General features: G+C 53.2%; 4 protein-coding genes and 3 long non-coding RNA genes across 11 annotated transcripts; 5 read left to right on the top strand and 2 right to left on the bottom strand.

Annotated features, from left to right (window-relative positions):
* The first annotated feature begins 22,809 nt into the window (after nt 1-22,809).
* PRKCA (protein kinase C alpha) lies at nt 22,810-315,013 on the top strand. 4 transcript variants are annotated; one of them, XM_043905761.1, is made up of 19 exons: nt 22,812-23,145; nt 25,490-25,521; nt 152,669-152,751; nt 234,609-234,720; nt 238,150-238,278; nt 259,445-259,601; nt 260,636-260,770; nt 261,016-261,112; nt 272,799-272,936; nt 274,170-274,343; nt 276,275-276,366; nt 278,361-278,423; nt 279,451-279,589; nt 294,433-294,513; nt 298,103-298,210; nt 299,191-299,331; nt 306,300-306,347; nt 308,869-309,027; nt 309,129-315,013. In XM_043905761.1, the coding sequence occupies exons 1-19, from the start codon at nt 22,973-22,975 to the stop codon at nt 309,138-309,140; spliced, it is 2,073 nt and encodes a 690-aa protein (XP_043761696.1). In that variant the 5' UTR covers nt 22,812-22,972; the 3' UTR covers nt 309,141-315,013. The 4 variants fall into 4 exon arrangements, with proteins under 4 accessions (XP_043761699.1, XP_043761696.1, XP_043761697.1 ...); XM_043905764.1 differs by lacking the exon at nt 272,799-272,936 and having other exon boundaries at nt 22,810-23,145; XM_043905762.1 differs by lacking the exon at nt 306,300-306,347 and having other exon boundaries at nt 22,816-23,145.
* Nucleotides 261,327-262,069, bottom strand: LOC122695631. Its single transcript, XR_006341452.1, has 3 exons — nt 261,935-262,069; nt 261,566-261,658; nt 261,327-261,418 (listed from the first exon to the last, which is right to left on the bottom strand). It is a non-coding gene; the product is annotated as an uncharacterized LOC122695631 (long non-coding RNA).
* Nucleotides 284,455-288,133, top strand: LOC122695630. The gene is made up of 2 exons (XR_006341451.1): nt 284,455-285,685; nt 285,812-288,133. It is a non-coding gene; the product is annotated as an uncharacterized LOC122695630 (long non-coding RNA).
* Nucleotides 315,014-327,798: 12,785 nt separating the features above from the next.
* CACNG5 (calcium voltage-gated channel auxiliary subunit gamma 5) lies at nt 327,799-360,274 on the top strand. The gene is made up of 6 exons (XM_043905765.1): nt 327,799-327,931; nt 351,869-352,144; nt 353,454-353,540; nt 355,084-355,224; nt 356,963-357,108; nt 357,365-360,274. The coding sequence occupies exons 2-6, from the start codon at nt 351,949-351,951 to the stop codon at nt 357,620-357,622; spliced, it is 828 nt and encodes a 275-aa protein (XP_043761700.1). The 5' UTR covers nt 327,799-327,931; nt 351,869-351,948; the 3' UTR covers nt 357,623-360,274.
* A 41,159-nt stretch (nt 360,275-401,433) lies between these two features.
* Nucleotides 401,434-413,707, bottom strand: LOC122695634. 2 transcript variants are annotated; one of them, XR_006341454.1, is made up of 2 exons: nt 413,324-413,707; nt 401,434-402,329 (listed from the first exon to the last, which is right to left on the bottom strand). It is a non-coding gene; the product is annotated as an uncharacterized LOC122695634 (long non-coding RNA). The 2 variants fall into 2 exon arrangements; XR_006341453.1 differs by lacking the exon at nt 413,324-413,707 and adding an exon at nt 403,864-404,123.
* Nucleotides 403,268-455,088, top strand: CACNG4 (calcium voltage-gated channel auxiliary subunit gamma 4). Its single transcript, XM_043905767.1, has 4 exons — nt 403,268-403,609; nt 444,934-445,017; nt 448,857-448,997; nt 452,469-455,088. The coding sequence occupies exons 1-4, from the start codon at nt 403,390-403,392 to the stop codon at nt 452,987-452,989; spliced, it is 966 nt and encodes a 321-aa protein (XP_043761702.1). The 5' UTR covers nt 403,268-403,389; the 3' UTR covers nt 452,990-455,088.
* Nucleotides 455,089-465,240: 10,152 nt separating this feature from the next.
* On the top strand, nt 465,241-472,703 carry CACNG1 (calcium voltage-gated channel auxiliary subunit gamma 1). Its single transcript, XM_043905768.1, has 4 exons — nt 465,241-465,640; nt 470,747-470,821; nt 471,547-471,684; nt 472,039-472,703. Exons 1-4 carry the CDS (start codon nt 465,409-465,411, stop codon nt 472,263-472,265), a joined length of 672 nt encoding a protein of 223 aa, XP_043761703.1. The 5' UTR covers nt 465,241-465,408; the 3' UTR covers nt 472,266-472,703.
* The last annotated feature ends 11,937 nt before the right edge of the window (nt 472,704-484,640 follow it).

The raw sequence follows: 484,640 nt of genomic DNA on the forward strand, positions 1-484,640 counted from the left end.
TTATACAGATAACTGCCCCCAGGCCCCAGCCCACTGCCCACAAATATGGAAAACCTACTCACCAGTGTGTATGTGCCCACCTGCACAACATTCTCTAAACTGCAGGGGAAGATTCGGTAATCAATCCATCATTCCCCTCAAAGGTCACCAGGTAGGAGGTTAATGAAACTCTTCTCCTGAGCTGCCCAGATAGGACCTGTATCAACACCCTACTACAAGGTCGATTTCTGCTCCTCCTGAGCAAATGACAGAGGTGTTATTTGTAAAGTGTATAAGAAGAGATGTGCCTAGTTTTAGGAACAAAATCATCTAGTTGTAGTAGTTTCTTGGGACACTAAGGTCCTTAAACTGAACAGAAAGACATCCAGCCTGGAAGAAGGAAAGTTAAGATTGGTGACGATCTGTTATGTGTCATTTATCTCAGACTTAGACTAGGGAGTCATGGCCCAGAGAAGTCAAATGACTTGTTCAAATGAATACAGCTTGGGCTTCCCAGGTGGCACAGTGGTAAAGAATCTGCCTGCCAATGCAGAAGAGGTGGGTTCATTCCCTGGGTCAGGAAGATCCCCTGGAAAAGGAAATGGCAGCCCACCCCAGTATTCTTGCCTGGAGAATCCCATGGACAGAGGAGCCTGGTGGGCTACAGTCCATGGGGTGGCAGAGTCAGATACAACTGAGTGACTAACAGACACACACACACATGCACACATCTGATTCCACAGCCTACAGCTGCTTCTATTATCCTCTAGAAACTTCTAATAGCAATACTGATCTGCCAAGTGTTCATCTATCTTGAAGCTACTCTTCACACACAATTGTAATAAGCTTGATTGTATGGTTTCCCAGATCTAAGAAAAGAAATGAGAGAGATGTTGCTAGGAGCTGGTTACAGGAAACCGAAAGCAAGAAATGGATCATGTCTGGAAGGAAACAATACAAACTATTAAAAAGGAACTTAGAAAACATTTTTTAACTGTATCACTTTATGATCAGAGAGCTACGCAAGCTAGCCACACAAATGGAGAGTTGAGACTTCCTTGGTGGTCTAGTGGTTAGGGCTCAGCACTTTCTCTGTGCAGGTCTTGCTTCCATCCCTGGTCTGGGAACTAAGACCCCACTAGCCCCATGGCATGAGCAAATTTTTTAAAATGTGTGAATGAAATGTTTGCACCTTGGTTTACATCCCTGGATATGTTCCAGTGTCTCCTAGCTTATAGTCTATGAAAACTTGAATAGAATTTGTATCCTACTGTTGTGTGAAAATTGTATAAATCTTATGTTGAATTGGTTCATGGTGTTTTTCAGGTCTACTATATCCATACTTTTCTGAATATTCATTCTATTAATTTTTGAGAGTTTGATATTGAAACTCCAACTAAAAACTCTTAATTTATCTGCTTAAAAATAATTGCAATATATAGTGGGACTATATGTAACTCTGTTCTGTGTTTTCCAAGTCTTCCGTAAATGTGTTATCATACTTTCATAATTTAAAAAATAAAAAAGAAAGAGAAAAAAAATGAGTGAAAATGTGGAAGGTCTGGGGCTCCTTTGTGTAAGGGTCAACACTTCCAAATGTCTTGAACTTGTCATATCATAATGGTGGGTTTGCATGCAGTGAGGTGTGAAGTGCATTTCTGAGAACTCTGCATAAGAAACAGTTCCAAGGAGAAAGGCTTTGGCTCTTGAGGAACCAACAGGAGCCAGGTATGGGTCAGTCATGCAGTTTCTTTTAAAATTTCTATAAATTTCTATTTATTTTAAAAATTATGGTAGAATATATATACATATAACACACACATCATCTTGGCCATTTTTAAGTGTATAGTTCAGCAGACTTAAGTACATTCACATCGTACTGAACTCTTCATCTTATGAAATTCTTCCACACGGAGTCTTGTGTTTCTCACGTCCACCATCGTCACAAACCAAGCTGACCTTGGACTCCTGCGCCCGCCTCTCCTGTTGTCTTGTTTTTATTGATAAAAGAGGCCTTGCTGCACCCAGCCCTAGACGTCCCCGGGACAGACCACGCTCTGCCATGCATCTGATATGCAGAGGAGGCCTAACACGCTGATGTAAGTCTCTGAAATGACAGGTAAGACTCCTGAAGGAGCTGACCCATCCCTTCATCCTTCTCTCTCTCTCTCACACACACCCCCATGAGACTGCTCTAGAAGAGACTGCAAACACCCTCTAAGCCACTGAGGCAACCGTGGGATCGGCCCCTTAGCAGATTTGTTTGTTGCTGTGGCAACATTCCCAGCCTGGGTTTGTTTGTTTGTTTGTTTGTTTGCTCACTGAATTAGTTACAAAAAGACGGTGAGCTAGGAGACCACCTATCAGAGTCTGGAATTCCAGAGAAACAGGACGAAGGCGTGCAGGTGAGGGTCCTGTCCGCAGGAGCGTCCTCCGGCGCTCGCTGAGTAGGCCAGCCAACGGGAAGCCAGCGCTGCTCACAAGACCAGGATAATTCACAGCTCCGCCGGGGAGTCAGTGAAGTCTCACCGGGGGAAAGGGAAGAATGCTTCTACCTGACGGCTCATCAGTCTGGCCTCATTACGGGCTCCTCTGTAGTCAGACCGAAGCGGCAGGACAGCAATTCAGGAGCGACTGGTCTGAAGGCCATCAGCGCTCGGCGGGGTCTGAGCCGGCGCAGTGGCTCCGGCCGTAAGTGGCGCCTGCCGGCGACGCGCTCTCGCTCTGCGCCGACCGTCGGACGAGCCCCCGGAAGGCGCGGCTGATGAAGCAGCAGCGGTTCGGGGAGCTCGCGTGGCGGTGGGCTCCGAGAAACAGGGCCGACGTCTGGGGCGCGGCGGGGCGCGGCGGGAAGGGGTGGGGAGTGTGGGTGGGGCTCAGTGGGGCGGGGCGGGGCGGGGCGGACGGGGAGGGGCTCTCGCTCCGCCAGCATCTCCTGTTCAAACCGCTCCTTTAAAAGAATTCCTTGTGTATCTGTGGCTGTGCTGGGTCTCTGGCTGCGCGTGGGCCTTCTCGGGTGCGGTGCTCAGGCCTCTCTTGTGGAGCACCGGCCCAGGACGTGCGGCGCACGGGCTTAGTTGCTCTTCGCGGGCCAGGCATCGGGGTGGACCACGTCCCCTGCACCACCGTCAAAGCCCCGACTGCTTATTCATCCTGGTGCTCAGCCCCCACGGCGTCCCAGGCTGGGTGCTCTCCAAACCTCACGGAATCCTCACGGTTCTAGGACACCGCATGTTCCCCTTTCTCAGATGCAGAAACTGAGGCTCTCGGAGGTTAAGCACCTTGCCGCTGCTCTGACCTAGAGCTGGGATTCAGACACAGGCACTCTGACTCCAGAACCTGCCTCTGAGCCCCCTCACCCTTGCTTTCAGGACAGAACACCAGTCTTCGAAGGCATTTCAGCTCTGTGGGCTCTTGGACTCTGGAACCAGACTCTTCCCAGAGGCGCCTCACTGGCTGTCTTCTGTGGTTAGGAAGTGGGCAACTTGAGCATCTCTGGCCAGGAGAATGGTCCCTGAGCCTGGCTGAGCTCCAGAACGGCCTGGGAAGATGGTTGAACAGACAGGTGCCTGGCCCTCTGCCCAAGCCTCCCAACGTCCGCTCAGGACCTGGATGAACTTTTATGTTCCTCCGAGAGGCTGTGAGGCACTGAAGATGGGTGCGTCGCTGGGCTGGGGACTCGTGGTTGCGTCGGACACCCAAGTAGTTCAGGTTTTGGTCTGAGGGCTAGGGACACAGTCCTGAGATTGCAGAAGGCCTCCAGGGAGCCAGGAAGAGAGGACCACCACCCAGCTGGGAGTGATGTTGAGTGAAGCATCAAGGAAGGGACTCAAGCAGCCAGAAAGAGATGACACCAAAGACCAAGCGGAGGAAAGAGCCCAGGGCTGGAAACCCACATCGAGCTTAGACGGAGCTCTGTCTGGTCAAAAACACGCAGCACTGCTCTGCTGCCCAGAGCCAGCTCGCAGAGCTTGCTTCGGTGATGAGGAAACTCACATGCTGACTCAGCTGTGACTACAGTGAGCCTGCAGTGAAAAGCGGAAACGTTACGTGTTGACCATGAATTCTGCACCAAGGATCCCACTGCTGTATATCTCAAAATCAAGTTTCAACCGCTTTGGGCCCCTACCTAGTGACTGGCAGAAACATCAGCCCCAAGAGATCCTGGAGGGTCCGTTCTTCCCCTTCTTGGTCACAAAGCCCCCCAGCTCCTGTGGCGTTACAAACCTCGGGGTGGAGACTGGGGCCGAGGCTTTGTCCAGGACGGTCCCCATCTTCCAAGTTGCTCTTTGGGCTCCAAGATGCTGCGGATAAACCCTGGTCCCTGCTAAGACACAGTCCCTGATCCTCAGGCATGGATCACTGCTCTGGAGGGGGGAGCCCTCAAAACATCTCCCATAAAGGCCCCTTCACTGGTGGGAAAGTGCTTCAGGCCAGGGGACCCCAAATGCATAGTCTAAGGGAAGAGCACCCCTCTGGCCGTGTCCACTTCTCACAGGCCTCCCAGTTGTCCCAGCCTGGTGATTTCTACAGTGTGCTCTGCAACGGGGCTTCCCTGATGGCTCAGGGGTAAAGAACCCGCCTGCCAATGCAGGAGACACAAGAGATGTGGGTTTGATCCCTGGGTCGGGAAGATCCCTGGAGAAGGGAATGGCAACCCACTCCAGTATTCTTGCCTGGAGAGTCCCATGGACAGAGGAGCCTGGAGGGCTGCAGTCCATGCGGTCACAAAGAGTCAGACATGACTGAGCCCCAACACACATGCCCGGCGGGTATTCCTTCCCAGGAAGAGGAGAGACTGGGGTGTGGAGAGAACGTTTCTCTTAGGCACTCCCCCTGGTCCTCCTGTGACATCCAGGCTGGATCTTAGGAGGCCAAGATGGCTCCCTTCTCCTGTCACGACTTTCAGCATCTTTGGGGAACAGACAGATTCACACCCGGCGACAGCGGCCCTGCTGTCAGAGCAACTGCGCGGTGATCTGGAAGCCAAGGGAGAGAAGACGGTCCCCAGCTCCGCCCAGGCCCCCAAGAACAGGCGCTGCTCAAAGCACGCTTTTCTTGCATCACCAACTGGACCTGCTTCATTCTGCTGCTAAGAAAGACTGAATCTTGCCTAAAAGCAGCCACATCCATGATATTAAGTCTGGCCCTAGGATCCGAGTTAATAAATGGTGATCATCTAACATACCCTGACACTCCTCTGCTGACTCCAGTCTAGACGTGTATCAGTCAGGGCTGCGAGTAACTGGCAATCGATTCTGGCAGGTATGAGCACAGGGGAATGTGCTGGAAGGGTGTCCGGAGCTCATGGACTCATCAGGAAGTCTGGAGAGGAGGCCTGGAAAAGGCTGGACCCTGGAGGTGAGGCCACAGGAAGCCCAGACCATCCACCGTGCCTGCAAAGACCGCAACACGACCATGTTGAGCCACCCCTCTCCCCGCAGCACTATTGTAGGAGAGTTGTCATAGCCAAATCAGAGCGATGTTCCATGGACTTGTGGTTGATGGGGGAAAAACGCGGGGAAGGGACAGTTACGGGGTTCGGGATCCACACGCACACGCTGCTCTAGCTAAAGTAGATAACCAACAAGGACCGATGCACAGCTCAGGGAGCTCTGCTCGGGTTCTGAGGCAGGCTGGACGGGAGGGGAGTTTGGGGGAGCATGGGCACATGTGTGCGTATGGCTGAGTCCCTTTACTGTCCACCTGAAACCATCACAACATTGGTAACCAGATATACCCCCATCCTAAATGAAAAGTTTCTAAAAAAGAGCAATGTTCTGATGGACGATGGAAGAAAACCAAAGTAATGGCACCAGCAAAATAAGACAAAGGAACACAATAAGGGGGCCCCAGCAGGCAGAGGCAGGGAGCTGATGGGCCCTGTGGGCGAGAACCTCGTTAATTCCCGCAAACGCCCCCAGAGGTGCGCGCAGAGGCTGGGAATGTGCCCGGGGCTGCCCCGCGTGTGGAGGAGCCCAGGAGGCAGCCAGGTCCGTGTGGTCCCAGCCTCTTCCCCTCCCCAGCTGACCCCACGCCTGCTCCTCGCTGCCAAGCTGCCATCCCCCCCTGCACTGGAGCGAGAGTCTTTTTGGCTCCACACCCTCCTGCATAGGAGACCAGCGGCCTCTCTTTCAGCCCCAGGGACTTCCTCTCTCTGGGAAGTGGCTGGTTCTCCTTTTCCCTGGATGGAATGTCGTTTCTGTGCACTTTTCAGCAATTTCACCGATTGAACGTGGCTCTGAACTTTTTCACCTTTGACACATCAGTGCTAACGTAGTCCTCGAGGATGGGGGTGGGGGACATCCCCATTGGAGGGGAAGTCCGCAGGAGGGCAGGATTTCTCCCAGAAGGAGCTGCTGCGGAGTCCTTGGTTAGGACCACGCGTGCCTCGGGACAAACATTGACAAACCAGCCACAGCCACACTTTCTGGCTGCTCCTGGGGCTGGAAGCGGTAATGCCTTTGCACTTAGGGACTTGGCAGCAAATCAGTCCCCTCATTAAAGGTGTTTGGCAAAGGGGAAAAACCTGCCTCCCTATGAGTTTGTAATAACAACAGAAAACAATGTTGGCTGCACTCAGTGGGAAGAACACCAGCTTAAAGGTCAGAAGACCTGTGTCTGAGGCCAGGCTTGGCCACGGACCAGCTCTGTGAGTTTGACCGGGTTCCTTAAGCTCTCTCAACCTTGGCGTCTTCTCCTGCAAAACCAGGATTTGGTGACAGTCAAGTAAAAGTATACTCATGAGAGTCTGCACAAATATTAGCTTTGATACTAAGCTGGAAGGTACTATCCCTGGTACTTTGGTACTGTCCCTGGAAGGCTTCACAGGGGGCTCAGTGGTAAAGAACCCACCTGCCAATGTAAGACATGCAAGAGATGCAGGGTCTGTCCCCGGGAAGATCCCCTGGAGGAGGAAATGGCAACCACTCCAGTATTCTTGCCTGGACAATCCAATGGACAGAGGAGCCTGGAGGGCTATAGTCCACGGCGACTTAACGGCCACACAACAACTATTATTCCTAGAAAGATTATATTATGTTGCAGCTACTTACCTGCACACCAGGCTGATATCAGAAGACCAAGCAATTATTAATAGCATGTGTGCCAGAAACTGAGTCATGGATCTAAGCCTTGTGTTACAGACGCCCATTGCGTGAACAAGAGGAAGGAAGGGCACTCGGGAAAACTGCATGTACAAGCCTCCAGAAGAGCCAGGTGTTTTCCAGTGGGGGTCCTGGAAGTGCAACCTCCCAATAAGCAGTAGAAGCAGCTCCTGGGAATTTGTTCAAAATGCAAATTCTCAGGCCCCGCCTGGCTCGAGGAAATCAGAAACTCTGGAGGTAGGCCTCTGTCATCTGTATTATAACAAGATTAAACAATTATTTTTAATTAAATTTTTTAACTTAATAAAAATTTAACAAGATGAACGCTCTTCAGATGGATGAAGTTTGAGATCTGCTGCTTTAAATACATGACCTTGGTTAGTTGTTACAGCAAGGCAGCTTTACTATTTCCGTTTTAGAGCTGAGGAAACAGCCTCAGAAGAGAAGTAGAATTTGCCTGATTCACAGGAATTGCCCGACTCCTGCACACTCCCCTGCTCTGCTGAGGGTTGTCTGTTAGACGGTCTCCATATCTAAGACGGCCTCTCCTGTAGATGACTGAAGGGTTGGCACAAACCCCTAGACCAGCCTGTGCAGTGACCACATGTACCAGGGAGATGCATCACCGGGAAACGAGGCCAGCGAGGGCTGTGATCCGTGCCACGGCGACTCATGGAGCCCGGGGCCCTGTTCTGGGGATGAGGCCTCTCCAGCGACCTCTGCACACCCTCCTGAGGCTTTCCCACCCTCCTGAGGCTTTCCCACTTGGTTCCTGTGCCGCTGCTCAGCCCTGCCGATGGTGCAACATCCCGGCCCTGGAGGAGGCAGCAGGGTGCGCCCCCCCATCCCAACCTCCCTCAGACTCTCCAGCAAGGCAGCGACCTGGGCATTTCCATCCTGTCTTGGCTAAGATGCGCCCCCTTTCAGCCTGACCTTGGCTGGTTCTGAGAGTGGGGTTCTATATCTGGCTCCCTCCCCGCCTGCTCCCCCAACTCCTGGCAGCTGTGCAATCTCTGGATATGTCACCCACCACCAGAAAGGACAAGCCAGAGTCATTCCCAAGGTTTTACCCAGAAACTCTCCTCTGCCCCCACCACCCCGTCCCACCCCCCCCCCCCCCCAGCCAGGACACTTATCCCACACCTGCTCTAGGGAAGAGGGAGAATTCTGTCAGGTTGAACTCTCTAAGTCCTAGGAAAATGTTTCCTTAATCATCTCAAGTCCCCAGGTTTGAGTGGAAAAGGAGGTTCCGGCCAGGTTCAAGCTGCCAGAAGACTCGCCCGATGACCTTCCAGGCTGCCTGTCCCCGTGCATAACAGTACCTGCATCTCGCTGGACATTTCTGGTTGCCAAGGAGGCTGGGGACATGGGCTTTCAGCTGGGCGCATGGCCTCCAGTCTAGGACAGCCCAGAGGGACAGGCAAGTGGAGTTGGGTAACTGCTAGTGTCCTCACGGGAAAAGACCCTGATGCTGGGGAAGACTGAGGGCAAGAGAAGAAGGGGGATGGGGTGGCTGGATGGCATCACCGACTCAATGGACTCGAATCTGGGCAAACTCCAGGAGACAGTGAAGGACAGAGGAGCCTGGCATGCTGCAGTCCGTGAGGTCACAGAGAGCCAGACAGTGAAGGACAGAGGAGCCTGGCGTGCTGCAGTCCGTGGGGTCACAGAGAGCCGGACAGGACTTAATGACTGAGCAACAAGTGCCAGTACCACTCATGGACTAAGAAAAGGCCGAACAACCTGGCAATCAAGAGCTTGCTCTGGTTGGAAGGGCAAGCTCAGGAGCCACCCGACAGGCAGTGGAGGGCCACCGAGGACAGTCGACCAAGGTTAAGCATGAGTGGGTGACGGGGGGGTGGGCACATAGGACCCAGACTCCCGCACAGAGGCGTCCGAGCCAAGAGAGATGAGAAAGAGAGAGAGCGGAAATCCACACGCAGCCCCAGCTTCTATTCTGGCTGCATCTTGTCTTCTCCCAGCTTGGTCTTGACAAGACCTGATAACTGCAAAATTGACAGATCTGAGCCTCAGTGGCAGGCTGTTCTTCCTGGGGAAGGTGCTAATGAGGAACGGAATGGCCAAAGGCTGAGCTGCAGGAGGGAGAAGCAGGTCCTGAAACACGCCCCCGCTGAGCCTGGAGCCCGAGGATCATCTCCAGGACAAAAAGATGTTGATCCTGACTCTTTCTCCTGCTGGTCCTTACTGTTTCCTTCCTGTCTTCTTTTTATTTTTCCTTTATGATCCTTTCTTTCTTCCATTACCAAAATGCACGTCTTAAGTAGGGAACTTACATTTCTTTTTTTAAAACTTTTTATTTTGTATTGGAGTATAGGCTTCCCAGGGGGCTCAGTGATAAAGAACCTGCCTGTCAGTGCAGGAGACACAGGAGATGAGGGTTCAATCCCTGGGTCAGGAAGATCCCCTGGAGAAGGGAATGGCAACCCACTCCAGTATTCTTGCCCGGGGAATCCCAGGGACAGAGGAGCCTGGCGGGCTACAGTCCGTGGGGTCACAGAGTCGGACACAACTATGTGACTGAGCACACATACACATGAGAACATACTTTATGTGGTAAGGGAAGTCAAGAGTGATGGCTATACGCTTATTTACTATTTTCTCATTAAACGGCTCTTTAGTGAACCAAAAACAAATTATCTGATCAATCAACATGTATTGATCTCTTCCAAGATTGAGTGAATGTGGAAAGACATTGTCTGATGTAGTTAGAAAAAGATGTCTTCTTTTTTAGCGTTTTGTTTCGTATTGGGGCATAACTGGTTAATACTACTGTGGCAGTTTTCAGGCGAGCCGCACAGGGACTCAGACCTACACACACATTTTACATTTTCCCACAGGTGGGTTTCCCTGCTGGCTCAGCTGGTAAAGAATCTGCCCGAAATGCGGGAGACCTGGGCTGGGAAGATCCCCTGGAGAAGGGAACGGCTACCCACTCCAGTATTCTGTCCTGGGGAATTCCATGGACTGTGTAGTCCATGGGGTTACAAAGAGTCAGACACGACTGAGCGACTTTCACTTCACTTCATTCTCCCCCAGACTCCCCTCCCATCCAGGCTGCCACATAACATTGAGCAGAGTTCCCGTGCTATACAGGAAGTAGAAAAAGATATCTTACACTGTGATACCAGTTAATCTTTCCAAGAGTCTGATGGAACCAATGGCTGATATTTTCAAAAAGAGAAGAGAGTGGGGCAGTTCCTTGGAACCATTTGTCTTTCACTTTTTAAAAACTTGGATCCAGACACTGGGTTGTGCAACATGAATATTTTTCTTTAAAAGGCAAGTATATACAGAGATTACCTCTGGGGGATAGAAGGGGAGGAGGTGGTGGAGAAAAAACATTTCTCTAATATTTGTATTTGACCATGTGTCTCACTGAGCCCTCTCTTAAAAAACAGAAACTAGTTTAAAAAAAAAAAGACCACCCCCCACAAAAGAGGGTCACAAGCAGAAAACATTTTGAAAAACACATCCCCTTTGCCCAGAGTCACCAGATACTTGCTGTTTCTCTCAAGCTGAACTGCCTGTTGTAAATCCGAGAAGCATCTCCATTATTGTTGCTGTTTAGTCGCTCAGTCATGTCCAGCTCTTTTGGGACCCCAGGGATTTTAGTCCTCCAGGCTCCTCTGTCCATGGGATTTCCCAGGCAAGAGTCCTGGAGTGGGTTGCCATTTCCTCCTCCAGGGGATCTTCCCGACCCAGGGATTGAAGCTGGGTCTCCAGCATTGCAGGCAGATTCTTTACACTCTGGGCCACCAGGAAAGCCTGGGCAGTTTGATAATTCAGTGTTTTCTAGATACTGGTGTAGATAGAAATGGATACACGTGTTATTTTATTTTATTTTTTTGGCCGAACTGTGCAGCTTGTGGGATCTTAGTTCCCCAACCATGGATTGAACCCTGGGCCCCTGCAGTGAAAGGGCCAAGTCCTAGCCACTGACACCAGGGAATTCCCTAGCTATACATTTTAAAGAAACTCTATGTCTGAAAATTCAGCTTCATGAAACGATAAATTAGAAGTGTTGTGAATGATTTTTACTAAATCCTTTTTTTTTTTAATCTCATAAAGAATTTCTTTAGGTAATGGATCTTCAGTCAGCTTAGTATTTGTTTAAAGATGATTAACTGTTTGACTTGGGAATTATAAGAACTGAAAGTCCAAGTGTGAAAGACCATTTACGGTGAGTCCATCAGAAGTGAAGAGAGAGCATCTTCGAAAGATTATGAGTCGTTGGACAAAAGCAAGCCGGCCTCGAGCTCCCTGCAGATGGGAACCTTGGTTTTCATTGCAAAGCATCAAGCTTTGGGGTCTGTATTCACTCACACCATCTTCACCCAGTCCAGGTGCTCTGAGCTAAATTGTACACTCAATCAAAGAAAAAAAATCTAGCAACTAGATGGTGACTAGGCCGCCTTGAAATGTTTGTTTTGCTTGTTTGTTTCTTCTTGGAGTGGCGTGTGGAAGTCCCACGTTGAGTCACCACAAGCCATTTCTGCACCACTAGAGGGAAGGCTGGCTTCTCCCTGAGTCTTTCAGTGTTTACATTGTCATCATCAGATCTCCTCACCTGGGAAAAAAATCCTCCTCCCCCCTCTGGAGGACCAGCCTGGGAGAAGCCCGCCTGTGCAGCCTTCCGTGTGTCAGTCACTCCACCGTGTCCGACTCTCTGCAACCCCAGGGCCTGCAGCCCACCAGGCTCCTCCGTCCGTGGGATTCTCCAGGCAGGAATCCGGGAGCGGGTGGTCATTTCCTCCTCCAGGGGATCTTCCTGACCCAAGGGTCGAACCCTCATCTCCTGGACTTCAGGCAGATTCTCTGCCTTCTGAGCCCCCAGGGAAGCCTGTGCAGCCGCAGGGTGGGCATGAAAGATGGTGGTGGCCCTGGTCGTGACCGCAGCCCATTTGGGGGCGGGTGTGGGGTCGGGGGGCCGGGGTCCCATCTCAGCTCTGCCGCTGACAGGCGCTGCAATTTGAGACGTGTAACTCCATCTCTTCTGGCTCAGCACAGGTTAAATGGGGATAATATTAATACCCACCTCAAAGGATGTGGGGACGGAGGGAGTTAACGCTTGCCTGTGAAGAGCTTAAGATAATTCCTGGGACAGAGCTGAGCCCTCAGTAAACGCTGAATGCTTTTTTGTTGTTTCTCTCTTGTTAAACTTTATAAGTTTCTAGATCATTTAAGGGCAGCTATAGAGAGCTGAGTTATCTTATTGTCAACAAGAGGTATTTATTAGAGACAATGTTTATCAGCTTCAAATTTCTACTGCATTGGTCCAAATGAGCCAAGAAATACCGTCACGTGACGACCTCAGCAGGCGGCCCTGAAGTGCCTGTCTCGCGGAGACCAGCTCTCATCACACATGCTTTCTGCCTCCACGCGGTTCACGCCTTCAGAACTCCGCTAATTTTTTTTCTAAAGCTCTGGAGCAATTTGGTAGGCCAGAGTTTTATCACTGTTGAACCTTCATTTCCATTTCTCTGTGTGTGTATGTGTGTGTATGTGTATATATATATATATATATATCTATATGCATATTTGAGCTAAATATATATTATTTATATTAACAATATATTTATATCTAATATATTTATGGTATATTTAATACATTTAAATAACATTATACTATTAAATATGTTAATATTATTTATGCTAATATATTTATAATTTAATATATCTATTATAAATATATTGATGTATATATTTAGCTGAAATAATTTTTTAATTTTTAAAGAAATTTTTATAGATACATGTCATTGCTTTTATTCTATTTTGCAGCTGATGGGATCTTGGTTCCCAGACCAGGAATCATACCCATGCCCTTGAAATGGGAGCACAGAGTCTAACCACTGGATCACCAGGGAAGTCCCTCAAACCATTTTACGATCACTGACACCTAGTTTCAAAGATAATAAATCAAGATTTGACAACTTTAGTCCAATTCAGTCTGAATATGTGACACTTTTCAGAAAGCAACTCTAGAACTCTTAGAAGTGTGTGCATACGCAGTCCCCCAGCTACCGCCTTGGGCTTCCTGCTGGTTCCTAGGCCTTTGCTAATCTAGAGGGGCGGGACGAGGCGGGGTGGGGGGTGGCGGGGGGTGGGTAGGAGGGACGTTCAGCACGGAAGGGAGCGATGTCTGTGCGCCTGTGGCTGATGGACATCGATGTTTGGCAGAAACCAACACAATGTTGTAAGGCAATTATCCTCCAGTTAAAAATAAATAACATCTTTAAAAGGACAGAAAAAAACCCTATGTAAATGTGGGTATGAGATAAAATTACACAAAGAACTGTCAATGGGACTTTTTATGACACTGGGGGTCACCTATGTTATTCTTTTGCCCAGAAAAACATTCAGCAGGATATATTTTTAACATCCGTGTCCAATTAGCTAAAGTCAGATATAAAAACATAGTCCTTCCTTAAGCTTTTAAAGTGTACAAATGGTTCTCTTTTATTACAAGTCACCTTAGAGATGCGTGAGGAAATGAATAATGGATAATAATAAACAATTTCCTGACAAACAAAGGTCCCCTTAATAAGATTTAAAACTTAAGGTTCATAAATCTAGAAATTTTAACTTACAAAACTGGTGCTAAATGAGAAGGTGGATGCTCCCTAACTTGTCATAATCATTTCATGGTATATGTAAGTCAAATCATGTGCTGTGCGTCTTACTCCCCTATTCCTGGTGGCTCAGAAGGTCAGTAGTCTGCCTGCCGATGCAGGAGACACGGGTTCAATCCCTGGGTTGGGAAGATCCCCTGGAGGATGGCATGCAACCCACTCCTGTGTTCTTGCCTGGAGAATCCCATGGACAGAGGGGCCTGGCGGGCTATAGTCTACGGGGCCGCGGAGTCAGGCATGCCTGAGTGGCCATGTCAATTATATCCCAATAAAACTGCAAGGGAGACAGCCTGGCGAGTCTTAAGATTCTCTCAGCGTTTCCATGCTTCTCACAAAGTGAGAGAGATTCCACCTTAAAATCGCAGCCTGTGCCCCGATTCAGTGACACGTTTTAAACCAGAACCTGTTAAATCTTCTAATGTGCCAAACTCTCTTGAAAACGAATATACAGAGTTTCTAAACTTAACTCACAAATGCAAACCCCGTAGGTTTAATGCATCAGTGAGAGAGTTAACTCTGGGTCTCCGAGGTGAAGGACGTTTACCCGCTGAAGAGAAGACCCTGAAGCTGACCTGCCACTGGAGATGATCCTCGCACTGAGCCAAGGTCATTACCAGACATTCCGAAGGAGAAGAAATCTGGAACTATGGCACCAGGAAATGACTTTTCTCCTGACGGCCTGTGGAGCTCGGCTGTTTTTAGCTAACAGTCGCTGTCCCACCGACTCCCGTATAGAACAGGCCACTGTGGCATTGACACTTCTGGAGCCGAAGTCACTTGAGAATCTAAAGGCAGGAAGGCTTTGCCCCGAACTCTCCTTATCTGTCCAAAAGCAGAGCCTTGCCAAAGAACTCAGCTGTCATAAATCCCCTCCCTGGGAGTTTCACAACTTTTATCACTGGAGATGGAATCACCGGGATAAGACATCACCTAAAGAGACCTTATCACAAGATATATATTTCTTGTGATATATATATATATATATATCACAAAGATATATATTTTGCGAAGAGCCCATGTATCTCTGATTTTAGATAAGTGCCCTTTGGTCCCCTCTCTCCCCCTATTAAAATGGACTCTGAGCCCCCAGTTCTAACCACACCTTTGAGTAACATTATCTCTTTGCTTCCGTGTACATGAATAAAAACTGGCCTTTTCTCCTGTTGTCTTGCATTAATTTAATTCACATGCCCTGTCACTCAACTTCAGAGGGTAGAGGAAAACTCTTCCCCAATACCTATCAGTATTTAGTCAACATAACTATTTGCTGTGTCTGTTTAGTATTCATTTTTCTGGGCTTCCCATCTAAGTGGCTTAGATGGTAAAGAATCTGCCTGCAATGCAGGAGACCTGGATTTGATCCCTGGGTTGGGAAGATCCCCTGGAGAAGCAAATGGTTACCCACTCAAGTATTCTTGGCTGGAGAATTCCATGGACAGGGAACCTGGTTGGTAGGCTACAGCCCATGGGGTCACAAAGAGTTAGACATGACTGAGCAATAACACTTTCACACTTCACATTCCTCCAGGGTCATGCCCATCATCATACAAATATGATGTTATTTTCCTATAAAAAATGTATTTAGATCTCACTGACCACCCTCCTCCACTTAAAAAAAAAAACTCCTGTTTGCAACGGTACCCCTTCCTCTCTGACTTGTTTCTCTTCTTCCCCTCTCTTTAAAGCCCCTCCAAGCAAGCTTTGACCGGCTCCCACCTCTCCAGGGAAACTCTCTTCTGTGCACCGTGTTCAGTCACTTGGCTGTGTCGGACCCTTTGCAACCCTGTGGGCTGCAGCAGCCAGGCCTCCCTGTCCCTCACCACCTCCCGGAGTCCTCTTGGAGGAGGTCACCGGCAGCCCTGCCATAGAACCACCAGGTGGGCGACCCGCAAACTGGAGAACAATTATACTAGAGAAGTTCTCGCACTGATGCGAAGGGTCTAAGCCCCACAACAGATATCCCAACCTAGGGATCCATCAAAGGGCCTGGGAATCCCCAGGGAATCTGACTGTGAAGGTCAGTGGGATTTGATTACAGAACTTCCACAGATGGGGAAACAGACTCTTGGAGGGCACAAACAAAACCTTGTGTGCACCGGGACCCAAGAGAAAGGACCAGTGACCCCACAAGAGGCTGAGCCAGACTTGCCTGTGAGTTCTGTTCACTGTTCACCCCCGACACCCTGTCCAGTCCCGGAGCGTTGGTGCTTATGCAGATTTCCTGGTGTTTCTGAATGCTTCTTCCATCCTTCCTGCTTGTTTGGAGTCATATCCCACAAAAATCTGGATGATGTTTGGATGGACTCCAAGGCTTTTGGAGATAGTTCTAAGGCTATACCAACCACAGGAACAATCGCAGATTATACAGTTTGCCAAAAAAATTAAGCGTGCATTCAAAAGAACCAGGCTGTCATCGCTGCGCCGACTCTTGTGAAACACTCCTCCCAAGGGGAAGCTGGCATTCCACCTCGCTTACTGATTTCCCTAAGTAAACCTCACAGCACATAATCTTGCCACCAGCCTCTCCAAGTTCCGCTGGAATCCTTGCCCTGTGCCCATTGGTAGAAGAAGAGCTGTTTTTACTCTGTGACTGTGTACAGCAGAAAACACCCAAACTGAAACAATATCGGCATGTTGATGGTGGTCATGCATGTGCTTTTTAAATGATGGCTGTTGTCAGAACAGACGTGAGCAAGCAGGTGAGTTACGTTTTCCTGGGTGGGAGTGTCCACAGACTTCCCTCTCCCGCCCAAATTACCGAAGAGAATGTAAGTTATACAAAGGCAGAGATATATATAGTGAACACCAGATAATATATGAACATTCCAGGACCCAGCATACATTGCTAAACAAAGGGTGAGGAGTCTAGCAAATCACCAGCATTTTCCTTCTGCTCAGCCACCCTGGCGCTCACTCCCAGCCCAACCTACCTTTTTTTTTAAGATTAAAAAAAAATTTTTTTTTTCATGTGGCTCATTTGTAAAGTCTTTATTTGTTTAAAATGTTGCCTCTGTTTTGTGTTTTGGTTTTTTGGCTGCTCAGCATGCGGGATCTTAGTTCCCTGACCAGGGACAACACCCATCCCCTGCACTGGAAGGGGAAATCATAACCTCTGGACCACCAGGGGAGTCCCCCACTTATCCTTTAAAATGCTGGTTGCTAGGCTTTTTGTGATGCAAAATTATAAGAGGAGCTTGGAAAGCCTTACCCTGAAGGGAGAGGTGCAGGAACTTTTGCTGAAAGTGACATAAAATAAAGAGCACAGAAAACCATAAAGGGGAGGAGAGGGAGTAGAAGCCCGACAGGCTGGGGGCACAGAAGGAGTATTTGGGGGGGTGTGGTTTCTGAGAGGCTGTTGAGAGTGGGGGTTCAGGCTGAAAGCAGGGGGGAGAAGAAGAGGGGGTTGAAAAGTCCGGCTGGGGGTCATGGATTGGATTTTGATTTAGGTCCATTGAGGGACAAGAGAAAGGACCGTCTTTCAGCTTACTTCTTCTGCTTGTTGGACAGAACTTCTCTCAATAAGATTCCGCTCCTGGACTGACCTCTCTCCTGTCTGAGCTCCCAGAGGGCGGGGAATGCGCCTTTTTCCTTTTGTACAGATTCCTGGGTCTAGTGAAGGGCCATCACACAACTGGAGCCCTGGAGTGCTTTGGGGTTGGAACTAAGCTTTTTTTTTTTTTCAATGTGAACCATTTTTAAAGTCTTTATTGAATTTGTTACAACATCGCTTCTGCTTTATGTTTTCGTTTTTTGCCCACAAGGCCTGCGGGATTTTAGGGTGGCCTGCACCCCCTGCATTGGAAGGTGACATCCTAGCCACCGCGCACCAGCCGAGCCCCTTGCTTGAAACTAAGCTGACTCTCACCTTGGGCGCAGAGCGGTCCTGCCCCAGGAAAGGCAGCTGAACGCCCTGGGAAAGGCCTGCTCTTTCTTGCTCCAGTCTCCCAGTTTGCCTGTTTTTGTTTTAGAGGATTTAGCGATTTAGCTTTAAACATGTTTACAGTTTTGTTTAGTACAGGATTGATTTCAATAAACTGTGTGTGTGCTAAATTGCTTCAGCCGCGTCCGACTTTCGGTGACCCTGTAGACTGAAGCCTGCCAGGCTCTTCTCCGCGGGGTTCTCTGAGACAGACCCCCGCCTTGCGTTTGTCTGAGCCTTGGGGACTCAGCGTGCATCACCTGATTTTGTTTATATTTATGTACATTTATGTATATATGCATGTATCATCTGGTTAAATTCCCAAGGAAATCCTAGGGTAGTTACGAATCTCCGTTTTTACATGGAGAGAGACTTGGAGAAGCTAATTTACCCCAATGACATAAACCAATAAGTGTTGAAGCTTGGAATCCAACCAAGGTTTTCTGATCCTCTGTCTGGTTTGTGTCATGTCTGCTGTAGGAAAACTGGGAGAAAGTGGAGGAAAAATGCTTTGTGGAGGAAGCAGAAATCCTGGACAGCTAGAGGCGTCCTTGGGCAGTCCACTTAGGAATTTAGCTTCTAGTAGCGGACCAGGGCTAACAGAAGAGCTGAGGGCCACTGGCTGGAAACACACTTCTCAAACATTCCGCATTCAAACCGGTACTATCTCTACTCCATGCAACAACAATAAAATTCTGGCAATAAAACTTTTTGTGTTAAAAGTAATAAATACCTTCTTTTGGTGACATTAGAAATGTGACTTTTAACGTCCTTTCAAAACGTGAGTCCTGAGCCGAAGGCTTCTCTTTCTGATCAGAAGAGTGTTTGTACTCCAGCCACCCAGAGAAAGTGACTTAAATGAACATTCACCATGTATGTCCCTGTATACACCTGTGTGTACATGCACAAGCATATTTAGAGCATACAGACATGGTGCCCCTGTATACACCTGTGTGTACACGCACAAGCTTATCTAGAGCATACAGACATGGTGCCCCTGCGTACACCTGTGTGTACACGCACAAGCTTATCTAGAGCATACAGACATGGTGCCCCTGCGTACACCTGTGTGTACACGCACAAGCTTATCTAGAGCATACAGACATGGTGCCCCTGTGTACACCTGTGTGTACACGCACAAGCTTATCTAGAGCATACAGACATGGTGCCCCTGCGTACACCTGTGTGTACACGCACAAGCTTATCTAGAGCATACAGACATGGTGCCCCTGTATACACCTGTGTTTACATGCACAAGCTTACCTAGAGCATACAGACATGGTGTTCCTGTATACACCTGTGTGTACACGCACAAGCTTATCTAGAGCATATAGACATGGCTGGGCATGTGTGCTCAGTCACTTTGTCATGCCTGACTCTTTTGCAACCCCATGCACTGTGACCCACCAGACTCCTCTGTCCATGGAATTCTCCAGGCAAGAATACTGCAGTGGGTTCCCATTTCCTACTCCAGGGGATCTTCCTGACCCAGGGATAGAACCCACATCTCCTGCATTGGCATGTAGATTCTTTACCACCGAGCCACCCAGGAAGCCCAGATATGGGTGTACATACATCTAAAAAATGGCATCTCCAAATACTGTTTTACATCCTGCTTCCTTCACTTGCCAGGGAATTACGGACTTCTTAAAATGCAGTATATTCAGTTAGGGTTTGACAATATTTTTCTTTGATGCTTTCCAAAAGTCTGGTCTAGGCAGTACCTCTGCAAAGAGTGTCAGGCTTACTCCTCAAGTCAGGGGTCACAGAGGAGGGTTCTCACAAACCCCGCACCCAGTCTACTGTCCCTGCCCTCCTGTGCCTTCCCCAGGGAACAGCAGACTCTAAAATCATCACTACCACCACGTCTCTCTGACCCTCCCCCTGCACAGGGGTCTCTCTTTCTGGAAACCCCTCCACTTTAGTGACCCCATCGAGACTCTGCCAGGTGGGCTGCAGGGGCTAAAGCCGAATCTGGTCTCTGTACCGGCCACAGAATTAAATCTCAGAGACAGAGCCTGGGGTGCCGTACAGTAGTTTTATTGCTTTGCCAGGCAGAGGGTGCCACAGTGGCCTCATGCCCTCAGAACTGGTGTAAGACCTGGAAGGGGCAGTGGGGAGCTTTATAGTAATGCTTCACAGACGGCGTGATCAGCCCGTGAACGTCCTTCTGATGGACGGGTGCTGGGGTGACCGGGAGTCGGAACCATTGTTGCAGTGACAGTCAAGAAAGGAATGAGTTTTTTTCTTTCTCAGTCCTGAGAACAAAGAAGATAACGAGAACAGGCCTGAACATTCCTAGTTTTTTTTGTTTTTTGTTTTTTTTTACTTTAACTGCTCCTAACTCTGCATGTATCTAAGTTTACTTTTCTGCATTCCTAGTGTTTACCCTTACAACACCCTTCCCCTCGTAGTTACACATCAGAAAGAAGGCCACAGAGCCACCGAACTGCCAGACTCAATTATTGGGTTACTGATGCCAGCCTGTGACTGTCTTTGAAACAACGTGACAGGAAGACATCAAGAGCCAAACACCTTTACTCCTCCTCACCAACTACTGCGAGCCCTCTTCTCATGGAAGCCCCTGGACTCCTCATGGGGAGCATTGTTCTTGAGCCATGAGCCTACGGGGTTCCCCTCTCTGCCGGCTGAGGATTGAAGCCGCCTTTCTATTTCCTCCAAACTTTGTCTCCGTATGTTTTTATTCCGCTTCAGTGGGCAGAGAAAGCCAAGATTTGGGCCAGCAACACCATCAACCTTCTGGTTCTGACCGGTCTGGGATCTAAGTGCCTGTAGGCAGCATACCGTTAAGTCCGCCCCCCTGCTGGGGGTTTCCGCACCTTCAGACCAGCTCAGATAGTGCTCTGGGTAACCCTTGGGGGGTGGGGGGGGACAGAGACCCTGCCCCACAGCTGATCTGCTTCTCCATGGTTCCTCCCTTATTTCCACATCCCCTTCCTTCCCTAGTCAGCATTTATTTATTTGAACTTACCTTTTGGAACTCAGGGAAGGTCATTCGGGCTGAATGAAGCCTCTTTCCTTTAACCAAGAAATGGGGACACAGAAGGGCGTAAGTGCCCAGGAGCCCTGCAGGGCCCTGCTGGGTTTCAGGGCCACGTGTGGCCCGCGCCCCCACCCGCCTTGCTGGGGCGGTGCTCCACGGCTCGAGGACTCCCCCCAGGTGCATCCCCACGCCGCCCCGGAACTGAGCACAGCTGTAGGCAATTGAATGCGTGCGCTCAGTCATCGCTCAAGAAACTTCCAGTTCTCTCCCTACTCACAGGGAACAACAGTAATAAGGGAGGCAAGAAAGCAAAACCACAGCCCGAGAGAAATGAGATATTGCCTCTGGTCTCTCCACCCTGACAGCGGACTCCTTGCAAGGTCCACTGGGTTCTTAGCTCACCTCCTGCCCCCTGCTCAGATGTCACTCTCACCTACCACCCTCCTCCCAGCTCTCCCATCTTTTCTTCCGTCTTTACCTCAGGGCTTCAGGGAAACAACAGCTTGTCTTCATACACTGTCTTAGATCCAGGTGGTTTTGAGGCAAGAATGTGTGTTTCTTTTGACCATCAATTACAAGTACTTACAAGCACCGTGATTTCTCTATGTAACTTAAAAGTATTAAGCAATACACAACCGTGCTTGAGATGGTAATAGTGTTTTGTGGAGAAATTGCTCTATTTTCCTGCATTCCCTACTTTTCATTCCTTTCCTTGCATCTTCCTTTTTTTGCTTCCTTGAACTGGCATGCATGTTACATCACTTCAGTCGTGTCCAACTCTTCGTGACCCCCTGGACTGTAGCCCGCCAGGATCCTCTGTCCATGAGATTCTCCTGGCAAGAACATTGGAGTGGGTTGCCATGCCCCCCTCCAGGGGGATCTTCCTGACCCAGGGATGGAACCCACGTCTCTTGCATCTCCTGCATTGGCAGGTGGGTTCTTTACCACTAGTCCCACCTGGGAAGCCCCCCCCCTCTCCGTCCCACCTTGGACTAAGGGTCCCACCAAAAGTGGAGAAGTTTCTGACCAGAAGAGCAAGCGGTGCAATGTTCTTAAGCTCCAAGAACACTGGCTGGAAAGATAGTGAGTGAGCGCTGGAAGTACACGCCCCATTAAGGGCCGGTCATTATTCCTGTCAAAACATAAGACATTCCTACCAACAGGCGTTCAATTGAACAATCTTAAAAAAAATGGTAGCCCTACTTGGCCTATGTACTCTAAGATAGTACAGATCTTAGGAAAGATTTCTTTCTTCCTTCCTTCTCTATTTCTTTTCCTAACTTCTTGAAGGATTAAACATATTCCTTTTAATACATGCGTTACTTTCTGATCTGAGCGAATCTGACAATGAAATAAAACAACAATGAAACGTTTCCCTCATGTGTTTTAGCATCCTCGGGCAGAGTTAACGAGCATTCAGCAAGTGACCAGTCGGTCCGGCCCCACGCGCGTGCCTCGCCGGTCTGTGCCAGCCACGCTTTCACGGAGCGGTTTCACTCTGCAGTTTAGAAACTGGCTGTGCTCGGCACCTGCCTGTAGGGCAGTCATCAGCTTTAGGCTGCAAAACCGTGTCTAAATTAAGGCTCGGGGCTTGTAAAGTCAAGAAGACCTGATCACCCACGCTGTAAGCGTGGTAGCCAACGGGTAACGGGGTGAACAGCCAGGACAGGTCCCCTAGCCGTCTCGACACATCGGACGTGTCCATAGGGAGCGGGGCCGCAGGCGGCACAGGGTGCAGGCCGCGGAGGGGCTGAGCCTCAGAGCGGCGCGAGTGTCCGTCCCGGGACCGCGCTGGGTCCTGGAAGGGGGCGCGGCCAGGAGCCGGCCCGGGACGCGGGGCTGCGCCTGAGGCGGGAGGAGCAGAGCGCGGGAGGGAGGAGCCCGGCCAACCCGGGGGAACGGGAGAGGGCGCTTCCTGGGTGGCTCGGGGGCCGCGGGGCCGCGGGGCCGCCGGCTCCCTCCGCGCGCGCCCCCGCCCTCCCGTGCGTCCCCGCCCCCCTGCGCGCCCCCGCCCCGGCCCGCCAGCGCGGCCCCGGCCCGCGCGGCCCCGCCCTCCCTCCTCGCGCGTCCCCGGGCCTCTCAGCGCGCGCCCGGCCTCCCCGCGCGCCCCCGCCCTGTCTGCCGGGCCGCGCTCGGGCATGCGCGGTGGGCGGGCCGCCCCCGCCGCCCGACTAGGAAGCGCGAGCGCCGGCACCGCCGTCAGAGCCGAGCGGCCACAGCGAGCCCGCGGCTCCGCTCCGCTCCGCGCCCGCTCGGCTCCCGGCCGCCCTCGGCCGCCGCCCGCACCCGGCGCGGCAGGAGGTGGCGGGGGACCATGGCTGACGTCTTCCCGGCCGCCGAGCCGGCGGCGCCACAGGACGTGGCCAACCGCTTCGCCCGCAAAGGGGCGCTGAGGCAGAAGAACGTGCACGAGGTGAAGAACCACCGCTTCATCGCGCGCTTCTTCAAGCAGCCCACCTTCTGCAGCCACTGCACCGACTTCATCTGGTGGGTGCGCGCCGCCCCCGGGCTCGCCCGGCGCCGCCATCGGCCCCGCGGAGAGTCCGCTCCCGGCGGGACCCCGGGCGGGGCGCGGACGTCTCCCCGGGCCGGAGACTCGGAGGGCGGCCCCGGGAGGCTGCCCGGGCCCCGCCGCGCGCGCGGACCTCTCCCCGGGCCGGGCCCGCGAGCCGGGAGGAGCGGCGGCAAACTGTTGAGGCGGGCGCGGGGAGGGCGGCGGCCGGCCGGCCGGCCGGCCGGCGGGGCGGGGGCGCGGGCGGCCTCTGGAGCGGACCCGGGCCGCGCGGGGCCGGGAGGACACAGGCCTGCCCGGGGCTGCCACCGGCCTGCGGCCGCCGAGCCCAGGTAACTTCCAGGCAGCGGTGTCACCCGGGCCGCGCTTTACGCGCCGCGGCTGCCGGACAGGTTGCAGGGTCCCCGATCCCGCCAAGCCGGGGGGCAATCGCGCGGTGCTTGTTTCTGGGGAGACGGTGATGACTTTGACTGGCTTTAAAAAGGTTGGTGACCCCTCTCCTCCAGTTGTTTTAAGAAAGCTGAAACTAAAGGCAGTGCAGATGCCTCACTTGGAGAAGCGTTAGTTTTTTTCCTCTTGCGTTGCCAGACAACCTCCACCCATTCAGTCTCTTGCTGCTGTATGTGGGAAGCCCCCCGCCCCCCAAGTCAGAGACGTCTAGGCCTCCTTAACTCCCCTACCCCCGGGGGAGCGGCGTCGGGTGACTGCCCAGCCGTTGTGTGGCTCCTGGATCTTGTGGGGCTCTTGGGAGAACGCTGCTTGAATGCATCGCACGGGGAAACCGTCTCCAAGGGCGAGTCCCGCAAACGTGCTAATTAATAGGTGCTTAACTTCTCCCTTAAGGATGGCTTTATCTGAACCGGTCACACCTGGGGGAATCTTTAAGGGAAACCCCACAAATGTGCTAATGAGGTGCTTAATGTCTTCGTTTCTTTTTAGAAATCCACTCCAAAGCACACTTATGTATAAAGCAGAGCCACCTCTCTGAATGATTTCCGAGGTGTAGTCAGTTGAACACCCACACAGTCCGCGGTTGAGCTCCTAGGTCAATGTAGACAAGACTGCTTAAAGTCAGTTCTTGGAGCCTCAAGGCAGAGAGATTGCATTTAGTTAAGGGGAGGTCTTCGGCCTCACGTGTCAGCTGTGAAATTCCATTAAAACAGAACAGACTGCCGATTACTTTTGCAGGACGAGGGTAAGGTAGAAAACAGACTTGCAACCTATACATCCAGACTTGCTGAAGACTTTCCACTGTCATTTGTTAGCCCCTGTGAACTGATGTGGCCTGTTAGGTCACCAGGTGTAGCATGAAGTGGAAATAAAGATCTCCTTGTCCTCTTCTTCCCCATAGTTGATACTCCTCTTCTCCACTTAGCTGCAGAGCAACCCCTCGGAAGTTCCAGGAAAATATTCCCCAGCAAGGTCTAGCCGTGGTTTTAATTTTTCAATTTTCTTCTGTTTCCCTAGTTTACAACTCAAATATTAAAGCAGTGATATTTTAAAACTGTTTGCATTTAAATTTTTTTGGGGGGTGGGGAGTGACTAAGTTAATTATAAAGATATGTGAAGTGCTTTGTAAATTTAAAATGCTATGTAAAGCAAGAGATTATGACTCATAACCTTCTGAGAATTTTAATGTAGTTCATCCTCGTTGAAACGGTGTTTGCAATTTAATGTCCATGTCGGAGTTCTCTGCTTAGAGAGTAAATTCTCTAAAGTAATTTACAAGAGCAATATAGCTTCTGAATGTGCTTTGAATGCTGTTAGTTCACAGTAAAATCAGATCATAATCTCACATGCAAATAATAGGGATGACACTGTAAAATCTGGCTCTTAATTAAGCCAAAATTTAGTGTTAAGAGTGGTGCTACATGGTAATTTCTAGGTAAATAATACATCATAACAAATGATGAAGCCACTTGTTTGTTTTTAGGGCAAAAAGATTTTCAGTTGGTCTTTAGGGACCAAATTCAGCCATCTTTGTAGATTTGATTTTTTAACCATAAAGTTCTCCTTGTTACTCGGATATCGTAGCCGACAACTTTTATAGTCTGTTCTTAAATTAAGTACTAATAAAATGTTAGGGAAAAAAAACTGGCAAGAACCTTGAATATGTTGAAATGAGTTCAGTGAGACTTTGGAGGCCAGATCTTTTCAAAGATGACTTGACTCTGCACTTTGAGCTGTTTAGGCATGTTTTCCTGTCAGATCATTGGGTTTCACATGCAAACTTTTACTTCTGTAGAATGCTTTGTCATATAACTGGCTTAAGATGTGGTGTCAACAGAAAATAAGAAATTTTTCTTATTTGTTTTTCAGGGGGTTTGGGAAACAAGGCTTCCAGTGCCAAGGTAAGCTGCCATGTTGGATTTTATTTTCAAGTACAACAAGAAATAAGCATTCCAGACAAGAACAATGTTTCCAGTCATCTTTTATTTGATAAAAAAGCAAAAACACATTCAGATGTTTTCAAAATGTGAAGGCTGTAAACTTGGGCCTGGGGGAAGAACACCATTTGGTATTGCCTGGTAATCTGCGTATAGACCTGCCTTTTTCTTCAAGGAAATAAAACCTTCCTGTAACTTTTTTTTTGCCAAGAACGTTCTTGTCAGAAACTGCTGTCTTTGTGTGGGTGTTCAGAAAAAATGGAATCGCTTTGTGTTTGTGTGGCTGTTCTTCCTGTTTCGGTTCATCTTTTACTAGGAACTGGGTTGGACTTCTCACTGTGGGCCATACAGCACCCTAGTAAGATCCCTGGGGGGTTTGATGACGGATTGTCAGCCAGAATCAAGTCTGCATGTTTTAAAGGCTGCTTCATGAGGCATGTCTCTCCCTCACGTCAGCTTTGTGACACTCTCAGCCGCATCCACAGAAACGCATTTCCTCTCTGAAGGTGCATTTATTTTACACACTCCAAATGCCCAGCTTTTCATACACTCTGTTTGTTGAAACTTTTTTTTTTTTTTTAAATGCTTTATTGCTCGTGAAGGCATCCTAGGTCATTAGCTCTCCTCACTCTCTATATTATGTTTACTTAGTCCTGGTTACATTTCCCATCTGGGCTTCGGTTTATTAGGGCAAGTGGAAAGTACATTCTAGCCTGGAAAATATTATCCTAACACTGTTTAATATTAAGCGCATTAGAGACACGCAGGGTGTACTCTTTATGACTTTAAAATTGTGCTAGTAAGTTGGTCACCTTTCAAATCCTTCCACACACTGTGAATGTGTTTCTTATATACGTTTCCTAAACATTTCTAGATGCAGATATTTTGCGGCATTACCCATCAGCATTCCACTTTTCTTCACATTGCGCTTAACACCCCTGTTGAATAAACTTATTTGGAGAGCAATCCAGAGAGTCCTTTGAAAGAGAGTGAGCGTGCGTCTTAGAGATAGGAGGAAATGTGGCTCTTTCCGGTTCTCAGCGTTGTGGGCCTGAGCTTCGGAGGCAGCATTTGAGCCCTTTGAACATGGAGTTTAAGGATGTAACCTTGTGATTCCGGGCCCAGTGTGATTTCCTTCTCTTGTCATTTTTGGTAATGTGCTTGGGTGGAGACCTATGGAAACTCATAAGGAAAGGTATTTACTAAATGTCCTAAATAATGTACAAGAAGAAGTGGGTATGTTATTTAAAAAACAGTCCTTTTCTACAGATAAAGAATCCGGGATAATAAAGTTGACCCTTTTCAGACCTGCAGGTTTTGTTGTTGAAATTGGAGAGCGGGTGTGTTGACCACGGCAGGACCCCAGTAGGTTCCCAGGGAGCGTCTGCGGAGCTTTCGGTGGATTAGCAGGTCACTGGCCTCACGTCAGCATCGCCCCCTTTTACCTCAGTTATAAAAGTGATGCTTGTAAATTGTACAAACACTATATAAAAATGAAATTGTATCCTTGTTTTCTTTTCCCTCAGGCATAACTTCAGACATCCATGCATTCACTAAATTGCACATACTTTTTATCTGAATTTTCAATCACTCTTATACGTTTTTCCAGCAGTAGGCAGTGGGTTTGGGGAAATGCTTCTCTCTCAGAATGTCAATTCTGCCTTATTTAGTTGCATGTGTGGAAGCATCAAACTGATTCACCTGTCTCTACTGAGGGACATTTTAATTGTTTCTAAGTTCTTAGCAAATGAAGCTTTCAGTATCCTTGGGCTCTAGTATAGGCATGTCTGCAATAGATACTTAGAAGTGTGTGGATACATTTTAAACTTTAATAAGCACAGCTAAGTTGCTCTCCAGAAAGGTTCCAATTTGTATTTCAGTATCAATGTGAGAGTACCACTTTCTCTTCACTCTTAACCAATGTTGGATAATGCAAATAAATCCTCTGCATTTTTGCTCTGGTAGATGAGAGGCTTCTTTCAAGTTTCATCTCCTGTGTGAGGTTAAGCACTTTTTCCAACACATTTTAGCCATTTTTTTTATCTGTCCTGTGAACTTCCTTAACATTTGAAATTGAGGATTTACAAACCAAATTATAGTAGTGAACGTGTGCTATTCTGTTTTTTTTTTTTTTTGGACTGTGCCTCTCAGCTTGCAGGATCTTAGTTCCCCGACCAGATGGAAGCTGTGCCCTGGGCAGTGTGGAAGCTGGGACTCCCGGCCACTGGACCACCAACAAAGTCCCTGTGCTCTTCTTTGCTTTGAAGAGTTAAACCAGATCCCGTTAATGAGTTCCCCTATTATATTTACGCATGTTAATTCACAAAAGCCATCTCAAATATAAGTGTGTCTGCAGTGAGCTAACTGCTTGTTACAATTGCTATGTGTCATCTGCATTTGACTCTGGCAGGCCTATACTCACCTGCTACCTTATTGTTGGTTGTAACTTAGATAATGTTAGTTCGGGACAGTGGTGTTTTTCAGGCTTTAATTTTAATTTATTTTTAACTGGAGGGTGATTGCTTTACTGTGTCGGATGGGTTTCTGCCATGCACATGCACATCTCCCCCCCCGAAAGTCCCTCCCACCTCATCCCGCCCTCAGGTTGTCACCGTTGTTTAATTGCCCAGTGGTTACCCAGCATTTTCCTATTTTGGTGCTTGCCACCCTTTTTTTTTTTTTTTTTTGGCCACACCTCGAAGCTTACAGGATCTTAGCTCGCCTACCAGGGATCAGCCCTGTGCTCCCTGCAGTGGAAGCACGGGACCCTGACCAGTGGACCACCAGGGATGTCCCTCTTGCCTCAGTCTTAACATTTTGTCATTTTAGAATATGTTTACGTTTTCTCTGTGTTCCCTAAGTTAACTTCCTGTTGTCTCAGTTTGACAGACTCGTTCTTATTCAGGAGACGGACTGTTCTCGTCCGCGCCTGGCAGCACACGCCCTGGGGATGGCAGCTGGAGTCTGGGGCTGGCTTGGTATCCCTTCCCCATCACTGAAGGAGGGGCAGTGTCTCTAGCTGCTAGTATGCAACCTGTTGCTTTGCTCAGTAGATGACGTATTTGCAGCCAAGTTGACTTCAGCTTAAGAGCGGTAGGCACTCCAAATGAGTCGTGTTCATGGAGTAAGATAGCCTGAAGTGCACGTGCCATCTTCCTAGTGAATGTTAAGTAAGAATTGGAAAATGAAAGAAATAAGTTTTAGTCCTTACAACTGGATTTGTTACCTGTGCCATTTAGAAATTGAGAAGGAGATGGCAACCCACTCCAGTATTCTTGCCCGGGAAAGTGCGTGGACAGAGAATCCTGGCAGGCTGCAGTTCATGGGGCTGCAAAGAGTCAGACACAACTGAGCCGAACATGCTATCTAAAAAGCATATTTTGTAAGAGTGTTCAAAAAAAGTAAGATTTCCCACTTTCCTTTCCCCAAGATATTAACGGAAGCAGGGACCTTCTGCAGGTCTGCTGGGTCACGCCCACTTTGCCTTGCTGGACTCTGCTGTCCTCCCGTCGTGGTACCGGGAGACCCCAAACACGCACCCCAAGGGCAGCTGACACGGGGGATCCCGTGCTGTGGGTGTGCTGCGAACCAGGGCCTGGATCACAGAGGAGGACATGGTAGATCTGGAAGCCATGGGACCTTAATGTTCTTAGAGATGAAGACAAGCGCGCTCCTTTGTAGAGCTGAGATGGCAGGACTTGAATTTGCTTTTTTTGTTTGATCGGCTTACTGCTCTGTAGGTTGGCTCAATCTGTTCGGTGCTCATTTCATGTCTGTGAGGCTCGCGGAGAACTGGTCCTTGCCTACTTTTTTAAGAAAAGAAAGGACGAGAAGGAAGCTTGTCTGGCCCTGGCCGTTCCTGAAGCTGAGCTTTAAGCCCAGGAGGCCTGTCCCCGGCTGGGAGCTGGTCCTGCCCGGCCTGTGTGCCCCAGCAGTGTCCTGGAGCAGGGCTGCAGATGCACTTCCTCTGGGGCCGGGGAGCCAAAGCGGCTTATCTCCTGCTCTCTCTGCTGGAAACGGGAGGGGGCCAGCCCGACCTTTCTTTCCCTCCGAGTCAGCAAGACCCATGCACTTCTCTAACTACAGTGACAGGAGCTACTTCTCAAACCTGCGTGGTCAGTCCGCTACATCTGGTTAACCTGCCTCTTCTGTCTTCCCTGCTCCTTCTATTCCTTCCCTCTTGGTGAACGTCACCCAGGTGCTCTGAGTGTGCCACAGAATGCAGGCTAAGTCACTTAGTCATGTTCGACTCTCTGTGGCCCACCAGGCTCCTCTGTCCATGGGATTCTCCAGGCACGAATGCTGGGGTGGGTTGCCATTTCCTCCTCCAGGGGCTCTCCCCCACCCGACCCAGGATCCAACCTGTGTCTGTTGCGTCTCCTGCATTGGCAGGTGGGTTCTTTACCACTGGTGCCACCTGAGAAGCCGGCGCTCCAGGAACTGCATCGGACCGGACCCCCGCCGATGAGCAGGGCCGTGGGGTCGTCTGCGGGGGCTTCCTCGCGCTCTGGGGCCTGCGATGCGGCTCTGAGCGGGCGTGCAGTCTCGAGCCACTTCCTGCCAAGAACACACCAAGCCCTGAACTTGACCTGTGGCCCCGGGAAGCTCTGTATTTTTCCGTCTTTGAGGGTTAAAGTCAGCTTTCCCTATAGCTTTCCTGATGACATTCCTTAAAGGCCTGTCTCTGGATTGATATTTCAGCTCACCTGAACAGGATAGTGTTTGATCAATATTCTCTGAGAATGAAAGGTGATGTTTGAAAGAAGGAAGAAGAAAAGCAGTTCCCCTTTTAGCTGTCGGAGCTGAGGAATTCCAGAAAACCAGGTCTCTCTAAGGGAGGGTGACCTCTAACAGAGTTCTGAGAGCCACGCAGGGTGGTCAGCAGTGCTGGCAGGGGCTGGGGGCCGAGACCAGGTGGGGCTGCACCTCTAACAGCCCCTGCCCTTCCCACCTGCTGGCTGACTGCCCCCAGACTCTCGCACAAACCACTGATTTTCAAAGTGGAAGCCAGGATTTTCCATTTCAAAGCAGGTCAGCATCTCAGGACCCTCCCCCCCCCCCAATCTGGTTTATTGTTGTTTAGTTGCTAAGTTGTATCTGGTTCTCTGTGACCCCATAAACTGTAGCCCCGCCAGGCTCCTCTGTCCATGGGATGTTCCAGGCAGGAACACTGGAGTGGGTTGCCATTTCCTCCTCCAGGAGATCTTCCCCACCCAGGGGTGGAACCCACCTCTCCTACATTATCAGGCGGATTCTTTACCTCAGAGCCACCAGGAAGGCCCTCCTGGTTAGCAGATGTGTGAACTATAGATGAACCCTTGGTTATCTGAGTTCCAAAAAGACCAGTCCGAGTAAGAGCCAGTCTAATTTGAAACTGGAGGTTTTGCACTGAGATCAGACCAAAGCCTTATTTCAGCTTCAAAGATGAAATTGCCTGTAATCCCCAAAATGCAGGAAAGTGTGATTGAGGTGGGCACTTGGAAGGGTTAACAGTTTTTACTCGTTAGAAACAGAGACGCAGTGAAAAAAACTGGTGTTGGGGATTCCCGTTTGGTGCAAACTGGTTACGAAATGATTTCTGGTTAATGGCTTTCTGAATCGCTGCTCGGTACATTAAGTGAAAGTGCTTTCCTTCACACTGCACCCCAAGCCAGCGCTGAGGCGTGTGGAGTGGTTACTCCTCCTCCTCAGCACTAGAAACCTCAAATGTTTATTTGGCATGTCCGTTTCCTTTAATGTGACTTACTGTCCTGAGTGTCTCACTCTCCTGGAAGACTCTCACATTTAAGTTTTTAGGCACATTAACGCTTAGCACGCTCATTTCTTGTTTTTTTCCTCCTCCAGAGTGTTTTTTCAAAGTAGCATTCCTCGCCTGCAGAGCTTCCCTGTTGGTGTGAGCCTGGCTCCTCGCCAGGACGTGGTGTCTCCTCAGTCCTTGCTTTCTCAGGCTCACCTGAGGCTGCTGTCCTTCCTCCCGGCACCCAAGATAAGTGCTTGAGATGTCCTTTCCCAGGAAGTGTTTTCTCTTGATCCCTCTCCTCTCCCCGCCTGAATCGGCCCAGACGGTTCGCCTCACCTGTGAGGCTTCCTCTGTGGTGCCTCCTAGGCCTTCCTGCCCTCCGTGCCATGGGACCCTCCTCCTGCAGCGCGGCCTGTCTGTTGCCCCTGCCCGCCCCGAGGGCAAGAACTGAGTCCGCCTTCTCTGTCTCCAGCGTTTAATGCGGTGCCTGGCACTCATTGGACACTACATAAATATTTGCTGAGTATGAGATTATATAAATATTAAACGGTATGAAGGATCAGGATGACTTCTGCCTGCCTGCTATTTTTTAAAGTCTAGTTTATAATCCAAAGTCATGTCAGCTGGGAGGAGATCTTGAGATGACTGAGAAAAGTACTTTCTGAAGCTAAGTGTTGTTCAGTCGCTCAGTCGTGTCCGACGCTGTGTGACCCCATGAATGGCAGCACGCCAGGCTCCCCTGTCCTACACTTTCTCCCTGAGTTTGCTGAGACTCACACCCATCGAGTCAGTGATGCCATCCAACCATCTCATCCTCTGTCGTCCCCTTCTCCTCCTGCCCTCCATCTTCCCCTGTACCAGGGTCTTTCCCAATGAGTCAGCTGTTTGCATCAGGTGGCCAAAGGATTGGAGCTTCAGCGTCAGTCCTTCCGATGAATATTCAGGGTTGATTTCCTTTAGGATTGACTGGTTTGATCTTGCAGTCCAGGGGATTCTCAAGATTCTTCTCCAACACCACAGTTCAACAGCATGCATTCTTTGGTGGTCAGCCTTCTTTATGGTCCAACTCTCACATCCATACATGACTGCTGGAAAAACCATAGCTTTGACTAGATGGACCTTTGTTGGCAAAGTGACGTCTCCGCTTTTTAATATGCTGTGTAGGCTTGTTATAGCTAAGAGTGCTTAATCAAAATATAGAATGGAGAAGTCCAGTTTGTCCCTGTAAGCTCTGTGTAATGTTAAACCTACTGAATTTAGAATGATAGGAATAAACCACGTACTGTGTCTGCCTTCTGACTGAGGAGTGTCCAGGCATCCATGAATCTCCCTCACAAGTTAAACGAGAGCCTCTGGTGGGCCGCAGCCGTGTCCAGCCTCGAGTGCAGGGCAAGAATCTCCACCAGCAGCGGTGTGTGTCTGACAGTCACTGAGGTGATCCTTTGCTTCGGGGTTGCTAGTAGCCGGAGCCGGAGTCATGCCCCAGAGCGATCCGGGGCTCGGCTTGGCGCTGGTGGTTTTACCCCTCTTGCACCTGGACGGTCTCTGTGTCCTCACACGCGGTGGGGTGGTGCTGGCGTGGGTGTCTGGGCAGCTGCCGTCGCTGCGTTACGGGCCCTCAGCAGGCGTCAGTCAGTTGAAAGATAAACTCGTGTTAAGTGCAGCCACTTGCCGGACATGCATGAGCTCTCGTCTTAGATCTGTTTGTTCAAAAGTCCCCCGTAAGCACAGGATGTGATCGTTTTGAAATGAGTCCTGATGACTCTGCCAGGCCGGTGGTGGGGTGGAGTGCGGGTGTAGACTCTAACAGTTCTGCTGAGAGCACTTTCCAGAGCCAAACGGAAACTTTTTGGTGCTTACAGAGCCTCAGTTTATGTGAGGGGAGGAAAGAATGACGCCGTGAAGGGAAACACTGAAGCATGCCTGGGTGACACAGAATTAAGACCTCACTGGCCTCCGCTGTCCGTCAGAGTTTCCACGACAAACCCTTCATTTCGAGTCCCTTCCCACCCAGCAAACCTCTTGTTAAGACTTATCCTGAGACATGAACATTTCAGGGTTGGCATGGCCCTAGCAGTCAGATCTGGTTGAAATTACTACAGCTACATTAAAAGAAACCCTCTATTAAATTATACAAAGGGGGAAATGGTTTCTGGAAATAATTTCTACCAGGAATGGAATAGAGGGGAATGATGTGATAAATTGTCAGCACAAGTTAGGAATTATTTAAGACCAAGTTCAGCAAGTGAGATTAGTATGCGGGCAGTTCATCTTGAATGCCTTCATTTGATGTGTTTCTCCCCTTATGTCTGCACATCTCTAGTTTTGGCATTTGGGGAAATACAAGGTCACTTGTTATCTGGGGTAAATAGGTAGGTAAGAGATAAGGTGGAAGCCCAGAACCTGAAGAAGTACTATAAATAAATTTAGATCCAACTTGTGAAAGAAATGGGATAAGAGGAAGATCTGATCAACAGCTGAATTCTGAGCAAAATTTTATTCTAGAGATCTAATACCTAAGTGCCAACTATCCTGTTAGTGACACTGATTCTTGGAGTGATGCGGCTAGTCTCTCACCCAGCACTTCTGAGAAGGTCAAGGGTTATACCCACTTTACGGAAGAGCAGCCCAAGGCATGGGAGCTGCTGACTTGCCCGAGGTCGCATGGCCGGGGAGTGGTGGAGCTGTCCGCTCACCGGGCAGTGTGGGTTTGGGCCCTGTGCTGCTCACCCCGTGACCTGCTGCCCTCGGGTTCCCCTGCCTTGCCAGACTTCGGTTACAGCCCTCGCGGGACAGTGGAGCTGGGGGGGGGGGGGATGCGTCTTTACTTGTTCTTCAGTCGCTGGGTCCTGTCTGACTCTTTGCGACCCCATGAACTGCAGCACGCCAGCCTTCCCTGTCCTTCACTATCTCCTGGACTTGGCTCGGATTCATGTCCAGTGAGTCAGTGATGCTACTGAGCCATCTCATCCTCTGTCACCCCCTTCTTTTGCCTTCAGTCTTTCCAGCATCAGGGTCTTTTCTAGTGAGTCAGCATCTCTATTCCCGCCTGGCAAATAGGTTCATCAGAACCATTTTTCTAGGTTCCATATATATGCGTTAATATACTATATTTGTTTTTCTCTTCTGAAGCTGGTACTGTTGATGACAGTTGGAAGTGCAGGGTTTTGCAGGCTTGAGATTAGGACTGGAGGTGATACACTGAGTTGTAATAGGCTTATACACATTAATAAGGGAAATAATAAAGAAATAAAACATTCATAATATATAAAACCGGTAGCACTTTGTATTTTAAAAACTGCATATTGATATTTGTTCAGCCATTGTTCTGTTCACGATCAGTGGTTACTGCTTCCTTCTCCGTGGTGCTAAACTCTGGGAAAGAATTATAACCCTAAGCAGAATCCTTGGGAAAGGATGGTGAAGTGGTGCTGCAGGGCACCCCAGTGAGAACGTAAGGTGGGCTTTCTGCTCGACTTCAGATTTGCAAAGTAGGGACTCACAGCAGACTGCTGCTACAGTGCACTTAGCATGTGCCCCCGCCGCCCGGGGAGCTGGCGCCCCTGCCCGCTTCCCCAGGGCTGGGTGCTGGGCAAAGGCTAAGGCCTGGCCCCCCGTCGTCTGGCCTGGAGAACAGGCTGATGGAGTAAACAGCTGTTTCATTGCAGAAAGTCCTCATTGCAGAACAGCTTTTTCTGACGCTGTACCGTGAGTAGTTTTCACTCGATTTTCCTTCTGTCATGTTTTTTAATAAAGTATGATTTGTGTTGCTGTTTGTTGTAATTGGAATAAAACGCATTGGTTCAGGAAAGCTATGCTCATGCCTGTAAAGGTTTTCCTTAGTTTGCTTGGATTTGTTTTGAAGTTAAATGAGCTTCAATTGTTTTCCTCTTCTTGTTGAATTAATGCCTGCAACTATAGGTAACTGCCTTAAAAGGTGGAAATGGGAGATGTTTCCCTTTTAAAACTTTGAAACTTGCAGCTTGATTCTTGACTATTTACAGTGTAGGGAGTAGTTTAAATCATACTTTTTGTTCTCAAAGGTGCTTAATGCAGTTATAATCATGAGAAGTCACATATGGATGTTTAACATTAGTAGGCAGGTTTCCCAGGTGGTGCTAGTGGTAAAAAATCAGCCTGGCAATGCAGGAGAGCCAAGAGACGCGAGTTCAAACCCTGGGTCGGGAAGATCCGCTGGAGACAAGAATGGCGACCCACTCCAGTATTCTTGCCTGGAGAATCCAGGTTACAAAATGATCATGTGGGTCGTGATACCTGATTTTTTAACTTTGAACTTCTACATCGGGGTGGGGTTCAGAGCGCCGTGGCAGGTGACAGTTTCAGGTGGACAGCAAGGATCTCAGCCGCAGGGGTATGTGTGTTCATTCTCCCCCGCGCCCCTCCCCTGCAGGCTGCAGCCTAACATGGAACGGAGTCCCCTGCACGGGACACAAGGGCCTTGTCGGTCATCCATGTAAAATACACAGCAGGTCATACACCTGACTGAAATCTTTTGAGGAAACCTAACTTTTTCACATGCTGCTCACTAAGTGACTAAAATGTCTCAAGTCACTTTTGATCACTACAGTGATTTTCGTTGCTTTAGTTTGCCGTTAGTTTCTGCGTATCAGTTTCTGAGGGACTTATTAACATGGAGCACTCTATCACTCTTCTGCTTTAATTTCTGGATGGCGGTTCAGAAGCAGGTAGGACTGATATTTATTCTCTAGGTCCAAGGTCAAGTTCGGCGTAAGGGCTGACGTTTTCCCTTTGTTCGTCTGTGCCGCCAAGCATCACAGCACCTGATGGCTGAGTTGAGTCTGTGTTCGTGTGATGCAAATTAACTTGCAAAATCACATTTTATAAAGATTAGTTGTTGAGTGGGAGCTGGAGCAGTTCATGTTTGAGACTTCCATGGTTGTCTAAAATGAACAATGCTGTGGAGTAATTAAGGTAAATGGCAGAGGTACTAGAGATCAGTGGCTGACTCACTGGGTGAGGTTCTGGGCCTCCTGGGTTCACTTAATATGATGGTGAGAGGTGTAACACACACATCATGATCAATGAAAGCATAAACTCAGAATTCATGACGTTACCTGTGATAGACTCATTCTGAGCAGAGTGCTTGCGTAACTTGCTTAACGGTGGAAGATTAATTGAAGTCCCAAGTTTTATCCCAAATTCTGAAAATGCATCAACTTGTAGCTTTTGTTTCCCTATGTGTCCCTGTCCTGTTGGTTTTATTCGATGTTCTGTATACTTTGTCTGAAACTCTGTGGAGACTTAGAATTAAAAAAAAGAAAAAATTGCAGTAGAATAGATTTGTATCAGATGGGCAAGATTTTAGTCACTAAGAAGCTAGATAGCGCTCCTAACCATTAGATTTATTATTATGTATCTGTAATTAAAAACACGCTTCTAAAAAAAAAAAAACACGCTTCTATTTAAATGTAGGTTAATCATCTGAATCCATGTGCATTTATGTACTGACCTTGACCTCCTTGGTGGATTCTGTAGTTACAAGATCAAGAAGAGCCTTGGTCTTGGAATTCAAAGTGGGGAGGGATGGTGGAGGCTGTGTGACTGAGGTCCCTCGACTTTCCAGCGGTGGAGCTGGCCCCGCGGCGGCCACGCTGTGTGTAGTCCCAGCCACAGGCCTGTCTGCACACCCAGCTTGTGCAGCGATTGTGCCCGTGACCCCTTCCTGCTTCCTGGTAGCTCACAGACCTTTGTACTTTGTGTCCTCTGCAGTCTTAAACCTTAATTCTACAACCGGCGAGTCTCAGTACTCGTCCAGGAATCTCAGTGTTAAAGCATGAGGAAATCTGCAAACAAAGCAGGCACTGGATTCCTTTTATTGCCTTTGAAAAATGGCAGTGCCTTTTGGAGACAAGTGGGCATTGTACTCTGAAGCCTGGGAGTTTTATTGAGTAAAGATTGTACATTTATCTTTCATAATTTAGATTGCTAGTCTGGTAATAACAGAAGGATCTGGAGTAGGAAATGGCATTCCGCTCCAGTACTCTTGCCTGGAGAATCCCACGGACAGAGGAGCCTGGCGGGCTACAGTCCACGGGGCAGCAGAGAATCCAACACAGCTGAGCACACACGCAGTAACAAAGACCTCTTTAAAGCGTCGAGAATGCATGAGGCTCTGTATTGAATGAGAATTCACAGGCAGGGAAAACTGCTGTCCTTGAAATCACATATTTTTTGACTTTGGTCTTTTTGATTTTAGCTCCTCTTGGTTCTTTGGAAGCGAGCTACTCCCCTGAGCTGCTTAGTCTGCTCTTGGTCGTTGTTGTTCACTCGTTGAGTTGTGTCCGGCTCCTGGCACCAGCGTGGACTGCAGCACGCCAGGCTTCCCTGTCCTTCAGTGTCTCCTGAGATTTGCTCAAACTCACGTCCGTCGAGTCAGGGATGCCATCCAGCCATCTCAGCCTCTGCCTCCCTCTTCTCCTGCCCTCGGGTTTTAATCTTACACTGAGATGTTACAGCGGAGCTGACTTTACACTTAAAGTATGCATGTACAAATGCAATAGTATTAATCTTTTAAGTGTACAGATTTTAGTAGCCCCCCCCCCCAAGCAAGATTTGAAGGGTGACTGAGTATAACCATAAAGTTTGTTATTTTGTTTTGTTTTCTATAGTACAAGTAACTCCGTTGTTAGAATTGAAATTATTTCTCAACAGTGGTATAAATATAGAAGTCAAATCTTAGTTTCAGTGTTGACTTGAGGTTCTTATTCTTTTTTTTTCTTTTTAAAAAATTATTTATTTGGCTGTGAGGGTGTTTTAGTTGCAGCATGTAGGATCTATTTCCCTGACCAGGGTTGGATCCCGGGCCCCCTGCCCTGGGAGCATGGAGTCTTAGCCCCTGGACCTTCAGGGGAGTCCTGACTTGAGGTTCTGATCTTAGAAATACATAAATTCAGAAAATACACAGCATGATGAAACGGAAATGAAGCATGGCCTTATGCATACCTTTTTCAGTATTTTCTAAATCCAGATACAACGTAAGTCTTGTAAATGCTCCATGGAAAATTTTCTTTATGTCCTAGATTTCTAAGTTGCTTTAAAAATGAGCCAAAAATGTTGGTTTCTCCCCCCAACCCCCCACCTTGGTCAGTTTCCCTATCATAGCTCTTAGACATCTTTATTGCTCCAAGAGTCTTTGAACCAAATTTAAAGTTAGGAAATCCTAAGTACATTATCACTGATGATTTTATATGTATATATGAATGATTTTGAAGATCTGCTAGGACTTAGGAGTGGGGAATTTCTAGGCCATCTTTTTTATCCTTTGTGACTGCTGTTAGATGGGAGTTGTTGCCTGCTTTGAATAATAGCCTTCCTTTTCAAATTCAGCTCACTTTTCTGAGAAAGCCTTTGACTCTGCAGTGGGGCGGTGAGTGCGGACAGTCAGTTCAGCACGAGTTTCCTCCTCCAAGTAACTACTCGTGTGACTGTTAGATCCGTCAGGTCTGGGCACCTTTTCTAGTTCTGTCACGTGGTTGTCCACAGCCCCTGTAGTTTTACCTTGCACATTTCAAGTAACTGGAAATGTCCTTAAGTCTCTTAATCTACAGTTTCCTCTTTCATCCCCGTTTCCTTATCTGGGTGCGTCCTTGGGCTTTGAGACCTATAGACCTTACTTCGCCCTCAAGTGACTGAACTACACTTGACTCTAATGAAAGCTTTTTATCATCCAGATCCTTAAATCTTTGGAAGAAACAGTTTTCTTTCAAACTTTTGAACTAATTCTAGACACTGGAAAGTTGAAAAATGGTACAGGGAGTATCCCTATCTATCTCACTTCCCCCAGTATTCAGTTCAGCTCAGTCGCTCAGTCGTGTCCGACCCTTTGTGACCCCACGGACTGGAGCGCGCCAGGCTTCCCTGTCCCTCACCAGCTCCTGGAGCTCGCTCGAACTCCTCCAGTATTAACATCTTACATAACCATGGTGTGATTATGAGGAGCAGGAAGTTCACGTTGGTACAGTATTAACGTAGAGCTCATTTGAATTTTCACCAGTTTCCCACTGATGCGCTCTTTCTGTCGTAAGGCCCCATGTAGCAGTGGTCCGCGTGCTTGGCACCAGGGACCGGTTTCATGGGAGCCAGTTTTCCACGGATGGGAGTTGGGGGCGGTTTCAGGATGATTCGGGGGCATCACAGTTATTGTGTACTTTATCTCTGTTGTTATTACGTCAGCTCCACCTCAGATCATCAGGCACTAGATCCTGCTGTATACGATCCCACAGTCCATCTAATTTTTAGCCTCGGAGGTCAGTCACTTTTTGTTCAGGTTGTGTGGGTGTGTTGTGTCTGGTCACGCATGGTGCAGTCAGATGTCTTCCTTGGTAATGAGTCGACCCCTCCTTTTTTATTCCTCTTGGTTTCCCTGGGCAGTGACAAGCTGGGGGGGTCTGCTTGTGGCCACTGTGGGTGCTCAGAGGTTGTCACTGAGTTCATCTTGTTCTTTTTTGCCACGAATCTTACCTACAAGCAGAATCGTAAGAATGGAAGCCCCTGGAGGCCAAGGGTCTCCTGCATCTGCAAGGATTTTTCGGGGAAGATGATCTAGGAATTCAGCTTGATCTGGAAAGCCAACTTGTTCTCTGGGCTGTCGTCCAGTACTTTGTGTGATGCTGGGAATGCTCTGTAATCAGCGTTGTCTTGTTGTGTCATCATCAGCAATGTCTGCTTGTCGGGCCCTTGAAATGTGGAACCGAATTTTTCGTTGCAATTTATTTTTAAAGTTGAATCTTGTTGTTCAGTTGCTAAGTCTTGTCTGACTCTTTATGACCCCATGGACTGCAGCACGCCAGGCTTCCCTGTCCTTCACCATCTCCCAGAGTTTGCTCAAACTCTTGTCCATTGAGTCAGTGATGCCATGCAGCCATCTCATCTTCATTCACCCCTTTCTTCTCCTTCTCTCAATCTCTCCCAGCATCAGGGTCTTTTCCAATGAGTTGGCTCTTTGCATCAGGTGGCCAAAGTATTGCAGCTTCAGCATCTGTCTTTGCAGTGAATATTCAGAGTTGATTTCTCTTAGGATTGACTGGTTTGATCTCCTTGCTGTTGTTAGTGGCTGTGGTAGCAGAGTTCAGCCTTAGAGAATCCTGAGGGAGTAAATCAGATCATACCCTTTTAAGCCTTTCATTGTAGAATAAGATGCAGATGTATTAAACCCCACAGAAAATGCGTGGTCTGTGGATGGCCACACGGCCCGCGTTGCTGCAGCCACCCCCGGGTCTAGCGGATGAGCTCGCTAGTCCGCCCCTCTCCTCATTTTTTCCCCCAGAGGAACTGCCGCTGTGACTTTTAGATCATCACTTCTCTTCATTTCTTCTGGTTTAGTTTTGCTCCGTGGTTTTCCACAGACACTGTAGTTTCATCTTGCACACTTAAAATAACTGGAAATGTCCTTAAGTCTCTTCTAATCTACAGCTTCCTCTTTCACGCCCCTTTCACTATCTGGGGGCGTCCCTGGGCTTTGGGACCTGTAGACTTTCCCACGGTCAGAATCCTGTTAATTGCATGCTCATAGCACTTCATATTCCTCTGTGCTTTCTGCAAACTGGCACCTGGATCCAGAGGTCCCACTGGATTTGAGTTCAGTTTGGGTTTATAGTTTCAGATGCCTTTTTAAGGTCACATGCATGTTACTCACACATATATTAATGTGGAAAGACCTTAAATGAGGTTTTTCTATCAAAGTATCCAAAACGGAGAAATGAACATAAGCCAGTTGAACTAGTGAAGTTTTACAGGGCGTGGTACACGACCTGGAAACAGGGACTGCGTGCTGCTTGTGGGAAACTAGGTTGTCGGGGGTTTTTTCTTAAGTGTACGGTGTGCCTTACACCTCTATGCAAATTTTAGTTTTACCCAGTACTTCTGTGGGCAAGAGGTGTGTGTGTATGTGTGGGTGTGTCTGTCTGTGGGCGGTGGAAATAATTACTAATTGAATTGTTATATAGTCATTTTCTTGTCTAAACCTCCCCCACACAACTATGTATGTGGTCTGTTTATTCCTGATCTCAGTATCCAATACAAGATCAAAATTGGGCTTTATAGTTATTTTTGTGCACTGAAACATGGCGGGGCACAGAGAATAAGCCTGTGAGAAGCGAATTCAGTGTCTTCCCCTTCGGAGAAAGAAGACTGTCAGCTCCTGGGTCCACTGTGGGCAGAACCGTGTATGAGCTGCTGATACGGACGAGGGTTCTCCTAAGAGTGAGCAGACCCTCTGAGTCTTATCAGGGAGTTTATAACTGGATAATTTGACTTACACACGGAGCACTAAAGAGTATATAAAAAGTCAGCATGTATAAGTTAAAGTGTAAAAATTAAGAGTCCTTCCTGTGACAAATGAGCACTAGACTGGAGGTTAGGTAACCTTGGTTTAGATCCCTCTTTGCAGTTGAGGGCAGGAGGCTTCCCTTGTGGCTCAGAATCTGCCTGCAATGCAGGAGACCTGGGTTCGATCCCTGGGTAGGGAAGATCCTCTGGAGAAGGGCATGGCAACCGACCCCAGTATTCTTGCCTGGAGAATCGCATGGACAGAGGAGCCTGGTGGGCTGCAGTCCATGCCGTCAAAAAGGATCAGACACGACTGAGCGACTGACGTGTTTCTTTCACTTTGCACTGGGGACGTTGGATTCTTTTGAGGGGTAGCAAGCATGTGGCATTCCTGCCAGCTGCTGTCAGATAATATTGGTCTTTCGGTGTCAGAATCCTCAGCCCAGGCTCCAAGTGGCCGCTGTGCAGTGGTGATTGGAGTGGACGGGGAGGCCGAGCCCCACCCCAGGCTGCCTGCCTCCTAGTGTCCTGCCAGCTGTTGACCTGCTGCGGCGCTGCCCCCAGCCCCGTGTTTGTATGTCCCCTCCTTTAATCATTCCCTGGAAGCACAATGTCTCGGGAAAATAATCCACAGTGCTGAATTTTTTTCTAAAAATATTATCATTGAAATGCTGAAAGTTTCATGCAAAACAAACCACTGGTTGCTGGGGACTGGCCTTCAGCCAGGAGTTGAGTTGATTTAGGATTGAAAAAAAAGTCCCCTGATCCTTTCTTGATGTTTTTCTTGATTGGCAGCATGTAAAATGTTAATTTTCTGGCTTCTGTTGGGTCCAAGTGATTTTTTTTTTAATGGTCTAACTTATGTGAATGCCTTACAGTTGAAATCTGGTATTTGAGTTGCGTTTTGGTTTTGTGGCATTTTACAGAGTTCTGTGACCCAAATAATGACTCTGGAGCCCCTTTCTAATCTGGAGAGAAAATAAAAATACTGGGAGAAGAACTTTGCACTTTATCTTGTAGTAACCATATGCTGAAATAATGGTACCTTGATCCCAGTGCTCTGCAAGGATATCCAACCAGTCCATCCTAGAGGAGATCAGTCCTGGGTGTTCACTGGTAGGACTGATGCTGAAGCTGAAGCTCCAGTACTTTGGCCACCTGATGCGAAGAGCCATCAGATGGAAAAGACTCTGATGCTGGGAAAGATTGAGGGCAGGAGGAGAAGGGGACGACAGAGGATGAGATGGTTGGATGGCATCATGGGCTCAATGGACATGAATTTGGGTGGAGTCCGGGAGTTGGTGATGGACAGGGAGGCCTGGCGTGCTGCGGTTCATGGGGTCGCAAAGAGCCGGCATGACGAGCGACTGAGCTGACCCCAGTGATCCTCGGTGGCGGTGGGATCCAGACTCATGTAGGAGAGGAGATCTTGATGGCCACAAGTCAGGATGCCGTATTCCTAAAACTGTTCAGAGCAGCTGAGGGAGAGGAGAGAAGCCCTAAAGGGAGGATAGTTGTGATTTATTATCTTTTTTTTTTTGGAAAGCTTGCTTACAATCCTTTGAGCTAGATAGAGCCCTAGGATTACTTTGAGTTTATAGGACTGCATGCCTTTGCATGCACAAATCCTGTCTGCAAATTTGACCTTTAAAATTTCCATTACTGTCCCCATTCTGTCTCTCTGCCCCGCCCCTAAGAAAGCTGACCTTTGTGAAGTTTTACATCTTATGGTTGATGTTAAGGCCCTGAGACTTACATCTGTGCTGGCTACCGTCCATCTACTCGTCTAATTATGTATTCCGTACGTATTCTCCCCAGGTACTGAGCTAGTTTGCTGGGAGTGATAGTAACTATGATAACACTTACTGAGCATGGCCTGCATATGGCCCAGTGTTGAGCACTTGACAGACGACACGTTTCTTCTGTAACTGCCACGGCCGCTGAGGACAGGTGTTTCTCTCAGGTTACGAATCTTACAACTAAGTGACTGGGGCTAGGTTTATATTTGTTGCTTTGTTTTGAAATTATTTAAAACAATTTTAATTGAAGTACAGTTGACTTACAGTGTTAATACTGCTGTATAGCAAAATGACTCAGTTATACATACGTGCACATATATATACACAAAATGACTCAGTTATACATACGTGCACACACATACATATATACACACAAAATGACTCAGTTATACATACGTGCACATATATATACACAAAATGATTCAGTTATACATACGTGCACACACATATATATACACACAAAATGACTCAGTTATACATACGTGCACATATATATACACAAAATGATTCAGTTATACATATGTGTGTGTATATGTGTGTATATATATACACACATACACATTCTTTTTTGGGGAGGTTATTCACTTTATTCTTTTCATCACATGGATTTTTGTGGTATTTCATCCAAAAAGTTTTTAAAAGGTAAATTCTTCGTGGGTTTTTTTTTTTTTTTTTTAAAGCCATTTTTACAGCTTGGATCCAGATGTTCTTCCCTCCCCAGGGCCCCCCTCCTGAATCCATCATAATAAAACGTAGACAGGTATCTGTAAGAACATGCCCCTTAATTTCCTGTCGTACATCCTGGGGGTTGTATAAAGATGCTGTGAAGCAAGTGCAGTCACGCCTCGCACACGTTCAGAAGAGGCTTCAAAGGTGCATGGAGCAGATTTCTATTTAAAACAGCAATCCCGGCCTTTTACTTTCTTGGAGTGTCCTTTTCTCCTGCCCTACCCTGGGCCTGGCAGGCAGGTTTGTAACTGTCTGTGTGCTCTGGTACCTGCCTGTCCGTACTTCTGAGCTGAGGGCTCGATTCTGCTGGGCTTGCCCAGAGCTGGGCAGTGTTTACCCAGCACAGATTGGGCTTCTCTTGGCCTTGGTTGTGTCCTTGTATCTGTTCACCAGACTCAGACTTGGGGTGTTACTTAAGTGGGCCTCTAACTTCAGTATTTATAGATTTTTTGATAACATTTGAAGGGGAGGTTTTGCTGAAAGTGATATCAGTTGGTACCTTTGTTGTACTTCTGATAATCAGCTTATTGAAAACTGTTCCTATATTCTTGTGTCCAAATTCTTGACATCTGCTCCAAAGCTGTGTGTCCTCCATGCAGATGTCTTAATTCTTTATTTTAGTTCCTTTCTGCTCTGTCCTTAGGCCACCTCTCACCTCTTGTTTTCGAAATGTGAACTCATCAGACAGCTATTTGAATATTAGTATGACAAGTTTGGGGGGATTCTCTTAGAACGGGGTCTGAAATTTTAGACGTCTGCTCCGTGGAAACTTCCTGTCACCCCACCCTCACCTCTGAGACTCTGCTCATCCCTCTGGTGATGGTCCCGTCATCCTGTGTGCGCACAGAGAGACCATGGGGCTCTGACCTAGTCTGGGGTCACGGAAATCTCACCCAGGGAAGTACTTGAGCTCTAGAGCGTGTGGACTGTCTAGGTGAGAAAAGAAGGAAGAGCCTCCTGAGTCAGAAGCCAGCGTGGACACAGCCCTGGGGAGGGAGCCCTGTGTGTCCTGGACCCAGAAGGGCCCTCGGGCTCTGCAGTGTCTGCACAGGGCAGAGGAGGCAGGCGAGGTCGGCACGGCCGCCGGCAGGCCTCAGACCAGGTTGAAGATCTCCGTTCCTGAGCCCGAAAGTCGTGGTGGGGGAGCCAACACAGGTTCTCAAGAGGGAGCTGGCCTGATCAGAGTTTCCGCTGAAGGGACCACACAGCCGCGGCTGCGTGGGGACCTAAACCCAAGTGGCAGGAGTGGGCGGGGCAGCCCGTCGGGAGGCCCCTCCTCACCTGGGCGGAGTTTGGGGTCCTGCAGCCGGAGGGCTGGTGGAGAGAGGTTTCCAGACCCGGGGCCTGTCTGGGAGGGGGCCGCAGCTGGACGTGGGGGGAGGAGCAGACTGTAACAGGGACGGTGGTGACGGTCACTGTTGGTGACGAGTTGGAAGGCTCAGCTTTGGGGAAGGTCTTGTGGCCTTGAACCTGCTGAGTGAGCAGGACTGTTGAGGTTTCCAGAGCGGGGAGAGGACAGTCAGGGTGGTAGCCGGATCCCAGGCCCAGAGTGGACAGGCGGCCGGGGTGGGAGCAGGCGTGTGAACTGGACGAGTGGTGGGGGGGTGAGTGGCAGGAGCTCACCCGGCTGGGGCTCGGAGCTGCCGTGCTGGGGTCTTCCTGGCCTGGGCCTCGGGTGAAGGAAGGGGCGTGGATGCTGGGCAGCGACCCCTGGACGTTCCCGAGGGTCATGAAGTTTAAATGCCTCCCCTTGGTCTTTCCATGTGTCGTCTTTGAGGTTATGGCTCCCGAGGAGGGTCTCTTTCAACCACTAAGGGTTAAAAAATAATAATAAAAGTTATCCTGTTTTCAGTCTTCAGAAAGATGGGTAAAACAAATTTAAGTTTTAGATTGTTACTCATCCAGCGCCCAGTCTTTGCTGATCACTGAACTGGCTCTCGTTGGACCCCTTCTCCCTCCCTCTCTCCTGGGTGTTCCTACAGGAGGGAGCATCTGGGGAGCTGAGCTGTTCTCAGAGATGAGAACCAACTTGTGCGTGACTCGGAGGGGGCATCCTGGCCATCACCCCTCTGTCTGTATTACTCAGCCGGGACATTTGTATTTATCAGTGAAAGCACTTAATTTTTTTTTTTTTTAGTCATAGGGCTGTAATATCTGCTCATCCTATCAAAGAGATAAAACGGATCAGTAGGCAAGCAAGCATTTGTCAGTGTTTGAAGGGGATTTCATTAAGCTAGAATATTCGATTAGAGACGGGACTCCATTTCCGTGTCTTCTGTTAAGAGGGCATCAGTGTGATGGCAGGAACAGGGGTATTTGGAGGGGCACGTGCTCCCGCGTTAACTAGATTACAGAGTTTCATAAATACGTTAAGACGGAATTTCAAACAGCAGCAGGAAAAATGACTTGGGGCTCATCTGTGTGTGGGATTAGCGGCCTCCGGCTCTGGGGGGCACGGTCCTGGTCGGAATGAAGGCGGCTCGTCCTGCTTGTCCTCTTAGGTGGCTGCTGTCAGTAGCGGCTACGTATTTTTCACGTGTGGAACAGCAACTCTGTGAATTAACAAGAGGGCGTGCCTGCGATGCTGCCGAGGCCGGCAGCCCTGGAGGCAGGCTGCGGCTGAGCGCCTTGTCATGACAGTCGGAACCTTAGCTCGCTGCTGAGGTGGACTCATCCGGGAGGAGGGTTTGGGTGTGTGGCTCTTAGCTGTGTTTTAGCCTTGGCCGTTTTGGCTGAGAGACCCTGTTCTGTGCTTCCCACTCTCCCCTTGATTCATTCTCCTGAGTTCAAGCATTGGTTGGACCCCTTTGCGTCTCCCCTCTCCCACCTCTGAAGACACCCACGTTTATCCTCCTGTGCGTGGCCAGGGCCACGGTCTGAGCTCGTACACGGATTGCTCAGGGCCCGTGAGGTTTCAGGCCTCAGCAGCGCGCTGTTCCCCCACCTGTGGCTTCACAGATTTGCGCCTCCCTCACTGCGCCCGGCAGGAAAGGGGCTCCCCCTCACAGTCTTGCAGTCTCGCGGCCGCCTCCTTCAGAAGGCAAGACAGCATCACCCAGGGACCCTGCTTCAGTCGGGAGGGACGTCGCTCGCGATCATTGGCCAGAGCGAGTCACCTGACCCTCCCCATGTGGGAGGACCTGGGTGATTATGACCCGGCGGTGGTGTCAGAGTTCCTTCACGGGAGTAGAAACTGTTAGAACCTCCCCGCTGGTAGACGCGCCGCTTACAGCCTTTCCTTAACGGAAACTCTTAAAGACAATATGAAGGACACACAATCTGTCTTGTTAAGCAACTTATTTTTAGAGTTTTTTTCTTTTATTTGATCAGTACTTTCCTTTTGAATCCAATGTAGCAAATCACTTCGATTTTATTCAGAACATACTAGAACAAGACAACTTTGGTCCCATTTACAAGGATGATTGCATGTAACATACCATGCACTAAAGCGTCGGGATTCTGGTGACTCCCAGAGCAGTTAGTCAAAGTGTTGGTAGTTTTAGAATATTTGCTGTGAGGTTGAGGTGGGGGAACCTGGGGGAGAGACAACATTAGCATCCAACAGTCATCCAGGCTGGAGCTCTTCCAGTTTCTGTGAGGTCTCAAATGGGTCCCTGGCATTTTTAAAATTTACTTTTGTTTTTATTATTTTAAGTTCAAAATTTTTTTTTACTTTAAAACTTTTTATTTTTGAATTTTTACCTTTTTATTTAAAATTTTTAAAAACTTTTTTTTAAACCCTGACATTTTTAAAAAGATCTTTCTGATTTGGGAGTCTGGTCCTTTTAAGGAGACTCATCTTAGTTTAGGTAAAATAAAAACTTTCCCTTTCCCTCCTCCAGACCTTCTTACCCAGCACCTCTGTTCCCTGTGTGGAATTAGCTCTGCCAGAGAAGCTGGCACGGAGGAAGGCGGTGTGCGTCACAAATAACTAACGGCCTAATGGAGAATCTCACAGACTGTGACAAATGAGGGGTGTTAGACGGGATGGATTCCTCTAAGTGCTGGGAGTCCTGTATTCCCAGGAGCCCCATCTGTCCTCCAGGTGGACGGCCAGCCTGTTTTCTGTTGAACGCCAGGGATGCGATGCTCCAGGCTGACAGGTGGGACTGGGCAGGCCGCCCACCGTGGCATGGCCTGGTTGTCTTTCCTGTGATGACTGTCTCTGTCATCTGGGTTCCCCTCGTCTGAGCGAGTTTCTTTCTCGTGACGCTGTTCTCAGCCGTTCGGGCACCGGGCCTGTTTCTAGGGTGTTGAGAGGGGGCACTTGTTCCTGTTCCCAGCACCCGGTGGGAGCTTGTGGGCGGACAGGAAGGAGCCTGGACTCTGGAGGTGGGGGAGTGATGGGGATCGAGGTCCGGTCAGTGCAGGCATCTCTGGTCAGCATCGTCCAGAGGCTGCATGGCCCGCAGCGGGCGTCCCCTCCACGCCCCCACAGGGCAGGTAGAAGCAGGTGGTCTTTCCTCCTCCTGGAGGCCGACTCCAGAAGCTCTGAGGACGATGCTCTTAATTAAAACCTCGACTTGGTGGCTGGGTTCAGGTCTTCAACAATCCTGGTGCCTGCTTTGCCCACAGCACGGGATGGAGCCAGTGTGAGGGCGGGCCACGGCCCAGCCTGCGCTGTGCTCGGGGTCGTCCTGCCGGCCACTCCTGCCGCCTGGCGTCGACCTCTCCTCCTCTTCCCGCCCCTCTGGTCTGCTCTGCTCTGAGAGTGTCCGTGTCGTGGGAAAGTATGAGGCCCCTTGGATCCCAGCTGGTGCCTCGTGTGGACCCAGAGGTCTGGGTGTTTGTATTCACTGTCTTTCTAAGTTTGACTCTGGGTAGGTCTCCTCTTTTGTTTATAAGAATCTAACTAGATCTTCATTTTCACCTCCCCTTCAGAGTCAAACTCAGGAATCCTGGGAGGGAGGGAAACAGACTGGGGGGCAGCGGGCTGAAAGAGTTGCAGAGGGGAAGAGTGGGTGGGTGACTAGATGTTTGAGGGCTCGGAAAGGAGTAAAAGCCGTCAGCGTCCCCGGAGACCATGTGCCTTCTCACGTAACGTCGGGCCTCAGTCTTTACAAACTAGGAAACCACCCCTGTGAGAGCAGTGGCTAAGAAGCTTGTCCAAAGTCAAAGCGCAACCGTGTGAACCGAAGGTTTACACCTGAGTGAACAGGTGGTGACGCCCGATCTCTTCCTAAGATGCCGTGATGTTCTTTGTTAAGGGGAAGTACCAGAAAAGTTGGCATCGGGCTTTTGACTTGGAGTGTTAGGAGCTTGATTCAGTGGAATTCTGGATGAAATCCTGAATGTGAAGCTTTAGCCCATGATTAATGAGCCTTTTGCTTTTACTTGAACCCAAAAGCCAAATTTTTAACTTCTGTTGCTACACCGTGCCAATACCATAGATAGTTGCTGTTATTATAAGTTTTTTTACCTCGAAGTCTTTTTCCTTAGTCCCAATTGTGACAGGTGGCGTCTTCTTGGAGAGGCAGTTCTGACCGTGTGAATCGCTCCGGCAGGCTGGTTCTTCTTGAGTGAGTCCCCAAGGCACTTGAGGTTGCCCTGGGTACCGAGTTTACCTGGCCGTGTGCCGTGTCTCCTGTTCTGGGCGCGTTCGGGACCTGACGCCACCTGAGCCGCCAGGTCTCGGTTGCCGTCACCAGAAAACGCCAGTTTTCCTTGGTCACTGACCAAACGTGTCACTCTTCATTTCTGCCTGGCTCCAGACTGAAGACTTCAGTCCAATTTTCAGAACTGGCTGTTTTGACTTACTGTGCAAAAACCCCACTTTGGCAGCAAAAGCCACTCTGGCTGCAAGCCACGGTCTGCGCTTTGGCGTGAGCACCTGACATCGCTTCACTGAACTGCTTTCCTCCAGAGGATGGGCAGAGGCCGGCCAGGGCTGTGTGCTTCCTGGTGTCGGCTCCCTCACTTCTAGGATTAGTCTCATTTTGTGGTAGTTCAGTCACTAAGTCATATCTGGCTCTTCTGACCATATGGACTATAGCTGGCCAAGCTCCTCTGTCCATGGGATTTTCCAGGCAGGAATACTGGAATGGGTTACCACTTCCTTTCCCAGGGGATCTTCCCCAATGCAGGGATTGAACACAGGTCTTCTGCTTTGCCAGCAGATTCTGTACCAGCTGAGCCCCCAGGGAAGCCCAGTCGGGATGCATCTGCTCAGTAAGTAAACTCAGTTTGCTGAGGACGTACCAGCCCCACTCATCTTAAACTGATGGGTATGGAGTTGTCCAGAACTGTCCTCCAGATTTTTAAAATAGGCATGAACCAATATACTATAGTTGCTTCTGGACTTGGACAGCCTTCTGAGGAGGTTATAGTGGGAAGAAGGGAAAAACATTTTGGGAGACTGGACCATAACCAACAAGGAAGATGTTTTTGTAATTTTGATTGTCTCCTCCTGGCAGAGGTTTCATACAACTGTTTCTCAGACCCAGCTATTATGGGGAGCAGTTGTGGGTCACAGAACTCACCAGGCCATTGTGCTGCTGCATCTGGAGACGTGCTTCCTGATCACGGGGGGTTTGTTCAGTCGCTGAGTCCTGTCCGACCCTTTGTGACCCATGGGCTGCCAGGCTCCTCTGTCCTCCACTGTCTCCTGGAGCTTGCTCAAACTCACGTCCATTGAGTCAGTGATGCCATCCATCACATCTTCTGTCGTCCCCTTCTCTTCCTGCCCTCAGTCTTTCCCAGCATCAGGGTCTTTTCCGATGATCAGCTCTTCACATCAGGTGGCCAAAGTATTGGAGTTTCAGTTTCAGCTTCAGTCCTTCCAATGAATATTCAGGGTTGATTTCCTTTAGGATGGACTGATTTGATCTCCTTGCAGTCCAAGAGACTCTCAAGAGTCTTCTCCAGCATCACAGTTTGAAAGCATCAGTTCTTCACAAGGTGACAGAAGGAAATGAAGAGGATGTACTTGCGGCCACCATCCGAGGCCTCTGGTCCAGCCGTGTTTCAGTCTTAGCTTTCTGACGTGTTAACTACTGCAGTGCTGGATCAGGCTCCTTTTTGTCTCGCTCACTGGCCTTCCTTAGACACGTATTGAAGAGTGTGTGCCCGTGTGTTGGAAAAAGGTAGATAGGCTGGGGGTAGATGATCATTTTGATTCTGATAACTCCTGTGCTAAAAGGGATGGGACAGATACAGAACTTCAAATGGTTGCTGTTACTCTATCAGCTGAGAGAGGGAATGGCCTAGTTCTGGCTGGAGTTTTTGAAGCTGACTTTGCAGCACTTGCTTCTGGAGTCCTAACCTTCCAGAGGGTTACACTCTCCTGGCAGACTTTCCCGCATGTCTGCCTCAGCGAGCCTGCCCTGGAGTCCCTGCTGTCTGTTTGCCCTTGTTCTTTAGTCACTCAGGCATGTCCGATTCTTTTTGACCCCGTGGACTGTGGCTCACCAGGCTCCTCTGTTCATGGAACTTCCCAGGCAAGAATGCTGCAGTGGGTTGCCATTTCCTTTTCCAGAGGATCTTCCCGACCCAGGGATCAAACCCATGTCTCTGGTGTCTCTTGCTTGATAGACAGATTTACTACGACTGAGCCATTACCCTAGTATTTAATTCATCTTTTAAAATTGGGCCTTCTGAAGACAGAGTGGCTAAAAAGGAAAATGGATTCTTTTGTAAAACCCAAGTTTCTTAAGCTTCCACTTGGACTAAAATCCCTTTCATTAACTCAAGGATTTTTTTTTTCTTTGCAAACCAAGTTGAAGCTAACTTAAATTTAACTTTAGGTTATGCTAAAAACATTTTTTTTTATGTGTTTTCCTAGAGTTATTGGAAAACTGTTTCTGTGAAGGAACTTCGGTTTCTATTCTGTTGGTTCAAAACCCAATATTCTTTAGTCATTTACTACTTAAGGGGAGCTTATAAAGAAATGTAACAGCTGCTTGGAGTCCATTTAAAGAACTGTTAGCTCCAGAATCTTTTTTTCCTTGACACCTTCCTCTTTCCCCTGAAAACCTTTAAATAGAGACTTTCCTTTTGCTGCATTTAAAACCCTGAGCTCTATTCGATTTCTTCTGGTTGTTGGGTAAAGGGTGGTAGCTTGTCTCTGAAGGACAGCAAAAAGGCCAAAAGTGCTTTATGGTAATATTCTGGTCCTCAAACTTGGAAAGTCCCCCCAAAGCAACAAAATCCCCCCAAAATTAAGACTCCATCTTGAAATCTGCCCATTACTCTATGAATGTGAGCTTAGTCTGATTTTCAAATGCCTTTATAAAATTGTATAACAGAGGTGAAAGTGAGAGATCTGAATTATAACTTCATTGCATGAGCTAAGCGTGTAAGCCTTAACATTGGATGTCATTTTAATTCTAGGCTTACAGGAAGGACTGTTTTGGGGTAAAAGTGGTGTGGATTAGTTCTGTGCCGAACATGCATACTTTCCTCTTTTTGTGAATTGCATTAAACTCTTAAGGAGGAACGGAAAAAGGACATTGAAGCCTTACAGACAAGTCATGCACCATAATATGTTTGTATCAGACAAAAAGCTTGTGGACTTTTCCTTAAGATTATGTCAGTGGTGGAAAATATTGACCAGGGCCTCAGGGGAGTAGGTTCGGGTGGGTGATTTGGCCCTCAGCAGGAGTGTGGTGTTAGTGGTAAAGAAACCCGCCTGCTAATGCAGGAGATGTGAGAGAGCTGGGTTCAATCCCTGGGTTGGGAAGATCCCCCGGAGGAGGGTGTGACAGCCCACTCCAGTATTCTGGCCTGGAGACTCCCATGAGCAGAGAAACCCGGCAGGCTGCAGGCCACGGGGTCGCAGAGAGTTGGACATGGCTGAGAGTCTGAGCACAGTGCACGGGCTGGGGGCGTCTTGGCCTCGGCGGTGGCAGGGACAGCTCGTCAGAACGAGGCCCTGTTTGGGTTAGCTTGTCAGGTGGTGAACGTTCCAGAAGCTCTTGAGGCAGGCAGGTCAGCAGTGGTTTGCTGTGTCTGCTACACAAACACCCCTCGTCCAGAAGATGAATTTGGACTAAGTATAACCACGCTTCAAAGCTTCTTTAGGATGGGAGAAAAATTAGAATATAAACAGGAGGATGTTTAGAAGGTTCAGTGGAGGGCGAAGAAGCGTCCCCATCGGGTGCTCGTGTCTATTCGGAGTAGGCAGAGCCCATCTGAACCTGGGTCCCTCAGAAGCCCTTCATCTAAGGCTCATTTGTCTCCATCACTGAGGATGCCGCTGTGTGCGGTGAGGCCAGAGGCCAGAATTCGGCTCCAGTTACTTGGCATTTAAGGTCCGGGCGCCGCTCATGGTCCCGAGGCCCAGGAGGAGTGTGACAGTTCCGTCACAGGGGCAGCACCCGAGGCAGGCAGTCCACGGCCAGCTCTGTGGGCGTCGGGAGGGCCGGGCGTCCGCCTGCAAGAAGTGGGGTGAGTGGTTATTGATTTGAACAAGCCCTCGCATGGGTCTCTGCAGTTCTTGACTTTTTTTTTTTTTTTGGAAAGACAAAAACCGCAAACCTTGCAACACCTACTGCATCTCTCCTGTTTGTCGGGGGTCCGGGATCCTCTGTCCAGAGGCTTGCCAGCTTCCTGCTCCTGGAGGCAGAAGTTTGGGGCTGTGGCCGGCCTCTTGGTTTCTTTGTGTTACAGCTGGGCTTGCTGGCAGCAGACAGTAAATATTAAGCAGGCTCTTCAGATTCAGTTTCAGTTTATCGGATCCATCACGTTTTTCTTCTGCGTTTAATGTCAAAAGTGCAAGTTCTGATGGTAGTTGGCAGTTTCTGAGAGCCTGACGTCTGTTTCGCGTGAATTGCCCTTTTAGGGGCGCAGAGACGAGCGAGGCGTGTTTTGAAATGTGTGCTTTGTGGTTCTTGCAACGTGGCGAGGAGACGTGTCTTACATTGTGAGTGCTTAATTCTGACTCTGCTGGAGAGTTCTGCTGAAGGGTATAAATTTAAGTGGGTTAAAGTTTTGGATTTTTGAAAAGTACTTAGCAGGAAGGAGCTGTTCTGGTGAGATGAGTTAATGGTCGTAAAACACAAATAATTAACCAGATGTTTGACTGTGCCAGCGTGATCCTAGCACAACATGATAACGGCTTGGAATTTGAAATTGAACTTGACCTGGTTGTCTTCTGAGTATTTATGTGAATGAACGTCTTTTTGCATGTTACCCTAAACATTCATATAGCTTTAAAAAGCCACCTTACATGTCACTACGATTTATTAAGAAAGTGTCTCAGACAGGAAGGCAGCTTGTAAACCTTGACAGATAGTGTATGAATGACTACAATTCCTGAACAAGGAATTCATGATTTCAGGTTGTCTTATGTGGGCCACAGATACAGTAGAAGTAGCTTAATAGGCTGTAAGCTGTTGTCATGGTTTTGCAGTTATAGATTTCAGCACTGGACAGATATTTTCTGGACCACCTGTTGTACGGGTGTCGTGTGTGTGTGTGTGTGTGTGTGTGCTTAGATGTGTCCGACTCTGTGCAACCGCATAGACTGTAGCCCACCAGGCCCCTCCATCCATGGGATTCTCCAGGCAAGAGTACTGGAGTGGGTTGCCATTTCCTTCTCCAAAAGGAACTATAGAAAGAAAGAAAGAAAGAAAGTGAAGTCGCTCAGTCATGTCTGACTCTTTGCAACCCCATGGACTGCAGCCTACCAGGCTCCTCCATCCATGGAATTTTCTAGGCAAGAGTACTGGAGTGGGTTGCCATTTCCTTCTCCAAAAGGAACTATAGAAAGAAAGAAAGAAAGTGAAGTCACTCAGTCATGTCTGACTCTTTGCAACCCCGTGGACTGTAGCTACCAGGCCCCTCCATCCATGGAATCCTCCAGGCAAGAGTACTAGAGTGGGTTGCCATTTCTCGTCCTGTGGGTGTAGCACTGACTAAATCAGATGTGGCACTACTTGTAAAGAAGTCCTGAAATCTATCCAGTTAAAAGATGAATCAAAACAAATTAAAAACAAAACTCAAATTTAGAGCTGGAGGTACTAGGGGAGGCAGGTGAGCATCTGAACCTGTTCATGTGTTGGTAGAACTAGTGACAGGAGATTAAGAGAATTATGAGAACAGAACGGGATGTAAAAGCTGTAAACCAAGATACTGTCTTCCCGATGGCTCAGTGGGTAAAGAATCTGCCTGCAGTGCACAAGACCCAGGAAATGCAGGTTCGATCCCTGGGTGGGGAAGATCCCCTGGAGGAGTGTGGGAGCTCCAGTGTTCTTGCTGGAGACCCCACGGACAGAGGAGCCTGGCAGCCTACAGTCCAAAGGGTCGCAGAGTCGGACACGACTGAGCACGCAGGCAGGGCATACATACAAATAAAGTAAATGAAGAGCTGAAGGCACAGATAGAAATGAGAGGAAGTATTAGCATGCTGGCATCCACATCTTTCAAAGTGGAGTCCACCAGTTCTGCCCCAAACTGAAGTACTTTCTTAAAAAGACTTCGGTTTCTTAACAGACTTCACCATCTCAAACAGTCACAAACTTTTTTTTTTTTCATTTGTTTTTATTAGTTGGAGGCTAATTACTTTACAATATTGTAGTGGTTTTTGCCATACATTGACATGAATCAGCCATGGATTTACATGTGTTCCCCATCCCGATTCCCCCTCCCACCTCTCTCTCCATCCCATCCCTCTGGGTGTTCCCAGTGCACCAGCCCTGAGCACCCGTCTCATGCATCCAACCTGGGCTGCTGATCTGTTTCACCCTTGATAGTGTACTTGTTTCAATGCTGTTCTCTCAGAACATCTCACCCTCGCCTTCTCCTACAGAGTCCCAAAGTCTGTTCTGCACATCTGTGTCTCTTTTTCTGTTTTGCATATAGGGTTATCGTTACCATCTTTTTAAATTCCATATATATGCGTTAGTATACTGTATTGGTGTTTATCTTTCTGGCTTACTTCACTCTGTATAATGGGCTCCAGTTTCATCCATCTCATTAGAACTGATTCAAATGAATTCTTTTTAATGGCTGAGTAATATTCCATGGTGTATATGTACCACAGCTTTCTTATCCATTCGTCTGCTGATGGGCATCTAGGTTGCTTCCATGTCCTGGCTATTATAAACAGTGCTGCGATGAACATTGGGGTGCACGTGTCTCTTTCAGATCTGGTTTCCTCAGTGTGTATGCCCAGGAGTGGGATTGCTGGGTCATATGGCAGTTCTAATTCCAGTTTTTTTTAAGAAATCTCCACACTGTTTTCCATAGCGGCTGTACTAGTTTGCATTCCCACCAACAGTGTAAGAGGCTTCCCTTTTCTCCACACCCTCTCCAGCATTTATTGCTTGTAGACTTTTGGATAGCAGCCATCCTGACTGGCGTGTAATGGTACCTCATTGTGGTTTTGATTTGCATTTCCCTGATAATGAGTGATGTTGAGCATCTTTTCATGTGTTTGTTAGCCATCTGTATGTCTTCTTTGGAGAAATGTCTGTTTAGTTCTTTGGCCCATTTTTTGACTGGGTCATTTATTTTTCTGGAATTGAGCTGCAGGAGTTGTTTTGCTGTAGGCAAGCAAATTTAACTTCAATAAGAATGAATTCGCATGTTGAATATCATCTTCCTAAAATTATTTCTGTTTGTCTATGTCTCCATCCATCCATCCATGTACAGAGATACTAAGAATGGTTTTTGCCTAGTGTTAATGACAAATCAGCTCAAACACCAGCACGTGTATTTTTGCGTTTGTCCTTCTCTGCACTGCATACCTGCTTAAATACTTTCTTAATGCCAAAATTTTAGAAGTTAGATAGTTTGGATGTTAGGAATATGAATTTGTAAAAAATTTTTAATTTCTAAATTAAATACTTTTAATTTAAATTAAATAATTTAAATTTAATTTTAATTTCTAAAGTTGGGGTGACTGGAGAGCGGTACCGTCTGCCATACTGTGCACTGGGTGTCTGTTACGTTATCCACACAGGCTCCAGCTCCCCGGGTAACTGAAGGTGTACTTGGGGCTGTTGGTGTTGAGACTCCCTCCCCGTCTCCGGCCGTAAGTTATGTTTTTCCACCTGACTTTGTTTCTCCCACAGCCACCCTGGGGCCATACCACTCTGATATCAGTCAGAGAGACACAGCTTCATTTCAGTGAAGAAGTTTGCCTTTTTTTTTTTAATGGAAAGCTATTGAGGAGGTGTGTGGGGGAATGGGGATGATGGTGTGAAGGGTGTTTCTAGTTTACTTGCCCGCAGTGTGGAGGTCAGACTGTGGGGATCCCGGTCACCTCGCTGCTGAGGCCGTCCTGCTGAAGAGTGGCAGCCGGGACCGAGGAGGGGGCAGAGGGGCGGGAGTGAGAGCCGGGCTTCAGAGACCACGGGACTCAGTGAGGGTCACAGGACAGGACTCAGCCCCGATGGGACTCAGTGAGCGTTAGATGGATGGGACTCAGTGAGGCTTAGATGGGCCGGAGGGGTGGGGAGTGTCCACGGTCTGCTGGGCGCCAAGCTGGCACGCAGGAGTCTGGCTTGCCCTTCCCGGAGACAAGACCTGGTGGGAAACGAGCCAGGCTCATGTCTGGTTCCTGACGCTGGACCTGGTGGCCTTGGCCTTCAATTCAGATCAACAATCGCAGAACGTCTGAGGCATTGTCTTCGGCTTGGCCTGTGAATGTGTCCTGGGGGGCCTGTCACTCACTAAGTCAAAAGTTCTCAACGTCTTCTGAGAAGAGGTTCCTTCTGTAACTTAGACTCGGGAGAGCCATGACTCACACAGGTGAGGAACCACTCACAGTGTTTCCTCACTGAAGCCACTCGATAGATGCTTGTTGCAGTCTTACGAAGCACAGGAATATGAAGAAATGGAAATTTCCTGCTCAGCTTGATAGTAGGGAGTTTAAGCTTCTCCTGAAAGCCACTTTCTCAGGATGTCCTCCTGACTTGTGTCTGAAAGCTGCTTTGGCACACTGCTTGGCCTTTCCGGGGTCACACCTGGTAAGCACTAGCATATCTCTGTGCTAGTAACTTACGTAACTGTGCTGTGAGGTTGGAGCCCACGTTCCCGGCTTACAGATGGGAAGCTGAAGCTTAGAGAAGGCAGGTTAGTAGGTGGTGAACGAGCGTCAGGGAGCGTCTGCAACCTGAGGCAGCCTCTTCTGTGGACTGCCCCTGCACAGGCTCGTCATAAGGCTCCCCCTCTTCTTCCGATTTGTGTCCTGTCCTCTCTGTAGATAAGACGCCTTTTACCCTCCAAGCAGGACTTCATCAGGAAAGCTCATGCCTCGTCTTGTTTTGGAGACCGTGGAATACTCAGATTCACAGAGCATCATTCCCAAGTCAGACTTGCTCCATGTCACCGTCCTGGCCGCCCCCACCAGCTTTTCTAGCCGGCTCTTGGTTTGTGGTGGCGCTGTTGGCTTTTTGTTTTGTGTTTATGTTGTGACTGAATTAAGCCTTGTTAACATGTTGGCTTTCTGGAGTGGTCGCTTGTGTTCAGCCGGTGTGGCTAATGGACAGTTACCTCTCAGCCTCCTCTGGACTCTTGCTGTAATGAGTCTGAGAGTAGCGTTTGTTTATGTGCCGTCACTTGCCCGATCAGCTTTTACGAGGAAACCCACTCGGCCTCGATCATCTGCCAGTAGGGGCGCCTCTGCCCCCCTCAGTGCAGATCGTGGCCTCCCGGTCCCCTTCCTGACGCTGTCTTCCCAGCACCTGGTCAGGGGCTGCTCCTTTGTTGCCGGAAAGAGGAGGCAGTGTCAGAGGGGGTCCTTCTGGTAGTCAATACATCTCTTCCTCTTACAAAATTTTATTTTTATCATGAGATTATAGACAGAAAAATGAATGTAACAATAGCCTTCAGATGTAGGATGAAATATCTCAATTCCAAAAAAAAGAAAAAAAGGGAAATGAACAAAAATCAAATGTTTGAAAAGAATTCATAGCCCTCCTAAAAATGCAGTTAAGTACATCAGTGTTGGGGTGTTGAGAGGGTCAAGGATGGGGCTTGGCATCGAACAGATGGTTAATTTTATTGAATGAATGTTCAGGGAGGCACGTGGATGAACGCCCCTGAGTGTAAGCTGTATTTCTAGCATCATCTAGAAGGGACTTGATCACTGCGTTGTGAGTAGACACCAAATAACAAGTCGTAGGCTTCATTTCAGTACCAAAATGACAGACCCTGAGAGATGAGAGCAAAGTATATATTAAAAAGTCAAGCATTCAAGATCATGTTATGTCTTATGATACCAGAAACCCATTTTTATTTGGAAATATTAAATAAGAGCTGACATTTTGAATTTAATATAAATTGTATCATGGTCATAGTTCTTAAACTCTTAGGTCTTAGAACTCCTTTACACTAAATTATTGGAAATTCCAAAGGGCTTTTGTTTATCTGGATTTTATCTGCCAATATTCATCTTATTACAGATTAAAAATGGGAAGTGTTTTAATTGATAAGAAAATAGCAATGATAAACCCTTCACATGCAAACACGAGTTACATAATTTTGTGATAAAGAAGTATATTTTTCAAAACAAAATTGAGTGTTCCATACAAGAAATTTAACTTCTGGTTAATGAAACACACTTGGACTCTCGGCTTCTTTTGCTTTCAACCTGTTGATGCCTTTGAAGTATATGTTGAACATACAATAGTAAAAAGAGGGAGTATCCACCTTCCCAGGTAACTGGAGACGTTCTTCGTTGGCAGCTGGCGAGTGGATTTCTCAGGTGGCTTGCAGCGTAGACTATGAAGCTGCGTCTGTGGCCGTGGTCTCAGATACCGAGCAGTCCTTCTAAGGGCTGTGATCTTCTTTAGTTTGGCAAATACTAACTTCATTTAGTTCTGTGGGTTTTTTAAGTGTTGACACATCATTATAAAACATCAAAAAATTACAGTTAATACCACCGTCCATCTCATCAAAAACCTTTTAGGTCTTAGGAAGCTGTCAAGCTCATGGCAGATGGAAGTCTTCGAAAATTCTATTTTTCACTTGAAAGCTTGACTTTTATCACTGGCGATAAACCCTGTCAGTTATTTTCCACGAAGTGACAGCTCACTTCATTTTCATGAAAGTACCTGCCAGATCTCCAAGTCTGAATATCCATAATTTGGTAGCTCTTTCAAGTAAGAACAGCGCTCCATAGAAAGAGTGGACTGTGATAACTGCCACCTGTGGAGAACAGCCAGCGCGCTTTAATGCAAGTAGAATGTGAACATGGGACTTCAAATGCAGCGTCAAGGCTTTCTTAAATATGGAACTGGCTTTAGAGAGGCTCGGCTTCACTGGTGGCTCAGATGGTAAAAGATCGGCCTGCCAGTGCAGGAGACGCAAGTTTGATCCCTGGGTCAGGAAGATCCCCTGGAGAGGGAGATGGCAACCTGCTCCAGTACGCTTGCCTGGAGAGTCCCATGGACAGAGGAGCCTGGTGGGCTTCGGTCCGTGGCGTAGAAAAGGCCTGGGAGTTGAGCGTCTTGCTTGTCCGTCTGGTGATTCCTGGTAAGGCACCGGCTGTCTTGTTACCACAAATGCTTTCTCACCATCAGGGCTGATGTCAACACAGGGAAAGAGGAAATTATGACTTTACTCTCATCAGGAAAAGTTTTGTTCATGTGGACCCTTGGAGGTCATTGGGCCACACTTTAAGGGTTTGGAGAAGCCACAGTAAAATCCCCACGTCGTAGACACTGTAGCAGTGGACACCCACTGCTGAGGCTTCCTGTTTCCCTTAGAAATGCACGCAGGCCCAAAACATCACCACCGTCCTGTTTCTGGGGTCTTAACGGTGATCTGCATCCCTGGCCTCTAGCAGCAGACGGCTGACAGCTCCCTGGGGCAGGTCGGACGGCAGAGGGCTGGGCAGCCTCACAGTGGGATAATCCCACGAGTGAGTCACCCACGTGTGGGTATCCAGATTGGAAAGTGGATCTCCCTTTAGTCAGCAGCTTAGTTGAAAAGCAGAACGACACAGTTAAAAATTACAGGTCTCTAAAATAGACACTTTGTGCAAACTTCTAGCATAGCATTTAGCTGAGGGTGTATCTGGGTCTGCCTTGAGGATTTTCATAAAGCCTTTGTCTTTGGAATGTAACGTTGTTATTAAGGGTGTCGGTAATTTCTCTTCGGAAGTGTTCACAGTGCACCAGACCCTGAAAAGGCGTGAAGAGCTGAGGTTGCCTCTCTTAGGAGCATCTGTCCAGCGAACAGTCCCCTCTTCCTGTGTGTGATTCCAGAGCCCCATTTTTAAGTCCTCGTGGACGGCCACTTAATCAGCTCTGGAGATAACCGTAGCAGTAGGTTATTGTGCAGCAGGTGCTCAATGCTGCCTCCCATTTAAAGTTTGATGGTAGTTTTTCTCACAGTCCTTTATTTTTATGTTTTTACTGGACTGCACTTGCTTTCCAATGGTGTTAATTTCTGCTGTACTGCACAGTCATCTGCTGTTGTTTGGTCACCCGTTCGTATCGGACTCTTTGTGGCCCCGTGGACTGCAGTATGCCAGGCCTCCCTCTCCTTCACCATCTCCTGGAGTTTGCCACCAAGTTCATGTCCATTGAGTCAGGGGTGCCATCCAACCATCTCATCCTCTGTCACCCCCTTTTCCTCCTTCCCTCGATCTTTCCCAGCTTCAGGGACTTTTATAACGAGTCAGCTGTTCTCATCAGGTGACCAAAATACTGGGACTTCAGCTTCAGCATCAGCCCTTCCAATGAATATTAAGGGTTGATTTCCTTTAGGATGGACTGGTTTGATCTCGCAGTCCAGGGGACTCTCGGGAGTCTTCTCCAGCACCACAGTTTGAAGGCATCGAGTCCTTGGTGCTCTGCCGTCTTCACAGTCCAGCTCTCATGGCTGTGCCTGACCGTGGGGAAGACCTTAGCCTTGACTGTGTGAATCCGCTGAATGTGCACACATCCCCCTTTTTGGATTTCCTTCCCACGCAGGTCACCACGGAGCCCTGAGTGAGTCCCCTGTGCTATGCACCAGGTTCTCATTAGTTACCTGTTTTATATATAGTGTCAGCTGGAGAAGGAAATGGCAACCCACTCCAGTGTTCTTGCCTGGAGAATCCCAGGGACGGGGGAGCCTGGTGGGCTGCCGTCTATGGGGTCGCACAGAGTCAGACACGACTGACATGACTTAGCAGCAGCAGCGGTGTGCATGTATCAATCCCGATACTTTAAAAAGGCAGGAGTTAGCATGCCTGGGGTGCTGGGTCTCTGCCGCTTTCCCCAGGTGGTGGGAGCCCTGCGCGGGGTGGGGGGTTCGGCTGCACGCCCTCGCCCCCTCACCTGCTCTGCTGGCCTTTCTGGCCTGCTGGGCGGGGGATGAGTCACCCTCTGCTCCCAGGTGAGCGGTGGAGCGTCTGCGCGCATGGTGGCCTTTGCCTCCGCCCGGGGAGGGTTTCCTGGGCCCCCTGTCGGCCAGCTCCCATGTCCGTGCACCTTCCGCCGGCTGCTGACGGTGTGCGGGCCCTGGACGCGGGATCCGCGGAGGAGAGCGCCTGGCCCCGCTCCCGAAGCCTGCCAGCCCTCCTCACCCATGGCTCTGATTGGTGTTGGGTGTCCCTCTGGCCGCCCGCAGCCCTTATTTTTAGGGCCGTGGTTAATATCTCCCGTGTGTGAAACGGGAAAGGTGAGCCGCAGCCACTGGAACCGGAGACCTGGGGTTTTTAGGCCACTCTTCTCCCGTCACGTGGCCCCGTTGGTCTCTTGGGTTACAGAGGTTACAGAAAAGTGCCCCCGGGCTGGGAGGGGCGGAGCAGCCCCCGGCGCTGGAGCCGATCTGTAACTGAAGCCAGGCGTGCCCGGGTGCCAGGACTCCACTTACAGCTCCCGGGCCTCCTCCCTGCTGGGGAACCGGCTCCTGTGTTGAGGTGGTCCGGGGGGACGTGCTCGCCCAGGGGGGACGTGCTTGTCTGGTCCCGGGGTGGGCTCAGGAGTGGCCGCTGTGCCCTGGGTGGTCTGGCCAGGCACTGCTACGGGCAGGGGGGCTCCTTCTCGGGTGGGTATCAGTGGGCCTTTAAGAGACGAGGGTGGTTACGGGGAGATGGCTTCTCCTCCTTCTTCCTGAAATAAATAAAATGAACCGTGGTGGTGGTGGTGGTCAGAACTGTTCTCCCCCTGCGGGAGGCCAAGCAGCTGTCTTGGGGTTGGGGGCCTTGCGCCTGGTGAGCACCGAGGTCCTGAGTCCCGGGCCCTCCTCCCAGCCTGTGGGGCTGACAGCTCGTCCGCTGCAGTCCTTCAGGAGACCCCCTTCTCCTCCCGCCTCAGCCTGTGCTGCGGCCCCCGTAGTCGTGGAGGCAGTTCTCTCTTACTAAAGTGTGAATGTCTGACGGCAGGAGCCCAGTGGGGTGTCTGCGCTGATGGCCCCTGTCCTCCCGGCACGTGCAGGGCCCAGGGCCTGGCGGGACCAGGCGCCCGTCTCTGTGGAGCGCGCGGCTCAGCACCGTCCCGCCGGGCGGGCCGGGGGCGGCCAGCTCACTGGGGGCCTGGAGGCCGGGTGGGCCAGGCTCCTGCCCGCCGGGAGGAGCTTTCTCCCGGCCGTATCCGACCCACGCTGTGTGCTTCAAGCCCCTGAGACTCTTCCTGAACGTGAAGATTTGAAAGTAAAGCCGTTCACTCAAGGTTTTTAGTTTTTGGTTTTTTTAATTTATTTTTAATGGCTTTACAATGGTGTGTACGTTTCTGCCATACATCAGCATGAATCAATCATAGGTTACCCGTGTCCCCGCCTCCTGGAGCCCCCTGTCGCCTCCCACGCCGTCCCACCCCCGGGTCGTCGCAGAGCTCCCCGCGTCCCCCCATCGCCTCCCACGCCATCCCACCCCCGGGTCGTCGCAGAGCTCCCCGCGTCCCCCCGTCGCCTCCCACGCCATCCCACCCCCGGGTCGTCTCAGAGCTCCCCGCGTCCCCCCGTCACCTCCCACGCCGTCCTGTGTTGCACGTGGTGGTGTGTCCACGTCAGGGCTGCTCTCTCAGCTCATCCCAGCCTCTCCTTTCCCCGCCCTGTCCACACGTCTGCTCTCTATGTCTGCGTCTCTGCTCTGAAAGTAGGGCCTGGACAGTGGCTCAGTACTAATCTAAGCTTCCTCCTGTGCATGGGACCGCATTTTAGAAAGGGCTTTGGGGAGCTACAAAATTGTTTTGAAACTGGAAATGAATATATTCTAGTACATGTTGCTGAAAAGGTCTCCTCAGCTCTTCTCCTGGGTTTATAAATCATCAGATGCTGGCTTTTAAATGATTAAGCATATGACTATCGTATTAGTTACAAAAAGCAAATGCCTACTCAAACCAGTTGAAGTCATCATGGTGGACTGTTTATATAAGAACACACAGGGCACTTTGGGGCGGGGGCGCAAGGGGGTGAACCGGATCTGTTTGTGCAGGAGCCAAGCCTGAGGCTGCCAGGGGCTCACCCGCCAGGCCCTCCCTTCCCTGGACTGGCTCACTCTCTGTGTGGCGGTCAGCGGTCTGCCCTTCCCTGCTCACAAGTTCTAAAGCAGCCCTGTCAGGGCCTGAGGGTGCCGAGCACTAGCAGGCAGGCCCCGGCTGACGCTCCCAGCAGAGACAGTTTGCTTGGTTGGCCCAGCCTGGTCGCTGCCCGCTGTGATCCGGTGAATTCATGCACTGGGAAGGAGTCTGGGAACCAACAGCGGGGGGGCTGCCCCGAGACCCCAGGGGCTGGGAGCTGCTCCTGCATCCTGGGACAGTCTGAAGGCAAGGCGGCAGAGCTCAGAGCCGCCGGGGCGGGGCCCACCTCGGCTCTGCGTCTCCCCCTCGCTCTCCTCTCCCTCTGTGTCGGGGTGGGGGCCTCCTCGTGTTCTCCCGGGGCCTGGAGGACCGTCCCTGAGGGCGAGATGGGATTTCCTGGAGCGAGGGTGTGGGTCGGGCAGACGGCCCAGATGGTCTCTGTCACAGGCTTGCTGAAACTGCAATTTGGTCCAAGTCGTGGAGCGTCCGTGGACCGCTCTAGAGCAAATGGCAGGAGAGGAGTGTCAGGAGCAGGAAGAACATCTGGGGCTCGGGGTGTTTCTGAGTTTGCGGGGCTTTGGGGAGGAGGCGGGCGGTGGAGGGGTGAGGTATGAGGGATGCTCTTCTCTCAGAGGGCATAGTTTTTTCCAGCCATTTCGTATTTCAAAACTACTTCTTCTATAGGACCCTTTGGTAATCTGGTTTTCATGCCAGGTTTAAGTCTGTCAGATTGTTGTTGGTTTTGACCAGCTTTACCCAGTTGCACCAAGGATAGTTTCAGTTTCATGCTGTGCCCTCCAGAGACCTGTTAACAGGTGGGTACCTGGGACTGTATTAAACTGATCAGGTCCCTGGTTAAAGGGTCATGTCCTGGATCTAACATTTGAAATCCTCTCCATTAAGGATAGCACATGCAGATCTTCATGTTTTGCTGAAGCTTAACCGTTTTTGATGACTCACTCTGACCCTAATCTCTATTTTAATTTTTATAATTGCTCTCGGTAACCACCTCTCCGGGCTGTCTGCTGAATGTTAGGACTGGCGTCCCTTTCTTTCATGACAGACAGAATCGGGTCATTTGATTCAGAAAGGGAGTTTGTTTTCCCTCTGACTTCTATTATGAAAGCACTATTATGAATTCCCCAGTAGAAACATTGAGGAAAATATTTGGAAATGAAGGAATTAAAGCAGTGTCGGGTTCCTGCGGCTCTGGGGTTCTGTGACCCTGGTGGACTGTTTCCAGAATCTCACAGCGCGTGCTGGGCTCTCGCTTCAGGCCTTGGCTCCACAATTGCCGGGAGCTGTTCCGTCCATGAGACGGGGCCTGTCACTGTCCTGGGTTAGAAAGTCCAGCACAGACAGGCTCCTTCTTTGTCAGTATCACCATCAGACTCGACATTAGTTGATCTTGAAAATTTCTGTTTTGGGCAGATTTCTTTAAAATTTGTTGTGCAGAAGCAGCTCGTGGCTGGCATGGCAGACATGATCGTGGCCTCTTTCATATTGTATTACTTAGGTCCGTCTAGTCAAGGCTATGGTTTTACCAGTGGTCATGTATGGATGTGAGAGTTGGACTATAAAGAAAGCTGACCGCCGAAGAACTGATGCTTTTGAACTGTGGTGTTGGAGAAGACTCTTGAGAGTCCCTTGGACTGCAAGGAGACCCAACCAGTCCATCCTAAAGGAGATCAGTCCTGGGTGTTCATTGGAAGGACTGATGCTGAAGCTGAAACTCCAATACTTTGGCTACCTGATGCAAAGAGTTGACTCATTGGAAAAGACCCTGATGCTGGGAAGGATTGAGGGCAGGAGAAGAAGGGGATGACAGAGGATGAGATACATGGTTGGATGGCATCACCGATTCAATGGACATGGGTTTGGGTGGACTCCGGGAGTTGGTGATAGACAGGGAGGCCTGGCGTGCTGCGATTCATGGGGTCGCAAAGAGTTGGACACGACTGAAAGACTGAACTGAACTGACTGACTTACTACACACCTCTGGACTCCAGGAGTCTTTTGCAGAATGAAAGAGTTCACAGTCATCTGTAAGATAACTTCCAACCCAGCACATCAGAATCCAAGTTTGAGAGACTCAGTTTTGCCCTTTCAGGTTCTTAACAGGTAGAATGATAAGTTACATTATCTCTGTCCCCTGCATGCATGCTCTGAGTCTAATGCCTAAGATGGTAGTTGCTTAATAAGTACCACTGAATAAAAAAAAAAAAGAAAAAGAAAAAAATGAATAGATGCATGGTGACTATTCTGAAAATCTTGTAAGATAAAATTGTGTTTTGAGCCAGCCAGAGTCTGACCTGTCACTTGGGGTCTGTTTTGAAGATGGGGATTAGAGCTTCTCATGTTAATTGTAATCTAAAGCCCAGGTTTCTTACTCTGCAGGACACTTAGCTGCAGAAGGCTGGCCTGTTTCTCTTCCCTGCTCATTTGGCCCAGGACCGCCTACTTGCCTAATCAGTTTAAGCGCTTCCCTCTTAGGCCACTAATCCTATTTCTCCAGCTGAGAAGCTGCAGAGTGATAGCAATGTGTCCCATAGCTATTAAGAGATGATATTGCCTTGCACATAAAGTACTTTTTTTTTTCCCTCTGCAAAAGGATGATTAAGCAGAAATTTAATTTTCATCTGTGCCTTGGCCTTTTTGTGATGTTTCCCTATCTTCTGGTGTGGTACGGGGAGAAGCATTGTTCTTGTTGCTGATGATGTGATTTTCAGCATCTTAACAGGATGCTTTTTCTCCTCCATGCTTGCACTTCATCAACCCCTCATGAATTCCGGTTGCCAGAGAGAGAGGAGACAGCATGAATTGAAGCCGTCTTTGGCTTGTAGTCTTTTCTGAAAGATTAATTGGAAATAAGCGCATTTTATGGTATTTGCTAACAATAGTCTCCAAATTCCTACAGGTCAGATTTTCTCGTTGAATGTCCCCCCCCCGCCCCCAGTTTATATATGCAGAGAAAGCTTCATTAAAACTGAGATCATTCTAATTCAGTTACAAGCAGGCAGTCAACCCCTGCTGAATGTGTGATGAAAATCAAGATAAGTGCCAATGAGAGGGAGGTGGTGAGATGCCTCTTGCTGCTTGCAGTTTTAACCAGTAAATCTTAGGATTTTTTGAGTTAAGTATTGCAACTGCTTACCCAGCGGTGATGGGGTTCCTCGAGGTATGACTACTTTTGCTTCTGGGTCTTGAATTCCTACCACTACATTTCCGTCTGTGGGACGCACAGGTGTTGTTATCATTCTCTGAGCTTTTGTGTGTCTAGAATATTTGTCATCACTATAATCATGGCTGTCTTCATCATGTTGAGTCATTATGTCCTCTGATCCAGCTTCTGAGATTCATTCCTTAAGATTGTCTTAAATATGGAAGACTTTTGCACAATAAGTTTTCCCATTGCTGATTTACTTAAAATAGCAAGGCATTGGACACATCCTTTATGTTCAGCTTTAAGGGAAATGATTTAGTGATAATCAGTACTGAACAGTCAGTCCTAAAGGAAATAACCCTGAATATTCATTGGAAGGACTGATGCTGAAGCTCCAATACTTTGGCCACCTGATGCAAAGAACTGATTTGTTGGAGAAGACTCTGATGCTGGGAAAGATTGAGGGTGGGAGGAGAAGGGAGCGACAGAGGATGAGATGGTTGTATGGCGTCACTGACTCAATGGACATGAGTTTGAGCAAACTCCAGGAGGTAGTGAAGGACTGGGAAGCCTGGTGTACTGCAGTCCACGGGGCCACAACGAGTTGGATACAACTTACTGACTGACCAGCAACAACAGCACCAAACCTTCCAGTAGACTAAACTTTCTTTCAAATTCCTGTTTAGGATGAATAGGAAAAAGTGCTCATGGAGATAGACCCTGCTGCTTATAGCAAATTATATTCACAGTATTGTTAGTGATTAAAAATCTCCAGGTAAAACCTGAATGGTGATGGCGGTAACTGATCAGATGATAGTTAACTGATTTTCTGCATTTTTTTGTTTTTTTAAAAGGAATCACATTGTATAAAGAAACAACATGTAGTTACTTTAAAGTGAACAAGATATAGCTAGAAATGAATGCTTTGGTAATAAAAGTAACTCTTCAAATGCATCCTCCTGGGTGTAGAAGTCTCTTCTCTACATTTGGGGGCAGGGTTGCCAGGAGGTAAAAGAGGTCCCGGTTAACAGCCCGCCGGTGCCCCCGTTCCTGAGTGAGGGGTTGGTGGCCACAGAGGGAGGCTCCCCGAGTGGGTGGGGGTGCACCTAAGGTGCCTCTGCTCCTGGTCTTGGACCAGCTCACTTGTATTTAGTTTGATTCTATTACCATTGTACTTAATGCTGTGAGCTGTGGATTCAGTCAGGTTTGGTTAGGATAGCAAGGTCTGTCCTGATGGTAGAGACAGCAGAGGCAAAAACAAATCCCAGTAAGCAATAACAAAGCCTTAGATTTAGAATGCTAGAAAATGTGTATCCCTAATTCCTTCTGATAAAGGAAGGTGGGATGGCTGTAGGACTGCGGGGCCAGAACCAGGCTGAATGCGGGTCCTGCTTGTTCTCTCGTCAGTAAAGTGGAAACAGTGTGACCTGACTTGTAGGGTCCTGTGCGTATTGAGTGAGAAAGGGCTCTCCGGCCGTGCGTGCAGCGCGCTCATTGTGAGTGCTCGGTGGCTGATGGTCGTGACCTCATGAGGCAATCATGTTAAAGGCCCGGAGCCTGCTGTGTCACAGGGAGCGTCTGTTAGGCTGGCTGGGGGTGGAAGCCTGGTCCAGGCTCTGCCTGGTTCCTTGGAAGCACAAGTGAACAGCAGCATAACTGCAAATAAGTTCCTTGGAGGGGAGACTTTTAGACTTTTTTTTTTTTCTTCTCATGAACCTGGAAGCAGAGAAGATGGTAACAAAAGCTTGGTGTGTAATGATATTACTTTAAATTACTATGACAATGAGAACCTAATTATCTTGTTTTGCTCTCTACTTCATATAATGTAATTTTATAATCCAATCTCTTGAGTGTTTTGAAGGGAAGACATTTGGTAAAATGCACTTGTTTGTATCAGTGGAGTTCTTTTATTTAAGGACTGAACGTAAATATGTGGGCTTCCCAGGTGCACTAGTGGTGAACAATCTGCCTGCCAGTGCAGGAAACTAAGAGACGCGGGTTCCGTGCCTGGGTCGGGAAGATCCCCCAGAGGAGGGCAGGGCAGCCCACTCCAGTATTCTTGCCTGGAGAATCCCAAGGACAGAGGACCCTGGTGGGCTACAGTCCACGGGGCCGCAAAGAGCCGGACAAGCCTGAAGCGACTGAGCACACAGGAACTTAAACATTATTCCTAGGAAGGCAGAGGCGCTCTTAGCAGGAACTGGAGGAGCCATGTCAGTGGATGCCTTGTGATGCTTTATGTCAGCGGCTGCAGAACATGTCAGCTCCTTGGGCTGGGCACCTCTGCCTTTGCAGGGTCCGGAATGTTCTTTGCACATAGTGATGAGTAACTGGTAAACTACTTGTCTGCCCAATTCCTTAAAGAGTCGGGCCTAAAACTACCCTGATGAGACAAGAAAAGAACACAACTACTTTGCTCTTTACAGGGGGACGGGTTTAAGAATCTGTGGGAATGAGTGATCTTTACTCCTCATCATTCATAACATGCACCAGCACCTTCTTGTTCCTCTTAAGCCTTTTTGTTTTTGCTTTCCTCTCCAGAAGTAGCACCGTTGCTTTGCTCAAATAAATCCAGCGTCTCCTGGCTGGCTTACTGATTGAATGTGGTCTCTGGTCCCACTCACAAAAAGAGCCTTATATTTTCATGCAACAGTCATGTTCTTCTTCTTGGTTTTCATGGTTGCATATATTACGTCAGTCTGGGGAGTGGGAAGGAAATCGAACAGGGTGTTGGGATGAGAGTCGCTTTGTGAAAAGTGAAAGTGTTACTTCTCAGTTGTGCCCAACTCATTGAGATGCCATGGACTGCACCCCCAGGCGCCTCTGCCCATGGCATTCTCCCTCCAGGCAAGAACACTGGAGTGGGTCATCCTGCCCTTCTCCAGGGCATCTTCCCAACCAGTCTGAGCCACCAGGGACGCCTGAGAGTACCTTTAACTTCTGCTTAAGGAAATGTTTCACCTTGAGTAGTGAAATGAACCTAAAAATTTGCCTTGAAATGAATTGCCAAACAGCCTTGGTCCTCACAGTGCCTAGGTTGATTGCCTTTTTTCTCAGCTGAGCTCACCTGAAAATGGAAAGTTGTTTGGAAATTGCGTCTAAAAAATTCTTCAATACTTTCCATTCCCAGAATGCATCCTCTGAGAGCCAGGTAAGTTTTGCAGCATGAATTCAGAAGTTATGGAGCTTAAGATGGCCCCCGATAAAGAGAGCTTCCCAGACTCTTAGTCACGAGCAGTCCATGGACACACCTCTCTTTAATTTTTTGAAAACCTGCACTCCTCAGAAATGATAAACTTGTTAGTGATTTTTTAAATCTGCCTCACAGATCTTTCTTTAAAAAGAAATTGTGGTTTCTTAGTGTATTCAGAGCTGGCTGTGATCCCCAGAAACCTGGCTCCCCACACCACGTAGTGACATCAACCTCTCAGTAGCGGTAACGCTGACAGGACTGAGGCCTCGTCTCATTTCTGGAAGAAGCTCTGCTTGTCTTGTGGGTCTGGAATTCTGGAGGGCTTTCTTTCTTGGCTCAGAGTCATCTAGCGGGAAGGCCCGGGTTTATTCCGCAGGACACCTTGGGGTGTATGTGTGTGCACTTGAGCATGCAGGGTGTGCAAGGGCTGGGTTGAAGGCTGCTAACAAACAGCCCAGTTTTGTCCCAAATACTGATAACAATTCATTCTAGGCCAACAGCAAGAATACTTCAGATTTTTTTAAGCTTCTCTCATGGAGTTGGGAACAGAAAAGCATTGTGGAAATATTTATAGTAGGCACAAACTTGCATATAAACTCAGAGGGTCTTAGCAAGCATGTTGAGATATTCTTTTAGAGAAGCTGGAATAAGTGTTTCTTGTAGTCTCTGACTACTTAACTCCTGCTAGACCATGCACACTGTCTAAATGTCTCTTATGCAGCCCTATTTTTTCACCCTTAGATTCCCTAGACCCAAATTCGAGCAGTGATGGTCAGGCTGTCTCTGAAGACATTCAATTTTGAGCAGATGATTCATGTTTTTCCTTTTTTTTAGTTATGAAAGTATGATAATACACTTACAGGAAACTTGGAAAATACAGAACAAAGTTTCATATAGTTCCACTATATATTACAATTCTTTTAAAGTAGATGAATTAAGATTTTTAGTTGGTGTTTCCAATTCACGTTTCTGTGTGGCATTGGGACTGTTCCGTCATCCCTGCGGCGGCCGCCGGAACAGCCCCGAAGCCCTCCTTTCAGAGTAACTGTTGCACCAGATGTTGCTGGGCTTGGTTGCCAAGACCCTACATGGATTTGGCCTCTTCTGTGATATTTGAGGTTGGAGGGGCAGCTTCCATAGCGTTCCAGTTCAGCAGACCTTGAGGGCCTGTCACTGCTCTGTGGGCAGGTGTGGGGTGGGGCGGGGCCCGCCCAGTGAGCCCCCCACTGAGCCCCCAGGGGCGTGGGAACCCCAACAACTGTCGGGCCGCAGAGACTGACAGCCTCACCCCCCACACGAGTTGTCGCTGCTCACAAGAGGAATGCCCGCTGTCTCCTTGCAGGCCTCGCTGGAATCTTCTGTGTTTACAGTGTCTGGGCCTCTCCTCAGCTCTGCTCAGAAGTTGGGGGTGGGATATGTGTCTGGAAGAAACCCGCAGGCAGTGGTGGTGGGGCGGGTGGGGAGTGAGCGCCCGCTTCTGCAGGAGCCCCCAGCAGGGCGGCGGCGGAGGTCCACGGGGCTCATCTGCAGCCTCTCTTCTGTGCATTGCATGCTGAGTCACTTACTCGTGTCCAGCTCTTTGTGACCCCATGGAATGTAGCTGACCAGGCTCCTCTGTCCTCCACTGTCTCCTGGAATTTGCTCAGACTCATGTCCATCTAGTCGGTGATGCCATCCAACCATCTCATCCTCTGTCATCCCCTCCTCCTCCTGCCTTCAATCTTTCCCAGCATCAGGGTATTTTCCAATCAGTCAGCTGTTTACATCAGGTGGCCAAAGTATTGGAGCTTCAGGATCAGTCCTTCCAATAAATATTCAAGGTTGATTTCCTTTAGGATGGACTGGTTTGATCTCCTTGTGTCCAAGGACGTTAGCTTGCCCTTAAGAAGTGGGGTCAGGCAGCCGTCCTGTGTGAACACAGTGATCCGCAGGGGGAGGTGGGCGGCCAGCCCTCTGAGTCGTCACCCAGGCCCGTGGGGTCCGGCTCATGGGACAGTAAGTGAGGTCCCCCAGGTCTCACTCTGGAGGCCCCCCTCCTGCAGCGCCGAGCTGCTCTAGGAGGAGGGGGCGGTCTCCCCTCTCTGCCGCTCCTGCTGCCGCTTCTGAGTGGAATTGCCCCCCCCACCCCAGCCTGGCTGGCACCTCTTGGCTCTCCGGGTCGGGTGTTTCCTTCTCTCCTCTGCCCAGTTGGCCCACGACCTTCAGGGCTTCAGCGGCTCCTCCGTGTTGAGATTGTCTGGCATTGGCCTTCGCCAGATCCTGAGAGCAGAGAGCGGGCCTCTGGCCCTCGAGCCTGGGGGGTCTGTTGCCTGATGGGTGCGTGTCCCCGCAGCCAGCGTGGGGCCCTTCAGGTGTGTAGGGCCCTCACGCAGCTGGTCGTGTTCCGCCACGATCGCGTCCTAGACCCCGGATCTCTTGGAGACGGTCGGGATGCTCCCAGTAGTCATGTGTTCTTCCAGTCACACCTCGCTGATCGGGTTTTGCTTCTGCAGATACGTATGTTTTAGCTGAAAAGACATTGCAAGGCTGGCACCAGCCAGTCCAAGGTGCGAGGAAAACACTGCGTGACTGCCACATGTGTTTTTCTCAGTCCTGGCGTTTTGCCGGTTTTCACTGCGTAGGGCAGTCTTTTCAGTGGCGATGGCATGGAACCAGTCTTTGAGGAAACGGTGAATAATAATGGTGTGAAATCAGAAAAAGGAAGCAACTGCTTGCCCTTCATTGGTTTAAAAAAAAACTGAAAAACAACTGGCTGTCTGAATGTAAAAACATCTCCTTACATTCCACAAGTAATAAGTCATGACTTAATGAGGCAAACTGTCTACAATTTAGTAATTTGTAGCATTTGCTGCAAGTAAATTCATTAAGAAGGAGCACTGCTTGAATAAAGCCAATTCAGTTTCACAGAAAATTAAGGGGCAGCTTCCTTGTGCTTTGAGCTGTGCCAGCCACATGGAGACACGGCCATGGACAGTCCAGGGGCAGGCTCTAAAGAGATGCTGGTCCCTTGGGAGGAGCAGTTAAGGGTCCGAACAGGGCAGGGTTGATAAACACCACCAGAGAGGTGACCCCAGGGGGCTCTGGAGACAGAGGGTAGGACGTGAGGAGGTGCTGTTTGAGCTTGGTCTTGAAGAACTTGAACGTGGTCTCAAGAGCACTTGAGACGAGGAGCCCTGGGCGGGGGTGGGGTGGCAGCAGAGGGGCCAGTGTGAGATCTCAGGGGGCAGGTCTGCGGGGAGAGTGGGGGGCGGGGGGAGGGCCGCGCCTGCCGGGGCCTGGACGCGCCACGGGTGGGGCTTTCTCCCGGGACTGGGGTCGCTGCCTCTCCCGCTGCCGGCCGCTCTCCCTGCACACCCAGTGCCTCTCGGTTCACTCGTTCCCGCCTTCCGTCCATCGTGCTCCTCTGCAGACCCTGTCTTATTTTAGACCAACCAATGTGACTTTTTTTTCCCCCTCCTGCTTGCGTGGCTCAGCAGACCCTTTAACATAATAATTTCTTACTTGCAGTTTATTTCAGAGCTGAGGGATAGAAAAATCGAATCGTAGTAGGTGTTGTAAGTGCAGTGGTTTCCACTGTGCATGTATTGCTGACTCTCCGAAGGTCGGTTTGTGAGGCTTGCGCAGGAGGCAGACACATCCGAGTCAGGGGAGGGGGGGTTGGCATTTTAAACGTGGTTTTATCTTTGCATCTGGATCTTCCCAGAATAGACTTGCCTTCACAGAGCAGTTTTCTCGAGGCTTCATGGAGTTAGGGCAGGCTTTCTGGAAAGACTCCACGTCCAGCATCCTGTTGGACTCAAGGTGTCTGTTGAGCGAGACAGCCAGGTTAACAGGTGGTGGTGGTAAAAAGCCCCACAGGAAGGGGAGAGGAGAAGGAGGGCGTGGAGCCTTGCTGGCTCCTTACAGCCTAACAGGCCCTGGGGGAGTAGGTGACCCAGCCCGGGATGGAGCGCCTGACGTGCGTGATCCCATTTAATCCCGTTTCATCAGAGACGCTGTGTGGGTGTGTTTGCTCGGGGGCTCACGCTCTTAACCATGATTCTGCTCTGCCCTCACGGTCACTGTTACCCTCTGTGCCCAGCGGATTAGCTCTGGATATCCTTCACGGTACCTCGAGTAAGTCTCTTATAATCCTTGATGCCCAATAAATTCTAAAAAGAAGACGGTTCTCCTTGACAGAAAATTGGTTTTACTCAGTGTGTGTCCACCGCGTAGAGCTGAGTGGTTCACGCGCCTCGATCGTCTCACACTTATTCAAGCAGAAGTCTAGAGCTCACGCCAAGCCTCACATGAATGATAGATGACACGCTGTTTAACAGGACCTGAGCCGTGGCTTTTCTTTGTGAGCTGAGCGTGGACCGTCATGCAGCATCCATGTCCTTCCTGCTTCTATGTGGATGCATTTGAAGCAGCCAACTCACCTCTCCTGAGTGCCCAGAGAACTGTGAAGGGGACGTCTGTTACACGCGTCCGTATCCTGGCTGGGGTATTGTGCACTTTTAAGTCGGCTTTATATAAGATCGTGGTGGTTATAAATTTGCCTCTGAAACCACATTCACTGATTGTCATCATCTTCCTACCTATGAAGAGCTCTGCATTTCTTGATTTAGAGTATTAAGGGCAACTCTCATAACGACAGCCTTTTAGATGTTAACCCAGAGGGTCATTTTCATTCATAATGCAGCTGGACAGTCCTTCTGAAGCCAAAAGTTTTACAAGGTCTTCAAAACTGAAACCTGGATGGCTGTTGGTAGAAATCTTTAAAGCAAGAGTAGTTGTTTCTGGGTAACCGTCCCTGCTAGGCTTTTTGTGACATGCACCTGCCTCGCTTATTAAAAATAAATCGCCTCTGTGCTCTCAACTTCAGGGCCTGGGCTGAGGGTAGAAGCTGATGTTGCAGCGTTCCTCCCTCCAGGGCTGACAGCAGCAGCTCCCTGCCCCCCTGACCGCACTGAGTATACAATTAGTTGTAGGGGGTTGGTCGCAGTAAGTGTAGCCGTGGGTTTGAGGGGTGAAGTAGCAGGGCTGGAAGAGAAGGGGAAGTGTGATGAGCGCCTGGTGGGCCGGCTGCTCTGAGCAGCACGTGCAGACCGCGTGCGTAGCCAGCCGGCCCCTCGGGCCAGCCTCCTTGAGGGGAGGGGAGACAGCAGACTCCTGTAGCTCTCGTGGGCATCTCTGGAGAGTCTAGAAATTACTGTTTGGGGCTCAGATCAAGTGTCCTGTGGGGGAGTCCCTGGTGGTAGAGAACCCACCTGCCAATTCAGGAGACACAGGCTCGATCCCTGGGTCGGGAAGATTCCCTGGAGAGGGGATAGGCTACCCACTCCAGTATTCTTGCCTGGGGAACCTGATGGACAGGGGAGCCTGGGGGGCTATGTGAACCCCATGGACAGGGGGTCCTGGGGGGCTATGTGAACCCCATGGACAGGGGACTGGGCTCTACAGTCCATGGATGGGGGGCCTGGGGGGCTACGTGGGGTCACAGAGGGTCGGACATGATTGAGCACAGTGATTGAAGAGACTCCTGCAGCATCCACAGTCAGTCCTGAAGAAACGGTTCACATGAGAAATTTTAATTAAACCTTTACCTAAATTATTCAATGATGGGAGAAGCACATTTGGGATTTTCATTCCGTGTCAGCCTTTACAGAGCGGTGAGTGTCATGTCAGAGTGATCTGTTCAGGGTGCTCTCTGCCCCTGCCCTCCAAAACTAAACTCTTCTGAAATGTTGCTCTCAGGGTGCCAAAAATTAAAGTGTGTACAACAAACCTCAATTTGCAGACAATTAGGAAGCCTTATGTTTTCTGCAGGACCATACTGAGCTCACAGCGTCTGATTCCTTTAAAGGGAGCAGAGGGTCCCAGTGTTCTTTGTGGACGTCGATGTCAGGGGAGCAGAAAGAAAGAAACCCACTGTTCACAAGCGCCGGGCCCTCGGCCAGGAACTCCTCGGCCTGGAACGTGAGCTGGGAAGAGAGCGGCCGGTCACATTGGCAGAGAAGGGACTTCACGGAGGCTTGGCGCGCAGGTGAAAAATGACTGTCTGGATGCCAGGGCCACTCAGTAGAAACAGGGGTGTCGAAGGCATCCCTACCTCAGCAGCAGTGAGAAGTGAGTCTGACATTTGAGGACTCAGAGCTGAGGGTTTTGCTGTTTCAGTACCTTTCTGAACTCTGCTCTCAGTCCTGTAGAATCTCTGCGTGAAGGTGTTAGGTGCTTAGTCTAATCGTGTCCAACTCTTTGTGACCCCATGGAACCCCACGAACCTCCTCTGTCCGTGGGATTCTCCAGGGAGGAATGCTGCAGTGGGTCGCCAGTCCGTCTCCAGTAGATTCTGTTAAGCTTTGTCTGGACAGGGCCGGGGAGGGGTGGGGGATGGTCTCGAGCTCTGGGTTTCTCCCCTGGGTAAGGGACTTATTTGGATTAAGCAAATGTTGTCAGAACGACGAGTTCTCGGTTTCTCCAGACCAGGTCGGGGCCTGAGCCGCGTCCTCCGTGGCCGCCCGGCACACCACGAGGCGAAGCCTGAGCAGCCTCCTGGGTCAGCGCTGTGAGCTCCGCACTCCAGCCACGGCACCCGCTGTCCGTCCCAGGCCATTCTGCCGGAGCCTGTGTGGACGGTGCTGAAGCCCACTTGGGTGATTCTTACCTTGTACTGAATCCCAGGACTTAGATTTTTGTAGCTGATGCAGCATTTTGAAAATTCAGATTCAGTTCTTAACTATTCCAGGGATTTCTGGCATATTTTGTGGTTCTCATTCGTAATAAAAGGATAGAAAGGCTTCTTTATCTCAGGGGAGACACACGTGAACGCAACCTTTTAAAAACAGTAGGTTCTATGTAAATACAAAATCCGGTGATTGTCTTGAGCCTCCTGGGCAGTTAGTTGGTTTCAGAGTAAAGGTGGCAAGCGGAGGGCTGGGTCCTGCTCCCTGGTAAAGACCCCGACCGTCTAACTCGGGAAGGACCCACAGTCTGCAGGTTCCAGCTGCCTCCTCTGTCGACTGGGAAAGTTTGTGCAGCTTGGCTTCGAGTCTGCCCTTCTCAGATGTCTTTTCTGGTCTGTCCCGGGACCGCTGACCGGCGCCTTCTCTGCGAGGCTGTGGGAGCGTGACTGGCAGGCGTTGGGTCAGGGCTGTATTTTTTTTTTGTAATTTATTTATTTTTGGCTGTGCTGGGCCTTTGTGGCTGTGTGGGCTTCTCTCCAGTTGCAGTGAGCAGGCTTCCCTCCAGTTTTGTGGCTTCTTATTGCAGTGGCTTCTCTTGCGGGGCGCGGGCTCCAGGGCGTGGGGGCCTCAGTGGTCTCGGCTCCCGAGCTCCGGAGCGCAGGCTCCGTGGGGCACACGGGCTTAGTTGCTCCGTGGCCTGTGGGGTCTTCAGGACCAGGGATCGAACCTGTGTCTCCTGCATTGACTGGCAGATTCTTTACCACCGAGCCACCAGGAATGCCCTGTAATTCAGAAAATAGTTGATAATCTAGCTTTCACGATTGATCAGAAACTCTTCCCAGGGAAGGTCGAGGTGAACATGAACTGCTGGGGCTTCATCCCAGACTTGCTCCTTGAGGTTCTGCCTCTTCAGGAGTCGCTGTGACGAGACCCCTGTGACGAGGCGCAGGTGGTCTTGTACTTACGTAGGAAACCTTTGGGGAGGTGGTCCTCTGGCCCCCAGATTCCCATGCTGTCTGGGAGGTGGGATAACCCATGGGCGATTGACGCCCATGCAGGGGGCCCCTCCCCTCCCCTCCCCTTCCTCTTCAAGTCCCGAAGGCTGGCTGCAGCTGGGTGTCAAGCAAATGAAAAGCCATGGATGCCGAGATGAATGATTAATAATCTTGGATGTTTTGAACTTGGGGACCTTGCGGTGCCCATGTAGTCTCCAAGTATTTTCCACCTGCACCCCAGTCAGCCCAGTGTGGCTTAGCTGTCACCTGCGCTTTCTGGTGAACGTGGTGCTGGCTCCTGTTTTCCGGGAGGAGTTGGGGGGCAGCTCCCACGCGCAGGTCTCCCCCCTCCTTGGGCACCTCCCCTCCCTCCTGGGGCCCCACCGAGCCCCCAGGGCCCATCTGCTCCCATGCCCCCGAGAACCAGGCCGCTTGTAGGCGTCACCATCTGGCTTTGTTCTTCTTTGCCTTATTCTCGTCTTATCACCAGTGAGCACATGTAATTCATCATCCAAACCAGGACCCTGGTGACAGGGAAGGGGCAGCGCCGTTAATGACTGGGCTGGCACAGGCCACGCGCCCCCCCCCACTGTCGCCTGCGCCTGGTCAGAGCTCCGGGATGGTGTGGACAGTCCCCATCCCTCCTCGTGCTTCGGCGCGACGGTTTCTGAAACAGTGGATTGAATCCCTGGGTGCGCATGGGGCAGGGCTGCTGAGTCCCTGAGGGCTGAGCTTCAGGCTTCCCAGGTGAGCACTGTGAGCTTGGTGCTCTGGAGACTCACTGAGTCCTCGTGATGAGTCCAGGGAGCCTTCTTGGTCACAGCGGAGGATGTGCTGTGTAGAGAAGCCCAGTGTTTGCCTGGAAGTGAATCGTAAGCAGCTGGAGGTGGGGTTCACACCCAGCGTCGAAGCTGCGAGCCGCTGTGCTCTGAGTGAACTCGTGCGGGGCGGGCTGAGGGGACACAGACCACGGCTGTCTGTCGCCGTGAGCGCTTTCCTGAATCTCAGGATCTCAGCTTCCCTGGCGGCTCAACTGGTAAAGAATCTGCCTGCAACGCAGGAGGCGCCAGTTCAATTCCTGGGTCTGGGAGAAAGGGTAGGCTACCCACTCCAGTACTCTTGCCTGGAGGATTCCATGGACAGAGGAGCCTGGCCGGCTACAGTTCATGGGGTCACAAAGAGTCGGATATGACGGAGCGACTTTCACTTCACACTTGCACTTTCAGTTAGACTCCCAGATAGAAACAAATTATTTTCTGTTTATCTCCAACAAAGGAAGACGGACTTGATTATAGGGTTATAGAAGATGAGTACCCAACAAAAGGTATGATTATGCATTTGTTCTCTCCAAGTCCCCCCATCTTTGAAAATAACCACATTTTAATCCCATGAAGAGGTGATCCCTTAGCATCAACGATGAAGTCAGAATTCTCATCCCCTGATCACACTGCCTGCCCTGCCCTGTACTCACCAGCAAGGTTAGGATTGGAGGGTGAAGAAGACTGACTCCACGTGAGACCGCTTTTGAAAGGATCTTCCTCCGTGGGACCTGGTGCTGGGCTTTGAGCCTGGGAGACAGACTCGCCTGGTGCTGAGGGTGCGGCTCTGGACTCAGACTGGCCAGGTTCAGGCCTAGCTCTTCCACCTCTGACTTGGGTCTCAGGCAGATCAAGCCGCCCCCTCTTCCTCTGCTGCTGCTTCTGTGAGATACAGATAATACCACAAAGCATGCTGATTGTTGAAGCAGTTAAATCAGTATATGTAGCCCTTAGAATAGGGCCTGGTGATAGAGCAACATTGTAACCCCTTTATCTGTCATTTATATGTTGCCTTTTAAAAGGCCGCTGGATGATACAGTAGAACAGAGTTACCATCTGGTGGTCCAGGCCTTTGGGACCCAGGTCAGTACTGCCTAAAAACAAGATGGTGGGTTTTCTGCTTACAGGCGCTTCTGGGGGCACAAGGCAGTCTCTTGAAACTGCCTGCCTGAGGCCAGGCATGCAGCAGGCATCTGATACTTTTTGTCAAATTCAGCTGACTTTTAAAATGTATAGTGGTTTAGTTGTGTCTGACTCTTTGCAACCCCATGGACTGTATTAGCCCGCCAGGCTCCTCTGTCCATGGGGTTCTCCAGGCAAGAATACTGGAGTGGGTTGCCATTTCCTTCTCCAGGGGATCTTCCTGACCCAGGGATCGAACTCACAACCCCTGCATTGGCAGATTGATTCTTTTCCACTGAGCCACCAGGAAGCCCTTTAAAATGCCTCGTGTGTAAACATGAGAGAAAGGAGTTGCACCCAGTGGCTGCAGCCAAAGAGAAGAGAAGGTGGATGGAGGCTGGGTGTCGGGAACTGCTTCTGCATCACTCGAAGGTCCCACCCGCTGGACCCTGCTGCGTCTGAGAATCTCCTGGAGCCTCGCTTAGAAGCGCAGCCCCAGCCTGAGGCTCTGACCCGTGGGGCTTGGGGGTGCGCTTCGAGGCAGGTGCTCTGTGGACCAGACTCGGAGAAAAGCTTTATTTAGATTGTACTGGAGTGTAGTTCCCAGTGTGGTCTCTGCCGCAGAGGGTGCCTCATCCGCACGTGTGCACATGGCCCCTCTCTTTCCGGCTCCCTGCCGTGTGGGTCACCCGGAGCTGCAGGGAGTCCCGGCACTCTGCCGTGCGTTCTTGTCAGTCATCTGTTTATCCAGAGTCGCGTCTGTATGTTGATCCCGTCTCCCGAATCATCCTCCCCCCTTACCCCCTTGGTGTGCATAACGTTTGTTCTCTACATTTGTGTCTTTTTCACAGATAAACTAATCTATGCTGTTCTCTAGACTCCACATTTGTGTGTTAACATACGATATCTGTTTTTCTCTTTCTGGCTTATTTCACTCTGTGTGACAGTCTCTAGGTCCTTCCATGTCTCTACAAATGACCCAGCTTTGTTCCTTTTTATGGCCGAGTGCTGGTGAATTCTTTAAAACAGAGGCAGTGGTACATTTACAAACAGTTTGAGAGGTGGTGATGTCGGTTATGAAGAATTTAAGAAACTTTTTAGCCGGATCTTTATGTTAGGTAGATTTATTAAAACATTCTGAAGTCACTAAATTTTGCTCTAAAAAACCTCACAGCCCACGTTACTTTAGCAGATGTCTGGACAGTTTCCCTAGAAAGTGACTGGGGCGGGTGAGCCACCGTGGCGAAGGACAGGAAGGGGATGGATCAGTTCATGGCTCACACTCAGAGAAGACACAGAGCTACTGATGAGGACCCTGAAAAGGCAGAAGCCTGTCTGCAGTGTTGGGAGGATGATCGACACGTGGGTGAAGGAGGAGGCAGGTGAAGGAATGTCACGGTGAACACGATAGCTGATGCTCCCTGAGGACTCACTGCCGGGCAGACACTTAGCAAGTGTCTTCACGCTCAACCTGTAGTTTGCCATCACCCCTGTTTGCTGGTGGACGCGTGGCCCAGAGGGTCCCCGGCTCGGCGAGGTCACACGCCTGAAAGTGGCCCCCACAGCGCGTGTGCCTTAACTGGCGTGTGATTCTGACTCTGCACGGATAGGTGCTTTTAAAGGGTCTATGAGGGTACACCCCAAAATGTCCGGGATGCCAAGTGGTGAGAACATGATTTTATTTTCCCGCTTCTCTTTGCTTTATATTGTTTCTGGCCGTGCCGTGAGGCTTGTGGGATCTTAGTTCCCCAACCAGGGCCCCCTGCAGTGGAAACTCGGAGTCCTGACCACTGGATGGCCCAGGAATTCCTTCTCTGCTTCTCTTCATTCTCATCCTTCCCCACCCCCCGCCCCCAGCCACTAGTTTAATAAGAACACTGATGTAAACCAGAAGCCTCCTAATGACTTTCTCAATGTGTAGAGTTGGTTATTGGTTATTGCCTTTCCCCTTCGGGAGTTTACATGGCGACCGCCACAGAGGCGGAACCCAGTTCCTGCTGCAGCTGCCGGGAAGGTGCCATGGAAATACTTTCCTCCTGTCCTCCTGGTTTGTAGCATCAAGTGCTTGAGGCCTGAACGTAGGTCAGAAGCCAGATGAAATGGTCCTCAGGTTTTTAGCATCTAATCGGTTAATCCCAGGCCCTGAGCAGCCCTCGGTTCAAGGAGAGCAGAGAGGCGCTTCACCTGCTCCGCCTCCCCTCCCGCTGGCTTCGGCTTCATGCCCTCGACCTTCCCTGGCGGCGCTGCCCGGGCCGTCTCGGGCGGGTGGGGGCTTTGCCGCTCGCGTGCTGCCTGGGGAGCCTTCCTCCGGGGCTTTCCCACCCAGCCCGCCTCCACCAGCCCTGCAGCGCTCAGCGCTGGACCAGCTTCCTTGCCCCGCATCTGTGCCGCGTGGCGCCGAGGGCGGCTTCAGCGTCCCGTCGCGGGGGCGCTGAAGGGCCGGGCCTCTGAGGCTCACGGCCTGCTTCTCTGTCCTGGCCTCTTGCTCTGAAGCCTCGGCTGCCCCATGGTTTCCATGGGATCAGCCCAGCCTCGGGGACCCCTGCTGTCTGATTTCCTCCTTCCTCCTCCAGCCCCCTCTGCCCCTCAGCCCCGCACTAATCAGCGAGTCCCGGTTTAGGCCCTGGGAGCCGGATCTCAGGGTCTGGGGGGGGGGGCATTGGACCGTGCGAGGACATCACGACCGCCGTCTTCCTGAGCGTCCCGGCCTTTCTGGTTGAACCTCCGTTCCTCGGCACAGCCTCCAGGTGGGCCCCGGCCTCGTGGGGGCGACTGCCCTCGGGTGGGGAGGTTTGCGGGGCCCTGTTTCTCCTCTTGCTCTCTGCGCCTCTCAGGAGGCTGAGGCCGAGGAGCAGGAATTGTCCCAGGCCCACCGGTGCGCAAGCTGGCGTGTGCCAAGCCCGGGGACACAGGTTCCCTTCTAACCACAGTCACTGTTCAGTGTGAGCGCATGAAGAGGGAGAGCTGAGAATCGTGGGTGGACGCACAGGAGTTTTACCCAACATGTTTTAATGTGAAAGTTCTGGGTTTTTTCCCTCTGCCACACATGGTGTTTTTAGGTAACAGGTTTTATTGGGATGTAGTTTGTATGCCACAGGACTTCCCTGCTGGCTCAGTGGTAAAGAACATGCCTGCCAATGTAGGTTTGATCGCTGGGTCGGGAAGAGCCCTTGGAGGAGGAAATGGCTCCCCACTCCAGTATTCTTGCCTGGGAAATCCCATGGACAGAGGGGCCTGGCTGTCTATAATCCCTGGGGTTGCAAAGAGTCTGGCATGACTTAGGGACTAAACAATTCATATGCCATAGAATTTATTCCTTTGAGGTACAGAGTTTGCTGGTTCTTAGTATATTCACAGAATTGTGCAGCTCTCTGCTCCAAATCTTAGAATGTTTTCATTGTCCACGTGCTTTACCAGGTCCCCCCAGCCCCTGGTGGCCAGGAGTCTGCTTTCTCTTTGGCTCTGCCTACTCTGGACACTTGATATAAGTGAAGTTATGCAATAGGTGACCTTTTGTGTCTGGCATCTTTCCCTTAGCGTAACGTTGTCAAGGTTCATCCATGTATCGGTGACAAGTGTCAGTTCTTCATTCCTCTTAATTTGTTCAGTTGCTCAGTTGTGTCTGACTCTTTACGAACCCATGGACCACAGCACACCAGCTTCCCTGTCCTTCAGCATCTCCTGGAGCTTGCTCAAACTCATGTGCATTGAGTCGGTGATGCCATCCCACCATCTCATCCTCTGTTGTCCCCCTCTCCTCCCGCCTTCAGTCTTTCCCAGCATCGGGGTCTTTTCCAATGAGCTGGCTCTTCACATCAGATTGACAGAGTATTGGCACTTCAGCATCAGTCCTTCCAGTGAATATTCAGGGTTGATTTCCTTTAGGATGGACTGGTTTGATCTCCTTGCAGTCCCAGGGACTCGCAAGGTTCTTCTCCAACACCACAGTTCAAAATTTCTTTACCACTGGTGCCACATGGAAAGCCCCGTTCCTTTTTATGTCTCAGTAATATTCCCCTGTATGAATTACAGCACACTTAATTCACTGTTCATCAGTTGGTAGACCTTGATGGTTCCTGCTTTTTCTCTCTTAGGAGTGATGCTGCTCTGAACATTCATGTACAAGACTGTGTGTAGATGTCTTTTTCATTTCTCCCAGGTATATGCCTATGGGGCTGGGTAAGTCTATGGGTAACACTTCAAGAATCTGCCAAAATAGCTTCCAAAGGAGATGCCCATTTTACAGTCCTACGAGCCACCCAGGAAGGGTTCCATCTCCTCCCAAATGCTTGTTGCTTGTCACTCGTCTTCCTGGAGGGTGGGAAGTCATTTCTCATCAGGCGCTGATCTTCATTTTCCTGACGACTAACGATCTTGAGCATCTTTTCATGTGTTCATCGGCTGTGTCTTTGGAGAAATGTCTCTTCCAATTCTTAGGTTATTTGTTCTTTCACTTGTGAGAGTTCTAAAGTAAAAGGTAGATGTCTTCTATTTGATATATAACTTGCAAATATTTATGGGTTGTCTTTTTACTTTCTCAGTGGTGTCCTTTGAAGCACAGACATTTATAATTTTGAAGTCTAGTCTATGCGTGTTTTCCTCAATGCTTATGCTCTTGGTGTCACATGTAGGCAACTACTGCCAAATCAAAAGTTGGGAAGATTTATTCCTGTTTCCTGAGAACTTTATAATTAGCTATATTTCGGCATTATGCTCCATTTGAGTTGTTTTGAGGCTTTTCTAATTTTGTTATTAAAGGTAATCTTTGGTTAGCATTTTCGAGATTTTGTGGATTAAAAAAATTGCTTTTAGTTTTTTTTTTCTAAAAAGGATGACGATGCTCAGCTGTCCTGTTGTTGAGGTTACAAGTCACAGGAAAAGAAAATTGTAGGTTTTGTGTTTCGAAGGAATAAGTAAATGCCCCAGTCAGTCTCAAATCATTTTTTTCTAAAATCAAGCTGACTACTAAGACAGGATCCGTTTTAGGAAGTGGTCTGGCACTGACCCCAGTGAGCAGTTCAAGAAGCACAGGTAACAGAAGTGAGGATGTAGACAGCCCTGGGTGGGTGGCTCTCTGGGGACTGATGAGAACGGTGGTCTGTGCGGGAGAACCTGAAAGCGCGTGGCTTGGTGGTCTGCCCATCATCTGTGCTGTGCGCCATGGCTCAGTCGTGTCCAGCTCTCTGCGACCTCACGGACTGTACCCCGCCAGGCCCCTCTGTCCATGGGATTCTCCAGGCAGGAACACTGGAGCGGGTTGCCATTTCCTCCTTCAGGTGGTCTTCCCAACCCAGGGATCGAGCCCGGGCCTCCCACATCGCAGGCAGATTCTTTACCAAATGAGCCACCAAAGAATCCAAGAACACTGGAGCAGGCAGCCTGTCCCTGCTCCAGAGGATCTTTCTGACCCAGGGTCAATCCTGCATCGCAGGCGGATTCTTTACCAACTGAGCCACCTGGGCACACACACTCAGGTGTGTAAGTGGACTGTCGTTTTCATCGGAGAGCAGGTAGTGCGTCTGCTCCAGTTCCTCGTAATTGCCTTTTTTTTTTAAATGAGGAAATTAATAGTATGCACCTCATGAGGTTGTTGTGAGGATCAGATGAGTCGATACATTAAAAGGCTTAGAACAGAGCCTGATGGTTAGTGAAGGCTCATTAAGTGCTTCTTAAATAGCCCATTTGTTTCTAATATTTACAGCACAGTTAGGCCATCAGTATAACCTGTACTTCTCACTTGAACATTAAATGCTCTAACATCTTTGAATTATTGTGTAAATATATGTTAACTGTTCTTGCCCACAGTAAAGGAATAATGAACAGTGCTTATGAATAGTTTAATGAGGAGCCCTAGTGTTCCCTCTGTTTTACGTCTGGCTTTTTCGCTTGGTTATAACCACCTAGGCCCAGAGCAGCAGTTGTGGACCCAGGCGGCAGGACGGGTAGGTGCCTAGTCACCTGTCCTGTGTCAGCCTGAGCAAAGCCGTGCTCCCCGGCGCCAGCAATGGTTACAAGCAGAGCTAAACAGGCAAGGAGGGCTCTGTTGAATTTATGATTGCTCCTTAATTAAAAAACAGAATTCTCTACCTAGATGTTCTTTCTCTTCCAGCCCAGACAAGAAAAGTTGTGGCTATTTTAGGGGGACTGTGGGGCCTTTGGAGATGACTTTAGGCGATTAAAAGTCCTCACACGCAGTGTGGGGCTGGGGGGCGTCTGCCCTCCAGGATCTCCTGCTGTGCGGGAGCGGGAGGGTGGGCTCGAGTGGGCGCCTGTGGAGGGGGGAGGCGCCAGGAGAGCTGAGGCTGAGGAGCCCCCGTGACCCCGCTCGAGCCCAGCGCCCGTCCCCCTCCGTGTGCCGTGCGGGCTTATTTCCTTTCACCGCTGCATGCACGGTGCTCATAATTACGTGCAGTTGATTTGAACTTCATGGGTCCACTCATAGGTATCTTTAAAATAGTCAATATCGCAGTCTGCACGATAGGCGGTTGGTGAAATCCTTGGATATGGAGGAGCCTGGTAAATGGAGGATCGTCTAAGTTATTCTCGGATTTTCAGCTGCAGAGAGGGTTGGCAGCTCCCCCACTCCGAGTTGTTCAAGGTCAGCTGTACGTAGTGCATAGTATACATTGTACATAGTGTCTGCCTTCAAGGTCAGCTCTGGGTAGTGTTCATTACATAGTGTCGATCCTCAAGGTCAGCTCTGGGTAGTGTTCATCATACAGTGTCGATCCTCAAGGTCAGCTCTGGGTAGTGTTCATTATGCACAGTGTTGATCTTCAAGGTCACCTGTACATAGCATGTAGCGTGCATCGTACACGGTGTGGAGATCTTCACGCGTTGTATCCTGATTAGAATGGTCACCACAGTCCTCCAGACTCTGCCGCCCACGGTTGTAGACCTGGCTCTTGTGGTAGCTCTGTAGCACCCTGCCCCATGGTTGTGCTGTGATTTACTTGGTTTCTGTGAGTGAGCATTTCACTTCCATGTGTGTTGCCTTTTGAAAAAATTTTTATTTAAAAAATTTTAAAAAATTGGGGGGCTGTGCCACGCAGCATGTGGGGTCGTAGCTCCCCCACCAGGGATGGAACCCACACCCCTGGAACGTGACGTCTGAACCCCTGGACTGCCAGGGGAGTCCCCGCGTGGCCTTTCTCAGCAGAGCTGCAGGGACCTCCTTGCACCAGCAGGCCTTGCACCCTGCCCCCGTGGCTGCTGGCTCTGTGACTTTGGACAGGTTGCTCCACCTCTGGTTCTAAGGTAGGAGTGGTAACAGGACCACCTCGTAAGTGTGCCGAGTGAAGCAGCTGTTGGCCACGAGACCCTCAGCTCAGCCCTGGGCCCTGCAGGGTCCCGCAGGGTCCCGCCGAGTCGTTCCCCCGCGTGGGGCTGTGAGCGTGTCAGTGGAGTAGATTCTTCTAGGCAGACTTGCTGGATGGCTGGTTATTTATGCACACAAGCAGCCCAGGTTTTGAGGGAGTGTCCCAGGTGTCCGTACAAATACTGCACTGAGTTACTTTCCCACCTTCTGCTGTTTAAAAGCCAGAGTTTTCGTTTTTTAAACAGAAGTCTTGAGAGCAAGCTAGTTCCTCCGTTGATTCTGCTCACTGATCTCTAGTTTTGACTCCATATGACGCGTCTTGTAGGTGTCGGGGTGGTGACCGCAGCATCCTGAAGCTCTTCTGTGGAAGCATTGACGATGGTGACGAATCCCAGGGGTCTTGGGGGTGAAATTTTCTCCCTCATCGTTTCAGTACAGTGTGCTTGCCTGGGAGCGAAGACTCCTCCATTTTCCTGCTCCCTGACGTTGGCAGGTGAGCGGCTCCATCCTGCTGGACCACCTGCGCGGGTGATTGACGTCCGCTCCTGGTGAGAGAGGAAAGCAGTCCTGGTGGATGTTCCTCCGCCCGGGCAGTTCAGATGCTGGCCGACGCTGCGCGGTGCGGGGCTGCGGGGAGAGGCGCTGCCTCGCTGGTGTAGAAGCACGCGGGAAGAGAAATGGAAGTTTCCACGGGCCGCAGCCCTGCGGCAGACCTTCTTAGCTGTCCGGGGCAGCTCGGTCTGGCAGCTGACCGCCCTGCTGGGGGGAGAGGGCGGGGCCGCGGGAGGCTCTCAGCGAGCCTGGGAAGCCCCGGCCCCCGTGAGTGGACGATACCCTTCTTTTTAAAGAGGCCCCTGACTGTCCAAGCAAAGGGGCCCTTCACTTTGACCTTCCTGCAGGGCTTGGCGCGGGGGTGGGGGGCGGTCACTGGGAGAGTGGCTTCCAGCGGGGAGAGCGGAGGCCGTCGTCTGGACCCTCCCTGGCGTTTCCGCTCTTACTTTTTAACCACTTGGTTGGGGGCAGTGTCTCAGCTCTGCTCTGTGGCCTGTACTTCCATCCCCGCTGCAGGAGGGCACCTTGGTGGGGTTACTGTAAGGACTGGAGAGAGTGAGTGTATGTTAAAACAGGGTGGTGCCTGGGTCCTTGTGGGTCCTCAGGAAACCCGCATCATCTCTTATTGTCCCTGCCGAGGTCGCTGCCATCCTGACTGGGGATGGTTGACCCTGAATGTGCCTGGCGCTGGCCATGGGCGCTGGTCTCACTCTGGTCCCACTTGACACGTGCGACCCTCCTATGTAGATCCTGACCGAGGAGCAAGGCAGTTCCGCACCCACCTTCTGGGCCAGGTGGATTCATTGGAAGGTGGTCGTCGAAGTATTTGACACTAGACCCCAAATTTTCATTTTTAGGCACAGTCTTCACGTTCTTTTTTAAAAATCAGATGTCAGGAATGACTCGTGGGCTTGTATAGTCCAAGGGAAAGTGAGTTGCTTGGCACGGTCCCAGGGCGTGAGGGCAGGCCATTTTGCAAGAGGTATTTCCTGTCTTCTGGGACGCTCATAATCGTGACAAATGGTCCTGTTAGTAGTTGTGCATTCCTAGCCTCCTTGGGTACAAGAGCCAAGACTGGGTTATGAAATAATTTTCAAAAGAAAGAGCCTGACCCAACAGAGAGCCAAGTAGGAGGAGAAGGGAGCACAGTGACACCCACTCAGCTTTTTGTTTTTCAAGAACGCTGCTTTTTATCTTGAGAGAGAAAAGGGCTGCACTGTTTCCACAGATGTTTCTGTGAGTTGTCAACTGAGCCTGCAGAGATTCTGTGGAGGGAGGAGGGGAGATGCTGTGGGGTTTGCTTCCCGCACCTCCCGTGGTCATGTTGACACGCTCGGTGGCTGAGCCCACCCTCGTCCCATAGAGGTTATGCCTGAGCTGCCCCTGGTTCATGTGACCCGAGTGGAAGCTTCTCCACTGTTGGAAACTGCCAACACGACTTGCAAAGCCTTCAGGAGCTTGTTCCCTTGGGGATGGGCAGCCCCAAGCCCCCAGGCAGAGGGAGGGTGTTGGGCGTCGGGAAGGCAGGCTGGGTGCACCTCCGTCCTAAGTCGAGGACCCGGGTCTGCTCGGCAGAGCGGCCTCTGTGGGGTCTGGGACCTTCTGAGATGACAGCAGCCCCCCGAGGTGTTCCAGGGGACCCTGTGCCGGGGAGGGAGGGATTTCCTCCTTGCCAGATCAGGTGGGCGGTCTCCTGCCAGCCCCTGTCAGCAGGGCTTAGAAGCACCGACGAGAGCCTGCAGGTGTCCCAGGCCCCCCCCCCCCCCCCCGCCGCCCCGTGGCCGCATCCTGGGTTGCTCGTGGCTCCGAGTCCATCTCCCGAGGGGGGTCCTGGGACAGGGATTGGGCGCAGCGGGTGGGGGAATGTCAGTGTCCATCTGGTCTTGCTGTGAGCCCTCACCGTCAGAGGGCTCACCCGTCCCCACGTGGACGAATTCTGGACACTCAGGACACGCTCCACTTCCACAAGCTTCCAGGTTCATCCTGCTTGCTGCACAGATGTGCCTGGTTGTGATGCACCCGTGAGGCCCCCCCTTCCTCCTCCCCGTGATCCCTGGGGTCGGGGACTGGCTGGTTCACGGTTCCGTCCCCTGCGTCTGCCGTGGTGCCTGCTGGCGGGGCTTCCATGCTCATTGGATGAAAAACTCCCAGAGCTGTGACTCAGTCCCTAAATGGCATCGATTAGTCAAATACAACAGTTCTTTATCTGGTAGCCGTGACTAAACTCCCGTTGTTGTTGGTTAGTTGCTAAGTTGTGTCCGACTCTTAGTGGCCCCATGCTAAGCATGTAGCCCACTCTGCTCCTCTGTCCATGGGATTTCCCAGGCAAGAATACTGGAGTGAGTAACCATTCCCTTCTCCAGGGGATCTTCCCCACCCAGGAAGCAAACCCGAGTCTCCTGCATTGGCAGGCAGATTCTTTAGCACTGAGCCCCCAGGGAAGCCCCACTTCTATTGTTACTTCACCATAAATTTTTAATTTTATTTTGAAATGCCAAGTGTTCAGTTGACATGGGCTCGCAGTGTGGATGGGGCAGGCCTGCGGGGGTGGTGGCGTGGGCCCACCTGGCGTAGGTGGCCCCTTTTGAACAGCGTCCCATGCGCTGAGGGTGAGGAGCGGCCCCCACAGCAGACCTGGTTTGTCTGCTGCTGCTGTAGCCCACGCTTCATGGTAAATCGCTTCTCTCACTTCAGCTGATTCAAACGGCTGATTTCGTTCAGACGGTCCTGTCTGAGGTCCTGTCCCGGGCCGGACGGTCCTCCCTGGGGTCCTGTCCCGGGCCGGACGGTCCTCCCTGGGGTCTGTCCCGGGCCGGACGGTCCTCCCTGGGGTCCTGTCCCGGGCCGGACGGTCCTCCCTGGGGTCCTGTCCCGGGCCGGACGGTCCTCCCTGGGGTCCTGTCCCGGGCCGGACGGTCCTCCCTGGGGTCTGTCCCGGGCCGGACGGTCCTGTCTGAGGTCCTGTCCTGGCCCTGGATGCTCTGAGGACATGCAGCAGGAGTCCCTCCACGTTCCGGGAGGTGAGAGCGGAGGAGAGAGCTCAGCGACCTTCCTGAGAACACGCGCAGGTCTGTGTTTTCCACTGCTTGCTTTAACGATGAGGAATTCCTCCAACCTTCAGTTTAACCTGGAAAGTCTCGTACTGGGGAAAGTCAGTGGCACTGGCAGCCTATTTTTAGTATCATTTTTGGTACAGGTTTAAACAGTTACTTTATTGAATATTGTAGCTATTAATTTCAAACTTAAGCAAGAACGTGGTTACTCAGTATAGTTTTCATGCCACCTACTCAGAGCCTTTGGACTGGGTGAAATCCTGCTTGTTGAATGGAGTTAAAATAATTTCCATCTCACTTTTTTTCTGGTTCAGCTGCAAATCAAGGCTTTGGTTTAGAGCTGGTTTATAAAGGCAGTGCTGGAAAACAGTGGGAAGAGCTGTGTGTGAGAGCTCTAGGTGGGGAGGGATGGAGGGAAAGGCAAGACCTGCTTGCAAATACAAGCAGATAGTCTCTGCAAGTCACCTCCCTGCCTGTTGGGTTGTATATAAAGATAAAATCTTTAGAGCTAATCGGAAAGGAAAAAAACCAGAGAGTAAATAGTTCATAATCCCCTATATTTTTTCTCTACCTCCTGAAATCTATTTTACCATGCTATTTCCACAATTCTTTCTTATATTTAGCATGTATTTTCTCATTCTTAAATGACTTTGAAGAATGTATGACTGCATAGTCTACCTTATGGGTGTTCTGTCATTAACTTTGATTGACCTGTTTGTTATTTTTCATTATCAGTAATGCTGGGATGAACATCTTTCTACATATTTATATGAAAATCTAAATATTGTAATATAAGTTGCTAAAAGTGAAACTACTAGGTGAAACAGGCATGTTTTGGGACTTTTTTGGGGGCTGCCAGATCACCTTCCAGAAACACCACCCGAGGTCATTTACCTGCAGTGTGGGTGCCTTCCCTCCCCAGTACAGCCCAGCCCCAGCTGGTGATTATAATTTTCAAGGGGTTTATTAACTTGATGATAGGTTTGCCATTTTGATGCAAAATTTTAAAATAAGAAGGAAAGTACACTTAAAGACGCCTTTCCTGTTTTTAGCCTCTTTCAGAGCCCTCGTCCTCGACTGGTGAGGAACAGACGTCTTGCTGAGGGGGCTGGGTGCATGGCTCACAGGTGGTCGTCCTTGCTTTTCGTAAATAAGGTCTGCTCAGCATGAAGGACTTGCACCTCCCAAGGTGCTCTGGAGCTTTGTGGTACCTTAGCAGGTGTCACGGGGGTCCGGCTGTGACCCCTCGGGGGATTATTCCTGGAGGTTATCATCCTGCTGCAGGGTTGCTGGTCGGGTCAGACGCCTCGGTTCTGCGACCTTCTCCACAGTCTCTGCACAACGCAGGAGCTGAGGAGAACATGGTGATGTTGTCTAGACCCCAGAGGCCCAGAGCCTTCCCTGCCCGGAGCACCTGGTCCCTGCAGCACCTTTTCCAGCGACTGCACCAGGCCGTGACGCTCAGGACCTTCTTTCTGTGATTAATCCTTACAACATCACAGACGATACTGTTTGCTTCAGCGTATTGATGATACAACCGAAGCTCAGGGTGTTCGGGTGATTTTGTTGGAATCACCCAGCTGTGAGTGGGCAGCTAGGAACGGGGATTGCGTTTATTCCAAAGTCCAGGCCCAGTGCCCTTAAGCTGGGAGGTACGTGAAGCAGCGATGACCCCAGGCTGACTCTCAGAGCCGTGGAGACCGCGGCTCGGGTGCCTGCCTGCCATCTGCAGGTGGTCTCACCCACGGTGGGCGGTGGGCGGGCTCCAGCAGCCTGGTGACCCCGTGAACAGGGGCTCAGGTTGTCTTTGTGATGTCATAGGGGAAACATCAGAGTTGATGTGGGCTGTTTGGGCAGATAAAATGAGAAGGGGATGAGAGGGGTTGGAAGGAGGAAGGCACTGCGGTGTGGAGAGACACCAGGCGGGCAGGGCAGTGCCCAAGGAGCTGTGGGAGCTCAGATGAGACGGCAGTGCTTCAAGCAACACGGGGAGCCTTCCACCATTCGGGAAGATGCGTGGCAGTGTCTGGGGGCAACCGGAAAGGAAGAACCACAGGCGTCTGTAGTTAAGGGACAGGAAAGGCGGGTGGCTGATGTGGCGGTGGCTGGCGTTACGATGCTCGCATGTCCCTTTAACTTGTAAAGTCACAGCACAATCTCATCCGCTCGTTTCAAACAAGCTTGTGCCTTGCTGCTGTTAAAAGCATCCAGAGATTTCAGTGCAGGAAGCAGGCAGTCGTTATGTCTCCTTTACAAATCAAGCTTGTGCTTTTTCCAAAGGCTTAATTTTGTCTGCTCAATTTTTGTGTGTTCTGGTTCTGCATTTTCTCATGTAGATTCAGATCCAATTTAGAGATGAAACACACAGGCTGTCTGGCTGGGAAAGCGTTGAGGAGTGACACCACGGGTGTGAGCTGCTGGGTGACACTGTGTTCACATGATCAAGTGGGCTTTTCTTATGGCTTTTTAAAGAAAATGATAGTTTTATCACAAGTCATAAAAAATAACCCTCATCATTTCTTTAAAGCAGTAAATGAGATTTTGGGTGTTCCCTTTAAATTTCAGTCAGTTCAGTCGGGTTCAGTTCAGTTCAGTCGCTCAGTCGTGTCCGACTCTTTGCAACCCCATGAACCGCAGCACACCAGATCTCCCTGTCCATCACCAACTCCCAGAGTCCACCCAAACCCGTGTCCATCGAGTCCATGATGCCATCCAACCATCTCATCCTCTGTCGTCCCCTTCTTCTCCTGCCTTCAACCTTTCCCAGCATCAGGGTCTTTTCCAATGAGTCAGCTCTTTGCATGAGGTGGCCAAAATATTGGAGTTTCAGCTTCAGCATCAGTCCTTCCAATGAACACCCAGGACTGATCTCCTTCAGGATGGACTGGTTGGATCTCCTTGCAGTCCAAGGGACTCTCAAGAGTCTTCTCCAGCACCACAGTTCAAAAGCATCAATTCTTTGGCACTCAGCTTTCTTTATAGTCCAACTCTCACATCCATACATGACCACTGGAAAAACCATAGCCTTGACTAGATGGACCTTTGTTGACAAAGTAATGTCTCTGCTTTTTAATATGCTGTCTAGATTGGTCATAACTTTCTTTCCAAGGAGTAAGCGTCCAGTAGTTCCTTTTTAATGATAACATAAAGGTGGTTAAGATAGTAAAGTTTATACTTAATAATAAATATATAATATAGAGTGCAGTGGGGCTTCCCAGGTGGTGCTAGTGGTAAAGAACCTGGCTGCCAGTGAAGGAGACGTAAGAGACATGGGTTTGATCCCTGGGTCGGGAAAATCCCCTGGAGAAGGAAATGGCAGCCCACTCCGGTAGTCTTGCTTGGGAAATGCCATAGACAGAGGAGCCTGGTGAGTAAAGTCCATGGCACTGCAGAGAGTCAGACACGACCAAAGCAAGTGAGGACTCAGTCCTACAGTTCAGTAATACTGAGTTCAGCAGATCTCCACAACTTCTGTCTTGCACAAAGGAAACCCTGTACCCATTAAATTATGCCCCCTGGCCCCATGTAACCCCGATTCCACGTTGTTTCTATGAATCCATTTGCTGTAGATACTCACAAGTAGAGTCAGAATTTCTTTCTGACTCGTGTGTTTCATTTAGGATAATGTCCTCAAGGTGTAGCCATGTTAGATACATCAAACTTTAAGTCAGTGTTACTCGTTTGTGTTCGACTCTGCGACCCTGTGGACTGTAGTTAAATACTGTTTGTGTGTGTGTATGTGCCACATTTTGTTAATCCGTCACCCGTGGATGGAACAGCTGGGTGATTTGCAACATCCTGGCTGTCGTGAATGATGTTACTATGAACATAAGTGTGCAAATTGTGCAAATGCGTCTTTGAATGCTTTCAGTTCTTTTGCATATATATCCAGAAGAGGAACTGCTGGATGAGGGGGCAGTTCTGTTTTCCATCCGAGGAGATTCTTACTGCTTTCCCCAGCAGTTGGGCCATCCTCCACTCCCACCAGCGGTGCACACGGGTCGCAGTTTCTCTGTCCTAACACTGGGGGCGGTGGTTGTCGTGATAACCACCCTGATGGCCTTGAGGTCAATCTGATCTGTTACATCAGACTTCGCCTCATAGTTCTAAACAAATCAAGTACCGTTTGAGACTTACCCACATTTGCTCCACTGCACTACTGAGGAGGAGAAGGTTTAAAACATCTTTGTCTCTGAGTAGTGACTGCACAAGAATGTTCCAGGCCTTGACCCCCTGTCGGTGTTTGAATGGAGTTATTCAGTCCCATAAATGTTGAATCCTGCGAGTACCAGTTGAGAAGACAAAGATGACCAGGAGCCAGACCCTCAAGGGGCCGATGGGAGGCAGGTTGGGGGGGTGATTGGGGGGCGGGGGGCACAGGCTCTAGCAGGAGCCCAGGTTGGGGGGGGGGGAAGTGGGGAGAAGGAGGGCTCCCTGCAGATGAGGTGGGAGTTGATGTTTGGAGGGTCAGTGGTTCCCTTGCTGGTGGGGGATGTGCATGGAGTCCGTGTGGTCAGGCCCACGTGTGGAGGGCAGCTCCCCCTGGCACTGGGCGTCGGTGGGAGGCAGGGGAGACTGCAGAACTGGCCTGGTGTGTGTCCACAGCTTGGGTTTGACCTGGTCAGAGATGGGAGCCAGGGAAGCTTCCTGGTGTGTGAGCCCCGCTCTGCCAGCAATGGGATCTGTGACAGTTCAGATGAGATGCGGGCTGGCCTAGGGCAGTGGTTGTAGGAAGATGAGAGACAAGGGGGCTTATGTAGTACTTAGTGCGGCAGCAGCCATTCCCCATCTGCTTGTGGCTGGTGAGGAGGAGGGGACCTGCAAACCACGCCCAGGCCAGTGGTCACTGGTGAGACCGCGCCCAGGCCCGTGGTCATCGGTCAGACCGCGCCCAGGCCCCTGGTCTCGGGTCAGACCGCGCCCAGGCCCGTGGTCTCCGGTCAGACCTCGCCCAGGCCCCTGGTCATTGCGCCCAGGCCTGTGGTCTTCGGTCAGACTGCTCCCAGGCCCATGGTCTTGGGATGCATCTCGAGGTTGATAGGTCTTGAGAAACCACGTGGTGCTGCCTGAGTGTCGCTTGGCCGAGGTCGGGGTGGAGATGTGCTCCAGGGACCCGTTAGAGGCCAGTGTTGGAAAAACTATCAAAGTGGATGAGGGGCCTCAAGATAGGGAAGAAGGCAGAGCCGTGGGCCACAGCCTCTGAGGGAGCTGGAGACGGGGCCCTGGGTAGGGGTGGGCCAAGAGGGGTGGTGTGCAGACGGCACCGCCCTTACGGCAGAGAGCGGAGAGGGACTGAAGAGCCTCTTGATGGAAGTGAAAGAGGAGAGTGAAAACGTTGGCTTAAAGTTCAACATTCAGAAAACTAAGATCTGGTCCCATCACCTCATGGGAAATAGATGGGAAACAGTGGAAACAGTGTCAGACTTCATTTTTCTGGGCTCCAAAATCACTGCAGATGGTGACTGCAGGCATGAAATTAAAAGATGCTTACTCCTTGGAAGGAAAGTTATGACCAACCTAGATAGCATATTAAAAAGCAGAGACATTACTTTCCCAACAAAGGTCTATCTGGTCAAGGCTATGGTTTTTCCAGTGGTCATGTATGGATGTGAGAGTTGGACTCTGAAGAAAGCTGAGCGCCGAAAAATTGATGCTTTTAAACTGTGGTGTTGGAGAAGACTCTTGAGAGTCCCGTGGACTGCAAGGAGATCCAACCAGTCCATCCTGAAGGAAGGAGATCAGTCCTGGGTGTTCGTTGGAAGGACTGATGCTGAAGCTGAAACTCCAATATTTTGGCCACCTCATGCAAAGAGCTGACTCATTGGAAAAGACCCTGATGCTGGGAGGGATTGGGGGCAGGAGGAGGAGGAGACAACAGAGGAGGAGATGGTTGGATGGCATCACCGACTCGATGGACATGAGTTTGAGCAAACTCTGGGAGTTGGTGATGGACAGGGAGGCCTGGCATGCTGTGATTCATGGGGTCGCAAAGAGTCGGACACGACTGAGCGACTGAACTGAACTGAAGAGGGATGTTGGGGTCACGGGGCAAAGAAAGAGGACTGTCCTCCCAGAAGGCGTGGTCAGCAGATGACCGTGGTCAGCTCCTGCAGATGCAGCCGCATTGGTGGCAGTCTGTCTCTGTGGCCGGTGGCTGTGGGATGCTCATTTCAGTTAAATGTTTAGGAAGGAGGTGGAGACCTCAAATGTGAAGTATTTCTTAAAGAAGCTCAGGAGAAAAGAGAAGTGGGAAGGTGGGAAAAGAGGTAGGGGGGAGCTTTTCTGAAAAGATGAAGGGACTCAGTGTGTTTTAGTGGAAGGGAAGAGGTCAGTTACCCTCAGGTTGGTTCACTTGGTGGAAGGCTTGCTCCACGTCCACCGCGTTCCACAGCTGCCCACAAGTGAACCCACCCGGTCTTCACTACAGCCCAGTTTACAGACGAGAAAACTGAGGCACTAGATTAAGTGCTCCAGGTGGCAAAGGCAAGGAGGAGGCCCCATCTTATAACCTGCATACATCTCGCTCTTAACCACAGCCCTGAGGGCCTCCTGGTTTTGAGGGAGAAGTCGAAGACAGAGGACAAAGAAGGAATGATTGATAGAGTTGGGGTAAAGGAGACCCCAGACAGGGTGGGCTGCAGTCTTTGTGGAATCTGTATTTTTTTTTGTTTTTTGAAGAGAGAAATTAAAGATGAAACATTTAATCACGTGAGAAAGATGTTCAGGGAAAATGTTCAAAATCAGTTAGAGGAGAGTTTCTAAATTTGATGGGCTTGGTGCTGAAGGAAGACGCTTGAAGGATCATTTTTGTGACGAGTTTCACGTACAGCTTCCTTTTCATCATCAGTGATGTCACTGGCCCCTGTATCAACCTGAAACCCACTGCCCACCTGCCCGGTCTCGTCCTCTGCAGGAACTGTGGTCTTGATTTCTCCCAACACACCCAGTGGTGTTCATGGATCCACGGACTTCTTAGGATTTGATCCGTGGTCAAGTACATGGCACTGCTGTTTTCAAACACCTGTTCTGTGTTGGAGAGCGGCTGATCGACAGTGTTGCCAGTTCCCGTGTGCCGCGCAGCGGGGCACTGGCTTCAGCAGGGTTGTGTCAGGAGCCCTGGGGCTTTCTGATGTCTTGTCATGCTTGTTGAGAGCTTCCCAACTAGTGGTAAAGAATCTGCCCGCCACTGTAGGGGGCGCAGGAGAGATCCCCTGGAGGAGGAAATGGCAGCCCACTCCAGCATTCCTGCCTGGAGAATCCCACGGACAGAGGAGCCTGGCAGGCTACAGTCCATGGGGCTCAGACACGACTGAGCACATGTGATGCTTGTGAATGACACTTGCTGAGAAATCTTATTCCGGGAGTACCTGAACCGCTGTGACCTGGTTTAACATGCCACATTCTAAACACTAAGACCGACACTTCTGAAGCACTTCTGCACTCCAGGTGAGCCTGCAGAGGCATTATTCCCGACCCTGACCTGGGGAGGAAGAGAAGAAGGTGCTTTAGTATTTATTTATAATAATAAAGGATTTATTATTCTACACACCTGCAAGCCTGGCTGTGGGGTGCTCACCGTAGGAGCAAGTCCATGGTGGACAAGTAGAAATTGCAAATTCCATGTTGCATTATTGCTCCCGACTAAGATACTAGCAGTATTTATTTATGAGTTTATCCTGTGAGCTATAATTCATGTCCTTGGCCCATCAAATGGAAAAATGAATCAGTGAGCCGTGTTTTGCTTAGAACCCATTAAAGCAATTTAAGTGGAAAGTTTTCCAGGTATAAATACCCAGCTCTCTGCAGGAAGGCGGGTGCAGGTGTCGGGGTACCTTTATGAATGCTCCCAGCGAGAGAGTGCATACAATACGTCTTTCAGAGAACTCAGCGGCAGCCGTAAATCCATTTATGAGCCATTCAAATAATAGAACTTTGCAGCATAATGCTCGTTCTCCATGGTGATGTTTTAAAAGGAATCAGAGGCTGAAACGGAATGAGGGAGGAGCGGAGCTGTGTGCGTCTGAATAAGCTCTGCCCTGCAGCGGACCCGGGAGACTGCCTCTCCGTGGTCTTCGTGCGGGTGGTTGAGCTTCGGTTCCAGAGAAGAGCCCTTCGCTTGTGCTTGTGATCCAGGGCTCCTGTGGTCTTCCCAGGGTGGCTGCGTATGCCGTGCTAGAGGCATCGTGTAAAGTCAGCTGGCTGTGCGTGCTGTATGTTAGGAGGCAGGGCTGCAGGCAAGCCCCCCACTGGCTGTTCCCCCTGAATTCAGACCCTGAGGCTTCGTCTTTCTGTTCCTTCCATGTGCTTGCCTGCTGGAAGGAGAGAGACGGGCATTAACTTACTCAGCTACAGTGTCCAGCGTCGGACTTCGCACTGAGATGCCCAGGAACGGTGTGTGGGTAGCTTCCGCTTTGTCCTGCTGGGAAAGCCTCTGCAGAAACTCTCTAGCCTGCACGTCATCATCTTCAAATAACCCTCCCAAGGTAGCTGCTTCCGCTCCTCAACTCCTCCAGCCAAGACAGAAATCCAGAAGAGCTGCCTCTGACGATGTGTTGCGGCACTCCACTCCTGGCCGTGCCAAGGGCGATCGTGTAGTCATCTTGGTCTGTTTGTTTCTTCAAGTTCTTGTTCATCTTTTACTTATTTTGGGCAAGTCACAGTTACCGGGCTGCTGGAGTTAGCTGCAGCTTGGCCCTCGCAGCACTGACCCTGGAAGCTGAACCCTGCCCTCTGTCACTGCCCCTGTGTCAGCGAGCCGGCGGGTCCTCGGCAGGCCCTCGGCAGGCCAGGGAGACCCCTCTTGCTGGAATTTCAGCCCGTCTACTTCTCTCCCATCAGGCCGCAGGGAAGGCGGAGAACCGCGATCGTCCCTGTGTTGGTCTTTGGTTACTTTGCCAAAAGATATCGACACACAGAGTTCAGAGATTTGTGGGAGGCAGTTGTGAGGATGAGGAGTTGTGGAGGGTCTCCCGGCGGCAGCCCCCAGCCCCTGGGGTGCCCTCACTGAAGGGCCTGGTCTGGCTGTTCACTCCAGGTTCTCCTGAAATGGCCGGGGACACAGTGCTGAGCATCGGTGCTGTCATCCGTAGATATCACCCCTGGACCACTCGTCTCCGTGGTGATTCTCTCTGGATCAGGTCCGGTTGTCCTTTCACACGGAAAACATCTGCCTGTATTTCAGTGTCATCACGAGATCCTCCAGCATTCATGTTCTATCACCACATATTCAGTAATGGGAAAAAGAACCCAACCTCTGTAATTGCTATTTGAATTCCACAGTTAGAGCAGACATTTAACGACTTATTTGGCTTTAAAATATAAATTTAGAAGTTCCTAGTAAGCAGAGCCTATTTCTCTGAGGATTTGTAATCCAATAATTGAACCTCTGGCAACCCACTCCAGTATTCTTGCCTGGAGAATCCCATGGACAGAGGAGCCTGGTAGGCTACAGTCCATGGGGTCGCAGAGTTGGACATGACTGAGTGACTTCACTTCACTTTCCTTTTCAGGTAAAATTAATCCTCCCCAGTAGGTACTACAGCCTGAATGGGAGAAAGCTGACAGTTCTTGGCAGATGGCTACTCATTGGCCTTTTTTTTTTAAACTTAGTCAAGCATTTTGGTGAGAGAATGTGCATCGCTGGCCCTGCCGGGTTTTCGGTGGCTGTGTGCCTGGCTGAGTTTTAGGGCTTCCTGTGGACAATTAGGATGGTTTGTATGCAGGAAGACTGGCATGCATCATTCTCACCTCTTTACCGGGAAAGAAAAAAGTGGCTTCCCTCCCTTCTCTCCAGCCAGCTGTCAGATTTGAAAGCCTGCCCCAGTTTACACTGTCATACATTGAGTTAGTGGGTTGGGTGATGAGAGCTGGCAGAAACCCATTAGTGATTGCCAATTGCCAAACAACACCCCCCCACCAAAAACCTCACCACAGATATCTGAGAAAGCCAGGATAACAAGGATTTGCCTCTGTGTTTCAGTACTTGGTTTTTTTTTTTTTTTTTTTGCTCATTCTGACTACAGATCTCCCATTAAGAAATAAAAGCAACATTGAATTAAAAATGATTTCTTTATGGGGTATAATCTCTTAACTAGGATGACTTGCTCAGAAAAGCTTGCATCGGTTACTTTCAGATACTTTGTAAAAATGTCAGCATCTGTACAGTGGGGATAGCACTCCGGAACAAAAGACTTGTCTGGGTCTCCTCAGGCTGTGGCTGGACTCCCAAATGAAACTGGCTCCCAGGTGGCTAATTACCACTCTCTCCATCCTGCCTAGAGTCTCTGGCGGGGCTGAGGAGGCTGTCCAGGCAGCCTCGTGGCGCTTTGTAGAGCTTTTCTGGGTTTTTCAGCATCCTGGAAAAGATGTTGGTGGATCTGAACCTGTTGTACTGAAGTTGGATGTGAATCTGGCAGTTAAAACGTCAAGTGTGAAAAACAGATTCAACCCTTTGGATTTCGGTCGTTGGTAGGAAAGTGAAAGTGTAGGTCACTCAGTCGTGTCCGACTCTTTGTGACCCCATGGACTGTACCCTGCCAGCTTCCTCCATCCATGGAATTCTCCAGGCAAGAATACTGGAGTGGGTTGCCATTCCCTTCTCCAGGGGATCTTCCCTACCCAGGAATCCAACTCGAGTCTCCTGCATTGTGGGCAGGTTCTTTCCTGCCTGAGCTGCCAGGGAAGCCCTGAGCCTGATGCCAAAGGGATCCAAGTAAAGACCCTCTGCCTCCCTCTCCCCCGATTCCCGTCCCCTGCAGTCTGCTGGGTGAGGGGGGCCGAGCTCCATGAGGGTTTGTCTTGCGTCTGCTTCTGACTGAATCTTGGCAGCTTCATCTGTAGAAGACACTTCATTTCCAGGAAATCTAATTTCAAGACTGAAAGCCTTTCCCAGGTGACCTCTGGACCGTCTTCCTGGCTTTGAAAATGAAAGCCTGGGTGTTAATATTTACACCGCTGTGTGGATCCAGCGACACTTATCTTGTACTTGTCCAGTAGGCGTCCTGTTGAGGTTTGAGTTAAATGTATTGATATGACTCTTGATCGTAGGTCGTTTCTCTTCGTTTGTACCCTGCCCCTCACCTATTCATTTGAACCCAAACGTGTCCCAGGAATGGTCAGACTGGAAATCAATACAGTTTCCATGCAGCATTTAAGGCGTGTGATTCCGCTACTAAAAATATTTTGCATTTCTTGTTATAGAAAAAGTCCTTTGTTGCAGTTAAGTGAGCACATTAGCAGAAGTGTTGCATTTTACCATACATTAACGGAATTTCACTATCAACAGGCCAGCGATTGCGGTGTTTCTTCTTGAACATCGCAAGCAGCCTTTGAAGACTGTCTTGAATGTGGGTATACACTTGAGTGTGTTTCTTAGGAATTTGTAATGTGTAAGCAGCTCAAAATCGTTAGAAACTGAAATTCATTTTGAAATGGGCTGGACGAGGGTTTAAGCACTTATCTAATTTGTTGTTAGAACCACCCACAACACCAAGAAGGTTACGCTCAATTATGGATTATGAAAATTGGCATTGACATTAATTCACTTTCTGTACCTCTTTTGGGTGGATGGATGATATACAGAATAAGGAAGATTTACTGGAAAACATGGTCTAATCAAAATAGACTGTCAAAGGCAACTATAGGTTGATGATACATTATTTGCAGATAAAATTATGCAAAAAGAAAAATATTGAGAAGGAAAAAATGTAAGCTTTATCATTCAGTGTTTCAAAGACCTTCTAGCTATGAGGTGGTGTTGACTACCTTCCAGTCATTGTTAGTTAATTAGTACCTTTGTAATGGTATAATTTATTCAAAGCACTGCATTTTAGGGCAGCATTTTAGACTGAAGGTTGTCAAACATTTTAATATTATAAGTTGAACATTGAAAAATAGCTTGTGAAAATGAGAAAATACTTATTCTCTGCTAGCTAATTGTTTGAATCAATGATTTAAAGCACAGCTTGGATGTTACAGCATCAGATGTGTGTTGGAATGGACCCAACCAAATGAGAATGTTTTCACCTGTGACTTGTTATCTGATTATGTGTGTCTTGGTTTATCTGGTTTCTTAAAAAAAAAAAAATTGGCTTTAGACTTCCTACATCCATGTTTAGTGTGAATCCTTATTTTACCCTCATTGTGATCAGGGCTGAGAAAGAGGTCAGATACAAACCAGTCTGTTTGCTTCTTGTTCGTTGGTTTGATGTGGGGGAAGTCAGCACTTTTGAGATAGTATTCGGCAGTTATCAGAAAACCTTAATTTTTGGCAAGCTTTTGACTTACTACTTAAGTGATGGCTGGAGGAGATTTAGTAGCATTTTTGAGGTCTGCTTGTGAAACATGGAACATTCATGAAATATGGGGGGGAGGGAATTACAGCAGCCGAAAGGGCTGTTCTTCTCCATCCCCTCAGTGGTCAGAAATGCTTCTCTGGGTCTCAGGTACCACGTGGGTCTGCTGCATTCAGGCAGATAACACCTTCATCTTAGCATCTTCTGTACAGAGTTCTGTTGATGAATGAGCATTTTTTAATAAAGATTAGTCCTCTTTCTGTGGAAGGGAAAACTTCGGAAATGTTTCATGCCTGCTTGAGTGTATCCAATAGCCCTAGATGGTACATCCTCTCTCTCTCTCAGAAATTATTTACATCTCAGAAAGTTAAATATTTGAGAATAGGTTCATATTTAGATGTTTGCTCTACTGTTCTTTCTATTTTTTAAGTTTTATATTGGAGTATAATTGAATAGGGCTTCCCTTGTGGCTCAGCTGGTAAAGAAACCTCCTGCAATGCGAGACATCTGGGTTTGATCCCTGGGTTGGGAAGATCCCTTGGAGAAGGGAAAGGCTGCCCACTCCAGTACTCTGGCCTGGAGAATTCCATGGACTGTAGAGTCCATGGGGTCACAAAGGGTCGCACATAGCTGAGCGACTTTCACATTCATAGTTGAATAACAATGTTGTGTTAGTTTCAGGTGTATAGCCAAGTGACTCAGTTAAACGTGTATCTATTCTTTTTCAAATTCTTTTCCCACTTAGGTTATTACAGAACACTGAGCAGAATAACCTTAACTCTAAATAGAGGAAATGAGAGTCCCAGATGGAAATCAGACCCAGTCAACAGGTCCTACCGGTCAGTCAGCCCACTGTCTTCTGTGTTTGCTCATATGTTTCTTTCATCCCTTCATGTGACCCCTGGGTACCAGCTGGATGTCTTCCCTGACGTCGTGTCAGCCTGCCAGGATGTGTAGGTGGCTCTGCGTCTCCTTGCTCCCCTCCCCAAAGGCCCACAGTGGACGTGTGAATGCATTTTGCCTTGGGAGTCTCTTACTTTTGTAGGAGATATCAAGAAGGAATTCTTTTTTAAAAAAAAAAATCACCAAATCATATACATTGCTAGAGGATGCTAGAGGATGACTTTTCTTTATTTGAGGATTCATCGTCATCATTTAGTTGCTAAGTCGTGTCTGACTCTTGCGACGCCGGGCACTGTGGCCCTCCAGGCTCCTCTGTCCTTGGGATTCTCCAGGCAAGCATCCTGGGTTGTCTTTCTGTGTATGTTGTGGGTGTTGCCAAAAGACCTCCCAGTATAATTTAACAACTTATAAGTGAATCCACAAATGGAGACTCAGAAGTGACTAGTCTGTGACTTTGTCACTGAAAACTCTAGTAAGTTTTTCACTTTCCTGGTTTGAAGGACAGCTTATAGTGATTGAAACCGCGAAGTACCCTAGTACAAGGACACAGTGTCTCAACCTTCTTAAAAAGTTGATGTATTGCTATTCTTGGTTTCTGAGAGCAGTTGTATAAACTTCGTTCCAATTCATTGACGTTCTTGAGTAGTTGAACTCTTGAACTTGAGCAGCAAATGAGTTCCTCAGATGTGCGTTCGCCTCTGGACTGAGGGCTTTCTGGTTTTTTGGCTTAGAGATTCTGGTCTGTGTGTAGAGTTAACATTTTCTGTGTTTGATTGTTGTTGGTCATTTGAGAATCCTGAAATCCTTAACAAGCAAGATGGTTCTTTCAGATACACTTCGACATTTAAGTGTGATTATGTCTTTACTGTAAAAATAGAAAGTGAGAAACCAGCTTGAAGTCCCTTTCGCTTCCTTGCCCACTGGGGCCAGTCATCCTCAAAGCATGGTCTGTGGATCCCGGGGGTCTTAGCTTTTCAGAGGGTCTTCAAGGTCAGGCTCGTCTTCTTGGTAACACTGAGGATTTCTTGCTGTCCAGCGGTGTCGGTATTTGCCCTGATGGTGAGCAGGCAGTGGTTGGTGGGCGAGACTGCCCTGGACCACCACCATATGCTTGTGATGATAACAGAGCACTTTCCCTGAAGAATGTCCTCCGTGAGGGGCTTCCTGGTGGTCAGTAGTTAAGACGCCACACTGCCAATGCAGGGGGTTCGAGTTTGACCCCTGGTCCAGGAACTAAGATTCCACATGCCGTGTGGTGTGGCAAAAAAAAAAAAAAAGGAAGAATGTCTTCAGTGAAGCGGTGCCTGCATTCTCAGTCATGCACGACCCTTTGCGACTTTGTGTAGTCATTCAGTCGTGTCTGACTCTTTGCGATCCCATGGACTGCACCCCGCCAGGCTCCTCTGTCCATGGGAGTTTCCAGGCAAGAATGCTGGAGTGGGTGGCCATTTCCTCCTCCAGGGGATCTTCCCCACCCAGGGATTGGACCTGAGTCTCCTGCATCTCCTTGCAGTGACAGGTGGATTCTTTACCGCTGAGCCAGCTGTGAAGCCCCTGTATCTTGTAGTGAAGTCCATATAGTCTCTGCTGACTTTAGATTTGGCCATATTTGTGTTTAACCATGACTGAGAAAAGATGCTGACACTTAAATTTTGGTGCCATTTTCCTTTAGAAAATAGCATGATGGAGATGCACCTCCTACGGATTTTCTTCCTCTGAGAGCAGGGCGTCAGATTAGCTCCAGGTGGACTCTGGGTTGGCTTGTGCTTGAGGAGCACGCCCTTTGTAATTCTCTGTGATCCACCTGAGATTAGAAGCTTGCTGTAAAGTGGCAGTTTACCTATACTTTCTCAGCTGTAAATTATTAACTTTTGGCAAAGGTATCCTGAGAGTCCTAAGTGATTCATTCAGGAATACCTTTGTCAGAGATTTTTTAAACCAAAACACCTAATTTTCTAAGAGTGCATACTCTTAAAGCATCCTCTCTGGTTTCCATAAACACCAAACATTTTCTTAACCTTCCTGCAACACGAGTTTATCTTCAAAGCAGCAAGACGGCTTTCTGGCCCCACCTCCCCCGGCCCCACCCGGCAGGCGGATGGTCTCCGTGTAGGTCAGCCCAGGCCACTAGCACCGTCAGACTGTGTGTTTTCCCTGTCCTGGGGGATTCTTTGGGACCAGGAACACGGCAGGCATTCCCTCGATGTTGAATGAATGGAGGGATGGATGGTGAGATGCCTCCTTGGTTGTGGCCTTTTCTTAATCATCTGTGAATATTTGCAAGGACTTGTCCTGACAGAGTCTGCAGCCTGGTTAACTGCTCTTACGAGGGTGGGTGACTGAGGATCAAGGCTGCAGGGTCACCACCTCTTGGGCGGCGGCATCCCCTAGCCTGCAGGGTGGGCAGCTACGGTGTGGACCGGCTGGGAGTGGGCCCAGAAGAGAGGGGCGAGGGTCGGGGCTGAGCAGAACGTGGGACAGAACAGCATCATGTAGCCCCGGGTGTTCCTGGTGGGCTGGCCGGGGGCATGGGCAGGAGAGATGGGGCGAGTGAGCAATGGGGAGTTCAGACTTTAGGGGCGGGCTGCGGGGGGCTGGAGGGTGTGGTTGCCTATTGTGGGCTGGCGTGCAGAGCCAGATGCAACAGTCTGTCACCCCGTCCAGAGTGGCCACGGAGGCTTTTCAGGACTGACCCTAATTATATCGTGGCCGATGAGTGCCCATCATGTGCGAGGCGTCATACAGAGATCAATCTGTTGGGTGCACCAGACGGTTCTGAGCGGGCGCTGTGATTACACTCATCTTACAGGTGCAGGGAAGTGTAGTCATTCAGTCGTGTCCTACTCTGCGATCCCATGGACTGTAGCCTCCAGGCTCCTCTGTCCATGGAATTCTCCAGGCGAGAATACTGGAGTGGGTCTTCCCAACCTAGGGACTGGACGCGAGTCTCCCGCATTGCAGGCAGATTCTTTACCGTCTGAGCCACCAGGGAAGCCCTTACAGGTGAGGGAGCGGGTGACAGAAAGGTAAGCAAGCCGTGTCCCTCCTGGGGGTGGAGGGCGGGGCCCTGGTCCCAGCTGTGGACCCTGACGCCTGCCTGTCCTCCTTCCTCCCACTGGGCGGCTGCTTTGGGTGCCAGAAGCTTTGGGGTGCCTTATTCGCTTGGGGTCCCCTTTGTCACAGCACCTGAAGAGATCCTGGAACTCTGGCCTTTTTTCTTCTTTTTAAAACAAAGAATATAAAAAGATTATTTGAAAACTGCTAAATCCACAGTGGAATTTGCAATACCATTACCCACCAGGGTAATTCTAGCGGCCCCTGGGCCACACGGCAGTCTGGCTCGCGCGCCGACATGGGCCCCGGCCTGCAGCCCCCTGCCTGGTGGCCAGGAGCGAGGTTTTCACAGAGGCTCCAGTCCCGCGCTGCCCAGTGGCCGCAGCTGGCTCATCCTTTCCTGACCTGAGAGGATCGCTTCTGGCCATCCTCACTCGTGGAGTCTTGGTGGTCTCTCTAACTGCTCTGAGCGCAGGTCTTAAGTCTAACAAGCGGACTCGCAGACAGCGCCTGGCCCTGGTGAGGAGGCCCCTGCCTCCAGCACGGCCACGGGATGACAGCCAGCTGCTTCCTTGCTGCCCAGGCACGAGTGCTGTCTCCTGGCTGCCTCTTGGGCACAGGGTGAAAAACTTGACTTGCTAGAAAAATAGTGACCTGAACACGCTACTGAATTCCCATCTTAAAATTTTACTCTTTTGCTGGGCTGTGCCTTGGTTGCTGTGTGGGCTTTCCCTAGGTGCAGCGAGTGGGGTCTGCTCTCCGGTTGCGGGGCCCTCGCTTCTCAGCGCAGCGGCTTCTCTTGTGGAGCATGCGCTCTAGGGCACTCGGGCTTGGGACTTGTGGCCCACGGTCTTCGTTGCTCCATGGCACCTGGGATCCTCCTGGACCAGGGATGGAACCGGTGTCTCCTGCATTGCAGGTGGACTCTTAACGACGGAAGCAGCAGGGAAGCCCCGTGAATTCCCATTTTAAAACAGTTGTTCTCTCCATGGCAGAAAAAAGATGTGGGTTAGTTTTTCATCTAAGTTCCCCGTATGCACACTGAGCTGTTGTTTGCGTTGTTAATTCTGACACTAGAATATGAACTGTGCTGGCCTGCAGAGACACTGCTCACCTTTCTCTTCCCAAATCATCCACAGTTGAGCGTGGCCCGTTTCCTCGGGGTGCAGACAGCACAGCTCCTGTGGGCTTCAGCAGCTTGCGTTTTACCGTCTTCTATGGAAGCAGTGCCCTCCCCTTTGGAAGGAAGAACTGGAGGGAAGGAAGGGTGAGGCTTGTTGGAGAAGATGGGGGTGGCTTGCAGGTTTCTGTGCGATAAGTTCTAAAAGCTCTGAGAACTCCCTACTTGCAAATGAGCCTAATTTAATCATCCTGGGAGATGATGGGAGAGTCTTCAGGGCAGTTTATTCATCCTGGGAGATGATGGGAGAGTCTTCAGGGCACGTGTCTGCCTGTCCGCTCCTGGTTCCCGGTACTTTCTGAGCCAGAGGCTCCCAGTAACCGTGTCCCCAGTGCTGGCTGAATGAGTGAGCTCCCCCAGCCGTCAGGGACTCTCCCCAGAGCCTGTGAAGACCTGCTTTGTCTAAACTTCGCTGGGAGTGAGAACTGGCTACACTGAAAGGGAAGAGAAAGCATTTGGAGGATCCTTGACTGGCTGTTTTGACAGTCTTTAAAGTTTGAGACCAGATTTTGATCAAGTAGATAGGTGGTCTCTCTGGGCCTGGAGCCCTGGAATTCAGTGATGTCGTTGTGCCCTGCCTGCCTTTCTTGGTACTACAGAATCGTAATTTCTGAATTTTTCTCTCAAGGGAAATTAACCCTGAAAGAAGGAACGGCCAGAATGTCTACTGGCTCTTTGATAACATGTTCATTTTGTACCCAAATGGAAATATTCTTAGGTCCTGAACTGGTGGGTGAATGTCTGATGGTCTCCATCAAAACTTGGCGTGATGAGTTTCTCCACAGGATCCATCGTCTTGTTACATGGCTTTTCTGCCCTCAGCCCACTCGCAGACCACCTTCTGCTTTTACTCGGGAGGGAAGCGAAACCTAGAGGATATGGTTGAGCAAAGCAGATGGGGAGAGGAAGTCAAGTGGAACTTCGTCTGGGGGGTTGCGGGTTGTCACAAGTTCACAGGCTTTTCTAAGGAGGCACTTCCCGGGCGGCGTCAGGTTTTCTCCCTCATGAGGGAGCCGCCCTCTTCTCTCTCTCGGCTCTGTCATTGGCCTGTACACACGTGTCAGAATGTAGCTGGAGCAAACGTGGTAGACGTGCTGAGCGTCTCTCGGCCTCATGGGCGGGCCGCTGAACTTCTCCTTCCCTCTCCCACGCTTCACTGTCCGCACCTTCTGCTCTGCCACTCTGTAGTTCTGGGTTCCTGAAGTTGGCTTCTGCTTCTGAGCTCAGGGCATGCTCCTGTGGCCATGAGGTAGAATGTACACAGCGTGAGTTTTCCCTGGTTTCTTCACACCAGGACGTTCCCCCGCTGAGAGCGCGGAGTGAACCCTCAGACGCTGAGGCTGCTGGAAACATGCATGTCAAGCATCTGAGAACGTTACAGGCATGCCACGAAGGCACGTTCGTTTCAGGTTCATTTAAAAAAAGGGAGCAGACGGCTAAAAGCCAGCGATTCATGTCAACAGTAGGGCTTGGTGTGAGAGCCCCGAGGTGGCAGGCAGACAGGCTCATCCCAGCCGTCTCAGCGTGACCGCTTCCTCTTGAGATCCAGGACCTGTCGGAGGTTCTCTGTCCGGTCACTGTTACGTACCATGATCTGTAGTCCTAAACTGGTGGCTGGGTTATTTATAACCATCTTAAAACTTACCAGACACAGGTGCCATAGTGCTCTGACCTCGTTGGTTTGAAGTGATGCTGCAGAGAGAGAGGTGATGTTGGAACCCTGGGGTCTGTTAGCAACGGCAGTGGGCATTTATCATGGAATTTCCCTTCACTCATCTCACCGAGATACTGCTGCCTGCCTGAGAGTGGCGAGGATGTCGTCAGTGTAGTTAGCAAGCTGTTTTGTGTTTTTTTGGCCCAGATTCCTGCCTGATGCAACCTTTCATGCCCCATAGTCAATAGCTATGCCTGACATGATTGGGATTCCACACTTGGAGATCTTGGATTTATTTGAAATTTACAGGTTTGGATTTTGATTACTTTTAATCTTATTTTCTGAATAATCTAGAAATGATAGATTTACTGATCAAATCAAGAATATATGGAATGAGGGTTAAGAAAGGCTCCGATTTCTTCCAGGCATCTTTGGAGGCATCATTTACATTCCATAATTGCTAACCCAACCCAAGATGGTCCCCCGAGGGCCGCCGTCTGCCATCCTGGTCACCCCCCCACCCAGGACCCTCCAGCAGACTGTTAGGGAGGCTTTTAATGTTTCCTGGTTTTCTTCCCAGGTAATCTGCAGTAATAATTACGGTTTGCTTGAATGGCCTGCTCCCAGCTGAGAAACACAATCATATTATGCAGTAAGAAATATTTAAAGCACACTTAGACTTGCGGAACCTTACACAGATAGCTCTAATTAGGCTGGGAGCACTTCTCTGGAGCGGAATGTGTTTAAGAATTCAATCTTAAGTGCGGGTGATGTCCCGTTTTTCAAACACAGCACACTGTTCCCTTCCTCTGCGAGCCCTTCTCTAGCTGCAGTGCACTTGAGCTAATAGAATCAAGTGCTCCAGTTCAAGTTTAAGAGCATAAAATCCCTGTTTATGAAAACAGCTCTCTCTGACACCTTGTAGCGTTATGATGAGGCGGGGGTGAAGGAGGGCTGGAACTCCTGTGGGGGGACCAGTGTGTCCTCCTTCCCCCGAGGGTCTTTGAGAGGAGCATCCTGTTTTGGTCCAGGCCTGTCTCTCCACTTGCCCTGTGCGCCTTCAGCAGCTTTTTGATGAAAAGAAACTGCAGGTATTCTGAATATCGGGTGTGATTTTTCACTTATATAATATAGACTATATCATATAGAGAGTCTTCTAGAAATTCATTGCTTTATAAAATAATATTTGGAGTAAGAGTTTGTGATAGAGAGAAAAGTCTTCTAAATCTCAGAAAGTCCATCTGTGGAAGCTCCATAATGTCTGAATCTGTCTCTTCTTCCTGCGTGTTTCTGTGCTATTTCTATGTAAGAGTTGAGTAAAATGCCATTCGCATATGAACATCCAAATAACGAGTGTGGCTCCGCTAGCTCAAAAAAACCATGCGAACCGTGTGGTTTTGAGTTAATGTTGGCTGTGGCTTGCTGATCAGCGAGGACTGCTGAGTTCCTCTTCCCTTTCTTGACTAATTTGGGGAAGAGGCTTCTCTGAGCTGCCTCCGCCTCCCCCTCTGCCAGCATCCAGACACATCACTTCTCGAGTCAAAGCCGTGACCGCCAAGCCTGCTCACTGGTGCTATCCTGCGGCCCAGGCTGGCTGCGTCCACTTTCTCCCGAGGGTGGTGGTGGTTTCACCGTCCTGCCCGCCCAGGCCAGCGCTTCCCATCGGCTGCATCAGGAGAATTGCTCTTTGCTTTTTATTATGTGAAGGAAATTTGTCAGCTCCCTGTCAAACCATTATTTGAAGACTTTTGTTTTCATTGTCAAAGGTGCCAGGGATGGTACTGGTGTCTCTCACTGCAGAATCACTTGGAGGCATATTCACAGTACCACCCAGGATGAGAAAAAGAGTGGGGTTTCTGTGGCTTGATTACCTGATCCTGAAACTGAACAGTGTTGATGGGGCGGGGGGTGGTTGCGGGGCAAGAGAGGCTAAGATGGTTGGATGGCATCACTGACTCAACGGACATGAGTTTGAGCAAACACCAGGAGATAGTGAAGGACAGGGAAGCCTGGTGTGCTGCTGTCCATGGGGTCACAAAGCGTTGGACACAACTAAGCAAGTGAACAAACAACAATAATGTTGATGGAGAGTGACTACCTGGAGCTCAGGAAGAAAGTCTTGTAGTTTGCAAACCCGGTGATTCCCAGGAGCTCATTACGGGTCTGTTTGCACGTCATGTGTGCTTTGGAAAGCCCTGAGGTTAGCCCCCATGTGAACCGGATGAACTTGCAGGGGCCGGGTGGTCTTCCGAGAAGGACTCTGAGAGGCGCTGTGACTCAGGAGGGCGGGGACACAGGCAGGCCAGGCCCGGTGTCACTGAGGCAGGTTTTGTCCTCGTGGTGCCTCTGAAGCACCTGTTGTGGCCAAGGCTTCATAGGTGCCGTTTCGGCTGCTGCTGGCTGTTGCCCTGTGTGTATCTCTGGAGTTGTGGCGGCCCTTTTGTGACCACGAGGACAGCTGCAGATGGTAGAGGGTAGGTGGGCTGAGTGGCTAAATCAGCCAGCCCTGGGATTTTCCTGCCACAGGCTTTCCTTGTTTTATAAGATAAATACCCCTTTATTGTTTAAGGCAGGCAGGCGCTGGCAAGCTGTGGCCCATGGACCACCCACAACCTGTTTTTCCTAAAGTTTTATAGGAACACAGCAATACCCTATTGTCTGTGGCTGCTTTTGCCTTGTAACTGCAGAGTCGAGTAGATGTGAAAAAGGCTTGAGCCGTATGTTGTAAAATGTTTACTGTCCAGCCCTTCAGAGAACATGTTTGCTGACTCCTGGTTCAAGTCCATATAAGTTACATTTTCTGTTTATCTGAGCCTTTCCGGTAAAGATGTCAACTTGTCTTGTGCCTGTGGACTGGAGGTCGTTGTGCAGACCTGGGCTTGGTAGATCAGAAGTGGAGTCCAGGCTGCAGACGTGCACTTCAGCGTTAGGAGAGCCTCCCGAGAACCAAGGAGAAAGGGGCTTCCAGGGACTGGGTCACAGGTCAAGTCGCGCCCAGATGGGCTGCAGTGTGGGCACAGTGGTGGCAGCCGCTGAGAAAGGGGGATGAACGAGAAGGAAAAGCTGGGCTGGGGAGACTACCGGCTTGCATTAAAAGATCCGGTCTTTGAAGTGAGACGCATCTTGAGGGTCTCGGACATTGGGTTGGCCGAACAGCTCACGTTCGGGTTTTTCCATAACATCTTATGGAGGAACCCAGATGAACTTTCTGCCCAACCCAGTACAAGCCGTCGTGTGCAATCTGATGGTCCCAGACAAGGAAGGAGCTGAATGCAGTTCTCACAGCTGCTGCGATGCCTGCTCTGTGGTTCTGGGCACAGAGCGAAGGAGACCCTCGGCTCGGGGCTGGCTGGGGCCCCTTGGCTTTGGTGAACGAGCCCACCTCTCCTTCCCAGGGTCAAGGCCAAGCTGATGTTATGGGCTTCAGTCGCACGTTCTGGCAGCCGCTGCTCTGAGCTTGGTGGTTCTGATGCCTGAGTGAACAGGCTCGGGGAAGCTGATAGATGGATTTGACGGTGACCAGGTGTGGTCGGCAGTGAACCCACAGGCCTTTGCACGAAGCGATCGCGTTGCGCTGTCCTCACAGTACTAGTGAACAGGTGAGAAGAGGCGTCAGGGAGAGAGCCGGAGCCAGGGATGCCTGATTTGAGCAGTTTTGGGGAGAAAGTGGTTGGCACCACACCAGCCGCATTCATGGGGGAAACTGCACAAGGCATTTTTTTTTTTTAAGTCTATTCCAGAAAAGTTAAGTTGAAAGCTTCAGAGAGGATGGCTCCTCCTCACAACAAGTATTTAATTTTGATGAAACAGAGGGAGTGAGGGATTCTTAAAGACGTGATGGTAAAATTAGACGTCTGCTGAAGCTTGGACCGCCTAAAGACGTCGCCAGTGGGGCGCATGAGGTGGGTTCCTGCAGGAGCCGGCTTTCCTGGACCCCAGGCTGCAGCCCCCCCAAGCATGTCTGCAGCTGATGGAGCTGGTCCTGTTTGTGCTGGAGCCTCGAGGCTCCGAGACAGGCGGGAGGCTGATCCTTCATCTGCACCGCAGCTTTGCTTTCCCCATGGGTGGTGGCTGTGTTGTCCCATCTCATCCTCAAGGGGCCTTTTGAGGGGTGGGCTGCAGGTGGGAGTGGGGACCAGGCTTGGAGGGGGAGCTTTCCATTGCAGTCCATAAGGGCCTCACTGTGCAAGGGGACCCAAATAAAAGGAAATCAGGGGCTTGAAATGATGAGTGATGGGCAGGGGAAGCAGGGATCTGGTCTTGAGGGCCCATCCATCAGCTGCTGCTGGAGACTCCTTCGTGGTCCGACCCCTTTGCTCTGGTGAAAGGCAGAACCAGGAGGGCATCTGCACCTTCATAGGGAGGTGTCCCTGCCCCCGCCACCCCCCCACGCCCAGCCTGTGACTTTGGAGTCAGACTCGGGCTCCGGGAGGCCCTGGACAAGTGGCCTCTGTGGAAATCATGGCACCTGCTCGTCATAGAACAGTCCCTCAGTTACAGGAATGCTGCTACCTCATGGGGTTGTTGCAGAGATTGAAACGCAGTCACTGGAGCCTCCTGGGCCTCCGGGCCTCCCTAGAACACGGCACCTGTTCAGTTGACGTTGGCAAAGTGGAAAGGTCATCAGGAAGGTGTTGGTGAGAAGTGCCCGTGGTGATGCCGGAGGAGATTGGTGGCCAGACTGCGATGCTGACAGGGAAACGCGGGGTTGTGGTCCGGCAGGAGGGGGAAGCATCAGGGTGTGTGTAAAGACTGAATCGTAAAGGAAGAGAGGCAGAGGTAACTGCAGGTCTGCAGGGCTGGAGGGCCAGGCTGGCCGTGGCGCCTGTGTTGGGTGGCGGTCAGGTGGAAGCCGGAGACCGACCCTTAGGGGCTCCCTGGCTCCTCTCAGGAGAGGAGAGGAAGCGGTGGTTCAAAGCCCGCTTCCACCTGCGGTCAGCGGGCAGCGTGGGCTGACTGCACCTCTTCCCTTCCTCGTTTGTAACCCGGAGCTGACGCCGCGTCTGCCTCATCAGGGGATCCTGAGGACTGAAGGAGATCGCACACACAAAAGGCGTAGAGCCGCCTGGCGTGTGGTGAGTGGTCAGTAAACGTGGCGCTGTTTCCACTGTCTTTAGTGCTCATCACGCTGGAAGTCAGACCCGTGTGTAGGGCAGCAGATACAAGGACGCGCCTAGACTTGGGAGGTGCGGAGGGTGCCGGTGAGACAGAAGGGTCTTGCTGGTGGATGGACTCAGGGGTTGCTGAGTGGCGGATGGCCGCGTGGGCATGGCCATGGCGCCATGGGGACCCCCTGGATCAGCGGGCGGACCGTGGGGACACCAGAGGCACACAGCCAGCCAGTGGGGAGTGGAAGACAGAGCGGAGACTGTTGTCATGGAAACCAAGGAAGGCGATTAGGGTTCTTTGTGTGTTTTTTTTTTTTTAATGTAAAGTCATGCAAGTCAGAGTCCATTGAGAGCTGACTGAGAGTTGAGGGGAGAGCACACCGCTGATCGGGCCTGGCTGCTAAAGACGCAGAGTGGTTCGGTGGTGGGATAGTTTAGAAGCCAGGTTCAGGGACGCGGGACCCCCGTGGCTGCAGGGCGAATGAAAGCCCCGCCTCCCCAGGGGAGCCGCCAGGAGAGGCAGGAAATGAGAACTGGGAGTGAAGGAGGGCCTGCTGCGGGGATACGAGGAAGGAAGTGGGCGGGGAAGGGGCTTCCGCTTGGAGCCGGTGCAGGTGGAGGAGCGCTGGGCCTTGCACCCAGGTGTCCCTACGGGTGGAGAAACCTGCTTTACGATCCACAGTTTTCTCATTCATCAGGCTTCTGAGCACTGAGAAAGCAGCAGCCCAGAGTCTGAAAAGCGTGTATTTTGAGGTGGTGATTTCCCCTAGAAAACCTGAGCTTGGAGACAGTGCAGAGACGGGCTTGCTTGTCCCCCTGGAGATGCCGTGTCTCTGGCTGGTGCAGCGCTGAGCAGGAGGAGGAATTCGGGAGAGGAAACCCCAGGGCCGCTCGGGTCAGGATGCCGTGAATCCTAGAAGCAGACAGGCAGTTCTCTTTGTTTTCCTTCTGTCAACTGCTAATGGCTTAGGCAAGAGCAGAAAACTCCTTGGCTGACCCAAACCCACATAGATGAACTGTCTCCCTCCCTGACCCTGTTTAGTTCTCTGAAATCCTTTATCTGTTGGCTCTTTCTGAGAACTGACCCAGCGTCCATAAATGTCTTTTAACAGGCACTCTTCCTGTTTGGACACTGTGAATAAATAAATCAGGCGACTTTACAGCCATAAGCGGGCTTCTCCTGGGCTGCTACTGTGTCGCTCTGATGGGCTGTCGGGGTTGAGAGGAGTGGAAACAAATTCCTAAACCCCCGGAGGTGACCGGGAGCAGCGTCCTGAGCAAACGGCTTCTGTGGCCATGGGCCATGGCTCCTCTCTCCAGGTTTGGAGGATCTGGGGGCCCCGCAGCCAGGAGCCTGATGCCCTTCATTCTTCCAGTTTCTCCATCATCAAAGTAGCTCTGTGGGCAGAGGGTGAACCTGAGCATTTCAGAGCCTCCGGCCACCAGTGGCTCCAGCATCTCCAGTGGACGCTGCCCGGACACGGGTCCAAGTGCAATCAGGAGCCCAAGCCTGTCACTGTCCAAGTGGTGTCTCTCTTTGGCCACAAAAAGCTCAAAACAGGGAGCATTTTAGAAAGGAAACAGGCTGTCTGGAAAACTTTGTCATTCATAGGGAGTCTGAGAACCAGTTACTTCATTTAAACCAAGCCAAGAAGATGGGGTTTCCAGGGGAACACAGCCAAGCACTCCATCTCAGTAGTGATGAGAACAGTTACTGGCAGCAGTGAGGGCATCAGGGGGACCTCAGTGCATGAAGGCGTCTCAGGCGGCTCAGCGGAAGGTCTACCTGCCAGTGTTTGTCAACGTATTTGCTTTTGACTCACTTAGACAACACGTGCTTGTCAGACACCCTTCTCTCGAACTCCTGGTGGGTGCGGAAGATGGAGAAGGGGCCTCCGCCCCCACAGAATGTAGGGTTTAGCAGGGAGATGGGCCTTCAGTCATAAACCTCAGCATTCAGGTGATCCTGACAGTGGTGCATGATGCAAAGATGCCCCGGGCTCAAGGTGTTTCCAGTCCACGGGGGGCTGGTGAGGGGAGGCGGCAGGCAGGGATGGGGGTGGTGAGAGTTGGTGAGGGACCACTGGGGGAGGAGGGCCGTGGCGGCCCCACCCTGAGGACACACCCAGGTGCCCAGCTGCCCTGACCTGCCTGCTCTTAGGTGCAGAGTGGCAGCCGCTGCTCCAGACTGTGGCCCGACTTCCTCTTTCTCTTCCAAAGTCTGTTTTTATGTCTATAAAGGATCTGAAACCCCATCTGTCTGGTGATTTTTTTTTAAAACCCTTGAAAATGTTTATTTTTATACAGCTTCATGTGGTGTGTGTCTCATCCAGCCAGGATGCTTCTGTTCAGGTGGGTGGCTGGGTCACCCACCTGCATCCCCTGGGGAACTGGAGGTGAGAGTCTGGGAAGGGCCTCCAGAGGCGAGTCCTCCTCCTGGCCTGTGCTTTCCCTCGGAGTCTTGTCTTTGTTCTCAACACAACGAGTGTTGTTCAGGTGAAGACAGCCCACCCGGCTCACGGGGAAGCGATCTGCTTCCTGGCCCGTTACTAGGGGGTGTGCACATTTACACCATAATAGATGCTAACAGTGTGACCGCTGGGCGACAGTTTTCTTAGAAGGACCCTGGGCTGACCGTGAACTACTTGTGGCTTTACTTTATGGCACACACTGCACCCCACACCTGCAAGTGTAGTAGCCTTTAGTAAATGCTGAGTGGCTGGACGGACAGACAGACCAAAGGACAGGAACATCATGGCGTGTTGTACCCCCCGGTTCCAACGAGTTTACCTCTGCGGCCTCAGCTTTGCCAAGGAATGTCCTTGATGGGACAGCACTAGGTCTGTCTGTTTTGCTTCTGGGTCTGGTCCTCCAGCCCGCCACCCTGCCCGACGGCACCCCGCCCCCCGCCAGTCTCTTTCCTCTCTGAGTGATGTTTAAGACTCCCAATTCCACTCCATGCTTAGTCGTTGAGAGGTTTCCCATTGCTTCTGGGACAAACCCCCAATTCTCTGAATGGGTTATGGGGCCCTGTGTCTTCTGCCCCCGGAACCTCTCTGAGCCTTTTCTCACCTTCCTGGCTGTGCCCTGCCCCCCTCCTGTCCCAGACCTTCGCCCCGCTGCTCCTGGGCCTCCTGCTCTTCCCCACTGCTCTCCTGCTTGTGGCCGCGTGTCTCCTGGCTTCCAGCCGAGACATCAGTGTTCTCTGGAGACTTTCCTTGGAGCCCAGACCATCTCAGACCCCCATGATTTGCTCTCCTATCGCCCACGCTCTTTCTTCCTAGCGTTCATCTTAGGTGTGATGTTTTCAGAATTACAGTTCATATGTGTCCTATTAATCTGTAAGCTTGGCCATCTTTTAATTCCTGGACCCCAACATCTAGCAAATAACTACCCAGTAATATTCACTTTTCACATGTGTTTTTACTTTTCTTACACACACACGTTCACACTCTCTTTTCTTGGGGATGACTCTTCTGAAACAAGGTGGTTACGAGCAGCTCCTGGATCCCTGCTTGTCTGAGACCAGTGACTGCTCGCATGTGGGGAAATGTGACATCGGAGGTGCGGACGTGGACACGGCTCAGCTGTGCCCCCATCTCTGGGGAGTCATCACTGATCCGTGTGCCACCTTCCCAGGGCCGGTCCACAGGGTCTCTCTAGAGCTCGTGATGCCCGTAGACCGGCAGCCCAGTCTCAAGTCTCAAGTCGCAGGTGGAGGGTGAGGGCGTAGAACTCCAGATTCCTGCCCCCAGCTGGGTGCCTGGGCTGCCCCTTCTGAGCCATGTCCGTGTGGGTCTGCATGATGCTGTCATGATGCTGGGGTGGGTCATTCGCCAAGTGCCCTCTGACCCAAGTCCCAAAAGTAATGCATGAGAAATAACCTGGGGGACGGCTGTGATGAGGTGAGGGGCTCCTGTGACCCCTGGAGAGAAGCCCAGCCCTTGGTTTTGGAGACTGACTGACAGACTGCTTGGAAGTGGAGATGTAGAAAGCACGCCTGTTTGCTCTGGTGGCAGAGAATTCCCACGTGGGTGGGGAAGGAGGAACTTGACTCTGCAACTCGCCAGACGGGTTCTACCTTTACCTTCAGCTGCTCTGATGAGCAGCAGGTTGGGGCTTGTGGGGATCCCGGAAACTCACAGAGTGAGGGCCAAGGTGCCAGGTCATAGAGGCGCTGTGGGGCTTCTGATGGGAGCTGGGCCTGCCTGGGCTGCCCTCTCATCTTTCACCTTCCCGTCCTGGCTCTTTTCACCCGCCTCACGGTGGGCGGCCTCTGGCGGCGTGATTGGGAGTGTTCTGTCCTTCTCACGGTGGGTGGCACTGGTGGTCTGATTGGCTGGAGGGCTTCTGAGAGGCCGACTGCCCGGTGAGCAAGGCCGGGGCTCAGCCCTCCTCCTGTGACCTGCAGGGAACACCTTTCTGCAAGGTCCAGGATCCCATGCTGGTAAACTGGCCAGTTCAGTGGGTCTCTGGGAGGAGAGGCTCGCCTTGGGGGCAGGGCTCCACGTGGAGGGCTGGGCTCGCCTTGGGGGCGGGCTCCGCGGCTCCTCTGCAGAGCTGGGCTCAGGCTGCACTTTGGGAGGGTTCCCCTGCCGCTTGAGTAGGAGTTCAGCTTTGGCGCTGGAGCTGTGAGTTATTTGTTGAAGGTGTTCCCGCCTCTGAAGCCCTTATTTGCACCTGGTGGAGAGAATAAAGCTTTTGACAGCAAAACATAATTTCCTTCCCTCCGTGTTTCTTTTCTTAGCAGTTTGGAAAAATCCCACTCAGTTTCTGACGTCCTTGAGCACCTTCCCCTCCACCCGGACGCATGGCGCACGGGCAGTACACATCGCGTGTGCCATGTCCCGGGCGCACAGCGCACGCACAGCGCCCACGGCGCACGCCACGTCCTGGGCACAGGGCGCACGCGCAGTGCTCACGGCGCACGCCACGTCCTGGGCACAGGGCGCACGCGCAGTGCCCACGGCGCACGCCACGTCCTGGGCACAGGGCGCATGCGCAGTGCCCACGGCTCACGCCAGGTCCTGGGCACAGGGCGCACGCGCAGTACACACTGCACGCCCCATGTCCCAGGCGCGCACACAGCGCCCACGGCGCACGCCACGTCCTGGGCACAGGGCGCACGCGCAGTGCTCACGGCGCACGCCACGTCCGGGGCACAGGGCGCACGCGCAGTGCTCACGGCGCACGCCACGTCCGGGGCACAGGGCGCACACGCAGTGCCCACGGCTCACGCCAGGTCCTGGGCACAGGGCGCACGCGCAGTACACACTGCACAGGCCACGTCCCGGGTGCACGCGCAGTGCCCACGGCTCACGCCACTTCCTGGGCGCAGGGGCATGCGAGGTACACACAGCATGCACAGCCCGCTCCATGGGGCCCTGAGGTTCTGGTGACACGAGCTGCCCCTGAATTGGCCACCTGGACTGTGACGTTTCCAGGGTGGGGGGCAGGACTCCGAATAAAGCCTTTGCCCCTGCGATTCCCTGCAAAGTGAGCTCCCTGGGGTCCAGTCCCCAGGCCTGAACCCTGAGAAGGGGGCCGGGAAGAGACAGGAGACGCAGAGCCCTGTGCAAGTGCGCCGACAGCGATGTCTCCAGGCTGCCCAGGGGCAGTGGGTCTGCGCTGATGACCCTGGAGCCCGAGCATCTGAGGTCTTGGCCAGGTAGAACAGTGACCCGGAGTGGAAGCTGTCTTGTGGCCTGGGGGAGAGGAACCCCCCTCACCAGGGCGCAGGCCTGGTTGAAGCCTGGTGGAGGGTCTGTAACTGTGATGCCTCAGAGGACTTCAGCTTCCACCTGTAGACAGACTCATTCTGTTGTTCAGTCACTAACTCATGTCCGACTCTCTGCGACCCCATAGACTGCAGCACGCCAGGCGTCCCTGCCCTTCACCCTTCACTGTGTGCCGGAGCCTGTGGCCTTGCAGAATCCTGTGGTAGCAATGTTTAACTTGAAGTTCTGCCAGATTGTTTCCAAACACGACGTCACAGTCCACAGCCACGAGCGTTCCAGTCTCTCCACAGTTATGCCAACACTTGCTGTCATCTTTGCTGGGTGTGAGGTGGTGTCTCCTTGTGGCTTGAATTTGCATTTCCCTAATGACTCACATTTATCATCTTTTCATAAATTTATTGGCCATTTGTATATTTTTTTGGAGAAAATGTCTATTTAAATCCTTTACCCATTTTAAAACTGGTTTCTTATTGCTGTATAAGAGGTTTTTTATATATTCTGAATATAAGTCCCTTATTTGATATATTATTTGCAATAATTTTCATTCTGTGAGTCTTTTTTTCACTTTATTGATGTCCTTTGAAGGATAAAACTTTTGATGTGTGATTTTTTTTTTCTTTTGTCACTTTTGGTGTTATATTTAAGAAACCCCTGCCTAATCCAAGATGATGATTTACTCTAATGTTTTCTTAGAGTTTTGCAGTTTTAGCTCTTGACATTTAGCTAAACAGGTGATCCATTTTGACTTGGGTTTTATATATGGTGTGAGATGGGGTTGCAATGACATTCTTTTTGCATGTGGATATCCAGATGTGCAGCACTGTTTGTTGAAAAGACTGTTCTTTTATTTATTGAACTTATTTAAGCAAACAACGTTCACCCATTTCTCCCACCCCCCACCTTCTACTCTCAGCACCAACCTGTTGTTCATATCTTTGAGCTTAGTGTTTTCATGTCGATTCCCCAGATAAGAGAGCATATGGCACTTATTTCTCTGTGGACTTGTTTCACTTAACAAAGGTTGTTGTTCAGCCCCTCAGTCATGTCTGAATCTTTGCAACCCCACAGATTGCAGCTTGCCAGGCTTCCCTGTCCTCCACTATCTCCTGGAGTTTGCTCGAACGTGTCCATTGAGTTGGTAATGCCATCCAACCATCTCATCCTCTGCCTCTCTCTTCTCCTCTTGCCTTCAAACTTTCCCAGCATTAGGGTTTTTTTCCAGTGAGTTAGCTCTTTGCATCAGGTGGCCAAAGTATTGGAGCTTCAGCTTCAATAACAACAGATTCCCTTTTAATTTAAGAGAGTTTGTCATAGAAATAAGTTCCAGACTTACTTCAATATCAAGCTATCAAAAGACAGGCTAATAAGTCATGAAGAGTGTATTTAGAGGACTAGCTCCCTGAGGCTGTGGTCCTGTGATCAGATTGGCTAGTTTTCTGTGGTTATGGTTTCAGTGTGTTTGCCCTCGGATGCCCTCTCGCAACACCTACCATCTTACTTGGGTTTCTCTTACCTTGGACGTGGGGTATCTCCTCACGGTCGCCCCTCCTGACCTTGAACGTGGAGTAGCTCCTCTCCGCCCTCCTGCACCCGTGCAGCTGCCTCTCCTTGGATGTGGGGTGGTTCCTCTGGGCCGCCGCCCCTGACCTCAAGCCAGGCTTCAGCAATATGTGAACCTTGAACTTCCATATGTTCAAGCTGGTTTAGAAAAGGCAGCGGAACCAGAGATCAAATTGCCAGCATCCACTGGATCATAGAAAAAGCAAGAGAGTTTCAGGAAAACATCTATTTCTGCTTTATTGACTATGCCAAAGCCTTTGACTGTGTGGATCACAATAAACTGTAGAAAATTCTGAAAGAGATGAGAATACCAGACCATCTGATCTGCCTCTTGAGAAACCTGTATGCAGGTCAGGAAGCAACAGTTAGAGCTGGACATGGAACAACAGACTGGTTCCAAATAGGAAAAGGAGAACATCAAAGCTGTATATTGTCACCCTGCTTATTTAACTCATATGCAGAGTACATCATGAGAAACGCTGGGCTGGAGGAAGCACAAGCTGGAACCAAGATTGCCAGGAGAAATATCAATAACCTCAGACATGCAGATGACACCACCCTTATGGCAGAAAGTGAAGAGGAACTAAAAAGCCTCTTGATGAAAGTGAAGGAGGAGAGTGAAAAAATTGACTTAAAGCTCAACATTCAGAAAACTGAGATCATGGCATCTGGTCCCATCACCTCATGGGAAATAGATGGGGAGACAGTGGAAACAGTGTCAGACTTTATTTTTGGGGGGGCTCCAAAATCACTGCAGATGGTGATTGCAGCCATGAAATAAAAAGACGCTTACTCCTTGGAAGGAAAGTTATGACCAACCTGGATCGCATATTTAAAAACAGAGACATTACTTTGCCAACAAAGGTCCGTCTAGTCAAGGCTATGCTTTTTCCAGTGGTCATGTATGGATGTGAGAGTTGGACTGTGAGGAAAGCTGAGTGCTGAAGAATTGATGCTTTTGAACTGTGGTGTTGGAGAAGACTCTTGAGAGTCCCTTGGACTGCAAGCAGATCCAACCAGCCCATCCGAAAGGAGATCAGTCCTGGGTGTTCATTGGAAGGACTGATGCTGAATCTGAAACTCCAATATTTTGGCCACCTGATGTGAAGAGCTGACTCATTTGAAAAGACCCTGATGCTGGGAGGGATTCGGGGCAGGAGGAGAAGGGGACGACAGAGGGTGAGATGGCTGGATGGCATCACCAACTCGATGGGCATGGGTTTGGGTAAACTCCGGGAGTTGGTGATGGACAGGGCTGTGTGCTGCGATTCATGGGGTCGCAAGGAGTCAGACACCACTGAGCGACTGAACTGAACTGGACTGAGCTCCCTGAGAAAGTCCTGGCGGGAGCCTGAAGGTGGTACTAACGTGCAGAGGGTAAGGGAAGTGCTGTCCCTCCAGATGTACGTGAACAGCGACAGGGTCGAGAGGGGTTAGGCTCACTAGAGAGTATTGGAAAAGGGAGCTGTTAACCAGTATCCTTTTCAAGTCCCGCTCACCTCCCCTGGCAGCTCTGCCCTGCACCTCGGGATGCAGCGTTGGTTGGTTATCTGGGCGTGGCGGGGAGCCCTGAGGAGGAGACGGGTGTCTGCTGTTTGCTCTGTTCCCTTCGGCAGCTGTCCTCTCCTGAATGCCTTGGCAGGAGCCAGCGCTTCTCTGCCCGCTTTCGGAAGCGCTGTGTCTGTGCCCCTCACGTCGTGTGGGTGTTGGGTTATTTTTCCGCCTCTGCAGGCGAGGCTGTCTTATTCCCTCTGTGTCTGTAGGTTTGCTGCGTTTAGGGCTTGGAGAAGGTACTTCCTTACTGGATTGAATGTAGTTAAACCCCTGCAGTGGCGCCATGACGTTTAGGCCCTTCAGAGTGACGTCTTGGTGGAGGATGACCTTGGTGTTGTGTGTCCTTTTTCATGACAAGTTGATGTCGCGCCGTCACTTTGTTTTGTTGGAACCAGAGTGCAAACTTAGCCCCTCAAAGCTTCAGGACTTTGGCCGCCTGATGCAAAGAGCCACTTGTTGGAAATATCCCAATGTGGGAAAGATTGAGGGCAGGAGGAGAAGGAGATGACAGAGGATGAGATGGTTGGATGGCATCACCGACTCAGTGGATGTGAATCTGAGCAAACTCTGGGAGGTGGTGAAGGACAGGGTGGTGAAGGACTGTGCTGCAGTCCATGGGGTCACAAAGAGTCGGACAGAACTTGGCGACCGAACAACATTATGATTTGTGGATCATTAGTTACTTTGGGGATATTGCAGTTTGCCCTAATAAATGCAGTTTTGCAAAAGCAAGAGCTCATTATGGGTATGGCTAAGCAGCTGCCTTGGAGCTCCGTGAAAGCTGGTTTTAGAATCAGTGTGCCTGATGGAAGTCAACTGCCTTGTGTTCCTTGGGGCCTGTTTGGCTCAGGGCTGTCGAAGTGCTTCGTGTGGCGAGGGTGGTGAATCGAGAAGGAACTCGTATCCTCGTGGGCCCTTTAATCGTTAGAAGCCCCGTATTTCTGTGCCGACGTTTATTGTGAAAACGAGTTGCAAAAAAACCTAAATTTAGTGATCAAACACATCAGGACTGGATTATTCAGGTTATAACAAAAGCCTGTGCTATGAAGAACTCGCCGTGGTCTCCTGGCCCTTTGATTTGCCAAAACAGAGCCAAGTGAGCCCTGCCCCCCTGCCCTCCGTCCCAAACCCCTTTAAGTGGTCAGTGAAGATATTCATACACCTTTGTCTCCAAAATGTGCTTTTGAAAAGTAAGGTGGATGTAATGTTAGCAAGTACCTCCATGGACAGAAGAGATTCTGGCCAACAAACAGACCAGATGTAGTTGTGTTTTAAACTTACGGAATCTGTCAGTTTTGCTCACCTTCTCTGCATGGTTCATAGTGTCTTGAGAGAGAGGTTAGCCCAGCTTTTAGGAGGCATCACACACAAAAAGCAGTAAACCACCAAACCATGCTACATGAGCTTCAGAGCATGGGTGGGTGGAGACACGGAAGCATCTTCCTGTGATTCCTCAGCCATTTTTGAAAAACAAACGTATGTCAAGCAGCAAACAGACCCAGCCCCGACCTTGTTCAGGGTCTCTGCATCCAGCGTGCCCCACCCTTGTTCTTCCCCCAGAGCTCCCGTCTGCGTCCCTGACACCAGGCTGAAGGCAGCCGTGTGTCCATCGTTCAGATTCAGTTCAGCCCAGAGAAGAGGCATGTGGACACAAGGCTGTGGCCTCTGTAAGCAGGATGGCAGGTGCTGAGAGAGGGTTGGATTAAAAATAGGCCAGGATGGTGGCGCCCAGGCCTCGGGTGGCGGTTCTTACTGTTGAGGATGTGTTCCTGTAGCCCGCCATGTGTCTAGAGGGCCGGCCGCCCTGCCTGTCCGTCTCACTCCAGGACAAGACCCCGACTCCATTGTTGCTTGTCTTAGGGGGGCTCCTGCATGCCCCCGACTGGTCAGCTCGGAGAGCCTGTGAGTGTGGAGTTCTGCAAATGGGATGGACTTACATAAACATGTCACGCTGATAGGGGGCTGTACTGATTAGCTGCACATGAAATGGGAGTTAAATTCAAAAACTCTAATGAATTGTAAAGACCTAATGATTTGTATTGTGTGATGAGCTAAACCTCTGTAATTTTGTGCCATACTTGTCTTTCCATCATGTGACCAGCAGCCTCTAAATAAAACCAGATGATTTCCTGCCTAAAAAAAAAGAATAGGCTCAGATGCCCACTGCCCAGTCTGCCGCAGGAGTGCTGGGTCCTGTCCGTGGGCCTGGGGGAGGCCCTGGGTCCCACGGGGGCTGGACGCAAGGGTGCTGTGTCTGCGAGAAGGCCCGGGGTGGGGGGGGGGTGCGCCAAGGGGACGGGGAGCTTGGCGTTGGGAGAAGCCCCCGTCAGGGCGTTTCCTCTGGTGCCCTCACCATCACCGAGATGGCCCTCAGCCACATGCTCCCTGGAAGCTCTGGTGGGGCGGTGGGGTGGGACCCCCGCTGCCCCCAGCGACGGGGGCCTCGGGGCCTGGGCCCGTGTGCTGTGCTGCGTGCGGCGTTTGTGACAACCACCAGCTCACGCCACGAGCAACACACTTTGATTTTTTTCACTTGAACTTCTGAAGACGACAGTACTGTTTGGAGCTGTGACGTGGAGGCTCCCTGCCGAGGGAGACCTTGGAGCCTCGCTGAAAGCAAAGTGGAACTTGACCCACTGGATGGCTGGCTCTCCTCTCACCTTAGAAAGAGAGCGTGTCTGGTGATGAGAGGGGTGGGGGAGGAGCCCAGCTGACTCAGAAGAAGCCACACAGTGAATCTGTGTCTCCGTCTGTGTCCTGTCTCGGATTCCTCACTCCACTAACAAAGTGCTGCATTGATTCAAAATGATGAATTTAGGGAATTAGCCACAGGTATTCATCTTCAGAAGGAAATAGAAGGGGTGCCTGCCTCCGTGGTAAAGCCACAGATTTCATCTCAGAACTTCAGGTCTGCATGTGGCTTCTTCCAGATTTGGTCTCTCAGCAGAGTCTAATGACAGAACATGATAGAAGTTAACATCAGGGAGCAAGCTTTAATTTACAAAAATTTTAAAGTACAGAATTAGAAATACTGCCCCCCCCACCCCCCCGCCGCCCCCACTTGGAACAACATCGGTAAAAGATGCTTTTGTTCACTTGGGCTTGTGTGTTAACATGCAGATCATATATATTTAAATTTCTGTTTTTTCCTAGAATAACACAATGCCCTTTTTTTCCTAATTAGAATATGTCCACAGAAGAAAGATGCTTTTGCTTGTCATGCTCTGGCAGCGTTAGAGACTGGAGCAGGTGTTCTGCAGGAGTGGTGCTCAGGTTATCTTCCTGTTTGCCTTTCTGCTCCCGCTGGGGCCTGGGTGGTGGTGCCCGATGGGGAGGGATGGCCAGCCCCCACCCCCGGGGCACAGTCCCCCTGTGGACACACACCCCCGTCCCTGGGCACGTTCCCCTACCCCACCCAGATTCCTGAGCCCCGGACCCCTCAGCCCCGCCAAGGGCGGGCTTTCACATGGGCCAGGACACAGGAAGGCCGTGCTGTGGCTCCTGGCAAATACCTCTCCGTTTCTGCCTCAGCCTCACTGTCCAGGAAGCAGGATGAGAGGACGTCGCTGGGAAGCAGAGCTGACAAGGGCCTGCTGCCTCGCCCCCTGTTTATATGAAGTCACTTACAGCCCCTCTGCGGGGCCAGCAGCCCGCCTCACCGCCCCTCCCTCAATATAAAGCCGCTTACGGCCCCTCCACGGGCCCGGCACGTCTCACACTGGGGGTCGGGGCACCAGGCGGCCTGTGTTCTCGGGCCTGGCTGCTCTGACTTGCTGGACGCACACAGTGGGGCCGGCCTGTCTGAAGTGCCTCTGCCTTTCTGCTCCGTCGCCTCCAGCTCCTGGTGGGGCTTCACCCGCCTCCCATACCCGGCACAGCCCGTCTCCAGGCTCTGCCCTTTGGTTTGGGCGCCTCTGGGGAGGCTGCTGTGTCCTTGCAAGGGTGCCGGGTGGGGGGGGGGAGGTCACGGGGTGAGGAGGGCCGCCTGCTGTCTGAGCGCCCCACTGTCTCCTCCAGGAACCTCAGTGTTTCCCCGGCAGCTGTGCACACCCCTGCCGGTTCCCGGGCCTTTGAGGGCTGCAGAGGGCCTGGGCAGGCCTGGCTGAAGCCCTGTCCCTGAAAACTCCCAAGGGGGCCCCAGGCTTGGTCTCTGCTATGACTGAACCACACACATGGCTGGGCTCCCCGAGCAGGGGGCCCCTGACACCCCACTGAACCTGGAGGTGGAGTCCTGTCCCCACCACGTCCAGCCAGCTTTGTGTGCAGGGAGGCGCTGGGGGGACGAGAGTTCCATCTGAGTGGCCGAGGATGCCTTCCCCATCGCTGTCCCAGAGACGGAGCCAAAAGTTCTTTGACCCCTCACTCCCTGTTGCTGGAGGTCATGGAGGTGGAAACGCACCGAGTTAGAAACCCCAACGGATCCTGTGGCTTGGGGCAAGAGCTCTGGGGTTGGGGGGTGGAGCGCTGCGGGGCCCCAGGAGTATCTGTGCTGCCGAAGTGAGCACAGCGGGGCCCCAGGAGGAGACTGGTGACCCCCCACCCTCCACCCGGCTCTGCATTGCTCCCCGCTTCTGTGTGCGACCTCGAGACAGCCCAGTGGCCCCCCTGCACAGCCACTTGAAAGCGGGCCGTGCTGGGAAGGAGACCCGGTTACACTTCTTCCCACACGTCTGGGCTTTTTTCTACTCAGACCTAATGTTGGTCTCAGTTTTGCCCTAACACTCTCAGGTATAAACATGTTTTTGAGGTTTCCAGTAGGACCCTTTTAGCTCCAATGGAAGTCAGAATACCTTAGTGTTTTTACCCCCAGAGCCCACAGCAGTGGCATTGGGTTTTGTTTTGTTTTGTTTTAAATGGTGGGACGTGATCTCTGAGTTATTGATCAGCCCCAGTTAGGGTGCGTACTCATCAGTGTTGGGTATGAGCCCAATACTTAGAGACTTTGGTTTCTTTCTGAAAACAGTTCTGCCCCATGCTGTAGTTTCATGATGTGGTTTTAGCAGAATTAATCTGAAATCAGTTTATACAATTTTATTCAGCTGCAAGTTGGTCTGTGCCAGACAAGCCAAGCCGACCATCTGCAGACCCCTCACCCCTCTGGACAGTCTCTTGTACGCAGCAGCCACGGCATGTGCTAAGGCCCCGGGGACTCCTCCGTCAGTGTTCCAGCTCCCTAGGGAAGGCGTCCCGGGGGTCAGCCTCAGGTGTGAGGCCCTGGGTGCCAGGTGGTGAGTGCATGGACTCTGGGGCAGAGGACTGAACACTCTTTTTGAAGAAACCGGGTAGCACTAGTGGTTAAGAACCCGCCTGCCGGTGCAGAAGACCTAAGAGACGCGGGTTCAATCCCTGGGCCGGGAAGATCCCCTGCAGGAGGGAATGGCAACCTGCTCCAGTATTCTTGCCTGGAGATTCCCACAGACAGAGGAGCCTGGCGGGCTGCAGTCCGTGGGGTTGCAAAGAGTCGGACACAGCTGAAGCGACTTATAGGCACGCACGGATTTTAGTAGTTGGGTTTGGAGGTTGTGGGTCTGGTCAGGCCTAAGGTTTGGGAGGTGGCCAAGCCCCGAGGCACAGATCAGCTGGGCGGGGAAGCCCCCTCCATCCCTGTGGCGCCTGCCCCCCCGCCCCCACCCCGGGCTGACCCTGCTGGGACCAGAGGAGTGGGAGTGGGGCGGGCTCCCAGCAGCAGTGGGGTTTGCAGAGGGAGGCGGGGCTTGGGGGCAGGCGGCAGGCGGCCGCGGCCAGTACCTGGGGCAGCTCTGGACTGGCTGTGGGTAGGACCGCCTGTTCTCAGAGGAGGAATGTCCTCAGCACAGACGAGTCAGGGACCGCCTGTATTCAGCTGCTCCTCTGGGATGTTCTTATTTTTTTTTTCTTTGCAAACTGACTTCATTCACACTATTTGGCAACACAAGGCCGATTTTGGAGCCTCGTTCTCTTTGGCAGGAAAAGTTTATTAATTTTAGTCGGCTCCCCACACATGTCACAAATGAGCTTGAAGAAATGAAGTGCCTGTCATTGCCACACAGACACCAGACGTTGCCAGGAGTGCGGAGTTTTTGGGGAGGGAGTTTGTTGGTGCCCAGAGGGGAGTGAGTTCTCGGGGCACTCAGAGCTGCCAGGGGGACACGGAATGCAGGCGCCTGCGGGCCGTGGGCCTGATCGCCCCTGGAGATGCCCTCCTCTCCTAGGTTCCGGAAACGCACAGGCTCGGCACAGTGACAGCCGTCTGGCTGCGACAGGCGTACCGGACGGCATCCGTTCCCTTTCGGGAAGAGCCTGCGGGGCCTGTGGTTCACTGTGGTCTGACCTGCGCTCTGCTGGACCCACGGAGCCCGAGGTGGGCGGAGCCGAGCGCCTCCCGCCCCCCGCTGACCTGCCCTCTGAGTTGGGGGGTGGGGAGCGCACATCTCTTCCATCCTGGGCCCGCCCCCCCGCTCCCCTGTCCTGAGTTGGGGGGTGGAGACCCCGCCCCGGCACGTCAGTCTCTTCCCGGCTCTCTTTGCCCCTCTGCTGGGTTTGGGTAGTGTCCTCTCAAAATTCACGTCCACTTGGGATCTCACCGGGCGACCTCTTTTGGAAATAGGGCTTGGCGGATGTGGTCGGAGAGGAGGTCACGCTGGCCGAGGCGGATGCAGGGCCGCTGTCCTCGTGAGACGGCCGGGTGGCCCTGGGCGGGAGCGGCCGTGAGCACACCCTCCGCCTCCGGAAGGCACCGCCCTGCCGCCCCGGGTGTGGGATTCCGGCCCTGAGGTCCCGAGGACGCGCGCCTGCATGCGGAGCCCCCGGTGCGTGCCGCCTCGTCGGGGTGTCCGGGAAGCCCACAACCCCGCCCGCGTCCTGCGGCCGCCGTTCGCGCGGGGCTTCCTCCTGTCCCGCCCAGCGCGGACACCAGCGGCTTCTCCCGTCCGAGGCTCTGAAGAGGCTGGGGTCCCAGACCCGGACCGCGGGGCACCCTGGGCCCTGCTGTGCTGCCCACGGGGCAGCGGAGGAAGGGGGGGCGTCTCGGCCTAAGACCCCGGGTTGTTGGCCCGCAGGCAGCCTCCTCCTCTGCTGTCTCGGGAGACAGGGGTGGCCGTCGGGGTCACCGTCATTGTCAGAGGAGAAGCGAAGGCCAGGAAACCCACCTCTCCCTCCAGCCCTGGCTTCCGCCGAGGAGACAGGGGACCGCTTGGCCTGGGCGGAATGCACCCCCTCCACTGCAGGCTCCGCTGCAGAGGGACGGACGCCCACCACGTGCTGAGGAGGAGGCATCATCGGGGAGACAGCAGACGGGGCGTGACCCCAGGGGTGCTGTGGACGCCAGCGGCGTTCAGAGTGGGGCCGGGGAGCGGCTGGGTGACTTGATGAAGGAGGGTTTCTGCCTGGGGTGATGCTGGCCAAGCAGCTTCCTGTTTTACCAAGAATTTAAGCTGGAAGGTTACCTTGGGATCCTCTCCACGGCTTATAATCTCACCAGGGCTTTAGGTATTTGTCCAAGAGAAAAGTTCTTAGCCATGTCCGTATTTGTCCTCAACTGGGGTTAGGACCTTTGCGTTTGGGGTGCAGAATCGGGTTTCTTAGTGGGGGCTTTGTGACCGCGCCCACGTGGGAGTCTCAGACTTTGCTTCTGACGCGTTCGGTCTTGGAGAAACCCCCTCGAGCTGGTGGAGAGAAGGATGCCGTCCCCGGGGGCTGGTGATGCCGTAAGGTGGGTCCCCGGCCAGGCTCAGCAGGGGTGAGCCGTCATCCCTGACCAGCTGAGTCACCTCCTGGGCCTTTCTGGACGTCAGTCTCCTCTTCACAAAATCAAAGACTGGGGCCTGGTGATTTCACGGATTCCTACTGGATGTGAGAACCTCTGTCGCCTCACATCCACCAGGGGGTTTGAAGAAGACGCCCAACGTAAGCAAGACAACCTTTACAAAGTCGCAAGGGTAGTGATTTCCACACCCAGGTGGCCCGAGAGGACCACCCCCAGCTGCTCGGTCCGTGGGGGTGTACCGATTTCAGTATCTTTAATTTGAGGTATTTTTGAACCATGAAAGAGAACCTGTCTCAGAATCACACAGTGAGGTGTTTGTTCTTCTGTTAGGATCCTTGTGTGAATGAATCTGCCTTCTGTTTAGGCCACTGGAATCAGGTTACATCAGAGACATTAAGGCTCAAAGAAATCTACAACTTTCTGGAACAGAGCCTGGACTCTGGAATTAAGCAGAGTACTAGAAACAGCCTTGGACAGCAAGGAGATCAAACCAGTCAATCCTAAAGGAAATCAACCCTGAATATTCATTGGAAGGACTGATGCTGAAGCTCCATCACTTGGGCTACCTGTTGCAAAGAGCTGACTCGCTGGAAAAAGACCCTGATGCTGGGAAAGATTGAAGATAGGAGGAGAAGTGGGTGACAGAGGACGAGATGGTTGGATGGCATCACTGGCTCAATAGGCATGAGTTTGAGCAAGCTCCGGGAGATAGTGAAGGACAGGGACGCCTGGCATGCTGCAGTCTGTGGGGTCACAAAGAGTAGGACGGGACTCAGCAACTGAACAATGAACAACTAGAAAAAGCCACCGTGAAAACCCCTAGTAGGACATTCTGATGCTGCTACTGGGGTTCTTATTAAGGACCCTTTCAGAATCTTCTGAAAATTTACTGTAATTTTTCTTATAGGTTTGGTTACTGACTTCCCCAATTTGTATCAGATTAGAAAAGGCAAGGGGAAAAGGAGGGAAGGAGCCTTTGTGAAAAGCCTGCTATGTACGTGCTAGGCACCCAGCGTGGGTTCCCGTATCCCCGTTTCACAGATGGGGAAGCAGAGGCTCTGAGAGGCAAGACTGAAGTCTGCCCAGCCACGAGGTAGTGGAATTGGGATTTGAACCTGTGTCCTTGTCTGCAAGGCGTCCCACTCTCGGGGGTGGGCACCTCTCCAGGGGACGCTGCAGTGCTCACTGGGACCTGGGCCCTAAGTGGTATGTGGGCCCTCACCGGACGACCCTCTGTGTCCTGTGCCTCCTGTTTGAGAAGGGACGGCCCCAAGTGTCTGCGGGATTGCTTCCAGGGCCCCGTCAGACGCCAGCGCTCACGGCTGCCCTGGGCACTGAGCCCTCTGTGTCAGCGGGTCCACGCTTGTGGACGCACGGCAGCCACATGCACGGGGCCGGGGACGTGCGGCACCGGCGGTGTGGGCTACAACACACATTAGAAATGGTGGTGGTTCCAAGTGATACGTTTTGGTAGTTGCAGGAAGTTTCTGTTTTCTGGAAAATTCCTCTGGTGGAACGCCTTATCTTCTGGTGGTGCTGGGTGAATGGGGTTTGACTGTGTTTCAATTGGTCCTGAGGCTATCTCTGCGTCCAGTTCTTCCTCAGGGACATTAAGAGGCCAGGAGGGAAGTGTGGTGGTAGGCTGGGGGTGTTTCTGTTCAGTTTTATGGTACCTATTGATCTGATGCTCTTGGGGGTGATCTTAAGCAGATCAGTATTTGGGCCATTGCTGTTTTTCCCTCTGGGTGTGTGAGGGCCGCTCTCTGCTTCATCGCTGCCTTGCTTCCTTGCGGTCCAGCCGAGTGTGTGCACGCAGCCTGCCGGGCAGCAGTGGTCAGTATGCCAGGGCCCCGTGCAGGAGGGGTCACCTCTGCGGCTGTGAGTAATCCATCCGCAGTCTCCATGGATGAATCATTCATGAAGCGGGTTTCTGTCCTGCTCACTGGATTCGAGCTTTTCTTGCAGCGGTCAGTTTGGGGAGACTAAAGGCTTCAAGTGTCTCAGCCCCTCCCTGGGGTTCATCCCAGTAACAGGTTTATGAAATAGAAACACGGATATACAGTCTTCTCTGAGATTGTCTCAACGTGCCTGTCCTTTAGAAAAGCACATCCAAATACTTTTGGAGGACATGAAGTAAAAAGCTCAACATCTCATCTGTATATAAAAAATATTTTTCCAACCAGATTTCCTCTGGAGTGGTTTTGACCAATCTCCACAGGCATATATTATCCTGCACGTGAAAGTATAAGCTGACAACCACCTAGTAACAGTGACACATTCCAACAGGGAAATACCAGTGTATCGCGAGCTGTGATGGACACGTTCAGAGAGCCTTCATTCTCTGACATCCAGAGTGGAGAGTGGCCTCATGTTCCAGTGCAGCAATCGCCCCAACTGTTCCTAATGCTCCTCTCGTGATGCAGTGATTGAGGCTCAGAGAGCTCGCGTGGCAGGCAGCCAGCGAGTGGCAGAAGTGGTGTGAGCCTGTCCGGGGAGATGCGCGGGAGGCTGACCCGGCACCCTGAGCACCCACGCTTGCGTTGTGAGGCGTGTGCTTCTACTCAGTCGTGTCCGACTCTTTTCTGCCCGGTGGACGGCAGCCCACCAGGCTCCTCTGTCCATGGGATTCTCCAGGCAAGAATACTGGAGTGCGTTGCCATGTCCTTCTCCAGGGGGACTTCCTGACCCAGGGATCGAACCTGCATCTCCCGCATTAGCAGGCGGGTTCTTTACCACTGAGCCACCAGGGAAGCCCTTATAGTAGATGCTAAAGCATATTGACCCGAGAACCTGTTTGCTCAATGTAGAAGCATTTTGTGGGCATTGTGGGAGCTCGTGAATTAATTGGCAGCCGGAGAGTTAAGAATTGACACCTGCTTAATGTCTAATATGTATCAATACAAACAGCTCCTACAATTCAGCAACCAAAGAACAAACAACCCAACTGAAAAATGGGCAAAAGGCCATAATAGACATTTTTCTAAAGAAGACACACAGATGACTAGTAGGCACATAATGCTCCACATTGCTAACTGTTAGAGAAATTCAAACCAAAACTACAATGAGATGTCACCTCATATTGGTCAGACTGGCCACCATCAAAAAGAATCTATGAACAATAAATCCTGGAGAGAGTGTGGAGAAAAGGGAAGCCTCCTCCACTGTTGGGGGGAATGTGAGTTGGTGCAGCCACTGTAGAAAACTAAAAATGGGATGACACATGACCCAGCAATTCCTCTCCTGGGCAAGTATCCAGAGATGCTCGTTCAGAAAGATGCCCACACCCCTGTGTTCACAGCAGTGCTGTTCATGGCCTCAGTGTCCATTGACAGATGAATGGATGAAGATGTGGTACATAAACATGATGGGATACTACTCACCCATAAAAGAACAAAGAATGCCATTTGTAGCAAGATGGATGCAACTAGAGATTGTCATAGCAAGTCAGAGAAAGACAAGTATGTCACTTATAAGTGGAAGCTAAAATATCACACAAATGAACTTATCTACAAAAACAGACTCAGATGTAGAGAACAGACCTGTGTTTGCCAAGGCGGAGAGGTGGGGTGGGAAGAGCTGGGAGTTTGGGGTTAACAGATACAAGCTATTAAATACAGGACAGATAAACAACGGGTCCTACCGTACAGCACAGGGAACTATATCTAGTCTGCAACAAACCATAATGGAAAAGAGTATTTTAAAAAATGCATATATGTGTGAAACTGAGTCACTTTGCTGGCCAGCAGAGATTGGCACAACATTGTAAATCAACTACACTTCAACTGAAAAAAAAAATAGCCTTCTGGAGAGAGCGGCATGTGATAAGGGTTCCCAGGTGACAGAGGGTGTTTTGTGGGCAGTCACCGAGGTGTTTCAGCCATTCATGAGCAGTTCTCAGTATTTTTCAACTCTCATTTCATCACTTTTGAAATGAGCCCCTGGCTGTGGACCATGGGTGATTCCTGTTGAGGTCACCCCGCTCTGGACTCAGGGAGGCTGGCGAAGCCTTGTGCAGGTGGAGGCTGAGTGGTCCTTGCAGTTTCTGAGACAAGCCCCTGCGGCCAAGGCTGGCTGGCTTTCTCGTGAAGCAGCTTCTCCCTGAAAGGACGCAGGGGACATGGGAGGCTGGAGAGCAGCAGCCAGTGTCCCCTGAAGCTGCGTGCTGCTGCCTGCTGAGGGCAAAGGAAGGCCCGGGCCGCCGGCGTCCACCTCCAGGGATGGGTCATCTCGGCGGAGCAGCTCCATCTGCCTGATACTGGAATATCATTACACAGCGACGCAGAGTGTCTTATTTCTTCCAGTCTTAACTGCAGCATCTACAAATGTCTTCATGATCTCGAGTTTGTCCCTTTCTCCAAATAAGACACTCATCAACTGCTTCTTAACTTTACTAAAGCCTTTAAACAGTTTTCATGTCCTTTTAAGGAAACATCTAAGCCAAGATGTAGGTCTTCATTACCAACGATGGCAGCTTTCTTAGAATCAGTTTACAAAAACACGAACACCTTTGCCTACCACCTCTAGTTTTTGCATTCTGTGTTTCATAGCTTAATTAGGGGAATAAAATGTCATCTTTAAGAAGAAAAATCTCTTACTAAAAGCAGCTCATAGACTGATTGTTGGTACAGCCTAGAAAATAGTAAGCATAGGGTGTGATGGGAGAACTGCACGTATATTCATGCACATGTACATATACCTGTGTATGTACACATGTATACAGGTGTTCACTTTTTTAATGAGTCACTGGCAATTGTGAGTGATCATTTTCACAAAGTCAGTTTTGACCTGCAGAGCCCGAGCGGGGCAGCGGGCCGCCTGGAGCGCTGAGGGTGTGCTGGTCGAGGGGTCACCGTCCCCCTGGCTTCCACGGTGACTCAGGCCCCCAGTTCCTGCAGCTCCCATTGTATCCCCATCTCAGGCTGAGGAGCAGCAGTGATGTCACTTGGTTGGGTATCCCGGCCCCCAAGCACAGGTCCTCGTGGTTCTTTAGGAAAGAGACATTGGAAGGGGCGGAACGTGCCACAGCCTCAGGGCTGGAGTCTGGGAGAAGGCGGCCCCAGGATCTGTTAGTTTCCATGACCTTGGGGGCCTGAGAAGAAGGTGTGGGTGCAGCTTTCCTTCAGGAGGTTAAAGGCCCTGCCCCTGGAGGCCCCAACCACGGCCCGTGGGTGCAGGCTGCATCCGGTCACAGGTTTGGGAGTGGGCTCTCTTCTTGGTGCTGGGGTGGGGGGGGGTGGCGGGGTTCAGGCGGGCTGGGGGAGGGCATAACAAGGTCTGGCTGCCCGCCCCAGGAAGAAGCTGGACAGGCTCTGGCCCCATTTTGGGGCCGCGTGTGCACAAGCCGTCACCGTCGCTGCCCATGTGCTGCCTGCACGATGCGCTCACGTGTCCCAGGCTCATCACGTTACGCAGGCCCGGGTCTGGCACATGACAGATTCCCAGCGACGAGGTCCTGAGTGGAGTTGGGCTGCAATGATGTGTCACAGACAAGACAGTCACAGGAAAATACCGTCATCAGAGCAAAACTGGGCTTTTCAGCTCCCCTTGGTTTTAGGGCAGAACAAATGTAAAACCCATTTTTAGACTAGTGAATCCGAATGACTCAAACACTGAGTGGACTGTTTTCTAAACTTTGTGGAACTGGTACACAAAACAGCGAAAAGCTTTTTTAAAAAAGTTATTTTGGGGGCCGCTGTGCAGGATCCTAGGTTCCTGACCAGATATCGCATCCTTGCCCCCTGCAGTGGAAGCATGGACCACCAGGGAAGTCCCAAAAGTCACTTTCTAAAATGGGGTGAAGAGATGGAAATTGGGTCAGATTTCTTTCCCTACGTCCCTGACCTTCGGGGAGAGGAGGGCTTACATTCAAGGTCACCTAACAGCTGGGGGTGGGTGTGGGGCAAACTCAGACTCAGTTTCTCTGGAGGATTTGGACAGAGGGGATGAAGAGGCAGAAGACTCAGAACTGGCTCCATCAGTTTGGTCAATAAAGCTTTGCGTGTTTACAGCCCCTGAGGCGACCTCCCCGGAGCCCAGGCTGGAGGCAGAAGCTCTTGGAGGACCCAGGCTTCTCCTCGGTGCCCCCGTGGCCACAGCCCCCAGCCTTGAGCGGATATCTGCGCGTTTGCTCATTGCAGGCACCAGGGTGGAAATCATCTGAGTCATTATTTATAGTCCAGGAACCCTATCAGCATTTCTCCAATTTTCTCTTCTTTGTCAAGGGAGCAGAAATCCATGACAGGTGTTTCCACAGAATTGACCTCATCTTTCCTTCCTGGGTTTAGCGCTCAGTTGCCAAGAAGAAGTGCAGAGTGAGCAGACTTCGGGCGGAGGCGGGGAGGGACCGTCAGGTCCTCCTGCAGATGCCCTCCCACCAGGCTCCTTCCTGCGAAGGAGCTTCTGGGCAGAAAGGCCTAGCTCCTTGGGGGGTCCTCTGCGGACCCCAGATGTAGAGTCAGTGGAGAAGCACAGGCTCCTCGTGCGGTGACCGAGTCCATTTTCAGAGACACTGGTGCCTTCGGAAGAGACAGCCACCATCCACAGACCCTGGCTGACTGGCCTGGTGGGCGGGAGTGGGCGGTGCCCTCGCGGAGGCCCCACCGGGGAGCACACTCTGTCTCCTCTTTCTCCCTGCGGAGGCCGAGGGTCGGAGCTGGGAGAGCCGCCTGCGTCTCTTCCCGGACCCCTGGACCCCTGTCCTCTCTCCCAGCATCAGACGTCCACGACTGCGCGGGGGCTGCTCCCCTCCACCGCGTCCTGAGACCCGGACGAGGGTCAGTGCAGCTCCGGCGCCTGCTCCTGCTGTCTGCCCGCGTCCGGCGCTCTGACGGGCTTCCAGCCTCGGTCTGCTTGTTCGCAGGCTTGCTCCGTCACCCCTGCGCACGTCCGGGGCTCACTCAGGTTTACTCGCCTGGAGCGCTGACATCCCCCTGCCCCTCCGCTGGACCGCTCGGCCCGGCTCAGGCCTGACTTCTCACCTGGGCCCTGCACGTCTCTGCCAGCCCCGACCTTTCAGCAAGGAGACACCTTGCAGCCAGACCCGCGGTAAGCACGGGGCCCCTCTGTGCAGCCGGTCTTTGCCCGTCTTGCCGCTCAAATCCAAGTGAGATGCTCGGAAAATCAGAGCCTTAGAGTGGCCACAGCAGCACCCACACTGGGGACCCAGGAGCTCCAGCTGTGGGGAGATAACCAGCCCCCAAGGGTGCGGTCCTGGTAGACGCTCTGACCCTCAGGCCACCGCCGGGGTTGGAACTCAACCTCCCCGCGATTGGCTGGTGACTCTGCCCTTCCCTTCTTCCTGTGCCGTTTCCTCATCTGGGATAAAGGCACTGAGCCGGAGCTTCCTGAAGACTGTTCTTGCTCCTTATCTCACTCGGCCAAGCCCGTTCAAGTGTAAACCCCGTAGTCTAGCCGGGAGACCCTTCTGCGGTTGCACGCCTGCCATGCAGCAGACATTATCAAAAGCCTCGAAGTCTTGTCTTGTTTTCCTGTGTGCCTATGCGCGCACGCGGATGGAGACCCTGGACCGCTGGCCGCGTGGCTCTAGGGCCCTCTGCCCCGGGAGCCTGCCTTCCGCGGGCGTGGCTGGCGGAGGAGGCGGTCTAGCTGAGGGTCTGATGATGCTGAGGGAAGCGGGGCTCCAGGCCACCGTGTGCTTACGCAGCGAATCCGACTGGAAAGGACTGAGTTCTCGCCCCACCTTTAGCTTTAAGGCGTGCCCTTGAAAGTGTCACATGACAGAAGTAAGACACCCAACCCCCACCCAAGAGCCCCCCGTTGATGTGTTGATTGTGCCGGTTCATGCCCTTCAGCCCAGGTGGTTAATAGTGACATAGGGTTACGGCAGGTGGAACTTGGGGGCTTTAGAATTTCTGGCGGATTCGCAGACTGTAAAGTTGCTATGGAATCGGGGTGGAGGACGGTACCTGACGGCGCTGAGAAGCCCGTGTGCTGGGCAACGACACCGCAGAAACCGCTGGAGAACACAGTTCAGACATCCACAGACGGCCTTCTCAAGATAACTCAGAACAAAATCTCTATCCAGAAAATCTAGGGGGAAAGCACCTCAAAAGAGCAAAAACATGAGAAAATTATTTAAAATTTGGAAATAAGACATAATGGGACGCATGGCCTTTCAGTGTTGTTTGGGGCTCTGCTGAACCAGACCAGCCAAGGACTATTTATTTCTGGGCTTTCCTGGTGGGTCAGTGGTAAAGAACCTGCCTGCAATGCAGGAGACATGGCTTTGATCCCTGGGTCAGGAAGGTCCCCTAGGGAAGGAAATGGCAACCCACTCCAGTGTTCTTGCCTGGAAAATCCCATGGACAGAGGAGCCTGGTGGGCTGCAGTCCATGGGGTCGCAAAGAGTCAGATATGACTGAGTGACTAAGCAACATTAGCTTTTTAAAATAACAGTTCTCATCACATGATACAGTTTTTTTTTTTTTGTATTTATGTGAGATGAAGAATGTTAACTAATTTTGTCAATCATTACGTTGTATACCTTAAACTTATATGATATTCTATATCAGTTTTCTGGCAATAAAACTGAAAGAAAAATAGTTTTAAAACAAACAGCAAAAAAAAAGATAATTCACAATACAGTCATTTGAAGTCACATGACATGCGGTCACTTGGATAGCCTTTGAGGTCTACAGTGCAGTGGTTTCTACTTGTTTTCAGAGTTGTGCAAACACCAACACAGTCTAGTTTACATTTCATCCCCCCCAAAAGCCTATGAACAGTGACCCCCTCCCATTCTCTAAGACAGTGGTGCCTTTCTTTGTCGTTGTTGTTCAGTCATTCAGTTACGTCCGATTCTTTACAACCCCATGGACTGCAGCACGCCAGGCTTCCCCGTTCTTTGCCATCTCCCAGAGTGCTCAAACTCATGTCCATTGAGTTGGTGATGCCATCCAACCATCCGCTGTTACCCCCTTCTCCTGCATTCAGTGTTTGCCAGCATCAGGGTCTTTTCCAATGAGTCAGCTCTTTGCATCAGGTGGCCAAAGTATTGGAGCTTCAGTTTCAGCATCAGTCCTTCCAGTGAATATTCAGGGTTGATTTCCTTTAGGAAGGACTGGTTGATCGCCTTGGTGCCTTTCTTGGTGGGCTGTAGTCCTTGTCCGAGCGGCTCTACGCCCCCCTCAGCGGTGGGCTGAGTGGTATGTGTGTGTTAAGATGTATTCTGTTCTCTTTTGCAGCCAGCTTTCCTTCTACTTCGTTCTGTGTTTTGGACGCCTACCTGCTGCAGTAAGTGCATGAGGCTCTGGAGCGTGGTAGCAAGTGGACGCCTGGTGACCATTGTTGGGCTCGTAGCTTTGCCCCAATGTTTAACTCTTTAGGCAGTGCTGTTGTAAACCCCTCTGTGCCACACGTTTTTGTGTGTATTTAAAAAAAGCGAACTGCTGAGTGTGGAATTGCTGGCATGCAAAACCGAAAGGCTCTAAGCCGATGACAAGGAGGTGTTACCATTGATCTGGCTGTCCCTGCTTCCTTGGTGTTCGGGTTCTTGTTTCTGCTTCTGTCCTTGAGCATTACAGAGTTGGGTTTTCTCATTTCCATATAGACCCCTGAGGTTGAGCACCCAGCGCATAACTCATGGAATTGTGTTAAATAAATACCTGCTAGGCTCACAATGTAACAAAACAAGTTCGATTCTAAATATATGCTTCCTAATTTTCTCTTACAGTGATTCAAAAAGCATTTCAGAATCTTGTACCTTGTTATTCTGAATATCATCTTTAAAGTCATATTTTTATAAATTTAGTTAATGGTTGAAGAATTAGAAAAAATGTAGATGAACAGAAGGGGGGAAAGTGATATAAATTCTCCCCAAGCACCATCCTTTTACCAGTTTTCTCTGTCTTTGTAGACTCTTCTGCCTGCAGACACATGTACAACTTTTAAAATCTACAAGTAGCTCTGCATCACGATTAATTCTGGATAACAACTTACTGTGTTTTAAAACTTATTTTGCCTTATATTTTCTGGCATCCAATTTAGAAATGTAATACTCACTGTTTAAGGTTGACTTTTTTTTTTTTAATTTTCTTGCTCTTTCTCTGCCCAATGTCCTTATTTATATGAAAACTTTCCTGGTTCCTTTGTGGCAAGTCCTTCCCTTGAGCTCTCCCTCCAGTTACCCAGGGACTTAGGAATCCCTTGGGCACCTTCACATTTCCTTTTTGGACACTTCTGGCCTCTTTGCTTAGTAATTATGTCATGTTCCATATCTCTGATGCTTTATTCGTTCCCAACATACTTGATAAAAGAGAGGTAATTAATGTATTATGGCTTCTTGTGAATTGTTGTCCAAGATAAACCAAGGGAAATACTTGGGTAGGAATTTACATATTAATGTGGACTGACTTTGTCACAGAAGCTCTATGTAATCTCGAGAAAATAAAAGCGTTTTATTTAGGGAAACTTTCTACATGTGTTTACCTCTAAGAATTAAAAACTGCCTCTGTGTTGTGGGCACCTTCTAATTTCAGAAGTAGCATACTGTGTTTGCCTTTGTTATGGCCTGCATTTCTAACTAAATTTTAATATCCTCTTTTCATTCGGAGGCAGTTCTTATGCCATTTCCAACATTGATTGAAATCAAAGCCAAACCAGACATTAAATATGAAACACTTTTTCCCTAACTTTGCCCACAGGAGCTTTGTAATTACATGTCATGCCTAAATCAAATTTTAGAAAAAGCACTGGATTCTGAAATCAGAGTGTTTACTGAGGGATTTGGAACAACTTCATAATTTCTGTGAACCATGACCCAAAGTGGTTATTTTCTTGGTTGATACGAATCGCATTCCTTTCCATCAGGACTTGAGTTTTCCTCTGACCACTGACCTGCCTCCATGGTTTATGTGAAGCAGCCCCAGCCTGTTTTTATCATTTCATGTGGATTTAACTGTCGACTCTGCCGCTCACTTAGTGGGGGAAAGTCCCTTGGCCCTTTGTCTCTTTTCATGATTTCTACTGACAGACTTCCCTGAACTTGACCTTGTATCAGAGCCTTCTGCAGGTGCTCACAGACCACATTGGGAAGACTTGACTTCACCTACTTCCTGATCTTGAACTTACCTGTTTATGACTCTGTTTTCCAAACCAGGCTAGAAGCTCTTGAAGAGACCTGAGTCTCATTGATCTTTCCCATCACCAGGGCCCACTCCCTACATGGGATGTAGCTGCTGCTCAGCAAATTGTTGACCAGAATTTAACTAAACTGAAAGCGTCTGTCCACCGCCTCTGTTTCCTTACAGCCTGCTCTCCTGCTAATTCCTCTATTTTTTTTTCTAAGTTTAATTTTTAAAAACAGAATTCATTGCAGACTAGTTGATCCACAGCATGCTGCACTGTGCTCTGTTGTGTCTGGCTCTTTGCGACCCCGTGGATGGCAGCAGCCAGGCTTCCCTGGAAAACCCATGTCCATCGAGTCGGTGATGCCATCCAACCATCTCATCCTCTGTTGCCCCCTTCTCCTCCTGCCTTCAGTCTTTCCCAGCATCAGGGTCTTTTCAAATAAGTCAGCTCTTCACATCAGGTGGTCAAAATATTGGCGCTTCAGCATCAGTCCTTCCAATGAATATTCAGGGTTGATTTCCTTTAGGATGGACTGGTTTGATCTCCTTGCAGTCCAAGGGACTCTCAAGAGTCTTCTCTAGCACCATGGTTTGAAAGCATCAGTTCTTTGGTGCTCAGCCTTCTTTACGATCCAGCTCTCATGCTGTTGAAAGCTTCCTTTTTGAGATGCTCCCACCTTACAGATTTTAGGACTCCAGGCTCTGCTGGCTTCCTTTCCGGGGCTTGTCTCTGGTCTTCTGCTGATTCCTCTTCCCGACACTCCGGCACATCATCTTTCTTGAAACTGCATTCAGGATTCTCACTGTCTCTTCTCAGGTGGCTTCTGGCATCCCTTGCAGACAGAGGCCTGTAAAGAACTGTGCTTTATTAAACCCCAAGTCCTTCCATGCCTGCCAGCCTTCCTGGCTTTTTCCTCGGAACTTCACAGGTATTTGTGGAAGGAGTGGCCACATGAACAAACATGCAACTTTATTTTGAAAGTCAATGAATATAGATTATGAAATTTATGAACTCCAGAAAGATAGACACGGTTCTTGGCTCTACCCCGACCTTCGGCTCATAACCAAGTGGCTTGTTTACTGAACAAATATGTGCTGAAGATGTTGACTCTTCGTGAGGCTGCTAGGATAGCAGGACTTTGACTTGAGGATTAGTCTGTAGCCTGGGATTAAAGGAGAGACAAGCTGAGGCTGGGGAGAGTCTAACTTCATTGCTCACCTCCCCCGCCTCCCCCAGAAGAAGCTTCCAGGGGCACAGCTGCAGTGGAGTCTTTCTGAGCTCTCCCCAGGGCTGTTATTCTCAGATACCCAGTGATGTTTACTGCCTTTTAAATTAGGAATAATCTTCATGGAGGTGAACATAAAGGTGACTTCCCTGAACTCTTGGTCCCTTGAGGAAGACAACTATTTGTTTTCTGGGTGGCTTAATATTTGTGTAGGAACATGTGTTATATCATCAATAAAGACTGAGAAAGTGCTTTACAGAATCAGCAAGCATCAAGCAAATAGAGTCATTGTTATGATTTTGATTGCAAATTCTAGCTAATATATAAAGCAGGGCATATAAAAAAAGCCAATAATTTTTACCTTCGGACTCCTGATTACCCTTCTCTATTGAACCCTTTAAGAATTCTGACTTTATTAAACTCGTTAATAGCTGTGAGAAGATGAGTCTCTACAAATGCCCCTCATACTTTTGAATTGCACCCTTTCCATTTCACATCAGCAATTTAGGTTTGAAATAACTTTTTTTGCCAACAGTCACCTGTAATCTTTGCGGGCCTTTAGTTTTCCCCATGGAAGTGTGTGCAGAACCCTAATTCACATGTTTGTTTGTTTATTGCTCACTGCTGCTTTGGACTTAAAGCTGAGATCACCGTTCACTGGTGATGCAGAGAGTTTCCCGACAGGAATGTGCCGTCCCACAGAGCTGCCAGCGATGATTGCCCCCAAAGCCCTTCCAGCCTGTCCCTGTTCATCCCTGTTAGGTGAAATCTGAAGTTGATTTTCGTACAAAGCTTTACCTGGATGCTGCAGACTCATCTTCTCTTAGCAACTGGGTTCCATTTGAGAACCAGGGTGTTGCTCTGTTCTTAAGCACACATACCCCATCTGAGTATCATTTTTATTTATTGAATTATTAACTTTCTAGATACTGCCTTGGGTTTTGTGTATATATATGTGTGTGTGTGTGTGTGTGTGTGTGTGTATTTTGTATATGAGTGTATGTATGTACATTTTGTAGTTTAGTTGCTAGGTCGTGTCTGACTCTTTGTGACCCCATGGAGTACAGCCCTCCAGGCTCCTCTGTCCATGGGATTCTCCAGGCAAGAACACTGGAGTGGATAGCCATTTCCTTCTCCAGGGGATCTTCCCGACCTAGGAGTCAAACCCGCGTCTCTGGCATCTGCATTGGCTTTAAAAATGGTCTACATCAAAAATAAATAAATAAAGACAAAGGTAAAAGCTGTTCAATAACATAAAACCTACCCTGTTCTTTGCATTATAACTGAAGGAGACAAAAGCAGGAGATGAAGGGAGGAAGCGGTGGGGACAGAGAAAGCAAGAGAGACACCTCTTCCTCTGCATGCCCTTCTTCTCAACTGGCCTCTGCGCTCCTGCAAGGCAAACTCTGCGTGTCTGGTCCATCCTGGGGAGCAGGGGTGGACAGTAGGTGCTTTACAAATGTTTGCTGAGGAATGGAATGAGCAAGAGTGAAGTCATTATAAGTTTGTAAGTTATTAAAAGACTGAATAAGCCTTGCACAGACACACTGAGAAAAACACGTATTTGGCCAAAGAGACAGAGAAAAGCCGAGACTCATGGGTTACACTTCCTGACACTCAGTCCCACTGCAGCCAGAGACAGGCTTATCCCTGCTGAGTGCTCCAGGTCAGATGGAATGCAGTCGTGAGCCGGAGGTTTTGTCTGCACTGTAGGAGTCCCTTCTTCATCTGCACTGAGAATTGAAGCCTGATTCCTAAGTGTTTTTACTGTCTTACCTCCTTCCGGAACCCTGCACCTGCAGCTTCTTTTCCTGCCTTTCTTGGAAAGATCTGGGGTGACCTTAAGCAAGTGGCACGCATTTTGCCTCTTACAGCCTTGTGGTGTCATTGCAGCAGGCAGGCCCCCTGGTCTGCTCCACGCATTTCCACCGCCTTCTGGTCTTTTTTGTCATTTAGGGCTCTTTCAGCTGCTCGTGCAGAAAACTAGGTTCCAGTGGGCATTAGCAGTAAAAAGCATGTACTCGGGAGCTTCTGTGTTCAGGTGTGTTAAATTAGATCATACGTGTGAAGGGCAGCTGTATATGAAGGGAATGAAAATTTTCGAGTATTTGTCATTATTTTTTAAAATATTTGCTTATTTGGCTGCGCCAGGTCTTCACCACAGGTGGACCCTCTCTGCTGTGGTGCGTGGGTCCCACTTCTCTGACTGGGGTGGAACCCAGGGCCCCTGACTGGCGGCACAGTCTTAGCCACCCAACTGCCAGGCAAGTCGCAAGAGAATGAAAAACGTAAAGGGTGTTTGATGGATCATCTGTTGTTGTTGAGTCGCTAAGTCTTATCTGACTCTCTGCCACCTTGTGGGTGGCAGCACGGCAGTCTCCTCTGTCCTTCACTGTCTCCTGGAGCTTGCTCAAACTCATGTCCACTGAATCAATGATGCCATCCAGCCGTCTCGGCCTCTGTCCACCCCTTCTCCTCCTGCCCTCAGTTTTCCCCAGCATCAGTGACTTCTCCAGTGAGTTGGCTCTTCACATCAGGTGACCAAAGTACTGTGGGCAAGAATCTCTTAGAAGAAATTGAGTAGTCCTCATAGTCAGCAGAAGAGTCCGAAATGCAGGACTTGGGTGCAATGTGAAAAGCAGCAGAATGACCTCCGTTGATGGATCATAGACATGGGTAATATGGAAGCTGAATGCCAGGCTGACACAGACCTGCTTCTCTGTCTGTCTATCTGTCTGCCTCTCCCTCTTGGTCTTCTCTGCTTTGTTTCACCCCAGGGCTCTCCTCTTGGCTTCAACGTGCCCACACCGTTGGCCTAGATTCTCTGGCCAGGAACACGAGGGCCACCTCTGGTCTCTGCCCTTCACACCTGGTGAAATACATCTCGGCTCCAAGCAGGGACTGACACAAAGGAGGAAGCATCTGTGGGACTTGGTGATAGAAAGTTGAGGAGGAGGTTAAAGGCGATTCCTCTGGGGAAAGGAGGAAATATTGAATATTGGGGGTTTTGACAGGGTTTACTCGGGAGAATGTGCACAAAGGCTTAGGGCAGAATCAGCATGCTGGCTGCAGAATGGCATATCACACTGTGTGATAAAGCACATTGATTTGGCTTGTTTTCATACAACTTTAACATGCATCACACAAGAAGACCGTTTTCAATTGTTACAAACCTGAAACCAATAATTTTCTTTTAACATGCGAATAGAATATATGCTCAGTTTTTCGTTACTTTCCCCGCAAAGCTGAAAGCAGTTCGCTCGCCTTAGAGGTTTTCCTTTCACTGTGTTCTGATGTGACATTACCTTTCATTAATCCCTTCCAGCTAAGCAAGATTTAATTAAAACCATCTCACATGATGGCAGCCATTTATGTATTTAAAAAAGGAGCTCTCAGAAGCTTGGCTGCCTGTCTTCCGCTCTAAATGAAGTCAAACTATTAAATTTAGTAGGATCCTTTTTTGAATTGCAGGTTTGTTACATAATGGCTTTTACCCCATTAATTTTGGACAACGGGACTTTTATGCACATGTTCCATTTTATGTCACTATGAGCTGAATTTGAAATGATATGGACTTAAGACTTGAGGGTGAAAGGAAATTATTGTTTAAACAAAATGGAAGGTGATACCTAAGTATGTATTTTCTCCCCTCAACAAGCCTGTGGTCCACATGATGTGTAAGCAGGATGACCCTGTTTTGCATGTAAAGAGGTGACAGACGGTCCCCGGGGGTTGCGTGGAGAGCCAGGCTCTGGGGGTGAGGCCCTTGTTTCCATCGCTGCTGCTGACTCTGCACAGAGATGTGAAGGTCGGAGGAGCCCATTTCTAATCCTCTGAGATCATGTGAGTCCTTGGCTCTGAAAACTCAATTTTCCCCGCATCTCCCCTCTAATCTGGCGTGGACTTTATGTAGAACCTAATGAAATGGAAGTAAATACTTCCTTGGTTTTGCAGCCAGGTCCACTGGGAACGAAAAAAGCCGTAAATCTACATAAGCAAGATTCCATGTCTGTGTACCTTATTTATAACTTCATAAATCTCACTCCAGGTTGATGCGTAACTTAAATTATATTTTGGTGAGCCTGGCATGCTACAGTCCATGGGGTCGCAAAGAGTCAGACATGACTTAGCGACTCAACAACAACAACAAAGTGTATGTAACTTAAAAGTTACAATTTTAACCATGTTTACTTGTATGGCTCAGTGGACTTAGTATATACACAAGATTGTACAACTGTCACCAGCAAGTACTTCCAAAACCTTTTATCTTTCCTAACAAACTCTGTGGGCTTGAATGGCGAGGGTCTCCCTGCTCCCTCTCCCTAATCAGCCCCCCACCCCCCAGGAGGGAGGGCCGAGCCGCAGGTTCCGTTTCTTTATCTCATCTCCATCTGAGTCCTTGAACCCACCTGGATAACTCAGGGGGAGCAGCTCTCTGGACCTCCTCTCCCCCTCCCGCCGGGGGAGTCCAGTCACTTCGTGGCAGTTGGGGAGGAAATGATCTGGGGGCTTTTGCTTCCCTTTCATATCATATTGTTCAGTGCGGGCTGATTCCAGGATACGACTGGACTGGGGATTCCAGGGGTACAGTCTGTGCAGTTCCCGCTGGAGAGCTGGGCGCACTGGCAGGCCCGGACACCAACCGGCCGCGGGGACCTCAGCCTTCTGGAGGAAGCGCTGGAAGGCTGGCCCGCCGAGCAGGGACTCGGCATGCTCCGTGTCCGCCCCACACAGCGTGTCCGCAGTGAACCGTGGAGAGGAAACAGGCCCTGTGGCCTTTGTCTTCCTCAATCCGCGAGTGGAGCCGAGGCCATGTTGGGGACCGTGGCTGATGGGCCTGGTCTGAGCGTCCGCGCTGCTGTCCGTCGGTCCTCAGGAGCCTGCGATGGGGCGCTGCGGCGGACACGCCCGGGAGGCCGCGGCGCTGGGGCGGTGAGGGCCGGGGGCGCCTCCGCCGAGTCCCGCCCCAGGGGCGCCCGCGGCCGGCACCTCACCCGGGCTTCCCTGTCCAGAAGGGAGGGCTTCGCGAACCATCCACCTTCCTGCGGACGGCTCCCTAAGTGCCCCATTCTGCCTGCTGTGCCCAGCCTGAGGGTTTTGTTTTTTAAAGATACACTTTTGCATTGGACCATCTTAAAGCTATTTAAAAAGAAAGCAGTCATCCTTTATCCTGCTTCCCTGACACCTACACCCACAGCTTCACCCTCTGGGTTCACACACACACACACACACACACACACACACACACACACACACACACACACACACACACACACACACGGTTGGCCACACACACACACACACACACACACACACACACACACACACACACACGGTTGGCCACACACACACACACACACACACACACACACACACACGGTTGGCCAAAAGGTAACATCATAATATCACAGAAAAACGGGATGCCCTGAAGGAACCTTTCGACCAACCCATGTATCTGTATTCACTTTTATATATTTATTACATACTTAGAACTATTTTTCCATGCACGCATGTCCCTGGCATCATGTGCAGACTCGGCATCCCGTTCATCACCTTTTCCTCTCCTATTCACCAGTGTGAGATGGGCGGGGGGAGTGGGTCCAGCAAACCTTAGTTTGGCTCCTGGCTCCTCTGCACGGAGGGATGACTGTCCAGAAGACCTGTGTCCGTCTGCCCTGTTCATCGCTCCGTCCGCCCATCTCTCCCATCCCGTCTCCTGTCTGCAAACATCATGAGCTTATACAGACTAGACACCAAAGATCAGTGCAATGCTTCCCCGTCCATAACACACAGACGTCGGAGCATATTAGGTAGCGTTGTGAGGCGTTGGTGAGATAATTAGCGCAGGCGACGTGACCTGGCAGAGTGGCCCATGGCAGGATGCTGACAAGCGGTGTCTGTGGTCAGCCGGCAGGTCCTCTGCGGTGTCCGTGGCGTCTCACGCTTCCGTCTCTTACCGGCCGAAAAGTGACGGCCATCACTTTCAATCCTAGACTACCTAGGGCGCCCCGGCCCAGTCCTTACAGCCCTGACCTGTCCCAGGAACCCTTCCCATCGCCACCATCGGCCCGTCAGGAGCACTGCTTTCGTCCCTCGGGTTCAGACCCTTCAGTGGCTGCTCGTGCTGAGCACAAACGTCCCGAGCATCCCCACCAGGCCTCTGAGTGCCCCCTTGATCTTGCAGTCTCGGCTCTCAGCAAAACTGCCAGCCTCTCCCGCCCTCTTCAGTCGGCTCTGCCTCCTGACACGTGTGCAGGAGGTGAAGTGCCCTCAGCAGCGGAAGAAGGCAGCCAGGGTCTGGGGAGGTCTCGCCTGCCTTCCATGTGGGACTCACAGGATTTCTCAGTGAATGTTTTTTAGCTAAAAGTGTTAGTTGCTCAGTCGTGTCCAACGCTTTGCGACCATATGGACTGTAGCCCTCCAGGCTCCTCTGTCTACAGAATTCTCCAGGCAAGAACACTGGAGTGGCAGCCACTATGGAGAACAGTGTGGAGATTCCTTACAAAACTGGAAATAGAACAGCCATACAACCCAGCAATCCCACTGCTGGGCATACACACCGAGGAAACCAGAATTGAAAGAGACACGTGTACCCCAATGTTCATCGCAGCACTGTTTACAATAGCCAGGCCATGGAAGCAACCTAGATGTCCATCGGCAGACAAATGGATAAGAAAGCTGTGGTACATATACACCATGGAATGTTACTCAGTTATTAAAAAGAATACATTTGAATCAGTTCTAATGAGGTGGATGAAACTGGAGCCTATTATACAGAATGAAGTAAGTCAGAAAGAAAAACACCAATACAGTATATTAATGCATATATATGGAATTTAGAAAGATGGTAATGATGACCCTATATGCGAGACAGCAAAAGAGACAGATGTAAAGAACAGACTTTTGGACTCTGTGGGAGAAGGCGAGGGTGGGATGATTTGACAGAATAGCACTGAAACATCTATATTACCATATGTGAAACAGATCGCCAGTCCAGGTTCGATGCATGAAACAGGGCACTCAACGCTGGTGCACTGGGATGACCCAGAGGGATGGGGTGGAGAGGAGGTGGGAGGGGCGTCCAGGATGGGGGACACATGTACACCCATGGCGGATTCATGTCCATGTATGGCAAAAACCATTACAATATTGTAAAGTAGTTAGCCTCAAAAAACAAACAAACAAACAAACAAAAACAGAATACTGGAGTGGGTTGCCATTCCCTTCTCCAGGGGATCTTCCCGACCCAGGGTTGGAACCCAGGTCTCCTGCATTGCAGGCGGGGTCTTTACTGTCTGAGCCAACGGGGAAGCCCAGCTTATTGTTCAGCAGAAAACAAGAGGGCCGTAGGTTGTGCGCTCTGGAGCTGGTGCTGCACTTTTAGAGGGAGGATGGCCTAGGACATTTATTTATATCTTTTGTGTGTCCTCCATGTTACACTATTCATAAAAATCTGACTTACTAGTTTATAACTCATGATTTTTTTATTGATTCATCTTCAGGAAGACTTATGAAAACCCTGTTGCTTGGAAAACACTTGCTGCGTAGTGGTTTGGACTATCTGTGGGTGACCACCCCCGCCCCCCCCAAGCTGGTAGATTCAAGAGAGAGGATGCTTTCCAGCTTTTCTGCACTTCAAAGGGCTGTTTTCCGTAGATCTGGTTTGTGTCTTAAGGAGTTCTTGAAGTTCAGAAATCTGCTAAGGAAGTTCTTGGTGATACCCATGTATTATTTGTAATAAGTTACTCTCCTTGTATCTTACTCACAGGGTCTAATGTTTATCCATGTTTACACACCTCAGTGTGTCGGTGGCAGGGAGGGGAGTGCAGAGTGCTTTACCTGTAGCTTCCTGGTTTACACCTCAGGAGAAGGGTCTTACCACCCCGTCCTCTCCCCTCAGCTTTAGAGGAGACAAGTTAAGCTTTAGGTCTCCTGTGCCGTGTCCATGCGGGCATTCTGTGGTTCTGTTATCCGGGAATCCAAGCAATACCAAATGAGGCCAAGCCTCCAGTGAAATGCTGTCTGATTGCTGTTTATGAGATTCTGTCTGTAGTGAAATTAATTTGACTGCTGACAGCAGGTAGCCCTGTTTGGAGGACAAGGCTTTGTATATTCAATCCACTCTTCTAATTTTAGTTTTCTTTTCTCTCCACCAGTTTGCTGTTTCGTGGTTCACAAGAGGTGCCATGAATTTGTTACTTTTTCTTGTCCGGGGGCAGATAAAGGACCCGACACAGATGTAAGTAGCCTGGAGACTATTCTTTTATTTTGATGAATGTTTCTGAACTGAGTGTTTTTAACTGTTATTTTCTGTGGATGAGTGTCTCTGGCTGAGTATTTTTAATGCCTGCACTTCTGTTGTTTGGGCACACACTGTTAATGGGAAGACTAACCGGTTCATTCTGTGTGACTTTGGGCTTTACTAATGAACAGACCTGTAGTCCTGTGAGGCCTGGCAGGACTACCCAGGGCTCGGAGGAGAATTTCCTATTATCTTGTTTGTTCTGTTCGGCTCTGAGCGGCCATGTGGGCTAAATCCAGCAAATTTATCGCTGTGGCTTTCACAAACACAGTGCAGATCTTTTTGGAAAATGAACTTTACTGGACATGAACCGCCCTTTGTTTGCTCCTGACGGTCGGTGAACCGGCTGGGCTCTCACTGCTCTTGGCCGACATCATAGGCGGTTCCTTCTTGGCTTCATGGGCTTCTTGCTGCCTTTTCATCAGCTGTTATAGATGCTCCTGTTGGCTTGAATAATCCAACATCCATTTCACTGGACAGATGACCCCTGAAGCTGCCCAGCTGTGAACATCTGTAAACTCGTGGGCGTGGGCCCTTGCTCTGGCCATGGCCTCCCTTGTTCACTGAAAAGCAGGATCAGTGGAGGAGAGGGCGAGTTTGGAGGCAGGGGAATTACCCAGTGCTGAAAACACATCGTGGGAAGCAGAATCTGAGCTGTGACAGGCAAAGTGATACCTGTAACCAAAAAAGGAATTGCAGGGAGGCGGGGGCAGTGGACATATCTGGATGGCACGTGCCAGACCTCTGTGGCCACTGTCGCTTAAATTGTGTGCTCCAAGCACTTGCTCCAATTGTTCTGGTTTTGTTGTTGTTGTTTGTTTGTTTCAAGTGTTAGAAGTGGGTTATTTTGCTGGAGAGAGACTATAGAGGGTGAAGAAGAGAAGACAGAGGCCAGGAGAGAACTCTGAGGATGTCCATCCCATAGACAGGATAAGAGAGGAAGGTTGGGTGGGGACCAAGAGGGTGAGAGGCCGGGTTCATGGTTCCCTAAAAGAGCTTCCCTGGTGGCTCAGAGAGTAAAGAATCTGCCTGCAATGCAGGAGACCCAGGTTCAGCCCCTGGGTTGGGAAGGTCCCCTTGGAGAAGGGCATGGCAACCCACTCTGGTGTTCTTGCTTGGAGAATTCCATGGACAGAGGAGCCAGGCAGGCTATAGTCTATAGACTCGCAAAGAATCAGACATGGCTGAGCTACTAACAGAGAGGCTGTCGGCCACCTCTGGTCCCGTCTGTGATTCTGTTCTGAGTCCTCTGTTGGCCCCAGTATTCCACACAGATGGTAACATGCACAGGCTTGCCCAGGACAGACTCTAATACCTGAGAAAGCCTCATCCATTGCTGGGGTTGCCTGTGAATTGTCTTCAGCAGCTCATTTCATGCTCAGAATTTTGTTCCATTTTGGCTGATCACAGGCCACCCGCTCCAAGCCAGGAGCCAGGTGCAGAGTGTCAGCAGAGGGCTCTTTGCCATGGGAATGTAACAACAAGCGCACTGGCCATCTGATCCGCCGAGCTCTGCTCCACCTCGTCGTTGTGTGTGTTGACTTGACTCACATTTTAATATCCTCAAAAGTTAAGCTATGAGTTGTTTTTTTTAAAATCCGAGAGAAAAAGAAGTGTGTGAGCTATTAAAAAGGTGCAAAAGGAATCGGCCCATCCTGCCTGTCCAGTCAAAAAGGTTTGAGAGTTCTTTTCCGATGGGCAGTGTTGCCTTCGGTCCTTGATCTGTGACTGGGGCTTCCTATCTGCGTACATGATGGTTTGTTTATCATACAAATCTCCAAACTGCCCAGACTGAGCTCACTAGAGAAGTACTTGGAAGCACTTCAGGACATCCAACTGAGCTGAGGATGGGGGATATGTTTTAAGATCATGGGATTATAGAGCTGGAAGGGGTAAGGAATCTACACCTGCAGTGCAGGAGACACGGGTTCAATCCCTGGGTCAGGAAGATCCCCTGGAGGAGGGCATGGCAACCCGCTCCAGTATTCTTGCGTGGAGAGACAGAGGAGCCTGGTGGACCACAGTCCCCAGAGTTGGACGCGACAGAGCAGAAGCATGCAAGGGGTATTAGAGATTTTTCTGGATTAACCTTATTTTATCCATGTGGAGGCTGAGGAATATTGAGGAAAGACAATGAAATGACCAGGGGCGGCATGCTGTTGTCCCTGGAACACAGGTGGGTTTGTGGCAATTCTTATCAGGGTCGTGAAGGGAAGGAAGGGGACCCTGGCCTGTCGTCCTGTGGGTGGTGGGCACGCTAACAACCTGCTGCCTGGTGTGGTCACCGAACGTTCTGTCCCAGTGCTTGGAGAGGCGCTGGAGGGCATGAGAAAGACCAGGGCAGAGGATGGAAGGACTGGCGACACTGAAATCTAATTTAAGAGCATAAAACTACTCCAAACATTTTTTCCCCCAGAAATTAAAAAAAAAAATTTTAGTTTTTTTTTTTTTCATACCACAGTGAATGCTTAAGACACCCAGTGTCTGTGGGTTTGTGGCTTGAACTCAGCAGACCCCAGAGCAATCGGAGAGGAGGAAAAAGAAGTCACAGATCCTGTGGAACCCCCAGATGCTGTACCTCCTCTGTTACCTTCCAAATGAAAGGAACAGAAAGTACTGAAAAATAACCTAACAGTACCCAGATCGCAGGAACCACATGGGAAGGGAGCTTGACATTCCTTTTCTTAAAATTTTTTATGTGTTTATGTGTTTATTTGTCTTCGGTGCCGCACAGGCTTTTCCCTCGGTGCTGAGAGGGGGGCTCCTCTCTGGCTGCGGGGCCCAGGCTTCTCACTGCGGCGGCTTCTCTTGCTGCAGAGTGCGGGCTCCGGGGCGTGCAGACTTCAGGAGCTGCTGCATGAGGGCTCGGTACTTGTGGCTCCTCCAGCACAGGCTCGGTAGTCGTGGAACACGGGCTTAGGTGCTCTGCGTTATGTTGAATCTTCCTGGATCAGGGATCAAACCCATGTCTCCTACACTGGCAGGCAGATTCTTTACTACTGAGCCACCAGGGCAGCCCCCGTATTTTTTTGAGCAGAGATAATCCTCAATTCCGAAGGAGCAGCCTGGTTGAAAGTCTGCAGAAGTGCAGGGAACCCTGAGGAGAAAAGGTTTCTGGGTTCAGTGGAGGGAGCCCCTGGAAACCCTCAGGCCAGCTCCCAGTTTCCCCAAACCCCGTGGATAGGCAGCGTTCTCTGGTCAGAAATTCCCTCCCATCTTATTTACAGAGAAAAGTCATGATTTCTGAGACTTTAAGCACAAGCCTCTGCAGCCCGAGGAGAGAAGAAAAGGAAAGATTTTCAAAGACCCTGATGCTGGAGGGTAACCTGGTCGCTGATGTTGCCGGGGGTCTGGCCTCGTGGTTCGATGCAGGGATGTGGTCTCTCATCTGGGGCTCAGAGCGAGCAGAGTGCTCCCAGCTGGCGCTGCAGGGCCATGGGGGAGCTGCTGCAGAGTTTGGGTTTGCAGGTGTGTGCCCACAGCGCATAGCACCCCTGCCCCGCGTCTAGGGTTTTATAAGGGGATGAAGAAATAAGTGGATACAGTGGCTGACTTTATTTTTCTGGGCTCCAAAATCACTGCAGATGGTGACTGCACCAATGAAATTAAAAGACACTTGCTCCTTGGAAGAAAAGTTATGACCAACCTAGACAGCATATTAAAAACCAGAGACATTACTTTGCCAACAAAGGTCCGTCTAGTCAAGGCTATGGTTTGTCCTGTGGTCATGTATGGATGTGAGAGTTGGACCATAAAGAAAGCTGAGTGCCAAAGAATTGATGCTTTTGAACTGTGATGTTGGAGAAGACTCTTGAGAGTCCCTTGAACTGCAAGGAGATCCAACCAGTCCATCCTAAAGGAGATCAGTCCTGGGTGTTCATTGGAAGGACTGATGCTGAATCTGAAACTCCAATACTTTGGCCACCTGATTTGAAGAGCTGACTCATTTGAAAAGACCCTGATGCTGGGAAGGATTGAGGGCAGGAGGAGAAGGGGACGACAGAGGATGAGATGGCTGGATGGCATCACTGACTCAATGGACATGAGTTTGAGTAAACTCCAGGAGTTGGTGATGGACAGGGAGGCCTGGTGTGCTGGGGTTCATGGGGTTGCAAAGAGTCAGACACGACTGAGCGACTGAACTGAACTGAATTGAAAAAATAAGGCAAAACGGGTCCATGTTTAGAAATAGCTCTTTACCCCTCTGGCCCCCAAGTTAAAACTGGAGCCCAGCCTTGGGCAGGTGGCGGGGGGACTGTCACCTCCTTTGGCTCTGGGAAGCGAGCACTGTGACGCTGTTCTGAAGGGACCCAGGTGCCCTCGTTTCTTCAGTTGCCCCGGCTGCCCGCCCTGCTGGGTCTCCCGTCCTCGCTCTGCCCGGGAGGGCATGAGGCTCACCGGGCGGGCCAGCTCCTCCTCAGACCCCTTCCCTCCACCCGCGGCCCCTCTGTGCTTTGGTCCGGAGCCCCTCTGCTCCTCCTGACTTGAGTCTGCTCCTGAAGCCCCTCGTTCTGTGAGGCTCTGGGGCTTCCAGGGTGTGTGCACGTGTGTGAGTGTTAGCACACCGAATCCTGCTGTTCACACATTGCTTCCTCCGTGCCTCCAGTGAGGAAAGCTGCAAAGCATCCCTGTCAGAGGCTCACACCCATCTCAGCCCTTCCAGGAAAGGTCACGTCCAGACTCGCCCCTTCAGTCTGGAAAGAGCAGGGAGAGGAAAATCTTACATGATGAGAGTAAAACAATACATATGCTCAGCAGCTCTTTAGCCATAGCCTTGGAAGGCTTCCCGTGGGTTAGATATGTGGACATTGGAGAAAGCGTGTGTGGGGGGTGGAGAGTAACCTGTTGAAGGTCTCAAGCTCTGGAGGTCTTTGACTTCCCGGGCTTCTCTTGGCGTTTTTGCTTCGCATCCTGTTTTTATGCACCTGATGCATCCTCATCAGTGCCCCAGCCTGTCCGGGGAGAAAGGATTCCTGTAGGGCCTCACACTTCTTATATCTGAGCCTGACAACTGAGTCGAATTCAGGGCATTTAAAAATAACATCCTGAGTCTTCCTGAAGTTCCCCTGGGGGAACCTCCAGCAGGCAGGCGGCCTCGGGGGTCAGCCAGGCCCCAGGATGTTTGCCAAGGCACCTGAGAGGAAATGAACGACCTTGTTAAAAGGTGGCAGACTTCTGACCTGGGTGCCCCTGCAAGTCTGAAGACTGTCAACCAAGCCATTTGAAGAAGCTGAGAGTATCGACTGTAAATGACTGACTCAGAACCAAACGTGGGACCCAGCACACAGTTCAGTTCAGTTCAGTCGCTCAGTCGTGTCCAACTCTTTGCAACCCCATAGACTGCAGCACGCCAGGCTTCCCTGTCCATCACCAACTCCCGGAGTTTACTCAAACCATGTCCATTGAGCCCGTGATGCCATCCAACCATCTCATCCTCTGTCGTCCCCTTCTCCTCCTGCCCTCAATCCTCCCCAGCATCAGGGTATTTTCAAATGAGTCAGCTCTTCAAATCAGGTGGCCAAAGTATTGGAGTTTCAGATTCAGCATCAGTCCTTCCAATGAATATTCAGGACTGATCTCCTTTAGGATGGACTGGTTGGATCTCCTTGCAGTCCAGAGGACTCTCAAGAGTCTTCTCCAACACCACAGTTCAAAAGCATCAATTCTTCAGCACTCAGGTTTCTTCACCATCCAACTCTCACATCCATACATGACTACTGGAAAAACCATAGCCTTGACTAGATGGACCTTTGTTGGCAAAGTAATGTCTCTGGTTTTTAATATGCTGTCTAGGTTGGTCATAACTTTTCTTCCAAGGAGCAAGTGTCTTTTAATTTCATGGCTGCAGTCACCATCTGCAGTGATTTTGGAGCCCAAAAAACTGAAGTCTACTGTTTGCATTATTTCCCCACCTATTTGCCATGAACGATGGGACCAGATGCCATGATCTTAGTTTTCTGAATGTTGAGTTTTAAGCCAACTTTTTCACTCTCCTCTTTCACTTTCAAGAGGCACTTTAGTTCCTCTTTGCTCTCTGCCATAAGGGTGGTGTCATCTGCATGTCTGAGGTTATTGATATTTCTCCCTGAAATCATGATTCTAGCTTGTGCTTCATCCAGCCCAACGTTTCTCATGATGTACTCTGCATATAAGTTAAATAAGCAGGATGACAATATACAGCCTTGATGTACTCCTTACCCGATTTGGAACCAGTCTGTTGTTCCGTGTCCGGTTCTAACTGTTGCTGGAGCCACAGGTGTCCATGCATCCTGGGCATGAAACTGCCTGCCCTACCTTCTGACAGCCATGTGCGTTCTCTTGTTCTCAGGCTCTCCTCTGTGTCTTAGAAACCGAGCAAAGGAAAAAAGGCGACTAAATTGTTTCAAATTCAACCTTTCAAAGCTGCATTTATAACAAAACTCAAAACATGTAAAATAAATCTAGAAATAAATTCAATTAGCAGATCTATTTTCTCAGAGTGTGCTTTTACATTTAATAGGGAAAAAAAGACAGTTGTGTGAGCAAAACCCTGTTACAACCCAAACATTTTTTGTATTCCTGAACTGACAAAGTAAAGTGTAATGTGTAAAAGGTGGGAGTGCTGAAAAGTGGCATTTAAAATTCAGCATAGTGAGGTAACAGAGTCTCAGAGTGGAAATGGGGACCCTGGCCCTGCCAAGTCAACCTTTGTGAAGAAGACTATGGTTTTCTTAGTCATCTATATGGAGTTTGAACTTGGTGATCTTTAAAATTGTTTTCAGTCCTAAGTAATATTCAGTCACTAAATGTTTACTGATGGTCCAGTGGTAAAGAATTTACCTGCCAATGCGGGATGTGGGTTTGATCCCTGATCCAGGAAGATCCTCTTGAGAAGGAAATGGCAACCCACTCTAGTTTTTCTGCCTGGGAAATCCCATGGACAGAAGAGCCTGGCATGCTGCAGTCCATGGGATCACAAAGAGTAGGACATGACTTATCAGCTGCTACTGCTACTGCTGCTAAATCACTTCAGTTGTGTCCAACTCTGTGCGACCCCACAGACAGCAGCCCACCAGGCTCCCCCCGTCCCTGGGATTCTCCAGGCAAGAACACTGTAGTGGGTTGCCATTTCCTTCTCCAATGCATGAAAGTGACAAATGAAAGTGAAGTCGCTCAGTCGTGTCTGACTCTTAGCGACCCCATGGACTGCAGCCTACCAGGCTCCTCCATCCATGGGATTTTCCAGGCAAGAGTAATGGAGTGGGGTGCCATTGCCTTCTCTGGACTTATCGGCTAGACAACAGCAAATGTCTACGGAGGGCTTCAAGCTTTGCAGATAGAAAGGTGATGGACAGGTCCCACCATCCTGCTCATCCTCTCTGGTGGAAAGGACGTGGATCCTCAGGCTCTAAGGTTGCCGGTGGGAGGCATAAGATGCTGTTGAGTGCTAGTGGAGGGGAGCGCGCATCTAATGAGGGGAGGTTTTCTGAAGGTGGTGACATTTTTAAGATTTATTTCAATTGTTTTCAAAATGTTCTTTTAAAAACAAATAGACCAGTATTTTCCAGTGTCTCCTGCTGGCTTAAGGGAGTTGCGTGCATGTTCAGTTGCGTCTGACTCTGTGACCCCATGGGCTGCAGCCCACCAGGCTCCTCTGTCCAAGGGATTCTCTAAGCAGACATACTGGAGCGGATTGCCAGGCCCTTCTCCAGGGGATCCTCCTGACTCAGGGATCAAATGCACGTCTCCTGTGTCTCCTGCATGGGCAGGCAGATTCTTTATCCACTGCGTCATCTGGAAAGCCAGAGGAGTTGCATCTCTCGCCCAGTGTGGCTACGTGTAAACTCAGGTGACATGTCCTTGCAAGAGAACTGGAGAGAAGAGCACACGTCGGGAGCCCCGTGTGTTCTGCGGGTCCTGGTGGGTCCCTCAGGGGACCTGTGAGCCAAGGCCTCAGTAGTCCTGCGCCCACACTCTGTGCTTGCCCGCGGGTCCCACCCCTCACCCTCCCTGCCCCTCACACCGGGTCCCGCCCCTCACGCCCAGTGCTCACACCGGGTCCCGCCCCTCACACTGTGCGCCCCTCACACCAGGTCCTGCCCTTCACACCGGGTCCCGCCCCTCACACCGGTCCCGCCCCTCACACTGTGCGCCCCTCACACCGGGTCCCACCCCTCACACTCCGCACTCACACTGGGTACCTCCCTCACGCTGGGCTCACACCGGGTCCCGCCCCTCACATGGGGTCCTGCCCTCACACCCAGGTCCCGCTCCTCACGCTCCGGCCCCTCACATCGGGTCCCACCCTTCACGCCCCGCACCCCTCACACCAGGTCCTGCCCCTCACACTCTGCACTCACACTGGGTCCCTCCCTCACGCTGGGCTCACACCAGGTGCCGCCCTTCACACCGGTCCCGCCCCTCACATCAGGTCCCACCCCTCACACCAGGTCCCGCCCTCATGCTGCGTTCACGCTGGGTCCAGTCCCTCACGCTGTGCGCCCCTCACACCAGGTCCCACCCCTCACACTCCGCACTCACACTGGGTACCTCCCTCACGCTGGGCTCACACCGGGTCCCGCCCCTCACATGGGGTCCTGCCCTCACACCCAGGTCCCGCTCCTCACGCTCCGGCCCCTCACACCGGGTCCCGCCCAGCACGCTCAGCGCTCACACCGGGTCCCGCCCCTCACATCGGGTCCCACCCCTCACGCTGTGTGCCCCTCACACCAGGTCCCACCCCTCACACTCCGCACTCACACTGGGTACCTCCCTCACGCTGGGCTCACACCGGGTCCCGCCCCTCACATGGGGTCCTGCCCTCACACCCAGGTCCCGCTCCTCACGCTCCGGCCCCTCACACCGGGTCCCGCCCAGCACGCTCAGCGCTCACACCGGGTCCCGCCCCTCACATCGGGTCCCACCCCTCACGCTGTGTGCCCCTCACACCAGGTCCCACCCCTCACACTCCGCACTCACACTGGGTCCCTCCCTCACGCTGGGCTCACACCGGGTCCGCCCCTCACATGGGGCCCTGCTCCTCACACCCAGGTCCCGCCCCTCACGCTCCGCGCCCCTCACACCGAGTCCCACCCCTCACGCTCTGCGCTCACACTCTGGTCCTGCCCCTCACACTCGGCACTCACACCAGGTCCCACACCTCAGGGGCAGTGCTGCCACCGGAAGTCTGGAAGGGGATTATTCAGGGTTGCAAGCCCAGCCCGAGTTCCTGTGCTAATTCTGCTGCTCAGTGGGTGGATTTTATGAACCAGACGCCCAGCAGCAGAAGCATTTCCTGCAAGTGAAGGGACTCCTGCTACTTTTGCGCCAAATTAATTGAGTGCAGGAGTAAAAATAGCCTCCGAGACTTGCTTCCCCAGCTGCAGTTCCGACGCGCTGAAGGGGCAGCGGGTGGGGGGACGTCCATTCTCTGGACGCACCAGTGAGAAGAGGGCGTGCGTGGTGACAACAAAGTGCCTCGTGGGGAAGCCAGGGGACCAGGAGGGCTTGTCAGCTTAGTCTAGTGGCTGAAGCTGCTTCTGCTCGAACACCTCTGGGAACCTCTGGGACTCTACTCTCGTAATGACACACACGGCCAGTAGCTCATCACAGTCTCCCCGCCTGACCCCTGTCAGCCTTTGAGAGTGTGGTGTGATTGTTTAGGGGCTGCAGCAAAAAGATACAGATGTAGAGAACAGATGTGGGCTTCCCTGGTGGCTAAGACAGTAAAGAGTCTGCCTGCAATGTGGGAGACCCTGGTTTGATTCCTGGGTTGGGAAGATGCCCAGGAGAAGGGAATGGCAACCACTCCAGTATTCTTGCCTGGAGAACCCCATGGACAGAGGAGCCTGGCAGGCTATAGTCCATGGGGTCGCAAGAGTCAGACAAGAGTGAGCAACTAACACATGCTCCTAAGATGTTGACAGTAAAAGCATTCACCAGGGAGGCCTGCAGTGCCCATGAGTGAGGAGCAGAGCCCGTGATGGAAACAGGTGAACCTGGAGCCATTTGGAGACTTGGTTCGGGTTCTCCTCAAAAAGGTGAAGGTGGGGCTTCCAGGACACTGGGTTTCTGGCAACTTCATCACAGTTGGCTCTCCCTGAGCTGAATGCCTGCCCCAAGAGCTCTTTGGCTCACACTGGAGTTGGTTCCTGGGTTTTAATGAGTCACTTTCAGAAGCTGAGGTAGGAGTACCATTCAGTTAGCTAATCTCTTCCTCACCTTGGCTCTGCTTTTTGTTTTTGCTGTTTAATGAATTACCAGAGGGAGATTCAGTTCAGTTCAGTTCAATAGCTCAGTCGTGTCCAACTCTGCCACCCCAAGGACTGCAGCATGCTAGGCTTCCCTGTCCATCACCGACTCTCAGAGCTTGCTCAAAGTCATGTCCATCGAGTCAGTGATGCCATCCAACCATCTCATCCTCTGTCGTCCCCTTCTCCTGGCGAGAGATTTGGGAAGTGTCTGTGGACAGAAAGAAGTGCATTTTCTCGGGACAGGAGAGGAGGGAAGATTACTGAGAATTCTCTAGGCATTGTCACTGTGACATTTCTTTATTGACAGTGAGAGCAAGGGTCCAAAACAATATCAGTCATTGGACTGACTTTTAGTAGGAATTCTGTCCAGACCTTCAATGGTGGTGCACAGGGGCATGTGTGTGTATGTATGTGTGCACTCATGCACAGGTGTATATGTGTGTTTCACCCAGAGATTTCTTCTGTAGAACTAGGTCATGCAGCTGTGGAGGCTGGCAGCCATTTAAATGTTAATCTCACCCCAGACTCACCCCCAGGACACCAAGGTAATATCTGACCACATATCTGGGCAGCCCATGGTCCAGTGAAGTTAGCACACAGAATGAACCATCGCAGGGGGCAGGGAGAAGAGTGTGGGTCCTGGGAGGGGTGAGTCACGCAGGCCATTACTTTAGCAGTTTACCCCAGGAAGACTTCTTGTGCTCACACTGTAATATTTTCTTCCCCTAAACCTTATCCTTCTCTGCATCCTTAGCGTCTCATGTGATTTCTGACTCACAGGTGATCATGAACATGTGTTGAGTAAATGGGAGAACAAATGAAGTCTCTCATCCCAAAATAGAAAATAATTTTTTCAGCTCAAGTAAGATATCTGTAAAATGTTTCATGAGAATCTCTCAGAATCAGTACCAGCCATTTCTGGATTTTAGTCTTTAGGAAGTGAATTTCCTTCAAGAAGATTTTTTTTTTAAGGTATGGAGTGAATCTTCCATGTTTGAGGGAATTATGTCCACTGCACTATGCTTGCTAACTGTGTGAGCAGAATTTTGTTCTATTTATTTATTTTTTTGGCAGTACCAAGTGGCATGCAGGATCTTAGTTCCCCAGCCAGGGATTGAACCCGGGCTCCCCGCAGTGGAAGCACAGAGTCTTAACCACTGGACCACCAGGAAAATCCCTGTGACTAGGATTTTTTAACCTAATAAACATAGTTTTTTTTTTTTTTTCTTGGCTAAACGTTGGTGGGGCAAACAACGTATTAAAAGGAAATGCTTGTTTTGTCAGCTGCATGTTTCAGATTTATGTTCCTTGAAGTATTTGCTAATTCTACAGTTAATCTGGAGCAGTGTATAAGCTCACAGTTCAAGAGGAAGAGAAATGATGAGCTAAGGATACCAGCTGAGGATCAGGAGCCTTTGCTTTCTTTCCAGTTTGAAATCAGGTATGTGTCTATGACATGTCTTGCCACACCAGGATAAATAATCCGTGTGGAAGTCATCGAGGCTGCTCTTCATGCTCAGGAGAAATCTATATTGTTATGATGTGGCTGGTGAAAGAATGTTTTGAATTGCACAGGCTATAAATTGTTTTATAGCAGCTGACGGGTTTTTTTTTCCCCCATGTCATAAACCTGCCTAAGACAAATGCCATTCCAAAGGCAACGTGCACCTTGCTTGCTGTCTGCAACCTCAAGTTCCTGGCCTGCTCCTCCCCACCTCTTTTTCAGGGCAGGAAGCTTTGTGGAGTTAACATGGGGTAGAAATCTTATACTTAAAAATGATATTTTCTGGGCAGGAGGGTGATTTTCGGTCTTTAGATTTGAAGCTGCATCATGACTCATTTGTTCTAAAGCAGGTCGTTCTCTTGTTACTAAAATTAATCACAAAAGACCAGGGAGGCTTGAACACGCAGAGTTCACACAGTGGGTCTTAAAATTAGAAAGGGAGGCTCTTTTCATCTGCGTCTGCCGAGTGTGGATGATGTACCAGGGGTTAGGTAATTCAAATGAATCAGGTTTTTTTCATTACAAGTCTGTAATTTAGAGTAACCTAAGGCACAGAGCCGGAAGTGAGGAAGAAAGGTGGCAAGTAGAAAACGTAAAAAGGGATCGTGTCCATATCTGAGGCAGACCTTCCTACAGGTCCACATGCCCACTGGCTGCTTGCTGCTCTGTGCTTTGGTTCCATTATATTCCTAGATACCAAACTCCCGGTCATCCAGGAGCCCAGCGATGGGAGAGTCCAGGGACACAGCCTCTGAAAATGGTGCAGTTGGCCTAGGGCATCTTGTTTGGCCCCTCGTTTCTGCCCGTCTCCTGTACTTTGTTGCCTGCACAGCAGCCCCGCTGGTGTTTCGTGTGTATCAGGCAGACCACATCCTTCCATCGCCCTGTCCACTCCCTGCAATGGACTGCTGTGATCATTACCAAGAAATAGAAATGAGATACAGACTTCTCACTGTGGACACTGAGGTCCGTGGTGGTTGTGGGCTGCTTCCTGTCCCGCTGTCAGACAGGACAGGCTGGCACGCTCGTTTGCACCTGAGGGCTTCAGTGCTGATGGATTCTTGTGGGAGCAGCTCACGCCTAGGTTGTCACCATGCTCGTTTGTATCATTCAGGTCTCTGCTCAGGTGGCACATGGAGAGGCATCTTCAGATCCCACCCTGCCCTCATCATTTCCGCTCATCTGTCCTCCTTATGTGCTTCTGATAGGCCTTGTCACCCCTGGTGGTTGTTGTTCAGTAGACAAGTCATGTCCAATTCTTTGCAGCTCTATGGACTACAGCATCCCAGGCTTCCTTGTCCTTCACTATCTCCCAGAGTTTGCTCAGATCCATGTCCATTGAGTTGGTGATGCCATCCAACCATCTTGTTCTCTGCCGCCTCCTTCTCTTCTTGCTTTGATTCTATTCTAATGAGTCAGCTCTTTGCAATCAGGTGGCCAAAGTATTGGAGCTTCAACTTCAGCATCAGTCCTTCCAGTGAACACCGAGGACTGATCTCCTTTAGGATGGACTGGTTGGATCTCCTTGCAGTCCAAGGGACTCTCAAGAGTCTTCTCCAACACCACAGTTCAAAAGCAACAATTCTTCAGCGCTCAGCCTTCTTTGTGTCACCCTGGACACCATGCTATTTTATTTGTCGTTTGATTGTTGTGTCTCTTTCCCCAGCGTCAAGCACCTGAGAGCAGGGATGCTGTATCACTCACTCTTGTACTTGACCTGGAACAGCATCTGGCAGGTAGTAAGTCCTCAGTTAATATTTCTTGCTCAGATAAATGAAAGTATATTATTTTCACAAGAGACATGACAAAATCTTACCGGTTTTTTTTTTTTTTTTGGCTTCCTCCCACTGAAAGGAAATGTCCTAGGATCAATGGAGATTTTTCCTTATCTATGGCTATGAAAGTGAAAGTGTTAGTCACCCAGTGGTGTCCGACTCTTTGCGTCCTAGTGAACTGTGATCTGCCAGGCTCCTCTGTCCATGGAATTCTCCAGGCAAGAATAATGGAGTGGGTAACCATTCCCTTCTCTAGAGGATCTTCCCAACTCAGGGATGGAACCCAGGGTGTTGCAGGCAGATTCTTTACCATCTGAGCCACCAGGGAAGCTCTTTCTATGACTAGAATGCCATCCATGTGGTGATCGACTGGCCATGTAGGTGAACCTAAAGACTGCTGTGTGCCTGGGTGTCTGCATGTTCTCCTTAATCTTCACCTTAAGACCACACAGTCTGCAAATTCATTAGAAAATAAGATGTAAAAGTCAGTCTTACTGAAGCAGAATATCCATTTAACCATCAGACTCTGAATGTCAGCCATTCTAGGTAAGTGCAGTAGGTATGGGATTCAAAGCCTTGAGAATGATTCATATCTAAGAGGATCTTGTTTTTTTCATGTTTTTTTTTTTTTCTTTAAGGTGGACCATTTTTTAAAATCATTTATTGAATTTGTTACAGTATTGCTTCTGTTTTATAGTTTGGTTTTTTTTGGTTCTGAGACATGTGGGATCTTCGTTTCCTGAGCACAGGTTGAAGCCAGACCCCTGCCACCTGGGCATCTTGTAGGCTCTTAGGGCATCTCGTAGGCTCTTAGGGCATCTTGTAGGCTCTTAGGGCATCTCGTAGGGTCTTAGGACCTTAGGACCCTGGGCATCTCTTAGGGTCTTAGCACCACACTGGGCATCTCTTCTCTCAGAAGATTTCCCCAACCACCCCTTCTCCCTCCGTGGCCTGCCCCCTTGCCCCACTCAGCAGCTCCTTTGGTTCCCCGCCCCCCGCATAGCCCTCACTGGAGACAGTTACGATGCTGTGTGGTCAGTCGGTGCCTCCACCACTGCTGTCCGTGGCTGCCCCTTGAAGCCAAAGCCCACCTTCTGTCTCCCTGTCCTCAGCACTTACCCAGAACCCAGTGGTTTAGCTGGCTCTGAGATGTGTTAAATTAGCAAGTCAGTGAGCAGAGGTCACTGAGACTCTGCTTGAGTTGGCCTTGACTTTATAGAGAATTGCTGTTTTGACTTTGTTGACACCGATCCTGTTCTCACAGGTGGTGGACCAGCCAGGTAGCATCGCGGATGGTCGTCGAGGATGGTGAGGGTGCAGGCACCACCTGGTTTAGCGGTCTGACTTCCATGCTGGTGGCGAGGCTGAGAATAGACTGCGAGCTGCGTTCGCAGAGCGCTTCGTGTGTTCAGGCTCAGGGGTGTGGGCTCCGCTCTCCATCTCTGCTGGCGACCACAGGGTGGGCCGTGCACAAGCCGGGGCGCTTAGAGCGAGCTCAGAGGCTGCCAGTCCCCTCTTGTGTATTGAACTAGAATAACCAGAGGAGAAGGAGGCGGGTTTCAAAAATAACTTAGTACACATGTAGGTGAAATAACCTTATCTCCCAGTAGGTGAGGAAAAAAATAGGTCCCTGATGATTCTGGCTGTTCTGGGATATTTTTAGTATGAGAGGACTCTTTCTTTGATCAATGAAGGAAAAATCATGGTAGGAAAAGAAATTAGGTGGGGAGAAAGCTGCTGAAGCTGTGTTATTTTATTTCTACCTCATCCATGAAAGAAAAGCAAACACAAGCAGAAGCTGATCTCAAGCACAATAGAAAAATACACTTTTCTTCTCACATGCTTGTTTATAATATGATTTAGTTATAATACCCAGCACTGTGAGTTATTTTCAGTGTGCGGCTCAATAAATGATCTGAAGGGCCTGCTAAAACTCATATCTCATAAAACACTTCCCATTTTAATTTTATTTGGGAGAAATTATGGGGTTGGGGAGTTTATTAATTTTTAGCTTTTAAATGAATGCAATTTATTTTTCATAGCATTTGGATGATCAGCATCTCCCTGTTATTGCCACCAGAAAGGTTTGATCTCCCCCTACTAGAATCTTCTAAGGGAAATTGATGAACCTAGTAACCTAATTTTAGACCTCCTGAAATTTGGCAGATGGATGGTATTTATAGTGTTCTGAATCTTCCTATTGGACGTTTAAAAATAGTCACATTATTAGAGAATATGTTCAAGAAGGAAAAGATTTTAACCCCAAATCCAATGCCCAGATTATTGTTTTCAGTCTCAAACTGGATATGCATTTGGTAGCAATTTCTAAAGAGCCTCTGTAGCCTCTTCCTTCTTTCCTGTGTGATGCCACTGTCGTCATGGAAACAGACCTTGGAGTTGCTTTGTTACACAGTGTAAGGGACTCCCTGATACAGAGAGTTACTGCAGGTCATATCATCAACACAGAACCTTTATTGAATGGTGTGCTACGATGCGTATTGTAGAAAACATGGAGCTCTATGTTTTTGGAGCTTACACTAAAGAAGACATAACTGTGCCGCTCACCAGACACAAACACCAGTGTCCTGAGCCTCAGGAGCCTTGGAGAAGGACAAGCGGCAGGCACACGTGATTTCCAGTATGGGTGTGCATTATGTCTGGTTCAGGCCGGTCATGACTGAACGTTCAGTTAGGGGTCTCTTGTTGAGAAAAGAGGATTTGGAAGGTCGAGTGGTCCAGGAAATGAGCAAGCCAAAAGTGAAAAGGATTGTTGGAAAGTCCCAAATTCCCAACAGAAATTCCCCAAACTGATTAGAGGTAGAAATTGGCTCCTAAGACAAGAATCGGCTGTGCCTGATTGAATGCTTGGCGGCTCCCAGGCTGCGAGGGAGCCCAGTCAGGTGTCAGGAGGGGGCGTGTTTACACGTGGCTGTGTGGCTGGGGGTAGGGGGTGAAGCGCTTGAAGGACGGTGGACCACCACATGCTGGGTGTCTGTGTCTTGCCTTCTCACTCACCAGCGAATCCCACCACCTCCCTGGGCCTGAGGGTCCTCCCTCACCTTTGCATCAGTGATGCTGCCGTCAGAGGCCCTGAGGTTGGACGGGGTCTGATGACAGAGGCCCTTGTGCGTGGTACCCACTCATCCGCCAGGCCCTTCACTGTTTGCCAGGGCATAGCTTCTGCAGGTGGACTCCCACCTGTCTCTCAGCATCACCTGGGGACTTGTTAGAGATACAAGTCAGACGCAGTCTCCCTCCCTGCCTCCCCCACCCGCAGACGCTCCGTGTATGAAATGGCCCAGTGTTTGCATGCAAGCTATGCATGTGTGCTCCCCCCTTCACTTTAGATCATCTCTGGATTACTTGTCATACCTAATACAGTGTAAGTCCTATGTAAATAGTTGTAAATACAATGTAAATGTTACATAAATCATTGCCCTTGCATGGCAAATTCAAGTTTTACCCTATGGAACTCACTGGAAATTTTGTTTCCCTGTTATTTTTGATCCATGGTTGCTTGACTCCGTGGACACAGAGCCTAGAGGTGAGGCAGGCTGACGGGGCTCAGGTGCTGAAGGTGCGCTGAGTCGGCAGGTCGGGGAAGGGGCCTGAGATCTGTGTGTGTATAGCAGGCTGTCCAGTGACGCGCTCTGCCTGAGAGGCACCCAGCCTAGGACATGTTTCTGGGGATGAGTTTACTGTGGACGTGATTCAGGACAGTTCATGTTGCCATGTAAGCTTCTTGGTCACTCACAGAGATCGTCCACACCACTGTTTAAAGAAAGGCACTGAATAAGGTGGCTTTGCATTTTGGAGCTCTTGGAAGGACAGGATACCAGAATGAAAAAAAAAAAATCGTTGTGTGTTTATCTCACTGTTAAAAGAGTAGGTCGGATTCAACTTGTCAAAGTTCATGCCATTAGCAAGCATGCTCCTTATAAACTCTGTCGTGTCCGACTCTTTGCGTCCCCATGGACTGTAGCCCACCAGGCTCCTCCATCCCTGGGATTCTCCAGGCAGGAATACTGGAGTGGGTTGCCATTCCCTTCTCCAGGGGATCGTCCCGACCCAGGGATCGAACCCGTGTCTCCCGCATTGCCGGCAGAAGCTTTTTAACCTCTGAGCCACCAGGGAAGCCCCCTATAAACTCTAGGTGTCTGGATTTACATTTATAAGCATATTTTGTGCCTGAGCTTTAGAAACAATTAACCAAACTTGAGTGCTAGCATCCTGCTTTCTTATTCCCAACTCTGTTGTTTTTCCAAGCGTCTCCCTGCAGCCTAACAGGACAAGTCAAACAATTCCAATTCCACTTGCAGCGCTATTTTGGACAGAGCACAATGCTCCTGGTCTGTCATTCCCAATTTTGCTGCTTTTGAAAGCCCTGCTACAGAGTTTGTTTTCTTTTTAACAGCAATGATTTAACAGTCTCAAACCAGGGCATCACTGGTGTGGTGGGAGGCCAAGGCTGGGGGTGGGGAGCTTAATTTATAAGATGCTTCAGACTCTGTGACATGAAGCAGCGTCCTTTGGGGACCTGCCTACCCCATACAAACCAAATTATAGCTTCAGCTTATTTTGATTGAAAAATTGCCCCTTTCCAAAGAAAAGTCCTAAAAATGTTTGACATTTGCAGGGTTTTTGCAGCAGTCTGCAGTTTCTATAGCAAGTGTATTCACAGACATTGAAAGAATTTGTCAATTGCTAACTCATGTTTTTATATAGTGTGGGAATAATGGCATATTGTAGTGAAGGGTATAGACAGTGGAATGATGATCAAGTCAGAATTCTTATTTTTTAGTCTTTAAACACGTTTTCAGCTTTCAGATATAAACTCATCTATAAGAATAATAGTCGTGTGCGACCACAGAATTTTTTCTCTAATTTCTCGACTGCTTTACACTTACTTTTCTTGATAAGTACCGTCTCTAGAATCTCAAAATATAGTATCAATGGCAAGATGAGGCTCAACTTCTTTTCCCCCCTCAGGAAAATTGAAATGTGATTTTCCCCCCTTTTTTGGTTAATTGGGACAGCTAAAAGTAAACTTCCAATTATGCAGTGATGAGTCTAGCCTGGCTCAATCTGCATCCTTTAGGAAGTCCTAAGTTAGAAAACTGCTGAAAAGAAGGACAGTCTGAGACAGATTTAGATTTCTTGTAGAGAATGAAGCCCTCTCAGCTTTACAGATTGATACTATGTGCGTAAGAAAAGAAACAGGGTCAAGAATTGTTTCAGTCCTTTACTCTGTGAAAGAGGAGAATGTTGCTCCCTTAGGAGACAGGGAGACCTGGTTTCTGCTTTTAGATCAGTCATGAAAATACTGGATGTTCTTTGAAATAAGATATTCAAGTGAAAAAGAATTGAGGAACTCAGATTTAGCTCAGAAAGAACCCTGCTTTCCACTCATGGCCCCTTTAGCTCCTGTTCAGTTTCTCATTCCTCCCTGGTCCACGTTTCAGCCCCCATACTGCATACCTGGGACATGGGGTCTTTCGCTTGGTCTGGACCTGGAAGTCCTCACGGTGTCCATGGGGTCCGCAGGCGAGCATCCTCTGGGTGGAGGCAGACCGGAGCCCCAAGGAGGAGCCTGGGCCCCGAGCCTGGGGGGTGATGGGCGCCCGGGACAGCATGACCCGGGCCGAGCCCGTGAGTCAGAGGTGCAGGACGGGAGCCTGCAGTCAGCGCCCTCCCTCCTGGGCTTTGTTTTTCTTGACTGCTTGCGATTTCTGTGTTTATTACCTTTCAGTACTCTTTAGTAGTAGTGTCTCTGAGTTTGTCTCAACTCTGCTGGGCAGAAAGGAGTTCCTGCTGTCAGTGGAGCCAGAAGGAGAGAGCAGCGAAGGGGGAGCGGGGCCGGCTGAGCAGGAGAGAGGGGAGCCCTGAGCAGGGTGAAGTGCGAAGCTGATTGAGAGCTGATGCCTATGACCTCCTGGAGAATCTCAGCCCTTGTTGTTGTTCAGTCGCTCAGTCGTGTCGTGCTCTTTGTGACCCCATGGACGGCAGCACGCCAGGCTTCCCTGTCCTTCACTGTCTCCCAGAGCTTGCGCAAACTCATGTCCATTGGCTTGATGATGCCATCCACCCATCTCACTCTCTGTTGCCTCCTTCTCCTGCCCTCATCCTTTCCTAATATCAGGATCTTTTCCAGTGAGTCGGCTCTTTGCATCAGGTGACCAAAGTATTGCAGCTTCAGCTTCAGAATCAGTCCATCCCAGGTGTCACGTTTTTCTCTTCCAGAGGGGCTGAATTAGTCCTTGCAGGTGGTTTGTGCTGAACCCCATCTTTGTAGAGAGAGGAGGGCCCCCTGCTCATGGTGGACTGACGGGGTGCTGAGGGTGTTTTCCCATGCCCAGTTTCCTGGGTACAGCAGTGAAAGCCACAGCGTCTCTCCTGAGCTTGGGCACCGCAGAGTGAGACCGTGTGGCTGGTCTGTCGTTGGCTGACACGTGGCATGTGTGGGTGACTCCCTGAAGAAGAAAGTCAGGCCCCCAAAGAAGGGCTCGAACGGTTTTCATCCTGAGACCCGCTGTGAACGTGGTGGAGCCTCGAACCCTGCTCCCTTCCCAGGCCGTGCTGTCAGGACTGCCGAGAGGGACCGTCAGCACTGCCTCTGCTCCCCGGGAAGAGCGATCTGGTGTGCTCTGGTTTTCATCAGCACCCAGAGATGGGTGGGGGAGCCCAGTGGGAGGGGCTGAGTCCAGGTGAGAGGCAGCCCCCCGCCGTGTGCACCGCCTGAGTGCTCCGAGGAGACGGTGGGTGGGCTTGCTTGCCATCACTCAGCTTTCTGTCTGTCAGTGTCGGTCTGCGGAGTGTAGGGCAGAGACCCCGAGTCTGGATGCACACCTGGATCACCTGGGGTGCTTCCCACAGTGCGTCTCCTAGCCCCACTCCAGACCCAGGCAGGTCTTCACTGGGAGGGACCAGGTCTAAGGAAACACAAACTTGAGAGTCTAACACTCACGGTGCTGAACCTCAGCTCCAGACGCCCTTACTAGTTCTGTGACCTTGAGCAGGTCAATGAATATCTCCAAGCCTCTGTTCCTTTATCTATGTGCAGAAGGTAAGGAATCATCCTTATGTGCAGAGTTCCGGGATGAACTCACTGAAATAATGCATGTAAAAGGCTTATTAGCTCATCTCCCGTCACCTAGTAATGATGCAGTAAATGTTAGCTGTTGTGGTGTTAACCGAAATGTGTGTCGATGCTCAGGCCTGTGGAGTGTGCAAAGGAATTAGGGAGAACACACTCCCTCCTCTGACAAATATTTGATGCACACGGATGAGAAAAGCAAATGCACTTGGGTTTGGGTGAGCTTTGGATGGAGGCGGGACTCAGGATGAAGTTCAGGCTGCTGGAAGATGCCGGAAGGAGAGAGTCTGGACCGGGGTCGGGGTGGGGCCTGGGGGGTGGCAGGGGCTCGGGTGACATTTCAGAGTGAGTGTGGCAGGGGCTCGTAGCCGACAGAACTGCCTTCTGATGACGTCAACGCGTCTAATACCAGACTCTGACTAATTGCTATTTTTAGTTGCGTATATTCAAAAGCTTGTTTACACCGCTGGAAACTGTCAGCTGGGTGTAGTGAAGGAGCTTAAAGCTCAGTGAACTCTGAATTCTTGTCCTCTGTCTGCCCCCAGCTAGTTTCTGAAGCCCCAGCTTCCTAGGTTGTGGGAAAGGGGCAGGGGCGGCTGGAGGACCGGGCAGCCGTCAGGGGTCTTGCAGCTCCAACTTGAGCCACCTTTCAACAAAGGTGTTTGCCGCACTTCCTTTCTAAGGCGTTTATTGTACATCGTTGCTTTCTTTCCTGGCACTATGGACCATCCATTGTGCGGCGGGTGCAGCTGCCTGAGTTCCCATCAGCTCCCTGCAAATGCTCACCCTCAGCATCCATGCAAATTGCTTTTGTTGTCCAAACAGAAAGCTGTAAACATGTGTGTGTTTATTAATGTAGACACTAGTATATCTGCCATTTGTGTGAATGACGTAGTCTTTGGAAGGTTGGCTTTGGGAAATGACTGCGTGTTTGAAATCATCCACTTAGAGATGAGCTTTGGAGCAGAACCGCCTGAGCTGTGGCGGCCAGGTGTGCAGGTGTGCGTGTGTGTGGTGAGGAGAGACGAGCACAGTGAGTGTGATGCTCCGGGTGTGGGCAGGAGGAGGCGCCTGGGCCTGGGGACCTGCTTCGTGTGGGTGCAGATGCCGAGGTGGGGTCTGAGGTGACCTGCTCGGAGCTTGGACAAATATGACGTCAGTGACCAGAGACCTGTCTGCCTGGAGTCCTGACGACAGGACGACGTGGTGACATCCGTGCACAGCGGGAATCAGGCGCTCGTCTCCATCAGCTTAACAGGAAAACGGCAGCGCCACACACTTTCCCCTTTTCCACAGAACAAAGTATGTTTCGTTTTCTCTTCTCGTTTAATCCGGAAGAACGTCTGCGGATATTTTGTTCACAATTGCTTTATAAGTACCATTTTATTTAATGCCCTTGTTAATCATACTTCCTGTATATAAACAGTTGAAGTCGGGGTGGTTCCATGTTGCTTTAGTAGTCATGACAAGCCCTGTGTTGTATGAAGTGGCCTGACAATGATATTTCACTGGGACTGAAAAATTTTGGAAATTGCCTGTGTTAACTATATTGCTGTGTAGATATCTATTCTGATTCATAGATAAAAGCAGCTATGCACTACTCTAAGGAAATACCTAGAACATTTATTAATAATAAAATTAGTCAAACAAGTTTTAAAGTAAACATATATCTGAGATATATAAGTATATACCTGAAATACACACACACACACACACACACACACACACACACACACACATACATACCCTAATGCTGGAAAAAGATTGAAGGCAAAAGGAGAAGGGAGTGGCAGAGGATGAGATGGTTAGATAGCATCACCGACTCAATGGACGTGACTTTGAGCAAACTCTGGGAGATAGTGAAAGACAGAGGAGCCTGGCTTGTTGCAGTCCATGGGGTCACAGAGAGTCAGACATGACTTAACGACTGAACAACAACAACACACACACACACACACACACATATACACACACACATACAAACACACACATATACACACACATACACACATATACACACAAACACACACATATACACACACATATATACACACACATACACACCCACACATATACACACACATACACACACACATACACACACATACACACATATACACATATACACACACAAACACACACACACATATACACACATATATACACACACAAACACACACATACACACATATACACATACACACACATATACACACACACATATACACACACACATACACACACATACACACATATACACATACACACACATATACACACACACATATACACACACAAACACACACACATACACACATATACACATACACACACATATACACACACATACAAACACACACATATACACACACATACACACATATACACACAAACACACACATATACACACATATATACACACACATACACACCCACACATATACACACACATACACACATATACACATATACACACACATATACACACACAAACACACACACATACACACATATACACATACACACACATATACACACACACATATACACACACACACACACACATATTCACACATACTATGAATGCATGTGTGTGTTTCAATCAGCACATTGTTCCAAGACTTTATATGGAGATGATTTCTGTAGCAGTGATTAGTGGGTTTGAAGTAAAGCGGTCGTTTGCTTTCTGATTGGTATACTATCCGTATCAATTTGCTGGGTCACCTAACAAACCACATCAGCTGTCAGTGGCTCTCAGACCACCCTGGTGTGACCGTTTAGGTAACTGCAGGTCACCAGAGGTCTGCTGAGATCCCCGGGCTCAGCCGGCTCCCTGCCTTCTCGTGCTGCGGCCACGGTCCAGGTGGCGTACGCGCCTCTCATCCTCCTCCCACCTGCATGTCACCCCAGGGCTGGCAGAAGCCCGAGAAGAACCACCCCCAGTTTGCGTCCTGTAGACGTGAAGCAGGCACGTTAGCATTTGGGCCTCATTCTTTTGGACCAGGGATGCCCTGTGCTCAGCTGGTGAAGAATCCTCCTGCCATGCGGGAGAATCGGGTTCCATCCCTGGGTAGGGGAGATCCCCTGGAGAAGGGAAGGGCTGCCCACTCCTGTATTCCTGGGCTGCCCTGTGCTCAGCTGGCGAAGGGTCCTCCTGCAATGTGGGAGACCTGGGTTCAATCCCTGGGTTGGGGAGATCCCCTGGAGAAGGGAAGGGCTGCCCACTCCAGTATTCCTGGGCTGCCCTGTGCTCAGCTGGTGAAGAATCCGCCTGCCATGCAGGAGACCTGGGTTCCATCCCTGGGTTGGGGAGATCCCCTGGAGAAGGGAAGGGCTGCCCACTCCAGTATTCTGGCCTGGAGAATTCCATGGACTGTATAGGCCGTGGGGTTGCAAAGAGTCGGACACGACTGAGCGACTTTCACTTTCTGTTGGACCAAGCAAGTCACTTGACTCAGCCCAAAGTCAGGAGGCCAGGAAATATACTTGACCTTTACGGGAGGAGTTCCAGAGTCACGTGATGAAGGGCACAGATGCAGGCAGGCGTGGAGAGTTGGGTCAGGGACGAAATACCCCAGCTCATGCACTTGTCACTCAGTCGTGTCTGACTCTGCCTCCCCGTGGACTGTAGCCGCCAGGATCCTCTGTTCATGAGATTCTCCAGGCAAGAATACTGGGGTGGGTTGCCATTCCCTTTTCCAGAGGATCTTCCCAACCCAGTGATCGAACCAGGGTCTCCTGCGTTGTGGGTGATTCTTTACCACTGAACCACCGGGGAAGCCCATACTACCTCATCTGATAACAGCCTCTGATAACTACCTCATCTAAAAACAGCCAAGAACTGGGACTTCCCTGATTGGTGGTCCAGTGGCTAAGACTGGACCCAATGCAGGGGACCCCGGTTTGATACCTGGTCTGGGAACTAGATCTCGTGTTCTGCAGCGAAGACTTGGCAAGGCCAAGTAAATAAATACTTTTAAAAAACCACAGCGAAGGCTTGCTGAAGATGCGGACAAAGGTGGATGGGATCAGTGAGGGTGAGGAAGCAGCTTGGGGATAGTTTCATCTTTGCATAAAGACTCCTGTCCTCCTGCACCAAGGGTTGCAGACCACAGCTGGATGGGCCGGATCCCAGCCTGTGCTGTGAATGCCTCACAGGCACACAGCTGTGCCGTGCGTGGTGTGTGTATGGCTGTGAGTTGCGTGTGGCTGCCCTGGCCCTCTAGCAAGAGTCGACTGGGTGATCGTGACACGTGAATGGCCCATAGAGCTGGAAGTCCTCACTCTCTGGCCCTTTACAAAGAGCAAGCCTGCTGACCGCATCCTGTGCTGTGTGACTGGACAGTTGGTGTGAGCAGATTCACTTGCAACCTCTGTCTCCCCAGCCTCCCCCCACACCCCCTCCCCGGCCCCCAGCATCTTTTAGGATTTTTTAGTTTGCATTGCACTCTGATTCCTGTGTGTTTCTGTAAAGCAGGGACATCAGGTAATCCTGGCTGTGGAGTCCAATACAATTTGCATCCGCAAGCTCTAATCCTTTCCCTGGAGCTCACAAGTGGCACATTGAGACCAGAGGGCTCTAATGAGGGAGCGTGGCTGCTCCTGCCTTTCCTGTCCCTGCTTTGTGGCTCTGGAGGTCATTCATGAGGCTGGACAATAGGGTGATTGTGCCTGTTCTGCTGAAAGACAATCCGATTGTCTTTTGTGTGGAATGCAGTGCAGACCGGAGCACCCTCTCCCCGGGGGACACTGCAGACCTTTGTGCACCAGGCCCTCCTCCGTCAGCTGGGCGCTGGTCCCAGCCCCCTGGGTCCGCGTCTCTCCATGCTGCTTTTTATTTTCCTCACTCCTTTTTCTGAAAATTAGTAAAATTATTTTTTGTAAAATATTACAAAGAAAATTTAAAAGGAAAAACTATTCATGATATTAAACCCATCACCCCTTACCATGGGCTTCCCTCATAGCTCTGTCAGTAAAGAATCTGCCTGCAATGCAGGAGACCCCGGTTCGATTCCTGGGTCGGGAAGATCCCCTGGAGAAGGAAATGGCAATCCACTCCAGTATTCTTGCTTGGAGAATCCCATGGACAGAGGAGCCTGGTGGGCTATAGTCCACGGGGTCACAAGAGTTGGACACAACTTAGCGACTAAACCACCATTACCACCCTTACCATATATTTATAGTGGGTTTTCTCAACTAGAGGAAACTCTGTATGGTTTAAAAACAATCTTGATGACTATATGGGTACATGGGAATGTTTGTAATACAGTGTTTCGTACAAGAAGATATACTGGGATGTCCCTGGTGGTCCAGTGGAAGGAGACCTCCCAATGCAGGGGACACAGATGCAATCCCTGGTTGGGGAACTAAGATCCCAGATGCCCCAGGGCAACTAGGCCTGTGCACTGGGGCAAACACCCAGCCCCCACCCCCCCCAAAATGACTGCAGATGCCTCGTGGGACCTGTGTAATAAATGTGTGCCTCTATGCAGTAGACAGTGATGACCCCAAAAGGTACCCTCATCCTCATACCCAGGACCTGCGAATGATGCCTTACCTGTGCAGGTAAGTCTGCGAGACGTGCTCTGCAGATGCGGTTAAGACGTGGTTACAATCTTGAGATGGAGAGATTGTCATGCAGGCCAATTATCTAGAAGGCCGATTATCTAGGCAGATAGTTATAAGACTGAAACAAGAGAGTCAAAGTCAGAAAAGGATAGTGAAGCAGAGGGAGGAGTATTCTGCTTTGAGGATGAGGCGGGGCCGTGAGCCGTGGAGGATGTGTGGTCTCTCAAGGCTGGAAAATGCGAGCATACAGTGGCCCCCAGAAGGAGCGCAGCCCTGCCCCCACCTAGGTTACAGCCCTGAAGCACTCACTCTGGACCACTGACCTCCCGGCTGCAACATAATAAATCTGTGTTTCCCGGGGTCCCTAATCTCTGGGATCTACTGCCTGATCATCTGAGGTGATGTAATTATAATAGAGACAAAGTGCACGATAATGTAATGCACTCCCACCCCCACAACCCCTGTTTGTGGAAGAGTTGTCTTCCACCAAACTGGCCCCTGGTGCCAGCAAGGTTGGGGCCCGCTGGCTGTTCTAAGCCAAGTCTTTGGTGCTTCCGTTACAGCGGGAGTGGAAAACTGACAGCATACGGGACTGAAGAGAGGATGCTTCCAAAAGTTACAAAGATGTTATATTTTCATGGCTAGTGCATTTGATTCAGCTATTAGCGGGTTTATTTTGGTTGAGTGGTTAAGACTAAAAGGCAGCAAGTGATTTTTAAATGTTAGAGGAGGTTAAGTGGTAGAATTTGAAGTTCAAAATCAGATTATATGCAAACCTAGGAAGACTGGTATCTCATTTGGGTTTTGCTGTCTCAGGGAGGGAGAGACTCCAGCCTTCATGGCGAAGCCCCTCTCTTTCATTTTTGTGAGCCTCCATCTGGTTTTCAGCAGACGTTCTTTGAGCTGAAATGTTACCTTTGATAACCGTGGGCATCCTTGTAATTGGACTTACCCGATGGTGCAGTGGTACAGAACCTGCCTCCCGGTGCAGGAGATATGGGTTTCATCCCTGGATCGGGAAGATCCCCTGGAAAAGGAAATGGCAACCCACTCCAGCATTCTTGCCTGGAGAATCCCATGGACAGAGGAGCCTGGTGGGCTACAGTCCGTGGGATTGCAAAAAGTCAGAAATGACTGACCCCCGCCCACACACACACACCATACTTCACCACCCATCTCTCCAGCCGCTTACGTGGGACTCGCACTTTGCCTGATGGAGAGAACTCACCAGGGATCAGGTTTGCTCACACTGTCTTTGAGCATGAAGAGGCATCTGTTGACCCCGGGGCCGTCAGGCCAGGGACTGTAACCTGCCAGCCCCTGGCAGAGAAAGCAGTGTATGGCCGGCTGGAGGGACAGGTGATAGCACATGTGGGTGGCCGGCTACTGCAGCCTGCTTCCTCGGGGCCTGGAGCCGCCACCGGGCTCTGGGCCCCTGACGGGCAGGAGGCGCCTGGCCCGGCCTCAGGGGCGGCTGCTCGGCCGGCTTGTTCCCGGGGCCCTTGCTGCTCCCGCTTCTCCTTGTTCTCTCACCAAGAAAGAGAGTCCCGAGGTCTCGGGCGTTGTGAGACCACAGGGCCCTCCGATCCATCCCCTTGTTGGAAAGAGGGTCCGCACAGCAGGGCTGCGGTCTCCCGGGCCAGGTCCGGGTCCTGACCTGCCCTCCGTGTTGTAACATGCCGATGCTGAGGTCAGAGGGAAGACTTGTGTCTGGAATAATATCCTTCCCGGAATATGTTGGGTGGTCGCCACCCGGGTCTCCTGCCCCCTCCCCACCACTGTTGCTCATTATCTGTCTAGTCCTCCTAGGATGGCCGTTGTCGCTGTCTCTATATTCATATAGGCTCCTAATTTCCATTTCCTACCTGGGTTTGGCTCCTTGCCTTTAGAGACATCTCCTTTAAAATTCTTGTTTTTAAAGTTTTGCCTGTGTCCCACTTTCCAAACCCTGGCATTTCTTTCCTACAGTCCCCTCAGCCTGTCACCTGTCACAGCCCTGGACGCAGTGGCGTGTCGTGGTCTCAAGAAAGTGATGTCTGAGAGACACGAGCTCTTCCTCCAGCGGCTGGAACCTTCGTGGCCATCTCTGACTAATTCGTCCATTGTGTATGTGGCTGGGCCATCAAGGAAGGCGCATTCACAGAAGAGCCATGAGGCAATGCATGATTGGAAAATAAAACCCCTAAGGAGATGCTTTATGAGGTTGCAGTGTATATTAGATTATAATGTCTGGGCAGAGAAGGATGATGCAAACTGAGATATCTGGATGCTGTTAGGATGGCCTTTAATGTGGTTAACTTCAGTGTTGGAAGACCTGGGCTGCAGTGACTCCTCCACTTCCTGGTTCTGTGACCTTGAGCTGTCTGCTTGGCCCCATGAGCTGTAGGGTGGGGGGGTGCGGCCACTACCCCCCCACTTCCCAGGGCAGACCTCAGGGGCTGCTGAGCACCCGTCCAGCTACGGGACCTTCAGAGGTTTGTCGTGGAGTTCAAAGGGCAGACACGCGTGTGCCCGTGTGGGGCTTGCTCACAGCAACACGTCAGATTCCAGTAGAGACGGAGTTCAGTGCAATCTAGCGCTTTCTCTACAGTTTCCTGCTGGTCTCAAGCAGCTGGTGTCACCATGAAGGGAGTTAGTGCGTTTCTAGATATGAGGAGCTACCGGGATGGGGATCATGAAATCAGGTCCTGAAAAGATCTTAACTGTCTGAAGACCTGTTGCCCCAGTTTCCCTGGGGCTCAGAGTGCCACACTCTCCACCCTGAATGCCCTGCAGGGAGTGTCGGAGGGCAGCAGCGCAGACAAACGCCCTCGTCGTTCAGTTGCTGGCAAATGCTCCTGGCGGGTGCCGATTTGTAGTTGACCATATACCTGTGTCCCCTCTCCCCCAAACTCCCCTCCCACCCAGGCTGCCACATGACATGGGGCAGGGTTTCCCGCGCTGTACAGTAGGTCCTTGCTAGTTACCCCTTTTAAATGTAGCCGTGTGTACGATCCCTCCTAGAGAATCCGCTACCAGATGGGAGACAGTGCAGCTTTGGAGTGTGGAAGCTCTGCCCTTAACTTCCTGGGAAAATTACTAAGGGCACAACCTCCTTGTCTGGGAGTTAGGCAGGCTTGACCTTCCCATCAGTTAGTCCATGAGTGTACAAATGAGTCACATTTCCAGGTACAGAAGGAGTCTGGTATGGCATCACTTTTGTGTTGTTTTTATTGGGCATGGGAGTAAGGTCTTGCCAGGATTTTCCTTGTCACTTGTGGTTAGTCAGTGTAGGTGCTGGCCTGTTAATTTCAGATAATATAGGTGTTATTGGTGTGGTGGTGTTCAATCGCTAGGTCATGTTTGACTCTTTGCAAACCCATGGACAGCACCACGCCAGGCTTCCCTGTCCTCCACTGTCTTCCGGAGTTTGCTCAAATTCATGACCGTTGAGTCCGTGATGCCATCCCACCATCTCATCCTCTGTTGTCCCCTTCTCCTCCAGCCTTCAATCTTTCCCAGCATCAGGGTCTTTTCTAACAAGTTGGCTCTTCACATCGGGTGGCCAAAGTATTGGAGCTTCACCATCAGTCCTTCCAATGAATTGCAGGGTTGATTTCCTTTAGGATAGCCTGGCTTGATCTCCTTGCTGTCCAAGGGACTCTCAACAGTCTTCTCCAGCACTATAGTTTGAAAGCATCAGTTCAGTGCTCACCCTTCTCTGTTGGGATGTACACTCCGAGTTTTTGTCTTCCCATTTCCCTGTGACTCAGACAAGATTGTCTGTTTTCACCCTGATCTTATGGATGGGAAGTGAGTCAAGAAATGCTCATTACCTCTGAGGAGTTGAGAGGGAACTGGGAGGGTTTCTACCCCTCAGCTGGGGAGTGGGTGGGAGCCTCAGAATCTGTAGAATGGGCCCTTTTGAGCAAATTAGATCTGTTCAGGGCAAACTTTTATTGCTGGTGACAGGGGCAGGTTGAATAAGATTTGGGCTGTTTCCCTTAAGAAGTTTACGACCTAGGAATATGGGTTATTTTTGGAGGTAAAGAAATTTCTACTTGACGGATGATGGTAAAATTCTTAATCTGAACTTGCCACCTGAACCTTTCAATGAAAATGTTGCATATTTAATAAAAGGTTCCCAGGTGGTGTAGTGGTAAAGAATCTACCTGATAATGCAGGAGACACAAGATATGCGGGTTCAATCCCTGGATTGGAAGATCCCCTGGAGGAGGAAATGGCAACTCACTCTAGTATCCCTGCTTGGGAAATCCCATGGACAGAGGAGGCTGGTGAGCTACAGCCCTGGGGTCACAAAGAGTCAGGCAGAGCTGAAGTTAAGTAACAAATAGGCCCAAAGCATCTGGTAGAATGTCCAGCAAGATAGTAAGTGGTCGCGATTATTTTATTTTTCAGTCTCATCGTTGTTGACAATACTTTCTGGTTCAATAATGGTAATCGACATTTGGGGCTTGAGCGTGACCTTTCATAGGTTAGGATAGAAACCCCAGCAAAGCAGAATTCTCCATTTTGCCAGAAAGCATTCAAGTTAGCAAATTACTGGATGGGGTGGTGTGCCTGAGGGACCCCAGGAGGCCAGGTCTAGGGGGAGCAGGGCGGCTGTTTCTGCCCCCAGTGTTCTTGTTCCGGGTCCCGAGTCCAAGGCCTCATTGCAGGCCCAGCCCCATCAGAGATTAGACTTTATGCTTTCATCGTCCAAGGACCATGACGAGCCCACCTCCCCCCCTCCCCGCCCCGGTCTCCTCAACGCTCGGCTGACTCATGCACAGGTAAATGTGCTAAAATAATTTTTATTGGAGGCGGTTTTGTGTTTTGACATCATGGTATTCTGCCCAGCATCCTCAGAGTTTCACTGTTGGCTTTTGGTTTTTTCCCTTAACGCTTTCTGCCTTCTTTTAGAGATCTCCTTTGCTCTCTTCAGAGCATCAGGCTGGGTGTGGGGTGCAGGGCGTGGGCTGTGTGTGTATAAATAATTGCTGTAAGTGGAGAATATCTTTCTGTCCTGTGAGTAACAGTCAAATGGCGCAGCAAGAAATGCTGAATATTTAATTTGTGAATTATTCCTACATTTCCTCTTCTCAAGCCTGATAACTGTGTAATTGAGTTTAAGGTATTAATCTCAGTAAGAATGGCTCACCTTCCATGAGGGCTTTCTATCAGCCTCATGCCCTCGGGTGTTTCTTTAATTCAGAGAGTATGCGTACCCCTGTCCTGGGGCCACCAGCTCACTCAGATGCATCAAATAGATGTACCGTATGGTCTTCAGTCACACCATTAGAGGAGAGTGAAAAGCATAACACAGTTTTAGAAAAGGTCACCCCCTTAGAAACAGGAGTCCAGCATTGCTCATGCAACCTGAGGGATGTGAAAATAATTTTTAAAAATCAAGTTAAACGTATCTGCCCCTGGCCGGGTCTCAGAGAGCCTCAGCTAATGCTGCTCGTGTGCTGCCGGGAAGGGCAAGTTTTCCCCACTGGCTGCCCTGGGCCAGCAAACTTCTGCAAGTGTCTGTAGCAGCTTGAATGCTGCTATTTAAGAGCCGATGAAGAGGCAGCTTGGAGGAAACCTCAAAAATAAATACTCTGATTCATCACTGTTGTTCAGGCTTCCCAGCCGTCAGAGCCAGCCCGGGGCTTCTGAGACAAAGGGTGACATTCAGCCCAAGTCAGGAGCCCCGACGTGGCGAGGGGGCGGGAGGGGGCAGCTGGGAGGACAGGGTGTGCTGGTTCTGCTTCCTGGGGGGGCCTGGGGGGAATGAGTAAGCTACAGACTGAAGATGCTGTCTGCCCAGAGCAGGGCTTGGCTCAGGACTGGCCCAGAGTGATGGGTTGGGAGCTGCTGAGTGTGGGCTTCAGAGAGAGGCAGAGTCTGGCGGGTCCTTTATTGGGTGGGGGGCGGGGCGGGTGTTGCAGACCTGGGGCTCCAGCACTTTGCTAGGATGGCCGGGGTGGCAGGGAAGCCAGCTGACAGAGAGAGAACTCAGGCTGTAGAGTCACCTCAGTCCCGCCTCCATCACCTGGCTCCTGCCTCTCTGCCTGCATCTTCTCCTCTCCATCTGGAAGGGAGGAGGGGCGAGCCTCCCTGTGGAGATGACGATGAGGCCCTGGACCCGTGCGGGGACCGCCATGGCGGTCACACATGCTCACGTGTCTGCACCCTTGTAGGCCTCTGAGCCTCCGCTCCCCCGCCCCCACCCCGAGGTGAATAACCAGAGAAGACCAGTTTAGGAAAACTCCACAGAGGTAGGAAGTGGCCGTTTCTTGTTCAGCCTCTATACGTGTGCGTGCGTGTGTCCTTTGACCATCGCAGGGCTGGGCAGGGACTCTTGTCACAGGGAAGGCAAAGTTCTCAACCAACTCTCATAGAGGCCTGGCTTGCTCCTGCAACAGCTCTGATAAGGTTCGATGAGCCAAGATGTGAAAGGGAGGTTTATTTTTTAAGCAGATTTTAATCTGCTGCTGCTGTCTTTGCAGAGATAAGCCAGAGTCAGGCGCACATGATAGTTCAGTGAGATGGCTCAGCACAGTGCTTCCGCCAACCCCCCCCCCGATCCGGGGAGGCTCCTGTCTCCCTGGTTCTGAAAATGCACTGGTGACCCTCCGCACAGTCAAGGAAACCAGAGGATTCTGGAGGCCCAGCTCCCTTATAAGTGCCCCCACCACCCCCCACCCCCGCTCTGTGGCTTAAATTTATTTCTACAACAGACAAAGAGCAGTTATCTGGGAATCCAAGGCAGTTTTCCCTCCTAGACTTGGATGTGGGAGGAAAGGTCGTCCCCACCCTCCAAACAGAGGCTCCTGAGGCTGGAGTTCCTGTGCAAAGCGGGGCTCCTTCCCCCCACCCCTTGGCTCCTCAGCCGTGTGGGTCCCCATGAGCCTGCGGCAGACAAGAGCCACACAAGGAGGGAAGCAGTTATGCTGAAAGTCAAGTGAAAACATCACCCCTTCATACCACGTCTGCTGTTTTGGGGGTCACAGAACAAACACGTGCAGAGATGTGTGATCATAAGGTTTATGATCAGTCCTGGGTGTTCATTGGAAGGACTGATGTTGAAGCTGAAACTCCAATACTTTGGCCACCTGATGTGGAGTGGACTTATTTGAAAAGACCCTGATTCTGGAAAAGATTGAGGGCAGGAGGAGAAGGGGTCGACAGAGGGTGAGATGGTTGGATGGCATCACCGACTCAATGGACATGAGTTTGGGTAAACTCTGGGAGTTGGTAATGAACAGGGAGGCTGGGCATGCTGTGGTTCATGGGGTCACAAGGAGTCGGACATGACTGAGCAACTGAACTGAACGGATGATTCTTTTTGAGCCTTAAGATTCCCATCTGCGTGTGCTCCTCAGTTATCAATTAAATGTCAATGTCCTAAGTCTGCATGAGCTTCGGACACATTGTTAGGTCACACAGAAGATTTTTTCAGATAGCTTGACCACATTTGTTCTGCGTGAGGCTGATAACTGGCCACGTGGAGCCCCATGGCGAGAGTTTAGTGTAGGCATTGACAGAGGCCTTCAACTCTTGCTGCAGTTATTTTGGGGGCTGTATGAAGACATGGGGGGAAAGTTATTTCATGCTTTTAAAACTTACAAGTTAATGTTTAAAGATGTTAAGCAGAGTGGACCAAACCAAGGAACTTCCTAGGTGGCCTTATGGTAAAGAACCCGCCTGCCAATGCAGGAGACATAAGAAACCTGGGTTTGATCCCTGGATCAGGAAGATCCCCTGCAAGAAGGCATGGGAACCCACTCCAGTACTCTTGCCTGGGAAATCCCATGGACAGAGGAGCCTGGCGGGCTACAGTCCACGGGGTTGCAAAGAGTCAGACATGACTGAGTGCAGCACAGGACCAAGCCAAACATTTTTTTTTTTTCTAACCTTAAAATCATAGAGAGATTATGAGGTTGTTCTGTGTCAGCATGAGAAATGGGCTCTTTTGTTTCTCCTTGAGTCTGCCTAGGATTTCCACACTGTGCTTTGCAGTCAGTTTACTGAGGTCGTGAATGTTAGCATCAAACTGGCAGGATCCACTGATGGTCCTTGGCCTGAAGAGTTTTCTGTGTGTGGATGAGAAATGGACAACTGGTAAACCTCAGGCAGGCCAGTAATAAAGCCAGAATGTGGAAATCCCCGATGAACACTACTGAGCTTGTGAAGGGGAGAGCGGGGAGGTTATTTATGCCCAAAGGAAGCTTCTTGGGAAAATGCTCCAGTTAAACTCCCAGGGGGCAGGGCGGAGCACTCACAGCCTAGCATGCTTGCATGCTCAGTCGTGTCCAACACTGTGACCCCACGGACTGTAGCCCGCCAGACTCCTCTGTCCATGGGGTTCTCCGGGCAAGAACCCTGGAGTGGGTTGTCATTCCCTTCTCCGGGGGATCTTCCCGACCCAGGGGTCAGACCAAACCCAGTCTCCTGCTGCTCCTGCTTTGCAGGCAGATTCTCTGCCCACTGAGCCGCCTGGCACAGCCCCGCCTTAGAGATTTCAGAGCCTGTTCAGAAACCGCACGCTGGGCGGGCCTCCCCAGAAGAGGCCTACGGTCGGAGATGAAAGCTGGACAAATAAGTGGGCGCAGGCTGCAGCGAGCTGATCCTCACCTGCTGTTGGGTGTTAGGTGTTGTGTTTGTTTGCCTTGAAAAAAATACCATCATGCTATTAAATGATAAAGTACCAATTAACATACATTTCTGTTTTCTCAAAATTACATTTTATCTGTCAGGCCATTTCATTCTAGAGTGTGCATCTAATTTTCTCAAGATAGGGGTAGCATTTTAAAGACAGAAGTTGATGAGTCAACAAGGCCTTTTCACATAAATTACTGAACTTGGAAAATATGATCTTTATGAGATATAATACCTTGGAGTTACAGCTAAAGAGTCAATTATTGTTTCATGTCCAGGCATCCAATTAAAGTTGAATTAGACTGCTATTTTCATGCACTTTCCAAAGCTGCACACTTGCATAATTCCTACTCTTGTTTATAGTTAGTAAAATATTTAACACAGCGTAGTTGAGTTAGCAGCTTCCCAGGGTAGTTGAGTTCTCCTGATGTATCATAAACGTTGCCCACTAAATGGTCATCTGCTTCTTTCCTGTGATGGCAGATGTCTTTGGTGAATGAAGCTGAAGATATTTGTGTAAAATATAACTGGGGGAGGGAGCTTCCTTACAACAGCTCACAGGTACTAACTGAATGCTCACTGGAAATACCCTGATGCTGGGAAAGAGTGAGGGCAGGAGGAGAAACGGGTGACAGAGGGTGAGGTGGTTGGATGGCGTCACTGACACCCTGGCATGAGTCTGAGCGAGCTCCGGGAGACGGTGACGGACAGGGAGGCCAGGCGTGCTGCTGTCCACAGGTCACAAAGCGTCGGACTTGACTTAGTGACTGAACGGCTACAACAATCCACTTTTAACCAGGAAGGGAGCAGAAACCGCAGATTTCATACAAATTAACACGTAGCGTTCGTGCGGGCTCCTCTGGTGGTGGTTCTGACCCGAATTGTCTCAAGTGGCAGGAATGCAGACCACTTGCCAATGAGAGAGAGATGCGGATTTTCCACTCCAAAGTTTTGTTCCTTAACTACAAGAAATACTTAGTTGTCTCCTGTGTTGCCATTTCCCCCACTGCCTCTCATTGACAGTGAGCAGGGTCTGTTCTTCTTGGTGGTAATACAGATAGAATTCATTCTGAGCACAAACAAAAAGCCAAAGGGGGGTGTGAAATCCAGAAGGAAGGATGTTCATGGCAGCGAACGCCCCCTCTCCTGACCCACCACCATCCTCTCCCCGAATTAAACTCCTCTGAAACCCCCTCCATGTTTCTCTTTAGAGACTCTTTGGACCTCTGTGTACTTGCGTCTCCACTAGAACAGCTTGAAAGATTACCCCGGCTTTCCTCCGGTGTATTTTTTAGCATCTCAGACACATGCTTCTGACCTGCGCTGGGTTTCTGTCCTTTCTTCCGGGGGAGAGTAGCAGCCAAGAGGGGAGAGGCGATCACGGGGTTGAAACTGCGGCCCGAGACCACCAACTGGTCCTGAACTGAGAGTCTCCTTGGAGGCTAATGTTCTTGGATGTAGACTGTTGATTCTCCTGACAGTTGAAAATTCCATCTCGGCCTAAGGAAGCCTCTGGGAACAGAAGAGGGAGCGGGGAGAGGTTCGTGCGGGTGCGGGGGGCGCGGGAGTGGGCCCTCAGCCCTTGCCAGAGCCTGCACAGTGCAGGCGAAGGAGCCCCGGACATCAGCCGCTCTCGCAAAGGGCAGACAGTTTTGTTGTTGTTTTGTTTCATCTTTGTTGTTCACCATGGATTTTTTTTCCCTTTACATCAATTTTTATTTATTTTTTTGCTCACACTCTGCAGCAAGTGGGATCTTAGTTCCCTGACCAGGGATCAAAACTGTAACCTCAGATTTTTTTCCTTTTTTCCTTTATTGAAGTGTATGTTCCATGTTATAAAATGCACAGACCTTAAGTGTAAAGTGTGATGAGTTCTAAAAAGTATCTGGAAGTTAAAATTATAATAACCTGGGCCATGGGGTTCTTTAAATGCCAAATGCTGTAGATTTCTGTTAACGCTGAATGTATTAGTCATCTTTGCTGCCTAACCAGTCACCCCAAGGCTTAGTGGCTTCAAGTAACAATGTTTGTGACCTCAGGGTTTCACAGGCCAGGAGTCCAATGATAACGTAACTGGGCACGTGCCTGGACTCAGGGTCTCTCAGGGACCATGGTTCCAGAGTCGGCCAGGGTCTCCTCATCCCAGGGCTTCACTGGGTGAGGTTCTGCATCCACGCTGGCCCCCGTGACCACTGGCAGGGTTGCTTCTCACACTGTTGGACAGAGAAGCTCAGTCCCTCGCCTCATGGGCTTCTCACTCATTTCCCCAAATCGTGCCGTGTCAGGAGAGAAATGCCAATGAGAGCAGGAAACACCAGCAAGATTTTGGTCCATCTTCTGTAAGCCAGTCACAGAGGCGATAGCCCAACACTTCACCTCGTTCCACTAATGAGGGACCGTCACTCAGTCCAGCCCCGCTCACCCTCGGGGAGGGGAATCCAAGGACAGTGTGGGTGCCAGGAGCGGGGAGCTTCCCGGGGCTGGGTCAGAAGCCGCCCGTCACCAGGCAGAATAAAACGTGTCCCTCAGGTCTCTGATCCCAGGTGGGCCTTTTTAGTGGGACATCTGAATATAGAGAGCTATAGAAAAAGCCCAAATTCCATAAAAATCTGATGAATGATTTTAAATCATGAACTGCTCTACCCTCAGATGTGGTTCCATCAAAGAATTGTTGTCTGAGAACAATATATGAAATACTCACATAGCATTGACGGCAGTTGGCAGAGTCATCAGTCACCACCTCCTGGCTCCCCCTTTCCTCTCCATGTCTCCTGGGCTCCCCACTTGATTTAGAAGTATCTTCATGAACTCTTTAATATGCTCCCATCAAGAGGTAAGGCATAGTTCCCAGCCCTTCAGTGTGAACCGAGCTCAGCGATATGCCTGTGATCAATGGGACATGTCGGCCGTGACGGCGTGGCTTCTGAGAGGAGGTGTCAGAGGCATGTGCCTCCTTGAGCTGAGATCGCTTGCTCCTGGGGGGACATTCAGGCGGCCAGCAAGGGGTCTCCCAGTGAGGCCCCAAATCCTCCCGCCGACAGCCGTGGGCATGAAGCAGCCTGGAAGCGAACCCTTTCCTCCATCCGACACTGGGCTCGGGCCAGAGGTGATGCCACCAAGTGAAGGACGTGGTCCTTAGGGTAATTCAGAGCTGGCTGAAGAAGGCACGCAGGGGAGCTTGTGCTGCTGGAGACTCAGACGGTGCTGACCTGGAACAGCACCCGCAGGTCGGGGTGGTGAGTGTTGGGCCTGGGATGGAGTTCAGACGCCTGGGGAGCCGAGGGGTCCAGAGTGTAAGGGAGGCCTGAGTGGATGTGGCAGCCTCAGGAGGGAGCTAGGGAGAGGGTGCTTGACCGGGACATCTTATGGAAAAGCCCGAGCCCAATAATTTTAGAGTGTCCTTAGGGGAATGGTGTCCCCCTCCAGATGCTATTTAAGTTTAAAAAATATGTACAATCCAAGAATTCATCAAGTGTTTCATTTGTCAGACCTTGGCAGTGAACGCTACTAATTATTTTTTTGTTCCCATCATTAAATACAGAACCTTCCCGTTCATTTTGCCAAATGAATTCTCAGTTTTCCACCACTTTCTCCTAAAAGAAAACGTTCAGTGAGAAGGCAGGCACTCGTCCAGCTCAGCTCAGCTCCTCCCAGGCCAGCCGTCCAAGGCGAGGCCCGCTTTGGGGCTGGGCTGCGGCTCCAAGGCCACCTTCAGGCGTTGAGTTTCTGTTTACAACCTGGAAGCATTCTGTTTTGAACACATTTGAGTCTGAAGGCCCTTTAAAAATTCAAGATTTAGTTTTTATCACCAGAAAACCTGATTAAATATGCATCTGCACCTGGAGCCATGTACCAGTGAGTTTAACATCTGTGTTCCGAGGTCTGGGGAGGATCCCTTAAATTTTTTTTTTGAAACGTCAAGGCGACAGTGTTCATGGGCGTTGGGTGGCAGAAGCTATCTGGTTGCATTTTAGCCCATAATACATTATTTAAAGAGATGGTTGAAGAGTCAACTCCTGGAGCCACAGAAATGGAAATATTTAACCCAAGGAAGAGGGTGGGAAGATCTCAAAACTGTCTTTGTGTGAGTGTGCTCAGTCATGTCCGACTCTTCATGACCCCGTGGACTGGGGCCCACCAGGCTCCTCTGTCCAGGGAATTTTCCAGGCAACAATACTGGAGGGGGCTGCCATTGCCTACTCCAGGGATCTTCCCGAAGCAGGGATCAGACCTCTGTGTCTCTTGAGCCTCCTGCATTGGCAGGTGGATTCTTCACCACTAGCGCCACCTGGGAGGCCCCAAAGCTCTCTTTAGACATTTGAGCGGCGATGGGTATGGACAGGGTCTGCCTGGCTGCTCTCTAGGGAAGGACCACAGGTGACCAGGCTGAGGACACGGAGACCAGTCTGAGTGACCACAGGACCAGACCTGCCAGCAGCCTGGACAATGGGCTCGGTCGTCTCACAAGGCTGTCAGCCTCTGGTCTCCAGGGACACTCACGGCTGAGTGGTTTCCTTCCCCCTCCGCTGCAGGGGATTTGTTCGCTGGCTGGAAATGGGTCAGGGAGAACTCTTAGCATCAGTCACTCAGCCATGTCCGACTCTGTGCGACCACACGGACTGTAGCCCATCAGGCTCCTCTGTCCATGAGATTCCCCAGGCAAGAAACTGGAGTGGGTTGCCTTTCCCTCCTCAAGGGGATCTTTCCGACCCAGGGATCCAACCTGGGTTTCCTGCATTGTGGGCAGATTCTTTAACGTCTGAGCCACCAGGGAAGGGGTAGAATATTATCTAAAGCATTTCCAATGTCTTCCAAGAGACTTGGGTGAGGACATAATGAATTATTCAGAGATTCCTCTCTGTGAAGCAAGTTGCACAAAGACAGACAACTTGGTACAAATTGCAATTCTAAACTTATTAGTAATATATTTTATTCATGCACTCTACTTACAAGAGCCGATCACTGCTTGACACTTCTGAGCTCACTGAGGGTCCCGCAGTTACTCTTTGAAATGGGTGCAAACCCTGACACACACACACACAAAACAGCCAGAATGATGTACCTGGTCTAATGGATTATTTAAGCCTTAAAAGTGAGAGGGGTGCATTAGGATTTTCAAATGCGTAATTTCAGTATAATTGTTGAGGTGATAGCTCTCTCAGGCACTGAAGCATAGCTCCTGTTTTACACGGGGCTGGGGTTTTTCTGAACAGTTTTAACAAAGGGCCAGTGTCTCCTCTGGGGTTTTCTGCAGCAAAGCCTGCAGAGTTCTCCAGCAGACACGGTAGTGTTTCTCCCCTACTGTCAGAATGTGCAGAATTTTACTCCCAGTGTTTTTCCACTGCTTTCCCTAATGAATGGAGGGAGACCCACCTTGGTAGATTTTCTGCAGGCCTGTGAGGTGGGAGTTAGCCAACGAACAGCATTTGAGTTCATGTTCAAACAGATGCCGTAAGAGGGAAGTCTGGGGACTTCCCTGGCAGTCCTGTGGCCACGACTCCTCGTTCCTGGGGAAGGGGCGGTGGGAAGAATCAGGAGGTCGGGATTGACACACATAGAGTATTGATACTGTGCATAAGACAGATTCTAGTGAGAAGCTTCTGGAGAGCACGGGAAACTCCACTCCACACTCTGCAGTGACCTAAATGGAAGGAGATTCAAAAGTAGACGGTGTATGTGCATACGTGTGGCTGATTCACTCTGCCGTACAGTGGAAACTAACACAGCAGAAGTAGAGGGTATGTATGTATCAGTTCAGTTCAGTTCAGTCGCTCAGTCGTGTCCAACTCTTTGCAACCCCATGGACTGCAGCACGCCTGTCCACCAACTCCCGGAGTCCACCCAAACCCATGTCCACTGAGTCAGTGATGCCATCCATCCATCTCATCCTCTGTCGTCCCCTTCGCCTCCTGCCCTCAATCTTTCCCAGCATCAGGGTCTTTTCAAATGAATCAGTTATTCAAATCAGGTGGCCAAAGTATTGGAGTTTCAGCTTCAGCATCAGTCCTTCCAATGAACACCCAGGACTGATCTCCTTTAGGATGGACTGGTTGGATCTCCTCACAGTCCAAGGGACTCTCAAGAGTCTTCTGCAACACCACAGTTCAAAAGCATCAATTCTTCAGTGCTCAGCTTTCTTTATAGTCCAACTCTCACATCCATACATGACCACTGGAAAAACCATAGCCTTGACTAGACGGACCTTTGTTGGCAAAGTAATGTCTCTGCTTTTTAATATGCTGTCTAGGTTGGTCATAACTTTCCTTCCAAGGAGCAAGAGCATTTTAATTTCATTGGTGCAGTCACCATCTGCAGTGATTTTGGAGCCCCAAAATAAAATCTGTCACTGTTTCCACTGTTTCCCCACCCATCTATTTGCCGTGAAGTGATAGGACCAGATGCCATGATCTTAGTTTTCTGAATGTTGTTTTAAGCCAACTTTTTCACTCTCTTCTTTCACTTCCATCAAGAGGCTCTTTAGTTCCTCTTCACTTTCTGCCATAAGAGTGGTGTCATCTGCATATCTGAGGTTATTGATATTTCTCCGAGCAATTTTGATTCCAGCTTGTGCTTCATCCAGCGTTTCTCATGATGTACTCTGCATATCAGTTAAATAAGCAGGGTGACAATATACAGCCTTGACGTACTCCTTTCCTGATTTGGAACCAGTCTGTTGTTCCATGTCCAGTTGTAATTGTTGCTTCCTGACCTGCATACAGATTTCTCAACAGGCAGGTCAGGTAGTCCAGTATTCCCATCTCTTGATGAATTTTCCAGAGTTTGTTGTGGTCCACACAGTCAAAGGCTTTGGCATAGTCAATAAAACAGTAGTTTTTCTGGAACTCTCTAACTTTTTTGATGATCCAACAGATGTTGGCAATTTGATCTCTGGTTCCTCTGCCTTTTCTAAATCCAGCCTGAACATCTGGAAGTTCACGGTTCACGTACTGTTGAAGCCTGGCTTGGAGAATTTTGAGCATTACTTTAGTAGCACGTGAGATGAGTGCAATTGTGTGGTAGTTTGAGCATTTTTTGGCATTGCCTTTCTTTGGGAATATATGGCTGATTCACTCTGCTGTACAATAGAAACTAATACATTGTTGGACTGTGCTCCCAGTGCAGGGGGCACAGGTTCGATCCCTGGTCAGGGAACTAAGATCCTGAGTGCTCAAGATGTGGCCAGAAAAAATAGAAAGCAGTCTGGATGCTGGTTTGTGCACCTACGGTACGCCGGATCATTTCACTCCATTGTTCCTGCGATCCCACCACCTGTGTTTTGTGGGTGTTTTATCTTTCTCCCTTGCAGTCAGAAGGATGGGATCCCGTGGCCCATCTGAGCAGGTGAGGCCACTGGCCCTATGCGGTCTGAGTGCCTCAGTGGGCACACGCATCCGCCCATGTCGGGGCCCTCAGGGTGCAGCTACCGACTCAGCATGAAGCCCACGGCTGCTGGACCCTGAGATGTTCAGGGTTTGAAGACCTCACCCAGGACAGCTGTGCACCCAGCGTCCCCAGGAACACGGCAGGGCCCTCCCTGCTGGCTTCAGAGCCCAGGCGCATGGTTGTGAGTTTGGTTGGTGCTGGGTTCAGGCCCCGGGTGTTTTATCTGACAGAAGCTGCATGTCAGGCACCCTGAAGATGGTGAAGGGCATGAGCAGACATTCCCTTCCTGCGGCCATGGTCCAGGTCAGGGGTCCCCAGTCTCCGGGATCTAAGGTCTGACGGTCTGAGGTGGAGCAGATGGAGCAATGACAGAAATAAAGTGCACAGTAAAGGTAATATGCTTGAGCCACCCCGAAACCCCTCTCCACGCCCACTGTCTGTGGAAGAATTGTCTTCCACACCACCGGGCCCTGCTGCCAAAGGGTTGGGTATGGCTGGTGCAGTGGCGAGACGACAGTGAAGACGTCTGCAGACAAACACGCTGAAGGGAGCCGTGCCACATGCCGCAGGGCACAAAGCCACGTGCGCTGGTGGGAGGCATGAGCGCCTTCGTCCTGGGGTGGGGGCACAGCTCTGCCGGGGTTGGGCCTTCCTTCTGACTTGGGGGTGCCGGCGGGGGTGGGGCCGCAGTGGGGTGACCGCAGGCGCTGGCGGGACGATGAGGGTAAAGGCCCCCCTGTGATGGCAGTACAGTCCCAGGTGGTCCCTTGGGGGTCATGACAGGGATGGCTCCAGCTGGACCCACTCTCTGTGTCCAAAGCTTCTTACTAGAGGCAGGTGGACGGATCCCTGCAGACGGGAGAGGCGGGGCAGTGCCAGGAAGCTGGGCACCGGGACGGACTCGGTGCTGGAGCGGCTCCCTGCCCCCTTAACCTCACCCTTGACCCGCGCCATCCCTCTGGGCTCTGGGGGACCAGCTCAGGGACCCTCACCTCTGGACCCATTACAGCTCTTGTACTGGAAGCTTTGGGCAAAGGAGCCCTGGCGTCAGACTGTCTGTGGGGGCGGATCCTTAGCAGCCCCGCCTAGGAGCCAGGGAAGCTGAGATCAGAGAGGTGGGGGGGATTCAGCCCAGATCCGCGGGGAGATGCGGGCACAGCTGCCGAGAAGCCCTGGGCGGAAGCGCCCTTACCTTCTTTTCCTGAGAATTTTGTGTTGATGCTTTGGGAAATCTTCGTGAACTCCTTCTCGCATGTAATATTTTAAAAATCCTTTCAGAATTAATTTAGTTAAGGATTAAGCCAGTTAGAACCCCAGGACTGTTTCAAGTAAACAGCTTAAAAGTGAAATGTTGGTGGAACCCGGCTCATTCCACTGAGCGCAGAGCGTGGTAATTGGGCTCTGGTCTCTCCGTGAGAAGCCGAGCAGCTTCAGGTCTAATGAGTCCCGGCCGCCGGGGCAGAGAGATTTGGGGATTCACTATGGACGGCGTTTCTCAGTGTCATTCCCTCCTTTCCTTTTAATAATCCCTGGACTGTAGGACGGCCCGAGGAGCCCGGGGGCGCGGAGCTGGGGGCTCTGAAGGAGGGCGGTGAGGGTGTCACAGTGAATGACCCCTGTTCAGATCAGCAGCGGAAGGTTTAATTTAGGGCGTTGGCTGTTATTGAGGAGGATGTGCCCCCAAACACAGCAAATCGGTCGTTTGCGCTTGAAGAGCTGGAAGGCAGGCGTGGTGCAGGGCTGATTCCGCCTCCGGAGACGCGAAGCGGGCATTTGTGAATGCCCAGGAGAGGTGCGTGGTGTCAAATCCAGGATGTAGAGAAAGGGTCAGGAGGCCTTGGCTGGGCCCGGAGGAAATCAAGAAAATGAGCAAATGAGAATGCCATTTAAAATGTAAAATCCAAGCGGAAATTGATGCCATTTCTCTGAAACATTGGGAACATTCCATAGTCATTGCTCATCAGGCTCAGAGAAATATAAAAGGTTGTCTGTGTTTCAGGCCCGTCAGGGTTTTTTGTTTTTGTTTTTGTTTAGGCATATTTGGTGTTTGCAGAAGCTTCCCCGAGTTGTGAAGCAGCTCAGCGTAGTGGGGAGACCGGGGCTGGGGGTTTGCAACCCCGAGTGCCCTATGTGACCCTGGGCATGTCACCCGACCGCCTAGAATCCTTGTTTACGCGTCTGTGAAATAGGAGCAGCAGCATGAGTCCGTCTGCTGCCTGGAAATGCTGAGTCCAAGGAGATGCTGCACAGAGCAGCGGTGTGCAGGCTGTCACGCCCATTCAGAGGAAGTCCGCGCCTCCTCCCGGCTCTGGTTTTTAAGTTCAGGCTGTACGTTCAAATCACTTTGTAGAATTTAAAAATATGCCAGGCCCACCTCTGGTGTTTTTCTTTCATGTGGTCTGGGTTGGTGCCAGGCCTTAGAGGCTTTCAAGGCTCGTAGGTAATTCTGCTGGGCAGCTTGGCTGAGAAGCTGGGGCCTGAGAGGAGGCGGGTTTGGGGTCCGGGTGACCTGGGCCTTCAAGGGGGCCCGTCATAGGTCCGCAGAGATTGCCAGCTGTCACCCCACAGGGTTCTGCCTTCTCCTCTGCTCAGCTCCACCCCTTTCAGATCTTCCCTGCAAGTTATCTCATTAAAATATGAATTCAGGACGTTCCTGGTGGTCAAGCAGTTAAAAATCTGGCTGCCAGTGCAGGGGACCCGGGTTCAGTCCCTGGTCCGGGAGGGTCCCACGTAATGTGGAGCAGCTGAGCCCGGGAGCCACACCTGCCGAAGCCCCAGCCCTGGAGCCTGTGCTCTGCAAGGAGAGAAGCCTCCCCCGGGAGAAGCCGGCCCACAGCCAGGGAGAAGCCCCGCCCACAGCTGGGGAGCAGCCCGCCCACAGCTGGGGAGAAGCCCGCCCACAGCTGGGGAGAAGCCTGCCTACAGCTAGGGAGCAGCCCCGCCCACAGCTGGGGAGCAGCCCGCCCACAGCTGGGGAGAAGCCCGCCCACAGCTGGGGAGAAACCCCGCCCACAGCTGGGGAGAAGCCCGCCCACAGCTGGGGAGAAGCCCGCCCACAGCTGGGGAGAAACCCCGCCCACAGCTGGGGAGAAGCCCTGCCCACAGCTGGGGAGAAGCCCGCCCACAGCTGGGGAGAAGCCTGCCTACAGCTAGGGAGCAGCCCCGCCCACAGCTGGGGAGCAGCCCGCCCACAGCTGGGGAGAAGCCCGCCCACAGCTGGGGAGAAACCCCGCCCACAGCTGGGGAGAAGCCCGCCCACAGCTGGGGAGAAACCCCGCCCACAGCTGGGGAGAAGCCCGCCCACAGCTGGGGAGAAGCCCGCCCACAGCTGGGGAGAAACCCCGCCCACAGCTGGGGAGAAGCCCGCCCACAGCTGGGGAGCAGCCCGCCCACAGCTGGGGAGAAGCCCCACCCACAGCTGGGGAGAAGCCCGCCCACAGCTGGGGAGAAGCCCGCCCACAGCTGGGGAGAAGCCCGCCCACAGCTGGGGAGAAACCCCGCCCACAGCTGGGGAGAAGCCCGCCTACAGCCGGGGAGAAGCCCCGCCCACAGCTGGGGAGCAGCCCCGCCCACAGCTGGGGAGAAGCCCCGCCCACAGCTGGGGAGCTGCCCGCTCGGTGCAGTGCAGAAGGCCCACGTGCACCAGCAAAGACCCAGCGCAGCCATGAGGTTTTTTTTAAAAAAGGAAATATGGATTCAGCCAAAGCCTGTTGGGTTTCAAAGTCCTAACAAGGCAACTGCCTGAGAAGTGGGCTTGTGGAGAGCTACTGTCTCCCTCAAAACGTATCGTTTTAAACGATGCTGAAGCCTGTTAAATTAGTCTGGTGAGATTAGTCTGATAGAGCAGGAGCAGGGTAGATGTTCACAAAGAGCATTTTCACATGCTTTTTAATTCAGTCAGGAGATCTCATGTTTACCAACCGAGTCGGAGTTTAAATTCTTGAGTACAGAATTCATTAGCCCGTTTTAATGAAGAAATCCGGCTTCCTTGTCAGTGTGTCGGCTGAACTCAAAAGAGCCCAATGCTACTTTGAGTTATAAACATCACAGGGCAACAGGCAGAGGAGAGCTGCGTGTCACCCTTGAGGCAGGGCAACAGCTTTACCTGTGTGACCGAGAATGTACGGTCTCTAATCAGAAGAGAGGGAGTCCTCGACTTTATAGTATCAATCAGGGTGTGTCATTTCCACATCCGGGGATGATCCTTCTCTCAGAAATAAGGTGTGTGAGCCAGCAACTCCATATCTGAGTGTAGAGTCAAAAGAGTCATAGTGAGTGAAGTAAGACAGAGGAGAAGTTATCACATGACATCCTTTATATGTGGAATCTAAAAAGAAATAATGCAAATGTATTGATAAATTGATATTTATATTGCAAAACTAAACAGAAGAGAACCAGGGTCTTGAAAAGATGTTTGCACACCCGTGTTCTTGGCAGCATCAGTGACAATAGATACAAGGTGGGAGCAGCCCAAGTGTCCATCAACAGATGCATAGAGAAGTGAGATGTGGTCCACATGGTGGAGTAGTATTTAGCCTTAAAAAGGAAGCAAATTCTGGGAACTCCCTGGTGGCTCAGGGGTTAAGACTCTGAGCTCCCGTTGCAGGGCCCTGGGTTTGATTCCTTGCCGAGGAACTAAGAGCCCACATGTCACATCGTGCAGCCAAAAAACGGGCAGGTTTGACACATGCTGTAACACAGAGGAGCCTTGAAGATGCCGTGCTAAGTGAAAAGCCAGTCACAAAAGGGCAACTAGTGTATGATTTTATTTCCCTGAGGTCTCCAGAGCAGCCAGATCCACAGACACAAAGTCCAGCAGTGACGCCTGGGGGCCTGGGGGGAGGGTCGCGAAGACGTCGCGTGAACCTGGTGTTAGAGTCTCAGCTGGGGCGGTGACAGCGTTCTGGGAGTGGCTGGTGGCAGTGGTTGCACACAGCGTACTTAACGCCGTGCACGGCGAGGGTACTTACCCCACTGCGCTGGACACTTGGAAACGGTTTAAATGGTTATGTGTTTTACCACAGTAAAAAAAAAAAAAATCACCAGGAAGACAACGGTGAAAGAGTAGGTATATCTTCAGGTCTTCTCTGCCTGGTTCGGGAAGGCTCCACCCTGGAGATGTTGGCAAACTCTGCAGTGTTTTTGGCAGCCTGGCAGCCTGGCGCTACCTCTTGCTTAAAGGTGTACGAGAGAAGCAGCCATTTCTCAGGTACATTCAGGGCCACCTGGGAGGGACCCAGGGCGTGATGGAGACAAACAGAGGGAAAGCCGCCACCGGTCCGGGTCACCCCGCCCCAGCAAGGCACCCGGCTTCTTCTAGGGCCCACAGGTCTTTTGTGTCCACCAGCTGGTGTTCACAGATACTCCAGTGTGTGTGAAATATTTTTTTTTAAACTTAGTGTATGTTCCATCCTGTGAGAAATGCTCTAAATGGAACAACCTCAAAAGGTTTATTGCATGCTCAGTCACTTCAGTCATGTCTGACTCTGTGTGACCCCATGGACTGTAGTCCTCCAGGCTCCTCTGTCCATGGGATTCTCCAGGCAAGCGTACTGGAGTGGGTTGCTGAGCCCTTCTCCAGGGGATCTTCCCGACCCAGGGATTGAACCTGCATCTCTTCTGTCTCCTGCATTAGCAGTACCAAACCACTTGGGAAGCCCCAGCATTAGCCCTGTTTTTGGAGGTGACCAAAATGAGGACAGAGAACAGTTAGCTGTCCACAGCACACTGCTGGGAACAAGCCAGGAGGCAAGACTTACCTGGGATTCCGCTGCCTGCGAGTCAGGTGGGCGATGCCGTGTCTGTCCTGGATGCCTGGTCTCTGGGGTGGAGCAAGTGCCCACGAGAAAGCTCAGGGAGGCTATGACAGAAGGACTGTTTTTTCTTTGGTTCAGGATGGAATGATGATTTCTTCCCCATGGTTTCTGGTGAGTCCACCTACTGTAGTAGCTCCTTCACACTGTACGCCTTTTAAAAATTGTTTGGCTATGTTAGGAGCAGTGTTCTCAGGTTTGCAGGAAAGTTGGGAGGTAGTTTCCATATTACCACCCCCTTCGCACTGTTTCCTCCATTCTTAACACCCTTCACGGTGCGGTGTATCTGTTATAATCGAGCCAATGTTGATATGTTGTTGTTGTGTTGACTGAGGTTCGCAATGTACCTCAGGGTTTCCGTCCGTGTGTTGTATCAGTCTGTGGGCTGTGACGAAAGTTGACTCGCATGTGTCCATCCTCGCTGTCCTGCAGTGTTCTCACCGCCCCGGACGTCTGTGTCCATCCTCGCTGTCCTGCAGTGTTCTCACCGCCCCGGACGTCTGTGTCCATCCTCGCTGTCCTGCAGTGTTCTCACCGCCCCGGACGTCTGTGTCCATCCTCGCTGTCCTGCAGTGTTCTCACCACCCCGGATGTCCTCTGTGCACCTGCTCCCCTCTCTTCCCTTAACCCCTGGAACCCACTGTTCTTTTTATTGTCTCCATAGTTTTGCCTTTTCTGAAAAGTCTCATATTTGGAATCAGGCAGTCATTAGCCTTTTCAGATTGGCTTCTTTCACCTGATTGTTGTTCAGTCACTAAATCATGTCCAACTCTTTGTGGCCCCATGCACTGCAGCACACCAGCGTTCCCTGTCCTTCACCGTCTCCCGGCGTTTGCTTAAACTCACATCCACTGAGTCGGTGACGTCATCCAACCATCCCGCCCTCTGTCGCCACTCCTTCTCACGCACTCAGTCTTTCCCGGCATCGGGATCTTTTCCAGTGAGTTTGCTCTGCACATCAGGTGGTCAGAGTATTGGAGTTTCAGCATCAGTCCTCCAGTGAATATTCAGGGTCAGTTTTCTTTAGGATTGACTGGTTTGACCTCCTTGCAGTCCAAGGGCCTTGACTTGACATTCTTGAATTCGATTATATTCAAACCTAAATGTGCTAAAACCGACAAAGTCGTGGGTCTTTGTTTCTTTAAGTCACTAACTTATCTCAAGTATTTGTACAGTGCATGACATACAATAGGCACCCAATAAATACCAGTTGAGCGACACCCTTGAAGGCGCATGGTAGACAAGCATAATTTTTCTAACAGACCTGCTCAGTACAAATGCAACATGAGCCACATAGATAATTTACATTATTCTAGTAGGCACATTTCAAAAATAAGAAACTGGTACAATGTTAATATACTTTATTTAATCTAGTATATTTGAAAAACTGTCATTTCCTCGATAATCCATGTTAAACTATTAATGATGCTTCATGTTCTTGTTTACGAGACATCTTTGAAATCTGATGTGTATTTTTCACAGACATCACACACATATCCTTTCAGACCAGCCACACCCAAGTGCCCCAGCATCACAGGACCTGCCCGCAGCTCTTAAACTGGCTGGCACAGCCCCAGAGTCTGTATTCTTCAGACCCAAGTCAGTAGGGCAAAAAGAATGGTGTTTTTCATGGCCCTTCTCAGGTCAGGACATCAAGGATAAAATCTGTAGGAAACCAATTTTTTATTTTTTTAATTTGAAAGCAACCAAAATGTCCTTCAGCAGGTGACTGGATAAACTGTGACCCACCCAGACATGGATTATTATTGAGTGATAGAAAGAGCTCTCAAGTGATGATAAAAAGAGCTGTCAGCCATGAAAAGACAGGGAGGAACCTACAGATGTGAGAGTCAGACCACAGAGAAGGCTGAGCACCAAAGAACTGTTGCTTTCGAATTGTGGTGCTAGAGATGACTCTTGAGTTCCTCGGCCGACAGCCATCTTCTCTTGTGAGTGGGAATCCACACTGTACCTGGCATGTAACATGTGCAAAAGGCCAGCCTTTCTGCTGTCGTAGGTCAGTATCAAGGAGTAAGGAGGCTGCGTGGGTGACACCGAACTCCTGTCCTCATCCCCTCTGTGCAGTGTGAAAAATTCAGGATGCATGTAGGCAGCTCCGTTCTCAGAATATGAAATGTCAGTTTTGAGCACACAGGAGAGGGTGCTGTGGTGACCGAATGAAAAGACCAGGAGGGGGCGCTGTGGTGACCGAATGAAAAGACCAGGAGGGGGCGCTGTGGTGACCGAATGAAAAGACCAGGAGGGGGCGCTGTGGTGACCGAATGAAAAGACCAGGAGGGGGCGCTGTGGTGACCGAATGAAAAGACCAGGAGGGGGCGCTGTGGTGACCGAATGAAAAGACCAGGAGCGGGCGCTGTGGTGACCGAATGAAAAGACCAGGAGGCGGCGCTGTGGTGACCGAATGAAAAGACCAGGAGCGGGCGCTGTGGTGACCGAATGAAAAGACCAGGAGGCGGCGCTGTGGTGACCGAATGAAAAGACCAGGAGGCGGCGCTGTGGTGACCGAATGAAAAGACCAGGAGGGGGCGCTGTGGTGACCGAAAGAAAAGACCAGGAGAGGGCGCTGTGGTGACTGAAAGACCAGGTGGGCTGGGCCTGGTGCAGCCTCAGGACAACTTCCAGAAAGGTCCAGAGTGCCTGTGGCTGGGATGGTGCACAAGACTGGCCCCTGCTGGTGAGTTACCAGATTGACGATGTGAAGAAAGGCGGTTCTTGGTCGCTAAGAGGGCAAAGGTCCTACCAGGCCACCTGCTGCTCTGCCCTAGGGCCAGGCCTTGCACCAGCTCTCCACCAGCTGCCAGGATGCCCTGGGGGATTGTGTGCTCCGTTGCTCAGCCGTGGACTTTGCAGCCCTAGGGACTGCAGCAGCCAGGCTCCTCTGTCTGGGATTCTCCAGGCAAGAATACTGGAGTGGGTTCCCATGCCCTCCTCCAGGGATCTTCCTGACCTAGGGATTGAACCCAGCCTCCCGCGTTGCCGGCAGATTCTTTACCAGCTGAGCCGCCAGTTGGACCTGGCAGTTGATAGGTTTTGGTTCCTCCCCTTCCCCAGCCCAGGACCTGACTGCCTCCTCTCCCTGCCCTGCCCTCTGTTCCTCATGGTTTCAGGGAAATGGAAAGTGGCTCCTCCATAATAGCACTTACAGGGTGGGGTCAAAGGTTACCCCAGAACTAGACACGTGAGAACTTGATGCCAAGGTACACTGTGATTTGGAAAGTTTCAGTGTGATGTTCATCTCAGAAATATTTGAAACTCTTCATATCTTAGAAACAGGCATCAGATGGGAGGAAGTCCAAAAATCCGAGTTCACGCCTTGATGGTGAGATAGCAGTCTTAGTGAGCCAGTGGATGGGGAAGGTGAAAAGTGATGAGTCACCGAGGACTGTTGTCTGCGTGTTTCCTGGAAAAAATTACCAATAGAACATACAAAGGCACTAAACATAAAGGAAAAGGTTAACATATTGAGCTGTATGTAAAAATAGAAGGGCTTTCCTGGTGGCTCAGAGGGTGAAGAACCTGTCTGCAATGCAGGAGTCCTGGGTTTGATCCCTGGATCAGGAAGATCCCCTGGAGAAGGAAACGGTGATCAGCTCCAGTATTCTTACCTAGGAAATCCGTAGAGAGGAGTCCATGGGGTTACTAAGAGTCAGTCATGACTGAGTGACTAACACTTTCACTCACTTTCAAAAAATAGAAATGCAGAGTCTCCTTTTCCATAGAGGTCAGCATTTTCCCCTCTGGGCTCCTGAGCTTGTTCTGGGCGATGCTGTTGGGTGTTGCAGGTGAGAAAGGAACCTGGGTTTAAGGAATGGGAGTCTGGCTCTCACTCAGAAATGCATGTTTTCTGTGAGGGCATCAGAGACCAGGAAGGCTTGCCCTGCAGAAGTCTGATCATCTTTAACTTAGCCAGCCAGTCACTGCTCCCCGAGACGTGAGGTTTTTTGGAGTAGCTTTTGGGAAGTTAATGAAGTAGGGATGTTTTTTAAATGAAATTTAAGAAATGGACTTTGAGATACACAAGGAGTTCCTTGTGGTACAAAATGACATTATAATCTCTTCATTTTGAGATGATTTAAAAATCATTTCCTCATGTTCTGTTGTCTAAACTTACCAGCCAGGGAAATGAACACCTTTGTATGAAGCGGCAGAATTGAGAACAAAGCTTTTCTTCCGTCTTTGGGCTACTGCTTCCATGTCCCAACAGGACTTGTTCAAGGATATTTAGGTGAAAACTTGGGGTCTTTGAGAGTTTTTTCTGTGTGTGCTTAAAGTCAACATGTTCATGTTAAGGCTGTGTCTTCTCGGGGCGAGAGGGAGGTGGGTGGTCTTTTTGTTAATTGAGACTGGGACAATATAAAATCCCTGTATAAAAAGTATCCTGCTCCACTGAGTCCCACTGAACACAAAACCCAATTCCAGATAGATGGTAGGTCTAATTGTAAAACTGAAGGTTCTAGAAAATGAAATGGCAGAGAAGAATATGTGTTTAAACAGAGGAGGAAAAGCACCGACCAGAAAAAGGAGAAGATGCACATAGTGGAGCACAGTAAAACTGAGCGCTTCTGTTCATTAAGACGTTGAGAGAGGGAAAGGCAAGGTGGGGACGAGGGAAGATGCTGCACGTACCGAAGGGCTTGCGTCCAGAAGAAAAGAACTCCTACAGAACAGTCACGAAAAGACGGTCCCCTGTAAAACAGGCAGTGAATCTGCATACTTTGTATAAGAAGGTACAAATTTGCACAATAAACATGAAAAAATGTGGGAACCTCAGTAATCATCAGGGGAGTGCAAATCTGAAGCTGTAACAAGATAGCTGTACCTCTCATAAGAAAGAAAATAAGAAACACCCAGTACCGGGCTGGGGCAGCCACTCTGGAAACCCATCAGTAGCAAACCTGGGACCCAGCAGTCCTGCTCCTAGAGGCCTGCCCAGAAAAACCAGGCACCCACCTGTCCCAAAAGCCAGGCGTTAGACACAGCGCTCCTGAACCGGAAACGGCCCAGCTGCTCCTCCCAGGCAGTGTCCCCGTGCCCTTTGTGTTGCCCTGCGGTGCAGCCGTGTGTAATGTTGTGTGAAAAACCTGTTACATGTGACAGAAATGCGATTTTATGACTCCATATGTGTTGAGTTTCCCTGGTGACTCAGATGGTAAAGAAGCTGCCTGGAGTGCTGGAGACCCGGGTTCGATCCCTGGGTCGGGAAGATCCCCTGGATGAGAGCATGGCAGCCCACTCCAGTCTTCTTGCCTGGAGAAGCCCATGGACAGAGGAGCCTGGCGGGCTATAGTCCATGGGGTCCCAAAGAGCGACTAACACTTTCACTTTCACATGTCGGGTTGGCCTAAAAGTTTGTTCGGGACTTTCCATAATAGCTTACGAAAAACCAGAACGAGTTTTTTGGCCAGCTCAATATGTAAAGTTGAACAAAAGGTAAAACTCGTCAATACTGCTTTTGGGGGAGGGTGGCTGCCGGGAAGAAGCCCCGGGGTTCTGACTGTTGGTCAAGCTGTGGACACAGCGAGGGGGGCTCAGGGTGTGGACATACCAGGAGGGGCTCCCGGGACGGGCGTCGGGCTGTGGGTTATGACGTGTGCACGTGGAGAATGTGTTGCTCGTGATTAAAGGAGGTTGGTTTTAGGAATGCCCTCACACAGGCGGCCTTGTTGTTGCCTTTGTTGTTGTTGAGTCGCTCAGTCGTGTCTGACTCTCTGTGACTGAAGGCTCCTCTCTCCGTGGACTTCTCCAGGCAAGAACACTGGAGTCGGTTGCCATTTTCTACTCCGGGGATCTTTCTGACCCAGACTTCCTTAGTGTCTTAGGAAGGAGAGCGAGATTGTGACATTGCCGAAACACCTGGTTGAGAAAGACGGTTCAGTTCTTCTTTCAGGCTCCCCCGCCATCCTTTTCTAGTTTTGGCACATTTCCTTTTGTTAATAAAATGATACGCATGTCTTAATAGAGCCACTTGGTTGGAGCTGAGGACTTAGCTCATAAACTTTCCCACCAGGTTGGTGGGAATTGAATTTTCGCCACGATTGACATCCCACTGAATCCAATGGGATGGATTCTGGGCTGGAAGCCGGGATCCCTGGTCCTAGTTTCAACCTCCAGTCCTGACGGGGGAGGGGAGCTGCTTTCCTGGGTACCCCAGCCCCATCTCAGACAGTGACCGTCGAGCTGCCCGTGGACTCACGCCCCGTCGCTGAGGTTGTGGGAAGATAAAGCGAGGTGAACCATGCACATGGTTTGTAAACTGTGATGGTGGGCTAATACGTCTGCTGCATAGTTCACACGTCCCAGTGTGAATCACACTCACACTAATCACACTCATGTGTTTCTTAAATTTCCTTATTAAAGTCTGTAGACACATGAAGTGTGAAAACCAAAGCACAGTCAAAAACAGTCCATGCAGTGGAGGAATTTTGGAGAAATTTTAATGTGTAGAATTCTCTTGTCCCTAGTCCCTGTCACATTGCAGCATCGCATGCACTTATTTCTGTGTTTTCATGTTACTGGCAGACCACGTGGGATGGCGGGATACACAGGAGAGGAGCTGCTTCAGGAAATTTGGGGGGCTCTTCTATATTTCTTTTCCTTTTTTTGGCCACACCTCACAGTTTATAGGATCTCAGTTCCTTTCATGCGTGCATGCTCAGTCATTTCAGTCATGTCTGACTCTTTGCGACCCCATGGACCATAGCCCGCCAGGTTCCTCTGTCCATGGGATTCTCCAGGCAAGACTACTGGAGTGGGTTGCCATGCTCTCTCCAATGGAAGATCCAGGGGATCTTCCAGACCCAGGGACTGCACCTGTGTCTCTTGTGTCTCCTGCATTGCAGATGGATTCTTTACCATTGCACCTCCCGGGGAGCCCTGCGCTTCCTTGACCAGGGGTCAAAACTTGGGCCCTGCCAGTGACTGTACAGAGTCCGGGGCCACCAGGGAATGCCCTTTTTTTAAAGTAGTTTTTGTCAGTATATGTAGATGTGTTTAGGACGCACCAGGTGGCTCAGCGGTGAAGAATCTACCTGCAATGCAGGAGACACAGAAGACTCCAGTCTGATCCTGGGTCAGGAAGATCCCCTGGAGGAGAGCATGCCAACCCACTCCAGTATTCTTGCCTGGAGAATCTCATGCACAGAGGAGCCTGGCGGGCTACAGTCCATGGGGTAGCAAAGAGTCAGACACGACTGAAGCAGCTAAGCAACTGAAGTGACGGAACACACACACACACACACACACACACACACACACACACACACACACACACACACACACACACACACCACAGAGATGTGTTTAAATTTAATTATTTGCCTGTTAGCAAATCATTATGCCACATTAGGAGTGAAGTTTCACACTGCACAATCAGTTTAACTCTTATCACCAATGCTTGGAATGTTCTTTTTGATGAAAGAAAAAGCTAATTTGGAACCGTTAGTCAAATAAATTGATCAGAAGAAATATATCTAACTGAGGAGAAGAAAACCCACAGCTTAATCAACTTCATTTTAATTGAACAACCTTCCTGAGTGAATTCTTTGAAAACTGTTGCTCTCAGAAAGTAGACTATTGATCCAGGCCAGGGGGGTTAGAATTGTTGTTTAGCAGCAGACACACGTTCCTGCAAATAAACCCTTCCGCTGAACCTTGGTATATATGACAGATAAAGGGAGGTCGCTGTGTTTGATGCAGGGAGTCGGGGGGTAGGTCTGTTTGAGATTCGGAGAGGCTGTTGGACTGAGTGGAGAGCTGGGGTAGCCGTTTCTCCATGTTTTACGGCGTGGGGACCGTTCATTCCATGTGCTGGGGCATGGCGTCTGTGTCCGCGGGGAGCGACCTCTTCAGCACTGATGAGGATGCAAGCCCATGGAAGTCAGAGCCTGTGGTCCAGCCTTCTGCAATCCTGGACTCAGCTAAACCCCTGATATCTCTTAGTGTGATAGATGAAGCTCCAGTTGAATTTAGAGTTTTCAGAACAAGCATTGTGCTTTGAGTAACTCAAAAATGTGAATAACGACTTCGGGAAAACACCCGGCGTGAAGCAAGGTTCTCGAAATTCTGACCTGAAGTGTGGCATTTCCTCCCCACCATGTTGGAAGAGCTTTTGAGGACTGCTGGCTTTAAAAAGTACACAGTTGTTTTTATGAGTTTGGGGGAAAACCTGTCTGCAGAGGCACTTTTCCATGAATCTCTCAAGACATTTTACAGAGAAACACGGGGCTTAAGAGTTGAGCCAGTGGTGTAACTGGGAAATGAGAAGGTCGTTAACGCACATGCACACGCCACGCCTTCTTCCAGGGTGAGCTCACCAGTTGTCAGGTGGTGTCGTAGTTCTGCCATCGGCAGATGAGCCCATGCTTCTGAAATGCCCTGGCGTTATACAAGTGGAAGATATGGCATTTTGAACCAGTAAAGAGAGAACAACCCTGGAATCTCAGACTGTATCTCTAATACCCCCAAGAACTCCTGATCTGTTCCCCTTCTGCTGACATTGGAGACACTTAGGTCATCAATCTATTAGAACAGAAAGAAAAAAGCAGTGTCTAAATACAACCTTCTTTTTTCCCCAGTGTCTGAAAAGTCTTTTTTTTTTTTTTAATGGTGCTCATTACAGAAAATTCTAACAATGTCAAATGTGAAGAATAAATAAAAAGTAACTCAAACTTCAGGGGATGGGTTATTAGAAAAATGTTTATGAGCATTTATAACAAAACATAGCTCTCCTCTTTGACTTTATGCTTTGCTAATATTAGCCTCCTAGGTAGTATTTTTCATTTAAAAGGGCCGTGGCCGCCCACCAGCACATACACCCCGCTCACAGAAGTATTCCACCTTCTCAGAAGATGAAATACCACTTGTAAATAAACGTCTAGAGAAACGGACCCGAGGGTAAGAAAGCATGTGAAACAAGACCCTCCTTATTAAACTAATGAAATCACAGTGCCCTGGGTCCATAAGGGAGATGAGCTACACCTTGCATCTTGTCCGTGGCCTGTGAGTTCACAAGGCCTTTTTGGAGATGAATTTGGCAAAATGTAGGGGCTTCCCTAGTGGTTCAGATGGTAAAGAGTCTACCTGCAATGCAGAAGATATGAGTTTGATCCCTGGGTTGGGAAGATCCCCGGGGGAAGGGAATGGCTACCCCACTGCCATATTCTTGCCTGGAGAATCCTATGGACCGAGGAGCCTGGCAGGCTACAGTGCATAGGGTTGCAACTGAAAGTGAAAGTTGCTCAGTCATGTCTGACTCTTTGCGACCCCATGGACTGCAGCACACCAGGCCTCCCTGTCCATCACCAACTCCTGGAGCTTGCTCAAACTCATGTCCATCGGGTCGGTGATGCCATCCAACCATCTTATCCTCTGTCATCCCCTTCTCTTGCCCCCAATCCCTCCCAGCATCAGGGTCTTTTCCAATGAGTCAGCCCTTCGAATCAGGTGGCCAAAGTATTGGAGTTTCAGCTTCAGCATCAGTCCTTCCAATGAATATTCCGGACTGATTTCCTTTAGGATGGATTGGTTGGATCTCCTTGTAGTCCAAGGAACTCTCAAGAGTCCTCCAACACCATGGTTCAGAAGCATCGGTTCTTTGGCACTCAGCTTTCTTTATAGTCCAACTGTCACATCTGTACATGACTACTGGAAAAACCACAGCTTTGTCTAGACAGACCTTTGTCCAAAGGTGGCTAGGAAGACCATGTCACAACATGGAAAATCACTCACAACCCAGTGTTACCACTAGGATGCCAATCTCTCGTGTATCATTGCCGTACCTTGATAAAGGATGTTTGCACGGGGGATGAACTAGTATTCCTTTTCAGTTACACACCACCGTCTGTGGTGATTGACAAGGTGCAGAGCAGCTTGGATTCCAGCCTCATGAAGTTAATTTTAAGCATGAGAAAGACTTAAGCCCCTACTTACAGATATCATTAAGATGAAGGGAGAGCTGGAGTGATCCAGGGCCACTCTCTCATTTGAAATAAAGGCCTTTTGAAGTGCCAAAGCCTGTGGCCCTTCATTCCTCATGCAATTTGCTCCCTATTGATTTTTGCATGGTGCTTGAGGACCTTTTTCATGCTGAAATTTCATTTCTGCTGTCCACAGGACAAGGGAAGTTTGATATCCATGTACAACTTGACCAGGCTCGAAATCTCATTTTATTTGATTGCTGAGCTTGTCGTGTACAAATGAGGGGATTAGGGCAGACAGGGGGGCCGGGCTGGGTTCCGGGGCTTGGAGGTGGTCACGAAGGGTGGAGGGGTCATTCTGCTCTCATTTCTGCCCCCACAAACCTGGGAATTGTTCCTCTGCAGAGAGCAGTGGCTCGTGATCTTGGCAGTCTGCAGTCAGAGAGTTTAAAGGACGGTGAAAGACCCTTGGGCCCAGAACACCTGGCCGTCAGCGTCCCAGAGACCGGGGTGACCAGGGTTGGGGGTGGTTGCTTTTGCATCCTCGGTGCCATCATCAGGGCCTTTGTTGAATCTGGCTGAGTCAGCTTCGCCAGAGTCTGATCATCCTCGACAGCTGATGGAGACCCCGTCCTCCACCACGCCCCTGATGTCCTGGCCTGCCTTCAGCAAGCATCCTTTTAGGTTGGTTCAGCCGGAGCCCCACTCCCTCCTGTGTGATGGACCTTCTTGGATGTTTTCCATCCGTGACCCCTGCCTGCTCTTCGGCTGAGTCCCCACTCCCCCTTGTTGTTCAAAGTTGACCCCAGCCCCCACCCTCCCCACAGCAGTGGTCCCCGCCCTCTGCCATGGCCCCAGGCGCCCACTGTACCAGTTCAAGCATCATGCATGACTCTGAGCTTAGACCCTGAATGAAGCCAGTTCCTTGTGGGGAACCCCGGTCTGTTATTAAAGCTAAAATTTCCATTTCCTTAATAGACGACAGAGCAGCCTCACATCCTTGAGGAGTCAGAAGGTTTCCTGACGGCCAGCCAGCGCACCCCAGCCGTGTTCCTGCAACCCGCTCCGAGCGCTGGGACCCCAGGGCTCTGCTGTGCTCGGGGAGCCAGCAGGGTGGGGTGGGGAGGGGCTGACCCTTCCGTCTCCCCTGTGGGCCTTCGTACCCTGGTCGTCTGCGGAGACCATGGGACAGTGTGTGGGCTGGGACCCCCAGGGCTCCCTGCCTTCTTGGCCCCTCAAAGGTCTGAGAACAAACACATCAGCTTCTGCAGAGCCAAATGTGCAATGCCACCCACTTGTATATATTTATATAAGCTTCTGCTTGTCTTCGGGGCTTCCCTGGTGGCTCAGCTGGTAAAGAATCCTCCTCCAACGCAGGAGACCTTGGGTCAATTCCTGGTTTGGGAAGACCCGCTGGAGAAGGGAGGAGAAGGGAAATGCTTCCTACTCCAGTATTCTGGCCTGGAGAATACCATGGACTATATAGTGCATGGGGTCGCAAAAAGTCGGACACAACTGAGCAACTTTCACTCCTGCTGATCTTCAGAACCAAGCGTTTCACATGCATGCAGCTCAGTGGCTTTCAGCAGCGGAGCCCGCCGATGTCGCCTGCCCCAGCCCTCCACTCTCTGTCCCCCGCGGGAAGGTGACGGCGCTCCTCACCCACAGGGCTGGCTTAACTTTGCCTGTGTTTGAACTTCATATGGATGGACTCACACGGTTTGCAGGAGGATGTACGTCTCGAGTGAAATTTGGGGTGTTGATTTTTTCTGTAATTCTCAGCTTATCACATGTTCCTAGAAATAAGTGGGAAGTTCATCTCTGCCGTGTCCTCTAAACTCTATGGTCCGGGGCAGATGTGGCTGCAGACGAGGCTCAAAGCCCAGGGGCTCCAATTAGAGAGGTTTATGGGCCCTGAACTGTGACACTCACGTGACGTTCTCTCTTCACAAAATATTATTCCACCTTTTTTTCCCTATTAACCATATGTGAGAGGGACTCGCTCTATGACTTTTTTTCACTTTATTTATTTCTAATTGGAGGATATTGCTTTACAGTCCTGTGTTGGTTTCTGCCATACACCAGCATGAATCAGCCAGAGGTTTTAAGTGCTTATGTGCATTCTGGGCGCACGCTGATCACATCCTTTTAGATGGCTCAGGCGGCGTGATGTCGGAGCCCTGGCCCCGTCCTCTGTGTCTCTGGGTGAGCTGTGTTTCTGGGTCTGTTTCATCTTCTGTGAGATGGAGATGGTGATAGTCAGGAAGGACGCCTGAAGACAGCTGACTACTGGATGAGTTACGTGTTAGATGAGAGAACTGGGGGGAAATACCTCGTGAGTATTGCTATATGATTTGACAATTTCCTGTCCTATCTCATTGTTTTACTTATTTTTCATTTATTATTTTTAAAATTTTATTGGAGTATATTTGATTTAAAATGTTGTATTAGTTTCAGGTATATAGCGAAGGGATTCAGTCATATATATATAAAACTGGAGGTGAGGATGCAGACTGATCTTTGAAAACAGTGTGAGGGCTGGTTTTCCCATTTTATATGTGTGTGTACACACACACGCACATATGTTGTTAAGCTGCTCAGTCGTGTCTGACTCTTTGTGACGCATGGACTATAACTCCCCAGGCTCCTCTGTCCATGGGATTCTCCAGGCAAGAATACTGGAGTGAGTTGCCATTTCCTTCTCCAGGAGATCTTCCTGATCCTGGGATCAAACCTGCGTCTCCTGCATTGGCAGGTGTGTTCTTCACCACTGGGAAGCCCATTTATATGTGTGTGTATATATGTTCTTGTTCAGATTCTTTTCCCACAGAGGTCATTGCAGAATATGAAGTACAGTTCTCTGTGCTGTATAGTACGTCCTTGCTGATTATCCATTTTATATACAGTGGTTTGTGTATGTTCACCCCAAGCTCGTAATTTATGCCCCCTCACCACCACAACTTTTACTGTTTGGTAACCATAAGGTTGTTTTTGAAATCTGTAAGTCTATTTCTGTTTTGTAAATAAGTTCATTTATATAATTTTTAAAAAGTAGATTCCACATATGAGTGACGTTGTTTTATTCTTAATGGCTCCAGACACCGAATCTTGAGCTGATCTTTTTCTGTCTTGGGGATTCCTAAACACAGCAAGTTGCTTGGGATGAGGGTGGATGACAAGGTGTTAAGTCTCTGCAGAATGAACGCGTTCCCGTGAGCCTCGAGGTGACACCCAGAAGGAAGTCACAGTTAATGGTTAGTTTCCTTCAGGGAAACATTCTTAAAGAATTATAGTGCTGGTCTTGCATATCCTTGAGGGAAATCAAACAACTCCTGGGTTAATGTTTAGTTAAATGAGCCCCCCGCCCCCAAAAAAATCACTTTGCGTGGTTAGGAGCAGAGGAAATTATTTTAATTGAGAGGTGGTTTTTTTCAATGAGAAATAATTCTATTAAGGCAGTAGGATTCTAGGTGATGAGTATTTTTCATTCTTTTTTTTTTTTTTAATGGATTTGCCTTTTTAACAGGGAAAGGGAAAAAAAAAAAGCCTGGAGCTATTATAGTCTTTCCTCCAAAATAAGTTATTGTAACTCTGAGATTGCAGAGGTATGCGTCATCAAATTAAGACCCACAGCCTAAAGGCTTGAGTTAGGTAAGAATATTCTAAGAAGCTGGTGATACATGTTCTAAGTGTGCTGGCATTTCATGCTGCTAACCTCTATGGTTGGTTTGGGGTTGAGCTCAAAGCAGAAGGCTGTGGGTGGGCAGAAAGGAAAAAACACTATGTTTGGGCCCCAGTCCCCCACCACATCTTCCTGTCCCTTGGTTCTGGCCTGGCGTCAAGCAGATCTGCCAGGTGAGCTGGTCACTGGTTTCCTAGGATGGCTGTAAAACATCACTGCCAACCGCGTGGCTTAGAAAGGAGGCTCTGGAGGCCGGAGGCCCAGAATCAAGGCGTCAGCTGGGCCGGGCCCCCTGCAGAGGCTGTGCAGGGGCCGGGAAGCAGGGGTAGGGAACGGGGGATGGGGGGGTGGGGCGCAGGGCAGGGAGGGGCTGTGGGGGTGTGGGGGGCTTCCTTCCCCCCAGCTCTTAACTCCTGTGCTGTGGAGTTTCTGTGCTGTGGAGCATCACTCAGGTCTCTGCCTTTGTCCTCACACCTCCTTCTCCCCTGAGGCCCTGTCAGAGCCTCCTCTTCTTTCTGAGAACACCCCTCATTGGGCTTAGGGGCCCCTGCGAGATCCTTAAGCATGCCTGCAGAGACCTTATTCCACAGCAGATCACGGTTCCCAGTGCTGGAGGTGAGGGTTCAGACTGGTCTCTGAAAAAAGTGTGAGAGCCGGTTTTCCTGTTCACTAGCCTTGAGGGGGGAACATGCCCCACCCTTGGCCCTCTTCTCCTGTGAAATGGAGGTGATGTGCTCACCCCCTGGGTTTCGAGCAGCTCATGGGGGCTCAGTGTGGAACTTAGAGCAGAGCTCGTGCTAGAGTCTGGACTCAGTCTCTCCTGAACCTCAGCGTGAGCTCTCTTGTCCTTGGACACCTGATCTGTTGGGTGAATCCAGACAAATGGGCTGGTCACCCTTTCTAGGGGACGCGGGTTGTTGGTAGGACCCAGTAAATTAATGTAGGGTTTGAGCCGGCACCTACCACCTGCTTGTGGTTGCTGCCGTGTGCTTGCTATGGCTCTAACCCTGAGGTCGAGCCGGCAGAGGAGGCTCCAGGAGCCCCCGGATATCACCCCAGACCCGCCGCAGGGTCCGCAGTGGGCGTGGCCTCCGCTGGCCTGCCCCCGCTGCCTCTGGGGCTGAAGTGTGAGAGTCCCGACCTACAAGTACGCTGAGTTCTCTCCATCACCAGGCACTGTTCTCAGCTGACCAACAAGTCCCCAGACGCCACTGCAGTAAATGTGGGTTTTCACAGATGGGAATGGCAGTGCCGTTCGAGTGCGTTTTAAGAGGAGACTCCCGCGCATCTTGTCAGGACTGACTCCTCCATGCGCCCTCTGGGTCCTGGGTGGAGGCTGAGGTCGTGGTGCCCGTGCGTGGACACCTGCCCCAGAGGATGAAGCAGCTGCACAGAGATGCCCCGGGAGCCGTGCTGCCCGTGGCAGGGCCACAGAGAGGGCAACGGCCTTGTGCAGTGGAGGTGGCCGGCAAGGCTTCCTTCTCTGGGCCACCTCCCCTCCCCGCTGAGGTCCAGGGACATTCATCTGCTGCCTGTGGTCTCCAGGTCCACCTCAATGCGCCACGCCACTCTCTGTGACACCATCTCGTTTCAGGGCGTGGGGGCGGGGGCAGGGGTCCCCATCCACACGAGAGTGTGGTGAGACCGGGGTTCTTGGTGGGCTTGTCCCTGCAGCATTTATCACCGTTCCTGGCACATCGTGAGCACTCAGCCAGCATTCGGTCAGCCAGTGAGTGAGTGTCACAGCTCTAGCTTCTCCTGTAGTGAAGAAGAGACAACGACGGCACAAGAGGATCAAGGAAAGTTTAGGGCGTCAGGCCAAGTATCTAAGGCAGATGGATAACAGATACGGATGAACGAGGTGACGGTGCTGGAATCAGAGGGCTGTGTGTTTCTCCATCTCACCACCAATTTGCTTTAATTGTATTGATCAGACCCAGACCGAGCCTGGTGTTCCAGCGCCAGCACTGTTGTCCAGCTTATTTGTTCTCAAAATACTTCCTTCTCTTTAGTAGATGTATATGCATTCGTGTATAAAGATATATGTGTGCATATGTGTACACATCAATGTATGAGTGCAGTCATCAGTTTGTGAGATAAGTTAATAGTAATGAGGTTCTGATCTCTTCTTTCTATGCCACCCAGATTTTTCCAAGCATGCATTGGCCTTAGTTGAAAAAAACAAAGATGCTGAATTTAACTGTTATTGTTTAATCTGCTATGTATCAATGATAAGTGAAAGATTGCTCAATAAATCATTTGGAATAAACTCATTAGTAATTTGGGAGAAAAGTGAATTTAGACACTCATTGTATACCATGCATGAAAATAAACTTAAGAGAGATGGAAAGGTTAAATATAATACAGCCAAACCAAGGAAAAACCAGGAGATGACAGAATTGAAGAAGGCTAGTGAAGACCTCATACAAATTTAAGGACTCCAGGAGACAAATTGGCAAAAGAATTAAAAAAGAAAACCCACAATAGAGGGAATATAGTTAACAAACAAATAGAAAATGTTCTGACAAAGATAGTAAAGTTAAAAACAGGAATTATCATTACTCGCACATTTAATTAGCAAAAGCTCTTTTAAAAAGGCAAGTTATCAGTTGCTGGTAGACAGTGTATCAGCAGTATTTCTCCATGTCTCAGGTTGCATCATAAACTCTTAGCTAGCACAGGGTGATATATATCAAGAACTCTGAAAATCTTGTGGCTTTACTACTTCTAGAAATCTAAGAACAGAAATACAGGGTTTTATATGGATGAATATGTCCACCTGTGTTAACTACCAACAATAAAGGCATAATGACACAAATTATAATTCATGTATGCATTCACTTGAAATTTATTCTAAAGTCACGGTAACATGCCTAAATTCATCTAATATTAAATGAAAAGTAAGATTTTAACATATGTATAACTTAAAGAGAGACATGTTTTAAACTATCAAAAAAGAAATATACTAGAGTGATGCAGTGATTGAGTGGTAGTAGTTGGGATTCTTGGAAATTCTTTTTCTTCATTTTCTTACTTTATAATGCAGTTAGTTTTAAAGAAGCATTTGAAAAACACTTTTATAAACAGACTTTGAATTTCTAAGAACTGCAGTCCCCAATCTTTTTGGCACCAGGGACAGTTTTGCAGAAGGCAATTTTTCCCATGGATGGGGTTGCAGGGGGTGGTTTTTTGATGATTCAAGTGCATTACATTTACTGTGCACTTTATTTCTATTATCATCACATCAGCTCCACCTCAGATCATCAGGCATTAGATCCCGGTTGGCTGATGGTTTTGACCATTTTCATGTGTTCACTGGTCATTATATGACTCCCCAAGAAACATCTGTTCAGAGCCTCAGCTCATGCTATACTCGGGTGGTTTATCTTTCCTTTGTGGAGTTGAAAGAGTACAGTACTTATTTTGTTTTAAGCACATGTCTCCATGTGAATAGAAAATGGATGAATAAATAGCAAATGTTTTAAACACCAAAGAGATACAAGAACAGAGTGATTGACCTTTAGTTCTGTGTAATGGAGTTTTAGGAAGCATTTTGGTGGTTGGAGAAATCTGAAATTGATTATATCAATATAGTAAATATAACACATATAGAATTCTGAATCCTTTTATAGCCTGTTAGGGTAGGTACTGAGTTACTGAAGGGAATGCTGAGTTAGTGGGGTAACCGATTTACTTTGAGAACATTTTGAGATTTGTGAATTTTTCATAAAAGTGTTATATAAATTTGAAACTCATATGTGCAGTTGAGACTATTTCACTGATTCTGTTAGGGGTTTTTTGGAGACTAAGTTATATGGAAGCTCAAGAGATAAGTGTCTCATTTGTGGTATTGTGAATTTTTCCAGGGGAAGAAAACCCTTTTTTTTCTTGCAAACAGTTGCAGAAAATTATTGTTTCTGTCTTTAAATTATCATAATTGGGTTTCTTCATCACAGGCTTGTAAAACTATAGAGGATGTATGAAGTCATGTTTATTCATTTGGTATTTTGAACATAAGTATCCTAAACTTGATTATGTTAATTTCAGAAGAATAGAACGTGAAGTTTAGAATTAGGCAAATATACATAAGTTTCAATTGTGTACAAGGGTTGCTTATAGTTCCAGGATAAAATCAAATCTTGTCCCAAAATCTAATTAGTGGCTGTTTGTTGGTATATTTGATGTATGCATTTTCTCACCTCAGTAACAGATGAAATTCAGCCTTGGTTCCTGGAGTTCTCAGCCAGTGTCCTGGAATCTGGTACAGTCTCAAGGGTTAAGTCCAGTGGTCACGGGCAGAACTAGAGGTCAGCTGCATAGCAGTCTACAGGAGGGAGAGAGATGGAGTGGGGAGAGAAGGAGGGGGAAAGAGAGGGGGTAGAGAGGGAGGGAGGGTGAAGGGGGGGAGAGAGGGGGGAGAGGGAGGGATAGGGAGAGAGAGAGAGAAGGAAGGGAAGAGAGGGAGGGAGGAAGAGAGAGAGAGGGGAGGAGGGAGGGGGAGAGAGGGGGAGGTGGGAGGGGGAGAGAGAGAGGGGAGGAGGGAGGGGGAGAGAGGGGGAGGATGGAGGGGGAGAGAGAGGGAGGTGGGAGGGGGAGAGAAGGGGAGAGGGGAGGGGGGAAGGGGAGAGAGAGAGAGGGGAGGAGGGAGGGGGAGAGAGGGGGAGGATGGAGGGGGAGAGAGAGGGAGGTGGGAGGGGGAGAGAAGGGGAGGGGGGAAGGGGAGAGAGAGAGAAAGGGAGGGAGGGGGAGAGAGGGGAGGGAGGGGGAGAGAGGGGAGAGAGAGAGAGAGAAGGAGGGGAGAGAGAGGGGGAGGAGGGAGGGGGAGAGAAGGGGAGGGGGGAGGGGGAGAGAGAGAGAAAGGGAGGGAGGGGGAGAGAGAGGGAGGGAGGGGGAGAGAGGGGAGAGAGAGAGAGAGAAGGAGGGGAGAGAGAGGGGGAGGAGGGAGGGGGAGAGAAGGGGAGGGGGGAAGGGGAGAGAGAGAGAAAGGGAGGGAGGGGGAGAGAGAGGGAGGGAGGGGGAGAGAGGGGAGAGAGAGAGAGAGAAGGAGGGGAGAGAGAGGGGGAGGGAGGGCGAGAGATAGGAAGAGGGGGAGAGAGGGGGGAGGGAGGGGGAGAGAGAGAGAGGAGAGGGCTGTTTTTCAGATGCACAGACGTGGACCTCAGCATCATCCTCTCGTTAGTCAGTGCTCCCCGATGCTCTAAATCTGTTTGCAGACTCCTCATTTCCTGGGGATGCTGTGGCGCATTACCACAAACTGGTAGCTTAAAACAACATGGGTGTGCTCTCACGGTCCTGAGGTTGGAAGTCCACGTCGAAGGTGGCAGAGCCGTGCTCCCTGCGAAGGCTCTCCCTCGTCCGTCTGGTTTCAAGGACTCGGGCCGTCCTTGGCGTGCAGCTGCACCCCTGCCCCTTGCCTCCATCCTCGTGTGGCTGCATCCTGACTGTGTGTGCCTGCATGCCTCTCCTCTTCTTATAAGGACACCAGTCATTGGATGTGGGTCCTACCCTAACCCAGGGTGACCTCACCTTAACTAATGACATCTGCAAACACCCTGTTTCCAAAGCAGGTCTCATCCTGAGGATCTGGGCAAATGTCATCGGGTTGCTACATTCAACCTAGAACACAAACCTAGCCACTTCATTATTTTAGGTACGACTCTTTAAATTAATTGATTGCAGGTTTCCATGTATGTTACCTTCCAAACAAAATAATCTGATAAGATACATTTTAGATATTTCTAAGATATCGAAGATATATCTTAGAAATTGGGATGGTGGTGGTGGTATGTATGTGAGTATTTCAGGAAGAGCTTTTAAGAAATCCAAATGGGAACTGGTGTCTTACGAGTATTTACTTCTTCGTAGGCACCTTCCCCCCCTGTATTATCTCATTTAATTAGGTCAGCGTGAAGTGAAACTCACTCAGTTGTGTCTGACTCTTTGCAACCCCATGGATTATATAGTCCATGGAATTCTCCAAGCCAGAATACTGGCTTTTCCTTCTCCAGGGGATCTTCCCGACCCAGGGACTGAATCCAGGTCTCCCGCATTGCAAGCAGATTCCTTACCAGCACCTTTTTTTTTTATTCCAGCTTCTCATATAATTTCAATGTACTAAATTTGTTGGCAGGATCTTAAAAATGTTACCATGTCTTACTTGTTAACATATCTATGTCTATCTCATGCCACATACTAACTCTTACTTGGCTATTTAAGAGCTGGTTTGGCACAGTCTTAAGCTACTTGAACCTCAGTTTCCTCATCTGTAAAAAGGAAGCAGTAATTCATTGTTACCTTGTGCAACATTGTGAAAGTGAAAGGTGCTCAGTCGTGTCTGACTCTTTGCAACCAGAATACTGGAGTGGGCTGTCATGCCATCCTCCAGGGGATCTTCCCAACCCAGAGATTGAACCCAGGTCTCCTGCAATGCAGGTGGATTCTTTACCAGCTGAGCCACTAGGGAAGTCCAAGAATACTGGAGTGGGTAGCCTATCCCTTCTCCACCTGATCTTCCCAACCCAGGATTGAACTGGGGTCTCCTGAATTGCAGGCAGATTCTTTGCCAACTGAGCTATCATTGTAGAGGCTAAGAAACACCATGTTTGTCAAATATGGAGTACCCTACAATGTCGATTCCTTTTATTGTGCTTTTTCTGAGGTATGTGCATGTTTTTTTGCCATTATTGGCAGAGAGGCTTTAGGGGTAGACGTATAGCAGATGTCCCATCTTCGCATAAAGATATTGTTATTCATGGGTGTACCATTAAGAATTGCATGCAGCTGTATATAATAGAAAATCTCAAATAACAGCAGATTAAATAAGAGCATTTGTTTCCTTTCCACATGAACAGAATACAGAGGGAGTAGGCAGGGTTTATGGAGCATTTCTATAGAACAAGGATTTCAGGAACAAGGTTTCTCTGCTATACCGTCCAAGCCCATGGCTTCCATGCATAGTCCCCTCTACCCCAGAATGGCTGCTCAAGCTCCAGCCCTCAGGTTGGTGTTTCATGCCACCCAAAGGGCAAAAAGGGCACCTCTCCTTAAGCCGATTTTCAGGAAGTCCATGTAACGCTTCGCTTGTATCTCATTTATCTCGTGACCACACTTAAATGCTGGAAAAATGTTTTCCTTCAGTATGGATCTCAGTGTGCCCAGCTAAAACGGGGATTCTGTGACCAAGGAGAGAAGCAGCCGGTGTTCAGGTGATGACGGGCATTGTCTGGTTTGTGTAATCATGGGATTATGGTCCGTAGAGCTCTCAAGGTAGCACTGGGGTCAGAGGGTCTGCTTTGGGAAATGAGCCACGTGTGGAGCCGTTTCCAGGGCATAAACATCCTGCTTTAGAACAACATCCTTGCATAGGATTTTTTAAACAGCCCGTTCTTAAGTGGAGAGCCGCCTGTGAATAAGGCACAGTGGCTGCTTCCATCCACCTCCATGACGCACACCCAGGCTGGGCCGGGAGCCGCGGGCACAGCACCTCTGTCCCCAGCCGCCAAAGCCCGTCCCCACGTTGATGGAAACCACTGGCTGGAGGATGCACTGTAATGAGACACGTTTGCTCTTAGCCATCGTCACATAGTTAATTAACTAATTAGTTGCAACTGTGGTAAAACCCTGATGCTGGGGAAGATTAAAGGCAAGAGAAGGGGACAGCAGAGGATGAGATGGCTGGATGGCATCATTGACTCAATGGACATGAATTTGAGCAAGCTCCGGGAGATAGTGAGGGACAGGGAATCCTGGTGTGCTGCAGTCCATGGGATCACAAAGAGTCGGATGTGATTTAGCGAGTGAACAACAGCAACAACGACTGATATAAGCTTATATTCCAGAGAGATCGATCTGGAGAAGAAGAGCCAAGTGGCTGGTAGTTTAGGCAGGAGTGGGGCAGGGGTTGGGGGCTTGTAAAGGGTCTCTGGGGGCCTAAGGAAGTGACCAGGGGCTTTGAAGGGAGGACCACAGCCAGCCTCAGACCAGGAGCAGGAATTCCAGCCTCCCTGCAGCTGGCTGGGGGCTCAAGTGAGACGGGGACACAGGCCTGAACAGCTTATGATATAAAACATTTTTTGAATTAAGTTCCCTCATTTATCATTCTGATTAACACAGAACATTTATAAACCACAGCCTCTGGAAAAGTGGCACAAAATGCATTATACCGTGTTCTCCTCAGCCTCTTCCTGATGAAATATACGAGGAGCCCGAGATCAAAGGCACATATGTCCAGGTGCTGTCTCATCTCAGGGCCTGATGGGGCAGGGGGCGGCCTGGGACAGCCTGCGCCCTCTCAGCCTGCCTGGCGTGGGCTTGCCTCTTCCTGTGCGCATCTGGTCCTCGGGTCTGTTCCTCTCCTGGCTCCTCGGCTGGCTTCGAGGCTCGTCTTTGTTCTTCAGAAGGGCTCAGTCCATCTGTCACCAGAAACCTCATGTCATTATCTGGCTTACACCAGCGTTGCCAATGTCCCCGGGTGGGGGATTACAGGACCACGGGGATCAGAACAGCAGATTTGATGGTGAACCGGGGGACAGGCCAAGGTTTGTCCCTAAGGCGCCTGTTGCCTTTGTTTGGGTAACTTATGTGTGGACTGGCCTGGAGCTGCCAGCACAGGCCATCTGCCTCCAACTTCCAAAAAGTGAAGCGGAGGTGTTAGTCACTCAGTCTTGCAACCCTCTGGACTGTAGCCAGGCTCCTCTGTCCATGGATTTCTCCAGGCAAGAATACTGGAGTGGGTAGCCATTCCCTCCTCTGGAGGATCTTCCTGACCCAAGGATCGAACCTGGGTCTCCTGCATTGGCAGGTGGCTTCTTTACCAACTGAGGCACCAGCGGAGCTCACTTTTCTGTACTGTGTGTCCGCTTTCCTCGAGGACATGGGCTTGAGCTAGTGACGGCGTCCCCACCGAAAAGCTCAAGAGAGGTCACAGCTGGAGAGAGCAGACCTCCATACTGCAGGTGTGAACGCGTCCTGCCTCTTCCCTGCACCCCTTCTGTCCATCCGTCCATCTGTCCATCATCTTAATTCTCTCTTATTTCTAGACTCTCCCTCAGAAATGGCAAGGAAGGGATGCCATATGAGTGAAGCTGATCCCGTTGAACACAATTAGCCCCCAGTATCACACACCCTTCCCTTGGGAACTGAGAAACGAAGGGTTTATGGGTTTAAAAAGCCCTCCAGTCTCGGCAGTTTTCCAGGACATGTATTCTGAGTCGGTCGGAGGACGGAGGGTGGGGAGAGTGGCTTTGCAGAATGGCTGACGTGGTGCTTCTCACCAAGGTGGCTGCAGCCGGGCGCCTCTGACGAAGGCTGCACTGTGGACGCCAGAACAGGGTGATGCAAAGAAACAGGCGGCGCCCCCTCCCTCACTGCCGCTTCCCAACCCACGGGTCCTCGACCCCCCCGCGGGCGTCACCCCTCCCCGGGGCCGCAGCTCTGAGGACGCCAGTTGTGTGGGAGAAGCGTCAGTGATCCTAGCTGAGGGCGGCGGCTGGCGGCCGCGAGCAGGCCTCTCGGTTTTCCCTTTTCCCTCTTTCCCCGGGAGGAAGTGACAGTTGAATGCCTGGCACTTTCGCATGGCCTATTTTCCCCGTGGGAAATTTTTTAAAATGCCCATTAAGGCTGATTTGTATATGCAACACAGGGCGTAACACAGCCCTCAAATGAGTATCATTATCTTCATCTGTGAACTGAGAGCCCTCTGGGGCCGGCGGGCCGGCCAGGGCCTCCAGCCTCAGACGTGGGCAGCGCCCAGCCCTCCTCGCCCCTGCTCGGCCTCTCCCGGCAAAACCTCACCGGGCAGAGGTTCTCAGACATGTTCAGAGTCCCTCTGAAACCTTGAGAAGGGAAGGAGGGAACTCGGGAGTGAAGCTGCCTGTAGGTCGCCCAGGAGATGAGGATTTTTCTTAACCCTTTCCTAACCCTTTCTGAGGTGATAACATGAGGGAGGCGGCTACATGCAGATGTGGGTAGTTGTTCCTTACAGACAGCCCAAAATATTGAAGAAAGCAGCTTTTTTTTTTTTTTGTAATTAAAAAAATTTTCAAGTCAGGCAGACTGTCACACGTTCCCTTCAGTGGCCGCAGTGGTTGCTGAGAACACAGACTCGTGAACACGTGTCTCCCAGCCTTCGGGGAGCGCCAAGTCACCCCGTCCCGGGACGGCAGCAGGAGAGACAAGACACCACCCGTCCCGCTTGTCCCTGACTCGCGGAAACGGGGAGAAGCTGGAGAGCCGCTCGGCCATCCTCTGGACGGCCCCTCTTCACTGCGGCCTGGCTTCCTGAGGTGATGAAACACCCCGCTCTCTTTTAAGAGTTTCCAGTGCGCTCGGCCTTCGGAGGGAATTGCATCGCGTTTGGTTGTGAGGGAGCCGTCCGTCCTCCAGGCCGGAAGTAGGCGTGCGTCCTCCAGGCCGGAAGTAGCCGTCCATCCTCTAGGCAGGAAGGAGACAAAGCAGCAGCCACAGGGACGCGGCGCCTGTCAAGGGACATCCGCCTGCCTGGGAGTGACCAGCGGACCCGCGTCTCCAATCGAGCGGTCAGAGCTCTGCCCCCGGCGGCCCCTGTAGCTGCAAGAGAGGCTGGCAGGTGATTCCGTCAGCTCTCCAGGGGTCACTCCAGCGAAACCCAGAGAGCTGTTTTGGGGGGAAAAGAAAGAGGACTCTGGTCTGTAACGGAGAGGGCGTTCTGGTTCTAGTTCACAGGAGCCCAGCAAGTCCCAGGAGCCGGAGCAGCCGTTGCCATGGTGACGGGCCTTCGTGTCAGCCGTGCCCATGAAGGGCACCCGCAGTTACTGCACCTCAAGGGCCTGGCTTGGGTCCAGCCTCTCTCTTAATTATCCTGGGCCTATTTCATATGGGGAACTGGATCCACGTGGCAGCTGACCAAAGAGCCTTGCAGCTTGGAATCTGTTTGATCAAGAAGCATCTGAAAGAACTCAGCTCTGAGGTTCTGTGATGAAGTTGTCCTCTGGTGAGGTGGCCGGGGTGGACTAAGTCTTCATTGGTCATCAACATGGATTTCGCTCTTTCAGTGACTAAGTTCCAGCTCATGCCTCTGCTGCTAACAGATGTTAACCCCTGGTTAACCTGATGAACCCATCTACAGAGGAACTGGAAGTTCCATAGAGAAAACTCAGGCCAATCTTGCTGTTCAAGAAAGGTGGCTCCTTCTTCCCTGAAATTTTAGATGAATTGAACTGTCCAGTCAATGAAATCTTGGGACTGCAGTTTTCAGGACTAACAGAGCCAACTCAAGAGATACCTGAGTGCTTGAGGCCCATGAGCTGGCATTTTCTTGGTAATGACGTTGTGGTTCAGGTGTGTCTTTAAATTGCTGGTCCTCAGGTGGGTTCCCTGAATTAAAACTTGGCAAAGATTTGAAACTAAGTTCAGAGTCCACATCAAGAAAAAGTTCTCTAAAAATACACTTAACAATAGTCATGACAATACATCAGCTTGTTGTTGTTGCTCAGTTGGTCAGTGTATCAGCAGCATGAATACTGAGTGGGTGTGGATCAAAGCCCCTGAGACCTGATGTAGGGCAGAAAGCCTGGCATTGGGCGGTGGTGCAGGGCGAGTGTCCAAGGGCGGTGTCCAGCCCCTGAGTCACAAGCCAGCTTGTCCAGCTGCCCTCGGAAGGTCCGAAAGCCCCTCCTGGTGACTCTGCCCTTGTGATGCTTTGGAGGAGGAGCAGGAGAAAGGATGTTCATTGGAAGGACTGAAGCTGATGTTCCAATACCTTGACCACCTGATGCAAAAAGCTAACTCATTGGAAAAGGCCCTGATGCTGGGAAAGACTGAAGGCAGAAGGAAAAGGTGGTGACAGAGGACGAGATGGTTGGATGGCATCACCGACTCAATGGACAGAGTCTGTGGGCAGACTCTGGGAGGTAGTGGAGGACAGGAAAGCCTGGCATGCTTCAGTCCATGGGGTCACAAAGAGTCAGACACGACTGAGTGATTGGACAACAAGGAGAAAGGAGCAGGTGCTTGAACTCAGTGTCTCTCAGAAGGTGTTCTCTGATTCCTGGCCCCCTGTGGCTTTTTAAATCTAAATGGATTAAAATAAACAAAAATTGAGGTCCTCAGTAGAAGTCATCACATTTCAAGTGCTCAGCAAATAGCTGGTGGTCAGTTCAGTGGACACTGAAGTGGGTCCCCTGGGCAGCCTTGGGCTGATGGACAAATCTCTGTCTCCTAGTCCATCATGAGAAAGTCTCCCAGGGTGAGGGGTGTGTTTCCCTGTAGAAATGTCTCTGTGTACAGAACATGCTGTCTTCTGAGCACCAATTAGATTCTTTCTGAAATGGCATCAGTTTGGCTGTTGAATGCTGTGGGCTTGATCAAGAATAACAGAAAAATCGCCTTCCAGAACAAACGGAATGTTCGAATTGAACGTGTCGTTGAGGCTGAATAAAATCTGAGCCTGATTTAACTTCTCTGGAGTAGCTGATGGTAAAGACGAGGGCCCCACCAGCTCTGAAATGCGGCTTTGTGGGAGCTGCATCGGCAGGCTTCTCGTCTGCTCCCAGTGATGATGGGGATCTCTTCCTACCTCCCTTCCCTGATGCCATGCTGTTCCCCTCTAGTGGAGTTCAGGGGTATCTGCCTGCTACTCCAGTAGTGGAAAAGGGAATCAAGAGAGAGTAAAAATGGACGGTGTCACTGTCGTTCCTTGCACCGTGTGTGTTCCCAGGCACCTGTGGTAGTGTGGTTTGTAGCAGGGAAACTGAAGTAACCTAAATGTGTAGGAATTGGGGATTGGTTAAATAAAAAATGGTACAGCCTTATGATGAAATACCATGCAGTATAATGTGATACTGCTTTGTAGTTAATGACATCGAGAAATGCTTGATAGGAACTGATTAAAAAAAGTAAAAAGACAAAACAGACAGACCAGTCTGTTTATATGATTCTTAAGAAAACACGCAAATCCACACACTGTCTTTTTTGAATGAAGCATATCCCAAGTATATAATTTTCCTTTCTATTTTCTAATTTTATTTTAATTAATGATTTTATTTACATAAGTGAGCATGTAAATAAACAATTGAAAATTATTGATGGGTGGAGATCCAACCAGTCCCTCCTAAAGGAGATCAATCCTGGGTGTTCATTGGAAGGACTGATGCTGAAGCTGAAACTCCAATACTTTGGCCACCTCATGTGAAGAGTTGATTCATTGGAAAAGACCCTGATGCTGGGAGGGATTGGGGGCAGGAGGAGGAGGGGACGACAGAGGATGAGATGGCTGGATGGCATCACCGACTCAATGGACATGAGTTTGAGTAAACTCCGGGAGGTGATGATGGACAGGGAGGCCTAGCATGCCGTGATTCATGGGGTCGCAAAGAGTCACACATGACTGAGTGACTGAACTGAACTGAATAATATTTTATGATAAGCTGCACATTAAGAAAAAAAAAAAGATTGTAAGCAGAGAGATTGCTGGACGTCAGGAAGTAAATATGGAATATAACTTGGAGAGGATGGCCTCTTGGGAGGTGACTGTTGGGAGTAACGAGCAGCGTGAGTGAGGAGTCCGAGGCTGCAGAGGAAGGACGCGTCCTGCCTGCCCCCTTTGGACTCCGCGGACAGGAAAGAGGCAGGAATGCAGTTTCTGCCTCCTCTGCTGTGTTTAATCAGCCGAACAAACACCAGCTGCTTGGGAATCTTCCAGTCTGAGAGGGAGGTCCAAAACCCAGCCTTCCTGAAAGTAACGCTGTGCTTTCTTGAGTCTCTGACAAAAATCCACACAGTGCCCCTCCCTGCCCATTGTCCACCCCAACCACGTCCTGCATGTAGGAGCGGTCCCACCCCATCTCAAGTGTCGGCCGGGGCTCCTCGTGTGAACAACAGCCCACTTCTGTCTTTGCTAAATGAAGCAAGACTCTGGTCTCCGTGTATCTCTGATTTGTTCTCAGATAGTCCTCTAAACTTGGCCATGAATTTTTTTTAGGAGACAGCCGTTGAGAACTGGCAAGGGTTCACATAATTAAGATGCTTCTTGGGTTCCTAGTCTGTTTTCCTCTCAGACTGAGGCGCTGGAGCTAACCGAATCCTTCATTAGAACAAATATTATTTGGTGCTTTCAAAAATGCTGTAAAATTTTATCTCATAGAGAATAGATGGGTGCTTGCCAGCGGTTAGGGTGGGGGAGAGTTGGCTCTGGGGGCAGATAGTGCAGGGTCTTCTTTGTGGGGCTAGAGTCCTTTGATGTCATGAGCGTGAGTGTGATCACAGAACTACACACACTCGCGAGTGAGTCCGTGTAAGCTCTGGTGAAATCCATACAGCAGCATCGTACCAGTGCCCGCGCCTGGATTTTGATCCTCTTCCTGCAGTTTTGAAAGGACACCATCATTGGAGGGAGGCTTCCCAGGTGGTGAGTGGTAGAGAATCCACCAACCAGTGCCAGAGACACGGGAGACGTGGGTTGTAAGACAGATAAATGTAAGTCGATTTTTTTCCTTAGGGTGTCAGGAAAGGAAAACGAATGGTATATCCTTGGAGAAACACCCATGAGCTCCCGAGTACAGAATATCGATCCAGAGGTTCAGGAATATGTGGGGGGGGGGGGTTGTGTTCTTGCCCCCACCACTTGCTCTGTCATGTAGGAGGGTGAGGGACCCACCAGCCTTGCTGAATGTGTCCTGCTCTAAAATAGAACTAAGGATCTTCTATCTCTGGTGATGCTTAATTTTTTATCTTAATGAAACCCCGGGCTTCTCAGCTGGCCCTAGTGGTAAAGAACCCGCGGGTTCAATCAATCCCTGGGTTGGGAAGAGCCCCTGGAGGAGGGCACGGCAGCCCACTCCAGTAGTCTTGCCTAGAGAATCCCATGGACAGAGGAGCCTGGGGGGCTACAGTCCATGGGGTCACAGAGAGTCAGACACGACTGAAGTGACTGAGCGCACAGGCTTGCAGCCCCATTTTATTCTGATGAATAACATTTACATCTACAGTTGGACCACTTTGTCAAACTCAGCTTGGCTGGCAGAAAGATTCTACGGGTTCTTTGCCCAGCTATGCAAGATGCTGTCATCATTAAATGTGAAGAAGCAGACTCTTTAAAAAAAAAATCCTATATAAATCTCTAGCAGCAAGGCTAAATAAGCCATAATTTACGTATATTAGGGAATACTTAAATCAAATGAGTTAGATCTCTCTGTAATGACATGGACAGGTCTCCAAGATGTATCGTCTGAGGAAAAGAGCAAGCCACCAAGGGAAGCATAAAACATAATGACATTCACGTAAAAACTGGGTAACAAATAAGCCTCAGAGAGAGGACAGTCAAACGGCTCTCCTCTTGATAGATACACAAGTAGCTTGCCTCTGGGGAAGTGAGACAGACTAGCTTCAGCAGTGACAGTGAGAGGAGCCTTTAAACACTGTCTAGAAGATTTAAGTTATAAAAGTGAATTCATACATAATCTATGTCATCCAAATTGCCACGGATCCCAGCTGAATTTATTTGGCGATGGTTCTGCCGGTTCACGAGCCCATCCAAGGGAGAGCCTCCAGGGTGGAGGAGTTTGGGCGCAGCTGTTGTGTCTGGTGATGAAGGGGCTTGTCTGCAGCGTCTCCAGTCCAGCAGCCTGCTGGGAAGGCATCCACATGGGATCACTGCGCGGCACGGGGTCCTCCAGCCGCCAGCAAAACGGAAATCTTAATTAAAAGCTATAATACAACCAGCATCTCCTTACTTTGTAATAGCCTCTATACATTGCCGTCGTCTCAGGAAAACCTGACATATATAAACATTTATTAATTACAGCTTCCAAATTCCAAAAGAATCTTTAATGGTTTAGCTTGAAATTCTGACATTAAAATAAGATGCTTAAAATATGCAAGTATTCAAACCACAAAAGTGAAAGTGTTAGTCACTCCGTCATGTCCAACTCTACAATCCGTGTCCATGGACAGTAGCCCTCCAGGCTCCTCTGACCATGGGATTCTCCAGGCAAGAATACTGGGGTGGGTTACCATTCCCTTCTCCAGGGGATCTTCCCAACCCAGGGATCAAACCTGGGTCTCCCGCACTGCAGGCAGATTCTTTACTGTCTGAGCCTCCAGGGGAGCCCTCAAACCACAAAGTCTAAATATTATTCATCAGAAAGATACGGAATATCCTTATTAGCTTGGAGAAGGAAATGGCAGCCCACTGCAGCATTCTTTCTGGAAATTTTCATGGACAGTGGAGTCTGGTAGGCTACAGTCCTTGGGGTTGCAAAGAATCAGACACAACTGAGACACATACACACACACACACACATCCTAATTAGTTATCGATTTCTTCATTTCACCTCAAAGACTGTTATTGTGCGCCTACTCTGTGCCGGTGGCCTGTGAGCAGGCTGGTCCTGGAACCTGAGAAGGGCTGTCAGAGGCTTGCTTGCCCAACACACGATGTCCAAAGTAATGGTTAGACTCACCCTGGTTACGTAAAATCGCCTTCATCTGATGATCTCCTTTTGATAGTACTCTCAGGTTAACAAAAAGTTTTAAATAGGGATTTTTTTAAGTCATAGAGTTGTTTTTTTTTTTTTTTAAACAAAACAAAACAAAACAAAAACCCTGCTTCCCAAGAAGTTTAAGGTCACAAAAACAATGCCAGACTCACTCTTGGAGCAGAGTTTCTGGTGTTGCTTGTGTGGGTGACATTTAGACCCAAGCCTGGCTCATGAGTGTGACTCATGAGAACATCTCAGATGGTGAGAGCAGGGACCTTCCTGGTGCTTAGAGGGAGCGGCTTGAAGGAGCCTCGCTGCTCTGAGCGGCTGAGCAAGGCCCACCCAGGGCTCCACTGAACAACAGTCCTTTCCAGAAGCTCCTACACCCTGAACTGCAGCCCTCAGTGACGGCCACTTCCATCCTCTGAAAAAGCTGTGGGGCGTTCACGCCAGGGTGACCTCCTGCCAAGAGCCTGCCATCATTTCACTCACCAAATTAAAAGGGCTTTTGAAAGGATGTCCCTTCGAATATAAACATCCTCATCAGAAAGCACCATTGATTGCCTGCCTCCTGGGGAAGGAGGGCTCCTAACTCCTCTAGAGGTTTCACATTGCACGTTGCTAGATGAGTCTCCATCCTGGAAGCCTGCAATTTAAAACTCATCTAGAATACGCCTTCTGGATGCTTACAGATAATTCAAGAAGATGTTCCGGAAATGCAAGGCTCATCAGCCTCAAAATACTGTGCACTGGAGACCCATGGGTTTACTTTGGATGTATTACAATGTGATGGTGATGACTTTGAAAAGTCCTGGTAGAAATGCTGAGAAATTTTCCAGTGATGTTGCTACATTATAAAACTAAGATAGGAAAAGCAGGCTAGCAGATGCTTCCAATAGAACTTGAAATTCTCCTGTGTTATTTTTTCCTAAGAGGTCTAGATTTAGACTTCTAGGTTAGACTTCGTCAGTGCCTATGAAAATTGGTTTAGTCAAAAACGTTTCTTCTCCCCCAAAGGTGTAGACAATAGAGCGTCTGAACGAAGCGTTTCCTGAATTCATTATAATATAATGTCAGGCTTGTGACATATGACAGTGGGTTTCACGCTGCACTTAATGAGAGGTTGCCAGTGCCTGGAGAAATAAGAAGTAAGATTTGCATGTATTGCACGAAATGAAAAAAATGTCGCCAGCCTGGTGGCAGTGCAGCTTTGGTGCATAGACCAGCTGCGTGTCTGTGGCGCCGAGTGTGGCCGGACCTCCCATCACTTCTGTGTGGGTAACAGTGGGGCGTCCCCAGTGAACCGGGCGGAAAGTGTGCTCTGGTCAAGACCTGCAGGTTCCTCTCACACCCGTGTGTTGGCCGTTCACTGCACGTGAGATGAGAAATGACTTTAGAGGCTGCTAAGACAGATTTCTGCATACAGGTGGCCTTGCCATCCCAGGAGAGCCTATTGTGTTTGTCTCTTTTCTCCTCTTGCTTTGGTTTCCAGGAAGCCTAGAGACTGTTAATACTTAATTGCCAGCCTTGGTTCTGGTCCAGTGGCAAATTCAGCGCTGTGCTTTAGGAAATCTCTTTTATGACTGATGAGCATGTTACAGTTGGAAGTCATCTTCTCTTGTATTCATCCCGGCATTTCTCAGTTGCAAAGCCCTTTCTCATTTGCTCCCTAAGTCCCACTCTCCGGCTAGGACGTTGGCTTTATTTCTGCTTCATAAATAAGCGTCATGACTTTTCCAAGGCTGCTGAGCTTGTATCAAGGCTGGATTCAGATCGCAGGCCTCCAGAACCCTGTAAAGGCTCTTGTAGGAGAGATGTCCACCGTGAGAAAGCTCCCGCACACGGGGGTGGTCAGCAGGCAGGAGGCCGTGTTGGTGTCGTTGTCGCTGTCATCATAGGCTCGGTCCTTGGCTGCGTGTGGATTTTAGGGTGTGAGGACTCCTGGTCTCCTCCCACACCTTCCCAGGTGAGAGCCTGGAGGAGGAAGCCTGGGTCTTCCTGAAAAGTGAAGCCAGTCCCCGTGTGCCATGCCAACAGAGATTGATGTGACGGCCGGCTGGCAGGACAGCGCCTGGGGCCGCTGTGCGCCCGGGCTTGGGGCCCGCGTGGGAGCTGCCAGGCTGGATTTATCTCTCGCCAAAGGTTGACGCTGTCCTTCTGCGGGGACGACGGGCTGTCTTTCCCCCTGGCCTCCACGCTGCCCTCCACGTGGTGGGCACAGCCTGTACTGTCCGTCCTGGGAACTTTGGATCAGCGCTGACGCCAGCCTGTGCCCGTGATATTCTGTCCAGCGTCCTGGGGTGTTGGGAGAACTGGTAAGAGCAGAAGCCACCCCTTCAGACCAGGTTCACAGCTGCTACTGGCCAGGAAAGTAACCGCCCAAGGAAGGCGTTGATTTCTCTGACCCCGAGAGACATTTCTGAATAAACTAGTGACTGCCTCAGGCATGGACATGTATGTGCACCTGGAACCTCTTAGGCACTCGCTCAGTATTTGTGCAGAAACCTCCTAAAGCAGCTCCCTGCCTTCACCTCCCTGCCAGCCTGAGGCTCGTCTGCAGGGCATGGTGAAGCCTCGTTCCTGGAGTTTAATTCAGTTGGTCCGGGGAGGGGCTCCGTGATTTAATTTCTAACAAGTTTCAGGTCATGACGATGCCATGCAGGGACCATACTTCAGACAGCACCGTCCTGAAGCGGAGACTGGCAGACTTGTTCTGTAAGGGCCAAGTAGTGTTTCAGCCTTTGTGGGTCATTAGGGTTCTGTCACTCAACTGGGCCATTGTATCTACAGAAAAGGTATCAGGGAATGAGCACAGCTGTGTTCCAGTAAAACTTTATTTATAAAATCAGTGGTGTTCTTGCTTCAAAAAATATGTGTTGCGAATATTTAAAAAAAAAAAATTTTTTTAATGTTAGGAGCCAGAGCCTCGTCCTGAGTGAATTTCTGAAAGCTCTCAGATGGGAACCAGTGTTAAAGTCTTGGCCATTGGTCAAATCTCAAGACTTTGAAGATCACTAGCATCTGTGTGTGTGTGTGTGTGTGTGTGTGTGTGTCTGTCAGTCCTTCAGTCCTATCCGACTCTTTGTGACCCCGTGGACTGTAGCCCACCAGGCTCCTCTGTCCATGGGATTTTCCAGGCAAGAATACTGGAGTGAGTTGCCATTCCCTTCTCCAGGGATTGAACCCAGGTCTCCTGCACTGTAGGCAGATTCTTTATCATCTGAACCACAAGGGATGCATATGGTGCTTGGGAAATGGTGCTGGTTTGGGTCCATGTTTGGTCTTACATGAATTTCTGGAAACCTTGTGCAAAAGGAGGTGGCCCAAACTCTGCTGACGGGGTGCACGGTCACTCGGCTCAGCCTCACGAACACACCCTGACTTGGGGCCCGCTCTGCTTCCGCCCACGCTGGGCCCTGGGGACATGCTTGACCATACTGTGTGGTCTGAACCGCTCTGCTCGCCTGGAGCACCTTGACCCCCTTGGTGGCTCACGGCTCCAGAAGCCGTGGTTCTGGTGGAAAGCCTGACGTGTGCAGGTCATTCCTGGAAAGAGAGGAGGTGCAGGTGTCCAGTGGCCGGCCAGGAACGGGAGCCCCACCCCGTAGGACATCAGAGGACGGGCCCCACCATTGCCATGGGGATGGGAGGGGCAGGCTGGACCTTGGCTTAGTCCTAGACGTGGTCCTCTTGTGACTGACAGTCTTTATACCACTTCTCCCTGCAGGACCCGAGGAGCAAGCACAAGTTCAAGATCCACACCTATGGCAGCCCCACCTTCTGCGATCACTGCGGGTCCCTGCTGTACGGACTCATCCACCAGGGGATGAAATGTGACAGTGAGTGTTTTCTGTTCTTGCAGCATGCCTGGGGCTAGCGGGGCCCTGTGATGCTCAGGAACCTTTCAGAAAATCGGTAGATTTCATTCCGATATGGACTCAATTACCAAAGTATAGAATCTCTCCACTGGTGAGGTTCTAGTTTATTACATGACTTCCCTGCCTAATTATGAACCCAAAAAAAGCACCTGATTTCATGCAGTTGGTGCTGTCCCCAGTTTTTCATGGTGGAAATCTCCAATCACTGTTAAATGCAGGCTGGTCAAATCCCCAAGCAAATGCCACGTGTTGAAAGAAGACACCCCACCCCCAGATTCCACATTTGGTTCAGCTTCAAGACGAGCTGAGCATCCACAGTCATTATCCGCCCGTGTCTCCAATTAGTGGGTGGACTGTGGAAAAATCCAGTGGGCTCTCCTTGGAGCCAAAACCACAGTGAAAATAAGAACAGGATCTTGCTTTAAGTTCCCTCGTCCTGCGTAATTATGGGCAGATCAGATCCTACCAGGCCAGTGAGAGATGAAATCCCAGAAGACACCCACCCTCTCCCCTTCTCCCTTCTTGTTCTGCGTGTGTTTGCACCAACTGCAGGAGGAGAAAAAGACATCTTTTTTCATAGAAACTCTTTGTTTTGATTAATCTCATGTAGTGAGGTTCCCCAGGCTATTTATTTGTTTCAATAAAACGTTATTTTTAGGGCAGGAGAAGGTAACTGGGGAAGGTAATGACCGAGCCTGTTTTCCTAGTAGATGAGGAAGAGTTTGGGTACAGTCAGCATGTTGTCACTGGATGACGCAGCTGTTGTGGCCCACAGCCTCTTCTGTCCCGGAGCAAAGACACGCGCCTGCATCGTCTTCCTTCGGGATCCGTGGTAACCCTCCGCGGATACAGAGGCCAACCGTGTAATTCTCAGGAGGGGATCCGTGTCTAAGAGGACGCATGCGGTTCAAACCCACGTTGCTCAGGGTCAACTGTACATAGAAGGCAGACTGTGTGATCTTTATGGAGGAGACGGGTAGCTTCTCAGAACGCAGGCTTCACCTTCCCAAGCCCTGGACACTAATAGCCTCGAGAAACCCCTGTGATCCTCAGGGCTGGTGGTTTCCTGTGCTTCCAGAGATTATCGGATTCCAAAGACACCGCTTTTAGGGTTAGTGCGGATTCTAAGTGCGTTTGTAAATACACTTTTGACCGTTGTAAAACTTGGAGCAAAAGTGAATACGAGGCTGTGTTAGGCACTCGACCGTAACAAGTTGAAGGTGACCTTGAGACTGATGCCCACTGACTCAGCGGGCAGAACAAGCCACGTGTCTCCTGCCACATCCTCTTCTGTGTCGGCCGGGACCATGACCCATGCCTTTAAACAGGGGTGCCGGCTGTACCTTCTTCTGGGTGGACCAGGATTGGGGGTGCTGCCAGCTTTAATGCAGGCCAGGAATGAATGCATCCTTGAAGTTGAGCTGAGTCTCCAGCGAGCATCCCCAGCAGCTCGGTTCATAGTTGTGTTAGGATCAGAGGGCGTTAATGGTTACCCAGGAATGTCCTAATAGTAAATAAATGGTATAGACTTGAATTTATTAGCCAAATATATTCTAATAAAAGGCCTTCCCCAGTGGCTCAGTGGTAAAGAATCCATCTGCCTGCCCATGCAGGAGATGTAAGTAAGATGCGAGTTCAGTCCCTGGGTCGGGAAGACCCCTGGAGGAGGAAATAACAGTCCACTCCAGCATTCTTGCCTGGAGGATCCCATGGACGGAGGAGCCTGGAGGGCTGCATCCTTGGGGTCACAGAGTCGGGCACGAATAAAGTGACTTAGCACACACACACACACACTAATAAAATAACATGCACCTGGTTTATATGTTAGGATTCTGCTTCAGATTCTGGTTATGGACTGTGTTCCCACCTGAGGCAGTGTGTTGTGTTGTGTCTTTAACTCTTTTCCTCGGAGTCTGAGGGGCTCTGGGTTGCTGTCTGTGTTCCGAGCTGGAGCAGGAGGAGCCTGAGCCAGTGGTCGGGGACCAGACCCCTCCCCTGACCTGCGCAGCAGAGACCGCTCTCCCCGTGCCCCTACACCCTGTAGCGTGATGGTGCTGTGGGCATCCCCGCTTCGTGGGGAGTCAGCTACCCTCTACAGACTCACCTCGCAGCGGGCAGAGCAGGAGCGGGCGCTTCCTGGGACGCACCAGCTCCGAGTGATGCGGCTGACACAGGTCCTTTCTCCGCCGCCCTCCCGGGCCCACGGCCGTTCCAGAGGTGCCAGCCTTTTCTCCTTCAAGTTCTGCCCAAGTGAGGTGGTCAGTGCAGGTCACAGCACAGCTTCTCGAGAGCCCTGTGTGACTGAGACCTGTGCTTCACGCTGCTTCTTGCTATTCAGTTCATCGTGTTAGAGTTAAATGGGCTTCCCTGGTGGCTCAGCTGGTAAAGAACCCACCTGCCAGTGCAGAAGATGCAAGAGCTGAGGGTTCAATTCCTGGGTCGGGAAGATCCCCTGGAGGAGGAAATGGCAACCCACTCTAGTGTTCTTGCCTGGAGAGTCCCATGGACCGAGGAGTTAAACACTCAAGACGAGAGTAGCAAGAAGGCTCCACCTTGAAGTGTCAGAAGAGCCTTGCGGTGCCCCTGGGGAATTCCTGAGGGTTCCAGGGGCCCCCGCTCCTTCTGGAAGCCTGGAGTACGGGGCCAGTGCAGCAGGAGCACCTACACAGTCTTATGTTTGTGCTCCACGCACAGGACTCTTTTCAGGGAGCCTTTAGTTCTCCGCAATAAGACTGATCTTCTTTAGTCCTCCCCCTGTCTCGCCCACGTAATGTCAGCTGCTGAGGAATGCCTTATCAAGCCAGGCGTGTATTTGTTTTACGCTGAATAATATTTAAATATTTGAAGATAGGTTTAAAATATCAATCACAGGGTCTTTTAAAAGCAACAACAAACAAAAGCAATGCACTTAAGCCTCCTTGGAAATAGAGAGTTTGCTGAGGAAAAGAGCATTTTCTGAATATCATATACTCAGCCCCACAAATTCTCAGGAAGGCATAAGAAATTCTTTGGCAGACAGAATCCTGTTTAAGAAGTGTATATTGCTTGCCTCTGTGTAGATAAAGTACTAATTAGTCCCTGTTTGTACGCATTCACCGGCCTGGATTTTGTTTGCGGTTAACACTGCAGGCGCGTTCGGAAGGCCGGGAGGGGGTGGTCTGCTTCGGTTACGGCTGGACAGACACGGATGGAGTATTTTAGGACGTGTCACTCACAGGAGCCTGTGCTGTGAGGGACATCTGCTAGCAGAGCTTTATGTCAGCGACGCCCAACAGCAGAGTATCGAGTTAGAGGGTGGCTGACTTCCACTTCTGTTCACACAACCAAAACACGGGTGGGGGGTGGTGCCAGGCCACCCACCCGCTCACCCTTTGCCTTCTTGACTCACAGCCTGCGACATGAACGTGCACAAGCAGTGCGTGATCAACGTGCCCAGCCTCTGTGGGATGGACCACACGGAGAAGCGGGGCCGCATCTACCTGAAGGCCGAGGTCACGGACGAAAAGCTGCATGTCACAGGTGAGGCGCTCCCCGCGGTGCGGCTGGGCTGCCCCAGGTCTTCCGACCAGGGGAGGCCGGCCCCGAGGCCGGGCTGGACGCAGAGCCGCTGGTTCACGTGTGCCCGTCTCCCGAGGTCCCAGACACTCAGCGTCCAGCGAGCCATGAGCGCCGTGCGGAGAAGGGCTCTGAGAGCATGTCTGTGCCCTGGAGATGGGCCACCAGAAGCCATGGCACAAGATGCCGCTGGTGAAGGTGCAACCTGGGCGGGGCAGGTGAGGGGTGGTCCAGGTGTTTCAGGGCGTCGGGCTGTGGTGACCTGATGAGGCGGCCGTGATGACAACAGCAGCCCTTTGGGTGTTTACGCTCCTCTGCTCTGCATGGGGTGCTGAGAAATGCACACAGGTTAATTTATTACTTTTCACAACTGCCCAATCACTAGCGTCATTTTCCAGAGGACCAAACCGAGGCCCCAGGAGATGGGGTCCTGCAGAGACACAGCGTGAGTGGGGACCCCAGGCCCTGTGCTCCCAGCCATCACACCCCCACAGCACTTACCCATGAGGGCCCGGCCGCGGTGGCTCCACGTCCGTGTTCCCGGCCGGATGCCCCCCTCAGGGCATGTCTGGGTGGGCGCTGTCACAGGACAGCTTCTCCTTTGGGCTCCCACCAAGCCCACGCTCAGCCACGGGGCCTCAGGGTAACCGGACGTGTCTGCCGCGATGCCCACTGTGCTGAGTTAGGGTGGAAGCCCAGCCAGCAGCCACTTTCGCTCCTTGTTCTGGGCCCACCGCATCCCACCAGGCGGACACGCCCTTCTCCTGGACAAGGACATCCACTCTTATCAGATGAGCACATGGACTGTGTTCCCATTTGTATTTAGGAATTCTAAGCTATCACAGAAATGGAAAAGCTGACTGACTTTTATTGTAAATGACAGATCTTATAGAAAAAAAGAGACTCAGAGGGTCAGTTGAAGGAAAGAGTTGGAGTAGGGGAGGCTGTCCCAGAGAGAGCTCACTTTGGGGAACTTGCTCACATTTTTTTCTTTGAAAACTAATCAAGTTTTCTACCCCATGCTTTCCTGTCAGATAAGAATTCAGGGAAAATCAGAGGGTCTCAAGGTGTTGCAAGGTGAGGGTCCCTCACTTTGCCACCGGGTGACCTCATGAAATGAATCACACGCATCTGATGACCAGATGGGGCGGTGGGTAAAGTCCCCACGGCAGACACGGGCTCCCTGCGACTCTGTTTCAGAGAAGTTGCTTTATTTTCTCAGAACCTCCCTACCTGCATCCTTGCACATGGGGCTGCGATTCTCGCCCGTGTTCCCTCTGGTTGGACTGATGCTGCGGGGTTTGGGGGGTCCGCTCTTACTGATGGCTGGGCCCCCGGGCCCATAGCAGGCAGACCCCGGGGGTTGGGGCACGACCTGGTCCACACTGTCGCCGCCCCTCACTGACTGCTCTCTCTTTTCTACTAAGGCTCCTCCGTTGTCAAAGTCACGTGGTGGGGAGCAGCTTCAGAGAAAACCACGGTAAAACAGCCTCACCGAGTGGTGAGGGGCGGAGCAGCGTAGGCAGAGCGCTGGCCCTTTGCCCTGAAAGCCTTGTGGTGGCCCCGCCCTGCGGGTGAGCAGGCAGACCTCAGCCGGGAGGGTCTCGGCCCCATCTCGGGCAGGACCACCTGGCTGGGGGTTGCTCCCAGTCCTGGGGCTTCTGAACACAGACCCCAGGCCGCGCGCGCTCAGCCCGCCCGTCGTTCCCCGTGCTGCTGCCCACGGGGCCCGGCTCCAGCGAGCCTCAGGAGTGGCACCGGGGCCCCGCTGGGGTGGCTCACGGCACCCGCTGCAGGAGAGAGACCGCCCCTCACGGGGACAGCAAGGCGAGCCGCCTGGGGCTCGGGGGGCTGATCACGTCATCGTCGCCAAGAGTTGAACTTGACTGTGGAATCATCTCGGGGGAGAGACCCGCACTGAGTCAGAGACTTTCATGCACGAAAGCCAGCCAGTGGCACCTCTGACTATAGTCTGGGTCACATCGCTCGAGGATTGGTCTGCACGTTTGTGCAGAGAAGTGGCTCTGCTCTAGGACCGTGGACTCAGCGGCTCCTGAATACTGACAGCAACGGCAGCTCAGTGACCGAGCACTTTCCACCAGAGGGGCGCCTTTGAGGCACTTTACCCGATTGACTTGCTTAAACCTGTGCAGAAGTTTATTATCCTTACAGAGGATGAAACCGAGGCATGAAGAAGTTAACTTGCCTGAAGTCACACAGATCGTCAATTTAATGGAAACCTATTTAATGGATAGAAGTAGAGATATTTTAATGACGGTACCAGGAAGAATTGGAATCTCATCTTAGCTCAGGCTGCTGTAGTAAATACCACGGACTGAATTTCTCTTGGTTCTGGAGGACGGGAAATGCAAGATCAAGGTGTCTATTGACAGTTTCTGGAGAGAACCGTCTTCCTGGCATGGAGTGGCTGCCTCCTGGCTGTGTCTTCACTTAGGGGATGGGCAAGAGAGGAGGTTGGGAGTGGGCAGGGGCGGCAGAGGAGGGCGCCGTGCTGTGGAGGCTTCGGGGCGCCGTTCCCATCCTGAGGGCTCCTCACGACCCCTTCACCCCACGGCCCCACCCCTGCATCAGCCTCAGGGGGTAAGGGCCTCAGTGTGCAAACCTGGGGGCACAGACATTCCATCCACAGCTAATCTGATTTAACAACAGAACAGTTATTTGTGTGCAGGAAATTCAGCCCTAAATATAGAATGCCAAACTAAGGGAAATAACTCATTAGTAATCATTTATTTAAAATTTGTGGAGTAATTTTAGATGTTCAGAATCAGAATTAGCCTGGCTTCAAGGAGAACGGAAGTATAAATAATGAACAGTGACTAGGAGCACTTGCAATACCAGAAAAAAAGTCACAAAAGCCAATAGCAGAGTTCCCTACATTCTTCACCCAGCAGTTCCCAAACCATAGTTCAAGTGTCAAAGTAGTCACATTTTTAATAGTACCTGATAAATTTGTGAACCACAGGTACCTGTGTTAGTCAATGGAAATGTTTTAAAGAGTCAAAGAGTGAAATCAGATATCGTGTATTAACACATATGTATATGGAATCTGGAAAAATGGTACTGATGAACCTATTTGTAAGGTAGCAGACTTAGAGAAGAGACTTGTGGGCGCAGCGGGGGAGGAGAGGGTGGGGTGACGTGAGATAGAGGCCCTGGAGCATGTACATCGCCATGTGTGAGAGAGCCAGCCAGCCGGGAGCCGCTGCACACGCGGGGAGCGTGGCGCGGAGCTCTGGGATGACCCAGAGGGGTAGGAGGCGGTGGAAGGACGCTCAGGAGGGCGGGGGCAGGTGTGCGCTGCTAACAGACTCACGTTGTTGTATGGCGGAGACCAACACAACGCTGTCAAGCGACTCGACGCCAATCAGGCAACAAGAGCCAAAGAGTAGAGACCCGGCTTCCCTGTCCAGGACAGAAGGAACCCAGGCAGGCTGCTTCAGGGGCGCCCGCCGCCTCGCGCTTCACCCGCCCAGACCCCTCCTCACCCAGCAGATCAGGCCCCGCGGTCATGACAGACGGTTTCAGTAACACAGCTACTCTCCCTGCCTCCTGCCTGGGTCCCTGCTGTCCACAGGACTGGACCTTTCTCCGTGCTGAGCGCTTACAGCCCCCGTTTCACGGACACCTGCGGTACGGAGCCACCCAGCACTGTTCTCTGGGCTCAGAGGGGCAGGAAGCCGCGGGGACGCGGCGGGAAGTGGCAGGGCTGCAGCTTGAGCCCAGATCTGACTCCCGAACTAAGTGCTCAGTTTCATGGGTGCTGGACGGTCGCTGCTGAGAGGTGCTGGGGAGACTAAGGGTAGGGGCAGGGGGAGACCCTGGAGGAGGCCGAAGGACGGGGGTGTTTGAGAGGCCAGAGGGAAGAGCGCAGGAGAGGGTGAGGGGAGGTGAAGGGATTAGCCGGCCTTGGTTTTTCCAGTGGTCGTGTACGGATGTGAGAGTTGGACCATAAAGAAGACTGAGCGCTGAAGAATTGATGCTTTTGAACTGTGGTGTTGGAGAAGACTCTTGAGAGTCCCTTGGACTGCAAGGAGATCCAACCGGTCAATCCTAAAGGAAGTCAACCCTGAATATTCGTTGGAAGGACTGATGCTGAAGCTGAAGCTCCAATTCTTTGCTCACCTGATATGAAGAGCTGATTCATTGGAAAAGACCCTGATGCTGGGAAAGATTGAAGGCAGGAGGAGGAGGGGACGACAGAGGATGAGATGGTTGGATGGCATCGTCAACTCAATGGACATGAGTTTGAGCAAACTTTGGGATATGGTGAAGGACAGGGAAGCCTGGTGTGCTGCAGTTCATGGGGTCACAAAGAGTCGGACACGACTGAGCATGCACACACAACACGTACACAGTGAGAACACAGATATAAACGATGACCCATAACGAGCCAAGCTTATGGTTCACATACAAGTGACTTCTTGGTGCTTAAACCGTAAGCGCTCATGTTAATTGTTAGATTAGCTCCTTTTCCATTTGACCTGTGCAGAGTCACCCAGTTTGAAAATAATTCCCAAAGTAAAATAGAAACTCCCAAGGGACTACTGGGATGGAAATTGCCCTTTGGAAATCAGAGATCAGGGTCCTTTCGAGATTGGTGCAATATTTATGGGAAAGGCATCCTCTTCCTGGCGCATTTTTACTTCTTGCCTTTGGGCAATGGTGCGATGTTATCTGAACAGTGTCATTTTTTCTTTTAATATGTGGTTTTAATAGGTTTCCTACATTCCTGTGTGCTTTTTATTTGGTTTGGAGGAGTGGTAAAGAAAAAAAATATCCCTCATGGGAACGAATTTTCAATTTAATGTTGTAAATAAATGGAAAAAACATCGTAGGCTTTACAGCTGTTTCAGGAACACATCTCCCTGAATAGACTGTCCTGCGGAAGAGTCTGATTTTCTCAGATACTTCATTTGTTAGTTCCGCGTGGAGACAGAGGTTCTAATCAGGCTCCAGGGGGAGAGGGAGAGCTTCCCGCAGGTGTGAGGCTGTGCGGCTCCTGGCGGCTGTGAGGTTGCATCCTCTGAGAACCTTCTAGAGCTGTGTCAGCAGCTGTCTTCAGGTTGTTGATTTAAATAATAACATTCTATATATGCTGTGTGTCCTTCCACCTTTTAATAGCATGACTGCGGCAGAGTCAGGGCAGTGAGACCCAGCTTTGCATGATAATCACTCTCTGATTCGGCCATTTGCCATCCGTTTATGAGCCATCTGTCAGGCTCTCTGCCAGGCCCCCGGGGATGCTGAGATGAGGAAGACGTAGAGCTTATTGTGGGATGTGTGGTCTCGGAGGGGCATTAAGACAAGAAAAAGAATGACAGGGAAGTGCCTGTAAGCACAGCTCCCAGGGAGCTGCAGATGGCTTCCCAGAGGCCGCGCTGGTGGAGCAGGGGGACAGGTGGGAGCGGATGCCGCATGAAGATGGGGCCGTGATCAGCCGGGGGTGTGCAGGACTCAGCCCCGCCCCGGGTGTCAGGGAGTCCAGTGCGCTCGGCCTCGAGGGGGATTCCTTTCTGTGTTCATGGGGTTGGGGCTACACTCACTACCGTTCAGCGTGCACGGGTCTTAGGAGTCACGAAGCAAGAGCTCCGAGTTAAGTGCTTGATTCTCAAACAGGAACGTTTAAGGTCCACGTGGCTCGTTTTTTCACAAGGACAGAACATCAGTCTCCTCCCCTGAACTCCAGGGGTGACCCCGAGGTTCCTTTTGTGGGTGCTGGGGGAGGGGGCGGGCGGCCCAGCCGTCTCCTGGAAGCTCTGTGTGGGAGCTCCCGCAGCGGCCGGAAGGCCTGTGGAGTGTGACTGCCCATCTGGGGCTGCCAGCAGGGAGGAGCTGCACCCAGCCGCTCACTGAAAGGAAAGGCATTAGCTGGAGATCATTTCTGTTAAATAAAAGCTTGGCTGTGGGAGTAAGTGCAGCTCAGGGGCACAGGAGGGGACAGAGTGCATGTGGCTGGTCCTTTGGTTTGGGCTGGGGAGGGTGCGCTCAGGTAGCTGCTCATTCAGTTACGTCCAGATTGACCATCATCAGTGATGCGATTAATACCTTTGATCACCCATTTACCATGTTCCCATCAGATCCTTCCACTTCTAAGTAACTTTCAACATGTGCAATTAATAAGGCATCTGGGTGTTGTGTTTGGAGACCAGCAAGCTTTCACCAATGGTTTTACCATCAAGGACAAACTTAATCAGTTTTCATGTTGGTGGAGAGGATGCTGAAGTGTTATCAGTGAATCTGTCTTGGAAGAACCCACCTCGGGCTTGGCCAGTGCTTGACGTCCAGGCGCCCCTCTGCAAAGGCAGATGGAACAACCTCGAAGCTGAAAACGTCTAGGGCCTGCGTGTCCCGCAAGATGCGCGCACGTTGCCCGGTTCAGAGGCGTGTGCCTGGTTCAGAGGCATGTGCCTGGTTCAGAGGCGTGTGCTTCCAGGTGACAGCCGGTGTCTTTTCAGTGGCTTCCTTTATTCTGCGTACTTCCCTGACTGGGCATTCCTACCTCCTGGGTGCCCCATGCCTGTGTGACCCCGTCAGCAGCTGGTCGCTCCCCTCCCCGGGCGTAGCCCTTCCGCCCCTGACTCTCAGAGTTCTCATTGCAAAGAAGAGCTATGTGCCCTTTCCCAGGGGCAGGCTGGTTGCACCTGCTCACCTCTGTTGGGCTGTTCATGGGCCGTTCCAGGTGGCTCAGTCGTGAAGAACCTGCCCGCCAGTGCAGGGGACTCTAGAGACGTGGGTTCAATCCCTGGACTGGGAAGATCCACTGGAGAAGGAAATGGCAACCCACTCCAGTTTTCTTGTCTGGGAAACCCCATGGACAGAGGGCCCTGGCAGGCTACAGTCCGTGGGGTCACAGAGTCCCAGGACTGAGCTCACACAGGTACGGGAGGCTCACCCCGCTCCATTGGGAGCATCGTTCACACTCGGTGTGGTTGCCTCTGTGAAGCCCCTGCAGGCGTTTCATGCTCTGCCTAAGATGGGTCGCTTTCTCCTCACGCCCTTGACACCATCTGTCACGTGGTTGGGTGTTTATTAATACTTACGTGCTCATCTCCCCCGACCAGACCATTAGCCCTTTGGGGTCAAAGATGGCATCTTACCTCCTGTTCCCAGTGCCTTGAATCTGTGCCTGAGACGTGTGTTGAGTAAATGATGACGATGACGGAAGGGTCCAGTGGGCACAGCATCGAGAACAGCGACTCTGCTCTTCTCTGGCTGTGCTGGGTCTCTGCTGTGACGCACAGGCCTCTCTGGCTGTGGCCTTAGCTGCCCCGCGGCCCGAGAGAGCTCAGTTCCCAGCCACAGCCCCTGCATCGGAAGACGGCTTCTTTACCCTGAACCAGCAGAGAAGTCCCAGAGAGGACTCGGCGTTACACTGTGCTCCTGCATCCCAATCTAAGCAAGTCTTCCCGTCTTAGCCTTCCATCTGAATCACATGGAAAGCCTATTTCCATGTGATAGGCCTATTTTAGCCTATTTCATAAAGCACGTGACTTCTGGAATCCCACCCAGAAGAGGTCTCGTCTTCTCCAAGAGATGCGTCATTGTTTACAGCCTGACCGTGGTCCTCGTCCTGACCGGGAGGTGGCAGAGCTCACCATCCAGTGTCCGCCGGCTGGTGGGTGCTTCCTGTGGACGGTTACTCCTGCCGGGCTCTCTGGGCAGTGACTCAGGCCCAGCTTTCCACACTGCACTCTGGGGGCCTGTGGGCAGCACCACGGCCAGGCTGGGGCGAGGGTCACCAGCGTCGTTTCCTTCAGGCACCGTTTGCCTCTGTCTCGAAGCTCAGAGGGACACGGCGTCTTTCTCCTGCTCGAGATGATCCAGTCCTTTTATAGGGTTCTTTGTAGGAGCCTCAGCCCTCCTCCTGCTTCAGTTTCGGTGACTCCTGCCACAAAGAAGCATTTTTAAAGATGGGCTTTGAACACCTGCATCCCCAGGAAGAGGAGAAACAAATTATTTGCAGGGCCTCTTTTAAGACTACCCCTGTAACATACAGGGACATTGACACTGACTGAGCCAGCCATTCTTGTGCGGGATTTTAATTGCTTCTAATTATAGGATTATCATTTAAGCACAAGATTAATTGTCATGAAATTATTGCGAGCAACTTGATCATCTTCTAGAAAGTAAATGCCTTAGCCAAGTGAGGAGTCTCTTAGAGGCTTGAAAATGATGTCGTTTTAATCACTTCTGCTGAAATGTTCTAACTCTTTGATGGGCAGAGATGTTAGGAGGATCAGGACGGGAGAGGGAGCAGAGCAGAGCGATGTCCCTTCTGGTCCTGCTCCAGAAGGTTGGGAGACTTCAGCACCCCGTGCCGAGGGGTCATTTGTCTCCCCTGTGGAAATGTCCCCAGATGCGGAGACTTCTCCTCTCTCAATTCAGTGAATCTTCATGAGTGGGTGGTGAGAGTGCTCCACCAAAAAGCTCGAAGAGGCAGATCCTGTCTTTGGTCCAATATTAGCGTATTCTGACGAGCCCACGTCTCCCCACACGTCCTGACGGACTCTGCGGTCAGAGGTGTGCACATGCACCAGGCGTCGGCATTGAAATGGGGCTGAGGAACCTGAGTGTGTTCAGCTCAACCTTCAGGCACCTCCCTCTGCTGGGAAGGAACGCAGATTTCCTGAGAAGGCCGAGATAAGTTGGCTCCTGGGGTTGTCCTAAAACATCCCTGTTGAATAGCGTGGGGCAGGGCCACTGCAGGAAGCTCCCTCCCAGAGCCCCCGGGGACCCGCCTTCCCAGAAGAACAGCGCTTATAGCTGCCACCCACCCTCCTGGGTAATTAGTGCAGGGTTTGTGGTTAATTAAAGACAGTCAGGGTCCCTTTTAAAAATCAAAGCAGGCATTCTTTCCCCCTAGAATAATGAAGCAAGAACAGATGCAAGGCAAACTTCCTATAAAAGTTTTCGAGGTGGGCTGCTGGATGTGGGGAAGGTTATGGAGAGGAAGTGTGGCTTCGCCCGCTTAGACCCACTGGGCCGGGGATGTCATGGAAGGAAATGCAGGCTTTGCTGATGAACAGCCGGGGCCAGGGTGGGGGGGTCAGGGGTCTCCTGTTCTGGAAAACTCCTTGCTTACTGGCAGCTCTTCCCCTTGGGTAAGTCTCTCTGCAGGCGGGCGTCCACGGCTGGGACTAGGGCTGCGGGCCACGGGCATCTTTTTGGCTGTCCATCCGTCGCATCTCCTGGGCGGCCTGGGCGACCACTCGCAGAGGAGCCCGAGCGCGTAGGCCTCGGCCCAGACGCCCAGAGGGAGCGCGTGTGCTGGCGGCTTCCTGTCGGCCCGTGCAGCCTCACGACCTCCTGCTCACACGCCGCCACCCCACCTGACCCCAGACGCCCTCTCAGCCCCCGCCCTGAGAGACAGGGATGCTCGGTGACGCTCAGAAATTCAAGCTCCTGACAGATGCCAGTTTATTTTTGAAAAAAGAAAAATTCCTCAGCATACATCAAGCAAGTAACACTGCATTAAGAAAGGATATAGGAACTTATGTTTCTAGGATCGTAAAAGTGATCTGATGCAAAGAGCTGACTCACTGGAAAAGACCCTGATGCTGGGAAAGATTGAGGGCAGGAGGAGAAGCAGGCAGCAGAGGATGAGATGGTTGGATGGCATCACCAGCTCAATGGACATGAGTTTGAGCAAGCTCAGGGAGATAGTGAAGGACTGGGAAGCCTGATGTGCTGCTGTCCATGCAAAGCTTTGGACTTGACTTAGCGACTGAACCACAACAAGAACAATTTCAGCCAAGTCTGAAGAGCAGATGCCTTCAAGGCACATCTTGTTTGCAGTGGTGGACGTTCCCACTAATGGAACTGCTTGGGTCGAAGAGGAGAGGAGGGCCCCACTCCCTCCCGCTCCATGACCCAGGCAGAGGCGCCGAGGAACAGAGTTTGAAAGGCACGGACGTGGTCCAGCCCTTGTATGTTATGTTTATAAAAACCAAGGCTTAGAGAGGGAGCGGGACTGTTTGGTGGGGTTTTGGGTTGTGAAGGACAAAACTCAATTCCAACCCACTCTTAGAAAGGAGAGGTTCCCCCCGAGAAATTGGGTATCTTGCGTAGCTCGTGGGTGGCGGCGCCCTGGGGCCCCGGGGACTCTGGAGGCAGGGGCGGGCTCCGCTCACCCGTCCTCTCCAGCTGCCGCTTTTGTCTTTTTCACGGCAAGCTAGGCTGCCTCCGCTCTGCGGGAAGCGCGGCCCTGCGTCTGCCACTGACAGCTCCGTCTCCTGCAGCGTCGGGTGTGAATCCGCGGGGCCCAGGGAAGGCTCTGTTGGCTCATGTTGGGTTAACTACCACCTCTGCGCCCTGGACCCTGGCTGCCGGGCGGGGTTTATCGGAGGGCAGTCAATGTGTGCGGGAACGGGGGTGATGCTGAACAAACAGAACAAGAGGTAGCGCCACACTTCATCAGCCAGGGTAGTGCAGAAAGGCGGCCGGGGGTGGGATGGGGGTGAGAACACGGTCTTCGGCTTTGAGGCCTTTTCCTTTGACCATGTTGCCTGTGTGTGAAATCACTGAAGAGACGAGGCAATGTCTAGGCTTCGGTATGAAAGTTGTTCATGACTCACAAGTCCCTTTGGAACAAATGAACGTATTCCAAGCCTGGCCGGTTCCCAGGAACAGGCAAGAATAAAGAAAATGTTTCAACTCAGCCATGTTTGTCCAACCCCGCCACCCGGCACGTTAATCACCCTTGTTATTTGGGAGCTGTAGAGCAGCGCTCCGGGCTGTGTGTCCGCGGTCCTGATGGAGACGAGACCCAGTGATGCTGGTACCCCCTGAATCAGCCCCCTGAGGATGTAGGACGAGTGGCCCAGGAAGCGTGGAGACCTGTGCTTGGGGCTGGGGGCCCGGACGAAGCCCCCTCGCCCGCACTGCGGGCTGCCTGGCAGCACGGTCTGCCGGCCGAGTGGCTCTCCAGGTCCTGGCAGCTCTGCCCCCTCACCCCCGCAGCTTTGCTTTCAGGAACAATTCCAGCTGCGAGAGCGAACAGCTGGGGACACGCTAACCGTGCCTCCGAGCCTTAGCTTCTCTCCGAGAAACACCAAGCTACCTGACTTCCCTCCAGTCGGGGAAAGAAAAACAAGGTACATTTTCCCCAGGAGTCTGCCCGTCAGGCTCCCCCGTGGTCAGGAAAATCACGTCTCCTGCTTGGTGTGTAGACCGTGGCGACTTCCCTCGGACAGCAGGTGCCCTCGCCTGGTCCTCCCCGATGCCCACCTCGGATGCCCACCTCCTAAAGCCCCGAGGGCGCGGGCCCTCCCCGCCCTGCGGTCTCTGGACTGAGGGCCCTGCCTCTCTGGTCGCCCGCCCGTGTAGCCTCAGCCTTCCTGACTGCTGTGCTGAGCTGGTGGTGGTGGGGCGGCTCAGCGGTGTATGAAGAGCTTGGTTATTTCGCCGGATTAGAAGTTTTTCATCCAAGATCCTTGGCCCCTAGTCTTGCCTTTTTTTCGGAATTAATTTAGCCTCAAGTAGGCTCGATGCATGTGGTCGCCTCGGGAAGTTCTAAAGGGTTGACAGATGGGCTCAGTCAGAGAAAAATCCCAGAGGTGGTGGTCCGGGTTTGTTTCTTTAACTGCGGTGGAGGTGACCAGAAGCTCTGCTGGGTGAAATTCTCATAGACCTGACCTGGGGAGTCTAGCTAATGTTTATGTTCAGCTTTGTATTCTCAGATTAAAGACCACGGTGGTAGCACAGATGGAAAGGCCTCGGGGAGACGGCTTGTTACTATGTGGTCTTTGTCTCCTAAGGCTCTCGTGTTCCAGAAGCAAATACTGATCTGAGCCCCCCCCAGTAGCCCCTGAGGGCACGTCCCTGAGAGCATCATTTTGGGCCTGTTTCTGGGGACCGGGAGTGTGTGGGGGCGTCGTCGATCTCTCCCGTGATGGGACCTCCCTGTGGACGGCTGGGCCCTCTCCTGTGGGCCGGTGCAGGACCATTGCTGGCCAAGCAGGTGTCATGGGTGATGCTCAGCGTTGAATTCCTGATGGGGGAGCCCTGCAAAGGCCACCTGAACATGGGGCTCCCCTGGATGAGCCAGCAAGAGCAAATCCTGCTCAGAGCCTCGGGTAAAGGTGACGGAGAGGAGGCTGGCTTCACTGGGCCTGGTCTCTCGAGGGTTCAGCTGCTTCAGGGTGAAAAGAGAGAGAGAAGCAGTAAACATGTCCGTCTCAGCCACACTGATGTGGGTGCTTCTGGTTTCATTAGCAGCTGCCTGGGAGCCAGGCCCGACTTAATTTAATTTAATCTCCTCGGTTATTTTCAGCTCAGCTCGGTCTATTTTCAGCCCAGATGGAGGGGAAGTCATCAGATGGAGGGGGTGGCTGGGGAAGGGGCTGGGGGCTGCCTTCCGTGCCCCTCAACCCAGTGACTCAAGCGTGACCCCTCCTTTCGAGGAGACGGGTCCCCAGACAAAGCTCTGGTTCTCGAGTTCCTCTCTGGGGCATCACCTTGTTGCTCTGAGTCACCGTGAACGCTAAGAATAAGGAGGGAAGGAAATTTACCCGGTGAACAGAAAAAGGGCAGCTGAAGAGGAACTGCCCTCAGCCAGGACACCGTGCACCTAGGCTGTGTTTCAAACCGTGTTGGAAACTCAAACCATTTAAAGTTCAGGGGCTCCTCTGGAAGCCCAGTGGTTAAGACTCTGAGCTCCTAATGCAGAGGGCAGGGGTTCAATCCCTGGTCAGGGAACTAGATCCCACATGGCAGAAAAAACAAAAAAGTACAGGCTTAGTGCAAGAATCAGCAGAGTCAAATATGACAAGAGAAATGACCTCTGATCAACAGAGCAGAAGCCACATGACTGAATGGAGAAAAGATGGCTCATTTCAGAACGTTGTTGGGAGAGCTGTCTAAACATTTGGAAGAAAAAAATAAGCATCGTGCCTCACAGTGTACACCAAAATAAATTTCTGATGGATTTAAAAGTTAAATATATTAAAAAAAAAAAAAAGACAGGATAATTGAAGAAAACTTAAGTGAATATTTGGCTAATCTTAGGAAAGGCAAGGATTTTCAAGTAAAAAAGGAAATGCTTGACAGACTTGGCTGTAGAAAGACTTGAGCTGCTGTGTGGCTGGAAGCCCGGGGAGTGAAATCTAAACGAAGTTTGCAGCCCACAAGACCAAGGGCCATTGTCATTCCTTTATGTCTAAAGAGCTCTTGTGACCTGGTAGGAAAATGCTTTCCCACCCTCTAGGGAACCTGGACAAGGACGAAATCAAAGAGAAGGAAACACTAGCATGTCAGGGGGAAAACAGTTAAGCCTCAAAATAATCAAGGAAGCCACAATCACAAGGTTATTTTTAAGTTTTATCCCCAAACCCTTCATAAAACTTTGGTATGCCTTCTGGGGGAGTCATTTGGCAGTGTACATCAGAGTTGTGAACGATTATTCCCCCTCCGGTCCACTTCTAATAATAATGTGTATCCTGAGGGAAAACAGAATTTCAGATGGATGTTGATGCGTGAAGATGATCCGTTGCCATGCGATTTACACAAAGGGGAAGAATTGTAATCTACATAGATGGCCTGAAACAGGGAATTGATAAAATAGATGATGAGATAGCTAGAAAATGGGATGCCAGCCTTTTAAAAGGTTTTCGAAACATACCTTGCTGTGTTATAAAGGCGGGTTCCTAAACTGTGTTCTTAGGGAACTACCTGGCAGCCCAGCGGTTAGGACTCGGTGCTTCCACTGCCGCGGCCCAGGTTCAATCCCTGGTCAGGGAACTAAGATCCCGGAAGCCATGTGGTGTGGCCAAAAAAAATTAAAAAACCAAAACAAAAGAAACAAAAAACCCCTCTGTCCTAGCCGTGAGCTACATAAAAACAAACATTTCCATGTGGATAAATGCAGAGCAAAGAGCCTGGTGGTAATTGCACCTCGGCCAACAGGGGCTCTCCGACAGCAGAAGCGAAGGTGGTTTTCCTTTTCTTCTTAATACTTCCATTTATTTATTCATTCATTTAAGTACTAAAATATTTCAGTATTTTAGTTTCTGAATGATGGGTATATCCATTCCTCTCATAATAAGAAAAAGAAGTCTTTCTTAAGAGCTTCTTGTTGTTTATACAGAATCATTTGGGCTCCCATAACCTGGAAAATATTATTTCTCCAACAACCAGATTCCATTTCCTCTTGCAACTTTAAGGTTATAGAACTTTAATAGAAATTGTTATTTCCCACTAACTGGAAGAGAAAAAGTTGTGAAATATTTATGATTCTTGTCCAAGGACCAAAAGTTGCTTTTTCTCATCTCAGACCAAATTCTTGTAAGTTCTCTTTCATTGGTTTATGGGATTTTGGTGGTAGAGTTGCAGACTCAGGTTTTTTCTGGTCTGTGGGCGGCACTGGATTTCCTGGGACAGAAATTGTATTCTTATCATCAAAGTGTGGGCCTCACCAGTGAGACAGAGCGTTCAGTGAACAGGTCCTGGATCTGGAGTGGGGTGGGGAGGGCTGAGCAGGTGGACTTCCCTGCAGCTTGTTTTCCTCGCCTTGGCTTTGGCCATCAAGGAAGCAAAGATGATGAAATGTGCGGGTCACATATTCTTAACATGTGCGTGTGACTAAGTGGCTTCAGTCGTGTCCAACTCTTTGCAACTCTATGGACTCTGTCCACAGGATTCTCTAGGCAAGAATACTGGAGTGGGCTGCCATTTCCTCCTCCGGGAGATCTTTCCAACCCAGAGATCAAACTCAGGTCTTCTGCGGCTCCTGCATTGCAGGCAGGTTCTTTTACCACTGAGCTACAGGACTTGGAGGAGATCAAATCCAAAATTCTGGAGGTTTCAACACAGATGGTGTCAGCAGACAACACGTGTAATCAGATCAGACGGAGCAGAGAGGCAGCACCAGGGGCCCAGGGTGTTCTCAGAGCCCTCGTCCATCGTTACTCAGTCAAAAGTCGCTCCTTGTGGCTGATGCCACCTTGCATTTAATTCCCGAAATCCAGAGAAGTTATGTATGGGACGTCCCTTCCGAAGTGAGAAGGCTCCTTTCCGACTTGTTTCCCCTGAGAGCTGAGGCTGGGTCGTGTCCTTTAAACCTCTGTGGGCTCAGTGACCTCCCTTCCGAGCAGTTAACGTTTTCTAAAACATACCGCCTGCTTTGGACCCGACTTTATTCTCCACCGAGAAGGCCTGTGAGGCTTTTCCTTGTCCGAGAGTCCCTCCGAATGGATGCTTTATGAACTGCAGCCGGAGACACGGTGTTCACCAGCTCTGCAGTCGGCTGTAGCTTCTCAGCCCAGAGGATCTCCGGGTCTCTCGCAGGTCTGGACCAGGTGCGGGGAGACGCCCCACCAGGTGGGGCCTGGAGCTGCCCCTGCCCCGAGTCTCTACACTGGAAGCTCCAATGGCCGGCAGGTGGGGAGGGGAGGTTGGAGACAGTGAGTCTGGCGCCAAGGTCCAGGCTGCAGCCCCGGGAGGGATGGGGAAGGGGCAGGCCCCTGCTGGCCCACAGACAGGGCAGGGTGAACCCAGACAGGTGGAGGGACGTGGAGGCTTGGGGGTCAGGACGCAGTTCCCGAGCTTGTGTCACGAGCTGCGCTTGGCAGCAGGGGTGCAGAACCAGCAGCATCAGAGTGGGGGCTCCCCAGAGGGCTGAGCGTCGGAGGCCAGGCCAGTGCCGAGACAGGAAGTTTCAGTGACGAGCACACAGGCCGCTGCCCTCGTTTCTAGGTTGGGAGCCTCCAAGATGCGATGTCACTCACGCCTCAGAAATTCTCTCTGTTCTAAAGTCACAGGGATGTGACTTAGCATCTCCTCGGTCAGCTGTGCTGGTGACCGGGCCTGGGAGCCCCCGTCCTCGGCTCCCCACCACCTCTGGCTCCATCGCTCCTTCCGCCAGATCGAGCCTGGCCCCTTGGGGTGCCCACACGCTCACGGAGAACTGGGGGCCCGGTGGGCAGCCCGCCCCTTGGAGGCCTCCAGGGGCCCACAAGTGCCCAAAGGTTGTCATAGAAACACATAGCTCCAGGAGCTCGTGGCTTAAAGAGGAGAGGGCTCTGCCCAGAGCGCCCTGAGGGGCCGTGTCACCCGGCAGGGTGGACACCTGTGGGCGCTGGGGGTGGAGCCAGGCTTTGCCTTCTGTGCCCAGCCTGGTGCCCGTCGAGGCCGCCCAGGCCCTGCCTCCCGGGTGACCTTCTGAGCCACCCGCCGGCCTGGGGCCTGGCTGGTTCTGACCCTTCCCGGCCTCGAGCTCGTCCGTCCACCCCTCCTGCAACCCCCACACTGGCCAGGGCTCATCTCTCTGATGGCTGGAGAGGCTTGACTCAGAACCTACCCCCTGGGCGCGACGCCCACTGCCACACAGCTTGGCCGCCCCCGCAGCGTCTCCTGCTAGGGACGCTGGGTGAACCCTCCTATTCCGGAAGCAGCCTGTGTCCGCCCCTCCCTGCCCCCGCCACGTTTGTGGGAGTCCTGGCTCCTGGAGCAGAAACCCCCGCCCAGGACGTGCTCCTCCTCTCGCAGCATCATCAGAGGAGCTAACGGAGCAGCAGGGACAGGCCCCAGGGACACGGTGTCCTCCCGGCCCGTGCGGGGAGCCCCACTCCCAGCATCGTCAGAGGAGCTGACGGAGCAGCAGGGACAGGCCCCGGGGACACAGTGTCCTCCCGGCCCGTGCGGGGAGCCCCTCTCCCAGCATCGTCAGAGGAGCTGACGGAGCAGCAGGGACAGGCCCCAGGGACACGGTGTCCTCCCGGCCCGTGCGGGGAGCCCCACTCCCAGCATCGTCAGAGGAGCTGACGGAGCAGCAGGGACAGGCCCCGGGGACACGGTGTCCTCCCGGCCCGTGCGGGGAGCCCCACTCCCAGCATTGTCAGAGGAGCTGACGGAGCAGCAGGGACAGGCCCCGGGGACACGGTGTCCTCCCGGCCCGTGCGGGGAGCCCCACTGGGACCGCGAGGGCCGAGCCCCGGGAGCTCTGAGTCGTCTTGGCCGACGTGCTGAAGGGAAGAACCCGGAGGAGGGCGGATGTTCCAGGTTAACACCAGGTGGGCCCTCAGTCCTGTCACAGGCGTCCTGATGAGAGAGGTGTTGTGGGGGGTCTGACACACAGGAGAGGCATCCTGGGGGCTGAGCTGAGGCTGGAGCGATGTGGCCGCCAGCCCGCCGGGGCCACCAGAGGCTGCGAGACGCAGGGGCAGGTTCTTCCCTGGAGCCTCCGGCCAAAACGTGGTCCTGCCAGCTCCTTGAGTTTTTTTCAATTTTATTTTTATTTTTTTGACACCAAATCCATTCTGTATTGGGGTATAGCCAGTTAACAATGTGATGGTTTCAGATGCACAGTGCAGGGACTCAGCCATCCATGTATGTGCGTCCATTCTCCCCCAAACCCCCTCCCACCCACGCTGCACACGGCATTGAGCAGAGTTCCCTCTGCTGTACCGCAGGTTTTCCAACACCTTGATTTTGTCCCAGTGACACTGACATTGGCCTCCAGACCTGTGAGAATAAATCGCTGTTATTTTAAGCCACTGAATTTGTAGTCACGTGTCCCAGCAGCCACGGGAAGCTGATCCTCCCGGACCCATAAGACAGGGACGCCTGCATCCTGATCGTGGGAGCAGGGGAAGCTGGAGGTCATCCCTCCCCGCCTCCAAGGCAGGACGTTCTTCCCCACACGCCACTCACTGTGTGTGTGTGTGGTGGGGGAGTTGGAGGAGCCTGCCTCGCCAGCGGGCCTTAATTTGGCCTCAACACCTTATGGGCCAAACCTCTCCTCTCACTCCAGTCACTGTTTCTCCAGCATGAGACTAGTGGATGCTTATTGGGCTAAAAAAAAAAGAAAAGAAAATGAAAATACAGCCCATCCTCCCACGAGGTTCTCATGGTGCACACGAGGGATATTTCAAGCATTATCGGGGGAACCGAACACCATGTGGATGCGCGTCACGCTATTTTGTCGAATGTCTTTTACCCTCGTTCCAGGATTTGTTTTTGTGATCTTAAAACGTCTCTGCCTTTGAGCACAGTTTCCCCGCTCACGGTACGCCCACGGCAGCTGTCTCTTCTCCCTGCATTTTCCCGGTGCCATTTCTCCTAGAATTAGCGTCTGCACACAAAGCATCACTCCGGCGCATGCGTCGGCTCAGCGCCCGTGGCCTCCTGGGCCAAGAGCACCGGATGCTCTCAGGCCCGGGTCTTGGAGACGTGTTGTCTCAAGGGGTCCAGGCACCAGCCTGTCGCTTCTTAGGCTGATGTCAGCCAGTCCCAGAGGCCCTGCTGTAGAGACCACTTGGCACCCAGAGCACCCCAGCCACTGAATGATTTTAGAATCGCACCCCGAGACCACTGCACTCACATCTCTTGGTCGGGTGGAGTGACCCCTTGGGCCTGTACCGTTCTCCATGGGAGAGCTTCGTTTTAAAGCCCGAGTTTGTCATCTCTTGTGATGCTCGGGTTGCTGTTTTAGGAGAGTAGACCTTCTGCGTTGTGCTTAAAAACCTGGGTCACGCTTCTCCGGTGGTCAGGGACCCTGGACACCTCCTGTCTCACTGAAGACCGTGGAGCTCGGGCGGTGGGATGAGGCTGGGACTCTGCGTCCAGGGCATCGTGTGTGCTCGTGACCTGCTGTCTTTTCTTCTCTGCCGTTTCCAAGCCGCCAGCAGTAGGAGGCACTGTATGTGCATGACTCCATTTCCTTCTCCAGCCGTCCTGTGCCGCTGGAAATATGCCCCTGCTGGCTGATCTAGAGGAAGAAGCAGCGGCTTGTGAACTGCATTTCCCAGCACTGGGGTTACAGGACGGAGGCCCATCTGGGAAGCGGGTCACGGGGTGGCCAAGCCCGGGCACCTGCTTCTGTCCTCTCCACTCCCAGCTGCATGAGGTTAGGTGCTGTTTTATGGGAAAGTCCTTGGAGGGAGTCAGTGGTGTATGAGGAACACACGGCCAGCTGCTCTGGTCACCCTGGGCCGGCCCGCTGGCCCTCGGACACTTGGACACAGTCACCCTGGGCCAGCCCGCTGCCCCTCGGACACTAGGACAGACACCCTGGGCCGGCCCACTGCCCCTCGGACACTGGGACACAGTCACCCTGGGCCGGCCCGCTGGCCCTCGGACACTAGGACAGACACCCTGGGCCGGCCCGCTGCCCCTCGGACACTGGGACACAGTCACCCTGGGCCGGCCCGCTGCCCCTCGGACACTGGGACAGACACCCTGGGCCGGCCCGCTGCCCCTCGGACACTGGGACAGACACCCTGGGCCGGCCCGCTGCCCCTCGGACACTGGGACAGACACCCTGGGCCGGCCCGCTGCCCCTCGGACACTGGGACAGACACCCTGGGCCGGCCCGCTGCCCCTCGGACACTGGGACAGACACCCTGGGCCGGCCCGCTGCCCCTCGGACACTGGGACACAGTCACCCTGGGCCGGCCCGCTGCCCCTCGAACACTAGGACAGACACCCTGGGCCGGCCCGCTGCCCCTCGGACACTGGGACACAGTCACCCTGGGCCGGCCCGCTGCCCCTTGGACACTGGGACACAGTCACCCTGGGCCGGCCCGCTGCCCCTCGGACACTGGGACAGACACCCTGGGCCGGCCCGCTGCCCCTCGGACACTGGGACACAGTCACCCTGGGCCGGCCCGCTGCCCCTGGGACACTGGGACAGATACCCTGGGCCGGCCCGCTGCCCCTCGGACACTAGGACACCCTGGGCCGGCCCACTGCCCCTCGGACACTGGGACAGACACCCTGGGCCGGCCCGCTGCCCCTCGGACACTGGGACAGACACCCTGGGCCGGCCCGCTGCCCCTCGGACACTGGGACAGACACCCTGGGCCGGCCCGCTGCCCCTCGGACACTGGGACACAGTCACCCTGGGCCGGCCCGCTGCCCCTCGGACACTGGGACAGACACCCTGGGCCGGCCCGCTGCCCCTCGGACACTGGGACACAGTCACTCTGGGCCAGCCCGCTGCCCCTCGGACACTGGGACACGGGCGCACTGTCACCTTCCTGTGCTAAGGCTTCCGGGCAAGGACGCTGCCAGCCCTTGGCGGGTCCCCAGGTTCCCGAGGAGCGCCCGTCTGTGACTCTGCCCTCAGGGCTCTACCCGGACACCCAGTGTCTTTAGCCCCTTTCACCTGCCCCCTCCCGCACCGCCCCCCGCCAGCACTGGCACCATCAGCTGAAATTCTTCTAAATTCCTCATGTGACAGTCAGACTAAGCTGGCAGCCTGTCCTGATGGGCTGGAGCAGTGGATCTTGCCAGCTTCCCACAGACCCACCCGGAAGCCCCCCGCCTCCGCCCGGTTCTGACTCTGTCGGCGATGCCGCCGCCGTCCAGGGGCCGCGCCGTGAGAGCCGCTACCCCAGGTGGAGGAGTCCCCGTGGCGTCCGGCTGGGCTGACGAGAGGCCCCAGAGCTCTCCGCGCGCCGGGGAGGAGAGTGAGGACTGCCCGGGTGCTGGTGGGCGTGGCCGCGGTCCCTTCTCGTTGGACCGACGGATGATTGACAGGAGTTGGCGTCAGCCCTCCCCAGCAAGCCTCCATCAGCTGCACCGCGGAGCTGCCCCTCTGCGGGCGACGCGGCCTTTTCTCCACTTTAGTTTCCGTTTGCTTCTCCATCTAGAATGGGCACCGGGGCCACCCAGGGTCTTGGGAAAGGCTCCTGAGTCGTCCCCCTGAGTCAGCCCTGCTCCCTTGCAATTCTAATGCTCCGCGGGTTAGAAGCCACCAGCCTCTAGGAAGGAAAGAGACGACTTGTCGGGGTTCCAGTGCCGCCATGTGTGGACTGGTCTGCTGGCTGCTCAGACGGAAGGCGGACCAGCTCTCCCGGCTGAGGGTGGTGGTGGGGAGGGGGTTAGGATGCAGATTATGCTTCCCCGGGTTTGAGCAGCGGCCCCGGTGTCACGGATGCTGCTGGACCAGGCCAGTGCTGAGTCTCCAGGCATGACGGCTGGGCCCCCGGGCCCCACTGCCTGTGGTGGGCAGTGGCAGCGGGCAGCTTCTCCTGGTGAGGGTCAGAGGCTCCTCCTCCCGCTTCAGCACCGTCCTGCCGTCTGTCTATCGCCCGGTCCTGGTGCGGGACACTCAGCAGGTGGGTCTGTTCTCCTTTTGTAACCTTGGATCTTGCTGCTTCTCTCTTTGCAGTACGAGACGCGAAAAACCTAATCCCTATGGATCCAAACGGGCTTTCAGATCCTTACGTGAAGCTGAAGCTTATTCCTGACCCCAAGAACGAGAGCAAACAGAAAACCAAAACCATCCGCTCCACGCTGAACCCCCAGTGGAACGAGTCCTTCACGTTGTGAGTTGAACCCCCTCTTCCTGATGTGTTTTCTCCTTCACACTATGAGCGGTGATAAGCTGGGCTTATTATAAATGTCTTTAAACATCGATTCATCCCTAAGCTCTTCTCCCACGGCTGCTAGAGACGTAGCTGTGGTCACCTTTGGTTGATGGATAGAGACTCAGTTTACCAAGACTTATACACGATACCCCAAGTTAACATCAGTAACTCCTGTACAAAAAGTTCTCTTACATTACAAATATAAGATCAAGTCCTCTTGGTGGACTTCAGTTTGTGTGTGTGTGTGTGTGCTGGGGGGGTTAGAGGAGGTTGTAGGTAAGAGTTTAAACAATAGTTTTTAAAACATGGAATAAGTGGGTAACCATTGAAGCTGATATTGCCACTGAAATGGGAAGGTTTTCTTTACATCTAAGCAGGAAAGACTTCCTGGGGAAGGTGACATTTAATGTGGGCCTGAAAGGAGTGGAAAGATTTTGGAGACAGAGATGGAAGGAGAGAAAGGTTGGGGAGTGGAGGAGTGAGTAAGTCACCAGCAAGAAAGCTCTGCGTGCGGCTGAGCACAAGCAAGGGGTCCTCTCTGCGGATGAGAATGCAGGAAGCAACTTGTCCGCACACACCCAGACGTAGCTGTCTAGGGTAAAGGTCAGAGGCTGTCCAGCTTTGCTCTGGGAAGGGCTGGACGGTAAATAGTTTAGACCCTATGGGTCATCCAGTCTCTGTTGCAGGTACTATTCTAGATTCAGAGCTGCCATAGCCAAATGTGTCCAGACAAATGGCCATGACTGTTTCAATAAAACTTTATTTACAAACACAAGCAGTGGGCCTGACTTGGCCGTGGCTCATGGTTGCTAACCCCTTGTCTAGAGCTTTGGTTGCCAGGGGCTGGCACTTTGTTGATGATGGAGAACCACAGGAAGAGAATTGAATATACAATTTTTTTTAATCTCAGGTTCAGATCTCGAGCATATGATATCGTGCCTTAAACCACAGTAAAGATAACCCTGTATCCGTGTGTGTGTGTTCTTTCACAGCAAATTAAAACCTTCTGATAAAGACCGGCGACTGTCCGTGGAGATCTGGGACTGGGATAGAACCACACGGAATGACTTCATGGGGTCCCTTTCCTTTGGGGTCTCGGAGCTGATGAAGATGCCGGCCAGCGGATGGTGAGGAAGGCTGAGTGTGTCTGTGTGAGCCAAAAGTTAATTGTCTGAAAACATTAGCGCTTTCAGAGATTCAGGGGACGAGCTGGCTTAATTCCAGAGGGGCCATTGCGTGTGCAGTTTCCCGGGTCCTGGCTCCCCAGTGAATGCATTTCAGAACCAGCTGGACTGGAGCCTGGGGGTGGGGGTGGTGTTGAACCCGGTGGCGTCAGCATGGCCTCACCCTCCTCCGCCCCATGTCTCTGAAGGTACAAGCTGCTGAACCAAGAGGAGGGTGAGTACTACAACGTGCCGATCCCCGAAGGCGACGAGGAAGGCAATGTGGAGCTCAGGCAGAAATTCGAGGTGAGACGAGCGGCGTGAGTGAACCACCCTTCTGTTCAGAAAGTTTCACTCCAGGAAGGGCCAGATTTTTGTGGTCACTGGGCTGGAAGGCAAAGGTCATTTAAATGTTAATCTTTGTCCTTATCTAAAGGCATAAATCTTGCATCATCACCTTGCTTCGCAGCCTGTTGACACTCGGGCTGTTATCCTTAGATATCAGAAACAGCTCTGCAGTGGGGGGTTGCTTCCTGCTAGGAGTCGGTCTGGCATCAGTGGGGAGAAGGGCAGGTCCTAGGCTTCTCCAGGTGGCAGAGTCCTCGGGTGTGACTGTCGGGCCAGCATCTTCCTTTTCTCTGCAGATCTCTAGGAAGAGGAGCTCTTTCTCCCCACCCGGGTGCGCACCCGCCTTCTGCCCCAGTGGTGTCACCGCTTCCTCCCTCGCTTCCCTCCTCCTCCCCTCTTCTCTCTCCTCACCTGACGTCTCAGCTCTTAATGCAGTTTCTCCTCCACGCACCTGCCTTACGCTCCATGTCACAGCTTGCCATCTCTTGCCATTTCTCCAATCACCTGTGTGTTGGTTGTTCGAAGGACCCATGTAGTAGCTGATTGTGTCTCTGCACCAGGCTCACGGGGGCTTCCCTGGGAGCTCAGACGGTAAAGATTCCGCCTGCAGTGCAGGAGACGGTGTGATCCCTGGGTCAGGAAGATTCCCTGGAGGAGGGCACGGCAGCCCACTCCAGTGTTCTTGCCTAGAGAATCCCGTGGACAGAGGGGCCTGGCGGGCTACAGTCCGTGGGGTTGCAGAGTCAGAACAGCTGAGTGACCGAGCACTCATACACGTACCTGATCCATTACCTTGTGAAGCTCCCCCTTCCTCGGGCAGCTCCCAAGCCCTGAAGAAGTTCAGGTGTGCACACACGCGGGCAGAGGCCCTGCACGGTCGGCGCCTTGGGTCCCTCCTCCTGGGCTTGTTTCTTCTCCCAAATATGTCCCGTCCCAAAGGAGCGCACAGGGCATACCTGCCGGTTAGAGTGGGTTCCGAAGGATGTAAGACAGAAACGTTCACAGTGCTTTGTCACTGATGTTGTTGTTGTTCAGTCGCTCAGTCGTGTCCGACTCTTTGCGACCCTGTGGACTGCAGCACGCCAGGCCTCCTTGTCCTCCACTCTCTCCCGGAGTTTGCTCAAACTCATGTCCATTGAGTCGGTGATGCCATCCAACCATCTCATCCTCTGTCGTCCCCTTCTCCTCCCGCCCTCAATCTTTCCCAGCATCAGGGCCTTTTCCAGTGAGTCAGCTCTTCATATCAGGTGGCCAAAATATTGGAGTTCCAGCTTCAGCATCAGTCCTTCCAATGAATATTCAGGGTTGATCTCCTTTAGGATGGACTGGTTTGATCTCCTTGCAGTCCAAGGGACTCTCAAGAGTGTTCTCCAACAACACAGTTCAAAAGCATCAATTCTCCTGGGTTCAGCCTTCTTTATGGTCCCACTGATCACTGACATTTGGATCACTGATCACTGCGGGCAGGGCCTGGATGCCCTCAGGAGTGCAGAGGACGGGGCCTGGAGGGTGCTCTGCGGGTCTGTAGTAGAGGTCCACACACCACTTGCAGGATCACCCCAAAGACTGCAGATGCCTGAGGATCACAGGTTTGTCGGCTGTTATTTATCCTGGGGAAACATTTTGAGATTAACCTTGTTACTGATTAACAAAATGTGACCCAGTTATGATGAGAGTTAAGACGTTTAAATCACTGCACTTGAGACTCAGTTGCTAGGTTGTCTGTGGAAAGAAAGCAGGCATTCTTCAGTTTACTGTTGTTGAAATTGGATTTTCCAAAAGCTTCCATTGTCTTTGAAGACTTTCGTTAATTCAGGATGTTCTTCAGATGGGGAAAAAAAAATGGTTCATTGGAGACCCCCGACAAAGTGTAGCTGTGTGTTGATTTGATCAGGCTTGCCAGTGTTACCATGGAAACCTGAGTCCTTTCAGATGACCTTTTAGACACAAAACAGAAAATCTGTGTGCCTCAATATGGACTCGGCTTTTCTCCCCCTAAATGGCTTCCTTAATTACTTTCTGAGCTGTGTGGTGTTAAGGGTAGGGTAAATCTATAAAATGCACATCAGTGAAAAGAGATTTTGTTTTCCTCTTTGTACGTCAGCTCTTAGAGGCAGAACCTTAAATTGAAATGGGATGAGGTTCGGTGTTGGAAATCATTTTCTCACCTCTGTTTGAGCATCATCAACAGGGATTAACACTGCTCTTCAGCAGAGCAGACTCCAGGGCAGACTCTGAAGGACGCTGCTCAGAATTTCTAATATTCTGGGTGGTGGGGAGTGCATGCTTTTATGTGACCGTATGGTGGCATTTTTAGGAGTGTGCTGTGGTCTACACCCATCTCAGAACTTGCCTGTGCTCTGTGGTGAAGGCCCTCCCTGTGTCTCAGGCTCGTCACCCCCCCAACCTTACATCGCCCTCCAGCCCTTTAAATGGCCCCGGCGTCCCCTGTGCCCCCTGCTGGGCACACCTGTCCGTGTGTCCCCTCCACGTGCATCCAGAGAGGAACCTCGGGTCCTGCTGTGAAGGCTTTGGAATCTAAACTTCAGGTCCCACGAGGCCTCCATGTCTCCCGGTCACTTGCCCACATCCAGGGAGGGTGCCCGAGCTCGTGTCTGACGAGGGAAGCTGTCAGGGCCGAGCCGCTCTGCAGCCCAGGGCCTGCCTCCGCTCACACAGCCAGGCGCCTCGAGCACTTGGGCGAACAGACCGACTGGCACGATGAGCGTGGTCATGCCTGGAGATGGACCAGCTCCTTTCCCAGAAAGGGGGCATTCTGGGAATTTCCAGCTGGTACATGCTGCATCTCCTCAATGCCAAGTACCACTTGTGGGGACAGAGGCATGAGACGGGGGCTCCCCTGGTGGCCCGGTGGCTAAGAATCCACCTGCCAGTGCGGGGGACCCGGGTTCAATCCCCCGTCCGGGAGGATCCCACATGCCACGGAGCAGCTGAGCCTGGGAGCCACGCCTACTGAGCCCGAGCCCTCGAGCCTGTTCCCTGCAGCAAGAGAAGCCTCCACAATGAGAAACCCAGCCCCACAGCTGGGGAGCAGCCCCCTCACGCTGGAGCCAGAGAAAGTTCTCAAGCAAAGACCCAGCACAGACAAAAATAAATGAAATTTCTTTTTAAAAAAAGACAGACTTCAGACGGGACCCTGGCTCCCAAGGACACCGCGAGCACGAACAGGGTTGGGAACCTGCCCCTGACTCCCCAGTGTGCGGGTAACGTCCTGACCTCCCGGGAGGCAAGCGGGCCTCCTCCCAGCCCCCACCCCGCAGCTGACCCAGCTAGGCACGGCTGACCGTGGCCACGGCGCGGTTCTTCCTCCGGCCCTCGGGATGCCGACCTGGCCTCACTGCTGAGGAGGCGTGGCTCGCTCAGTGTGGGGCAAGGCGTCGGCCTGGGGACTGCGGCCTGAGACAGGGCCCAGGAGCCTGAGGCCAGGAGCTTGGGGCTTGGCTTCCCTTCTGTTGATGGCTTTTGTTCCCACGGATGAGGCCTCCTTTCCTCTGAAGACCTGGGCCTCGGGCGTGCCCCTTCCCAGGGCTTCAGGCCGACAGATGCAGTCACAGAGCCTCGGAGCGGGAGCTCAGCGAGCCCAGCAGCTGGTGTGTCTTCAGCGGGTCATTGAAAACCAGCTCGCTGACGTTTGGGCTCCTACACTGACCTTGTCCACCTTGAGCAGGGGAGCGCGTCCTCTCGACCCCCACCCCGATCCGGGCTGCGGGCCAGGCAGGTTCCCTCCAGACTCTGGAACTGGCTGAGTCACTGCATAAGCCTTTCCTTTGATTTTTTTTTTTTTTTAAGGAATTTGGGCTGTTTTGTTATATCCAAGCTTGAAACAGCTTAGAGTTCTTTCTGGGTCCATTTAAGTCTAAGAATAACTGCCCAGTGACTGCATGGCAACTGTATAGAAGCGTCTCTGCTGGAGGATTTTCGCCTCCTATTCCAGGTGGAGGTGGGAGGTAGGACCCTTCTTCTCAAGGCATCTCAGCCAATCTGGAGGTCGCAGTGCCTCAAGGACTCAAGCAGAGACGTGCTGCTCCGTCAGGAAGGTGCAGGAGACAGACTCAGGCTTACATTTACTCCACAGTTATTCCAACACCAGGATCTCAGTAAGGACAGTTTTGTTTCTCTTGTTGCCTTCAACCTGGATGTGGATTAAGATCTCTAGTCTAAAATAGAGCTTTTGGGGATTGGAATAAAATGGCCTGTTTTGAGAATGACTATAAGGAGATCTGTAATTACAGGTGTATAGGGCCATAATTATATGATGTAGTAGACGACAGTCGGTCCAGACCTGTCAAATGATGTGACATTCACTTGCTGCCCAGTATCCTGTCTTAGTGGGCAAAGCCTTCTGAACACAAAGCATCATCCTTCCGTCTCTGGTCTCCCCTCTGCTCGGGAACAGGGCTGTTGTGCGCCTTGCAGGCTGTGGACTTTAGGCTCAGAGAAGCAGCCCCCTCACATTTTCTCCCAGCGGCTGACTGCCCCCCACCACCACCCCGTGTGAACTTGAAGAATTAATCCCATGGCTGCCTGCATAGAATTCTCTGTTAAGATGGTCTCACTTGTTTTGATCACACTGGTACTTGAAAAAGTCAAGTTATCCGATCATGATGGGTTATTTCAGGGAGAAGTTCAAGGTGAACAGAAGTCCTGGTCACCTGGCATTTGGTCAGCCAGAGCTCGGCTAATCGGCTGCTCAGCAGGCTTGTCTCTTGCCAGTAACCTTAGGCTCTTCAAGATACTGAAGAGCCTTCTGAATCAGGAAGAAGTGCATTGTGTTACACAGTTTGGTGGTAAGTGGGTTTGGTTTTATTTTCATTTACAAATAGCAGCTATCTGTGTATAAAGCGACTGGTAACTGGCTATTAGGGCTTCCCAGGTGGCTCAGTGGTAAAGAATATGCCTGCCAATGCAGGAGACGCAGGAGACACCAGTTCGATTCCTGGGTCAGGAAGATCCCCTGGAGGAGGAAATGGCAACCCACTCCAGTATCTTGCCTGGAGAACCCCATGGACAGAGGAGCCTGGCGGGCTACAGTCCACGGGGCCACACGGAGTCAGACACGAGTTAGCAACTAAACAGCACCTGGCTGCTCCCAGGCAGACGCTTGGTTAACCAGGGTTCCGCCATCCCTGCACCCACCCCGTCGGTCGGCGGAAGGCAGAAGGAACCATGAATGTCTGAGTGTCACAGAGCTGTTGCCGTGAGCCATGTCCCGCTGCACGGACGCCAAAGGAGGAAGAGAGAGGGTCTTGGCCCCTGGTTTGACACAGTTCATCGGGGGAAGGGCTGGTCCCCAGGCCTGCAGCCGGGAGCCCTGAGCGCTGCCCCATCCCCCTCCCCCTGGCCCCATTTGTGACCCCCCCCACCCCCCTGTCCCCCATCCCCTGCCGGCCCGTCTGTGCCCGTGACCCCCTCTGCCTCCCCCGCTGGCCAGTCTGGAAGGCAACGCCTGGGAGGGAGGGGTGTGTCTTTAAACTGACGTTTTCCTTCGTTTCTGTTCATGTGTGTTTCTGGTCACACCTCCAGACCCAGGTAACTGTGGTTGAGGACACACCTCTGTCAGCGGGCAGTCGGCAAGGTGTGCGCTGGTCCGGAAGACCACAGGCCGAGACATCCAGTGGTTCTGATCGTCTTCACACCTGGCTTAATACCACTCGCTCTGCTTCAGCTTTTTCTCATTTCTTCCCAAGTCACTTAATTGTTATAACCTCATCAACCATTCTGTCCCCGAAGGATCCAAGGGAACTTGGCAACTTGCATGTAAATTATTGTAAAAATCTGGCCTATTGTCATTTGCGACAACACCGCTGTCTTTGGAAGGAGCGGGTTAGGGGGCCACAGACCAGCTGTGTTCTCCATGGACTGCTTTTGTTAATAATTAAACTCAGCCTGAGATGGTTACAGCATATTCATATCTGAAGCGAGTGGAAAATTTAAATACTCAGACACCTGGGAACAAAATTTGCAAGGAAAGATCTCACTCCCTACACTAAACTAGAATCAACAGACAGTCTTTCTAACACACCGCACCAAAGAAAACATCCAACAAATGGTGTTGTTCAGTTTCTCATCTCCAGGACATGTCCCTGATGCTACAGGTGTGTCCCCTGAAGGAGCTCCAAGAGATTAGTGACCCAGGTGACTGGAAATGGGGAAGAGAAAGCACTCTTTGAGGTTTCAGAAGTCTGACAGGTGTGGGGAAGGCCAGGTCCTCGGGGCAGTGCTGTCCCGGGGGTCCCCGCATCCCCCTGCTCCTCTCTGCGGCCCCTGAGCACGGCCCTTCTGCCGGTGCTGCAGCCCTGCAGCAGCAACTGAGCAAACGGGGGTTCCCCGCACAGGCGGCGGTGGGCGTTTGAGTCCATTTGACAGATGAAGAAACTGAGGCCTGGAGGGGCCTGCAGTGCTGGAGCTGGCCCTCCCAGCCACGCTTCCCCCAAGTCCCGTCAGCCTGTTACCACGGGGCAGGGTTGGGGGCGGGGCGGGCGGCGCAGAAAACAGCCCGGAACCGCACAGCTGAGCCGGGCTGGAAAGCAGGTGTCCCAGCTGAGCTATAATTAGATCCCTCCTTTTCGAAAACTGGTGCAATTTAAAAAACGTTCAGTGAAGATAGGGTGAAATCAACGATTATGGAAATTTTGTGCTAAATTTAATTGCAGTCGTCCCCGCTTTCAGAATGCCTGCCGCTGTCAATTAGAGGCATTTTAGAAAAAAATTTAAATTGAGTAATTGAGCAAACATGTTCAGCCTTTTGGAGGAAGGATCCTGTTTTTCTGTCTTTCTTTCCCTCCACGCCCGTCAGGTTTCAAACCTCTGCCCAGGTTCCCCGGGGCGCAGGAGGGGCGGGATGACCCTCACCCACCCACCTGTCCTGCAGCCGCTGAGGAGGGTGAGAAGTGCCTGGTACTTTTCCAGGATCTGAGCTTCACTGCCAGCCACGGTCTGGGTTTCCGTTGTTTGTTTTCAGGAGCTCCCACCCTGTGATCACTTAGCACAAGTTGAATTTCCCTGGGGGTGGCCATTTTGCTGAATTCTGCCCTCTTGGGACAATGGTTCCATTATTTCCTAGACACAGCAGGTCTCGGGGGCTGCTCCTGGCCCGCTCGGCGCTCACGGCCTCCCTGGCGTCCGTGGTTTGCAGAGTCTGGGCCGAGTCAGAGGTCTGGGGAGAGTCAGGACACAGAGGCAGCTAGCAGTGGTTGGGGCTTGTCTCCTGAAATCACGCGCTTGGCGATCCCAGGGCACACTCTGGTGTCTGCACACCTCCCGCCGGCACCGCCCACAGGCCGGGCTCCCACACGAGAGACGAGTCACCTTCCGTGAAGGCAGAGCTGGGAAGGTAGCGTTTGCATCTTGTTTGTGCCATTTTGCAGTATTTACAGGAACTTCACTTCTGTGGGCCGTTCTAGTAAACTTGGGCATATTTCTAAACCTGGCTAAGAGTCCAGTCAGAATGCAGTCGGTCATTGTCACACTGAGTGAAATAAGTCAGACCGAGGAGAAATAGCGTGTGACATCCCTTAGATGCAGAATCTAAGAAGAAATTCCATAAATGAACTAATTCACAAAGCAGATGCAGACTCACAGACTTAGAGATGGAACTCGTGGCCGCTGGCGGGAAGGACGGGGAGGACACTCAGGGAGTTCAGGTGGACGTATGTGTGTGTGCTTGGCCGCCCAGTCGTGTCCGACTCTTTGCAACCCCGTGGACTGTAGCCCTCCAGGCTCCTCTGCCCATGGGATTCTCCAGGCAAGAATACTGGAGCGGGTGGCCATTTCCTCCTCCAGGGGATCTTCCCGACCCAGGGATCAAACGCACGTCTCTCATGTCTCCTGTATGGGCAGGCGGATTCTTTGCCACTAGCACCACCTGGGAAACGCTTTTGTCATTGTTCAGCCGCTCAGTCGTGTCCGACTCTTGGCAACCCCACGAATGACAGCACGCCAGGCCTCCCTGCCCTTCGGTGTCTCCTGGAGCTGCTCAGACTCATGTCCACTGAGTCGGTGATGATCCGACCATCTTATCCTCTGCCGCCCCTGCCCTAAGCTGTGTGTAAAGGATAACTAACAAGGACCTCCTGTCCTGCACGGGGACAGTTTCACAGAGAGCCTGGAGGCGAGGGGCGGGATGGATACATGTGTGTGTGTGGCTGAGTCCCTTTGCTGTCCACCCGAAACTATCCCAACACTGTTCATCACCTGTACTTCAATACAAAACAAAAAATGTTAAAAAATAACATTTAAAAAAGAAAAATTGCAGTCCATCCAGAAAATAAATACCACAAGAGGGCAGTAAAGATTCGCAAGTAAAAGATTTCCCCAACCGCTGCGCCTGCAGAGAGCCCCGAGCCCTGCTGCACTTTCTGCTGGCCGTGAAGACAGGGTTCCCGCTTGATGCTCCCGCATGTTCTGTGACTGTCGGGACTCGTCTTGGTCCTGGGGAAGATGCCCGTGGTCCAGTGGTTCACGCAGACTCCTCTGGCAGAAGGCCAGCTCACTTCATACCTCCTCTGCTTTCTTAGCACAGAAAACTGCCCACTCCTAGGCAATTTTGCCAGCAGTCTGGAAACTCATTTCCTCTGTTGACAGTGTGAGTTCGTTTGGCGGTGACCCTGCCAGCACTGACTTACAAAGCCAGCACCGTGGCGATCCCAACGGGGAGCGTTTCAGCAGGAAAAGGGCTTGTTTAATCGCTGAGTCATGTCAGACTCTGTGACCCCATGGACTGTGCCCGCCAGGCTCCTCTGTCCATGGGATTCTTCAGGCAAGAACACTGGAGTGGTTGCCATGCCCTCCTCCAGGGGATCTTCCCGACCTAGGGATCAAACTGCATCTCCTGCATTAGCAGGTGGATTCATTACTGCTGAGCCTCTAGAAAAGGATGCTTTCAAAAAATTACCAAGTGCCCCAAATCCTCTTCCAATGACATGCTGTGGCCTTGAGCTGCAGTTAGCTGGGCGTCGGGCAGACGTGTGCCCTCAGCTCCCTGGTGAGAGAAAGACGGGCTCGCTCCAGATGGAAATACTTGGACGGAGTGAAGTTTCTGGTCCCGGAAGCTTGGGCACAGAAGGCTGGACTCTCGGGCACTGGGTGGGACAGACCCAGTGGCCGTCCCAGGACCTCTGGAGCGGCAGGACCAGTGCGCTATTACCGCCGGACTGAGCCGGCCTGCGGGGGGTGTCGGCCGTTGGCGCTTGGATCTGGGACACGGGGGCAAAGCAGGTTGCCTGCAGGAAAGCAGCACAGCTGGTACTAAGGTGAGAACACTCGGGTCCAGAAGAAACAGGGACTTCGATTTCCCACAATGGTCTGAGTGCTAACACGTCACAGGTCTGCGTCTCCCGAGAGAGTGGCCGAGTTGCCATGACAACAGAGGCCTGCCAGCGGCAGAGACAGCTGGTGTGGACGTGTCCATAAAAACATTTCTCATCAAGAAAATGACCTCATGTGGTTTCCCGTAAATTTTCGCTCTCCCAAATAAGTTCTTCACTCATTACACCGTTTGGATGCTGGACAGCTGTTTCCTGTGCTGGTCGTGGAAGAGACTCAGTAGGGACTTAATTCAGGTGCATCTGAGGCTCTTAACTGTCGCCGTTCTGCCAGCTTGGTGAGGACAGAGGGAGGCTGTGTTTAAATCCAGCTGTAGATGAGGAGGAATGATTTCAGAACTTGTGTGATGTGGGGCAAAAGGAGGCAGACGAGAGCCCCCGGGCCAGATTCTGGCTGCTGTCTGTTTTTGTAAATAAAGTTTTATTGGAGCACAGCCACGCAACTTCACCTGTTCATTCACAAATTTCTTATACTGCCTATTATGCATGCTAAGTCACTTCAGCTATCTCCGACTCTTTGCGACCCCATGAACTGTAGCCCTCCAGGCTCATCTGTCCATGGGATTCTCCAGGCAAGAGCACTGGAGTGGGTTGCCATTTCCTCCTCCAGGGGATCTTCCTGACCCAGGGATCAAACTCACGTCTCTTACATCTCCTGCATTGCAAGTGGGACTCTTTACCACTAGCACCGCCTGAGAAGTGGTGTTACGTATAAGTGATATGAAACCCGTTGATTTCTCATAGTGTTGCTCTGGGTGCAGGTGAATATGTCGCCCTAGAAGTAGGCTGCTGTTCAGGGGCCCTTGGTTCTGCGTGGCCTAGCTCTTTCTGCTCCCCGCGTCCTGGTCGATGGAACAGCACCAAACACCATCAGTCTTATGTTATCAGGGCCGTTCAGATGCACAGAGACAGGGACAGAACATTTTTATTGCAGATACAGAGTTATAGGATAAATACCCGTTACTTGTCTGACCCTGATCAGTGTTGGCCTGTCTGCCTTCGGACTCTCAGAACTAGAAGACCCTTCTGTTGTCAGGTTCCTCTCTCTGCATGTTGCGAACATGTGTGATATATATTTTGTTGTTTAGTCGCTCAGTCGTGTCCAACTCTTTGCAACCCCATGTACTGTAGCCCACCAGGCTCCTCTGCCCAGGTGAGAATACTGGAGTGGGTTGCCATTTCCTCCTCCAGGGGATCTTCCTGACCCAGGGATCAAACTCACATCTCCTGCATCAGCAGGTGGGTTCTTTTACTGATCATGCCACCTGAGAAGCCCATGATCCCTAAAAAAGTTTATTTTGATCAGAGAAAAGAGTCACCTCACAGCCCAGCATGTGATGAGCACGGTCAGGCTTCGCTTTGTTCTTCCTTCAACCAAAATGCTAGTGCAGACCTTGCGCCGTGTGCGGCTCTGGGGCTGGGTCTGCGGGGGCAGGGGTGGAGGCTCATCCTGAGAAGGCATGGCCGCCCCACAGAGCCAGGCGCCAGCAGCTCACCCAGTGGCTGTGGACGAAGGAGGCTTCTGCTCAGAGAGGGGATGTGGACGATTCCTTGAGAGCCTTCTCAGCCACTAAAGAAAACACGTCAGATCCCACATTCCCCTGAAGAGCAGAGCACCGAAGTCCCGGTGGTCTGGTCGTGCCCAAAATCTCCTGAAAGCTTCTTCACCTCCTGCCATCTCCCTGGGAGCCGAGTTAACTTGAGCGGTGTTAACCAAGGGACCAGTGGGTAAAACCCCTCTGGGTAACTCACAGGTCATGACCCAGGATTTGCTGGATGCAGAGAGCACCCGTGGGGAACCAGATGCTCCTACAGGTCACCACTTTTCATGAGTCCAACTCTTTACCGGAAAAAGAAACCTTTGTTCTCCCTCCTGTGCCTTTTAGCGCAGCAGTGAGTCACCCCATTGCCTGCCGTGAAAGCGTTTTCCTCCAGGGAACACACTCTCCCTCTATTGTGGGTGTAAGTTTCTGCAAATCTCAAATTGGAGAATCTACAAATAAGGAAAGAATCAGTACACAGTTTATTACATTTACTTCTTTTATTATGTTAGTTATAGATACAAAGTGTCTCTTGTGATGGGTGAGGGCAGCTTCTCGCTCCTTTGCAAATGTCGCCCTTGGGGTGAGTGCAGCGATGGAGGTAGGAGTAGACATCGCAAGTGGCCCGGCTTCCTCTCCTCACCCGTCTCCCCTCCCACCACCACCCAGCATCGGCATCCAGCTTAGTCACAAGAGTTTCCTGTCACTTTTGTCCCTGAGGAAATGGCTGACTGTTTTCACATGTGTGTTATTGTTTAGAAAGCCAAGCTTGGCCCTGCCGGCAACAAAGTCATCAGTCCCTCCGAGGACAGGAGACAGCCTTCCAACAACCTGGACAGAGTGAAGCTCACTGACTTCAACTTCCTCATGGTGCTGGGCAAAGGCAGCTTTGGGAAGGTGAGCGGGCCATGTCCGAGCCAGGCGGGGCTTCTGTGGAGGACATGGGGGCCAGTCAGCCCGAGTCTCCCCGAGGACTCTGGGGCAGCCGTTTAGACGTCCCCTGGTTCTGCCACATTCTCAGGGGCTTCCCACTTCATCGCATTAAAAGAGACTTTCCCAAAAAGCCAGACAGGGCCCCCTGTGTCACCGTTTAAGGTTTCAGGATGGAGTCAGTGCCCCACAACGGTGTCTGAATAATTTTCACAGCTGAAAATTAAATGTTGGCTTGTAGTAAATGAACGTAATAGTTGAGATACCAGACCAGGTTTCCTCCGTGTCCAGCCTGTGTATCTGCGTCTGCCTCTCTGAGTCCAAATCTCATGGCAGATCCAGGGGCTGGCTTTGATCATGCCGCTTTCTTTTGGATTTGGGTCCAGCTTCCTGCCTTGCGAGGAGCATGTAAAAGTCAGTCAGGTGTCTGCTCTGAGAGTGCTCCTGGGATGAGGGTGCTCCTTAGATGAGGGTGCTCCCAAGATGAGGGTGCTCCCGCGATGACGATGCTCCTGAGATGACAGTGCTCCTGAGATGACGATGCTCCCGAGATGAGGATGCTCCTGAAGTACCTGCTGATGCAGAGGAGGATGTCAAGCATCATTTTCAGCGGCTGCAATGGCGCCCTCGTGTGGCAACGGCCCACACAGCATGTGCATCTTGGTGGCCTAGAAGCTTTCAGTCCAGTCCTGGCTCAGCCATGTCCGACTCTTCGTGACCCCGTGGACTCCAGCACGCCAGGCTTCCCTGTCCTTCACCATCTCCCAGAGCTTTCTCAAACTGTATGCTGGAGGAATTTAATGTGCAGCAGTCAATGGGGTTGCAAAGATTTGGACACGACTGACAACTAACACATACATACACAAAGTGCAGTATTTGAGAACCGGCACCTGAAGTGGAGCTTTATTTATATCGATGAATCTGCTGGGACTTGCCTGGTGCTCCAGCGCTTAAGACTTCACCTTCCAGTGTAGGGGCTGCAGGTTCAATCCCTGGTCAGGGAACTAAGATCCCACATGCCTCTTGGCCAAAAAACCAAAAGCAGAAAATAGAAGCAATATTGTAACAGATTGAATGAAGACTTTAAAAATGAGCCACATCAAAAAAATATCTTAAAAAAAAGGACAGGTCTGCACACACAGTTCCCGCACCCCCGTGCTGTGTGCCCGGGGATTCAGGTTGCCCTCTGTCTGCCTGCAGGTGATGCTGGCCGACCGGAAGGGGACCGAGGAGCTGTACGCCATCAAGATCCTGAAGAAGGATGTGGTCATCCAGGACGACGACGTGGAGTGCACCATGGTGGAGAAGCGGGTGTTGGCCCTGCTCGACAAGCCGCCGTTCCTGACACAGCTGCACTCCTGCTTCCAGACGGTGGTAAGGGCCCTGGGGCCTACCTGCCCCCCCCCCCCCGCCACCCCTGGGTCCTTGCACCGTCGCCCCCCGCCGCCTTCCTCCCGGGAGAAGGCATCAGCCCACATCCTCCTCTCCCGAGCAGACTGGGTACCACTGGGGAATTCAGGGCGTCCCCTACCTATAGACTTGGCATTAATTCCATTTGATTCTGTGAATGCTGCTATCAAAGGTTTTCTTAACACACACCAGGCACTGTGTTAAGGCTCAGAGATACGAAACGGTAACTCACAGTCCTGGCTCGTTAAGGCCTGGTCCAGCTGCCAAACTGGCATCAGAGTGTCAGGAGACCCATGTCCTGGAAGAGGATGTTCTTGGGTAATGCACATGCAGGGGTGGCAGTCTGACCTGTTTGTATGGATGGTCCCTGAGCTCTAAGAGAGGCTTCATAAAAAGAATATTATTTTGTAACACAAGAGAATTAGATGATTTCAAGGTCCATAAATGGCTTTCTTGGAACACAGCCTGCCCTTTCACTAACCTGGCATCGCGGGCTTTCAGACACAAAGGCACAGCTGAGTAGTTTTAAGAGACACACAAAGCCTAAAATATTTCCTGTCTGGCCCTTTACAGGAAAAGTTTGCAGAGCCCTGTCATACAGGTTAACTAAAGAGAGGGAAAAATAATTTCCAAAGCACTAATCAGCCAAGTCTGGGGCATGGTGCTTGCAGGTAACCTACAAGAAATACAAACACTTAGATGTTTATATTTATATATGTGTATACTATACGCCGCACCGTAGTGAGGTGTTCCCAAAGGCAAGCTCTCCACGCCTCGCGGGTGCCCTCCTGAACACGTGACTCGGTGGTCAGCAGCTGTAACTGTAATGACAGGGCGGCCTGCGGTCCGGAGTGGATGGTGGAGCCGCAGAGCCAGACCCGGCCACCAGGGGGCAGCCGAGCGACGCTCCGTCTCCCAGCAGCTCCCAGGAGCAGCTCCCAGTAGCGTCCAGAAGAGAATCTAGCAATATGAAAGGAGAGGAAAAAGCCCCAGCCCGGATCCTGTCACCCTGGTTACGCTGATTAAGCTCTGGAAAGCTACAAAGCAGAGAAATAAAATTGAAATTAAAGTTCATAACAGGAAAGCGAGAGATTGAGGCTCTCGGCGCCGTTTCCTGGCTGTTAGCTCCAGCTCCGTCCTTTTTTCCACCCTGTGCACCACTTTAATGTTTAATAACCTCTGTGAAATGGTGCTGTTTTCTGCAAGAGAGCATAGCCAGCGTTTACCTTATGCTGTGCCGTTACCTCCCTCCTAAACCCCCTCCACCTCCCCATCTGTCCCGGTGTAATGTCCTTATAAATGCGCGCACTCACGGAGTTCTATGATGTGTGCGCTTCGCGGGCCCACATATAGTGTATCAGCGAGAGAGAAAGTCAGAAGCAGCGTTTGGGCGAAGGTAGATGCGGAGGAACACCGACCGGCTTCCCCACTCGCGGCCCCGCCCGCAGCAGACGATCCTGAGGTCTACGGGCGCGAGCCCCCCGACGCGCGAGGTCTGCTCTCAGACACGTCCCCACTGCACTGCCAACCACTGGTTAAAGAAGCGGCCCGTGTGGACTCTTCACGCCAGCCCCAGCTTAGAAATGAATTACGTGTAGGAGAAAACGGAGGAAGCTTTGAGGCCATTTCTATCATCGGAAGCTCCGTAACCAGAGGGGCGGACAGGGCACCTGAGAGCTGACGCCTCAGGGTTGCGTCGGGACTTTGTTTCCCGAGGTCCTCACACAACAGGGCTCTTTACTAACTCTTTACTGGGGGGAGGAAACTGTGACGGGCTCCGCCGGGCAGACGTGCCGGCGCGGCCCACGTTTCCCCAACGAGAAAGCAGACCGCGGGCTGGAGCGGGGCCGCCGGCCACGGCGGAGCGCGCTCACCAGTCGAACCTCGGCCCTCAGGACCGGCTCTACTTCGTCATGGAGTACGTCAACGGCGGGGACCTCATGTACCACATCCAGCAGGTCGGGAAGTTCAAGGAGCCGCAGGCAGTGTGAGTAGCTTTAAGTGCTCTCAGCCCGGCCGGGGGGGTCTGGCAGTGGGGCTCCGCCCAGCTTGGGGTGAAGCGCTGTTACCTCCCCGGGGCAGGACGGTGGGCAGGGTCCGCCTGCGCGCGTCCTGCGGAGACGTTTGTTCTCCTTCCCGTCCCTGGGAGCTGCGGATGCGCAGCCGCCGTCATCCCGGCCCCCGAGTCATTCCCTCACGAGCGGAGCAGCGGAAGGGGCTCTGGGTGCTGCGCCCAGCGGAGCGAGGGCCTGGCGAGGAGCAAGAGAGCCTGGGGGGCCTCAGGGCCTGACGGCATCGGGGGCTCCCTGCCGGAGGAGACGGGAGGGTTGGGGCTGGGGCTGGTGTAGGAGGAGCCGACAGTCAGCAGAAAGAGCGCAGCGGTGCGACCTTGGAGCCCCAGCGGCATCAGGGTCCTGGACAAGCGTTCCGGGGAAGGGAACCGGGGCTGGGCGCCAGGGTGATGGCCCTGTAGGCTCGGGAGGCGCCGCCGTCCAGGAGGAGGTCGGGGAGGTTTCAGTGGGGTGCCCGCGCCTCGAGGCCAGGAGGCAGGAATCCGTGCCTTCAGGGAGACGCGGGCTCCAGGGAAGACGGAGAATCATCCGTCTAGAGGGGGGCCGTGAGACCTGGAGAATCAGCCCATATTCCAGGGCTAGGAAGTCACGGGGAACTCAGAGAGGCAAAGCTCTTTCACCCCCAGTGAAGATGTGTAGTGCCAGGAACCCCAGTTAATCACCTGAGCAACCGTCCATCAGGCTCTGCCGGCGTTCAGTCTAAACAATAAACCCGCACCGCCCTGGCCCACGTGGGGTGAGCTGGCCTGGGGAGACCCACCAGACGCAGAGCAGGACATTCTTGGGGGCTCGCTCAGGGCTGGTGGTTTCTGCTTTTATTTTTACTTTTCCGTTTTCAGAAATCCCTCCCCTGATCCTGTCTCCTGTGTTGTTAGTTACAAAGCATTAAACGCGCTAATGACAGAGCTGAGCCTGACCACTCAGAGCTGTCGGAGCCAAGGTCAGAACAGCCTCCCTCCATCGAGAAGAAACCCATGGGCGTCCCATTTAGTGCCTTCAACTGTATCTGTGCTGCTGGAACGTTTTATATTTTAAAAATACAGAAAAGGAGAAAGTCACAGGAAAGTCACCCGTGACCCCTCCTCTCCTCCTCCCCACCTCCCGCCGGCCCTCAGAGATGGCCCCCTATTGAGAGTGTGGTCCTTGTAGTCAGGGGTCCTTCCTCCGCTCCCGTAAACACACTCATGTAAACGCGTGTGCTTACTGAAGCCTTGCAAGAGTACTGTTTGCACAGGCCGAGTCTTGTGGCTTCTCAGGCTTCAAGAACTAAACGCAAAGCAGATTGTAAGACCTCCTTCAGCGTTTATTTGGAGTTTCAGACAATGGACCAATGAAGCGGTGGCTGTAACTGCTTCCTATCATGAATTATTTAAAAGGTGCACCCGGTATGAATTGTGGCCTGGGTCGCACTTCCCCCAGCGCCTGGGGTGAGGATGTGGGGGTGAGTAAACCAGCCCCAGAGTTCAGCACACACTGACCTTTGTCAGCCAGGGCATAGGTGTGTTTTCTAGCACTAAGGTATTCTGTCCTTGAAGGGGAAAATGGAAATTTGCTTCAGTCTACTGTAGCCCTGACATAGAACAGCCTAGCAGACAGCTACTCTTTAAAAGATTGTGCTCAAAATTTCTTTTAAGCAGTAAATTACCTGTCCACCTGCCCCAGACAAGAAGGGCTTGTTTTGGGACAGGTAGTAAACCTGCTTCACTGATTTTATCAGCTGTGTCATCCCTTGGGGAAGCTGGGGTCATAAAACTGCAGAGGGTCGGAGTTGCCTGTAGGGCAGGACTGGTCTCTGACGGTCCAGGGTCTTCCCTTCCTGTGCCATTTTGATGCCTGATCTTGAGGGTAGAAAGTATCCAGAAGGCCGGAGGGAACAAGCCGGACGCCCGACAGACATTTTCTTTTGCAGGTTCTATGCGGCAGAGATTTCCATCGGGCTGTTCTTTCTTCATAAAAGAGGAATCATTTATCGGTGTGTATCAAGGCCCTGCTGCCCGCAGCACAGAGGAAGCTTTGCTGGCCCTCTGGACTCCATGGGCGTGTGATTCTGTTGAGGGGAGAGGGTGTGTCAAACCTGGAGAGGACAATCCCCCCTACCCCATCATGGACACCTGCTGGGACCCACCGTTCTCTGCAGCCTCCAGGCAAATGTGGTCCAGCTTCTGGTCTCTGGATCTCATTTCTGCTTCTGCAAGAAAACGAGCTTTTCTCTCCCCTGCCGGCTCCTTCCTCTGCCTTTCATGTGGTGTGAGGGTCGGGGACCGTGCGGGCTGAGTTTCTGCTAGTGATGCTCAGCAGAGGAGTGTGGGGAGCTGGGGCGAGTGGGGAGAGGGAGGCCGCTGGGTCCGGTTCCTGCGTTGCTGGTTACGGTGAAGGCAGGACGTTGGCCAGCACTAAGCGGAGAGTGATCAGGATGCCGGGCAGAATGAGGGGGCCGAGTGCACAGTGCGGTGGTTCTGAGCCTGCGGTCTGCGCCCCGGCGGGGAGCCTGAGCCCTCTGGGTGGGACAGTAACAAACTGGGGTGCGGAGGTGCTCGGCTGAGTCTCCGTTGATTCACCTGCAGTCAAGGTGGGCATCACTGGCTCTGTCACTCACTCAGTCTGATTTATTAAGTATCTGCTGTACCCTAGGTGGGCTTCACAGGTGGTGCTAGTGGTACAGAACCCGCCTGCCAATGCAGGAGACATAAGAGACCTGGGTTTGATCCCTGGGTCGGGAAGATCCCCTGGAGGAGGGCATGGCAACCCACTCCAGTCTTCTTGCCTGGAGAATCCCATGGTCATGGGAGCCTGGGGGGCTACAGTCCGTGGGGTCACACAGAGTTGGACACGACTGAAGCGACTTGCATGCATACAAGTACCCGAGGCACTGCGCTGGGCTCTAGAGATGGAAAATCGCTGGGTGGCAGGTCCCGCCCCAGCTCTCCCAGGCCTGTACTAACGAGGCAGAGCGAAGCAGTTGCGTGCGGAGGGACGCTGATGCACCTGCTTCCTTGCAGGGACCTGAAGTTAGACAACGTCATGCTGGACTCGGAAGGGCACATCAAGATCGCGGACTTTGGGATGTGCAAGGAGCACATGATGGACGGCGTCACGACCAGGACCTTCTGTGGGACCCCCGACTACATCGCCCCGGAGGTAGGCCGCTCACTCGCCATGAAACACAGCCACTCGGGGGGTGTGGATGGGACCCGGCATCACCCGTCAGCGTGTGTGGAGCAAATACAGAAAAAGAAAGCGTGAGAGCTCTGTGCACACAGTGAGGACACATCATGCTTCACGGAACTTTTGTTTCTGTTACACGTATGTGTGAGGTGGGTGCATGGGAAAAATGCATTTCTTACAGTCGCAGGCGAAGGAGTGTAAGAACCACCACGGGGTGGAGAAGGAGGGACCTTGTTTGTGAGAAGCTCCATGTGGAAACGGGCTCAGGGATGGTCCCAGTGATGGGATTTTAGCAAAATCAGAGTGATTCGTTTTTTTGTTTTGTGTTTACTTTTTATTGAAGTATAGTTGATTTACAATGTCGTGTTAATTTCAGGTGTACACAAAGTGATTCAGTTACTGTAAGAATATTATTCATATTCTTTTCCATTGTAGATTATTATAAGACCCTGAATATAGTTCCCTGTGCGGTGTAGTAGGTCCTTGTTGTCTATCTGTTTTCTATGCAATGGTGTATATCCATTAATCCCAAACTTCTCATTTGTCCTGCCCCCCTTCCCTTTTGGTAACCACCAGTTTGTTGTCTGTGTCAAAAAATCAAAGTGACTAGCCTATCAGACACTATGCTATTTTATAGGTAATACTTGGTTCTCCAAAGGTGACCCAGTGTTACAGAACCCGCCTGCCTTGACAGGAGATGCAGGTTCCATCCCTGGGTCAGGAAGATCCCCTGGAGAAGGGAATGGCAACCTAGTCCAGTGTTCTTGCCTGGAGAATCCCATGGACAGAGGAGCCTGGCGGGCTGCGGCCTGTGGGGTCGCACATAGTCAGACTCGACTGAGCGACAACCAACAACAGCAAGCAGGTGTCCTCAGCAGCACGCTGGTGTGGATCCCGGCGTCTCGGCCGGGGCGGGCACACCCATGGGGTCTGGCCAGGCGGCTGCAGGATTCGTGTGTTGACAGCAGCAGCCCTGCCACTCTGTCTTTGTTATAACACGTGGAGCAGTTTTCCTCCTGCATTATGAAGCTTCCTACCTGCCAGTGAGTGGGTGGGTTACCAGCCCGGGCCGCTCTGGAGCCCACTTGCTGTCCACGCCCTGCCGTGTGGACGGCACAGTCCCTCCCCACTGAGCTCCGGGATGCAGCAGGTGATGAATTCCAAGTCAGGCCAGCCTTCAGCTCTCTGTAGAGCACTCATGTTAGCCCTTGGTGACGTTGCGGTATTTATTCAAGATGCTGCCTCACGCGTTTATCTCTGAGGCGGTAGCGAGAGCAAGACATGAGCTTGGAGATCTGACCAATGTAAGCGCCAATCCAGACTTTATTATTTACAGGCTGTGGGAGTGCAAGCAAGCTACCTAACCCCTCCGAGCCTATTTCTGCAGTGGCAAGTCAGGGACAACACTGCGTTCCCTGAAGAGTTGCTCTGAGAACTAAAGAGGCCGGGTACAGTGTTTGTACCTGGAACCCTCTGTTACAGCCATTATTCCCAAACGGAAGCTAACTTTTATTCCTTTGTCAAGGGCTTTTTTTTTTTTTTTTTTTGCTTGTTATATTCCTCATGTAGAAACAGGCTTAGAATATTTACTTAAAAACTTAAATTCTGAATTACATGTCCAATTATTCTCTTGATCCTTAACCTACCTAACCTCTTTACCTGCAAAGAACTCACACCTTAGTTTCTCCAAGTATATCGCGAGTTTAAATATTTTTCAAATATGAAGGATAAAGAGATGGTACAGAAAAAATATGCCCTCGGGATGCAGTATTTATTCTGGAGGCTTCTCCTGGCTGACATGGATTAAACAGGCTGTGATTGTGAGCTGCGCCAGCTCCAAGTACCACCCACCAGATGCTGCCAAAGCTTGATGGCAGCAGTTTAAGGAATCAAGGTGGCTTTGAGCTTCATCTCTGTCAAGACCAGGTCTCTGCTGATCAAACAAATAGCTTCTCATGTTCAGTAATGCCTCAGCCATCTGATATCGCCAGGGATGAGAGCATTCCACATAGAGGAAATCGCCCAAATAATTGAAGTTTGTTGCCTTTTTCCCAAGGTTCCTTATTGTATTAATTTCATATAGCTGCTGTCTCACTACCAGCTTAGTGGATTCCAGCAATACAAATCTTTTTCTCTTATAGCTCTGGAGGTCAGGAGTCAAAATTCAGTCTCATTGGGTTACTGTGGAATGACCGTCCCTGCAGCAGCTCCAGGGTGACTCTGTCTCCTTTTCTAGCCTCCGAGCAGGTCTTTGACTCCTGGTTCCCTCCTCCGCAGTCTGTGCTGACAGCATCACATCTCGCAATCTCTCTCTGTCTCTTCCAGCCCCAACCCTCCAGCCTCCCTCTCATCAGGACTGTTGGGCTTTCATGGGCTTCACCCATATACTCCAGAGTCATCTTCCCATCTCAGAATCTATAATATCCACAGCTGCAAAATTTCTTTTACTAAGTGGAAGTAGCGTGTTTACAGATTCTGGGGGCTAGGATCTCTGAGGGAAGGGAGCATGGTTCAGCCGACCGCCTCTCACTAGATGATACCTCCTTCCTCCTCCTGAACATATACTAACGTATCGTGGTAACTCTGAGCCTTTTTGTAAACTTGCCCTCTTCGCTGTGTGTGTTTATATAGCGCTGTGCAGCTTGACCATGTGTCAGCTGACATCTCCAGCACCTTGTCCAGGTACAGATTGACTGGCCACCACAGCAGCCCCCCTTTGGTCCTTTCATAACCACACCCACCCACTTCCTGCACCCCACCCACCCCTGACCCCCAGCAACCACTCATCTGTTTTCTGTTGCATAATATTGTCAATTCAAGAATGTTATAGGATGGAGTCATACAGTATCACCTTTTCAGATTGGCTTTTTCCTCTGAGCACCTTCTAGAACCACAGTCATTATTTTGGAACACTGCTTGTCCCACTTAGTCAAGTTACTCAAACACCCCAGGCTTTAGTCTCCACCTGTAAAGGGGCGTGATAATGTCCACCTCATGAGGTTGTCTGTAACTTGGAGAGTTGTTGCTCCTGGTGTTGATTTTGTTCACTTGACTCACACTGGATTGTAAGCCTCCTGCAGCCTTCTAGAAGACTCTCCTAGAAGACCCTGACCACTGCTGTCTTCCTGCTCACTTACTTGGGACAGCAGAGACTAGGTTGACGTGGAAAAGACACTTTGAACCAATATTGATTGCCATTTAAGAGATCACACCTGTATGGGGCTGGCCATGTCATGCTCAGAACTTGAGGACATGCTGTCAGAGAGAGGGATGCTAGAAACATCCATCAGAGAGAGGGATGCTGGGAACATCCATCAGAGAGAGGAATTTTGCGGAATACTGGGAATGTGACATCAGAGAGAGGAATTCTGGGAGCATGGCTTCAGAAAGAGGGATGCTGGGAACATCCATGAGAGAGGGGAATTCTGGGAATGTGACATCAGAGGGATGGTGGGAATGTGACGTCAGAGAGAGGAATTCTGGGAGCATGACATCAGAGAGAGGGATGCTGGGAACATCCATCAGAGAGGGGAATTCTGGAAATACTTTCAGTGGGAGGGATGCTTGGAACAGGGTGTCAGAGAGGGACCCTGGGAAAATTATTTAAGAGAGATAGAGAGGCTGGGAACACCCCTTGGAGAAAAGGATCCTGGGAACATCTGTCAAAGAAAAGGATGCTGGGAACAAGCTGTCAGAGAGGGATTTGTGGAAAAGCAACTCGGGGCCCCTTACTACACCCAGGATCACATGTCTGGCCCCAGATTCCCTCAGGTCCTGTCAGCCTTCATTCCTCTCATTGTTCCCACTATGCAAGCAATGATAAAGGGCAGCCCACCGTTTCTGCAGTGTCCCCTGCGTGCCGGGCCCTTCTCTCCTTCTCCTCGTGACAAATCCCACAGAGAAACAGAACCCCAGGCCCGTATCTCAGACGAGGTGACCAAGGTGGTAAGGGATGGTCTGAGGTGACATTACTAAAAACTGCTGGAGTCCAGCTGCTGCCCGTGGCTCCAGCTTTCTCCACCACGGGAGAGCATCCCACAGGCCTGCTGTGGAGCCTTCCCCGGGAAGTGCTCCCCATTTACGGTAGAAGAGGTGACACAGAGGGAACCAGATCTACACCCAGATTCCACGTGACTCCCATTGAGGAGTAAGCGGCCCTCCGTAGGCAGCTCTCTCAGGAGTGACTGCAGGTGTTGTGCCTTTTGCTAGCATTTTCTTCATGTGTGTCCAGGACTTGGAATATTTCGCTCAAGGAATCACTGCAGGGTATAGAAAAGACCATCTAGGTTCAAAGTCTGTGAATTGCTCAGAGGTGAAAATAATCCTGTCCTCTGTGTAAACCTTCCTGTCAGGCAAAGGCCAAGTGATTATCTTAGGTGGCATTTTCCTTAACAGGCAAAGCGGAGGCTTAAATATTTGAGACTGTTCAAAAACCTTGAAGTGGTTTTTGTAACATCTCCTTAACCAGTGAAGATGAACAAGGGCTGAAAATGTCACTAACACACATTTGCAGCCGAGATGGACACCCACGAAAGGGACCCAAATCAGAAACTGTTATGCCCGATGTCCGAATACCCGAGCGGGAAGAGAGAAGGCCTCCAAGACAATGCAACTGGCAAAAGGGGGAAGTTTATTACTGACTCGAGCCAGGGCCCTCTGCCGCATCCAACGCAGTGGTGCAGGTCAGAGAGCCCCCAGCCCAAGCTGTTACACAAATTTATAGGGTGAGAAGCGGATTGGTTACACGTTTGCAAAGCAATTTCATTGGTCAAAACTCGCGCGCGCGGGACTTTCCTGGGGGGTTCCGCCCGGTTCCTAATTTCCTAATTGGCAAACAGTGGTCAGTATTAAGTGAAAGCTAATTGGTCCTAATTGGCAAACAGCGGTCAGTGTTAAGCAAAAGCTAATTGGTTGTATCCCGGTGGCCTGATAATCTTACCAAGTAGGAAGGCCTACTCTCGCCTCACAAAACTAGTTCCTGAAGCTGATGTTAAGGGGACTCTCTGTTCTGACGTAGAAAGGACACTTCGAGGTCAGCTAGAGAATCCCCGAGGCCTCATCTGGACCTCATCCCCCACCTGAAAGTCAGCTATCCTGGCGTGCGAGATCCAGTCAGAGTCAAGGACCTGCCGGCAGCTCTGGCCCGGGAGAGAGCGAGGCAGAGTCTGCGGCCCCGGGCTGCAGTGGGGGCGAAGCCTCTGGAACGTGCACCCCGCAGAACCCTTCCTCACAGCCTGGTGGGGCAGGGCGTGTATTCCCCACTCAGAGGGCGTCACCCACGACGCAGGGACCCTCCACTGAGGACCAAGCCCTCGGAACACAGCTTTTGCCTGTCACACTTGACACACGACTCAGGGGAAGCAGGGGTGGGATTTGGAGCCGAGACCCCGAGCACAAAGCCTGTGTGTCCTCTGCACGAACTGCTCCATCTCCAGAGAGAGAAGGAAACGCCCCGAGGGAAAGGGCCGTGAGTGATACGGACCACGGCTTCTGGAATGTCTGAGGGGCTCAGTCACGACCGGACCCTTTCGTCTCTAAGGCAGTGAGTCAGGATGGTGCCCAGCGGCAGACCCCGCCCCCGCCAGAAGCCAGGCGGCGCCTGCAGCTCGGAGCCCCTCCCCTCGGGCATTCTCCCGGCTCGCGGCCCGTGGGGGCGGGGCTGCCCGAGGGGCGGAAGCGGACGCGGAAGCGGTTCGACGTGGGCCGCTGCCGCCCGGGAGAGCTCAGAGCCGCGGAGGATCCCGTGTTCCCCTGGGCGACGACAGAGGGGCCTCCAGCCCGGGACACTCCTGAGAGGAGAAGCCTGCAGGCATACCCGCCCCCGGCGCCCGCCGGCTGCCCAGAAGCGGATATGCACGCCCGTCAGCCGGCGCTGGGGGCCGGATGGGGCCCCGGAGCTGCAGACCCGTCCTGGGGGCCTGGACTCTCATTTCAGCCCTGCACTGCCGGAAGTCTCCGTTTTTATGTAAAATACGTCTGATTCTCCTCTCCCTCCTCCACCTGGGCCGGCCTTCGCTTAGCTCAGATGTCACCTGCTGGACGTCGCCTTTCCCTGCCACCCTGGTCCAGGTAGCAAACCTGCCTCCCCCGCCCCATCCCTGGTCCCTTCAGTGGCACACGTCACCCTCTGATGGACCACATCACGTCCTCACGTTGTTACTTATTTCTTTGTCTCCAACTGAGCTCATTCTGCAGGACCCTTGGCCGCTGTTCACTGAGGAGTCCCTAGCCCTACCTGGGAGTCTGGAGCTGCCGTGGCCAGCAGGACGGGTGTGGGGTGTTGACAGCGAACAGAGCAGGGACGGTGGCCTCGCGGTTCCCCTCATCCATGACAGGGGACCCCCGAGGGTCTGAAGGTGGAGGGTAAGTCAGCCCAGGAACCCAGATGGCCCAAGAGGCCAGAATACCCTCCTCCCTGGAGATGCCTCCTGGTCTCTGGGAATAGGTCGCAGAGTGAAGGAGCGAATACAAGAGGATCTGAAAGGCAAATGAACAAGGGCCTCATTTGGTGCACACAGGCGGGCAGCCAGGCGGTAAATTAGCGCCTGCCAGATGAGAAGCAACGGGGAGAAGAGATAGAAGCCAGTGAGGGGTGCAGCGGCTCCTCTGAGGTCGGGCTTGTGAGCGCAGACCCCACACCAGCCTGGGCGCGGCCTCGGAGAAAGCCCTTGATTAAGAAAGAGAACGATAAACAGGAAGGCGCTTCTTTCCATCAAAGGCCGATTTCCCTCCGTGTTGGGTCACGGTTCAGCGACTCCAGCCTCGTGGGAGACAATGAAGCAGCTGCCTGCCTCCAGAGGAGCAGCTAAAGAGCCCGGGCCAGGCGCTGTGGAAGGGAGGGGGTCTTCCTTAAACTGTATGGCTTGTCTCAGATCTTTACAGGAGTGATGTTGCTTATATTACCTTGTGTATTCTATCGTCCGCCCGCGGTTCTTTGTCTCATGGTTTTCCTGGCATCATAGCTGAATGGGTTTACCAGTTCTCTGGAGCCTTGGGCCCCCTCCTGTGATGTCCCTCAGAAGGTCCAGCCCTTTCCTCCCTCGCCACCCCTCCCCCTCCCACGCTCCCCCTCCCCCTCCCACGCGCCCTCCCCTCCCCCTCCCACGCTCCTCCCCTCCCCCTCCCCGCCCTCCCCTCCCACTTCCATGCTGCCCCAGAGAAGACCAGCTCCTTGTGGATCAGCCACCCCTGGATGGGTGCCCTGCTGAGTGGAGACGCATTGACCTCATTGACGTCAGTGTGTTTAATCTGCAAACTCGGTGCTGTTGGCCCTATTTTCCAGATGATGAACCACAGGGGCAGAGGTTCGTTTATTTCCCGGTGGCCTCAAGTCCTCGGCCGACCTGGGCTCTGCACCGGGGCTCCTCAGCTCCCCCCACAGAGGCCGCCGTCCCGGCGGGAGGCCACCCGGGGATGGACGCCCGCCCCGGTCCACACCCAGCCGTGTCCCCCGAGCCGGATGCGCTGACGCATCGTGACTCCGGGCATTCTGTGGCTGTGCTCATTGGCCCTTCTGTTGAAGATTTGTTTAAATCTTTTAAAAATGGGGCCAAAATAACTGAATTCCTTTTGTTGCAAAACTGACCTGGGCCATGGGGAGGAGCAGGCAGGCGTCTGGGCAGAGATGGCCTGCAGTGTTCTCATTGCGGATAGTGGACCACACTCCTGAACCCGCCCCCTGGTTTCATTCTGACGACAGTCCTGCGGGTGAGAGGCGTGCTGCCTGTTCTGCAGACAAGGAAAAGGAGTGGTGCCCAGTGGGGGCTGGCAGACCGCAGGTGGCAGGGCAGGCTCCAGGGCGCCGCCCAGAAGGGCCAGCCTGTGGTCTTCACGCCTCAGTGTACCCTTGCTCGTTTACCGCACTCATCTGTGCAGACTCACCAGACTGTGAAACTCTAAAAAATCCTCTATTCTGGCTGATAAAGGTCTCACAGGCACAAAATGTGTTCCTAACGCCCAGTTCGTTCTGTCTCTGCATGAGTGGTCATCTTGTTCAGACGCGCCAGGAGCATTGTGAACTGCTCCGTACTCGGCAGAGGAGGCCTGAGATAGTTGGGGATAGGGGTCCAATGGGGGCGCCAAGCAGTGAGTCAGCCCCCCACCTATCACCCTCGAGGGAGACCAGTGACCAGGCCGCGGCGGCCGAGCCCGAGAGCCCCTCACGAGGTCAGAAGCTGATGGCCACACGTTGATTCTGGATTGATTCAGCGCGGCTGTCTCATAGCCCCACACAGACAGGATGTTTCTGAGAAGGGAAGAGTTCTGTTTGATTTTGTGACTTTTTCTTTATCATCATTGAGTCAACTCTGGCTATAGCTCTGCTCTTTTAAGAACTCGGGGTGACGTCTATAAAATGGGAATCGTCACAGTGCCGTTTTCAAAGCGTGACTTTGAGGATGAGGTTTTGCCCGTAATAAACCTGGCTCGCCTTCGAGAAGGGCTTCATACAGTTGTGTCTCTTATTTGACAGTTTTTTCAATGATCTGATGCTGTGTAACCACCCCAAGACATAAGGGCTTAAAACTAGAACTGAGTTAGCACTGGGATTCTTCGAGTCAGGACTCAGCAGGGCTGTGCCGGCCAGCTTGGCCCACTGGACTCTGGAGGGTCCACGGGGGCCCCGGGCTCTGGCTCTTGGCCGAGGCCCCCCGGGTCCTCCTCTGTGTGGTCTGCCCTGCGTGAGATTTCTCCTTCTTCAGTGGCTCATTCAGAGCTTCAGAGCACCTCACTGAGGCCCCTTAAGCTGCACCTAGAACCCAGGCGCTGTGTCACGCCCACCACGTTCTCTAGGTCAGAGCACGTCCACAGGCAGCTCTGCATCCAGGGGAGGCGCGTAAGCTAGATTCTGGTGGAGGTGAGGCCTGTCCCCCCGCAGAGGCCATCCAGGATGGGGGGGTAGGGGGAGTCCCCTGCACAGCTGGGCTCCGTGTTGGAGAACCCTCAGCACGCTCCCTAAAGGGAGCAGGTCTCAAAGGCTCCAGGACCCAGGCAGGAGGGCCCCGCTCTGGTTACCCAGCTGGGATCAGCAAGCATTTTCTGCTAAGAGCTAGAGAGAAAATGTTTTAGGCTTTGCCTTCATCTAAATTTTAGATTTTGTCAATTTGAGCAACTGTTCCTGCCAAAAGGCTCAAAAGACTGATCATCTTTTTAACATTTTTCCATTTGCATTTAAGCAACACTGGGCTCCCAGGCTGCAGAGGGCTCGCTGGATTTGAGCTGTGTGCAGGCCAAGGTAGACCGTCCCCACCCTCACAGCGCCCTCCTGGGCCTCCTTAGCTGGAGTCCTTACAGGGCTGGGGTCCGCAGGGCCAGAGGGACCCGCCACCCGTTCTGAGAATCCCTCCCAGGGTGGAGCCCTGGGTCTTCCCCACCGGCTCCGTGTCCCTGCTCCCAAGCCCACCAGGCCCTGGCCACCCCCATGGATACGGGAGATGCATCCGGTGCAAGGTGGCTTAGGTGGGATTAAAACTCAGTCTCTGTTACTGTATCACATTCCTCATGTATTTAGCTGTAAGAAGGTTCTTGGAAATTTCATGTTGGGTGAACAGAAAGAATCTGAAGATGTCCCGTTCTTCTGATGCAACAGGAAACATGGAAGTTAGTTTGGCATGGGGCTGAAGAGGCTGGGGGACCCAGGGCAACTGGGATGGTGTTCTTCCAGCCCTGGTTGTTCCGTGGTCAGCTTCCTGCCTTATCCCTTGACGAGCAATGTTACAGAGGAGCTGGAGAGAGATTGGCTAAAGTGAGAGCTTAGAGCTTTTCCACAGAGCCTGGAAATGGGGGTGCTTTCTCCCCGGGTAACGCTGTGCTCCTCACGCCTCATCCGAGGACCAGTGACAACCTGCTGAAGCACATTCCAGAACCGGACACACCAGGTGTGCGTGTGGGGCGGGGTCTTCCCACCAGATCAGAAGTCTGGTGGTTTATTTAGAATTTCACGTGTGCCTCCTTCAGAATTAGCACAGCCCCTGTGGAAGACAGTTTGGTATTTTCTTACAAAGCTAAACATAGTCTTCACCGTATGATCCTGGCTTCTTGCTCCTAAGTGTTTACCCAGATGAACTGAAAACATACGTCTGCACAAAAGCCCGCACGCACGTGCTTACAGCAGCTTTAGTCGTAGCAACCAAACCCTGGGTGCTGGCGAGACATCCTCCCGCAGGTGAGCGAGTAAATAAACTGTGGCGCGTCTGAGTGGTGGAGTATTATCCAACACTAAAGAGAGGAGCCCTCAAGCCCTGAAAAAACCTGGGAGAGCCTCAGTACATACGACTAAGTGAAAGAAGCCAGCCTGAAAACACTGCTCACTGTGTGTGCTCAGCTCTAAGCGTCTGGAAGAGGCAAAGCTAGGAGGACCATGAAAAAGACTAGTCATTGCCGTGGTCCGGGGAGTGGGGACAGGGCACAGAGGGGTCTGAGGACGCGGAGACTCTCGTGTACAATAATGGCACATGTCATGGTACATTTTCAAAAACCCATAGGACCCCAGGCCAAAAGTGAGCCCTGAGGTAAACCTGGGCTCAGGGGATGACGAGGTATGGCTGCAGGTTCATCGGCTGTAACGACGGCACCACCACTGTGGTCCAGATCGTGGAGGCCAAGGCCGGACATCCCGGGTTCAAGTCCCAGCTTTGCCCCTGACTGGCTGTTCAGCCCAAGGCTGAATTAAGCTACTTAACTTCTCTGTACCTCCTCCTTCATCTTTGAAATGGACTGCTCCTACTGCCGGGGTCTCGCAAGGGCTCTGTGTACCGACGGAGAGGACACCCTGGCCCTTGGTGAAAGTCCTGATTGTTGCTGCTCTCAGCTGCAGCTGAAGCTGCACACGCTGCCCCCGATTCCACGAAGCCCCGTCCGCTTCAGGCAGGTTGTGTGGCCCCGGCCCAGGACAGAGGGGTGAGTGGTCCTGGAGCAACATCCTTCCAGCTGCCGCTGGCCTGTGGCCTCCTAGGAGACCAGGGCTGCCCGCCCCGCCCCCCAGCCCCTGTCTCCCTGGTCCTGCGCCCAGGCTGGCAGAAAGCCGTTTATACCCCGTTTACAAGACAGGCAGCCGTTGGCAACATCCTAATGCCCCTAAACACGTGGCTTGAGGGGCTATAGTAATGGTCATGATGACAGACAGCCGTGGAGCTGGTGACAGGGCCCTGGGGCCCACCTCTGCCTCCCATGTGCCACTGAGAGGTCACTGACTCCAGCCTTCCTGCGAGCCTGCCTCTCCTCTCGTGAGGTTCCTGTGATGGGAACTGTGTTGCCGGGGCAGCCCCTCGCTGGAGCATCCGCAGGGCACCGGGCATCTCCCGGGCTGGCCTGTGCTCCCAGTGCCAGAGACCCTGCGCCCATCCCCTTTGGGGACAGACCGAAGGCAGCCTCCCGCCCACGCTGCAGTCCCTGAGCCATGGCCTCGGCCCAAAGCTGGCTTCCTGGGCGGGTGGGAGCCGGGGCACCCCACTGGATGGAAGGACCGGTAGGACTCAGATGGTCTGGACCAGCCCTGTCCAGGAGGAGTGAAATGCAAGCCAGGACTGCCTTCAAGCAGCCATGTGTCTGAAAAAAGAAAGGGGGGAAGTTAGTTCTAACATATCTTATTTAACCCAGTATATCCAAAGTGGACGGCTCTCCACGGGGTATTCTGCACTTGGGGGTTTTGCACCCAGAGCGCATCTCCGTTTGCACTGCTGCTTCTCAGAGGCTCGGAGCCGCACGTGGCTGAGTGGCTGCTCAGGGGGGCAATGCGGGTCTCCCCGGCTCACGGGGCGGGGAGCCAGCACCCTAAACCTGTGCTTCTACGTGCTCAGACTCTCGTGGACTCCTTCTCTAGCAGGTTCGCCTTTGCAGCGAGGTGGAGATGTTTGTTAATAGCAGCTCACTGGGGGCAAAGTCTGCTTCTTGCTAAACGAGGATGAGCGGCGCTGAGGTCACCACCTCCCTGGCAGCTCAGATCTTAGAGCTGTCTCATCCCATCCAGGGCACAAGCCAGGGTGATGGACTCTCAGGGTCCCAAGGAGGAAATGCTCCCGCTAACCCCTAAGGCCGTCCTGTTACACAGCACCCCGCAGGTGCTGTGGGGTTCAGAGCGGCCTTGTGCGCTCCGAGCAGGGCTCCAGGGGCTGACCAAGGCGGTCGCCTCGGAGGACGCAGCGGGGCTCTCAGCACCGGTCAGGAGAGCTTAACTCTGTGGCCCTGGACCGCGAGGAGCACGTCGATACAAGAGTCAGAACAAACAGCACCAGAAGCTTCAGGTGGCCTTTAGGGTGTGTGGGTCCTTCTGGCCAGAGTCAGGGTTCCGCACCCTTGACTTCTGACAGTTCCCTGAACTCTGGGGGTGCCTTCCAGCCCCAGAGCAGACGGGCCTGGGTGGTGAGATGCTCGGATGTGTGTGGGAGTGGAGTCCGAGGTAAAGCTGGTCCCCCACCCGGGCCGCACTTCAGCCTCGTGGGTCACAGAGCAGCACGGGGCCTCTGCACAGCCTGTGTTCAGAATAAACAAACTGAAATAGATAAACAGCAGTTTTACTATACAGCTCAGAGAGCTATATTCAATATCCTATAATAACCTACAATAGAAAAGAATTAAAAAATATATATATATATGTGTGTATGTGTGTGTGTATATATATATGTGTATATATATATATATAGTCTTCCCGGTGGCTCAGGTGGTTAAAAATCCGCCGTTTGATCTCTGGGTCAGGAAGATCCCCTGGAGGAGAGCATGGCAACCCACACCAGTGTTCTTGCCTGGAGAATCCCATGGACAGAGGAGCCTGGCGGGATACAGTCCATGGGGTCACAAAAGAGCCGGACACGACTGAAGTGACTGAGCACAAATGCGTGCATGTTATATAACAGAATAACTTTGTATATTATATACAAAATATACCTGAAGTATATACAAAGGTATACAAAGTATACCTGAAGCTAACACAATATTGTAAATCAACTACCCTTCTATTAAAAATTCTTTAAAAAAAAAACACTAAAACACTGATTAATGAGCACAGATTGCAGGGCCTCGCTTTAATATAGTTACAAGAACAAATTTTACTCAAGGGCTTTTGAAATACAGTTACGACAGCTAGAATGATGATTTTGAATCTCGTTAAACTAATCCTCAGAGCCCTTTGATTCATATTTTATTAATCCCAGTGTGAGTGGCTCCATGTATTTGAAAGCCATAAACTGTAGTTTTAAAACACATATGTCAATATTCAAAGCACCACTTACTATCTGTTTGGTTTCAGGCAAGTTTCGTAAGCGTCGTGCATCTCAGTTCTGTGCCCTAAAATCTGAGCATGGCAGTCGTTTCTGGCTCCCTGGGCCGCACACGGAGTGCACTGTCTCTGACACTGTAGGAGCTAGGCGAGCGGGCCTTCCTTTCCCAGACAGGGTCTGTGGTTCCTCCACTCGCTCAGGTCAGGCCATCGGGAACTGGTAGGAGTCCAGCATTTCAGGTCATTAGGGAGTAAACTAGGACACATTTTGGTAGGGTTTTTTGTGCTTTTCATGTTTGTACTTTCTGAGTTTTCAAGCAAGAGCAGTCTTCAAGAGAAACCAAGGCCTCTCTGCAGGTCCCTCTGGCTCTCCTTGTCTTGCCAAGGAAAGAGCTGTAAAGCTTCCACATTCGAACATGCGCCCCCTGTTCCCGCCCACACGGAGGCAGGGATGCGTCCTTCTCATGCCCCGGCGAGAAATAGTAACATGTTAAAGGAACAGGGTGGGCAGACATGCAGGAAGTTAGCTGATGTCCCAGGACATTTGCTTAGATGTAGGGGGAACATGGCCTAGGGCACCCCGGAGTCTGCTAGGGCACCCTGAAGTCCTCTAGGGCACCCCAGAGTCCTCTAGGGCATCCCAGAGTCCGCTAGGGCACCCCAGAGTCCTCTAGGGCATCCCAGAGTCCTCTAGGGCACCCCAGAGTCCAGTTTGTCTGCAGAACAGCAGGTGGTTGTACTGAGCACCAGTCGGAACCTTCCACCTGAGTTCTGGGGCCTGACCACAGTCAGCAACGTGTGTGTTCAGGCCCACAGCCTACCTGCGAGGCAGTGTCTCTTAGAAGTCTGAGTCAGTACTACCTCCTTTCCCAGGGTGGGGCAGGGGGCCTAGAGCCGTCTGAGAGTCTCCGGGGAGTGGAGGGTGAGCAGGGGACAAGGTCTCCAGGCATCGCCAGCTGCAGGCAGTCCTTTCATTTTACTAAAATATTTAAACCAAATCTAAGATGTCACGTGTCATGTTACACCCATAAACACATCTCTGAGGCACGTGGGCCATGCATACACTCACTTCTAACTGAAGGACACTGTAACTAACCCTCAGACTTTGTATCCCAGGGAACAGTGTTAGCAACAATCCCCTCACATCATCCATCCTCAAGGCTGCATTTCAGTTTTACTAATTTTTTTTTTAACATTTGGTTTGAATCAAGATTCAGACAAGGTCCAGCTCGTACATTTGATTATATTCTGCGTCTCTTTTCAAGACGTTTCGAAACGTCAGCCCTTCAGCAGATCCCTCAGGCCTGTTGTGCAGCACAGGGAAACTGGAATTTTCCCTTTATCTTTCCTCTGCCTCCTCCTTGTCACCATCATCTTTATTATTTTCAGCAAAATTCTGTAACACAGTCTGTCTCCAGGTGGGTTCGGAAGAGGAGTCCAGGGGAGTCCGGAGCTCTCGTTCTCTGCGTGTCTGATCTGAAGGATCCCTTCACACCCAACGACAAGCGTCATCGCCACCTCGTGTGGAGAACAGAGTGTAAACGCCTGCGTGCTTGCCTTCCCTGTTCGGTCACTAAGCGCAGTCGATGTGTTTGCCTTCTCACAGATAATCGCCTATCAGCCGTATGGGAAGTCCGTGGACTGGTGGGCCTATGGCGTCCTGTTGTACGAGATGTTGGCCGGGCAGGTGAGTTTCGCCGCATCTCGTGCTAGTGTGTGGCCGCGTGACATGACGGCTGCTGGTCTGTCGGGCCGAGGTCGTGGGACACAGCCGATTCCGGTCGGACTTCCCTGATCCTGGTGAGAGCGGGAGCGATGGTGCCAAGATCATCTTCTGATCATAAAACCCCAGTTGACTTGGGGTGCAGACAGAGCAGCTTTCTCGTCACCCACTGAAGCCCCTGCACGTTGGGGAAGGCAGCGGCCTGTTGCGTTTCCGTGTCTCAGCCCGGGGCCGGGGTGAGGGTCACAGCTTGTTTCTCTCAGAAACCACCCACTGCTGCGTGTGCGGAGACAGAGTTATTGTCAAAGGAAGATGTTAGTTAAACCTGAAGAGGTGTTTTAATAGCTTCTCCGTCTGCCCTTATCTCTCCCTTGGCAATTCATTGTAATTTTCACAGAAGTCAGCGAGGCTGAACCTCCAGTTGAGAAAAGGAAGCTTAGGCTCCTCTCGGCCGTGTGGCCCAGGTCAGATCAGCAAGGGCACCGCTGCCCGAGTCCTTCTTTCTAAGGTGCAGCTTCCTGTCCATGTCACCAGCCGTGACGTGAGCCGCCGTTGGCAGACGACCCCCCAAGTCGCAGTGGGTTAGCAGCACCAGGGGCACGTCCGTCTCAGGGTCTCGGGGCAGGCCTGTGGGCGGGGAACTCAGCCCGTGGTCATCCACGGACCATGCTGCTCCTGGCTGTGGCTCCACCGTCTTTAGGGCCTCGGGTTCCACCGCTGCATCCCCCTTACTCACCTGGCCAGTGGAGAGAGGGGGACAGAGTGTTGAGGGGCCAGCCTGGAGCCCGCATGCATCTCTCCTGCCTGTGCTGTGCTGGCCATGGCCCCTGAGAGGCAGAGGGCTGGCCGCGAGCTCGGCGTGGGGCTGCGGGGCTGGGGAGCCCCAGGTACGAGGTACGTCTCAGCCGTTCTTACCGATGATTCTGTCCCGGGCAGCTTCCGATGACCTCTCAGCCCTCAAGGGGGCTTCCCTGGTGGCTCAGCTGGTAAAGAATCCGCCTGCAATGCGAGAGACCTGGGTTTGATCCCTGGGCTGGGAAGATCCCCTGGAGAAGGGAAAGGCTTCCCACCCGGTATTCTGGCCTAAAGAATCTCATGAACTCTATAGTCCATGGGGTCACAAAGAGTCAGACACAACTGAATGACTTTCTCTTTCCCTTCAACCCCCAAGTGTGCCAAGGAGTTTGCCCTCCATAGTAGCTAAGAGCCTTCGTAGGAGAGAATGGAAATAAATGCCCCCAAAGAAGACTCTGAATCTTTGTTCTTGGGAAAGAGTCACCCTGTCTGACAAGTCACCTCCATCGACTCACTTATTATCCATTCAGTGCGGATGTATTAAATGTGCCTGGTGAAGGTTCTGAGCAGCACACACACCCTGGCCTTCAGGAAGCCTGCAGTCTAGAGAGACCGTAGATGAGGAGCGTTTGCTGCTTGGCGTCGGCTGGGACTGGTTCCTGGACCCCACAGACAGCCGGGTTCCTGGGAGGCACAGGTCCTGGTGTAGACGGAGCAGTGTCTGCACAGGCCGGGCACGTCCTTCTGTTCACTGTACACCATGTCTGTGTCAGTACTCCCGACACGGTGTAAGTGCTACGTGTGTGGCTGTAAATACAGTATCAATGCTCTGTAAGTGTTTGCCGGTATGTGGCAAATTCAGGTTTTCCTTTTTCTCTATTCATTTATTTTTGGCCATCCTGCATGGCTTGTGGGATCTTAGTTTCCCAAAAGGGATCAAACCCCGGGGCTGGTGGTGAAAGTACCACATCTTAACCACTGGGGCCAGAGAATCCCCAGTTTTGCTTTTTAAAATGTTTTGGACTTTTGTTTCACTTTCTGTCTGTGGTTGGTTGACTGTAATAGCGATAAAGTCAGAAGAGGGGAGGAACATACAGGTTTGGAGGAGGGAAGGTTGAAATGTCAGCTAGGGTGGCCAGGGAGGACCTAACGAAGAAGGTGAAGTTAGGACCGCAAGGAAGGGAGAGGATGCCCACGTGCAGGTGTCCACGAGCACTCCAGGCTGAGAGACAGCCAGCACAGGCCCTGGGGCGCGAGTGTGCGGTGACGCTGGAGAGACGGCAGGAAGCCGGGTTGTGGCTGGAGTGGAATGAGGAGGGCACCTGGCCCCAGGCCTGGGGTCAGCACGAGACCGCTGGTTTCCCGCTGGGCTGGGAGGCCCTACCCCCAGCCCATGGCCTCTACTGCTTTGATTACATCATACATCTCAGAGACACTACCACAGCCTTTTAAGTATTAAGAGATAAGAGGTTCTATCTATATTGGGTCATTTTTTCTCAGTGATGTTAAGACTTGGTGTTAAGAAAGGGGTTTGTGTATTATTCATTTAGGTTTTCTCCCTCAAGGAAACAGTCTTTTAAGATTAAATACCTCAGTTTGTAAACACAGAAAAGCCAATTCCACAGCAGCCTTTTCAGTGAGACGGCAGCTGGCAAAGCTTGAGTTTGCCTCCATCCAGCTAGTTTCCCCTTTCGAACTTTGACAGTAAAACGTGGCTGAATTGTCAGCCCCGTAGGAGGCGTCTGTTCGCGAAGGCACAGAAAGCTGAGTCCCCCTCCCTGATCCACATGAACAACCCGACTCTGGAGTCCAGACAGCAAGGCCGCTTTCACTGATTCACACTTGTGTGTGATGGCCGCGCGGCTCGGGGTGGAACATCCGGACCCGTTTCCAAGGGCGTGCGTTACAGGAGAGATGGGCTGGTCATCTCTGGCCGGGGCAGACGGCCCCTGCCCAGACCTCAGGCTAGGTCACCCTGCCGCCCGCTCCGCCGCCCTGTCCCCCCTCTATCCCCAGGTCTCCTGGGTCGTCCTCCCCGGAGAGCTCCTCCTGGGCCGGCCCCCGAGGCCTCAGACTTGAAGATTCCCACAACTAGTGGCTCCAAAACACTCAGACTCACGTCCATGGAGTCAGTGATGCCGTCCAACCTTCTCATCCTCTGTCCCCTCCTTCTCCTGCCCTCAGTCCTTCCCAGGCCTTACAGATAGCTGAGAAAAGAGAACTGAAAGACAAAGGAGAGAGGGAAAGATATACCCAACTGAATGCAGAGTTCCAAAGAATACCAAGGAGAGATAAGAAAGCCTATGTAAGTGAATGATGCAAAGAAATAGAGGAAAACAATAGAATGGGAAAGACTAGAGATCTTTTCAAGAAAATCAGAGATACCCAGGGAACATTTTATGCAAAAATGGGCACGATAAAGGACAGAAACACAAGCAGGAGGACCTAACAGAAGCAGAAGAGATTAAGAACAGGTTAATGGATTAATTATAGTTTATTTGCAAATTGTTAGAAGCATTACTCAAAAGCATTTTCCCTAAAAATTTTTGGGGTTGCCCAGGGCAAGATAATTAAAGGGACAGAGGAAAAAATGGGAAACACACTCAACCACCAACCTAATTAAAGGTAATCAGCCCGCGAGGTCTGCAGCCCGCGTGTGCAAGGAGCCGGCTGTTCCCTGGTGCTGAGCGGGATCTCCGGGCCCCAAGGGGTGCGCCTCTCAGCCTAAGTTGCCCCCTCCCCCTCTTTTCCACACCAGCCCCCGTTCGACGGCGAGGATGAAGACGAGCTGTTCCAGTCCATCATGGAGCACAACGTCTCGTACCCCAAGTCCTTGTCCAAGGAGGCCGTGTCCATCTGCAAAGGGGTGAGTCACAGGCCAGAGATGCTTCCTGGCACTTCTCAGAGGCATCCTGGGGGGGCCATGCACCCACGCCGCCAGGTTTCAGGTGAACCCGGCGCCTTTCTTGTGACAGACAGCATTTGCTTTTGCAAACCACGAGTCTTGGGTTCAGAGCATTTTGGTCCAGGCAGCAAGCAGGCGTGTGATGCCCGGGACACAGCACCCTGTGTGATGCTAGCCTGCGACACTTTGAGCACACACCATGTGTAGTGACTGTGTGCCTTTCAGAAGCTGCAGTTGTTTGGCTGTGCCGGGTCTTAGTTGTGGCAGACGGGCTCCTCGATCTTTGTTGCAGTATGTGGGATCTAGTCCCCTGACCGGGGGTCGAGCCCATGCCCCCCTCATTGGGAGCACGGAGTCTTAACCACTGGACCACCAGGGGCGTCCTTGCCTGCCTCTTTAATGCACATGCAGAGTGGCCGCTCTTAAAACAGTACATACAGACGCTGTTCAAAGTCTTGTGTTTGGCCGTGGGTCCAGATGGCCTCCCTGTTTCCTGGTCACGAAAGTCACTCTAGAAAGGCCCACACGTGTCCACGCTGTGTGTGTGAGTTGGCACCGCTCAGCCTCCTGAGACGATGCCCGGGGTCCCCGCCATGGGGGCCAGGGGCAGGGCCACAGGCGGGCAGGCGCTGGCGTCGGGCCGTCCCTCCCGCCCCCCCCAGGGTTTTTCCGGTGGATCTTTTTGTTTCTCTCTTTTTTCAGTTGTATTGTTGTAATTGACAAACAAAATGGCACGTGTTTAAGGCCTAAGTGTGATGGTCTGACCTATCTACACGCACAGTGCGAAGGGCTCCCACAGCTGACTTGGCTCATCCATCACCTCACGTCACTTTTTAATTTTTTTGGTTGTCAGCGGGTTTTGGTACACAGTCCGGGGCTGCCCACAGCAGCCCCTGTGTTGCCCTGTCCCACGTGAGCGCCTCTTTCTGCCCCGCCCCTAGCTGATGACCAAGCACCCGGGGAAGCGGCTGGGCTGCGGGCCCGAGGGCGAGCGGGACGTGCGGGAGCACGCCTTCTTCCGGAGGATCGACTGGGAGAAGCTGGAGAACCGTGAGATCCAGCCGCCCTTCAAGCCCAAAGTGGTGAGTCAGTACATGCCCTTCCTCCTGGGGCCGGCGACCCCCAGCTTCTGCAGTGCCCAGCGGGCCTCAGTCCTGTGGTCTGAGCAGCGCTGGGGGCGCCCGGGGCCCCCACGCCCTCCGTGGGCAGCAGAGCTCCCCCCACACGACGTGAGAACCGGGGCAGGGCAGCCTGGGGACTGGACGTCCTTGCCCCCCTCCCCTGCTCCGGAGCTGCCCCTCACTCAGGCCTCGGCAGGACCCCCAGGCTGTCTGCAGCGCTCTGGACTCGGCCTCAGCCGACAGGGGCCCCAAAGCGTGAGGAGGCCTCAGCCGGCCCACTGGCGGGCCTGGGCATGGTCCGCGCACTGGCCAGGCCCCCGCCCCAAGGACTGCGTCCGCCCCATCTCCAGCACGGTCCCTTCACTTACATTCTTACTCTATGACCTCCCCTCAACCCTGTTCATTGTTCATTTACAAATTCGTCTGTATAACCCCAGTGAGGTGGCGACTGTGGTCCCCAGTTTACAGTTGAGAACACTAAGGCACAGAGAGGCTGAGTCACTTGCTCGAGGACACATAGCCGGTAGGTGGTGGAACCAGGACGTGGCTACCGTGTTCTGGCCCGGGGACCTTTCCTCGTTACACAGGGCTGCATCTTCACACCCCATCTCACTCAGATGGGGGGGCTCCCAGAGCACCGGAGAGTAGCCCAGCTCACAGGCGGCATCAGGAGGTCTGAATCTGTCTCCTCTGACAGGGGCCGCCCGAGCCTGCTCCGGGACCCTCCCGGGGCGCCGAGGTGCCCCCTAGGGGGCTTGTGGCTTTCTTCTCAGAGCAGCAGCTTTCTCATCCAGTCTGCTTTTGTGTCCTCTCCTCCAAGAATGAAACTCTGCTGGTGAGCCCACAGATTTTATTTTTCCAAGATATTTTTAGCACCAACTAAAGAAAAGCTGAAATTAACCGGGTCAGTTGACTTCCTCCTGAGTCATCATTTCTAGTAGGGCCCTCGTGTCTCTGCCACCCAGCTTCTCCGTAGCCGGTCCCAGCTCTGAGTCAGGAAGCTCCCATGGGAGCAGATCCTGCCTCCAGGTTGCAGAACCTGGTGTAGGAGGGCGTTGGATGAAGACAGTGATGAAGGGTGCTGCAGGCAGGCTCGGTGGAGTATTCTGTCAGGGATTCTCTCTCTCCCCTTTTCCGTCTATTTAGGCTTCTTTTTTTTGGGGGGGGGACTTAAGTTAAATAATGAGAGGTATACAACAGTACATAACCTAGACAGCATATTAAAAAGCAGAGACATTACTTTGCCAACAAAGGTCAGTCTAGTCAAGGCTATGGCTTTTCCAGTGGTCATGAATGGATGTGAGAGTTGGACTGTGAAGAAAGCTGAGCACCAAAGAATTGATGCTTTTGGACTGTGGTGTTGGAGAAGACTCTTGAGAGTCCCTTGGACTGCAAGGAGATCCAACCAGTCCATCCTAAAGGAGATCAGTCCTGGGTGTTCATTGGAAGGACTGATGCTGAAGCTGAAATTCCAATACTTTAGCCACCTGATGTGAAGAACTGACTCATTGTAAAAGACCCTGATGCTGGGAAAGATTGAAGGCGGGAGGAGAAGGGGACGACAGAGGATGAGATGGTTGGATGGCATCACTGACTCGATGGGCATGAGTTTGAGTAAACTCCAGGAGATGGTGAAGGACAGGGGAGCCTGGCGTGCTGCAGTCCATGGGGTCACAAAGAGTTGGACACGACTGAGTGCCTGAACTGAACTGATACAGAGTATCCTGTGCTGTGTCCTAAGTCACTTCAGCCGTGTCTGACTCTTTGCGACCCCATGGACTGTAGCCCACCAGGCTCCTCTGTCCATGGGATTCTCCAGGCAAGAATGTTGGACTGGGTTGCCATCCTCTTCTCCAGGGGAGCTTCCCCACCAGGGATGGAACCCGCCTCACTTAGGTCTCCTGCACTGGTGGGCAGGCTCTTTACCACTAGCGCCCCCTGGGAAGCCCACAGCAGCATCCCACTCACAGCTTAGTTTCTGCACAGCAACAACGTAGAGAAATGGGCTGACCCTGCTTTGCCTGTTGAGCAAAGTGCAATTACTTGTCAGTCACGTTCCAGAAAGAGAGGACATGCAGCCAAGTCAGCCAGAATATCCATCTTCTTCTCTCTGTTCTCGTCTTAAGAAGAAATCGTTTCCTGGCACAGCCTCCCACTCATGGCTACGGTGGCCCCGAACTCAGACTTGGGGGAAACATGGGGTCCTTGCTCTGGCGGCTGAGAAGGCAGGTCGCTCCCCAGGCCCACAGAACTCCCCGGACGGGGAGTCAGGCAGCTGAGCCGTGATCAGGGTGTGTTTACTTCTTTATTCCTGGAGCCTTGCTGCTGCCTGGCTGATGTTTAACCGAGCATTAATAATAAGGGGGGGTGGATCAGCTGCCCCGACTGTGAAGAAACAGCCCCAAGCTCAGGACAGAAGCAGGAACCATGGGGCAGAGCCCCAAACCTGGAGGGGCGGGGCCCGGGGCGGGGGGGCAGAGCCTGCTGGTGGGAGCTCCTGGTGCGGGGCGCCGGCACCTGTGGATGCAGAGGAGGATGAAGCCTGAGAAGACAGAGAAGAGCGAGAGGCAGACCCATGTGCGGGCTGGAGCAGGACAGTGGACTTTCTGTCCCAAAGCCGAAGAGCGGCAGCAGGGAAGGTCCCGGGCAGTCATCCCGACAGCAGGCGCCCACGGGCAGCAGCAGGAGGCCTGGCCTCAGGGGACGGGCCCTCCCGCACCGGGAGCAGCCCCAGGAGCGCCGATCCCACCTGCAGGAAGCTCCACGGGTCCCGGTGCCGTCGAGGCTGCCGGACATGCGCCCGCAGAGGGGACATGGTGGCCCCGACGTTACCCTGCGACATGGTTCCCCACCTTCTTGGTGGAAAACGTGGTTCCCTCGTCCAGAGCCAACAACAGGGTCAGAGGCATTTATAGATAAAACGCAGAGCTGAGTATTCTCTGGTGGGCAGTGTTGTGACTTCAGAGAGAGCTGCAGGAGCACCACCCTGACTTTCGCTGCTAAGAAAATATCAGGCAAATTTATTTTTGCCTGCAGCTCTTCCTTGCCTTGTGCAGTGAGCCCAACTCTGCGAACAGCTCTGCTTGGAGCAGCATTTAAAGCCCCGGCTGCCTTGCATGTCAGTCTTGGTGAAGTCTGCTCGATGCCTTTATAGCAAGCACTGGAGAACCGACTTCCCTGAGATTTATCGGATTAAGGGCTATTAGCACCTGGCTCCCGTGAAATCACGGTCTTGGTTGTTGTAAATACCAGCAGAAAGACTTCAGGTGCCCGCAATTATCTGCAGGGTGCAGCTGGAGATCAAGTTTGTGCATGTAAGCTTGGGAGGCTCATCTTGGTTTAATTTTTTAACATTTTTTTGGACCCTCTGGTGAAAGCTTTTTCCAGGATCACTGACGTCCCTCGAAGAGTTGAGATGTTCTATCTCTGGGCCGCCACGGAGCTCACCTGGAGGGATCGGGGTCTCCAGGTGTCCTGGCCCTGCGCGTCTTCCTTCCTCCCAAAGCTACATCCCTGAAGCTGCACCGATGCGCCTGGAAGATGTGGAATCCCACTGCCCCATCCACATCGGGATGGCCCTGGGCTCCCAGGAGGCTCCGTCAGAACTCACCCTCTCGGCAGCATTAAGGGCAGGCTCTGCAGTACAGCACGCCCTGGGTTCTGTCTCAGGTCTCACGTGAAGGAGGGCAGGGAGAAGAGTGACCACGGCCATTTCCCCGGGGTGGGGCAAGTCTGGAGGCTCAGGGGTGCACCTGCTCCTGAAACCCCCAAGGTGGGAGACCCCGTGTGATGGTGGAGAGGCTGTTCCAGGAGACAGGCTGTCCCTCATGTACTGGTTTATCTGGAAAAACCAAAGCAGAAGGAAAACCGGACGCTGTGCTGCCATGCTCTCTTCTGGAGTAAAAGCAGCCACGTAGCTTCCTTTATGGAAAAAAAAGTACAAAATAAGCTAGTTTCAGTTTTCTCTTCAAGGAAACACAACGAAGCAAGGACCTCAGCTTTGCCTGATGATCTGAAAGACAAAGCTGAGTCATCGAAAGAGGCTGTGTCTCAAAGACCCCATTTAAGAAGGTCCCTTTTTTGAGTTTAAAGAAGACGCTGCCCCTGAAATGATTCATGTCTGGTTACTAATGAGAAATGAGAGGGTCTGGGCTGCATCCCTGTGACATCCAGTTACTAATGAGAAATGAGAGGGTCTGGGCTGCATCCCTGTGACATCCATAAACAAGGCGGTATCAGGAGAGGATGGCGCAGCGCCTGCCTAGCCAGCACCCCGAGAACTCCCTGGAGGAGGAAAGCACAGTCTGTCTGTCTTTCCTGAAAACATGAAAGGAAGAAAGGAGTCTTCGTCCCTGCAGCTGCCCTCAGAAGCACATGTGAGCCTGAGCCTCTGATCCACTGTCGCTTTGCATTTTGTAGGCTTTTATCTTGATTTATTATTCACTATTGGATGGCTTCACGACTCAATGGACCTGAGTTTGAGCAAGCTCCAGGAGATGGTGAAGAACATGGAAGCCTGGCAAGCCCCATGTCCATGGGGGTCACAAAGAAGACAAGACTGAGTGACTTAACAACAGTTATTCATGTGACTAAAAAGCCCGAGAACAGCATTCACATCTCTGTTCAGCCTGCGCACGAGAAATAACAGTTGATGTGAATATCCTAATTGGAGAGTTAATTGGTGCTTCTCTTCTTGAATTCTATCTGCCAGCAGAATAGAATAGCTAGTTCATGGGTCGGCCAAAAGCATCCACTGCACTGAAATGGTGATTAGAAATTAATTTACAAAGTGAAGGCTGAGAAATACGCCCAGGATTGACAGGGAGCAGAGAACTTTAGAAACAGGGCTGTCTGTATCAGGTGGCCTTTCTTGAGAAATTACTACTATTATTTTATCTAAAGGAAAACAGGAAAGAATTTTCCTCTGGACTGGTAAGACGTACAGTCAGATTCACCTCAAAGTCCTCTATCTCCCAGGGCCCGCAGTTTGTTTAGTCTGGTGATGGTTTTAGTATCCAAGTTAGTGCAGTGTTCTTTTCGTATTTTTTACTTATTTTGAAATAATCATAACCTCAGACTTGCAGAAGAGCTGCAGAGATTGCTGAACCCCCTCCCCCAGACTCCCTAAGTGCTAACATCCCACCACTCCCCCGTGTCTTTCTTCCTCTTCGTCTCTGTGACGGCAGGAAGCTGAGGACACACATACACGTATTTTCTTTTCTGAGTCACTTGAGAGAATGCCACAGGCTCACACCTACATTATTCCACCTGTATTTCCTAGAACCAAGGGCTTCTCAGACTTCACTGGTGGCACAGACGATAAGAATCTGCCTGCAATGCAGGAGACCCAGGTTTGATCCCTGGGTCTGGAAGATCCCCTGGAGAAGGGAATGGCGACCCACTCCAGTATTCTTGCTGGAGAATCCCACGGACAGAGGAGCCTGGGGGGCTACAGTTCAGCAAAGAGTCGGACACGACTGAGCGACTACACTGTCACTTTCAAGGGCATCTCACGGTGCTGTAGTCTTTTGCTCTAAGAAGGTGCTTACTCAGAGCAGCAGCCGCCCTCCAGGTAGAAACAGGAGGACTGGAGAGGCTGAATCAGTGCTCGGTGCCGAGGGAGCCTTGGGCTGCGTCTCATCAGCCCTCCTGGTGGCAGGTGGTTCCTTCTCGTGGCCTTTCCATGAGACCAGCTGCAATGATGCTAATTAAAATCAAGATGCTCAAGGCTCTGGGAGCATTGCCGGCAGCAGAGGGACACTAACCTTGAGGGACTGGAGTCTGCCACAGGTGATTTGCTGATGTTGATTTAAGCCTGGAACGCGGCCAAGACGGCATCTTCTTGGTTAACTGGAGGCAAGAAGTCTTCCTGTTCTTTGGTAATTATGCTCCCAAGTGCTGTTCTACTCAAAAGAGAAATGTGAAGAAATGAGACTTTTAAAATAATTATTGAAATGAATAAGCAGCTCTCTTGCAAGGCCCAGGGAGCTGTGGGGCAGGGCGGGAAAGTGCAGACCCGCGGTCACCGGCCGCGGGAGTGACCCATCCCGTGGTCTGGAGGAAGGTCCCCCATGATGCTGCTCTGGACAACAGCCCTCCTTGGAGAAGCAGCCTGGAGCGCCGTAAAGCTGGCTGTTGGTGTAAAGAAAGACCAGGAGGCATGTGTGTTTTTATGCCAGAGAGCACAGGCCGAGATAAGCTGGAGCCTCTGCCCTCGGACTCACAGGCCCTGACCCGGCAGGAGCCCGCCCCTTCATGTGTCTGTTTACGGGCAGGGTGTTCACGTGTCGGTCGCTCAGTCGTGTCCAACTCTTTGCAACCCCACGGACTGCAGCCCACCAGGCTCCTCTGTCCATGGGGTTCTCCAGGTAAGAATACTGGAGTGGGTTGCCATTTCCTTCTCCAGGGGATCTTCCTGACCCAGGGACTGAACCCGCGTCTCCTGAATTGCATGCAGATTCTTTACCATCTGAGCCACCAGGGAAGCCCCATTTATGGGCAAAGTTACCCATAAATCAGCCACCTCCTAACCAGGAGTGGCCTTCCCTAAGAGGCTCTGCGGGCAAGTGAGAGGAGTTATGTTTAATTTTGTCAGAGACTCAGGGCCCGTCTCCAGGGAACGCTGGCAGGAGGTGAAAGAGGCCCCAGTCCAATTTTTGGAATTATCATTAAAATACAAACTCTGTGTGGGGAAAGAGGCAGTCAAGCCGCAGGGAAGGATGTAAGGTGAACGGTCGAGACCACCCTCCGCACAGACCATGCCCGCTGCTCACTCGCTTCTGTAAGCTTCCAAAGGCTGCGTGCGTGTGTGAACCTTCACACGGAGGTCCACCTCAGGGGTGCCCCACGTGGCTCGCGTGACCCTGTGGCTCCTCTGCACGGGCACTGACTCTCTTCCAAACCCTCCTCTGTCCGTTCTCCTCCTCCAGACTTTCTGCACCAAAATGCACTGGCTTCAGTGGGCGTCCAGGCCTTCGGTGAGCACCTCTTGGAACCTTGGGTGATGCGATGAACTAACCGCACTGCCTAATCCTGGCGTGTGCGCCCGCTTGCCTGGGCGGTGCACCGAGCCCCCGCCGTCCGCATGCTGGTCTGAGGAAGCGCAGACGCCCGGGCGTCCCAGCCCCTCACCAAAGAACCGACAGTTCTCTGGTGTGGACAGGACCACCCGGGAGGCGCCCGCTCGTTCCTTCCGCCGGTTCCTTAACTAAATGGAGAGGCAGGGAGCTGAGCCGCACTGCGGGCGGTGCGCCCCCCGCCCCCTCTGCTGGGACCACCGTGCAGGTCGGCTCCCCAGACCGGGGCGTGGGGTGCGGGCACAGCTCCCCCGAGGCGCCGACGCTGCATCTGGTCCTCAGCAGATGGTCCCCGCCCGCAGGGAGTGTCCGCCCCTCACTGCGCTGTCCACCCTCCCGCTGTGCCGAGTTTGGTGTGGCGTTCTGCTGTGTAACCCAGCGTTTTGGAGCTACTCACACTCACCCTAATTCCCATGCCAGTGCCCGTGCGTCTAATCTCTCTGTCACCAGGACACTCAGGTGTGAAGGGCAGGCTTGAGACCGGCGTGTGTGCTGTGCGTTGTCGCTGGCCCCGGCAGGTTGGGGTCCCAGCTGAGTGTCCGAGGAGCAGGCGCCATCTCTTCCCCGCGGCCCTGTGAGCTTCGTGGGGGCTCCAGGAGGGGAGCGCGCATCCCAGGCCCCTGCAACCCCCTCCCGACATTGTCGCACTCCTGCCAGCCTGACTTGCCTGATTCATTTCACTCGTCGATGATTTTACCAAATGGACAGGAGCGTCCGGAGAACCAGGCAGTCATCAAGCCAGAGCTGGGCGGGAGGCGGATTATTAATAGTTCATTCATCCCTCACGAGTTAGCCGCGTGTCTGGTCCCCGCCGGGTGCCCGCTATGCATGGGGCATCCTGGGTCTGCGTCAGACCTGATTGCCAACTCAGGGTCCCTCAGCTGCTCCTCTGACCTCACGGCAGCCGTGGGAGGTGGGTGTTCACTCCCCATCTTCTCCGGGGGGCGGGGGCGGGGAGCGTGTGCGCTGCCCGAAGCCACCACCGGGCACTTCACCCCTGAACCCCCACCTTCCCAGGGTGTCAGACGCACTGCTGTGGACACAGAGGCTGTCAGGGCTCAGGACTGCCCAGGGGGCTGTCCAGCACACACGCCAGGCTGGGGCCACACTGACCGCTGCACCCACACTGCGTCTTTGTCCTGACCAGTCGTGGGGGCCCCAGAGGGTCCGGAGATTGGTTGCTGTTGGTTGGTTTTCCTGATGAATCAAGTGTGGCCCCTGATTGAGTCTCGGGAAGAAAATTCCCATCTTTTCTTCCTTGAAGAGCCTGGATTCTGAATGGTCTGGCGTGGGCCCTGCATGTGGGGGTGGGCGTCTGTCAGCCTTCACTCCAAAGGCGCTCTGTGCTCCCTGGGAACATGGAGCTTGGGGTGGCCCCACATCCCAGCTGTGTCCTGTGAGAGGCGCAGGAGCTCCGCGGACTCAGGACCTATTCGTGCCTCCCTGTGGTCCCCGATGGGGGAGGAGGAGATGGTCACTCGCGTCACCAGGGCACCTCAGCACTCTGCCTCAGAGTCACCCTGAGATCCGGGACCCCACCTGCCGCCCCTCTGGTGGCTGGAGTGTGAGCGGGACGCCCCTGCCTCTTACTTGGGGGTCAGGCTCCCCAGCGGTGCTGCCTACACTGCTGTGTTTCTCAGACCCTCTCCCCCAGGAGGGCAGCTCTGCCCGCAGCCCCAGCGCATGAAGTGCCTGGTGGGCCCGGGAGGGGCGGGGTGGGTGTCCGGGACAGACAGACACTCTGCCTCCTCCGGGGACACCGGTACACAAGCCCTCCAGCCAGAACAACAGTCAGTGAGCTCCATGGCCGCCTGTCTGCTGGTTGGCAGAAGTACCCCCATCCCCTGAGCCCGGGGAAGGAACAGGCCAGTCTTGCCTCCATGCTGATCCCATCCTGGCTGAAGATGAATTTAGGGGCTGAGGTTTTCAGAACCTCCCAGCTGGAAGACAAGAATAACACAGTTTTTGCTTTGTTACAAATACAGCTGCAAAGACCCAAACGTGGGATAGGCCCCCAGCCTCTCAGGTCAGGGGCGACTGTGCGCATTCCCCCACGTCCGGCCTGCCAGCTGGCAGAGTGACCCGTGGCCCTGAGCATGTGGTGTCTGTCCTCGTGGCTCCGAAGGGCTGGGCGGAGTGTGGGCGGAACACAGGAGACCCGGTCTTTCACCGAGGCAGGCCGTCTCCCAGGCAACGCCGTCCCCCCCCCTGGCATCCGGTTCCGGGCTGTTGGACTACTCACCCGCGAGTGACCCCGTGAGTGATCGCTGTGCCTGGCTCAGGCTCTCCAGTCGCTCGGCGGCAAACCCTCCAGGGCTCCTCCCGCCTGACCGGCCTGAGGCCCCGGCCCGCCCCGCGGAGAGCTGCCCCCGGGGTCGGTGGCAGAACCCCTACCGACCTCTCCTTTCTCTTCTCTCCACAGTGCGGCAAAGGAGCAGAGAACTTTGACAAGTTCTTCACGCGAGGGCAGCCTGTCTTGACGCCGCCCGACCAGTTGGTCATCGCTAACATTGACCAGTCTGATTTTGAAGGCTTCTCATACGTCAACCCCCAGTTCGTGCACCCCATCTTGCAGAGCGCGGTATGAGATTCCCCGCCAGAAGCCTCGCCCCAGCCCCCGCCCCTGCTGTGGGAAGCGCCCCCCACCCTAGAGTTTGACGGCCTCGTCCTTCCCTGTTCCAGGTGGAGGCCTGAGAACTGTAGGGTGGCTGTCCCAGCGCGCTGAGCTGCGTCATCTCAGCGGAAGATGACGTCATGTCAGCATCCACTTTGCATAGAGGTGACATCTGGCGGGGGTGACCCTTCCTGGAAAGCAAATAGACTCTGGCCCCATTGTTTTTTTTCCTTTTTTTGGTACAATTTGATGTGTTTCCCAAACCCTCTGTCGATTTTCACCATCCGGATTTCCGATCAGAGATGTTCAAATGAACCCACACAGCCTAGGGGGCCGGAAACACCTCTACCCTCCCCGTCTTTGGAATAAAAGAATGGGGGTCCCAGAGCTCGAGCGAGGCAGGACTCGGGGGTTGGGGGGCTTCAGAAAACGTGCCGCTTGTGTCCTCTGCCTCCATGGACACTGTCCCCAGAACCCAAGAGGCTGGGAGAAGTCTAGTCCGGTTTGCAAGCTCACTGCTCCCAGGCGCTGACGGTTGTAACCCACTCATGGTTCCGGTACTGCGGCCACTGGTTTAGAAGAAGAGGAAGAGAACCTCAGATGGGTGTTGGGGGGGCGTCTGTCATCTTGTACCCGACTTGGTTGATAACTGTCTTGCTACTTGCATTTCTTTTAAGAGGCCAAATCTTCTAAGGAGTCCGCTAAATGAGCACAAGAATCAGATCAAGGACAGACCAGTGTGTGTGTGTGTGTGTGTGTGTGTGTGTGTGAGACATTCATGATCTCTGGGAGATGACTCTGGATCCAGGGTGCCATCAGCCATCATGCCACTACTCACAGTGTTATTAGCCAACCCCGTCCACACACTGCTATTTCACTGCCTGCTGCCTGGGAAGTGGAAGTGTAGGCCCCACCCCTTTTGTACTTATTTATTGACCCAGTTGCGGTGTCCATGAGAGTACGATGTACAGTCAGCTCACCCATGGTGGCTCCAGCTGCAGCCCCAGGACCCAGTCCCCTGTTCCTGTCTTCTGAAATGAACAGCAGTACAGTTTTGGCCCCCTGGTCCCCCGGTGTGTCATTTCGAATGACACACCTGTAGAGTCAGGAAACCTGGATGCATTTCAGCTCAAAGAGGTTTTATTGTTGGAAGGATTTTAATATGTTTTGCAAATGCATCATGCAATGAACTTTGCATGTTTATAATAAACCTTAATAACAAGTGAATCTATATTATTGATATAATCGTATCAAGTATAAAGAGTATTATAATAATTTTATAAGACACAACTGTGCTATATTTGTGGAGGCTCTTGTTTCTCACTTGCTTTTATGAATAAGTTTAGCTCCCTTCCCCTGCACAGCTTCCTTTTCCACAGCCCTGCCCTGTGTGTACCCTGCCTTGGCACTAGAGCGGCTTTATTAATTTTTTATTGCAGTAGATCTAATTTTGAAAGTGAATGGCTACTTTACGTGATCAATAAGGCATATATATGTATAAATATTTAATTCTACCTGCAAACAGAAGTTTTGTCTGGGAGATGATGTTGAGGTGAGACCCCCCCTCCCCGCCCTTGGCCTCCGAGCACCATCTGTGCCCTGGTCCTGCGTCCCTGTCTCTCCTGGGGCCGCAGGGACCCTCTGGCTCCAGGCGACCCAGGCCGCGGGTGCCGCTGTGGTGTCATCGCGGCCCCAGGCCAGACTTGGTTTGTCCATTCTGTTCCCTCCTGCAGCCTTGCTGCTGCTAGTGATGGAAGAAGCCCTTCCCGACGTGCCTGCCTGGATGCCCCAGGAGTGTGCGGGCCCTGGCACAACCCGCCGGCTGCTCCGCACCTGCAGACGGCGTGGCCAGGCCCAAGCGGTCCACGGCCAGGCCCCAGTGGTCCACAGACACTCTAGGGAGGCCGGGCACCCTCTCTGGGTCTTGGGAGGAGCACGCCTGTGAGACAGCATCACAGTGAGGGCCTGGGAGGAGCCAGCTGCCAACAGCAGGAAGAGCGTTTCCACAGACGTGGTCGTCAGTCCATACGGGGATGCTCTGTTCCCCGTTGTTCCCCAAAGTGTCTCCCAGTGAAGTGTCTTCTCATTTTTACGCTCCGCCTCTTTCCTGATTCTCAGCTGACACACAACCCCTGAGGGGCTTTAAGAGACAAGAGGCCTCGCCTGTCCTGGGAACTTGTGCTTGGAGGAGGCAGCGGGTAGGAAAGAGCTTAGACCAGGTTAGACCAGCAGAGAGGAGCTTCTTCCGCCACCATTGCTGGACCGTGAGCCCCCCGGGGGTCAGTGCAGGTCTGGCCCGTCCTCCCCGACACCTCGATTGGTCTGATGGAAAGGGACCCAGGTATAGAGAGAACCTAAGAAACAGCCGGTCACCTGCCGTGGAGTGGAGTGGCCCCAGGACGGGTCCCCAGGCAGGTGCTCGGCGAGGGGAGGGCAGTCCAGGATGGCACTCTGGGGCGCGGACCGCTTACTCCCAGCAGGCGCGAGCTGGGGAAGCCGCTCTGTCCCTCCGGCGGCCGACAGGCTTCCAAGTTGCTCCTCTTTCTTTGGAACCTTGCTCCGCATGCCAGCTGGCTTCCATCTTTTCTGAACGTGAGGAACCCCCCGTGTGAGGGCCAGCCCTGCAGGAGCGGCTACAGGCGTGAGGACAGATGGGGGGAAACCCGGAAAGATCAGGGTCAGCGGAGGGTCACCGTGGTGGAGCGTGTCAGTACGTTGCTCTGCCCTGGATTTAGACCAAAGCTGATGCTTTTTAAGAATCTGAGCATCCCACGATAGTTCTGTTGAAAGCACACGCCATATAGGTGACGGTTAGCAGAGTGGATTGAACCAAAGTTCTGTGGATTCACCCCCGCCCCGTCATGGGGGTCCCGTAAAATAAAGCCCAAGGAGGAGGCCTTGAGGGGTCAGGCCCCCGAGAGACCCGGGAAGGACCGGGCCGTATCGCCGGGGCCTGTGGGCCCAGCAGCAGCAGGACCCCGGGGAATCCAGACCCCGTGGCCCCAGAGGCCTTTCAGAACGTCGCCCGCTCGGGTGGGACGGCCCTGCTAGGCTGGGGCCGTGGGAGGGGCTGCCCCTCCTCTGGCGTCTTGCTTAAACCCACAGGGGCCTGGTTTGAGGAAGCATCTGGAGTGCGCCGCCCGTAGCGGTTGCTGCGAGGCCGGCGGGGGCCTGGCGGTCCTGGCGGTAGCGGGGAGACCCGGTCCCGCGAAGGTTCTTGTCGTTGCGTTTGCTCTTCCGCCCCTGTGAGTGAGCTCACCGTCCCGCAGGGTCACTGCCCGCTGTGTCCTCGGAGGTGTGTTTGGCTTTCTTATCAGGACTTTGGGAGAAAATCAGAGGGTGAAGAGGTCTTTGGAAACCCGGGCTGGAAAGGTCGGATGGAAGACCGCGAGGACCCAGGTTGATGCGATTCAGCGCACTGCGGGTGCGGATGAGCACGGTCTGCGCAGCGGCGCTCAGCGCAGTGCGGGGACAGAGGGGACAGGCCCCTGCTGCGCTCTGAGCCGGGAGAGGTCGTGGGAGAGGTTCGAGGGGTCCAGGCAAGGACGGGCTTGGGCTCAGAAGGACTGACAGACGCCCGCAGTAGGAGGAAGCCTGGAGGGAGGGAAAGGGCCCCTGGGAGGGCGTAGCTATTTCCGGAGGCTTGAGAGCAAGTTTGCTGCTCCTGCCCCAGAACGTTCCCAAAGGCCCCGGCCCCTGAGCCCCTCGCCCCGTGAAGGGGCTTCCAGCTCTGGGTGGGACCCGAGTGTCCGGCAGGTGGGCCGCTTTCCCAGTGGCTTCCTGCAGCCCGGGGCGGGAGTGGGCAGACAGGGCAAAATCGCCGGACTCCGCAGGCACACTCCACGCTGAGGGCACTGAGCAGAAGTCTGAGTGTGTGGCTGGGGGTGTTTCCTCAGAGCTGCAGGAAGGCAGAGTGAGAGTTGTCCGGTTTTAAAGCCCCAGAAAGGAAGCGCCCTGTGGCAGGCACCTTCTCACTGCCTGCCGTCTGGTGCAGTCACCTCTGTCGTGCGCCTGGCGCACCGTCTCCTGCTTCTCGAAGCCCAACACGCGCAGCCGTGTCTGTTCCCCCACCAGGCGCCCGAAACATCCTCATGGCCCTGGCACCGGGCAGGGAGCCAGAGATGACTCTCGGGGTTCCGGGGAACAGGGGAGAAAGACTACCTGGCTGGTGATCACCACACTGGAATCTAACAGGGAGTGTTGGGAGATGTCTTTTAAAATCTTTTCCTTGAGTTACTTGGGTTATATTTCATGAAATATAGTGACTGTCAGCATTTCTATCGTTTCCCGTTTGGGCGGAGGCAGCCATCTAGCAATGCCGTGTCTGCTGCTAGAAAGTCCCCTGAGTCACATGTGGGGGAAGGCAGCATGTAGAAACGCCGCGGCCACAATTCTGTTAATCCTGTAATGTCAGGGGTCCCCAGGAGGGTTAAAAGTTGAGATTAGGACCCCAGTGCCTCTGATCTGTGTGATCAGCTGATAGTTAATAATTGTGTGTGTCCAACTCAGTCATCAAACAGCCTTATGATAATCCGCACGCACTATGGCCCACAGGCTCCAAAGACTTTTTGAAACCTTATGGAAAAAATTAATTTGTTAATTCCAACAGAACACCTGAATATACTGGGCTATTTGTACTTTTTTATAGAGAACTTTAATAACTCAATTCTTCCTTTAAATTGAGTTTTTAAAATAAAACTCATTTTATTTTAAAATGAGTTCATAAGATTTCATAAGATTCCAGTGATTCCAATGATTTCATAAGATTCCAATCACTAGGAGCCTGTAGGAGGACTCAGCTGGGGTGGGTCACCTGGAGCACCCCAGACCTGCACTCCCACTGCAGGATTGTCCCCCGCTAGTGGGGTGTGGTGGCCCCCTCACAGTGACTGGAAGTCCAGATGGGATGTGTTGGAAGAATGACGTCCTTGATGTTTTTAATAGACAGTTGGGACCACTGTCTAAAGTCTGAAAACTCTGGACACCAGAAAGAAGCTTTCCTGTTCCCTGTACAGGTGTAGCTCCAGGATTGGGGAGGGGGGTCCCTAGGGCCCCCTTTCTTGCTCCTCAAGGCTCTGCAGCCACCTTTTGGCCTGGGAGTGAGGTGTTTCCTCCACTCTGTCTCCCTCTCCTAGGGTCCCCAGGTCTCACTTATTTGGGGAAAGTTCAGTGATGGGCTGTAAGAACTTGGCCCACGGGGCAGCTCAGAACTGCTCCAACGCCCAGAGAAAAGCAGCAAGCGTGCCCATCGGTGTCACCTCTCGTGTGAGCAGACAGGACCCGTTTGCTCAGAAAAATCCCTGTTTGTCAGAAACCAGTATCAAGTCTACTTTCTAAGAACCTTTTTTTTTTCTAAAATAAGACAAAAGGTGGCGTCGCATTTTCTGATTCAACAACTGTGTCTTTGTCTCCTCGGCTTAACTCTAGGAGTTTTTATTCCAGTGACTTGGTAGACTTTTGTTGATACTCTCCCTGGAAAAATGTGATTCTTTTCTTGAGGGGACGAATCAAAATCATCCATGAAGGCTGTGATTCTTCTGAGTCTAAAAATTCACCTCGTATCTCCTCTATTAGAGTCTTTCAGAATATCTTTTATAGATGATCAGAAACATTTGAAATCATTGCTTTTGTGCTATTGTAGGGGGGAGGGTTGAAGGACACGCCAGGTTTAAATCGTTAATTGAAAAACATCCCGTGTCAATCAGACCCCAAATCTGTGTGGAGGAGGTAGGGTTGGCGGGTGCGGTTTCCCTTCTGTGTGAGCAGCTACTGATGACGTGCAAAGGCCGTTCAGCTGTCCGGTCACGTTCGGTTTATCATGGGCGAGACGGGTGTGCAAACTGCTGCGTTGTTCTGACACTGTCCCCTCTGATCTCTGTTTGCATGATATGCTCTGTTAGATACATTAACTGTAGTTTGGAAGCCGTGTGTACGAATAAAGACAATGACCATCCCTTCGTGTCCTCGGTCTCGTGTGCATCCTCGGCGGCGGCACGGGCACTTTTCCTCATCATCACAGGGCGACCCCAAGGCCAGAGCACGTGGGCAGGTCCTCTGGCCCCACGGAGGCCGCGGGGGAGGCCTGAGCACCAGGAGGTCCGCGCTCCGTTCGCCATCATTAACCCCGAGACGGAGGCCCCGCTGCCCTGGAAGCCTGTCCCCCTGCCCCCCACACCCAGTGCCCATGACCTACGACCTCACTCTGGCAGGCCAGCAGCTCGTCCCCAGGTCAGCTCGGCAGGTCGTCCAGCTGATGGGGCGCCTGTGGTCCCCGTCCCCCGTTCCTGCCCCTCCTGGTCGTGGGCAGACTTCCGCGATGCCTGCGGCCTGCGTCCAGCCCTGTCCACTTGCGTCCAGCTTGTCAGTGAGTCCTGCTGGGCCTGCTGTGACTCCCCACGGCGGTGGCTTTGTCCCCAGCGGGCCTTGGGCAATGTCTTGAGACATTTCTGGTCATCGTGTCTGGAGACTAGTGCACGGGCGTCCAGTTGGAAGGGGCCAAAGACCAGAGACGCTGTCAACGTTCTGCACCCTGCAGGGCACCCACAGCGAGGGCAGACCCAGCCCAGATGGCAGCGCTGCCAACACTGAGATCCTTGCTCCGGGAAAGCCCTCAGGCTGGCCGCCGGACCCCACGAGCACAGGTCTCCCTGCCTGGGTCCCTGAAGCCGCGCTTGCCAGCCCCACGGCACTCTGCCAGAAGCCGGCGTGACTTTGTCTGAGCAGGTCCCCTGACTGTGTAAAGCCCTCCAGCAGCTTCCCATGACCCTTAAATAAACCAAACGTCCCCACTACCCACCAGCCTCACCCAGCCTGGCTTGTGACATCAGGTTCCACAGGTAGGAGGTGGGCTCAGATGGTGCTGACTTGATTATTCACTCTTGTGTGTGTGTCTGTGTGTGTGTGTCCACGCGTGTGTGTGCCCTTTCCCATCAGAATGCAAGCCCTACCAGAAAACCAAGCATGTCCCCAGCACCTAGAAGAAACCCCAGCACCTAGAACAGTGCTTGGCACGTGGCAGCAGCTCCTGTCTGGAACGAATGGATGAGGGAATGGGTCCCAGGGCTGCCCGGAGCCCGGCCGGTGGTGACCCGAAGCGTCACTGTGTCACAGCCACGCTCCCGAGCTGTCTGCAGGCCGATGGTGGCGACATGATGTGCGCACACAGGAATGAGTTCAGCATCGGCTCCGAGCCCTTCACGAGCCTCTGCTGGGAACCCCAGCTGTCCGTGTGGCTGTCAGCCCGGCACCGGGGGGCGGTGGCTGCCGCGCTGACACTTGGGTGACGCCGGCCGCCCTGGGGTTTGCTCCTCTGGCCTGAGGTGTGCTCTGGGGTAAAGTCGTGCTGCAGCTGAAACACTAACGCCCACGGGCAAAGGCGGAGCCCCTGGCGCGGAAGGGTGGGGCTGGGTCTGAGGAGCGTGTGCCAGCCGTGCTGTGGCTCTGAGAAGGCAGCACCCCGGTCTCCTCCAGACGCTTTTTATAAAAAGCTAATGGCAACCCACTCCAGTACTCTTGCCTGGAGAATCCCATGGACGGAGAAGCCTGGTGGGCTACAGTCCATTGGGTCGCAGAGTCGGACACGACTGAGTGAGTTCACTTTCAATTCAATAAGTAACGTTGCAGGAAGACCCATTCTAGGCAGGAGAGGGGAGCGTACGATATGGTTCTAAAGAACAGAAGAGTTAGTGTGGGCTCAGCAGAGACGGGGGAGATGGCAAAAGATAAGATGATAAACCCACACACAAGCACACATATGCACACACACAGTACCTAAAGCATGCCAGGCACCATTCTGGTTTCTTCCAGTGCATTTTTAAAGCCCACAGTGATTCCCTGAGGTGGGTCCTGTTTGCTGTGCCCATTATACAGAAGAGGAAAGTAAAGTCCAAGAGGTTAAATAACAACCCCCAGGGGAGCAACACCAGACAAGCTGAGCCAACTGGAAGAGCACAGATGTGAGCCGTGCCAGGGGAACCTCTTGGAGGAAGGGGCGGGAGGCTGATGGAGGAAAGGGTGGGTGGGAGGGGTCAGAACCGCAGGGAAATCATCCAACAGGGAGGAGGGGAAGGACTGACTCTGATCCACCTCTTGCTCTGGAGGAATTGCCATGTGATCGCCCCCTTCAGTCCTCAGGATGCCTCCCAGAATAGAGCTGGGGTTCCCGTCTCACGGACCAGAAGCTGAGGCCCAGCTTAATTAACTGCTTCCAGTCACACACTTCCTGAGCAGCGCAGTGAGGTGTCTCTGACCTTCCTGACCCTGCAAGCTCAGCCTGGCTGGGGTTGCAGGACCTTCCTGGGCGCCTCTCCCCTCAAGCTTCCCGCCAAAGCCCACCCCATCACCAAGGGGAAGCTTCCTTTTCTCAGCTGACCAATGCCTCTGAGACCAGAGGCCCTTCTGTAACTGTTTCTGGAAGGCTCTCTCCCACCTTCACCTGACTCTTTTTTGAGCTGTCTGGGTGTGGGTGGAGAGAGAAAAACAGCACCCCGTCTCTCAGAACCCTCTGCAGCAGCCCCGCACGCCGCTGGCTCTCAGGGGGGGCACCGGCCGGTCTGGTAGGTCGTTCAGTGGAGCATCTGCTTTGGAGAAGACTCACCCTCCTGCCTCTTGACGCGAGGCTCCGCTGCTCACCACTCGGGTTTCCACATGCTCAGTCGCTCAGTCGTGTCGGACTCTGCGACCCCATGGACTGGAGCCCACCAGGCTCCTTGTCCATGGAGTTTTCCAGCAAGAATACCAGAATGGGTTGTCACTTCCTCCTCCAGGGGATCTTCCCGACCCAGGGATCGAGCCTGTGTCCACCTGTGTCTCCTGCATGGGCAGGACTCTTTACCTCTGAGCCCTCTGGGGAGGCCAGCTCGGGTCTCCATAGAGCTGCTCAAATGTCCGACAGAGTGATGGTGTTGGCCCAAAAGCAAGGGACTCAAGACAGGACAAGGAAGAAGCGGTGCCTTGACAGCCTATCTTGGGCGACACACAGCCTCACTTCCACCATTTGCTACTCCTCAGCAGGGAGTAACTAAGTCTAGCCCGTACTCACGGGGAGAGGAGGTAAGGCCACTTTGAGTCTGTGGACGCCGTGGGTGGGGGAGCCTCCAAGGGTCCTGACCGCTGCTAGTAAAAGAAACAAGAATCTCCTGAGCTGCCTCTTTGACGGCAGGATGCTCGTGTCCCAGGCCTTTCAGGGAGTCAGCCTCACCTCGTGACTCTTTCTTTTCTGTTTTTATCATAAAATACATGCTTGTTGTTGAAAACCTGGGAGATACAGAAAAATCACGATAAAATAATAAAATTCACACAACCTAGAGAGAATCAGTGATCACACCGCAGTTTATTTCTTCCTTCTGTGTGTTGTCTGACACTGTGAGAAACGTGATGAGTGTACACTTCCGTATCCTGCTTCTCCATGTAATGTCACTGCACACATTTTCCTTTGAGTCACTAAGAATTCTTTCTCTTTTTTTGACTGGGCCACGGGGCTTGTGCGATCTTAGTTCCCAACCAGGGATCCTACCTGGGTTCACAGCAATGAGAGTGTGGAGTCCTAACCGCTGGACTGCCAGGCAATTCCCAAGAACTCTTTGTATTGAATGCTTTAAATGGCTACTTAGTTCTCTTAGTTCTCTTACTGATGCCCCTATTACTGGACTTTAGGTTATTTCTAGTTTTTAAATTATTTTTAACAACTCAGTGATGAACATCTTTGTTCCTAAAATTTTGAAGGCACTTTGGATCATTTCCTCGGTTGGGTTCCCAGAAATAGAAAAACTGAACATTTTTGAGACTCTTGGTATTTTTTCCTTCTGGTTTGGCTTCTTGAAGCTCTGCTTTTCTTGGTAACATTTTCTTGCTCTTGGATCAACTAGTAACTTGCATTTCTTTTCAATCAATGTCAATTCTGTTGTTAGTTTGCTGTCAAGTTCTGTCCTTTATTCACTCAACAAATATTTATGTGAGCCCTGTATCAGGTGCCAGGCCAGGGCTCTCTCTGATTACCAGAGCTCAGTCAAGAGAAATCTTGGCTTTTGCCTTGGTTCACAGAATTTGAAGCAGCTTACCCATAAAACACATCAAGAAAATAATAAAAACAGAAGGTCAGGACCAAAGACAAGAGAAACAGAAATACATTTCCCACCAGAGTTAACACAGTTGCTGTAACTGATCCTCATAATGGCTTTGCATTTCCAGCGGCCAAAACAATTGGGATCGATGCTCCATTATAGGGCTCTCCCAACCTGGAAAAGAGGAAGCATATGTGTTCCTCCAGGAATGAGAGCCTTTCCTAGCACTGAATCCTGAAAGAAATCCTTGGGTCTGGTTTTATTACACAGAAGAGAGACTGAGTAATGGAAGAAGTGATATCCTCTGTGTATTTCGGGTTTTATGAAACAATAAACGCAGGAGCAAACTTCACATAGCCTTTCTTAGTGACCCTTCAGGGGCTTAACATTGAAATGCAACTTCATGAAGGGGACAGATAACTAAATAAGAAGATAAATAAACTCAGGTCTCCAGGTGAGTAGCCAATTGTGTGGTCCAAGTCAGTTCATGAATTTAGAATTCCTGGAGAAAAAAAAAATAACAACAAGACTTCAAGTTCTATGTATTACCTTGGCAAAAATTAAGCCTTCTTTAAAGATTAAAACCCAATTTTGGCAAGCACTGGGAAAGCTAGCCCTCCCCTGAGCTGCGGGTGGGAGTATAAATTGGTACAGTCCTTCTGGAGGGAAATTTGGCACAAGTAACAAGAGTCTTAAAAACGCGCTTACACACAGCAGTTCTGTGGCGGGGGACATTTTTCCTGAGGAAATAATAAAAAGTGCACACCAAGCCTTATGCACCAGGAGTTTGCCCTGCTCTGCTTCTTGGCCTGCAGTCAACACAGATGGGCCCACCCAGGCCTGGAAACCTCCGGATCTGAGGCGCTTTGGGGAGGCGGGTCTCTTCTGTCACTCATGTCAGCATCTCAGCTCTGTCTTTCTTTCTCAAACCTTTTATTTTGAAATCATTTAAGACTCAAAAGAATTTGCAAAAATAATACAGAGTTCCCACCTACCCACCACCACGATTTCCCCACGGTGATGGCTTACATAATCACAGCACATGATCCAAATCAGGACATCAGCCGAGGAAAGGAGCTACTAACCAACCACAGCCTGATCCCACTCCCACAGATCTTCCGTGCCGTGTGTGTTTCTATGAATTTGGTCGTGTGTACAGATCCCGGGGACCACCACCGTATTCAAGACAGGGGCCGCTGGGTCCGCAAACTCCGCGCCCCTGCTCCAGCCCCCCGCAGTGGCTGATGCCTCCCCACCCGCGTTCCCAGAGAGTTACATAAACGGAAGCACACAGCTTACGGCCCTCTGAATGTGTTTCTGTCTCCTCTGCTTGCCGGTTTTCTCAACATCTCAGCCGACTCCTCCTCCTCCTGGCTTCTCCCAGCGGGTCAGGCGGGGAGGCCCTCGGGGTCAGGCTCCAGGCAGTCCAGTCCCCTGTGGCCGAGGAGAGAAGCCACCTGATGCCACACTCCGCGGGCCGCCCTGTCGGAGGAGGAGGGCTGCGGGGGCTTCTGCTTTAACTGCTGTGGCCACTTTGCAGTCTGTCGGGAAAACCCTCAACGTCCATGGCTACCTGGTCACCGTCCTAGCAGAATGCAATCTGGGGCTGACTTGGGGGGACCGTGGGTTCTCTAGAGCCCTGGGGGATGGGTCCTCATGGTGTGACCCAAGCTCAGGAACCCCAGCATCCTCAGGGCACTGTGGGTTCTGGGCGAGGACACCTGTTGCGAGCCACCTCCGATGACCTTCCAAGGCCTGTGGACGCCCCGAAGGGCTGTTGGGAGAGACCAGCTTGACATCAAAGTGGTCCTAGGGGCTTTTCAGTCTGAAAGAACAACGTGTTGCATGGTTTTCCAGAAGTCCTTTCCAGGGCTCGCTGGCAAAATGCACCGTGGCAGCAAGAGCGATTTATAGCAAAACAGTGCAAGTACCAATAAGCTGGCTTTGGAGGGAAGTGAAGGCCAGAGAGGAGGTGCCGGGAGATTTTATTAGGCTGAAAACACAGAGAAATCATTTGGAAGGTGGGACGATCTTTTGGTCCTCAAAGCCCTGAGTGATTCTGTGTCTCTCTGAAGCTTCCACCCCTCCCCAGGACCCTGACCCCTGACCCTGACCCCTCCCCAGGACCTTGACCCCAACCCCGCGCCAGGCTTGGCCAGGACTCAGAAGGAGCAGAACCCAGTCCCCTGTGCAGGGCTTTTCCTCCGCAGAGGGCGACGTTGTTTCTGATGGCAGTGACTGGATAACTGACTGGTAAGGCAGTGAGACAGACCTGTTCCTTCTCCCGGGCCATGGACAGAGACCAGGACCGTCCGCAGCTGACCGGCCACTTCTGCCAAGAGCTGCCTCCTGACCCCCATCCCTCAGGACGTGCACGTGGATCTGCTTTATTTATTTCAAGATTTCTCCGGCTGACATTTCTCAACCTGACAGGCATCTCACTGTGACCTTTGGGGATTCACTATTCTTTGCTGTGGGGACTGTCCTGGGCATCCCAGTGCCCAGCAGCATCCCTCACCTCTGTCCACTGGAGCCCTTCACCCCAGCTGACAGCCAAAGGTGTCTCCAGATATCGGCCAGCGGCCTGGGGGTGGGGAAAAGAGGAGCTCGCGTAGCGCTGGGCACAGGGGGCAGGTGGTCACCCCAGGGAGGAGGGAGAATTGGGGTGATTCCTCCCCGGTGTGGCTCAGGACGCTCTGCTATGACCCCCGGAGCCACCCTGTCCCCACGCATCTGCAGGGCCTCCGGAGGTGTAGTCTCCCATGAGGGGACCCCCCCAAGCAGGACGCCCCCCTCTGCAGGGCCATCCGGGGGTGTCATCCCCCGCGGTGGGCCCCTCTCTGCAGGGCCATCTGGGGGTGTCCCGGTCCTTGCCCAGCCTGGTGTCCCAGTACCCCTGGTGCTCCTGGTGCCCCAAAGTGTGCCCCCCGCCCCACCCCGCCCTGCCCGGCAGGCTGGTAGATGAACCGTCAAGGAGCGCTACCCTCCCCAACGAGACTTACAAGTGGACATGTGACAAAATCATAAAAAGCTGCTACTTTTCACCAGACCCTGTGCTGCTAAATACTTTGAAGATTCTGTCTCCTTCATTCTCTCCACAAACTTGGGTGTTGCAGGCTTTATGTGCCTGTTTCAAATGATGAAAGTCGCTCAGTCGTGTCTGACTCTTTGCGACCCCGAATTACACAGTCCATGGAATTCTTCAGGCCAGAATACTGGAGTGGGCAGCCTTTCCCTTCTCCAGGGGATCTTCCCGACCCAGGAATTGAACCAGGGTCTCCTGCATTGCAGGTGGATTCTTTACCAGCTGAGCCACCAGGGAAGATGAAACCAGAGCTTAAGGGATCAAGAAATTTACCCAGGTCGCCTCATGGTTGACAGATGACATTGACTCTCAGACCCCTCTCACCCCGGCGCACACGTGCTGGGATCAGTGAGTTCCAGGTGGGCAGAGGTACCATTTGTGGAGTGGCGGGGGCCCCAGAACCGGTCGCCCCAGTGCTCCGAGCAGCTTTGACCTTTCACCCCAGTGAGCCGTCACCACTGGGGTGAACTCACCATCATCTCACCAAACTCACCATCATCATTATCTTTGTCTTGAAAAGGGTCAGGGAACACAGCCTGAGTTAAGCTTTCTCCTACGAGTAGACATCAGACCTGCCAGGAAATGTCAGACATTTTCTAGTCGATGGTAAGAACTGAGGGAAGGAGAATTTTTTCCTCTCCCCAGTGTGAGCAGCATCTGTGATCTTTGCAAGTGATGGCTGAGGCATGTGTCATTCTGAATCAAGTTCTCCAGAAGCTGGAGGCTTCCAGGTGATCTGAAGCAGGTCCATGTTTTTGAGAGGCCAATTTGTCCTGCCCAGAGGGAGCCCTAGAACCAAGCCCAGGTGACTCCCACAGACCTTCGCTCGCCCTGGAAGGTCGGCCACAGCCTCTGGACAAGCTCCACGGCTCACAGGCTTCCGGGACCAGCGCTGCCTGTTCCCAGCTCCCCCCTCACCTTCACTACCTGTGTCCTCAGACGCCTTGTCCTGGAAATCAGTGTCACGGTTCTCACCGCGAGGAGGGCAGTGGCAAACTCACCATCATCATTTTAAAGAGGAAGGATGTGCAGAAATTATTATTAGGAAGGATGTGGAGAAATTGGAAACTTCTTCCATTACTGATGGGAATACAAACAGTTTGCCTCTGTAGAGAATTCTGTCAGTTACTCAAACAGTTAAACATAGAATTATCCTGTGATCTAGCAGTTCTACTCTGATGCATGTACCAACAGAATTGAAAACAGGTGTCCAAATACATGTACACATGTGTTCACAATCACACTATTCTCAACAGCCAAGAGGTGGAACTACTCGAATACCCATCAGCCAGTGAGAGGATAAACAAATCGTGATACAATAGAACATTAGAAGCAAAAGGAATGAGTGTTGACGCAGCTACCATGTGGATGGGGCTTGAGAATGTTACGCTAAGGGTAAGAAGCCAGACGCAAGGGCTGTGTATTATAAGACTCCACTTGTATGAAGCATCCAGACTGGTGACTCCGCAGAAGCAGAGAGCACTTGGCAGTAGCCGGGGTTAGGGGCAGGGAAGAGGTGTGAGGACCGGCCGCTGGGTGGTCCAGGGCTTCCCAGCTACAGCAGCCCGAGCAGGACCCCGGGCCAGTGCACAGTGAGAGGGTGGTCCACGCGGCCAGCGTCTGTGGATTTGGTGAGAAATGCGTCCCTTCCTCCGGGGTCCGCTCCCGGGATTTCCTCTGAGGACCTGTTCCCTTCATCCTCTCTGCATCCTGAGCCCCGGGAGTCACCAGGCAGAAGGTCTCCTGGACCAGCACAGAGTCTCGGGTCAGGCTGCAGTCATCACCTTTGCCAAGCCCTCCGCCCCGGCGCGCTTCCTAAGCCCACAGGGAGCTGTGCCTGCGCGGGCCTCTTCCCGGACACCCGCAGACACTTCCTGCCGAGGCCCCTGCCCCTGCCCTCCCCGCTCCGCGGCTCTCAGCCCAACCAGGCCCTCCTTTCAACGCTGTTTTCTTGAGCACTTGGCCACTTTCTCGGCTTTTGTGATGGAGAAGAGTCTTCATTTGGTAGATGGGTTCCCCTGCCCTTGGAACCGTTTTATAAGCCAGAATCTAGTTGCCAAGGGGACAGATATGGGAGCAGAGGGTGGACAGCTGGGCTTGGGGGACAGGGAGGGCAGCTTGGAGGGCGGCCAGTGGGGGATACACGCGGCTGCTCGGTCACCCGGCAAGGACGTGCGGCTGTGTGACCGCTCCCAGGCCCCGCTCCGGGGGGAAGGAGCTTCCTTTGGGGGCACGGGGCTCAGGGCTTTTCAGGGCCCTGCGGGAGACCTGCCAGTCCCTCAGTGGGCGTCGGGAGGGCAGGGGTGAAAACAGCTTGGATGGCGCTGCAGGGTGACCGGTGAGGAAGGGCGTGCGGTCCGGGTGCCTGAGGGTCAGGGGGCCCAGGGCCCCTCGAGCGGCCATGTCCACTTTGGGGAGCGACGCCCGCGAGTCGGAATGTGCCGACCTCCTCGAGCGCCCTCATGCCCTTATTTCTGGGGCAAACGCTTCTTGAGGCCCCTGTTTCCTCCTGTGGAACAGAAGGGGCTCACCTCCTCGCCTGGAAGGTTGCTTGGGAGCCAAGTGTGGCAACACAGGCGGGCGAGTGCGGCGGGGACGGGCCCCGCAGAGCGGCTCCGCCCGAGCGCAGGCCCCCGGCCCCCAGCCCTCCCAGGCCCTCTTCCCTCCCTCTGACACACGCACACACACGCATGCACGCGCGTGTGCACACACACACTGAGAAACCCCAGGCCCTGAGGTCGCGCTCATCTCAAACTTGACCTGCATCTGCTGGGAGACTCCGAGCCCGTCCATCCCGACATCCTGACAGCATCCTCTGTCTGTTCCCCTCACCCCTCATCCCCACTGGCGACCACGTGGACCGGGAGCTCGGGGTCCGCAGCCCATCTCCTTCCTGCACAGGCTGTGTAACCCACGTGCTCCTAAGGGTATGATCAGCAGGTACGAGAAAGTTCGAGAAAGGGTGGGCAGGCAGGTGGGCAGGAAGACCAATGGGGTTAGACCACAATGTCCAACTGAGGCAAACAACCCTCCCAGCCCAGCGGCTTCACAGGAAAGCTTTTCTTTCCTTCCCAGGCCGTGCGTCCATCACAGGTCTGCAGGAGGTTCTGCTCTGAGACATCACTTGGAAGGTCAGAGCGACACAGCGCTCCCCAGGCCCAAAGGCCGCGAACTTGGACGGCGGAGCACTCGCGGCTGCTACAGTCCCCACCTGGGAGAGACACACGTCACCTCTGTCAGATGTCCCCGAATTGGTCCCTGAAGAGGCCTGGCTCGAGGGGCGCTGAGCATACGGTGTGCAGTCTCCTCGCTACTGTAGACGCCTCCGTGTGGGCCTTCCCACGCCCCGCGCCCAAGGCAGCCGGCCCCACGTCCACCTCCGGGGCCCCAGGTGCCCCTTCCTCCTCCAGGACGTGACGGGAGATTTTCCTTGTCGGGAACAAGGCACGTGTGGCTGAGTGCACGGCCCTGCCTGTCTGTTTCTAATTAAGACCTAACGCATGAAGCCATCAACTGGGCCCAGGATTCAGAAAAGGCTGAGGTTTTATGAAACGCCTGAACCCCGGGAATGCATGAATTATTGAAAGGCGAGAAAGAAGCCCCGGGAAGAGGGACTGCTCCATTATTCATCAGGCCTGGAGTCCCCAGGTCCCCAGGCACACTGCTGGGCTTCACACCTGCAGAATTTCCCCATTATGTCGACAGCGAGCTTGTCAGCAGGCTGCTCTGGCGGCTTTGGAGCGGGGCTCCCGCCCACGGCATCCAGCGCCCGCCTCATTAGCTCAGCCAGTTCCCGGCCAACTGCCAGCGAGGCTGCTGGAGCAGAGAGCCACCCACCTTCCCGGCCTGGGGCGTCTGCTCACAGCCTCCAGGCCCCAGGTCCCAGCTCCTCGAGGAGCCAGAAGGCCTGTCGCCCTGGCCTGGGGGGTCCTCCGTTTTGTGGCCCGCCGCTCTCCGCCTCTGCCTGTACCTCCCCACCACCCAGACCGCGGCCTTTCCCTGAACGTAGCTGGTGTCCTCACACCTTCGCCCAGCCCGGCCCCTCCCCATGAAACTGCCTGCCCAGCCCTTTGTCCACCTAGTGACCTTCTCTTCAAGACCAGATCAGAGAAAGGGAACTAACTTCTGTCACAAGCTGGGTGTTAGATGTTTGCGCAAACATCACCCCAGTGAAGTGTTGCAGTGACCCAATAAGGAGGGTTGTCACCAGCACCAGCTGCATAGTTTATGGGCTCGGGGGCAAAATTAAAATATGGTCCCTTGTTCAAAATGATTAAACAATTTAAGATGGCCAAAACAGACAAAAATAGATCTTTAAACCAACTGAGCTAAGACCAGATTCTGGATGAACGCACATACCCACCAGATCAGCCCTGGTTACAGGGGAGGAAAAGGAGACTCAGAGAGGTCAAGTAACTGGTCCAAGTCACACAGCCTGAGAGGGGCAGAATCAGGCTGAAGCCCAATTTCCATCTCATCCTTCCATCCAAGAGTTTGGGGCTGGTGGGGGCTGGGAAGTTGAGAGAGGCTGGACTCCATCCAGATGAGAGATGTCGACACCTTCATTGGGGTGACCTCTCCAGGGGACCCTGGGAGTGGAGAGGAACACGCTCCTGGGGAAGGTGGGTGAAGACAGAAAGCTGGGTAGTTTTCAGGCCTAAAATGCTGTGAACAGAAACCTGGTGTGTCCTCTCCACACCCCTTCAGTAGTTCCAATGCCTCGTGACCCCATTTATACATGACAACGTCCTGTGACGCTCAGGGACCCAGAGAATAAGGGACATATATAAACGGAAGAAAGAAGAAATAAAAAATATCGGTTGTTATGGTGGCACTACTGGTAAAGAACCCACCTGCCAATGCCGGAGACATAAGACAGGTGAGTTCAATCCCCGTCGGGAAGATCTGGAGGCGAGCATGGCAACCCACCCCAATATTCCTGCCTGGAGATCCCCATGGACAGAAGAGCCTGGCGGGCTAGAGTCCACGCGGAGGCAAAAAGTTGGACGTGACTGAAGCAACTGAGCACAACTCGTCGTTTACTGAACGTGTATTTCCATCCTGTGCTTCCGAGGGGCAAGCGATGTGCTTAAGGGCACACACCCGGGAGCCAGGCGGTCTGAGCTGCGCTGCGCGGCCCCAGGCACTTCCCTTCGGGGCTCTGGCCTCAGTTTTCCCACTCGCACAATGGGGTTGTTGGGCGGGAGGGTTTCAGAGAGCAGAGCGCTCTCAGCAGCGCCCAGTGCGCGGGAAGTAGTCGCCACACCAGCTGGCGGCGGAGCTGTCTGTGGATGGCGGCGGCGTGGGGCCGCTCACACATCTGTAGCTGCAGCTGGAAGCGGAGGGTGTCTGACTCAAGTCCGGGGATCGGGCCGGGAAGGCGGGTCCTGGCCGAGCTCTAGGCGGCCCCCGGATCCCTCTGCTCCCCACCCCAGCCCCCGACTCTGCACCTGCAAGCCCGGCGGAGCTGTGTCCCCGCCACGCGCGCGCTTCCCGGGTGGAACCCGTGAGCACAGCCCCCCCCCCCCGCCCCCATCGCAGCAGCCGAGGACAGAGGCCCCGCCCCGCCCCGCCCCGCCGGCCCCGCCCTCCCGAGCCGGCGCTGCGGCCGCGGTACCGGCGCTGTTCTTGCGGACGGACTGACGGACGGGGCGGGCTCCCCGAGCCCCGCGCGGAGCCGGCGAGGGACCCGCGACCAGGGCTGGGCCGCTGCCGCCCCTGCGAGGTAGGAGCCGGGGGCCGGGGACGGGCTTTCCCCTCGCGGGCCCCCCAGGGGCCGAGCCCCCGAGCCTGGGCCGCCTCGCGGGATCCCCCCCGTTACCGCGGGGCCGGGCGGGGGCCGGACTGTCCCCGAGTGCGCGCGGCCCAGTCCCGCGCGCTGAAGGAAGGGGCGCGGTGCGGGGAGCGTGTGTGCGTGGTGTGTCTGTCTGTCTCGCCGGTGGCGGGGGAGGTGACGACGCCCCCTCTGCGTGGGGGCGGCTGGACTACCCTCTCCAAAGCTGAGCGCGCACGCCCACGGCAAACTTGAATAGCGCCGCGGGCAGCGATTATCGGGGTGGTATGGGGGTAGCCCCCCACCACCTGTCGAACTGGGCTGTCGGTCCGCACCGGCCGGGTGGTCCCACCGCGGGTCCGCCTGCTCCGGACGCCCCGGCGGGGCCGCGGGGACGGTGGGGGTGGCGAGCATGCTCCGTCCAGCGGGACAGGAGGATGTGTCCAGCCAAAGGCCGCGGAGCAGAGATGGACGCGCGGCGAGACTCGGGCGCGGGCCGGAGGACGCGCGGGCAGGTGCAGTGAGAGATGGCAGCCCCACAGCAACGCGTCTCCCTGGCGCTCCAAGCCCCTCCCTGTTCCAAAGACGTAGCCTCTCTCTCTGCCCTCACCCTAATTTGGCAGCTGATGAAGACTCAGTGTGCTAAAATTTTTTAGTGAAGTCAGATTGCTTCTTCCTAGGACTGAAGAGAGAATCCCCTGGGACTTGGCTGGGAAGGGGGGAGGGGGTGGGGGGGGCTGGGGGTTCCCATTCTGAGCCCCCCAGGGCTGACCCGGGTGCCTGCTGGCAGTGCTGGGGCCACCGGCTCTCACCTGCCCCCCTCCCCGGGACTGGGCACATCAGTGTCCCTTTTTATGGTTGAGACTCAATCGGGAAGGGGCAGGGATCCACCACTTACTGGACAAGCCCAGGACCCAGCAGAGGGGCCCCACGTGGGGGCCTGGCTTAGTCTGACAGAAGCCACACCGCAGCTGTCCCCGCGCCGGCCCCTGCCCACACCGTCCAGGGAGAGCAGGACGGAGCCCCAATGCCGCCCCCTCCCGCAGCCCCACATGCCCAGGGTTTGATGCATTAACAGCCCAGATTGCAGCTGGGTAGGCACAGGGGTCCTTGGCTCAGATCTGGTGCCCTGGCCCCAGGACATCCCAGGACCACAGGCATCTCGGTTGGCTGCACGCTCTGCTGGCCCACGGCCGGCACTCCCTCCCGGGCCCCTGCATGCCTGAGACACGCGAGCTCGCCTCACCTCTCCACGGACTAGGCAGCTGGAGGCAGCTGGGGACGTGTCCCAGGGCCAGGTCCCCAGGGTGCTTAGAAAGGGGGCAAAAATTGTAGCGGCCACCAAGTCACCCCCACCCCAGACTTCAGCCTGCCTCTCACATGGGGGCGGGGTGAAGCGGGGTGCCCTGTGCCCCGTGTCGCTTTGTGGCATGGGGCATCCTGGTGGGCTGCACTCCTCACCGCGCCGTTCTCGGCCAGTGAGGTGGGGTTCCGTGGCTTGCGGTTGGGGGGGGGAGTGCAGGGGGAGGCGGCCTGAACTGTTCACGCTTGACCTGAGGAGGCAGGCTGTAGGTCATGGTGGGAAACATGGGCTCCAACCTCAGCTCCCTCATCTGGAATGGGGCTGGGGTGTGACGGGAAGCAAGGACACAGGTGTTGTGTTGGCTCACTGGACAACCCGGGCCAGTCGACTCTGCTTCCTCCAGGTTCCACCTGACTCTCGGACCCTGGACTCGAGAGGTTGGGCCCCCTCGTGCTGTCCTCAGAGCTGGGGGCAGGGGTGTGAATCTTTGTATCAGAGACGCTCACGGATTGGGCTCAGGTTCCCAGAAAGCAGGTGGGACATGGGAACCCAGTCTCTACCCAGCCCCACCTCGGGGGAGCTGACCCTTCTGCTCAGGCTTCCAGCCCTAGCTGCCCTGGGCCTGCCCTGCACAGCCTCCTGGCTCATTCCTGGGTGGTCAGTGAGCACATACCTGCTCCTTCAGTCCATCCTGGGTTTTGGGTTAGCCTTCCTCCCTGGCAGAATCAGGACCAGCTACTTGTGACCTCAGGGACACCAGGAAAACCCACCAGATAGCATCCTGTTCCCCTAAACCTAGCTCTCTGCTGCCTAATATTCCACCATTAGAGATTCATTCCTTTGCCTATGTGTGGCTTTGTACCCAGTTAAGTCAGCTACTAAACCTAAGCGTAGGTGACGTGTTTAAAGGCTTTCAGGACCTGAGGGGAGATGGAGAGGGGAGGAAAGAGAACGTGCTGTGCTGGCAAGCCTCTGAGTTCCGCGGAGAAAGGCGCGACTATGAGCTCCCAGGAGAAGGAAGGTTTGGGGAGTCGGGGTGGGGGAAGTCAGCCAGGGAAAGTTGTGACCCTAAGTGGGAACTCTTAGCGGGACTGGAGGGCAGGCAGTCTGCTGAGCGAGAACGAGCAGATAGAAGTTTCCAGTCCCGTGGGGGGTTGCGGGGGCAGCAACCTGCCCCCCCCCCACCTCCCAGCGACAGTGCAGCCGCGTGAGGTGTGATGTGCTCTGGGTATGGGAGGTGCTCTTAGCTCTGACGGAGCCTGGCTAGCCGTGCTGGCCGTTTAAAACTGCCGCATTATTTGTCAGGTCAGCAGGTGCTGGGCTGTGCTGGCGGGGGTGAGGGGGAGGCTCCATGCGTCCCCACAGCCCCCCGGCGGCCTTCCCCGGAAAAGAGCAGGAGCATCGTGATTCACGCAGACCTCCAAGTCTCGGGGCTGCAGGGTTGGCTGGGGTCACCTCACTGCTCGTGGAGGTGGCCCCCAACCTGGCCAGGCACGCTGTCCTGGGTTTTCCAACGTGAGGGCCAGTGTTGGGGGACATGGGGGTGAGAACTGACCGTCCCTGTTGAGCGGGGCCCCCAGCAGGCCCCCTGCGGGAGGGGCAGGCCGCTGTCACTTGGGCTGCCGGGGCCTGAGCCGAGGACCGGGCCTGCCTGCCGATGGCCCAGCCGTGACCGTCTGCTGCTCATCGGGTGCTGCTGAGGGAAGGGCTCAGAGGTCGTGGGTCCCCAGGACGACCTGTTGCCATGAAGCCCCAAAGCACGGCCATCCCTAAAGATTGTTCTCAACCGTGCGTGCATGCTAAACTTATCCAGTCGTGTGTGACTCTTGCGACTCCATGGACTGTAGCCCAGCAGGCTCCTCCGTCCATGGGGTTTCCCAGGCAAGATACTGGAGTGGCTGCCATTTCCTCCTCCAGGGGATCTTCCTGACCCAGGGGTCGAACCTGCTTCTCTCGTGTCTCCTACATTGACAGGCCGGTTCTTCAGCACTAGTGCCGCCTGGAGCCCATTCTCAAGCATGTCTGCTTTAAGCAGTAATGGTGGTGGTGACAGTGACCACAGCAGCTCTTCGTTTTTGTCACTCATTGAGCACCGTGTACGGGCCGCTCCTGTGAGTGGTGGGCACACCGCAGAGGCTCTGCTGGCCTCTGGGGCAGATTATACTTTGCAGGGAGGGGTCCTCTGCTCTGCGGGGGATTTAGGAGCAGCCCTGGCCTCTCACAGTGGGGAGACACCCCTCCCACTTTGACACCCAAACCTGTCCCCCCAGAGGCAGGCCCGAGGTCCCCTGGAGGCCAGCGTCGTCCACTGCCGGCCCCACTGGGCCCTGACTGTGAAGAAAAGACTTTCATCCCGTTCCCTTAGAAGCAGCTTTCTTTAGAGGGAGACACACCACGTGTGCTAAAGTAAGGACAAGCTAGCAGGCCATGCTGGAGAGGAGGGCGGGGCTGGAGCGGAGGGCGCGGCGGGGTGGGGGTGCTGGGGGGTGGGGGTGCTGGGGGTGGGGTGAGGGGGCTGGAGAGTAGGGCGGGGTGGGGTGGGGGTGCTGGGGGTGGGGGGCTGGAGTGAGGGCACTGGGGGTGGGGTGAGGGGGCTGGAGAGGAGGGCGCGGCGGGGTGGGGGTGCTGGGGGTGGGGGGCGGGGTGGGGGTGCTGGGGGGTGAGGTGGGGGTGCTGGTGTTGGGGTGCTGGGGGACAGGGTGGGGTGCTGGTGGTGGGGGGCCAGGGGTGCGGGGTGCTGGTGGGGGGGGTAAGGAGGCTGGAGAGGAGGGTGGGGCGGGGTGGGGTGTGCTCTTCGAGGTGGGGATGGGGTGCCATTTTCCAGAGGGGCTCAGAGAAGGCCCCCTGGTGAGGGTCCCTGGGGCCGAGGCTGGAAGCCCCGCGGGGCCTGGGCTCTGCGGAGAGGGTGTGTTGTCCTTGGTCCCGTGCGCCCCCAGGAAGCCAGGGGGCAGGCTGCACCCTCCGGTCTCGCCCCGCCACGGGCTTCTGGTCCGGATTCGAGCATCTGTTCGCTGGGTTCGCATCTGTTCGCTGGGCGGCAGCCCTGCCCTCTGGAGAGGTCAGAGCAAGGTCTCCCAAGGTCAAGGGAAGTCAAGCTTCCCTCTCCCTCCCCTTCCCGAGAGCTGGGGAGGGGCTCCCTTTGTGAGTCACAGCCCCCCAACCAACCCCTGGCCGGGTTCTGGGCTCCTCAACCGATGCCAACCAGGCTCCTTGGAGCAAGCAGCCGGAAGCTGCACCCCGCCGCGTAGCCCAGCGCGGGTGGGGCGGCCCCCAGGCTCCACCCTGCGGCCCCCAAGACTGCTTAGAGAATCTCAGTTAACCACTATGCAAGTGACTCATGGCAGAAATAGGTTCCTATTAATGCCTGGAAAAGTGGGTTTAAAACTTACCGAGAGTTAAGACTCACCCGTCAGCACAGGAGGCAGACGACCTCCCTGGGAGCACCGCGGTCACCCCTCACTGCGCCCCTCACTGCTCACGGCGTGTCTCCTGCGGGGCTGGAGTGCCGTATGGGAGAACCCCTGGAGGACATCTCTGAACTGTCGTGTGCAGGGCTGTCGAGGGTGTGGGGCCCTCTCAGGAGGCGTGTGCCCCATGAAGAGGGCTGCATCCTGGGGTTCCGTGGTCCCCACGGCCCGTGGTTTGCAGGGATGACCTTGCTGGGCAGGCAGGCCCCAGCTCTCCTTGCTGGATTCTTTAATCTGTCTATCATCTATCATCTATCAATCTATGTCATCTATCTATCTATCAATCTATCATCTATCTATATATCTATCATCTATGTATCATCTATCACCTATCATCTATCGTCTATCACCTATCTATCATCTGTGTATCATCTATCTGTAATCAGTCGTCTATCGTCTATCAAATATCATCTATCAATCATCTATCAAATATCTATCATCTATCTGTCATCTATGTATCATCTATCACCGATCAATCATCTGTCATCTATCATCTATCACCTATTACCTATCATCTATTAATCTATCATTTGTGTCTCATTTACCTCTCTGTCCTCTATCACCTATCATCTGTTAATCTGTCTATCATCTATGTCTCATCTGTCTGTCTACATCTATCATCCATCTCTCTGCCTGCACCAGGTCTTAGCTCTGGCATGAGGGACCGTCACTGTGTCAGGCTGGCACACAGACTCTCCAGTTGGGGCGCGAAGGCTTGGTCGCTCCGTGACACGTGGGCTCTTTCTTGGCTCCCTGACCAGGAATCACACCCCCATCCCCTGCATTGCCAGGCAGACTCTTGACTGCTGGACCACCAGGGAAGTCCCGTCCCTGCTGGAATCTTTATTCACTGGAAGAAGACACCCGATGGGTGCCTGGGGCAGGAGGGCCGTGGGGAGCAGCCCTTGAGCCTTCTGGGCGGGGTGGGGCCGAAGCAGGAGCACCCCAGCCTGGGGGTGGCCTGGAGCCCGGGGCTGAGCTCCAGTGTGGCCCAGGCAGGTTCCCACTCCTCTCCAGGCCCCCTTCTCCCTAGAGCTCGGGGCAGGAGCGAGGGTTCCCTTTCCCATACATTTCGGGACCCCTGCGGTGCTTCAGGGAAGATCCCAGCCCCGGCTTCATGGAGCCCTGAGGGCCCCCGGCTCTGGAGCTCAGGTCTGAGCAGAAGGAGGTGTGGAGGGAGGAGAGAGCGGAGGCCAGGAGAGGGTGCACCTCCCCCCGAGCCTGGGGGCGCCCAGGTCCTCTCCACCCCCCAGCCCATTCCAGACAGGCTTAGCCAGCGGTCTGCAGCCAGCACCCTTAAAACGTGAAAATGATGGGGGGCAGGTGGTGGGCCTCCCAGGAGGCTCAGTGGTAAACAACCCGCCTGCAACGTGGGAGACCTGGGTTTGATCCCTGGGTCGGGAAGATCCCTGGAGAAGGCAATGGCAACCCGCTCCAGTACTCTTGCTGGAGAACCCCATGGACAGAGGAGCCTGGTGGGCTACAGTCCACGGGGCCACAGAGAGTCTGGCACGGCTGAGCGACTGAGCACACACGCACAGGGAAGGGGGTGTGCGTGTGGCCTCGGGGTGGGAGGTTGCACTTGGCCTCCAGTGCTCACGGCCCAGGAACCTTGACCAAACGACTTGCTCTCTTGTTTCCTCGTTGGTAAAATGATGTGATAGTAACAGCATTGCTGGCAGGGTTTGGGGGGTGAGTGGGTTTTGTTTTTTTTTTTAATTTTTTTGTTTGCAAACACATTTGACAGCTGAGAGGCCTAGGGGTTGGAGAGGCTGTGCCTTCCCTTACGGTTGCCCAGTTAACGAGCAGCAGATGGAGATCTGAACCCAGATTTCTCAGGGCAAAGCCTGGGAACTCCTCCTGCTCAGAGCAGCTCAGGCAGAAGCGGCAGTGGGGTAGGGGACCACGGCCTGTTCTGGGGCCCGAGTGGGACCTGCCGTCTGGTTTCACCAGGACCCAGATGGGCAACTGCAGAGGAGGTAGGCTCCAGCTGTCACAGCCTCCACCCTCAGGGCCCGCGGGCGTGTCACTGCAGACCACGGGCCCCGGGCACCCCAAGGAGCTGGCCTGACCTTAAGAAGAGTGCGTCAGCTGCACGAGACTGTGGGGCCCACCCCGGGGCTGTGGGCAGGGGCCATGGGCCTGGGAGCAGGTCGGGTCCCACGTGTGTCAGGCGCCCCGGGGGAGGCTGAGGCTGGATGTTTCCAAAGGACAGTGGCACCACCTCTGTGGATCTGGTTCAGACCTGCTGATGGTTGAACTATTAGTTCAGTACCCCCAGCAGTCTTGGAGGCTTTCCTGGTGGCTCAGACGGTAAAGAATCCGCCTGCAATGGAGGAGACTCAGGTTTGATCCCTGAGTCGGTAAGATCTCCTGGAGAAGGGAAGGGCAACCCACTCAGTATTCTTGCCTGGAGAATTCCAAGGACAGAGGAGCCTGGCGGGCTACAGTCTACGGGGTCACAAAGAATCAGACAGGACTGAGAGACTAACATGCTTCCAGCAGCCTTGGGCAGTGGGCTTTATCGTCCCCATTTCACAGATGAGGACATAGAGGCTCAGAGGTGTGAAGTAACTCGCCTGAAACCACAAGGCTGACAGGTGGCCCAGCAAGGGCGGAACCCTGGTCCCCTTGGTGCTCAAGGGGGTGCCAGGCCCCTCGTGCCAGCACCTGGGCAGGAGCGGCAGTGAGCAGGGGGAAGAGGCTTGGGGCGGACATGTGGTTCAAGAGCTGCGTTTTGGAAGGCGGCCACTTCAGTCTTCAGGCCCCTCGTTGTTTGTTGTTTAAATTTCTCACTGTCGAAGTAGCTCCTGTTTCCGGAGGGACATCTGGGAAATGAGAGCCAGGGTTTGTTATCCAGAAGCAGACTCTGAGCTGGCGGGAGCAGCCCTCGTGTTGGCTCAGGGAAGCCGCAGCCGCCGGGTGTCGTCACCTGGATGGGGAGGGGTCCCCCACATGGGGAGGGGTCCCCAGAGCCCATGCCCGGTTCCCAGCCCAGCAGCGAGGGGCAGCAGGCCCTCCCGCCCCGGAGCCCAGCTTCCGCGAGCCTTTCTCTGGAGCGAAGCCCAGCCAGGCCCGAGGCCGCCGGCTTGGGTCAGGGGGCACAGGAAGGGCTCTCACCAGGACAGGAGCCGGCAGCCGGCCCGGCCTGAGCAGGGCCAGAGGTGGAGCTGCTCCCGGCAGGGCTTCCAGCAAAGCCGCGGCAGTTGTCCCTGGGTACTTGTGTCTGCAGCTCACGGGAGGCCCAGCTGGGCGGGGGGGCAGGGCCGGGTCTGGGGAGAGAGCTGGGCCCTGGGAGGGCACCCACACTTGGGTCCTGAGAGGGTGGGGCCAGGCCCCTCGGAAGTGCAGGTCTCTGGGTACTTCTCCCGTTAAGAGCAGGCAGACCCCGCAATGGCAGCATGGGTAATCAGAACTGACGTCGGGGAGGCAGCTCGTGCTGAGTCCGTTCTGCAGAGCAGACGTCGGGCTGGGCTGGTCAGTGCTGCTCAGGGGCTGTATCCCCAGGCTCCTCGCCACCTCGTCCCCAGAGTGGGCCGTGGGGTGGGAGCCTGACCGCTCTGTGACTTTGGGCAGGCCATCTCCTTTGCGCCTCAGGTTCCTTAATTCTCACACGAAGGGGCAAGTGTTTCCCCATCGGGTGGTGCACTGATACAGTTAAGAGGCAGACAACAGACGTGGTGTAGATGCCGACCCGCCGCGCACACAGCTCCAGACGCGGTGTGAATGCTGCTGTGAACGTTCTCTGAGCTGTGTCCCTCGAGGTGGAATTGTGGGTCCTCTGGGGATTCCAAGCTTCCCAAGTGACTCCGTGGTAGAGAACCCGCCTGCCCACGCAGGAGATGAAGAGACTCAGGATTGACCCCTGGGTGGGAAGATCCCCTGAGAAGGGCCTGGCAATCCGCTCCAGTATTTCTGCCTAGAGAATCCCGTGGACAGAGGAGCCTGGTGGGCTACTGTCCTGGGGTCGCACAGAGCAGGACACGATGTTTGACTTACTGAGGCATCACCAGACAGCTTTCCACCACAGCTGCACCATTTTCCACTCCCACCGACAATGTGCAAGGGTTCCAATTTCCCCACGTTTCCATTAAATCTTATTTTCCCCAAAACCCTTTGAACAATGGTGCCTGTATTTCACAGTCACGTGGGGCTCAGACCGTGAGGCCTCCGGCTGCTCAGTCACAGAGCCAGACCTTTTGCTCCGGACCTGCACTCCTGACCACCCACCTCCACCCCTGCTCACGGGAAGCCAGGCTCCCTGGAGCCTCCCTGTGTTTCTGGGTCCTGACTCTGCACCTGCATCCACTGCTCAGCATGGCTTGTCCTCCGAACAAGAGCCCGCTGACTGGTGCCGGCAGGCGTGGGCAGTGAGTGCTGGCTGCCGGAAGGCGCACCTCCCCGGGGGTGATAGAGGCAGACACCCCCGCTCACCGCTGAGAAGCAGGTGACGTCTGGTGTAAATCTCACTTGGTCTCAAAATAGGCGGCTGCTCCCTGAGGTGCGAACCTCACTCACCTCTTTGTCCCAGAGGCCCGAGGTGCCCGGGCTAGCCTCACTCACTCTGCAGAAGGAGCCTGGCCGGTCTGCAGGGCTGGTTGACGCCCAGCGCCATGTCCAGCACCAAGGCCAGTGCCAGCTGCCTCCTTCCGGGGCCCAGGGCGTGTCTGTGATAGACCTCAGGATGGCTGGGTGGGGTGTGGTCAGGAGCCCCCCACCTCTTTACTGGAGGAGATGTCTCCTGGAGGTGGGCAGGGTGGCTTTGTGTGTGGAAATGTCTTTTTTTTTAACCTTCTGAATCCGGACAACCTAACCCCGCCCCCCACCACCTTGAACTCCGCCTCCACCCTGGACCAGGCCTTGCAGTGTCTGTGCGCGGGCTCAGTCGTGCCGGACGCTTTGCGACCCCACAGACTAACCCGCCAGGCTCCTGGGTCCAGGGGATTTCCCAGCAAGAGTGCTGGAGCGGGCTGCCATTTCCTTCTCCAGGGGATCTTCCCAACGCAGGCATCAAATCCTAGTCCCCCTCCTCGCAGGCGGGCTCTTCACCACGGTGCCGCCTGGGAAGCCTGCAGTGCCCGTAGCTGTGATCTTGACCTTTCTCCTAGACCTACCCCCGGCAACCTGGCCCCACAGCCTCGCCCTTAGGACACGACTGCGGTCTGGGTGGTCGCGTGGGACTGCCCTCAGCCTCGTGGTCTCAGAGCCGGGCGCAGAGGCCACCCCGTCTCAGTCTGCGCCACCTCACGAGTGGGAAACGTCAGGGCCTCTCGGAGTCTTTGTGGGACTGAGTCAGACTGTCCTGTCGAGAAGCACCTGGAACTTGCCGCTTCAGCCAAAATGCGCACATGGAAGCTGAGGTCCAGAGAGGTGAAGCTACGAGCCTGGGGTCACACAGCTGGGATGGAGCCGGGGTCTGAACCCTGAACAGATGTGAGTGAAGAGCGCTTGGCTTTGGGGACCAAGCCGAGCTGTGAAGCTGCAGGGGAAAGGTCTTCCACACCTGCTTCCTCTGCTCCGGGGTATTCACGGTCCTGAGAACATAAAGAAGAGGGGCCCCTGCTGGGGCTAGTGGCCCTGGACTCAGTCCACTGAGGCTGGGGGCTGGCCCGGCACCCACCTCTGAGCCCCAGCGCGGGGCACCATCGCAGGAACAGGGAACCCCACTCTGCCTTCTATACCCTCAGTCACCACCCTGAAGGCTTCCTATGGGACGTTGTTCCAGACCTCAAGGCGCCCCCGTGTCCCCCCAACCCCTCCTCGGAAACTTGCAGGAGCTTGGGGAGGGGGAGCGGCTGCCATGCCCAGGAGCTGTTGCGGCTCCACCCGCGCTGCGGTATTTCATCACGGTAGCATCTGCACCAAGAGGTGTCACCTCACATACCTGGTGAGGGTGTCAGTCAGACCCAGCTGCGAAGGTGGGCGGCCTGGGGGTCAGCAGAGACGTCCAGGTGGGAGCACAGTGCTGGCAAAACAGCGGCTGCCAGGCCCAGTGGGCGTCAGAGAGCCGAGCCCAGAGCTTGTCTTACAAGCAGCTCGAGGCCGGCCAGTCGTGGCTGGGCCCGCTGCATGGACGCCCAGCGCTCCACAGGCGCTGTGACTGTCCCCTAGGCTGGGCTCTGCAAATTCAGACTAAACTGTTACTGGCTGATGATGCTGTTTGTACCGCTTGGACTTCAGCTCATTTGAGCCCACGGCTGGCACCTTTGTGTCTGCAGGAGTGATGGGTCTGGGGGGTCCTGTTGGTGTTTTTCCGATTCTCTTCCTTCATCTGCCCAGCCAGCTGGTGACCTGCGTTCAGACCCCACTGAGCAGGCCCCATGCTCAGCGGAGAGGAGCCAGGACATCCGTGTCAGACACAGGGGCACCCGGGGCCTTTACTGAGGACCTGTTTCAACCCACGGCAGCAGGCGACGGCGGGCCATTAAGGGAGCTCGCCTCATCCTCAGCTAGTGTCAAACCGCAGCTGCATTTCCCCCCGACGCTGCAGACGGAGACGAAGCCCCGGGAGGTGCGGATCATACAGAGACATCTCTTGGTACTAATCTCCGCCCCCAGCCCCCCGGACTGGGCCGCGCGCCTCCCCTCTGACAAATGAGTTGCTGTGGGAAGCCTGAGGACCACGCATCATCTGAGGGCCCCTGGGGCCAGCGCCCGGGAAGGGGGCAGTGGGAAGCATAGGCCCCCTGCCTCGGCCACGCCTGCCCCGGCCACGCCTGCCCCTGGGCAGGGCCAACCCAGCCTGGCTCCGTCACGATGCCCCCAACTGAGTCCTGGGAATCACACTGGGGAGCTCTGTGCTGGGGTCTGCCTGGGAAAAGCATCCTGCCTCGTGGGGGGAACGGGGTGGACACAGAGGACTGTGCCCCAGAGGACGCGCGTTCATGTCCTGCCGGCCCGCCTCCCTGGGCAGGGCCTCGGGCAGCAGCCTGTTTGCTCACCGCAGAGTGGATCACACCTTCTGTAACAGCGTCTTCCCGGGCTCAGTGGAAGGAGCCTGTGAGGTCCGAAACCCACACAACAGCAAAACACCTTCAGTGCTGGGGGCAGGAGGGGTCGATGCGTCGCTCGGTCGGTCAGCACACGGCCTGCCCGTGCGCCTTCCCCTGTCTGCCTGATGACCCACCCGTGTTCCCAGGTTCCCACACGCATAACCGTCCTGGGGTTCGATGGTCAGATCACTGGAAGGTCTAGCAATTACATGATTAAGAAAGGCGATGAGGGAGAGGAACTGCAGCCCCTTCGTCCTCCAAAGGGCAGTTCTCAGGACAGCCCCCAGCCAGCTGGGCCAGGAGCTGAGCTCCGAGTCCTGCGTCAGCCAGGAGAGGCAGAGAACGAGGTGGTGGTCGGCCAGCCCCCAGCCCCACAAGCCATTCAGCCCCGAGAGCAAGCTGCTGGCGGTCTGCACACCTCCCCAGCCCTGACCCCTGCTGGCGTGTGCTGCCGGCTTCACCCTGCCCTGGGTCTCCCCCCACAGCCACAGCCGTCTTCTTGGTCTTCAGCCTTGGACTAAAGTTGACCTCAGGAAGGTGCGCCTGGCATCCGCCCCCACCCGCAGCCCGCAGTTGATGGCCTGCGGAGCTCTGTATGACTTGAGCGTCTGCATACAGAGGTCAGCTGTCCATTAAGCCATGGAACCGAGCACTCCACTTAGCCGTGTATATGGGACACAGTTAAATAATGAAAACAAAAATAGAACATTGCAGAAGCCTGGGGCAGGCTGGAATACGCCCTAGGAAGGAGCAGGGACGGCCATCTGCGGGGAGGGACCAGAGGGTTGTGGGGGGGTCACTGCCAGGCGCTCTGTCAGGAAGCTGCCCCGGTTTAAAATATATTTTTCCTCTCTATATAGGTCATCTTTTGTTAATTTTTAAATGAAAGTTTATACACACACATACACACATCCCAACCGGAAAAATAATTTGTGCTTGTTACAACACATTGGGAAATTCAGAGAAGTTGAAAGACTCGTCCTTCCTCCCCCTGACTTCATAATGCTGAGCAGTGGTTAGAGCTCTTTGAAAGCCCCCAACCCCCCAGCCCAGGAGAGAGAGGGATGAAAAGCAGGTACCAAATTAGAGACTCCCCCTTTTGTCAACAGAGTGAGCTCAGCTAACACATCCAATGACCAGCACCTAGGAAGATTTTTAAATATATAGTTGATTCAGAAAAAGAAGTCTTCAAGGAACTCACATTCAGAGTCTTGAACATGTAAACCTATACCAAGGAGGACTGTGGATATTGGACCCAGATATGGTCTTCCCTGGTGTCTCAGACAGTAAAGAATCTCCCTGCAGCGCAGGAGACATGAGTCCAGTCCCTGGGTCGGGAAGATCCCCTGGAGGAGGGCATGGCAACCCACTCCAGTATTCTTGTCTGGAGAATCCCATGGACAGAGGAGCCTGGCGGGCTACAGTCCGTGGGGTCACAAAGAGTTGGGCATAACTGAGCGACTAACACTTTCACAGGCATTGTATTATGGTCACCATTTATATTATATTATGGTCACTGTTTCCTATCTTTACTGAAGGAGGCTGAGAAAGCTTTCACAGAAGCTATGATGTTTCAGATTCTTCTTTCTACCCTCTTAATGGGCAGTGTGGCTTTGGGCAGGAATGGGGGCCTAAATCTGCCCATAACTGGTCATTTGTCCAGCTATGTGTCCACTTCTTAGGGCTGTAGATGGCATCACCATGGTCAGCCAGCAGGGGGCAGGTCAGCCACCACCCCCACCCCGCCACAACCTGGTGGGGGTTGTCCCTCAGCATCCGGAAGACCACTAATCTAGAAACGAAAAATACGGCGCCTTTTATTCCACAAAACCAGCGAACAGAAACAGTAAAGTAGAAAGACAAACTCGTCCATCATCCTACAGTCAAAGCAACCACGACAAATATTTTGTATTCATGGAGTCACATGTTAACAGATTTTTTTTTTTTACAAAGCAACAAACTTCTGGTGTTTTGTGTCCCACTTTTTTTTTCATTTAACAGCCCCATCGACGACTACATAACGGTAGATTGAGTGGATAAACGATAGCTCATGTAACCCTTCCCTTTCAGAAAAGCGTTTGGGTGGTTTTTAGCATTTTGCTATCACAGACAACATCTTTGTGTATTTTTGTCCTTATGTTTTTATCTGTTTCCTTAGTGGCAATTCCCAGAAGTAGCCTTGCTGGGATGGAGAGAAATGAAATGCTTAACACTCATTGTGTGTTTGCTAAGTCGCTTTCCAAAAGGGTAAACCACTTAGTACTCTCACCAGCAGAGCATGAGAAGCACCGTTTCAGATGTGAGATTGTGCTTTTCTAATTAAAGTTTCATTTTTAGGTAAACTGTAAATTCATATGCAGTTGTGAGAAATCACGGGATTTCTTACAGAGACAACCCATGTGCCCAATGGTGTGAACCAAGTTCAGTCATTCAGTCGTGTCTGACTCTTGTGACCCCATAGACTGCAGCCCACAAGTCTCCTCTGTCCATGGGGCTTCCCTTGCAAGAATACTGGAGGAGGTTGCCATTTCCCTCTCCAGGGGATCTTCCCTGCCCAGCCCAGACATCGAATCCTCATCTCCTGCATCACCTACTGCATTGTAGGTGGGTTCTTGACCGCTGAGTCCAACCCCAGAAGTACCACGTCACACAGGGTTAGAGATACCATGTCACGCGGGGACAGAGGAGCCACGTCACAGGGACAGAGGAGCCACGTCACAGGGACAGAGGTGCCACGTCACAGGGACAGAGGTGCCACGTCATGCGGGGACAGAGGAGCCACGTAACAGGGACAGAGGAGCCACGTCACAGGGACAGAGGTACCACGTCACGTGGGGACAGAGGTACCACATCACACAGGGTTAGAGATACCATGTCACACAGGGACAGAGGAGCCACATCACAGGGACAGAGGAGCCACGTCACAGGGACAGAGGTGCCACGTCACAGGGACAGAGATACCACGTCATGCGGGGACAGAGGTACCACATCACAGGGACAGAGGAGCCATGTCACACAGGGTTAGAGATACCATGTCACACAGGGACAGAGGAGCCACGTCACACAGGGTTAGAGATACCATGTCATGCGGGGACAGAGGAGCCACATCACAGGGACAGAGGAGCCACATCACAGGGACAGAGGTGCCACGTCATGCGGGGACAGAGGTACCACATCACAGGGACAGAGGAGCCACGTCAAAGGGACAGAGGTACCACATCACACAGGGTTAGAGATACCATGTCACACAGGGACAGAGGAGCCACGTCACAGGGACAGAGATACCATGTCACGTGGGGACAGAGGAGCCATGTCACAGGGACAGAGGTGCCACGTCACAGGGACAGAGGAGCCACGTCACAGGGACAGAGATACCACGTCACGCGGGGACAGAGGTACCACATCACAGGGACAGAGGAGCCATGTCACAGGGACAGAGGAGCCACGTCATGCGGGGACAGAGATACCATGTCACAAGGACAGAGGAGCCACAGCACAGGGACAGAGGAGCCACATCACAGGGACAGAGGAGCCACGTCACAGGGACAGAGGAGCCACGTCACAGGGACAGAGGAGCCACGTCATGCGGGGACAGAGATACCATGTCACAAGGACAGAGGAGCCACAGCACAGGGACAGAGGAGCCACGTCACAGGGACAGAGATACCATGTCATGTGGGGACAGAGGAGCCACATCACAGGGACAGAGGAGCCATGTCACAGGGACAGAGGAGCCACGTCATGCGGGGACAGAGATACCATGTCACAAGGACAGAGGAGCCACAGCACAGGGACAGAGGAGCCACGTCACAGGGACAGAGGTGCCACATCATGCGGGGACAGAGATACCATGTCACAAGGACAGAGGAGCCACAGCACAGGGACAGAGGAGCCACGTCACAGGGACAGAGGTGCCACGTCACGTGGGGACAGAGGAGCCACGTAACAGGGACAGAGGAGCCACGTCACAGGGACAGAGGTACCACGTCACGTGGGGACAGAGGTACCACATCACACAGGGTTAGAGATACCATGTCACACAGGGACAGAGGAGCCACATCACAGGGACAGAGGAGCCACGTCACAGGCACAGAGGTGCCACGTCACAGGGACAGAGATACCACGTCATGTGGGGACAGAGGTACCACATCACAGGGACAGAGGAGCCACGTCACAGGGACAGAGGAGCCACGTCACAGGGACAGAGATACCACGTCACGCGGGGACAGAGGTACCACATCACCGGGACAGAGGAGCCATGTCACACAGGGTTAGAGATACCATGTCACACAGGGACAGAGGAGCCACGTCACACAGGGTTAGAGATACCATGTCATGCGGGGACAGAGGAGCCACATCACAGGGACAGAGGAGCCACATCACAGGGACAGAGGTGCCACGTCACGCGGGGACAGAGGTACCACATCACAGGGACAGAGGAGCCACAGCACAGGGACAGAGATACCACGTCATGCGGGGACAGAGGTACCACATCACAGGGACAGAGGAGCCACGTCAAAGGGACAGAGGTACCACATCACACAGGGTTAGAGATACCATGTCACACAGGGACAGAGGAGCCACGTCACAGGGACAGAGATACCATGTCACGTGGGGACAGAGGAGCCATGTCACAGGGACAGAGGTGCCACGTCACAGGGACAGAGGAGCCACGTCACAGGGACAGAGATACCACGTCACGCGGGGACAGAGGTACCACATCACAGGGACAGAGGAGCCATGTCACAGGGACAGAGAAGCCACGTCATGCGGGGACAGAGATACCATGTCACAAGGACAGAGGAGCCACAGCACAGGGACAGAGGAGCCACATCACAGGGACAGAGGAGCCACGTCACAGGGACAGAGGAGCCACGTCACAGGGACAGAGGAGCCACGTCATGCGGGGACAGAGATACCATGTCACAAGGACAGAGGAGCCACAGCACAGGGACAGAGGAGCCACGTCACAGGGACAGAGATACCATGTCATGTGGGGACAGAGGAGCCACATCACAGGGACAGAGGAGCCACGTCACAGGGACAGAGATACCACGTCACACAGGGTTAGAGATACCATGTCACACAGGGACAGAGGAGCCACGTCACACAGGGTTAGAGATACCATGTCACGCGGGGACAGAGGAGCCACGTCACAGGGACAGAGGAGCCACGTCACAGGGACAGAGGTGCCACATCATGCGGGGACAGAGACACCATGTCACAAGGACAGAGGAGCCACAGCACAGGGACAGAGGAGCCACGTCACAGGGACAGAGATACCATGTCACGTGGGGACAGAGGAGCCACGTCACAGGGACAGAGGTGCCACGTCACAGGGACAGAGGTGCCACATCACGCGGGGACAGAGGTACCACATCACAGGGACAGAGGAGCCACATCACAGGGACAGAGATACCATGTCACGGGACAGAGGAGCCACGTCACACGGGGACAGAGGTGCCACGTCATGTGGGGACAGAGATACCATGTCACGCGGGGACAGAGATACCATGTCACATAGGGACAGAGATACCATGTCATGTGGGGACAGAGGAGCCACATCACAGGGACAGAGGTGCCACGTCACAGGGACAAGGTACCACATCACAGGGACAGAGGAGCCACGTCACGTGGGGACAGAGATACATGTCACGTGGGGACAGAGGTAACACGTCACATGGGGACAAAGGTACCACTTCACACGGGGGACAAAGGTACCACATCACGTGGGGACAGAGGTAACACGTCACACGGGGGACAAAGGTACCACTTCACACGGGGGACAGAGGTACCACATCACGCGGGGACAGCAGTACCACGTCACAGGGACAGAGGAGCCATGTCACGCGGGGACAGAGATACCACATCACAGGGACAGAGGTACCACGTCACAGGGACAGAGATACCATCTCACATGGGGACAGAGGAGCCACGTCACAGGGACAGAGGTGCCACGTCACGTGGGGACAGCGGTACCACATCACGTGGGGACAGCGGTACCACATCACAGGGACAGTACAGCCGGCGCACGGACAGCAAGGCAGTCAGTCCAGGACATTCTGTACCACAAGGTCGCTGCCTGTTGCTCTCTTATGACCAAATTGACCTCTCCACTCCAGGCCCAACACCCACTAATCTAGTCTCCATTTCTTTATTTTTGTTATTTCAAGAATGTTATATACTTGGAATCATGAAGTGAAGTTTAAGGAAAATTATTATCAAGAAACATGTAACAAAGTTACAAGTAGAAGAACTATAGAGAATACATTTTGAATTAGGTAGTCTGTAGATTAGCACTGTCCAGTAGAAATATAGTGTGAACCACAGAACGTAATTTAAAATTCTCTAAAGCCGCACTAAAAAAGTATAAAGACATAGGTAAAATTCATATATTTTTAGGCCAATATACCATTTCACCATATAACCCATGTTTTTATAAATCGTTAGTGGGGTATTTTACTTTCTTTGCTCATGATAAGTCTTAGGAGACCAGCGTGTATTCGTATGAACAGCTCATCTCCGCTTGGACCAGGCACACACATTTCAAGTGCTCAGGAGCCACGTGTGGCTAGTGGCCGCTGTGCTGGGTGGCTCAGCGTGGGTCCAAAGTGAAGGCGGTCCAACTGTGAGTGTGGATCCTGTGCATCTCCAGGGCCAGAAGGCCCCCGAGTCAGCGAGTGGCTCTCAACCTTGGTTACACATTAGAAGCACCCGGGATTCTTGGAAAATACTGGCGCCTCATCCCCTCCCACTCTGTCACCCCTACAGAGGGTTGGCACTCGTCGGTCTTGGAAGCGAACCGGCGTTACTGGGATTCGTTTTGAACTCCCAGGTGGCGCTGAGGAGCAGCAGGGAGGGGCCCGCTGGCATGAAGTGTCCTCTGGGGTCCTGGGGGGGCCCTGGGGACACACGCAGGTTCCCGCCTGCCCTGACCTCCTGGAGGGCCTCTTGGGAGGTCTCTGTGCTTCCGGCCCTGCAAAGCCCAGTCTCATCTCTGCCTTGTCCAGTTTTTGAGTGCGATGCCCATGACCTCCTGTCCCCAGGGCTCCGGGCCTGGGTCAGTGCCTCCATGGCCAGTCCTGTGTCCTTCCTGGTCAAGAAAAGACGACACACGTCTGCTGAGAGCCCGTGACCTCCTGCGTCCTGGAGCCCTCACAGGCCCTCCTTCTGGCATCACTGATGGGGCTCTGGACTGGGCAGGGGTGGGACCAGGGGCCAGACCACCTGGCCTGGGCACCCAGGGTAATGGAATGAGGCTGCCGGGCCGAGGGTCAGCCCCTTTCCCAGGCTCTTCTCTGCCCTGTGCCCTGGGCCCGTGAGGTGGGGTCCTGGCGGGGAACACACGGAACAACACCCCGCCTTGTCACCAGCCTCTCCTGGGGGCCCAGTGGATGGCGAGACCCCTCATCCTTCTCCACAGGCCCTTGCTTCCGTCATCCAGTCTGGAAATCCTGTCTCTTTAAAAATGCAGTCAGCACCCTAACTCCCTGTCTTGAGAGTCACGAGGCGTCTGCTGGAGCCCAGACCTCTGGGGTCAGCGCTGGACCCTCTGGGGACCCTGGGCTGCCTCCCAGGCCCTCTGGAGCCAGTGGACCGTGGTCCCGGCTCGCGAGCTGCCTCGGGCCCCAACTCCCTGGAAGGGGTGCTCAGGTCCAGGCCGCTGGGGCCTCGGGGTATCCCCAGCAGTGTCTCACCTCAAGTCACGGGGCGGAGGGGAGGCAGGAAGCCTCATGCTGAGACAGGCTGCTCAGAGAAGCAGAGACTCGTGCTTTTCCCTCCTTACCCGGCTCTCATGACGCTCACCCTCGAGGGGCCAGCTCTTCTGTCCGCACTAACGCGGAGGTAGGGTGGGGCTAGAAGGCCGGGCTCCCGGGGTTCCTCCTGGACCCGCAGTGACCCCGCGCCTGGGACTGAAGGCCGCCGGATGGGGCACGTGGGAGGAGGGCAGGGATGCAGGGGGAGGAGGGAGGGGACACCTGGACTGTTAGCATCCGAGTCAGTCGTGGCAGAACGTGCTGGAAGCAGGGAGGCCATGCTGGGGGGAGGTGTCTACAGGAGCACATCCTGGCACCTCCAACCGGGCCAGGCCACGTGACCATCCTGCAGGGTCCCCTCTGCGGGGCTGCTCTGTGCAGAGGCGAGCCTGCTGCAGGGTTCCGAGCTGGCCGCAAAGTGCCATCCAGGCAATTTCTCCAAAGCCAGGCTGCTTTCCTCCCCACGCTCCACCCCCCCTCCTTCCATCCTCCTTCCAGAAGGGAGACTCAGCAGAAAAAGCAGCATCTTTGTGAACGCTGGTTCTAAGCAGGGAGGGGCTGAGTGTGACCAGGACTAACTGGCATGTCCAGTGGGAACTCAGCCGACTCCTCTCCTCCTGCCTCCCCCTCCTCCCCTCCCCCTCCTCCCCCTCCCCGTCCTCCCCCTGCGCTCCCTCCCCCTCCTCCTCCCCCTCCCCCCTGCCCTCCCTCCCCCTCCTCCCCCTGCCCTCCCTCCCCCTCCTCCCCCTCCTCCTCCCCTCCCTCCTCCTCCTCCCCCCTTCCTCCTCCTCCCCTTGCCCTCCTTCTCCCTCCTCCTCCCCCTCCTCCCCTCCTCCTCCCCCTCCTCCCCTCCTCCTCCCCCAAGACCACAATCCCATAAAGAAAATACCTGGTTCGGCCGTCCACCTGAGTGAGGCAAAGGCCAGGGAGAAAAGGCCTGAAATCGTTAGCCGTCTTATCTTAGGCAAGAGGCTGATGATGTTGAGGGAAAACGGGCCACACTTCCACTGACAGTCTGGAGTCTGCTCCTGTTGGGATAGTGTGTCGGGTGGTGAGCTCGGCGCTGAGGGAACCTCCCCCTGCCTCCGCAGCTCTGAGAACCAGCCAAGGCAGTGAGGAGGACAGGCCGGACTGCAGGCTCGGGCCCCGGCTCCCTCACTTACTGGCTGGGTGAACACGAGCAGCGGACCGACCCCCACCCCCTCACCTCTCACGTGGGGACCGTGGCCGTGGTTGGGATGAGCGTGCTCCAGGCTGGAGTCCCTGTTTGCACCTGCCGACCTGTGTGCCTCACTGAATCCTCATGAGCTTGTGAAGAAGTCAGTAGCGTTAAACATCCTCATATTAATAACAGTGCCTAGTGCAAGGGTTGCTGTGAACGGTGTGTAAACCGCTGTGAACAGTGCCTGGCGCAGAGTCCTGGTCCGGTAGACATTGGCCTGTGGGAACCCGGGCGGCAGAGCGTCCGTCAGCGATGGGGGCTGAGAGCAGAGAGACCCGGGGTCAGCGCTCCCTGCAAGCTTCCTCAGCCTGGGTCGGATGGACGGCCAGTGTCACCAAAATCAGATTAAGGAGGCACATTTCCCTTGTGTACACGTTTTAAGACACAGGGAGCAAGACTGTCTTTCATTTCTCGCTGGCTTTCACTGCACACGCTAGCTGTGTGCGGGGGTGGAGGCCCCCCGGGTGGGCTTCTAACTGCCGACAATGAAGACCTTGAGCACTGAGTCCCGCAGGCTGCAGCCCTGTGCCCACTCTGTAAGGAGGATTCCGAGGAAGAAGGAAGTCGGCGCCCCCCCGCCACACCTTTTCTAAAGGGGACTTTGGTTTCTACAAGTGCTGCAAGATCAACGTCTGCTTCCCTTGGGGTGGAAGTCGTGGGTGGGGCCAGTCGTCGCGGGACAGGCCCGAGGGCTGGGCTGACGTGCCAGGCGGCCCAGGGGTGACTTGGGGCGGAGGGGAGGTGTGCCTCTGGTTTATGGCTGATGCCAGCGCTGGGAACGTGGAGCCCTGGCTTGATCCCTGTTCCGGGAATTTTCCTGGCCATGGGGCACCTGCACCTCCTTGGACCCAGGAGGCACACAGAGGGCCTGCCAGGCTCAGGAGAGGAGCTTCGAGGAGCCCCAGCTCCCAGTGGAGGGTGAGAGGCCTCCACTGTGGTCCTTCTTTAACGCCCGTAGAATGAGGGGATCAGCACCGTGGAAAGCAGGTCACAGGAGCCCTGGGGGTTGCCCTCTGGCCACCAGCATGTCCCGTGGGAGCTGCCCAGGCTGGTGCCGAGTCCTGGACCAGTGAACAGGAGCAGCTGCTGCCGGTGGCTGGAAGCCCTGCTGAGAACCAAGGTCCCCAGACCTTCATCAAGCAAAGGTTCCAGGCTTTCTCTCTGGGCTGTCAGCGCCTACACTGGCCTGGCCTTCCATGTCCCTTCTCCCCAGCTGTCCTCTAACCAAGGCTCACCTGTCTCCCAGCACCTCCGCGCTTCATCGAACGTCCTTTTATTATCGGCCTGGGCAGGAAAATGTGCCATTAGTGATTCCATCTCCACAAGACATTGCTCCCTAATTGCTACTCGTGAATAATAATTAGCAGCTATTAATTCCTGATAATTAAGCTAATACTTCCAGGTAATGGCAGCTGGGTAATCATCTTAAAAGACGCAAAGCTGCTGTGCTTTTAGGCTCCACACTCTGAAGGATGACCCTGCATCTCAGCTTCTCTCGCCCGGGGGGTTCAAGGTCTCTTGCCTTTTCTTTACGTGGGCAGTGACTGGAGAATTGATGAGTCTGGCCTTTATTTAGCTTTCTTCTCTGGATGTAGAAATAATACATGTTCTTTTAGAAAAGTAGAGAGAAAATCAAATACACATAAGCTATTACCTGGAAACATTCACTATCAACATTTTGGTTTATTTCTTCCCAGTCTATGACTTTTTTTTCACAGTTGAGTTCACATTAAACACATGCTTTCACATCCAGCTTTTTTCTTGTAGTATTACAATATAAACATCTTTCCTTGTGATGCATGCATGCATGTTCAGTTGTGTCCAACTCTTTGCGACCCCATGGACTGTAGCCTGCTAGGCATCTCTGTCCATAGGATTCTCCAGACAAGAATACTGGAGTGGGTTGCCATTTCCTCCTCCAGGGGATCTTCCTGACCCAGGGAGCCTGCATTGCAGGCGGATTCTTTACCACTGAACCACCGGTGGAGGTAGCTCACCTATAGAATGAGGGTGGTGATCTGGTTGTGAAGATTAAAATGAATTGCTTGGCAGACCGATTCAACATACTTCAACATACTTCAGCGTGTGTTGTCGTCCTTTCCTCCCTGTCCCGGGAGGGGGCCGGGCTGGGCGTGGTACCAGGGCTCCCACGCTCCTTCAAGGCTCTGCGGCTCCTGGGGCTGGTATTCCCACCTGTTCCACTCACCATCCTCGGGGTTCTAATTCCGGTCCCTCTGGCGGATAATGGGATTTTGTGAGCCTCAAATGTAAGCGAAAATACTTCATAAACGGCTATCAGAGTTCTCGGGAGTGTAAACCACGTGGGGACATCCGGCTGGTCCGGGCAGCCGTTCCCCAAGGGGCCCTGCCTGCGCCCCATGCCTCCGCCGGGCAGAACACGGCCCGCCCTCCCGTGCTGGCTGTTCCGCTGTCATTTCGTGTTTCTCCAGCTTGCAGTCGACAGAGACTGATTGCTGTGCTTCTGGGCAGTGAGCACGGGGCCCCACGCACGGGGGCGCCTCCTGGGCCGGCCGGCCCCCCCACCTCCCACCAGCTGCGTGGAGAGGGGCCTGGGGTGTGTTTCGGCTTCTCCTCTGGAAGCTGGTGCAGGCGGGTCTGGCTGGGGTTAAGGCCTGTGCTGTCCTGCCCGGGGCTACGCCCCTTTGCCTCCAGGTGTCCACAGGCCTCCAGGAGGCCAGCATGGGCCCATTCTACCGGCCAGCACCCCCTGCCACCACCCCGGGTCAGCTGATGGAGCGGGGCTCCTGCCCCTCATCCTGGTGAAGGGTGCCCTTTTCCCCCCTTCCTTTTCCCTCCCCCACTCCACCCCTCGGGCAGAACTCACCAAGCTGTAGGCTCCTCGCTTTGGGGTTGGGAGCACTGTGTTCTAGGCGAAACCCGTCAAGGGCAAGGGCGGGTCCTGCTCGTCCCTGCCTCTCGTGTCAGGCACGCTGGGCTGAGTGAACGGACGGATGGGTGAGTGGCAGCATCAGCCAGGGGCTCCAGACAGGACACGGGCCCCTCGCAGAGGTCAGGCAGGCAGCCTCTGGGTTCCCCCCAGAAGAGGAGGTGGCCCCTCTCTGTCTGGGTGGCCTGCTGGCCCTGGTTCATCCGCCCTGCCCCACGGGGGCCTCTGCTTCCCTCCCAGGCCCCGCGGAGCCGCGCCTGCTCTCGCCGCTGTCTCGGTCTCCTGCCTCCAGAGCCCAGGCCTGGGGGCTGCCCGGGAGGATGGGCGCCTGTGGGAGGAAGGCCCTGACCCTGCTGAGCAGTGTCTTTGCCGTGTGCGGCCTGGGCCTGCTGGGCATCGCCGTCAGCACGGACTACTGGCTGTACCTTGAGGAGGGCGTGGTCATGGCCCAGAACCAGAGCACCGAGCCCAGGATGTCGCTGCACTCGGGCCTGTGGCGGGTCTGCTTCCTGGCAGGTAAGCGTGCCCTGACCGCGGCCAGCACTGTCGCATAGAGGAGCAGCCCCCCACATCCCACACCCCCCGGGAAGCAGTGTCCCTGTGGGAAGGAGGCGTTCCCATGGATGCGCTGCCCTCGGCGGCCACGACCCGCTGCAAACGCCAGCCCCGCCTGCAGTGGCCATCAGGCAGGTCCTCTCCCCTCCGAGACCTGGGTCTCCCACCTGAGAAGGCAGGTGGCCCTGGGGAACTCCCGGCACGTTCTCTGTCCACGAAACGGCAGGGATGAAACACAGGTGCGGCCTCTCCAGCTCTGCGAGAGGGAGCAGGTCTCCATCTGGCCTGTCTGGGCCTCCTGCCCGCTTGCTGGGGTTTCTCTGCCCACCCAGAGCTGCTACTCCAAGCGCTCCGTTCTTATCCCTCCGTCATGACCAGGGGCCAGGCTTCACGAGAGCATCTCTTGTGCAAGGCTGCCTGGAAACACCGCAGCGGGTCCACGCAGCCTTTCCTGGAGGCTCTGAGACCCACGCGCCCGTGTGCACACAGCACGCTTGGTCCTCCCAGCCTCGCGGCAGGGCTCTGCTGGGGGCGCCCACTCGTGCTCAGCAGGGACGACACCTGGGGGCCTGGGCGAGTCTGCCTCGGGAATGACATCCAACGCCAGCCCCACCTCCCACCGCCTGCACTGTGCGGCCTCCATCTCTGCTTAAATCTGAAGCAGAGTTTGAGGGCACCCGGATCCAGCCACCAAGGTGGCGACAAAGGGGTTCTGCTCCTCAGCTCCACACTGGGGCCCCTGAGCCAGCCACGTGCCACCCGCAGTGGATCCCGTCCCCAAGTGCCAGACATCCGACGCAGCCTTGCCAATCGCTTTTCACGCAGCTTTGGTGCTTCTCTGGGGAAGATGTGATGTCAGGATGGGTGTGTCCACCTCTGTCCACTGTGGGCCACCAGCCAGGGACAGGCCCCCAAGCGCTTAGATCCAGCTCAGGTGTAAACACACAGGGGGTCAAAGATTCTAGAAGCACTTGCTGATGCTGCTTGAATGTGCCAGCTGCAAACCCGAGCTCAGAAGGACCCAGAGAATGTGAGGGCCGTCTGGCGGGGATACCGTCGCCCGCTGATCCCCAGGGCTGGTTCAGCTGACCGGTCAGGCGGGCGTCCCCTTCCCCCTCACGCTCCGTGCGTACCCCTCTGGGGGCTGTCTGCTCGGCTGAAGGGGACGACCATCCCCAAGGGGAGGACTGGTTTTCGGTCAAGGGTACATGAGTAGCTTGTCGACAAGCTCGCCGAAGGGCCCCGAGCGAAAGCGGCTCTTGTCTCGCAGGTGAGGAGCAGGGGCGTTGCTTCACCATTGAGTACGTGATGCCCGCGAGTGCCCAGCTGACCTCGGAGTCCACGGTCAGCGTACTAAGTAGGTACCTCTGACCTTCCACCCCAGGCCACGGGCTGCACGGGGCAGAGCGGGGCAGAGGGAAGAGGCGGCTTGTTTCTCGAGAGCCGACGCTCCGGGACTCAGCTGGTCGTGCCGACCGGAGTCGCAGAGCTTGCGCTGCAGAGTGCCTGTCGGGGGGCCAGGGTGCCGGCACTGCCAGGGAGAGGGCGTCCACGCCCAGGGTCCTCCTCTGCGTGGGCGGCTCCAGCAGACCACGGGTCCTCCTCTGCGTGGGCGGCTCCAGCAGACCACGGGTCCTCCTCTGCGTGCGCGGCTCCAGCAGACCACGGGTCCTCCTCCGCGTGGGCGGCTCCAGCAAACCACGGGCCGGCAGCATAGAAACAGCAGAAACGCATCCTCTCAGCTCTGGAGATTAGACGTCCGAGTCCAGGGCGCCAGGGACTCTCCTGGATGTCCAATGGTTAAGACTCCATGCTTCCAACGCAGGGGGCACAGGTGTGACCCCTGATCGTGGAACTAAGACCCCACATGCCACATAGTGCAGCCAAAAAATTAAAGTTAAAAGATAATTTTTAAAAAAGATCGAGGTGCCGGCCTGGTCAGCTCCTGGTGAGGGCTCTCTCCCCAACACGTAGCCCAGGCCGTCCCGCTGTGTCCTCTCATGGAGGCTTGGCCGAGGGCGCTCGCCTGTCTCTCTCTTATGGGCACTGACCCCCTTCATGAGGGTCCCACCCCCATGACGTGAGCCCTCCGGAGGCCAGCCCCAGATACCATCCCTTGGGTGTTAGGTGTAACATGGGAGTTTTGTGGGGCTTCCCTGATAGCGCAGGGCTTCCCTGGAGGCTCAGAATCTGCCTGCACTGCAGGAGACCTGGGTTTGACCCCTGGGTCAGGAAGATCTCCTGGAGAAGGAACTGGCAACACACTCCAGTATTCTTGCCTGGAAAATTCCATGGATGGAGGAGCCTGGCGGGCGATAGCCCATGGAGTCACAAACAGTCAGACTGAGTGACTTCACTTTCTTTCCCTGATAACTCAGCTGGTAAAGAATCTGCCTGCAATGCAGGAGACCTGGGTTTGATCCCTGGGTTGGGAAGATCTCCTGGAGAAGGGAAAGGCTACCCACTCCAGTATTCTGACCTGGAGAATTCCATGTATTGCATAATCCATGGGGTTGCAAAGAGTTGGACACGACTGAGCGACTTTAACTTTGTGGGGCACAGACATTCATGCCATAGCACCCAGGGGACTGAACCAAGCTCTCCCCGCCACCCCCAACGAGCCTCACGCCATGGCCTGGGCCTCCCCAGAGCCAGTGTGGACCCCAGATGCAGCTGCAGCGCAGTTCTGATGCTGATCCCCGGGTTAGCACAGACCCCACAGGTGAGGGGCCGCGGGACAAAAGTCCACCAAGGAGGAGGTGGAGGCCGGCTGCTCACGCAGGGCGGGGGTTTGGGAACCAGCTGGGGGATGGTGGCAGGCTGCTTGGACTGGGGGCGGGGTGGTGCCAGGTGATCGCAGCCCCTGGAGGCTAACAGCACCCTTCCGTCCCCTTGGTCAGAAATGATTCGCTCGGCCACCCCATTCCCCCTGGTCAGCCTCTTCTTCATGTTTATCGGCTTCATCCTGAGCAACATCGGACACGTTCGTCCCCACAGGACAATCCTGGCCTTTGTCTCTGGCATCTTCTTTATCCTCTCGGGTGAGTGCTGCCGTTTCCGCTTGGGCACACTGGACTCCTGACATTTGATTCCTAACCGCTCTGCTCCGGGAAGCCATGGTCCCACAGGTGGCTCAACCCCAAGGGACTCGCCGCGTCAGTGGCTCAGGCAGAATTGAGTCTGAGCTGGAAGAGAGCCTGAGGACCACAGACCAGACCCTCCCCTCTGGAGGAGACCCCAGTTCAATTCCTGAGTTAGGAAGATCTGCTGGAGAAGGGATAGGCTATCCACTCCAGTCTTCTTGGGCTTCCCTTGTGGCTCAGCTGGTAAAGAATCCACCTTCAATGCGGGAGACCTGGGTTTGATCCCTGGGCGGGGAAGATCCCCTTGAGAAAGGATAGGCTACCCACTCCAGTCTTCTGGTCTGGAGAATTCCATGGACTGTGCAGTCCACGGGGTTGCAAAGAGTTGGACACGACAGAGTGACTTTCACTTACATCACCGCTTCTTAGCTGCTGTGGTCACGAGTGTTCCTATTCTTGGAGGGCGGTGCCCTGTGTTCTTACATGAAAGAAACACGGTCTGCCTTTGGAATAATGGTCTCTTCACCTCCCAGCCCTCAGCTGTCCTCCGGAGACCCCCACCCCTACCCTGGGCTACCCAGGCCCCTTCAGTGTGGATCTGTCTTCCTGGACCGACCCTGGTCACATGCCGTCATCCACTCTGTCAGTCGTTCATGTGCTTGCTCATCCATTCGCAGCATCAACAGGCCACGTCGTGGGGCTGGGCCCCCTCCCCATAGGCAGACAGACAGCGTAACAGGAGGTGTGGACAAGTGGGCAGGAAACAGGGACCCTGCCTGAGAAGGGCTAGACAGCCTCACAGACCCAGGTGTACCTTTTACTTCTCTATGAACTTCACAAGAGTCAAGGCCCTACAGCAGCCTCAAGGCACCTGAGGTTTTCAGCCATAGCAGTAGGCCAGAGATCTCAGGCTGATCTGGGCCACATGGAGTGTTTAAGGGCAGCAGTAGACAGGGTTCACTTGGGCCTGATCCCGCGTGAGTGAAGTGCTGAGAAAGACCTGAATCACACTTGTATTCCTTTAACCTTCAAGGTGCCCAGCGTAACCATGTGAATGGAATTAAACCCAAACAGCTGAAAACAGAGTAATCAGTGCTGTCCTCATCTACTTACAGTCACTGACTGAGGAGGCTGATGCTGAGTCTGTCCTTTGCTCCGTGAGGGGAGGGGTTGGGCCCCGGCCCCAGGGCCTCTGACGTCCCGCCGGCCAGCCTGCCAGCGTCTTCACCACCCCTGCCTCTCCAGCGCAGCAGGACAGACTCATGGGCCACACCCAGGGGCGGGTGGGCTGCACAGACGACCCGTCCGGGACCGGAGGCCCTGCCAACTCTGGCGGGCGAGCACACGTGACCCCTGAGTACAGCAGAAGCCGCCTGAGGTCACCGTAGGGTGACCTGGGGGTTCAGGACACTAGGTGCCGGCCCCTGCCCCGCCAGTGACTCAGAGGAAGGGCGGGGCGGGCTCCTGGGAGGTCCTGGCAGGGCAGGAGCCCCACCTGCACGCCGGCCTCCGTCTGGAGGGTGACGGCCCAGGCAGGGTCTTGGGGGGCGACTCCTGCTCCCCTTGAACTCCAGAGTGAGCTCATGGTCACCCAGGCGCCGCCTTTTCCCTAACCCTAACCTTTTCCCGGAACCCGGAGGGGAGGCGGGCGCCCCGGGCAGCTCCGGGCCTCCTTGCTGAGCCCCCGCCCCCGCAGGCCTCTCCCTCGTCGTGGGCCTGGTGCTCTACATCTCCAGCATCAACGACGAGATGCTCAACAGGACCAGGGACGCGGAGACCTACTTCAGCTACAAGTACGGCTGGTCCTTCGCCTTCGCCGCCATCTCCTTCCTGTTAACCGAGGTAAAGCCTTTCGAGGGGCTGGGTGGGGGCGGGGCTGCTGAGCGGGGGGGGGGGGGGGGGAGGAGGAGGAGACCCGCCGGGCTCCACCCTTCACCCCGCCCCCACCCCTCCTCTCCCCGCCCATCCCCCACCCCATCCCCTCCTCCCCCATCCCCCACCCCATCCCCTCCTCCCCCATCCCCTCCCCTCCTCCCCTCCCCTCTGGCCGCTGCCCAGGCCCCCAGCACCAGCGCCTTCCCTCCGCCTCCTCCCGCAGAGCGCCGGGGTGATGTCCGTGTACCTGTTCATGAAGAGGTACACCGCCGAGGACCTGTACCGGCCTCACCCCGGCTTCTACCGCCCGCGTCTGAGCAACTGCTCCGACTACTCGGGCCAGTTCCTGCACCCGGATGCCTGGGCCCGGGGCCGCAGCCCCTCCGACCTCTCCAGCGACGCCTCCCTGCAGATGAACAGCAGCTACCCAGCGCTGCTCAAGTGCCCGGACTACGACCAGATGTCCACCTCCCCGTGCTGAGCCGCGGCCTTCCCTGGACCGCGGCCCGCACAGCCTTCCCTGCCCCCGCTGGCCTGTGATCCCCGGCGCCCCCACACCCAGCTGCTGTCGCCCGACCCGTCCCCCTCCCCGCTCTCCCCACTAGTTCCTGCACCAGTGGGGTGTCAGGAGCCGGAGAGAGGGCTGACTGGTGGAGAGTGGGGTGTAGCCAATCACTCCGCCCTCTGCTCCCCGGGAGAGGTGGGCACCGCTGGGTCCTCCCACCCCCGACGTCTTGGCCAAGACCAAGGCCAGCGCTGCGATGCCAGGCTCTTTCCAGAGACCCAGCCAGTCTCCTGCGCTTGCCTCCCGGCCTGGCCCTCCCTCATGATCTGGGCTGTGGGGCCAAAAGGTGACTGATCCAGAGGTCCGGCTGGTTCAGAGCTGCCAGCTGAATCCTTGCAAAGTCCTTCATCCCTGGTGGTCACTGCGTTCCACTAGGACACACCTGTCTGCTCTCTCCAGCTCCCAATACCCCACAGCCGGAGGGCTCTTTCCTCTTCTCCCACCAGAACTCAGCTGCCCCAAACGCTCCCAGAGGGGTTAAGGGAGTCTGGACCACTCGGGTGGGGTCACAAAGAGACACAAAGAGCGGCTGGTGATGTCTTGGTGTGTATGGCCCCTCAGCAACTTGTTTAACAAGGGCCTTTGATGCCTTAACCCAGAGAAGCTACTCTGACAATGGGAATTTCAGGATGGGGCTGGTCCAAGTTAATATTGCCAAGCACTGTATCGGGCCCTGGGGTACTGTCCCTGCTCACAGGAGTGACATTTCTGGTCTAATCCTGTAGACAGACGTCTACCAGCAAAGCAGAAAGCGGGTTTCAAGAGGCCTCCTGGGGTTTGGAGCTGGATTGCCGACACTGGAGTCTAAACAAGCCGGACTCACGATAGTCCTCCCGAGGACCCTGTCAACGCCAGGGGGCCGGTTTAACTCTCATAGATGGCAGCGTCTGCCTGCTGGGAATGGGCGTGCGTCAGCAGGTAGAAGCCGGAGAGGACGCGGCGGCGCGATGCCCCTTTCCCCAGGAGGAATCCGGAACGGGGAGGTGCCGGCCCCTTCCGTGAGGTCCACAGATGGGCGCGGGAAGGGTGCCTGCAGGACGGATCCTTGGATCGCCTCGTGTCTTCTCAGTGCGGCCACCTCTGGATTTGAGGCTATCAGCAGCCGGACAAAACGGGCTCTCTGCCGCGTGTTTCTGTCACTCCAGCTGTTCTCTCTTGCTCTCTTTAAGACAGCATTCGGTTCTCCGTGCAAAAAGCCACCGTGGGCAACATGTGGGCTCCGGGAAGAAATACAGAAAGCCACGCGTGCAGCCTGGGTGGCCTTGGGAAGGGCCATGTGTCTGTTTGCTGGGCGGCCATGGGCTGGGTGGCTTCAGCAGCAGACACTGGTTTTCTTACGGTTCTGGAGGCCAGAAGCCTGAGATCTCGGTGCCAGCAGATTTGGTTTCTTTCGTGGCCGTTTTCCGTGGCTTGTGGCTGGCCATCTCCTTGATGGGGCCTCTTGCGGTGCTTTTCCTGCATGCCTGTATGTCTCCTTGTGCCCAAGCCCCTCTTAGGAGGACACCCGTCAGACGGGATGAGAGCCCATCCTGATGGTTCATTTTCACTTAAATCAGCTCGTTAAAGGCATTGTCTCCAAATGCAGCCATCTCTGAGTCACAGAGGCAAGGGCCTGAATACAGGAGTATGGGGGCCAGGAGCAGGAAGGGGGCGAGGAGGGGGCAGGGGTCCAGTGAGGGGGGGCGAGGGGCCGGCCGGGGCGGGGGCGAGGAGGGGGCCGAGGTGAGGGGCTGGCGGGGCAGCAAGGAGCCGGATGGGGTGAGGGAACCACCCAGCCCAGCCCGTCACGGAGGCTGGTCCTCCCTGTTGTGTCAGGGGTACAAGAGGGGAACCAGAGAAGTGGGCCGCTGTCCCAATCCTGCTACCCTCCTGGGGGTCCTGGGAAACCCCCTTCTGCTCCGAGGGACCTGGCCTAAGCTGTTTCCCACCCCAACTCTTTAACAGTCCAGCCTTGCCCAGCGGCCCGCGTGTGGATCGTTCACCCTCGTAGGTGCGCTGACACAGCCGTAAGGCCCCTTCCACCCCGTCGGCCACAACTTGTAACCTCCGTTACTGTTCATGGTTTACCCAGGAACTGGGTGCTGCCCACCGCAGAGGGTTTGGTCAGCGCGCGTGCAGACTGTCGGTAGCATTTCCAAGCTGCTGGCGCTTAGACGCGTGGACTCCAGCCTTTGCCAACGTGCTGAGCTCCTTGGGCATGCTCTCTCGCCCTAAAGTACTCCTTCTGTCACCGTGCCGGGCTTGTTTTTGTGCACATGGGGAAAGCAGAAGCCGCTCCTGAGCACACGCCGCAGGCTGACTGCTGGGTCCGATGGGCCTCTCAGCCTGGTCGCTGGGCCGCTGAGTCAGGCCGCTGTCACCCGGACGTGCAACTTCCGCGGCTCTTCAGCACGGGTTCTGGGTCCTTGTCTCCCCTCCTGCAGGCTGGGTGAACCTTTCTTTTCTGTCTATAAATTAATCTCAGAACTGGGACCCTTGCAGCCCCTCCAGAATCACAGGATTTTTGTCAAACATTAAAGTGTATATAAACACAGCTCAGAAACCATAAATGATGGGGCCCTTCCCCAATACACTTTCTGACTGTTTGTTTCCTCAAGCACTTATTTAAAAAAGACATATGAGTTTTTACTTTTTCATCCTCAAAATATGGGAGGGGAAGACTAATACAACAAAGTCTGATTCATTATGGAATAAAATCACTCGGTGTTACCAGCCAGGGGTGGGGGACAGTTCTGACTTTTGTTCCTTTTCACCTGGAACTCACCAGCGCCCCCCAAGTGCCCCTCACAGGCCCCAGAGATGACCTTCAGAGAAATAGTCTGTCATCAGGGCCACGCGGAGTTGAGGGGGGCTGCTGGGGGCAAGTCCACACGAGCTTCTCAGTGGTGTCCTGAGGACCGCGTGTCAGGGAGCCCCCTCCTTCATGTTTGAGTAACTGTTTCCTTCCTAAATGAAAGTGGTGTGGCTAGGGTTCTCCAGAGACACACAGCCAATAGGTGCATACACGCGGGCTTAGTCTTGTGCGACCCAGGGACTGCAGCCCGTCAGACTCCTCAGCCCACGGATTGTCCAGGCAAGAAGACTGGAGTAGGTTGCCACTTCACGCTCCAGAGGTTCTTCCCGGCCCAGGGATTGAACCCGCATCTCAAGTCTCCTTCATTGCAGGCGGTTTCCTGCCCTGCGGGCGGACTCTTTACTGACTGGGCCACCAGGGAAGTGGCAGCATGACACCTGGAACCCGAGCACCCAGGTGGCGCGTGGGCGCAGACCTGGGTGAACGAGCAGGTTCTTCTGAGTTCCCCTGGCAGACAGGCCAGGGCCTGGGGCGTGCGCTCAGCCTGGTGGCTGCCTCCCACTGCCCCCTGCTCCCCCTGGGTCGAGGGTGGTGAGCGGTGGCCCAGCTGCAGCCGCTCCCTCCTGGCAAACATGGTCTCTGGAGCCCTGCACACCCCGCCCGGGGACTTGACTTTTGCTCTGTGACCTTGGGCAGGCCCCTCTCCCCAGAGCCCACCTGGGCTTCTCCTGCCTGGCTCTGCCTGACCCCCCTGTCCCTTCTGGAGCAGGGTCATCTGCCTGGGAAGCGTCTGCCCTACTACTTCCAGGGCAGCTACAGGCCCACCGTCCAGAAGCCTGAGTTACCCCAGACGCTGTTCCACCCTCTGTGTGCTGCCAGCAGCCTGGGGACCTCGGTTTTTTCATTCATACAATAATAGCATTGCATAAAATTGTCTTCATGCTCTGCCCCCAAGCTCCATCTTTGACTCTAAAGGCTTCAGGAGTTAGAGGCAAAACCCAACCAAGCCCACATGATTCCAGTATTCTTCCCCAGCCCCCACCTCCCGCCTGGGGAATGCAAGACAGTGCCCCCAAAGAGTGTGGGATTTTAAGAAATGGTGTGAATCTCAGCCTCTGCCTTGGATCAGCAGACGAGGCATGGCTGGTTCCCCCAGCAGGCTGAGGACTCTAGGGTCCCACCCAGGCTTCCTGCAGGCTGGGGCTGGGCTCCAAGCCTCCATGGCCCCCGCCGGTTCCTCTAGAGCAGCGGGTAGGCTGTGCTTTGGGCAAGAAGCCGAGGCCATGGTCTCAGACCCAGCCTCTGCTCCCTGGCCCTTTCCGGACGAGCTGGTGTTCGCAGAGCTGCAGCGAGAGCCTGCCCTTGAGAAAGAGGACGGCAGAGCCCAGCATTATGGGGGCGAGGCTGTGCACTCACCACACCGCTGTCCAGCCCAGTTGGGCTCCTGGCGCCGAGAAGGTCCAATGGATGCTCAGAAATGACCTTGCCATTTCAGGGCTCCTAGTGCAGAGTTTAAACTGATCTTCACCACTGGTCTTTGAATGATTAATTCCATGCTCAGCATTCATAAGAACAAGGCTCGAGGGCTTGGAGGTTTCTGATGAGGCAAGAAGGAGACCACATAGCTCAGTCTTCTCAGTAGACTGGACTTGGGTCAGTTTTTATTTAAATCCACCCACATTCACACACCAACCTCCCACTGCGTTTCCGATAGAATCCGCATGAAAGTGCTATGGAGTCTCTTTTGTATGTGTAAACCATTTAAACATGTATTTCTTTGTTCAGCACATCTCTGGAAGCACCGTGTGTGAGCCGTTGTCCTCCCGGCAGCTACACGAGGTGCAGAGCAGAAAAGCAGAGTGTGGGTGATCTCCCTTCACCGCCAGGCTTCAGTGCAACAAGCATCACCTGGGTTTCTCTAAATCAGGCCAAGTCAAACTTTGAGCCCCAACTCAGCTGGGTGGTGAGAAAGTCAAAGTGCCCCGGGGCGGCTCAGAAATCCAGTGGGCGGGTGTGCAGAGGTTGCCAGGTGGCTGCAAGTCCCGGCCCCATGCAGGGGAGGTGCCAGGTCCACACCCTCCATGCGGCCAGGGCGCTGTCTTCACGGTACTTCCTGGCTCATTTCCTCCCCAGGCAGGGGGCGCCCCAGAGCTCACTCTCCTCCCACCGTCCCCCACCCCATCATGTCTCCCTGAGCTCTCAAGGACTTCCTTCCAACCTGCCCCTGGGAAGACACTCCACATTCTGCCCCAGTGGGTCCTAAAGACACCATGGAAGATGTTTGCTTCTGTTCCTTCTATCAATACTTTCTGTAAATTGGCAGGAGGAGCCTGAGGTCTGACGGGATGCAGATCCAACAACTCTCCTCCAGGAGGCGTGAAGGGGCTTCCCAGGCGGCACTAGTGGTAACGAACCTGCCCGCAGTGCAGGAGACCTGGGTTTGATCCCTGGTCAGGAAGATCCCCTGGAGGAGGGCATAGCAACTCACTCCAGTCTTCTTGCCTGGAGAATCCCATGGACAGAGGAGCCTGGCGGGCTGCAGTCCATGGGGTGGCAGAGAGGCAGACACGACTGAAGGGACTTGGCACACACAGGAGGCGTGAAAACCCAGCTGTCCTCGTGAAGTTAGTGGTCGACAGCTGTCATGGCCCAGGTCCGTTACCACTATGTTGGTGGCAAAATGCTGACATGCTAACGTCACCCCTTCCTCGGTGATGAGCTGGAAGACAGCCATCCAGAGACACTCCCTCTCCCCCACGCACTGGTTTCCCCACGTCAGTCACCACCCTGCAGCTGCGTGTGCCCCGTTGTATGACACGCCCGTCCTCAGTGGGTGGACATCAAGACACTTCCAGCTGTGAGATCCACCAGCACTACTTGCCAACCCGCCCCCAGCAGCCACCCTGTGATCGTGTCAAGTCTCCCAGCCGAGAGCCTCAGCTTGTGCTTCTTCCAGGCCCTGCTCTCCCTCTGCTGCTGCTGCTGTTTAGTCTCTCCGTCGTGTCCGACCCTTTGTGACCTCATAGACTGTAGCCCGCCAGGCTCCTCCGTCCTTCGGATTCTTCAGACTAGAATACTGGAGTGGTTGCCATTTCCTCCTCCAGGGGATCTTCCTGACCCAGGGATCAAACCCGTGTCTGCTGCATTGGCAGGTGTGTTCTTACCACTGAGCCAGCTTCAAGGGCTTTAAACAACCACATATCCAGCTCTCCCTCTAAGAAGCCTGCCCTGGTTAAAGGGCTCAGGAATGGCCACCTCTTTGTCAGCTTTAGGAGACGCCCAGAGCAAGGAGGTAGGCAGGCGTCAAGGTCACATGTCACAGGATGTTGTCAGCCCCCCCGTCCTGCCACCCCCACCGCTCCCACCCCCGTGTGGAGAGGGGCCTTTCCCAGAGGCCCCTCCAGCTGTGAGTCACCAGCTCCCCAGCCCCGAACCCCACAGGAAAAGTGCAAATAGATTCTGGTGAATAGGGAGCTAACGCCACCTCTGTGTGGGAGAGGATGTTATAATATCAGGCTGTCGCCAAATTAACGTTATTAAACAAATGTGCAAAAAATAGCAGCCATAATTACTCCATACAGTAGCTCAATCTGGAGCTCTCAGTGCGGTTGTGTGCCCCTAAACACAGGGCTGTCTCTATTCCCGCTCCTCTGGCCCTTCCTCCTTCCTTCTCGCCAAGATGCTGCAGAAGAAAGAGACCCCAAGCAGGCCCCCAGAACCTCTTTGTTTCCTTGAGAAATGAGAAAAGGATGGGAGCTAAGATTTGTTCAGCAACTACTGTGTGTCAGGCCCTTTTCCCATGGAACCCCGCTGGATTCTCACAACAGTCTAATGAAGGAAGCCCTGTTATCCCCATTGGACAGATCAGTAGACTGAGTCTGGTCATTGGACTTGTAGATATTAAAGCCTGGCTTTGATCAGCCCCCAAACCCATGCCTTTTGCTCTTTGTTTAATTATGAAAGTATGACAACACATAGGAGACTTGGGAAATACAGAACAAGGTGACATATAGTTCCACAGTATATCGGTGCCTGTTGCTCTTTGTCCTGACGCTCCAAACGTTCCTCTGAACCGTATCGCCCCAGCCTCCCCCACCCTTTCGACAGACGCCTCACAGCAAAGCACCTGCCGGGGGCAACGGCTCTCGGACTCGGCTGTGTCCCAGGCAGGCTGCGCTCCAGGCCTGTCTGCTGCTTCAGTTCAGCCCCAGGGCCAGGACCCGTCCCAGGAGAGCAAGGCGGGTGGGGGGGAACCTCAGGGTCACCTGCCCCAGCGCCACCTCCCCCGCTTCAGGTGTGAGGGAGGGACCCCCCCAAAAGGATCTGCCTGCCACGCAGGAGACGCAAGAGACTCCGGTTCCATCCCTGGGTCGGGAAGACCCCCTGGAGCAGGAAATGGAGACTGACTCCAGTGTTCTTGACTGGAGAATCCCAAGGACAGAGGAGCCTGGTGAGCCACAGTCCATGGGATCGCACAGAGTCGGACACTACTGAGCGCACCTGCTCCCCAGCCCCTTCTCCAGCCCCCGGCCCTGCCTCCCAGCCCCTGACCCCGCCTCCCCGCGCCCCCTCCAGTCCCCCTGGCCCCGCCCTCTCTCCAGCCCCGGGCCCCGCCTCCCCGCCCCTGGGTCTCAGGATGTCCTGGCTTCTGAGGAGCCCTCCCTCTGCGCCCCGCTCAGCAGAGGCGGCTCGGGGTGGACACTCAGGAGCCGATGCTCTGGGCTGCCTACGATTGTGTCCCGCCTCGAGTTACTGCAATCTGCTGGCTCCCCTCCGCCCTCGGGGATGCGCCAGACAAGCCTGCTTTGCTGAATTGCAGCAGAGAATAGTCTCTGGTCCTCAGTGACTGATCACCTCTTCTTCAGCAGGTGAACTAAGTCCCATCCCAGGCTGTAGGTGCCGTGGTTCTGGGTATTTCCTCATCCTGGTGACTACCCTCATAGACTCTCTAGGTTGCAATGTCTCTTTTAAATGTGATTTCTGCAATTGATCCAGACTCTGGCCATCATTGCTCTTGGGATGGGCCTTGTGCATTTGTTTGGCTTGTCAGGAAGATGACACAAACCGGCAACCTAAGGTGACTGCTAGGCCTTAAGCTGCGCTTTAGCAGCCTACACCTAGAGCGTCAGTTTTGGGGTTAAAAGTCTGAAACATTAATTACTAAACACTAACTTCTTCTTACAGAGAAACTAAAGAGGTTTTGGACTATTAATAAATATGCTCCGTGCCACCCTGAGATGTTCTCTATAAGAAAGCAAATGCTTTTAGAAATTATCACTGGTATTTATGTTCACCAATCTACAGAATGCTAATATAAAGGACAGTTCATGTTTGCTTAAGGAAAGTAGGATGTATGGCTTTAGTTAAAAAAAAAAGTATGAGAAATGAAATTACATTTTATTAATAAAAAGAAAGTCAGTCTGATTTATAGGTGGCTGTTTCTAAATGAACAAAGTGATTAAAAGAGAAAAAATAAAAGGTCTATGGAAAGTGGACCCCAAGAAAAGAGTTTTGTGCATAATACAAGTTTTCTTGTGATGTTGAGCTGCCCTCGAAAATGGGTTTTAAGTTTCTTTATCTCTAAAGTGCTTTGCTGTGGCTCAGACAGTGAAGAATCCGCCTGCAGGGCAGGGGATGTGGGTTCGATCTCTGGATCGGAAAGAGGAGGGCATGGCTACCCCTTCAGTATTCTTGACTGGAGAATGCTGCGGACAGGAGCCTGGTGGTCTACAGTCCATGCAGTCGCAAACAGTCCGACATGACTGGGTGACTAACACTGGCACTTACCTCCTCCCGTATCAGATTATTCACTTGTCCATTCAACCTGGAACTTGCAGCCACAAAGAAGCAGTTGTTATGTTTTTGCAAATTTCAAGTGCTTCTTCTATAAGGAAAAAAGCGAACAATTCTGCCCTCTTATGGCCAATTCACTGATTCCCTTCTCTTTAGTATATCGCCCTGGGATAGAAAGGAGCAGGCAGAGTCCCTTCCTGGCCTTGACACTGCTGTACGTGCACGTTCTTCTAACATTCGTGCACTTGTGGAAACACAGACGGACCTGTGGACATTTGGGCTGATTCCAACAGAATCATCTACTGCCCGCCCTCCTCCATTTTCGTTTTCTTATCTTTGAACCTATCCTCATTCTCAAGACCTATGAATATCAATGTTGTGATTTTTCTGGCCCTGTGCTTTTCCTCTGCTCCAAGGGCAGTAAACAACCACGTCGCAAGCTTCCTCTGAGAAGCCTGCCCTGGTTAAATGGCTCAGGAATGGCCACCTCTTTATCAGCCTCGGAGACACCCAGAGCAAAGGCAGAAGGCCATTTCCAGGGAGGCGTCATTGCAGCAAGACAGATGCTGCTGTGTTTCCCTTAGAATCCTGTGGCACTCTGAGGGTGCCCAACCGGGGAGCCGTGGTCCCAGGCCAGCAAGTTGCTGACAATGGCCATCACACTTGAATTCTTGCTGTGCCTTCCCTCAGAGGGGACCCATCCCTGCTCGGCCCCGTGCCCTCACCACCACATGGCATTCTCAGCGACAATCACTACCACCCACCGTGGAAGCCAGTGCAAGGGGCCTCGGTGCACTAAGGGCAGAGTGGCCAGGAGGGTTGCTGGACTTAGGTGGGACCAGAAAGTAAAGAAGCGTGACCTCCAGACTAAGGATTTCGGACTTCCTTTTCGAGGCAATGGGGAACCAGAGATTTCAGGGAGGGATGAGTTAGGCTGGACTCATTTTCATTGAGGTATGACTAATGAAATGTTATATTAGTTTCAGGTGTGCAATGTTATGATTCGATGTTTGTTTACATTGCAGATGACCTCCACAGTAAGTCCAGTGACCACCCATCACCACACACGGTTACAAACATGTTCTTTTCTTGAAATGAGAACGTTGAAGACCCACTCTCCTAGCTACTTCCAAATATGCAGGCAGCAGGGTGGACTCCCAGCCGTGGGGTGGGGAGCTGAGGGGCAGAAGATCCCAGAAGGGAGGCTGAGGTCCTGGACCTGGCACAGTGGTCAACAGATGCTTTGACTCGAGGGGCCAGGCTGAGAGGCAGAGCCGAGGGGCGGTGGCTGGACCAGGGGGTCCCAGACAGGAGGGGCGGGGGCGGGGTCCGAGGGGCTGGCAGGCTCTCCTGGGGGAGGAAGGGGCGGGGTGAGGCCGTCACAGCCTCCATCCACTCCAAGCACAGAAGGCCTGCTGGCTGACTCCTCGCGTCCGCAGAGGGGAAGGACTCACCGCCTGGGGTTCAGGCTCAGGGGAACCCACCCCTTAGGAGCCTGAGGGAGGGGGAAACAACAGTCCCAGTGAGATCTCAGCTCCCAGGAAGTCTGCGAGACAAAAAGGAAGCCAAGCCTACAGCCTCTCCTGCTACAATCTTTGGCACACATGCCTTGCAAGAAAAAAGACTTTCCTTTGGGACAGCAGTCCAGAGATGATTCAAAATTGTTTCTTTAAACGAAGCACCTAAAGTCCACCAGAGTTCAAATGCATTTACCTGAAGAGACAGACAAATTTTAGCAGGGAAAAAAAGATAGCTGCCCGCCCCACCCCGCCCCCCCCCCCGCCCCCCTCCACACACACACCAAGTTGGAAGCTTCCCAAGGCAGAGCAGGTGTGTCCCCCTGGGAGAACTCTGCAATCAGGAGGCTGTTAATTAAGCTGCAAATATGTGCAGAGACACGTCTTTGGCCAGAGAACACTGCAGATTGCTCTGAAATCCCATCATCTCTAGAAAGAAGAAAAATACGAAGAATCTAGCAATTACCTCCAAAAGCTCACCAGGCGACGGGCTCTGAGAATGAGGAAGAGGGCAGGGCGGGGCAGGGCGGAGGCAGGGGCCAGAGAGGGCAGCCATGGGCGCAGGGCGGGTGTCAGAGGTGGTGGGAGGGGGCTGAGCGCGAGGGCTGCGGGCTGTCCCTGGGGGCTCACGACGGGCGGATCGGGGCGCCCCGCCCCTCCCGCAGTCCTGACTCTGAGAGGGAGTTTCTCAACAGCAGAGGTCCAGCCTTATGAATTCATAAACCACGACTTCACAGTAAGTCCCCTGCCTTCACTGAGGCACATCTGCGATTAACTCGGGGGCCCAATTAGAGAAACAAATGCCCCGCACCAGGGCCCCGCTGGTTGCCATGGAAACGCGGGTGCACAGATGTAGGTTCTGGCAGCATGACCAGCTTGCTGTTCTTTTTTTTTTTTTTTTTTTTTTCAGCTTGCTGTTCTGATGCAGCCGTGGCGGTGCCGCAGACACTCGGACTGTGCAGAACCGACCACGTCAACTCTCAGACGCTGTCCACTAGCAAGTGATGGGCAACAGACAGTGGGAAAGCTGAACGTTGAGGAAGTAAATTCAGATTCCACAGCTGAGCCTAAAGAGGCAGCTGAATGAGTGGGGTCAGCTATCAGGGAAGGCTTCCCTGAAGAAAGCATTTTTAAGCCCAGTCCTGCTAAATAAGGGGCTTTGCTGATGGCTCAGTGGGTAAAGAACCTGCCGGCAGTGCAGGAGACACAGGAGACGTGGGTCGGGAAGATCTCTGGGAGGAGGAAAATGGCAACTCACTCCAGTATTCCTGCCTGAAAAATCCCATGGACAGAGGAGCCTGGTGGGCTACAGTCCATGGGGTCACAAAGAGTCGGACACGACTAAGCGACTGAGCCCAACCCTGGTGAATAAGAGTCCCTGGGGAAAGGCCAGGACAGATGCTTCCAGGCTGGACTGGCAGGTGCAAAGCTCTGAGGTGGGTTTGAGAAGCTGGAGGAAGCCCGGGACAGTGAGAAGGAGGGTGGGGGGTCTGAAGTGGAGGTTAGGGATGGAGCGAGGATCCAGGTGGGAGAAATTGGGCAAGTAACTTGGTATTTTTTGAGAGGAATTAAAAGCATTTTACAGAACCAATTTTCATAAAAATGGTCAAGTGAAAACTGCCCAAATTGGACAGACAAGTTCACAAAGGCCTGTGTCTGTCCTTCTCCACTGGGTGTTCTAAGTTAATTGTCTATCTCTGGACACCCTGCAAGGGAACTCAGCAGAGAACAGTGTTGTCACACTTGTAGTGTGAACTTTGGGCTTATTCTGAATCGTTTCCCCAGAAGAGGGTGGAGACTCACTCACGAGTAAGCGGTCAACCACCGGCCAGAGGCTGGAGGGGCCGCTTGAGGTATGTGGTCTCCAACCTCCCCCATCCATGGGGTTCTCCAGGCAGGAATACTGGAGTGGGCTGCCGTCATGCCCTCCTCCAGAGGATCTCCCCGACCCAGAGACAGCACCCTCACCTCCTGCGTGTTGTGCATCGGCAGACCGGTTCTTTACCACTAGTGCCACCTGGGAAGCCCAGTTAAGTTTTTACCGAATTGAAAAGATACTTATTGAGTGCCAGTGTGGATGTGATTGGTGATGGAAGTAAAGTCCAATGCAGCAAAGAGCAGTAATGCATAAAAACCTGGAATGTTAGGTCCATGAATCAAGGCAAATTGGAGTTGGTCAAACAGGAGATGGCAAGAGAGAACATCAACATTTTAGGAATCAGTGAACTAAGATGGACTGGAATGGGTGAATTTAACTACTGTGGGCAAGAATCCCTTAGAAGAAATGGAGTAGTCTACGGCCATACCACCCTGAACGCGCCCAATCTCATCTGATCTCGGAAGCTAAGCAGGGTCAGGCCTGGTTAATATTTAGATGGGAGAAGAAATGGAGTAGCCCTCATAGTCAACAAAAGAGTCTGAAATGCAGTACTTGGATGCAGTCTCAAAAACGACAGAATGATCTCTGTTCATTTCCAAGGCAAACCATTCAATATCACAGTAATCCAAGTCTATGTCCTGACCAGTAATGCTGAAGAAGCTGAAGTTGAACCGTTCTATGAAGAACTACTTCTAGAACTAACACCCAAAAAAGAGGTCTTTTTCATTATAGGTGACTGGAATGCAAAAGTAGGAAGTCAAGAGATATCTGGAGTAATAGACAAATTTGGCCTTGGAGTACAGAATGAAGCAGGGCAAAGGCTACTAGAGTTTTGCCAAGAGAACGCACTGGTCATAGCAAACACCCTCTTCCAACAACTCAAGACTTTACACATGGACATCACCAGATGGTCAATACCGAAATCAGATTGATTATATTCTTTGCAGCCAAAGCTGGAGAAGCTCTATACAGTCAGCAAAACAAGACTGGGAGCTGACTGTGGCTCAGATCATGAACTCCTTATTGCCAAATTCAGGCTTAAATTGAAGAAAGTAGGGAAAACCACTAGATCATTCAGGTATGATCTAAATCAAATCCCTTACAATTATACAGTGGAAGTGACAAATAGATTCAAGGGATTAGATTTGATAGAGTGCCTGAAGAACTATGGATGGAGGTTCGTGACAGTGTACAGGAGGCAGTGATCAGGACCATCCCCAAGAAAAAGAAAAGCAAAACAGCAAAATGGCTGTCTGAGGAGGTCTTACAAATACCTGTGAAAAGAAGAGAAGTGAAAGGCAAAGGAGAAAATGAAAGATATTCCCATCTGAATGCAGAGTTCCAAAGAATAACAAGGAGAGATAAGAAAGCCTTCCTCAGTGATCAACGCAAAGAAATAGAGGAAAACAATAGAATGGGAAAGACTAGAGATCTCTTCAAGAAAATTAGCGATACCAAGGGAATATTTCATGTAAAGATGGGCACAATAAAGGCCAGAAATGGTATGGACCTAACAGAAGCAGACGATATTAAGAAGAGATGGCAAGAATACACAGAAGAACTATACAAAAAATGTCTTCATGACCCAGATAACCGTGATGGTGTGATCACCCACCTAGAGCCAGACATCCTGGAACGCAAAGTCAAGGGGGCCTTAGGAAGCATCACTACAAACAAAGCTAGTGGAGGTGATGGAATTCCAGTTGAGCTAGTTCAAATCCTAAAAGATGATGCTGTGAAAGTGCCGCACTCAATATGCCACCAAATCTGGAAAACGCAGCAGTGGCCTCAGGACTGGAAAAGGTGAGTTTTCATTCCAATTCCAAAGAAAGGCAATGCCAAAGAATGCTCAAACTACTGCACAACTGCATTCATCTCACATGCTAATAAAGCAATGCTCAAAATTCTCCAAGCCAGGCTTCAACAGCAAGTGAACCGAGAACTTCCAGATATTCAAGCTGGATTTAGAAAAGGCAGAGGAACCAGAGATCAAATTGCCAACATCCCTTGGATCATCGAAAAAGCAAGCGAGTTCCAGAAAAACATCTACTGCTTTGTTGACCACGTTCCCAGAGGGCGGGGCTGGAGCCCGGAAACACACCTGAGGCAGGTTTAGGTCCGGGGAGGCCGCTGAAACAGGGGCCGGGCAGGAGAGCGGGGGCGGCCTGGCTGCGCTGAGCCTGAGCGGCCGGGACGTCCGTGGGATGGGATGTGTTAGCCGAAGCGGCTTGGGTGGAGTTCAGGAGGTGGAGCCCGGCCGCCCGCTCGGCACGGCGGCGGCGCCATCTGGTGTCCGGAGCTGGCACCTGCAGGCTCTGTTCACTCTGCGTCCGCAGGGGCAAGCCAGCCAGTGCTTCCCACGCCCCTGCCATTCCCAGGGCTCGGCAGGTATGCGCAACTCCTCAGTCAGTCAGGAAAGAACCCCCAAATAAGCAAATAGATAAATATCTCCCAGCCTCACGTGTATCTGTATGTGTGTGCACATGTTTTTTGCTACATCCCGGTACTTCTTGTAATATTAATATTTAATTTTTTTCCTGTAAATCAACTTCCTTATCTACTAAAGTGCATTTCATTTAAAACAAGAATCTTAGTCAACTTCACACAGTACATGGAAATCCAGTATCAGGCACAAAAGAAGTCGAAAGGTACGGCCAAGGTGAAGCCATGGAGCATGGAGCCTGTGGCTGAGTCTGGTCATGTCCAGCCGCCTCCTGAGGACTCTGGATGCCTAGCCTTTCTCTGCTAAGGGGGCAGGTTAGCAAGTGTGGCTGGGACGTCAGAGCTCCAGAAGCACATGCCTGTGTGTGTGCTTCTCCAGGCCTGGCATCTTCAGAACAAACACTGGAAACGGCTTTGGTGACCATAAACAAACCCCTGGCCTGAGGCCCTAGGAGGTCAATTGAGTGAAGCGGAACCAGAAACTAGATCTCCTTTTCTGCACCCGGGGATACGACTGTTCCATCCACTGAAAGCAGCTTTAAAACATGTCCAAATGATATGTATGACTTTTTGGGTGCTTTTTACTAAATTTGTGCTTTATGATTTGGTGGTCAAGGGGAAAATAAAGGAGACTTTATGATCCCAGTATAATTTTTTGCATTTATACATTTTTCATTTCTTCTTAGTAGCAATTTTCTTAGAGCAGTTTAGGCTGACATATATAAATAAATTTCAAAGTAAAATTTTCAGGAACGTTGTCAAAAGCAGTTCTTTTGGATTCTTCTCTCATCCTCATTCCTGGTCAGTCTATAGTAGTAGAGTCTTTCTGATCCTCTTGGGGATTGTGGATAGGGTAGCTGGGTGAGGCTGCCAGGGTCAGATGTCGTCCTAACTAGTCACCAGCCAGCTCCCATTCCTGGCCCAGTTGCTCCATTTCCAAAAGCAAAGGATCTGCTCACTAAAGTCTGACTGGGAATAAGATCAGGAAACACTGACCCGGCCTACAAGGTCAGGAAGCTGAAGCTGAGATTCGGAAGGCTGAAGGAAGCCAGCGGTAACTTATCTGAGCTTGCATGGTGAGGGGTGCACATCCAGACCAAGACTGGCTCGTTCCACTTCCTCTGGGGTTCTCCACAGAGGACCACAGACCCTGTGATCTTCAGCCCGGAAACGAGATTTCTGTCCGCTCCTCTGTCTGCCCAACTCTGTTCTGAAAACACAGAATCTAAAAGGACTGTGGCCTTGACTTCTCGGTGGGGGAGGCGAGAATCAAGGTCTGCCTGTGTACAGACACTTGTTCTGTGAAATTGCGTAGATGCTGCTGTGATGAATCAGCCACAGGTATGTTCCAAAACACTGCAGAATTTGTAGTAAGTCTTGGTGGGTTCTGTGCATTCTCCATTGGCGTGAATTTCACAGAACAAGTGTCTGTACACAGGCAGACCTTGATTCGTTGCACTTCACTTTTTTGTGCTTCTCAGACATTCCGGGTTTTTGTTTTGTTTTGTTTTATACAAACTGAAGGTTTGTGGCAACCCTGCTTCGAGCAAGTCTATAGACAATTTTCCACCAGCGTTTGTTCACTTCGTGTCTCTGTGTCACATTTTGGTGAGTCTCCCCATGTTTCAAACATTTTCATTATTATTTTACTTGTTTTCTGTGAGCACTGATAATTGATGTTACCATTGCAAAAAGATTAATCTCTGCAGAAGGCTCAGATGATGGTTAGCATTTTTCGGCAACGAAGTATTTTTAAATTAAGGTATGCAAGTCTTTTTTAGACATAAAGCTATTGCACACTTAACAGACTACAGGATAATGAAGACACGACTTTTTTATGTATTGGGAAACCAAAGCCTCGTGTGAGTTGCTTTATTGTGATGTTTATCCTGCTGGTCTGGAACTGACCCATGGTTTGTCTCTGAACTCTGCCTGTTTGTGTGGACACGGCATTTCCTCTGCAGGGCTCGGTTCCCCAGGCTGTGCCCAGGCACACAAGCCCGGGTCTGGATGGGACATGGGCAAAGAGAGGAGCCGGCCCTGAGGCGCCCCTGCCCGTCTGGCTTCCTGCGCTGGTGCCCTCCCCCGACCCCAGTTAGTCCTCCCGGCCTCCCTGCCCCAGGGTCTTCGCTCCGGCTGCTTCCTCTCCGCACACTCTTCCCACCGGTGTCCACCAGGCTTACCCTGCTCTCTCCTCCTTCCAGCTCTCCTCACCCACTGGGCCAGCTGTTCTTCTGGCCCCTTCGAGCTCAGATGCCCTCCCCCCTGGTGGAATCTCCTCCATCCAACACCCCACACTCTGCTTCCTAACTTTCCATGTTGAGTGTCTCTGCACAAGGCTGGGTTTCCTCTGCTCTGCTCCCTAAAGACTCCCCAGGGCCTGGGGACATCTGTGTGTGTGGTTGATCGTTCAGTCGTGCCCGACTCTGCAACCCCATGGACTGCAGCCTGCCAGGCTCCTCTGTACATGGCAGGAGTACTCGAGTGGGTTGCTATTTCCTCCTCCAGGGAATCTTCCCTATCCAGGGATCAAACCCACGTCTCCTGTACTGCAGGTTGATTTTTTACCCACTGAGCCACCTGGGTGGACATCTAGTGCTCCAGAAACCCTCAGGGGATGAAGGAGTGAGTGGAACCATGGGCAGGTGACCCCACCCCTCTCTGTTTCCTGAGGCAAGCTGGGACAGTGCTTCACAACCCATCAGGAGTTAGAATACCCCTGGAGAGCTGGTAAGCAGACTGCTGGACCCCCACTGACTCTGATTCAGGAGGCAGGGAGGAGGCTTAGCAACCCCTTGGAAGCCCCCGGGTGTGGCTGGGCCAATATTTCACTACCTCCCATAAAGAAGGCTGAGTGCCAAAGAATGATGCTTTCAAACTGTGGTGCTGGAGAAGATGCTTGAGAGTCCCTTGAACTGCAAGGAGATCCAACCAGTCCATCCCAAAGGAAATCAACGCTGAGTATTCATTGGAAGGACTGATGCTGAAGGTGAAACTCCCAGACTTTGGCCACCTGATGCAAAGGGCTGACTCACTGGAAAAGACAGAATACTGGGAAAGATTGAGAGCAAAAAGGAAAGGGGGTGGGAGAGGATGAGATGGTCAGATAGCATCACAGACTCAATTGAGTCAATATATGTGAACTTGAGCAAACTCTGGGAGACAGTGGAGGACAGAGGAGCCTGGCATGCTGCAGTCCACAGAGTCACAAAGAGTTAACAGTGCTGCTGGCGTGAGAGGTCAAAGAGCAGCCTGAGGTGGAAGCAGCGCTGGGAAGAGCCTTCTCCAAGCATCCTAGTTTCCAGTGCCCGGGGCTAAATGAGCCCTGGGAACCGGGGCAGGGGAGGGAGGCTGGCATAGAGCCCCCTTCTCCCTGCAGAGGCCATCTTCGCGGCCTTGACTCCGCTCTCTCCTGGGCTGGGAGAGGGAGCCTCTCCCTGTGCTGAGCTCCAGGAGATAGAGAAGCGGGAAGAATGGATGGGTGGGAGGAGGAGAGGGAGGAGCAGGAGGAGCGGGGAGGAGGAGCGGTAGGAGGAGCAGGGGGAGGAGCGGGAGGAGTAGGAGGGGCGGGAGGAGTGGGAGGAGCAAAGGGGCGGAGCGGAGGAGCAGGGGGAGGAGCGAGAGGAGTGGGAGGGGCGGGAGGAGCGGGAGGAGTGCGAGGAGGAGCGGGAGGAGGAGCGGGAGGGGCGGGAGCGGCGGCAGCGGCTGGAGGCCTCCAGGAGAGACTAGAACGATGAGTAGCCCGTCTCGCATCTCCGGGTCGCCGACTCCGGAAACTGCCCGGCAGCCAGACAGACTCCGCTCTGGAGAAGTGCCCTTTGTGCACAAATGGCTGGTCCAGGTAACCGATGAATTCACCTCTGGAAACAAGGTGCTCGCCCACATCCACACGTGACCCCTGAAACCTAGTGGGTCTCACGTTAGAAAGGTCACGGAGGTTCCCTACAGACGCCGAGTCACTGTGCAGGCCCAGCCCTCCGTAAGCCCCCGGTCCAGGGCGGGTGACGGGGGTGCCCTTCTGCGTGGAGAAGCTCTAACCCCGTTAGTGCACGTGGGCACATCGGAGATGCCGGGGCGGTTGGGTCGCAGAAGAGCAGACGCCTGGGCTGGACCAAAGAGAACGGGCAGCCACTTGGCCAGGCAGGCAGAGTGGCTGAGACGTCAGGCGGCAGAGAGAGGATGGAGAGCTAGGTGCAGCCCGGGTCGGGGCATGTGCAAAAGCCGTTCCCTAGCCCTCCCCCAAACACCCTGTGCCTCCCGTCCTTGCAGCGGGTCTTCCTCAGTTCAGTTCGCCAGAGTCATTTTTGTTGTCTCTCCTCACAGTACCTTCCGTTCAACTGTGAACCTGAAACTTTCTTTTAAAATGTCTTTAAAAACAAAACATCTCAAAAAAAAGAAAGAAAAGAATGAAAAATCTCTTGCCCACCTACTCTCTGTCAATAGGACGTGCAGTTGCGAGCAAGATGAGAGCTCAAGAGTGCCTCCTGTCTATCTCCAACCCCTGCGGTGCCCAGCTCAGGATGGGAGGAGGAAGACAGATTCCATGGCCCAACTCCTGTGGAGAGGGCATCAGCTGTGGGAGGAAGGTGAGTGCATTCACATGGTCGAGGTGATGGACTCCACTCCCAGTTACAGTCAGCTCTTCCATGGTCAAGGGCCCCTGATGTTTGGCTGGACATGTGGCTGCCATGAATAAAGACATGTCCCAGCCACTCTTAAATGTTGGCTTAAAACTCAACATTCAAAAAACTAAGACCATGGTATCCAGTCCCATCACTTCATGGCAAAGAGATGGGGAAACAATGGAAACAGCGACAGACTTTATTTTCTTGGGCTCCAAAATCACTGTGGATGGTGACTGCAGCCCTGAAATTAAGAGAAGCTTGCTCCTTGGAAGAAAAGCTATGACAAGCCTGGACAGTGTATTAGAAAGCAAAGACTTTGCCAACAGATACTCGTGTAGTCAAAGCTATGGCTTTCACAGTAGTCATGTATGGATGTGAGAGTTGGACCATAAAAAAGGCTGAGAGCTGAAGAATTGATGCTTTCAAACTATGGTGTTGGAGAAGACTCTTGAGAGTCCCTTGGACAGCAAGGTGATCAAACCAGTCAATCCTAAAGGAAATCAACCCTGAATATTCATTGGAAGGACTGATGCTGAGGCTGAAGCTCCAATACTTTGGCTACCTGATGCAAAGAGCCAGCTCATTGGAAATGACCCTGATGCTGGGAAAGATTGAAGGCAGGAGGAGAAGGGAACAACAGAGGATGAGATGGTTGGATGACATGGATCTACGGATGAGCTGGACTTGAGGGACATGAGTTTGAGCAAACTCTGGGTGATGGTGAAGGACAGGGAAGACTGGCATGCTGCAGTCCATGGGATTGCAAAGAGTTGGACATGACTGAGTGAACAACAACAACCCAGCCTCTCTTGACAGCAAGGGAACACATGTGACTAAGCTCCACCTAAAACAGAAGTGGCATATGCAACTTTCACCTTCAGGAATTGTTCTTAAATGAACAACATGTGTTTCCTTTTCCCTTTCCCTTCTTCCTTCTAACTGGAATGTAGATGTGATGCCTGGAGCTCCAGCAGCCATCTTGGATCACAAGATGACTATGTGACTGGAAGCCATTATGGAAAAACAACTAACTAGATGGAGTCAGGTCCCTGACACCAAGAAAACTGCACTAGCCATACCTCCATATTTCTTGACTATGAAAGAGAAATATAATTTTACTTTGTTAAACTATTGTTCTGCCTATTTCCCCCCTTTGATCTTACAGTCAAATCTGATCCTATGATATTTCCATGGGTGCCTCTGAGCCTTTCTGTTTCTAGTTGTGTCCCATTCAGTCTTTTTTTCTTGACTCCATCAGTGTGAGCCCCTCATGACATACATCTAATGATGTCCAGTGGCTCTCCATCACCCTTAGGACAAGAAATAAACAGATTAGCCATTCAGAGTCTTGGCTTGGAGAAAGCCAGTTTAATTCCTCCTCCTTGCCTGATGCCTGGGCTGTGACATTTAAAAGAGATGTTGGTGAAGGTGGCAGGGCTGTGAACAGAGCCTGGGGGTGAAGGCCCCTAGCCAATCGGGGGAGGAAGATGGAAGATGAGCCCATGTGTAACCAGGGAGAAAGGTAAGTCCCGTGGATGACTCCTGGAACCTTGGCCCTGACAGGTAATATGGTGCAGAGGAAGCCCAGCCCATCGCTGGGGAGTTGGTGAGGACCTGCTTCCTTGTGCTGCAAGAAAGAATGGTTCCTAAACTGAGATGAAAATAACTGCTTGTTAGATTCCTGAGAAAGGAAATCACGTGACCCGTTCAGTCTCCATCTCCTTTACTCTGGCACTTTAATTGGCTATTTGTGTGTCTAGAATGAATACCTAGGAGATTGCAGCCACCACCCCAAGGGAGTGGACTTTCTGTGCTCATCCCTCATTCAGGGCGCTGGTTCTCCACCTGCCTGATGAAAGGGGCCCGGAGGACCACTGATCGTCCTCTGTTTCTCCATGGTCACTGCACAGAATGCCATCTGTTTCCAAAGGCAGCTTAACCAGTCTGGCTGAGGCAGAGATCCATTCTATTTACTGTCCCAGAAGCCACAGTGGAACCGATAAACATCTGATTAACAAGTCCGGCTTTTCACAAGTGGAGATGCAAGTTTGGAGGGAGGAGAAACCTTCTCCGCTAGCTTGCACAGAGCTGCTCTTTGGGAAGGAGGCTTGACCAAACGATCACTTCTCAAGGCTGGGGTTCCGAGAACAGGGGCCACACGGTGGGTTCCAGGGGCACTCTCTTCCCGGGTTCCACTAGGGGCGCTGTCTTCCCGGGTTCCACTAGGGGCGCTGTCTTCCCGGGTTCCACTAGGGGCGCTGTCTTCCTGGGTTCCTCTAGGGGCGCTCTCTTCCCGGGTTCCACTAGGGGCGCTGTCTTCCCGGGTTCCACTAGGGGCGCTGTCTTCCCGGGTTCCACTAGGGGAGCTGTCTTCCTGGGTTCCACTAGGGGCGCTGTCTTCCTGGGTTCCACTGGGGGCGCTGTCTTCCTGGGTTCCACTGGGGGCGCTGTCTTCCTGGGTTCCACTAGGGGAGCCCTCTCCCCAGGTTCCGCTAGGGGTGCTCTCTTCCCGGGTTCCACGCCTGGGGGTGGCAGAGTGCTCACTCGGCATCGATCCCGTCATGGCGGCCCCACCCTGATTTCCACACCCAAATTTAATTACTTCCCAAAGGCCTCACCTGCACATTCTGTCACATCGGGGGTTAAGACTTCAACACATGAATTTTGAGGGGACACAAACATGCAGACAACAGCAAGGCTCTTTATTGAGCACTTGGTATGTGCTAACAGTTTAAATAATTATTATATGCTAAATATACAATTAAGAAGCCCCTGGTGGCTCAGACGGTAAAGAATCTGCCTTCAGTGCAGGAGATCCAGGTTCGATCCCTGGGGTGGGGAAGATCTCCTGGAGAAGGGCGTGGCAACCCACTCCTGTATTCTTGCCCAGAGAATCCCATAGACAGAGGAGCCTGGTGGACTACAGTCCATGGGGGCAACAAAGAGTCGGATCGGACATGACTGAGCCATAAAACAACAAAATTTACAATTATTATATGCTGAATAGACACAATCACCCTTTCCATTTGACCAATGAGGAACGGAGGCTGGCATGATGTAGTAACTTGCTTGAAGTTTACCCGGTGAGGAAGACGGAGAGCTTTTAGGGTCTCAGGACCACACACACTGGACCATGATCTGCCTGGTACCTAGTTGGCCTGCAACCCCTGAACTCTTCCCCAGCAGCCTCCTCCTCCCTGTCTTGCAAGACACGCAGCGTGTCTGCACTCCTGGGCCACAAGAGGACCAGGACAGGGTGGGATCATCGCTGGGCGTCCCTCTGTGCATCCCAGAAGACACTGGGAGCTGTTCAGACAGAGGCAGGGTCCGGTTTCTGGGTGAAACAAACTGTGGTCTCGCCTCCACCAGCAGCCACCTCGAAGGCACAGGGCAGGGAGGCAGATGCAGACAGTGGGTCAGGGAGCAGCTGCTCCAAACATCTCTTCCCTGGAAAAGAGGAAGTCATCAATTTTTTAAAAATAAACACCCAAAATAAAAAAAATAAATAAATAAATAAAAATAAAAATAAACACCCAAAGCAAACCAACATCTTCAGAGGCATTCTGTGTGCTTTTCTGTAAAGATTTGAAGCTTTCCACTTCTTTCCTCTCTCCCTCCCTCCCTCCCTCTCTCTCTTTCTCTCTCTCTCTCTCTCTCTCTCTCACACACACACATTCCCCAGCCTCCTCCACTCTCTGAGTCCTGTTTGTGAATCTCAACCCAGCAAGCTGCCTTCTGGGTTGTCTAGAGTTGGTACTAGTGGCAATACCAAAGAAATGTATTCTTTCCCTATGCTTGTCTGCTTGTGTCTAAACCCAGAGTAATGATTCCTCCTAAATGAATAGGCGGTCACTTTTTTCTCTCCTGTATAAAGTGGAGCTGATGGCAGTCTCCTTGTCCTGGATTGGGCTGCACCCCCGACAACTCAGCATTCTGTTTGTTCATCTTAGAGGAAGCCCTTCTTTGCTTTCATGCGCGTCTGTGTTGGAATGGTTCACTTGTGCTGCGTGGCCTCTCACCTGGGGAGTAACAGCGAGGCTTCTTAGAGGATTCTCAATGTCTTGGCAGGAGATGCCGAGGCTGAGCCCGTGCCCTCCCTCCTTCCACAAAGATTCCCTGAGCAGCTGCTGTGTGCTCAGCGCTCGGTGGGGTGAAGCTCTCCAGTGAAATGGGTGTCTCTCCCCACGGAAGGGCCATGCGCCCAGTACAGAGCATGGCAGATGGTAAACATGTGTCAGGTAAGTGACTGTTTGGCACTACTGCACGGCAGATCGCACGAAGCACAACGGTTGTCTGCAGCTCACTCATCACCAAGAGGCAAGGTCATCAGTCTCACTGCCCCTGGACCTGAGCTCAACTCGTCTTTCTTTGCCAATGGAATATGGTGAAGACGACATGCGATTTCCAGGCTTAAACTTCCAGGGGCCCAGCTCCAGCGAATCCTTCCATTCTTGCAACTGTGGAGCCCTAAGCCATCATGTGAAGGAGTCTAGACAAGCCCGCTGTGTGATGGGAGACACGTGCTACCTGTCGTCCCAACCAGATGCCAGCTGGCTTCCCAAGGGAGCACCCCCTCACTGCTCGGCAGTTCAGTGTGCGTGTGTGCCTGCTCAGTTGCTCAGTTGTGTCCAATTATATGTGACCCCATGGACTGTAGCCCACTTTCCATGGGATTCTCCAGGCAAGAATACCGGAGTGGGCTGCCGTGCCCTCCTGCAGGGGATCTTCCCGACCCAGGGCTCAAACCCGTGTCTCCTGCGCTGATAGGTGGGTTCTTCCCCCTGAGCCACCTGGGAAGCCCTGGCAGCTCAGTAAAAACACCTGAATCAGCTCAGCCAACCTGACCAGACCAAGGCCAGCCACATCTGACCCAGCTGATTTGAGAACTGCTGAGATAAGCTGACTCTGTGGCCTAAAGAAATGATGATTGTTTTCTAATCTTTAATAACGTTTTTCTCCCAGCTTTTCAATTAAAAAAGCAGTACATGCTTTTATAGAACGCTTTGAAAATACATAACACTACTGTTGTCAGGTTGTATTCTTGAGACTTCCCTGGTGGTCAAGTGGTTAAGACTTTCCTTCCAATGCAGGGGTTGCAGGTTTGATCCCTGGGTAGGGAAATAAGATTCTTTGTAATTAACTGTATATGCTCTATTATATTGATGTAAGGGCTTCCCCAGTAACACAGACAGTAAAGACTCTGCCTGCAATGCAGGAGACTTGGGTTCGATCCCTGGGTTGGGATGATCCCAACCCAGAAGGAACGGCTATTCCTTCAGTGAAGAAGGGAATGGCTATTCACTCCAGTATTTGCGTTGATGTAATTTCCTGAAACAGTCCCCTGTGGATGGACATTTGTATTGTTTTACATTTTCCTATCTGAACTAGCATTGTGATGGATATACTTGCAGAAATAGTTTGAGATAGACTTCCTTAGGACAAATTATTTTAAAATGGAAATGCTGAATTAAAGGAAAGCTCTATTTTCAAGGCACTGGACCGCATTGTCTTCTGGTTACATCACAGTGTCTCCATTCATATTCTCAGCAAGTGAGCAAACGCCCACAGTGGTGAGGTCCCTCAGACACACAGCTGTCTGAGTCAGGCCAGTGCTGAGACAGGCCCCAGCGTCAGACACAACCTCACTGCCTTCAGGAAGCAGTCGTGTCTCAGGGAGGCCCTCTGGCTATGTGATCCAGCCCGTACTATGTGTGGGGCCACTCGGCCTCATCCCACAATCACTGAACGCACAGTCCCAGACTCCTCCTCCAGGAAGCCCTCCTTCACCTGCTCAGCCTGCAGCCATCGCCTCACACCAGCTGCCCCTTTAACCAGCATTTACCGGCTCCGCGTGAGCTCAGTCATGCTTGACCTCGGAAACCAGAGACACTTGACATATTCACAGGTGCCAGGATGACTAGGAGAGTCACCTAGACAAGTGCATGAAGGCAGGACTGTGCTCTGCTCCCAAATGTCTGAAATCTCTCCCCAGAGGAGATGCTGTTGAGTTGGGATGTGAGGGATGGAGGGAGGTTCCTTGGCAGACACAGAGCGGCCGCATAGGGCAGAGTGGGGACGGCCTTCAACCCCACGCTGCCCTCTGACCTTCAGGCAGACACCGTCCAGGGTGGGCATGTTTCTCCAGACCCCGGGGGTGTGGGTGCCCCCTCTACTCACGCCTGGGCTTTGTTCTGTTCCCCCAGCCTCTCCCCGCAAAACGCCCATGGGCTCCCTGACCTCTGCTCGTGTCCGCATGGAGACGATCCAGCTCTGGGCAAGGGGTGCGCTCCTTTCCTCCCCTTTCACGTAACACCTGTCACCACATTCCTGCAGCCCCAGTTGCTCTCTGGTGAAAATAATAGATAAATAAATAATTCTTCACAAAGCTAATTAGCAGAGAGGAAGATGCTAATGTGTTTTGCCAACTGTGTCTCCCCAGCTCGCTGCCGGCAGGCCTGGGGAGGGGGTGGGGGTGGAGGGGCTGGGCTGTCGGGGGGTGGGGTGGCCGTTCCCCCACCAGTCAGCCGCCCCCCTGCCGGCCACGTGGACTCTGCGTTCACAACGCACAACGCACGACACCTTCAGGGGGTGGGCAAGCCTTCGCTGGGACAGAGCCCAGGTCCTGGAGCCACAGACCTGGCGGGTTTCGGCCTCTGCTGTTTCCAGGCCAGGGGACTTCCGAGGCCTCAGTCTTCTCCTCTGCGAGATGGGGTTGCTGAGGATGCTAGTCTCCCCGGGCTGTGGCAAGGCCCGAGGGTGCCAGGTGGTGCGATCTCCATCTTACAGTTGAGAACCCCGAAGCTCATGGGGGTGAAGTGACCTGCCCATGGTCAGCATGCAGGGAGCTAGGATGCCTGGTCCAGTCTTCACAATCTCACGTCGAGCAGTCCTCCAGCCTGACGGGGAGCCACGGCCGCCCCTGCAATAGCCCAGAATCTCAGATCCCACCTCTGACGTGGGACAGCTGAGCCAAACCTCTCCCTCCAGGGCGGACCGCGCATCCTGACCGAGAGAGTTCTGCGTCCAGGAAGCCTATTTCGATCAGCACTGGGGTCTGACAGTGGGGCCCACCACCAGCATCGGGAGGTTCTGGGGGACCCCTGGGTGGGCGATCTTGGCAGGAGGGCGAGCTGGGCTGGTCCCGGCAAGTGGCCTGCAGACCACCATCAGCCTTTCTTCTCCACCGCCAGGGTTTTATTATCTGGCCGGATGAGCTGGTTCCAGATGTTGCAGCAGGTTCCTAGAGATTTCCTTTGAACATCGTTGTGCACACCTGACACTTCAGTGACTGCTGTGGAATCAGGAATAGTCTGGTGTCTCACGCAGGACCAGGAGGAAACCAAGGCCCAGAGACACAGGCCCTCAATCTTTCACAGCATCAGGGTCTTCTCCAATGCGTCGGCTCTTCTCATCAAATGGCCAAAGTACTGGAACTTCAGCTTCAGTCCTTCCAAAGAATATTCAGGGTTGACCTCCTTTAGGATTGCCTGTTTTGATCTCCTTGCTGTCCAAGGGACTCTCAAGAGTCTTTTCTTGTGTTGAGGTTGCTTTTTTCCCACATCCCACTCCTCCCCAGGCATGGGGCTAAGCTGCCTTTTCCTCCAAAGCTTTTCATCTTGGTTGGTGACACTGCTAACTCAAGGCCTGTTCCCAGACCCTCTCTTTCTTACGTGCCTCCACTATTGGTGCCGGAAATTTAAAAACTCACTTTCCCAGTTTTCTTCAAGCTAAGGATGGCCATTGACTTATAGGTGGAATCTCTGGAAGCTTTGTTTTTCTTGATTTAAGGGAACAGATGTGGCTATGACCACCTCTTCTTCCTGCCATGAAAATGTCTGGAGCTACAGCAGCCATCTTGCAACCATGAAGTTAATGAGCAAATACATTGAGGATGGGGGAGCAAAAAGAAAGAAAGATCCTAGATCTTTAATGACACTCTTGAGATGTTAAACCAGCCCTAGATGGCTCACCTCCAGACTTATCAGGATGTGGGATAATTAAAAACTTTTTTTTATTGTTTAAGTCACTGTTAGGTTTCTACATCTTGCTGCTGAAAGTGTTCCTGAAACAGATAAGGGCAGCCTTTACCACTCCAGTTCCCCAGGCCAGGGTCCTAGGAATAAAATCCACCCACTGCCTCACCCTCGACATCTCACAATCCACCTGGGGATTCCACCTCCTCGATGTCTCTCCTTGTCCTCTCCAAGCTCACTGTTCACAGGTCAGGTTCTCATGCTGCCTGTCTCCTCTCCAGAGACTCGCCCCATGGCAGCCAGAGGGATTGTCCTAAAATGCAGACACTGCACAGAGACTAGTGTCCCTTTTGGCTTCAGAACTTGTCCTGGCTCCCCCTTGCCTCCAGAATAAAACCGAAACTGCTTAGCAAGGCGAACACAGCCCTCACAACTTGGCTCACAAAGTCAGCCATCCCTCACCTTGAGCTTCTTTTAACATTTCCCAAAAGTTACCATCTGGCCATGCACCCCAGGCTCAGCCTCCTCTTTTGTCCCGGCCACAGCCCAGAGACCGGCCCAGACCCGTGGGTCCTTCACACCCTCCACTGGGCCTGCTTCTTTGGCTGTTCACACCATTCTCTCTATTGCTCTTTTATTGACTTGCTTTTTCCTTCCTCCCTTACCAGAAACTCAGTTCCTTGACAACAGGGCTGCATGCTTGGTTCATCCTGTACCCTGGTGCCTGACACGCTGCAGGGCTGTGATAAATGTGTGTGGAGTAAGGAAGTGAATGAGTGAGTGAATGAATGGGGCCAGGCATTCAGGAATCTGGGGAGCTGGCTGCTGGGAGGAGCTGACGTCTGGGGTTTTTGCAGGGAGGAGAGAACAGCAATGACCTCAGACTTTGAAAACCTGCTTAATAACCCGGCTTCCTGGAACCCTGCCCGGTGGCTCTGGGGAGCGGAACACACTCCCACGTGCAGACAGAGCTGAGTCCTTCCTCCCGAAATAAACTGTCTCAAGACACCTGCCACTGGGGAACCATCTTGTCTGGGAATGCTGGAGGAGGTGGCCACCAGTTCGGAGTCCCTTCTGAGGTCCCTCCGAGGCATCCCGCCAGCTTTCTTTCCTAGGGAGGGGAGAACGTCTCAGGGGCTCCCAGGCTGGCACACCAGCGTCCCGTGGGGCGAGGGGGGGGTGTCTCGGTGACGCAAGGCTCTGTCCATCCTGCTGGTGAACACAAGGTGGTCGTGCGGGTTACACAGCCCTCTGTGACACAGCTGCTTGGCCCCCAAGGCTCCCGCGGCGTAAAGAAGGCAAAACAGGGAGTTATGAGACCTGGGGAAATGCAAATTGGAGTCAATTAGCTCTCTTCAGATGAGAGCTGCTCATAGAACATTAACTGTCCTAGCCCTGACATGTGTGTGTGTGTGTGTGTGTGAGAGAGAGAGAGAGAGAGAATGTGTGTGAGAATGTGCATAAGTGTGTGTGTGTGAGAGTATGTGTGTGAGCATGTGTGTGTGAGTTAGCTGTGTATGTGTGAATGTGTATAAGTGTGTGTGTGAGTGTGCGTGAGTGTGTGCACATTCTTGTGTGTATGCATATGCATGTGTGAGTGTATGTCAGTGTGTGTGCATGTGTGTATGAGTTTGTGTATGTGTGCATGTGTATGCATGAGTGTGTGCATGAGCATGTGTGTGTGTGTGCATGTGTATGTGTGTGAGCATCTGTGTGTGAGTGTGCATGTGTATGTCAGTGTGTGTGCATGTGTGTATGAGTTTGTGTATGTGTGTGTGCATGTGTATGCATGAGCATGTGTGTGCATGAGCATGTGTGTGTGTGCATGTGTATGTGTGTGAGCATCTGTGTGTGAGTGTGCATGTGTATGCATGTGGTGTGGGTGTGTGCACACTCATGTGTATATGCACATGCATGTGAGTGTATGTCAGTGTGTGCATGTGTGTTTGAGTTTGTATATGTGAGAGTGTGTGAGTGTATGCGTGTGTGTGTGCATGAGCGTGTGTGTGCATGAGTGTGTATGTGCATGAGCATGTGAGTGTGTGTGTATATGTGTGTGTGTGTGTGTGTGTGTGTGTGTGTTGGGGGTACCTGCTTTCTTACAAGTGGCCGTCTCCCTGTCTAAACAGCCCCCTGGCAGCTCACTGCTTCCCCCTGGGTCCGCACCTCCCTGGGGAGGGGCAGGCCATACCGCATGGTGGGCATGGGAGGAACTCCAGCCATGGCCCAGCAAGCCCAGCACGGCCTCTGTGGGAGCATCGGCGGGGCTGGAGTCCTTCCAGCTGCAGCCGCAGAGGCAATGTGATTTTAGGTTTCATTCAGGAAGCCGCAGTTCCTGAGCTGATGTCTTCAATCAAGTAGATGCCAGTGGCCGCAGAGGCCACGCTGGCTTCCCAGGTGCTGGGCACAGGGACTGTGAGTCACACAAGTGTCAGGATGGTGCTGCCCCCTCGGCTCCCAGCAGCGGGTCCTGAGAGCTGGGGCTGGGCACGGCAGCAGACACGGTGCGTGTCCTGGCACCGGGCAGGACTGGGACGGGTCTGGGAGGTGAGTGGCTGCCATCCCGCTGCTGTTTCCTTCTCAGCTCCATTTATGGAGACCTCTGTCAAGGCCACCCCCACCCCGTCCGGCTCAGGTCTCTCCCCGCCTGCCTCGAGGCCCCTCCTGGCCTGAGCCAGCTCCCTCTCCTGCCCAGACACCAAGCCTCCCTCTTGGGGTCCCCTGACACCCTCTGCTCTCTGCTCCACACTGATGCTAGTCTCTGGAAGGTTTGTGCATGTCACTCGATTTCTAGCTTCTGAATTCTCTCAATGACATCCCACCATTTCAAGAAAAAAAGCCACATCCTTTGCGACCCAGCTCTTGGGTCCGTGCCAGCCTTGGCTCCTGCCTCTCCTGCCGGCCTGCCCCCCAGACCCCCAGACACTCCCGCTCCCACGGGTGGGCCTGTGCGCCCAGCCGGGAGGACTGTCCTGCACTCTCCTCACCATCTGTGACTTTGTGCAAATGTCCGCAGCTTCCTACGCCTCCACCCAGCCTGGACGTCCTCAGCCCGTCTTGCCTGAAGCAGCTCCTGGACGTAGAATCCACCCCACCCATCTGCTGCCTGGCTCCCCTCCTGGCTGGGAGCTTCCTAAAGGCAAACTCCAGCCTTTGGTATCTGTTGATCAGCTTAACTGCTGGAGTGTGCCTTTAGGAAGCACGCACGCGTGTGTGTGTGTGTGTGTGTGAGTGAGCGGCAAAGGACAGCCTGTGTCTCCCGGGCCCGGTGCTGGAGGCACGGGTGGGAGACAGTGTGGGCCGGGTGGGCAGGAGAGGAGGCCCCAGCATTGGACTGACAGCAGCACTCTCACCCGCGTTTTGCTGTTTGGTTCGGCAACTACACGATGACTTGGAAGTGGGTCTGGTTGGGAGAGGACCCAGCTCTGAAGGCAGCAGGAAACACCACTCTTGCAAGTGCTGGCTCCCCAAAGCGGCTGCCCCAAGCTGCAGAAGTGCCCCCTCTCCCGCCAGAGCAAGCCCGCCCTGGGGCCTGTCTAAGGGGGGCCCTCGGGGGTTGGGGTGGTAGAGGGTTGGGACAGTGGCCAGCGGCATGGAGGGGAGAGGCTGGCTCAGGAATTGACAGAGACCTGGGTGTGAATCCGGACTCCGCCACTAACAAGGTGTATGTAGGTGGAAAACCATGTAACCCTTTGAGCCTCAAGCTTCTGTGTAAAATCAGGCAACGCGGCCGGCGGGGGTTGAGGGATTTAAGGAGGTCAGGGCACAGAGCACCTGCCGTGACGGTCCCTGGGCTGTGGGGGGGTTCGAATCACACAGTGTTGTCACCATGGCGACCCAGGGACTGGGCAAATTGGAAGAGGAACAAGAAGACAGGACCCCACTGTGGCAGAGCCACAGGGAAAGCAGGGACTGAGGGTCTCCAGGCTCAGTCACAGGAGGAGGGAATTCCAGTCCTCCTCGAAGCGCCCCCCGCGGGCCCCAGGGCTTCGGCCACGGACAAGAAACCGAGTCTGCACTTGACCCCAGCCTCCCAGGTCCTCCGCTGACCTCCCTCTTGCCCTTCTGGCTGCCACGTGGGACCAGAGCCCAGCCCACCCCCCAAGCAGCTGGGGCTGCCACCCGCCCAGCCGGCAGAGGGCAGAGTCGGGCCCCCAGCAGCCCCCAGCCCGGGGGCATGCCCCCCCCCCAGAGCCAGTGCAGCCTGGCGTGGCCCAAGGCAGCCCTCATGGGGACTGCTTTGTCAGCAGCTCCAGGAATGAATTGAATGCCTCTCTTCGTTCTGGCTGGCATCCATTTCAGTGTTCATCCCTGCTTTTTCATATTAGAAAATAATGGCAATTATGCCCTAAATAATCAATCGTTACAGTTTACGTTTAATTTATGGAGGGCTGGCAGGCCCAGCTCAGCCTGTAACCACAGCTCCATCTCCACCGCCTTCCTCCTCGGGGCCCTCGAGCAGAGGACCATGTGGGGAGGAGAGGGGAGCAGGCCACCCGAGGGGCTCCAGGACTCACCTGAGACGGGTCAGGGACCCAGGCCAGCTGGGAAGAGCAAGGGAGGCAGGGCCTTGCTCAGCCTCCCCCGCCTGCGAGCTGGACTGCCTGCTGGGCCCAGAACCTTGACGAGCTTTGTTTTTGATCCACTTTCTGATTTTGACTCGTTTTTGCTTCTGCCTGATTTCTCTGATCAGGTTCATCAAAACCCGTCCATTTCCCACTCAAAACCTTCCCAGACTCCCCTGCAGCTTCCGGGAGGAGACTCAAGCCTCTGTGCTGAGGTCACCGGGCCATCGCTACTGGGCCAGTGCATGTGTCCGGGGCCTCCCCAGCCCCCACCCTGCTGGCTCATCCCCTCCCAGGTCCGGGCTGCCAACCTCTCTCCCACCAGCCCGTCCTTCCGTCCACGCCCCCTCTGGACTGTGACTGGTGGGGAACATGCCTCCCTGGTCCCCAGAACCCAGTGCAGGCCTGGGCCTTAGCACACCTCAGGGCTGCTGTAAACAGATCACCATCTAAGGCTTGAAACAGCACGGATTTCCTGTCTTACAGTTGTGGGGGCTCCCTGGGCTAGAGTCAAGGTGTGGGCAGGACTGCGGTCCTCTCCAGACACCCTGGGCGGGTACCGCTCCTCACCCTTGCCAGCTTCTGGAGTCGCCTCCCCCGTGCTCACACCCCTTCCTTCATCTTCAGAGTCAGCGGCGGGTCCGCCCTTCACAGCACGTTGCTCTGACCTCCTCTCTGCCTCCCTCTTATGCTTTCAAGAACGCTTGTGATTGCATTGGGCCCCCCCCAATAATCCAGGACCACCCCCTGCGTGAGGGTGTCTGTGGAGCAACCTTAATGCCACCTGAAGCCTTAACCCCCTCATGCGGTGAGGTGTGTGCTTACTTACAGTTCCAGAGATGAGGACGTGGGCTTTCCTTTCATATGGTAACCTGTGCATTTACTCACAGGTTGCAGAGACGAGGACGTGGGCTCCTCTGTGGAGCCTCTCACAGAGGGACTTCAACAAACGCACGTGGAGCAAAGACAGAGAGTGAAATGAAGCTGCAAGCTTCATGGACCACCACCACCCACCAGCAGACGGAGCAGGAGCATGATCCGGGCCTGTTTGTCACTGAAAAGTGCTTCTTTGGGCTCACATGCTCAACAGGTGATCTGCTCAGAGGAGACCGCCGAGGCCGGCTGCCCACTCACAGGGACCGCTGCGCCCTGCCGTCTGCGCCCCAGCATCCACGCCCCAGCGTCTGCACCCCGCCGTCCGCGTGGCCACAGAGGGCGCCTGCCTGCCCGCTTCAGCCCCGCCGCCCACCGCTGCCCCTCCCCACGCACCCCGAACGCACGCGGAGAATCACCTCTCCACTCCCTTCTCTGACACTTTCGATGAACTCTCCCCGTGCAAGTGGGTGGATTCCACCCTGGGAAACCATATATAGACAAACCCGAATTCACCGGGAGAGCCTTCTAGAAGGTGATTACTCGTTGCCAAAGGGCCTGGCACAGGGTATCTTCAGAGAGTGGGTTTCAGGGAGCATTTTAATGCAGGAAGTGTGCTAAACTGCACCCCCCTGAGAGGGTCAGAAGCCGTGCCGGGCGGGCGCTGAACATTCTGCTGTCCACAGGAGCCAACCAGGGAAGCAAGGGGCCTAACGGGCCAGGCCGGGAAGGCGTGCAAACATCATTTTATGCTGGCGACACAAGACGCTTTGCAGCACAGTCCCCAGATCTGTTGGGATGGCTCCTTCTCTCAAGCCGAGACCAAAGTTAAGTTAGTTGACTCCCCGCCACCTCTACGTTTTTCTTCTGAGGGAGAACCCGGGACCTGTTGCTATAGCAACCAACTTATTTTCTGCAAGTGCATTTTAATTTTCATCCAATGTTCCATTGGACAGGAAGTTTCTCCTTCTGGGTGTCTGACTTCCGCAAGCTTGCTCTAAGCCCACAAACCCTTCTTCTCTTCTGCTGCCATAAGGGTTAATGCACATACTTACTCCACAAGGAAAATAGTTTAAAAACAAGGCTTTGGGAGGAGAGAAAAACAAAGTAATTACATTTCCAAGTCTGCTGTTGTGAGATAACAAACTCGTAGGGTTCCGGGAAAAGCTTGTCCGGTAACTGCGGGCTCCTTTTTGCTCCTCCCCTCCCCATATGGCTCAGGGAAGCTAGTCCTTTACCTTTTCTCTCAGTAAATAATCAGAGCTTTTCTCCTGTGTTTGTGGTGGAGAGTCAGATCTGAACAAAAGAAAGGTGGCCACATGCCACCTGGGGTTGGCTGTGTGTGTGTGTGTGCACGTGTGCACGTGTGGAAAGAACAGAGGTGAAGTGTCACTAGTGAGCTGGGGACAGGAGCCGAGAAGAGGATGCACAAGGAAGGAGAAAGTGCTCAATCGCAGGTGGAGGGTCTGGACAGGCGTTGCCGAGAAGCTGACCCCGAAGTTGAGACCAAGAGTCGATACCCACCAGGAGAAGAAAGAACTTTCTAGATAGAGGTCAAGCCAGGTGTGTGTCGGCGTTGAGCTGGACAAGAGCTTGCTGAGGCCGAGGCAGGAAGGAGACCTGGGCGAGACACAGGGCAGTGGGCAGGCCGTGGTGATGGGGGTGCCTGGCCGGCGTTAGCATCGACCCCAGGCTTGGAAACCTGGGCCTCGGTGTCCAGCAGAGGCACGAGGGCATTGGCAATGTCCAGACCCCTCTGGCTGCCCCGCTGTCTGTCTCCCCCTGTCCTCCGGTAAGGACACTTGACTTGAACCAAGGCCTGCCCCTCTCTGGGACCGTCTCATCTCAGATCCTTGGTTGCATCTGCAAAGACCCCTTCTCCTCATAAGGTTGTTAGTTGCCCTCATGGGTCCTAGGGGTGAGAACACAGATGTGCCTTTTTGGGGGGTGGTCACCATTCAACCCACTGGGTCTGTCACCTGAGTCAAGGAGTTAGTACATCACGTTCACTCTGCTTAATCACTCATCTGATACCACCAGTCCAGGGCCAGACACCAGGAAGACCTGGGGAATGCAGTTGGCTGATAGACGAACCAAGAACCAAAGCCTTTGCTTCTCAACCAGCCTCATTTTCAGTTGGCTTTTAATTCTCCGTCAGTTTCTCTAAAGCGATATTTTGAAACATGTGCAGAACCCAGCATTTCTGTCTGGTAGGACTGACTTGCAGTCAATACACCAGAGAGAATTTGACCAATCAGGGAGACTTCATGTTCACCCGGTTGTTGGAGCCACTCTTCCGCCAGCTCTGAGCCCAGCCTCCAGGCCTCCGGGTCCCACGTCCTTCAGGAAGTGGCTAATCCTTCCGATACCTGCAGTCTAAGGAAGAGACAGGCTGTGGTGGTGAGTTCTCTGCTTCACCTTGGCTGGGCCGAGAGACGGCGGGCCAGCTAGCTGGTGATGGTCTCGGGCTGTCTGGGAGGGCGTTTTCCCAGAGAGGAACGCTCTTGTCAGGAGGTGAGTGGAGACCCGAACTCGTCAGAGCGAGGGGCACCGTCCAATCCGCCGAGGGTCCGAGTAGAACAGGAGGTGGAAAAGGATGAGTCCTCTTTCTCTCTTCCTGATCTGGCACCGTCTCCCACCCTCAGACATCAGAGCTCCTGCTTCTTGGACCTTTGGGCTCAGACAGGTTTTCATCACCAGCTTTCCTGGTTCTCAGCTTCTGGAAGGTGCATGGTGGGTCTGTCTGGCCTCTGTGTTTGTGGGCCAGTTCCCACAGGGCATCTCCTCTGGGACGTATACACGTCTACATCCTCTGTACCCTGCCGCATATACACGTCTGCGTCCTCCGTATCTGCTGCGTATACACGTCTGCGTCCTCCATACCCTGCTGTGTATACATGTCTACGTCCTCCGTATCTGCCGTGTATACACGTCTACGTCCTCCGTATCTGCTGCATATTTATGTCTACGTCCTCGGCATCTGCCGCGTGTACACGTCTGCGTCCTCTGCATCTGCCGCGTATACACATCTACGTCCTCCGTACCTGCCACGTATACATGTCTACATCCTGGGGACAGACCTCTTGTCCCACCTGCCCTGTCCTCTGCAGCCTCCTCCCTCCTCTCCCGACATGCGCAAGGTCCTCACCTGTTGTGACGGCACCAACCATGAACTTAAAGAACATCAGCCACTATGGGGGGATAGTGTCTGCCCAGCCTCCAGGCAGAGGACCCCATGCACATCCAAGTTAATTACAGGCACCAAAACTTAGACTTAGAGGATGAGATGGCTGGATGGCATCACCAAGTCAATGGAAATGAGTTTGAGCAAACTCCAGGAGATGGTGAAGGACAGGGAAGCCTGGCATGCTGCAACCCATGGAATCGCAAAAAGTTGGACATGACTGAGCAACTGAACAACACACTTACATTTAGGAACCCACCTGCTCCCAAGAACCTTCTCCCAGCATTTTGTCTTCCAGGGACCCTGCCCAGCCCGGTGGCCGCCCCCTCAGACCGTCCTTCCCTCCAGTGTGAAGAGTCCATCCCCTGTGATCTGAGACAAAGGGAGCCACGCCTCTGCAGTGGGCAAGCGACGCTGCCGGAGGGCAGCAAGAGGGCGTGCGAGGAGCCCAAGGACAAGCGGACCTGAGCAGCAGCTTCTGTTTCCAGGGACACACGGGGCGGTGTGGCTGGAACCGGGGCGGTGCAGGAGTGAAGCCAAGGGGATCTCCAGACCCGGGAAGGGCCCCTGTCACTGGGGAGGCATGGCCTGCGGAGGACGCTGCCCGCTCTGGTCCCTCAGCTGAGCCTTCCGGGCGGCGGAGCCCATCCCGGGGCCGCTCCGCCGTGCTGCCCCTCCTCTGCTCCGGCGCCAGCTCCGCCCTCAGTGCCTCGGTCCCCGGGGCCTCTCCACTCTCCTCCCAGGGGCGCCCCGAAGCCACTGCAGCCTGCGCTCCACCTGTAGCGAAGTCCCAAGGCTGAGTTTAGAGGCACGATTATGCGTTATGGAGACGTGGCAGCTTGGCGCTGCCTGTGTTCCGTGGCTTCTGCTGGTGACCCAGGCAGGCCTGGCCCCTCCCCGGAGCCGCAGCCCCGCGGTGCCCGCAGCCCGAACCAGGCCCGGCCCTGGCGGCTCCCGCTGGGGCCTCGGACAAGGTGAGGAATGTTGGTGACCTGCCTCCCCCATCTGTCTGTGGCCGGCACCAAGATGCCCCCAAGGCATCCCAGACAGTGAGTTCCTCTCTCCTTTTTCCCTTTTGCTTTTTTCCAAATATTTATGAAGAGATTTTCCATTTATCCTGACACATCTTCTCCACCGTGGGTGTCGGCTGGGAGGGCTCAGACAACAAACTCCAGAAGGTATTTTCCCCAAAGCAGCATCTGGCTCCATTGGCAAGTGCAGCGGGCAGCCTGCTGGGAACTGGCCTAGGCAGACGGAGGAGGAGCCCAGGGCAGGCGCGGCGGGGCCAGGCTCCTGAGAGCAGGGCCGTCCACTTCCTGATTCCCACAGCACTGAGCCCCCCGTGGGAGCGCCGAGGCATCGTGGGGTCCCCAGCCCCTGTGGGAGCACCCCCTCCTTCCTCTCACTCTTCAAGCCCTCTGCCTTCTGGCAGAGCCCCTCCTCTCTCCCAGGTAAACCATGCAGGTCGGGTGGGGACTGGCAGGATGCTGGAGGGGAGGGAGCTGGCTCGGTCCCCATGTCCCCAGGCCCTCCCATCGCAGGGCCTTCTGGAGTCAGAGCCACAGCTCCCTTGTTCTCCCACCTGCCAGGTGGAAAGGCAGGAAAAGGGCAGGGCAGCGTGACCCACCCCAGGCGAAGGACAGCCTCCTAGAATCTCTCAGATCACACCTGACTGACAGCTGCCTGCCCCGCTGACCCCAGGGCACAGCCGGCCCAGCTGATGACAGGACCGCCCCCCGCCCCCCTTAATTCCCTGTGAGTTACCAGAGACCGAGCCAGGCTGCAGGCGCCAGCGGCGAATTCAGCTGGGAATCAAGCGCTTTCCAGGAGGACTTGGGTCCAAAGCCATCCTGGCCCTGTGCCCTGATCCTTTGCCCGCCTGTGTATTAGGAATCCCTTGGTAGCTCAAAAAATAAGGTGCCCGGAGTGCATCCAGTGGGGTCAGGGCCTCTGGGAATGAGGCCTTCCTTTCTAAAGTCCCCCTAGGCCATTGTCAAGGGTGTTTAGAGCTGAAAAGTACTGCGCTGCAGGAAGAACAAGTTCCTTGGACAGCCAATCCTAGACCAGGACTCAGCTCTCCTATCTGCTAGCTTTGACCGTGAATAAGTTACCTGAAGCCTCAGTTCATCTCTATAGAATGGGGATGACAATGTCTTTCCTATTACAAAGTGCCCGGCTCAGTAAGTGAGAGCTTGTGTTCACCCTGGCCCATCATGAACCCGCCTTGTGGGATAGAGACTGTTGAACACACAGAGGAGCCCAGCAAGGCAGCAGGTCAGGGGTGAGATGCACAGGGCATCTTCCTGCAGACCTGCCCTGGGCCCGAGGCCGTGAGTGGGCAACTCTGCCACCCGGCAGCACCGCCCCCAAGGTGACCCAGGTGATAGCACTCCCTGCAGGCACAGCACAAGCCCAAAGAAGATGTCTCCCTGAATTGTAAAAGCTCCAGAGCATTCAAAATAGCCCTTCTAGGAAGTCCACTCATTTTCCATCCTGTGTTTGTGTGGAAACGGTCTGGTATCAGATCCACTGGGTAAGGAGGCAGAAGAGAGCACCTGCGAATTCCATCTACTGCCAGGGCGGTTCGGAAGGGGTCCTGAGGGCACAACCCTCAAGCCAAGGAGCAGCTACTGCTGGGCAGACACACCCAAGACCCCAGAGAGTCTTCAGACCACTTCCAGAGGACCCCAGAGGCCTGGCAGCCTCGTGCACCCACACGACAAATGTTACTTCTTAGCTCATGTCATGTGCATCTAGCAGTGACTCTGCTGAGGTCATCCCTGCCCGGCCTGGGTAAGCGGGGCCCCTGACTCGTCTCTGGCGGCAGCTGCACGAGGAGGAGCCGCTCTGTCGCTCGGCAGCGGAGGAGCACTAACCCCGGGGCTGTTCCGGCACCAGCCCGGCACTCTGGCCATGAGATCTTGAAGGGTTCTGGCAAAGGACAGCAAGGACTGTTTTTGGCCGCACAACACAGCATTCCAGACCTCCCAGGACCAGGGATCAAACCCGTGTCCCCTGAATTAGGAGCACAGAGTCTTAACCACTGGACCACCAGGAAAGTCCAGGACAGCAGCGATTTTAACGATGTCTTTGTCACCAGGGAGATCCACGTGCAGAGGTTCCTATGGGGACAGAATCCACATTCAGAGGTTCCTGCAGAGTCCTGCTGAGGAACCCCCAGCATTTCTGGGTTGGGCACATTCACGGGTGATGGTCTACGCCACAAAGAGCATGTAAGTCTGGTGAGGTCTGCGATTGTTGATGCTGCTATGGAGGGACTTAAACCAGATTTTTAGGGAGTACTGACAAACATGATAAAGTCACCACCTAAAGTACATATTTGGGTCAAAATTATCAGTGCAGGTTTTGGAGCCTGACTGCAAGGGACAGCAAAGGGCTCCATCCTGCACAGCCCAGACAGGGTGATCTGCTCCTACGAACCTCTGTCACCGCTTTGGTGAGATGAGACCCACCACAACCTATTGCAAAGTGTTCTGGAGAAGATCAGATGCATTAATACAAGCTAAGGGTCATGCCTGGTGCTTAGGAAGCTGAGGAATGCTTAGCCTCTGGCCGCATTGTGTCAATGCCGTGTTCTGGCTTCTTTAATCCGAGCAACAACTCCGCGAGGCAGAGGCCTGGTTCCCCATTTTACCAAGGCCCAGAGAGGGACGGCCACCAGCCCCAGGCCATGCAGCTGCAGATGGCAGAGCAGGACTGGAAACCTCCAGTGACCCAACTCCAACAACTTCCCCTTCCCTCTTCAGAGGAAAAGGCCTTGGAGAAAAAGACAGCAGAGACCCATAACAAAGAGTGAGAATCGCCAACAGGAGGCAGAGTGCAACATTCAATTGATTTCCATGATTCACAAAGACGTCTGCAGGATAAAACGAGCTCATCCACACGGCGGCAAGCGCAGCTCCAAGGGGGCCAAAGGCAGCCACAGCTCCCAGCCAGCGGGCAGCCTGGAGCTGCAGGGTGCAGGAAATGAAAGCGAGGTGGTGTCAGGAGCCGGAAGCAGCTTGACCGACTCTGAACCACAGTTTCCATTCCACTGCAGCGCTCGACAGCAAAGTTCTGCAGGAAAAGCTGCCTTTCCTTCAAGCTCCCGCACAAGGCTGTTATATTTTAGGAATTAAAAGCTCCACTTTGATAAAAGCACAAATGATCCATGTTCGAAGCAAAATTCACTGTCACTGACCATCTTCCCCACCCACACTGACAAAGGCTTCCGCCTCCTGCTCCTCCTCGCACACTCTCCTTGGAGCTCTTCTCAACCCTTTGAGCTTCGGCTCAGTTTCAGAGGCTGGCTGTGGACAAAGGAACCTCTCAGCCTGTTTGTCGAGTGTTTTGAAAAGAATGTTCTCAGAATAACTGGCTAACTGTCAGCGTGCTGGGCTGGAAGCTTTGGCCAAGTCAGCTTGTTAGTGTCGACGTGCTGACCCATGGGGCTGGTTCCCAAACAGATTCTGGTTGTTAGTGTCAACATGCTGGTCTATGGAGCTGGTTCCTGAACAGGTTCTGGTTGTTAGTATCAATATGCTGATCCATGGGGCTGGCTCCCGAATAGATTCTGGTGAGAAGAGACTGCCTGATGGTATCTAGTTTGAAGACACACAGGTTTGAATAAGCCTGAATGCCCAGGAGGGCAGCAGCCCAGCGCAGGAGCTGGCTCAGAGAAGCCACGGGCCCCACACCAGGGGTGGCCCCTGCCCTCCGCTCTGGCCAGCACCAGCAAGCGTTCGGTGCCGGGGGCAGCAGCGGGAAGGAAGGGGAGGACGGGGGGCCCCTGGGGCTGGTGGCTTCCATCACCTGCCGTCAGCCCAGCTCACCGCCCACCTTCCCGGGAACTGCGGAGTTGTCTTCGCCCCACCTGGGATGCAAGGGGCAGGCCTTTCTTCACCACTCCACACTGTTGTGACTTTGAACTTGATTTCACCTGGATAACGACAGGAAGGAGGCGGGGAGGAAGCAGATGTACCTAGAGGGCTTTGGAGATCCCGGGGGCTGGGGTGCAGTAAGTAGCTGACAGAGCCTGGCCACACCCCAGGTGGAGCCGGTTCAAAGCGCAGCTGGTTTGCTGACTCTCTGCTTAGCTGGAGGCTTATCTTCTGCATAATTGGGTAAAGATCCGCCTTCCACAGTTGCTGTGATTAAGTGAACTGATGCTCGAATTGAACTGGCACATGGGGGGTGGGGCAGCTTCCCACCCTCTGCACTCCTGGGGCCAGCTAGTGTGGAGACAGCGACACGGCTACCTCTCCACTGCCAACCGGAGGCGTCCGGCTCCAGTCACCATGCCTGGGATGGACGCGATCAGCAGATGAAGTGGAATAAACCTAAATACATAAAGCCAAGTACCATTTTCTCCTCTGCCCTCTCTCTCAAAGGATCTTGCTGAAATACTGAAGAAAAAGAAAACGGCACTCTTGCCGAGCACCTAATCTGATGGTGGGGAGGCTGTGGGACACGGATCTGGAGGGATTCTTCTCTGATCCCAGCAGATTGGACGGGCTCCCAATAAGCCTCCACACTGAGCCGAGCCCGGGAACCTTCTAAGACTCCTTCCCGACCCTTTGCTAAGAAAACACAAAACCACTCTTTATGTCTATTCATTCACGGTATCTCCCAGGCTCCCCACATCCCCCCATTAAGCTTTGGGAAATCAGCTGAACCATTGCTTGGGGCATGGAAATGAGATATTACAAAAAGCTGCCACACAAGGTCATTATTTCTGGAGGACAGAGGGGAGAACAAAGCTTTTAAGTAAGGCTTTCAGAGCCACTTCTGCAGACCAGCCAGCCGAGGGCACCTCCTTTCCTGCTGCCTGTCCCCTGCCTACAGCCTCCTCCAGCTTAGACGGGCACCTCACACGCAGGGAGCTGCCTACTACTGTATTATTCCTCTCCCAGGGCCGCTGGCTGGCTGCATCACCCTGGAGGTGGGGTTATCAGCCGGTTCTGAGCTCAGTAAAGCTTTGTCTTCATGGCCAAAGTACAGTGAAGAATTGTGTGGTTGTTTTTCAGTCGCTAAGTCATGTCCAACTCTTTGCGACCCCATGGACCACAGCACACCAGGCTTCCCTGTCCTTCGCCATCTCCCGGAGTTTATTCAAACTCATGTCCGTCGAGTTGGTGATGCCATCCAACTATCTCATCCTCTGTCGCCCCCTTCTCCTCCCACCTTCAGTCTTTCCCGGCATCAGGATCTTTTCCAATGAGTCAGTTCTTCTAGTCATGTGGCCAGAGTATTGGCGCTTCAGTTTCAGCATCAATCCTTCCAATGAATATTAAGGGTTGATTTTCTGAAGACTTGAAGAATTGTGGGGACTACCCAAATGATCTGCTAAGGGGAAAGGCATCACTCTGTTGGAAAAGACAGCTTTGGAGTGGGGTCTACACACCCCTCCACCTGCTCAGCTGTCCAGAGAAGTCACGACGGGTATGATGACTTGTTCCCCCTCCCCCACAGGAAAAGGCATCCCACACAGCTCCGCTGGGAAGACACCAAGCACCCAGACTCTCTAGAACAAGGTCGGTCCAGAGCCTCCTCCCCAGCAAGTGGAGGACATGCCCCCCTCAGATCTGGAAATGTCACTTGGGAGAAGCTCCAGGGACCGCAGGCAGGAGTTAAATACTGCCATTTAGAGCTCTCTAATCCGGCTGAGCAGAAATTTCCAGATTTAAATTGTGCTCACCCAGGCATGATGAACGGTCTCAGACAGTCTTGAGTTTGCTCCCGTTCCCTTTGCCGGCGGTCAAGTCCTTATTTGACTCCACAGTCTACACTCTTACAATCTCTGGACAAAGCAGGCTTGACAATTGGGTGTCCATGGATAGAAAGGCAAACTGCCAAGCCCCCACTGGAGTCCACATCCCTCAAGTGAATTAACAGGTAAAAATAACAGTCAAGCAACTCTGGACAAGAACAAAGAGGCCACTTAATGTCCTTGGGAAACTCTGGCCTTGAGGCCATCAGGGTCTGAGCCGGATGTTCCAAGGCATGAACCTCGAGGAGGTCACCGTCTAGAGCTGCAGTTTACATTTGCTGTTATTCTTGCTATTATCCACCACATGGCACTGTGGGAATTTGAGACACAGAGGAGTTAGGTAATTTCCTTGGTGGTCACAAAGAAAGATAGAGAGGGGAACACCCACTACTCAGGCTGTGAGGGTCGCTAAGTGGATGCGATGTACGAGGCTCTTTATTTGACCCTAAAACAACTCTGAAAGGAGGACTGGAGACATGCCTTCCTCCCCCGTGGTTCCAGCTGGTCCAAGGTACCCAGTGAGTCCGTCGTGGAGCCAGGGCGACCTGGCGACAGTCTTGGCTCCTAGACCAGAGCTTTCTCATGTCTTCACACACTCCTCTGAGGGTGGCGGGGTAGGAGCTGGTGTGTCAGGGCTCCAGGGGACTAACCCAGAGGTCGCTGGGTTGGAGGAGGCCCCCATCCATCCCCCCACCTCTGACCTAGGGGGACACTGGGGGAAGCGACTCACCCCAGTCACCGCCCCCCACAGGTCAGATCCGTTTCTCTTTCATTCATTCCTCACGAAGTCCCCAGAGGAAGGCTGAAAGAAGAACGGAACACAGGGGCCGAAGCTGAGCGACCCAGCACATGACCAAGGGTGTCAGTTTCCACACCACGTTTCCTGGATGCCTGCATCCACAGGGCTGCTTTGGGGGCTGCAGGGGGCATGGGTGGGTCCCCCATTCAACCACAGCAATGCCAGCTCTTACCTACAGGGCTAACTGGTGGGAGAACTGGCTTGTTTACACTGGGATGGGCTTCCCTGATAGCTCAGCTGGTAATGAATCTGCCTGCAATGCAGGAGACCCCAGTTCAATTCCTGGGTTGCGAATATCCACTGGAGAAGGGATAGGCTACCCACTCCAGTATTCTTGGGTTTCCCTTGTGGCTCAAACAGTAAAGAATCCACCTGCAATGCGGGAGACCTGGGTTCGATCCTGGTTTGGGAAGATCCCCTGGAGAAGGAAACAGCTCCCCATTTCAGTCTTCTGGCCAGGAGAATTCCATGGACTGTATAGTCCGTGGGGTTGCAAAGAGTCAGACACAGCTGAGCGACTTTCACTTTCCTTTACTTTTCTGTTTTAAGATTTAATTTGAAGCAAAGATTTGCTGCTTTAAAAAAAAAAAAAGAAGAAGAAGAGAAAGAAGAAGAAAAGAGAGTCTTGAGACCCACCTGTCTGGGAACTTCTGAGAAGAGAACCCAACATTTATCCTTGTGGGTATTAGGGACAGGTCAGTAACCCTCTTCTGGCCCAGAGCAAGTTGTCCCACACCTAGTGCACACCTTCAGACACAACCTGGGCACCAGGTGGTAGGTGGGTGAAAGTGAAATACACATGATGATTCTTGTCCTCTGAGACTTGGAAGAAGCAGAACAAACACCCAAAGGCAGAGAAAGGATCGACAAATGGTAATTAATGCAGTCAGTCTCATCTTGGAATTTCCCCCTATTATTTATACGCTCTATTTTCCCCTATCAGAATGTCATTTTCCAGGGGGCAGGAAATATTTCTTGATCAAACACGTCTCATGTACCTCAGACTGGGGAAAGGCTCCCAGTCTCACCGAAGAGAGACCAGTAATTCCAGCATGGGATAATTAATTTTCTTTGGGTCTTAGAGGTCACGGAAAGTGGAAAAAGAGGGTGAAATCTGCATCTTCCAGGAAGAGAGCTGCTCTCTGTAGACCTTCCTGGGGTCCAGGGCTGCTTCCCACAGGATGCTGGGTAGGGAGCGAAGAGAACCGCATGGGCTCTGGGAGGGAAGGGAGCAGAGGCAGGCTGGACATTCAGACGCTGGCCCCCAAGGGCCTCCTGGAGGAAAGAGTTCTGAGCTGGGTCTTAACGGAGGAGGAGCCTGGCGGGTCCTGGAGAAGGGAGCCTGTCCAGGTTGGAATTCTGCCGGCAGCTAAGGCAATTAAGTGAAGTCAGCAGGGCCCGAGGCAGAGTCTGGCAATGAAGGAAGGAGGTGAGGAAAGCCAGTTAAGCTCGAGTAGAGTGAAAGGGAAAAAGAAATAAAGGTATTGAAGGGGGAGCTGGGGAGAGAGGGAGCCAGCGGTGGGTGGAGATGTTTGAATCTAGCACAAACGGGGCCCTCTGTCAGAAACTAACGTCCACCACGGCCGCCCCATCCGGCCTCAAACAGGGATCTGGTGTTCCTCTGGAAGGACCTCGGCTGCCACCTCCCTTCTGCCTCAGCCCCCGAGTCGGGTCCTCCAGGCCCTGCCCACTGGTGGATGCAGGAGCCAGCTTGGGGGGTGGGGGATGGGGCGGGAGGACTGGCCCGGGCCTGGCTTGGCGTCTCCCGGCCGCGACCCACGTCTGGTGCTTCTGGAAATCTGACCTGAACGCTCCCACTCCCGCGCTCACGCCTGCACATTCATCGCCAGGTAAAGGCGCGGATATGTGTACGCGAATCGAGGGATACAGGCGCGCGCGCGCACACTCCCCACTATTAAAGAGTCCCCAGGGCCATTTAAGGAAGATGGGGTGTCCTGGGCTGGGAAAGCGGGGAGACTAGCAACGCCGGTTCCCCGCGCTCCTCCTAGGGACCGGACCGTGGCTCCCTTCGCTCTCGGGATGTGAATGAGCCGGGGAGAGAGGCCGGCGCGAGCGCGGAGAGGCGGGGAGGGGGGCGCGCAGAGCCGGGAGCGCACGCCCGGCGGGGCCGAGGCTCGAGGGGCGGCGCCGAGCGGCGGGGCGCGGGCCGGGAGCGCGGCGGCGGCGGCGGCGCGGAGGGCGCGGGGCGGAGGCGCGGGCCGCGCGGGGAGGGCGGGCCGAGAGGGAGGAGCCCCGGTCGCCGCCGCCAGCCCGCCCGGCGGCCCGCGCAGCCCGCACTCGCCGCCGCGCCTCGGAGTTTGAGCCCCGGCGCAGCCGGAGCGCGCGGCGCGGCGCCGCCCCCCGGGCCTCGGCCCCCAGCCCCGGCGCCCCCGGCGCGGCGCGCAGAGGGAGCAGGGCGGGCGGGCGCGGCGGGCCGGGCCGGCGGGCGGCGGGCTATGAGGCGCCCACCATGGTGCGATGCGACCGCGGGCTGCAGACGCTGCTGACCACGGCCGGAGCCTTCGCCGCCTTCTCGCTCATGGCCATCGCCATCGGCACGGACTACTGGCTCTACTCCAGCGCGCACATCTGCAACGGCACCAACCTGACCATGGACGACGGGCCCCCGCCCCGCCGCACCCGCGGCGACCTCACCCACTCGGGGCTGTGGCGCGTGTGCTGCATCGAAGGTACGGCCGGCCCGGCCCCCCCACCCCGCGCGCGCGCCCGGACACACGCGCGCACACACACACCCGGCTCCGGGCGCCGACCGGGAACGGGTGGGCGCGGCACTGGCTCCGCGAGAGACACAAAGGAGCCAGAGCGAGCGGGCGGGTCCCCTCGCGGCCACGGGGGACCCCCCAACACATGGATCCCACAAACTCTCCACCGGCACACGCACACCCCCTCGCACATTGACACAATGAAACACACAGAAACTCACGCGCGCGCGCGCAGCCCGAGACCAGAGCGATCCCGAGGGGCCGCGCCGGGGCCCCCAGGGGAGGTGGCGGCTGGCGAGGGGGCGGGAGGAGGCTGAGGCTGGGGGGAGCGGACGCGAGAGGAGGGGAAGGAGGAGGGGGAGAGGTTGCTTGGCAACCGGTGTCTGTGCGATTGCTATGGGAACTGGCCATCCTGGGGCGGGGCCGGCCGGGGGCGGGGAGCGCGAGGGCCGCTCCGAGATCGCTCCGGGCCCCGCCGAGGGGTGGGAGTGGGGGCTGGGCTCCGAGGGGGTCTGGGAGACCCGGGTCGCTCGAGCCTGATGCCTGCCGAGACCTTGCTCCGCCAAGTACTCTTCCTTGGACCGCTGGCCGCTCCTGCCCGCTCGGTGGGGAGGGGAGTGGAGGGGAGCGTCACCTAGCCCCCCGAGCAGGTCCCGAGGCCGGGGTCTGCAAGCACCCGCGCGGACCAGGGGCGGCCTGGAGGGGCGTGGCCGCCGGGCGGGGCCGGAGGGACGCTACGCTGCGCCCCCAGGAGCGCGGCGGGCAGGCTAGTGGGTGTCGTAAGGATGGATGGCTCTGGGGGCCGGGGCTGAGTGCCCCCGGGCAGTGGGGACCGCTCCCTCCGGGGACCCCGCCAATGGCGACGTGCGCCGGAGCGGAGCGCCTCCCGCCGGCCCCGCTGCGGAACTTGCACTAACAGGTGGCCGTCGGGCGGCGGGGTCCCAGCCGGGTTGTGGACTGTCCCCGCTCGGTCTGGGCTTTCAGGTCGGAAAAGGGGTGAGGAGCTGGGGGAGGGTTCCTGCCCACGATCCTCGAACACTCTCCTCTTTCTTCCCCGTAACCTTCCCGTGTGTTCGCTCCGTCCTCGGGGGGTCGGGAAGTTCTCCCAAAGCCCGACTTCTGCCCGCGGACCCAGCCCCTCAGACCCTGGCGCAGAGTCCCGCCTGGCTGGGTCTTCGCGGAGGAGGCGGAGCTCGGGAAGAGGTGGCCCTTCTGGCTTTGGGGTCGTGGTTGCGGAGGCCGTGTAGAGAAGGGTGGCCAGGTGAGGCGGCCTTGCGCCTCCGCATCCTGCCTGTTCTCTTCTGGAATCCCGCCCTCCTCTCCCGCTTCCTCTGCCCCCCACAGCCCCCCCCCCCCAACACACACACACACCCTTCCAGCCCAGGCTGCTTTGCCCTTTGAGCCTGAAGCTTATTGCCAGGGCAGAGTGGAGTCTTCTGAGAGCCGGAATGTGCAATCAATAGTTTGGGAAACAGCCCCAGAAAAGCCCCGGAAGGATCTATGGGCTCACGATGACGCCCCCTCTTTTCTTTTGAAAAACATCATTCCTGGGGTGCAGTTGCTCAGATCGCAAACACCTACTCCTGTCATCTGGAGGACGCACCCACGTCACTCCCCGCCACAGCACCTGAGTTAGACACAGAAACAAGGCTGCCGGCCCCCGAGCTCTAACTCACAGGCTCTGCTGGGTGCCCTGTATGTACATGGTCCTGTTAAGTCATCCCCCTGTTGTCACCCACACCCACGCATTGACCCCAGGCCTTCCAGTTTCCCTGTTGAAAACTGGAACTTGCTTCTCCGCGCCGGCAAGCGTGGCCTCTGCAGACTGGCTCGCATGCCTCCTTTATTAATTTCTCATCCTAATTAGGATTGATGCTGCACTTAGCATCTTGCCAGCTGCCTCGAGCCGTTTGCACTCGATGTTCATCAAGAGAGCCCCAAGCTGATCTGGGCAGCTGGCTCCACTGGCAGAGGGAGGGTGGGGTGTTGCCATCTGGGGGACTTTACTGAAAGAGCGGGACTGCCTCTGTTACCTCCAGGAGCTCAGGGGTCCTGGGGGCCAAACCAGCCCACCCCCAAGGGCCAGGACATCCTTGGACCCACTCAGGGCTGGAAGGGCTCGCTCAGGATTCCTCCGTGCGCTCGAATCATCCTGACAGTCCGTCAGCCCTGGCGAAAACTGACAGCTTATCTTCTAAAAGCACTTTGTGGAGTCCAACATCCTCCGCCTCCTGTGACCTCCCCAACACTCTGCCAGTGAGCATTCAGGCTGAGACCCCGCCAGCACTCCCTGGGGACATGGTCTCCTCAATATTTGGCTTGTTTGGGTACACTGCATTATTTCCACCTGCTTTCTAGCAAAGTTCCCCAAAGCGTTACATGGGGAAAAATGAAAAGCTCAACGCTCTAAGCTGAAACTGAAGAATGGCTGCAGCAGGTAGCTAATAAAACACCAGTAGTGACTGTGGGGCCCTGAAGGGTTTGCTGCCACCTCCCAAGCAGCAGGTCAGCATCCTGGTTCTTTCCCAGGGAGCATGTTGTGGGCAGGAGAGCCCCGCCCCCCGTTCCTCAGGCATCCTCGCCGTCTGGCAGGACCACGTGCAGAACACTGCTACTCCCACCTCACCACGCAGACATCCCGTCTCCCGCCCCCTAAAGCCTGGGCTCCCCACGGCCCCGGTAGCAGACAAGCGTCACAGTCCTCTCGTGCACGTTGTGTGTGTTACCACACAGCATGCTCATCGCTGCCCTGACGGTGCTCTCTGCAGCAGAGGCGAGCGCCCGCCCTGGGCACTGGGTCGTCTCACTGCAAAGCTCTTCCTACCGTGTCATCCTGCCCTTCTCCAAGCTTCTGCTGGGTTCCCATTAAAAACAGAACCAAGTACCTGCCAGGTGGCACAGTGGTAAAGAATCTGCCTGCCACTGCAGGAGTCATAGGAGATGAGGGTTTGATCCCTGGGTTGGGAAGATCCCCTGGAGAAGGAAATGGCAACCCACTCCAGTATTCTCGCCTGGGAAATGCCATGGGCAGAGGATCCTGGTGGGCTACAGTCCATGGGGTCGTGGAGAGTCAGACACGACTGAGCACACACTTACACTTGACTACCCAGTGGAGGAGCCCAGCTCTGAGACTGGCTTGTGGCAGCATGAAAACATTTGGAAGTGAGAATATTCACTGATACACAAATTGGGTAACACACACATTGTCTCTTCTCTCTCTTCCCACCATGTTGGGGACCAGCCTGTTCCCTGCACAACCAGCCACCCACTCCCTCTGTCCCCTGGACCTCCACCCTCTTCCTTTTTTGTGTCTCTGCTGACTCTCAGCCCAGCGCTGGGGATGTGGGAAAGGAGTAACAAGTCTTTGGGGGCTTTTCCATAAAGCTACCAGCACCCCACATTTGTTCAGTCTCTAGTGCGTCCTACAATCAGACGAGGTGTAGAAGAGAAACAAGCGCTCTGGAGCGTGTGCGATGAGCTTGGGACAGGGGCAGGGGGGAGCCTCACGTAGACTCAGAGAAGAGGAGACTCTGGTTTCCGAGTGTAGCAGCTCATGTTGGCCAAGTGCCCGCGACCATGCTGAGCTGACGGATGCGGGAGGGACCTGGTCACTGTGGTGCCATCAGGGGAGCTCCGGGCCCAGAATAAAGGTTCCGGCAGAGTTCAGCCTCGGGAGCAGCCCCTGCGTCTGCCAGGTCCCTGTAGAAGGACTGCCCAGCACACCCACAGCACACCTCCAGACGGCAGCCTGGGTGCCTGCTTCGTGTCAGCCTGTCCCGGGCACCTGCTGGGGAGGTGGGGAGACCCTGGGCCCTGCACTCCTTCCCACCCCACCACAGGCAGCACCTCTCACACCAGGGACCCAGACCTCACTCAGGACGCACACCGAGGAAGAGGACGTGTCAGCACCACCCCAGGGCAGGGGCGGGGGTGGCCAGCCAGGGAGGACCACCCAGGGATGACTGCCCTGGGCCCACCACCCAGGCCCACTTCCCCAGAGATGCGCTTCTTGCGTCAGGAACCCTCTCTCGGCGCGTCAGCAGGAAGCCCTGCCTTACACCATGCTCCTGACACGGATCTGCTCAGGGAGGTTTGGATCTGAACACCGTCCTTTCCCCACCCTGCTCCAGGCCGGGAAGCGGCCTGGGTGCTTGTCTGGGTTTGTATCCGTCTTCTCTTGCACTGACTCACGGGCAGCCAGTACCGGGGGTGCGGGCAGAGAACAGGCCTGCCCACAGCGCCCAGCTCACCAGCCGGACCCTGGCCCACGGCGCCTCCTGGTCCCCTCAGGGTTGCTTCTAACAGCCATCACACCAGCCTCTGGGATCTGACATTAGTCTGTGTAACTCCCAGAAACTCTGCAGTGTAAGTCTTCAAGATCTGCCTTTGACGGGGTGGAAGAGAGGGTTAAGATGGCCCCAGCCCCTGGGTGTCAGGGTGCCTGCCCACGTACAGATACGGTTGGGGCTGAACAGGCGGGCCCAACTTTCTACCTGCCGGCGGGGCGGGGGGTGGTGGGGGGACCCTGTGCTTGACCCACACAGACGAGGCCGGCGTTGTTTGAGTCAGCTCGGCTGCTGTCACAGAGTGCGGTCAGCCAAACGGCTCAAACCGCAGGCGTTGTTTCTGGAGGCTGAAGCCCAAGACCACGGTGTGGGCAGTTCGGTTCCTGGTGAGAGCTGCTTCCTACCTCGCTAGCGGCCACCCCTTCCTGTGTCCTCAGGACGGGGAGAGCTCTCTGCTCTGCTCCCTTATCCCAAGGACACTGACCCCCTTGTGGGGACCCCACCCTCACGACCTCATGCATCAGCTCACCTCTCAGAGCCCTACCGCCAAGTACCACTGAGGGCAGAGCGTCAGCATGGGTCTGGGGAGGACGCAGTCTCTGACGGTGTTCTCTCCTTCTCTGACGGTGTTCTTCCTTCTCTCCCTGCTATGTAGCTGGTTGTTCTTGTTCAGTCCTGTCTGACTGAAGTCAGGGCTCTTTGTGACCCCGTGGACTGCAGCACAGCAGGCCTCCCTGTCCTTCACCATCTCCCGGAGCTTGCTCAAACTCATGTCGATTGAGTTGGTGATGCCATCCAACCATCTCGTTCTCCATCACCCTCTTCTCCTCCTACCCTCAGTCTTTCCCGGCATGAGGGTATATTCCAGTGAGTCGTCTCCTCCTGTCAGGTGCCTGTTCTCCAGTCACACAGGGGGCCCTGGCAGCCCTTCTCGCATCTGCCTTCCCTTCATGCCCTTCTCTCCATCCTCCTCTGTCCTTCACTCCTTTCACTTTTCTGACAAGAAAAGCCCAGCTGGAACGGGCTGACTTAGAGAAGAGAAGCTGGGGTTCCTGGTGGACCCCAGCCTGGCTTAATGGTCTCACCACAGACCTGGCTTTGGAGGCGCTCCCTGACAGGGGCTTCTGAAAGGTTCAGGAGGAAATGAACCACCCTTTAAAATAAATCTCCAGTGTCCATCCGGATGGCCAGGACTCTGGGGGCTTCTAGGACATAGTAACAGAAGCCCAGAGTAGGAAGTGACCTCAGGTCATCAGATCCAGGGTGTCAGAGAGCCTGGCAGCCTCTGTCCCCTCATCTGGAAGTGGGACCTGATTGATCTGGAACATTCCTCCCACCTTTGGCCTTCTGCCACTCGAGCCCCAGAGAGCCCCGCCCACAGCCTGCAGGTGGAACCAGGCTCCGCATGGCCTAGACCTGAGCCCACAAGAAGCTGGTTCTCCAGGTGGAAAGCCTTCGAGATGACTTAGTTCAGTGGCTCTCAGCACACAGAGGCTTCCCTGGCAGCTCAGATGGTAAAGAAGCTGCCCACAGCGCGGGAGACCCAGGTTCTATCCCTGGGTCAGGAAGATGCCCTGGAAAAGGGCATGGCAGCCCACTCCAGTACTCGTGCCTGGAGAATCCCATGGACAGGGGAGCCTGGTGGGCTACAGTCCGTGGGGTCACAGAGAGTCGGACACGACTGAGCGACTGACACTTGCACTTTCACCACACCTAGAAGGGTGTGTCCCCAGCCTGCCGGGCACACCTGTGTCCAGGCCTTCGTCCGCTCACGCCACCCCTGCTCACAAAGCAGCTGCTGTCGGGGGTGGGAGCTGCCATTCTAACGGGCAGCTGACACTTCCAGGGACTGATGACTGTTTGATGTAAACAGTGTGTGTGCGGGGCTGCGTGCTGGAAGAGGCCAAGGAGGGTGGCCGTTGGTCAAGGGGATGGGAAGGAGCTGTCTGAGAAGGGTTGGAGGGGGCGTTTCCAGGAGGAGACGGGCAAGACTGGGGATGGAGGGGCTGGAGGACCCCCTGAGCCGGCTCATTCTTCGCTGTGAGGCCCTGTGAGTGTGGATGGCTCAGCAGCATCTCTGGCTTGACTGACTGGAAGCCACTTACAGCCCCCACCCACCAAGCGTGAGAACCAAACTGTCTGCAGACTTTGCCAGACGCCTCCTGGGTGCTGGGGAGAGGAGCAGGCAGAGCTGCCCCCCTGGAGACCTCTGCTCCAAGGGAGGCGTCATTTAGGTTCAGGGCAGGAGCATACCTGATGCCCAGTACCTGATAGGAACTCCATTATTTCTCTTCTTCGAGAAAACACTTGGAGTGTCAGTGGAGGGCAGAGAGCATCTCTGCGGGGGGACAGCCCAGCATCCGCTTTAGGTGACTGGAGGTGTGAATGGTACCCGGCCCCATTCCCTTTGATGAGTGATGAATTGCAGGTGGGCCAGTCAACTGCCTGGGGGCATGGCTGGTGTGGCCAGATCCCTCCACTCTGCAAGCAAAGGAGAGCGAGGCGGGAGAGGGAGGGGGCCTTGCTTGAGGCCACACAGCTCCTTAGTGACGGAGTGGGAGCAGAAGCAGGTGGGGGCTGCCTGGTCAGGGCTCTGTCTGCTTAGCCTCCCCCGACGGCTGGCCGGCACCTGGCTGGGCATCCAGCAGGATGAAGGGAACTCACTCCCTCTGGGCCTTTCTCTGCCGTCGTGCCCCTTGGCATCTCAAAGGCCCCTGAGGAGTCAGGATGGGGCTGGGGTCCACCTGACCCGGAGCTCCAGGGTCTTTGCAAAGCAGATGGTGTGTGTGTGTGTGCTCAGTTGTGTCCGACTCTTTACGACCCCATGGACTGTAGCCCCCCAGGCTCCTCTGTCCATGGGATCCTCCAGGAAAGAATACTGGAGTGGGTTGCCATTTCCTCCTCCAGGGGATCTTCCTGACCCAGGGATCGAACCCACATCTCCTGTGTCTCCTACGTGGGCAGGCAGATTCTTTACCACTGCACCACCTTGCCTTCCCCTTATTTCCTTATTTCCTCAAACTTGGAAGTTTTCCCAGAAAAAATAAGTCACCCAGCCTTTGCAGCTGAGCTGAGTTGCAACCTGGGACCCCAGGTTGGCTCACTGGCCTCCAGGGTCTAGGAATGGAAGAAGCTGAGCATCCCTGGGATGTTCAGGCCCATGTAGAGTGTGGTGCTGTTTCATCCCCTCTCAGAGGCAGAACCACGCTGAATGGCTTCTGTGAACCATAAAATCAGAATCCAAGGGCCCTCAATTAAGAGCTGAAATAGGGTATAGCACCAAGGCCACACCCAGGGGGTGATGGCAGTTACCCAGGCCACATGTCCCCCCTCCTGTTTCCTGGCGGGCACCAAGGCTGCAGCTGGGAACTCCAGTATCATGCAATAGGGCCTGGACAGAGAAGGACAGGGGACCGGGAGTGGAAACATCAGGGCAGGAGTCAGGAGACCTGCACCTGTTCCTAGTTCTGCCGGTAACATCTGGACAGGCTTATGTATCCTAACCCTAACTTCCTGGAGCCTCTGATAGCTGGGCTGTCAGGTTGGCAAATGATACCTTTCTTTCCCTCCATGCTCCCTCCATCCTGCCTCCATCCTCCCTCCCTCCTCCTCCCTCCCTCCTCCCCTCCATCCTCCCTCCCTCCTTCCCTCCATCCTCCCTCCCTCCCACCTCCATCCTCCTCCATCCTTCCCTCCATCCTCCATCCTCCCTCCATCCTCCTCCCTCCTCCCTTACTCCTCCCTCCCTCTTCCCCTCCATCCTCCCCATCCTCTCCTCCATCTAACCCTAACCCTCTCTCCCTCCCTCCTCCCCATCCTCACCTCCATCCTCGCCTCCATCCTCCTCTCTCCTCCCCTCCATTCTCCCTCCCTCCTCCCCCTCCTCCCTCCCTCCTCCCCTCCCCTCTTCCATCCTCCTGCATCCTCCCCTCCATTCTCCATTATCCTCCCTCCCTCCTCCCCTCCCTCCCTCCTCCCCTCCCTCCCTCCTCCCCTCCATCCTCCTCCCTCCTCCCCTCCATCCTCCCTCCCTCCCTCCTCCATCCTCCTCCATCCTTCCCTCCATCCTCCCTCCATCCTCCTCCCTCCTCCCTCCCTCCTCCCTTCCTCCTCCCTCCCTCGTCCCCTCCATCCTCCCCATCCTCTCCTCGATCTAACCCTAACACTCCCTCCTCCCCTCCCTCCTCCCCATCCTCGCCTCCATCCTCCTCTCTCCTCCCCTCCCTCCTCCCCTCCAGCCTCCCCTCCATCCTCCCTCCCTCCTCCCCTCCCTCCTCCCTCCCTCCTCCATCCTCCCTCCCTCCTCCCTCCCTCCTCCCCTCCCCTCTTCCATCCTCCATTATCCTCCCCTCCATTCTCCATTATCCTCCCTCCTCCTCCTTCCTCCCTCCCTCCTCCACTCCCTCCTCCCCTCCCCTCCCCTCCCTCCTCCATCCTCCCCTCCATCCTCCATTATCCTCCCTCCTCCCCCTCCTCCCCTCCCTCCATCCTCCTCCCTCCATCCTCCCTCCATCCTCCTCTATCTTTCCCCATCCTCCCCTCCACCCTCCATTATCCTCCATCCTCCATTATCCTCCCTCCTCCTCTCCTCCTCCCCTCCCTCCTCCCTCCATCCCCCCTCCATCCTCCATCACCCTCCATCCTCCATTATCCTCCCTCCTCCTCCCTCCTCCCCCCTCCCCCTCCATCCTCCACTTCCTCCTCCCTCCATCCTCTCTCCTCCCTCCATCATCCCATCCTCCATCCTCCCCTCCATCATCCCATCCTCCCTCATCTCTCCCTCCCTCCATCCTCTCCTCCATTCTCCCTCCTCCCTCCATCCTCCCATCCTCCCCTCCCTCCTCCCCCCATCTTCCCCTCCATCCTCCCCTCCATTTTTCCTCCATCATCCCTCCCCCACCTTCCCTCCTCTCTACCTCTGTCTCCCTCTTCCCTCCATTCTCCCTCTTTCCTCCCCCCTCCCTCCAACCTTTTCTTCCTCCTCTTCCTTCTATCCTCTCCTGTCCTCCCCTCCACCCCCCAGGTTGTGTGACTTTCCAATGAGAGGTCACTTGAGGACTGCTCTGCTCCACGGAGGCCCTGCAGAGGGTACAGGATTTCAGGCTCATTTTCCTGGAAACACTTGGCTTGGCCTCTTTTCACCCTGACACTCAGCGAGGACCTGCACGCTGGTGGCAGCCTTGCCCTCGGTTGCGCTCCTGCGTGTTCCCACCTCCAGAGTCAGCTGGCCCCTCTCCCACGCACTCAGCCACTGATTCTCAGGAAGCACTGGTGACCTGCTGTGTGCTCAGCCCAGGGCCGGCCACCGCCGAGACGAGGTCAGACCCCTTCCCTCCCACATTCCTGCCGGGTTCCTTACAGCCCCTAGCTGGCTCCCGCCTCTGTCATTTCTCACCTGGGTTCCCCAAGGAGAGTCCTGACCAGCTCGCCTGCCCCCGCACGAGCCCTTCTCCACACGCAGCCAGGAAGACCTTGTAAGAAAGTAAACCAGGTCACGTCACCCCCAGGTCGATGGCTGTCGATGGGACGACGTCAGGCTCATTCCCCGCCTGCAAAGCCCCAGGCACCTGACAGGTCCCACAGGGGCTTCGCGGTCAGGAAGACTCAGGGCAGGGGTTGACCCAAGTCCGCGCGATGCCCGATAGGAAGGCTGGGGGTGCAGAAGGAGTCAGAGAGAGCTGCGTTGGCACCCTGCTCTGCCATTTCAGCTCTGTGACCTTGGGCAAGTTGCTTGGCTTCCCTGAGCCTCCGTTTTCTCATCTGTAAAATGGAGTTACAGCAGTCGACACCCCCAGACAGTGGAGCCATTCCCTAAGATGCAGAACCAAGGAGGACTGCCCGGGGGTGGGGGACGGGAGGCTTCCGGTGGGCGGGTCAGAGGGCTGCCCCTCCCCCACCCCGGGCAGAGGGGCGGGACCAGGGGGCGGGGCTTCCGCCATCCGTCGCCGCCGGGTGCGGCAGGGGCTGCCCTGTGACAGGACGTCAGGCCGTGACTGCGGACCCAGCGCCTCCGGTTCCGCCGTGGGACAGAGAGCAGTGGGATCTGTGTATTTTCTGAACCAAAGTTCTAGATAGAATAGCAGAGCACAGGCTTTCTCATGTGGTTTTATATGTGTGAGGCGGTATACGAAGTGTTCTTAGATCCTGAAACGCTGGCGCTCTTAGCTTAGGGCGGGCAGAGATGGTGGAGTGGGGGGGCATAGCCCAGAATATTTTACATCAAGACTGGCCTGGAAAGACCCCAAGCCCCAGTAACAGGTCGTCGCCAGCAGAACATTCTTGATCATTTTTGAAGAGGAGAACCCAGATTTTCACTTTGCGTTGGACGCCCCCTCCACCCCCGCCCCCCCAGATTACTGGTGGGAGAAGAGGGGACAGGGGAGCTGGGCTCTGAGGCTGCAGGGAGGCGGCGGCTGGCCTGCGGAGCAGGGGAGGCTGGAGCTGCCACTCGTGTTTCTCCCCTGGCCCCACGAATACGGGGCTGGCACTTCCTCAGAGAGTGAAGAGCGCACCCTGGGCCGTCGTGGGCCCCTGCTGAGGCCTGGACTTGTGCTGGGCTCGGTGGGTACCGCACGGCCCCGGGAGCTTGCTGTCTGGTCCTGGGGACCCGCAGGAGGAGAGGAAGCAGTGAGGACAGAGCGTCAGAACACGCCTGCGCTTCTGCAACGGCCTGTCTCAGGGTCGTCAGGAGGATAGATGGGAAACAGACGGGGCTCTGCACTCACCTGCCTCGCAGTGCAGAGATTTCTAGCATCTGGGTGGCTCCTTGGAAGACGTGCTGGTGGAGGTGAGGGGCGGGGCCCAGAGTGAGTCAGGGTTTGAATCCAACTCTGCCTCCCACTGGCAGTGAGCCCTGTGACCAGCCATTGCCTTCTCTCTGAGCCTCAGTTGCTTTCTCTGTAAAATGCGTACATTAATAACACCTACTGGGCAGATCTGCTGGCAGGAGCTGAGCAGAGGTGTTGGTGCTTGGGTGTGGCCCAACGGGGGGCCCCGTGAGGGTGGGTCTCGAGGAGGGAGCCCGGCTCACCTCCAGCCCCTAGACCACACGGCTAGCTGGGAGGAGACCATGGCTCCCCTGAGACTCCCCAGGGACATCTCAGGACACCCAGGCTTCCTTCCAGGGGCCGGGCAGTCCAGCCAAGGCCGTGTCACCAGCTCGTCTGGCCGTGCGGCAGGAGGGGGACACCCCATGCTTGCTTCCGGCCGATAACAAACCCACATTGAGGGCTGGCTCCCCGGGGCGAGTGTGCCGTCCCCGCTCTCATCCGAGCCCTCACCCGAGACATCCTCTCGCTTCAGCAGTTTGGCATGTCATACAAAGGGGCTCTGATTTTTCCTGATGTCCAACTCCTCTTGCATGAAAAATAGCTTTTGTTATCTTTCTGCCCACGGATTCCTGCCTGTGAGTCAAGGCCAGATGCCTGGGGCTGGAGAGTCCCCATGGGCTTAACCATTTGGAGGGTCTTCCCTCTCCCACCTTGGGGGCCCCTTGTCCCTGTGGCCGTGGCCCTGGTGGTCTGCTTCTTGGGGCGTTGCCTGCCCGGCCTGCCCCCCGCTGCCGGCCAGCACCCCCTCCCACTCGGTGTCCATCTGTGATGTGGCCCCAGGTCCTTGTTTGGGCTCCTTCACCCCCACTGTCCCCCCATCACCCCGTCCTCCAAACCCAGCTCCTTGGTTCCTGCCCATCTCCCAGCCCATCCTCCCCCACCCCCACCCGGTTCCCTTTCTTTCTTTCTAACTTGTATTTCTAATTATTTCTCCCTTTCCCTCTCTTGTCTGCCATATTTAAAGCTTACAAGCCCTCTCCCTCTTCCTGTTCAAGGCAGTCTTTTGAAAGTTCTTGAGACATTCACTAGATAAAAATGTATTCTTTTAACTCTGTGATTATTAGGAGGGCTATTAAACATGAGGAGAACTCTATTAAATAGCAAATTGAGTGAGTCAAAAACCCACAGATAGGAGGCCTCTAAAGGTCATCTGTGCAAATAGATGTGAGTGTGGCTCTTGCTGTTCTGTGAGGCCTGAAAAGAATCTTGGGAAAAAATTCATCAGAATTTTTTTTTAATGATGATCATGGAAACTCTGAGTGGTTTATCTTATCTCCTTCTGTCTTTTTCTGATTTTCTACCATGTTGGGAGTGAGGTACATAAACATGACACAATTTTACGAAGCCCCGGGCCAGTCTGCAGCCAGCGGGCAGGTGGACGCCCCGTGGGCTCCCAGACACCCAGGGCATCTGCTTTCTCTCTTCGGAAGTGCATCCAGGAACAGTCCCAGGCGGCGTGCCAGTCACCTTGTGTCAGTGTTTTATCCCAGGTGACCCCTGACTTATAACCAAATTGATTCCTGGATGAAAGCCTTTCTGAGCCATCTACCATCAAATCTTTATTTCCTATAAGCACAATTTGCACACTGGGTTTCCATTCCTAGAAATCCACCTCACATAATAAAAGTGCCCAAAGTGACCACAACAGTAAGTGAAAGGCAAGTAAACCCAGATGGATGCTCGTACAAACTTTTATTGCATAGGTAAAACCAAGTCCTTAATATAAAACCTCTACCATGAAATCTTCCTTTGGAGGCACTTTCCTGCCTGAGCCAGACTGGCCAAAGTTTCTTTAAATATGAATCCAATGAAGTTTGAACAGAAGATGCTTGCTTTTTGTTTTTCTCCCTGAAAAATCACCCCGTGGCAAGTTTAAGCATGCTTCGTTGCACCAAAAAAAAAAAAAAAAAAAATCCTCAAATGCTTTAAAATAAAAAATTCTTCTGTCTCAACTTTTTTCCATTGCCAATTCCATTAGTGTAAATTCTTTAGAAAAGGTCTTTGCCTGGGGGTCTTGCAGGGAAGGCGGAGTCCACTCTGACCTGTGCCGCCTCCATTCCACTCCCCCACACCCTGCTCTTTATGTCAGTGCGGCCACCGACCCACCAAATGCCAGTCGATGCTGGGGTATCAGCTTCCAGGGGCCCCCATTGCCAAGTTAATGATCCTCACTGCTCATTAACGGGAGAAGCAGATGGCAACCCACTCCAGTATTCTCACCTGCAGGATCCCATGGACAGAAGAGCCTTGCGGCTACAGTCCATGGAATCACAAAGAGTCGGGCATGGAACACACTGCTCATTAACGCGGCTCTTAGCCATGAGCGGCCGTTGTGGTTAGGATAAAAATGCCAGTGGACAGTAGGCAGAGAGTGAGGTGCATGTCCAGCCATCTGCTGGCCGAGATGGCCAGTACTTGAGCTAGTTATTTCTCAAATCTCATCAGCATCTCTGGGCCTTTCATGATGATGCCTGTTCCTCCTTGTTCAGTCTTTCCTGGAGCTGAAAACAAAGCGCTCATCTTCAGTCTTAAAAGCCCTCATCCTCTCAGAAGGCGCGTGTAGGCCCGCCTTCTATCTCTGCATCCCTGGAGGATGGGGAAGGAAATCGACCTGGTTTTCTTGTGTCTTTAAATGGGGTGCTTTCTCTAGCTCATTTCTGGCTATCAATCAACAAGCCTTTGGAATGTGCCCGCCGGTGCAGAGTGCTCTGCGAGGTGCTGGGGCCCAAAGACACGTAGGAGACCCTCCCCTTATGGAGGTAGAATGCCGAGATGCCAGCGAGCAGGACGGCGGCCGGGCCAGCCCTGCTCAGTCCTAACAGCGCACTTGTGCCCCCCGCCCCCCGCGTGTCCATCCCACACCCTCCAGCTCGCTTCTCTGTGTAAGAGCCAAAGCACGAATACTTTCAGATAAGAGCAGAAACCTGCTGGGCACTCACGGTGCCCCGAGCATGCCATGTATCATCTCAAGGACTCTCCGTGTGTTATCTCAGCCTCATCACAGCCATGGTTTCATTCAACTAATTATTTGTCAAGCAGTTATAGCTTGAGCTATTACTTATGCGGCCTTTACTGTGTGCCAGGAACGGTCCCCAGCACGAGATGGACAGATGCACAGACTGGTGTAGTTAGTCCTCGGCACCCATGAGTGAGTTGCTGTCCCTGCTTCCATTGTACTCATGAGGAAACTGAGGAACAGAGAGGTTGAGCAACTGCGTTGAAGCCACAGAGCCAGCAGGTGTTGACATCAGGATTCAGGTCCTGCAGTTTAGCCCCAGGCTCCTCTCCTCATCACTGAGCTGTGACCTCCGATGTCTCTCATGTGTAGGTGGTTCGCGTGGTGCGTTTTGTCCATGTGGCCGCACTCAGATACAGCCCCTTGGGCAGGGGGGAGGCCGAGGTGGGCTTCCCAGGAGGGACACGGCCAGCGCGTGGAGCCCAGGCTCTGCTCCCACCCGTCCCCAGCTTCTTCTCCTGCCTGGAGCTCACAGCCCCATTGCCGCTGCACGTGGGGAGAGACTGCGGGGGGCTCGGGGTCTGGTAAAGACCCCAGACCTGCTGCAGCAACTCTGGGACGCAGGGCCCACGCTGACGCTGCTGGGGCCAGGGGGGTGACAGGTGGGGTGTGAAGGCGGAGTGAGACCATCCCCCCGGTGCAGCCCGTGAGTGCCGGCTGCTGGCTGTGGGCCAGGCTGGCACGGCGGGCTTCTCGGAAGAGGTGGGCACAGCATCGTGACAGAACAGAGCACGATGCTGGGCCCTGGGTCTGACTCATGCAGCCCGGAAAGGAATGATTCAGCTGTCAGACTGAGGGTGGCTCTTAAGATGGGGCGCTCTCCTCAAAGAAGGTGGAAATTGTTCTGCTCAAGACAGCTCCCCGGCGGAGGCAGTAACGTGCACTTCAAACCCTGGAACCCACGTGCGCGGTGGGGGCCTCCTGCCAGCCCGCGTTCACACCCGGATTGCGATGGTTGGCGTTCACGTGGTGACTCCCGGCTCACAAAAGGCAGATGGAGAAGCAGAGTCTGACCCCGTCTGCCTCATTCACGTCAAGATCACGTGCAGGAGAACTCACCCTGGGTGAGCCAGGTCGGCACATGGCTCCCTTTGTGGAGCTGACGGAGGCGGGGAGCCTCCAGGGTGTGGACACAGTCTGCACCTCGGGCTGGGGGTGGTCACACAGGTGTGGACATACACGCCCGTCAGGCTGCTCTTAGTGTTCCTCTCTGTGTTATCCTCAGTAAACACAGAAAGCAGACGGCTTCAGGTCTGGGGTGGCAGGGACCCTCAGGTCCTCACCCTCCCTCTCCTGCCTCCATCGCTCCCCATCTGCTGGCCTGTGTTTTCTTCAGTTCTTGTTCAGCCAGCAAACACTTGTTGGGAATGAGTGTGTTTACAGTGCTCAGCTCAAGGACACGAGGATTCATTCATTCATTCGGCTGTTATTTTGGCACCTGGCCTTGTGGGAATCTGCTCAACCTGCTAAGTGAAAACACCTTCCAATAGAGAGCCAGGTCCTCCCACTGTCCTGCCTGAGGGCACAGCCTCTCCCGGGACCCTCACACGGCTCGGGGACCTCCTCCCTCTCGCCGGCCGCTGTGCCTCTGAGAGGCTGTTTCGCCTCTGCCCGGGGGGCTCTGCCCGGGGGGCCCTACCGAGGTGGGCTCGTGCCTGGGGGTGGTCTGCCAGGGGGACTCTGCCCGAGGGGCTTGTGCCGCCAGCCCTTGTCCTGCCCATCTGCCCCCCGAAGCTCCACCGGTATGTTTTCAAGTTTCTATTCAAATCCAGCAAATGTTCATTGAGAATTGAAAAACCAGCCCCCCAGACTGAGTCATGGGCACACAGAGATTCATTTATTTATTCATTTAACAAACATTTATCGAGTGCCTGCCGCTGACCAGGCAGCCTTCGAGGTGGTGGGGAAACTTTCGTTCCCAGCAGTGAATAAATAAAACAGACAACAACTCACGCGGTGTTTGTACTGTCCCAGGGGAGACACACAGTCATCAGGAAAAACCCGGAGCATCAGGGTGAAGGCTGCGATGACAGTGGCTGCGGGGAGGCCTGGACAAGGCCAGGAGGCCAGTCTCGTGGAGGCCTCGGAGAGCATGTCAGGCAGAGGAAATAGCAGGTGTCAGCCCCTCGAGAGTCTGTCCGGGGCCTGACCGGCTGAGTGGGGAGTGGAAGATGAGGGTGAGAGAGGGGACTGTGGCCACTGGTGAGGACTTGGCCCTCTGCTCTGCGGGAGGAGCCCTGGGCGGCTTGGAGCTTTCACCAGGGTTCCAAAAATGTCCCTCTGGCTACCGTGTTGAAGAGGGCAGAGCCTGCCCTCAGACAGCTCCTAAGTGGGTGGGGCTCTTCTGGGACACCTCAGTTCAGTTCAGTTCAGTCGCTCAGTTGTGTCCAACTCTTTGCCACGCCATGGACTGCAGCACGCCAGGCATCCCTGTCCATCACCAAGTCCCAGAGCTTACTCAAACTCGTGTCCATTGAGTCGGTGATGCCATCCATCCATCTCACCCTCTGTCGTCCCCTTCTCCTCCCACCTTCAATCTTTCCCAGCATCAGGGTCTTTTCCAATGAGTCAGTTCTTCACATCAGGTGACCAAAGTATTGGAGTTTCAGCTTCAGCATCAGTCCCTCTAATGAATATTCAGGACTGATTTCCCTTAGGATTGACTGGTTAGATCTCCTTGCAGTCCAAGGGACTCTCAAGAGTCTTCTCTAACACCACAGTGGAAAAGCATCAATTCTTTGCTGTTCAGCTTTCTATAAAGAAAGCTCTCACATCCATACATGACTACTAGAAAAACTATAGCTTTGACTAGATGGACCTTTGCTGCCAAAAAAAAGTCTCTGCTTTTTAGTATGCTGTCTAGGTTGGTCATAACTTTTCTTCCAAGGAGCAAGTGTCTTTTAATTTCATGGCCACAGTCACCATCCATAGTAATTTTGGAGCCCCTAAAAATAAAGTCTCACTGTTTCCATTGTTTCCCCATCTATTTGCCGTGAAGTGATGGGACCAGAAGACATGATTTTAGTTTTCTGAATGTTGAGTTTTAAGCCAGCTTTTTCACTCTCCTCTTTCACTTTCATCAAGAGGCTCTTTAGTTCTTCTTTGCTTTCTGCCAAAAGGGTGGTGTCATCTGCATATCTGAGGTTATTGATATTTCTCCCAGCAATCTTGATTCCAGCTTGTGCTTCATCCAGCCCAGCATTTTTCATGATGTACTCTGCATAGAAGTTAAATAAGCAGGGTGACAATATACAGCCTTGATGTACTCCTTTCTCTATTTGGAACCAGTCTGTTGTTCCATGTCTAGTTCTAACTATTGCTTCCTGACCTGCATACAGATTTCTCAGGAGGCAGGTCAGGTGGTCTGGTATTCCCATCTCTTTACAAATATTCCACAGTTTGTTGTGATCCACACACTAGTTGACATAGTCAATAAAGCAGAAGTAGATGTTTTTCTGGAACTCTCAATGATCCAGCGAATGTTGGCAATTTGATCTCTGGTTCCTCTGCCTTTTCTAAATCCAACTTGAATATCTGGAAGTTCATGGTTCATGTACTGTTGAAGCCTGGCTTGGAGAATTTTGAGCATTACTTTGCTAGTGTGTGAGATGGGTACAATTGTGCGGTAGTGTGAGCATTCTTTGGCATTGCCTTTGTTTGGGATTGGAATGAAAACTGACCTTTTCCAGTCCTGTAGCCACTGCTGCATTTTCCAAATTTGCTGGCATATTGAGTACAGCACTTTCACAACATCATCTTTTAGGATTTGAAATAGCTCAACTGGAATTCCATCACCTCCACTAGCTTTGTTTGTAGTGATGCTTCCTAAGGCCCACTCAACTTTGAATTCTAGGATGTCTGGCTCTAGGTGAGTGATTACACCATTGTGATTATCCAGGTCGTGAAGATCTTTTTTGTATAGTTCTTCTGTGTATTCTTGCTACCTCTTCTTAATATCTTCTGCTTCTGTTAGGTCCATACCATTTCTGTCCTTTATTGAGCCCATCTTTGCATGAAATGTTCCCTTGGTATCTCTAGTTTCCTTGAAGAGATCTCTAGTCTTGCCCATTCTATTGTTTTCCTCTATTTCTTTGCATTGATCACCGAGGAAGGCTTTATCTCTCCTTGCTATTCTTTGGAACTCTGCATTCAAATGGAAATATCTTTCCTTTTCTCCTTTGCCTTTCACATCTCTTCTTTACACAGCTATTTGTAAGACCTCCTTACACAACCATTTTGCCTTTTTGCATTTCTTTTTCATGAGGATGATCTTGATCACTGCCTCCTGTACAATGTCATGAACCTCCTGTAGTTCTTCAGGCACTACAGATCTAATCAGTAGATCTATCAGATCTAATCCCCTGAATCTATTTGTCACTTCCTCTGTATAATCGTAAGGGATTTGATTTAGGCCATACCTGAATGGTCTAGTGGTTTTCCCTACTTTCTTCAATTTCAGTCTGAGTTTGGCAATAAGGAGTTCATGATCTGAGCCACAGTCAGCTCCCGGTCTTTTTTTTTTTTTTTTTTGCTGACCGTATAGAGCTTCTCCGTCTTTGGCTGCAAAGAATAGAATCAATCTGATTTCGGTATTGACCATCTGGTGATGTCCATCACCAAGAAGACCAACAGTCTTCTTTTTTGTTGTTGGAAGAGGGTGTTTGCTATGACCAGTGCGTTCTCTTGGCAAAACTCTAGTAGCCTTTGCCCTGCTTCATTCTGTACTCCAAGCCCAAATTTGCCTATTACTCCAGGTATCTCTTGACTTCCTATTTTTGCATTCCAGTCCCCTATAATGAAAAAGACATCTTTTTTGGGTGTTAGTTCTATAAGGTCTTATAGGTCTTCATAGAACCATTTAACTTCAGCTTCTTCAGCATTACTGATCGGGACATAGACTTGGATTACTGTGATATTGAATTGTTTGCCTTGGAAATGAACAGAGATCATTCTGTTGTTTTTAAGATTGCATCCAAGTACTGCATTTAAGACTCTTTTGTTGACTATGATGGCTACTCCACTTCTTCTAAAGGATTCTTGCCCCAGTAGTAGATATACTGCGATCCTTAGTTAAGAGAAACTTGTCATGGTGCTCTTGATTCCACAGAGAAGTCAGGGAAGGCTTCCCAGAGGTGGTGACATTTGCTTTGCATCTTGCAGAACATGCAGGTGTCTCCAGGCAGGGGGTTTGAACATGCAGAGTCACACGTCTTCATTCATTCACATGTTCATTCACTCATCTATTCATTTTTTACTCATTCAGAGGACATTGTATTAAGCACCGGGGTTAAAAAATAGAACCCAGCCCTGATCCTTGAAGAAGTCAGTGTCCAGCAAGGAGAAGGGAGACAGAAGGAAGCCAGATCCATGCCACTTCCCTCAGGAAACGCGACATATGCAGGGCCAAGGAGCTGCCGCTGCCAGGAGCCAGGAGCGGGGTGGGGGGGCCTCCCAGGCACAGGAGTCTTTCTAGACAACAGGTCAGCTGAGCCACTATTGACAGGTGAGCATGAGTCTTTTAAGAAACAGGAGGGAGAAGAGTTCTGGGCAGACAGGGGCCTGGGCACAGGTCTGCGGCCTTGTGCCTCCCACACCCCTGGTCCCGAGTGGGCACCACGGAGGCACGTGACATGGCGAGTTCTGGAATGCCAAGACATTCGGGTCTGCTGGCACGGGAGGAGGCCCGGGAGCCACAGCGAGGGTCCTTCACACACGCAGGTCAGGGGCTGCACTCAGTCCTCAGCCGGAGTTCCTAGGGCAGGGTTTCACTGTGGGGGAGGCCAGATTCCGCGACTCTACAGCTGAGGACAGGGTGGAGGGAGCCAGGCCGGGGGCCGCAGACCCGTCAGGAAATGCAGGGAGAGGCTAGTCCAGGGGTGAGAAGTCCTGAAGGAGGATGGGGCAGCGGGGGGCAGGTGGGGCCAGGGTAGGGGCAGACAGACCCGTTAATAAACACGGGAAGAGTCCAGACCAGGAGAGCTGAGCCCTGAAGAGGATGGGGTGGAGGAGAGGGCGCAGGTGAGGCCCATCCTGGAGCTGGATGGACGGGGGGGGCCATCACAGGGTGACAGGTGGATGGTGTGTCGCCAAGTGAGAGGGACAGCGGGGCCTGTGAGCTGGACCTTAGGAGCGTGCAGCCTCTTGTACAAAACACCGGCACGTTCACAGAGACAGGAAACCACAGGTCAGTGGTTTCCAGCGGCTGGGAGCAGAGGGGAGTGGATGCGAGGTTTCTGTGCAGAGTGATGGACGTGTTCTGGAATTAGGAGCCAGAGGCTTGGAGAGAGTAGTAACATGCCTGCAGACAGAGCTGAAGTGGGTAAGATGAGATTTGCCCCAAAGCTTGTGTTGTTTCCATGTGGAGTTCACGTGGAGGTTTCTTTCAGACAAGTTATTTAAGATCTCTGAGCCTCATTTTCCTCATCTACAGAATGGACTCAATAATCAACCCCATCTCTACCCTTGTGAGAATTCATGTGACATGTACAAGGGTCGCTGGTACATTCTAAGTGCTTAATTGTCATCTTTCCTCTGCCGGTCACGGCCCAGAACAACAGAAACCACTGTGTCTTTAGAGGAAAAATAGCAGAGGGAGTTGATGTCAGGTGACAGAAGAGCCAAGGCACCAACGAGGACCCCTGGGACACCCCGGGGTGAGAAACTACAGAGAGGCCCAGCCACCCATGCGGTGGAGAGAAAGCCGGAGGGCATGGAGTCACCAGAGGCCAGGCAGAAGCAGACTGGCAACGCCTGAGGCGTGTGCCTCATGGGCGTATCTCCCTACTGTGTGCACGGGGCACTTGCAACTGCACACAGTAGGGCCACAGAGCCACAGGCCAGGCCCGACTGGACACAGCCTGACCATGTGAGTCCCTGCATCCCAGCATCTGGAGCCGTGGGTCAGCGTGTGGACGGCGTCTGCCTGCAGCCCGTCCCGGGCCCTCGCGGCAATGGAAGTGCCACCCTGGGTGCAGGCCCAGGGCTCAGAGCCGCCTTCACAGGCCTGTGACGTGGCCAGGCTGGTCATCTGAGCCGCTGGACGGGTGCGACCTGCTCCTGTGAACTGCCCTCTGGGCAAGAGGACGTGCAGCTGTGGAAAGGGGAGAAGGTGGCTAGAGCCTGCAGCCTGGTTTCCCTTTGAAGTGAGGAGGCAGTCTTTCTGTTTCCCTCAGAAGCCCAGCTCCCCCGGCAGAGATTCTGCCGCAGCCGCCTGTTGACTTCAAAGGTCAGCCGGGCCTCCTGCGAGCCCGCCGCTGGCCCCTGGCCTCCCATCACCGCTGCGACGGGCTCTTCCTCCTGCCGCAGGCAGTACAGGACCGCTCGCGGCCTCCACTGCTCTCCAGGTCCTCAGGGTGGGAGCGGGGGCCTCATGGGGATCTTCAGCTCTCAGGACAGAATGTTCTAGAAAGTCCTGGGTGGAGGCTTCCTGTTTCTGGCTCTGTCTCCTGGAAAGCACTGGCAAGGCAGGAGATGAGAAGAAAAGAGGACGACATTAAGGGATTCTTTTCCTCCCAACACCTGTCAGCCCCGGGCGTGAGATGAGCTAAATTTGTGTCCCCAAAAAATAGATGGAAAGCGTCCTAACCCTGGTACCTGTAGGTGAGTCCTTATTTAGAAATAGGGTCCTTTAAGATGTCATCAAGTTAAGATGAGGTCATAACTGGGATGGGCTTTAAGGTAACAGACTGGATTCTTAGAGGACGAGAAGAGACACACAGGGTGAAGACCGCGTGGTCGGAGGCTGTGGTTGGGGTGACACAGCTGACAGCCCAGGGGCAGAGCAGATTGCTGGCAAACACCGGACGCTACAGAAAGTCATGGAACAGCTTCTTCTCTGATCCTTCAGAGGGCAGGGCCCTGCCAACACTTTGATTTTGGACTTCTAGCTTGTTGTTCAGTCACTCAGTCATGTCCAACTCTTTTTGACCCCATGGACTGCAGCATGCCAGGCTTCCCTGTCCTTCACCATCTCCCGGAGATTGCTCAAACTCATGTCCTTCGAGTCAGTGATGCCATGCAACCATCTCATCCTCCGTTGCCCCCTTCTCCTCCCACCTTCAATTCTGGGCGGGCAGGAGAACACATGTCTGTTGTTTTAATCCCAGCCTGTGGTGTTTTGTTACGCAGCCCTAGGAAATCAACACAGGGAAGATCATGCAGCCCTGCAGATGGCAGATGGCTGTGATACGCTCCCTATGTACAGATGAGCTCCATCCCAAGAGCACGCTTGTAAGTCCAATTTGTTCGTTAGTCCAACAAAGTTTGCTTAGGTACCCAACTCACACAGTCGGCTATATAGTACTGTACTGTAATAGGCTTATAGTACTTCTCTACTACTTAAATAATACACACGTAAAAACAAACACACAAAATAAAAGCATCTCTAATCTTACACAGCACCTTGAGAAGTACAGTCGTGCAGTACGACAGCAGGCTTACAGGGGCTGGCATGCCCGTCTGCATCTGTGAAAGTTCACGACTTGAACTTGAAGGTTAGTTTGTAGGGGACGTACGGTACCAAATTAACCAGCCTCCTGAAACGTTGCCCAAGTTACTCACCAAAAGTGGTAACCTCGAATAAAAGACGCAATTTGTTAGCAACTGTGTGTTGAGAGCTCGCCACGTGGGCTGTGGTGTCTCACGGAGCCTTCCACCAGCCCTGCAAGGATGGTACCAGCATGAACCCCATTTGAAACTGAGGAAACGAGTCTCAGGAAATGAGATAATTTCCCCAAGGTGACTGGACTACTGAAAGATGAGACATGTATTTGTCTTCTGTGTGCCAGCATGCATGTGTGCTAAGTCACTCCAGTTGTGTCCAACTCTTTATGACCCCAGGGACTATAGCCCGCCAGGCTCCTCTGTCCATGGGATTCTCCAGGCAAGAACACTGGAGTGGGTTGCTATGCCCTCCTCCAGGAGCTCTTCCCAACCCAGGGACTGAACCCACACCTCTTATCCACACCTCTTGTGTCTCCTGCATATGCAGGCAAGTTCTACCATTAGGGCCACCTGGGAAGCCCTTGTTTCCTCTGCTTCTTAACAAATTAGCATGAGTTCAGCGACTTAAAACAAGCGGACCATCTCACAGTGTCCCTGGACGGGGAGTCTGGCCCGCTCAGCGGGATCCTCCCCTCGGGTCTCCCAAGGTTGTGAGCCAGGTGTCTGCAGGCTGGATGCTTCCCTGGGGCGGGGTCCTCTCCCAGCTCACTGGTTGTTGGCAGAATTTGTGTCTGGCGGGTGTGTGACTGAGGCCGTTCTCTTGCGAGCCATCATCCAGAGACAGCCACTGTTCTTCACCACACAGCCCCATGGCGGCTCACAGGAGGCGGTCGGCTTTCTTCCAGGCCAGCAGGGGTGTCTCCCTGACTTCTCCCCCTCCACCCTGCCCTGGTGCAGTCTTATATAACACAACCCAGCCAGCCTGTTCTCAGGGGCCGCCCACATTCAAGGGGAGCACATCGAGGGTGGGACTCTGCTACCAAGTTCAGGTGAACTTGACTTGGAGACCAACGTGAACTTGGGCCTGGGCTCTGTTCCTGACACGGGGGCAACCGTGGGACATTTCCTCCTGCACCCTTTAAATCTGACCCTCCTCATTTATGATAGCAGGATGGTAATGCTAGACTCCAGCGGTGCTCTGAGGTTTAGATCTGTGGAATCGTCAAGCACACGCAGTTGCTAGGAGCTCGGTGAATGGCAGCTCCCTCCCCCCTCTTCGCCAGGGTGTCTCCTTCACACAGGAAAACACCGGGTTGGGGTGGGCAGAGCACGTGGAAGACTCCTAGCCTTGGAGCAGGAAGGCCCGGGTGTCGCTTGGGTCTGCTGCCCCTCCCCTGCTCCCAGGCCCTAAGACTCCCTCGCGTTTCCTGTGGAAAGAGAAGCTGAAATGAGACCCCAAAAGAAGCCGCCACCTTGGGAAGGCCTTGCTCTCTGCACAGTGTGAGGCCAGATCCCACGGGGATGGGCGTCGGTGGGGTCGGGGGCGGGGAGTGCGGAAGGGGGCGGGGCAGGCAGTGGGGGGCGGGGCAGGCAGTGGGAGGCGGGGCGGGCAGTGGGCGGGGCCGGGGAGGGCAGTGGGCGGGGCGGGCAGTGGGCGGGGCCGTGGAGGGCAGTGGGTGGTGCATGGGCGGGGGCGGGGCGGGCAGTGGGCGGGCACAGGCTGTGCATAAGCCTTTTCTCGTGTGGTCACTCCTGTGCCTTCGGCCCCATCCACGCGTTCTCTGTGCTGACCCCAGGAGAGTCCCATATGGACCAGGGATTTCCTGCCTGGACGGGGCACGGACCCCCCACCCCATGCACCCCCCGGGTATTAGCGCCACAGAGGGACTGGCAGCTCCTGCCCTCGTGTTCGGCGATGGCTCCCGGTAAGGCGTCCTGCCATCTGAGGGCCACAACCGCATCCGTTCGGGGCCCTGTCTGGCCTGAGGTGGACGCGAGGGGTCAGGGGTCAGAGGCGCCGAGGAGGTGCGGTCCCGTCTGCCCTGCGTATCCAGCCTCGCCTCCCTGGATGAGGGTCCTCGCGGGGGGTGGGGGGCGGGGTGGTGAGGACCTGCCGCCTGCCCACCCAGCTCCCTCCCTCCTCCAGACTCGCCTGGGAGCTGCCTCCCCTCCGTGCCTCAGCCCCGTTCGTTCATCCGTTCCTCCAGGCGTTGGACCCAGACTGACCCCCCAGGCACAGGGTCTGTCTCTAAAAAGAATGTCCTCCAGCTGCACGAGGGGCCCAGCACACGTCCACCTTCTCAGGAGCCGCCCTACCGTGGGTGGGCGGGGAGGGTCAGACGAGAAGAGCCTGTCTGCACCCTTTGGGGGCATCCCAAGGCTCCAGGAGCCTGACTTGGAGACCACCGGTCTGGCGGGGTTCCTGGGAGGGGCTGCAGTGTTTGCGCTGCTTTCTCCAGAGGAGATCAGCACGAGGTGGGCTTTTCCTGATGCTGAAGAAGCCCGAGGTTCGTGTGCTCCCTTGCACAGGTCCTTCCCAGGCGGGGATTCTAGCTGTGTGTTTGTAGTTTGTGTTCTTTCTCTTTAAGAGGGCCCATCCAATTGCCCAACAAAACCTGGATCTGTCCCAGGGGGCCGCAGATAGAAACGTGACCCAAGCAAATGAATGTCCTCTGGAAGGTGGAATCCCTGTCGGTGTTGGCGCCAGGGGGCCCCTCTGGGAGTGCCCACTCTCCTCTGGAAGGTCTCCCCAAATCAAGCTACATGGGGGAAGGGAAAGGGGCCTCTGACCCTGTAACCTCACTCCCCTGAAACCCCAGACCACAAGCAGATGTCTCCTCACGTGGATTGTGTGTCCTCCCTCTCCGTTGTCTGGCTGACCTTTCCAACGGCTGCTCTGTCCCCATCAGCAGACAGATAGTCCTCTGAACCTGTCGGCCCCCGCCATCCCCAGGGAAGCCCCCGAGGGGACGCCCACCACCATGAGCATCAGCCCCACGTGTCCACAGCTGGCCGGGGATCGCCAGCCCGGGCTTGCCCTGGTCCAGAGAGCTCTCTGCCTGCCTCACAGCCCGGAGGCTGCCTGGCCTGGCTCATGGGGGCCGCACAGCACGTTTCAGGCTCGACATTTGCTGAGCAGTTTCCATCATTTATTAATGAGCGTTGGCAACAGCCCTGTGAATTAGGGCTCAGCGGGAGAGGCTCTGCGAGGTTGGGCAGGCCTGGCCCCTAGCTTCCGGGGCTCAGCATCTGCTCTGTGCTGCTCCTGCCGGCGGGTCACCCCAAACGCCTCTGCACCCAGAGCGAAGTGCGTGCATTTGGGGGCAGAAGGCAGCTTCTCATACCCACCCCCGGGGCTGGGCTGGGCAGGGCTGGGCAGGGCAGGGGCACACCTGTCCATCCCCCTCCCTATCGCCACCCACACACAGGCAGCTGGGCATGTCCTGTCATTCAAGTACAAAAGCCTTTCGTGGTCGGGGCCTGCATGACAAAGTGCCTCTCCTCTTAGAGCAGGCAGTCGTGGAGAAGGCATGCCAGGCCCTTGCCAAGGTCCTCGCCGCTTCCCCTCATCCTCGCCCTTGGAGGGGGCTGGGGTTATCCTGTCTGTTGGGAGCGGAAAACAAGGCACTGAGGGGAAAGCACCTGGCTGAGTATGAACGGTAACAGACTCAGCCGACTGCCAAGTAGGCGACCTGGTGGCCGGGTCATGGTGACTGTGAGCTGGGTGTCGTGTCAGTAAAAAGTGTCAACTTTGGGGCCGCACGTTTGAGTTGAGGTCCTGGCTCCCTCCTCTTGCTCTTCACAGTGCTTCCGGGAGCCTCAGTTTCCTCCTCTGTGAAATGGGAACAAGTAACAAATAGAACAGCGGGGCAGCTGGCCCTCACACCCCACACTTGGCTCCCCTCCCTGCCTTCCTTCTCAGAGCCCCAGGGACAGAGAGTGAGGGAAAGGGTGCTATTTCAGGAAGGGGCTGCTGACGGACCGGGAGGCAGGGCGTTGATATGTGGAGGGCTGGGACATTCTCCCCGGGTTATCCAGAGATTCACAGCCTCGTGAGCGCTGGCAGTGAGGGCTGCTTGGGCAAGCATCTGAGACTGCATCTAACATCTTTATTTCTCTTTAACAAATGTCCCCTGGGGCCGATTTCAAATCAAGTTTATTCTGGTATCTAAAGGTATAAAGCCCATAACTCAGAGGCATTAGATGTAAAATATTCAGGCCTCCCCGGACAAGGCGCTGGCCGCCGGCCACAGCTGCACTGCTGCCCTGGGTCCCGGCACCTGAACAAGCTTTGTTCTCTGGCTATTACTTGAGGCTGGAGGTGGGCGGCCCGGCTCTGTCCCCAGACGGAGGCGCCAGGGACGTGGTGATCCTGTGTCGGGATCCGGGTCTCACGGGGAGGGATGGCTGAGTGCGTGACCGCAGCCCTGCCACCCGCGGTGTCAGCTGAGAAGTGGGGGCTCTGAGCCCCTGTGCTGGGACCCTGGAGTCCATATCTCTCTGTGGGGGCTGGTGTTGCTTCTGAAACATCGGGACTCTAGCATTTAGGACAGCTGTTGTATGTCGAACGTGGGATCCAGACAGACCTGGGGGGTTTTCCTTTCTCCTGCGGCTCTCACTTCAACCTTTGGTTTTGGAGAGGATTAAAATGGAGCTGGTCTGGCAGCCGGTCACACCGGATCCCAGCCGTGGTTCTCAGAGGGCGGATCTCCAGGCGATTCTCTGCAAGCACAGTTGTATTCATCTCGTTACCGTCGGCTCACGATTCCTGGGGTGACGTGCTGACCATGGGGGTCGGTGACACCAGCGCTGTCACCAACGTCTCGTGAGCAGAGGCCGCGCATGTCCTCTCGGCCTTGTTGTAGGGGTTCTGGGGTCATCGCTGGAGGGGAGGGTGGAGGGCAGTGCAGCCTGGACGCTCTGCCCACCTTCCCTGTGGGCCTGGAACCAGGGGCCAGGAGAGAGCAGTGCCTCCGACCCCCCAACCCCCCAGAAACCCCTCTGGAGACAGAAGTTCATGCAGTCTCACCAACCTGGATCATGGGAGCTGCAGATTAAAAGACAGACAACCCTCAGACCCTCTCTGACTCAGGGACACACAATTAAATACAAGACAGGAAGCCGCACAGGGCATCATGGGTCCTCATGAGGAATGGGAAGCTGGTCCGGGAGGCTTCTTGGAAGGGGTGGCACTGGCCCTGACGATGGGGGGCTCCCTGAAAGCTCCAGGCCGGGGAGGGGCGGGAAGCAGAACATGGTTCGGAAGAGCAGGATGGGAGTCAGGAGCCCAGCTCAGCTCAGCGTTGTTGGGGGACAGCCAGGGTGCAGGGTCTACGGGAAGAGCCCACGGTGGCTGCCAGGCCCAGACCTGGTCCCCGGGGAGGTTGGAAGCCCCATGGCACCCTGGTCAGGGTCCGGAGTCACCAGGTCACCCTCAGGGGAGGCAGCAACAAGGGTGCCAGTTAAGAGAAAGGTCAGATGGGTGCAGAGGGGAGGGTCTGAAGCTCCCTAGGAGGTGAAACTGCTGCAGATCAGCTGACGGAGGAATTACCGGCAGGATGGGGAGGCCAGGAGAGCAGGAACACAGGACAGGCTGGGGGGGCCGGCGGAGGGGGGTGGAGGGGGGCCCCCGCGGGAGGAGGGCGGGTCCCTGTGGACAGCGGTGTCCACTGCAGCCACAGGCTCAGTCTGCAGTGGGGAAGCTGTGGACCGGCAGTGCTGAGAACCTGGGGGAGGAGCGCCACCGGGGGCGTTCAGACAGGAAGCGGGGCAGCAGTGCCAGTCCCTCCAAGGAGGAGGGGCCCAAGGGAGGGCCCGCAGGGACCGTCTGGGGGTTAGGAGCAGGCGGGGCAGGGGAGGCGCAGAAACCAGGAGGACACCACGCGGGGGTGGGGCCACCTCCCTCCACAGTCAGGGCCCAGCGCGCTCCCAGCCGCCCTGCACACAGAGCCACTGCTGGGGACGTCTGTGGGGACCCCGGGGGGGGAGTCCTCCCAGCAGGTCTCAGGTGCACCCTCGGGTGCTTTCCTGAGCCCGATGGGCTCTGGGTGTGCGCCCCCACCCCCGCCCCCCAGGCAGCAGCCCGGGGCTGAGCTCACCAGGGGCCAGGCCTGGGGACCCGTCCAGTCCCCTCCCTGCCTCCACTCCATTTCCAGTTCCTTTCCCTCTCGGGGCTCTGCCTCCCCCACCCCTCCAGAGCCCTCTGCACATGTTTCCAAGAGACACCCCCATCTCCCCCACTTGGGTGCCTGGTCTGGAACAGGCCGGGGAGAAGCAGGTGCTCCTGGAGGCACATCGTTGCCGGGCTGGGCCCCATAGCCCTTGCCTGGGCAGCTGGTTCCTGAGCGTTCGTGTTGTGCAGAGTGTGATGGACGGGGAAGGCTGAGTGGGTTCCGGCTTCGAGAGACGACTGCCAGCTCTGGGCAGCCCTGGGCAAGTCACTAACCACTCAGGGCCTCAGTTTTTCCATCTGTAAAATGGAGCTGACGATAATAGAGCCCCCGCAGGAGAGGGTTTGTAGTGAGGACCAAGTGATAAGTGTTAAGTGATAAGTATTAGCGCTGGTGAGAGCCGCAGTTATCCTGTAACAGGGGCGGTCAGTGTGGGAGCGGCTGCTCATCGACCCTCGAGGGTCACCTCGGCAGACTTTCATCCTTTGGTGTCTCCAAAGTCTGGCAAGAAAGGGGAGCATCTGCAGACTGTCAGGAAGGAGGAGGCTGTGGTTCGAGGCAGTCCAGGGGCGCCCTCCAGGGAGCAGGCTTCAAACAGCTGATCTAGGAAGGGGCTGGTTCCTCCCCTACTCTCAGTGGGCCTGAGACGGAGTGTCTGTGAGAGACTGGAGCCTCCGAGACGAGAGAAGGCTGGGTGATGTCCAGACACTGGCCGCTTCCTCATCAGGTGATGACCAGGGCCGCTTGCCAGCCTCACCCAGCCCCTTGGAGCAGAGTCGCGCTGCGTCCCAGTCTCCAGCCTCTTCTCCTGCTTTGTGTCTCTGCTTCCTGGGGAGGAGCTGCGCTGTGGCTTCCCGGTAACTGTCATCCTCCCCATAAATGGCCTGCTTGGCTCACAAGGAGCACTGCTCCTCTCCGCTCCGTTCCTGGGCTGAGGCTGCAGCATCCCAGCCCACCAAGGCCCCCTTCGCCCCTGCTCCAGCCAGCCCTGCTATGCCCTGGAGGGAGGGAAGCTGGCTTTTACATTTTGTTTTCTTTTTTCTTTTGCGTTAAAGCAAAAGCCCTAGGCCTCACTCCAGCCTCCAGGAGGACAGGAAGGGAAGATGAACTGTGCCTGGAATTAAAGGGCCTGGAGCCAGGGAAGGGCATCTGTCCTGGAGCCCAGCTGAGAACAGAGCCGGGCGTGGGCCTAGCCTGTGGAACCAACTGGGGGGACACGGGAGGGCCACTGAGGGCTAGTGGGCAGGTCCTTGGGGAGTCTGGGCACAGGCCGCCCAGGAAGGCGGCCTGGAGCGGCACATGCGTCCCTAAACCAAGGCTGCTTTCTTGGGGGGGAGGGCTGCAGTCAGTCTGGAGATGGATAAGGTACCCGTGCTCCCCGCGTCACACCAGCATGTGCCCCCAAGTGAGGCTTTCATCCCGGAGCCTAGATTCCAACTGCATCCTGCCCCACTCCAGGGAGGGTCAGCCCTTCCAAAAGCCCATCTGGTGGCTGGCCCAACCCCTCAAGTTCCCCTGACTTGGCGGCCCCACCTCCTGTCTCCTCCCTGCCCTCCACCTCCAGCCACTGCCTGGCGTCGCTGCGCCCCCTGCCCTCTTGCCTCCGAGCCTCCGCTGTGCCATCCGCTCTGCTGGTTCCAGGCTGTGCTCACAACCAACTCCTGCTCATCCTTCGGGGCTCAGCTCGAGTGCCAGCTCCTCGGGCAACTTTCCTGAACAGGTTACAGGCTCCCCCGCACTCGGGTGCCCCGGCAGAGATGCTGGCCCGCTCCCCACCGCAGCCCAGCGCCCGCTGGCCCTCACAGGCCCTCAGAGTGGGGATGCCGCTAGAAGCGAGGGGGCTGGATGGCTGTGGGTCCGGAGATGCTCTGCCAGCACCAGGGCGGGGGTGGGGAGGCTCCTGGGGGTGGGGACTGGTGCTCTCTGGTTCCAAACAGAAAGGAAGTTAACAAAAGTCGAGAAGCTTTTCCTGGAAAGTTGCTGACGTGGACGGGGCACAGGCTGGCCCCGGTGCTCCGGGGGCTGGGGACAGAGGGACAGGGCGCTGCTTAGCCGGGGGCTCAGCATCCCATCTGTGAGCAGCAAATCTACAACTTGGTGTCTCCTGAGTGAGCGCCCTGCCAGCCCCAATTCCAGCAGATGTGGGGGAATTGGAACCTGGAGCTTCATACTACAGGGGCGGGTCTTGAAAACTGAGTTTGAACGCAGTTTCTGGCTGCTGGGAAGAGCTGGTCCCAGCCTGAGGAGACTCAGGGGGTGGACACGCACCCCCTTGGTGTCAGGAGGCCCTGGGGGCCTCCCAGACGCAGGCTGCTCTGCCTCTCTCATCTCCCGTCTCAGAACCGGGAGCGGGCTGGCCCCGAGGGTGGAGCTCTGCTTCTGAGTTGGATCAGACAGGAGCAGGTGGGTGTTCAGTCTTGGGAGCTTACCTGCCTTCTCGAGCCTCAGCTGCCTTGCGTGTAAAATAGGGGCTCCTATTTCAAAGGATAGTTTGAGGTGTAAATGAGACAATGGGGAAGCTTAGCACCGGCTTTGCAGGGAGCCAGCGCCCAGTGGCAGCCAGCCCTTGCCTGTCGGTCCGTCGGTCACGGGACTGAGGGCAGCAGTCATCTGGCCGGGCCTTCTGAGAGTCGGGGCCTTGCGCATTCCGAGCTGCAACGTCGCGGGCACAGGAGGACACAGCGGAGTCCGAGGCCGAGTCCAAGGCCGTCCTGGGAGGGCACGAAGCTGGCCTCCGCCTTCTGATGGGTGGCTGCCAGCACCACAGTTGATTATCGAATCAGCTCACAGGCCACCCTGGGCTCTGGGATGTTTACAGCTGGCATTGCCTCGTGGGAGCCCCTGAACAGCCCTCTGAAGGTTTCCCAGTCACAATCCCCATCCCACAGATGGGGCAAAGGAAGCTCATTGATTACCCAGGACCTGAGACGACGCAGTGAGCGGTGACCTCAGAGCCAGACTCGGCCAGCAGGGTGACTTCAGAGCCTCCCGTCTCTGCGGTGTCTGGCCTCGGGATGATCGAAAGGTCTGGTCTTGACTCATAGCCTCTGTGTGGAGGGCTGCGCTGAGAGGACTTTAGACCGTGATGGGGAGAAAAGCCCGGCGATAGATTCACAACGTCTGCCGCGGGCTTGGGGGGGGAGGGTTCGGGCACTGTTCACAGCTGGGGTGGTGTCACTGTTGGGGGGATGCTGTCCTCTGTACTGTTTAGCAGCACCCCTGGCCTCCCCCTGCTGCTTGCCAGCAGCACAAGACCCCCTCCCCACCGAGTTCTGACAGGCGAAGCTGTCTCCAGAAAGGCAAACCCTCTCCCGGTTGTGAATGAGCCCCGGAGCGGGCCGCAGGGATGGCCAAACAGCCCTGAACTCGGAGTCCAGAGGCCAGCCGGCCTGTCCCTGCAGAGAGGGGCATCGGGTTCTTCGTGTGGGAAGTTAGCACGAGGTATGGATGGTCCCAAGGGCTCCTCTGGAGGTCGTGACCCTGCCCCCTCACCCCAGCCTTCATTCCCGAGGTCCGTGGAGCCAGACCAACAGGAAAGCCTGGGCTCTGCAGAGAGCCATTTCGCCTCTGGAGTTCCATGTTTGCTCATTAAAGGAAAGAAAGAAACAAAGAAGAAGAGAGCCCTGAAGCCTGGTATGGAGATTTCATCCGAGCAGAGCCATCAGGCAGATTCAAGTGGAGAACTCACAGAGACAATAACTACACGCCTGCTTCCCTGTGCGGAGACCAGCGATGCTCCGTTCAATTATGAATCTCAGCAGGAAGCCTGGAAAACCTGCGCTCTGGAGCCAGGGGCTGGAGGAGGCCAAGGCTGGGGCTGGGTCCCCGGGGCACTTGCCTAAAGAGACAAGGGCGGCGGGTGGCGAGAGTGTGACGCGGGGGTCCCACCCGCACCTGCACCAAGAAGCTGGGCGTGAGGCAGCCGGGCCTCGGGGAGCGGGTGAGCAGGGGCAGCCCTGGGGTCCTGGCTGCTCAGCAGGTCTTCCTTCCAGTGTGTGGGGGGAGCACGAGGTGGGAGGGGACTGGGCCTCGGAAGTCAGAGGGCGCTGTGTGGTGGGGACGGAGGAGCGCCTCCAACAATGGGAACCTTCTCGCTGCGGGGGTCCCCACCTTACAGACGGGAACCGGCCCAGTGAGGGCTTCCCCAGCTGACCGAGACCTCAAGAGGCTGAAGTTCATGGGCCACACAGCTTCCACGCCGGAGCCTTGGGGCTGACGCTCCATGTTCCCGTCCCCAGATATCATGCCTCCTATCCCCCCAGGTCCCGTGGTCTCCCGGGAACCTGCACTCACCTCTATGTCTCAGAAAAGCGTTGCACACCTACCCTGAGGAATGACACGTGACCCAGGCCCCCGAGAGCTGGGTTGGAATCTCTGATGAAGGTGTGGCCGGTTGGGGCAAGAAACCAAATTCTGACTTGACCCCAAAGGAAGATGTTATTGGAAGGATGTGGAGGCTTCCGTGGAATTAAGAGTTTAGCAGCCAAGACCAGGATGGGGAGAGCCCACAGCTTCTGAGGCTGGCCTCCCGAACCCCCGAGAACACTCCATGCTCGAGCTCCCCAAAGTCAGTCGCTTCGCCCTTGGGTGCCCTCTGCTTCTGATCCATAATCCGGACTCTGGAGGGAGCATCTGAGCACCTGCAGGAAGTGGTCCAGCTCGGACCAGACGTGCACCCAGCATCCCTGGCCAGGGCTGTTGAGTCGCTCAGTTGTGCCCGACTCTTTGCGACCCCATGGACTGCAGTATGCCAGGTTTCCCTGTCCTTCACCATCTCCCCGCATTTGCTCAAACTCATGTCCATTGAGTCAATGATGCCATCCAATCATCCCATCCTCTGTTGCCCCCATCCTTGTTCTTGATCTTTCCCTGCATCAGGGTCTTGTCTAATGAGTCATCTCTTCACATCAGGTGGCCAAAGTATTGGAGTTTTAGCTTCAGCATCAGTCCTTCCAATGAATATTCAGGATTGATTTCCTTTAGGATCGAGTGGCTTGATCTCCTTCCTGTCCAAGGAACTCTCAAGAGTCTTCTCCAGCATCACAGTTCAAAAACATCAATTCTTTGACGCTCAGCCTTCCTTATGGTCCAACTCTCACATCAGTACATGATTACTGGGAAAACCATAGATTATTTGACTATACAGAGCTTTATTGGCAAAATGACGTCTCTGCTCTTTAATACACTCCCCTAGCCTGCTGGGGCAGACAAGAAGAATCTCTCAGAGGCTTGTCCACCACCCGCTTACAGGCCAGAGCCGAGGGAGGTCCGGGTGCCAGTAGAACCCATTCTTCTCTTTTGGATCTGAAATGGTTCAAGTTGAGGACCATCCCTGCTCAAGACACTCTCTGCTCATGACTGCCCATGAGCAATGGCTGAGGCCAACTGATCTGCAGTCCCCCAACCTCTCCCCATGCTGCTGACCACCATGGATACTGAGGCTGCGATGGTTGGTCGGTCTGGCAGCTGCAGGAAGCTGCCGACTCTAAGCGCCTCCCTCCTCACAGGGTGCTGCAGCTTGAGGGGAGTGATGAAGGGAGAGCTTGTTAATCCCGGGGGAGCCGTCTCCTGGGCAGCTGGTCTCCTCGGGGACTAAAATAAGATGCCCAAGAGGCCCTGGGGTGAGGCCCTCTCATGTAACAGGTCGAATCTCCACTGAGCCAGGCTGGGAATAGAATCAGTGACACGCCCGGCCATTAGGAGCGAGAAGTCCCTGCATTCATGGGGACATTTCTCCAGCGTTAGAGTCATGGAGGCACCTCGGAGCAGACTGCCTTGAATCCAGGCCACCCTGTGGCGGCTGCATCACCCACTTCTGTCAGCCTAAGTTGTCCATCCTGCCGCCTGCCCTCCTCACACAGCTCTCCTCCAGAGGTGCACCCCAGCCGTGACTCTGGGGCCCCCACCATCACTGCTCAGCTCTGCTGGGCCGCAGCCCTCCCCGAGATGCCCGGCACCGTCCAGCGCTCAGCCCTCATGCCTGACACACCCCGCCGCCGCCGCCTCCCTGGAGCATGAAGTACCCCGACTCCCAGTTCCACGGCAATGTAGACACTCCCCTCCCCAGCTAGTGGTGGGCTCTTGCCAGCTGAACTGAGGCTCTGGACTCCACGGGGCCCAGCATCAACAGATAAACTCTGAACTAAAGGAAAGAGTGGGCAAAGGGCTGAGTGGATAAGCCACTCATCATCAAGGAAGACCGACCCCAAACAGGTCAGGTGCTTCAGTGACCTAAAGGCCTGGGTTGGGAAGAGACAAGATCACGAGGGAATCTTCTTCCGGGCTCGGGCGCCCAGGCTCTGCATCCCAAGCACTAGGCTGTGGGGAAGACATGGAGGGCTCCTCCCCAGACCCCAGTTGGAGCACAGGCTGGGCCGAGGCCGTCTCCAGGAAGTGAGTTTAAAATTACTGATTCACCTTCCACGTCACCAGGGTTGATCCTCTTCAAAATGCTCCGACCACAAGGGCTCCTCAGGCTCCACTTCAGCTCTGAAAGGCTGTAAAGACATTTTCCATCTTCCAGTCAAGGAGAAGCCGTCTGACCTCTGCTCTGTAGCCTCAGATCACATGCTCTTGGAAACTCTGGGCTCCCCGCTCAGACCCCCGTCCTAGTCGTCACTGGATGACTGTGAACCTGGACAGCTCCAGGTCAGCAGAGACCGTGCCTGACTTATTGATTATTGCTGCAACCAAAACACACCAATGAGGACTTACTGCCCACGAGGCAAACGGGGCAGTCCTCTGCGAGGTGGCCTCCTCCACAAGGGATCAGGGATCCAGGCTGGCCCGTCCTGTGGCTCTACCATTCCCTGGGCTGACTGGAGGGGGGAGGAGGCTGTCTGGGGGAGGGTTGCAGCACCTGCCCAGAGCCCTCTCCAGAAGGACGCCCGTCACTCCTGCTCACGTCCTGCTGGAGTGGCCACACGGCCCATCTGACCTGACGCAGAGGTAGCCACGAGGCCCCGAGCAGCCATGAGCCAGGAAGCAGACAGTGAGCTTCCAGGGTTGGTCCTGGGTGGGTCCGCTGCACCCAGCACATGGCAGGGGCTCAGACACGGACGCTTGATGCAAGCGCTGCAGGTCAGAGTGGTTCAACGGGGCCTCATGGAGTCACTCGCGAGCCAGCGAGCTGAGGCTCCCCAGGAAGGTCCAGCCCAGCCATGCCGCCTCTCAAGCTGCTCTGTAGGAGCCAGGTCTGCCCTGTAGGAGCTGGGCCGTGGTTTTCAACAGCCTGCCTCCTCAAGGCTGGAGAGGGGAGGGCCCGCCTGCGCCGACAGGGAGGTCACAGTTACAGGAGGGCGGCCGCTCTGCAAGGATGCCTAGGCCTCTTCTCCAGGACGAGCAAAGACTTTCCTTCTCTCCCAGAGCAGCACTTCCACACTCAGCTCAGAGTCGGGCCCCTGCCCCAGGGCTCAGGAGATCAGGGCTTCCACATCTCTAAGCCTCCTCTTTGCATCCTCAAAGGCGTGTTTTTAAAAAGATGAGAAGGGCTGAAGGGCTGGTTTCCATCTAAGCCTGAGCCAGGGCCCGCCTGCAGGTGGAGTGTCCTGGGTGGAAGGGGGGCAGCGGGGTGAAACCCAGGTCAGGGCCCAAAGCGGTATGAGGGGCGGGCCTGAGCTGCCTGCCGCTGGTTTGGTCCTGCAGGGACCTGCCCCCAGAAGCAGGCAAAAGGGGCGCCGAGGGTGGAGGATGGGAACGTCTCCCCAGCGGCTCCCACCGTCCTGCTCAGAGGTCCCCCCAGAGGTGGGGGTCTTGATCCCCAAGCCTCTAGCTCTGCAAGCATGGGACGTATGTGCAGTCCCCCGGGTGACCTTCCCAGGGCCACAGGCCAAAGGCAAGAGCAACAGGTGACACTGTGCAGGGCTGGGGGCCGCTCCGAGGAGCAAAGCGGGCGGAGAGACGAGCGTGGGCCTTTGGGCGTCCGCGAGGAGCGCGGGGGTAGCGACCGTGAAGACGCTCCGCAGGCTGAGAGGTCATCACACCGCCTGATGCTCTTTTCTCCAGGGCTCCCCCAGGTACCGCTGACCCCCCGGAGGCTGGTTGTGGAGTGACTCACAGGGTGACCAGCTCTCCCGGCTTTCCCGCAGCACCCCCAGGCTTAGTGCTGAGTCCTGGGGGCCGGTCACCCACCGTCCACCAGGGCACAGCCGCAGGGTGGGACTGTGACTGCCCAGGGGGAGGAACCGGGAGACGCACCCACACTCGTGACCGCTCCGGGCACAGCCCTTCCAGCCTCCACAGCTGGCCGCCCTGAGGTCAGTGCAGACACAGAGCCCCGCTTTCCTTAGAGTCAAAGACCTGGTTTCCTTTCTCTCTCTCAAGAAACCTCACTGGTTCATTTTCAGACATTGTAGAAAATTTACAAAATACAAACAAAATGTAAAGAGGAAAATCTGAATTCACTCAGAAACAGAACAATGGGCACGTTTTAGGATATTTCTTTCCAGACGTTTCCTGTGCCTGGAGAAATACCTGGGACTTGATGGACGTAGAGAAAGGGTACGTGAGCCGCTGCAGGCATTCTTGAACCTTTTCTCCACAAAATCCTCTTGGAGTCTCAGGGCAGGAGGGCTCCCCAAGACCCGAGTCCTGAGTTTTACCAGATGAAGGAATAACTCATCACAGGCCATATGTCCCACGAGGTCGCTTCACATGCGGGTCTCCTGACCCCCAGAAGGAGAGAACCACTTGTCTCCAGGAGCAGAGACCACGACCCTGGGAGGGCCTTGGTATTCCTGCGGCCTGGCCAATCTAGGACCCCCAAATTAACCTCTGCCCTATGCACCACTTGTAGCCAAGGGGCACACAGACTCTGCAGTGTGACTGTGACTCTGTGACCCCGTGGACTGTAGCCCACCAGGCTCCTCTGTCCATGGGATTTCCCAGGCAAGAATACTGCGGTGGGCGGCCATTTCTTCTAGGGGATCTTTCTGATTCAGGGATCGAACCTGTGTTTCTGATGTCTCCTGCCTTAGCAGGCAGACTCTACCACTGGCGCCACCTGGGAAGCCCACGTCTTAATAGATAACACAGCAAACAGCCTGATTACCGAGAGAGGACACACATGAGGGGAGTCGGGCTGGCATTCTCTCTTCTCACGTCAGCCATTAATTTTCTCCCTGTTAAGTGCCTTGGGGCCGACGCTAACAAAATTGGATTCGACAGGGATAAATGTGAAATCCTTTGGACTAAACACTCCACAGAAACAGGCTGGGGGCAGGGAGGCTGAGAGCCTGAGTCTCAGGGACAGCAGGTCCCAGAGCAGAAGCTCGGCACCCAGAGATGGGCGGGGCAGGGCCCTGGGCTCTGGGTGTCAGACCCAGCCCCGGCGGGGGCTGCTGTGGGGGCTGTGCTTCTGGGTAACCCAGAGCCGGGAGCGAGGCTGGAGACGGGCTGGAACCATTGACAGAGAAACAGCTGAAGGAAATGGGGAGATGCGACCTAGGGCACATCCACTAAGGGAAGTGCCCAGGTTCTCGCCTTGGGGGCCTGGGGGCGATCTTGTCAGGCTCCCTGAGTGCTCTCTGCAGCGCCCACTTCTTAGGGCTGGGGTGGGGGGAGTGGGCTGGTGGGAGTGCAGTCGGGCTGCCAGCCTGTGATAAGGTCAAGCTGGGGGACGAGTCTGGTCCCAACTGTGGCAGCTTGCCAACCACTTCCCGTGCATCCTCAAGCCTTGGTCCTTACTTTTCTGCAAATCCCGGATGGCTGGAAAAACAGCTGGTCCTTTGTCCTGTCGGACACAGTTCCTTTCTTTGATGACTTGAAGGGTTGACACATGATAGATGATGGATTCTTTTATTCCCAGAGGTTACATGTAATTCCCACGGATGGAGTTTCACGGAGGCAAGTGACCTCTCGGGAATTTGAAGTTAAAGCTGTTTGGACACAGAATGCCTTGGGAGGGGAGAGGTGCCCGTCACTGGCTGGGGGATCAGGGTTGGGGGGGGCTCCGTGCCAGGGGTTCTGGAAGCCTGAGAGTTTGGGTGTCTCGCCGCATGCCCAGCAGGAAGACCCTTCTGCAGGTGCAGTACATGTGGATCCCTGGACATCGCTCGGGGGCCCCGCAGCTGGCAGAGGAGCAGGAAGGCCCACACGTCTGTCCACCTTCTTGCAAGGCTGGCCTCCGACAGGCGAACCAGGAGTGTTGCACTTCCTCTTACACGGCCACTCACCTATGTTGGTCCCAGGGCTGCCATGATGAACAAAGGGACACTGTCATCTCACAGTCTGGAGCCCCAGGGCCCTGCGCCTCCAAGGTCTGCGTAGGCCCCCTCCCAGCCCCGCCCTTGCTGGCGGCGCTGCCCCTCCGTCCCCCCCACCCCTCAGGCTGGATGATGAACCGTAACCACACGTGGTGACACAGACACCTAAGATAATGTGTGAAAAAGTGTGTTAATATGTTGGACAGTGTGATTCCTATTTAAAATTTCTATCAAATAGAAAATAGTACCCTAAATGCAGAGTGGAGGTTAGCGAAATGCACTGGAAAGGCCTCTGGCGCTAATGTGTCTGTACACAAGCTAATGTTTCGAGCCTATTTCCTTTTCAGGTTTATATACATTACATTGAAAATGTAAACATACAGTTTTCTCATTTCTGCCAAAAACAGTGTTAGCATGATCAGTGTGGGAGCAAGTGTCAGTCCTCTAGTCCCTTTGCTGTTTCCTAAGATTTTCAGCAACTTTTGGATTAGTATCAGTTTATTATTTTTTATTAAAAAAAAACCAAGTTTTTAAAAAGTTAAATCTATAGGTATTGACCTTGAGAGGTGTGTCATATGTTATTACATGAAAAGAGTAGGTGACAGAGTAAAGTGTGTTGTATTATCCCTTTTTCAAAATAGGGGACACAGCCATTCTGGAAGCCAGCATGGCGGTCTCTAACAACAAACATGCAGCATCACGCCCCCTGGCGGCTGCACTCCCAGGCATCTAGCCCAGAGAAGGGTGACTTTGATTCACCTCCAAACCTGTTCATAGCAGCGTTAGTAGAAACAGCTGGAAACCACAGGTGTGCTAGTTGGAAATTATCCGGTGTCACAAAGTGTGGTACAGCTATGCCATGGAATCTTGCTCTGCAGTCAGAAGGAGCAAGATGATGATACCACAACTGGTGGATCTCAAATTATGCTGAATGCAAGGGCCAGTCCCCACAGGTTATAGACTGTCTGACTCCGTTTCTAGAAACGGAGGTCATCTCGGTGGTTGCCCTGGGCCAGGGTCAGAGGCTGGGGACAGGGGAGTGGATGTGGCTGTGGGCGGCATGAGGGGTCCTCAGGGTGGTGGGTGTCCCTGACGAGTGTGTCAGGACCCAGGTTGTGACGTCATCACTGGAGGAAACTCAGTAACAGGGACACGGAGTCTCCCTGCGTTATTTCTTACAACTGCATGTAAATGTAAATTCCCTCCAAGTAAAAAGATCAATGTTTTAAAAGCAGGGAATCCTCACAGACATGTGCACGGGCTGGGATGCAACACAGAGAATGAGGTGGGAAAATGTATGGCTGACCGCTGACCTCTGCAGAACAGCTGTGAAGGGAGATTGTTGTCAATCTCTTAGTGTTTGACTGTGCTGACAAGCATGGGGGACTTTGTGAATTTTGTTTAGACCCATAAAGTAGACAATGAGTTGGTTGGATGACATCACCGACTCAAAGGACATGAGTTTGAGCAAACTCCTGGTAACAGTGAAGGACAGGGAAGCCTGGCATGCTATAGTCATGGGGTCACAAAGAGTTGGACACGGCTTAGCGACTGAACAACAACAAAAATAAAGTAGCCCAAAAAATGTGCATGGGAAGGAGGTAAGGGCAGAGAGCGCCACCTCGCCCACCATGCCTGGGAAACACTGGCACGGTATCCCCCCCAGTGTCTGGAACCGGGTGTGGCCCCCTCTGGCCTCCACAGCCCCCACTCTGGCCACCCTGACACCACCTGCCTGGTGCTGTCACAAATGCTCAAGGCTCACCCCCAGCTCAGCCTCTCACCACAGAGGGAGACCCGCAGAGTGGAGGGGGTGATGTCTGGGACCATAGCCGCACTCTCCGCTGAGCCATCGCTGTGGGCCAGGAGGCATCTGCAGGCCTTTCAATGTCAGCTCAGATCCCCAGGAGGAGGCAAGTGGTTGTCCCCATTCTACAGAAGCGATGAGGCAGGTAATTAAGTCGTTCGCACCTGAGCCACACAGAGCGTGCCATCGAACCGTGCCCCACTTAGGGTGCCATCCCTGACACCCTTAGCTGTCCCCCACTGTCCTGACCAAGGCCAGCCTGCCCCACAGGGGCCCTGGAGACCAGCACCCCAGCTCTGAAGGCAGCAGCTCAGGACCCAGTGGAGGGATATGGCCAGCCATGGGCACATTCCCTGCTGAGTGATCCTCCTCTGTGCGCCGACCCCCTTGCTGACCCCCCTGTCATGCCTGGGCTGCCCTTCTGCTCCCCCATGCCCAGGGCCTGCCCAGAGCCGGGCACACACAGCACGCAAGTCTGGGTGAACGGAGGTGGGGGCCCTCGGGACGCTCACACGGCTCTTTTCCTCTGCTCCTCCAGGGATCTATAAAGGACACTGCTTTCGGATCAACCATTTCCCAGAGGACAACGATTATGACCATGACAGCTCAGAGTACCTCCTCCGTGAGTGTCAGGACCCTGCCTCCCCGTGTGTGGGATGGGGGACAGTAGGCAGGCAGGCACTGGAGAAAGGATGGGCCCCGTGGGTGCAGAGGGGCCAGCCTCTGGGTGCTCCCGACACTCCCCTCTGACTCAGGATTCTGCGTTCAGGGATGGGGTGCGGTTAGGCCTGCTGCAGCACACCAGTCGCCCCTGTGCAGTTACTGGCTGGGAGGAAACACCAGGCTGGGGCTGGCGTGAGGGGAGGAGGGCGGGGCATCCCGCTGCCTGGGGCTGCTACTGGTGGCTGTCTTCAAAGGAGTTGATCACAACAGCTGGTCCTGAGGCAAGGAGGTTAGAGATGTTGGCTTGCCCAGGCCCAGCATCCCTGGGGGGCTGAGACACCCCAAGGATACTGCCCAGCCAGCACTGGACCTGCCCACCCCTCCCCACCCCCACCCAGCAATCTATTCTTGACAAGTCAGATTAAATCGCACACTGAGACAGCTGGTGGGTGCCAGGCAGCCTGTGGGACCAGCCTCGGGTCCATGGGCTTCAAGTCTCTCCAGCACCAACTGGTGGAGCCCCCAGCTCTACCCCGAGCCCCCTTCCCAGGTCCTGAGACAGCGCTGGCCCCCAAACTGGAACCAGAAGTCAGAGGACAAACCCAGCCCCACGCCCCAAATCCAGATCTCATCCCTGGGCTGTGGCTACCTCCCTGGGAGGAAGGATGGAGCCTCAGCCAGGGGAGGAACCTGGAAACGGAAAAACAGCAAGATTTTGATGTCGTTTTCCCCTTCCACATCAGCCCAGACACACGCAGAGCTGCTCCCATATGCTCCCCCGGGACCTGGGCTGGCTTCATTTATGGAGAATCGATACCAGCGTCCACAGAGGGAACACAATTCACTCTGCACCTGCTTATGGATCGTTTTTTCTAAGAGAAAGGACTCTGGTTCTGAGTCATCTCATGAAGCAGAACAGCATGTGGTTCCCATGGAGTCCAGGGCCAGAACCGGAAACAATGTCGCCGGATCTGCCTCCTATCCCTCCCCCTCCCCTTCTCCTCTTCTTCCCGCCTGTCTTCTGTTTCTGCTTTCTGGGGGTCAGTATTGAACTGAGCACATGCTATTCCATGGGGCTGCCACAGATGGTTGTGCAGGTTGCACACTGCACAACTAGGGGACATCACTGGCATAGACTGTGGCATGAATAACACCATGAGCTGCACAGCCATCTGGGGTGGCCACTGGTGCTCAGCCCTGTCTCAGAACCCACCAGGGCAGGCAGACAGTGCTCAAGGCTCTGGGGGCAGATCTGCTGCACTGCCGGGCCTTGGGACTGTGGGGAAGGGAAGCATCCGATCTTGGGACCAGAGAAGCATCTGATCCTTCCCACTTCCCGCTTGAACTTGCCTGAGGGCAACTGGCACTGGCTCTTCCCCTTTACTCCCTGCCCTGCCCCTACCCTGGTCCCCAGAGGGCTGGGGTCTCTGGATGGGCCCCATGACACGTCAGCCCAGACGTCAGACGTGTGGCTTCCTGGGGTCCCCACCAGAAGCAGAGGAGATGCTCAGACAGGAGGAAGGAAGGGCGTTTAGTGAAGGACTAATTACAAAGATGTGCAGGGATGGGGGAGGGGTGGTGAGCACACAGGCAGTAGCAGCAGAAGGACCCCTGGCCCTTGGCCTGAGCGGGCGACTGAGGCAGCTGCGGGTGCCTGGACCAGAGGAGCTGTGAGGCCCGGGCCACCAGGCAGGGTGGCTTGACAGAGGAACACAGCCACCTCACCCCCGTCCTCATCCTCAGGAGGAAACCAGGGCAGTAACGTCTCCAAAGTGGAGTGAAGGGACCCCAGTGATCTGGTCCCTGGTGTCAGCTGCCCAAGGCCCAGAGCAGGAGGGAGAGAGGTGGCCGAGGACCAGGAGGGGCAAACAGAGCCTGTGCCACCCACTCACTCCCCACTCACTCCCCACTCACTCCCCACTCACTCCCTGGCCTCAGGCTCACTGCCCGCAAGACCCTCGGGGTGCTGGAGCCAGGCTCCCTGCCTGCAAGCCCCTCGGGGTGCTGGAGCCAGGCTCCCTGCCCCCAAGCCCCTTGGGGTGCCCGGGGCCAGGCTCACTGCCCGCAAGGCCCCCAGGGTGCCTGGGGCCAGGCTCACTGCCCGCAAGCCCCTCGGGGTGCCCAGAGCCAGGCTCCCTGCCTGCAAGCCCCTTGGGGTGCCTGGGGCCAGGCTCACTGCCCGCAAGCCCCTTGGGGTGCCCGGGCCAGTGATGGAAGCTGACCTGACAAGGAAGTGCTTCCCCCATCATGCGCTGTGGGGTGACGGGCGGGCTCATTAAGGAGCCTGAGGAAGAAAAGGGTGCTGGCTCCAGGACTGTGACTTCGAGTGTTGGTGAAGTGGGGAGGGCAGAGCTGATCTCCATCAAGGGGCTGGTGTTCCCCTCAAAGGCTGCAGAAACAGCGAGAACTGGCCCTGAAGTTGAGCTCCAGAGAGCAGGTACCCGTGAGCTTAGGAAGTAGGCTAAGGAAGAACTAGGCAGAGGAAGTAGGTAATATTCCAGGACAGGCCAAGGTCCTGGGCACTGCAGCCAGCCGATCTGTGTCCCTGTTCCCCTGCCATGTCTCTCCTGACAGCCCCACTGGCCTCTGGAGTCCCTGTCCCCCTTGCCTTTGGCCTGGCCCCCCCTTTTCCCAGGTTCCGCATTTCAGGCTCGGTGGGTGGTTTCTGTGCTAACCTCCAAGAGCTGGTGTCAGGGCTGCCGGAGCCCACGGTGTGCCTCTGGCCAGACGCAGATCCTCGCCAGGGCCGGATGTGGCCAGGAGTGGGCTGGACATCAGCGCTGCTCTGTGCAAGACCCAGCCTGCACCTCAGCTGGCACCTGCATGTCCAGCACTCCAGATGAGCCCATGTGGTGAGGGATGGCCCTCACATGACAGGCGGGCGGGGTGCACGACGGCTCTGGGCCCGGCCAACCTCGGCGACATTAGAGGCGCCAGGCTTCCCCGCCTCCAGCCCCTCGGACCCACCGCAGCACCAAGGCCTCAAAAGGGCCCCAGCCGCCGTGCTGGCCAGCGCACAGCAGAGGAGCATTTCAGAAGCCTGCAGGAAACCTCCCCCAGGGAGAGGGAGTGGGGGCGGTGGCAGAGAGAAGAGCCTCATTTGATGCCCCACACAAACCACTCTCTGTGCCACAGGGCACACACTGGTGGGCTTACAAACAGGGAGACAAGCGCTGCCTTCAGAGGCTGAAAGCAGCAAACCCACTCAGCTGGCTTGCGAGGGGCGCCTGCCAGCGCTCCAGTCCCATGGGCCGGCCTTTCCAGGGGGCTGGGAGGCGAGCTCAGGGCTCCTTTTCCCCCACCCCTGCCCTTCCTCCCAGCCAGGCGCTCCAAGAGCGGACGTATCCCCTGGGGCCCTACTAAGTGCTGTGTATCTTATTCCACAGATTCTCACACAACCTTGGCAAGGCAGCGTGTTCTTTTCCTAAGGCCACCATAATAAACTGCCGCTAACGAGGAGGCTGTGAGGGGTAGCTCCACAGCGTTCCCTGTGGCCTCCCTGGGGGCGCTGAGGGGCTCTCCTCCTGTCTGGCTGGCAGAAGTGTGACCCACACCCAGGGAGAGGCTAAGAGACCCAGGCAGAGGTGACTCCAGGCCACTTGGCATGCAGAGGAGTGACCGCAGGCCAGGGCCATCACTTGCTGGTCCAGCCTGCCACCCACCAGTCACTCCCTCCCTACTTTGGGTCTATGGGGCTGGAGGGGAAACTTCAAGGTCAGGGGGCTCCCACGCATCCCCCGGGTGGGCCCGTGAGGAGGGCCAGTCTCATGGCCTCTCTGCTCTGTCTCTGCCGGCCAGGCATCGTGCGTGCCTCCAGCGTCTTCCCCATCCTGAGCACCATCCTGCTCCTGCTCGGCGGGCTCTGCATTGGCGCCGGCAGGTTCTACAGCCGCAAGAACAACATCGTGCTCAGCGCCGGCATCCTCTTCGTGGCCGCAGGTGAGCCGTCTGCTCGGGTCCCCACTGCACACTGCACTCACCCAGGGCTGGGGGGGCAGACAGGCAGATGGTAAAATCCCTGGGGGTAACTCACATCAGCAGTCCAAGAGGCGGGCAGGGAGTGGGGAGCAGAAGCCCAGTGGGTATCAGGCCTCCTTCTGGAGTGATAAAATGATCAGGAACTACATACAGGTGCTGGTTGTACTAAATGACGTTGAAGTGTGCCCTTTAAAGGGTGAGTTTTATGTTCTATGAACTCCACCTCAATTAGAAATAATAATAGCAAGTCCAGGTATGCAAAATGCCACAAAGGGGTGCCTTACAAGCCTGTCTCAGGGGAACCTGGCTGAGGCGGGGGTCAGGGAGGGACTCAGAGGGACTCTCAGAAGCCAAGCCCTGAAGGAGCTGCCCACGTAAAGACAGGTGAGGGGCACACGGCCAGGGTGGGTGCAGAAGCAGAGAAGCCTAGGGCAGGGTGAGCGAGGAGGCGAGGGGTTAGGGTTAGGGATGAAGCCTCCCCCACCTATCCTGACTGCCTGCATCTCCTGGCCAAGGGACACCACTCCCTTCCCGGCGGCTCCAAAATGGCTTTACACTCGCTCGTCTGAGCCCAGCTGCAGACAGCACACTGCAGTCCTCGCCGCTGCAGACGCGGAGAAGACCCTGTCCAGTGGAGACGGCGGTGGGCCTGAGGCACTGGTGTGGGCGGGGCGGGGGGGCATCTGAGGCGCTCAGCTCGGCCATGACCTCCTCCGGACCCCAAGCGGCCCCCAGGAGTGAGGAGAATGGTCCAGCCAAGGTCCCAGGGCTGCTTGTTGGAACAGGACACCTGATTTCTTGGCCTCGTTCCAGTAGATCGATGCCAGAAATGTAAGGAACTGCGGCAACTCTTCCCTCAATTGTCATCGCAGCTCCCAGCATTGTCCTAACAGTGGTGTTTTCCTCTCAAAGAGCCTTTTCTATTAAAGCAGCCTGGTGATGAGGAGCCGCACAAGGGAGACGTGAGCGCGAGGCCCGGCTCGCCCAGGCCCGTCCGCTCCCTGCACCCGGTCTCTGAACCCTAAGCCAGCCCGGGGTGCCCTGAGGCAGACAGTGAGAACCGGTCACCGGGGCCATGCCTCCCTCACTGCGCACACGGGGCCTTGCCAGGTGCCTGGCCCACACAGGGCCCAGTGGTCATCCTCACCCCCATCTCCTCTCATGGCTTTTCTTGGAGACAGAAGGTGACTTTCGCGTTTTTCATAGAGCTGGGGCCACAGCAGCTCAGGGTCGGGCTCAGAACCTCTTGGCCAGGGCTCCCGGCTGCCATCTCATGCTCTTCCTGCTCCCTACTTCAGGCTCTGTCTCTTTCCAGGGCAGGAAATACGCATGTGTGTATCTGAGTGTGTGTGTGTGTGTGTGTGTGTGTGTCTGAGGGGGAATATGTGTGTGTGTATCTGAGTGTGTGTGTGTGTGTGTGTCTGAGGGGGAATATGTGTGTGTGTGTGTGTGTGTGTGTGTGTGTATCTGAGCAGAGATGTGTATGTGGAGTGTGTGTATGTGTGTTTATTTCTGAGGGGGATGTGTATGTGGGAAGCATGTATGTGTGTGTGTGTGTGTATGTGTGTGTCTGAGGGAGGATGTGTGTGTGGGAAGCAAGTGTGTGTGTGTGTGTGTCTGAGGGGAGGTGTGTGTGTGTGTCTGTGTGTGTGTGTCTGAGGGGGGATGTTTGTGTGTGTGTGTCTGAGGGTGTGTGTGTGTGTATCTGAGTGGGGATGTGTGTGTGTGGAGCGTGTGTACGTGTGTTTATTTCTGAGGGGGAATGTGTGTGTGAGAACTGTGTGTGTGTGTGTATCTGAGCAGAGATGTGTGTGTGCGAAGCATGTGTGTGTATCTGAGGAGGAATGTGTGTGTGTGAGGAGTGTGTGTGTGTGTGTATCTGAGCAGGGATGTGTGTGTGTGGAGCATGTGTGTGTGTGTGTCTGAGGAGGAATATGTGTGTGTGAGGAGCATGTGTATGTATGTGTGTCTGAGGGGGGATGTGTGTGTGTATATGGGTGAGTGTATGAATGTGTGTGTGTGAGAGGAGCATATGTGTGTGTGTATCTGAGTGGGGGGTGTGTGTGGAGCATGTGTATGTGTGTGTATGGGTGCACGTCAGTGTTGGGAAGCAGAGCCTGTGTTTAGGGCCTCCTTAGAAGTCGGCCCCTCCTTCTCCTCACCATGGCCCAGGACAGGGAGGAGGGCATGCACATTCTCTCTCCTCTTTGAAGCAGTCAGGTTTCTCAAAGTGTGGACCCCTAAAGAAGTCCCTGCTGTGCCATTTGAATACTGTCCCCTTTCCTTCGCCGAGGAGTGAAGGAAAGACTTCCACTAACACCAGTGCCAGGTGCTCTGTAGGCCAGCCCATCATCCCAGCTCCTGAGGAGGCAGGTAGGTGGCCAGGTGGCTTTCCTGAAGTCAAACGCTGCCAAAGTCATGGCTGAGCCCAGGGCTGTCGGCCTCAAAAGCAAGGTGCCCTCGACAGCTGCCTGTGCCCCCGGGAGGAACCACTTCAGAGGCATCTCCAGATGCTGCGAGTCACCAGAGGGGCCACAGAGACCGAGTCCCAAGACACTCAGCTGAAAACACAGGTCCTGCCAGAGTGGAGAGGACAGGCAGCCACAAAGAACAAGGGCCATGGCAGGCAAGAAAGGGATTCTCGCCCATTCCCGTTTATTCCCAGGATCATGGGCTCTGACTGTGGGCGCAGAGTCACATGCAGGGGCCAGCAGTGAGGTGAGACAGTCCCATGAATAATTCCAGGTGGACAATGATCCTCAGGACAAGCACGGTCCAAAGGCTGGGAGAGTGAGAAGAGGACTGTCCTGTCAGGGCCCCGCCTCCTGGGTGGACTGTTCAGTGAAAAGGCAAGGGGCCAAAGAGTATTCTGCAAAGAAAAAAATGGAAGAGAGAGACAGAGAGGGAAGAAGGACTGACTGTGGATATAGAAAGGACAGAAGAAACAAGACAATAGCTGCCTTCAGGGGAGGAACTGGGTAGCTCAGAGCCTATGTTTTATTTTATTATTCACCAAAACTCTGTACTTTATTACTCATTCAAAATTAACTACTTTTACTTAAAAGTTAGCAACCAGAACAAAGACATATCACACAGGGGAGCGGCCACCTATGCCCTGCTCCACCCACCAGACCCTGCTCCGCTCACTAGCCCTTACCCCGCCCACCAGCCCCTGCCCCGCCCACCTATCCCTGCTCCACCCACCTATCCCTGCCCCGCCCACCAGCCCTTACCCCGCCCACCTATCCCTGCTCCGCCCACCAACCCCTGCCCCGCCCACCTCCCTGCCCCGCCCGCCTGACCTGCTCCGCCCACCAGTCCCTTCCCCACCCACCTCCCTGCTCTGCCCACTAGCCCCGCCCTCTTCCCTCACCCCGCCCCCGTTGAGGGTCTAAACTCTCCCTCCCGCCCCCTTTCCGGATCCGCTTTCAGGCCTCAGTAATATCATCGGCATCATCGTCTACATTTCCAGCAACACGGGCGACCCCAGTGACAAGCGCGACGAAGACAAAAAAAACCATTACAACTATGGCTGGTCTTTTTACTTCGGAGCCCTGTCGTTCATTGTGGCCGAGACGGTGGGTGTCTTGGCGGTAAACATTTACATTGAGAAGAACAAGGAGCTGCGGTTTAAGACCAGACGTGAGTTCCTCAAGGCCCCCTCCTCGTCGCCCTACGCCAGGATGCCAAGCTACCGGTACCGGCGCCGACGATCGCGGTCCAGCTCCAGGTCAACCGAGGCCTCGCCTTCCAGGGACGCGTCGCCGGTGGGGCTGAAGATCACTGGGGCCATCCCCATGGGCGAGCTGTCCATGTACACACTGTCCAGGGAGCCCCTCAAGGTGACCACGGCCGCCAGCTACAGCCCGGACCAGGACGCTGGCTTCCTGCAGGTGCACGGCTTCTTCCAGCAGGACCTCAGCATGCTGAGCCGGAGGACCACGCCCGTGTGACCCCGCCCGGCCTGTCCGCGCCAGCCTCTCCCCAGATCGGCTGCCTGGACCCCACGGGGCCTCTGACCCCTAGGATGGACTGAGGACAGACTAAAGCCAAACCCCACCCTCCCAGGTCCCCACATGCGAGGAGGGCTGGCTTGGAGCGAAGCCCGGGGGAGACAGGAACTGGAAGCGAGATGGCTGACTTTATCCCCAAATGTGGCTTTTGATGCTGGGGGGGCGGTCCCGAAAGCTCCCAGGAGGCCCCAGAGCCCTCCTGAGGCAGCATGGCCTGACCCATCTGGGAAACAAAACCGAGCCATTATCTCCTCTTGGGAACAAATCCTGCCTGAAGAGCAGCGTTCCAGGGACCCCGCCCTGCCTGGCTTCCTGGGCCCCTGGAGCCTTTGGTCGCTGGTCAGCTGCTTTTGGACACGAGGTTCCCGTGTCTGTGAGCCAGAGGCGAGGAAGCCGAGGCTCGTCCCTGCCTCTCTGTGTGTCTGTCTGTCTGTCCTGCCTGGCAGCGCCGGTTGCTGAGATGGCTGCGACCAGGAGGACAGAGCCTGTGACCACCTGGTGCTCTCGCTCTTGTGCCGTCCTGGGCCGCTGCCCTCGGCCTGGGGTCACCAAGGCCTGTGGCGGTATCTGAAGGTGGGGGCTGGGCGTAAGTCAAAGGCTTTCCTCTTCACTTCTGGAAGTTTCTGCTCACAGAAAGGGCAGAATACACTGACTGATTCTACGGTCAGAGGAAAGGTGGCCGAGTGGCCTCTTACTGTGTCCCTTCCACCCCTGCCCACTGGCCTGAGGAGCAGCACTGTCCCTCCTGGGGGTTCATGGGGATAGACCCTCCTCCCAGAGGGTGGCAACAGGAGCCTGGACTTTGTGCAAGAAAGGGAGACCCGAGGGTGAACAGCGAGGAAAAGCCCCATTTCCCGGGTGGTCACTCATCAGAAAAGCCAGGACGCTCGTTCCCTCTTGAAAAGCAGCGCCAGCCCCTGCCCCGCCCCAGTGGCTGTCGTCTATGCTGCCACCACCCAAGAGCAGCAGCTCAGTGGGCGTCCCAGCCCCGGGGAGGGAGGCTGGCAGCTTCCACAGGTGGTGTTTTTCTGGCTGTTTCTGCCCCAGAAGCGAGCAGAGAAACTGGAAGCCTGTCGGTCTCAGAGGATCGCTTTCTGGAGCCGACCCTCTTTTATATAAATGCGGGCTTTCTAACGACAAACCCTTTCTTACTTTTTGAAACTTGGCGATGGCTCTAGAGCAGTTGTCTGTGATCCCAGTAGCTGTCATACTTAGAAGTGACAAGCAAACTCTTACCTCAGCCACCTGCTCACGGACCCCCCGGGGCGGACTTGGCCCCAGGAGGTCAGTCCGGTCATGGTCACTGCTCTCCTCCGCCGCCCCCAGAGGGTGCCCCTGCCTGTCCCGCCCCGGTGACTGTGTGCCCCGGTGACCGCGTGCCAGGGCCCTTCTGCTTGCTCGAAACCCTTCCCCCCGTCGAGGTTGGCTTTGTGTGCTCCGTCCAAGCATGTGCAGCCACGAGTGCTGGAGCGTCCAGGCGCGGCCCGCCCCCGCCCTGTCCCCCTTCCCTCTCCAGGCCCTGACGCCACCTCACCAGGCTGGAAGGACGGGGCGAGATCTGGGGGCCCGTCCCCCAGCAAGGTCACCTCGAAAAGCAGGCAGCCTTGTCCTTCCTTCCATGTCGGCCACTTCCTCCTGCCTCCCCGGGAGCGTCTCTCGTCTCATGGAGAAAGCTGTGTTCCAATGAATCCTACCTCTCGCCCAGTCCCAGCAGAGAATGCGGGGCCCACTCTCGGGACCAGGAAAGGGATGGGAGGGACGGAGAGCAGGGAGCAGAACACCTCAGCGCCTCTGGTCGTCACAGCCTTTCTCTCCCACCCCCCTGCCTGGGCGCCAGTCGCCCCCTGTCGAAGCCCGCCCGTCCCTGCACCCCAGGGGCACTGGGAGGCCCGTGCCTGTCCCCCCCACGCCCCCATGCCCTCCACCCTTCCATCCTGCCCTTGTGTCTCGCCAGTTACACACCTGTGACTCCTGTACTTACTACTGGTTTGGGGTTGTTAGTTCCGTCTTTTTTTTAATTAAATAAAAACATTTTTAAAGCATTCTCCTCTTGATGTTGGGCAGGGAGGGGGAGAGCTCCCTTCAAGTCCTTGTGGGCAGTCCGTGTCCTTGGGTCCGGGAGACCCCTGAGAAGAAGGGGAGAGGAGGGTGGATCCTGTACTGGCCAAGGCCGGTTCTCTGCTTCTTGTCTGGGCCACTGGCTGCCTCCCTGTCCCCACCAGCTGCGTTTAGGCTCCTCGGTGGGTCCACAGAGCTGCCTGTTCACAGAAGAGGGGCAGGCCACCCCTGTGTGGTGCGGACATCTGAGCAAGCCAGGTCTGTCTTCAGAACCTGCAGGATGCGTCCGGCCAGACAGAGCCACAGGCTCAGGGGTGCTAAGCTGCCCGGTGGGCTTCTGACAAGTCCAGTAACCAGCCTCCTTCTCCTCCAGATTCCTGAATGAATGAGAAATAGAGGATTCCTGTCCCCAGGTGTGAGATTTATGCCTGGAGGAGCTGGACGGGAGGATGTGGCTCCAACCACAGGCCAAATGGGAAGAGGGACCCCGCAGCAGCACCTCCCCCCACCACCACCGGAGCCCTGGTGCCCCTGCTTCCAGTCACACCCCGCTTTCTGGACGGATTCTATGAGTCTCCCTCCCAGGAGCCCTGGACTTCTCTGGTCTCTCGGAGCGGAGATGCACAAGCCTCTCAAGCCCCCTTCACGAGAAGGCTGGTGGTGTGACTCCCGCAGGGAGGCTGGGGGCCCGGCGTCCCCGCATCCCAGCCCATACGGCCACAGGAACCTCCCCTGGCCTGTCTGAACGTTCGGCCCTGGCCTTTTAACCCTCCTTCCTCCCGCCTGAGGCGGGCCACCGGAGAAACTGATGTTCCCAGATGCGCGGAGCCGCTGGGTCCTGGGGCAGGAGACCCACCCCTCCACTGACCCCGGCTGAGCTCCGGACTCGCGGCTCCACGCGGGAGCCAAGCCACCCCGCGTCAGCGCCAGGTGCCGACAGTTCTGTTTATTCTTAGCCCCGAGGAAGCTCTGGCTCAGCACAAGCTCTGCGGCCGCCCTGGGCAGATGCCCGTGCAGTCTGCATTTAGTGACACGCTATGGCCTCCGTCCAATGTGGGGCTCTCACGGTCATGTGTTTCTGTTCAGCTACAAATTCTGCCTCAATAACCTGCAGGGTAAAATCTGAGGGAACTGACTAGAGGCGGATGTTCTAGGGCCCCAATCAAGAACCCCCAGACCCCTCCTCCAGCCCCACCTCACCCTGCACCCATATCACTCAGACAGATGACACAGCCAGCCACCCCGAATGCAGAATGGCTTAATCAATGCAAGTGTATCTCTCACTCGTGAAGTCCCATCAGTGGGGTGGGTGGGAGATGCTCTGCTCCCCATGGTCAATCACAGGTTCAGAGCCCCACGCCGTGCAGGCTCTGCCGTCTTCCAACACAAGCGTCTAAGTTCCCTTGGCATTGACCGCCAGTGGGCAGATGAAGGGAAAGAGCAGGTGAGCTTGAGTAGAGGGTGTTGTGAGAAGTTTTAATGGACCAGGAAGCTGTGGCTCCACCTTCCACCCACGTGCCACTGCCCACAGCTCAGGGCCACGGTCACACCTGACAGCCAGAGCAGAGGGGATGTGCAGTCTAGCCCCAGCGGGAAGGAATGTCGTTTGGGGCACGGCTGGTCACTCTCAGCTCTGGGTCTGTGTCTGGGCACCTCCCTCTTTTGCCTCCCCCTCCCCAATCTTCCTAGGAGTGCCTGCTTGGAGCCGACCCCTTTGCTGGGACTGCATTCACCGCTGTGTGTCCTGAGCCCCTCCCTCAGCTCCAGAGTTGAAGTCTGGCCTCTGCTCTGCTCTGGATGTCACATCTGTAAAATGGGTCCAGCAACCTTCTTTCTGGGTTAGAGGAACAGGCTCAAGCTCAAGTCTTGACCCGAACAAGAACCGCAGAATTAGTGGATGCCAGGACCAGCATGTGAAAGTGAAAGTCACTCAGTCGTGTCCGACACTTTGCAACCCCATGAATTATGGCCTGCCAGGCTCCTCTGTCCATGGGATTCTCCAGGCAAGAATACTAGAGAGGGTTGCCATTCCCTTTTCCAGGGGATCGTCCCAACTCAGGGGTCCAATCCAGGTCTCCCACTTTGCAGGTAGATTCTTCACCATCTGAGCCACCAGGGAAGCCCAAGGATACTGGAGTGGGTAGCTTATCCCTTCTCCAGGGGATCCTCTCGACCCAGGGATGGAACTGGGGTCTCCTGCATTGCGGTGGACTCTTTACCAGTTGAGCCACCAGGGAAGCCCAGGACTAGCATGGGCGGCAGGTACTCAAGAGTTCCTTCATCCAGTGTCTCGTCACAGAAGAGAAATCAAGTCCAAAGAAGGAGGTGAGGGTGGTGGAAGGGATAATGAAAGGAAAGAAGGGATGTTTTTGAGGATTTTCATAACAAAACCCAAAAGTAGACAGCACTCGCCTGGCAGTTCTCGAGTGGGGCGTCTTTACTTCTGGGACAAGTGTCTGGAGACATTCCTAGTTGTCAGGACTGGGAAGATGTGCTGCTGGCATCTGCTGCTGGGGAGACGGGCAGAGGCCAAGGATGGTTCAGTCGCTCAGTCGTGTCCGACTCTTGCAACCCCATGGATTAGAGCCTGCCAGGCTTCTCTGTGGGATTTCCCAGGCAAGAATACTGCAGTGGGTTGCCATTTCCCTTCTCCAGGCTAAGGATGCTGCTGCTAAATATCCTACAGGGCACAGCCCCTCCCCTACTCCCAAGAATGATCTGGTCCAAAATGTCAGTGATTCCCAGGCTGGGTTTTTCAGGGAGGGAAACTGAGACCCAGAAAGTGTGAAGATCACACAGAGGATTTTGGTACTTGCAAATAGGCTGTGGGCGTACTAGGAACCTCACTCATTTATTCTTAGTGTTTCCTTCCCTGCAGCGAGTCAACAGTTTTGAAAACAGAAGTCAGGGGACTGAAGAAGGAAATGGAAAAAGGCCTACCCTGGGGCGGGGTAGGTGTGCCTGATCCCTGAGTTTGGGGACAAAGGGCTGATGGAATCGAACCCAATGGCAGTGGGAGAACAAGCCCGGAATCCTGGCCCAGCTGGACGCCCGGCCTCCCAGCTCTGCAGTGAGCTCCCCCACCCACACCCCACTACAGCAAGAGTTAGAAGGCCTGGGGTCACATCCTCCAGGCAGCCTCAGGCATTCACCCCGCTCTCCCAGAGCCCAGTTCCCCCCGGATCAGGGGAGGAAGGAAAGGCTTCCCTCTGGGGCTGTTGGGAGAAGGGACAGATTTGACCTTCTGCAAACATCCGTAAAGTCCCCCTTGAAGGGAGCTTTCAGGAGTGTCTGTTGACTAAGGAAACAACACTCAAGGAATTCCCCAGAAGGAACTGGTCCATGAGAGTTCTGGGAGGCAATGCTCTGACAGCCCGGCCACAGCGGGTCTCTGTCCAGCACACTCTGGTTTGGGAGAAACCTGTCATCCGGCCCATGCAGGCGCCGGGTGCGCCCCCAGAAGAGGGCTGCCCTCCCACCAGCTTCTCCAGCTGGTGCCGTCTCCCCTGCCTCAGTGGTCCCTGGGAAGATGTTCTCTCTGCAGACCCTGTGACCCGCCAGCCCCATGAGGACTTCCCAGTTCCACACAGGTGATAACTGCAAGGGAAGTGACCCCCCAGCCCCACGAGGACGTCCCAGTTCCACACAGGTGATAACTGCAAGGGAAGAAGGGTCCTGGGCTGGGTCCCCAGCATGGAGTTGGAAAGAAGGCAGGCCTGTGGAAAGGAGACGCTGGGGGTGGGGGGGGGCCTCCCTGCAGGGAACTCAGAACCAGCCACGTGACCCCCTGTGCTGGTTCCCAATATAGCACAGGCCACCTGCCTGGCCATCCGCCCCGCCCTGGAGCTGGGTGGGGGAGCAGGGACTGAGGAGGCCTCTGAAGCCAGAGCGGGAGAGGGGCAGATACACCTGATACAGATATTTTTAAACTTGCAGCTTCCAATAAAACTGCCTCAGGAGCAGAGGTCTGCAATCAAAGAGGGTGATGGACCCACCTGCTCACACTCACAACTGCAAGAGACTGGGGCTGGAGGGACCTGGGGTCCTGACCTTTGTCCCTTGACAAGAGTCCGCAGAGATACATTAACCCCCATGAGATCTCCCCTGATGCCGGGAAAGATTGAAGGCTGGAGGAAAAGGGAATGACGGCAGATGAGATGGTTGGATGGTGTCACTGGCTCAGTGGACATGAATTTGAGTAAACTCCGGGAGATACTGAAGGACAGGGGGACCCTGGTGTGCTGCAGTCTGGGGGGCCACAAAGAACCAGACACGACTGAGCAACTGAACAACAACAAGGAGATCTCCAGAATCCATTCATTAAATTGCAAATAATCAGGTGCTTTTTAAAACAAACAATACTTATATTTTTCTCATTCTAGGAGTATTATACTTTACCTTTTAAAAATCTGCAAAACACAGAAAAGTTAAAAAAGGAAACAGTACCAACCAAAAGCCCGCCACCTGAGAGGTCAGCACTGAGGGGTCAGCACGGAGGGGTCACACTGAGAGGTCAGCACTGGGAGGTCAGCACTGAGGGGTCAGCACGGAGGGGTCAGCACTGGGGTCAGCACTGAGGGGTCACACTGAGGGGTCAGCACTGGGAGGTCAGCACGGAGGGGTCAGCACTGGGACGTCAGCACCACTGTGAGGTCGCTGCCCCCCAGTGTGTGTGGGTTGGTTCCCCGTTCACTGTCGCCATGAGCATCTTCCCACATCTTTAATTTAGATTATTCCTCGAAAACATAACCTCTCATGGCCAAATCACCCAGACATCCCACCTCTTCCCTAACTGATGCCGGATTCGGTCCCTGAATCCTGAACAGCATCTGGATGGAAGCGAAGTGCTGGGATGGTCAGGCTGCCTTTGGTTAGGATCTGGTGGCTTCTCTGGAATTCCCCGAGCAGGAAGGAAAGCGGGGGTCCCGGAGGTAGCAGAGTATCACCCCCACAGCTCTTCAGGCACCCAGCTGGAAGCCTGCCTGAGGTCAAGGGGAGAGGAGGCTGATTGAACTTACTTGTTGATGGGGGACGACTGGTCCCGGAGGCCGAGGGGGCAGGATCAGGCTGTGGCATCTGGGGAAGACACTGTGGCCCCGGCCTCTCCAGGACGACCCCCCCGCCACCGCTTCCAGCCTTCATCACCCACCAGCCCCCTCCCATCCTCCGTCTCCGCTGAGCCCTCTGGAACTACCTACATCTTGAAAGCTCCTCACTGAGGTCTCTGTCCACCTCCTCAGGCAGATGGAACCTTCTCCTCCCCGAAGGACTCCCGTTTCCCCAGCCCTCCTGGTAGGAGTCGTCCATCTTCCTGCTGGGGTCCCTGCCAGACTGCCCGGCCCCTCCTCAGTCCCAGGAGATGTGGGGCTAGAAAGGGTGAGAGGGGGCCTGACGGGCTTCAGGGTCCAGAGGAAGCCAGGGCAGAGATACCTGATTCAGCTGTTTTAAAGTTTGCAGCTCCTGACAAAACCCAGGAGCAGAAGCGACCAGAGGCGGTTCTGCACTCATGTCCCTGGACCCGTGACCGCAGGAGGGCGGCGGTGACTCCCCACTCCCCGCCCTCCTGGGGAAGAGCCTTTTCCGAGGCCTGGGGAGGCCCTCCTGAGCCCTTCCTCAGCACTGACACCCCCTGAACGCCCTCCTGCACACCCCTTCATGCCGTCCGAGGCTTCTCCTCGGGCGAGAAGCCCTCCTCCACACCCCAAGTCCTGCCAGGTCAGCATCCACGGCCGACCATAGACTCCTGGTCTCACGGCTCCCCTGCAGTGACCTTCTCGTGTCCAAGCACCTCCCCTCCGTCACGGCTGACTGTCCACCGCCGTGGTCTTCAGAGCCATCTGCCTCTCTGGGCACAGCTTCCAGGGCCCCCAGTGCCTCCCCCTCCCCCCAGAATGCCTGCCCGGCAACCTCATCCAGCCCTCCAGGGCCGTGACCTCATCATCGTGACCTTGCTGTGTCCCAGGGCGACCCAAACCATGAGCTAGCTGCCCCAAGCAGCCCAGACCCGCACACCGTCCGCTCTTGCCCTCAGCCCCTCGGCCTCGACCTTCCAGTTTCCCTCTTTCCATCTCACACGCATCCCCACACGCGAACTGCTAGGTGAAGCCAGAGAAAATCAAATTCCAAGTCAGGGCCTGCAGCGGGCAGAACAGTGGCCCCATAGACATCCAAGCCTAACGCCCAGAGCCTGAGACTCTCACTGTTCGTGGCAAAAGGGACCATGCAGTGTGATTAAATCGCAGATCATGAGATGGGGAGATGGTCCTGGAGGATCTGGGCCGGACCCACTGTAACCACAAGGGTCTACTTAAGGGCAAGAGGGCAGCAGGAGAGTCAGAGAAGAGGGGCAGGCTGATGGAAACAGGTCAGGTGACGGGCTCTCTGCCTGAAGTGGGGGACACCAGGGCCTCTGGACGGAGGGAGGCCATCTGTGACTCCCAGGCTGGACCGGGGACAGCATGCCCGCGGCTGCAGAAGGTCCTGGCCGCACGGTGCAGGGAGGCAAAGGACGCAGCAAAAAGAGGTTGAGACCAGCTGGGCGACACACACCTAAGGCCATCTCTCGGCCTGATTAAGACTTAGCTCAAAATCAGATCGACACGTTTCTGAGGAAGGTTCGCTTGGCCCCACATAGGAATTCCTCAGCCCCGGCTCCACACAAGGCCCTCCTCCCAGAGGCGTCTTCCTTGCTGTAACTAGTCTGGTTCTTCTTGGGACAAGTGGATGCTGGTTCATCTGGACGCTGGTTCATGTGGACGAGTCAAACATGGACAACTCCTGGCGAGCTGAGCAGGGCATCTCCACCTTGAAGACTGTAGAAAATGTCGGTCTTCCTTGTGGACTATATCATAGAGGTGGTGATGGTGCCTCCCTCCCTCCTGGGGAACCCCTCAGCACCTGGAAGCAAGTTAGCTGCCGGCCCAAGCCGTGCAGGGCCTGCCCGTGTCCTTTGGAGCGTCTAGTGGAGTCAGTTATTTGAGTTCTGGCCCCTTCTTTCAGTCCATCTGTCCATCCGCTCAGCCATCCATCCTTTAGCAAACATTTATTATGGAGCCCAACTCTGAGCTCCACTCAGGGAGTTCTCTGAGGGAGCCCAGAGTGAGCACAGAAGACGGTTCTATATCTCTACCCTCTAGAAGCTCACGGTTCATCAGAGAAAGCTGACCCACCGGCAGTCTGCAGATGATGACAATAACAAAACCGTCCTGAACCCGGTGTCTAATGTCGACATATTCGCTCGGGCTGCCATGAGAGAAAGGGCTTCCCTCGTGGCTCAGACAGTAAGGAATCTGCCTACAATGCAGGAGACCTGGATTCAATCCCTGGGTCGGGAAGAAAGACCACAGACAGGGTAACTTGAACAACAGCGTGTCTTCTCTCACAGTTCTGGGGGCCGGAAGCCTAGATCACAGTGCCAGCACGGTGTGTTCTGAGATGCGCTCTCCTTCTCATCGTCTCGTGATGTCCTCCCGTGGCCGAGAGGAAGGCAGAGGAAGCTCTCCGTCTCTCCTGGTAACTGAACCTACTCAGCTCCTGAGGCCCGGCTCTGAACGCGGTCACGGCAGGGGTCGGGCCTCATCACCGGCATTTAAGGGGACCTAATTTGGTCCATAGCACCTCCCTCGGGCTGAGCTGGTGAAGTGCGTTATCTCAAACCCTAGAGGAGAGGCAGTCAGAGAGGTCAACCTGCTGGACACCACGCAGCTGCAGGCAGGGCTCCCAGCGGTCCCAGGAGGGGCAGGGCTGAGCGGAGGACGGCAGCCCTGGCTCCACGGGCAGAGCGGACCGCCGGGCACGGCCCCCAGAGCAGAGGTGGTCTGTCTGAAGGAACATTTAGAAAACGGAGGAGAGAAAGTAGATCTGCCTGCTGCCCTGGGTGGCCAGCCTCAAGCCAGAGGATACAAAGACCTCTGTCTCCAGGCTGCAATTCCCTTAACCAGTCGGAGGGGCTCAGCACACTCTGGCTCAGGGTACGGTAGCTTGGCATGCTGCATATTTTAAGTTGAAGGGATCTGAGACACAGCTCACCCAGAAAGGCCTCTCTGCCGCTCCCATGAAGCAGGTCCCAGGACGCTCACGTGCGACCTGCTCTTCTTGTCCTAGAAGGAAGGAGCAAACGCCCCACAGATGCAGACAGCACCTGAATGAACAGACCTTGCTTCCCCTGGTTTCCTGCCCTTCACTTGGACCCTTCCGACCTGTCGTGTTTTCCACTCTTCATCACACACAGCGACTCTAGAATACTCAGGTGTAAACTGTGAAGACCGTTTCTCTCTGGATAAGGAAGGGGATATTACATACAAAAAGAGCAGAAAGTCACGTTCTTTCTCCATATACATGTATGTGGTTGCATTTGTTATAACGAACATGCTTTCATTTAGGAAAAAAATTAAATTATTACAATAAACTATTTAAAAAATGACTCAAATTTGTTTCTTTGGGTCTTCATCTTTTTATGAAGGCTCCGGTGCCATATAAAACTTATATTAATCTCTATGCTTTTCTTTTGTCAACTTGTCTGCTCTTAGAGGAGCCTCAGATGAGAACTTAAAGTGAAAGTGCAAGTCGCTCAGTTGTGTCCGACTCTTTGAGACCTCATGTTCTATACAGTCCATGGAATTCTCTAGGCCAGAATATTGCAGTGGGTAGCCTTTCCCTTCTCTAGGGGATCATCCCAACCCAGGAATTGAACCCAGGTCTCCCACATTGCAGGCAGATTCTTTACCAGCTGAGCCACCGGGGAAGCCGAAGAATACTGGAGTGGGCAGCCTGTCCCTTCTCCAGGGGATCTTCCTGACCCAGGAATCAAACTGGAGTCTCCTGTATTGTGGGCAGATTCTTTACCAACTGACTTATCAGGGAAGCCAGAGAACTTAAAAGGTAGCAGACAAATATATGTTTCCTCCTCACAGTGACCTTGAGAGCTCTTCCCAGCTCCAACCGTTGATCAGGAGTCAAGGTCCTGAAACCTGGTGTCCTTATCTGCACTGGTACACAGAGGCTTACTTAGCACAGTGCCTGGTAGAGAGCAAGTGCGCACTGCGGCTGAGCTATCACCACGGTCAGCATCATAATTAACTGTCCGAATTCCACGGCTAGATGCCCAAATCACTCTCCTCATGCACAGTCTTTTGTAAGCCGTGTCAGCCTGAGGCCAGGATTTCAGAAGTCAAACCCCTACCCGGCTCAGGGGTCTCCTCCTGGCCATGCATCAGCCCCTTGACTACACCCCAAAATAGGCTCCTGGTGACTTGAGGAAGGAGACACAGACCCGGGAGGGTGTAGGGGTTCCAGCCTGGAGGACCAGCCTATGGCCAGGGGATGGGGTGGGTGGACATGAAGTGGGACTCAGGACCCTCGCTTGGCAGTCCCAAACCCCACGTGCCCTCTGCTGAATCCATACACCTAGCAGCCACTTAATAGTCACCTGTAAATCAATCTACTTTTGTTCTTCTTCACTGAAGTATAGTTACTTTGTGAAGGACAATATAACTGGAAAATCCTTATTACCTGCCATTAATAGAAGGTAAACCTAAAACTAAAAGCCTGGTGTTCCACAGTCCTTGGGGTCACAAAGAGTTGGACATGACTTGGCGACAAACAGCAACAAAACTAAAACGACAGTGACACGGCGCCACAGTCGAGTCCAGTGGGTTTTTGTTCTCCCTACACTATTCTCAGAAATGTGTGAAAGACTGACCATCCCCAAAAGAGCTTTTCTTCTGGACCCAGCTGGAGGGAAGGAAAGAGAACTGACAAGGCAATAGTGCAGGAGCGACCTGGGGTGGTTGGGGTGTGGGGGTTCAGGTCTAGAGTGCGCTCCCCTAGGCTGTGGGTCCCCCAGGCCCCAGGACGGAGCCCCACTCACCTGGTCCCAGGCGAGGACACAAGCCTCCCCCGACAGCTCACTCCTCCTTCAGCCCCAGCAGGAAGAGGCCCCTCTGCCTGCTCAGGCCCTCTGAGCCGGCTCTAAGGGTGGCAAGTCTGCAGCCCGCCTGAGCCTTCCTTCCTGCCTCACCCTGCTGTGCTCCTGGCCCTAGGGAGGGGAGCCAGCCCTGAAACCCAAGGAGCAGCCGTCCTCGGCGAGGCGCCGGGGTGCGCATTAATAGAAGCTTCCTCAGGCCTCTGACACGCCTGGGCAGCTGCTGAGCCCGTCCAGTGGCCTCGCCCACGGCCAGCCCACCCTGGCTCAGCCCAGCACACTAAACTTAGCTTCCATCCCCGGCGGGAGTCACTGCCGCCGCCCCAGCCCGGAAGGACACGGCCGCCGGCCCCCAGGCGCCCACTGCCCCGGGACCACCATGTCCCCGACCAAAACCCTGAAGGTCCGAGTGGCCCTCCTCTGCATCCTGGTGGGCACTGTGCTGGCCCTGGTGGGCGTGGTGACGGACCACTGGGCCGTGCTGAGCCCCCACGTGGAGCACCACAACACCACCTGCGAGGCGGCCCACTTCGGCCTCTGGCGGATCTGCACGAAGCGGATCTTCGTGGGCGACAAGGAGAGGAGCTGCGGCCCCATCACCCTGCCCGGGGGTAACGTACCCGCCCCGCCCGGCCCTGTGGGAGGACGGGGCTCCCCAGACCGGATCAGAGCTGCACCGGCTGCGCCCGGGGCGGTGGGCCAGCCGCGCGCCTGGGCGGGGGCGGTGGGCCGGCCGCGGTGGGGCTGGCGGAGGCGGAGCCGGCCTGCGAGGCGCAGGCGCTCGTCTCCAGCTATTCCCGCGCTGGGGCTCAGGGCTGGTCAGGGGCAGGGGTCTGGATGGGCGGACAGACCGCGGCTCAGGAAAGAGAACGCGGATCTACAGACTCAGCCTGGACGCACCCCCCAGCCAAACGCAGCCCTCAGGTGGAAGGGCCGCCTCGGTGGGAGTTCATTCCAGGCTGAAGTGGGGACACACTCCTAAAGGGTTACTGGGCCCTGGGCAAAAGGAGAATGCAGGACTCCTCCTCGTGATTATCAGGAGTCTGAAGGCGGCAGTAGGAAACCCAGTGGGCGTCCCTCCTGGGTGCCGGCCCTGAGCGCCCACACAGGTGACTTGCCTGTGAGGCAGGACTGCTTTGTGCGAGGACTGTGTGTCCTGCGCCTCCTCCTGGACCCAGCCCCCCTCAGACTTAGGAAATGCTTCCTCTCGCTGCGATTTAAAAGCCTGCCTCACTCTCCTAGTGGTGAGCGAGCCACACTTGAAGGAGCTCTTTGTGGAGCACACCAGGCTGCTCTGCAGGCGTGGAGCCCGCCACATTCTCAGTGGACGGAGCACCTGCTGCGGAAAGAGCCTGCTGGCGGCACTGGAGTCTGAGCTCTGTGCAGGCCCTACCCACCACCCCCTAGAGGGCCGGGCGAGACTCCACGTCTTCCTTTAACACACGGGCTCAGGTCCAGCAACCCAAAGTCCCCTCCAGCGTTCCTTCCAATGTCACCCCAAGGTGGCCGGCGACCAGGGTGAGTGCAGGCTCCCACCTGGTTTTCAGAATTAGTCTGTTATCAGGCTGGGTGTTCCTTGAACCCTGCCCTTCAAGAAAGGCACTGCTAAGTCCCCGAAGACCCTGCGGTCTCTGGGGGGGATGAAGGAGTCCAAACCCCACCCCTCCACTCCTCGCCTTCCTTGCCCTTCCCCCCGCTGACCCCAGGAAAGCCCTGCCCTGCTCACTCCCATCAGACACCTGGAAGACACAGCAAGTCCCAAGCCTGAGGGCTCTCACAGGCACGGACATGTGCTCGAAGGGTATCATGTAGCCCAGATGCCCACGCCCCGCGGCCACTGCCGAGCACACCCATAAACAGATGCACCATCCCGCCAGCCCTCCTGGGCAGGGCAGATTCTCCAGGGGCCGTGCATGGGAACGCACTGTTATGGCCCACCTGTCCTTGGCCCTTTAAAGCCTGGTGAATTTACACAGCAGATGGGCAGGGTGGTGAGGGGAGTCTATGCAAGGAGAGACAACTGGTGGGATGTGCCCAGACCGGCCACAGGGGACGAGCCGACTTGGCCTGGCCGCAAGCCTGAGTCGAGTCGACCTCTAGGCCGTCTTCTCCTGGTCCAGAGTGAATCGCACCTTCCGAGCCTGTGAGCACTGCCTTGGCCTGACGAGCTGTCCAAGTGCACTCCTGCCTTCTCCCCTCTCCTTTCTCTGCAAGGGGACGTCGTTTTCCTTCCCCACCCATCCTGCCTGTGCTCTGCTGGATCACTGTTTCTTGGAGGAATAGAGTTCATATGCCTTCTCTCATTAGTTAACAACAACATCTACAAATACAAGTATAGCACTGTCTGCCAAACATATATATTACATATGTTAGCTTTGGATGACATCAGAAAAAATGACAGGGTAAGAACCTCCAAAAATTCTTTTCTCCATAAAAACAATAAGAAAATTGGCTAACACGATCGGAATAAACTTTTTCAGAACTCTAGAAGTTAATCAGTCTTGCAGCAATAAGCAAGTGCTTATTCAAGAAAGAGGGGTGAATCTCAGTAGGAACAATGAGGTTTGTGGTATCTTAAGCTGCTATTCCAGTTCTTTCCTCCCTGACTCTGTCACAGCCTCAAAAACCAACAGCCTGCCATCAGAGTGAAGCCAGCTGCCTAGAAGTCACCAGAAAGGACAGACTAGGGCTGGATCCCTTTCAAGGCCTCATTCCCAGAGTGCTGTCATTATCTGATCTGTCTGGTGGTTCCCTAGAAGTCCCCACTTGCAACGCTGTCTTTATTTGACCTGACTCTGAGCTCATCCAGTGGAAAAAGTCTTTTACCCAGGAGGCATTTGTCAAAAACAATTAGAGACAGTTGTTTAATACCATAACTGCCTAAGGGAGCAGATAACAGAGCAAACAATAGGCTAACCAGAAAACTGGAGAATAAGATGGGTGGCTTTGAAAAGCTCCAACATATTCCTGGGAATTTAGGAGGTCACGTGGGTCCACAGTGCAACAAGTATGCACAGGAAAGATCTGAGAAGGCCATAAGCTCTCACCTCTGGCTTATGTGGAGCTTCGTGAAGAAAGAGAGAGAAAGAAAGAGAGGAGGGAGAGAGTACGAGGAAGGGAGAAAGAGAGACGGAGAAGGAAAGGGAGAGAGCAATCACGGAGCAGGGGAGGGAGGGGAAAGAGAAAGGGAGAAAAAGGCGAAGGCAGAAACGTAGGCTACTTCGCTGAGTGCTTGGCTGTCTGCTAGCACAGAGCTCCTCAGCAAAGCCTGGGAGAGGCATGGCTTCCAAGCGTTCTAGGAAATCTCTGTGAGCTGACCACCAAACTAACTGAGCAGAAATTTCAGTGGCCATACATGAACAGACTTCACATATTTAATTCAGAGATGTAATTTGACAAGCAACAATAACAAACAGCCACAGAAACAAACCCTGGGGAAGAGTGGACATCTAACTTCCAAAGTTATAGTTTAAAATGTCAAGTTTTAAATTTTAAATCAAAAAAGGTTACAAGACACAAAGGGGCTGTGGTCTCCGATGGGCATCCACAGGGCCCCCTGCAGCGGAGCTTCTGGTTCAGCACAGGGGACACTGGTCATCCTCAAGTACTGAGTCAGGAGGGGACGGGCGGGCAGGCCCATCCGCTCACCGGAAGACCTGCCACGGAGGAAGGGAGCCGGGACCTCCAGACGCCCTCTGGAAGCGCTTAGTCGGGGGTGGGGGGTTGCCTGGACTTGTCCTCACACAATCTGCAGCACCAGACTTCCCCAGAGCCTGGTGCTGGTCTGGGGGTGCTGACACCCCAACTGCCACCTGAGCAGGAGGACCTTTGGCAACGTGGACGTGCCTGCCTTGGCCGGGTCCTCGATGGGCCTTATGTCCAGGCCACTTGTGCTGAAGGCTTCTAACTCAGGGTCTGCAAATTGTCATGGAGGCAGCCAATTGTGAAACACGCTGGAATTCAGTCAATTCCCTTCAGAGGGTTTTCAATGGGAACAAAAATTGGCCCTTAAAGAATGAGACAGAAATTATTCCTCTGTCCAGAGGGAGACCCTGGGGGACCGGTCACCTCTCACGAGCCGTTAGAGCAGGGCTGCTAGAGAGTCTACAGCTGATAACCTGATACACGCGCGAGAGCTCCATTAAGCCTGAAAATAGCACCAGAAGCGCCTGACATCACCAGCGGCAGCCACACACCCCAGGTAACTCAGCTCAAAGGAGAGTGATTTAAATATAGAAGCTCAAAGAAAAGGCTGTTTACTTCACGGAACATTTGCTGCTGCTAAACCAGGCTCCATATCCCGGGGTCATTCTCTTCCTCCACCGCGGAGCAGCAGTAACCCTGACATTGGGGGGTCAGGGGGCCAGAGGTTTCAGTGGGAGATGATACATCTCAGGCAGACGGAAGCCTGGACCCCAGTGAAAGCTATGACTGGAAGGTTTTTTCCCCAAAAGCAACGAGGCACCAACACCTGGTGGTCATTAAACTGTGGCCTGAAGATAAAAAGAAAAGGAAAGCACAAAGCAGATGCTTCTGAACCAGGAGCAGAGTTTCCTACTGAGGTTCAAGGACACACAGGAAAACAGTTAAGTGCAGCGCCTCACACAAATAAAAAGCAACATAATTCAGTTTTTTAAGAAACAAAATAGTGTAAAATAACCCATTCATCTACTTCCTAAATCAGCAGTAAAGAACATTAAGCCATGCAATAAGCAATAGTCTTTTAATTTTACAGTATATTTAGTTGTAAGAGAGATTAAAAGAGAAAAATGGAGGAGAAATTATATTGAAAATCAGTGTGAATTTCTTTGTTCTGAGTTCCTCCTCTGCCCCCTACCAAATCCAGATTTTTGGCCTTGTGGCCAATACACATCTTCCATGGCTTTCCCGGCGCTGATCAAGTGGGCCGAGCAGCTCACCCGGGAGGTCTCAGCTGCGCTGCCTCTGTGCTCACAGGCATGGAGGGCCTAATGCTTGAGATGATGGTCACCCGTGGCCCTTCATTCAAGTCCACACAATGGCCCACTCAGCAAAGCCCTTCAGGCGGCATTTTAAGGGGCTTGGAGCCAGGTTTCTAAACCTGGCTGAACATCAGAATCTCTGGGAAAGTTCTTGAAAAAGACTTTGTTTCCCAGGTCACACCCAAGGCCTCAGGATGGGCCTGGATGCTGATTGGAAACCAGTGCTGGGTTGTGTGTGACCCAGGGTCTGGCAACCCCAGCGCCTCTGGCATCTGAGGGCTGCTAGTTCTGTGCCCTGCAGGCTGTCCAGCACATCCCAGGCCACCTCCCGCCAGGTGCCAGTAGCCGTCTGCCCAGCGGGGACACAGAGATGTCTCCAGACACTGCCTGGGGTCCCCTGGGGACAGAAGCAGCCCCAGCTGAGAACCACTGTCTGGCCCTGATTGACCATGTGTCCTGCAGTTCCAAACAGACTTGAACTCTAGGCTTCAGTTACCTCATCTGCCAAATGGGCTCAGTACCCAGTGCTCTGTGCCTGGACTGAGTCAGCCTCAGCTCCCTGAAGATCCTCAGGCTCTTATACAGCCCCTTTCCCACCAAACTTTTGGTCTAAGGGTGGAAGAAAGATGCTTGTTTCAGCCCAGAGTCAGGGTTTAGAGAGCAAGCCAGAAGCCCCAGGAGGACTGGCCCGCCCCCTCCTTGCCAGCTCCCACCCCAGCTGCAGCCCTTTCTCTCAACTGTCTCCCTCCTTTGCAGAGAAAAACTGTTCCTACTTCAGGCATTTTAACCCAGGCGAGAGCTCGGAGATCTTCGAAGTCACTACTCAGAAAGGTGAGCCTGGGTGGAGGGTAGGGAGGGGGAGGAAAAGTGGATTCCACTACTCCCTGCTGAGCTGGAAAATCCCTGGCATGAAAGCCCCAGGCTCCTGCTTGATGACAAGCAGCCCCTCCTGAAGTCTGTCAGCGGCAGCCTGGCCAACCTCTGTGCCCAGAGACGGCAGCTCCCACCTCCAGGCGTCTCAGGTCTCTCCATCAGAGCTCCCACGCACACATACGCATGCCCAGGTACACACATGCACACAAATGCACACCCTGGCACACACTGGCACACACACACAGATCCTCTCCGGCACTGAGCTCTGTAACAAGCCGCACTCTGTCATCCTTCCAGAGGCTGCTTGTCAGTCCCAGGACAGACCACCCTGAGCCTGGGTGTCACCTTCAGCCCTGACTCTGGGAGGGAGGTTTCTGCTTCAGGCAGGTCTCCAGCCACAAATCTCCGACCACCTTCCGAGGCCTCTGCCCCTGGAAGGAGGACCTTCATTTTGGTGCATGGACGACCTGGAGAAGGAATTAGGTCTTGTGGACATCCTGGCCCCATCCTTTACTCATGTGCCACTCGGAAGGAATGATTTCTTCTCTGGCCCTCAGTGTTCTCACCTGGGAAACAGGGACGGCAGAATGCAGAGCAGTCGCTAACCTGGGGGCAGGAACAATAGGTGAGGGGACGCCGAGCCCCTCCTGAGGCCCCGGCGTCCCTGCGCTCGTGTGCCGCAGAGTATAGCATCTCGGCCGCCGCCATCGCCATCTTCAGCCTGGGCTTCATCATCGTGGGCACCCTCTGTGCACTCCTGTCCTTCCGGAAGAAGCGGGACTACCTGCTGAGGCCGGCCTCCATGTTCTACATCTTCGCAGGTAGGATGGGGCTCCCGTGGGTGCGGGGCCGAGGGATGCTCTCGCCTCCCTCCCCAGCCCGCTGGGGTGGGGGCTGGGTTTGGACAAGGCCCGGCTCCACACCCCTGCTCCCCATGCCCCCGTGACCCCGCCCCCCGTGACCCCCCCCCCCTCCGCTCCCCCACCTGAACCCGCCCTCACCTTCCCCTCCGGACCCCCGCACCCCCCCGCCCCGGCTGTGCCCGCAGGCCTCTGACTCCCGGCCCCCACCCCTGCCCCCATTCCCGGACCCCCGCCCCCCACCTGCCCCCCAGCGCCGCCCCGCCCCGGGCCTGCCCCTCGAGGCCTGCGGCTTGAGCCCGGCTGTGCCCGCAGGCCTCTGCCTCTCCGTGTCGGCGGAGGTCACGCGGCAGTCGGTGCAGCGCATGGTAGACAGCGAGCACACGGCCTGGATCGCGCACTCGCTCGCCTGGTCCTTCGTCTGCGCCTGCGTCGCCGCAGCCCTGCTCCTGGTCGGCGGCCTCGCGCTGCTGCTCCTCGCGCTGCCGCGGATGCCCCGCGACCCCTGGGAGTCCTGCATGGACGCCGAGCCCGAGCACTAGCCCTGGGCCCGGGCGCGGGGCCCGCCTCGGGAGGCCGAGCCCAGGACAGGCTGGAGGCGGCAGCGTGACTTCTCCGCGTCCCCACTGGGCGCACGCGGCGCGTCGCTTCTCCCGGGCCAGCCAGTGACACGCAGCACTTCTCCGCGGCCGGCCAGTGGACACTTGGCGCGGCCCGCCTGGCCAGTGGACTCGGCCCGGCCGGCCAGGAGGGGCGGGGCGGCCGGTGCGGGGGTCCTCGGGGGTCCTCGGGGGTCCTCGACCTGCCTCCCCGAGGTTCCTCCGCGGCTCGCCAGACGCCCTGGGTGCTCAGCTGTACGAGGCGCCAGCGCCTCTCTGCTTCCTGGTCACCCGACATCCCCTCCTTGGCTTCTGGGAGACCCGACAAGCACTTTTTAACTGGTCTGACTGCAATTTGAAATAAAAACTCTTTGAAACTTGTCTTTCCTTGGCCTTGCGTAGAGATCACTTGGGTTCCTGACCACACAGCCTTAGGGCCCCCTTGACCCAGAGGAGAAATGAAGGCATAGGCCAGGGATGGTGAGGACTTCTGTGGGGACACGGGGACAGAGGGTCTGTTTACCGGTGAGATTTAGAGGCTCTGAATTCCAACTTCTAACTCTGGGCCCTGGGTTGTCTTCAGCAGAAACCAGAGGCCATCTGAATTGGCAAGCGCGTGAAAAACAAGGAGTGTTATTTCCAGAGCTCCCAGTGCCAGAGGCATCCCAGCGCTGACACAGGGCTCCAGCCGCCCTGCCACGAGGGTCTGGTTTCAGACGCTGGATTTTTGTGGCAGAGAACTTTAGGTAGCCGGGCTTAGCACCTAGACACGAAGGGCCACCTGGAGAGTCACAATTTACACTCTTTTGCCTTTGAATCCCCTGCATTCAGCTAGTCCTTGGGGATGGAAAGCCAGACTCTTGAGCAGAAAGGACCCTGTGCCCCTTACCTTGATCTGTTCCAGAGGCCGTGGCCAACCCCCTCTTGCAGGGATGGGTCTCTTGCTAAGAATGGTTTTTATACTTTTAAATGGTAAAGAAACATCAAAGAGGAAAAAGATTTCATGATGTGAAAATTTCATAAAGTTCAGATTTCAGTGTCCATAAATAAAGTTTTATCAGAACTGCCAGAGATAAACAAAGCCACAGGTATCCTGGTCAGAACAGATTTTAATCAGTAACTCACTATCACAGCAGGAACAGAACTCCACTGTATGCCCAGAGGAGATCAGGTTTCTAGGGTGGGTAGGCTCTGTAGAGTTAGAGAAGCAAAGGGCTGCCCAGCGGTGGAAGGGGGTGGGCCTGGGAACCCGTCTGGGTTGGCTAACAGGAGGTGATCCAGTTAGGTGCCAACCCTTACACAGAGGCTGGGAGACCAGGGCCTGTGGCAGGTTTTGGCTGGACAAACAGCAGTCTTTAGGCAGCCTTGAATTTTCTCAGGCAGACAGTTTAAGAGGGGCTGGGGTCATCCTCAGGATGTGGCCTTGAGCGGTTAGAAACTATGTTAGTGTTTGTTTGCATCTTTCGAGGCCAACGGTGAGTGCAGAGAGGGCTGGGGGCGCCAGGCTGGAGTCTGGTCCCTGTGACTCTAGTTCCTACTGGACTGGTGTGAACTGAACGGTCGTCAAACCATAACGTGTTCACTTTCTTAACTTTTTAAAATTCGTCAGATCGCACGAGGTAAGGGAGGTGGCAGAGCCAGGACTAGCAACCCAGTTAGATAAATAACATTTAAGTATGAGATCTTTTAAAAAATGTGGTAAAATATACACAGCATGAAATTTACCACCTTTATTTCTACGTGTCCAGCTCCGCCATGTTACCCACTGTCCATGGCGCTTTTCATCTTGCCAAACAGAAGCTCTGCCCTCTTTAAAAGACTCCCCGCCCCCCACCCCTCCAACCATACACTTTCTGTCTCTGTGAACTTGACTGTTCAGGTGCCTCATACGAGTGAGAGCAAACAGTATTTGCTCCTCTATGTCTGCCTCACTTCACATAGCGCTAGTTTGTCTTCTTGGGGCTTTGCTCCTGACAAGTTTCTGGCCTGAATGTGAAAGCCCAGCCTCCTGGAGATACTTGCCGATTCGGCTTTAAGCCTGCCTCTGTCTTCGCCCACAGAGCAGTCCTGGTAGAACCAGGGAGAAACAGGTGGTGGCGGGGCGGGGCGGGGTGGGGGGGGCGGTGTTTGCAGCCACAGTCTGAGGTCTTCAGCTCTGAGCTTGAGGAGCTCACACCACCACCCAACTCACTGATGCAAACAGCCCCGCCCCGCGCCCCGCGCCCCGCCCCGCCCCGCCCCGCGCCAGTCGGAAGCCCATCCATGCTGCGTGTACAACAAAGGGGCGACCCAGCATGTGCCTCATGGGCCGAAGGACGTCCGGAAAAACAGGGATACAGTCCGGATACGTCCCAGAGGCAGGGAGGTGGCAATGTACAACCCGCTCCACCTAATGGGAAGGAAAATGAGAAAAGGAGCCGACGCCAAGGCCGCCCCCACCTCAGCGAGAGGCTGCCCCCAGTCACTGAGGCCAGGAGGTCCTACCTGCCAGCTCCAGAAATCCAGGTGTGAGCCCTTAGCAGAGAGACCGATTCCCGGAACAGAGAGCCATGCTCTGTGGGTATCGCAGAAGTGAAGTGCTCTCTGCAGAGGACCGGACCGCCTGGCTGGAAGAAGCGTCGTTTTCCTCCCACCTTCTCCAAGGATTTGGACAGTGTCTCAAGCCCGAAGCGGTGGACTTCGGGGTGCGCACAGACTCGCTCCAGCCCGTGGCCCCAGGACGGCACGGGCTCAGGGGGACATTCTTCGGTCTGGTCCTTTCTTCTTCCTGGGCCCACTTCCAGCCCCCCGGCGGAAAGCCTTAAAATGACATTTCCGTTGCTTTTCTTACGGATGGCCAGGAAAGGTTTGAGAGAGGAAGCGGTGTATGATGAAGGTAAACAAACGAGCTGCAGAGGAGAGGAGATGCCGTGCTCCCTAACCCGTCTCTGCTTGCGGCCTCATAGCTCCCTCGTGGAAGGACCTCTGCTCACCAGACCATCCAAGCTAAGCGCCACCGCTTCCCGGCCCCCTCCGCCGCCAAGGCCCTTGGCTCAGTCACGTGTTCAGCGTCCCTTTTTCATACAAAGTATGGTTCCCCCGGTCAGGATGTGGACGTCTTTGGGGACCATTGTCCTGTCTCATCCCCTGACTACAGCATATGTGCTGAGCCAGGACAGGACCTGCTTCTGGACAAAACCAGGGATGGGTAGTGGACCTGCCCCTCACGACCTAGAGTTAAATATAGTCAGTGACTTTAAAATAAAGCTAAGTGCCATGCGATTTAGGTTCCTTGGCCGCGGGTGGCCTGCCCCCTTTCAGAAGCTGCTGGAGTCCTCCTGACTCCCCAGGGCCCAGCGTGGACATGCCTTTAACCCCTCTGTGCAAAATCCATGCTTTCTTCCTTGTGTGCCCTTGACACTGGGCTCATATTCCCAGTTTCTACCCCGTTCTGCATGGTTCCCTGCACCTGCCTTGCTGGGTGATGTTTTTCTGAGTCACCCTGGCAGCTAGAACCTTCCCCACCCAGTCAGACACTCCACACGGTGCCCCCGGGGGGCACTGGCACATCAGACAGGTGTGTGAGCTAGAAGAGGGCAGGGGTGCTCCAGAGAAGCAGCAGGACGCACAGGGAGAGGACCACCAGAGCTCACTGGGGACCTGGGTCATGCCCTCAGGGGCCCACAGCCCTGTGGCTCGCCCTGCGCTGGGCCTGGGCCCCTGCCTCCACCTCAGCGGAGCTCACAGCTGCGGGTCCAGATAAGATGGGTTTTCTCAGCTGGAACACGTCAGCCGGCAATCTTTAAGAACAGAGAGGTTTCTGCTGAACACCTGAAACTAACACAGCTTCAATTAAAAGAAAAAAAGTAACAGATAGGTTTCTACAAGGCCTTTGCTGGATGATTCAAAACTATCTTTAATGACACTAGAGCACACTTTTTTTTTTTCCAAATGCTGTCTCTTCCACTCTTTAGCACAACCAGCAGGAATGATCTAGGTCTTAGAAGGCCTATAGCAGGGTCCCCAACCTCGGAGACCTAGTGCCTGATGATCTGAGATGGAGTGGGTGTAATAATAATAAAGTGCACAATAAATCTGATGCACTTGAATCATCCAGAAGCCACCCCCCCACCCAGTCCTTGGAGGCCAAAAAGGTCCATGGTGCCCAAAAGGTTGGGAGCTGCTGGCCTGCAGGGTCACAGGGAGGAGAGTTGATCTGTCTGGTAAAGCCTGATTGCTTACACAGCTGTTACTTTGGTCCCAGGTCACACTGCTCGCTTTATGCCCAATCGCCAAGTTAAAAGAGGACTGACTCCTCAAAACTTTGAATAGGAGACTCAGCCAAGAGTGTCCACTTCTGCTCAGTTTGTAGAAACCCGTGCCTCTTTAGATACCAAGCCGACAGAAGACCTAACAGCAGGTGCGTTTGAAGAGCAGGCCCAGAGACAAGCCACCTACCACCGGACTTCAGGCCCATCCCTTTTGGCTTCTGTTCATGTCTAGAGGGCTTGTCAGAGATGCCTCAGATTACATTTCTGTCCAACCCGTGGGCAAAACAGCATCAAACCCATTCTCCTCTAGTTTGTTTGCAGGGGAGCCCAGAGGGCAAGCCACGTGACCAGCCAGCCGAGACCACCTTCCAGAACCTTGGCTGGTTCACCCCATTGTCACACTAGTGTCCTCTCTTCTCAGGAATTAGCCCCATGGTCTCCCAAAACAATGGTTTAAATCAATTTGCAGAGCATCCGCTTTAATGAGCTAAGAGTGGGCTAACACCACATTCTGCAAGCTGCAGCTCCCATTCTATTTAATCACCTCCCTCTGTGGATTTAAAATCCACCAGAGCTTCAGAGCAATGGGAATTTCATCACTTTCCCAAAAGCCTGTATGGTAAGTTTATGCCTACAGACCAGGAGATGCTAAGGTAGGCAGCGTCCATCAAAGTTGACGTAACCATGGTGAAGCTGTTAAATCAAGGGTTCCCACAGTGACACCTGGGAAGACACAAAAGGTGACTGTTAAAGCTAAGTGAGCGGGGATGTGGCTGCACCCGGGCCATCACTGCCAGCAGCAGTCGGCATCTGGCAGAATCTCACTGGCAAAGGGCATCTGTGGGGAGGCGAGAGGGTCCTTAAGCTCTTCTCTGAATCCACCCCTCTGAGCTGCTTCCGCCGGCATTTCAGGGTGTGCTCTGTAGAAGGTGCAGAGCCTATGCTGTAGGTCTGGGGCCTCGGGACCAGATCTCTGTCACCGAGAAGCTCACCAGCTCCCAACTCAAACACAAAAACTGTGGTAACGCGAGTATAAGGCCCTTAGAGGAGAAGGGAGCTAATTCCAACTGGGGAGTGTGGGAGGTGAATTTACAGAATCCTGAGTGATAAGCAGCACTCGCCAGAGCAGGCCTGGGTGTCCTGGTGCTGAAGGGTGAGCTGAGAAGCCAGGAAGGGCGAGGGTTCATCTAGGGAAGGAAGGGGAAGCAGTCTGACTTAGGGCACTGTGTGCAGCGCTCCAGAGTCCAGCTAAGAAGTTGAAGGTGCGACAGGAAACCACGGAGGGCTTCCCGGCAAGAGTGGCACCATCAGATCCACTTCAGAAAGGTAAGTCAGCCGCAGTCGGTAGGGTGAACGGGAACTGAGGCCATGCGATCAGGATGGGTCCTCACATCTGAAGAGAGGGTCTCCATCCTTGTGGGAAGTGGTTTGTTAGGACAACACCGCTGTGTGCATCGGGCGTCAGAGCCCATTACAGACCCTGCCTCAGCTCCAAGGCACAGGGACGTGGGCGTGTTCCAGTTTAGCCAAGCTCCATTTCAGCGCTCCCCAAGGCGACTCTCCATTCTCCAGCTCAACCCATGCTCCATACAGAATGATCCCGCCTTGCAGTTTTGATGAAATCACATTCTTCTACTTTCATTCTCAGAAAAGTGCTTCAAAGAGCACCAGTAATGCACTGGAATTAACACCTGTGAGTCTTATTTGTATGTTTTCCATTGAAAATTGGTCTTGGTTACGTCCTCTAGAGCAGATAGCAGCCCAAGGGCTTCTCCACAGCCGTTTGATTTATATGTAAAGAAGTGTGTTTCTTTGCAAAACCCAGAGATGATTTATGTCGGATCAGATCAACTCAAAGAAAGCAGGATACCCATCTTGAATATGATTCACTGCGCTAAGAATTGTAACTTGTCCTTAAGAAAGGCCGACTGTCCCATCTCCCCACATTTGCAAACCTGAAGCACAGCATACTCGTTTGATTCATGGTGCCACATTAATGGGAGGTTAAAATAAGACCGCCACGGCACACAAAGCCTCTGTGACCGGCTAATGCTTCTTGAAGTCATATCATGGCACATGCGAAGAATTATTTCCCCAACAAAAATGAGACCCTGACTCAGGCCAATTTTGTGCCCAGCCAGCATTTGGAGGGGAGGGGAGGCAGTGTGATTAAATGCTTGGCACACCCCCTAATATGTTGATGTTGATGTCAACTAGGTTTACAATGTCTGAAATAAATTCTGGGTTGCACAAGCCCGGCATTAATAAGGGACTTGTTAAGAGCAATTCATGATTGTCTCTTCTCTGTCAGCTCAGTCGTGTCTCTTTTCGACTCTTTGGATTGCATCCTACCAGGCTCCCCTGTCCATGGGATTCTCTAGGCAAGAAAAGTGGAGTGGGTTGCCATTTCCTCCTCCGGGGGATCTTCCTGACCCAGGGATCAAACTCACGTCTCCTGCATTGGCAGGAGAATTCTTTACCAGTGAGCCATCTGGCTTACTTTTTTAATTTGAAAAGGGCTGATGATCTTTAAACTTTTAGGTAACTAACACCCGAAGCCTTCAGGCCTTTACTACCGCTGAAGTTTAGAGATTTAAGTTGCAAATTTCTGAAAACTAGAGTCACAATTTTACAAATTAATATTTAGTTCTGTTACTTTAGCTGGTTTTACTGATTAATATCATGAATAAAATCAAAGTACTGTGCTTAACTTCTGTCAGACCTTGGATCTTGAAAGGAAGCAGAGGATAGTGTTTCACAGATAATAAACAGATCTCCAAATTATTAAAAAGGCATTTTATTATAAATACATTTTAGTTGTAGCAGTAAAATACATTTTGTGTTACCATGAATCTTTTAAAACAAAAGAATTTCACTGAGACAATGATCACAATGTAGGAATTGTAGAACTCCGAACTGAAACCTTGTTCTAAGGAACCAATGTGGCCAAAGTAATTCCAAAACTAAGTTTTAAAAGAAAATGACAAAAAAGAGAAGGAAATAAAAACCCTAGAGAGTGGCTTTGGGGTTATTTTATGGTACAAAGTCATTTTTACTTTTAAGGATAAACTCTTTAGGCATTAGAATTCTCAGATGAGGTATCATTAACCACAAAGAAAAAAATAATAATTTTGCCAAAAATTATGATTATTAGATAGATGGCTGTACAGCTGGTACTCTTTGAAGAGATGGAAACGGATCAAATCAGTTTTATGTAACCTCCCTTGGGAAGGCTTGCCAAACTAAGACCCTGTATGAATTTGCAACTGTATGAAGTTAGCTGAATAAGTTTAGGTAAGAACTGTATTCCTGAAGCATTTTAAAAAAACACTGTGTCACTAATGAAGCCTTCAATAAAATGCAAAACCCATTACCTTTATAATTTAGAGGAGAGGTATTTTATTCACCCTATTTACCTAGGATACAACTACCACATTTAACCAGTACCTTCATGGGTTTCAAAGAATCAGACTGGATGACTGGCACAGAAAGCGGATACAGTACTTGTCATACACACGGGTTATGAGAAGCTGGCATGGTCTGGATACATAAAAACCTGACTCGTCCTCTGTGGGGGGTGGGGGCTGAGAAACATTCTCAGGTGTAGCTGACCTGTCAGGACTTCAACCTGGACAGAGCCCCCCGACCAGCTGGACGACAGAGCAAGGTCTCTGCATCCAAGGCATCGTGCAAGGCAAAGGGCAAATAAACTGAAGCTCCCTGTGAGCTGCAACTGAATACAGTGACCTGTGCCGAACATACAAGCAGTCCCACCAAAGATTATCAAGGCTTTCAAGGAGGAAGTACTGTGTTTTAAGAATTCCAAAGCTGTGTGTTCTAGGTTGCTTATCATATGGTCTACGTCTAAGTCATTCTATAATCTACTACCTTAAAAATAATTTTTTCTCTCTTTCTAGTCTCAGTAAATTCAAAGCCAAACAAAAAACCAGAGGCAGAGACCAATACCTCTCAAGCTGCACTCCAGGGGAAATATTAACGACAATAACACACAAATTTTAAAATATCCATAGACCTGTAGGTTTATTATATTGTAGGCAGTTTCTCTCAAAAATAACTTGCTCATACATGTGCACCTATAGTTTATGAATAACTCATGCTGTGTAGGTGGAAGATTCCTCTAGACTGTTTCTTGCAAACATATATAAATTTTTTTAAAGGTAGTAAAGGAAAAAAAAAAGGTAGCAAAGAAATCAGAGACAATTGTCAATTTTCTTCCCTAAACAATACTGCAGGCTCCCCTAACACCTATTGGCAAAGAATCCAAAATAAGTTTAACCTGAGAAACACATAATTTGAAAAGCAAATCCTTTGCCCTCACCTCTCTCATCCCCCAAAACATGAAAACCACAAAGACATCATTTGGGGATTATCTATCATTTTCCACGCTCAATGTCACTGCCGTCTTAGTCTGGGGCTTCTGACACCGAGGGCCTCCATAAACTCAAAGGGCATTCCCGTGCCAGTCCGATGGCTTCCTACCACAATGCTCATCTCTGTGTGCGGAGCATCAAGACTGACTCGAAGCTCTCCAAACAAATGCTCAGCTTCTAGACAAAAGCCCAGGCTGCAGTGTACAGGAAGCCAAACTCACGCTAGAAGTGACAGCACTCCTACCCTGACTTGGAAGAGCAGCCCAGACCTCAGAGGGTGAATGCTGGAGGCGAGAGGTGGCGGCCCCCACCCAGAGGGCTCTTTGCTCCAGCGGTCTTTCTCTATGAACGTCCCGAATTATAACAGTGTCTCAAGAGATCAGTTCTGCACACTGAATAAATACATGCATGATTAAAAAGACCCTCGGACTTTCTCTAGACCAGTGGTTCTCAAGGTGTGTTGCCTGGACAGCAGCCTGAGCCTCGTCTGAATCTTTTTGGAAATGCAGACGACGAGGCTCCAGCCTGGAGTCAGAGATGGCGGGAGTGGGTCCAGCAGCCTGTACTTGACAAGGCTCCCGGGCAATTCTGACGCAGGCGCTCTACTCTGAGACCCACTGCTCTGTCCTACTCAGACAGGACAGACGTGTAAACAGATACTCCTTCTATTCTGTGTGGAAACCTATGGAATTCACCCCTTCCCCTCCACTGCTCAGACATAAAAAAAAAAAAAAAAAGCTAATGACAAAATTTATTTCAAAAAATCAAAAAAAATTTAATATTGGTTTCCCCTCCTATACATAGTTCTAAGGCAGGCAGTCACATGCTAGTATGCAAAATAAAATACAAAAGACACCTCATATGAGGTGTAGAAACAGCTAAAAGACTCCCAAAGAATATAATGAAAAGTCCATAATATTGTTTAATGAACTTATAGAATTATATAAAACTTACTATGCATTATGCTTAATATTCGTATCAAAATAAAATCTCTGTTGAACAAATTGCAAATAAAGTCTGGTCTAATACATTACTGGAACTATATGAATGTCTCTGGGTTTTCTCAACACTCCAGTTTTAGAAGCTTTAGGCTAACACTGTAAAACTGAGTTTAGGATTTAACCACGGTTCACGTTACTAAGTCTAGATTCTTCTGTTAGGTGCCTCCTTTCAAAGAAATTTAGAAACTCCTGTGACTATTTCCTTAACGTTTATTCCAAAGTAGATGATTTTCAAACATTTCAAAAAATTTAAATACATTAAAAATTTTGTAATTCTGTTTAATCTGATATTCTAATTTAAAGGAATAACAATGCCATTTCTTGAATGTGTTTTATAAAAATGTTAGTAAGATTCATTCCTTGTAACAATGGTCTTGAAATTGCTTATTAAATAGGTATGAAAGTAGTTAAGTGTGAATTTAGCAGCTTGACAGTGAAATCTCACCACATAAATATCCAACCTCAAGTAGAGGGAGAATATGAGAAACCTAATACAAGGAGTACTTTGAAGACTGAAATGCCGCTTACTATTTCCTGATGTCTTTATAATACGTGACGGACATCACTAAGTGATATTCTGAACAAGAAATCATAAGTAGAACATTATCCACTATTTCTAAGTGCTAAATAGTTGTGGATCAGGTGGCAAAGAGTGGAGCAAACCATCAGATCCACTCAAACATTTACTTTGAGATTTAGGAACACATAGGGTCATGCTAGAAATTGAGGGTTCTCCTACTTTAAAGGGATGGTTAGCAAGAAACATGTCTGGTAAATCTTACAAAAGACAAATTACTACCTTTGTGGAGCTACAAGAAAAACCACATAGCCTAAGTAACATTTAAGGTAGCAATTTGTATCTTTCAATATATTTAAAGTTTTAATCTTGTATTTTTATAGGCTTTTTCTGGATTCTCTTTTTAAAAACAACTCCAGTTTGAAAAAATGGTATCTAAGGATAACAGGTGTCTCTTCTTAAAATGGTGATTTCAGTAAATCTAATCTTCTTCATAACAGTAGTTGAAATCTAAAATTGATCTTGAAATTGGTTTTCACACCCTGGCTCTTTTTAGGCAAAGTGGCTCTCTCTAGTCAAGATGGCTGGAGATAAATTCTTACATGTTTATAGCTTTGCTCTCAGATGTGTACACATGGAAAATATGAAACATGTAAAATCGACTACATGAGAGCAAGATAACACTATATATTAATTATTTCAATTTAGGAAATTAGGTTAACTTTCTCAGCAATTTCAATGCCTCCATAAACATGGAAACTATTTTCACAAATAGGTCTTGGAGACTGCTATGTTTAATTAGGTAATGCTTATTCAGTGGGAATTCTGCTTGTTTTACTTATTCTGAAATTCTTTGAACTGAAAAGACCAATTGATGTTTACATCAAACCCAAACTTATTCTACAATCTTTGATGAATAAACCACACAAGGCAGTTTGTTATTTCATACATACAAAATGACCCGGATAGAAAGAAAGCCTGCCTGTCTCTGAGGAAAGGAAAATGAAGGTTATGTTGTTTAAACGGTCAATAATTAACTGCTGGTTAATCAAAAACAAAGCTCTGCTACAACAATCTGGCAAAGCACAAGCCAAAATGCCAAAACAGCAACCAAAACCCCCTTTAAAACACACCAGAAATATCCATGTTACATTGAATGAAGCTCTTCAAATCTTAATAGAAATTCATTTTTAGATCAGGAAAAAAAAATTAGCATGAAAACTCTACAAATTCTATCACCCAAAAGAACTTTAATGTAAAAAACAAAATCTCAGTAGCACTGAAATTAAAAAGTAAAATGAATAAAAAATAGTTCTGGCAAAAAAAAAAGGAAACTTCAGAGTGATACAGAGAACAAAGAAGCAGAAAGACATCATGTGAACAATTGACTTCACTTGGAAGAAATCTGTATTGCAAGAAAAGGAAGTTGGTAACACTTGGCATTATCCCAGAGGTAATATCAAGCTTTAAAAATAAGGACGTTCCATCTGAACTAAGGTTGAACCTTTATATAAGGTCATCCCTTGGTATCTGCAGGGGCTGGAGTTCAAGTCCCTTCTATAAAATGACACAGTATTTGCATGTAACTCACACACTCTCCCATATACTTTAAATCATTCTCTAGATTACTTTTAATACCTGATGCAATATAAATGCTATGTAAATGGTTGCCAGTGCATGGCAAATTCAAGTTCTCCTTTCTGGAACATTCTGGAATCTTTTTTAGTATCTCTGATCTGCACTCGGTTGACTCTGTGACCATGGCCCCTGCAGACAAGGGAGCCGACCATCAACTGCTACATCAGTCTGATCCGTGGGCGCCTGCTCATGCTGCCCAAGTCAGATCCAGGAGCAGGAATGGTACTCTGAAGCCACGCTTCACTGCAATTGAAACTTGCAATGATTCTTGCAGTTACGATTTCCTCAAAACTGTCACAAGATATTACGCATACATAATACTCAAAGCACAGCTGGAAATACGGCATTAAGGAAAGCTGAGGACCAAGCCTGGAGGTTGGAGTACACGTTTGAAACCGAATCTAAGAGCGTACTGATGGGAACAACATTATGATTCCGAATGACTGGCTACAGGAACAACAAAGAAATGAGGATCACTCAGACATGCTCAGCACAGCAGTGGACTAGGAAGTAGCTATTAT

This window comes from Cervus elaphus, chromosome 5, assembly GCF_910594005.1.
Source record: "Cervus elaphus chromosome 5, mCerEla1.1, whole genome shotgun sequence".
Lineage (NCBI taxonomy): Eukaryota > Metazoa > Chordata > Mammalia > Artiodactyla > Cervidae > Cervus > Cervus elaphus.

Bases quoted from the DNA above. Each gene is read 5' to 3' on its own strand.
- CACNG1 (XM_043905768.1), top strand. From the start codon at position 465,409: ATGTCCCCGACCAAAACCCTGAAGGTCCGAGTGGCCCTCCTCTGCATC. The intron at 470,822-471,546 runs GTGAGCCTGGGT...CGTGTGCCGCAG, and splicing joins CGAAGTCACTACTCAGAAAG to AGTATAGCATCTCGGCCGCC. The intron at 471,685-472,038 runs GTAGGATGGGGC...CTGTGCCCGCAG, and splicing joins CATGTTCTACATCTTCGCAG to GCCTCTGCCTCTCCGTGTCG.
- PRKCA (XM_043905761.1), top strand. From the start codon at position 22,973: ATGGCTGACGTCTTCCCGGCCGCCGAGCCGGCGGCGCCACAGGACGTG. The intron at 272,937-274,169 runs GTGAGCGGGCCA...GTCTGCCTGCAG, and splicing joins GCAAAGGCAGCTTTGGGAAG to GTGATGCTGGCCGACCGGAA. The intron at 294,514-298,102 runs GTGAGTTTCGCC...TTTCCACACCAG, and splicing joins ACGAGATGTTGGCCGGGCAG to CCCCCGTTCGACGGCGAGGA.
- CACNG5 (XM_043905765.1), top strand. From the start codon at position 351,949: ATGGGCGCCTGTGGGAGGAAGGCCCTGACCCTGCTGAGCAGTGTCTTT. The intron at 353,541-355,083 runs GTAGGTACCTCT...CCCCTTGGTCAG, and splicing joins GTCCACGGTCAGCGTACTAA to AAATGATTCGCTCGGCCACC. The intron at 357,109-357,364 runs GTAAAGCCTTTC...CTCCTCCCGCAG, and splicing joins TCTCCTTCCTGTTAACCGAG to AGCGCCGGGGTGATGTCCGT.
- CACNG4 (XM_043905767.1), top strand. From the start codon at position 403,390: ATGGTGCGATGCGACCGCGGGCTGCAGACGCTGCTGACCACGGCCGGA. The intron at 403,610-444,933 runs GTACGGCCGGCC...CTGCTCCTCCAG, and splicing joins GCGCGTGTGCTGCATCGAAG to GGATCTATAAAGGACACTGC. The intron at 448,998-452,468 runs GTGAGCCGTCTG...ATCCGCTTTCAG, and splicing joins CATCCTCTTCGTGGCCGCAG to GCCTCAGTAATATCATCGGC.